The following is a 501,435-nucleotide window of genomic DNA, read 5'->3' as shown; positions in this document are numbered from 1 at the left end:
TTTACCTGTGCCCTATAGTCACAGAAAATAGTTTGTCACAGTTCTCTTTATAACCACTCTTCAGGTCATTTGAAGAGTATTAACAAATCCCTCTTCAGAATTCTGTTCTGCAGAGTTATACTATATTTACTTGCATACCACACACATCTCTCCCCCCCAGAATCAGCCCTCCAAGATTGGGGTGCATGACTTAAGTGAGGAAACTGATTTATTTCATTGGACTAGAAGGTGGGAGATACTGTGTTCTAATGGCCGCCACTTCTTTAGCCATTGTTTCCTGAGCACTGTAGCTTGTGCTTAAAGCAGCAACTGAGCTGGCTCAGGACTAGTGAGCTGCTGCATGCAATCTGTAATATTTTGATGAGGCTTGTGATGTGGAAACAATACTTAATTATTTACAGGAATATATATAAAAGCTATTTACAGTAAAGAAGTAACAATCTTGCTTCTGCCTTTGCAAGGCTCTAGGGCCTTGTTGAAGTCCTGCCATACTGGCAAGCTCCTGCTGTCTCTATCGTAGAATCAGTTGTGACTCTTGAAATTTTTTTCTACACTGTGTGCGCTTTATTTGGGGGCACGTGGTATGCAAGAAAATATGGTAATCCCTGTTCTTTCCACCTTCTCTTGCAAGTCATGTTTCCTAGGTCTCCAGTCAGTTTTGTTGCTCTCTCCTGGACCTCCTAATTTGTTCATGTCTTTCTAAGACATGGACTTCTTTGAAGTGTGGTACCCAAAATGGGACTGTAACAAGGTACATGGCTCAGGGGCTGAAGCTCAGCTTCAGTGGATTAAAGGGTACTAGCCTACCTGCCTAGGAGCACTAGGGCAACTGACAGGGGTGATTGGTTGCCCATGAAGGAAGTTAAAAGCTCCCCGAGAGATGATGCTGGAGAGAAGGGAAGCTGACAAGAAAGGCAACACTGAAGCATTGTGGTGAAGCCCTTGCCCAAGGTGGCAGATTTTGTTGGTATTTTGTTTAGTTTAAGGTAGGAAAGGGAGAAGAGTGGCTCTTGGGCCTGGATAAAGGAATAACAGCTCACTACATGACATAGTATTTCAGTGCTGCATGGAGTGGAAGAATCACTTCCCATGACTTACATATAGCACTCCTAGTATCCTAGTATTCTAATGGCCTTTTCTGCAACGGTAAAATTGTTGGCTTCTGGACATCTTGGGCACTTATACACATACTTTTCTGTCCCACAACATGCCAGATATCTGCCGCTTCAGAGCAGATTTGATTCGTTGAGTCTGCTCTGCACGTGGACTGAGGCAAACTGCACTGAGCCACATGCAGTTGTATAAGTGGTGAAATGTGTGTGAACACACAGAAAATGGCAGTGGTGCACTTTTGAACTAAAGCACCTTTGATGTGTTTTAGTTCAAAAACGTGCTGCCACCATTTTCTTAGCACTGATGCACATTTCACCACTTATACGACAGCAAGTGTCACAGCACCAGGCACATTTCAAAGCCCCCAGTGCTGCAGCGCTTGCATGTGTAAAAAAGCCCCTTATGGTCCACTATAACCTCCAGGTCCTTTCCTGTAATACTGCAGGTTAGCCAGGTATTCACCTGTCTGTATTTATGCATGTGATTTTTCCATCCTAAGTGCAGGACTTTGCACTCATCTTTATTGAATTTCATTTGATTAATTTCATATAATTGTTCCAGTTTATTGGGGTCATTTTGAATCCTAAACCTACCCTCAAGGACAGGGGTTGTCAACTGGGAATACACGTACCCCTAGGGGTATTTAGAAAGACTGTAGGGGGTATGCGCAGGCAGATGGACAGGGACAGAATGCACCCAGGGGCGCAGTGACAACGTCTCCCCGGCACGTTCCCATAGTTTGCTTCTTACCCAGGGGAAGGGTGGGGCATGCTGGACGCTGCTGGCCCCATGCAGCACACTGTGGCACCTCCCACCTCAGCTTGCACTCTGTGCCTGTTCCCAGGAGCAGGGGCAAGGGCAGCGGTACCCCTCCACAGGTCACACACATGCTGCCTGGCTGGCTGGACATGGAGTGGGGCTCACATGCCACCACTACCACTGTCACCACCCTGCACCACCTTCTCACAGCCAGTCACATGTGCAGTTTTGCAGGCGGTGTGCGATTGACTGGGCACGAGGCCCATCACCAGCCTGCGGAGCTGCATGTGCAATCAGCTGTGAGAAAGCGGTGCAGGGCAGTAGTCACACCCCGCCCCCCACCCTGAAATGAACTGCTCTTGTGCCCTGTCCCACACTCCACCCCAGCTGTACAGTGCCTGCTCCAGCCCCACTCCCACCCTCACCATGGGGGCCTCAATCTGCCCCCCCTTAAAAACAAGAGAAAAATATAAAAGGGTACATGAGGTGAAACTTTGAGGCAGAAGAGGTACACTTGTTAAAAAACATTGAAAACCCCTGCTCAAGGGTGTCTGCAATTCTATTCAGCTTGCTGTCATCTGCATATTTGCTAATTCTGCAGATCAGTTCCATTGCCTAAATCATTGCTGAAAATATTAAACAATAACTGGACCCAGGACAGACCTCTTGGGGAATCACACTTGATACCTCCTCCCTGTTAGACATTAAACCATCAACAGCTACTCTTGTGTCAACATTATCTTTTAGCTTAGAAAACACCTTTTTCTCTTTGGTGTTTGCTCCAGATGTATTTAGAGAGAGGAGTTATTTCCTCTCCGAGTTTCCATTTTGCTGGGCTCAATAGGTCAAACTTTTAAAACCTCCTTTTGTAAGAAAACAGACACCATATTCCCTTGATCATCCTAGAAGCCCTTCCCTTCGCTTCTTCCAGTCTGAATCTATTTCCCTTGAACAGGGATGACCAGAATTGTAGACTGCATTTCAGATGATGCCTTACCCTTACCAGTGCCTACAAAGAAAAACATTGACATAAATGTTAATATTGAGCTAAATCCTACAGTTCTTAAGTAAGTCAGATCTCTCTGTTTTCATAATCCTTCCTCACAGGAGTAGCACTGCTACTTAATCTGGGGTGCAAGATTGGGCCATTCATATCCAAGCAACACCTTTAGTGAAATCAAAATTAAAACTGTTTGACTATGAAACCAGATCTTGTCCTTCACTGAATTTACTTTAAGCTGCTCAGGAAGTGCCAAGCAGAACAAATGCTTGTGTAAGTAACCAGTCAGTGAATTCATGAGTGAAAGGGGAAGCCTTATGGAGCAAGCTACATAAGCCAAATCTCACCCTGCTTGCAGCCCTGAGCAGGTCTGTGCTAGGTGATGGCATATAAAATAAAAGAGATCTGAGGGATAGCAGATGACTCAGAAAAGATATTCAGCCTCTTTCAGGATCTCTCCAAAAGGCAAGCACCAAATCACTGTAGAGCAGCTGCATCCACTAAATGGAGATGCTGACACAGTGGCAGGTGTGTTGGAATACTGTATCCATATTTAATTTTTCAAACAGCTATACCAGCTTTTTGCAGTTTTCTTGTAGGGGAGGGTTGTTTCCCTGCAGTTTGTCAAACAATACAGAAAGTAGAAGTGTGTTTGGGTTTTTTTAAAGTAAAGTTACTTTGTTGTATAATAGAAAGTATCTAATTGCTGTAAACAATCCAGAAACCTAATCTGGATTCCTTTGTATTGTGACAGAGTGGCCTAGCATCTGAACCAGTGTAACCAGAGGTCAGAGGTATGTGCTACAAAGGTCCAAGCACAAAAAATAAAAATACTTCCAAGACCTAAATGATCATTTTCAATGTCTACATTTTTCAGATTTACTTGTACAGGAGGAATATAATTGTAGTGAGGGTCAAGAAGATGAGAGATATGGGATGGGATTTGCCTTTAACTTTGCAATGGGCTCGCTGTCTAGCCTTGATCAAACTACTAGCTAGAGAAGTCACTGAGCACAAGAAGTACTGAATTGCATTGCCCCAGGAGCAGGGCAGGAAACGGATTATGATCCAGAGTCAGAATCCAGTCCCTGCTTCCCCCTTGCACTGGGGGGAAGAAACCTATGCCAGCGCTTTTGCTGGTGCTGCTTACTACTCTCTCAGCACTTGCTGGTACATAAGATGGGCAAAAACCAAGACTTCAGCTACTCCCTATCTCTGCTTATGCATTCTTTGCCCATGTGTATGGGGAGGAGAAAAACACCATGGCAGCAGTTTTTCTCTCCTTGTACAGGAGTGGTGATGCATGTATGCTACAAAGGGCCCCTTATGCCCTTTTAGTCCCCTGAGTAGGCATGTAGCCAGGCACTTAATTAAGACATTAACATTCCTATGTTCCAGTGTCACCATCTTTAAAATAGGGCTCTTAATACATACCGGCTCTCCAGGTACAGGCTCTGTACAGGTGAAGTATTTCCATATGTATAATGGCATTTTTTTACCTGCTGAATATGTTTCTTTAAAGGCAACAAGGGTGGGGAAAATGCCTGAAGGGAGGTGCCTGCCTGAAGGACCCACTTATGGTGCCTGCACATGAGCTGAGAGGCTGCTCCACTGCGCTGTAATTGCAGCATGTTGAAGCAAATTTGAGTCTTCTGGAGTGTGGCAATTACTGCACTCCAGCAGCCTCCCACGTCTCGTGTATCTGCATCCCAGTGCTTCAAAATGTCAGCAGGGGTGCTTGAACTAAAGCTTATCAAATGAGCTTTAGTACAAGCACCCCCACCGTCATTTTGAAGCGCAGGGATACTGACCCACAAGACTCTGCAGCACTTTAATTAGAAGTGCTCTAATTTAATGCACTGCCCCCACCCTCCCCACCCCAGCCTCCAGAGCACATGTAAAAGTGCCCGTGGTTTGGTCTCTGTTACATCCTAACAGATTGCACTTGTAAACGTGGCAATACACCATGTCAGGTGTCTGCCCAGTCCTGTGCTTGTCCTTAGATGAAAAGGCAGCCCCCTGCAAGGAAACTTTTATTTTCCAGCCCTACTCATTCTATTTTTAGTACCATAATTGCAATGATGTTGAATAAAATTGTTGCTGTTCTGTTTTGGTCTCAAATACAACAAATTAATGCTGATAGCAAAATGCTTTGACTACAAACAATTAGGTGTACTTAGGCTGTCATTACTTATGTCTGTTTCATCCATTTCCATGGGTCTCATCCTTTTCCTGTATGAAGCATATCCAACTGGAGGAAGAAATTCTCCCAACACTCAAAGCCATGAAGAACTTATACCTACCCTGAGGCTTCTGTGAGACCCCCGACTGGTTGTAGATGAGAGATGATTGCTAATGAATCTGTGTATCCACTAGCAGATCGACTGCTCTTGCTATGTTTTCTATCTGCCATGCTCTAAGGAGTAGGCTTGTTTAGCTGGTACCCAGCATACAGAGATACAGACCTCCTTTGTGGACTCCCAGAATCCTGTTTTCACTATTCATCAGCAGAACTGCTCTGGTTTCTTTACTGCTGGGGCCCTTGACTTTTGTTTGGAGGGCTTGACCCAGGTCCTGTAAAATTAGTGGAGGTTTTACCACTGACCTCAATGGACTCTGGGTTAGGTCCATGGTTTGCTTCAGAATTGTATCAAAAACTGCCCCAGGTTGTGAACTCCTCACAAAGTGCAGGGGGTGGGGGGTCCTGTGTTCCAGTTGTGGCATCATGTTCATTAAATATACTTGCCTAAACAGAGGTAGAGCCTAAATTTCAGGGGTATCAGTTAGTTCTAATTCACTAACCACACCCAGATGACTCTGAAAGTCTGTGAGAATTTTGCTATTGCCTCAATGGAGCCTGCATTTCACCCATCTTCTCTTTGTTTTAACATGTGACAGCAGAGACATTCTGCTATTCCAGCCAATATACCAGGAGATGTTAGAACCTAAAAAAAATCTCCCTTTGCTTTTACTAGAAAATGTGATTGGATGTTTTAGAGACAGCTCATTTGTGGTAAATCTAACAGAAGATGGACAGTTTGAAATGAGCAAGATGCTTCAGCTCAGAGAGGGAGATTTGTAAGATTTCCATCTGTGCACTACTGCAGTGATTCCCAACCTTTTCTATACTGCGGACTGGCAAACTCACTCAAAGAATTTTGGCAGACCAGGTATAGAAATAATCTAATTTACATATTTAAATTTAATTTTTACTTTATATACGAGGAGTCATACTTGTGATTGAAAGTTGCTTTTTTCGTTTCTTTGGCATTTTCTTGGCATTGTACATCCTCTGCACAGTTCTCCTTGCTGTTGTTTAAAGCTTCATTGCCCCCTTTCTCAGAAGCACTCTTTCCAAAAAAGCAATCCACTGAAGTTTGCTTAATCATCTGTCAGCCATTGCATTTGACACAGAAGTGACCAGCCACAGTTACTGTGGTCCAATTTCGAAAGTTAAAGTCACAGTCATCGGCCAAGGGAGGACACTCTCACCCAGCCAAACAGCACGGTGTTGACGTGGCCTGGGCATAGAACTGTTGCTAGCAGTGATCAAAGCTCATGTCACAACCCGGCAGCCAACCCTTCATGGCACGGTACCAGGCTATGGCCTGGGGGTTGGGAACCTCTGCACTACTGAACTTTGGATCTGTGACCTTAATTCATCTTACGGCTCTGGTGAGTACTTCAGTCATTCCTTACTTGTGAAATTTACTCTGATACTTTCTTTCATCTCATACAGTGCACAGTAATGTGGGGAAGGAGCAGAAAATCTAGTCTAAGTTACAGACTTTCCATTTGTGCCGTGAACTGTTTTATATTCTTTTTATTTTGCTGAAAGTCTAAAACCTTGTTATACTAAACTTTAATGATATATCTCAATGACTGGTTTAAATTAATCTCAGCATCATGCTGTTTTCTGCAGTTTATGTTCCAGTGGCATTAAATAAGCTTTAGCCCTAGGAATATTTTTCAGTATTCATGCCTTTCATTTAATCATTTTTAGGGTCAAATTGCAGGTGAGTGATTCAGCTTTCTCCATGTAAGTGCTATACATATATGCACTTGTCTTGTGAGATGCTCAGTATTCACAACTCCTAATGAAGCCCTTGGAGACATGAGATGCTTCCTATGGTTTAGCATGGAGCCATTATATATATCTCTTCATGAAGACAAGTGGAATGACTGTGGTCAGGCAGTAATGCTGCATGAGGGCATACTTTCATTTGCATGTACTATGAATTGGAAGGCAAGGCCAAAGGCATGGGACTGGCAAGGTGTTCAAGTAGTAATACATAAAATTAATTAATGAGCTGTATCTATAAAAATAAAGATTTTAAAGTATTTTATTATGTATGTTGACAGTAATTTACCTTTTCACTACATGCTTTCTTGGTTCACCTAACATAAAAACTCCTATTACCTTGAACAAAAAGATCAAATGCTTTGCAGGAGTGAGGCTCTTACTGCTGTGGTAGGACAACAATTGCAACTCTGTATCCACCTACATACTGGTACCTTCATTCTCATTAAGTATACATTTGCAGCCATTATGTCACCAATCCTTAGAGAAACTGCATGATTTCAAAACTCAGTGCCAACAATCAGCTAAGATGTATAAAAGTTCAGTGTGAAAATTAGTGGAGTGCAGGGCTCTTATGGAGTAATTAACATGTGTGCAAAGTGAATGTTAAACGCCATCAAACCAGAATTTTCCACTACTGTCTGCATAAAGTTTTACAATTACTTGGCAAAAATCTATACAGATTATCAGGCTTCTAGTGTTGGTAAAAAAAGATACGGTGCAAAACACAGGAAAATTTTAACTTCTGGGTTTTTTTATGGTGCAAGTTAACACTGCAAGGGAAGCAGAAATTATTGATCCCTTTTGAGTGAGGGTGCAAATGAACAGTTAGTAATACACACTAACTTAAAAAAACTCTTCTGTTTACTTCTGTTGAAATAAGTATTTAAATCTTATTTACTCACTTTTAAGCACTTGCCTGACATTTTCACGTTGACTTTAATTGAATTTTGATTGTGAATTACAAAAATGCAGTAAAAATGCAATTTATCCTGTAACACAATTCCACAGAGCATTATTATATGAAGATGTTTTCAAGTGATGATCATTTTGTTGTTGCTGGTCTCCAGACTGACAGAACTTACTAGAGCAATGTCCTTGCCCTACTTATCTATAGCAACAGTACCCTGGCAATATGAGGAAAGACCAGTGTAGTTGTGCCTTCCTGGCTGCCAGGTAACATCTTGTCACGCAGCCAGATTTACTTCTGAACAGACTACATCCACTTTGTCGCTTTGAATCAGTTGCTCTTTCAAGGGTGGGGACTTTGCATTCAAGAGCTTGACTTAGCCCTTTGCAGTCAGTGATGTTAAACTATCTTGGCTCCTCAAGATAGTTTGGTCACCATGCTGAAAAATACCTAAAGGCAAGGGCAATATTCATTGACCTATTTGTTCTTGAGTTTCAGCTTTCAGTTTTGTTTTTTTTGTATAGGAAGAGAGATTTGTCTCCTCAACTTTCTAATGAGCATCACAACAATTATGTTTAAAAGTCTGTCCCTGATCCAACCTTTCCCAGAGTGAATTTTAACACATCAAAGTGACTGATAGCACTAAACATGCTGCTCAAGACTCCTCAGTCCTGACCTTCTGCATCCCTGCTGTTTCTGTCCTGAACAGACTTGGAGAAAGAGAAGGCTAAATGAATAATAAAATTATTTAAAATAACCAAAGGATGAGAACTCTTACTAATAAAGAATAAAGATTCATGATACAAGAACAAGGGAACATTCAAGGGCATGGAAAAGCCAAATATATGAAACTGATTGAAGTATTCCCATACTGAATGAATTTACAGCACACTAGTTACTCCACATTAACTTTCCATCTTGACATGCAAAGCATACTGACAGTTCCTTTGCGGGTGAGTCTACACAAGATGTTTAGTGCAGAGTAGACTAATTAACTTTGCAGTAAAGAATTTGGCTCCTACATGTGCAGGGCTATTAGGCTGGAGCAAACTAATAAACTCCACAGCAGGTAGTACTTGTATTTAATTACAAGCACTACCCTGATGCAGAGTTTTTTATGCTATATCAGTGCACGTGTAGATGCTGATGCAGCTGGCTGGGGCACAGAACAGGCAGCAGGGCAGAGAGCAAGTGCGAGCCAGCCCTGATGAGGTGATCACATGATCACAGGAGGGCTTGGTGATAGGAGGAGGGGGCTGAGTAAACTTCATTTTAAACCCAGGCCTTCAGTGCTGAGTTAGCAGTTTACTGCTAACAGCTGGAGAGGGAATATTGTCTGGCTGGAGCTGCTGCTCATGGGACATCTTGGAGGTACATGGCAGGGGAACAAATGGGGATGCAAGATGTTCCTGGTCCTGGGGCATGATGTAAAACTACACCCTGCTAGGGATGGATGGTATGGTGGGTCTCCCTGTGGTGTGGTGGTCCCCAGGAAATGCCATGCCAGTTGCCACCCTAGTAAAAGGCGAGTAAGAGGTGCCTTATAGACCCAGCCGCTACAATCTGGTGGGTAACCCCATAGCAGGGACAGGAAGGGTCCAGACATATATATTGAAACACCTGATTCCCATGGGGTGTAAGACCCCCAAGGCCCCAGTTAAGGGGGACCAAGTAGTGGCCCCTGTGAAGGGGGACTGAGAGGCCCAGAGAGGGGCTAGAAGCCAAGTTCAGCCCAGTGTGAAGCAGAAAGTTGGCAGTCATGTAGAGTAGGGTCTGTGTAAGGGCGGCCTGAAAGGCTGCGTGTGGGCTGGCTGGAGTGCAAGTATGAAAGCCTGAAAGGCCTTGTAGTGTAGGGCCCAAGGGGCACCAAAAGGGGCTGTGTGGAGTACGGCCATTCAAATGAGGCCCTGTGAGGGGCATAGAGAATGGGGCTCAAACAGGCGGAGTGTTTGAGGCCCTGCAAAGGGCAGAGTGTTAGGGCAGACTGCTACAGACCCAGCAAGGGGCAGAGTTTAGCCCAGCCACAGCCCAGAGTTGTTACCAACTTGTGATGCCATCTGTGAGACATGGAACATGGTATTGCCTTGTGCCCCAGCCAGCCCCTCTGCAGCACATTGAGCTGGGTCAGAACAAGCTGACCTCTCTGGCTAGGGACAGAAATTACGCATAAATTGGCATAAGTGATTGGAAACCAGTTCAAATCTGTAACATAACAGAAGTTAACTGCACATACAACTCTTTTAAAATGGCCAAACCTGTTTAAGATAAATCTGGAAGGAAGTACTATCAGACTTAACTGCTTTAGGTTAAATTGGTTTATTGAACTTCTGTCCCTGATCCCCTCCAGATTCAAGTTAACTTATAGTCCCCCAGGATCCCAGAATGCTGTGCACCTCCTTTGCAACCCCCCTTGTTCCCCACCCCACTCACAGAGTGGGTGGGCTAGCCTTGGCCCAAGCGGTCTGCTTCAGCCAAGCAGGGAGGTGTGCTCTAGTGACCCCTAGCTTCTGGCTTGGACCACTGCAGGCATGTGGCTGAATTTCCAGAATCAAAAGTGAATGTCTTTTTCACTTGCTTATTGGTTCAATCTATGCAGTTTAAACTAACCTGTGAAGATTTAATCAATTCAGGCTCAGGTTTTTTGACTGTCTGTACTTAGCCCCTAAGCCCCCTGCCAGCCAGGACTGCTCCAACCTGGAATCATCTGTGGAATGGAGATAATACTTCCTTTCTCCCTGGATTTGTCTGTCTTGCCAATGTAAATTAAAAACTCTCCATGGACTATTTTTTTACACTTGGTCTAAATAATGCATAGGACAGTAGGGCCAACACTGAAAATTGTGTATCTAGATGGTACTATCATCTGTATAATATTTTCCAGGGGACAGAGCAAGCTCAGTTCAATGAAGTCAGTAAAGATTTATTCACATAATTGTAACTGAGATCAGATCTTGACTTTTTGGACTGGTGTGACCTTGTGGCAAACTTAAAGATGACATGCATAGAGATGTGATTTATCCATAGAGGGAGTAGGATGGTTGATCTACTGTAACGGAAAAAGCAGTAAACTAAAAGGGTAAGATAAAAGAGGAGTGTCTTTCCCCTAACCTTCTTGCATCCTTCTATTTTTTCCCTAAATTTTTATTTGCCGTCATATAATTAACACCTGCTTCTATTGACCTCTCCAACATCACACCTAAAGCTGCTCTGTAGATAACCTCACAAGAAAATAACCACATCAAATTCAATTACCATATTTTCTCACATACCATATGCATTTTTATTCCACAAATTAGCTGTGTATTAAGCAAAATATGGTAGGGGCTGCCTCTGTGCATATTACCTCACTGGGGCTGGGGCTGGGGCTGGGGCTGGCCCAGCCAGCTCTGTGCAGGCTGCTTCACTACACTTAAAGTTGTGTCCCAGGGCTCAGTTCTACTGTATTTCCTTGCTTGCTAGTAGTATAAGCACAGACAGCTGCAATAGGAGGGAGCACTAATCTGTGGTTGTTTGCTACTCTCCTAGCTACTGTGGATAATTCCTCCCTTAACAGAAGTTTCTGCAGCAACAGATTCTGACTTAGCAGCAGCTTTAGGGTCTCTTCAACATGAGCATGGTTACTTTTCCTTGTCTGCCATCCTCTGCACCCCCATTTCACTTTGTTAAAAGGACATACTCAAGCTGTTGTTGGGGTAGATCCTACTGCTGCAGAGGGAAGAATTATCCACAGCAGCTAGGAGGTTAAGGGAGCAGCCATAGGTTGCTGCACCCTCCTACTGCAGCTACCCGTGCTTGCTATTGGTAAGAAAAATGGTTTTTGTTCTTCATGCTATCTTCTAAAACCAGGGGATGTGTCTTATTGGGGACAGCATGTGGCATGTGAGTAAATACAGTAATATATTTTGTCACTGTGTAGACACTCTTATTTTGGACTTAAAAGCCTATTTTGATTTTGCCTAAATTGATAAAAACTTAACATTAGCTAAGTTGTAATAAATACTTTTATTCTGAGGGAAGGATGTTCCTGTGCAAATTTACACCAAACATATCAGATGTCATTTATATTTGATTTAGCTATTTAAACTAAGTTTGTACGTAGAGCAGCTCTGAGGCCTGCCTTGTCTACAGTTTAACTAAAATTGATAAGCAAATACAAGCCAAATGAAAAGCAACAGAAGTATATCCACACAGTTTTGCGCCAATTTAAGAGATTTATGTTACTTCTACAACTTCTCTGTGTCAAGTGGGTCTTCTACTACAATTTATTTTCCTCCTGAATTTGGGTCCTGGCTTTTAGGACTGTGCGAAGCTTTGGTCCCTGATTCTATTCGGCTTGATTTTGTGGCCAAATCTCCGAATCCAAATCGAATCAGAGGACCCTTTAATCTTTTTGAATTGAATCAGAACCCTCTGAATTGATTCAGAGAGTTTCAGAAAGATTCGGACACAGACACAGCTTTAAATGTTTTTCTTATGTACATCTAGGTACGAGGCGGCTTGTGAATGCTGCACTGCTGGGGTGCATGGAGTGTCCCGCAGAAGCTCAGGGAGTGCCTCCTGGTCCCGGGGTGTACCCAGGGTCCCCCCATGGCTGATTGCCGAGCCAGGGAGGAGGGGGTGGGGAGCCCCCCTGTGTGCTCCCCGGCTGACACGTCCACTTCCAGTCCACTTCCAGATTCAGATTTGGCCAAACTGAATCAGGGGCAGTGATCTGAATCAACAAATCTAATCACTGTCCCCGATTCAGGTCAAATCCGAATCAAATAGAGCCCGCCTCGCACACCCTGACTGGCTTTTCACTTTTAGATTCCTGCATTCAAATTCCAAACAGGCTGTTCTTGAGTCTTCTTTTTGTATATGTATGTGTACATTTTCTAAGAGATCATACATTATGAACTGTGAATAGATTTAATAATTTAGGTACTCTGGGATATGTTATGTAATGTTCCTCTGTGTATGTGTGTGTTTATAATGGACTCATGGATATACACACCAGCACACATATTCAGGAGTCACCTGGGAGTTAAGGTTTTTGTCTATCAATAACATGCATAGATAGAATGACTCCCCTATTACCTTTATGGAACTGTCACTTATACAGTTCAAATGGTCAAGTCACTTATGAAATTATAGTCAGGGACAAGAATGTATATTCATGTATAGCAGTAGCTTTTCTCACAGGTTCAATTTAAACCTGTTTTTGGGAAGTATTATATTACCCAGATCCAATACAACTTCAAATTTAAGATGACCCCTTCCCCCCAAAATTAGATTCTGAACATGGAAAATTATTCATTTGTTATAATTTTCCATGTATAGAATCTAATTATTGGAGGGCTGTCTTAAATATTTCCCCCACTGCTGTGGTAGAGAAAGCAGTGGGAAGAAACCAGCAGGGTGGGGCAGGAAGCCTGACCCCCTCTTGTTCCCTTGCTTCTATGCCACTGCCATCTTCCCTTAGTAACTTCACCCCCCAGTGCCTGACCTCCTGCTGCCTGTCCCTCCTGCCACTCCTGTCCCTCCCCAAGTGACTGACCCCTAGACACTTGCTTCCTTGCTGCCTACCTCCTTCCTGCACCACCACTATGCAGTGCAGCAGCTCCAGCTCCCGCTCCAGCCTGAGACACAGAGCACAGGATGGCCCTGACCCTGGCCAGGTAACAGCAGTGGTGACAGCTCCAGCTATAGCCTTAGCCCCAGGTCAGGGCCAGAACCAAAGATGTAGCAGATCCTCTACTGCTGTGCAGTCTCCCTTGCACGCCACCCCTACCCCATGCCACGCAATCTCTCCCATGCTGCCCCTCTACCATGTGATTTCTTCTGGGTTGGGGTCAGGGCCTTTCTAAAGAGGGGTGGGGGGAGTTCTGATTGCTTGACCTGTAGAAGCTAGAGCCAGCCTGGTGAGGTCTTTGTGGGGTGGAACATTTTGTCCCAACAGATCTAATCTTACATCCGAGCAATGGCATCCAGCATCCTTAAACCATCCTAGACAGCGTGGCCTGTAAGTTTATGGAAGAGTCTGATTGGTGCCCATGGGTATTTTCTTAAATGGGTTTGTCTTACCAGGGTAGCTGAAAGGCCTTTATCTTGGGCATGCCTTTTGTGTAATTATTTAATATGCTACCAAATCTCTTCAGAAAATGGAAATGTGCCATACTTGCTGCCCTTAAACAGAAAAGAATCTTCTCTTTTAAAATATCCTTAAGTGGTGGCAGCAGCATCAGAATTTTAATGGGTATTATCTCAATCATGGTGCAGAGTCAGGAACAGTGAGTTTCAGCTCTTCAAGGGAGCTTTTCCCTTTTTAAGCTCTCTTTAGATGAGCTGTGACACTTAAGCCTTAAGAAAGCTCAGAAAATCTCTTCAGGAGTCCTTATTTTCCAGCTGAAAGTGCTCAGTGCAATGATCTGACATACCAATTGGCTTTTCCCTCTTTTTTTTATGTGCAAGTTGAATCATACATAAAATTACTAGCAAAGATACCTGTTGCAATCCTAGGAGATGCTGCTGGACACCAGTCCATATGAACACCTATTGGAACTAATTTTCCTGTAAGTCCCTGGCTCATAAACTAGTCCCAAGACTTCACCTGATTGCTACATCTCTGTTGTAAAGAACCAAGAACCTGTCATGCTTTTTGTTTTCTTCTTTACAGCACCCTTAATCTATTCAACACATTTACTGCATGAAAACGTCAACAGCCATTTTGGTCTCAGGCGTCAGTTCAAATTTTCATAGGCAACAGATGTTTCACTCCCTACTGGGGACTTCCATTTTGTTCTTTCTTGTTCTTGTTCTGTTATTCTCTTAAGGCCTAGGCCTGCTGGATAATGAGTGCCTTTTTCCAAGTGTCAATGCTCTGAAGAGTCACTGACTTGAAACCTGAGATTTGTTTACCTGTCTTAGGTCAACTATATAATCAACTGTAACATTATATGATCTTTTTTTGAACTCCAGCCTCAGGACTTGAGCTCATATCCTGGTCCATGTTAAGACAGCTGTACAACTCCCTTAACATGAAGCAGTATAATTGGCCCATGGAGGATTCCCCACGCAATGATAACTTCTTGGGGAGAGTAGAGATTCTGTACGACCTCTCTCCTGTTTTCAGGGCCACCAGGACAGGGCAGAACTCACTTGTGTCTGCTGCCATGGCTATATAAGGGTTGCTGGCAGCTGGCACAATTAAGAACATATTTGTTATTAGCTTAAGTGAGGGCTGTACAACTGGAAGCCTGCAGGCCACCTGTGCGGTACACCTGCAGCACCCAGGCTCTTGATCCAGGTATCGCTCCTCCATCACTCTCCTGCTGCTACCTCTGGAGTCTGCAGGCTCCCTCTCTCTGTTAGGGCTGTGCAAAGCTTTGGTCCCAGATTCAGTTTGGTGGCGATTCGGCCCCATTTAGTGGTCAAATCTCCGAATCCAAACAGAACCCTTTAATTTCTCCGCATCAAGTCGGAACTGTCTGAATCAATTCAGACGTAGAGACAGCTTTAAATGTTTTTTCTACATAGCTTTGGTAGCAGGGGCCCATTAATGCTGTGGTGCTGGGGTACACAGAGCATCCCACAGGCGCACGGGGGGCTCCCCAGCACGCTTGGCAACAGACCTGGAAGCAGACCAGAAGCACTTCCGGTCCACTTCCAGGTCTGCCAGGGAGCATGCAGGGCCCCCCGCCCCCCAGCTTGAAAACTGATGCCTCCTGGGTCTGGGGGGGGCACCCAGGGTCCCCCCATGTGCAGTCACTGAGCTGGGGGGGCTGTGGGGTGGCCCCCAGCACACTCCCCGGCAGACCCAGAAGTGGACCAGAAGTACTCTCAGTCCACTTCCAGGCTTGCCACCAAACACGTGGAGGCCCTTCCACATTTCTGTGGGACGCTCCATGTGCCCCAGCATCGCAGCAATCAAAAGCTATGCCTTCTACCTCAAAGTATGTAGAAAAAACATTTAAAGCTGTGTCTGGTTCCAAATCACTGGTTCTCCAAATCAGCATCCAATCTTCAGATTTGGATTCGGCCAAATCGAATCAGGAACAGTCATCCGAATCAATTAATTGAATCTCTGTCCCTGATTCGGGCCAAATCCGAATCGAATAGAGCCTGCTTCGCACACCCCTACTCTGTATCCTCCAGCTTCCACTTCCTTCCCTCATCCCTGGGGGTGGGCAAAGTCGGGCAGCATAGTCCATGGGGTGAGGGAGCCCACAGCTACAGAGCTCTGGGGGCCTGGACATTCTGCATGGCATGGGGGGTGCCCGCTATGGTGCAGTGCACATGTGGCAGGAGAGAGGACCATACAGGGTGGAGAGCATGCTTCGGTGCAGCACAGCATGGGAGTCTATGTGGCTTGTGCAGCATGTAGCCAGTGCCCCCGCTTCTCAGGAGTTGAACAGCCTAATCAATGGGCTGCTTTTCTAGTTCAACTTGTGGCCTAAGTTTTACATGTGAATCCAGTTTGGAAATACAATTAAATTGTATTTATTGCCCTACTCCAGTAGCCTTGGAGTAGGGCAATAAATAAGCACAGAATATTTAATTGACTTCTGCCAAGCTTAGGGTAACAACAGTATCAGGATGAAGAGGCTTTATATCCTACTGCACTAGGCAGAGAGATCTGTCAAACCTGCCCAAATTATGAACAGTTCCATTAAGGCTTAGACAGGGAAAGCTTAACCTGCAGGTGGCATCTTCAAGAATGTATTTTGTTAAAGAAAATGAAAGCAGCAAGAAAAATCTGCACTTGTGGTAATAATGGTGGCACAAGATTGGGATTAGGATTTTTTTTCAACTTCAGCCTGAGAAGAGACTGCAGTATTTTTCATAGACCCCTTTGCTGCATTCAGAACATTGTCACAAAGTAGGGCCCTGTAATATGTTTGACTGAGCATTGGCCTTTCCACACAGGCACCTGCCCCGCTTACAGCACCATGCTTGATTCCCTGTGCTATCTGACTCGTTCAGCAGCACAGGCTGAATATCAACCTGCTCTTCTCCATTCCCACATGGACGTTCCATCTTTGCCACCACCTCCTGGCTTCTTGCTTCTTACTGAAGAGTCAACAGAGGCTGCTGAACCTCATTAAACTAAGAAATGGTTGTGTGTATGTACATGGTGTTTCCATACAGTTTAAATGGTGGGGCATCAAGCAAGTATTCTACTAGAGCTGAGGAGTGCTGTTATTCTATACATGTTTACCACCTCCATTATAGTCAGTAGATACTGATCCCTAGTGTGCAGTAGGGATACAGTATTAATCATTGGTAATCTTAACCAGGATCAGGTGACCAGGGCCAGCAAATAAACTGCAGTATCTTAATCAGTGCAGCTATGTATTATACCTGTTCACTGGAGAGACCTAGGGCATACCTACATGCATGGTAGTTAGAACAAACTGCCATACCTAGGGGTTATTTAGTCCAGTATCCTGTCTACATCAGTGGCCAGAACTACAGAGGAAGGCATAAGAACTTTGCTGTAGTAGATGTGAGATAATCTGTGTTTCACATTAAATCTCATCCTGACCTCTAAAAGGTAGAGAGTGGCCTATGCCCTGAAGCATAAGGCTTAAGATTCCTTACATGTTAATTATAACAAATGGACATTCTTAGTATTTAAATAGATGTCCAATCCCTTTGTGAATCCTGTTACATTTTTTACCTTCAGTGGTTTCCTGTAGCCATGACATCCATAGTGTAATTGCTTTTTGTGTGAAAAAACCCTCCTTTTATCAGTATTGAATTTCCCAATTCTTGAGTTCTGTAGAAGTCCCCTGGTTTCTGTGTTGTGGAAGAAAAATAAAAGTGCCTTTGCTGCCACCTCTATGGAACTCCTTATGCACCATGTCCTTCTCTTACTTGCCTTCTTTCTAAACTGAGCAATTCCAGTCTTTTACATCTCTCTTTATACGAGAATCTTTTCATGCCCTTGATCAATATCACCACCTAACTGCCCTATTTCTGCAATACTTTTTCTGTAATGAGGATGACTGTATTCCATATTATTGATCATTGCATTCCTCATGCAATCAATCAGTTTCTTGGCTTTGTTGACTATAACTGCACATTGAGCAGCTATCCTAACTAAGATGTTTGCTGTTATGCCATGATAGCTGTACTGTGCACTGGAATTGAAATCAGCCCTATTTCAAATGAAATAAGAATGGCCAGATAGGATTTTGAATGGCTTTAACTAAATCTGTTTAATAAAACTGGGTTAAACCTATGCCTAATGAATGCAAGCATGAGGCTTAGTCTGCACGCAAAGATGTACTGGTTCAGTTAAGGCAGTAATTTATATATGGACACTCTCAGATTCATTTACCTGATACGTTGGTTTATTTTACCCTTGCAAATGTATTTTTGAAAATGCTGCCCTACATGCCTAAGAGAGAATACTGTTCATTATTGAAATGAGATTAACTGGAGAGATGATAATTTTTTTCCCCTGGATTTTGGAGCCTTCTGCATTAGATAGGCAATAAAGAAAAAGATCAGGATAAAATCAAAACTGCCACGGACTCCAAATTCAAACAAATTCAGAATCTTTATGTAATCTTTTTATTTTTTCATTGTTGAGGCTTGAAGTGAGAACATTTAAATGTACCGAGAAAATGATCTTGAGAGGTCCCTTTCAGCCCTACTTTGCTTTGATCCTGTCAGATCTGTTCTCATGACAGAGCCAACCTGATTCTTCAGACTTAAGAAATTGGATACATTTATATATAATGCTGAGTGTTTAGGTACTTATCTGAACTGACCCTCCAAATCTTCACCTAAACAGTGTCACAGTCATTCAAGAAGCAGTGACCTAAAGGAACTCCTATGATTTAATCCCACTTCTGACACTGACTCACTAATAGTCTAAGGAGATGACAATGAAACTTGGATTTTATTTCTGACTTTGCTACTGACTCACTGAGTAACCTGGGGCAAGTCATTTCCCTTCTGAGTGTCTCCATTTTCCCTCTCTATAATGAGATGGTAATGAGACTCATTTTCGTAAAGGACCATAAACTTGTCTGAAGAAAAGCATCAGAAAGTGAAGAGTATTATTAACGTTATAACACCCAAATATTGGCAAGCTTAAAAATAAGGGATTTTGAATGGTTAATGTGTTTCATGTCATATTATGAAAGTCTCTTTGGCAACATAAGCCTCTAAAACAGTAACATTGAATTGCTTTAGTCTTAAAACCTTGGACATTTGCATAGAAGGGCTCCCTACAAGTTCATTTCAGCTCAAGCTCCTGTTTGAAGGAAACCTAATGTGTTCTCTGTTAGCAATCAAAGCAGTTCATAGACCTACATCTCATGGACTGTGACATGCTGTGTAGGAGTATTTCAGGTCTGACTGGGTGATAATTATTAGGAATGAGCAGGAGTTGACAGGCAGCTATCAGAATTATCTAGTTTTATTCAAATTCACACTGTGAAGGAAAAAACTCAGTTAAGTTGAGGTAGTCTGTAAAATAACAATGTACCCACAATGCTCTGTTTTAGGCCAATGAAGTTAATATGCCTGAGAATCTATTTGAGGATGAAACCTCGCATAACTAATATAGTGTTTGACAAGTGATCTCACATCTCAAGCACCAAAGAGCAATTTGTGTGTTCAAAGTAACACAGTGGGTTGAGTTCTGGCTCACGGGAACAATTTGTAACATTGGATCAGAAATGCATTCATTTCCATTTGCAATAATATCATATCCCAGGCAAGGTGGTAATACAGCATTTTTATTGATTCTATTAAAAATATCCATTCTAAGGGGGTGAGAGTATCAAGGAAAACCACAACCAACCAACTACATAGTCAGCTATTAGAAAATTAGTATAAAACTGTAGTGATGAAACACTTCCTGATACTATTAATTTTTGGCTCTTATGTATGACTTTTTCAAACATTAATATTGTGATAGAGGACTTTGCAAAGGGCATTTGGTCCATTTTGATGATAAGGGGCATTTGGTCCATTTTACTGATACTGTTTCACTTTAAACCAAGTCTTCTGGCATTCTGCTTCTCTATACAAAGATATTTTTAGTGTGCATTAAAAATGGCTGTCTTTCTCTGTAGATAAGTGTTCAGAGAGTTAAAACTTCAGTATGTGGGAAATAAAGAAATAACAGCTTCACAACTAAGCAAGCTGCCCTGGACTGGATCCCTGGCTGGCTGCTGCAGGGATCTTAAGAGGGAGCATGGAAGCCACCCCTTAATAACTACCGATCTAGAATAGTTCTGTCAGCCCCAGCGTAGCATGGGAAATAAGAGAACTGGAGATTAAATCTAGAGTCATGATACAGACCAATCCCTGAAGTATGAATAATATTTACTGCCCATATGGAGCCTCACATATTCAGTCAAGGTAACTGTAAGGAGGTGTCAGTCTGCAGAGGGATGACACCCAGGTGTGGATAGTCACAGGGTTGAGTCTGTCTGGCTGGAAGCCTGGGGTCAGCTGTAACTAATGACCAGTAGATGAGAGTGGAGCTACAGAGAGAGTTAAGAGTTCCAGGACAGGAAAGCAAGGGTAAGAAGCTATGCTGAGAGAGAAGCATGGAGTTTGGGCTGCTCCTTTTAGGCTTTGGGTTTGCTTGGTATTTGCATTTATGCTTGTTTTGTTGTGGGGACAAAGCTGTCCCAGGTAAAATAAAGTGATTGGAAACCTGAACTTGGAACCGACTGGCCTTGGTAAGGAAGCTGGGTGAGTAGTCTACTTACAATTACAGGCATACCTCAGAGATATTGCGGGTTCGGTTCCAGACCACTGCAATAAAGCGAGTCACACGAATTTTTTGGTTTCCCAGTGCATATAAAAGTTATGTTTACACTATACTGTAGTCTATTAAGTGTGCAATAGCATTATGTCTAAAAAAACAATGTACATACCTTAATTAAAAAATACGTTATTGCTAAAAAATGCTAACCATCATCTGAGCCTTCAGCGAGTTGTAATCTTTTTGCTGGTGGAGGGTCTTGCCTCGATGTTGATGGCTGCTGACTGATCAGGGTGGTGGTTGCTGAAGGTTGGGGTGGCTGTGGCAATTTCTTAAAATAAGACAACAATGAAGTTTGCCGCATCGATTGACTCTTTCACGAAAGATTTCTCTGTAGCATGCGATGCTGTTTGATAGCATTTTACCCACAGTAGAACTTCGTTCAAAATTGGAGCCAATCCTCTCAAACCCTGCCGCTGCTTCGTCAACTAAGTTCATGTCATATTCTAAATCCTTTGTTGTCATTTCAACAATGTTCACAGCATCTTCACCAGGAGTAGATTCCATCTCAAGAAACCACTTTCTTTGCTCATCCATAAGAAGCAACTCCTCATCCGTTAAAGTTTTATCATGAGACTGCAGCAATTCAGTCACATCTTCAGGCTCCGCTTCTAATTCTAGTTCTCTTGCTGTTTCCACCACATCTGCAGTTACTTCCTCCACTGAAGTCTTGAACCCCTCAAAGTCATCCATGAGGGTTGGAATCAACTTCTTCCAAACTCCTGTTAATGTTGATATTTTGACCTCCTCCCATGAATCACGAATGTTCTTAATGGCATCTAGAATGGTGAATCCTTTCCAGAAGGTTTTCAATTTACTTTGCCCAGATCCATCAGAGGAATCACTATCTATGGCAGCTGTAGCCTTACGAAATGTATTTCTTAAATAATAAGACTTGAAAGTCGAAATTACTCCTTGATCCATGGGCTGCAGAATGGATGTTGGGTTAGCAGGCATGCAAACAACATTAATCTCCTTGTACATCTCCATCAGTGCTCTTGGGTGACCAGGTGCATTGTCAATGAGCAGTAATATTTTGAAAGGAATCTTTTTTTCTGAGCAGCAGGTCTCAACAGTGGGCTTAAAATATTCAGTAAACCATGTTGTAAACAGATGTGCTGTCATCCAGGCTTTGTTGTTCCATTTATAGAGCACAGGCAGAGTAGATTTAGCATAATTCTTAAGGGCCCTAGGATTTTCGGAATGGTAAATGAGCACAAAACTTCAATTTGTAAAAAAACGCAATATCTGCGAAGCTCAATAAAACGAGGTATGCCTGTACTCCCTTTAGTGATAGATGACCCTATTATGCAGGGGAAATGGGCACACAGGGGTCAAAGTGACATCTCCAGATCTGAGATGTCACAGAAGTTTTACTGAGACTTAACCAGCTGTCTGACTACTATCACACGGTGCCCATCCATGTGGGCACTGGTGATACTGCTCGGGTAACCCTGGGCAGATCAAAAGTGGCTACAGGGCTCTGGGTACAACGGCGAAGGGGACAGGGGCTCAGGGGGAATTCTTTTTGATCCTTCCAGTCAAGGGGAGGGGTGCGGGCAGGAGTGGATGCATCCTGCAGATCAATGAATGGTTGTGCAGATAGCGTTGCCAGCAGGCCTTTGGCTTCTTTGGCCACTACATGTTGTTCTAAGAATAAAGATTGCTAGGAAGAGATCGAATCCACCTGACAAAGAGGTAAAAACACCTTTGCAGGCAGGCTTGCTAACCTATAAGGAGGGCTTTAAAATAGGTTTGCCAGGGGTGGAGAGACCTGGAAGAGGGGATAACAGGGGATGCCTCCTCATTCTTACTGAGAATATGCCTCCTGGACAAATGACTAGGGAGGCATATAAGAATAGTGCTTGGGCATGCAGGGATGAAATCAGGAAGGCCAAAGTGCAATTGGAGTTGCAGCTAGTAAGGGGCATGAAGGTAGTAAGGATTTCTGCAAATATGCCAGCAAGAATAGGAGGATCAGGGAAAGTGTGGTTCCCTTACTGAATGGGAGAGGCAGCCTAGTGACAGATGATGCAGAAAAGGCTAACCTCCGTCTTCACAGGCAAGGTCAACTTCCAAACTATTGCACCTGGCATCAGTTTGGGAAGAAGGTGATCAACTGACAGTAGCAAAAGAACAGGTTAGGGACTACTTAGAAAAACTGGACATGTACAAATTCATGGGGCTGGATGCAATGCAGCTGAGAGTGCTTGGGGGAGTTGGCTGATGTGATTGCAGAGCTGCTGGCCATTATCTTTGAAAACTTCTGGCAACTGGGAGAGGCCTTGGCTCATTGAAGAAGGGCAAATATAGTGCCTGCCTTTAAGAAAGGGATGAAGGGACCCAGGGAACTACGGACCAGTTGGTCTCACCTCAGTCCCTGGAAAAATCATGAGCAATCCTCTTTCTAAGCGCTCGGAGGAGAAGCTGATTAGGAACAGTCAGCATGGATTCACCAAGGGCAAGTCGCACCTGACCGACCTGATTTCCTTCTACAATGAAATGCCTAAGAACAATGGATGTGACATACCTTGACTTTAGCAAGGCTTTTGGTATGGTCTCCCACAACACCCTTGCAAACAAACTAAGCAAGTATGGGTTAGATGAGTGGACTGTAAGGTGGATAGAAAACTGGCTGGATTGTTGGGCTCAAAGGGAAGTAATCAATGGTTCAATGTCTAGTTGGCAGCCAGTATCAAGTGGAGTGCCCTAGGGGCCAGTCTTAGGTCCAGTTTTATTCAATGCCTTCATCAGTGATCTGGAAGATGGGAGGAAGTGTACCCTCAGCAAGTCTGTGGATGACACTAAACTGGGGGAGTAGTAAATACACTGGAGAGTAGGGCTAGGATTTAGAGAGCCCTAAATTAATTGGAGAATTTGGCCAAAAGAAATCTCATAAGGACAAGTGTAAAGTCCTGGGCTTGTAGTGAAATATATTTCCCCATCTATTGAATTTACACCAGCATCATTCCACTAACTTCACTACAGTTACTTGAAACTTATTCTGGTGGAAGGGCAGCAGAATCAGGGTCCCAGACTCTGACCTCCTTTGGGGCACTTCCTACTGTGCTGCTTTTACTTAGTAACCACCTAAACAACAAAGAAGTTCCTCATTAATGATCCTACCATCTGTCCTCCTGTTTTTGAGCATCTATGCCATCAATAAGCTTTGAGAAACAGTTTTAGAGCTGTTCAAGGCTGAGGTGCAGCCAGTCTTCACAGGTGGGTCCAGTGTGGCAAGTTATACTGTGGCTGTGGACCAGTGGCTTTCAATCATTTTAGACTTGAAGTACCCCTTGCTAGACTTGGGACACCCCTGAGAAAATACCAACTTTTTGCTATGGCTCATTGTGATTACAGGAAAAATCAGTAGAGCAATTATCCTTTACACAGACTTTAGAAAGACTACATCAAGTGAGAAATGGTTTTGATGTTGTGGATTCCTATTTGAAATCCCTGGGTTCATCTTGTGAATTAGGTGTGCAGACATCCACACACAACAGAGCTGATGCTATGCAGCTCCCCAGAGATCTCCCGGCACTCCGGAGTGCCACAGGGCCCTGAATGAGAATCACTGCTGTGGAAATACTAACAAGTATTGTTCTTGAGTGGCACCCTCTCAGGTGCTATTTTATGCCAACTCTATCAGCCAGGTAGCTGTTGCTTGACTTGCCATGCCGCACATCCATTAGATAGGCTGCTGTCTACCTGCCCACATGAAATCTCATCATCAGCCAGGCAAATGGGTAGGTAAAAGTGTTTTTTTGTTGATGTGAAGGTGCAGGGTATGAAATATGGTCAGCTGAAACGAGACAAACTAAGGCAATTATTTTAAATATGCACGTGACCGAATGTGATCTTGGCTGTGGAGGCCCAGTTACTGAGAAATCCGATTTTTCAAGGTTCAGGAAAAACCATGTGATCAAACCAGTTACCCACCCCCCTGGTTTCCACCTGGCCAGTGGAAAAACCAGAGGGAACTGTTTCTGCATCTTTCCCAGACCTGAATTCAATCATAAGCAACTCTGACTTAATTTCCTTTTACTTTTCTAGCATAAAAGCCTGTCCATAAACCTTGTATTTCTGTAGTACTGATGATTTAATATCATTTTATTGCCTTTGGCTAGCCTGCCTACTGCTTATAATTGGAGGTAAATTTAGTTCAGGTGTTCTTTTCTTTAGATCCCCTTTTCTTACTAGTTGCAATGTAATCAAAGAGGATGTGGATTTATTTCATTTGTTCTCATTGGTTTCTGATGGAGCACTCTGCTGTTTGTTCAGAGGCCTTAAAAAGAGTAGGGCAGAGAGTTAAGTTGTTCTACCCATCTCACACTGGGATGAGAATGATCTATGATGATGGCAATAATCCGTGCTATAACATGGATTGTGCCTTCTCTGACATTAATGGAAGATGTGTTGAAAAAAGGCTTATTGTTGGTCAAAATTGTCTTCTTTTTACTATTTGGGTAGCTTTTGGATATAATACCAACAGTATGACATACTCTAAAATAGTACAAAAGCCCATAATGTCTGGGGAAAGGGGAAAAAGAATATATATATATTTTTTTACATTTTGTCACAGCAACATTTAAAGGAAGATTAAGCAGTCTAGCAACCTGGGCAGTAAAAATTATTCATCTTTGTCACAGATTTAATGGATGGAAATGCTAACAAAAATAAATGTATTTATTGCTAAAATTTCTAAAGGAAAGCAAAGTTTGTACTCCACTATGCAGGAATAATATTACCTTGCAATCATTTATCAATTATTCAGTAAATATTGGCTATCTACTAATCTGCATGGACCATATTATATCATCAGTAGTTATAAGATGGCTTTTTGTGATCACACTGCATTCTGCTGAGTTCACTGCGGAGTTCTTTAGGCTGTCCTTTGCCATCAGATTTCAATCCTATAGTTCTTGAGCACTCTCCCTGTGGCACCTCTACTGGATTACACCACATTCTTGCATATGTAATGACACTGCTTTGGAAGATCCCAAGAAGGAGAAAAGATCTTTACCCTGAAGCACAAGTAAATAATTGAAGTCTGCAATCACCCTGAGTGGGGCCATGTGCGGGGCCTTACCCTGCATACTGGATTTAGGGCTGCACACCAGCCTGATCTGGCATGCTGGGGTTGAGACCATGCACAGAGTCCTACCCCATGTGCTCTGACCCCGTGTATTGGGGCCAGGGCTGCATTCTGGGTCCAGCAACAAAATAGTCCCATGTGTGCAGGGCCCCCATCTGGCTGAAGTGCTCCCCAGGGGTCTGGAAACTTGGTGAGGGAGCAGCGGTAGTATTCATTGACATGGTTCCCAGAGCCACAGCAATTAATGCTGCCCCTGTTCTCCTGCCACCAAATTTATGGACCCTTGGGCATCCATATTTCTTGCATATAACATGCACCAGAATTTCCCCCAGTGGGTGGGAGACATGCATGTTTTAGGTAAGAGAATATGGTAATTTGTGGACATGTACTGTCTGGTAAAGCTTAAAGCAACAACATGAAAAGAAGTGAACTTAAAAGAGACTAATTCTGATAGCAGCTCTTCTACATCTTATCAGTTCTTCATCTTTTTTTCTTGGAGGTCCCAATAAGCCATTATAAAACTAAGCAAGGTCATATCCATTACCAGCTCATTAGGCCATTAATGATCCATTCAGAGACACATATAGTGAAATGGCATATGTGAAATTGTGCTGATGGTACATAATGCTGATCACTGTGTTTTTTCTCTTGATGTTCAGCAATGGATTGGTGTGAACCAGTGGCCTTGTTAAAGGCACTTTACATGCTCAGGACCTGTTTAAAGGACCTTACTGTGTAAATACTTATGGGTATCACTGCAGGATGATGTCAGGGTCCAGAGCCAGTTTGCCTAGGGTGGGCACCCCAATGCCTACATCCATGAGGCCTTGGTGGGCCACACGCAGGAGCACCGGCATGACCAGTCTGTGTGCCAGTGCCATATAAAGGTCGATGCTCCTGTGGGAGCTGTGCAATGGGTCCACATTACTGACCACAACTCTGGCTGGGGGCTACCTGCAGCACCATGCCCTTTATGCGGTAGTTGGACCTTGTGTCCCAGGACCCTGGGCAGAACTGTACCATGTTTTCCAGTATGGGCAGCCTGCTGGAGCCTCTGTCATGGCCTAGCGGGGGCAAAGATGCTGGTGGAGGAGGGCCCCTCAAGGCACCAGGAGCACATCCTGCCACAGTCCCTGTCCCCAGCCTCATCCAGCAGCTCTGGCAGCCTGGGCCAGCACCTGCCCCGCCAGATCCCTGGGCAGGACTGCACACCCAGATGGCACCACCTGCCCTCATGAGCTCTAGCTCTTCCCTGGAAGGGGCCACTGCCTGGCCAGCCAGGTGCTATGCCTGTGCACCCCAGGATGCCAGCAGAAGCTGCACGTCATCACTGCCAGTGGGGACAGACTTGGGCTGCTGGGCACACCTGCCACACCCACCTGGTAAGCCCCTCGTTGGAAGGAGGGCCTGCCTCTGCCCTGGCTCCTGCTCCCCGCCCAGCCTGGCCAAGCTCCATCCTGGCCCCCGGAGTTCCCTTCCACATCACACAGGGAGGTGGGAGGCAGTGCCCCCTCTCCCCCCTGCTGCTACTGACCCAGACTCCATGCAGGACCTGCCCACAGCGGGGTCAGCACTGCATGCAGGCCCTGCTGGTCCTGGCCCCAGGCTGCAGGAGGGGAAGCTGGCTGTGCTGGCGGTGGTGTGGCCAGAGGCTGGGGTGCTGGATGCCTGTCCCAGGCTCCATAGGCACCTCCACCTCCAATCCCCCCGGGCACAGAGAGGAGAAGAGGGTGCCTTGTTGGTGGTGGGGCTCTGGTTTGTGGGGGAAGGGGACAGATGGTCTGTATTTGTGGAGAGGAATAAAGTGCTTTCCAGCAAACTGTCCAGAGGAAGCTGGGGTTTCTGGCTGGCTATCAGGTGGCCTACAGCAGCAAGTGCAGGGGTAGATAATTCGCCAGTGTCTCTTGCATCCAGTGCCCTGGCCCCTGCTGCTGGGTGTGTGGCTCACCCAGGGCCTCGGTGGGGGGCACCTGTTGCTGCCACAGCAGCTAGCACTCCTGCTGCCAAGCATCCTCCACCTGCTGCACCTCCTCTGCTCATTCCTCATGGAAGAGCTTCTCTCCCTCCCCCATGGGCCTTCCAGATGTCATGCAGCATGGGGTGCAATGATGACCTGGGAGTTGGTGGCCTGCACAACCTTGAGGATGCCAGTGAGAATGCACCAGTGTCCCTTCAGGCAGCTGAACGTGCTGTTCAGGCAGTGGTGCTGGAGCCTCAGGAATTTATGGATGGCAACATCCGTGTGTGTGCATCGTTGGCATCCTGGCCAGGGGCTAGTCATCAGCAGAGGGGCAGGGGACTCGGGTGGAGCAGCGAGCCTGGCCATATGACCACATAGCACGGGAGCAGGCAGTGGTTGTTGCGGTAAGCAGGCCTGCGAGCAGGAGCCTGGGGCACAAATCATCACACCCAGCATCTGGGGGCGGAGCAGCAATTATGTGGTGGGCACAGGCTCTGGTGACAGTCACAGAGGGCTCTGCCAGCATGCTGCAGACTGCTTCAGGCTAGAAATGTAGTTGGCCAGGGAGCACCATGTGGGGCTGTCTTTTAAAGAGTGCTCTTGGCCCCAGGCAGCTGTGGCTGGAGGCTTCAGCTCCCCCTTATTGTTGTAAGAGGGTGGAGCAGAGCCAGAGGAGGTCTGGGGCAGTGCCATGAGGAGCAAATCTTCTCCCAAATGGCTGCACATGTGTATGCCTGTCCAGGGTTCATCTACTGCACAATAGTGTACTGTGCAGTAAACCCATATAGCATTAATTGCTCATGTATATGTGCCCTCTGAGATCAAAACTGATATATATAAGTGTATTTGAGTAATGATGAAGTGCACTGGTGGAGATGGATGGAGACCCTCTCGGCAAGAGATGGAAGTAACTGCAGCCCTACACTTAGCACAGCTGAGGAGCTGCTGCCCCTCTGCATGCGAGAAGTGCTGGCTGTTTTGATATTGGCTTTCTCTGTACAACAGCTTAAAGGCCTCATTGCATATAGAGAGGAGTAGGATTCACCTGCATGAATAATACCACTGGACACTGAGGCACTGGGAAAGATTATGTTGTTAAAATAGAGGCATGATCTAGCCAACAGTAAAATGAGGAGAACATTTTATAAATAATTTTTCATTATATAATTTCTTGTATGTATGGCCTTTTGTGGACTTGTTAGTCAGCTGAGGATCTAACAGAGGTAATTACTGCCTGTACTATCTTACTGGGATGTTGTGAATGTTAATTGGTTACATTCTGTAAATTGCTTTCAGTACACCTGTTTTGCCTAAAACAATTTGTTTCTTTTTTAAAAGGTGAGATCTAGTCTTCCTCCATTGCAGTTTAAAACCTACAGGGCCCTGTACTTTGCAGTAACACACAAAATATGGAAATAACATTTGGCTCTCCCCGCCCCTTCCTTAATGGTCTCTTGTCACACCCCAAGGGCCATTTGTAAATGGGCAACAACTATATAATACTAGTTCAATATTTTTAATATTAAAACTTGCATCTGTGCAAACAAATACAGAATGTCCTCAAGCATCTTGGTCAAGAAGCCAGATTGAACAAATTGTCTCTGCTGTTTAATCTCTTGAATTCCTCTTGATAAGAGTCCTAGGGCAGAACTGCAAACACCTTGGCTCCAAGTGATAGCACTTAGTGGATAATCTTCCCAGAACAAACAGAGCAAAGAACAATATCTGGACAGGAGATAATCAGCTGAAGCCTAGTGCACGTGGTACATTGCCAGGGCATTCAACAGAAGTTGGGTGAGATCCCCCCCTTTTTTTTAAGTAGTATTAGGTTGAATTTAGTTCTCAGAGAGACGCTAATAAATTCTGGGTGTATTGTATGGCAAAGTGTACGGAGTAAGTAAGGCATCCCTTAGAATAGTTCAGTTCTGTTTCTTTTATGAAATAAGGTAGTTGCTCATGCTGGGTTTTGTTCTTCTGATCTGGACAAGCTGATGCTGAGGGTTCCAGTGAAGTGATCAAACTCCTAGTCACTTATAACCCGGCTTAAGACATTTGCATGCACACGTCCTCGGAAAGGAAAGACTGATGTGGTGTTAGTTGTGCAAACTGGGATGCGTATAAAGAAGCATCTTATGGATAAAGGGGTGTTCTTGGCCAGGACACAGAACATTTCAAGTTGCATCATGGAGCTGTTTCTGACAGTGATGGTGCAACACTAGGTACTGAAACTGTGGTTTGCTTCTAGCTCTAACTTAAGCATGAATCTTTAATCACCTAAAACAAATAACACAGGATTCAGAAGGGAGCTTGTTTATCAGCTTCATGTCCCTTTTTTTATTGGTAGTTTTTTGGTGTAATTTTAATTGAGGCCAAACCTGCATACTGCACAAATGCATGGCTAGCAAGTGCATGGGATGTTGGAACGAAGCTGCAAAATAAACCGGAGACAGAGATAGGGAGGAAGGATTTACGAAAGCATAAATAGCAGGTAGCCATCTAATTGCCATTTGTGTCTTTGAAGATCTCCCCCTAGAGTGGTGGGAGTTGGAGAGGAGACCAGTAGGAAAGGTTCAGTATTAATAAAATATGAATTTCTGTATCTAAAGCAAGAAAATGCGGGGGATCAGCACAGGTTGAAAACAGGGGGCTATAACCACACACTAGGTTTTGCCATATTAAATCAAGATAAATTTAATGTTTCCCCATCTTCTAAATTATTATGACTGTAGGTTACTAGATATTAGAATCATTGCAATGAAGCAGATATGTCAAAGCTTCAGCCTGTGGAGCCCCATCATCTAGCCCCCAAGTCCTGCCCCTGGATCTGGAGGTGACCCACATGCTGCATGTGATATGCATTAGATTTGCCCTGAATGCAGGGCCTGGTGCATGTGGTGCCCACCCTGATCAATCCAAGGAATACACTGCTCCCCAGCGGTTCTGGGGCAGGTGCTACCTGGATTGTGGGTACTAGACCAGTGGACACCATATGTGGTGCACATCCTGAACCATGCCTGTGTGGGTGCCACATGGAGCACTGTCCTGGCATGGGTGCTGTGTGCACTGGATCTGGCATGGGGGGGTCTGTGGGTCTGATCTGACCGATGGGGCTAATCCTGCAGTAGTTATCCAGTCTGTGGAACAGCTCCACACCACTCGTCTGGCCCCATGAGGTCTCAGTCTTGCAATAAAGTTATGAGATTGAAGGAGAGAAGTCTATCAACCTCCCAAAGAAACTGTTTTCAGAAGTGGCTCTTTTTATGAAAATACTGGAGCTCTGTTGATGGAAAATAAACTCAATCCTTCCTCCAAACAAAGATTGGGGTTTTTTGTTTGTTTTAAGTGAAGCATCAAAGAAACTCTAAAATCTGAGGGGGTCATGTGATTTCACCAGAGCCAAAGGCTGCCTGAAGCTAGACTGCCATAGATATGATGTCACAGTCCACAGACATCACTGATTCCCCCTAACTCCCACAAACCATTTCCCCTGTTTTGTAGAAAGTGCACCCCATGTCTGGTGATCACTGTGACTAGCTACTTCCCCAGAAGAAACCTGCAGGAAAATCCTTATTCGGAACAGCTCCGATTCAGCTACAACATTGCAGATGGCTGTCCCAGGAGGAAAGGGAACAGGCAGAGCAAAAGAAGAGAAACCATGAAACAGTCCCTTTAACTCAAAGTTCTCTCCCGGTCAATCTCAGAACTCATAGTTTTAAAATCTCCCCTAGGGGCACAGCTTGATCAAAGCCAAGTTAAGAAAGTGGGGGCAGGGTCACAGACCTGGTGATGGTGGCAGAGAAAAACATGCTATTAGCAATTTTTCAAAATGAAGATGATGAAGGGGAGGGGAAAAGGAAAGGAGCTTTCAGAGAAGACAGATGATAGAAAACTGAGAGAGAAGAAACAGCACAAGAAGAGGACTTCTAGAAAATGTGGAGAAGGGAGATTCAGTGGGTTATTTAAAGTGGGTGTTCCACTCCTCCTTACAGCTGAAAACTGTGGCAACAGTCCTTGTAGACAAAGCACACCATGCTCTTGACACTCCCCCAGTTCAAATCAACCAAGAGATGTGATACTACATTTCCTATTCTGAAGAAGGTTAGAGAGACTTCTCATCCTACTTTGGGAGGATATAAAATACAAGTTGCTTGCTGCAAGGTCTTAAAACACATTAAGGAGAAGGAACCGAGTGCAATTACAGCATCTTGGAGAAGCAAATGTAAGCTACAGATAGGGTTTTCCTTTTCAACTTATCTTTACATGTTGGCATTACAAGCCATTGTAAAGGAGAAAAAAGGTCTTAAAATACTTGAGAAACTAAACTTAACAGAAAGCACCCTAGAATCTCAGCCTGACTGACACGTAGCAGGAAGCAACACTGTAAAAATGAATGGTAAATTGTTAAGCACAGGAGAAAGAAGATACCATGGTAGTGGTAAAGCTGGGGCTATAGAAACTTAAGTTAATTTTAGGGTGAAAAGACATAAAAGAATACACAGGAACCAAATCAGTACTAGACATTAAATAGGTCAAGCATAAATGTAGATATGCTTTATTTCTTCTTTTCTTATATTATAAAGATGTGAAGGAAGTTCCAGCTAATGTTTCCCCAACCAGTAAGCCAGAGCCTCTACCCAGATTGTTTGTTTGAATATTAACATTATATTGATACGTTAGAATTGGTGTATAGTATTTTCTGTATAAATATGTAATTATTACAACCTCATGCAATTTCTGTGCATTACTCCAGTGTTGAAGTTCAGTCCAATTCAGCCAAATTTCTATATTTGGTTAAATTGGGGGGGAAAAAAAGATCTTTGCTGATCACTGACCTGATACTGATTTTTAGTTTTTCAGTGCTGTACAATGAATGAGGAGTCTTTGTAATTAAGTAAATACCATGTTATAATTAAAAATAACAACCTTCTCCCATCTAGAAATATAGTTTTGATTTTACATTGTCAGCTTTCCTGTGTGTGGCTAGTTCCGTGTACCTGTAATTTCTTTTGACGCTCTAAAACTGGTAGCAAAAGAATCTGTATGTTATAAGTCTCTGTTTTCTGAAAATCAAATATCCTTTGCTATAGCATTTAACTGCATTATGCAACAAGGCATGGAAAGAAATTTGAGTAGTGACACACTGAAGAATTATATAAATCTGAGCGTATGGTGCATTGGTAACCTTTTTGTGAAATGTAAATCTGTTTTTAAAACTTCACTTTTGAACTCTACTGTTGCTTATGGGTAGAAAATTGATTGCCTGGAGACTGAAATCTGTTTATTCACAGAGCAGATTATAACAGTATAAGCATTCCCATATGGTAGTGTGCATAATGTTTGAATCAGGCAGACCTTTGCTTTCGAGTCCATATCATCTCTACAGGGGCTGGCAGTAAGGTATCTGGTAGTGCCAAAAGTAAGAATTTGAGCTAATTCATCCTCCATTGGTTTGGTTTGTTTGTTTTGTTTTGTTGGGTTTTTTTCAGTGTAATCATTGAAGAAAATTTTGATTTGCAGATGATTCGCAAGTTGTATATTTTAAATATTTTCTGTTTGAAATTCAAGTGGCTTTAGTTAGCTTTGCTTGATGTAGAGGTCAGACTGTATTCTGTTCTGATTGCATGACTTTGCATTTGCACTGGATGTTTGATTATAAGATTTTGCACTACTGATTCTAACCTTGTTTTATATGGATGTTATGTAAAGGTTTCTCTGCACTTAGAAATTTACTGATACAGTTATTTTGAAAGAACTCTCCATGTAGATCCAAGATATTCTTGTTCAGGAATAAGAGTCCCCATCCTTACTCCAAAATAGCTACTTTGGCAGGTTTACTAGTGTAATCAGACCCTAATGGACTTAAACTCAACCAGTTTCTGTACATTTAGTAAAGGGGCTATTTATGGTTCTGAGTATGACTGTAAACTGCATCTGAGTGGAGGGCCTGGTGGCAAAGTGGTGGGGCTCCTTATGGCAGGATAGCTCCTATAAAATACCACTATGTTGCAACCTCCAGAGTAAGGTGAATATAGGGCACCTCAAAACCCTAGCCTACACAGCCTTGTGGGAACTCCTTGGTTGGAGAAAGACTAAGGGACATCACCCTGACAGAAGTGCGCCCTCACTGAGGCGTTAGGAAGTCAGCAGCAGTTCTCATCTGTTGCTTTCTGGCAGAAATTACAACTGTTGAGGCACAGCATGTTTGGACTCAGTCTGGCCTTTGGATTTTGTCTCAGGGGTCTAACGGGGGGGATGATAGGTCTTGGGCAGCCTCCACTCTTCCATACTCTTGTCTAGGTGTACGCATTGAAGGTCTTGGTGTAATGATCACAGGACTCTGTACAAGCAGATTCACCAGGTGCCTGCCTAGACCTCTCATGTGTACACCATGATCCAAAGGATTCCATGGTTGCCTTCCTATTTATGGTCTCAAGGCTCTACATCTGGGCCTCCAAACTGACTTTGTCATCATAGCTAGGCCCAGAAGCAATATTTGCCAAATGAATGTAAAAGAAAAACATAGCCAAGATTTCTAGGTCTTTTGAAATCTGAGATGGATGGACTTTGAGTACCTAGACTTAAAAAAGGGGGCTTTAGAATTCACTGCTGCTTACATATCAGAAGAGGAATAAGCAATCACTACACCCTTTAGCAGAGTTTAGTTCAGCATTTTTATATTATGATTTGGCATTATACTGAACTTACAGGTAGTGCTAATTTAATCTGCAATATTAACCATAGAGTCCAAGCTGTGATACTTGGGAGACAGTTCAATTTTAATTTTTTTTTTCCCATAAAATTATCTTGGGTTAATAATGGTACCATAAATTGTTCTCTAGACTCTTATTATTTGACAGGTTTCTACCTAAACTTTTATTTGACATTATCACTTCAAAATGCATTTAACCCTTTGAGAATATAAAGGTCAATAAGAGTTTTGTACAGGAAAGTAAAAATGTCAGGTGACACTTTAATTAGTGCTATAAATTAGGAAGAGGTATTTGAAAATGGATCTCTCCATCTATAATTCTTCAGCTTCCACTTTTTTTTTTTTATGTAGCAGCATGGGGAAAGTATGCTGGTTCAACTCCAGTAATGAGTTAATTGATGATTAGGCTGATGTCGGGGAGAGGTAGACTGGGCTCCCTGCTGCTTTTAGCACTGTTGAGGAATATCCTGTGGCTTATTTCATACTGAGCCTCTAGCACGCTGTTATTGTATCTGACCTTATTATTGAATTGGAGTGTTCAAATCTTTACACTCTCCCACTGTTCAAAAACAAAACTGTCTGAGGAAAGAGCCATTAAAATGCCATTAGAAACAGTAGGTGATAGGTGCTGAGGCTTGTGAAACTGCTTTGACTGATGAGTGAGGAAGGTAACATTGTAGTTCATTTACTTGTGTTTTCTGTTTGATTTGATTAGCAAATGCAAGCGTCTACAAAACAATTTATTTTTTGAGATGGAATCATGGCTTTCTTTAGTCAAGGGTGGGGGGGAGAGCTGAATAAAGTGATTTGATTTTTTGTTTGTTTGTTTGGGGGTGTTTTTGGATGTATTATTCTTATGATACTTTGGAAATGGAACCAGCAAATCCATTCTCACACAATGTGGGGATGTTGAAGACTGGACCCAAATTTTTGAATTTCAGCCCTTTCTAATTGCCATCATGCTTTGTGTAATAATGGCATATACTAACCAGTTCACTGTATAGAAAAAATGTACCAGCTATTATTCCCAGCTTTCTGTAGGCAGGGACCATTCTGCTGCAGGGCTTGGGGAGAATCTTGTTTGATCAGTTTGGTTTACTGATGCTTCAGTGTCATTGTTGAGTCCTTCTTCCTTCCTAGACCTACCTCTGTAGCTTGTCTGTGGTCCCTTCACGGCATTGTTTGAAGCTCTGATACAATGATACTTGTGGTTTGTCTGATACTGAGTAAAGGCTTAAAGTAATAGATTCTGCTGCCTTGAGCAGTTAGCAGGTTTTATAATTTTAGGTTATATATTCAGCAGAGGAAAGTGTTTGAAAGATGTGATGCTTCCACAGTAACTCGAAACACTATCTATATCCTTGAGTGGAAAATGCTGTAGTACCAGACACTCCTGAAGTCTTGCTTCTCTTTTTCATTGTGCAGTTTTAGTTCATCTCAGTTTAATAGAAAATATGTTATTAATATTAAATTTTAAAATTTACTTCCAGACTCCCCTTAATGGTATTATTCCTCAGTATATAAGTGATGTACCTGAACCATGATTTCTGTAGGGATAAGACTGGAGATCACATGCCTCTTGCCTGAGATCTGGAGATTCCAGCAGAGTTGGCAGGGGGAAGGAGAGATGGCATGGCCTGAGGATCCAGGAAACTTCCATTGTATAAAATAACAAGCTTTTCAGGGACAAAAATAATGTGTCTGGAGAGTCTGAGGAAGCTCCAGACTAAAAGGCAGTGTGAAAGTAAAGCCAGTGCTTTGTAAAGTATCATCTTCTAAATTGTAAATGGATCCTGAGTGTGTTTTGTAGGTTCATTCCTTTTCCTTACGTTTGTCCTTTTATTCCCAAAGGCAGTTTAGTCATTGCGTAGATCCAAGGATTAAGACACCTCTACATTCTTTCCAGTTCTGCCACTTACCTGCTGTGTGATCTTGAGCAAGTCACTTAAACTTTTTATGTCTGTTTATTCTTTTTTTTAAAAGGAAAGCAAACCATAGTTTTTAAAAGATACTAGTCTTGTAGCTGTGAAGAAGTCCAGTATTTCTCAATCTTCTCTGAACGGAGTCTCCAGATCTCTTTGAGAATCACCCTTCAAAAATGGCTAGTCACTGCATATAGGGTTACATTAAATCACTTCCCTCCGTTCACATGTGATCATATTGGGGTTTGAAACTTGGTCTCAAATGACAAGCTGCTGAATAATTGGTTTCATACGGGCCCTGGCTAATTTATTTAAGACGTCTAAAATAAAGTGTTCTCAGTTGAAATTAGCTTAGGAAATTTCAGTGTGGGAGAGAGAATAGGAAGTCTTCCAATGCCCTTGGGAAGGAGCTGGAAATATGCCTGGCAGTATTTCCCAAGTTAAGAGTAAAGTTTTATGTTTGGGTTTTAAAAAATAACAAAAACAAAAAACTTCTCACTTAAAAATACCCTGCACAACTTTATTGGTATAGATCAGGGGTGGGCAAAGTCTGGCTCTTGGGCTGGATTGGGCCCATGGCGGACTCCCGTTCCCAGCAGCCCCTACCCATGTTGCTGCAGCCAGTTTCTGTGGTGACCACAGGAGCAGCAGGGCCGTGACAGCATGGGGCCAGGGTTTCCACGGAGACTGATCCAGCAGCACTGGCGGGGCATGTGGCAGGGCAGGGAGTGGGATCTTACGGTGGTGACAGTGTGGTTTAGCACTGGGGCAGAGCTGCAGGGGCATGCAGGCAGCAGATCACAGCTCTGCTGTGGCTCCAAACTGTGTTGTCACTGCTGCAAGATTCCAGCCCCGGCCACGTCCCCTACCAGCGCTGCTGGGGCTGGTCTCTGTGAAAATCCCAGCCCCATGCTGTCACGGTTGAGCTGCTCCTGGGGTCTCCTTGGAAACTGGCTACAGTAACATGGGCAGAGGCTGCTGAGAAATGGAGTACGGCCACCAGCCAGATCTGCCATCTTTCCCACCCTGATCTAGATAAATGGGGGACAGCCCTTTTTGGAGGTATGCCACAAATATTAGCCCCACACCTTTCCCAAGTGCCACTCCAACTCCCCTTCTCTGTCTGACGCTCTGTGCCATATGCTCCAGCTGAGCTGCTACTCTGCTTTCTGCGCTGTTTGTTGCTGTGCTGTTTAGCTCCTCCCTCCTTTGCCACATGCTACATACAGAGGTGGCTCATGCCACTTGTGGTGTCCACGCCACAGATTGGCTTTCCCATGATCTAGATCATGCATCCTAGATGGTGCAAATGGGGGAACCAATCCTCCACTTCTGTTCTACAGAAATGGAATCTCAGCTATTCTGAAGCATCATCTTTGCTGGATCCTGGGGAGAGACCTTGGAGAAATTGTTTCAGATGTGGATCAGAAACTGAACTTTGTACTTCAGGTGCGCTTCTAGGGACAGGCCTTTTCATTGGTACAGATTCTGAATGCCAGCTCTGAATTTAGGATTTCTTTTGTCCGAACGACTAACATCTCTGTTTTTTTTACGTCTCCTAAAAAATAAAGTGTGTATCAATTTTCAGCTTGATATTTGACCCTTCAGGGTCTCATAGGTTCCCTCTACATGTTAATGGGTGTACATGTGGCATAAATGGGTAGGGTGCTACACGTACACCCAACTTAAGGAACCATAAAATCAGAAATGAGCCATTAAAATGTTCTATACATAATGCAGAACATCTTTATAGCTTGTGTATGTGGTGCCTTAAATTTAACATGTGGCAAGGGCTAAAAATCAGCTGATTCGTTGGTTCTGGGGCTAAGCCATACTTAGGTCTGGATCTGCCCCAAACCAAAAATCTGCTAATTGTTGGCCCTAGCCCAGTACTCAGTGGGAGAGCTGAAGGGCTTCCCCCACTGGGAACTTTAAACTCTGTGCCCAGAAGCCCAGCCAGAGCTGCCATACTTGGGTTTAGACAATCGGCTGATTGTTGGCCCCAGTCCAGGCTGTCCTGGGTCTTGAACCTGGGCTTATCCAATAGTCTGCTGACTGTCTGGACTGACAGCCCTCTGTGAACAAGATCTGGCACTGTCCAAGGTTGGGCCAACAATCAGCTGATTGCCAGCTCCAGTCTCTGGACAGCCTTGGGTCCCAAACCAGACCTGGAACTGTTTCGAGCCAATCATCAGCTGACTGCCAGCCCTGTGTGTGCAGCTGCCATGCTCAGCTTTCAGCTTGTCAGTGCAGGGGGAGCCTAAGATTATTTTCCCTGGCTTTCCCTACATTGGCAAGTAGCAATCATGTGACTGAGATCTGATTCCCAATCCCAAAAGCACACCTCCTGTCATGTACTTAAAGCATGGTAGGAGGTGCAATTGTTGGGAGTGGGGATCATATCCTATTATGCCATTAAATGAGAGTGTGTCAGGGGCCATTGCCCATGGTTTTTTTATAACCATGTACAACCTACCTTGTTAAAATGAAAAGTGGGATCATTATGTATTCACTTTTTCCCCCCAAAAGCTGGAGCTCTCAGTAAACCACCAAATACAAAGGCATCACCCACGTACAATGGGGAGGCTGAACCAGATAATTGCATTTACTACCTACATGTAGCTCAGGATCCATGTGCATACGTATGTGTGTACACTGCTGCACAAGCAGGGCTCTGGCATTTTCTGAAAGCTAAATTAAAGTCTATTGGAGGGCTTCCAGAGTGCTTGAAGGGACACTACCCAATTTCTGTAAGCAAGATCCACCCTTCCTCTTCCCTTTCTAGCATAAATGACCTCAAATAATAATGCTTTGCCCATATATTGTATATTGCTTCTAAGTCTCCTTATAATATTGGGTGAATAATACAATAAAGGTGTGACAACCAGGACCCCAGTAATGAACGTCTCTATTTCTTGGCCTCAGTCGCATGATAATAGGAAAGCAGAGTTGGAAGGGGTCTCATGAGGTTATTTAGTGCAACCCTCATCCCCACCTCAACTGCTCAAGGCAGGATCATCCCTGACTAGACCATTTCAGCCAAATGATGTACATATTATTAGAAACTCTGTCATGAGCCGGATCAATAACAGTTTACTTGTTTACAATTACTTCTGATTTCTTTCTTTCTTTTTTTTTTTTTTACAAAGGAAGACATTGTGGGGCAGAGGTTGAGGATAAAATGTTCGGAGTAGACCCTAAACTAATATTTAAGCTTCTATATTTAACACCTGCATTTTTACTGATTCCTGTGGGAGCAGTGGATCCTCAGGATCTCTAGAATCATGCCACTTGCTTAAGTGGCCAAATATGATGTGCTTGGCTGAAACACCAAGCTGATGGCAGAGTAGAGTTCTCCTGACTCTCCGTTCCACTAATTGGCCTAGCAGTTTGGTTGACCTTTTCAAACAGGCACTTACAACAATTTAGGAGCCAAATTATTATAAGCAGCTAAGCAAATTTTGTAACATCCTTCTAGGCTTTTAATGATAATGAAACATTTTGAATAATAGCAACTTGCTAGCCAGTAAACCATTTTTTTTATTATGGTGACATTATTTTAAAATAGAGTCTAGTGGCCAAATATGATGTATATTCTCTTACCCCCTCTCCTCATCCCTTTCTTTTTTTATTTTCGTCATTTATTGTCCTAGCACAATTAAGCGGTGTGTTGCCATGGAGTTTAATCCACATCTCTCTAGGTTGATAAAATCATTTGAGACAATAGTTCAGTGTGGCAAACCACAGGGTGGATACTAATGCAGATATGATTGATATTTCAAATCAAGTGATTAAACTTCCAGCACACGAACTGGAAAGAAAACATTTAAATACTGCATGACATGGCAGCCTTTAGTAAATTGTTAATCAAATCAATGGAAACATGTTCACAAAAATTTAGATGCATTTTTGTTTTTGAGTAATTAGAAAATGTTAAACAGAAGGGGAAGTTAATTTTAGTATATGATCTCTACTAACTGTGGGACTGAATGCAGCTGTGCAATTTTCATAAATATTCACTTTATCCATATAGCAACATTCATATGAATATTAGATAAGCTCTCTTGCTTCTAGATGCTGCTGTTTTCTCAAGATCTATCTGTACTTTGAGCCACAACTTTGTTCTAACAGGAATGTGGAGTAGGTAAGATTTCTTGGCCTGTTATGACATGACTCAGAGTTATAGGAGGCTAGGTTTCCATCACATGGCAGATGTCAGTCACTGGAGCTAGTGCATACCATATTTGAATGGGCTTTGTTACTATAGTATCGGGACACCTCCCAAACATTGAAATAATTCTTACTCACAAGGGTGATGTGACAGTGAGCTGAGGCATAAAGGAAAAAAATTCAGGAACAGTGTTCCCTGGCTAAAATGTTTGGTTGGCTTTGCTGGTCATTCATGTTACAGGAAAATAGACTTTTAAACATACAGGCTAGGGTGCAAGAAGAAATGCAGTTTGAGGAGCACGCAATTATGCAGTACATGGAAGTGAAATAATCATGTCAGGTACAATCCAGAAGGCTGAGCCTGGTGGCGTCAACTTCTAATCGGACCTCTCCTGTGACACAAAATAAATGATAATTACCAGCACTGCAGTAGCTTGCTGCTGTCACGACCGAAATGAGATCATGCTGCATTTATTGTTTAATTACACACACACATACACACACAGAGCCTGGATTAAAATAACATGAAGACTGAGATGCAATACTGTTCTTCAATTGTTTTCCCTGTACCCTGAACTCAGACTGGTTACTTTAAGACCAGACTTGCTGAATGGGTCCTATCTTTTCTGAAAAGTTAGGCAGGACTACACAGAGACTATTATTAATTTTTTATATGTTTGGTACATCTAGAAATAGTAAGGTATAGTGCAGTCTCTTTTGAAGTTGGTCAAAGCTGAAATAAAAAGCATTGTACTTATTCCCAGAGTGAAGTAGGGCTGAAAGGGGCCTTCAGAGGTAATCTAGTCCAACCCCTACCAGAGGCAGGATCATCCCTATCCAAACCATAATCTAAACTCTACATAAAATTACTGTCAACCCTTGACACAACACAGACCTAACACTCTAACCTGATGAAATGTGTTGTGACCATTATACCTCAGTTTCCCACATTTGTGGATTCAAGTTTAGTTTTAAGGGCCCAGTGACTTCAGCAGAAAATATACATGTAGGAGGGTCAATCCCTGAACTTCTCTTATCGTAGAAATACTTGTAGAGAGATTTTTTTTTTTTGGAGGGGGGGAGGGGGAATGCTGCAATTGAGGAGATGGATGCATGGACTTTCTACCTGCCCTTCCTTGCATGGATTTCCTTGCTCCCAAATTATCTTATTGCTTGAGTAGTAAATTCTCTCTATGGGTTTTCTGCTTCCACCAAAAAGTAGATCAACTATGATTCTGCTTCAAAAATTCATGGGATAAAATCCTGGCCACCTTGAGTTTTGTTTGTTAACTTTGTAGCCAGGATTTTGCATTTTGGTGCCATCTCTTCATTTGCTGGACCTCAAGGCCTGTATATGACAAAATTGCAGGATGAAGGACGGCGGCAGCTCCAGAGACCCCTATCCCTGAACCATCCTCACAAGACAAGGGAGAGCCATGCTCAGAGTCCTCTCCCTGCCAGCAAATCTCTGGATATGTCCATGGTAGTCATATTGGACCAGTAGTCTATCTTCACTACAGTTCAGGCTCCCCATCCCCAGAAAGCAATTGAGATCCACTTTGGTGCCCTATGGAGTCTAGATCATGCTGTGGAAGCAGCAGCCAGGGCCCTTTTTTTTTTTTTTTTAAAGGCTCTGAAGTAGGTAAGAATATTCTGTCCCCTCCTCCCTCACTACTGGCTCCCTTCCTCTCCATGCTCAGTGGTACATTGCCCCCCCCCCTTCCTATTCCCCTTTTCTATTTCTGCCTCTGAGTACAGTAATGCACTCTTTCCTCCCCACCCCACCCCCCTTCTGCTGTTGTCCCCAGCTGATGAGGAAACAGGGGTCTCAGAGCTGCTCCCGCCCCACTCCAGCTGGAGACGGTTGTCACAGGAAGCAAGCTCCCTCCCCACCAGCCCAGGACCAGGCCCAGGGCGGGGGAACCTGCTCACCACTGCCACTGCCCCCAGCTGGAGCAGGGTAAGAGTGGCCAGGACAACAGCAGCTGCAGGGAGTCTACCCCTCCTGCACCCAGAGGCATAAGTAGAGAGGGTGAGGAGGGAAGGGGAGGTGCAAGGAAGGAAAGGGAGAGGGTGCTGAGAGTGTGGGGGTGGGGAAGATTCTAACTTGGGGGCAGGCAATTATTTCAGGCGGAGGGCCGCTTGCTGAGTTTTGGCAAGCCATCGAGGCCAGGCAGCCAGGGGCAGAGAAATATAAATTTTCTAAATTTTTTTTAGGGACCCTGCGGGCAAGGTAGAATAGCCTGGTGGGCCACATCCGGCCTGTGAGCTGCATTTTGCCCACCCCTGTTCTAACCTAATGTGGAGACTTAAAGTCCCTGGCTACTGCTGCTTTGTATGGTTTGCCTGCCCCGATGGAAACTTTTTCCTCTTACACATTTTTAAGCACTCCTCCATGTCCTTTAAACTTGCCATAATTATCCCACACTTCCTCTACTCTACTTTTTAAGTGTGGCATTCCATCCACCTTTCTTTTGCCTCTAATAAATCCATATACATTCGTATTATAACAATATTTTCCCTTGACTTTTCCCCTACTATGATTTTTTTTTAGCTTTTTTTTTAAAATTCTTTCCTCTCATTTTCCTCTGCATATCTCTCCTACAAATTTTCATACCAGTAAGTGAATTCCCATGTCTTTCAGTTTTGGAACTTATAAAGCTGGTTAGGTGCTCTGCCTGTATCTCCAATACCCCAAACAATACCTTTTCCAAAAAATCATACCTGTTCATCATTGTTACCAGCTCTGTCCCATTGCCAACTAATATTGCCTTTATCCGCAGTCTCGGATCCTCTCTGCCATCGCTCATTTCTGCCACGCCACTTCCTGTGGGTGAGCATGTTGTACCTCTGCCATTCTCTGCTTCTTGCCCAACATCCCTTTTCCTGATGCCTTCACTCCTGTCTTCCTTCTGACATCATCACTCCTGCCATTGTCACTGCTGTGGTTATCACTACTTCAGCTGTCACTCCTACTGCCTTTTCGCTCACTTCTGCTCCTGCTTCTCCACCTTGTATCCACTTTCCATCTGTCCCTGGCCCATCTTTCCCACTCTTCACTTCTCTTTCCACCTCATGGTTACTTGCCACCACTACCACTGTTTTGAGCTTTGGGTGTCCACTTCTTATACCCTGACATTCTGTTAATCCCTTTCTCTGCCTTGATCAGGTTTTCTGTGGTTTTTTTTTTTTTTTTTTGCACCGGTCCTGGAAGCACTGCAATACCAGGTCAATGCATGGAGTGGACAGAGCACAATCCGGTTCCACCATCCAATACCAAAAAGAATCTGCTCCATATAAACCTGTGGAGAACATATCAGCAGGCCAAAAGTCCTACATAAGCAGAATGCAGGGAGAAGCTGCAGACCCTATATGCACCAAATTAGTCCAAAAGGCTCATCATGGTAAATTTTTTTTTTTTTCCTGTTTTTTTTGCACCAGTCCTGGAAGCACTGCAATACCAGGTCAATGCATGGAGTGGATGGAGGACGCTCCTGTTCCACCACCCAATACCAAAAAGGATCTGCTCAATATAGACCTCCTATGGAAGACATATCAGAGACAATTACCCTGAAGAGCTTGCCTACATGGTCACGCTGCTTTTCCTACCAAGTAAATAGACTAGTGCATGTGAGTAAGATATAATGCCCATTGTGTTCAGTCCCCCTTAGTGCCAACTCTTTTTCAAGTCATGGTGAACCACTATATTAACTACATTTCTACTTTCTCTTCACTCCCACAGCTGAGCAGTGCCTTTCCCCCTACCCCCATTTCCAATGATTCCTGTTTCTTCATGAACTTAAACTGTCTGGCAAACATCACCAAACTTCTGTGTAGCTGAGAGGCTCTGTCACCCCTCTCTCAACTTGTTGCATGTGATTAGTGTGGCCCCACCCTCTATGGGGTGGAAACCAATCAGGCAGCCCTGTGCATCATTTGCATATAAAGTTTTGGAGGGCTCCAGGACTTATGAAAAGAATACCCTATCTCAGCTGTGTTCAGGGTACAACAGAAAGACTAATGCTCTCATTACTTTAAGGGAAAATCTTGCAACAGATGAGTCCAAGCAGCCAAATAGAGAGTAGCTGTACAGAAGTAGGCACCAGGGAAGCCCTGTTACCTGGGCAGAGGGCTGGTCTCTAAGGGAGAGGAAAACATCTGCTGCTAGTCAAGGGAACACTGCCCAGTGTGAGCTGGCTGTAGAAAGGTAGGCAATTAAAAGCCATAGGAGAGCTTAGTGCAGGTGTAGCTCTGCTGCAGCAAGGCAATAGAGCAGAGCCTAACCAGGCAACAAGGAAACCATTGCAGCTGTACTTGTTGGCTCCCATTGCAACTAGCCAGCAGGTCCTGATGAATGGAGCCTGTAGGGAGCAGAGAGAGCTGAATGACCTGATGGGGCAGGACTTAAGAGTTATGAAAAGCCCAGGGCTTGAGACCAGGAGACAGTCTGTCTTTGCAGGCTGCCAGGGAAACAGCCCCTTTGTGGTGGCTGTGGCTGGGAAGCTGCCTGAGGAATCTCAACTGATATGTTGCCAACGAAAGAGGCCCTGTGCTACGCTAAGGGTGCATCTACACAAGACACTTTACTGTGCAGTAGAGCAAATTACTGCATGGTGAGCATCACTGTTTACACATGCAGACCCTTACTACTGCTCAGTAATTTGCTCTACTTGGCAGTTAATTTGCTACCAGCAAATGCAAGTAGCAAATTAACTGCTGAATAATTGCTGTTCAGTAAGGCATGTAGACAGACAACTGGGAGCAAATTTGCTTGTGGTCAGCTGGGCAGTAGGGAGCAGAAGATTGCCCCTTGTTTCTGGGAGCTGCCTAGGCAGGCTCCATCACTGGAACCCAGATAGGGACAATGTCCCCTTGCCCTGGCAGCAGGGAGCTCCCAGGCCCCACTCAACGGTCATGGAGCTGGGGCTGGGAGCTCCCTGAGTGGAGAGAGTTTCCTTCCCAGCCTCAAACTGCCTGGGACCTACCCCTGACTGAGACAGTTCCTAGCCTGCTCTGGGCTGCACAGGAAGTCTACACATGCAGCCTGGAGTTAGCTGGGGACTGTCCCATATTGAGCAGTCACCAGCCAGCTACACATTGCATGTGCAGACTTCTCTGTGCAGCCCGGGGCTGGCTGGGAACTGTCCCAGTCAGGGGCAGGTCCCAGCCCTGCAGCTTTTTCCCAGCCCATGCCCCAGTCTGGTGATTGAGGCATGGGGCTTGGAAAGAGCTGCAGGGGAGGGACAGTTCCAAGACCCCCGCCCTGATCTGCTGGTGGGGCAGCTAGTTGCTCTTTCTAAGTCCCTTGCTCCCAGTTGGGGAGCTGGGACTGGGAGTGCCTTGATGCCAGGGCAGAGGGACATTGTCCCCACCTGGGCTGTACCACCAGAGCCTGCTCCATCAGCATGCAGCTCCAGAGGGCAGGGAGCAATCTCCCAGCCACTGCCAGCAGCCCAGAGCTTCAACTGGCTGCTGCAGGGGCTGGTGCAGGAGTGTCCAAGGGGCAGGCAACAGTTGTGGGGGAGCCCTGCTAGGGGCTGGGCCCCAAACCCCAGAGCGGGCTTTTTCTTAGAGAAAGAAGATGAGATGTGGTGCAGGGAGAAGGACTTGAGCACACTGATTTGAGAAGGGTAGAATGAGGCCTGGGGTCCGTACCCTAAGAGGAGTGAGATCATAGCCTGAGAGACAGGCCAGAGACCCCCCACAGTTCCAGATGGGTGAGGAACCTAACTCAAGAAGGTTGAGAACCAGAGGACCATAACCCAGGAGGGGCTAGAAAGAGGTCTGGGACCAATAGTCCCAAGTGTGGTGGGGATTAATAGGGCCAGGGAGTCCATAGCCCAGGATGGGCAGAAAGCAGTTAAGAATGTAGGCACCTGAATGCCAGGAGGGAGGGAGGGGAGCTAATTAGTATGTGGCTCCTTTGTAGGGAGAAATCTAGAGTACATGCATGCTTTGTAGAGTACATGGCTGCACTGCCCAGCTCCTGTGGCCAGGCAGAGGCAGTGCAGGGTTTTCTCTACCTTTGCAAAGGTTTGGGGAGGGCACCATTCTGCTCAGTCCACTTGGTCCCTTGCCTTCTGGGTGCACTGCTTGGTGTACTGCTTTCCTGCCCAGCTTCTGTGGCAGGGAGTGCAGTGCAGGGCTTCCCTTGCAGTGACATAGACTCCTAGCAGGGGGAATCCTTGTGCCCCCTCAGATTTGGTGCCTGAAGTGGGTGCCTGCCTTATCCTGCCCCAATTACACTACTGTGGGTGCATCTACATGAGACATTTACTGCCAAGTAAATTAATTTGCTGTGCAGTAAATGTTTCAGCATCTCCATGTGTGTCCTTATTAGGCAGGAGTAAACTGATTTACTCTGCAGGAGTATAGTACTTGTAAATATAGCACTTGTCCACCTGTGTAGGCCCCCATCTGAGCCATAGTTTTATCTGGGTAGAGAAACCTTATGGGCACATGGACTGTCTCTACCTGCTCCCTGTTTCCAGTCCAGTAGCCCAGTGATCTTGCTTTGCTGTTTGGATCTTGCCAGCAGGCAACTACAGGGACAGATTGTACCTGCCAGTCTCTCATTCTCTGCCTTGTTTTCACAGTTTCCACATACGCAATTATCTGTTCTTCCCTGCTTATATTTGGAACTGTTCTTGGTTCTGGCCTCCAGGAAGGGGAATCTGTCTGAAATTAACCAGCTTGCCTCTCCGTTCTGGTCATGAGTAGCTCTTCTTGGTCCCACTGTTCTAGATTCCCCAGGGAAGTGCAGCAAATAATGGAGGATCTTACCTTTGAAGAAGCAGAGACTGAATGCTAATGCCTGTACAGCCTCAGGTATCCAGGTTGTAGCCATATTGGTCTAGAGGAGTCAATAGATGGAAAACTCCTCTGGGCAGTCAGTTCATAGCTGTTTTTTAGAGCAGCCAGCTGGTTACCAGCTATGAACTGACTGCCTAGAGGAATTTTCCATCTGTTGACTCCTCTGTGAAATCCTATGAAATATGAACTTTCATTCCTACCCAGGAGAACTTTTACAATCTTTTCTCCAATGCCTGATAAAGGGCATTTGTGCCCAAAAGCTTGCAAGTAAAGATTTTTGCAAAAAAAAAAAAAATCTTGTTGGTCTAATAAAATATTGTCTCTACTACAAATCCTGATTGCCTTGTACAGCCTCAGGCATTTAAGGGCCATTCTTAACTCCCTGAGGGTTTGCAGGTTCCTCTGAGGGATATTACAGACAGCAGCCTTACTCAGAGCGGAGGAGGTCTCAGCAGTGTTTTTCTTCTCCCCTCCTGAGGAAGTATTCCTTTGTCACAGTTCACTATATCTGGCATTTCTTGGTGCCTGGGGCAATATCTTTGGTGCCACTAGGAAATATATTCCACCCTTCTGAAATTCTGTCACCCTTCCTCTTCCCTAGGATTCTTTTCTCCACTTACTAGAAGTATGAGCCATGATCATGACAGATCAGTGGGTTCTAAGTACCATTGCAGCTGCATATACTGTCCAGTTCAGTTTATTGCTCTCTCCCAGTCCCCTTTTCTGTCCGTCTTCAGAGAAGCTTCTTACAAAGATATTCCAAATCTTTCCTCCTATCTTTGGGGACAATAGAGGAAATTCTTCTGCATCTCAAGTGAAACTAGTAATTGCCTGGCTCTCAAAAGGAAAGAATGCATCTCAAACATAATTACACTGAACTCCTTTATTTACTGTCTCAAGTTCAAAATGGTGACATATCAATGTTGACATATTGTCACCGAGTCCCTCCCACTGGAAGTATCTCTGATTTGTGATGGGTCAGGACTGTTATCAGCACAAGATCCTTCTGTTCTGTCCTTGGACTCTTACTAAGAGTCCCATTAATAATGATCCTCAACCCAGAGATCACACAAAGCACTTAAGTGTACGTGGAAAAAACAGGTTGTTTTCTTTATAACTAACTTAAAAAGAAGGTACAACACTGTTTATACACAAGTTTTTATAAAATGAATTAGTAACATGATATGTTGACCTGAAGACCTAAAGGTATAAATTATGACGAATTTAAAGCTAAAACATAACATTACTGAATAAAACATATGGAGGGAGAGGCTATTCTGCTCATTTAATTAATATGTAATATAGTAATGCTGAAACCAACAAGCTGTGGAAGAAGTGAAGACCGGACATTATAATAAGGCTTTCTTCTCATTGATAACTGGAAAGCTTTATGCTGGGAAATATGGATGTATATATTATCAGTGCAGACTTAACTAGAAAGTAGTGAGTCTTCAGCTGTGCTGCAGTGTATTCTCTCAGTAGTTGTGCTGAGGCGCAATTGCAAAGCCAATCTTTTTATTTTTTTCCCCCTAGCTGATTTCCTTTGAGCAAGCATATACACACATGCTGCATAGACACTTCATGACTAATCTCTCATATGAATATGAGTCCTTTTGTGCACGATTCATTTAATTAATTTTATATTGCTCTCAATAGACCTGCGAGTGGGCATGCACACATACATTTAAAATACTAGATTCCACCAGCACTAAAAATGTCCGTCCACAGAAAATTAACAATTGGTTGAAAAAAGATGACCAGTCAAGTTCTGTGGCAACCTTTAAAAAGTTCTGGCAAGTGAACTTAAGATTCTCTGGGACTTCCCACACAACTGTTCTGTTGTTCATGGCACCCTAATAAATATCTAAAATAGTTCTGGCAAGTGAACTTTAAAAAAACTTGTTCCCTGGATCCATGGGATGAGGACACTATAAAAACTTGACTTTTTTTTTTTGTGACCATTTAAGAATCCTTGGGACTTTCCACAACATTGTTCTGTTGTTCATGGTACACTAATGCCTATCAAAAAGATGACTGGTCATCTATTTCCAACTCTAGAATGTACATACTGTTTCCTAAATTGTCTCCCCACAATCCCTCCAAATTTCAAGTGATAAAATCTTCCCCCTGCCTACTTTATCATTTGAAAAAGATATATTACTAGAAAAGAATGGAGCCCAGAAATTAGGCCTGTGCAAAGCGGCTAGTATTCACTTTGGAGTTGGATTCGGGGGACAGTGATTTGATTTGGTGATTCAAATCACTGTCCCGAATCAATTCAGTGGAATCTGATTCAGAGATTCGGCTCCTGCCAAATCTCCAAATCGGCCAGGCCCATCCCCTGCCCACTCTCCTAGCCTGGCAATGGCTGCCCTGCCCACCCCAGCACCCCACACTTGGGGGGGGGGAAAAAAAAGCCTGCACTCATCAGTGCTGCTGGTGTTGCTGGGTGGAGGGCAATCCCCGCTACTGCTGTCTCAGCCCCCACCATGGCTGCCCCACCTCCCACAACCCCTGCCCTTTTTAAGAAGAAAAAACAGAAATCCCCTGAACTCACCGCTTCTGCCAAAGGGGGTGATCCCCGATGCAACGTGGGGGCCTCTGCATGAGCCCCCCAAAAACCTGAGGCCACTGTAGGAGCGGTGAGTCCCAGAGCATTTTTCTGTTTTGTTTTTTCTTAAAGGGCCGGAGCTAGGGTGGGCAGGAACCCATGGGGGGGGCATCAGGGGGCTCATGACAGAGCCCCCCCATGCAGCGTGGGGGCAGTGGGGGGCTGGGCAGGGATACAGTAAGCACTGGGGCTTTTCTTTATAGGGCCAGGAGCAGGGGCAGGTGGGGCAGCCATGGGGGGGAGTAGGTGGGGGTCAGGGAGGCTGAGGGAGCAGGCAGAGGATGGGGCTGGCAGGGGTCCCCCCATGGTCTCCTCCCCCCACTTTGGCTCCCCCTCCTCTGCCCCTAGTTGTTACCAGCTCCTAGTCCGGGTGCAGCTCCCTAATGCAGCCACCAAGGACTATCCGAATCATTAAGTACTCTGAATCTTTTCCAAAGATTCAGAGAGCTTCAAATTGATTCGGACCTTCTAATTGGTCCCCTGCTTCGATTTGGATTCAGAGATTCAGCCACAGAATCAGACCAAATTTCCTCCAAATTGAATCGCCACCTGAAGCTTTGCACAGCCCTACCAAAAATGTATCTGTCTCTGTAAACTGCTTTGAGATCCTTCTAGAAGGAAACTGCTATAAAAGTGTGGGTTGATAATATTATGATGAATCGGTATCTCTGAGCACAGAGGCTTTTTATTAGCATGTTAGTTGGAGAATATTTGCTGGTATTTTCAGGCTGCAATAAGGAGAACTTCTCTGCAGATTAAACTATTTACAGTTGAGTCAAGTCAATGGCAGTGTGCTTTTCCATAGAAGAGGAGAGCTATTTTGAGGTGAATAAAGAAAAAAATAAAAGCATGTCATCCTGTTTCTTTTGAGTGATTATGGGATCCCTCATTTTTTTTCTGTGAGACCTTCTGATTGTATGAACCTGATTCTGGGGAATGAATTGAGAGAAAAAATGCAGTACTTTTTTCTTATACCTATAACATCTTCCATTAGGAGTTTTCCCTAAGGATAAGGCACACTTTAAAAAAAAATGAGAATAAGTATCAGTTTAAAGTATTGTCTGTTTTTTCTCTTTATACCATAACAATGTTTTTCCCTCTTTAGTGAAGGCAATACCCTCATGTGGCTTCACGATTCTCTCACTTAAATCTCTCAACAGGTGGCACTGCAGGAAATCATCTAATGGCTGATATCTTTCCTGCATTTTTATAGATCCCATTCTTTCCATTTTTGAAAACATGCAGTGAGTCATTGGGAAGAAATAATTACATGGTGGTAGATTATTTTGTAGAGAGCTTCCTGACAAGGGACAACACCATGTTTAGGAAATGGCATATTAGAACAGACAGCAGTCCATCTGGTTTTTGGTGTTTTTTTCTGTGAGAGAGCCAGTACCAGTTGCATCAAATGAAGGTGAGAACACTGTTCATAATGCATACAAGTGTGGAATACCATATCATGGAGAGGCAATATTACTGCAGTGCAAACCATGCAAAGGGCTACAAGCTGCTCAGGGCCGTTGTTACATAAGTTGTTTTATATGGTTGTATAACAGGGCAGTCTAGCCCTGTAAGTGCGATAGCCAGCCCTGGGGTAGGAGCCCACCTGTGAATGGTTAGCTGGCAGTTAAAAGTACAAGCAGGGATAGAGAAAGGAACTTGAATTGGGAGAAGGAGCAGTTTGCAGACAGGAAGCAGACTGAAACCTGAGGAGCTTGCTTCTAATGAAGACCAGAGCTAAAGAGCCCTCTTTTGACACCTGGAAAAAGGCTTTAGCTTTTCCTCGTTTGTTTGGACCAAGGGTTATTGTTTTGTGTTACTAGGACCGACTGCAGGGCTTCCAAGGGAGCAAAGCCAGAAAGTGAGGCTGCTTATGGACTATTGTTTGGACTGCCTGAAGGACTCCTAAGGGGAGACCCCAGCTCAGTTACAGATTGTCTAGTAAAGAGCAGAGATCTGAAACTGACCCTTTATGTTGGCTCCTTAAAGTTACTTGCAGATGGTATCATCAAATTTATTCCCAGCACTGTAAGATTAACCTTGCTTCTTTAAATATGAAATAAAATTAGAATAATTCTTATTTGATGTGAACTCAAACTTCAAAGTTTGGAATCAAAGTTTTCAAAGAAACTGGGGTTGTCTTAAATCTGTGATGCAGACTTGTTCCCATCAGTAGTTGTTAATCTAGAGATGACTGTGGGGGTTTTTTTGGGGGGGTTGTGTCGTTTGTTTGTTTGTTTTGGGTTTTTTTGAGTGCCAAAGCATGGAGTAGGCAGACAAGGTTAAATGTGGGTAAATGTGATATATTTTATTTGACAAGCTTAAATAATTGGAAAAAGTGTTCTTTGCAAGCTTTCAGGCACAAACACCCTTCTTCAGGCATAGGGAGAAGAAGAGTTTGTGCCTGAAATATTGCAAACAACAATTTTCCCAACTATTTAGTTAGTCTAATAAAAGAGGCCACATTTACCCAAAGAACCTTGTCTGCCTATGTCCTTAAATCAACACGGCTACAACCAATGCCCCCAAAGCATGGAATAAACACTTCTTAGGGGATAGCTGATTCTCTTAAGACAAGAACTCTAGAAGTTTAAACAGTCTTGGGAAAACTTAGGCCACAGCAGACATGCTCAGAGACTTAGCGTAGTATTAATGTAGTTATTTTGTGCTCACACTGCACTATCTGTTGCACAGTCTCTTCTCTAATAATTTATTTGCTGCAGTTCTTATTTTATTTCTTTTTTCCTGCCTTACCAAATATTTCATGGTCAAGGGGGACCAAACTATTTTTTATTTGGAGTATTAAGCAGTATTTCTTAATGGAGGTCACTGGAGTTTGGTCCATAAAGTGTAACCTACCTTAATTCTAGGATCTCTGGAAAAGGCAGCTATGTATATTGGTCATGTGGCAGCCCAGATACACAACTGTAACACATTTTATAGAAAACATTTTTGGCACAATGTACGTCTTTGGAGAGATTTATTCTGGCACTTTAAAAACAAAAAACAAAAACTAAACTAAAAATAGGTTAAATAGAGATTAAGTAAAGAAGAGCAAGGACATTCTTCTGGATGAGAGCAAAGTCATTTCTAATGCCATTTAAATGTGATTGTGTGTATTGTGGGAATAGACTGCTGTTTGAATTACAGAGGGAGATTTATGCTGATTTAGTAAGTCCTACTGAAGAAGGCACCGGGTAATGTGGGGCCCCTGCAGGATATGCTAGGCAATCTGGTGGTTGCACCAGAGGAAAAAGCAGACCTCCTTTAACAATTTCTTTGCCTCCATTTTTTTTTGTGTGCAGAGACCAGGACTCCCCCACCGAGATTTGGGATGGACTTGGGAGAGACTCTGCCAGGTCTAGGGTTGGGGAGGACTGAGTTGGGGAACTTCTGGAGGGGCTAGACATGTTCAAATGAGCAGGTCCAGATGCTCTGTACCTCAAGGTGTTGAGGGAATTGGCAGGGGTTATTGCAGGGCCCCTGGCACAGCTTTATGAGCACTCATGGTGCTCTGGCCAGGTGCTGGATGACTGGAAGAGGGACAATATGGTCCCCATCTTCAAAAAAGGGAGGAGGGAGGACCTGGGCAACTATAGGCCCGTTAGTCTTACTTTGATCCTGAGGAAGCTCTTTGAGAAGAGAAGATTATCAAGAAGCACATCTGTGATGGGCCAGCAGCAGGGATGATGCTCGGGGTAACCAGCATGGTTTCACTGGGGCAGGTCCTGTCAGACCAACCTGATTGCCTTCTATGATCAGGTCACAAAATCATTGGATGCAGGTGTCGTGGTGGATGTAGTTTTTTTGGACTTCAGGAAGGGCTTTGACACTGTCTCCCACCCCATTCTCATTAAAAAGCTAGGTGACTGTGGCATTGATGCCTACAGTCAGATGGGTTGCAAACTGGCTGAGGGGCTGCACTCGGAGTGGTGGTGGATGGGTCATATTTGACCTGGAGGGATGTGAGCAATGGAGTCCCCCAGGGTTTGGTCCTTGGGCCCGCACAGTTAAATTTCTTTATTAACAACTTGGACGAGGGGGTGAAAAGCACCCTGTTCAAATTCGTGGCTGACACCAAGATTTGGGGTGAGGTGGGTGTGCTAGAAGGGAGGGACAGGTTGCAGGGGTGGGCAAATGAGAATAGGATGGGATTCAATACTAACAAGTACAGGGTACTGCACTTGGGCAGTAAGAACCAGCAGCATACCTATAGGCTGGGGAACTCCTTTTTTGAAAGCACAGTGGCAGAAAGAGATCTTGGAGTCATTATTGATTCCTAGATGAACATGGTCTGCCGATGTGAGGACATGGTCAGTAGGGCTAACCTTGTCGTGCATCCACAGATGCATCACGAGCAGAGCCAAGGAGGTGATCCTCCCCCTCTATGCGACACTGATCAGGCCACAGTTGGAGTGCTGAGTCCAGTTCTGGATGCCGCACTTTAGGAGAGGTGTGGATAGCATTGAGAGGGTCCAGAGGAGGGTCACTCACATGATCCAGGGACAGCAGGGCAGACCCTACAAGGAGAGGCTAAGGGACCTGAACCTGTTCAGCCTTCACAAGAGAAGGCTGAGAGGGGACCTGGTAGCTATCTATAAACTTACTAGAGGGGACCAGTAGAGAATGGGAGAGACCTTATTCCCCTGAGTGCCTCCCGGAGTAACAAGGAATAATGGCCATAAGTTGTTTGAGAGTATGTTCAGGCTGGACATCAGGAGGCACTACTTCACAGTCAGGGTGGCTAGGATCTGAAACCAACTTCCAAGGGAAGTGGTGCTGGCTCCTACCCTGGGTGTCTTTAAGAGGAGGCTTGATGATTACCTAGCTGGGGTCATTTGAGCCCAGTTTTCTCTCCTGCCCAGGGCAGGGGGTTGGACTAGAAGATCTGCAAGGTCCCTTCTGACTCTACATCTATGAATCTATTGATTGGTATGGCTGTTCATAGTGCATTTCTATTGCCTGAGCTACTTTGGGTGTCAGAAGCCGTTTAGCCATGATGGCACAGAGCTCCATATAGGCTAATTTATCCTGCTGAGAAGAAAGGGGAAAGATGTGCATCTTCACAATGAGGAATGTCAAAATTCCAAGTGCTCTAAAACTTTTAAAGACCTTATTGTGGTCTCATATTTGGGCACTAACATGATGCAAGAGGATAAGATACAAATAAACTAACTAGCAGATTTTCATTCTTATCATTGAATTTTTTTTTCATTTTCTGAGGCAAAATTTTCCAAAGTACCCTGAGGTACTGAAACAGTCTGTTCTGTCATATAATAAAGCCTAAGGGAGACCAGGGTTGATATGTAATAGTGTTATGCATAGTGTTGTGCAATAATGTTATGAGAACTGTAACCCCAGGAGAATGAGGGGAGACAGCAATATATGGACTGTAATGTAACAGTGCAACCACCACCTGAAGGTTAGGTCCCGATTGTTGCCATGCTGTATGATTGTTTTTCCTTTTGGTGATTTTTGCAATTGCGTGACTGTGGTGGCAGCCTTTTTCTCCACCCTGCCTGCTAAAGTTAGTGCCCCCAGTTACCCTGTCATAACTGTGCCGCTGCTTACATATTTTGTGTATGTATATTAAGATTGGAAAAAATCACACCTGCAGCGTAATTTGCATGTTGATCCCATGCTGAATCAGGCCTGTGGACCAACCCTGCATGCCAGATTCAGTTTGTGGACTATTCTCATGTCACAGAAGTGGCCCCTGGGGCTGGATGGATTAAGTATCATGGGTTTAATATACTGATCCTTGTTAAAGACCATTTAACTCCACTGAAAGTTGAATTCAAAGTCAAGGAAACTGTCTGTATGTTCTAAGACAGTGGTAGGCTGAGATGACAGAGACCCCATTTGATATTAACACGTGCATAAAATGGAGGGAGGGAGGTGGTTGTACAAGAATGTAGTCATAGATCACTACTTCCTACTACTACTATAAATTGGTTATATCATCATCTGAAGCAGGATGCAAATGTAACTGGCACTGACCAGTTTCCAAGAGCTGATAACTGGGCCCTTGGGGACAGGGCTTTCTTATGAGGATTCAGAGCAATGGTGACTAAAACCATAGTGGCAAATTATCCCATAAGTAAATTTAACTAGAATTTACTGTATGTGGGATGTCAATCCTGTTTACGTATATGCATTTAGATCATCATTTAGTAACTGCTGGATAGAGATGGCATTGACAACCTACTCTTACTATATCTAGTGCAGCTACTCTACCTTCAGGCTTCAAACAAAATCCATGCATGAGAAGTAAGCTTATGTGGGATGCTGTAAAAAGGGGGCTTAACAACAGCTTATTAAGAAATATTCATTTAGGTAGAGGACTAAATGACTGGCTAAAAGGAACTGAAGTGGCTTAAGCCCAGTTGTTAATTCTAGAACAATTCTCAGTAGTGAGGTGTAGTCCCTGCTAGCATAGATTTAAAATCACTTATTGGAATTGTGTGTTCAGCTTCATCAAATCTATTTTACTGTCTGCACAGTAGAAAAGCTCTTTATCTCAGTAAGCAATTATAACTCAATTATAACTCCTACAGTACTTCAACATCACTTTGCCTGGAAGAAAGAAGGAATGGAAGTCTAGGAGAGATCTTTGAGACTAGGGAAAGTATTTGACGTAAGCAAGTGGGAGTCTACCGTTAGCCGTATTTGCACACTCCTTTGAATATAAGCAGTACTATAAACATGCAAATAATTCTTCTTTATTAAAGTTCTTTTAGATCATAGTGTTTCACCCCTAATAGAGTCAACAACTGATAGGTACAAGCAATCAACTGTATATGCTTTTGTCAGCTGAAAACATTTTCATCATTCTTAAAAATCAAAAAGGAAAAGAACTTTCTCTCTCACATGGGTGATGCAACTAAATTGCTATTTAAAGGATATTTATGTAGAGAATTAATGTAATACACATTAATCTATCAGACTGTTTGAATTCTTTCTCAGCATAGCATGTAGTTTATAACTGAGTAATAATGTTAGATAGTAGAGCATACTTCTTCTTGATTAATGACTGGCTGGAGGATCTAAGCTAAAATTTATATAACTACCCATGAAAAAACCTAGCAATGCTTAATGCACAATTAAAAACAATTATTTTACTAATAATACATTTTGGGTCACATTCATTAAGTTCCCTTTTACCAGTTACAGTTCTTCAGTTTCTTCCTGAGGAGTTTGTTCTTTCTTTGTGAAGAGTAATTCCTGAAGTATTTTGAAATGACAGGCCCTGTTCAGGTTAGTTAGGCAAGTTTGCTGTTGTTTGTATTTTTCATTAACAAGGGAGTAACAGAAGGCAAGCAGACTCTGGCTAAACCTACCCTATGTTGGCATATTCTTTCAGCTACAGTTTTCAAAGCACCAGATAGTTACAATACATTTATTTTTCCTTGCTCTGGATTCCAAATGAACCACGGATGTGAAAAAAACCAACTCCTGATTTGTTTCCTTTGCTGCTTTTCCCCCTTCTCTTTAAAAAAAAAACCCCCAACACGTTAATCATTAAATACAACAGTAGAGCTCTATCAAAATACAGTTAGCTAATTCTATACAAACTGCACTTGTAAAAATGTAGAATGTGTCTATTTTCTTGATTCATTTAATATTTTATGGAGCATCTTGTTTTACTTTACATATAATGTTTCCAATCAGTTCTACAGGAATCTAGAAATTAAATCATTGGTTAAATCAGCAAAGCTGGTACATGTCAGCATTTGTTCCTACATCTTTGAAACTTCAAGGATAAAATAGTTCTTGCAGATGGCAGGGTCATTTGTAGTTCTTTAGGTTTATTTAAAAAAAAAATCTGGCTTCCTTCATTTGGAAATTTAAAGCAAAATGCCAGCTCTAAAAGGGTGGATGATTTTAATATCAGAATAAGCATTGTTTATTTGAAAGTCATAGAGATTTGGTGAACGTTTTTAAAATGACAGTTGCCATATTTTGTGATTTTTGTTTTTGTTACAAGTAGTATAACATCTAGGCTGTCTTCCTGTTCCCAGTAGGAAACTGTCTGCTTCACAGTCAATAAAGTTACCAATTAGGGCCACTCTTGGTAGTTATTTTTTGTACTGTGGACACCTGCATTCTGGGAACTGGCCCAAGAACTAACAAATCAGTTTAATATTTGTGAGAGCCGTCTCTAAGTTAATAATATGTAAATTCAGCACAGTAGAAAGAACTATTTATTTCTGGTTTGTTTTTGTTTTTAATCCAGTGGTCGTGTAATGTAAAAGGCATAAATAGTTCTGGGAACTGGAACTGGACTTGACCCTCAGCAGCTGTTCATCCAAACCACTAGACTACAGAATCATACTGCTTCTTTCTAGCTTTCCTCCTGGCCAAATGAACCTTGCTGGCTTTTCACAGTGGTCCGGCTTTAACAAGAGGGGCAGAGGTTACCCTCACTCAGGATAGGTTATACCTGATAGCTAAGTCCCTCTCCTGGGAGATGTTGATTTGTCCCTTCAGGCCAAGGCAGCCATACAATTTATATTTCTCACTGCCAAGGCAAGGGGGATAACCACTACACTTCTTCTTTGAATTTTAAAGAAGCAGGTGTGATTACATTTGTGAGGGCCCTATTATTGGGTACATAGGAAGCTTTCAAGTAAAAAGAAGTTACTTAATAACTTTTAGGTGCCTCCAGGATTAGACTGCTTGTGAAGAGGGTTTTCCAGGGTTTTTGACTTAGCATCTAAAGTCTGTCCAAGTCGTCTTTTAGGTGCCTCAGACATTTCTTGCACCTGGCCCTTCACAACTAAACTGTGGCACTCGTTTGGAGGAAAGTGAATGACTACTTTGTAGAGAATTCTGGAATGCACGGGTGAAATTGACTCTGACTCTGTGGGACGAATGTATTATATGGAGCAGTTTTCACCTTCAGCCCTCAGTGCTGATTCCCAAGAGCGGGAAATGGAATGCATTCTGCTCATTCAGCGTCTCGCTCCAGTGGGGGGGAAATCCCATCGGGGGGATCCAATTACAACTTTGAGCACAGCTGGAGAAAAGTTTCTGTTCAATTTGTGGAGCTACTTCTCAAAACCAGGAAAGATCTATATTGAAAATATGCTGTCCTCCCCCTCATGCCCACCCATCCCACCTTTTTAGGGAGAAAATTTTTCACCATTTTTCATTATATTAGTTTGCATATTGTAAAAGCAATTTAGGTGAACCAACAGAAAGTTTTGAGATGTATCATCTGCATGATTATTTCTTTTTATATATCTGCCCCAGCTGAATTCATGAGTGATATATCTGACTGTGTGCATTTTATACCCCCTTCTTTTATTATTCTTCATATAGTGCTATAGTTGCATTATGCTTTACAAACATATAGAAAGACGGGGCCCCAGTTTCATGAATCTATAATCTAACCACGTGATGGTACAAACCATTAATCATATGAGCAGTATTGGTGACATGTTCCTGTGACTAAGACTTAGTTGTATGAATCTAGGTTTGAAAGAGGGTCCTGTGCAATTCTGAGCTGAATTCCATACTTTTGAACCTTTCTGGAGGTCCCACAGGGTGTGATTTGCTCTAGAGTATTGCAGCCCCATGCTTACTGTAGTCATTGAGCCTTTCTGAAGGTGGCATCCGTGGCACTAGAATGCTGTGCCCAGAAATAATAGTGTAAAATTTAATTTTTCTAACATTCTTTATAATAATCTTTAAAAGGTGTGGAGTTTTCTTTTTGTTTGATTGTTTGTTTTGATGAATTCCATGTATAATTGGGGACCTACCTAAATCATGGTTTTGCAGATTTCTCAAAAACTGCGAAATCTGGGGTTGCCTGCAAAATCTGTATGTGGGGGGAGGAAACCCATAATAAAAATAGGTTTTTTATTAAATCTTGGGTGCGCTTTGCAGCCCACCTGGGAGGGAAGGCACCAGCTGGCAGGGTGGCATAAAGGGGCAGCAGACAAGACGGTGGCACCCCCTTCTCCTTCCTCCTTCACCAGGGCCTCTCCATCAACCAGCACTGAGGGGTGGAGATGGATGAAAGCAGCCAGCAGTCCATGGGGCCTCTCTGCCAATCAGTGCTGAGGAGTGAGGCTGCCACAAAATGCCCACAAAATGGGCTCTTTATGCTCAGATAAAGCCACGAAAATAGCTTTGTCCTGCCATAAGTAGGTCCCTATGTATGATCTATAGTAGCCTGAGTATAATATCTGACAATAATTTAACACTGTACATTATTGTATAAAATTCTACTGATATTTGTTGCTATGTTTAAAGCTTAGATATTGAAAATTAAACAACCCCACGCAATATACAGCAAATCTGTAAACTGGAGTTAGTATGGTGGCCGGAATATAAAGCGAGGCAGGAAACTTATCTGGAAAATGGATATTTATCAAACTGAAGAGTAAAAGTGCAACTGAGAGTGTAGAGAATTGTCTTTTGTTTCCTACTAAGTGAGGTTATGGATAGGCCCCTGAAGTCTTTGCTGTCTATAAGTAAAGTATAGGTGTTGAGTATATGGAGACCCAAGGGACCTTCCCCACCTCAGGAAGAGGGCTGTTGGGGCCCAAACCTGAGGAAAATTATGTATATTTCTATATTATTTTATGTTGTGAAAGATGGATTCAGTTATGTTGAGCATGCTGGATGTGAGATGACATTTAAAAATGATGACTGAGACCCTGAGCTATTACCAGGAATCTGGATTTTTCGTTTGCTATGGAAGAATGTGGATTTTCTCCTTTAATAAGAAAAAATGCAGATTTTCTCCTTTAACAGGGAAAAAGGCAGGAAACCGCAGATTTCCTCTTACATGCTGGCAGAGTTCCAGCCTGCAAGGGGCTGTTTGGGGCTGGGGGGGAGCAGGGAGGGTGATTGGAGGCAGGGGGTACCACGTGCATGTGCACATGGAAGCCAAGAAGTAGTGGAGAGCAGCTCCCTCCAGGTAAGTGCATGGGGGAAGGGGGTACAAATGACACATGGGGGGAAGCAGGGGTTGCAGGATTTGTATGGCGGGGCAGGGAGGCACAGGCAATGCAGCAGAGAGAGGCAGGGGGGACAAGGGAACATGGTGTGTGTGTGGGGGGGGGGGGGGGGGGGGAGAAATACATGCCCCTGAAATTTCTATGCACACAGCAGGACACGGGGCTGAGGCCAAGCCGGACCAGCTCTGGGCAGGAGCCGCCTCTGGTGCGGTGGGTGGGATCTAGCACTAAGAACAATGATATTATCCAAAAAGACAGAGGTGCTGATAGGAACCTACTACAAGGATAGTTAAATGGAACACATCTAAGTAAGCTATGTGGTATTGCCCATTGCATGGAGTCCCCCTCAGGGCCAACTCTTTTTAAGTCATGGTGAGCCACTATATCGTATACATTTCAACTTCCTCTTCACTCCCACAGCTGAGCTGAACCTTTCTTTCCCAATTCCAATGATTCCTGTTTCTTCAACACCATTAAATGATTGGCAAACATTATGAAATGGGGGCCTAAGCAGTTCATAGTATCATGCTTAGGGTTGGAAGAGACCTAAACAGATAATCAGGTCCAACCCCCTGCCCTGGGCAGGAACAGGTGCTGGGGTCATATCATCCCAGCCAAATATCTGTCTAGCCTCCTCTTGAATACCCCCAAGGTAGGAGAGAGTACCACCTCATTTGAGAGCCCATTCCAGAGCCTGGCAGCCTTAACTGTAAAGTAATGTCTCCTGATGTCCAGCCTGAACCTTCTCTCTAACAATTTGTGGCTGTTATTCCTAGTAACCCTGGGTGGTGCCTGGGGGAACAGAGCCTCCCCCAGTTCTTGCTGGTCCCCTCTGGTGAGTTTGTAAATGGCCACCAGATCCCTTCTCAGTCTTCTCTTGTGGAGGTTAAATAGGTTCAGGCCCTTTAGTCTCTCTTTGTAGGTCCTGCCCTGCTGCCCCTGGACCATGCAAGTGGCCCTCCTATGGACCCTCTCAATGCTAGCCACATTCCTCTTGATCCCCCAGTTCATCCAGAGTCCCTCTTGCTCCCTGTCTCAACCTGTCACATATGATTAGTGTGGCCCCACCCTCCATGAGGTGGAGCTGGACCAGGTTGCCCTGTGCCTCATCTCAGATGAGTCATCTGTATATACATTTTTGGAGGATCCCAGGAATCATGACAAGAACACCTGGTTCCAGTCATGAATGGGGGGCTAATTTGCACATGCATCCTTTGTGAGGGGTATCTGGAGTATGCACACATACTGAATAGTGCTGGGCTGTGGGGTCACCATGGCCTGAAATGCTGTCAGCTCTGGAGCCCATTCTAACAAACTATATGGTAAATAATGAGCATTTTTATCATGCATATTGTACTATGTATAAGTAGGTGCAGAAGCACATACCAAAACAGGACCTCCACCATCTTTTCATCATGTATAATGTACACTCTCCTCTTTCCAGATCCATATGATAGCTTAGTTTTCATCAGCTAGTGAGAAGTGAAAACCTGGCCATGAGCCCAATCTCAGTCAACCTTCCTGTCAACGGAAAGCCTAAAACTAGAGCTGATACTTAAAGTTCCACAGCTCCTCAGCACCAGAAACACAATATCTCTGATTGTGCCAGCTCCTCTGCACAAGATGGCAGTGATGGAGAGGTGGTGGGAAAAGTTCCTTGGATTTCTTCTCAGGCTCAACCCACTTGCTTCAACATTAGAAGCAATGTTGCTGTAAGTAGCTTCCATTTCTGTGTTGTATTTTTTTCAGCTTTGTTACCAAAACTTTTTTGGTTATGCTAAAAACGGGGATGAAAGTACCATGGAAGCATGATCACGTAATGAATGCCCAGAACTGGGGCTTGGGTAGTTGTATTCCCAATTCCGTCTTCAGATTTTTTAGATATTTGGCCAAGCCATGCAACCTGCACAAGACTCAGGTACCTATCAGCGTTAGTGTCGGTGATCTCTCGTGGTTGAGGATGATCACTCCAATGGGTAAAGTAAAGGGTTGTAGATGAGTCCGTTGATGTCTAAGGCAACCAATCACAGAGCTGAAGATTCTCTCACATGCCACAGGTAGTGGCTAAAGGTGTTATGGGTATTGGTATTGGTTATTGTAGTAGATGTCGGACTAGTGGAAGAAGCTTGCATGTGACTTTTTTACATGAGGAGGCTGTTGAGCATTGGCAACTGCACAGATCTTGGTGGGGGAGAAACCTGTGTCCTGTGGCAAGAAGATCCAAGACAACTGGGGTTACTCTTCAACAGTAGCCTTCATCTGCCTTTGCAGCCATTAAGGAGTATGCTTTCTGCATCTACCTGCTCCACCACTGAGGTCTTTGTGTTGTGTTGGACTGTTCTTTGATGCAACACCTTTGACCTTACCACCATGGGTGACCCTACCAGGAGGACAAGACTCCTGACGGTGTTGCTCTTAGGGTCATTGATATGTACATACAAGCCTCTGTACCCTGTCAAAGTGACAGTCCATGGAGAGGGTCTATCAGCAAGACTAGGAAGAATCTCATAATGGGAAGGCTAGTTTAAAGTAGTTTAACATCCTCAAGTGTTTTAAGCAAAGTTATTAGCTGATTTCACATATGTAGGTAGTTAGGGATTGAAAGATAACAGCCGTGGCAAGAATGGAACTGGCAGCTTAGAAGTGAAAGTCTCAGCAGTCTAGTCCCAGTCCTCTTGTCTCAGCTGCCTTCTTAAATAATTACAGAGAAAGTGGCTGTTTCAATGCAGCAAATGACAATAGTGATTGCAAAATACATGATTAATTATTCATAACTTACTAGAGGTGAAGACTAGACTACCTAGTTGACTGCTGATGCTAATATGCAAAAAGAGCTTTTAAGAATTGCATGTTGGACAACCGACCAACACGATGTTAGTCACTTAATTCTAGACAAAAGGAGATTTTTCTATGAAATACACTGAAAGCTATATCCAAAGCCATGGATTTTTTTTGATACCATATGTCATTTTTTTCAAAGGTTGCATGGTGATAAATATTTGGCACTGTAATTCTCACGCTTATTTTCCAGACTTCTCAGTTACACTCTTTGTATTTGTAGTGCACTGCATAAAAATATTTTCTGCACATCGTTCCATGTGCTTCCTGGTTCTTTGTGGCCTAGAAAAATTCAGCCTGTCAAACAAAACATGTCTGATGCTGTGGACATTAAATAATTGTTTAACATCTTTTGAAATATTTTCTTAGGAGGTTGTATTTTCTGTGCATAAGTCAATTAATGTGTTTATTAACACAGGTTCTAGTAGATATTGGACATCATGACTCTGTGAAGGCAGTGATATATCACCTTATTTCACCTTAATGGAAACTTTGTAGGTGCAAATAAAGTGTGAATCATGTGTACATAGAAGGAGGGGTACAGTGCTACCAGTTCATCAGTTTATTATAGTGGAATAAGATTGCACCACCTATTATTAAGGTTCCCTGACACTTCCTATTATCAGAACCTGTTTTCATTTATCAATAATTTCACAAGACTTTAACAAGCTCAGCTGTATTTTTTTCATACTGTGTATCTCTTAGTCTGATTCTTTTTTTTATTTTCTGCAAAAAAACAGTTAATTTGTCTCTAGAATGAGAGTAGGGACAAAAATGTTGTCCCCCCCCATGTTTAAAAATTCTAGCAACATCTTCTTTGAGAAGCTTTATGATATTTATACTTTGGAACAGACCTTAAATTTGGCAGGATTATTCAAATCATTCCACTACATCCTAACCCCTAGTGCCAGTGCCATGCTTAGATAAGGTAGGAGGGTTGGACAACTGTCTAGCAAGCGCATCTCCATAAAATGTCTTATTTCAAAATGCAACCCCCGCAAAAGAAAACAAAACCAAACCCAAGCTTAAGGCTTTTTCTATATTCTACTACATATAGAGCCAACTGTATGACGATTCTTCCATAAACCAGAAATAGGGGACTGCTTGATATAAAGACAAGTCGAGTCCTTTTCTGCAGAGATGTTGCTGCTTCAGGATGGGATTGTGGGATGTCCAGTCATCAGAAGCTGTCAGAACAGCATCTTGGCTGAAGAATCGAATAGGGTAAGTGTCTGCATAGAGCAAGCATGGTAGAATTTGAACGCTGAAGTTACGATATTGACTTGCAGGTCTGATCTTTTGACTCTGGCATTTCTGTGATATGTCTAGGGAGCAGTCGTGTTGTCTTGGTTCTGTTCCCAAAGGTGCAATCTGCATTATTGGCTTGGCAGGCATATTCTCTGTCTGATAGTTGTATTTTTAACTTGAAGGTAGGATGCAGAGCAGTCTTTGGTGCATGTGGCCCAAGCGATTCAAAGCCTAATATTAAAAAGATATTTTAATCTGTTACATTAGGTGACTGTTATCTAGTATACTGAGTATGGAAATGATCTGCCCTGCTCGGAAAGACAACCAATTGTAAATGTAAAAAAAGTTACAAAAACATTTAGAACCTACTGAACTTAAAGATCAGTGGTGATAAGATAATAAAATAATTCATACCCATGAAGCCGGGAGGCGTGATGATGCATTTGCGCCTCCTTTTGATTCCTCTTCCCAGCGCAAGCTTTTGGGTGCTTGGTAATGGAGGGGAGGGGGAGCCCAAACAGAAGCAGGGAAAGGCTGTAGCTGCACAGAGGGGTGTCAGGAGTCCCCTTCTTGACTCCCTGCTTCCTTACCCTGTGGGAGACACTGCTGGTAGGAGAAAACATGTCAAGTGTCACCACCAAGAGCCAGGTTAACCCTTCTAGGTCCTGCAGTCATCAGCAAATTAAGGGCTTTGGATCCTCATTCGCCCTGCCAACTGCAGCGGTTGCAAGGCCAGGGTAGGGGCACAGGAAATAGAAACAAGGACCGTTTTCCTCCTGTGCTCTGAGTGGCTCACTTAACTGGTTTGAAATGAAGAATGCATGTTGAGGATTAGACTGAGAAAAGTAGATTTGGGAAAGAGGAAACCTGAGGAGGTTGGAACTGAAGAGATGGTGGGAGTCAAAGGATTGAGGGGGACTGGGAACTGGGAGTCAATGGAGGAAGTAGGGTAGGGTTTGGGGTGTCCAAATGCCAGGGGTCAGGAACAGATGATATTGTGCTGGAATACTGGGAGAGGTTATATGAAGAAATCAGGATTAGAAATGTGGGATGCCAGGTAGGAATACCTGGACAAAAGCAATTAAAATGGAATAATGCTGGTGCCTAGCAGCTCTACCAAGGAACGGTGAAAATTTTCAAAATGTCTTGTTACATCAGCTCTTAGGTTTTAAATAGTAGTTAAAGAAGCGGTATACTTATACTATTTCTATGTAGAGGCAAAATGCACATGTCCTGTAATGCTTAAAAATGTGGGACCTACTATATCCTTTAGTATGAAAGGAGCTAGTATAAAATATCAAGAAGTAGTGTTCAAAATTCTTGTTATGTTGCTTCTTGAGCCAGTTTGCTTGGGTTTGTAAAGGACAAATATGCAGTTATCATTAACTTAGTTACTATTCCAAAATATTTGAGGGTTCGCTAGAAACAGTGGAGACTCAGTAAGGTAACTTTCAGCTCATTGTATTTCTATGTGTTCTTTAATATATTCTTAAATTAAATTGCATTGCTAGGTCTACTAGTAAAGGTGGGATAGAGGGAGGCTGTTCACGCAACTGTATCACGTAGGATTTCTGCTTCTGCAGCATTTTCAGTGGGTTCACTAGTCTGGGGGGTGGGGAGGAGGTCCCATGCTATAACTCATGCCTTATACCCTGGTTTAGGGTTCAATGGAAGATAGCCACCCTCAGCTTACTATTGGTCAAGTTCCAAATTGCTGTTATTTTTCAGTTATTAGTTTCTTTGTCAGTTCAGATGAGATTCAATAGAGTCCATCAGTGTGTACATTTTTAAAAATTTATTTCTTATTGGAGGGTTTTTATGTTTTGATTCACTTCTGAGAAATATATGTTTTTCTTTTCCCTAGAGTATTAATTCTAGTTCCCTTCTCTAAGGGATTTTTCTTCAAATTTGAAAGTTATTCTTTGATTAGGTAGATTTTGCTTGCTTTCCCCCCCACTTATGCCATATGTTTCATGCCATTTCCATAGTGTAACAATGTACTGGAAAGCAAGGTCTAATAGTTTCTCATAGTTTCTTTAAATTTAGTGGACCTGATCCTGATGTTCTTTGATTTATGTCATATGTTTTAGACAGCACTCGCACATCTTGCAATAGGATATGAGATTCCAGATTAGAAAAACAAAACAGGTTATTTATCTTCTGTGGGATGTGAATATCTGATACCAAAGGTAGACAAATACAGTTCTAATTTGGGGTGAAATGTATTTCCTATTACCTTGAGAATCTTGCCAGTTGCTCTGTATATACATAAATGATTTCTGAGTCTTGCAGAAAATAATTGCTAGTGAAGGCAGTGGGAAGCTAAAACAGTAGCAAAACCAAATCTCACAAAGCCAGACAATTTCTTCACACCAGGAGTATTTCTGTTTGTGGTTAGGCTGGGGGGTAACAGCTGTACTCCCTGACACCAGGTGCCTGCCCTTACCTGGAGCAAGTAGTCACCTTCTGCCCCCAGTTATATTTGTTTTTGTTTTTGTTTAGAACTTAAATGGAATAATATGGTTCTATACTCCTGGCATATTATTTAAGCTTCTTTAACTGTAAAAAAGTATTTCCTGTTATGTGATGATGCACCGTGCCACCTAAACTCACTTTTTCAAAATCCTGGATCCCCCATGGGCAGGAAGGGTGCTAGACAGACTATTGCCAGTTTATCTATTTGTTCTGAACCTCTGGTTTCCCGCAATTCGTCAGGCTACTTCTGTTACCTGTAGTAATGAGTTCCTTGCTTGCATGCAGTTTCAGTGCTTACCAATGGGGAAATTCATCTTATTAGGGGAACATGGAAGACATGTTCAGCCTTATAACCTGTCCTTTTTTGTTGCCATTAAATATCTGGCAGAGGAAAAACACATTAAAAGGACATTATTAAGGTTGCAAAGCCAAGCATTCTAAAGTTATGAAATGTCCAATTTAATGCTGCCCTTGAAATCTCATTTTAGCCCCCTTGTGCCCATACCATCATTTTTGCCATTTTCTAACTCTGAGTATCTGAATTTGTAATATTAATTTTGTTTTAATGTACTTTTTGTGTATAAGTTACAGCAGACTCACTGAGGAATAGACATGATTAACATAATCAGTTATGAAAGACTGAAAGACATTTCCTAAACAAAAGTTAATTCAGTGCATTTATGTAAGTAACAAAAAAAGGAATTAGCACATTAAAGAAGCAAAAGGATAGGTGGGGAGCCGCTGGGAAAAGATAATATGCACAAATAAAATATGCTGGATCCTGTTCCCAGCATGATTTTGTCAATAATGGAAATGGAAATAAGATTGGGTCCATAATAGAAGCAAATTATAGATTTTTTTTTTCTTTGCAAAGTAATAGTCTTTTTCATGTGCTTGGAAAAATAAATAAGTGCAAGCACCTATTGCAAATATGTATTTTTAAAAAATAAAATACATCTTTATTTCCTAAGAAATACATTGGCTGTGAGTGTGGTGTGTCTAAACTCGCAATTAATATGACTGCATATATGCAGAGTCAATCTGAGCTGGAGTCAACTAATCCTGATGTCACTGTCTACATGTGTGTTTAAGTGCAGTAACTTACTGCAGCCTAGGATAGTGTCGTGTCTGATGGGACTATCCTATGCCGGAGTAAATTAATCTACTGCACACTAATTGCAGCATGCATGCAGACAGTGATGCTTTACTGTGCAGTAAATAAGTCTAATGTGCAGTAAAGTGCACATGTAGATGCCCCCTGTATTGCTGATGTCAAATGCCTACCAAACCGTTTTGAAGAAAATTTTCCTTTTAGCTGTTATGAATAAGGAGCAATATTTATTTAAAACTTCCCTAAAGGGCAAAATCTGAATATCTCTGTGACACTGTCTAAAATTAAAAGAAAACTGTAGAATTCCTGTACAGGCTTTTGAGTATGGTAATGCAAGAGTGATGTATCCATGATGGTCCAGAAATTATGCGAGGGGCAAGAGTTTCATAGGGTGTTATCTTTTATTGGACCGCCTATGTAGGTGGGATAGTGCTAGACAAGCTTTTGACTGATGAAGACATTCTTCATCAGATCTAATCAGAACAAGCATAGGTCCTCTGCTAGGTTTTTTATTAACTCAAATTTCTACTTTCTGTTCTTGTCTTATTTCTCTCTTCTCTTTTCTCTCTTCTGTCTTAAACGTCCACTTAGTTGAACTGTTGCTGTTGGAATGCTCTGCTCTTTCCAAACTAACATTTACGATAGCTGCACCCATGTCTTCACCATATGAGCAGGGCTCGTTCATAATTATTTGGGTACCTGACAAGCTTCTTGATGAACAATAGGGCTTACTGAGGTAAAGCCAAAGTCAGAAAATACGTACAATAGATATTAACAATTAACAGCGTGTGAAAGAGAGTGGGAGAGACGATAGTCTTTTTTTATTCAATATTTGTAGTAGACAAAGTCAAATAGCTCTATAAAACCTATTTAAAATGTGTGAATTTTCCCCTTGATTATGTATTGTGATTAAACTGATGAGGCCCAAATTCTGGAATTGAGATTATACTGTTGGATGAAGGCTAGAAATATTTTACTAGTCTTTATGCTTGTCACAACCTAATCCATTCCTTTCTGGATGTACACTAGTCTGTTGCGACTCATTTACTGGGTCACAGCTTCTTGAATTGCTGGTAGGTTTCCAGGGTTTGGTTCTCACTAACACAATTCCAGTTGCAGGCATAGTATCTGATGTCTTTGGACTATATACCCAAGAGTTACGCCACTTTAGACTCTGAAATCAATGCTCCAGCTCCCCTGAGTTTTTAAATCAACATTGAAACATACCCCTAGAATCCACCTAGTGGTGGGAGTCCTGGTTGCTTAACCTCTACAGGTACAATGTAGCAGGAAAGACAGTAAAGGCATTAATAATTTAACTACTCACACATCTGTCTTCATAAAGCACAGCAGTGTTACTGATCTTTGGAACAGAAGAAAAAACACTCCTGCATATAATTCTCCAAGTCTGATCTGCCCTTCCTGTGAATTTGGATCCAAGCAGTTGTTCCTGCTTTTCAGCTCTTTAATTTTGTCATAGGGCAGTGGTACTCTGTTCCAGTGAAAGCATTCCCTCTTAAATAGTCATTTTGACTCCTTTGCTCTGGTGGCCAGTAATAGATACTGCATTACTCCCAGCCATATATTTCTGCTGGCATACTGAGGCTTCAAAGTCCCTGTATGCTATCACCTCTTCTGGAGAGGTTTATTGATTTGCTCGGTTTAGTGGTTGAGAGGTAATCAAAGCTGATGACTCTAGATTGCTCTCTAACAGGTTCTCAGAGTAATTCAGCTATGTGTCAAGAAAGCGTTAAGCTAAGTGTCAAGGATTCGCAATGGACATTAGAGTGCAACACAAGGGTCACACTCCAATAGGAAGGAAACAATACAAAGTGGAGTCCTGAAACAAAATGTAGTGTATTAAACAAAATTATGGTGGTCATAGATTGAGTATGTCTGTGTCAAGCTATTGTAATACCAACCTAGGACTAACATTTTTTTTGTATGATTTCCTAGGGTAAACCTTGAGCACAGTAAAGACAGCTGTACTGGTAGAACAGTTGAAAGACAATGATATAATTTAATGTCACTAAATAGATATGAAAGCATACTTGAGGGAATCATTTTAAAGTCTAGAAAGTGGCATTTCTGAAGCTGGCATAAAGTGGGCCATGGTCTGTTTTGCCCTTTTCTATTGCATTTTGCTTGAGGAAGGCCCTCTAGTGACTTCTGCCTTTCTACTGTGAAACGAAGCCTTCACGGACATTGTGTAGATTGCACAAAAGTGTACTTAGGTGGCTAAGTGCAATTTTATTCCACACTACTTGAGTCTCTGAAAAACAGTTAATGTAAAAGGTAGGTGGGTCTTCCTTCTCTTCACTGTTTTTGTGATGTCCTACAAAAATAAATGCATTCATACAATTTTCAGGACTTGAACTTGGAGGAATAGAACCACACTTAGCCACCTAAATCAACCTAGATACCTAATAGCTGGAACACAATCTGGGCCCAACCTTTGCCTCTTCTGGCTGTGATGTCAGTGTTACAAACTGAATCCAATTGCTACAACAATGGCTATGTTAGTTTGCAGACCGCATGAAACAGTAACACTGAGAACTGTGAACCATCCTAAATATCCCAGCGAGGAGCCCAGTAAACATAAGTGGGTATGTTCAAATATTACATTCCTACCATGGAAACCAGTTCCTCCAGTGAAAACCCTCAAGTGTACAAGCATTCAAACAGTTTCTACTGGACCAAAAATGGCTTACTTTTATTGATAGGAGCTGCTGCACTGCCCTACAGCATCTCAGCATTGCAGTGCATGTGCCTTGTCCCTGTGACCCTTCCCTGCATCCCCTAAGTCGGTCTGCGACTTGGCCAAACGCCATTGTTCCAGCCAAACACAGAGAAAACTTTTCCCCCTGGGGAAGTCCTGCCCCTCTCCATAGCCCTGTGGTTGTGGAACTGTTAACCTCTTCCTCCTCCACCAAATCCTGACCAGGCACCAGACCTCACCCTGCCCTTGCCATTCCTAGAGCCTGAAGACCCCACATCTTTCTCCAAACCCCCTGACTCACCCCCTTCCCACAGACTCTAGACCCCACATTGGTTTCCAGACCCTGTGCCATTTCCCAGTCCCTGACTTGTTCTCACCAGGGAACTGGACTCTTGAGACCCTCCCCCTGCCCACTGGTGGCCAAGTCCTCTGACACTCTTGGTCACTGACCTAAATTCTGCAGACCCTGCTGCCACTATTTCCTGAGCCCCCTGACCACCTCCTCCCCCCAACTGACTCCAGACGCGTGTAGGTCTGCAGCCCCCTGATTCACCTTCAACAGACCCCATACTGGTGCCTGAATCTGCAAACTCTCCCCATAGACCTGACACCTTGTGCTTCTCCCCAGTCCTGTGATTTACCCCCACCAGTAACCCAGACCTTGCAGACCCTGCTTATGCCAGTCCCCAAGGCCACTGACCACCTTGTTGCTCCATGGAAGCCCCAGACCCTATCCCAGTTCCCAGACTCTTGACTTTCCCCTGCTAGGGAGCCAGATTCTGCAGACTCTGCCAGTTCCTGAGCCCCCTGACTCCCCCTTGCCAGTGACCTGCTTACTTGGACCCTGCAGACCCTTCCCTCACCATTCCCTGAAGCCACTAAACCCTCTTTAGATCCCAGACTCCCTGCCATTCTCTGAGCTCCCTAACTCACCTGCTGCAGGCCCCAGACCCTGTGTCATTCCTTGAGCCCTTGAATCATCCCCAACACCTGCTACAGGCCCCAGACCCCACACTGATTCCTAGCCCCTGATTTGCACCATAATCCCAGCCCCATCATTCTCAAGCTTCCTGACTTGCCCCCTGCCAGGGAGCTGGGGTGAGACTAACCCCACCATTTTTTGGGCCCCCTGCTTCCCTAGACCTTGTGCAAGTCCCTAGACCCCCTCCCGCAACCCCTTAAAGACCCCAGATTCTGGGCCCTTCCCTGATTTCCCCCCCACCATGGATATGGACTCAGCAGCCACCAACCCACCAGTACCCAGCCTGGTAGTACCCAGCCTGCCAGCACCTGACCCATCAGATTTACCTTACCTGTGCTAGAACTGGGTGTACTGGCTGGTGCCAGAGGTGTAAGGGTCTACTGCGGGCTGCTGGAAGGGAAATTAACAGGCCTGAAAGCAGACATCTGTTGTCTTATCTCAAAGCCTGTCAGCTGAGAAGTGAGGAGGGGAGGCACAGTCTTCAGGATCGGCCAGCCAGTCAGCCCTGACCTGTTGTGGGCGTGTGGGGCCTAGGAGTGGCCGTGTACTCCCTAGCAGCCCCTGCCGTGTCAATTAAGGTGGTCCAGCACCCTCGACTCATCCGCCATGTCTTTGATCTTATAGGTTCAGATGGGAGGCTGCCTACTCTCACCTTAGACACCGCGCCGATGTTACCTCTGTTTCAAGTAGGGTGCTCCAACACCCGCCCCCCAGCCTTAAGGGCAATGCGTGGCTCCTACCTCCCCTACAGCATGCCCCAAGCCTCGCAGCTGTTCTCTGGACGTTGTTCTGCCCTTGCCCTCCGGCGCCCTCTCTGGCGCCCCTTGGGCTCGTCCTGCCCTGGTGCCCCTCTCTGGCACCCCCGGGCTTGTCACCGACCTGGCACCCTTGGGGTTCATCACGCCCCGGCGCCCTTCTCCAATCCTACCTGGGCCTACCACAGCACTGGCACCCCTTTACCGGCGTCCCCCAAGTTGGTCTCGCGCCTGTCGCCCTTTTACCTGCGCCTCCGGGCGAGTTAAACCCCAGTGCCCTGTTACCGGCACCTCTGGGCCGGTGCTGTGACCTGCACTCGCTACTGATGCCCCTGGGGCCCTTGCCGCGCTGCCCGTACCCGTTGCCCCCCGTCTAGGACCTTTGCCGCGCTTCCTGCCCTCTCTACGGCTTTTGCCGCGCTTCCCGCCCTTGTTGCCCCCTCTGGGGCCTTTTACCACGTTTCTCGCGCCCTGCTGCCCCTCTCTGGGGCCTTTGCCGCACTCTCGCACCCTGCTGCCCCTCTCTGGGGCCTGAACCATGGCTGGGGCTACAACCCCCGCACACCGAGCACTTCTCCGGCACTCATCTGCTGTGTCCACTGTGGCACCACTCTCTGCACCCCTGCTGGACACCAGGGACCCCCCAAGCCACTGGGGCGCTCCTGTGAGGCCTCCTCATGCCCCTACAGCCTCACCCGGTCCTCTGGTGTAACTATAACAAAACCCTAGCCCAACGGCTGTAACAAAACCAACAAAGAACCTCCCTGCTCATAAGGCAACTTCAAGCCCCCACCAGGGCTCCTAACTATACCTCCCTTCAGGGTCCTCTAATCCCTGGCATCATAGCAGCCGGGCAGAATGACAAGGTTGCAACTACCAGCTCAAGCCACTCATCTCTGCCACAGAGCTCCTTCTCTAGCAGCTGCCAGAAGGGAACTGCTAGTCAGGCTCCGGCCTGGGCTGTTTATAAAGGCCCGGCCCTGCCCCCTTCTGGCCACATGACCTGCCTGGTTGCCCCAGCAACCGGCAGCTGAGCTGCCCTGGTGATTGGCAGCTCACCTTATCTCATTCTCAGGCATGGAGCACCCCAGTGCCTCTGTGACACCTGTGCTTTGGCTACTGGGAGCTGTCTCCATGCAGATAGGGGAGCCTGCAAAGCAAGCTTGGAGGTGTGCACTGGCTAGGTGCTGTTGGCAGTACAGGCTGTCTGTAGAGCATCTGGGCGGACCCTGTAATACTTGCATAGTGTTCTTCTAGTAGGGTTTCCAACCGATCAAACTTCTATCAGTTCATCTGACTGCTTGCATGTACCTACTGTTAAAAATCAACATTTTAACCATTTCATTCCTCTTATAAGAAAAGAAATAAAAGATCATAGAACTGTATAGTTCACTGTCAGCTATGTCCCATTTGGTGCCACCAGTGGGTGGCAATTTTGAGATGTTACCCTTTACTTGTTTCACAAGCTGTGGAACCAATCCTGCCTTGGCATGTAGAGCTCATGGGCATGTTCAAGTCCTATTGAAAATAATTAAAACTCAGGGAAGCAAATGGAGTTTAGGAAGAGGAACAAACTCATTTTGAACATCTTTACAATCTACTGTGAGCTGACTCACTGGGTGAATTATTGTGTGGGTGAAGCTTAAAGAATAATGCCACCGTGTCTCTGTCTCTCTCTCCCCCTCTCTCCTCAGTTCAACTCCTGATTAGAGACAAAGCCAAACTAAAATACTGGATCTAGACACCCTCAATCCTTCATTTATTTTAATAGAAGAAACAAAATACTGTATTCAGCGACTGTCTATTCAGAATATTTTTACTCTGATATTTATTCTGGAGATCTACTGAGTATGATACTTGAACAAACACAGCCATCTATCTTCTTTTAGCATATACAATGTTTACATGGTATATTTCTTATATGTATACTGTCTAATAATTTGAGAAAGGAGTGAGACTTAAGGGGCTAGTACTATACAGTATTACTCCCTTCTTTATAAATAAGTCAGCATTTTAAATCTGCAAATATATTTTACTATACCTATCCATGATGCATTAAATTTTTAGAATTTCATAGTCTATTTTATTTGGTCTACCAGACTGAGTTTTCCCTGACATTAAAAGTATAATGTTACTTCAACATACAACATGATAAAATAATGACTAACTCATATCTAAGCTGATCACCATGGGCTTCAAGAAAACTTTCCTTCCCTGGACAGTATTGCATAATGGTGTGAAAACGCTGGGTTAAATGGTTTTAAACACACATTGGATCATTAATTTTAATGAACTATACAAGATTCCTCATAATTTTGAGGAATTTTGTATTGTGTTGCTGAACAGATTTCAGACATCTTATGAATGTGTGGCTGTGGGTTTTGGGTATTTTTGTTAAATAAAACTCTCTGTGCTGGGGATTTTAGATGCCAGTATATTGCTGTACCCACATAAACTCCAACTAGCACTGGTGTAGCTTAACTCAGCTTGAAATCTTCAACACTTCTCTGGTTTTATAAACTTATTAAATCACTGGAGTCATCTATTCTTTAACAACTTCAGCTACATGGAGTAGCTGTATGAATCTTTGATCTTTGTATCTACTTTGAGACTGAATCTTTTTGTCCATATATTTCTAATTAAGGAGTTAACAAACCTTGTGGCTATTCAGTTCTTTGATATACTTGGTTTGAGTTTGTTTTGAAGATTTTCACTTCACTTTGGCATGTAACTGTTCTGCATGTCTCTGATTTATAACATGCTTATGATACTTTTGCTCACTTTCTTTTATGTATGTTTATTATCCTGTCACTTAATTTTTAAAATAAAAAAAGACATTACCAGGGTTTTTTGATTATGGTCTTTTGAAATTTTAAGGTAACCTAGTCATTTCAAAAGAAAATCTATCACATATCCTTTTTCCCATAGCATTAAATTAACAGGTCTACATAGTTCTGGACTGTTTATAATTGTACTGTTTTTGAAATGGATAGTGTTGATGTGGCTATTCCTGTAGAAGTGTTTTGAACAGTTTAACTATATAGCTTGTTTATGAGAATAAGCTACAAGTAGTTTTACATTGATGTAATTGCATCAATGCTAGGGGGTTACACTGATTTAACTAAATTATTTTCTAAACTAATACGGTTGTGTACCAGTTTAATTATATCAGCCAGTCCTTGTTATGGTTTTTTTTTCTTTCAGTTTTCTTCCTATATATCAGTTTGATTTCCTATCAGAAGGATTTTTGGGCAAATCTTGCAATCTTTTCACTATTTTATGAGAATAGCTTCTGCAGTTTTTGTCAACCTTGTCTTTTTATCAAAAGCGAGACTGGATTGTGTATTTGAATATAAGAAATAGCTTATCTTTAAAAGCTGAAATCTTAGCAGAGTAACTTCATTTAACTTCATCTATATGGAATCTGTCTGACTGCTAGTCCAGATCCAAAATAGAAAGGTTACTATAATTGTCTTGTTTGCAAGAAGAAGACTATTCCTCCATTTTAGACTAGTAGAGGAAAAAAAAGATATGATAAAATTTATCAAATCTGAAGCTTTTTATTTTGTTGATGAATGGATATTTGAGAAATTAGCTTTGTTGCATTATGGTTTTTGCTGTGAATTTTCCAAAAATTAGTGACATGATATCATTTTTAAGAAGGGGAGGCAGGTGGATGTGAGCCGGGAGGACCTGGAGCACGGGGGTGGGGAGGAATGGTGCCAGACCTGAAGAAGGGGAACGGGGGGAGACAGAGCCCTACTTGAATGGGGGAGTGGAGGAACAGGCCCGGACTTGGTGGGGGAAGCAGGGCCAGACCCAAAGTGTGGTGGGGAGAAGGCAGGGGGTGGGAGCTGGACACGGGCCTCTGTTCCCACCCTTTACCCCCCATCATTCTTGATGAGCAATTGGCTAGTACATAATAATTGTCTTATGCATGTGCAAAATAAAGTTGCATGAGTAATGTCAATTCTGGCTTTTCATAAATTTCAAACATTTCATTTTGCAACCAAACTTTAATGTATTTGTGTGTAAAATATAAAAGGCAAATGACTGGAAATGTAAGACCATCTTGATATTTATATTTTTTACCAGAAGCTAGAGGTGATCTTGGGGGTGGAAAACTCAACTCTGCCTGTGTGTGACAGGGAGCAAAGCCTCTGTTATGAAGAATGAAGAAACAAAAGGTGGAAAGGGGGCCTTGCTCCTTTAAGACCAGGATGTTTTGGGCCAGCAATGGCCAGGTAAAGCCTAGTAAGACACGTGACCGGGAGCAGGGAGTAGCCTCCCGGGACAGATAAAAGCTTACCCAGAAGAGAGGGGTAATAGAGCTCTGACAGAGAGAGAAGGCTTGGCTGGGCACTGTGAGTAGCCCTGGAAGGGAACTGAGTTTTGTTGCAGTTTTCCTTTTGTTTTTGTTTCTAGTTTGTTTAAGCAATGGGCCCATGAGATGAAACCTTGGGTAAAGACGGTGTCCATTACCTGGAGGCAGGGAAAGAACTTTGAACTGACACTTTTTCCCTTTAGAAAAATGTGGGTTTTTTTTGTAATGGACACCTGAGGGGCTGGGAGTAGCTGTAACAGGAGATGTGGAGGCTGCATAACAGAGTGCCCCAGCACCCTACCTGAGATGCTTCCTCTGAAGAAGGCTAGAGCTGCAGGTGGAATAATCCAAGGGCCTCCTCTGGTGGCACAAGGCATTAAGCAGAGGTCCTGGTTTCTAGCCCTGGAATCTAAAGCAGCTGGATTGAAAGAAAAAGTGGGTGAATGGTGGTCTGGACAGGAAGTCTGGGGAGCCAGCCAACATCAAGAGCCCTGTTGGGAGGGTGTCTTAGGATTCCTCCTACCCTTTGCTTTGGGCAGGGATAAGATAGCTTCCAATTATTTTTTCCCCCCAATAAGGTGCACAGCAGGTGAGTGGGACTGGGAGGACTCAAGAGTGGGACAGGGGGTACCAGGACAGACTGTGTTGGGTGAAGACAACCCCTTCTCTCGCCACACCCCCCTCTCCCAGCAGGTTCTGTCATATGAGTAAGGAATGAATCTATCATTTTTGTCTCTGCTCTGGCCGGTCTTCTCACTTCAAGAACCACAATCCCCATGAGAAAGTCCTACACCAAGCAGAGTTCACTTGGTTTTGACAAAATGGATCTTTACTTTTATAACTTAAGTGTTATGTCATAAAATGTGTAATGTCCATTTGTAATAGTATTTGTAGGTTTTGTTTGTATTGTAAGTAGAAAACTTCAGATGTATATTTTTAATGCAATACATGCCTTATTTACTGAGAAGTCACTAAAAGTTGGTATCTAAGCTATGTTATTTTAGTTAATTCAAAATATACCTAATTCATCATCATTTTTGTTTGTGTAAAAGAATTTTCATAAATCTATTATAGCATATTATTTTTTCTAAATATTCCATACACTCTTACTGAATTATTTTGATGGTTGAAGGTTGGTATGTAATTGTTTGCTTTAAGTTAATATAATATACTTAGTCATTGTCTAAATAGAGCACTGAACCAAAAGGTATATAAAATAGTTACAATAGCTTATTCACAACTTTTATCATAAATTAACAGAGTGAGTTTTTTCCCCCTAAGAAAAGCAGTTGTAAGTTACTATAGAAATATATTGCTAGAGAGAAGAATTTAGCTAGTCATTTTGGTGAGTACATTTAAATATCAGAAAAAAACTGCATAACTGAATTTGTTTGGGGTCAACTTACTTGAACAACTTATGGCAGTATATATAACCAAGAAGATCTTAGGGTTATTAAATATACATGCTTTTTTTTTCTCTATATGGCTGGCAGGCACAAGGGAAATCTGTTATGGTAACATTTTATATTAACAAATAACATCACTTAGGGGTTGAAACAGACATCACTTTTGTGCTGCATAAAAATTCTTATGGTGACAAAGTGAAAGCAAACAAATGTCCATACCTTCTGTCATGCCAAAAATGCTCAAAGTTGTGGCTATGACAGAAGGTGGTATTAAATTAGGCCTTTTATTGTGGCTCATGTTTGTTTGCTTATGGTAGAAGAGTTCAGGCAGTGTAAAGCTGCCTGCGTTCCCCAGCATACCCAGGGCAGGGGCTTTGCAGGCTTGAAGGGCAAGGGATTGCCCCCTTCCATATTTGCGGGTGTGGAGAGGGAAATCCCTTTGCCAGGGATTTACCTGCCCAAATCTGCAGGAGACTCATGGGGTACACCCTCCACCCTGCATCTGAAGGTACACATCTGCAAGCACAAAGAGGGGAACTTAAGTAGGGGTCTCTGCAGAGGGAGATGCCTTGCAAAGGATTTCTCCCAACATGCCTGCAAACATGAAGGGGAGATCCAAGTCTGGGCACGGCAACTGGGGTCATCTATAAAAGACATTTGGTGGCACAGCTGATTTCACTCTACCAGAGATGTTTGTTTCCAGCCTCAAAGTATTTATTTAAATAGGTTTTCTGAACCAGGAACTACATTGCTAAAAGGGAGAGTCAACTTGAAAGCTTACTCACTTTTAAAATATAAACCAGCAGTAATTTTGGGTAATAAGCCTTTCCCTGCAAACTAGTGTTCTGGTTTAATTGCTGGTTTAATTCCAGGTTTAAAAAAACAAAACAAAAACCCCCCCACTTTTCCTCTCTCTCTGTTGTCACTGGATAGGATTATAGGAGAAGTGATGTTATGAGTGAAAAATTTTTTGATAGGCAGAGATAAGAATTTGTCAAATGAATAAAGGTAAAGCAGAGAAACCTTGTTTTTCTTCCCCCTCTGACCTTTTATAGTTGTCATAATTTTCACTGTTGTTTCATAAGAACAGTAGCTGAAATATTTTAGCCATAAAACTGATATAAGTCAAATGTGTTCCTTTTAAAATATTGTTAAAAAACAGCAGGTTTATTGCACTTTATATCATTGATGCAGTCTGTTTACTCTCCGTCCTTCACTCAGCTTACATGGTAAATCCAGGCTGATTGTAACGGGGTCTGCTCAGGGCTGCTCTCCATGTGGCCCACCCACCTGTTCTTGGGCTAACCACCTGCTTTCTCACCCACCATGCCTTGATCTTAATAATCAATAAATAGATGCAACTTAAGCAGGAGGCTGCACATTTTCTGCCTTGCTGCTAGGGGGCGCTATCTGCAGCTCCATTCCTCCCATATACCACAGCCCAAGCCTCGCAGATGACCTCATGAAGTTTTCATACGTGCCAGTCCTACACGATGGGGCCCAGAATCCTGCTGTAGGACCACACCTGGGTTCCTCCCTTCAGGCAGACTCTGCCACCATCATATCGGGCCATATATCACCCTGCCACCAGTTCCCCTTCAGGTGTGGTCCCCTCACTGGGACCTTCGGCTCACACTAGCCCCAGCCCACCTCCAGGCCAGTCAGGACCCCTGGCTCTTGGGCATCCCTCTCAGTGGGCCTCCTTGCCCTTCTGACCCTCCTGGTCCTGGCCCCCGCCTGGGCCAGTCAGGGGAAACTCTGGCAGGCCTCACGGTATGACCTGAACTCTTTTCCCAGGGTCCCCCTCTCTGGGTCCTCCTTCACAGACATGGGGAGCTGGGGTACCTCACACCATGACTGGTGCCTCAGGTTCTCACAAGGGACTCTCACTCCCCCCGTGGGCAGCAGGTCATGGTGCTACTACCGGTGTAGTATTTGACCCAAACTCTGCCTCCCAGCATTGAAGGACTTACTGGTGTCACAACTCAGCTCTCTTGCTCTCTGGCTGAGCCCCCATTCTTCCCTCACTGGGGCTTCTCACAATGGTCCCCTCTGTTCTCATGCTGCCCCCTCACACTAGGGCTTCCCACACTGCCCCCTCATAACTGGGGTTCAGATGTTATATTTGACCCAAACTCTGCCTCCCAACTGTGGAGGACTTACTGGGGTCAGGACTCAGCTCTCTTGCCCTGTGGCTGAGCCCCCATTCCCCCTTCACTGGGCTCCACATCACCTGCTCCCCAGGGCACCACACCATTGCCCCACCCCTCATGCAGGGGGGCTCCACAATGCTTGCAATGCCCTCTCTACTTAGGGTCTCAGGGCTTCCCTCCTCAGGGGGGCTCAGGTGGCTGCAGCCATGCCTGGCCCCAACTCTCCAGCTCAGGGTCTCAAACCCCCTGCAGGGCTCAGGCAGCATTGGCCACACCTGGCCTCCAACTCTCCACTCTCCTCCTCAGGGCTTGCACCCCCACAACTACCTCCAATGGAACATGACCCACCTGAAGGTGAGGGCTAGGGGTTACGGCACCCCAACCCACCTTTCACCAGGGTGATCACTGATTTGGCATTTCCTGAGGACTCCCGCACCACTGGGAGCCCCACCAGGCCACCCAGTCCAAGCAGGGTGTAGTTTTTGGTTGTACCCAAGACCAGGAGCCTCTTAGCATCCCCTACAACTCCTCCCTTACCTCTAGATAAAACCCAACAATCTTCTAACCTCACCTCCAGCAGCCAAACTGCCTTGTTTATGTAGGCAGCCCTGAACCTAAAATGGCTGCCCTCATTAGGCACCTGGAGGCTGCGAGCTCCAGGACCTTAAAGTGGCAGGCTCACACAGTGCCCTGCCAAACTGATATTTACTTTCACTTTATAGTCTGCTTCATTTTCTAGAATTCATGCAGTAAGGGCCTCAGCCGTAAAGGTACTGAGTGCTTTTGAATTCCCACCGATGGGCCAATTCTCTATTACCTCTCATCATACTGGTCATTATTTTGCCCACAATGGGTGTTAAATGCTACTAAATCAGACCTCTTCATTCTTTCTTCACTTACAAGCACTCTGCTTTGATGGAAATAAGCAAGCAAAGTACAAGGCAATGGAGAAATAGGACAGACAGAAGTGAAGTGTTGAGCATCTTCATCTGGATTGAGCCCTGAGTGATATTCTTTTAATATTGTAAAGAAATATTTAAATCCAAACCAAGACTATGTTAATAAGTTTTTAATGCTCTGAAAATATATCTATGCATATTAGGTTGTGTAACACATTACCTGTCCCACCTTTAAAATTGCTTGAAGAACACATTTTAATGCTTGATTTTAATAATTTGTGAATGATATGACAATACATTTTCTTGTAACTAATTTGCAAGTTTATATACATATTTTGGCACAGTTTATTGCTGTCTTATTTATTTTTTTCTGTCATAATATGTCCCCACATTAATTTTACAGATTTAGTTGTAGGTGTTTTCTTCTTGTGCCTCCCAGAATTACATAATTAAACATTGAAATTACATACATATCTTGTTTTCTCTATTTGACTTCATTAATTAAATTTGCTTTGTTTTCTATCCTTTAAAGGTTACTTTTACAGCAGTGGTATTCAGAAGATAATGTACATTGTCAGATGCAAACCTTCTGTCTTTGCTATTTACATAGCAAAATGTAACAAAATAGGAATTGCAACTCAGCACAGTATTAAAGTTTTGAATTGTACATACCCGACAGCTGGTTTTCCAATAATTTTCTTTTAGGGGTAGAAAATGCTGAAGTTAAACAACAAATATGAGAAATTTGAAAATGCCAATTGATTCTTACTACTGACTCAAAAAAGGATACTTTGTGGATGGAGCAGTCTTGCTGTTGTTAAAGCCTCAAAGATGATCAGGCTTCAAAATCAAGAACATGTATTTTTATAATAATCGTGTGTCGGATGGAAATCCACTGATGAAGGGGTCCTCCATATATGAAGGAGGACCTTTTTCATGCAGATGTCTCTTCACCTTGGTTCCACTTTTCTAAACGTTCTCTAGACAGTCCTGGTAGAATAAAGGCAGGCTGAGGTGATGGGAATGCACATCTTTCTCCAACAACTTCCTGAACCTTACGTAGCAAAAATAATATTCTTTAACTATTTTTCTATATATACCTCCACTGGGGGTCCCAGGGACAGAAGCAGATAGAGCACCTAACATCTGTTACACAGATGTGCTGGTAATGAATTGGGAATGGGGTGCAGCCTGTCAGGAGCCAGATCTTTGGGTAAGTATTGGGGAAAGGTACAGGGTGTCTATGTCAATGAACAGATCTCTTAGTATAAATATTTCTAGATAGATCTGTCAGACTTTCACAGAATTGCTTTACTTCAGGAAGCTTAGGTTTCCCTGAAAGAACAGATCCAGAGTGGGTGCAGTAGTGCAGTCGCCCAGGTTACCAACCCAAGAAAATTCCTTTTTTTAACTGCCAATCTGTAAACTCTTCACTGCCAGTCATTCTTTTTTACTGGCATATCTTTACTGACATATACGTTACATAATGTCAGTGTAACCCTTCTGCTAGGTCCTGGATGGCAGTAACAAGTGTGGGGTTCAAATTTTGAGGTTTAACATCAAAATGTTTGGTTATCAACAAAGTTTGCAGATTGTTAATTAAAAAAAAAAAGACTTAGGTTGATAACCCTGACTTGCTACACCCCCAATCGCACCTTGCATGGTGTTGCATCCCCCCCCCCAACCCCAGCGGTGGCATAACAAGCTTTATCAGCTCCTGGGGCAGAGGGAAAGGAATGATGACCACCGGAAAGCAAGGAGAGTGGGAGAGGGAGAAAAGTCTTACCTTCATGGTACTCTCTTAACTTGAACAGCAGCAGGCTGCTATTGCTGCTACTGCTATAACATGAGCTTGTATTGCTGTTTCTGGTGCCCCATTCTTCTCCCCCTCCCCTACCCCACCTCTGATGGCAAAGCCTCCTATCATTCCATTCCCCCCTCCTATTCCCCAGATGCAGTAGGGGCTATGGGGCTGCACAGGGCTTCTAGGGCTAGGTGAGGGCAAAGTGTGGCTGTCTTTGCCTTGGCAGAGTCCTGGAGGGAGGGGTCATACTGGTACCCCCTCATGGTTAGTGACCAGAGCTGGTGCCCCACTCACCCTGCTCTTGTTATGCTACTATAACCCTCGCCTTACCCCTGCTTGCCCCACTCTCTCTATCCCAACATGGACCACACCCACTGCTTTTTCCCCTCCTGGCACACAGCTCCATCCCAGCTATACTTCCCATTTCTTGTACCTTTTCTACAGCAAGTGGCTAGAGAGCAGGAATGGGTCTAGAAAGCTCTGATGAACTGCAGAGCCCTGATGAGTTCTGTGTAGGTATTGCTCCTGTGCTTCATGTGTCTTTCAACACTGCCTCCAGCTTTTTTCCTGGAACAGTGCTTAAAGCTTTGGTGGCTTCATGTTTTTACAGAAGGCAAACATTTTCTTTGTTTACAGATTTTTATGGACAGGTGTTTTTAAGGTGATTTTTTTTTTTTAAATGGAGTATGTCCATAAATTGATGGGCAGTTGGCAATCCTGGTAGTCACATTCCCCATTTTGGCTGTGCACCACATGGGTGGTGAGTGCTCAGAACTCACTGGCATGTTAATAGAGTTCATGCTGGGAGTTCTGCATGTGCTAGGAGTTCCGTAATGTCACCAGCTGGTCTGCCTGGGGTCCATGCTTTCAAGCAGTTCCAGAGCCTACTGCTGTTTGCTCTTATGCTCTGTCCTCCTTTTCCCTGCCCCAAATTCAGCAGGAAGGGAAAGGAAGGGATGATCAGCTGCAGCAAAGGCAGTCATGCACAGCTCCTGCTTTCATGGAGCCCTTGGGCTGTGTCCACTGCTGCTTATCCCTTCTTTCCTTTTGCTGCTGAACTAGGGAGGGGAAGAGCAAATAGCAGCAGGCTTCAGAGTTGGCTGAAAGCAGGGGATCTAGGAAAACGCTGCATCAGAAATCTCGTAGAGCTCACAGCACTGGCTGAGCTCTGGCAGAAGCTGTGCTGACATGCTGGTGAGCTCTGAGCAGCGTTTCCAAGTCTACTTATAAGAAGTGGAATTGGGCTAGTTTTTTTTTTTAAAAGTCGCTTTAATTTTTTGAGAGTCATGGGTTGATAAGCGCCTCCACTCCCTTCTCTCTGAAAGGGGTTGGGCTTGTTTTTAAAGGTAGTGCTACTTTTTTTCTCACAAGATTTGGCAACACTGATTCTGAGAGCTCACCGGCATCTAAGATCACAATGAGGGGCTGCAGCCACACTCCTTTGGCTATGTGATGCATGTTCAGTGAATTATTTTTGCTGGGATCCCATACCACTAAAGGAGGTTTGGCCACTACCCTATTGCCATGATCCTGGATCTACCTGTGTTCCCCTCCAAAAATGTCTGTCTGAAAAGAAATCTTCACTGGGACTGGCCATAAAACCTTCTTTCCTATCGTTTCTGAGACAGAGTGAATGGTCTATCCACAAGTTGTGATTGTAAATTGAATTAAAAAACTGATGAATGTTGCTAACCTAGGGCCATTACCATAGTATAAATATATCAGCACAGTTCTTAAGGCAATGATGTTACTGTTTTTCTTAACAGTAAAATGATTCCTTTATCAGAATACGGTATTTGACTCTGGCCGCCTCTTGTCTTTGGGGAGACCTGGATTGTCTCAAAGTAACTACTCAAGTTAACATGTTATGTATCTGTGCATATAGGTTCTCCTTCACTAGCTGGCTCAAAAACATTTAATAGGTTATTCATGAGTCCATGTATTGATTTATGTGGCTCTTCTTTTTTTCCTTTTGGGATTCTCAGGTGCTTAAATGTAATGGCATATTTGTGTATCCAAATTACTTTGTCCTTTTGCTGATTGCACTGCCAATCTTATTGGCTTAGGAAGTATTGCTTTGGATGGCTGCTAATTGCCATAATTTCCCCCTGCCATTTTGAATCAGTTTCTCCCTGTGAAAAATCACTGAGCAATATATCATCCTTCTGCTCTGCAATTTATTACCGAATTACAGTCTATTGAGAAAAAATGCTTCCATCTTAGTACACAATGGGCAAAATGATCAAGATTTACTATCATTACAGAAATGTCTAAATGCAGGCTCAGTAGATCTATCTCTTTGTCCTCCATCAGCTTTATCCTTAAAATGCCTGTGCCATGAAACACAGTAGACACACAGCTTGTATTCTGGGTTTTCATGCTGATGATTCTATCCTTTTTTATGTTGTGCTTTGCCAATCTGTGTGTTGCTTCTCATCTTATAATTTGATTGTAAGTTTTCTGAATCAGGGATTATATTTGTTTACAGTATCCAACACACTGTGGGACCCCAATCCTTTTGGTAGTTCTTTAACATTACACAAATAATATTAAGAATCAGTAGTAGCAGAACACTTCAATAGTGTCTTTTGATAAATAGTTATATCTATTCCTTTTCATCTAATAGTTTAAGCAAATTAATTTAAACAAATCCAAATGAATCCTTCAGTGACGTATAGAGAAGGACAAGTCATGGGGCAGATCCATCTACTGGCATTTGCATAGAAACCCTATACAAAGCAAGAGTTGTTTGTGTTGGAAAAGTCTTGAGCAGTCATGAACCAGCTAAAGTAAAAATGCCGCAGCATGAGTCTTTAAATTCCCCACACTTCTTAAATGTTTCTATGTTGACTTTACATGGTCAGACTACAGAAAGTTTTTTCAAAAGCTCTCTGAGGTCCCTGAACTGGAATGAGGGATATTTAGATTGTTTTGGGGTTTATTTTTTGTTTGTTTGTTTTTTAACTTGACCTGAACCATGTTAGTTTCAAACTACTACTGCACTTTGCATTTACCTCAGCTTGAACGCCACATAATCAAAGTTTTCCTGCAAAGAGAGTTGTATTAATGTGAAAGATACTATATAATATAAATATACAAAGTATAAACATACTACATAGTATCATATAAATTTTCTATATAAATATAAAGAAGATACCTATAAATGTGAAAGATACTATATAATATAAAAATATATATGCTGCATAATATAAATGTATACATATAAACTGTTCAAACTTCTTATTAAGAACATCAAAATCACATGAAGCTCATCTGGTGTCGCATTCAAACACAGAAACAACACTAGCCAGCTTTTATGCAGTTTGGGAATCTGCAAACCTTTAGTCATAACTGAATTAGACACCTTTGTTGCATCTGAACAGGCAGTTTTTAGAAACTGATTTTTTTGTTAGCTTAAGAAAGAACCTTTGGACTGGTAATCACATGCTGGGTCATGACAGATTATTTGTACTGCTTATTGGCTGAGCCTGCCTCAACATAAATGGGAGGGAATTGAAAGTCATGGTGTTCTGGAGCTGTTGATTGCAAACCGTTTACAGGTATTCATAGTCATAGAGAAGTAGGGCTGGAAGGGACCTTCAGAGGTCATCTAGTCCAACCCCCTGCCTGAGGCAGGGTCATCCCTGTCCAAACCATTCCATCCAAACCATAATCTAAATTCTGTTTAAGACTACTGTCAACCCTGACACAACACAGACCTAACATCCTAACCTGCCACAGGAAAAGCAGGGGAACCACAGCAGCCCATGTCCTGCTTTTATGAAATGTCAATATATGCTCAAGAGATCCTAGGTAGAGGGCCATGCTCTTCCCTGCCCCTCTTCCTCCCCCATTCCCCTGCTACAGAAGGCAAAAAAACCCCAGTCTGTAGCAATATGGACTGTCCAGTCTCTTCTTGAACACCTCCAGTAATGGAGAGTTTGCAACTACCCTAGGCAGTCTCTTCTGCTGCCTCACTAATCTAACACTGAAGAAGATTTTCTGACTATCCAATCTAAATTTACTTTGCTACAACTTTAAGTCCTTGGTTCATGTCCTCCTCCTGCAGCAAGGGAGAAAAAGTGCTTTCCCTCTTTTTTTTTATGGTAGTCCTTCAACTATTTGAAGACTGCTATCATGTCCCCTCTTTTACTTTAACCCAATATTAACAAAAATAAAATGTTTGTAGGTTCAAGTTTATACCCAAGTGGTTTAGCAGTTGAAGATAACTACAACTGAATATATCATTTAAAAAATTCTAATGAGACTGTACTTTCCTAGCTGTTTGATGGCATCTCCTAGGAGCTGCATTGCTGATGCATCAATGGGAAAATAAATGACCCCTGTATGTGTAGCTAAGTGAGGCTTTTGTTATTGAGATTCCATTTAGTGTGCCAGTTGTTTCTAATTCATCCAGTCAGACATAATTAATATGAATGTCTTTGCAGACCCAATATTTTATTTGGATTTAAACACTTCAGATTAACAAATCAAAGATTAGTCACCATTTAAATCTTTAGGATACCCATATAAGGATAAACGAAGTATGGATTAACTAGATCTGAGCAGATTTATTTTCCTTTCAGGTTTTCAGCAGAGTCTGGGTGTTTAGATAGGATACCCTTAAGATAAACAGCTTTAGTTGTTTTTTCCTTTTTTAAAATAATAAAAGAAAACTATAATTAATAAACCACTACTCAGATGGCATTATCAGGGGCCTCAAGAAAATTTTAATCAATCTGATTTGCAGATACTAGGCAAAAATTCAGTTCTTGAAATATTAAATAACTTGACCTTTTAAAATTCTGCTTTGGTTGGAGTCCAGTAAATAACAACTGATTATACTATCTTATAAGGACTTTGCTTTCATTTTTTAAATTTCCAAGGAAGTCTCATAAGGCACATTAAAAACAAGGCTTTCAATTTCTCTAAGTTTGATACATTGCTGAAGAACTTCTGAAGTGCCTTTCTGTGTCTTCTAGGTAAAAAGTAATACTGAATTGGTAGAAGGAGTAACTAGGGTTTGTTCGCAGGCTTGATCCAGCATGGAGTTAGTGCCTTGGATCCAGCTGAGACTAAACCCTGTGCTCAGTCTCATGTGCTGGATCTGGCTGCAGTATGATACTGTGTGCGATCCACATACGGGGCTGTGTCACTTAGCTCACAGGGCTCCCTACAGGTCCAGAATGTCGGCCATGTTAAATGCTGCAGCTCAGGTACCAATGCTGCAATCACAGTTTCTGGACGCAGGGGGGGGCCCTGCGGGTCAAAGATTTCATAGATTTCATAGACATTAGGGCTGGAAGGGAGCTCGGAAGATCATCGAGTCCAGCCCTCTGCCCCAGGGGCAGGAAGTCAGCTGGGGTCATAAAATATGGATTAGAAAGCCTGAGGTAGAAGTGCAAAAATCCAAAGATCTATCAGTACGGATTATCAGAAGCAGAAACTAAAAACCTCAGATGCAGAAAAGCTTTCAAAAAATTGGGAACATTAGACTATTAGACAGTAAAAAGAATAGATGGAGCAGTGGTTCTCAAACTTTGACTCAAGGCACTGCCAGAAAATGCCAGCTCTTCACTTTCACTCATGGATCTGGACAAATAACAGAGCAATTCTTCTGTTACAAAGAACTCAGAAAGACCACAACAGGTCAGAAATGTTTTGACACTCTGGATTCCTATTTGAAGTGTCTGGGTTTCTCTTGTGAATCATGTCGGTGTTTACACACCTGACTGCTAATATTGTGCAACACCCTTACAAGGATCTCACAGCACACTAGCATCATGGCACCCTGGTTGAGAATCAGAGACTTAGAGGGATAAGGACATGACAGAAAAAAACTAAATGTAGGGGGCCACTGATAAAGATTTTCTGGGCTGATACCCATGGCCAGTTATTGACCAGCCATATTGGTCAGTACCGATCCAATTGCTGATATGCAGCCCAGCAGCTTGGAGAGCAGCGTCCAGTTCATACGTCTGCTGGGGGGAAGTGGCATGGTGGGGTGGGGCAGATCGAGGCCCCCATGGTGAGGGAGGGAGTGGGGATGGGGCAGGTGCAGCCACTGTAGGGGCTGGACTTAGCCTGGCCATCCATGTCCTAGTGTCCTTTGTCTAAGCAAGTGACTAGAGTCTTGTTTACACTCCCTATCTGGTTGCACCCCCTATGGTCTCCCAGCTTATCCTTAGCCTTTGCAGGCAGGGCCTGGAGTGTTGTTGCATGAGTAGGGCCTCCAAGGGGCTCCAAACAGTGTTTCTAGGTCTTAAATATGAAATTATTGTATGGGAACTCAAAATGATTGCATTTGCTGAAAAACTATTGCTCACTGCAAGAAGGTGCAAATAAGTCTTTTTCTTACTTTATATTGCTCACTGTAAGCCGCCAGTGAGTGAGAAGTGGGTCATCAAAGTTAAAGTATTTCTTTATTTCCAGGCAGGTAGTCATAAAAAAACACTGACAGCTGTCTCTTGTGGGCTAAGATTGAGTGTAGGAAGTATCTGAAGTAAAGAATCTGGGATGGAGAATGCTTGCCTGCAGTATCTGGGGACATCTGAACCCCAAGACTTCTGGGCTTGGGTCTGCATGCAGGATGCCTGCCAATAGATTTGGGAGTATCTGAAGTCTTAGGGTGAGAGCCTGGGACAGAAGATTTTTGCAGTTGCAGTGTCACACATGTATTTAGAAGGATTCAGTTCTGTCTGCTCAGTGGTAATGTATAGGGGGTGAATGTGCACCCCCCGAGAGTGCTGGTGCACCCCCTGACAGGCTGCACTTGCCGTTTAGGCAGTAGGCAGGGTGGGCAGGCGGGAGCGGAAGTGGAAGCGGCTGCAGCGATCAGTCAGCCGCCCATGATCGGCTGGGGGGGACCTCCCCACCTGGTTGCTGACAGGGCACCAGTTGCCCATGTGCCCGCTGAGGTGTCACCAGTTGCCCATGTGCCCGCTCAATCGATAGGGCTTTTTGGAACCATTGAGTTCTGCTCATTCTTACAAGTTGGGACTTATTTGGCTAATTTGACCTGGAACATGAAATACATTAAAACCACCCTACCAACCAAAAAAAAAAAAAAACCACCCCAAAAACACCAGGAAAAGGAAAAGTCAGTTAAGACTCCTTGAGAATGACTCAGGTTTTGCATTGACTTTATCAATGAGTGGCCTTAAAAATGATCCTACATTTTGAAGAGGTGGCTTTGGTAGCCATGTTGGTCTGAGACAAAAAGAAATGCAAAACTAGTCTAGAACTTCTGGTTCAGAGATGATACTTTTTATTACAAGGACTAAGAAATCACAAAATATACATCTATTGGTTGATCGATATATTACAAAAGATGTCTATATCTATCGACAGGCAGATATAATCTTTTGTGATTTCTTACTCGGTCTAATAAAAGGTATCATCTCTGAACCAAGAGTTCTAGAGTTCTGCATTTCTACATTTTGAACACTTTTACTATTATAAATCCAAGAGTGGAAATGCTTGTGTACATACGAAATCCAAGGGTGGAAATGAGGTACACAGACATCATTATAGTACACCTGGCAACCGCGGGGCCCGCGCAGAGCACAAAGCGAGCGGCGCGGCGCGCGCGATCCGAGCAGCGAGCCGAGCCTGCAAGGAACGCCTACGTCACGGCCCCACTCCTCCGCGCGAGCTGCAGGCGGTTGGAACAACTGCCGTAACGGTCGCGTGGAGCATGGTGAGCGAGGAGGGGGCGGGGCTGGGGGTGGGGCTCAGGTGTGGGCTCAGCCGCGCTGTGCTGCGGGGGCGGAGTAGTGAGGGCCCTGGCGTGGGCGGCTCTGGCAGCCCCAGAGCTCCCTCAGCTGCCGGAGGCGAGGGGCAGGAAGAGCCCGGGGCAAGGCGCTGCCCCCTGGCCCCGCGGCTGTTGGGACGGATGGTTGGTTGGTTTGGAGTTTTTTTGGTTTTCCTCATATGGAGTGTATCATCAAGGGAAGGTGGGGAGAGAAACAGTAGGAGCAACCTGTCAGTCAAAGCACTTTCCTGCCGTTTGAACACTATTTTAAAAAAAAAATCCTTCCTTTCAAGTTTATTAAGTTTGGTTGTTCCAAGTCCTGTAATAAAGCAGGACTGTTCATAAGGTACAAGGGCATTGGTGTTACGTGAGAGAGAAGAATCCATGTAAAAATAAAGACCAGGAAAACCAAGTTAGAAAGAAAGAAAGAAAAAAATAAGGTCAAAGAAAAGGAAGCTGACCCCTCTGCTGATAAAGTTATGCTAGAAAGAAAGATATTAAGATAGGAAGATGAATGTAAGACGAAACTAAAATCTGTCTGGGCTCCCCAGATCCACCTTCTGGACCTACTACATTTACGCTCTGGAGAGACAGCTCAGTTGCCCTTTCCTTACAGACAGATATGTTTCCATGGACACTGTATGAATAAGGGATGGATGACAGGAAAGCAGGGCTGGAAGGGACCTCACAAAGTCATCCAGCAGTGGAGCTGGGTCTGGGACAGGCCAGGGAACAGAGGCAGGGGGGAGGCTTGTAGGAGCTGAGTTAGGCAGGGCAGTGAAATGCAGGTGGAGGGGGCTAAATGGTGTCTGTTCAAAGTAGCTTCTGGCCAAACTTTTTGGAAATCATGCTGATGTCCTGTGATCTAGGACACTGTAAAGCCACTGCTGGCAGCGGAAAGATGCGGTAGCATAGGCCATGTTCAAAACTGGAAAATCAGCCATTAGTCCTGAAATGACTCCAGCCCCATGACCCATCTACAAGCCAAGTTGCCCCTTTTAATTAAAAGCCTGATCGTACAGTGGATTATGTCTGGGAACTGGGCAGGGAGTGGTTATACTATACACGTGCCAAACAGAACTTGGCCAGTGTGAACTGCATCTGCACAGGGAGCACTTCGGCATACCAAGTATTGTTAGAACCAACATTTCGGTCTGATGGGCAACATGCAAATCCCCTCCCATTCCCTATACAAATCTAGGCGGTTACATTTGGTATCATGCATTTCAGAAGAGTGGAACATAATCAGTTTAATTAACATAATTTGAGGCTTCTGGATATGATGTTGTGAGCAGTGCAGCACATTTCGATAGCAAATACACCAGTAGGTTGATGCCAAAACAGCAGCAGCTTGCATCATGCGAGATTGCCTTATGTTATGCACCGTGGAGTACTACATACAGCTATAGGCCTTGCATACGGGATGTCATATGACAAACCCTGTCTCTGTGTTCTGTATCCCAAGCTGCTGTTGATTTGGTTGCATTGGAGGAAAGGAAGTATAAGTGCAGTGTGTGCTCTGGACTGACTAGAGCAGGTGCTGCTGCTTTGGCTTAGTTGTGCCACATGTGGCCCTGTTCCAGCTGCTCTGAGATCTGCACAGTTCCAGTTCCAGCAGCTGCTGAATCAGGTATGCTGAGGGAGGAGGAGGGGGAGGGGTGCTTTAAAAATGTAAAGGGTTTGCCATACATGGGACAGTCACAAGGCTTGTATGACCACAGAGCTGTTTAAAAAATAGCTTTTCAGGCTTCATGAAAAAGGCGCAAAGACACTTTGGTCCTCAAGACATTAGAAAATGTGAGAGTGAAATTCTTTCCATTCTTCTGCTCCTCTGTGTTGCAGCCATTATATAAAGAAATCATGCTACGAAGACAAATTTCTGATCAGAATAATTGGAAAAAATATGATAAACTTAGATGAAACTCTAAGCACTAGTATTCTTTATGCCATTGAAATGGTAGTGTTTACATAGAGAAACGTAGTCAGTCATCACTACTTAGCTGCTGGTGTAAAGTGGGAGTATGACAATGGAACCTCAATAACAAGATAAGAAACATTTGCTGCAAGAAGTTTGTGTGAATCCTGATATACTAGGAAAGAGGACAGGGGTTTGTGAGAGAACAGGTATTTCTCCCGGTGTGACACAAATCACTTGAAAATCAGATCTGTGTAGATAATGATATTTTGGTGGCTCCAGGGGTGTCTGTTGATTCCATTGTTGATGAAATTGTACATGTGAAAACACCGAATAGGGAAGGAGAAGAAGCAGACTGTACAGAAACGTCTACTTGCTCACTTCTTGGTGCTCTCTCCTTAGTTAACACCAAAAAAGGGTATCTTTTATCATGTAGAGATGTCCTGGACAAAATCTTAGAGTGCACAGGTAGATCTTAATATTATTTAGAAGGACATGTTCGTACAGGTATTGTACAGGTAACAAAATGTATTATACAGTGTTACAATACAGTTTTACAGTTTCTTACTGAACTGTTACTGTACAGTATATGTACTAAATTAAAACATGTAACCAGTTTATATTTCTGACTTTATTTTCAGTTTATGTTCTTGCACATTCATTGTGATGGTCCTTGAGGCATCTGCTGTCTCTCTTCATAGTTTCATGGTTTGTAGGGTCGTAAGGGACCTGAGCAGATCATCAAGTCTGACCCCCTGCCATGGCAGGAAAGAGTACTGGGGTCAAACAACCCCAGCAAGGTGTTCCTCTAGCCTTGTCTCCAGGGTAGGAGCCAGCACCACTTCGTTTGGAAGTTGGTTCCAAATCCTAGCCGCTCTGACAGTGAAGTAGCGCCTCCTGATGTCTAGTCTGAATCTACCCTCTGCCAGGTTGTGACCATTATTTCTAGTCACTCCTGGTAGTGCTCTTGCCCAGAAGCTCTTGATCCTTTGGGGGTGGCTCTTACAAAATTGATAAATTCAATTTTAATGCCTGAAATGTAAGTCATCTATAATGAATTACATTTACAATTCTGCATTTCACCATATACTGGAATTTCTGTACCAATAATATGTTTCTGATGTGCACATAGTCCTCAGTTTTGGAGTAACTTTGCATGTAGGCACTTTTAAATTATTTTAAACTTGGTATGTGGCTGTTCAAGTTATCTTTTAAAGTAAAAAGGGATAGTGTGCTTGAAACCAACATAAGCTTCGTCTGGTCATTTCTTACCATGTACTTATGGTGGTAAAATTAAACATATAAGTGTTTGGAGGAACAATACCAAAGTATGTCTGCTGGAGATTTTTATTACTTTAAATAAATCAGTACAAACCTGTGTGTATGTAGATCATAAGAAAATGAATCTATGCATGAAAACTTTCCTTTCTTTGAATGGAGATAATTAAAAGAGCTTTGCTCTGTAGGCAGCTGGTTCAAATGTGCTTCTCTCTATTGGCAAAACTTTCTATGGCACATGAAATTAATATTGGCAAAAGTTCTGCTAGTATAGTTAAATTATCCTTTCAAACAACATGTGTTGTACCTGTAAACATACTTTTTTGTCATTACTGTGTAACTTCTGTCTTTGTGGAAGGTTTTGACAACAAGCCACATCAGTAAAATTTTGTAGTGTAGACCTGGCCTCTGTTCACTTTGTGTAGGTTTGATGACATTTCCCTCCTGGAATTGTGTCAAGCTGTTAGAATACATAAAAAGTGAGATTGTAACATCTTCTAATAGCTGGAAAGGATTCCCATCTCTAACCCATTGTGCACAATTACCATTGTTTTCAAGTCATTAGATTATAAAATGACGAGGTAAATTGATCTTAGGAATGTTGTTGAAAAACACAGTCCAGATTTCACAGTCCAGATTTAACAAGGGACTTCAGCACATGCTTATGAGACTTAGGTATGTGCTTACATTCTTTTTTGTAACAGAACCCTATATTCTATCTTACATTTCTGTTAAGAGGTGGTTGCTATACTTTCCAACAGGAAGAGTTGAGCTTGCAGACTGCTTTCCAAATAGCACCAAAGGGTACTCATAGAATGAATGGATTGGCTGAATATAATTTACTCTGGTGGTTTGCATCTTTGCAATCATTTGCATCTTTGTGTGTCTATGTTTTAGTCTTTTCATACATAACCACATTTAACTAAATTTAAAACGTTATTTTTCTGCGCACAGTACAGTTTGGTTGAATTATTGAAAACGTGGTGTATAAGAAATCCAAATGAATGATATGTCTCTTATTTTTTAAATGAAACTGATGGGGAGGAACTGAATGGTTAATGGGATTGATAATGGGATATAAATAATGGAGCCATAATCTACAGCATTAATTTCAAAATCTTATTCAGAATAGTAGAGTCTGGTAATTATTACCATCTGCTGGGTGTATGATGGCAGATTACCAATCACTGTATCTTAGTCCATTAGATGTGCATTGTAAACTACTGGCATCTAAAATGCTGAAGATGAAGGAAACATACATTCCTCATTTTTTCCTACTGTATTTTTCTCTGCTTACAAAAATTCCAAATTGATTAAGAAAAAAATGTGTTTTTCCTTGATCCTCTGTAAGCCGGTCTAGACATAAGCGTGGCTCCATTACAGGGTGTCTCTATATAGTGAGGTAGCTGTCATTGAGGAAAGTGCTGGTCTCAGATTTACCCATGTTAATCCAGAGTAAAGAGTTGGGAGGCTTGGATGCAGAATCAGTTTGGAATTATTTTAAGGGAAAAATGCAAATATCAGAATCCAAAGTAAGGGTTAAAAATAGAAGGGAAGGGCTTAATGGCTAAAGGGAATTGCTTACAGGCCATTTAAGAATCAGCAGAAGATGTACAAGTAATGGAACTCAGGGCTGATCAATTTTGGGGAATATCTGTCTCTGATGAAGGAAAGTAGAAAGAAGGAAAGAATGGCTAAAAGATTAGATGAGCTAGATATTGCAAAGAATACTAAAACTAATGGCAAAAGTTTCTTTGGCCATATAAAGAGAATCAGGAGGGAAGAAGTGTAGGGGCTAGAGAAGAAGTGGGGATGCTCTGTGATGGAGGTGCAGTGGAGATCCAGAACAGTTTACACATGGACCAAAAGCTGAACAAATACTTTGCCTCTGAAAGGATGAAGGGGCAGCACATGAAATAGCAACTGTCTTGAACACAGATCTTCAACAGCTCTGCCAACTGTGGTATAGTACTATTTTTAAAAAAGGGCAGTGATCCAGGCAATTACAGGCTTGTTAAATTTACTTAAGCAGTAGGCAAAATGTTAGAATAGACACCAAAAATAATAGTTACAAAGATATGAAAGGACTTGTTTTGGTCTTGAATCCAGTCCCCTGCATTTGCAAGTAGTCATTAACTCAGGGAATCTCCAAAACAGTCATTTGAAACCCTCACACTGACCTGCAAGTAACAGTATCTGAAAAACAAAGAACATCTTGTAATAGGTCACAGGTAAAAGTAGGGGAAATGAGTGCCTTGTCAATACCAGTATGCTACCTCTGCAACAACAAGGAAGTAATTGGTTAGGAAACGTTGCAAAGATATGAGGACTGTGCCCCATACTACAGAGAGCCAAAAACTCCACAGTCCGTGCCAGTTAGATTTAGGGAAGATATTTTTTCCTGACCCCAGACTTGGCAGTCAGTATGACCCTGAACAGAAAAGTCAGAACTGCCAGCCAGGGAACCTCTTAGTTCTTAGAAAGGGTAGGACTATTAGCACACCCCAATCAAAAACCTATGGACTTAGTTGTGTCCAATATCTTAGTACTCTGGAGGAAAACGGACCTCCCAGTAGCCAGTAGGAGTCATGAATCCTAGGGTTGCCATATGTCCGGTTTCAAAGAAGAGGACACCTGTGGGAGGGAGGGTGTATATGATTGGGGGGTGGGGCAGTGATACGTCTGTGTCCTGCTACTGCTCCTCACTTCTGACCCACACTACCCTGCCCCCAGACCATGCTGGTGCCCCTCAATTCTGACCTGCAGCTTCCTGTCCCCCCAGCCCTTCCGGTGCCCCTCATTACCAACCCATAGCCCCCTGCCCATGCAGCTCCCTGCTGCTGTTGAAGTACCCTTCCCACCCCTCCCCCACCTCCCTGCTTTGCTGCAGTCCCAGATCTGGCACGTGCACGCACGCAAGCACGCATGTGCACACATACACACTACAGCTGCCCTGTTCCCCCCAGCCCCAAACATCTCCTTGTTAGGACAAGCTGGGAAAGCAGAGGCAGAGCAAAATCTGGACATTTGCTGATATTTTAAAACCTGCCTGGACAGAAATGGGAGGGCCCAAAAAGAGGATGTGTTTTGGAAAACCCAGATGTATGGTAACCGTAGTCATGAGAAGGGGGAAAAAATCCTTCCTAGCCCCAACTGATGACCAGCAAAACCTCCAAGTGACAATACATGAACTACCTTTGTTCCCACACCTGGCAACCTCAGACACATGATTCTCTACCACACACACTGATTGATGAGCTGGAGCTCCTGTGCTACCATACCATCCCTTCCTTAAATTCATATATTCCAGCTGGAAGGAACCCTGGAAGATCATCGAGTCCACCCCCCTGCCCAAGGGGCAGGAAGTCAGCTGGGGTCATAGGTTTCCAGCAAGATAAGCATCCAGTTTGCTCCTGAAGGTGTTCAATGTAGGTGCTTTAACCACCTCCGATGGCAGATTGTTCCAGACCTTGGGGACTTGGACAGTAAAGAAATTCTTCCTTATGTCCAGCCTGAAACGGTCTTGCAGTAGTTTATAACCGTTCAACCTCGTCATCCCTTAGGGTGCTCTGGTGAACAAATGTTCCCCCAAATACCGGTGGTCACCCGGATAAACTTACAGGTGGCCATCTGATCACCCCTGAGCCTGTGCTTTTCCAGACTAAAGAGCCCCATAGCTCAGCCTGTTGTCATAAGGTCTGTTTTCCTGACCTCTGATCATGCACGTGGCTCCTCTCTGGACTCTCAAGCTTCTCCACATTGTTTTTGAATTGTGGAACCCAAAACTGGACACAGTACTCCAGCTGTGGCTTCACCAAGGCTGAGTACAAGGGGAGAATGACATCCCGGGATTTGCTTGAGAAGTATCTATGAATGCAATCCAGCGTTTTGCTCGCTTTACTAGCTGCAGCATCACATTGAAAGCTCATGTTCATCATGTGGTCAGTGATGACCCCCAAGTCTCTTTCTTCCATAGTGCTAGCCAGCGTAGCACTGCCGAGCCTATAAGGATACTGCAGATTTTTCCTCCCAAGGTGGAGAACCTTGCATTTTTCAGTGTTAAACACCATCAGGTTCTCTTCTGCCCATTTGCTGAGCCTGTCCAGGTCAGCCTGGATCGCCCTCCTGTCTTCAGGTGTGGATGCTTTGCCCCAGAGTTTGGTGTCATCGGCGAATTTATCTAATTGAATCTTAAAGGGAATTAGGGTTGCCTCTGATACTCCTTACCTTGCAAGACCATTCCAAAACTTCCCTCACTAGTAATTATAAATCTATTTCCAATCTAAATGTATTTCTAACTAGTTTGCAGATGTTTGATCTTGTGCTAGTATTGTTTTTCAGCTCCCAAAGCTTTTCTTCTAATATTTTCTCCCAAGCTTTCCCTTAATATTCATCCCCTGAATGTACTTACTGAGAGAGGATATGATCCCTCTTTATCTCAGTTTTGTTGAACTAAGAAAGCCAGTTCCTTTAATCTTTCATAAGAAAAGGTCTCCATTCCCATGGCCATCTTAGTGTCCCTTCTTTGTATTTGTTCCAGTTTAAGTTCATCAGTTTTGAACACTGGTGACCGCAAAACTGCACAGTATTCAAAGTGAGGTTGTACAAATGCCTTGCACAATGGTGGTAATACCCTTGTCTCGGTAGCATATATCTTGCCCTAAGACTTATCCTTTTTTACAGATGTATTACACTGGGTTGTGATTTATATATGCAATGCTTTCTAAGTGTTTGGAAAATTTATCATGAAAGTATAATGGAGGTGTAATCACTTGATGATTCATACCCAGAAACTCTTTTTCATCATTAGGACCACAGTCACCTAACCCACATGGACAGACAGAATACAGTGCCAAAAACAAAACTGGCATCTCGTCTCCAGCTGGGACCTGAGGACACAGAAGTACCACATATGGTAGAAGGAAAGTATATTATTCATGAACAAGCTCTTAGCATTCATGGAGATAGCAGCACACTGGTGAGAAATTCAATGTTGTTTTTAATGGAATATATTATTTTTGTTAAAGACCTATGACATTAGAACATCTCCAACTTTTATACTACTCTTTACCCTCTCAGTGTCTTCAAAGCAGAGAGCCATGGAGACATTTCTTATTTCTTACTTTTACACAGTATTTAACAATATGTTTTATTGTAAGAAAAAGAATGATGATGATGTAAACTAAACTGCATTTAACAAATGCATGAATGCATTACATTTCAGTTTTTATTATTCTGACCCTTTTTTGTGTTTGTTCACTTAAACAATTATCTGTAAATATCACTACTTCATTTAGATCTTTCAGTTAGTGTAAATTAGTACGGTTCAATTATCTGATAATACTTTGGTTATTTGAAACTCAGTTGCTGTATTTTTGTCCTGAGTTCACTCCATACAATTTTATTGATTTTTTTTTTAATGATTTAATTGATTTATATTTTTTAAATCATTGCCCTGGATTGCAGGGTGTTCATCAGGATTTTTTTGGTTTGTTTTGTAGTTCTAATTTAAAAAAAATATTTATATGTTTCATGGAACTAAAATAGGAAAGAGAACTTTATATACCATATAAAATAAGAGATAAAATAAAATGTGTCAATAAAACATTTAGCATTTAGTACTTGCAGGGCTGAGGCTGGAAGATCCTTATCTCCCACCCCAAACCCCACAGTTGGGTAAGGGTCTTCCAGATAAGGGCCTTCCAGCCTGTGCCCTGTGACTGTGGGGCTCAGGCTGGGAGATAAGGGGCTCGCTGGGAACTGTTGTGGTAAGGGGCAAGTCCCAGTTTGTGGCCCGATTGGGTGATCGAGGCACAGGGCTTAGAAAGAGCTGCAGGGGAGGGGCAGGTCCCAGCCCCCTGCCCTGATCTGCTGGTGGGGGAGCTAAAAGTGAGCTAGCTGCCCCACTGGTGGATCAGGGCAGGGGGCTGGGACCTGCTCCTCCCCTGCAGCTCTTTTCAAGCCTCATGCCCCTGATTGGGGAACCAGGGCCAGGAACTCCCTGCTGCCTGGGCAGGAGGACATTGTCCCCACCAGAGCAGCAAGCAGCAAGCAAGAGACGGCTGTCTCCTGGCTCCCTGTTCTCTGCCGACCTCTGAGCTGGCACCTGGGGGGGCCCTGGAGCTCCCCCTGGTGTCCACAGGGGTGCATTGCAGGGCTGCAGGCAACTGGGAGCAAATCTTCCTAAGTCCCACATGTACAGACACTGGGGCTGTGCGAAGCTTCGGTTGCTGATTTGATTTGGAGGAGATTTGGCCTGATTCAGCCTCCGATTTGATTCGGAGAGATTTGACAATTGGAACATAGACATAGCTTTATATGATTTTTTTCTACATACCTCAAGATACCAGGCAGCTTGTGAATGCTGAGATGGTGGGACAGATGGAGCGTCCCATGGGAGTGGGGCAAGGGGGGGGAGGGCGTCTCCAGCACTCTCGGCTGAGCAACTGGTGTCTCCTGGGTCTGGGGGGAGGGGGGTACCTGGGGTCCCCCCATAGCTGATTGCCAAGCCAGGGCTTGTGGGGGATCCCCCCCCATGTGCTCGGTGGTGGACCCATAAGTGGACTGGAACTACTTCCGGTCCACTTCTGGGTCCACCGCTGAGCATGCGGGGGCCCTCTTTGCACTCCTGTGGGATGCTCCATCCACCCCACCATCTCAGCGTTTACGAGCCATGCCTGGTACCTCGAGGTATGTAGAAAAAACATTTAAAGTGGTGTCTATGGCCAAATCACTGATTCTTTGAATCAGAATCGAATCTTTAGATTCGGATTCGACTGAATTGAGTTAGGATGGTGATCCAAATCAGTGAATCTAATCACTGTCCTCTGAATTGGGGCAAATCCGAATACAATATGGTCCACTTCGTACACCCCAATAGACATCTACCCAAAAACCCTTAATGTGCAGTATCTTACTGCACAGTAAAACTAGGCTGAAGCAAATGCATGTGATGACGTGTCCTATGATACTTTACTGCTGAATAGACCAATTAGCTCCACATTAAAGTGCATGTATAGATGCATTCAGTGCATACTTTTGAAAGTCACTGCTAGCTTTTAAGTTGACTTCAGTATAAGATCAGTTCAATATTTATTAATGTTTCTACTTTCCTTTTCTTCCCAGCCACCTTCAACAGAGAAGAATGCTACTTTACTCCGCACAGCAGTTTACAGAAAAAACACAGAAATGAAACACAAAGCCGTAAAAGAAGGAAAGATGGATTTTGAATATGTGTATGCAAAATTAATTTTTTCTATTATATCTTCATTTTATGCTTTTTAAAATTCAAACAGATAGGGACATTCTAGAATATTAAATCTAACTCCTTAATTTCTAGGAAGTTTGAATTTGTTTCAAGGTAAATTTAATAACTCAGGACTATGCCAGCAAAGTGTAAATACATGTCTAGATTCTGATCTTGTGTGTACAAATATAATTCCAGAGTAACTTTATTGATGTCAGTTGTATTTTCTTCATTTGTGCTAGTGTAAAAAGTAAACAATCTGGCCTCAAAATAGCATAATTCTGATTCTGATAAGGTGGGAAAAATGCATACCATATTCATTTATACAATCATAGAATCATAGACTTGTAGAACTGGAAGGGACCTGTAAGATCATCAAGTCCAGTCCCTGCCATGGGAAGGAAGTTATTGGGCTCAGACAAGCCTCCTCCTGAACGCCTCCAAGGATGGTGACTGCACTGCCTTTGCTGGAAGTGTGTTCCAGATTCTGGCAACCCTTACAAAGAAGAAATTCTTCCTTATATCTAGCCTGAATTTACCCTCTATAAGCTTACATCCATTGGTCCTCATCTTCCCTTGTGGTGTCTTTCTGAAGAGTTGCTCATCCCTGATGTATTTGTACACGACTATCAAGTTACCTCTCAGCCTTTTCTTACTTGAACTGAACAGGTCCAGTTCCCCAAGTCTCTCCTCATAGGACCTATTCTCCATGCCTTTGACCATGCAGGTGGTCTTCTTTGTACCCTTTCAAGCTTATCCATGTGTTTCATAAAGTGTGGTGCCCCAAAGTGGATACAGTACTCCAGCTGAGGCCTCACCAGTGCCAAATAGAGATGGAGGAGTACCTCCCTGGATCTATTGGACACACATCAGCTGATGCAAGCTAGAGCTCTATTTGCTTTCCTGGCAACCTCATTGCACTGCTGGCTCATATTCATCTTCTGGTTGATCATAACCCCCAGGTCTTGCTCAAATGCTGTGCCAGCCAGTGGGCCACCACCCATTGTGTATTTGTGGTGAGGGTTCTTCCTACCCAGATGAAGGACTTTGCACTTATCCTTGTTAACCTCAACTGAGTCCAGTTTGGCCATGAGTCCAGCCTGTCAAGGTCCTACTAGATCTTGACCTTATCTTCCAGTGTGCCTGCATTTCCCCACAGCTTGGTATCATCCGCAAATTTAGTCACTGAGCTTTCCACCCCCTTATCCAAGTTCTTAATGAATATATTAAATAGCACGGGTCCAAGCACAGGTCCACTGGAGACGGCCTTCCAGGATGAGGCCATCCCATTGTAGAAGTAATTGGCTTACTTGACTAGAAAAACAGACAAAGACCAGAAGTGCTGATACTGCTTAATTCAGTTAAATGTTCTGAGATAAGGAATCCTGCACACTTTATCCTTAGGTTATCTTGATATCTTCTCCTGTGCATAGATAGTTTGTTTAAGTAAACTTCCTAAATTTCTGTGTAATTTACTATTGTTTTGTTTCTCCAAGGTGTATTTTTTATCTCTTTCTCTGTCTTAAGTATAAATACGCTTGTAACATTAGAGAGTCTGAGAAATCCTTTGAAACAGACAAGTGGGTGATTCCCCTTGCTGTATGGAATTCTCCCTGTGATCACAGTATAGCCTTAAATAAAGAAGAGCTGGCTCTGTCAGTTCTGATTCAACCACAACGCGAAGTTTGATTTCTTCCACACCATCAATTACCACCCTCTGGGAACAGCTTTTAAGCCAATTGTTCACCCACCTCACTGTAGACTGGTCAAGTCCAGTACCTGCAAGCTTGTTTGAGAGAACCCTGTGGGAAACAGAATCAAAGGTTTTACAAAAGTCAAAGTAAATCACGTCCACCATGTGTCCCTCATCCAGTTGGCTTGTTACCTGGTCGTAGAAGGACACAAGGTTTGTCAGTCGTGATCTACCCTTGACAAAGCCGTGTTGATTACTTAACACCCTGTCCATTTCCAGCTTGCAAATGATGGTCTTCTTAATAACATTTTCAAAGATTTTACCCAGGACTGAGGTCAGACTGACTGGCCTGTAGTTGGTCATCCCTTTTCCCTTTCTTGAAGATGGGCACCACACTGGCTGTCTTCCAGTCATCCAGGACCACTCCCAAGTTCCACTAAAAAGCTTGGCCAGTGGTCCCACTATTAGTTCAGCCAGTTCTTTCAGGACTCTTGGGAGCACATTGTTGGGCCCAGCAGACTTGAAGACATGCAAGTGTTGCAAGAGATCCCTCACCTGTTTGGAACTGATTTTTGTGTAGTTTGTTGTCTTCCCCATGTTCCCTGGGCCTCTGGTCAGTTGAATAGCCCCTGGTTGATTTCAGGAATACTGACGTGAAGTATACATTTAGGAGCTCAGCTTTTTTGTGGGCATCAACTGTGGGCTGCCCCTGAGCATTCAGTAGTGGTTCCACAGTGGAGTCTGACTTTTTCTTGCTCCCTGTGCATCTGTAGAAGGACTTTTTGTTGTCTTTTATTCTGGTTGCCATCTTGATCTCCATGCCTGCCTTGGCTTTCCTTGTCTCCTATCTGCAGGCCCTTGCAATACAGTTGTATTCTTCTCTGGTTGCTGAGTCATTCTTCCATTGTTTATATGCTTCATTTTTCTTTTTCAGAAGCTTTTTAATACTGCTGTTGAGCCATGTGAGTCTTTTGGTTCCTTTCCTGTTTTTTCCTCACATGGGGATAGCCTGTTTTTGGGCTGTGAGAATTGCCTCCTTAAGGAAGCTCCACTGTTCCTGAACTCCCGAGTTGTCCGGTTGCTGGTTGCAGAGGGCCTCTCCAACTAGGCTCTTGAGTTTTTGGCAAAACCTCCCTTCTTGAATTCCAGGACTTCTGTTTTGCTGTCTGATTTCCCAGTTTTATGGTGAATGGTGAACCTAGCCGAGTTATGATCACTGGCTCCCAGAGTACCACCAATCCTTAGGTCACCTATGATGTCATCACCTTTGGCCAGCACTAGATCCAGAGTTGCTTTACCCTGGGTAGGCCCTTGCACAACCTGTATCAGAAGCACGTTGTCTGTTGTTGCCAAGAAGTTGGCTGACCTGCCAGAGGTGGCCAAGTGATCCTTCCAACAGATGTCAGGGTAGTTAAAGTCACCCCTGATGATCATGTCTCTAGCGTTAGCTGCCTCAGTCTGTTCCCCAGAGAACGCCTGATCACTCTCCTCTCCTTGGGAGGGAGGCCGTTAGTAGACTCCCACCATCAGGTCTCTCTCTCCTGATCTCCCTTGTATCCTGACCCAGAGAGATCAGGATTTTTATGGAGCATATAAACTGACATCTAATCTACTTTGCTAGATGTTCTCCTTTACTGTAAATAGAACACAAAGTTTAATACTTATCTTTCTCCTCCCAAGTTTTATCCTTAGTATTACTAAGTCCATTAAATTATATTTCATGTTTCCATTTTCTAGCCAGTAGTAATTGTCTAGTGGTAGAGCGCTCTGGGAGAGCAAAAGCAGAGTGCATAGGAGAGTCCTTACAGAATCTGCTCTTGTTTTCCTTGTCCCCTTGGAGGATTGGGAGAGTGAAGCTGCAGGATGCCACAGCTTCCTGTCATGTCTCCTGGCTGAAAAGCATGACACTTCGTAGTGCTTCAAATCATAGGGAAGTAGGACTAGAAGGGACTATATAAGGCAGGGGTGGGCAAAATCTGGCCCATGGAGCCCCTAAAAATTTAGAAAATTAATATTTATCTGCCCTTGGCTGCCTGTCGTGCAGCCGTTGATGGCTTGCCAAAACTCTTGAGTGGCCCTCCACCCAAAATAATTGCCCACCCCTGTCATAAGGTCATCTAGTCCAGCCCCCTGCTCAGGGCAGGATCGTCCCTGACCAAACCATCTCAGCCAAGTGTCTAACCTGCTTTTGAAAGTTTTCAAGGATGGAGACTGCACAACTTCTGCAGGCAAGAGGTACGGGGAAAGGACAGTAGTGGCAAGGACATTTGCCTCCTAGTTCTAGAACCGTGTGGACTGCCATTTGGACAGTCCTGGTTTAAGGACACAATCCTCTCTGAGCTAAACCAATAAGCAGCCAAGAAATAGGTGTTTTAATGACATTTCTTCCTTCTGTTTCTAATTCCTGAGTTATGTGCAGCTAATGGTGAAGTTATAATTAATTAAAATGAAGGCAAGCTCAGCATGAACTTAGTGTTTGTTCCTCTTATACCTGTTTTTTCATTCATTTACTATGCAGCCCTACTGTTGGCAAACACAGGGATTTTGAAATTTGCAAATGTTAGAGTACATAGATTTTAGGTACAGTACATTTAAGTGACTTAGGGTCACACAGTCTGACAGAGCAGGAAATTGAAGCCAAATCTCTACTCTAGCTTCTGAACCATTTTCTTGTATTTTCACAAAATATAATGCAGCTCATATGTATTGTGATGGACTATGGATTTTATATCAGTTTTAAATATGTTCATGGTGTTAAAATGTTCCATGCCTCAGTTTACCTCATTGACCTGTATACAAGAATAAACTAATGCTTGTTCTTGTATACAGGTCATGAACACATTAAAACAAATATTACAGTAACACCCAGAACCTGTCACATCTTTCCCTCTCTGAGAAAATGAACTAAGCAGGATCACTGTGACCAGTGATCTATGGAATGTCAATTCCTCCCCATCCCACCTCCCCTTTCCTAACGAAGCATCAACAAAAGTGTTTATATAGTTTTCTTCCCTGGCGGAACCCATCCCTTGTACAGAAATCTTTTTTTTTCCCCCCAGGTATCCTTCCTGAGTGGGTTAGCGTTGTTGGGGCTGGCTGCAACAATTCAAGAGGGGACTTAAATAAGGGGTCATTCAAGAGTTCTGTTTAATCCAGCTATTGGGGCAGGGCATATAACCAGCATACTGGGGCTGTGCAAGCTGGACTGCTTAATCCTTTAGTCTTTTGCCCCAGTAAATGTTTTTATTCAAGAGGAGCTGCCTGTTTTTATACTTGGAGCTTTGGGTTGTACTTGCTATTCCCAACAAGAGATAAAGTCCCACAGGAGCTGAATTCAGTATGGGAAAGGATGTCAACCAGTTGGTGAGCACAAGCAGGAGCTCAAAGAGCATATTGTGCTCACTCTGCATAGGCAAAGGGGAGGCAGACACACCCCCTCACTCTTCTTTTGGATCTTTCCATGGGTGAACAGAGTATTTAAATACATTATTTTGAGATTATAAACCCTATAGAATGGGTAGTGGGCCTTATTTGGACTTCTACAGCAGTTACACTGTGAACAATACTAAAAACAAATGATGAAGACAAATGTTTCCGAAACCTATATTTAGTTTAATTTACCAATGTTTATTAACAATTTAAAGCTCTGTCACTTTCAAGACTAACAACCAAATCAGTGTATAATGGCAGCATACAGGTACTATCTAACATCGGTGTAGATATAGCCCATAATCTTTACATTGTTAAAGGACTACAGTTTCTGTTTTTCATTCCCCTCCAAATTGCACATGAAACTGCCCTTTCATTTCATGCCAAGGAGTAGTTTGTGCCTTAATTATAAAACGTGAATCATTATGCAAGTGATTTCTTTTACTTTATTTATTCTTTTCTTTCCCTACTTGATTGAATATTCAATTATTCTTTCAAAAAAAATCTTGTTCAATTTTAGACTCTCAAGAAAACATGAAGATGGAAAAGATATAATTGCTTGTCAGCCTATTGAAGTGTCTGAGTCCAAGCCGCTAATGGATCAAAAGAGGAGCATGACAAAAATGATATCTTTAGGGTTGAAGAGTGAGATGGAAAAGAAGCTTTCCAGGATTCCTGTTTGTAAAGGAATCAATTATGTCACTGGCACATCAGCTGCTTCTACTAGACATGCTGAAGGAAAGTACAATAAATGGGTCTTAAAGTAACAGACGGGAAAGGAGACAATCTTATATATTCTTTATATATTTATAGATGTGCTTTAAAGAGTTCTTATGCTGATAGGAATGCACAAAAAGATCACAAACCAGGAGTTTTCCTATTCACCTGCAAACATGTTCTAACTTATTATTTGCTTTTTGTACTGAAGTCTGACTGAGCTTTTTATGTGGTGCAATGCACTGCTTATAACATACCTGCCTTCTGTCAAAATAGTATTTATTTTGTGGCCCCTGGCTGCTTAGAAGTTGGATAGCCCTGGTCTGTAGTCGTGATTCTCAACCAGGATGCCATGGCACCCTGGGGTCCCTTGTGGGGCTATGTGATAGTAGTGTTGTTAGGTGTACAAATATGATTCACAAAATAAACCCAGTGATTTCAAATAAAAATTCATAGTGTTAAAAGCATGCAGACCTCTTGTGATCTTTTTGAGTTCTTTGCAACAAATTAATTGTTCTATTATTTTTTCTGTAGTCAAAACTGAGTGAAAACTAAGTGCTGGTATTTTTCAAGGGCCGTTGTTAGTCTAAAAAGGTTCAGAACTATTGGTCTATAGCAGACATTTTTGTAAATAAAATAAATCTGTGGGAATGACCCTGGCTATATCTATGTAATAAGCTTACTGTCTCCAGTGGTAGCAGTGCACTGGGAAGCACTATAGTCCCTGCATGGCATGAACTGAGCTAATTACCACTGCTGAGTCATGATGCCTGTTACCCTGTACACAAGCTAATTAGTCAGATTACAGTTCTATAGCTTCATTTAGGAGGCCGTCTGTTCTGAGCAGTACAGTGCAATGGGCCTGAAGGCATTGTGGGCAGCCTCCATGATGCAGTGATATAATAAAGCACTGAAGCACATGCTTAACTTCATACATGTGCTTAAGTCTCATTGACTTCTTATGCTTACTATAATGAACTCAGTTATAAGTCTGAGTGCTTTGCAGAATTGGGGATGTCTTGTAGTATTTCCTCGACTGTTAGTGAAAGTGAAAAAGTTAAGCTTTAATGGTCCATTTTTGTTGAAGTAGAAGCAACATTCCCACTGATGCAAGTATAATCAAATATGATAAGATTAAATGAAGAGGAAAGAATTAGAAAACGATGTGTAATTGTCTATTTTTGTGAAAACCAGACTAGGTAAAATAATTAATATTTTGACTTCTATTGCACTTATTTGGAGGTGAAACCTATATTGATATTTTTTAAATGCATTTTTTTTTTGCTTGTAATTGATACGAGCTGGATTTTACATAAACTGCTTTAAAATGCAGTGACATTTTTAGAATTCTCTTTTAAAAGATACAAATTTTATAAATATTGTCATAAATGTGAAGAATATATATTAACTGTACAATAGCAACTTTTTCCTAGGAAGACGAACAAAGCTTTAGAATAATGTTTGTGTACAAAAATGACTGCCATAATCTACTTTCAGTAACAAATTGATTGTCTATTTAAACTGCTTCTTACAGATGATAATGAGACTGATATTCAAACAGTTGTTTCAGAACCAAGTTGTCATGAAAAGATTTGTAAACAACAGAAAGCTGGAACATCACATAGTAAAACTGTCAGGGCAAAGGTGTACTCTTATGATAGAACAGGTATGTAAATCTTAGAAATAGAAGCAAATTATGCTCTTGTTGTGCCACAAAAAACAGTAGAATTACTCCAGGTTTACATTCATACAATAAAGTAGAATTTGCCCATCTGTTTTTTATGGGATCAGCAATGCACATTTGATTTAAAAAACTCCTGTGTTTCAGTTCAAGAAATATGGTATTTTAAGATTTTTTTTTTCAGTGACTTGTAACTTTTGCCTCCAATTCCCTTTCACCTTTCTTTTAGAAATTTTCCATTCTTGGTTTCAGGCCATAAGTTAATTTACTTAGAATTAAAAATATATAGGTAATTTTCATATATTAAAAAAATTAAACCTGTCAGGTTAATTTAAAAAAATTAAACCTGCTAGGCTCTTATATTGGCTTTTGGAGTTCTGATCATTCAAAAAGCAGCTGATTTAAGATTTTGGAGGTGCCATATAGATAACCTCCATGAGGAGATTAGCACAGTTTGCCAGTGTTAGTAATAGGATGGTTGGGAAATCAGAAACTAGAGCCCAATTTTGTACTTCTCGTACTCCAAAAATGAAGGTCAGATTGGTGTGTTCAAGGAATGCAGGATCTCACCCATATAGTGAGAGAAGCTAGTGCACAATACCTGTGTTTTATGGTATTTCCCTTGGGAAATTAATTTGGATAGCTTCAGGTTCAAAACACTGTATTTTTTACTATTTTTGCCTAATTTGTTGTATGTTTTAAAACTTAATGTAGCAAATTAGAGTATATTCTAATACAATTTAACCTCATAAATCCAGCATCCTTGGGACCTAGCACCTGCCAGAAATTTGGAAATTCTGGATTTTTGAAACATAAAAAAGCTTCCCCCTCTGGACATGGAGGGGGAAGCTTGCATGCGGTGTCTGCTGCTGCCATCCACCACCCTGTGTGTCTGCTCCCTGTATGGCCACTGCTCTTCGACCACCCACCACTACCCCCTCCCCCTGGATGTGGAGGGGGAGCTTGCAAGCTTGCACATAGCAGCTTCCGCTGCCATCCACCATCTGCTATCCACGTTCCGCATGCAGCTGCTGCACAGGACCAGCTAATGTAGTGTATTTTTAAAAAGTGCTAGATTTTTGAGTATTCTGGAATGTTGAGTACCAGATTTATGAGGTTATACTGTAACTGTACTTGTTTTTGCTTTGTCTTAAACTGACTAAAATAGTGCTGCCCCCCTCCTTGAGCATATTAGTAAAGCTTCTAGTTTCTCTTAAACTGGATAAAAATGCATACTGTGTTCTATGTTCTGATGCGCTGCCCCATCTTCACACCCTTCTTCAAAATCCTAGATCTCCCTCTGTGTGTAGATATATTTACTTGAGTAGTAGCAACTAAAGGATTGATCATTCGAAGTTCTGAGTCCCCTTACTGAAGTCATCTGTGCTTTGATCTGGTGCTGCTGTCAAGAAATCCATGGTGCATCTAAGGACTGGGATTGTACAAAATGATTTTTAAGACAACTTTTCTATTTCTCTTATTTTGGTATTGGCGATAAATGATACCAGAATACCAGAAGATGGGGCAGGCATTCCAAGCAAGAGGGATGTTTATTTTGCATATCCAAATTGGATCTGAAAATCAGCACCAGGGTTTCAAGTGGGAAATTAAGTGCAAAGTTATTTGTCCACTGCTTCAGGAGTGTTTCCACACCCATGTAAAGTAGGTATTATCCCCAGTACAAAAACAGAGGTCACACAAGAGAAGAACCCAAATATTTTTACTCTGAATTCCATTTAACTGTATTGAACATGAAAAGGGCATTCTGACTAGAGGTATTTTTGCCATTCAAAGCATGAAATATTTGCACAGAAATGCATTGCCAGATCTGTTTAATTGTTTAATATTACAGAACATTGCCTGCATACCAATAAAACTGTAATGCATATGAAATAAAATACTAATCATTGTACAATAATAGCTGTCAAAACAGTTTTGTATGTACTTAATTAAAAAATTCAAGGCATACAAGAAAGGGCTTTAGTGGAGTTCACTCTTAAGCTAATATCTGATCATAAATATATAATATACTTAAAGGATAATAATTTCTCTGTATTTATTCATTGGGGAATTTGATTCATCAAAAGAAAAAAATGCTGATACTCTAAATACAATAATGTATTTAAGGAAAGCATCAGATACTCATTATTTATTTAAAAAGGTACAGCTTGGTTCAAGGAAGTGTGTGTATATGTGTGAGTGTGCATTAAATTAATAAATAAGTCAAGCTGTTCCTTCTGCAGTTTCCTTGCATATATTAAAAGGAAAAATAGGACCCCCCCCCGTGGGTGGACTTGGTCTGTGGGCTGGGTCCAGTGTAGGGTCAACATGAGGGATTGATCCAGTGCACTGGCCCAGCTGTGGCTGGCTTGACTCTGCATGCCAAATCTGCCAGATCTGCTTACCCCACATGCTTGTGTGAGGGTCCATGTCATCTGGCCCATGAGGCTCCCTCCATGTCTGGAAACTTGGCACTGGGGGAGTAGTAACAGAATTAATTGCTTTGGCTTCCAGAGCTGCTTCCAGAACCACTTCCAGAACTGTTGGAATTAACATTTCCACTGGTCCCCACCACCAAATTTCTAGGACCAGTGGTGAGCCCTGTGGGCAGGATGACTTGGCTCCATGTGCTGGAGGTTGAACAATCACTGGACTAGTTTTCTAGGCCTGGACTGACATTTTCTGAAGATGGATATGGAGGCAAAGGTTGACCTTTCTGAAGGTTTTTAAACCTTGCACAGGTTATAACTGTTAGCTTGTTTTCATTGCTGTAGTAGCAATATCTGAATAGCTTCAAAGCAATAAGCATAGGCTTGTCCTACCATCAGTGTTCAGCAACAGCCTCCATAGGAAAAAGGGTACAGAATTGCCTAGTTCCTGTTGCAGTTCTGGTGAATGAGTAAAAGGTTGATCTGTTACTCACCTGGTTTTCCAGAAGACATTACCTATAGTTCCATCATGGTGTACACCACAAAACACACTAACCTATGTTGCTACACCTCACATCAGTGTAGAGTAGTGAATGCTTTTGGCTTTATCTAACTCAGAATTATCCTTCAGTTTTTGTTGTACGTTAGCAGTTCATGATTCCTACAAGATATTCTGAAGCTGTGCTTTAACTAGTCCTGCGTTTGTGTGTTTCTAATGGTAATCTTATTGTATGTGAAATTAATGAGCAAAAATATAATAGAGGTAATTATTTTTGTAGGTAATATCTTTTATTGGACAGGCTGCAATGTTGGGAGAGAGTTAGACAAGCATTCAGGTACAAGGCACCCTTTCATCATAGTTCTTTGAAAGAAGGATGCCTTATACTTGAGAGCTTGTCTAAATCTCACCCAACCCTACAGGTGGTCCAATAAAAAAACATTGCTCGTAAAAATCCTTGCATCTTGCACATGTCCTGGATCATCATGTCTACAACATCACCAACGCTATCAGAAATTATAGGAGATAACTGAATCACCCTTACACCAGGATTACTAATACTTTTAATTAATTATATAGACTCTTTAACCTATCATCAGTTGTTATAATGAAAGTTTAGATTAATTTATAGGTATTTTCAGTGAGGTTGTTCCCGGGTTTTTTCTTTAACTGTACTTTATCTTAACAAACATTGAATGTATCTTTTAAAGCAGGTTAAAACATTCCTTTAAAAATGGCTTGATTCCCCTCTACCCCACCCCAATATGCACCAGAACCAGTTGATGATGATGTGATAAAGCATATTTTGTGGCTGAGAAGCAAACTTGGCTGGCAGACAGAATTATTGCCACGTCGATTTTCATCTAAAGAGGCTAAGATGACTAAAATTCAGAAGCTTGCACTTGGGGTAATTCTTTTTTTCTTTTTTTTTTAAGTTGAACTTTGCACTGTGAAAGTGACATTTGACTAAAAGTTTGCTCTCGTTTAGCTGTCTACATGTGCCATACAGCGCAGTAAATAACTGTGAGTAAATTTGCTACTTGTATTTACAGCTAGCAGATTTACTCTTGATTAGAGCAAATTACTGCACAGTAAGCATTTACACATTCTGAGCCTCTCTGCAGATTTCCAGCCTCTCTGCAACAGGGGTTGGCCCAGAAGTGGCAGAACAGCAGGCTCCATGGGAGAGGAGAGTGCTATGAAGGGAATAGGTAGCATGGTGCAGCTCTGTGCTACTGACCCCTGTGCTGGACCTCAGACCTCTTTGTAGGCCAGATCTAGCCTGCAGACCATAGAGTACCAACCCCAACCTTTAATTCTTTATAATAAACAACTTAATATTAGAGATATTTAGAATCTAAATAACACCTGTGACATTCTTCTGTTCTTCAGCTTCAGTGGAGTTAATATGGATTGTTACTGTTATTTTACAGATGAGGACATTGAGGCACTGAAAAATTAGTCACTTTATCAACATTCTCAAGAAATTGCAGTTGGAAATAGAAATAGGAACAGGTTAGGAATTACAGTTAGGAACAGGTTTCCTGACTGGCAATCATTGAGTACACTGAAGTGGGTTTACTCTACAATAAATTACTTTAAAGTAAACCCACCCCAGGCAGGTGTCTACATATGCAGGGATGTGGGAGCAGATCTGCAGCTTTGGCAGCAGTCTGCTCCCAACCTCTCTGGTCCTGGACTGGCCCCGTGCAGTGGGCAGTGAGTGCTCTAGGTTCCCCCTGGGTGCTAGCTCAAGGGCTGGCAGGGAGCATGGGGCCAGGAGACAGCTATGTTCTGGCAGGGGCTGGGAGATTTCTCCCTGCCCCCAGGGGATTGCCTGCTGCTGGGGTGAGCTCCACCAGTGGAGTCCAGGTGGGGACAATGTCCCCCTGCCCTGGCAGCAGGGAGCTCCTGGCCCTGGCTTCTTGATCCAGGGGACTTTGCTCCCCGATGCAGGGGACTTTGAAAGAGCTGCAGGGGAGGGGTAGGTGTCAGCCCCCTGCCCTAATCCACTGGTGGGAGAGCTAGCTGTGACGCCCCCTCCCCCCCAGGGGCCCAGCTGGGGGCTCAATGCTAGCTGCACTGGCAGATCATGACAGGGGCCTGAGACCTATCCCTTCCCTGCAACTCTGTCCAAGCCCTGCACCTCAATCACCTGATCAGGGCATGGGGCTGGGACCTGCCCCTGACCTGGACAGCTTCCAGCCCCTGCTCCATGATTTCGGAGCAGGAGCTAGGGAGTTGTTTCCAGCCTCTACCCTGTGATCCTGGGGTGGGGGCTGGGTAGTCTGTTCCCAGCCCCTGCTTTGCAATTACAGAGCTGTAGCTGGGAACAATCTCCCCCGCCCCTGCTCCACAATTGAGCGGGGGTGGGAGCTCCCTGCTGCTGGGGCATGGGGACATTGTCTCCTTCTGGGCTCCAGTGTCCTGGCAGCAGGCAGCTCTGGGGGACAGGTCTTGCACCCCCTGCTGCCTGGCTGACTGGGAGCAAGTTTGCTCCCGACTGGTTGTCTACACGTGCCATACAGTGCAGTAAGTAATCGTGAGTAACTTTGCTACTTGTATTGACAGGTAGCAAGTTTGCTGTTGATTAGAGCAAATTACTGTGCAGTAAGCATCTACATGGGTAGACAGTGATGCTTACTGTGCAGTAATTTGCTCTAATCTTGAGTAAAATCTTTCATGTAGATACGCCCACTGTGTCCTAACTTCAAGACCATTTCCTCATTAAGGAAGACATTTTTTATATTTAAAAACTTTCCTTTGGTGAAGTAGAAAAATGACTGTTTGGACTGAGTTTATGAGAAGAGTTTCATGGTAGAAGATCAGGTAAATTTAATCTTCTAAGTAATCCTGATATTATTGTTCACCAGTTTGTTTATTAGAACAGCTTGATACTTGTATTTATTTTATCTCTTTTATTTTTATCTCTTTTATTTTTATGGCAAGGTATATAATTAATATATATGATATTTTGAAAAATGATGATTTAGGATATGAATTATACAGTAACATATTAATTATGTATTTCCTCTATTGTCAGAGACCTTTATTGCTGAAAGATTCTGGAGAATATGTATATTGTCTCCACAGAGGAAGGGATAACCCTGAAGCTCCTTATAATCCGTATGATCTACAGGTTGTTTCTGCAAACACAGCTAGGCATTCTAAAGAATACTGGACTGTTACAGCTTCATTTGTTTCCAAGGTAACAGATCTTTCAGCAGCAACATTTAGTGGTAATTGTAACTCAGATCTTTTGAAAGTTTTTCATTGCATGGACCATAGATTTTCACTGAAGTACCACCTTGCCTTCCATTTATGATTTCATCGTATCCCTTGTACAATTACAGTTGTATATGTGAAAGCGGAAAGACTATTTATGTAACTTGCACCAATGCTGTACAATCTATCTGATGCTGGGACTAGACATATAAAGTGATGAGACTCCTACTGGCTTTGACCTAATAAAGCTGGGTCTCTTTTGCTGTGGAAGTAGCCTTGTTTGTTTGGATCCAGAGCCCTGGACCTCTAGTGCAGTAGATATAACAGAAAACAAATTAACTTAGATCCTTCTGTTAACTTCTGTTAACCAGGGCAGGCTTAGGAACAAGGAGGGTGGCACGGGCACCTACAGGAGGCCTCAAATGCCTCCACAAATGCTCGAAGCATGGGGAAAAAGCAGGAGGAACTCACCTTTCTGCTAGCTAGCAAAAACGCAGACCTAGTGGGGCTATTGGAAACCTGGTGGGATTCTACCCATGACTGGGCAGTTGACATCAGGGGATACAGGCTGTACAGGCGAGACAGAGCAGAAAAAAGATGGGGGTGTAGCGCTATACGTCAAAAAGCAATACACATCCTCAGTGATCAGAATGGAGTCAGAGGAGGGGCAAAATGAGGCACTTTGGGTAAGAATGCAAGGGGGTGTGGGGAAAGGGACTTGATAGTGGATGTCTACTACAGATTGCCTCACCAGGGGGATGAGCTGGACCTGGAATTCTCAGGTCAGCTCACGGAGGCTGTAAAGTCAAGGGATGTGGTTATCGTGGGTGACCTAAACTACCCAGACATCTGCTGGAAGGAGCATGTCCAACCGGTCACATAGGTTCCTAGCTGGGATACAGGACCTCCACCTAACCCAGGAGGTGCCTAGTCCCACCAGGGGAAATGTCTTGCTGGATTTGGTCCTTGCCACAGGCAATGACCTGGTGAGGGGTCTGCAGGTATTCGACCTCCTGCGTGACAGTGATCATTGCCTGCTGGAATTTACTATCCAGCGCAGGGTGGTGAAAGCAAGTAGCAAGGCAGAGGTCCTTGACTTCAGGAGGGTTGAATTCTGTCAGCTAAGAAGGTTAGTAGGAGAGACATTGGGGTCTCGGAGCTTCAATGAGATGGGAGTCCAAGACGGGTGATTGTTCCTGAAGGAGACGATCCTTTGAGCTCAAAGGGAGTCAGTCCCAATGCGCACCAAGGGGGGCAAGAGTGCTAAGGAGCCCCCATGGCTCAACAAAGGCATCCAGGTATACCTGAGGGCAAAACAAGGAGGTACAAGCAGTGGAAGCAAAGGGCTATCATGAAGGAGGATTATACCTCCATTGCTCAGGACTGCAGGGAGGCTGTTAGGAAGACCTAGGCAGAGATGGAGCTAGGGCTAGCGACCAGAATTAAGGATAATAAAAAGTCCTTTCTCAATGCATATGAAGTAAGAAGGCGGCACTGGGTAATGTGGGACCCCTACAGGATAGGCTTGGCAATCTGGTGATTGCAGCAAACAGAAAAGCTGGCCACTTTAACAAATTCTTTGCCTTTGTATTCCTGAACAGTGACCGGGACATCTCCCCCACTACAATTGTGGACAGACCCAGGGGAGGCACCGCCATGCCTAGGGTCAGGGACAACCTAGATGGGGAACTTTTGGAGGGGCTGGATGTGTTTAAATCAGTAGGTCCAGATGGTCTTCACCTGAGGGTGCTGAGGGAATTGGCAGGGGTCATAGTGGACCCTGCCAGTTCCCTGGCACAGCTCTATGAATCGGAGGTACCAGAGGATTAGAAAAGGACCAATGTGGTCCCCATTTACAACAAGGGAAGAAAGGAGGACCCCGGCAATTATAGACCAGTCAACCTTACCTTGGTCCTTGGGAAGACCTTTGAGAAAATTATTAAGGAACACATCTGCAAGGGCCCATCAGGGGAGGTAATGGGTTCACTGAGGGCAGGTCCTGCCTGACGAACCTGATTTCTTTTTATGATCAGGTCACAAAGTCCTGGGACGAGGGTGTCAGTGTGGATGTCATCTTTCTGGACTTGAGGAAGGCCTTTGACATGGTTTCCAACCACATTCTCTTAAAAAAAAAAAACTAGGTGACTGTGGCATTGATGCCTACACAGTCAGATGGGTGACAAATTGACTAGATGGTTGCACCCAGAGAGTGGTGGTGGATGGGTCATTTTTGACCTGGAGGGATGTGGGCAGTGAAGTCCCCCAGGGCTCAGTCCTGGGGCGTGTACTGTTCAACATCTTTATCAGCGAACTGGATGTGGATGTGGAATGTACACTGTCCAAATTCACTGACAACACTAAAATGTGGGGCAAGGTGGACACACTGGAGGGGAGGGACAGAATCCAGCTAGATCTAGAAAGGTTACAGAGGTGGGCCGATGAGAATAGGATCGAGTTCATTGCAGACAAGAGCAAGGTACTGCATCTGTACAACCCATAGCCCCCAAAGTGTACCACCTAGTCATGGGTAGGGTCTCACCAGGTTTCCGTTAGCCCCACTAAATCAAAGTTACTGTTTGCAAGCAGGAGCGTGAGTTCTTCCTGCTTGTTTCCCATGCTCCTAGCGTTAGTATAGAGGCACTTGAGACCTCTGAATGGTGCCTTTGGTGCCCCCCCTACCTCCAAGTTCTGATGCCTAAAGGCCCCCTGGTACTTATCTGGGCTGTACTGCTGCATGTCTCGCAATTTGTGGATTTCAGATTATTAACCAGATTTTTTTATTAGAGCAAGAGGCTAATGAAATGGTAAGCTGCCAGTTTACATAGTGTTTCTACAACATGAACTGCAATAGTAAAAACTGCATATTATCTCAGAAATGCTTCTTCAGTTCCTGTTATAGAAGAGCCATATTATTTCTTCTCATTTCATTTTTTCTAGTTTATTGCAAGAGATAGAACAGAAGAAACACAAATGATACCTGTAGCAGAATGGCTCTGTGAAAGACAGATTTATTATATGTTACACAGTTTTAATATATTTTCCAATGCCCGGTAAGAGAGAAAAATATTATTTTAAAATTAACGTGTTAAAATTGAGTAATTTGCTAATACAGGCAGTCTTCGGACTTTTGACATGATTGGTTCCTGAAAACTGCATCTTAAGTCAAAATGTTGTAACTTGGAACCAATTTTCCCATAAGGTACAATGTTATAAATGGGGGATTGGTTCCTGAACCAAGGCCCAATACCCTGTTTTCACCAAAAGTAACCCAGAATTTTGTATTCAATTGTCCCAGGGGCACAGAACCAGATAAGGGGGAAACCTCATTCAGAGGCAAACCCCAAACCAAAGTAAAAGAAGAAAACATACCTATTGCAAGGGTCTGGAGGAGCTAGGAAGCATGCAGTGGAAAACCACCTGCACGGTTTATCAGCTGTGCCCATCTACAGCTGGGGCTGGGTGACATCATGGAGAGATGCCACTCAGTAAAGATAAAAATCAGCCCTGGCAGTGCGGAAGGGAGGATGCCAAGGACCAGAGAAGTGGCGGGAAACTGCGGGGTGGAGAGCATCCAGCCGCTGCGATTGGCAGTGATGGCAGCAGCAGCCAGAGCTGTAGGAGATCCTCGAGCCAGGGAAGACTGGCAGGGATCAAAGGAGCCAGCAGGGAGACTGGCAGCAGCGGCAGCTGGAGCTGCAGGAGATCCCCGAGCCGGGGAAGGCTGGCAGGGATCAAAGGAGCTGGCAGGAAGGCTGGCAGAGGCTGTGGCAGCAGGAGCTGCGAGAGATCCACGTGCTGGAGAAGACCAGCAGAGAATCAAAGGAACCACCTGAGAAGTCAGCAGCAGCTACAGTGAAAGCCAGCTTGGGAGCTCCCATCAAAGGCAACGGGCGCCGCTCCTCCAGGGTGGAGGTGGATCTTGGAGGGAAGGGAAAAGGGACTCTGGCTGGGGTGAAGGCATGGACCCCAACCCAGAAGGTGTGCTAGCCTAGGGGCTAGGGGAGCACGGGACTCTCCCCGTGGGTGCTTCTCTTCCTTTTCTTCTTCCTTTTATCATGCTTCCCTGGTAGTCGTGTTGTTAGTTTCAGTAACTTGTTTCACGCTGGGTCATTTCAGGGAAAAGGGTTTATGGTGAGGGTATCCATTGTGTTCCACTTTTAGGGATTATCTATTTCAGTTCCCTGGCAAGAGCAGATTAGCAGAGCTCTTAGCACCAGGCTAGGGGAGTCGGGACTTCGTCCAAGGGTGAGAAAGGAACCACGTGAAGACGCAGTGAGGGCCAACAGCATCAGACATAGAATGCTCAGGGCATCGAAGAGGACAAGCCCGAAGGCCAAGAGTCACCCTCCGGGTCTGGCCAAGGCACAGGTTGCTCATCTGCAAGAGGGGACGTGGGGACTGGGGAAGACATCATTAGGGGTAGCCGCAAAAGATTTGCAGGCTCGTCTCAAAGGGTGGTGCGTGGCTAGGGTATAGGGGAAGCTGGAGCCCCGTGAACGTCCGCTGGGTTGCATGACAGCTCTGGAGGCATCCTCAAAGGGATCACTGAAGGACCATTCAAAGTCATGGCAGGCGAGTTTGGGGGTCACCTTGAAAGTAGCCGAGGAACCCTTTGGGGTCTACACGAAGGTCTGTAGCGAGCAAGGTCAGTGGCTCGGGCAAAGGTGGTGCGAGAGCAAACAATCGAGAGGAGACGGGCTCATCAATCAATTATAGATGAGTAATATAGCTACATAATTTATATTGTAAATAGCAATCATTTATTTGGAAGGATTTCTTTGAGGTGAATTTGCTGGACTTTTTGAAGGGTTTTTGGCTGGAGTCTTCCCAGGAGTCTTGACTGTGGGGTTTTCTGGAGTCTTGTCTGCTTTCTTAAAGGAAGTGTCCAAGGAAGTTTGGACAGATGGTCTCCAGGGAGATGGTTGATGCAGCAAACTTGTTCGCTGATGTAGCATCGTGTTGGATCAAGCATTGTAAAGTTGAAACTAATGTCAAAGTCGAAGCAGGGTGTCTATTTATAAACGTTGTAAGTGCTGTTTGTTGTAACTCAAAACGTTGCAAGTTGAGGACTGCCTGTACCTTCATGATGCAACATGCCTACCAGTTTTCCAATAATTTTTTATTTCACAAAGTAGTATTTTACTTCTTTAAATAGTTGTCCACACACACATTTTGATATATGCTCAGCCCCTGAGCCTTCGATGGAGACCTTTTTTAGCTTAGCAGTACCTCTGTGTGAGTGCTCCATGCCTCATCCTTGACTCTCTCCTCCCGTCACACTGAGGGGATAAAACTTCTTTGCTCAGTTATATTAGCTCCTCATCAACTAGTTTTTGTGGCCTGTGTGTTTGACCCATATTTACCTTTTTCAGCTCGTTCTTTTTGTTTTTTCAATCATTTTCTTAATATTGGTCCTTTTATTTCTCTTTTTGTTTCTATTCGTGCTTTGGAAGGCTCTGGCCTCATTCCCCCATTTTCCTTTGTGACTAGGTAATGTGAAACCACCATTTTTTGTAGCCTGTTGCCTTTATGCAGAACTTTGTCCTTCTCATTTTGAGCTTCTGTTTTGCAACGTTTGCCTCTCATTGCTGCTGTCATTCCTTCACTTAACTCACTGGAATTTCAAAGCTATTTCCCATTGAGTCTTCCGTGAGTCCCACATGCCCAAAAAGTGCAACATTTCTTGATCCTTCAAGCCCCCAACAAGAAAAGTATGTGAGATAAAACTGCATATTCTTTCTTGACAAATCATTCAGACTGTCCTTCAACCTTGGCACCAAGTCTTTGAGATAGCATTGTCCCATTCCTTGATACCATGTCACCTCAACACCTGGTTTCTCAGGACAGTCCCCAGCCACCTCCAGGCTGCATGTGCAGACTTCTCTGCGCAGCCTGGGGCTGTCCAGGAACTGTCCCAGTTGGGTAGGCTCCAGCCAGCTCCAGGCTGGGTGGGGAACTCTTCCTGTGCAGGGGGCTCCTGGCCCCTGCTCTACAATCGTGGAGTGGGGATGAGTAACAGGCTGAGAGCTTGTTCCCAACCCCAGTTTCAGCCACTGCTCCACAATAGCAGAGTGGGGGCTGGGAGCTCCCTGCTGCCAGGGCTGGGGGGCATTGTCCCTACCAGGACTCTAGTGGCAGAGCCTGCCCTGACAGTGGGCAGCACCTGAGGACAGGGGGTAATCTCCTGCCCCCTGTCATTTGGTTGATCAAGAGCAAATTTTCTCTCAGTCAGCCATCTACACATGCACTATTGCTCAGTAATTACTCAGCAGTTAATTTGCTACTTGCATTTGCAGATAGCAAATTAACTGCTGAGTAGAAGAAATTACTGTGTAGTAAGGGTCAGCACATGTATGTGGTGACATTTACTGCACGGTTATTAGCTCTACTGCACAGTAAAATGTCTCTTGTAGATGTGTCCTTGTTTCCTAACTCTGTTCCTCGAAGTTCGGAAGTCAGGTCTTTATCCTTAAGAGGGTATGCAGAGAAGCCAGAGAGGTTTCATGGCAGAGATAGGATTAATCAGGTTTGCTTTGTATCCTTCCTAGTTCCACCACGGGCAAGATTTAATGAACTGTCAGGACTACAGAAAGTGACAATATGTTAAAAAGTTTAAGCCCATTCTATAAAAACCTATATAAGAAGAATAAGAAACTGGGGTTATGGATTTACTATACATAAGTAATTGTTTTCCTTGCTTCTAGCATGAAAAAGTATTTTTTCACCTGGAAAAGTATTGTTAGAAGAGTTAAGATGAACAGGAGCAAGTAAGTCTGAATAAAAACTATTTCTGTGGAAAAACTGAAAAAGAAACAGAAAAATGTAAATTAACCTGTTAGTGCTGTGCAGTGAACAGTTACAAAAACATTACAGTATCTTTATTGGATTGATATCTGTATGGCAAAAAATGCTGTAATGAAAGTTTTTGTTACTTGTAAAGTAAAATATCAGTACTTTATTATGTGTCTGTTTAGAACTCATCATACACCAAGAGTAGTTGGATTCTTTGCAGATGGAGTGTAGAGAGACTAAGAGGATGGAATTAGCATCCACAAACACTTTATTTCTGTCCTCATAGTTAAGCAGTCAAATTTGATCTTGGATAACTTGAAAGCAGCATATTTTCAAACTTGTTCTCCAGATCTATAATAATATTTGTTTTTACTTCCTTATATAAAGTTGCTCACATGGAAGTGTTTGCAGGATCTTGTTTTAAGACAGGTGAGGTAAAGTCATTTTTGGGTAGAAAGTCTTCAGAGAACTCCAGAGCAGTGATTCTCAACCAGGTGTGGTACAGTGCCATGCAGTATTAACACTGTTTAAATGTGCAGTCATGTATACGTGATTCAAAAGGCAGAATCAGAGATTTCAGATAGGAATCCATAGTGTCAAAAATATTCTGACCTATTGTGGTCTTTCTAAGTTCTTTGTAACAGAAGGCATACTTTATTATTATTGTTATTATTATTATTATTATTATTATTATTATTATTATTTTAGCTTCTAAAATGGGATGCCTCTAAATTCAGAAAAGTTATGGAGGGGTACCTTTAGTCTGAAAAGGTTGAGAACCAGTTTTCTATAAGTTACACTTTTGGCATTTAGTGGCCAGGGTTAATTATTCAGTAAGTGATACTCTTCCCTCCCAGTTAAAATAATTTGAGATCATCCTAGAGTATCATAACTGTGGCTGAGGTTTATATTATGTTCAATTATATTCTGGTTATTTATGACTATATATATTAAGCTTTCCATGGTTTTAAGCCTTGAAAGGAAAGAAGAGCAGGGGACAGATCAGGCCCCTTTGTATCAGAGCCCTTTGTATATGCTCTTTCCTTTAGTATCCATTCTGTGCTACTCTGACATACAGGATACTAAGCCAAATGGACCTATTATCCAGGTCCATTCTATGATACTTTTTTTGTTTTTATCGAAAGCTTGCTAATGTCAATGAATGTCTTTCCACTGATTTTAATGCATTTGAATCTGATCTTTAGTATGTTATAAGGATATTTGGTTTAAAAATAAAGTTGAATTAATAATATAAAGAGAACCATATGATCACAAAGAAAAATTAAGTAAATGTTTGATTTTAGTAACATCTGAGAACTAGGCTGAAGATGCGAAAGGCAATACCACAGAGTTCTGATTCATTATATCCCTGGTTTTTAAGCATTTGATATTTCATAAATGTACGAGTAAGTCAGTGTCTCAAAATGAAAAGTATTTGTATGCATTTTACACCTGTAATGTTTCTCTTATTTCTAGAACAATGATGTACAAACAACTATTTTTTGCTGATGAAGTACTTTTACAATGCTTACTTTATATTAGAGGACTGTGTGAAAATGCAAGTAACATTAATAGCTACAGAGGGTCAAAAAATAATGTAATTTATTTGATAAAGGTGAGCAAACTAACACTTTTACCTATATGGATATAAATTGTATCACATGTCCTGTTTTATTAAAAATGATCTGGTTAATAAGATGTGTTAAGCTAGTCTTGAATTTTGGAAGTCAGTAGGAAGGCTGCTTTAGTTATAGCTAATTTGAGCATAGGACTGGTTACAGAGTTTCTGTTTCCAGAAAAATCAGAGAACGGGTATTGGATGTCTGGGTTCCAAATGATAAGTAACAGTTTAGAAGTACTAGTTTAGGAACCTGTTCCATGCATTAAGTATGAAAATAGTTGTATAATGTGTCACCAACACACTGCTGTATGTAATGGGATATTGTGACATGAAATTATTTATATTTAGTAGGACTGATTGTAAAAATTTGGAGGCAGGGACTGTTTAACTGGTGTTCTTGGGCAAGTGATTTTTCCATATTCATGCATTTTGTTACTTTATCTGTAAAATAATGTGCAGTGCTACTAATTTGCAGTGCTGAGGTGAAATTTGCTACCAGGTTTTTTTGGTAGCAAAACAAAACCTTGGGGGGAAAAAAGCAGCACAAAACATCCCAAGGTGGAGTTTGCCGAGACAAACATGGAGATGCCTGCTCCCCTGTCTCTGTGTGCTGCACCCTGCACCCCAGCCAGCCACTCCCCAGCTGGCTAGGGTGCAGTGTGCCTTGAGATGGGGGAGTAGGTTGCCCTGGACTAGGTGATCATCTGTCTCCATGTGCTGCTCCTTAACTGGGTACAGTATGTCTCAAGAGTCCAGAGAAGAGCCACGCGCATGATCAGAGGTCAGGAAAACAGACCTTACAACCACAGGCTGAGAGCCATGGGGCTCTTTAGCTTGGAAAAGCGCAGGCTCAGGGGTGATCTGATGGCCACCTATAAGTTTATCAGGGGCAACCACCAGGATCTGGGGGAATGTTTGTTCACCAGAGCGGCCCAAGAGATGACGAGATCGAATGGTCATAAACTACTACAAGACTGTTTCAGGCTGGACATAATGAAGAATTTCTTTACTGTCCGAGCCCCCAAGATCTGGAACAGTCTGCCATCAGAGGTGGTTCAAGCACCTACATTGAACACCTTCAAGAACAAATTGAATGCTTATCTTGCTGGGATCCTGTGACCCCAGCTGACTTCCTGCCCTTCGGGTAGGGGGCTGGACTCGATCTTCCAAGGTCCCTTCCAGCCCTAATGTCTATGAAATCTATGAAGCTAGGGGAACAGGATGCCATGGGCTGACTGCTCCCCTATCTCTGTGTGCCTCAGTGCAGGGGCTCTGCTGTAGAACCTATGTGCTGAGGAATGCGGAGTCCCCGTGCTGAGGTACACTACACCCCAGCCAGCTACGAAGCAGCTGGCTGAGGCACAGCATGCTCAGGGGTGCCTGCTCCCCCATGTCTATGTGCTGCTGTACCCCAGCCAGCCCCCCTCTCCTGCAGCATATGGGGCAGTGGGACAGTGTGTCCTGCTGCAAAGCGCCTGGGCAGAGGCATACACTGTAGCACAAAGTAGTGGCACAGATCTGTGCTATTTGTGTTGCTGCAAACACACTCCTACTATTGTGGACACAGCCTTGCCTTGGTGTTTGTTGTATAGTAAGGCTTGGAGCCCTTAACTGTGAGCAGTAAAGGCAATCATTTAAATCATGCAAATGACATGCACCAGTTACCAATTCTGTTGACCTAAGTATTCTGGCTAATTTGTACAGCAGCAATGGGGCTGAACTGTTTGTACCTCTAAGCTCCTTTCTTTGTCACTTAATGGGATTCTCTTAGGGTGCAGACAGAAGTGGCATTTTTTTGTGTGATCTGGCCCCTGAAAGCACTCTACAGTCATGACCTAACAGATGTGCATGGCTCCAGAGTGATTTTAAAATGGCCCATTGTGTGAAAAATTAATCCTCATCAAATCAGGTATTAGATTAAGGTTCTATGCTTTAGAGTGCTTTAGGAAACTTGTGTTCCCTCAAGGGTTAATTTTTCACATAGTATCAGGGCTGTCACCTAGGAGGGAGGGGGAAGTGAGCAGCATGGAGTTGCTGGCTTGCCTGGCCTGAGCTGAGAGTGGGAGGGGTGTGGCTGGTACAGAGCCATCTTTCCTTGTGGGACCTCCCCTTCTCCCCCCCGCCCCCCAGCTTCTGTGCAAGGTGAGGGGATTCTATTTCACCACCCTCCCTCCCCATACACAGTCCAGCTCAGACTGGGCAAAGAAGCTGGCAGCTGTTGCTGCTGCTTTCAAGAGGCCTGGCCAGAGCTGGGTGAGGGGCAGTGCAGCGGCTTCTCATCTGATGGGCCTGATATAGCTCCCCCAGTACCCCAGATGGGGTAGTTGGCGGGGTCCATGAGGCAAAATGGCTCTGTTCCAACTCTCCCACCAGATCAGGCTGGGTAAGCCAGCAGGTTTTCCCTCCCTCCTGACAGCCCTGAAGCTGGGTCAGGTGGAGGGGGGGGGGGGCTGAAGAGAGGGGCAGTTTAGCAACTTTCTTAGAGACTGCTGAAGTGCCTCTTCCTGCTGACCAAGAGGGCTGGTGCAGGCAGGCTTGATCCCCCCTAGACCCAGCAGGTGAACTTCTATGGGGTGGGGAGAGCTCATACTGCTTTTTGTAAAGTGCCATGATTGGGGGGGGGGGTGCTAAACATCTGTAGTCACCCTTAGTGTGTACTTAATGAGATTCTCTTAGTTCACATCCAGGCATTACATTTCTACTAAGAGAGTCACTGTTCATCTGGTAGAAACCACAGGTATATAAGCATCCATGAAGTTTCTCCCACTTCCAGGAGAAAAATAATCTACCTTGAACCAGGTAGAAGTGACTCCCAGGAGTCCCCAGAATAGGAGAAGCATGCAGAGGGCTTTGCTGCCCTGCTTCCTTCACCTTCCAGACTGGAAACACTATTCCTTGCCTCCTCCCCAAAAGAGGCTGTCCTAGATTTGGAGTATAGTTTGAAGTGGTGGGGGGGAGGCGCTGTCCTGGCTCCCTCTGACTTTCTCTTGCTGCTTCTGCCACCCACCTGATGGCAGGCACAGGATTGTATAGGTTGGGAATGGGGTTGGGAAAACTGTCACCAAGCCTGGTTCTTGGTCCTTGCTGGGTTCCCATTGCCATCCCCACCACCCTACTTGTACAGCGTGAGAAGGGATTGCAAAGCTCAGGGACCAGAAATTGGGCTCAGAGAGGCTGTCTCCAAGCGTGGTTCCTGCCCTGCTAGCTTCCCACTGCTGCTTACTCATCCAGCTAGAGGCAGAAAGGTATCTCACAGAGGCACTGGGAGCAGCATGGAGGAGCAGCCCCTTGCTTTTCTCCATCTGCTCCCCAAACCTCATGCATCCTGTTGTTGGGAAGAAGCAAGGGAGAGGGCCTGGTTGCAGGCTGAATGCCTGTACTACTCTCTCTCATGGACTCATTTCTAACTGTACAAATTGTCCACTGCTAGAAATGAACTCTTGTACAAGGCCTTTGTGCGTACTCACACCTCATTAAGACTTGCTACCTTGTTATTCAGTGTGTCAGCAGATGCTGTTAGTCAATCAAGCTACTTACCCCCACGTCCCTCCTGTACAGCAGTGCATGTGTAATGTCTGTGGTAGCAGATTAGCTGAAAAAAAGATGAGCGCGTAGCTTTAATGCTTACAGGATTAGTCAACCTCTATAGATGTTAGGGAATTTCTGGGCTGCCACATTCATGTACTCTATGTGACTTAAATCGTACTACAGTATAAACAGTAATCTGTATGTTTACTAATTGTGGGATTTGGCACAAAGCAACATGATATTCTGTATAAAAAATAATTTCTCATTGCAGTAGAATCCTAGATAGTTTTCCCTATGTTTGTCCACTTTTAATTCAGCTGAATATTATGCAGTGGAAATATAATTTTCACAATATCTTTATATCTACTGAAATCTTCTTTTCTTTTTCTCTGGCACCCATGAATCTCTGTAAATGTCACTATTAAATTAGTTTTTCTGGCCCACTGTTGGAATATGTATCTTTCTCTTGTAAGTGTACACTGTCTTACACATACAGGCACTCTTCCAAGTTGTTTTATTGGTAGGGACCCACCCAATTCAAGGAAGGCAGCCAATATCACAGGAAGATTGTGGGACTGACTTCCATTTTTGAGGGCTTATTGCAGCAAGCCTCCCCAAAATGTCTGGCTGAGGGGCCTCCCAGTGGCCCTGCCCCCCACCACTGTTGGTGGAGAGGATTATCCCTCATACAGCTCTGCCCCTCGCTGCTGATTGCCTGAGAGGGTTGTCTGTCATGCAGCCCTGCCCCTCATTGCTAATTGGTGGAGAGGGGTAGAGCTGCATGACAAGCAGCCTTCTTAGTCAAGCAGTGGCCTGGGGCAGAGTGGCCACCCTTGTCTGCCCCCTTTATGCCAGCAGTCCCACTCCCCCCTCCACATCCCCTTGGGGTGTAAGCAACCAGGCCACAGCAGCCATGAGGAGTGCTGCCTTCCACTGGGGAACTAGCATTTGATTTTTAGTCAGTTTTTCCCCCCACAGATTTCACAGATATTGCCCAATTTCATGATGTCCACAAAATTGCAAATTGAGCAGGTCCCTATTTATTGGTGCTGCATGTCATTCTGCACTCAATTTCAACTCCTTGTCATATAATCTTAGAAAATTAGGGTTGGAAGGGACTTCAGGAAGTCATGTAGTCCATCTCCCTGCTCAAAGCAGGACCATACCCAACTAGGTCATTCCAGTTGGGGTTTTGTCAAGCCAGGCCTTAAATCCTCTAAGGATGGAGATTCCGCTGTCTCTCTAGGTAATCCATTCCAGTGCTTCACCACCCTCCTAGTGAGAGAGTTTTTCCTAATATCCAACTTAAATCTCCCCTGCTGCAACTTGCTCCTTGTTCTATCATCTGTCACCACTGAACACAGTTGAGCTCCATCCTATTTGGGGCCACCCTTCAGGTAGTTAAAGGCTACTATCAAATTCCCCCTTAGTTTTCTCTTCTGCAGACTAAATATGCCCAGTTCCCTCAGCCTGTCCTCAGAAGTCACGGATCCCAGCATCCTTACTATTTACATTGCCCTGCCTTCATCTGGCACCTCCAGGGAAGGAATTCTACCTGAACAACAAATCAAAGAGCTACTCAACACAGTTCACAACGACACTGTCATGGACCCAGAGGGACAGCCTTCCATCTTCAGCTCCCTCTGTGCAAAAATGAAGTTTGTTTCCTACGTATGGGGTCATTTACCATCTTGTACCATCTACACTTTTCCCAGAGGCTGATGAAGGGACTTTGATCCTATAAGCTTTTAGAAAAGGACAATTTTCTTGCCATCTTCCAGTTGGTCTAATACAAGGTATCATTTTGGGACCAAGAGTTCTAGTTTTTTGTATTGCTAAAGTCAAGGTATATCATGTCCACTGCTTTTCCGACATCTACAGAACCAGTTACCGCATCATAGTAAGCAATCAGGTTGGTCAGGTATAACTCTTTTCCAAGTGCTTAGAAAAGAACTCCTTGCAGACCTGCTCCATGATTTTTCCAGGATCCAAGGTGGGGCTGACTGGTCTGTAGTTCCCTGGATCCTCCATCTTCAGTTTCTTAAAGATGGGCAATATATTTGCCTTTTCCAGGTGTCTGGGACCTCCCCCAATCAGCACAAGTTTTCAAAGATAATGGCCAGGGGCCCTGTAGTCATATCAGTCAACTCCCTCAGCACCCTTGGATGCATTGCACTTGGCCCTATGGGTTTGTATATATCCAGCTTTTCTAAATAGTCCCTAATCTGTTCTTTCACCATTGAGGGCTTCTCACCTTCTCCCCAAACTGTGCTGCCTGGTGCAGTAGTCTAGGAGCTGACCTTGCCTGTGAAGACTGAGGTAAAAAGGGCATTAAATACTTCAACTTTTTCCCCATCTGTTACTAGGTTGCCTCCCCTATTTAGTAAGGGACCCACACTTTCCCTAACCTTCCTCTTGTTAACGCACTTGTAGAAACCCTTTTTGTTACCCTTCATGTCCTTTGCTAGCTGTAACTCCAGTTGCACTTTGTCCTTCTTGAAAGAGACTTGGGGGTCATCATTGACCACAAAATGAACATGAACCTGCAATGCGATGCTGCGGCTACTAAAGCGACCAAAACGCTGGCTTGCATCCATAGATGCTTCTCAAGCAAATCCCGGGACATCATTCTCCCCTTGTACTCAGCCTTGGTGAGGCCGCAAATGGAGTACTGCGTCCAGTTTTGGGCTTCACAATTCAAAAAGGATGTGGAGAAGCTTGAGAGAGTCCAGAGAAGAGCCACACACATGATCAGAGGTCAGGAAAACAGACCTTATGATGACAGGCTGAGAGCCATGGGGCTCTTTAGCCTGGAAAAGCGCAGGCTCAGGGGTGATCTGATGGCCACCTATATGTTTATCAGGGGTGACCACCAGGATCTGGGGGAACGTTTGTTCACCAGAGCGCCCCAAGGGATGACGAAGTCGAATGGTCATAAACTACTGCTAGACCGTTTCAGGCTGGACATAAGGAAGAATTTCTTTACTGTCCGTGCCCCCAAGGTCTGGAACAGCCTGCCATCAGAGGTGGTTCAAGGACTTACATTGAACACCTTCAAGAGCAAACTGGATGCTTATCTTGCTGGGATCCTATGACCCCAGCTGACCTCCTGCCCTTTGGGCAAGGGGCTGGACTCGATGATCTTCCGAGGTCCCTTCCAGCTCAAATGTCTAAGAAATCTATGAAATTTCATCCTTGCATGCCCGAGCAATATTCTTATATTCCTCCCTAGTCATCTGTCCAAGCTCCTACTTCTGTTTAGCTTCCTTTTGTGATTAAGCTTACTGAAGAGATCTCTGCTAAGCCAAGCTGGTCACCTGCCATATTTGCTATTCTTCCTGCACATTGGGATGGTTTGTTCCTGCACCCTCAGTAACGTTTCTTTAAAACACAACCAGCTCTGCTGGCTTGCTTCCTAGGGATGTGTGAAACAGGCCGTATTTGATTTGGATTCAGATTCAGCCCGAATTAGGGACAGTGATTCAACAATTTGATTTGGCCGAATCCGAATCTGAAGATTTGGAGAATCAGCGATTCAGCCATAGACACAATTTTAAATGTTTTGTTTTTTGTTTTTTACATACCTCGAGATATCAGGTGCAGCTTATGAATGCTGTGATGCTGGGGTGGATGGACCCTCACACAGGAGTGTGCGGTGGCCCTCTGCATGCTCAGTGACAGACCCGGAAGTGAACTGGAGGTACTTCCTTTCCACTTCTGGGTCTACAGCCAAGCACGCTGGGGACCCCTTCCATGCTCTGCCAGCTCAGCGATTGGCTGTGGGGGGGACCCTGGATGCCCTTCCAGACCCAGAAGGCACCAGTCCCTGGGGTGGGAGGGGTGTCCCCCGCACGTTCCCCGATGGACCCAGAAGTGGACCAGAAGTAATTCTAGTCCACTTCCAGGTCTGCTGCCAAGCATGCTGGGGACCCCCCATGCTCCTGTGGGACGGTCTATCTGCCCCAGCATCTCAGCATTCACGAACCGCCTGCTATCTTGAGGTATGTAGAAAAAGCATTTAAAGCTGTGTCCATGTCCAAATCATCGAATCTCTCTGAATCTCTCCAAATCAATTCGGAGGGTTCCGATTTGATTCTGAGAGATTAAAGAGTCATTCTGATTTGATTTGGAGTTGGAGTTTCAGCTGCCAAATTGGGCCGAATCTCCACTGAATCAAATCAGTGACTGAAGCTTTGCACACTACTTTGTCCTACTGCTTTCCCCCTAAGGGAGTCAAAGTATTCTTTTCTGAAGTCCAGGGTCCATACGCTGCTTTCCTACCTTTTGTCAGGATCCTGAACTTGGTCATCTCTTGGTCACTGTTGCCCAAGTTGCCATCCACTTCTACATCCCCCACCAATTCTTTCCTGTTTGTGAGCAGCAGGTCAGGAAGAGCATGGCCTCTTGTTGGTCTCTCCAGCACTTCCACCAGAAAGTTGTCTCCAATGGTCTCCAAAACCCTTGTGTTTTTCCTGTGCACTGCCGTATTGGCCTCCCTGAAGATGTCAAGGTGATTGAAGTTCCCCATGAAAACCGGGGCCTGTGATCTGGAAACTTCTACAGGTTGTCTGAAGAAAGCCTCATCTACCTAATCCTCCTCATCTGGTGGTCTGTAGCTCACACCCGTCACATCATCACCCTTGTTGCTCTCCCCTCTAAACTTAACCTGACTTTCAAGTGGCCTATCTCCAGTTTCATACTGGAGCTCTGAGCAGTCATACAGCTCTTTTACCTACAGCATAACTCCTCCTTCTCTTCTCCCCATCTGTCTTTCCTGAACAGTTTGTAGCCATCCATGACAGTGTTCTAGTCATGCATGCGATCCCACCAAGTCTCATCTTATCCCTATCTTCAGTGCTGTGTGTAATTTTGCGCTGTCTATATTGCACTTTCATTTCAAACCACTTTTCTATGCAGGGTTTGCACTGGGACAGTTCTGGTTGTCTTTGTGTTCACTTTGCATTTAGGGGGCTGGTTCTTGTAATGTTGATATATAGAGTGCTGAGTTCTGGGTCAAAGATAAATTCATATCTGAGTAACCAGTTTCCTTTGATTGTCTGTGGTATTCTTATCTCTTAATTTTTATCTATTGCTTCAGGTAGACAGGTCCCACACATATTCCTTGGATGCGTTTTATGAGGAGCAGTATGAACAAAACAAACAAGCTCTTAATCAACTACAGACTTTCAGGGAGACAGTAATTAAATCCATTAAAAATACTTTCATAAGGGTAATTATTTAAGTTCATTTGTCTTTTTTTATTTTATGGTTTTATCCTGTATCTTTTATTCCTATTCATTTCTCTATCGGCCTAGATCTTATTTTGCTTGAAAGGTAACTAAGACTTAATTGCCTCTCTCTTTTAAACTTGTATGTGTCTCTTTCAGGAGAGCTGATTCTATTCCACATTTAATTTGCCTAGGTTTCCCATTCTTTCACTGGGCAGCCTAGTCACCTAACCTGCCCTGGAAAATGCACTTACAGCTCTACTATACTGTTACTGAACAGAGTTATAGGTAGCCTGACTTGCTTCCATCGTGTCAGCGTTCAGCTCAGTGGGCACCTACATGTGTGATGGACCTCTGCTCCAATGCTTGCTAATTAGCACGTCGGAACAGACTTAATTGAATCAGTTATGAGTCTGCTGCAGTGTGCTAATTAGTGCACTCCAGCAGCCTCCGCATCACATATATTCAGTGTCCCTATATTTCAAAATGGTGGTGGGAGTGTTTTAACTAAAGCTCGTCAAATGAGCTTTAGTTAAAACGCCCCTGCCGCCACTTTGAAACGTGGGATGCTCAATACGTGACACTGCAAGGACTTTAATTAGACCGGCTTTCAGAACCGCTGTAATTAAAGCGCTCCACTCCCCCTCCACCCCAGATCACATATATAGATGCCCTATCTGACCAGCTAAGGGGGGAGGTTCCTTTTTGGGAAATGTCTCAGAGGAGAAGGCTACTAGTGTTTGTGTAACTGATAGCAGCCTTGAATTTCAAGTAGCATAAGGGGAGTTGATGCTGGTGTCCACTGTTGCCTAGTAGCCCAGGTACTTGCCCAAGAAGAAGGTTTGGAGTACTAGGCTATCTTTCCCTAAGGCTAGGGACAGACATTACACATAAACCAGTTTAAGTGGTCAGAAACTGGTTTAAACCTGTAACAGAACAGATGTTCAGTGCACATAAACCAGTTTGAAAATGGCTGAAACTGGTTTGAGATAAACCTGGTTGAATGTAGTATCAGACTTAACTGATTTGGGTCAAACCAGTTTATGCAAACCAGATCCCTTGCTGGTTTAAGTTAAACCAGACTCCCTCAACATCCTGGCATGCTCTCTGGGCTGGGCTGGGCTGGGTGGGGCTTTCTGCTCCACAGCAGAGCTGGCCCCTCCCCTCTGCTCCCTGGCTGGAGCTTGGCAGAGACTGCAAGTGTCTGCTTGGCTTTCCCCTGCTCCCCCTGTCCCCTCCCCTCCCTATTCCTTGCTAAGCAGGGATTCTCCAGTCTCCTCTACCTTACACAGACACTTCTCAGCATTAGCGAGCAGACCACATGCTGGCTATGGTCCATGCAGTGGCAGATGGGACAAAGGCAGAATCAACAGGTAGCTGGTAATGTCCCTTTGTTGCAGTGGTGATGCATAGGCAGTACACGTGCACCCCCTGAGAGCAGTGTTCCTGGGCAGGGGAAGCAGATGAGAGTGCTGGTGCCCCCGCTGAGAGCGCTGGCCAGGGAGTGCACCAGGAGAAGCAGTCCCCCACCCCCCGCTGCCAGTTGCAGATCACCAGGATTGGCCATGGGTATCTCCCCCACGCCCCCAGGTCTGTGGGATTGGCTGCAGGGGGACCCATTCCTCTGCTCGCAGACTGTCTACTGGGGGGGGAGGCAAGTGCCCCCCCCGACTCAGGAGGCACCATTCTCCCATGCTCTGTTGTTTTCTTAATGGGGTGATAAACACTAAGTTAGGGGTTATAAACACTGTGTTTGTTATCAATTCCCTCCTGAGCTAGTCAGGATGGTGTGGGGGGGAGCCTTCCCTAATTAGAGCATTAGAGCAACCTGCCAGGGTCTGGCCATGCCCCCACTCAGCTCAGCAGTGTGGAGGGGAAAGAAGGGCTGCTCTAGTGCACCCTGGCTTCTAGCCTGAGCCACTGCAGGCATGTACCTGCATTTCTGGGATTTCTTTTTGAATGTCTGTCCCTAGCCTAAATGGGTTTTAACCCACATCACCTACATCCCAGGATAGGGGCTAACAACCAGTGCTGGCCAGGGGTGAAAGAAATCCTTCAGCCCTCCTTTTGAAGCTGGGCTTCTGGTTGGAAAGGAATGCAAGTCATGGCATGAGAAAGAGGGTAAGAGGGAGTGTGACTGTGTGGTCCAGTGAGGAGAAAATTCAGTTTGTAAGAGGGTAATCCTAGGTTCTGGTCCCTGGTGCTAAGACTGTTTATGTATTTTGCATTAAATAGTCATTAGATGAAAATGATAACTGGTATTAAGAATAGGAGTTAGGACCCAGAATTTTCTTCCCTTTGCCCTGCTAACATCTGTATGCCATCCCCACAGGGCTTCAGTTGCATTCCTTCTTATTTGCTCCCTGGACTATTTTATGCATTATATATTAGATGGCCATTGATTAAAAAACAGAAATAACACTGTGAGAGCCATTTGAAGCCTCAAACCCTCAAGCTTCCAGAACTATCCCATGTTCTGACTGTAGCCAGATGATTACTAAGATCATAGTGAACAGAAAATAAAGCTTTTCCTTTTAGTAGGACCCCAGGAGTTGGCTAATCATGACCTGCTTCCCACAATTACTCCATTAATTCCCAACTGACATAAAAAAGCTCTGTTCCTTCCTGACCTGGGTTTTCATCCATGAGATCCAGAAAAATACCTCTCCCAAAACTTGCTCTCGTGACTGAAAATACCTTGGGAAGCTTTATTTGGTTTGATAGGTTTTTTCTTTTCTTTTCAGTTCTAAAATTAAAGCTTAAATATAGGCACAAACAGCGTCTGGATAGAGCCTTGGTTTTATTTTAGTTTTTATTACTAAAGTATACCTTTGACCATTTTGTAATATTTTATCTTTATAGTTACCTTATGATTAGCACATTCAAAATAAAAGCATTATTTTTCTCAGAAGTATGGAATCTAAATTAGCATCACAGTCCTGAATTTTCATGGGGTGTGTTCACTGGAACTTTAAACATAAACATTTCTGAAAAATATAGAAAATGTTTGCAATGAAAAGTGGCTGTTTCAAAGTGCTGAATATGATGTATAAGGGATTCAAAGCACACTAATTTATTTTCTAAATTTATTATCACTATCTCTGTAGGTGGCAGAAATGAAGGGAGTTCAAAAACTTTTTCAGCTTGTGCCCACTGACAGTAAAGAGAAACCAAAATGTACAGAAATAGGGGAATGGTGTCAGATGACTAAATGCTTTTCAAGATTCCTTCAACTAGTTGACAAGATTTTCCAGGAACTTCTTCGTAAATTGGTGCACAATGCTGTCCATCTGCTTTTGGAGTTTTTTAAACGTTCCAGCAATGTGACTGCACTAGATGAAAAGAAGAATGAAAACCTTATGAGGTTATTTCTAGCCGTCTAGATTGCAAACACTGGTTTAAAACAGAATTTTGCTTCATTATATTGTTTTCCTAAAATATTTGGAATTCTTCTTATTTTGTCCTGATTTTATTGGGAAGTTTACTTTCAGTTGTCTAAAGCCCCTGGCAAATGTTACACTTAAGACATGATTCGTCTGTTAATCTTTCTTAAATAGTAATCTGGTCACATATTTAGGGAATTAATGGCACCAGAAAAAGGGAAATCAGCCACAAAAATATTATGCCAAAAATATGTAATATTTTTATGGCTAGTTTTCATCATACCTTAAATTAGGACTGTACTGGGGTCTCCAACTGGACTTGGTGCAATCCATGCTGATCAAGAATCAGCTGATTGTCTGCTGGATTTGGGACTATACTGGGGATCTAATCAGTCCCAGTGCAGTCTCTATTGGCTGACCTTCAGCTGATTGCCTATCTTGAGGACCAGATGGGTTTCAGCCAGCTTCAGTGAGGTTCCCAGAGACAGCAGATGATCAGCTGATCATCATTTGGTTCCAGGGACGACACTAGGTCCTGTTCAAGCCTAGTGTGGTCCTGGAGCAAGTTGACAATCAGATGATCATTGGCCACCCACTTTCAAATTGTTGGTGTAGGAGGAGTCCAGGATTATGATCCCAGGATTCCCCTGTATGGGCAAGTAGGGCACCATTGGCATCTGACCACAACACCAAAATTTACATGTTCTGCCATACACATGTGGCATGGCATGAGATATGATTGTTGGGGTCAGGGATCAGATCCCATTGCACCTTTAAATGGAACTTCTGTCAGCAGCCTAAATGTTTACCCTTAAATCATGTGATAAGGATTTGGTAAATTTGACTCTTGGCATTGCTTGTGATGGAAACTTAAGGGTATGTCAGTTCTGCTACTTGGCATTCATTTGAGGGTGCCTCTAAGCCAGGGGTGGGCAAAATATGGCCCATGGGCCAGATCCGGCCTTCCAGGTGATTTCGTCTGGCCCACAGGAACCCACCAATTAATTGTACCTTGCCCAGCCTGCGTGCTTCACTCCCACCCTTTTGTGTGGGAGGGCCCCAGCCTCAGCCCTGGCCCCAGCCCTGGCCAGCATGCACAGCTTCTGGGTGGGGCTGCTGCTGCCACTGCTGCAGCTACCACGGGACCTGCTCAGTTTCCCCAGCCTCCAGCAGCTCCTTCTTGTGTTGTTGCTGCAGTGCTTGTTCTGGGCAGCAGGTAGGGAAGTGGAGGCAGGTGGGGGAAACTGTAGATGGGTGGGAGTGCAGAGTGTGAGGTTGGTGGGAGTGTGGAGCCCAAGGCCTGGGGCCCACACCCAGCAGGACAGTGGGACTGCAGAGCTTAGATGGACAGGGTATAGGTTTGTGGGGTGTGAGGGAGGGTGGGGGAGCCTTGGGGAGTTCCCCACATGCTCACCAAAACTCATTAAATGGCTCTCTAGTCAAAGTAATTGCTCACCACTGCCATAAATCGGTTGACCATTTCTATTTAAAAAAAGAAAAAACCCTATAAGGTCTGGGAGTTGTCCACTCAAAGCCCAGTAGCTCTGCTGATCTTTGGGAATTACCAACATGGCACCTAAAGTGTCCAGTTTATCCATAAAAATGCTAAATAGCAGAGGCAGAAACTCAGAGTTCTGTGTACCATGTAACTACTGTGTCTTCTTCTCTAATCTACAGAGACCACCCATAGGAATAACAGAATAATTCAGATAATGTCTACACTGCAAACTTGTGCCTGACACTGACGCACTCAAACATGCCAAGCTTCTCTGCACAGGTAGTAGGATAGGTCCATCTGCACTGTGCTGTGAGGTAGCACAGAGGTACACCAGTTGACATTGCTACTCAGCAGTATCAGTTCACCCATATGTAGCACACCATGGACACACCTATACTGCTTCTGATTCAGGAGGCAGCTTGCTGCTTGGGGTTCTTTGTTTGAAGAACGTGTTTCAGTCACAGTAAGTTTGCAGTCTAAACATGGCATCTGTTTCCATTTCCATGTGATACTTGTCACCTTGGCTGAGAGGACATCTGTCAAATTGCTGGTTATGATACCCATTTTCATAATGTAGGGGAACTGAACTGTCAAACTGTGACAATATTCTGTAGCTGTTGACCTAAGCAGTTTCTGATTGAAGATCTTCATATTCCTTTACCACTCCATGGCACTCTAAATGTCCATGTTCCTTCAAGATTACATTACAAATAAAAGTCTGTTTATTATTTTTATGCATAGCTAGTGAATGTAAAGATAACAAACCCATGATGTGAAACCAGGGCAAACTGAAATGCATGGTAAAAATTTATGTCTAGTAACTATACACAAGACATATCTACAGAAAAAAATGTTACAAGCTTTCAAAGTAAGACTGGTTTAGTGATAAATGTTCCAAGTAGATGATAATTCTTTTTTCCTTGTTTGGTAAGAAACACAATTTTTGGTGGTTTATCTTCCTAATTCTCCAGAATATATAAGAACACTCTTGAACAATCAGCTAGCCTTTTCAAAGCTGAAGACTATTTAGCAGGATATGGAGAATTCGTTTGTGGCTCTATTAAAGCATCTCAAGAACTGTCTTGCCATTCAAGAAAGAACCAGATTTCACAACCTGAAATCATTACTGTAGCTGACATTGACAAGGTAAAACAATCCTACCCTGAAAGACAGGAATGCTTATTTAATGCAGTAGAACCATGAGACCAAATCTGAGGTCCTTACTCAGTGCTAGAATTTGGCTGGTCTCTGTGCAACAATGCACAAAAGGGAGGAAGAGCAACAGGTTAGCTTTTCTCTTGTGACATCCTGCTCCCTTCTCAGTTCATGGCTTGCCACAGATGCACAATGCATTTTGCTGTTTCTGGCTGTAAGTACTGAACAGAATTAATGTTGCTAGTGGGGTGAGGTGGTAGGCAGATGCTTTCTGTACAGCACAAGTGTCTGGGAAGTATTGAAATACCTGTGGAGGTGTCAAACTCATTTGACCCCACAGATCAGATTTGGACTGTGGGGCTTCTTGAGGGCTGGATGCCTGCTAGTGGGAGCAGCATTAAACCCCTTGGCAGCATTGGTACAGTTTGAGAACCTAGGGGGGCTCTGCTCCCCCTCTCTTTTTGCCTACCACCAATTTTAATCTCCAACAGTGATTAAAGAGCCCAATTTTTAGCAGAGGGAGAGTGCCAGTGTTAATCCCCTGGGTTCTGGAGGCACACTAATGCAGTATCTCTGGGAGCCACAGCAGCACATACTGATGCAGCAGCTCCAATGACAAACACAATGAGCTGGATCTAGCCCATGGAGGTAGTCCATCCAGCTCTTGCTCTATACCAATATGAGTCAATGCTTGAAAAATAAAATGAAGTTCATAGTTTTTGCTAAATCCACTATTGACTTTACTGGCATTTTGCATAAGTGAAAAGCTTAATAGGATCTTAGAATTTGGCAAAAGATGAATAATGTAAATAGACAGGATTTTTAATCTACTGTTATTCTAGCATATAACATGATAATAAACGATATTTAAGATCTGATCTTTAAAATGTATAAGAATATCTTCAGGACTTTTTAAAGACATGCATTAAAGTTATCAGAATATAACAACAATAAGAATACTTGAAAATATGAAGGCTTCCTCAAGTTTACTATTAAACCTTTTAAAATAGACAAAAATAAAAAAGCTTTCGATTCATAAAATATCCACTGGGGGATACAAAAGTACTTCATGAAATTGGATATGTATTGTTCCCATTTTGCAGTTATTAAAATGAGGTGCAGACTGTTTTATGACTTTTTGAGTCTGTGGCAGAATTGGGAATAAATTCTGCATTACCTGGAGGACTACAAGTCCCCCCCTGTAATGGTTTAATCATTTCAATATGTCATCTCCAAGGTCAGAAATTCTGGTGTTCCCTACCCCCCCATCCAGAATAAGTATTTCTAATAGTTGTATGTTTTACATTGAATACTTTTACTCTGAATCCTTAATATTTAGCACCCTTATAACATTTGCAATATGTAGCATGCTACCTATGTTTTTGGTCATGAGACAGAATACTTCATTTTTTAAATTATGAAGTATCTACAACCAGAGCTGTCCCTTTTGTGGTGGGGAGTGAAATGGGGCAACCACCCAGGGCCCCGTGCTTTGTGGGGGTCCCATGGACAGTGCCTTACAGGCCCCACATCCAGCATCATTGGCAAGTGCTGAAGGAGCCACCACTCCGTGTGGCTGCCATGTGCCACCAGCTTTGCTCATCGCCACACCCCCACTCTGGCTGCTCACTCCCCACCATCACATAGGTCGATATGCCCTAGACCCCATGCACCCCTATTATCAGCTCTGTCTGCAACAACTGATATTTGTATTTTATTATGTACTGTCCACTTTTCTTTAATGTTTATTTTTGTTTTGGGATGTAGTGTGAAAGAAAGCTTCTACATTAAAATAGAGTTTTAGTGTGTCTTTGCAATTTAGTAATAGCGGTGTGTTGATGCAGGTATTGGAAGACGTAAAAATCCATCTGGAAGAAGTGCAAGAATATGCAGCAATATTTGAAGTGAACATACATCTAAGAACTCCCTTTGAAAAATTTAATGAGAAAGATGGCATTCAGGAGGAGGATGTAGAGTCAACTGAGAAGGAAAATAATTGTTCAATTACCTCACTAGAGCCTCTGAAGCAAAAGCTAGGTACAGATGAGTATTTGAGAAATTGTATATGGGGTAGCAGCAAAAGAACACATGAGGAACTATCAGAAAATACAAAGCAACAAGATACACTTCAATCTAACCGGCAAGGTAAGAGAAAAAGAGTCCTTAGAAACAGAGTTTCATATGTGAAACTCACAGGTAAATTACTGTTACTGAAAGACTATATTTACTCAAACATAAGACGGCCCTGAATATAAGGCATCCCCCTAATAATTTAATTATATATATGGAAAATTTAAAAATTTGTTATAGTTTTCCAGTATAGAATCTAACTGTTGGAGGCTTGCCTTGAATTTCTCCGCCTCCTACTGCTACAGTCAGGGAAATAAATTGGGGGTGGGGGTCAGGTAGCCCCTTGCCCTCTGGTCCCCCAGCTTCTTTTCCTTGCAGCCCATTTCCCTTGCTTACTATCAGACCCTGCTCTCCTAGTGTACATGGAAGTGAGGGACAAATTTTAAACACTGACTTTGAAATAAACATGTTGTAATTTAGTTCATCTAGAATTGCTGCATTTTTATGTTTTTAAAACTACTGCAAATTTTAGCACAGGTACTTCACAAACACACTTTTAAGCAGCACTTTGTACTATATATAAGTATATACAAAACTATTAGATGTGTGCGAAGCGGGCCCTATTCAATTTGGATTTGGATTTGGCCCATATTCAGGGACAGTGATTCAATTTGTTGATTCGTATCTGTAGCAGGGCACTAAGGTGCCTGCTACTGACAACAGTAATATGAGCTCAGCTGTCAGTCACCAGAGCAGCATAGTCTGGTCAGCTGACTGGAAGGGGCAGAGCTGGCCTATATAAACAGCGAGGCTGAGGCCAGAGTTGGTTCCCTTCTGGCAGCTGAGGAAGCGGGAGCTCTGCCGGAGTAAACAGAGCAGGGAAGGCGGATGGCCTGAGCAGTTGCGGGGTGATGATACTGGGGGGAGGAAACCGTAGTAGGGATATGGATGAAGGTTAGCCAGTTTGGCTTGGAATTTATTTTGTAACCCAGGAGTTTGCTGTTTTTGTTTGTTGTTACACCGGAGGACCGGGTGAGGCTGTAGGGGTGGAGGAGGCCTCATAGGAGCTCCCCAGTAGTGGGGGGGTTCCTGGCGCTGGAAAGGGTGCTGCGTTTTGGGGTTTCCCGACCCCGGCCCCAGTGTGGGCAGCGTCAGGAGGAGCCCAGTGTGGGTGCAGGAGAGAGGCCCCAGTGCAGGCGGGGAATCGCGAGGCAAGGCCCTGGCGCGGGCTGCGAGAGCCGCAGGGAGACAGGCCCCGGTGCGGGCTGCGAGAGCCACAGGAGAAGCCAGGAGGCACCCGCGAGGGCACAGGCGGGCAACGGAGACGAGTCCGGGAACCCGTGAGGGCATGGGTGACGATGGGAATCACGTGCAGCCCAGAGGTGGGAGTGCACTGGGTGACTAGACCGAGCCAAGATACATCAAGGCACCGTGCCATAGAGGGTAGAAAGGCAGCCTCCCCTTTACTATATCAACATCAAAGATGTGGCGGGCGAGATAAAGAGGTGCATTTAAGACTGATTTGGCACAGTAGCAGGGCACTAGGGGAGTTCACGGCACCCCTAGGTCGCGTCCTGCCACAGTATCACTGTTCCTGTTTCGATTTGGCTGAATCCAGATCTGAAGATTTGATGCTGATTCAGAGAAGCAGTGGTTAAGACATAGAAACAGCTTTAAATGTTTTCTGTACATACCCCTAGGTAGCAGCAGCATGTGAGTGCTGCAGTACTGGGGCACATGGTGTATCCCACAGAAGTGCAAGGGGCTCCCCAGCACACTGGGCAGCAGACCCAGAAGTGGACCTATCGGCTGTGGGGGAACCCCAGGTGCCCCCCCCCCAGACCCAGGAGACACCTGGGGGAGCGCACTGGGGGCTCCTGCATGCTCCCTGGCAGACCTGGAAGTGGACCGGAAGCACTGGGTCTGCTGCTGAGCATGCTGGGGGAGCCCCTGCATTTCTGTAGGAGTCTCCATGCACCCCAACATCACAGCACTCACGAGCCCCTCCTACCTAGAGGTATGTAGAAAAAACATTTAAAGCTGTTTCTATATCCAAATTGCTGAATCTTTCTGAATCTCTCTGAATGGATTCAGAGAGATTAAAGGGTCCTCTGATTCAATTCAGTTAGAGATTCAGCCACCAAATTGGGCCAAATTGAATCGGGGACCAAAGCTTTGCACAGCCCTACAAACTATGCATAATATTAGTCCAAAGCCAAAAAGCTCATGATTTTCCATATAGTTCATTGGGCTGGGCCCCAGCAGAATCAATAGCATTTCAAGCCACAATGACGCCAAAGCTCAGTACTGCTCAGTATGTATGTATACTCCATTGTCGAATGGGGATGCTATATGGCCTTGGTCTTTGTCAACTAGGAGCACTGCTAGGGTGAACTGTTAGGAAAGTAAGAATATCTTACAGTCACCTGACCTGGACTGCCTGCTTCTCGTTTGCCACGCCTTGATGTTGATAAAATTTGTAGGGAGGTGGATCGAAGGCTGAACGACAATCTTCTGTGCCCACCCAGGCCAACTCCTCTTAGTCATGCTCCTTCCTTCCCTGACACCCCACCCTCACCTCATCCTGTGTTCACTAGGGTCAGTAAGTCATTGCCCACTCTGGATGTCATGTTTGTATAGTTTCCATATCAGTGTGGAAAAAGTGGAAAAAAAATAACTACCACAGTCCACCTTTGGTCTAAGATTGGCTTTATCAAAAATCAAAGTCACTCCATTCAGGCCCAGTCCCCTAGCTTCCAGGGTTCTTTTATGGTATGTCCAAGAAAATGGGCAGTGCCCCTGCAGTTCAACAACTAAATTAGTGAGTCCAGTCCCCTTGCTAGTGACCCAGCTAAATTAATCAATTAAGCCAATTTCTTCCCAGGTGCTTCTTCCACCAAAACCATTAAGACCATGAATTATTTGGCAGTTCCTCAAGATGAACCAATTCAACCAATCGGCTTCTCTCAAATAGATTAATTAGATCTGCCTGGCTTCCCTGAATAAATCAATTAACTTCATCAAGGTCTCATGCTTAAATAAATCAACGCAGTCTATCAGTCAATTGAATCCATCTAAGTTCCAGGCTAATTAAATAAGCCAATAAATTTCCTGAAAAGTTGTTTTGTTTTTTTGTTTGTTTGTTTGTTTTAAACTAAGCTATCCAGTCCCCATTCACTGGCCTTACTGGTATTTCCCCTCAGCAGGAGAAAGATCCAGTTCTTTCAACAGTAAGCCTTCCCACTGACTACCTGGTTCAAAGGGGTGCTTCTTAAGGCTATCTTTTGATGCAGCTTTTTCAGTGCTGTGACACGATATTCTGGGTGCTCCTCTGAGCACCCAGACTATGGAGCTTTTCTCCTCCTCTGTCCAGACTGAGCTGATAGCACTCCCACTGTGGTGCAGCTCCATCTGGCCACTTATCTACGGTCCCTTCTTTCCTCCAAATCATGCGGGACCACTGGGAATCCTGCTGGCTTCTGGGCATCCTCTAATCTGGAGTGAGCAGAAGCTCACAAAATGGGGCTCTTGCTTTCCCCACAGTTCTGCCACTGCTACTGTCACTGTGGGTAAGTATGGGGAGCCTGCAGCCTTCACTGGGCTTTTCTCTGGAACCCCTCTTCTCCCTTCACATCTACATACCCACCACAAAGGATCTGTGTGCTAATTATCCCTGCTTTCATGACTGGACCTGGGTGTTCTTGTCAAGAGGCCTGGGTTCCTCCAAAATTTTATTTGCGAATGAGGCACAGATCAACCTGGTCCAACTCCACTTTGTGGGGGGGCAGAGCCACACTAATCATATGTGACAGATTGAAAGAAGGAATGACTGAGGGATTCTGGGTGAACTCCCAGAATATGTGCCACCTCTGTGTGGTTTTGACCTAAGTGCACTAGACCCATATTCATCTGAAAATGGACTATATATTTGTACAATGTATCTTGAGGAACAAAAATCACTATTAAAGTAACCCTCTATGTTATTGTATTATTATTAGTCCATCAGGATTTTTACTGGAATTTTGGTTTAGATTTTGTTGTTATTGCTTAGGATGTTTCTAGCTGAACTCATTCAACTCATTTGTATTATTGTCCCTATAAAAAGACAGTGATGTCATAAGAATCTGTTTTTCCTATCCTCATCTGCTAGGAGGTGTGGATACTGTTTGGGTTGATTGACATGTTGAGAGGAGATGATGATGGTGATTGATTATTCAAACAATCTTGACTCAAAGGTTTATGGCATAATAAATCAGATCTCAATACATTTGTCTGTTCATTGCTAATCGTGTTGCCAGATTGATCTCCAATTCTGTCCGCTGGTCTCATTACTATTTTCTACAATACCTTTGTTTCTTTTTTATTCCTCTATAACAGGCATGAAGGTCAATTCTGAATCAGATAATGAGGAGGAATTAACATCTGCATGGTAAATATAATCTTAGAAACTGATGTCAAACCTGATTTTTGTGTTTAAGATCTGATAGCTTCATGGTGAAATTTTTCATTGAAAATGCTGTATTACTGCAAAAATACTATTGAGAACTTTTCCTAAATTACGGAATATGTTGATTGTTTTCATTCTAGTACTTCATCATTCTGTACAGATATAGTTTTAATTCCCAATAGAAGAGAGTTTTCAAAACAGTTACAAAGAATTGTGGATGGATTAGAAAACACTACTGGTAGGTATAACTTTTGATATAATTTCTGTAAACTGTATATTAAAGAACACATAATATGAAGCACAGAACAAGAAAAGGAGAGGCTGGCAGAATTCTGTAGAGTGGAAAGAAGAGAGTAATTAAAAAAACATGGGAGGGAAAATGGACACAAAAGAAGAGAGAAAAAATAGAGCATAAGAGGGAGCATAAAAAAAGGAAGGAAGGTGGCAGATGCAAAAAGTAGAGGAAGAATGGGAGTGGGCCTAACATTGGTGGTGGTCCAACTCTGTCTCTACCAATCCTGTTTCTTTGCATAATTCTTGCACTGACACTTGTATACACTACTGAATTCTAGAGGCAGCTGATCATATGTTCCCTTTGGAAGTTCATTGAACTATTATGCCATAAACAGCTTATTTCTTTTCACATTGTGTAATTTCAGGACTTTGTTTATTTAAATGCGGTAGATAGAAATAATTTGAGTGGGAATTCAAAAAGTAAAGCGTTATAGGAGTACTTCAGTTATGAAGTTATCCTTGGCAGAGAGGTCTCATTTTCCTCATTTTGTAATTTGACTGGCATGTACAAACTTCAATAACCTATATCCTTGCTTGGTAGACTGGGTCTCCTATTGGTTTACAGTGGCTTGAAAGGTCCAGTCAGAGGTGAGATGGGATGTGGATGTGTCTTTGTCTTAACATAACGCCCCAGAACAAAGTTGGCAACCTACTTCCTGCGGGCCTGATTGAGCCCAGGAAGGTCAGAGCCAGTCCAGGGCAGCACAGGGGATCAGACAATACACAGCTATATTGAGCTGCCCACCCCTTCCATAGCAGCCTCCTTTGCAGCCTAACTCAATTGTTTTCCACTCTATGAACTTTTTGACAACGATGGCCAGTAACAGAAGTTTTTATAGGAGACTTAGTCATATGCTTTGGGTTGCCATTTTGTGCAGTTCATTACGAAACTTTTAGTGTTAAGCAACTGATTTTTAATGGTCCCTTGAGTGCTCACATAAGCCATATATCACTGCATTTATGAGGGGTGATCAAAAAGTTATAAGACTTAGCATTTATTTTAAAGAATAGTGTACAAACAACATTTTTATGAGCTGTCCCCTTCAAAGTAATTTCCCCCAGGTGATATGCACTTGTCCCAGCGTTCCTGCCACTTTCAGAAGCGATGCTGGAAGTCTTCAACTGTGAGTTTCTTGAGTTCTGCTTTTACATTCTTATGGATGGTTGGAATGTCATCAAATCTCCTTCCTTTCAGCTTCATTTTGATTTTTGGGAACAGAAAAAAATCACATGAGGCAAAGTCAGGTGAATATGGAGGGTGTGGTATCACAGGAATGTTTTTTTCAGCCAAAAATTCTTGAATGGAGACAGTAGTGTGTGAAGGAGCGTTGTCATGGTGCAGAAACCGTCAACCATTTTCACACAGCAAGCAGCAGTCTCTTCTAACTTTATCCCTCAATCGAATCAAAACCTCTTTGTAAAAGGCCTATTGTTTGACCTCTCGGTACAAATTCCTGATGAACAATACCCCAAACATCAAGTCTTAGAACTTTTTGATCAAACCTCATGTATATCTGGAAAGAACATGAGGTAGATTATTTTGCATATTGTTGTACAGCATTATGAAGTTGAAAAACATTGATTTTAGTTATAGCAGATAACAACTAATTTGGAAATTTAGTTATATGCAACAACCTTACATTCCTCATGCCAAACACAGATGGATGTACGTTTTCCTGTCTGTTTAAAAAACCAGGAATGTATTATTTAAACATTTACATATATGCATGTGTAGCAGGCTCAAGACAATCTGTCTGGTGTCAGACATTGCCTAGTGGTTGGACTGGCCTGCTTTCAGCTCCTGCTTTCTCTACTTTTCCTCCTACCTCTTTCCTGCCATGATTTGATCTTTACAGTTTTCTTAGTTGGAGAGGCTGATGGCAAAGACAAGGTAGCCTCTTCCTTGTTTCCTTTGTCTGGTACGCTATCCTTCAAGGCTTCTCTGCATGAACTCTTTGGGGTGAATCTCACCTTTTAAAACCTTCCCAGTCCAATGTTAAAGGTAATAATCATTATCTCCAGCTGCCCCCATAAGCATATCCATGCCTTGTAGATGTTGTCAACTGTTCTTGAGAGGCACCTTGCCTCCATACCCAATCTGGCCACAATCGGGCCTCCAAGCACTTGTCAGGGTCTTGGTCTTCCCAGGTTTTTGCCCCCTTTTCCTTGCTAAGCTCACTTAGCTAGGCCCACCACACCAGAGCCCAGTTTATGAGCTGCAGCCCTCTCAGATTCTAGGTTCCTGGCCCCAGTTTTGCCCTTGTGGCCTATAAACCTGGTCCTCCCAGCTTCCAGCCATCTCCGGCTTACACCCTGCCCCAGCAGGGTACAAAGCCTTGGTGTGGTCTCCCTGCCACTCTGCTATGGCCTCCTCCCACACTTATACAACCACCCTAGTCCACCAAGCAATCTTAATCAAAAAAAGGTTAGCTGAAGCTTTGATATGATTTCTTCCCCACCCAAGGTACAATACTTCTAAAGGAAACATGAAAAAAAATCGCAGGCACTACTGCTTTAACAGGATTCCACTCTCCACATGAAAAAAAACTTAACTCCACTGAATGGTCTGAGCTGCCCTGGTTGATAGCACCTCCTGAGGTCTCAGCATCTGGGTCACAGAGTCTCCCTGTGCCTGTAATACAAAAGCTTCTGAGTCTCTGCCTTTCCCCCCAGTGAACACATTCATAGACATGAGGGCTGGAAGGGACCTTGGAACATCTTTTAGTCCAGACCCCTGCCCCAGGGGCAGGGGTCATAGGATCCCAGTAAGATAAACATCCAAATGTCTCTTGAAGGCGTTCAAACTAGATGCTTGAACTACCTCCGGCGGCAATCTATTCCAGACCTTGGGGACTCAGACAGTAAAGAAATTCTTCCTTTTGTCCAGTATGAAACAGTCATGTGACTCTTCAACCTTGTCATCCCTTGGGGCGCTCTGGTGAACAGACGTTCCCCCAGATCCTGGTGAGCACCCTTTATAAACTTATAGGCAGAAAACTTATATTCCTTTGTCACTGGCCAAGTTCCTTTCTCTCTCCATCTCTCTCTCTTAACACCTCTGCCCCCTCCAGCTTTGGGGCAGGCCTTATGTATAGGAGACCACCTTCTCCCTGCCAATTGCAAGCCTCCTCTCCTGCCAGGAATTTTTGATCTCCCAATTGATAGTCCCTGTTCCTGCTGTTCTATTCCCTTAAAGGGACAGGATCCCCGTTCTCCTGATGCAGTTCTTTCTGTCTTAGGCCTTCTGCTCTAATCTCTGTCTCTCTCTCCCTTGCTCTCAGCAGAGTAACAGGATTAGGGTTCCCTGTTACAGCTTGTTAAAAACTATTACACTTGTTTGCAGATTTAATATTTGAGCATATTTAGATACTAAGGGACAAATTCACCCTTGGCATAAAGCTGGCTATATTGTTGACTTCAGAACATTGCTGTGATGGATGGAGCCCTATTGAATATCTTCTTTGTATTTATCATGTCAGCAGAATTTGGTAACCATACTTGTGGACGTTCTGTTCTGTTCTGTTATTGCAATCACTGATACAAACCAGCTTTTAGTGACAGTTGTAGGCAAAGAAATAAATGTACATTATTCTTAACTCCTGCATATTAAGTTTATATTTTTATGCCATGCTAATTTGTTGCTTCTTTATACTAATATTATTCTTATTTATAAGCAACAAATTAATCTTTCAACTGTTGGAATCCACCCATAACTAGGTAGAGTGCCAGGTTTTATATGTGAAATAAAACAGATCACTTTGAAATAATGGTAAATTTTAGAGTACATAGAAACCCTCTGGGTTGAAATCCGTGGGGAACACAGTACAGGGGATACTATGGTCGGGGTCTACTACAGACCCCCTACCCGGAGTCAAGACCTTGATGAGGAATTCACCAGAGAATTCAAGTCAGCCGGCCCTGATGGGTTATACCCAAGGGTACTCAGGAAGCTGGCAAACATCACAGCCCCTGGCATGGATCTTCAAGAGCTCTTGGCGCTCTGGTGAAGTGCCTGATGATTGGAAGAGGGCCAATGTCATGCCTATCTTCAAGAAAGGGAGGAAAGTAGATCTGGCTAACTACAGGCCCATCAGCCTGACCTCTATCCTGAGGAAGGTCCTGGAAAAGATTATCAAAGAGGCTGTCCTTAACAGACTAGCTGAAGGCAATATCCTGAGGGATACCCAACATGGGTTTATTGTGGATAGGTCTTGCCTGACCAATCTCATTTCCTTTTATGACCAGGTGACTTATCACCTGGACAAGGGGGAAGAGATCGATGTTGCATATCTTGACTTTAAAAAAGCCTTCGACCTGGTATCCCACGTTCACCTGTTGGCTAAACTGGCTAACTGCCGCCGTGACCTCACCATGATCCGCTGGCTGGGGAATTGGCTCGTGGTAGGACCTAGAGGGTGGTGGTCGATGGGAGCCAATCGTCTTGGTGTGCTGTGATCAGTGGGGTCCCTCAAGGCTCTGTCCTAGGGCCTATACTATTTAACATCTTCATCAATGGTGCAGACATTGGTGTTAGAACTGGACTGGCCAAGTTTGCTGATGACACCAAACTCTGGGATAAAGCATCCACACCTGGGGACAGGAGGGTGATCCAGGCGGATCTTGACAGGCTCAGAAAATGGGTGGACAAGAACCTGATGGTGTTCAACACTGAAAAATGCAAGGTTCTTTACCTTGGGAGGAAAAACCTGCAGCATGCTTATAGGCTCGGCAGTGCGTCGCTGGTTAGCACTACAGATGAAAGGGACTTGGGGGTCATGATTAACTACAAAATGAACATGAGCCTTCAGCATGATGCTGCGGCTAGTAAAGTGAGCAAAATGCTGGCTTGCAACCATAGATGCTTCTCAAGTAAATCCCGGGACTTCATTCTCCCATTGTACTCAGCCTTGGTGAGGCCGCAACTGGAGTACTGCATCCAGTTTTGGGCTCTGCAATTCAAAAAGGATGTGGAGAAGCTTGAGAGGGTGCAGAGGAGAGCCACGTGCATGATGAGAGGTCAGGAAAACAGACCTTATGATGAGAGGCTGAGGGCTATGAGGCTCTTCAGCCTGGAAAAGCGCAGCCTCAGGGTTGATCTGGTGGCCACCTATAAATTTATCAGGGGTGCTCATCAGGATCTGGGGGAGCGTCTGTTCACCAGAGCGCCCCAAGGGATGACAAGGTCAAACAGTCACAAACTTCACCATAACCGATTCAGGATGGACATAAGAAAGAACTTCTTCACTGTCCAAGCCCCCAAATTTTGGAATAGACTGCCACCGGAGGCGGTTCAAGCACCCACTTTGAACGCCTTCAAGACACATTTGGATGCTTATCTTGCTGGGATCCTATGATCCCTGCTGACTTCCTGCTCCTGGGGCAGGGGATTGGACTCGATGATCCTCCAGGGTCCCTTCCAGCCCAAATGTCTATGAAATCTATGAAAATAAGAACCTAAGAATTCATATTTAAATATATTCTGTGGGTTGTGGGATTTTTACATTATGTATCCTTTTAGCAAATTGCTCATCATGAATGATGGGTGGATGGGGGGAATGGAGCACCATCACTCAGTGCCACCGCTCTGCCTCTGGCCCCATGCGCCCCCCTGCCACTCCACCCCATGTTTGACTGGTGCCATCTTAATCGTGGGGGACATGTGCCCCACCTGCGACCAGCCCCACCAACTGATCTTGCTGCCTGGACTGGGGGGGGGTCCCCCCATGGGCAGTCTTGTAGGCCAGGGGGGAACCCCACGGCCAATCCCGCTATGGCCAATTGCTGCAGCTGCTTCTGGGAGTGACTGCAGCCACTTCTGGGAGTGGCTGCAGTGATCGGCCAGCACCTGCAGGGCAGGCACTGGTGGTCTTGCGTTCCCCCCCACCCATTACTTAAGTGGCGAGTGCAGCCGGTCAGAGGGTGCACCAGCACTCTCAGAGGGTGCATGTGCATCCCCATACTCATCTCCACTGCTCCACCCTGTGCCACCCCTGGGTCCCAGGAACTGGGGTGGGGGGCGGCTTGCATACAGCAGCAGCTGCTGACACCCCATGCTCCACACTGCCACTGGTTCATGTCTGGCCACATGCAACATTCCCCCACCCTGTCTCTCCTCCCTCTCTCTTCCCATCTACACTGCTGCCTCTCCCTCTCTGCCAGCTGTTGTTGGGGCCTGGTGGCAGTGGTGGCAGCAGAGGGGGGAGGGCACAGAAGTGGCAAGCTGATATTGCCACCGGAAACCCCCACATTCCCCATCCTGCCCCCCTCTCTCCCTCTTTTCCTCCCCTCTTCCCTGCTGCCTCCCCCTCCTTGCAGGGCAAGGCCAGCACTCTGTGCCTCCGTCGCCTCCAAGGAGCAGGGCTGGGGGCAGTGAAGCCAGCACCCCCGCTCCATCCCCTCTGTTCCCACTGTCATGGCAGCACTTCGCCGCACCACTACCATTGCCTCCTGTCTGGAATGCTCTTGGAGCCATCTGATTGGTTGTTTCAGTCAGCATTGTGATTGGCTGCCAAGACAACCAATCAGAGTGTGACTAAAGCATTACAGACAGACAGACAGACTAAGGCTTTTATTATATTAGAATTAAGAGACTGTCACAATCAGTTGTATGGAGAAAAGAAGGTATTGATGTAGAACTTGCGTCAGTGGAGACTGCATATTATATAGCTCTTTTGTCATATATCTCTTTATATTTTAATTCTGGGAATCTTCTTATACAATTAACTTTTTAATAATTTCTTTTTAGCTCAGGTTATTCCATTTAATCAGGATCCTCATCTGTTGGTCTTCACTCAGTGTTTACATAAAAAGATGCAGTCACCTGAAAGTTGTACTGAGTTGTGCCAAAAGCAGTACCCAGTTCCATGGCCAAATTGGGAACTCATTCTAGGGACAGATCCATGCTATGAAAACAATGTGCGTGCTGCAATTCAGGAAAAGTAGCTAAGTAACATACTTTAGTCATAAAAGTATTATATACATCAATCTATAGTTAAGTGCTAATAGTGTGTTCAGTAGTGCCAAAACAGAAAATGAGGAAGTTCCTGTCCTGAAAAATTAACCTTCTAGTAAGAGACGCACTGAATACTCTGGGAAACCCAGAACTGGAAACACCTGGAAAAAATGTAATTAACTTACTTTTTGTGGCTGTCATATAGGAATTAATTTTTTAGTCAGGAATCTGAGGAGGAAGGTACAAATGAGATATACACCATACACATTTAAATATTAGAAAGTATAATTCCATGGTTTTCTGCAAAAGTTCAGCTTATATACTTCGGTGATAATACCTTGGAAAATGATATACACTTACAAAAATATCACTGGATACCTTAATCACAGAGAAAATTGAACATAATTTTAATGGTGTCAATGATATTTTGTAACTTTTTCTTACAATATCTAACTTTATTTTACAATGTTTAATCCACAGATTGCCACTCTTCTGTCTATTCTTAGTAGCTCAATGGCACAAGTTGAATCTTACAGCAGAAACTTTATGCAGTATTGTAAGATAGTGGATGAAGCTAAAATTATGAATATCAGAATCTCAAAACTACAAAGAGAATTGTCTTCTGATGATTTTAGGAATATTCTAGATAAGTATACATGTGATATAAAAGAAATAATATGCATGACTACCGAAAGACGAATCCATATGATTAAGGTCAAAAGTTTTAACTATCAGACAGACTGTCTGCCATATTTTGAAGGCCTACTTAATATAATACGTTCATCTTTGAATACTCTAATTGAAGCAAGGAATACATATCTTTTAGATGTAAGTGGCTTTGATAAATTTTATTAAACAGATATGTAGGGGTAAATAAATGAAAATATACTGCATGATTTTATTCCATATATTTATAAATCAGCAATATCCTGTGATCAAATACTGTTTTATGGCAATAAGGTTATTGGACAATTATGGAGTACTAATTGTTGGAGTTCTGAATGAAAACCTTAAGTATAGTTTTTTTGAAAATGTCATATGGGATTCTGCATTTTTTTGTTTCCATATTTATCACATTTTTCTTGGAAATTGATTAATTTGCTTTCTTTTCTGATTTTCAGCTTTGTGTTTTTATTTACCAATCTAAAAATCATGAGGTTAGAAGGGACCTCAAGGATCACCTAGTGCAACCCCTCTGCAGATTCAGGACTTGCTGTTCCTAAATCATTGCAGGCCAACCCTTTTGGCAAGCAGGCCACAAATTAACCTTGCATCCTCCCCAAGTGCCACTCTAATCCTGTTCTCTTGCCTGATCTGCTGCTCTGCTTTCTGCTTCCTACCCTGTGCTCCCTGTCTGGTTTGCTGCTTTGCTTTCCGCTTCCTGCTCTATCTGCCACTGTGCTGCCTGTCCCTTCCCTGGTCTACTGCATCCCCCACACACAGAAACTGCCTGTGCCACTTGGGGTAAATTGCTGCAGGATGGCCAACCCCGTCTATGACCATCTCAGATAGGCATCCCTCAGGCCTCTTGAAAATCTCTAGCAAATATGATGCTGAAACTTCCATAAATAACTTGTTCCATTCTCCTATTTTTATGGTTAGGAAGTTTTCCCTGAGATTTGGAATAATTCTTGTTTGCTGTAGTTGAAGCCCATTGCTACTTTTCCTATTATCTTTGGTAACTGTAGCAGTTTATTTTACAGAATCCATCCTCATGTTTTATAAGTTTTGCACTGATAAATGAATTCTTGATTGCAAGATTCATGGCAGGCTGTATGTTGTGTTGTATTCTCTCTTCTTCCCAAATTTTAGGAAGATGTGCTTGGTGTACATGAGGCATCTTGAAAATTGTTTTTATAACAGTAATTGTAACTTTATAAAGGGGAGGGCTTTGCAACCAATTCTTAAATCAGTCAGACTTTGAGTTAATCCATGTCACATGTTAACCTGAGTGTCTGAGTTACAAAGTGGTCTTGAGGAGGATAGGCAGCACCATCTTTTATTATAATACCCTGTTTCTATAGAAGCTAAATTTGCTGTTATTGTTGTAAACCAGGGTCAGTCACAATGTGAAAAGACTGAGAACTACTGAATTTATTTTATAATTTTATTTGGCAACTCATTCCATAGTCCAGCTTTCCCCTTCTCTCTCAAGGTAAAAAAGCTTTGGCCTTAATTCTTTTTTGTATACACAAGTATGTGCTTTTCTGTACCATGGTTGAGTAGGTATTTAAAATGGATTACTTTATATTGTCAGAAAAATGTGAAGTAGCTGGCCCTCCATCTTCATCCAAAATAAATTTTATGTTGTTATTTTATTAACTATATTGTTCTAATCTTTCTTTAAATCTTATGATCGTAAAACAGAGGATGTGTCTACACGAGATGATTTACTGTGCAGTAGCATAGTTTACTATGTAGTAAACATGTGCGTCTACACGTGCACGCTTTACTGAACAGTAAACCTCACTAACTGTGAGTAAATTTCCTACCTGCAGATACAAGTAGCATATTTACTTGCAATTACTTACTGCGCGGTAGCTCCCATGTAGACACCTGACTGGGATCAAATCCTCTTCCCTTTGGCTGACTACCAGGGGGTGGGAGATTGCTTCCTGTCCTTGGGAGCTGCCTGTTGCCAGGGTGGGCTCCACCACCGAAGCCCAGGTGGGGACTACATTCCCCTGCCCCGGCAATGCGGAGCTTCAAGTCCTCCACTCAGAGATAATTATCAGGGAGCAGGGGTTGGGAGATGCAGTGTCCCAACCCAACCAGGAGACAGCTGTCTCCTGGCTCAGTGTTCCCTGCCAGCCCCTGGGCTAGCACCCAGGGGGAACCTAGAGCTCACCCTGGTGGCAGCAGGTGCCCATTGCAGGGCCCCAGGAAGTGGGAGCAGATTGCTACCATTAACAGCAAACCTGCTCCTGCTTGCCTGCAAGTATAGCTGCCTGCCTGGGAGTGTTTATTTGTAAGTAAACTGCTCCCACATCAAATGCACATGTAGACACGCCCAGGGAAACTATAAAAACTGTAGAGATTTTGAAAGTTAGGGTCCTGTTTTATAGTGTGTTGTAACGTGTTATAATGGAAAAAATTCTAATTAATATTTCAATTATCTTAGGTGATCCATTCAGCATTTACAAAGCTGAACAAAGAGCTAACAACAGCAGAAGATTTTATTGAGCATTTGACTTTGTTGAACCAAACTTCTGAATCACTACCAGTACTGGAGGCTCAATATAACAATCTCTCCCAACTCTGTTGTATTGCAAGATTATATGCTATCTTTATTCCAGCTGAGCAGTTTGCCCTATATCAGACCCTTTCTTGCAGCTTGCATGATCTTAAATCAACTCTCTTAATTTGTGAAAAAAAGAAGAATGATAATATTATAAAATTCAGTGGAGATTTGGATGGATATATTGACAGTCTACAGTTTGAACTTAAGAAATTTAAAAACAAAGTAAGTTACTGATAGATTAGGAAAACTTGTTTTTATCTTTCAAAGTAGTCCAGTTTAGTAGTCTGAAAATGAGTTTAAGAACCAGGTAGTGTTAGAGTGACGTTGTACCTGTGATGGCCCAGGAATTATGCAAGAGGCAAGGATTTTTTAGGGTGATATCTTTTATTGGACCAACTGCATAGTTGGGATAGAGTTAGACAATAGGGGTGTGCAGAGCAGGCCCTATTCTATTTGGTTTCGGCCCAAATTGGGGATGGTGATTCAGTTTGTTGATTCAGATGACTGTCCCTGATTTGATTTGGCTGAACCTGAAGATTGGATGCTGATTCAGAGAATCAGCAATTCGGACATAGATACAGCTTTAAATGTTTTTTCTACATACCTCAGGATACTAGCATGGCTTGTGAACACTGCGCTGCTGGGACAGATGGAGCATCCCCACAGGAGTGCAGGGCCCCCCCGCCATGTGCTTGGTGGTGAAACTGGAAGTGGACAAGAAGTACTTCCAGTACACTTCCAGGTCCAATGGGGTGTGTACAGGGCCCCCCTCCCCACACGCTCATGGCTCGGCAACCCCAGACCTAGGAGGCACCAGTCACTGAGCCAGGGAGGCATGGGGGGTTGCCCAGCACACTCTCCAGTGGACCTGGAAGTGGACTGGAAGTGCTTCTGGTCCACTTCCCAGTCTGCTGCCAAGTGTGCTGGGGAACCCCCCCGTGCTTCTGTGGGACACTTCATGCACCCCAGCATCACAGCATTCATGAGCTGCCTGCTACCTAGAAGTATGTAGACAAAACATTTAAAGCTGTGTCTATGTCCAAAACTTTCCAAATCAAATCTCTCTGAATCAATTCGGAGGGTTCCGATTCGATTTGGAGAGATTAAAGCGTCCTCTGATTCCATTCAGATTCAGAGATTCAGCCACTGAATTGAATCAGGGACCAAAGCTTCACACAGCCGTATTAGACAAGCTTTTGAATGCAAGCCGTTCTTCACCAGGTTTGAGCCCAAAGATACATCACTCTAAGAAATCCTTGCCTCTTTTAAGAACCAGAAAATACTGAATTCTCTTCCTTACTTGGACAGGAACTCCTCTTATGGCTTTGGGCAAGTCCCTAATATTTCTGCATCTCATCTCTCCCATCTTTAAAGTATGTATAATAATACTTATATAGCAAACATAATAAATTAACATGGGCTAATTATGTAAAATTGTAGTAAATATCCCAATTCAACAAAGCACTTACGCAAGCACTTAACTCACACTGACATTAATTTACTTTTTATTACATTAATAACAAGTACTAACCCTTTTAAGGAACCCAATGTACTAAGCTCTGTACAAACATAAATAAAAACACTGCTTCTGGCAAAAAGAGTTTATTCAGTCTTAGGTAAAGGCAGGGAATTGCATCATTTAAGACCTGTTAATAAATATAATCTGTCTTTTCCTTTTTTGTGTCCTTGTGACAAGGTACTTAGCAAAATTTTCAAATTCATTGGGATGTGCCATAAGGATACACATTTAGTAAATTCCACAAAACTAGGTAGATTACTTACCTTTTCTACTCATAATGGAAAGGTCAGGAATCTCCCTTCTTCAATTGTTATAAGCTGTTGTCTAATTTTCAGCCTATATTCACGCCATGTTACAGCTATTTGTTCTTGTACCAACATTATTCTTAAACTTGAATAGGTCTTTTTCCTTTCTGCTGTTTACTCCCTGATATATTTACAGAGAGCAGGAGTATCCTTTCTTAGCCTTTGTTTTGCAAAGTCAGGCAAGCCAAGTTCATTTACTCATTCCTGTCGGATCAGTTTTCCATTCTACTAGGCACTGAACCAGATGACCCTTGAGGTTTTTTCTAACCTTATAATTCCTTGATTCCCATGAGCATCCTCCTATCCATTCTCTGCACTTGTTCCAGTTTGAGTGAATCTTTCCTAAATATCGGTGCCAGAATTATACATAAAATTCCATATGTCATACTGTGATCTTCTGGTACTTGAGATCAATATTTTTGATTCATCTCTTCTGCTGCATATACCAAAATTCTTACAGGCCTTTAGGTGCATGACTTTGTAGTTTGCGCTATTAAATGGATGCGTTACATATGCCATTTGAGCTGGGGTGGAACAGCCTTGGGTTGGCAGGGGGCTTACAGCAGTCAGCCTCAAGGTGTGGGTGGCACCGTTGGGCAGCAGAGGGGCTGTCTGGGGTACAAGAGTGCTAAAGTGCAAGGCTAGGCAGCAAGCAGCCCCCACATTTTATTTCCTTCATGCCCCAGCCAGCCCCTGTCACAGTATAGATATGCGTTTGATTGCACATAATTACTCCGCTGTAGGATAGTACTGCTGGTGACAGTACTAACCTAGAAGGGAGTTAATTAATTTAGTGCACCCTAATACCAGTGCACGTGTAGACTGTGACACTTTGCTGTGGAGAAATTAGTCAAGTGCAGTAAAGCACAAATGTAGATACACCCAATATTGTTCACTGTCTGTAACACCAACTCCCATGTCTTTCTATGTGATATTTTTTAAAATTTCCATCAAGTCTTCACTGAATAGGTATTCCACAATTTCTTGTCTTGCTCTCTTTTTATATGGTGAGAGAACCTGTTACTCTTTAATTTCTTTTGCCGAGTCTAGCTTCACTTGACTCTTGGCAAGTCTCACTCGATCCCTACACCTTCTGCTAGTGAAGACAGTGCTCCTAAATGGTCAGTCTCTCTTTATCTGCTTCTTTGTAGACTCTCTGCTTACTCCAAATGTCCTTTATGAAATGGTGGTGTTGTAACCATGATAACTCAGGGGATAGGTAAGAATCAGGGTTTCCAGTGAACCAACAGTACAGTTGGGAAAGATGTTAGACAAGCTTTCGGGCACAAAAAGCCCTTCCTCAAGAGTGGAAAAGTCATTTATGAGGTGATTTTTTATTCAGCTGGCTCTGGTTCCTTTCTGAATAGGGTTTTCTTCTTTCTTGGGATGCAAATTTATGATAGCTTTTGCATCTTTCACTTAAATCTTGAGCTTTCTTCACTATCTAGTTCCATTTGTTTTTCAAATTTAGTCCCTTTGAAATGAAAATCCTTTGTTACAGAACTCTTTGGTTAGCTTTCTATTTACTTTAAATCAAATCAACTTGTGTACTCATTCCAAAGTTATTTTCTACACCAGCTTTTCTGTAAATATCCTCACTGCTTACCAAAATGTAACAAAAATAGTCCTACTAGTTTAGTGATTATTTGGGGAATGCATTTGTTGTGACTGTATTAAGGCTTTGATATTCCTGGATATCATTATTTGTAGCATTTGTACTCCAGTTTGTATTTGTGAAGTTAGTTGTCCTTGAATATACAGTTGCTGCTATTCATATCTAGCTCTAGCCACGGAGGTCTATAGTAGACAATACTGTAGGAAGGGCAGTGCCAGCGATACATTGGCACTTGAAGCTCTCACACAAGGGGTGCCAAACATAGGCGGTGGAAGGCCGGGGCTAATGGGGCTTAGCTCCCCAAACTAATTTCATGGCAGCTGGTGACAGCAGCAGCACCATAGTGCCGCCATCCCATAGTGCCCAGTGCTTCTCCTCCATGGCCGTACACAACACCAGCTCTCACTAACAGCCTTGCAGGAGGGAGGGTTGGGGGCTAACCCTCCCAAGTAATATTTACTCGCCCCCCCCACCAATAATATTTTCTTCTGCTGCCAGTGGTGCCAAATCAAATGGAAGTAATCTTAATAGTGTGTAGGGGGATACACTCCCAAAATGCCTGGCTACAGCTCTGATAGCAGACGTCTAAAACCATACCAATAGGACTTCTTCTGCAATCTTTCTCGAAGTGATTTTTGACTTGGCCTGATTCTGTTTTATCCATGCTACATGGTAGATTACTGTGAGGGGATGGGGTGTGTCACCTGATGTAAGTCCCTGTGTCCCCTCGACGGCCCCTGGAGAGGAGGGGGTACTCGGCTGTCCGTTCTCGCTCCCACCGGTCTCGCCTGCCACGACTTGATGTAATTTAGGGGTTCACCCGTGCGGGGAAGCTGGCAGTCCGGATGCGGTCCCTCGTCTCCAAAGTCCAGGGGTCCTGAGGGCTCCTCCTCCCCTACACCCTCGCCCGGTCCTCCGGGATAGCCTCTGTCAGGGTGGCTCCCATGCAGGGGGTTAACCCCTGCTAGGTAACAAATATACAGCAAATGAAGTAGTATAATGGCCGTACAATGTCGGCGCCCGCTTCTCTGGGGCAGAGGAGATTCCTCCCACTCCCAATAACCTCCGGCCCCGTCAGGCAGGGACACCTGGCCCCTTTGTCCGTTCACCAGTCCTGCCGTGGGGTTCTGCCCTCGCACTGCAGGACCCTATAGGAATCCTCATGGTACCTGGCCCCGGCCAGGTGCCGCTAGCTCCGGCTGGTCTGGGGTCTCTGGACCCCCACTGCCTGTCTCTCGAGACCCGGGGGGTGTGCAGGGCTTACCTCCCCGCCCGCGGGTCCTCTTAAGCGGCCAAATGGCCTGCAGCTGCCGGCGAAGGGTCCTTCCTTCAGGGCCCCTCTCCCCGGGCCCCTCCGGAGCGGCTGCCACCGGTTCCGCTGTTACCGGCTCCACATCTCTGATCTCCGCCACCTCCGGCTCCGCAGCTCCCGGCTCCGCTGGCTTCTGTTGCGCGGCTCCCAGCTCCGCAGCCGCCAGCTCCATGGTCGTCCTGTTGCGCGGCTCCCAGCTCCGCAGACGCCAGTGTAGGCTCCAGCTGCGCGGCTCCCGGCTCGGCAGCTCCCGGCTCCGCAGACGCCGGCATAGGCTCCGGCTGGAGCCTCTCCCCTCTCCTGTTTGGGGTAGGTGGGCTCCTTTTATTCTTCCGGGTCAGTCCCGGCCCGGCCCTGTCCGAGTTCCGGGAAAGGACAAGCTTCCGACCACACTTCCGGGTCAGCACCCAGAAGTTGGGCGGAATTCCGTTGTTCTCCGCCCGACCCTGGCCCCCCGGGGCCTTGACCCCTTCACAATTACAATGAAATAAATATATCAGTGCCCAATGGTATCCTCAACCTTTACATCTAGTTTTGTCTTATGAAGTGTGTGGCCTTCAATACCTGTGTTGGTCACACTTGCTATTCTGCCTTGTTTCTAATGTGTCTGTGATACTTGTTTTTTGTTCTATACCAGTTTTTGTTGTTTCATTTTCTTGCCCAGATTCCTTTTGTCAATGTACAGACTTCTCAGTTGTTTCTTTCTGATCTTATCCAGTTTCCTAACCAGATTAGACATTAGAATCGATCTTTTAATTGATTGTATTATCAGACTGTGGCACTGTTAAGGAGGTGCTCAGCTGAGATCTAGCTGCCTGTAGTCAGCATTTAAGAGTCTGCCTGGCTGAAAGACTGGCAGTAGCTGCAGCTAATAAGTGAATTAGGAGTTACTAAAAGCTCCAGGAGCCAGAGTGCAGAGGAGAGATGACTGGTACTGAGGTACAGAGCCTAGTTGCCCTCTCAGGGTCTTAGGAAGGACTGAAGGTTTGGTTTATCTGTCTATTTGTTATTTTTCATACTTATGTTTTATTGTTCATTTTGTTTCTGTGGGGACAAGTTTGCCCCAGGAAAAATAAACTGGCTGGAAACCCAGAGTAGAGAGCTGACTGGCTTTGAAAAGGAAGCTGGGTGAGTGACCTGCTTACAGTTTCCAATAGATGTTCTAACTTGTTCTCATCTCCGCCCCTTTCATATTCCTGCCGTCTGATGTTTCTTTATCCTGTACTATAGTCTTGTTTAGCTGATTTTTTTCCTATTTAATGCCTGTGCCTGATTTTAATATCCTAATTTCTAAATCTTTTTTTCCTAATTTAGCACTTCGAAAATGTAAAGCTATAACTAATGCATGTGATCATTAATATTCTTAACTCCTCTGGAAAATTTAAACCTCTCTTGAAAAATCAAGACGTTCATACATTGTTAGTATCTAGAGAGTAAAAATAACTCTTATTTTTTGTGTATTTAATTCTAGAAGTTTAGTATCCCAGGTATTTAGATGGAGTCCATCCATCAAGAAGAGTATTATTTTTATATGAGTGCCTTCCAGTGAGTTGAACACTCCAAAACCTTCTTCCTAGCACCAATCCTTGAGCCATCTGTTGTTTTTCATTATTGGGTCACTCCTCTCTCCTGATTTGTAAAATTGGAAGACTTGCCTGGAAGATCACCAGAACCTCCCCTTTTCTGAGCATCACCCCCACTTTTGTGTAATTCTTACTGATCTGTTGAAGCAGGAATCCGGCAGTGCTACTTATATCAAAATGAAGGATAATTGGTGGATTTTTCTCAGCTTCTCTTGAGATTATTTTCAACCTCAAGTCTATATCTTGTGTTCTGTGTTCTAATAGTGCACACTTTTTCTCCTCCAGTGACTGATCTCTTGGTTCTTTGTATCAAACATTGACTCTGTTCTTTCTGACATGGATATGAATGTCAGGCTCTCTCCCATTTCTTTTTCTTCTGTAACAAGAGAAGACTATATTTCCAGCATATTAAATGGCTGTCATGGCACACCAACTGCCTGAGAATTGCTTGATTTTTCGTATGCTTCATGGCACAAATAGAGGTTAATGGAATTTTGCATTCTGCTTTAAGTGATTATTTTCAGTTGCCAAATACAATTTGACTTAACCATATGCCCTATTTTAAGCATGTGAGTAAGTCTTTTCCTGAACAGAGAACAAAGCACTTTGAAAATGTAAAGCTGTTACTAATGCATGTAATTTATTAATATTCCTAATTTCTCTGGAAAATGGAAACCTCTTCTGAAAAATCAAGAATCTCATACATCTTTAGTATCTAGAGAATTAAAAAAACCTTTTTTTTGTATCATTGTCTTCCTAAGAAGCCTAAAATTTTAAATTTAAAGCACATGTGCATAGTAGAAGAAGCTATAACAGAACAATATGGTAAAAAGCCTGGGAGTCATAAATAATATATCTTTTCAGATACTTGCCTATGTGCCCCTCTTACAAATTGTTTTAACCAATTGTTTTAATGTAAAAAAAATTATTAGCAGTGCAAGTCTTGGTTCTTCGATAGTTTCGGAACTTATTCTGTCCCATTTTTATGCTGCCTAGGTTAGAAACCCAGTCCTCCTCCTCAGTGAAACACTGCCTAAGACAGCTAAAGAAATTATCCAAAATCTTGTGGAAGAAGCTGCAGTCATTTATAGCAAAACCCGAAGTTATGTTAAGTACCAGGATTTCTTCTACAGTGCAATTGCTGACATGAGAACAGCATCCTTGGAAAAGATGTCACAGAAGAGTCAAGCTGGTGATTCAAGTGCTCAAAGAGTCACCACAGAGCTTTCAGAGATTGAAGATGAATTAACTTTGCGAAAACTATTGTGGGATTCACTTGAGGAATGGGGAAAGCTTTCTTTTAGGTGGAAATGCACCCTTTTTGAGAACCTTGATGTAGATTTAATACAAATGGAAGTTAGCAGATTTATGCAGATAATACAGATACTAGAAAAAGGTAAAAACATGAAAATTGCTAGTTGCTTCAGATTTGTAATATGGTTTGAGTGTTGTGTCTCAGATTTTCTGAATGATCATGAATACAAGGGGTTTTTGTTATATAACCCATGCATACACCAAAAATAATCAAAATATAAAATATCATTTTTATTGGCCATTCCAAGTATCCAAGAAAAGAAAAACTATTACCTTGCTGTCAAAGGTCTGATCCTCCTCAGGTAGCTATTTGATCTTTTCTGTCAGTTCCAGTGTGGGATGACCTGAGCAGTGATGTAGCAAGGAGCAGGCAAAAAAATGCAGCTGCTCTGGTGTTGCACATTTGTGATCTTGAACTGGAAGTTGCTGCTTCACTTTGCCCCAGGTGCCCTGCCGTGTTCCTAAACTCCTGGGCCTGAGATGGGGCATTCAGTTCCTGAAAATGTGTATAACATCTCTCCCAGTTATGCTGTGGTCCAGTAAAAGATATTACCAAAAACATAGCTTCAGACTTGTAGACATCCATAGATATAATTAGGTAAGCAAAACGAATGTACAGAAATTCAGAGCCGCATCCACAGTGGGTATAAATTGGAATCACAGGACAATAGGGCTGGAAGGAACCTTACATGGTCATCTAGTCCAACTCTGTGCTCAAGCAGGGTTGTCCCTGACTAAACCATCCTAGTCAAATGTCTGCCTAACCTACTGTTGAAAATTTCCAGGGATGAAGATTCCACAAGTTCCCTAGGTATCCTATTTCAGTGCTTGACCAATCTCATAGTCAAAAAGTTGTTCTTAATACCCTAGATTTCCTCTGCTGCAGCTTGAGGCCATTGTTCCTAGTTCTTTCCCCAAGAGCCATGCAGAAAATTCTATCTAAATCCTCTTTAGAATTGCCCCTCAGTAATTTGAAGACAAATTCCCCCTTGGCCTTCTCTTCTCCAGACTAAATAATCTTAGTTATTTTAGCCTTTCCTCATAAATCATGTTTCTCAGACCTTTAATCATTTTTATTACTTTCTATTGGACTCCTGCCAATCTGTTCAAAAATCTTTTGAAGTGTGGGACCAAAAAATGGACATACTAGTCCCAGGTGGGGCCTCACTAGTGCTGAAAAAAGCAGAAGAATCACTTCCCTTGGTTTGCAAGAGACATTTCTATTAATGCAACCCAGTCTAATGTTGATTATTTTGCAACAAGAGCACACTGTTGGCTCATATTCATGTTATGCTCTACTGTAAATCCCCAGATAGTTCTCAGGAGTACTGCAGCATAGCCATCATCACCCAGTCTGTATTTTTGGATGCAATTATTCCATCCGAAGTGCAGGACTTCACACTAGTCCTTGTTGACTTCATCTGACTAATTTTTTTGATCGTTTCTCCAGTTTATCCAATTCAAAGAGAATTATTCTGTTTATTTTAATATGTCTTTGCTGTTTTCTTATTCTTCAAAATCAATTTTTTATGAGATACAAGCCATTGAATAGGTAAGGTACCAGGTTGTAGCCGTATTGGTCTAGAGGCAAAAGGAACCAGAATGCATGGTAGAGGTGGTATCTTTTATTAAACTAGATTTTTGCAAAAAAAAAAATTTTTAAAAATTGCAGGCTTTCAGGCCCAAGCACTCTTCTTCAGGCATAGGCGAAAAGATTGTAAAAGTTCTCCTAGGTAGAAATGAAAGTTCATATTTCATAGGAGAGTTGAAGGTGTGGTAAAATCTCCTGTTTGGAACAGTTTGTTTTATGCAGATTAGGCTCAGAGAAAAGTTGGAATAGTCTGTTTCCCTTGAAGTTGTTTGATGGCAAGCAGGATCTAGAGTCCCTTTCCCACCTGCAGAGATAGCAACTGGGGGTGCTGTCTTGGACTCTCCCTCTCAGTTACATTACTGACAATATTAATTTATGCAAATGGCATTCATAGTCTGGTGTTCTATAAATGTTTCATATTATTTTTCAAGGTTTACCAGAAAATAATATAATAACAGATCTGAAGCAGTCATTAATTAATTTTAAAGAAGTCTTGTCTGTCATTATGTTTTTAAAAAGTCCACATCTTCAACAAAGGCATTGGGAAATTATACAACGTATTACTGGACAATCAATTTCTTGGGATAAAAAGATTACCTTGGATAATGTTTTGGAACTCAATGTAAGTATATGATGCATTAATTTATATTAAAATCAGTGTCTGATTCATATACTTGTGCTGCAAAATATAGTCCTAATGTCTCATCTTCTATTAAAAACCCTCTCTAGTGTTTCTGTTGAAGCTACCCCCTACCTCCCCCAGGCAGCCAGGAGAGGGAGATAAGTGAGGCCAGGAGATAAAAATCAAGCTAGATGGTTTGTAGCTCAATAGTATCTTATGTTGCTGTGGAAGGGAGCAGGCCATAGCTTTTAATTTGGATCCTTGCTCTTCTCCACTGCATTGCTATCCATCCATTTTATCCAATGCAAAGTGCAGTGGTTTAACTTCATAAGGAGTGCTGGAGAGGGGACTACATAAAATCTAACCTGTGGTGTGATGTGTCGGAGACATGCAGACAAAAACCCCTTCCCCTAGGGAAGGCTAGAATGCAGATCCCTAGCTTCCTGGGCCAGTTCTCTAACTGTTCAACCACTGGGTCTAAAGGATCGGTATGTTCATAGAATCACAAAACATAGGCACTTTTCTATCCCTACTTTGGATAGTTGGAAGGGACCTCAAAGGGTCATCCAGTGCAACCCTCTGCTCAAGGAAGGATCATCCTTATCTAAACCATCTTAGACAAATGTTTCTCTAACCGAGTCATATCAAAGATACAGCCTGGTTGCATCTAAACGAGACATTTTACTGTGCAGTAGCCAGTCACCAGCTGCCAGAGGCGGAGCCACCAGTGCCAGGACCAGTGGCTGCTGTTGTCCTGGACAAACCCGCTGGCTGCTGGACTTGCTGCAGCATGTGAACCTGTGGCCTGTGCCTCTTGCAGCCAGTGCCCTGGCCCCCAGGGGTGGGTGTGCAGTTTGCCAGGGGCCTCAGTGGGTGGTCCCACTGTTGTCACTGCTGCCACAGCTGGTGCTCCCACTGTCAGGCATCCTCCCCCTGGTGCAACTTCTCCGTCCAGGCCTCACAAAAGAGCTCTCCTCAAGCCTCACAGATGTTATGCAGCACACAGACTGTGACAATGACCCAGGGGATGTTGTCTGCTAAGCTCAAGGTGGGCAGTGAGAGTGCTCCAGTATCCCTTGAGGCACCTGAAGGTGCACTCCACCTGGGCACAGTTCTGGCCCAGGCACCAGTTGAAGTGTGCCTGGAAGGGGTCCAAGTGGTCAGTGTAGGCCTACATGAGGTAGGGGAAGAGCAGAAAGGCAGGGTCCCCGATTCGAGGAGGAGCAGGACCACCATGTACGACACGTGCCCCTGGCAGCTGGTGGGGCATGGCAGTGCTAGCAGTGGTGGGAGTGTGGCAGCGGTAAGCGGGGCCCCAGGAAGGGCCTGGGGGCCTCAGGAAGCAGGAACAGCCGCAACCCTGCACATGTAGGTGCCTGCTTGGGAGCATTTATGTGCAAGTAGTTTATTCACAAGTAAACTGGTCTCATATCAAATGCATGTGTAGACATATCCCCTGTGTGGTAGATCTGGCCTGTGAATTCCTAGGATCTCATCTGTGGGTCTTGCAGCATGGGACTGCTGTGTTGCATGTGGCATGCCTGGCTAGTCCTAGCACATGTGCTACACACACCAAAGTGGGCCAGTGTGGGGTATATGCTGCATGCAGTGCGCCACCAGACAACTCCTGCTCGCTGGCTCCAGGGCCAGTCCTGATCGGGCCCACATACCAGTCCCAACCACTGGAGCCAGCATGCCATACTGGTCTGGTATGCACAGCTCATGCAGTGCATATTCCATGGCAGCTCCACATGCAAGCTGAAGGCCAATGCCGGCACACACTGACTGCAGTGCACAGGGCTGGTCCAGGATATGTGCTACATTAGTTGCCCATGCTGGACCAGCCCTGTGCTGTGACTGGTGCATGGGGCCTATATGTGGGTCTGATATGGGGCTTGCATCCCAATCCCAGGCAGCTGGATGAATTTGACACTTGTAATATAATCTGTACTTAAGCTTCACATACAGCCCTCTTGCAAACCAATGGGCACAATGCTTAAAACATCAAAAACACTCTAACTTGCCACAGGTAAAGCAAAGGGGTGAGGGGCACTGTCCATGCCCTGGATCTATAGGAAGGAGCTATTAAATACTTCAAACCACTGATAGATGTCCAGCTCTCTGCAGCAAGGGAGAAAAGTTGTTCTTCCTTTTCTTTTGGCAGCACTTCAGATATTTAAAGGCTGCTATCGTGTGCCCTTTCAATTGCCTTTGCTGTAAGATAAACATGTTCTTTTCTTTCAACCTCTTGTCTTTTATGGCTTTTTTCCAAATCTTTTATCACTATATGTTGCCCCCTTTCAGATCCTCTTTAATTTCTTTGCATGCTCTTTTTAAAATGTGGAACCCAGAACTGCACACAATACTTAACCAGGACTGAGTAGATTAGTACTAGTTACCTCCCATGTTATACACTTTATAGTCTTGTTAATTCAGCCCAAAATTGTTCACCTTTTTTGAAGTTGCATCAGATTGCTGAGTCTGCAATCCCAGAACCCCAAGTGCTGCTACCCAGCCAGTTATCATCCATTCTGCATTAGTCCTTTTGATTATTCTTCCTAAGGTTTATCACCTTGCATTTGCCTTTATTAAACTTCATCCTGTTGTCTGAAACTCAGTTTTCCAATGTGTTAAGCTCTTCATGAATTCTATTCCTGTCTTCCCAATTTCATCTGCATATTTGGGCAGAAACTTGTCTATTCCAATATTCAAATAATTAATAAACATGTTGAACAGCACTGGATCCGAGACAAACCTCTGAGGGACTGAACTGGAGACTTCCTGCCATTCCAACATGGATCCATATATAATTAATTGTTGCTTATGGCTATGAAGCCAGTTGTTTATCCAGCTCATAGTAGCTTTGTCTGGTCTATGTTTCTCCAATTTCTTTATGAAAAGATGCATGTGAAACTTTATCAAAAGCCTTACTGAAATCCAAGTACCATTTATCCACTGCATTCTCTTCATCCACCCAACCAGCTGTCTTGTTGAAGAAAGAAATCAAACTTGTTTGGCATGATTTGTTCTTAACAAATTTATGTGGGCTGGTTGTGATCAGATTTTCTTCCTTCACATGGTTACAAATGGACTTTATAATATTATTCAGTAACTTCTGAGTATTGAAGTCTGATTAACTGGTCTATACTTCCTTGGTCTTTTTGCCCTTTTTGAAAGGTTGGCACTATGATGGCTCCTTTTTAGTCCTCCAGTACTTTGCTTGTCTTCCATAACTTGGTAAAAAAAAAAAAATTGTTGCCAAGTGCTTTGAGACCCTGTCTACCAGTTCCTTCAGTATTCTAGGATGAAATTCATCAGGCCCTGCTGACTTTTGATTCATTCAGTGTCAAGTATCTCCGTCACTTGCAGACCTGTAGGACACCGCCTGCCAATCGACTAGGGTATTACTGTTTCCAATTGGTGATCTACACGCCCACATTTTGCCTGCCATGACTTGATGTTAAAGGAGTTGGTTCATTACCTGTATCTGTAGTCCCATTAGTAGTCTCACTGTCATCCTGCAGGGTCCTACGTTCCTGAGGGCTCCACTACCCCTACAACCTCACCCATTCCACTGGGTTCTGACCAGCCAGTTGGTCTTGCAACGTGACCTCAGTTCCAATAAAAAAAACAGACAGGAAAACAAGAAAACAAAGAGGCACTCCTGGCCTGTGTTATTGTTCCTGCTGTTTTAGCCAAGATCAAAACAAATTAACCTTTGGGAGGTCAGTCCCTCTTTGGTGGCTCTCTCTCTCTCTTTTTCTGGGCCTCTTCTTGAGGTTGCCACAATTCCTTTTAGTGCATTAAGTCCACCTGTGCCACCATCTTTTTGGCATGTGCCACTTTTACATGCTTTACGGTACCGCCAAATCTACAGTGGTTCTCTATTAGGGGTATTATGGTACAATTCTCTCTGCCAGGCCCCGCCAGCTCCCGGCATGTAAACAAACAGTTCTGCGCTCGGCCGGGTCAGTAGTAGTCTTGGCTCTAAGTCACCGCTGTGCGGCTTATTCTCTGCAAGTCTCCTACCAGCTCTCCACGTCGCTTTCAGAGTTCCCTGCAGCGTGTATTGACGCGCTCCTGCTCCTCCTGGTTCTGCGCTCCTCCATCTTTCCTGTCCTGGGCTCTTCTTTATACCAGCGTGGGAGTTCTCTGCCCCTCCCCTCCCAAAACACCTGGGTAAGGGAGATTTCTGCCGGGCTTCTTGGGGCGGTGGACCTAGGGTCACTGAGCCTTTGTTTAGCCCGTGTGCTTTGGAGCACGTTGGCTCCTTCTCTCTCTCACATTCAGACCAGTCAAAAACTCTGCATTTTTTTTGTTTATCATGACCCCCCAGCCTTGCTTATATAATTTTTTAAATTAATTGTCTGGTTTGAAGCTTATTTTTAGTGGGGGGAGACTGAGGCAAATAGTTGTTGAGCATGTCTTCCTTCTTTCCATCTTCTGTAAAGAGATCATCCTGGCTATTTAGCCATGGAACCACAACATCCAAAGCCTTCATGTTGACAGCACCTTAGCCATGTTTACCTCCATGATGTGATGGTTTCTACCTTGGCCTTTATCATGAACAGGCAGGATTTATGAGAACATTTTCAGTGCTCCAAATATATTAATCCTCCCACCTAGAGCTTCAGGCCTAATTTACTCAGTATAATTCCGAGCAATATTGGAATCCTGTGTGGATATGCAGGAAAAGGTATTGGTCTGAGGAACAGATGAACTCTGCCAGTCTCTCTGTCCATGTCTTGAATCTGGGCTCCAGGCAAACCGGGCCTCAAATCTGGATGATAAATGGCTGCTTCTGGCCTTATCCTCCATCTAACACCTGCAGTCATCTCCATTTCATATTCATATGTGCATGGCCAATGAGTAACCTACCTGTGCAAGCTTAGTCTTATGTGGCAATAGTTCAGGTGAAGTAAAATTGTTGCCTGGGTCTAAGTAGCAAAAATGCCACTTATGTGGCTAGAAAGCTGCCATATGGACACAAAGGAAAATAGAATTCCACTCTTAACTTCTTAAAATACAATACATAAATACGGCTGTTTACAGTTGACCTTTAAACAGGTTCAGTCAGGCTCCATTTCTGAAAATTAAATATGAATTTCATATATTTTGCAGAAATATGTATATTTCAGCTATTTACCAAAACATCTGTATAGTTACCAAAACATCTGTATAGGTAATGTACAAATACAGGTAAGGTAATACCTTGCTAGATATTAAGTAAGTTTTTTTCTCACTCTAGATGATTCAGTACAAGAAAGAAATAAATGAAATATCGATAACTGCTACAAATGAAGCTACCCTTGAAATAATGCTGAATAAAATAATAGATCTTTGGAACAAAACTGATTTCCATTTATCTCCTCACTATTTTGAAGCTTCAACTATCATGATTATTTCATCAGCTGAAGATATAATAGCTCAGTTAGAAGACTCTCAAGTAACAATTTCAACAATTAAGGGCTCCTGCTATGTTGGACCAATTAAGGTAAAGGTTACTCATCATTTGCAAATGTCTGTAGAATATTTTAAGTGTTGCCGAAGTAATAGGTGATTTTTTTTGTTAAGGATTATGTTAATTTTTTTATTCATTGGAATTCATTTCAGATGACACCCCTCCATATGCATAGTAGCAAGATACATATTTGTAATAGAAAGGAAGTTTTAATTGAATACTTGAATGTGTTTTCTGAAATAAAATTTGCAAGTGGTGTGTACAATTGAATTAATAGAATACTTTATTGCTTTTTTTAAATTACATTGAAAACCTACCTGGAAATCCCTTGTAAAAGTTTTCATTCCTATGTGTGTGATGCTGTAAGGAGTTGTGACTAGTTACAAGTATTTTCAAAGATCTCAGAAGTTCTACATCAACACAGTATTATGTAATACTATGCAGTGTTGTGATTGTATTTGATTACCTTTGTGCTAAATGTTTTGTTCAGCATTTGAGAACTCATGTTTAAGTTTATTCAGTTAGTAATAAGGTTTTGTGTGGGGGGGAGTTATTTTATTTTGATAGAACTTTGCATATTTTTTATGTTCAATTCTGTCAAAAGATAAAAGAAGCTATGTCCTTTCAGGGCAGGAATTAAACAGAAAAAAGATTTAGGGAAAACTAATTTAGCTTCTAAAGCACCTGTCTTTTCTTTAGCTTTCTGTTCTTGTTTGCATGACTTTTTATGCCTGAATTTGTCTAGTCAGAATGATGGCACTAAGAGAGAGTGAGAGTGTGTGTGTGATGTAGCATAGTTGTAGTAGTAAAGATAAACGGTGATGGGCGTGAATGAGCATTTTACTGGCCCAGACAGATTGAAGGAAAGGACTGATTTTTATTGTATAGTGTAGAAACAAACCATAAATGTTGCAGGGAACAATGTTTGGGTGTATGCAGAAAGAAAAAAGATTAATTTTAGGTATGCTAAACACAAGTTTTATCAAGACCTCCAGAAAGATGTCAGGGAGAGCAGTTGTGATGCAGAACTAGAGAAAAAGGGGAAATATCAAGTCTGGAGAACATTATCTGTTAATCATCAAGGTAGAGATGTTAACTGAAGTTCTATGAGTAGATGAAGTCACCAAAATCACACAGGAAAAACAGAAAAGGATAAAAGAAAAAGTGAAAGCTTTGTGACACTCAGAAAGGGGTAGAGAGAAAAAGGAATCTTACAGAAATCACAGGTGCTAAAATGGAAAAAAGTACTGAATACAAAGTAAGTTATGAAGTCCTTAATTCAGTCATGATATCAGATACATGAGTTTCTTTACTGAGTCTTCCCATTCTCTAATATTATGCAGTATGCTTGAATTGTAGAGAGACTATCAATTGCATAGGGTGTTTATCTGATTGTAATTTTTCTTTGTGAAATAATTAATCCTGTGTGTGAAGTAAATCAGGATGCATATTTTCTAACTTTACTTTGGTATTATTGGGTTATGTAACCTAAGTTTTTATTTTTAAATGCTTGTTCATACTCATTTTTACTTTGGGTGTTCACATGTCTCAAATGCTCAAGTCTGGAGTCCTTCAAATATCCATACAGAATGGATCTAGCGTATAAAGGGCAATATGTGATTCTAGTTTCTCTGTTCCTCTCATCTGTCTTGGGGTGAGATGAGATATTCTCTTGGCTAACCCAGACAGCATTTTACATGAAGCTGTTCTCAGTACCTTCCCCACACCTTTTTACTACTTTTTCTTCTCATTTCTGCAAGGAGTAGGAAGCGGGGTAGTGGTAGTTGTTGTTCTTCCTTTTTCCTGGTCTTCAATATTTATTTTAGTGAGACATTAAGTCTCCTATGTGGCTCTTATAGCTAAGTGAGTTTCACAGACTTCCGGGCTGGAAAGGACCCCAGAGGATCACTGAGTCTAACCCCCTGCCTCAGGGGCAGAAGGTCAGCTGGGATCATAGGATCCCAGCAAGATTAATAGGATCCCAGCAAGATAATATTTGAAGTTTTATTTTCTTCCCCTTCCCTCCACCACACTTTGGCCACACCTTTCCTTTGACTTGCCAGAGTTTCTTCCAGGCCACCTGGATTTAAGCTATGTAGCTATGTTCCTCCTGCAGCAAGGCTATGCCTGCTTCAGGCAAACTTTCTAAGTGCTTCTTTTTATTAGGGAATCCCTATCCTTGGGAAATGTAGCGTTTTAAGTTGTTCACCAGGAAGGAGGGCAAAGCTAGTTTCCAGGTTATCTTCTAGGTAAACTATATGGTCACCCTCTAATATCTGGAGTGTAGGACTAAGTTGGATGCTAATGATACAGGGCTGCATGGTCCTCTTGAGAAGACCATTCTGTTGCGGAATGGGGTCCTCAGGGATGGCCATGATACCCCTAGAGCTCCTTGACCATGTCACTGTTGTCCAACAGGCACCCTCTTTCTTGTCTGCCACATTTTGGTGTGCTATAGTAAATAGGGAAGATGCCCTCAAGTTGTATTTTGGGCACGGTCCTGATGGGCCTCACTGAACCCTGTGAGTTCCTTGACCCCTTTTGGGTTCCGCTCCAAAATGAATGCCTCCCAGGACACCCGCAGCCTTATGGGCTAGTTGCGTGGCTCCAAGCCACCCCTTTACCATGCCCCAGGCCTCACAGATGGCATTCACATGTTGTCTCTCCAAGGCCTTAGTTCACCTTGGCCTACAATCATTACCAGGCTCTCCGCAGTCCTGTCTCTCTCAGCGCCCCTTGGCACTGGGGGTCTGTGCACCCCAAATACAGTGCCCACACTGGTGCTGGGGTCCCCACACTATAGTGGGCCCCCAGTGAGGCCTTCTCCTTCCCCAATAGCCTAAGCCTGATCCTCTGGTCTTATAAGACAGCAACCACAATATAAGCCCCTGGGCTATAACATAATACAAAAGGTTCAGGGTGCGCTCTGCCCCTTTAAAAGAATTAAACTTCTACCCCGGCACTATGTACCTTGTAGGCAAGGGTACCTGGGGAGCTGCTGGAGCCCCATTAGCCCCAGGTGCAGCATCTCTGAGCAATTCTTCCCTAGATGCTCCGTCCCCTTTGACTGCTGGAAGGGAACTGCCTCTCTAATCCCAGCCCTGCGATTTATATGTGTCCAGGGCCCTGCCTCTTCCAGTCAGCTAACCAGCTGCAGGTAAAGGCTGATTCCCTCTTTAGGCCTGCCTCCACAGTAACCTGCGCCTGTGGGGTTCCTGCCTGACTGCTAGGGCTCTCTCCCTAGGCAGTTTCTGCAACACATCCTTGTCATCAATAGTACAGAAGTTCTACTCCAGTGAGCACAGATCTAATGTCAAGTAAATTACCTGGCATCTGCAGCTTGGCACTGGAGAGTTACAAGCTACAGGTCAGGAGCCAGAAGGAGGGATTCAGACTGCAGCCATGAGGTAGTGAGGGGGGTGGGGGGGTCGCAAACCATCAGTGAGGAAGTAGGGACCTGGGCAGAAGGCAGCAACTAGGAACCAATGAGCAAGAGCCAGCCTGTTTAGCCTTCTGGGTGCTGAAAGGGCTGCTGCTTCTAAGCAGGTTGCCTTGCCCATACAGGTAGTTAGAACCATCTGGAAATAGGTTGCTGGCAGCCAAGCCCACTTGGGTAACCGGAGCTAGCTAGGGGCTAATTAACCTAGCTGCTGTGCTGACTCTTGACACATTATACCTAAGATGCAATTTACTGGTTAAGTCATCTTTAGTGACCTGGCCACAGGTTTATTCAGTTAATGGTGTGATAAAACCAGGAAGACCCGACAAAGTTATTACACAAAATATGTATAATAACTTTGTAGCTGGTTCCTATTGTGCCTTTAATTGAACATGTGGACAGTGCTCGTAGTCTCTGGGGAATGGCTTCCATGTACTTCAAAGACTGGAAGCTGATGGGGCTCCTAGCTGGGGGAGCACAATGGGAGTTCTGTCAGCTGATTGGAGCTTTCACCATAGGAATGCACAGTGCATCCCCAGGGCAGGGAACTCTGATCAACTCATGATAAGTCTCCCAACCACAGGAGTGAAAATTGCTGGTGCAGGGGGAGCCTGAGATTGTGATCCCAGATTCCCCCTGCACCAGCAAAATGGCATTATGGGATCTGATGCTCAATATCAGACTCACACCTCTTGCCATGCAAAATTCTGTCTTTTTTAATGTCTGTCAGTGGCCCTAGAGAGAAATTCCTGCTCCATGGTTCCTTAAGGAAACTCTTCACTAGTTCCTTATCCTCCTGTTTGTGTCCCAGTGTGGGTCCTGACAAGGATTGGCACTGTCCACTTCTATGGTATCTTGTAAATGCAAGGGTAAGGGCCCAAGGTACTTCTTAGCTTCCCTTTTGCTACCTAGTCATCGTGGATCTGATTGAGAACTTTTGCAGTGAAACTTGTTCCTCCACTGAGGGATAGTGCACTACAATGGGCTCCTGCTATTCTCATGACCTCCAGATGGTTCAATTCACAGTATTGAACAGCTTGGTGATCCAGACAGAACTGGACTCTCTGTGGACTCTGATTGTAGATCCTTCAGTAGCACCAGCTCTGATTCCAGTTGTGGAACCATCTCCAATTTGAGACCCTTTTGTGCTGCCAGTGGGAGGTGGAGGTCTCCTCACCAAACACTTTCTCCAAATCCTGAGAATCACTGTGATTTGGGATTACACTTATCATTTTGCCTTTTACTAGTTCTATGGAAACTGTTCTAAGGGAGAAGAGATGTAGCTCTAGGCTACCACCTCATGTCTCCTGATTTGCAAGTTCATGGTCTTGGTGTTCTTTTTCTGCCACAGACCTTCTACTTGGAGATGAAGCCAGAAACAGACTAGTTACCTACGGTCCCGTTAGTCTTTTTTCAACAGTGCAGAGCCCTCCTACTTATTTTTGGGTCTGATCTCTCTTGAATGTAAAGAACACTCTGCCAGTTTCCCACCCAAGTGCAGGGGAGGCTGGACCTGGTTAACTGTAAGGTCCCTTCCAGCCCCTAACAACTATGAAACTTAGAGGCGTTGCCTGACCCTAACCACTGTCTTTCTCCTCTTGTCTTGATGAGGCAGTTCTTCCTCCTTCAACATCACAGATGAATGACTTCTTATGCTTCCAGGACCTTAAGAGATTGGTGGCGTAGGCCTTCCAAATTCTTGTGGAGAAAATTGAAGACTTTTTTATGCATAGTTTTGCAGATATCTTGCATCCTTTCTTTACCAAATAACTTAGCCTTTCCTGTCAAATGAGACCATAATAAACCCTGCAAGAATTATATGGTAAATGCCTGTCACCCCTGCCCTGATCATATATAATGTTGACGAACATTGTTAAGTGCCTTCCAAGGATGTGCGATTTTTCTGTACTCCACCTACAGCTTACAGGTTGGTCATTGTAAGAGACAAAAAGGAACATTTGTTTTTTAACAGCTCAAAAGACAAACAGCTGAAGACCCTGGATTTGATACTACACACTTGGTAGTACTAACGGGTTCCAAGCCAACCATCAAAATGTGTTGGCTCAACATAGCTTTATATTCTGTGAGTGCCTGGCATTTTTTTTTCTGTCAAACTTTTGCCAGGCTCCAGAAAATTAATTGCTACCCTGCTTGAAGAAAGACATTTGGTGATGAAAACCTCACTTCAAGCAGCTCTCATCAAGGTATTTGAGATTTGGCACAGTTATGACCTAGAGACATTTATTCTGGCTCTGTGAAAATACAGGATATTCTGAAGGGCTTCTTTTTGAAGGGGCAGAGATATTCTACTGTAAATAGATGACGCTCTGCACACTAGGGCAGTGTGAAGCTTTAAGTGCTGACTTGATTTGGAGGAAATTCAACCCAGTTCAGTGGTTGAATCTCCAAATCCAAATCAAATCAGGAGATCAATTAAAAGGTCCAAATCAATTCAAAGCTCTTCAAATCAATTTGGAGAGCTTTGGCGATTTCAGGCAGCCCCTGCCTGCTGTAGCAGGGAGCTGGACCTGGTCTCTGAGCTGGTAAGTAGCGGGTGGGGGAAGGGGCTAGGGGAGGAGGGAGGAGTCCATGGGGGACCCCTGCCAGGACTCATCCCCTGCCCGCTCCCCCAGCCACCCCCATGGCTGCCCCACCAGCCCCAGCTTCTGGCCCTTTAAAAAAAAAAAAAAGCCCCTACTCACTGGGTGCTGCCCAGCCAGGGGATGATCTCGGCTGCCCCCCACTGCCCCATGCTGCATGGGTGCTCTGCCACAAGCCCCCCATGACTGTCCTGCCAGGCCCAGCTCCTGGCCTTTTAAGAAAAAAGCTCCAAAATAACCCCCAGACTCACTGGCTGCTGCAGCAGCCTCGGGGCTTCTGGGGGGCTTGTGCAGAGCCCCCCATGTGGTGTGAGGTAGTGGGGGGCAGCAGAGATTGCCCCTCCCCCCCACCGGTCAGGAGCTGGTGAGTCGGAGCTTTTTTTTTTTAAGGGCTGGGAGCTGGGGTGGGTGGGGCAGCCATGGAGGGCAGGGCTGGGAGAGCAGGTGCAGATCAGGGGGGTCGTGGCAGAGCCCCCCATGTGGCATGGGGCAGTGGGGGGCAGCAGGGATTCCCCCCTGCCTGGCAGTGGTCGGTGAGTGGGGGATTTTTTTTTCAAAGAGTCGGGAGCTGGGCTGGGTGGGCGAGGCAGCCATTGAGAGCAGGTGGGAAATGGGGCCTGTGTGATTTGGAGATTTAGCCAATTCAGCAGCAGCCAAATCTCAGAATTGGATTTGGCCAAATCGATTTGGGGGAGTGATTTAAATCATTGTACCCAAAATTGGCCGAATCTGAAGCAAATAGTAGCCACTTCATACTGCATACCATCAAAGATTTCAAGGATATGTTCTGCTTCTTAGAGATTAACCCACCTGCCCTAAAGAAGAAGCATAAATGTCACCCATACACTAGCTAGAAACCACTCTAGAAGCTCTGTTCTTTCTCTGAGGAAATAGATTTTACGGTGACTGGATTTTGGTCCCTGAAAGAAAAGGAGGACAGCATATCATCTTGGACTTAAAGCTAAACTCCTTTATTTGGAAGCTTATGTTTAGAATTATTGTTAGGTATTATTATTTCATTCTTGCAGCCAAGACATTTGTTTGCATCTCTTGACCTACAGGATCCTTATTTTCACAGCACCATCATGCGTTTCCCACAGGAAATACCTCCACTTTGTGGTAGAGCAAGACCATTACTAAAATAGTGTCTTACTACCCTGTCTCTTGACCGCCTCAGGAGCTTTCACTGAGGCTTGCAGCTGTGGCTGTCTTCAAGAAGAATATCACAACTTACCTTTTCCTAAACAACTAGTTCCTCCTAAGACATGGCAGGAAACCTCCATTACACAGTTTCATATTCTAGACCAGGGTAGACAATGTTTTTTGGCCCAAGTGCCAAAAAAACCATAATGTCTACCTTGGAAGGTGCTGGAGTGCCAGCATGCCAGAAAAACAAAATGAGGGTGGGAGCCTGGGGTGGGGGGAGGGTACATGGCTGGACATACTGCATATTAGTATATTTAATAATCATAAATGTTGCCTTTGTTGTTGTGTATTCCTTTTTTGGTGAGCATGTTGCAATGAGAGAGAGAAAAGAGACAAATAAGAGAAAAAGGAGAGAGAGAGAAAGAGAAAGAAAAGGAAGAGCAGAGAGCAAACCCGACACACACACACAGACACACACACAGAGAACCATGTGGACAAACACAGAGAGCCAGAATACACTCGGAACAGACACATGTGCACACACATCCAGAATCAGACATGTGCACGTACAGACACACAGAACCAGACAGAGGCAGACAGTCACGCAGAACCAGATGCGCAGGCGCATGGAGCCAGGCTTCTGGGCCACTGGGCAAAGTCCAACCTAACAATGCCCTGGTCCCGCCAGAGCCCCTGTACTTCCCTGGGGAGTCAGCCCCCAGGCTGCAGCACAGCTGGCTGAAGACCCAGCCTACCCATCAGCCCAACCACTCATCCACCCTGCACAGCTAAGCCCACAAAAGTTGAAATGTTCCTGGCAAGGGGCAGTGCTAGCCTCATCCTGGTAGCGGGCTGGGCTCGGAACAGATGGGAGTCAGGCAGGTTCAGCTGCAAAGCCTGCTGCAAGCAGCCTGGGCTCTGTGGTTGGCAGCAGCTACCAGAGCCTGAGCTGGATGCAGCCAGGAGGCTGCAAACAGCTGGTCCGGGCTCTGGCATTAGCTCCATACCAGCAGATGCACGTGCTCTTCAGTGCGGATGGTGGGGTTAGGGCCTGAGGCAGCATAGCCCTCCTGCTGTCTGCTCTGAGGTGCACGTGCAGTCACTGCCAGCATGGAGCTGATGCCAGGACTGTGGAGCCCAGTGCAGCTGTTTGCAGCCTGCCTGCTGCCAGGCTGGCTACAAACAGCTGTGCCAAGCTCTGGAGCCCAGTTATTAGCTCTATGCCAGCAGTGGGGAAGATGCCAGGGTTTTACTGCCTCAGGCCCCTCCCACACTGTCCACTCCACAGCGCATGCACACCTGCCGGTATGGAGCTGATGCCGGAGTCCAGAGCAGATGTTTGCAGCCTCCTGGCTGCAACTGGCCCAAGCTCTGGGTAGCTTCTGCCAACTACAGAGCCTGGTCTGCTTGCAGCAGGGCTTGAAGTTTCCCAGCTGCCTACTGGGAGCAGCCCAGGTTTCGTGGCTGGCAGCAGCTACTGGTGGTGGTGTGCCAAGCAAAATGGCCTCACGTGCTGTGCTCGGCACATGTGCTGGGGGTTGCTGACCCCTGTTCTAGACCGAAATGTGAATACTTCAAAATCAAACCCAGTTCCAGTTCAGAGACTTAAGTTTATAGGGTCCACTTCAGGCTCTCTGTCAATAAGAACTTACGTTCCTTAAGACTGAGTCATCATGGCCTTCTCGTCTCCTGGTGAAGGTCAATTAGACAGCAATAGTCAGAACTTACTTCTTCACATCCATTAGTGACAATGGCAACAAACATCTTTCTGCTACAGTGGGAGGTATGATGAGTACAACTGATCTTCAGGGCTAAGGCATCTACTCTTATGTGAGAATGAGGCTTCATATTATTGTCTTATATTATCTCAAGTCAATTTCCAGAGTGTGACTGATGATGACTTACATCAATGGCAAGAACACCTCTGCCAAACCCCTTTCTCTCCCTCCTCAAAGGAGCTTCTAAAATAGGTATTTCAGTTGCCAGATAGAGTACTAAGTACTGTACTTCCCAGGCATTTTTACATGTGCTCTGGGATGCAGTGCCAGGTGCTTCAGTTAGCAAGCCATACTAATTAAAAGTGCCTGTGCATTACCTGTATCAGCATCTTTGTGCTGAAAAAATGGTGGTGGGGCACTTTGAACTAAAGGTCATTAAACATCTTTTATTTAGATATAGAGCACTCTGCCGCCATTTTTTCAGCATGGGGATGCACAAGGATACATGCGATGCAGAAAGCTGCCAGAGCATTTCAATTTTCATGCTCCAGCAGACTCAATTAATCGAGTCTGCTCCAATATGCTGGATTTCTAGTGTGTCAGAACAGGCTCCTTGTGTGTCTATAGGAGTCCTAGGATATCTAACTGAACAACTTCAGTAGGTACATCTCCTTGCATTAGCCATCTAGGTGCACACGCCCATTAATATCAGCAGTAGAGTAGATTTGCTTGCTTGGATATTCTTATCTATAGAAAGAAAGACTTAGCTAGATTAACTTGCTGGCTAAGTGCACTATATTTTTAGCCTGATGTTATGCCAGTTCTTTTTTTCCCCCTTGAGAGGCTTTCAGTCTAACTATCCTGGAATACCACCTGAAGCAGGGCAACTTATCCCTCATCTTTGCCAAAGAATACTTTGCTGTCCCTTCAGCAGTAGTGTAATGAGGGGGTGGTGATTGGGGCACCACCTGTGAGCAATGACCCTGAGCCTGACTACTCTAGCATCCAATAATGCCGCTTGCATTTCAGCTCATCACTCTCCCATGGAATACTCTCTCATCTCCCACCTGGGAGTACTAAAGGGCCTAACCAAGGTATTCCCCTAGTGAGAGAACCAAGTCATTTCATGTCTGCATTACAAACTTACTATACTAAGCAGAAGCATGTACAAATGTGTTTTGCTGCTCTCTGTGTCCTGCCTTTTGAACTGGGAGCAGGGTAGCTGCATTCCTGCAGTTCTGCAAATGAGCTTATTATTGTATGGGCAGCCTAATTGGCACAAACTCTAGGCACATCTATATGTGAAATTAATGCAAAGCAATAAACTCCAGCAGCTTACACTGGAGTTTATTGCTCCCAGGCACCGTTTACATGTGTGCCTGGGACCACATCATGTTGAGCTGGGTCAGAGCATGGGATCAACCTACCAGCCCAGGCTTTTCCAACCCAGCTCAACATGCTGGCTGGGGCACGAAGGTGTTCCAGTGTGGGGTTACCTGGCAGGTATCCCCCACACTGAAGTGACCCAGCCAGCCCCATCAGTGTCTACATGTGCATTGTGGCATGCTAAATAACCTCTCCGTAGGATAGTATTCGTGTTGACAAGTACTAATCTATAGCGGCATTTATTAGTTTACTGCACCGTAATAGGGCAGTGTGGCCTGATAATGCCACATGTGTAGATGCTGAGACTTTACTGCGGAGCTAATTAGTCTTCTCCTCAGTAAATGTCTCATGTAGATGCACCTCTTAGTCCACAGAAGCACCATATGAATTTATATGCTGCTTCTGGTTCAGGAGACAGCCTCCAAGGAGAAGCGTGGCATGTTTTGAGGATACTGCCACCTAACTCAGTAAATTCACAGTGGCATGGTGTAGACTTATTTCCAGTCCCTCAGTAAGATAGAAACCTAATATGTACAGCCTAGATGGGCAAACCATTTCAACTCAGGCACAACTATATATGTTAGATTTAAGAAGACCTATGTCCTTTTCCTTGTCTAGGACTAAGTCTTTCTAGAGTTCTCCTTATGTATTAATTTCCATTGTTAAAAGATCAAAAGGCACAATTATATTGGTCCAAAGGCTAATTGAATCTTTTACTGTGTCGAAGCTTGCTACAAGGTTACTAAAGAGGACCCATTGAAAGTGATCAGAGCTCACTCCGCCAGAGTTGAGGGAACTTTGGTTACTATGAAATGTCTATTCTGAATATTTTTAAAACAGCCACCTGGAGTCTTACACACACTCTTCTAAGAACTACACCACTGTGGAAGCTTAGGTAACATTGGACCCCTATGGGACAGGGCAGGGCAGTTGGTGACGGATGCACAAGACAAGGCAGAACCCTTTAACAAGTTCTTTGCCTCCATGTTCCTGTCTGCTGACAATGGGGTGCTCTCGGGTGATAGCGTAGAGAGGCCCAGGAAGGATGTGAGTCCCCCAACTGTTAGTTCAGACCTAGTTAAGGATTACCTGGAGGGCTTAGATGTATCCAAGTCAGCGGGCCTGGATGACCTTCATCCGCGGGTGCTGAGGGAATTGGCTGGTGTCATTGCGGAGTCATTGGCACAGCTGTTCGAGGACTCCTGGTGCTCGGGCCAAGTCCCTGAGGACTGGAAAAGGGCCAATGTGGTCCCTATTTTCAAGAAGGGGAGGATGGAGGAGCCTGGCAACTACAGGCCAGTCAGCCTCACTTCTATCCTGGAGAAGGTCTTTGAAAAAATTATCAAGGGCCCCATTTGTGAGAGCCCTGCAGGGGAAGTGATGTTGAGGGGTAACTAACACGGGTTTGTGCCAGGCCGCTCCTGCCTGACTAACCTGGTCTCTTTCTATGACCAGGTAACAAAGAGCTTAGATGTGAAGGAGGAAGTTGATGTCATCTTCTTGGACTTCCAGAAGGCCTTCGACAGGGTGTCCCACCCAATTCTGGTGGGCAAGATGAGGGACTACGGCACTGACGAATGAACAGTCACATGGGTGATGAACTGGCTCCAGGGGCGCACCCAGAGGGTGGTGGTGGACGGGTCAATGTCGGCCTGGGAGGGTATGGGCAGTGGAGTCCCCCAGGGCTCGGTCCTTGGGCCGGTGCTGTTCAACATCTTCATTAGCAACCTGGACGAGGGTGTGGTGAGCACCCTGTTCAAGTTGGCTGATGGCACCAAGCTGTGGGGTAAAGCGAATACACCAGCAGGCAGGGACCGCATCCAGGCAGATCTGGATAGGTTGGAGAAGTGGGCAGATCTGAACAGGATGCAGTTCAACAAGGACAAGTGCAGAGTGCTGCACCTGGGGAGGAGGAACCAGCATTATGGTTATAGCTTAGGGGCTGACCCTCTCAGCAGCACAGAGGCAGAGAGGGATCTTGGAGTCATGATTGACTCCAGGATGAATATGAGTCGCCAATGCGACGAAGCTATAGGCAGAGACAACCGCACCCTGTCATGCATCAACAGGGGCATCACTAGCAGGTCCAAAGAGGTCTTGCTCCCTCTCTATGCGGCGCTGGTCAGGCCGCAGCTGGAGTACTGTGTCCAGTTCTGGGCGCCGCATTTCAAGAGGTATGTGGAGAACCTGGAGAGGGTCCAGAGCAGGCCACTCGTATGGTTGGGGGCCTCCGGGGCCAGCCCTATGAGGAGAGGCTGAGGAACCTGAATCTTTTCAGTCTCCACAAGAGGAGACTGAGGGGGGATCTTGTGGCTGCCTACAACCTTATCAGGGGCCACCAGCAAGGACTTGGGGAAAGTCTGTTCACCAGGGCCCCCCTTGGAGTCACCAGGAACAATGGCCGCAAGCTGAGGGAGGATAGGTTTAGGTTAGATATTAGGAAGAACTACTTCACTGTAAGGGTGGCCAGAGCCTGAAATAGGCTTCCCAGGGAGGTGGTGCTCTCACCTTCCCTGGAAATCTTCAAGAGGAGACTGGATAGGCACCTGGCTGGGGTCTTACGACCCCTCTGACCCCTAATGCTCCTTCCTGCCCATGGCAGGGGGTCAGACTAGATGATCTGTCTAGGTCCTTTCCGACTCATTGATTCTATGATTCTATGATATTTGGGTTGGTGACGGTTATGCAATCACTACGTGGGGAGCACATTCCACCCTTTTTGCCCATCTTCCAAAGCCTGAGGAGAGGCAGGAAGCACACACACTGTATGGGTACTGCTAGGGCAAGAAGGTCTGAGCTTAAGCACGGGGCACATGTATACCAGTAGTGGAATGTATGTATGAATGGACCAAGTATCTTGAATAACTACAGCTACTGGTAAATAACCTTTTTTTCAATGTTCCTGCTTTTCTGTTCATTTCTAAGGAGTGAAATATGTATTGCTTTAGTCTCCATTTAGTTTGCAGATGCAGACAGTTAATTTCTAGTTCCTAGGACTGATTGACTACTACTAAAATATACAGAACTTATTGTATGTGTACTAATACATTGAAAGAAAACTAGTTATGCTGGCTAGGTGGTCTTAGGATAGCATTACAGAACATCTTGGTCACCTCTTCTTTTTTTTTAAAGCAAGGATGGACAAAGGCATTTTTGTTAGATGGGATTTAGAAATAGGTTTACAGTATTTGACTTCAGTGAGAATAACTTGTAAGGAGACCAGGATCCAGTTCCGTAATATATATTATTACAGGTAAAGCTACATTCTAATTTATGCCAGTGCCCTGAAGTGAAACATATACTTCTCACTTGACTGGAAAAAAATATTTACATATTTGTACCTATTATAACTGAAAATATAACATAAACCTGTAAACATGTACAATACTTTAGTAGATTCTTTTCAGACTTAAATAATTAGTTCCTAATGAAGTAGGGATTATATGCTTTCAAATTGTATGAAGTGCATAGAAACCTTTTATTTAATAAATGCTAGGGCCTACTTAAACTCTATAAAAACGGAGGTTCAGAGTCCCTTGGTAACATCTTTCAGATGGCAAGAACTTCCACCAAATGTAGATATTACTATAATAATAAAATATTATATTTTATCTGGTAGAATCTTGTGGATGGATGGGATCGTAAATTGAATCTTTTTGCTCACACTCTGGAGGAATGGTTACTCTGTCAAAGGAACTGGATTTATCTTGAACCAATCTTTCATTCTGCAGAAATACAAAGGTAATAATGCATGCTATGCATGTCACAGTCATTTTATCAAAACAAGGAATCAAGTCCTCGGTAGTGTTTTAAGCCAGTAAGAAACAACGACTAATGTTCAGTGGAGGAGGACTCCTAGGCATAAATACCTAGGTATGTAGACTTCTGCTGAAGCATTCAGCTGTGTGAATGGTTAATTGCTTTGTAGCTGCTCTGGCTCTGTATATGTTAGTATATAAATTCAAAAGTGTGAATCTGGAAAACAATATAAAGTGTGTAAGAAAAAGATCTTAAAGTAAATTGACAAATACAAATCAGAATGAAAAACATTTTGATACTGTTCTAGAAATTGATTTCTAATATTATCTGTGATTTAAATAGGCAGCTTCCAGAAGAAGCAACCCTTTTCTCTCAGGTCAATAACAAATGGAAAGAGATCATGGTACATACAGAGGAAGACCCAAATGCTCTTAGGGCAGCTACAGCTGCAGGAGTCCTTGATATGCTGCAGACCAACAATGCACATCTTGAGAAAATACAGAAGTCAATTGAGGTAAAACCACACCAGGGTTTTGAATATCCCCAGCTGCTTCTTATCCATTAGACAAAGCTATAAACCTTTGTTTTTGTGACAAAAAGTCCATATATTCAAGAAGCATTATTGAATTGTGGCTGAGTGAGATGCTTAACAATACATGTTGTTTTCAGAGGACAAACCTATTAATGTACTTTTTTCAATGTCACTTATTATAGATGCATTTAACATTCTAGATAAGGCCTAATGAAGTGATAAATCACTTACCAGAGTAACTAAACTTCAGTTTACTCCTAAGTTTATACCAGTGTAGCATAAGATAATATTTCTGTCAGTTAATAAAGAAATCGTTTTGGATTTTACTGTACACCAGAGTAGTAGAAAAGGTTCTGTTGTATCACAACTGAGCAGTAACCACTTACAGAGGGATCTGTTTTTGCACTGACAATGGCAGCTCAATCTGATAGCTTTTTTCTTGTTTTTGTAGGAAACTGCATCTGCCCCAGATTTTCAGTCCATATACTTTTAGTCAAATCCTCATTTTTGGCTCTTTCTGTTGTCTGATGTTCTGTGCAAAGCATTTTTATTATCAGAGCTGCCATCTCTGCTGAGATGAAATTTGTAGGATCATAGAAAAGAAGGGCTGGAAGGGACCTCATAAGTTCATCCAGTCCAGGCCCCTGCTCAAGGCAGAAACTTCCCTGACAAAACTATCCCAGCCGAGTGTCTGACCATTCTGCTCTTGAATATTTCCAAGGATGGAGATGCCACAGTTTCTCTAGATAATGGGTTCTAATGCTTGACCACCCTCATCGTCAGAAAGTTCCTCCTAATCTCCAACCTAAATTTCTTCTCCTGCAGCTTGAGACCATTGCTCCTAGTTCTGTCTTTTTCAGCTACAGAGAAAAACCCATCTCCATCCTCTCCATAACCATGCTTCAGGTATTTGAAGACTGTTATCAAATTCCCCTTCATTCTTCTCTTCAGGCTAAATGCCTAGAGTTCTTTTGTTTTTTCCTCATAAGTCTTGCTTCTTAGGCATTTAATGATTTTTGTCCCTCTGCTCTGGACTCTCTCCAGTCTCTCTCTATTCTTCTTGAGCTGTGGAGCCCAAAACTGGACACAGTAGTCCAGGTGAGGCCTCACCAGTGCTGAATTGAAGAAAAATCACTTCCTTTGATTTTTTTCAAGTGATATTTTGGTTAATACAATCCAGAAGGCTGTTGATCTCATTTTATAAAAAGAGCAACACTGTTGGCTTATATTCAGTTTATGTTCTACTCTAAGCCCCAGACCCTTTTCTGCAGTACTGCAGCTTAGCCAGTCATTCTCCAGTCTTTATTCATACATGTCATTATTCTGTCCCAAGTGCAGGGGTGTGCGCTTGCCCTTGTTTAATCTCACCTGATTGTGGACCGTTTCTCCAGTCTATCATGGTCATTCTAGATCCTAGCTCTACTCTCCAACGTGTGCAGTTCCCTTCAGCTTAACATCATCCACAGATTTGCTAAGTATGTACTCGATCCCATCATCTAAGTCATTAATGAAGATGTTGAAGAATACTGGTCCCAGGACAGACCCCTGGGGAACCCCACTTGATACCTCCCAGCTAGACATTGAGCCATGGATCATTGTGCTCAGCAAGTAGTCGTCAAACCAGTTACGTATCCAACTTACAGTACTTTCATCTGGCCTGTATTTTCGTAGCTTATTAATGAGACTGTTGTGGGAAACTGTCAGAAACTGTGCTAAAGTCAGGGTATTTCACATCCACTGGTCTTCCTCCACCCACAGAACCTATTATCTTTATTACAGAAGGAAATCAGGTTGGCCAGGCCCAACTTGCACTTGATGTTCATGCTGGTTCCTGATTCCCTTGTTCATATCTAGGTGCTTCACAGTAGATTTCTTGAGGATCTGCTACATGATCTTTCCAGGTGTCAAGGCTTGTAGTACATTGGTTTTGTTGTGCAGTGATTGCTGTAATGATGAGCTTTGTGACTTGGTGGAGGAGACAAGGGTACATAATACTGGGCAACTTAACTTTTCATTTTGTCATTTTTATGTATTTCTTATACATACTGACCATAACTGATCTGACTTCTTGTGGATCACTGAATATTTTACTGCCATTAGACTGGAGTAACCAAACCATAAGCATCTGCTTCTTGAGGAGGAGCTTTTATTTGTTTGTCTTCATGATGTAAAAACTTGAGAGTGATCTAGGGACACAGGACATTTATTTGCATGGATCCCAGGGGTTATATTTGGCTTGTTTCCAGTAGCCAGGCAAAACCTTATTTATGTAATAGATGCATGTTTTATTTGGTCCTGTGAATAGGATGAAAGAGACAATGGCCAGGCACATTGTCGGTAAAGAAAAGCATGAGGATTCTGTACTACCCAAAAGAGGTTGCCCTGAAGTTGATAGGGAATAAATTATGATCAAGTAATTACAATTGGAGTCTGTGATTGTGCCTTCACTCATGTGCAAAATATTTTTAAAATGACTAATTGTCATTAAGTTAATAAGTCCTTGTTAGATGATTAGTGTAACTGAATATTCTATTATTGATAGAATAGTGTAATAAAGCTCTGCAGTAAACCACTGTAATTCTGAATTTTCTAACTATTTAAGATGATTTTGTTTCCCACATGACATGCAATATAAGCAGTTTCTTTTTAAAGCATATTGTAGGTCTTCCATTAAGTGACTGGAATGATTTTAAAATAGAAGCTTGAAGTCCATATGTAACTATAAGTAAATGAGGAATGTGTTAGAAATGAGAAAAATATGTTTCCACCAGATATCTAACCTAACTAATTTTAATTTACTACAGATTTCTTGTGAAAAGTTCTTTAACATGACAAAAGCTTGAAAAGTAAAGTTTGACAGTAGTAACTTTTTCTAAAAGAAGCTGCCAGGAAAGACTCTCTTTGTTGTATGTATCTAGAATACATTATAACAGTAGGTAGTTTGTTACAGTGAACATTTTTGGATGTGTTGAACTTGCTCTTCATTGTTTGCTTCAGCTATCAGTAGGGCAATTGGAGGACCAGTGAGCATTTGTGGGAGTGGACTAAGAATGAGTTTTTCTTTCCTACTCTGGAATAAACATTAGAGAGCTACGTTCTTGTCTATTTGAAGGCCTGCTTTGATTTTACTTATATGAATTTAAATGTTATCTTCTGAAATTTTGTATTTTAATCTGAACTATCCATAAATAATACCACAGCTCTTTGCTGAGACTAGTTTATAATTTCATACTGGGAAAAACAAAACCAAAATGATTACAAATCAATTGTCAGAAAAATTGGATGTCTACCACAGTGGGTAGATTACTGTAGGATTAGTCTTTAATAGGAAGTTTGAATATAAAAGCGGTGGGGAAAGGAAACTTAGCTTTCTAGGAAAGAGGGTGATCCAAGTATAATGGGTAAAGTTAAAAAAAAAAAAGCCTCAAGCCAACTAGGGAAAAAGGTAATAAATTGGAAGAGATGAGTAGTAAGAATATAAGAATGAATTCAGGAGAAATAAGTAGATGCAATGCAGGATTTTGGAGGTGGTAAACTTAAAATCATACTCTCGAATATTTTTACATTTTTCTTTAAAATTATTTTAGCTTTATTAAGGAATCCAATTCATCAAATAAAAATTTTTATATTTAAAGATGCACCTAATTTCTTTATGTAAATTTTTAGACAGATATTTAAAATTATTTTTATTTTTTTTCCCCTTGTGGGGTGGGAAACAGGATTATCTTGAAATTAAGCGAATGATTTTCCCAAGATTTTACTTTCTCAGCAATGCCGAACTTCTTGACATTTTAGCTGAAAGCAAAAATCCTGATGCTATACAGGTAACATTTCAGTACTACTTTCTAGGAACATTCTTTTTGGTTTTGATAGTGAAAGTGACAGACTGTTGATATTTTACCATCCCATTTTCTTTTACATCTGTACCCCATAGCCTCATCTTGTAAAATGTTTTGCAAATATAAGGAGGCTATATATACGCAGGCATGAACAGAACCCTACAGTGGTGGTGATGATCAGATCTGCTGAAGAAGAGACTCTTCAAATGCCAAAGTATGATATGCATTTGTGAATGCTAAATACAATAGAAATTTGAACCAGGAAAAGAAAGACATTTCTGTTGTGGTTTTGTGGGGGAAGGGCTTGTTCCCAGATGGATCTTTCTCATAAACATTATAATTTTGGGAGGATATTTCAATATAGATAGTGGTAGTTTAGTATTTTGCTGTATTTAGGAAACTGTTTCCACAATTACAGCTCTAGCTATCACCTAACAGTGTATCATTTAAATATTTTGAACATTTTGTGCCATGGAGCTCTTACCACAGGTTTTTATAAATCCTCAAGGGGACCATTTCAGTCTTGGAGAATGTAGATACAGTTTCCATTGATGTGAATGGAATTTTCTAGTTTCAGACCTGAAGTTGAATGTTGAGACAGCTGTTAATACTACGTACAAGGATTAAGTACATCTATCTTCTGTTTATAACATGCATAATTCCATATGAATTCAGAAAATCCTCAGATTTGTTGCATAACAACCAGTACACACTTTGTGTTAGAAAAAATACATTCTATAGCCTAGTCTTCCATAATACTAGGATCTGTAGCCTGTCCCTCTTTTCTGCAGTTGTGGAGGCTGTTCAAAATTATCATGGAGCCCATTCTGACCATTCCTTCTCTTCTGGTTTTCTGTTAGAATTTCTGCCTGACTTGATTTGCACTTTGCCATTTCTTTACTTTGATGTTTTTCAGGCAGTTTCAAGCAACATATAACACTTATTTCCTTTTCCCTACATCAAGTGTTTTAAATTTGCTATACCATTAGTCTGCATATTTGTCATTGCAATGCCTATTTGCTGGGATTCATTTACTCCTCTCCCCAGTCTTTCTCAGGCAAATCTGGGTTAATCTAAGCCAAGTCTTTACATGGGGCAGCATTTATAGTTTTTCTGAAGGGGGAGAATGATGGTCTGCCTCCTCTTTTTCCCAGCATGAATAAGGTACCATAACCTAGAAGCAGTAGGGCAAAACATCAAGGGAGACGTATCTAGAGGTTTCAAAGCATTTGTTATAAAAAGAAGCAAGAGACTTTTCCTTGGTCCATAGCTGAACAGAAATTTCTACAAAGTTAGTTAAGGATAGCAAACAATACATTGATTATAGGGATCTTTTGTTCTCTCTCTCTCAGGATTACCTTATTTACCCACATAACAAACCTCCCCCCCCCCAGCATTAGTCCTCCAGAATTACATTCTTTGTCTTGAGTGGGAAACCTGATTTTCTGCCCAGAACAGAAGCATGGAGACACTGTGAAATGGCTTTTGCTTCTGTTTTCTTTTCCTCTCCCCCAGCAGCTGCATGAGGAGGGGTGGGGTCCAGTCTTAAGTAGCAGCTACAATTTCAACCTTTCCACAGGTGAATTAGAGCAGTAACAGAGCCTAATCTTCAGCTCAATCATTTTCCTTTTCATGCTCAAGCAAAGCTACTGTTTTAACCTTTTCAGAAATGAATTGACTTCTTTTCCCCGAGCAGGAAAGAGGGAGGGTGGAGTGAGCTGAGTATTACTAGCAAGGTCAGAACCAGGCAGCAATAATTTTTGGGAAGAAAATTCTTCATTCTGCCTTCCCAAAAACAAGGTGTATGTCTTTATTTGGGGTATGCAAAAAATAGTATCAGTTACTTCTACACCTTGGGGTCTCTTCTTCAGTCAGATCCCTGGAGTGCTTCTGTCTTTTACTATTCCAGTATCCTCAAGACTAAGACAATTTGCTTCAGTTTGTTTCTGTTTTTGCCCAAATTTCTCCTTTTTTGTTTTTTGTTTTCCTTTTTCTTTACATAATACTTGTCCTTGCAAAATACCATCAGTTGTTAACTATTATACTTTGGATTTGGTGTATCTACAAAATTTTCAGTAAATTCAAAGACTACATATATCATGCCTTTAAATTTTCTTTGTTGTGTTCGCAGCTCAGTGTTTTCTACTGGGCCCTTACTTCTGAGCTATTCTTTGGCATCATCAGGGATTGCATCTATTGGAAATCCTTCAAGCAACACAGGCCTATTTTGAGTGTGTTTCTCTACTGGCTGTTCAGTATAGGGCTTGGTCTCCAGCAGATGAGTTTGAGTTTGGTTTCCTTGAGTCCAGTTTTAGATTTTTTTAATACCTCAACAGTTACATGACAGCCTTTTGAAAGAGAACATTAACCTGCTGAATTTGATCATAATACCTCTGACCGTAGACATTTATCTTCATGTAACATAATTACCTCTTTTAGAAACTTGCCCTTTGTTGGCAAACTAATGTCACCAAAATCATACTTAATTTTTAAATAGATTTTATCCCACAGGATGGATATGTGCATGGGATTTTCTATCTATTCAGATAGAATAGAAAATCCATTTTATCTGGATGGGTTTTCCTTAGATACCCTGCTTTCTGGCATTGGTAGCATATGGACTCAGGTCTCCAATTATACATCATTTTAGTTCTCACTCTCTTAGAATTGAATTCTTACACCTCCCTGAATGGGGTGAAGACCCCTCCCTCCAGCATATGAAGCACATAATTCTTCCCATACTTTTCCAACACGCATCTTATTTCAGCACCTACATTGTTAGGACTCAGTGTCATACTCAGTGTGATACTCTTCAGGCTAAATGCCTATAGTTCTTATGACTCAGTGTGATACTCCTGACAACTTTGCAGCATGTCTACCAGTTCAGTATGCTCTGGAATCTCAAATTCTTTTCATGCATCGTGCATACCATACCATAGTTTTTCCATGGCACAGCTGTGCTAATGCATCCGCTGCTTCAGGATATCCTCCCTGCTGGCTGACATTTTCCACCTTCTAGGTCTCTATCTCAAACTCTTGTTCCTTTCTGAACAAAATAGTTTTTCAGCAAGCTTTTATCGTGCCTAGGCTAGGCTATGTCCTGATTACTGGGGCCTTTCATTTTCTGGGTACTGTGACCTTCCAGGTCTCCAGGCTGGTTCTACCACCTGCAGCATTTTTATTACTCCATCCTATTGGCCTTCACTACTCTGGTCCTTTGACTTCATCACTTCAGCTGCTATGATCACCCAGTATCAGAGGAAGGAGTGAAACCTTCATGCCAACTGCATCTTCTAGCCCCAGGGGCTCCATGTACCCCCTGGGGCTGGGAGATTGCAGCCACACCCCACAGCTGCCAGGATGCAGCTGGGTCCCAGCATCAGGAGGCACATAGCTGCGGGACTCTGGGTCCTAGCAACTGTGGGTGCTGCCAGGGGCTGCTGGGGCTAAGAATCCCCTTGGCTGTGGGACTTCCAGGCCCGGCTTAGCATGCTGCACACCTGCAGCTGGGAGCCTTGTCAGTTTAAGGAGTGGGGGAGGAGGGGGCAGCGGCAGGGGAGATCCTGCTACACATGCAGATTGAAGCTCAATAGCAACCAGCTATAAAGTTAGTATACATTTTCAAAGCCTAACTTTATAGCTGATTGGAGCTTTTTATAGTAATAGGTACTTCACACATGTAGCTGTTCTCAAGGTAACTGGTAACTGGTTAATTGCACAGTACCTGTAATGTGCAGAGGGGGCCTCAGTCTTCACCAGTGGTTCCTTGATCTTTTGGATGGGGTTAACTTAGTCTACAGTGGGTGTTTCTACATGTTCATTAATGTGCTTTTGCTACTGTGTATTACATGTAGTACCTCTAATACAGGGGCAGGCAATTATTTCGGGTAGAGGGCTTGACAAGCCATCGAGGGCCACATGACAGGCAGCCAGGGGCAGCTAAGTATTAATTTTCTAAATTGTTTAGGAGCCCCACAGGCTGGATAGAATGGCCTGGCGGGCTGCATCTGGCCCGCGGGCTGCATTTTGCCCACCCCTGCTCTAATATGAGGTACTACATGAAGGCATACACTAAGCTGTCCTAACACTTGGTAGTAAAAGTAAGCACCTTTTTATAACCAATTCTACTTCACATTAGCACTGTTTTTGCCATGATGCTTTAATGCACAGTAGAATAAGGTACTGTGCATTAAAGCACCCATGTAGACACACCCAGTCTTACCTAAGAGGTAGATTTCTTTTTCAGAATCTGGCAAAGAATGTTTTATGAAAACTCTTTGATCTCACTTGCTTTCTTCCCTGGCTTGAATATAAGGATCCAGAAGAATAGCTCCAGAATCTTTAAAGATCTAAAGAGCTTCACCATTTTTTTAAATTAGAAAAAGACTACTCTCAAAGGAAAGCCCTCAAATGTTGTTTGGACTTCCCAGGGAATTTCTGAAGAATGGAGCCGGTCAGATCTTGCCAGCTCAACTGATGTAGCCATATTACATTCTATCATGTGAACATGATCCTCACAGGTTGTAAAGTGTTGAGTATCACCTGACATTCAGATTCAATGATTTTAGCCCCTCTTAGGCATTGCTTAGGGCTCAGCTCTGATTTGGGCTTCCAGCAGTAGGGCCTAGCAGCTGAGGACTCAAGCATATCCCACACATGCTCTGCTCATTCAAGGTCCCAGGTACACTCCAAACTCAGAATTTTGCCATTGAGACTTCTCTTAGATTATCTCCAGGTCATTTCCATGCCCACCAGACACCAAAATTTGAGAGCAGGTGCAGAAGAACAAGCTTGGAACAGCCTTATTGACATATAGTTGCAGATTCAGGTAGAGAGGACATGGATGACTGGTGCTTTATCTCCATCCCCTTTCTTTCTTTGCCTCTGCTTCCCTCCAAGCCCCTTACCCTTGCTTTGCACTGGGCTGCTCAGTATTGCTACAGGGCCATGCTTAGTGCCCCAGGCTGCAGCATGGATGGAGCCTACCATTATGGAGCTGAGTAAGGCAAAAAGGAAGATGGACAGACTGTGGAGGGCAGGAGATGGTGGGATGTGGGGGGAGAAAGAGGTTGCAGTGGGGAGACGGCAGGATGCAGAGGCAGTGGGAGGGGAAGGAGCAGCTGGCAGCACCTGCAGCTATGGCCTCAACCACAGTTATGGGCCCGAGCCACAGCAGCTGCTTGCCACCACCTTCTTTGTACTCTATTCTAAAACAAGGGACTTTTTCCCTCATGTTAAATGGGAGGAAAAGAACCTTATCTTGGTATCAAGTAAATATGGTAGTATTAGCAGGATGAACAGTTTCTCCCTCAGGGTAATGTTATCAATCTGTTTCCTTCACTGTTTACATATGACACCAGTTTTTAATACTTACTACATAAAATCAGGTTCCTCTTTACATAACATTTCATAAGAATAGAATCACTCTCTAGTATTCCTTTCCTTTCATCTGTCTTATTTTCTTGCATATAACATGCCCCTGAGTATATGTATACCCTATTTTTGTAAGGCCCCAAGAAGGAAAAAAAAGTCTTTCCAAGGAGTATGTGTAAGTGCCACAGGTCCAGGGTCTCCAGCGTTGGGGACAGGTTAGTAAAGTTAATAAACTGGGGGAAGGTATAGTCCAGTAGAAATGATTATGCCAGTTATTCAAGTAAGATTGTAGGAATGCTATTGTAACTCTTCAAAATAAGTAATGACAGTAAATGAACTTTTGAAATACTGTTTTTATAGGAGTGTTCGTGTCAGAGGTCCTGTTGAGCAGTGGCTAGGAAATGTAGAGAGCAGTATGTTTGATATGGTAAAAAGGTAAGAATATGTTTTTCATTTGCTAATAAACATGCTATGCCAGGCATTTGGTTATGTTTATATTTATGGCAGCAGCACCCAGAGACTCTTTTACTGGAATCTTATTGAACTTTGTAGTACAGATAATCTGTGCCTCCAAAGATCTTAAAACCATTTTAAAAATCAACTGCCATCTAGCCTTAAAAGGGAACAGATCAAATACAAAGTTTAAGGCTGTGTTTGGGAGCAGTTGCATGTAAGTAAGTGTCTTCAGAAGTTATTTTAGATTACTAGATTTAGCTTTTCCAAGAGACCTGAGCATTAATCCACTACTCCTGGAGCATGACTGCAGTTGTAGGATGTAAGCTGTCAGTTGGCCTAGTTGCATAAGGTTGTTGGCAGGTAGAGCATTGAGATTGATAGCTACCTTGAATGATTGATTGTTATTCATTAGCCCTGGCTCTTCAAAGCACTGTCTGAACTTTTGTGATTAGACCGAGAACGATCTTTACTAAGGCAGTAGGGGAGATTCCAGGGGTGGAGGGAGTAAAAGTAGTAATAGATTGGTATAATATAGCACCAGTAACAGGCATGGATGAAGTGCTGTGATTTTGTTTTTTGCATTCTGAATGCTTTTATTCTCTGGAATGCCATTAGTCCCATTTGACTAATGTTTTGCAGAGATCATGCAATTTGTTTCATGGACAAAATGTTAGACCGCAGAAACATCTCTTAAGGGCTTGTTTCTACAAGATGAAGAGTACCGGATATATGGTTCTAAGTATCTGTAAATGGCATTAAGGTTGGCGAGCATTAGCCATGTTGAGCCCCAGTGATCTGGTATAGCACAAAAAATACTCAGAACAGCAAAATTTGTTTGTTTTAAATACTCCCCACATTAGCTAGGGATTCTTTAATGCGATTCAAAACCTTGGCACATAGCAGCCTCATAACTGGTGAAGGGCATTTTGTGATTGATCACTTAATTTATGCTGATGGCATGATATATTTGTAGATTTGTAAACCTTGGAATCATAGAATGGAATAAAGTGAAATTTAAACAGTGGTTTCTGACTCATCCAGGACAAGTGGTACTCCTTGTGGTAAGTATTGTTGACAACTCATTCAAACCTGAAAATAACATTACCGTTTCACTTTAGAATTTTTATTCATTGAAAAATTGTTTTTAATATTTCAAACTTGTTCGTAATGCTATATAGAGGTGTTTTGCTAAACTTCTTTGTAAAATGCTTGACAGGTCGATGAAAATATGATTCATTGATTTACGTCTTTTAATTTCTGTAGTTGAATACTGTTCCTACAGTCTGGAACATTTTAACAGTTCTCTGGAGGAGGGACCATTTTGTGTTCAGCAGATAAGATGAAAGAGAAGGTAGTTTTGACACTGGACCTCAAATTTAATAGACTTAAAGTAGGTAGAAAGTATTTTGAGGGCTGTGACAGAGGTTCGCTGTATACCCAAGAGAAACATTGTTGATTCATGATGATTTTATATAAGTAACATTTAAGAATGTGAAAAACATTAATCTAATTTCTGAACTCAAAAATCTAAAAAAAAATACAGAAGAATATGGGGGGAAGGTTAAGATCAATACAATCTTTAGCATTTGAGAAGCTTACTTACATTGTGAAAGGCTTGTTTATACATGCTGTAATGTCTTTTTTTTTTGCCCATTTGTTCAAAAAGGAGCTATCAGTAATAAAGGAAACTGTAATTAATGCTACTAGGATAATTCTGCTTTTTTTTAGAGTCAGATCATGTTTAATAAAGATTGTACAAGAAGCTTCCAGAGTTCTGACCAAAAAAAGGAATGCATGGGTGTTCATGACAAATTAGTGCATTGTCTTAAGCAGCTTGCCGAGATGGTGTCTGACATTCTGCCACTTCACAAGCAAACCACACTGGAAGCATTTCTTACTCTGTACATCCACTGTAGAGACATATTATGTAGTCTGATGGAGAAACAAATCTTCAAACTGGATGATTTTGAATGGACAAGGTACAGTTGTTTTAAAGTATTATAGCCCTGAATAGTAGCACTATCTGTTATAAAGGCTGCCAGACATTTCCTATTACGAGATTGTTCCAGTGATTTTTTTTTTTTTAACTTTGCCAAACTTTAAGCATATGGTACTGCATACAGCATATCTACCCAGGCTGGGATGAAAATTGAATTGTAGAAGTAGGGCTGGCTAGGCAAGGAAAACGAGGTTAGGATGAGGAACCAAGAGTGGGAAAGAGGCAAGTGCAGGAAAAGGTACAGGAACAGGATGGTTGGAATGGGGCAGGAGTCAAGTACAATCTCCTTTAGAGCCATGGAATGGAACCTAAGATTATTTTTTGAGTGACTGCCCAAATATACAGTCCAGTGAGCAGTCATCCCCAAATAGGGCAGCAGTCACTGGAGGAGACCACACTCATCTTTGTGGATGTTCTTCTATAGTACATACAAGGCAATTGTGGTTTTATTTGTCAAAAAGAGTGTTATGGACTAAACCAAAGCAGCCTGGCATCTTGATGCATGTTCTGCATTCAGCTCAGACACTACTTTGCCTTAGCAGTATCCAGGTGGTGCATATATGTCTATCATACTTTGTACCTCCGACTTGCTTCCTTGGTATCCTGACTCAATACAGAGCATTTCTGCTGTCCTTACAAAATGGAGGTTTGGGGCATTAAACTCTGTTTGTAGGCTTTACCATTGGCTTCATAGCCATAGCATCATACCAGATGGAAACCAGCCTTTGGTCTCAATGTCACTGACATTGAGACCAAAGCATGAGGCAGTGCATAGTCAGTTGCCCAATGAGTTGCCTTTAGAATCTAACTCCAGCAATGATTATGGCAATGACCAGGTCTCTGATCAATCCTACAGATGTTCATGAAGACTGTCTTCCATCTTTTCTCACCTCTCTTTCTAATACAGGGCTATGGGTCATCCACCCAGAGACTCTGATATCCTGCTCTTGGTCTCAAGGCTGAGATTACTCGAATTCTTTAGCCTTCAATACTGTTCTGTCATCATCATCAGCTCCTAACAAGGACTTATCAGAACTGCAAACCCAACTTTGTATCTTTCTTATCCCCAAACAGGGTAGCAGTCATCCAGCCACTCTGTTAGATGCAAGAGGCAAACATTTTTGGGTGATATCTTTTATTGAAACCACATATAGATAAGCTTTTAGACACAGACATACAGATAAGCTTTTAGGTATGAAGTACCTCTCATCAGACCTGGGGATCCAGGAATCCAGAGTGGCCCTAACAAACTCCAGTCACTACTGGCAGTACATTTGACTTCTAAGCTTTTATCTTAAACCCCAGGGTCTAAAACAAATATAGGGTAGTGTAGAGATCCCCCACTTAGTAGGAAGACCTGCCTTTTATCAGCCAGTCATCGAAATCCAAGTATGTCATATTATTGTTCCAAAGGAAGGCAGTTACCACTGTAAGGATTTGGATGAAAAGATGAAAACCCTCAGGGTCACTGACAGATCACACAGTAGGACCTTCTCTTGGTCCTGGTGTAACTGTCCTGGAGCACCTCAAGGTAGTCTGATGCCCCCGGTCATCGATACTTTTCTGTTGGCCCTCCCCTCATCCCAAAATGCCTACATACCTCTCACCTGCCAGGACTTGATGATATTGAAATTTAGGAAGTAAGTCCTGAGGCCATTAGGACAGGAGCAAATTTTACATGTCTCTATCTGTACATCTCTGGGCCACCTTTGCTTTGTCTCTATGGTCCTTTGGGCTCTCTGGCCCTCAGTCAGCAGTCTAGCAGACTGAGCTCCCTCCATTTAGTTCCTTAATTAAGCCAGAGCAAGATAGCTTGGATCAGGCTGTGATGAGTATTCAGCCTTGTTATGTTGATTCTGCCTCTCCTTTCCAGCCTGCTCATAAAATTCCTGCCACCTCCAGCTCCTTCAGTCCATTTCACTGGGCTTCACCACCCTCCAGTTAGTTCTAGCCAGGGTGCCTTTCCTTGGCTTCTCTCTGGCTCCCACCCCAAACTCCATACACAGTCCTTTTGGGCTTATTCACAGCATCCAGTTCCTAGCACTACTTCCATTAATTCCCAGCAGGGATCTTCTGCCTCCAGCTCTGCCTGGATCAAACTATCCCATTCTGCCACTGCAGCCCAGTTATATCCCCAGGGCCTGCTTTTTTCAGCCTCCCAGCAGCTCATCTTAAAGGCAACGATCCCCATTTCCTTACTGTTACTCTAATTCTCTGCTAACCGGGTAGTTCCCTGTGTCACTGAAAGGGAAAGTACAGTAGGCTAGGCTTGTTGTTCAGGGCTGCTGGAGAGTGTGGGCTTGCCATTCAGCAAAGGGGAAACACCTTTGGATAGTTGAGGAACCACATGACTGGAAGGGGCAGTACTTAGAGCAACAAGGGCAGTTTGGCTGTGCATGCTGGAGGTGGAGGAACTCCCAAAAGAGAAGGACTGCAGAAGGCAGCCTGACACCCAAGCCACCCAAGAGAGCGAGGATGAGAGGGCTCCAAGGGAGGTATGGCTTGTGGAGATATTGACTCAAAGTGGGGAAGACGTTTAGTTTAAAAGCAGCTTGCTTGTGTTTATGTTGTGTTTAAACTGGAAACTGGTAGATTAGATTGTGGCTACAGGAGAGACCAGGGAGGGGTAGCTGTGGGGCATTCAGCAGCAAACAGCTCAGCCCAGGTCAGGGACCAGAGGGCTGAGGATGGAGACAGTGAGGGCAGCATGGCCTGGGGTCAGGTACCCAGTGGCTCAGGGCAGAGATGGTGAGGGCATTCCATCCTGGGGTCAGGAACTCTGGGGCCTGAGGGCTGGCCCAGAGAATGCAAGTGCAAGATGGGTCTGGGGCCCTGGAGCCAAGGTCCAAGGCAGCGGACCTGGGATGAGAGGCACAGTGGGAATAAAAGGGGCAAGGTTGGGAAGGCCAAGGCCCAGAGAGATTCAAGGCCTGAAGGCTGAAAGCTGCATTGGGTCAGGGGGCTCCTTCCAATGAACATGAAGTAACATCTGCAAGGCATGAGTATGGCTACAGGGGAGGAAGGAAACCACACATATAGCCCCTAAGGCAACTGGCACCCTGAGGTTCTTTTGAGCTAGAGGGCCATAACTTAGTGTCTGAAACTGGGGCAAGCCAGGTACAAGGGGTGCCAGCAGCCAAAGTGAACAAGGGCTTACCCTGCAGCAGCCTCCCTTAATGCCATAATAGTACCATCAAGGTGTGGCAGGAACAGAAAAGGGAAGCTCCCTTAAGAACTAAAGATTTATGCAATCTGAAGAGAAACCAGAGTACTTCCCTGCCACACCCCTCCACCTAAGAGCTGGAGTGAAGAAGCAGGAGCAGAAACCATATGGCCAGCAGGGGACACCACAGCCACCCCAAGGGGGTGGTCCTTGTGCAGTCCCCTTAGCGGGGAGCAGGGCAGGCCCTACGAGGAGAGGCTCAGGGACCTGAACCTGTTCAGCCTCCACAAGAGAAGGCTGAGGGGGGATCTAGTGGCCTGTTACAAACTAGTCAAAGGGGACCAGCAGGCATTGAGGGAGTCCCTGTTCCCCTGAGCGCTACCAGTGACTAGAAATAATGGTCACAAGCTGTCAGAGTGTAGATTCAGACTAGACATCAGGAGGTGCTACTTCACTATCAGGGCGGCTAGGATCCAGAATCAACTTCCAAGTGAAGTGGTGCTGGCTCCTACCTTGGGGGTCTTTAAGACAAGGCTAGACAAACATCTTGCTGGGGTCGTTTGAACCCAGTACTCTTTCCTGCCATGGCAGGGGGTTGGACTTGATGATCTGCTCAGGTCCCTTCCGACCCTACAAACTATATCTGGCTTCCCACAACCTCATATCTTCTGTGCAGACTATAGAACTGGTGTTCCCCTTCTTATTCTTTGTTCCTGGTCTTCAGAACACCTGGGCAGATATCATTGGCAGGCCTATGTCCCCATAAAAGAATTGTACCTTTCCATCAGTGGCCTTTTTCCACCGGTGAACCAAGACATGTGTCTCGATGTTGTACAGGAGTCAGTCAGAAAGTAATGCCTTCTGATTTTTACCTCCTAAGCAAGCTATGGACATGGACAGTGTTCCTCCTGACTTCTTGCCTAAAGGGGACCACAGTAAACTGAGAGATGTATGTCAGGGCCCTGAAGACAGTGAAATATTGCATGAGAAGAACCTGTCCCAACAGAGATGTGTCCAAGATGCTACTTCTTTGTGACAAAACTTGCCTGCTCACCAGCTTGTATACTAAGAGACAGTCTTGTTGTTTGGATGGACTGTTCAGCCCAATCTCCTTACGGCCCAGAGGATGAAGAACAGACTTTAAGGGTGACACTTTTGTGACAGCAAAGTGAGGAGGCTGTTCAAGAATGACTGCACAGCAAGGGCAAGGACTTTTACAGCATCCCTCCTGACATCCAGGGTCTGGAAAGGCAGTCTTACATTCATGGTCCTCCTAGGACTCTGAGATTTTGCCCCATGTAAAATTGGAACTACTTTGCAATATGCATATGGCCAATCACTCAAAACAGGAAAAAGAAGTTACTTATGTATATAGTAACTGGAGTTTTTCAAGATGTATTATTCATATGCATATTCTGTACCCTGCCAACCATTCTCTCCTTGGAATCCTATTTATTCTGGGTTTCTGCTCTTGAGAAGAAATTGAGAATCTGAGATATGCTCTATTCCCTGGTTAGAAACAGCCTAGGGAAATGCTACAAGGACACATTTAAGGCATACCTTAAGAAAACAGATGCCAACATCAAAAGTTGGGAGGAGATGGCTGCCAACTGATCCCATGGTGCCACAACCTCAACCAAGTGGCAGACCATTTTGAGGTAAAGCGTCTTGCCCTCAAAGCAGAAAAGATATGGTGCAGGAAAAGGAGAGAAATCCCAGCCTGCAGGCAACTCTGCCCTGTGGAAGGACCTGCAACTTCTGTGAACAGGACTGTTGCTCAAGGATTAGACTCTTAAGTGGCATGCACTCATAGACTGTAGACTCATAGATTATAAGGCCAGAAGGGACCTTGGAAGATCATAAGATCCAGCCCCCTGCACCAACCAGGAAAGATAACCAGGGGTCAGGAGACCCCAGCAAGATGACTGTCTAGTCTCCTCTTGAAGATTTCCAGGGTTGGTGATTGCACCACCTCTGGAGGGAGCTTATTTTATAGTCTGGCCTAGCTGTGAAGAAGTTTTTCCTAATATTAAGGCTGAAACAGTCTTCCAGGACTTTGTGACCATTGCTCCTGGTTTTCCCCAAGGGTGCCCTGGTAAACAGTTGTTCACCGAGCCCTTGATGTATGCCCCGATGTAGCAGTAAGCTGCTATGAAGTTCCCTCTCAGCCTTCTCTTCTTCAGGCTGAAAAGTCCCAGGACCCTGTCCTCATATGGTTTGCTGTGCAAGTCTCTGATCATATGGGTGGCCCTTTTCTGGACTTTCTCAAGCATTTTCATGTCCTTGTTGAAGTGCAGCATCCAGAACTGGATGCAGTACTCCATCTGCGGTGTCACCAATGCTGAGTAGAGCAGAAGAATCACTTCTTTGGTTTTGCAAGATGAGTGGCACAGAGCCAGTCCACAGGGCAAATTAAGCCTCACGTGCCAGGATCAGGGCCTGGGAGTGGCCTTGGGGCCTGGCGCCACCCCCTTACCCCTGCATGCTGGGATTGGTCTCTGGAGGCCTGGAACCATCCACCCCCCCAGCCCCCCCCGGAAAGGTTCCTGGGGGGCTGGTACCACTCCTCTCCACCCCAGCATGCTAGAACTGGTCCCTGATGAGGCCTGGCACTGCTTCCTTCTGTCCCCGCATACCAGAATTGGTCCCTGGGGGGGCCGACACTGTCCCCTCATGCCCCCATGCACCAGGATTCAGGCCCAGAACTGCCCTCCCAGCCCCACATGTGCCAGGATTGGGCCTTGCAGCCTTGGCACCACCCTAACCCAGCCTGTATGCTGGGATGAATCCAACATGCAGGGTGCCCAATCCAGCATGCAGGGCCCTGGGGCTCCCCAGAGGTCCGGAAATTTGGCAGCAGGGAGCGGTGCCAGTGGGGAGCTTCATGGCATGGATGACATGGTGCTGCAGGCCAGATCTAGCCCTCAGGCCAGGGGTTGACCACCCCTGGTTTTTTATATAGTCTTTCATGACCACCCCTCCCTGAGTCCACATAAGAATGAGCATCTATCTAATATCTTATTTCCTCTTGTTCAGTACTTGGCCCCCCTATGCCTTATTTGTATATCCCTTCAAATCCCATTCTGAACTGTTGTGTGTAATATTTATGTTTCAGGAAAACATACTTCATTTTTCACTTGCACACCATGGGTGCATCTACATGAAATGCTAACTGTGCAGTAGCCTAATAACACTGTGCAGTTATGTGCTGGGTAAAACTCATGCTAATACGCTACTGTGCAGTAGTATTACGCTACTACATAGTTAGCGTCTTTGAAAACCCCGTGTGCCAGCACTACTGATATTGTACATTGATTTAGTACTTGGTTATACAAGTACTAAACTTAATGCACAGTAATGCCCCCCTTGTTTTTTAATTCTCTGGTTGTCAGGGAAAATGTATGTCAGGTCAACATAAGTAATACAAATAAAGGAATAAAACAGTGTAATTCTTGGTACTATATTTTACTGTGTTTTTACAGGGTAGAGCAAGGTGTCATATTTGAATAGTGCAGTCCTTTTAAAAAGTTATATGGTGCCATCCTCTACTGGAGATGAGTATCTGTAGGAAACCAAAGATACTGGTAGGGGTGTTGTTTTGTTTTGCTTGTTAAAGCACAGGATGGAAACTTCTGATATAGAACCCTTTTCTTTTCTGTGCAATGTCAACAAGTTATTACTTCTTTCACCCATGATTTTTGGACAATTCATTTGGCTGCTGAACCAACTTGGATTTTTTTTTTTATATAATGGTATTGCAGAATAAATGTACAGAAGTCATGGATATTAGTAAATCATTTGATAATGACCTAATGTCTGAACATCCATACAAAATGGTTAATTAAAAGTGGCCATGGAGGGGGATGTGTCCAGTGTAAAATTCATATTATTAGCAGTAGTGTTGTGGTTTGTCTTATTCAGCATGTATGGTTTTCAGCAGTAGAACTGGGATTAAATATTTGCGTTCATGGGTATCTTGATGCCGGACAGAACTGTCTTCATGTATTCAGTATTGTGATGCCTTAATTTGAATATAAGGTTTTGCTGTCATTAATTTTAGTTTTGCTGTCATCATTGGTTTTGCTGTCTTAATTTTCTCCTATTTCTGGTTATTCTCTTTTGGTTGGACTGTTACTGCACTTTCAGCTCTATTTTTGCCTACAGTTAAAGAATCATATTTTTTCATGTACTGAATAGATATAATATTCTTTCCTTTGCAGTTTGTTAGATATAGTCAACTCTTTCCAAGATTCTGATGCAAAAATATTATTTCAGGCAATTGCGTTATGAATGGAGTGAAATAAATACCACATGTAGGGTAGTTCAAGGTAATGCCTCCTTTGTTTATGGCTACGAGTACTTGGGCTGTTCTTCTCGGTTGGTTATTACGCCCCTCACTGACCGATGCTGGTTAACTCTTACTGGAGCACTGCACTTGAATCTTGGAGGTTGTCCTGCTGGTCCAGCTGGCACAGGAAAAACAGAGACTGTCAAAGATCTATCAAAAGTAAGTACAATATATTGATATGACAGAGAAATAACTAGGTCTGTGATTTAATTTCATTCTGGAAAACTTGTAGCCAATCATTTTTCTATTCCATATCATCCTTTCTGATAATAATACGTTACACTTTTAAAATTTGGAAGTGGACTAGCATTGTTGAAGGCTCCTGGACTAAGCCTCACCCTTCAGTTCAAGTACCATATTTTTTACTTTCAGCACTAGCATAGGTTGGGGTTTCAGCTTCTCCTAACCATTTTGTATAACTTCAATTTTTATTTGCCTTGTGGAGATGACCTTGAGGTTTTTTGACACTTCTTTCTGTTATCTGAGGTGGGGGATTACTGACATATTAAGGCTCTAACTTGCTGGGTTTTTTTCAGAGCTCACCAGCACTTCAGCAGACCTCTGCATGTGCTGGTAGCTCTGTGAACTCCACTACCTGTTAGCAAAGGCTATGCTCAGAGAGAGTCCCTACTTTCAAGCAGCTCTGGAGCCTTCTGAATCTTCTTATCAGAGAAATTCTTATCTTTCAGCACCAGCTCCATGGTCATGAGGCCGGTGCTGGGAGATACTTACCCTGCAAGTGCGAGGGACTCTGAGAGACGGGAATCTCCCAGTGCCAGCCCCATGACTGCGATCAGCCGTCTACATGTGCCATACTTCACAGTAATTACTCCTGAAGAAATTTGCTACTTGTATTTACAGGTAGCAAGTTTACTCGAAATTAGAGCAAATTACTGTGCAGTAAGTGTCTGCATGTGTGGATGGTGATACTTACTGCACAGTAATTTGCTCTAATCTTGAGTAAAGCACCTTGTGTAGATGTGCCATGTATCCCTAATTCCCATGCTCAATAGCTGCTGATGCATCTTTCCTCTAAGAATTTGTCCAGTCCCTTTTTGAATTTGGCTAAAAGGTCAGATTCCACAACATCCGGTGGCAATGACTTTAATAACACGAAGGAAGAAGAAATACTGCACTCTGTTGATCTACAACATTTATTCCAATATTCCCCAAGGTATACGATATCGTTCTACTCTAAAAGCTACTAGGAAAGAAATGTTGAAGATGAAGAAGCTTTTAACATAGGGTTCCAGAGGGAAAGGGATGGCTTCATTTCCTAAAGAGGGGATCGGCTTTCAAAAGTTTGTAGAAACTTACCTTAATATCGTAAAGAGTGTTTATTTGAAAATATAAATGGTGAATCAGACCTGAAGTAAAATGGAATTACTTATTTTTTTAAAGTACTTCATAAAGAATTGTTCATTGGAAATAACTTTTCTAAGATGTGCTTTCAACAGTTCTTATATCTCTCTGGACAAACTCATTTATATTTGCTTATCTTAATGTTTTAAGAAATATGCTATATCTACTCTAAAACATTATTCTTTTCCTTAGGCCTTAGGAAAATTCTGTGTGGTTTTTAACTGTTTTGAAGGTTTGGATTATAAGGTAAGGCATAATATGTTCTTCATGTCAAATTTTGTAACAGGTCAATACTGTAGAGCAGAATAAACATAATTCTTTGAAACATGACTGCCAGTTGCATTAGGTCTTTCAGGTTTTTAACTAATCAGCAGAATGGTGTTACAAATTACCAACGAGAATATATAAATACTAATTTATAACTTTTCTATGAACCATATCTGATTTTCCTGGAACTGCATCCCATCTTCAAAAGAAATATTTTTCTCTTAGATCTATACCATAAATATATTAATTTCTGTGTTAAAAACTATTCTTAATTATGGAAATAGTACATTTAATCTGTCTAAGAGAAAGTGAAAAGAGTTATATTTAGATATAAGCATTCAGTTTTGGATCCAGATTGATTTAGATAAGAATTGGAGAACAGTCTCTCTCTCTCTACCTTCCTATTCCCTGCAATCAGATCATTTCTCTCTCACATGCTCTCATACTCTCTCTCGTGCTTAAAGAACATGGCAGATTTTCAAAGGCCAGTCTTGTGGGGGTGGGGGGGAGGGTCATCTGACATTTTTCTACTGTTTTAACTAACAAAACTAATTTCTGTACCTTTTTTAAAGATGATGGGAAAACTTTTCTGTGGAATAGTTCAGTCTGGATCGTGGTGTTGTTTTGATGAATTCAATCGAATAGATATGGAGGTTCTTTCTGTAATTGCTTCACAGCTTCAGACAATCAAGGCAGCGAAAGATAGCCACATAGTCAGGTATTTGTATTTCCTGGTTCCTTTTTCAAGCAATAATGCCTTATGCAACTACCTACCGAATGCTTTATGTCTAGAGAGGTACTTTAATTTATATTAGAATTCTTTTCCATACTGTGGTTGAACTTGTGATAACAGCTATGATATTTTTAAATGCAACTGTTAACAGTAAGATTTCAGAATAATTTCTCTTGGAGAGGCTGGGCATCTTTTTTTTTTGGTTTGTTAAAAACAATGATACAATTTTTTCACCAAATTATTATATAGACTATCACAGCTGGGGTGGAATGATTAAAGTCTTGCACTACTAGAACAGTACTGTACTGGTAAGTAAAAATCCTTATCAGCATTCTTAAGAAAAAGTTTGTTAGAAAAAGGTAATCAACTGTAATAAACATACTTTTAGTTGCATGAAAGGGCATGTCTATGTGTGTGATTAATGTGCATAAATAAACTCTGGAGATTATTGCTCCGGAGTTTATTCATGAGGAGCATATGGAGCTTGGTCAGAGCAGCCGGAGCTGGCAGGAGACTTGGGGGGGAGGGGGGTGTCAGCCTGCTAGCCCAGGGCTGCTCTGAAAGGGTTCCACATGCCTAGGCTTTGAGTGTTCCATCATCTGTCCTGCCCCTGCCCCTGCCTGTGCCCCACTCCCTCCCTCGCTGTGGGGGCCTTGGTCTGCCCCCCCCCACGACAGGCTTACCTGCTGTAGTGGGCTGTGCTCTACACATAGCCAGGCTGCAGCTGCGTGTCTGTGTGCGCCCCTCCCCGCCTGCTTCAGTTGCACAGAGCCTGCTCTTGGGCTGCCCTGTGGCCCTCTCCGCTGCCACTGCTGCTCCACATTTGAGGGGGATAAGCCCCTTTAGCCCTGGCCTTCCACTGCCTATGGCTGCTGCTCACAAAAATCTCTGCAGCAGGGTAGTACCTGTTTTAAGAAACATGCTACCAGTACTACCCTGCTGTGGAGTTTATTAGTTTTGTGCACCCTAATAGGAGCGCACATGTAGATGCTGAGACATTTACTGCTCAGTTCATTAGTCAACTGCACAGTAAACATCTTGCATAGATGCACACAAAAAAAGCCAAAATGCCACTTTTTGGGTTCCCCCGTGTTCCACAAAAGGGATACAAACCTAAATCTTCTCTACAATAGCATAAGTGCATTTAGTTATGCTGTGTGTAATTGGGAAGGAGGAAACTATGAAAAGCCTTTACAGTACAAGGACCTTATATCCTCAGCATAGCAGTGCTTGGTGATAGTCTTTTCTGTAGTAGCATGGAAGGGGATGTTTAGATCACATGGGTAGAGAGATATTCAGGGAGTGAGCAAGTCCTTGGCTGTGCAGTTATACTGACCAAAAGTATTATGTGGCTTGTGTGTGTGAGTGCAGAAGCATCACTAGTTACTATAGCCATTGACATCAGTAACAGATGCACGTTTCCTTTTTTTCCATGCTAGAATCTGACCCTTACCAGTCTTTCCTGGAAGGATATTTTGGAGGATTTTGACCTTCATTACTTTATCTTTGTTTTACCCTGATGATTTTGGTGCATTTATTTATTTGTTATTTATTTATATTTTTAACATTAGCATTGAAACACATTACATTATTATCCAATTTGTTTGAAGAAACATTTATCTTTTTTCTAAATGATGAATAATACATTTTATTTAATAGGTTTGTATTGGAAGGAAAAGAAATCCGTATCAATACAACATGTGGAATCTTTATCACTATGAATCAGGGGTAAGTGATACTATAGTCTTCTTAAAGAATGCAGAAGCATAAACTTCCTATTTTCCTCCCTGGTGCCTCATGTAAACATCTTACTAATGAATTTTTACATAAATGTCTTCTAGATTATAGTAATTGTCTGTATAAAAACTACAGTTATGCATTCCTTCCTCTGCATGTTGTTCCAAGACTCAAAAGGAGTAAGACAGTATTTCCCCTAAACAATGGTAATGTCTACCCTGTCTCAGGTATTTTTAAATGTATCCCAAAGGTTCAGCTTGTTTGTTTACCGTTTAGCACAAAATGAAGAAAAATAGTATTTTTCTATATCGTATTCTTACTTATAAAAATGCATCCTATATATCTTCTCTTGCTCAATATATCTGGGTACCTTTGATAAATTTCTCCTTTCTTATTTCTCTTTTTAATCATAAAAAAAAGTCTACCTTCCACCTCTTATAGGCTTATAACCATAGAGCTGGATTCATGTTCTCTGTTTCGCTCAACGTATCGCTCAGGTATTAAACCTTGTTGGTTATTCCTTTATAAAACAAATATTGAGGCAATTTTTACACATGCTCCAGGAATGGGGGTGGGCAATTTAATCAGAGCGGCTCTGAGAGCCGCTGTAATTAAAGTGCCTGCAATGTCTCATGTCTCATGTATTTAATTAAGCTTACTGAATGAGTTTTTTAGTTAGCTCCCCTGCCACCATTTTAAGTACAAGGATGCTGATACATGAGATGTGCAGACTGCTGGAGGTGTGCTAATTACCACGCTCCAGTTGACTCAATTGACGGAGTCTGCTCCAACACACTGTAATTACAGTGTGCCGAAGCAGCTTCCCTGCATGTCTGCAGGCACCCTTATAGAAGTCTATATTTTCTTTATCATTCTTGAACCTTCATTTATGCTTTGATAATTATTTGGGTCAGTTACTAAAATCTCATCTTAAGGCCTTGCCAAGTTATTCCATTAGATCTTTGAAGTGTATACATGTCACTGCTGCCAATGACAATCTGTTAGCTATGAGATTCTCCTCTAACTTCCTTCAGGTGCAGTTTTACCTCAGATATGAGTTACTTATCCTCAACTTCAGTGCTCTGCTTCTGTACATCTTCAGTCTTATTTCTTCTTGCCTTCCCTCTCATTTCTTGCTGTCTTCAAATCAACTGCCTGATTATTCTTTTTGTATTCTTCACTCACTTTATTTCTCTTTCCAAAATGTTCCTAATCTTGAAATTCCTTGCATGTTGTTTTGCATCAACTACTTACTTTTTTTATTCAAATCCTTCCATAAAACATAATTCTTGCCAAGCAGCCTATCAGGCTTATTCCACCAAAGTGAAGTAGGAAAGTTTATAATATACTATAAAAATTAGGGCTGTGCGAAACAGCAGTATCCTGCTTCAACTTCCATTTCAACACTTTGATGGAACAGCATTTTGTTTTGAGTTTCATTTCATTTCCAAAGCATTGTTCCATTTCATTTAGTTGAAACTGTTTTGCTGTTTCAACACTGTTTCAATGTTTTGCCCATAGGCTATAATGGGGAAGCACGAAACAGCCTATAACTTTGTCATTTCTTGCCTGGTTCAGATGAATCTTGCAGGAATGGTAGCACCTTCTGAGGGCATGAATCCTGTCGAGTTTCAAGGAGTTGGTACACAGTTTTCTAGGAAACTGCACCTCAAGCTGTTGATAAGCAGGAACTGGGGAGCAGTCCAATGTCCTGTGATCCAGCAGGCAGATCAGGGGCCCACACCCCCCAGGGGAGTCCAGCAGAGCCTCCGCAGCCCTCCTGGGTCTGCCTGCCAGGTGACAAAAGGCTGCTGCTGCTGACTGGGGCCAGCAGCAAGACCCATCTTCCCAGCATGGGCTGCGCTAAGGTTCCAGCCAGCAGCACCAGCCTCCTGTCATCCAGCAGGCAGATTGGGGGCTTGCCCATTCCCCTGGGAGGGCTGTGGGGGCTGCCCCAGACTCCTGCTGAGGGTGTGGGCCCCCTGTGTGGCTGCTGGATGACAGGAGGCTGTTGCTGCCACCTGGGACTGGTGCTGGGAGCAGCCCGTACCCAGTGCTGGGAAGATTGCTGCTGCTGCTGGCCCCAGGTGGCAGAACCAGCCTCCTGTCATCCAGTAGGCAGATTGGGGGCTCACCCACACCCCCTGGGAGGGCTGTGGAGCCTCTACTGGACTCCTCCTGGGGGTGCAGGCCCCAACTTACCTGATGGCTCATAGGAGACTGTGTCTGCCACCTGGGGCCATTGGCAGCACCAGTCTTCCTGGCGCTGAGTGCAGGCTGTGCCCAGCATCGGTCCCAGGCAGCAGGAGCAGCCTTCTGTCATCTGGCTGTCAGATCGGGGCCCACACCCCGCAGGAGGAGTCCGGCAGAGCCCCGCAGCCCTCTCAGGTGTGTGGGTGGGAGGCTGCCACTGCTGCCTGGGACCCCAGCACTGGGCGCAGCATGCACCCAGTGCACCTCAATGGAGCTGAGCCCGTTGGTGGGAGGCAGAGCGCAGCCCGGCCCTCCGCTCTGCTTCCCCCACCACCAGGCTTAGTTCCCCAGCACTGGGAGCTAAGCCTGGTGGTGGAAGGCACTTCTCCCCCACACCAGGATCGGAGCACAGCCTGGCTGTGGGAGGCAGGCAGAGCTGGTGCTGTGCTCCAATTGGCTCCACCAGCCCCATAGAATTTAACTCAGTGACAGGAGGCAGGCCAGGGCTGCGCTCCCCACCAGGCTGAACCACATGGGACTGTGGAGCTGCTCGGAGTACAGCCCTGCCTCTCCCCTGCTTCCCACCACCTGGCTGGCTGCTTCGAAATTCAAAACATTTCAAAACTTTCAAAACATTTAAATTGGCTTTGTTTTGTTTCAGGACTGGTTTCAAAGCCCTTCGTTTCATTTTAATGTCACTGTTTCAAGCTCAAAATGAGTCAAAACAGCCTCAAAACGAAACAGCTGGCAAAGCTTTGTACACCCCTAATAAAAATTGTGCAAAAATAAATCTGCACTCGTTTAACATCAGATAATCATTACGGCTGTGCAAAATTTCACCGGCTGTTTCGATTCAACACTGTTTCAACTTATTTTGAGCTTGAAACAGTGAAATTGAGTCAAATTGAAGGGCTTTGAAACAGTCTCGAAACAAAAAACGAGGCTAGTTGAAACGTTTCGAGTTTTGAAGCAGCCAGCAGTGAGGTGGTGAGAGATAAGGGAGAACCAGGGCTGTGCTCCCAGCAGCAGCCAGGAGTGCAGCTCTGGCTCTCTCTGTCTCCCACCGCAAAGCTGCGGGAAGCCGATAATAGCACAGGGGAAGGGAACTGAGGCTGTGATCAGGCTGGGGGTGAGGAGTCAGCCCAGCTGGGCTGACTTCCTTTCCCCAGCCTGATCTAATGAAATGTCAAAACAGCCTCGCTATTTTGATGAAGAAAACGGAACAACTGTTTCGAATCTAAATGAAATTAGGAACGGAATGCTGTTCCCTTGAAATCTCAAAAGTCAAGGTGAAACGGAATGGTGCTGTTTTGCACAGCTGTACTAATCATGTTGGACTAGTCACACACACACACACACACACACACACACACGGTCAGAATCAACCTTTTCTTATGAATACTGAAAGAAACAAAACATTGAATACCTGAGCTTCCTTTATATGATCCATTATTTACATTCATTCCCCATTACATAATGAATCTGTACTTTTCTTTGTATTTTGTGAATTATAATGTGTCTTAACAGGGCTGACTTTTCCTCCTTAAAGGGACAACCTGCCGTGTTAGAGTCCCTTTCTTGTTTTTCATCATGTTGTGCCTTAGCTTTTCTGAGTTTTATCCCAGTGGGCTTGTGCTATTACTTTATATTCATTCTTAATGATATGCCCTTATTTGCAGATTTTATATGACTCTCCTTTTTTTTGATTTTCTGATCCTTCAAAAGTCACTAATGCAGCCACAATGCATTAGGGATAGCATAGGGATTGTTTGTCATTGTGCCTTTAACATAGTCTCTTTCCGTAACTACCAGGTGTCCTGCACTCCTTTATCTGTTTTTATCTCCCCAAGATACCCTGTTAAAGTCTGCTTTTTAAAAATCTATTATCTGTATAACTATTATATTTATAACAAGGGACTGCAGATGATTATTATCTTTATTGTACTGTTTTACTCCTGCCTTTCTTAGGCTAGAGAACACTACTAAAAAGCAGGGAAATTCAGAAACTGCCTATGAATAGGTTCTACTTTAAATCACAAGCCCAGCTCACTAATATTGTGGCCCGATCATGGCGGGGGCACCTTTTTTTGCCCAGATAAGGGGGCTGTCTGTTTGATGTCTGTTGCAGGCTAGGGAAAGTATTTCCTAGCCAGCAGCAAAAGCCTAGCAGACCAGGGGCGGGTGGAAAGGGTAACAAAAGTGGTAGGGGGAGGAGAGAGCCTGGGGATGAGTAGGGGAAGGGCTATTTGCACCTCCAGGTGGGAAAGTAAATGTGGCGGTTGTGGGCAGTTGGGGGCTGCCTTAGCAGATAGCCCTGGCACTGGATAGGGGAGGGGTTGTTTACTTCTCCAGGTAGGAAAACTGGGGCACTGGGGGCAAGGGGAGAGAGCACATGCATGGAGGACCAAACAGCTCCTCCCCTACCCAGTACAAGGGCCATCTGCCAAGGCAGATCCCAGGTACTTCAAACCCGCCACAGCCCAGTTTGCCCACCTGGAGGAACAAATACCCATCCCAAAGCTCTCTCTTTTTCATCCCTTTTGCGACCCCTTCTCCCCTCCCCTGGACTGCTTGGCTTTTGCTGCTGGCTGGGGAATGCCTTTCATGCTACCTCTACAGTACAAAGCCAGAACAAGTTCTTCTAGGCCTTCAAATTATAGCCCGTGGGCTTAACTTGGCACAACAAGTGATTTCGTTCAGCCCATGAAGCCTGAGTATTGGTGGCAGGGAGATTCTATGGCAGATCACATGGACTTCTTCAGCACTTTGGCAACAGAGAGAAGTGTCAGCAGGTGGGTTGGAAGCCCTTGCCTACCTCAGAACAAGCTGCATTATTTCAACCCACTGCTAATACACTGGTGGCCTCATTGCTAGACTGTTCCTAATGTTTGCTAATGGGATAAAAGAGTGACCTATCTCCATGTGAGCTGTTGAGCTATATCTTGGACTACTAAAGCATGCTATGTCATGAGCATCAAGACAGTTTAGTTCTCTTTTGACCGGAGCCTACAGAGTCTCTGCTTCATTTCCATGAGCTGTCTTAGTTTCACAGATATGCAAAGCTTTTATTGGGAACTGAGTTAACATGCTCTCTTAGTACTGCTCTTTGGTAGAGACCTCTGAGCCTCAACCCTGCTTTGAAGGTGCCTTTCTGCAGTTATTATTTCAGTAGGCTCTAACCATGAACTTCCAGGACTGAGTTACTGCTTGTAAGTCACCAGAAGTGGAAGACAGATAGACAATCAGTTTAAGAAGGAAAACTCAGTTATTAACCTCATGGTAACTAGTTTTCCACATGGAAAACCATGTATGTGGTATCTATAGATCTAGAGAGATACAGATATATTTCTATACACAGTGTAACGTACTTATATAGCAGGCAAGTGTCTAATTTACTTAAGTGAATGAGGGGAAAAAAACCATATATTTTGCTTGTTGCTTACTTTGTAACAAAATGTTGTAATCTGTATACCAGCGCTAAGTGTATAAAATGCTTAAGTACATACTGTCTTTCAGCACCAGTCTACTTTGTAACTAACTGTCATTCTGTTCAATTGTGCCAGAAACAGTGAAGGCTTCATTTTCAAGGTTTCTAACAAGCAGCTCCCAAACTGAATATAAGTCTTGAAAATGAGGGAAGCTGATCCATTTGGGGACTGCTTACACAACAGCAGTGAAAGTTCTGTGTAATTACCAACTATTTTTCAGTCCAAGGCTATGCAGTTAAATGGAATACACTGTAATTAAAGGATGTATCTGGTTTAATATGCTGTATAACACGCTGTACTTTTACTGTTATGGTATTCTAACTCCCACATGCTTAATAGAGGGAGAATTTTTGTTGGCTTGATTTATGGGTCATTTGTTTTATTACAGATACAAAGGTCGTGTAGAACTCCCAGACAATTTAAAATCTCTGTTTCGGCCTGTCTCAATGATGGTACCAGACTATCAACTCATTGCTGAAGTAATGTTATTTTCAGGAGGTTTCAAATCAGCTCAATCATTGTCTGGGAAACTAGTCAAGCTTTACCAATTAGCTAGCAATCAGTTGTCACAACAGGTAAAATATCCTTTTCAGAAGTATGCTTTGTATATTATAGAACATACCTAGCATGTGAATGTGTGTTTGCACAGACCCCCAGAACACATGTGGAATTCACTACTAATGCATCTATAAGTTATGTTGTAGCAATTTAAAAGCAAATATCTTAAGGAAATATGTTAATATTAAGTAGGTTTAAAAAACTGTAATACTATAGCCTTTGCATATAAAGTCTATGCTTAGGCAATAATTATTTTTAACAAATTTTATTTTGTAAGTAAAAATATTAATTCATATAAACAAGGTCCATTTTTCTTCAGATTTTATTCCCCTTTAGCAACTAAATATTTAATAATGAAAATAGTTTCTTCAGGAGGTTATTTCATAATGTGAATTACCTGATTTTTGATCAGGAAGTCTCGAATTGGTGTGATGCAGTATTAAAATTCGCTAGCAAAGGCATTTATTTATTAGACGTATATGTTGTCCTTCCCAAAAAAAGGGTCAGGGGGGTTTACAATAAAAGGTAAAACATGTCACTAAAACATAAATTGTTCAGGGCATAGGATAATGTTACTGTTCACTTTTCTGAGCTTCCCATTGTTTGTATCACAAGTTTACTACTAGGATATATTTTTTCTATTGCTAACTATTTTGATTATTTTTTTCTGCATATGTAGTAATAGTTTATAGTTGGTAAGCATGCAGTATGAGAGTCAAATTTTGCCTTCATTTTCATCTGATCAGTTCCTTATAAAAACAGTAAAGTGTGTCTAAGAAATGTTTACATGTATTATGCATAATTATATTTTGTGTTTGCTAGGATCATTATGATTTCGGTATGAGAGCCATAAAGACAGTGTTACTGAGGGCTGGAGAGAAGAAAAAAGAATTAAAAACAGAGTAAGTAAGACCCTGTTTCCATGCTATATAATTAAAAATTAGGTCAGTATTCTGGTACCTTATTAAGCAAAACTCATATCAAATTAAGATGTTGAGACAGAAATCTTTATCAAAGATCTTGACTTATATATTGATATCCCAGCCTAATGGATGTTATCATGTCTCATCACAAGATAGAAGCTGAGGAATTAAGGGAATCTCTTTTATTATCCTAAATAAAATAGTGAGGTAAGATGGTTTTTAAAATGTGTGAAACATTCTCATTATTAAATACCTCAGTAGCCATTCCACGGAAGATTCCAGTTCTGAAACCTGGAAGGCCAAGATTAAGCTCATATGTTAAAACATTAAGCTGGCACATGTGTTGTTTATGAGCAATTACAAAGATGCACTGGAACATTTTCATACTGCATGTTGACATAGAAAGCCTTAGTGAAGATGTATTCCTCTGTGTTTCACATACATGGATCATTAATAGTAAGGTTCCAGTGCAATGGGCTGCTAAACACTCTCAGCACATTAATGAACACTTTGATAGTTTCTAGGAGTACACAACACTGATAGTTTTGGCCTAATAATGAGATTTTGATGTGTTGCTTCTAAGGAAAGAAAATGAGATATCCCCAAACAGTCGTTATCTGATGTGGTTTACTTTTTTTGTTTGTGAATTATGGTGGGGATATAAAGCGTCACGTTTCTTCATGATATAACTTTATTACAAACAACTGGGTCAACCACAAATACGTCTCCCCTGAAGTTCTCATGCCTAGGTGAGAATTTCAATGTGGATACATATTCCTATATAAACCATTTTCCAGAGATACACAAAGCTCTTTGATCAAAGGCAGTATTTTTTATCCAAGAGCTCTGTGTATCTTTTTTTCCCCCAAACCAACACAGCTATAAAATTGATCCCTGAAACCATTTCCCATGCATCTTCTACTATAAATTAAATTGTACATAAGTATTTTTCCAGAAATGTTCTAGTCTTCCCTCCCTGCCTAAACTACTGCTTTAATTCCTTTGCTTAAACTTTCCAATATTCTCCCACTCCCAACTGCTAATTTCTCAGCTAGTTCAAAACTCTCAGTTATATACCCGCTCTCTCAGCTGCTACTCTTTCTGACTCAAATTTTCAACATCCTGTGCTCCCAACTGCTCTCTTCTATTCCTGTTCAAATCTCTGTTACCACCTCCGTGACAGAATGCTCCACCACTCCCTTCTATCTCCATTACTGAAGTTCCCTAAATTTCTGTCATTTAAGTACAGTAACCCAATTGGGTTTGGCTGGCCATATAAGTTTAGCATTTTTAATGTAGTTTCACTAGTAGTAACTATCTATATATGTAAATGTGTTATTATCAAATGTTAAACTTATGAATCATTGTTTATACATTTTGTTTCTATATTACAGATTGTCAGCTTTATGGCAAATAAAACACATATGGAGTTAGAACTGAGTCATTGTTCCGAACAGATGAAATTGGAACAGAAAATGAATAGTTTTATGAATCTGCTATTTGAGTAAAAATACCCATTTTGATATTGCTCCTAAAATGTCCCTTTTTAGCAGATGCATGCCTAGTAATAGTTGGCAGTGTACATTTCATTGAGCCCCACATTCCATAGGCCTTTATGAATGTTCCTCCCACTCTTATAGTTCCTTAATTACATTCTCTCTGCTAACTGATGTGATCACGGAACCAACCCTCTTCTTTTTTCAGTGGTAGTATAATAAGTATCAGGGTTATGGCATGGAGTGTCCATAGAATACTGAAGTGCATAGAAAAAAAGGCAGAGTTCCTAACCAGAATCCACTGATGCTCTCTTTTGTAGCTATCCTCTCTTACAAATGCCTGTCCTCTCAAACTACATGGGGTGTGGGGTGCCATGTTTCCCCCACTTCTGCTGTTTTCAACTTCTCCTTTCCGCATTTGAGCAGCATTGCAGCCAACTCTCTACTGTGTTGCTGTCATTTATCACCTACCCAGCTCCTCTCCATTCACCTTTCTTACCGAATCTTGACTGTCTCGTATCACAGTCTTCCATGCTCCTCTAACAGCATTACAATTTCCATGTTGATTATTTACGTAACTCCTTAATTGCATATATCCTTTTCTCCTCCCCTCTTCCATTGCTGTTTCAAGACCATCAGAAGCAAGAAGGGACTTGAAAAATCAGTGAATCAAATTACTCTTCATCGCTGTAAATTATATTTCCCTGCATAGTGATTCATTAATCTGTGCCTACACCTACATGTGTATCCAGTTTCTTGTTTGCAATGTCATGTTTACCATTAGCAGCAGCCCTTCCTTTAGAAGCGCATCTTGCAAGTGACCCTCAATAAATTTTCAGTTGTGCATCCCTGCACTATACAGATCCAATAAGCCAATGAGACATGCTGTATACCAGAAACCAAAGATCAAGTACTTACCAACCCAACTCTCACCCTGATACAGCAATCTCCTTCTTTCCTTTCTTTGAAGAGGTAACTGGGTATGAGTGGGAATTTCCTGACATGGGAAAGAACAGGAATAGACACAAACTCATAAGAGTTTATAACTATAAGAAACAAAAGATGGCATAGAGACACCAAAGGCAAGTGACACTGTGGTACAATTAGGAAAGAACATGAGAATTCCATTAAAAGGGGATTTTTCCCCAAGGATACAAAGAGAAAGATGAAATCATCCTTCTGAAGTATTTTTCAGTTTCTCAGGAGCAATTAGGAAAATAGATTCATAAGAAAATAGAGCTGGAAGGGACCTCACAAGGTCATCTTGTCCAACCCCCTGCTTAAGGCAGGAACATTCCTAACAAAAAACATCCCAGCCAAGTGTCTGTCTAACCTGCTCTTGAAAATTTCCGAGGATGGAGATTCCACAACTTCTCTGGATGATGTGTTTCAGTGCTTAACCACCCTCATAGTCAGAAAGTTCCTCCTATTCTCCAACCTAAATATCCTCTGCTGCAACTTGAGTTCATTGCTCCTAGTCCTGTCCCCTGTGGCCACAGAAGCCACAGAGAAAAGCCTATCTTTGTCTTTTCTATAATTGCCCTTCAGTCTTTTCTTCTCCAGATCAAATAATCCCAGTTCTTTCAGCTTTTGCTTAAAAGTCCTAATTCCCAGGTCTTTAATAATTTTTGTTGCTCTGCACTGGATTCTTTCCGACCTGTCCACATCTTTTTTGAAGTCTGGGGCCCAAAACTGTTTAAACAGGGACTGTGGATTCTTATCTCATTAGCTGGATTAGTTTGTGACCCACTTTATTGCTATGGGTCTGCTGATCATGTGCGTTTCTCTAACACCGCTACTTCCCCTCAGTCTCTCTTTTTCCCTCCTCCCTTGTCTTTGTATTCTAATTTCTCACTCCTTTTTATAGTCTGCTTTCTGCACATCCTTTCACAGCATATGAAGAAGTGAACTTGGGTCTGTGAAAGCTTATGCTCTCTATATATCTTATTTAGTTAGTTTATAAAGGTGCATATCTGCCCTGTCTTCTGACTGGTGTCAAACTAGCACAGCTAGGTACCTCTCTGCCCAAAACTGGATACTGTACTCAAAATGAGGCCTCACCGGTGTTGAACAGAGTGGAGGAATCTCTTCCCTTGTTTTGCAAGTACCACTTCAGTATGCTGTTGGCTTTTTTTGAAACAAGCATCCTGTTGGCTCATATTCAGTTTATGTTCTAGTGTAACCCCCAGACCCTTTTCTGTAGTGCAGCAGCCTAGCCAGTCATTTGCGTAGGTGGTGGAAGGCTGGGGCCAGCGCCTTCCCTGGGGTTTAGCGCCCCCCTCCTCCCCCAAGCAGGGCAGCCGTGGCAGTGCAGAGGACCACAACACAGCCTGGGCACAGGCTCTGGGTAGCTGCAACAGGGGAGAAGGGTGCGCACAGACACAGACATGTAGTCACAGCCTGCAGCCAGGAACGCAGTCTGGCAGCATGTGGAACAGCACCTAACAGGTAAGTCTGTGCAGGGAAGGGAAAGGGGGGACAGATAGAGGCACCCAAGGCAAGGGAGGAGGGGGCAGAGGCAGGGGCTGGGGTGAATGGGGCTTTGGGGTGGGTCATGGGATGGTCAAAGCCCTGGGCAGCTCATCCAAGGGCACGGGGGGCTCCTGCTGCTGCACACACCGCAGGGGAGGCATGGGGGGCATGTGCCCCCTCAATTTGTGCGTGCGGTGGAGCGGAGGTAGGCTGCTGGTGCGGGCTGGGACCCTGCTGTCATTGCCCTGTGAGCTATGCAACACCATGTGCCTCCCATCGTTGGACAGGTAGGGGAGGTGGCACAGCCAGCGCATGGTTCCTGGGGCAATGGCAGCAGAGTGCAGAGCCCAGCCCACAGCAGCAGCCTGCCTCCACTCTGTCATGTGCACAAATCCAGGGGGGCATATGCCCCCCATGCCTCCTCCAGGGTATGAACAGTGCCAGGAGCACCCCCCGGCCACACACACACGCCTGGATGAGCCACCCAGGGGTCTGACCATCCCACAAGCAGCTCTGGGGCTGCTCACCCCAGCCTCTGCCTCTGCCTCGCTCCCTCCCTCACTGTGGGGGCCTTTGTCTGCCCTGCCACGACCCTTCCCCTCCACAGACTTACATGCTGGGTGGTGTCTGTGTAGCAGCACAGTAGAAGTATCTTTTAAGTTCTACTCACTCCCCCACCCAAATAATATTTTCTCCCTCTGCCTATGGTGATTCCCCAGTCCATATTTGTGCTTGCAGTTACTTCAGCCTATGTGCCTGAGTTTGCACTTGCCCTGGTTGAATCTCATCTGATTGTGTGGGACATTTCTCCAGTCTATTCTACTCGATCTGTATCCTAGCACTACCCTTCCGAGTGTCTACAACTCCCCCACAGCCTAATGTGATCCACAAATTTGATAAGCATACGCTCCAATCCTATCATCCAAATCATTAATGAAGATATTGAACAATACCAGACCCAGGACAGACCCCTGGGAAACCCCACTTGATACCTCCTCCAAACTAGACCTTGAGTCATTGATAGCTACTTGTTGAGCATGATGATCCAAATAGTTATATGACAACCTTACAGTTTTTTCACCTCGTCTAGTGATTCTCAGCCAGGGTGCCATGAGATCCTTCCAAGGCTGCTACAAGGTGCCACATGGTGTTAGCATTATAGCTATGAAAACATGATTCACAAGATAAACATAGGGATTTCAAACAGGAATCCATAGTGTTAAAACCAATCTGACCTGTTGTGGCCTTTCTGAGTTCTTAGCAACAGAAGAATTGCTCTGTTATTTAACAGATTGATAATAATTCTGCACCTATGCCATTGGTGTATCAGAGTTGAAGGAATTACCATTATTGATACAAAGAGCACAGATATCCAGTAACTAGGCAAACTATGGCTTTCTACTTGAAAAGTAACAGTGATCTGTCATGCTCCCCTTTTGGCATGAAATCGGCAGGAAAAACAGGTTTCTCAGAAAAAAAAACCTTTCTTCAAAGACTGTCAAAATGCATATTTAGTATGGCTGTGCAAAGCTTCAGTCACTGATTCTGTTTGGCAGAGATTTGTCCCGATTCAGTGGCCAAACTCTAAATCCAAATTGAATCAGGAGATCCCTTAATATCTCCGAATCAAATCGGAACCCTTTGAATCAATTTGGAAAGATTCAGAGATTTGGACATAAACACAGCTTTAAATGTTTTTTCTACATACCTCAGGGTAGCAGGCAGCTTGCGAATGCTGCAATGGTGGGGCAGATGGAGCATCCCACAGGAGTGTGGGGAGGTCCCCAGAATGCTTGGCAGCAGACCTGGAAGTGGACCAGAAGCACTTCTGGTCCACTTCCAGGTATGCCAGGGAGCATGTGGGGGGCCCCCCCATGCACTGCCCTGGTCAGCTACTGGTGCCTCCTGGATCTAGAGGGGCACCTGGGGTCCCCCTGCGGCCAATCCTGTGGGGCGCTCCATCTGCCCTACCATTGCAGCATTCACGAGCCGCACCTCATGAAAAAAAAAATTTAAAGCTGTTTCTATGTCTGAATCTCCGAATCGGCATTGAATCTTCAGATTCTGCTGAATCGAATCAAGGACAGTAATCTGAATCAATTAATTGAATCACTGTCCCTGATTCAGGCCAAATCTGAATCGAATAGGGCCCGTTTTGCACACCCTTAATATTTAGGACTAGGTCACCTTCCTTCTTCAAGAGTCATTCAACAGCATTCATGCAGTGCAGCATTATCAACATGATAGAGAAAATGATCAACTGAAGTTACAGAAACAATTAATCTTAGAACCTAATCTTCTTATTTTCTATAGATTTTGAGATCTGAAGTTCAGTCCTTCAAAAAAGAAATCTAGTTCTACAAGAACCCTAACCTGGCATCAATACTTTTAACATTGACTCCCAGGATCCTTGCTAGTACCTGCTGTCCATGAATGGTCTGGAAAACCAAGACACCTCCTCCCCCCACAATCAAAACCACAGAACAAGAAAATGAAATGACTGTCACTTTTCAGAAATTAAGCCAGACCTTCAACTTTCTTTGGACCGAAGCGGCTCATCTTCTCCCAGCTATACCCCATCAGAACCCTCAAGGAGAAACAAAGGTTCCAGTGAAAGAGGCTGTTTGTTTCTCACCTTGAGGCATAAGTTTCATATTTTGGTCATGAGCTCTTTACAGTATTTAAAGAAATAACTCTCTTTTCTTCAGGCTTGGAACCATATCACTAGAGACCCTCTGCATCTTAGAGAACATACAAGTTGGAGATTCCATGCATACCCATCTCCTTCTCCTTCCTTCATGACAAATTCTTGCAGCAAGAAATGGCCTCAATTCTAAGTATTAGAGCAATAGAAATTTTCTTTTGAATCCAAAGGGAAGGGATTCTACTTGCATTATTTTCTGAACCCAGTGAAGAAGGAGATGCTCAGTTCTGGACTTGCTCAGTGTGTTCATCCTCTGATTCAAGTTCAGGAGGGTAAATATTAGGACTGTGTGAAATGGTACCGTGCTGTTTTGACTTGAGTTTTGAGGGTTCCATGGAACAGCATTTTGTTTCAGATTTAATTTAGATTCGAAACAGCTATTCTGTTTTGCTTTGTTGAAACAGTGAGGCTGTTCTGATGCTGTTTTGATGTTTCACCCATTAGCTATAATGGGGAAATTTGAAACAGCCTCTCATCTGGCAGGTGGATTGGGGCTGTGGGCCCCCAGTCTGCCTGCTAGATGAGGGAGGGAAGCTGGTGCTGCCGCCTTCGACTGGGGAAGGGAACTGAGCCCGATTGCTCAGTTCCCCTCCCCAGTGCTAGATCGGTCTGGGGATGGGAAGTCAGCCCAGCTGGGTTGAGTTCCTAACCCCAGCCCCCATGGTCACTCTGGGATTGGCAACTGAGGCCAGTTGGCTGACTTCCCAGCCCCAGCCCCAGCCCCAGCCCCAGCCCCAGCCTCAGCCCCAGCCCGATTGTAGGGCTGGGGAGGGGAACTGAGTGATCAGGCTCAGTTCCTTTCCCCAGGCCAATCGCAGTGCTTGATCAGCTCCCTGCAGCCCGCTGGTGGGAGATAGAGAGAGCCAGGGCTGCACTCCTGGCTGCTGCTGGGAGTGCAGCAATGGTTCTCCCATCTCTCACCACCTCACTGCTGACTTCAAAACTCAAAACATTTTGAAACTTTTGAAACGCTTTGACTAACCTTGTTTTGTTTTGAGGCTATTTCAAAGCCCTTCATTTCAATTCCATGTCACTGTTTTGAGCTCAAAATGAGTTGAAACAGTGTCAAATCAAAACAGCCAGCGAAATTTCACACAGCCCTAGTAAATATAGCACATAAGCCAATCAGAAAGCACATTTAAAAATGCCAAACTAAACATTTGTCTGCTGAGAGGGAGTAGTCAGCCAGGTCTGACTGCTCACGTAGGTTCCTACCTGAGATACGGGACCTCGACCTAACCCAGGAGGTGCACAACCTCCCTTGCTGGAGTTGGTCCTGGCCACAGGCAATGACCTGGTGAGGGGACTGCAGGTTCTCGACCACTTGGGCAATAGTGATCATTGCCTCCTGGAATTCATCATCCAGCACAGGGTGTCAAAGGCCTGCAGCAAGGCAGCAGCCCTTGGGTTCAGGAGGGCCGATTTCAATGAGTTAAGGAGATTAGTCAGGAAGGCACTGAAGTCCCAGAGGGTAGGGGGGTTGGGAGTCAAGATGAGTGGTTGTTCCTTAAGGAGACGATCCTCCAAGCCCAAAGGGTGACAGTTCCAACACGAGTCAAAGGGAACAAAAGTGCTCAGAAGCCTGCATGGCTCAACAAAGGCATTCAGGAACGTCTGAAAACTAAAAAGGAGGCATACACCCAATGGAAGGGAGGAGCCATAACCAAGAAGGATTATACCTCCATTGCTTGAGACTGTAGGGGGGCTGTTAGGAAGGCTAAGGCGAAGACAGAACTAGGACTAGCAACCAGGATCAAAGATTTAAAAAGTCCTTTTTTAAATACATAGGGAGTAAAAAGAAAGCACGGGGTAACGTGGGGTCCCTGCAGGACATGCTTGGCAATCTGGTGGTTGCACCAGATGATAAAGCTGACCTCTTTAACAAATTCTTTGCCTCCATTTTTCTGAGCAGGGATCGGGATATCCACCCCACCAGGTTTCTGGATGGATTCAGGAAAGGGACAGCCAGGACTAGGGTCAAAGAGGACCTAGTTAGGGAAATTCTGGAGGGGCTGGACGTGTTCAAATCAGCAGGTCCAGATGATCTCCATCCCAGGGCGTTGAGGGAATTGGCAGAGGTCATTGCGGGACCACTGGCACAGCTTTATGAGCACTCATGGTGCTCTGGCCAGGTGCCAGAAGACTGGAAAAGAGCCAATGTGGTCCCCATTTTCAAAAAGGGGAGGAAGGAGGACCTGGGAAACTGTAGGCCCGTTAGTCTTACCTTGGTTCTGGGGAAGCTCGTTGAGAGAATTTTCCAGGAGCACATCTGCGAGGGACCAGCAGGAGAGATTATGCTTAGGGGCAACCAGCATGGGTTCAGTAGGGGCAGGTCCTGTCAGACCAACCTGATGGCCTTCTATGACCAGGTCACAAAATCCTTAGATGCAGGTGTCATGGTGGACGTAGTCTTTTTGGACTTTAGGAGGGCCTTCAGCACTTTAGGAAGGCCTTCACCCCATTCTCATCAAAAAACTAGGCAATTGTGGCGTTGATGCCTACACAGTGAGACGGGTCGCAAATTGGCTGGAAGGCCGCACCCAGAGAGTGGTGGTGGATGGGTCATTTTCAACCTGACAGGATGTGAGCAGGGGGTCCCCCAGGGCTCAGACCTCAGTCCCGCACTGTTCACCATCTTCATCAGGGACTTGGACAAGGGGGTGAAAAGCACCTTGTTCAAATTCACGGATGACACTAGGATGTGGGGAGAGGTGGGCACGCTAGAAGGAAGGGACAAGCTACAACTAGATCTGGACAGGTTACAGGGGTGGACAGATGAGAATAGGAAGGGATTCAGGAATGACAAATACAGGGTACTGCACCTGGGGAGGAAGAACCAGCAGCATACCTATAGGCTGGGGAACTCCCTTCTCATTAGCACAGAGGCAGAAAGGGATCTTGGAGTCATTATTGATTCCAAGATGAACATGGACTGCCAATGCGAGGATGCAGTCAGTAAGGCTAACCGCACCTTGCCATGCATCCACAAATGCATCACAAGCAGGTCCAAGGAGGTGATCCTCCCCCTCTATGCGACATTGGTCAGGCTGCAGTTGGAGTACTGTGTCCAGTTCTGGACGTTGCATTTCAGGAGGGATGTGGCCGGCATTGAGAGGGTCCAAAGGAGGGCCACTCACATGGTCCAGAGGGCAGCAGGGCAGGCCCTATGAAGAGAGGCTACGGGACCGGAACCTATTTAGCCTCCACAAGAGAATGCTTAGAGGAGATCTGGTGGCCATCTATAAACTTACCAGGGGGATCAGTGGGGATCGGGAGAGTCCCTGTTCCTCCAAGCACTACCAGGAGTAACTAGGAATAACAACCACAAGTTGACTGAGAGGTTCAGGCTAGATATCATGAAGCACCACTTCAGAGTCAGGGTGGCTAGAATCTGGAACCAACTTCCAAGGGAAGTGGTGCTGGCTCCTACCCTGGGGTCTTCAAAAGAAGGCTAGATAACCACCTAGCTAGGGTTGTCTGACCCCAGCATTCTTTCCTGCGCATGGCAGGGGGTCAGTTTTGATGATCTGCTTAAGTCCCTTCCAACCCTACCAACTATGAAACTATTTACTTCTATGCTGCCAGATATAATTACTAAGGGCAGCTAGAAAAACATATCAATGGGATTCAAATCACAATATAGTGGGTTGTATCCTCTTTCTCCAGCTTTTTTAAGTGGCTGCTACCATCTAGCTCAGGAGCGAGCAGTTATTTCAGCTGGAGGGCCACTTAAGTTTTGGTAATACAGGTAGTACTAATAAAAATTGAAAATTAAGCTACATCTCTCTCTTCCTTTCCCCTGATATACATGTCACTTAATGTTTGCCAGTGGTCAGTGGTGAAGCTGCCATTGCCTGCTTTTCCAAATTAACCCTCATGCTGTCTATTTGTTAGGCACCACAGGGACTTTATGGCATGGTAGTAGATAGAAGGCGATATGGCATCAAAGCAGGTGCTGGCAGTAGTATAACTGAAGGGCAGGAGAAGATTGGCCAGGGCAGCATCCCTTGGTGCTGCCTTTGGGGATGGGGTGAAAAAAGCCGCCATTGCCAGAGCAGTGGCAGATTATGTCACCCCAGGTACTGAGCTGCACTGCTATGCCTCTGGCCACTTTTCCCTGTTACCTAACAGCACTGGAAGTTCCTAAAATGAAACTGTTTGCTATGCTTTTTTGCTTCATCTTGCAGGCCAATCAGTCAGGAAAGGGAGGTCTTCCCACCTCATCATTTTCTGTGAAGGGATATAATCAGATACTGCAGCTTGATCTGGACTGATGGGTTCCCAAGGTTTCTAGGGATTAGGGTGTGTTTTATGCTCAGAAAAATAACATCTGTGTTATCTGGTAGAGTGGAAATAATGCCATCGTAAAACAACATTGCTAAAGGGCAAACTTTTCTTGCTCTGAAAACTGACATCTCTAGCTTGCCTTGATGGTATTTTTTAAATCAGTGCCACAACTTAGCACAGACATTTATCTATCAGGAGAAAACTATTATCTTGTGACAATATAATATTCAACTGACATTATCTTTTAAGAGAAGTGACATGTCATCTTTAGTTCTAAAAGGAAACTTTGTTAGCATTAAGGATTATCACAAATTTGATTTGATTTGTCTCTGCTTTATAGTTGATAAACTTTTACAGGAAATTAATTTGCATTTTCTTCTTGTAGCAAGAAAGAAAATGACTGCTGTAATTAATGTTCTATATTTAAACAATTATTTTAGCCCATTGTCTTTTTTAAAATTTTGTATTATAAATATGTTCAACCTGAAATTCAGTGATGCTAATTTACACTTATACTTTAAAAGAATGTTTAATCTGGTATGTAAATGTAACAATTTGACATACTATTTTTACTTAAAGACATGGACTTCACAGATTTCTTTCTGAAAAATGTTTTGCTGCCTTACTTCAGTTGAAAATAAATCAGTGCCATCTGTTCAACACACATGAGCAAATACATAGCAGACTTATAGATCAACAAACTTGCAATGTAGAATTTTGGAGGGGTTTATACCTTTTTAATTTTAAGCTTCCAGGGAGCTGATAGACTGTAAAGGAATATGAAAATTATTAAAGTTGCCTTTGAACTTTTCTCACAAAAATGTTAAAAAAACTCACTATATTCAACCACTGCATGAGAATGCAGTGATTAAAAATCTGCATTCATTAGAAATACAACACACAATTCACAGTCCAGGAAAAGAAGGGTCAAAAGTGGCTCTTTAATCTTACCTTTCTATGGCTGCTCCATAGGCCCCAGCATAATATACACTAGGGCTGTGTGAAGCTTCGGTAGCTGATTTGATTCAGAGGAGATTTGGCCCGATTCAGCAGCCAAATTTCTGAATATGAATCGAATCGGGAGACCCATTAAAAGCTCCAAATCAAATTAGAAGCCTCTGAATCAATTTGTAGAGATTCAGCACTGATTCAGAGATTTGGGCATAGACTATACAGGCTGCAGTCCTCGACGGCACTGGACACAGATGCCTCCAGCTGGTAAGTCTGTTGTGGGTGGAGGTGGGAGGGAAGGGCCATGGGGGGTGGGAAGATCAACACCCCCACAGTGAGGTAGGGATTGGGGCTGGGGCTGGGTCTGGGACAAGGTGCCCAGCCTGGGTGGGGGAGGGCATGGGAGTTGAGGAGAGGGACTTCCACCACTGCACACCGCTGCCGGTGGGCATGGGAGCAGGTGTGTGCCCCTAGATCTGCGCAGGGCAGAGTGGGCCAGGATGTGGTCTGGGAGGCTAATCCCAGTTGCTTACTGCCAGACTCTGCTCTGCAAGGCGGGTGGAGCCAGGGCTGTGCTCCAGGCAGCTAGCCCCAGCAGCAGCCCAGAGTGTAGCTCTGGATCCACCCACCCCACAGAGCACAGTGGAGTGGGGGTTATGGGGGGGCTTCAGCCACCCTAAAGTTCCCCATAGCCCCTGCTGCCGTCTCCTCCCTGATCTGGGTGCATGCGCCCACCCCCATGCCCTGCCACTGCTCACCCAGCCAGGGCACAGAAGGGCGAAGCCACAGCTTATGCAGGAGGCATGGGAAGGCTGGAGCGACTTCCGCTGCTGCACACTGCTTGTCTGAGGCAGCACAGCGGCACCATCCCATGCCTCTCTGCCCCATCTGGGTAAGCAGTGAGAGGGCATTGCCCCTGTTCCTAGCACCTTCCACCCGGAGCAAGCCATGCCTGCATCACACCCCCCCCTTCCCCACCCCCCAGCTGGGCAACCAGCAACAGGGCAAAGCCCACACTCCCAGTGCTGCTGCACCCACATCCTGGACTCCACTCCAGCTGGACAAGCTGTGGCAAGGCAGAGCCCCCACTCCCAATGCCTTCTGTTGCCTGTCTGAAACAATGGCTGGCCCAGCCCTCCCCATGCACACGCCCAGTCTCATACCCTCCTGGACCTGCATGCAGTGGCAGAAGTCCCCCTCCCTAAGTCCCACACCCTCCTGCCCCGGCTGAGCAGCTTGTCTCAGCTCCAATCCCTCCCTCGCTGTGGGGGCATTGATCTGCCCCCCCATGCCCATCCCCTCCCCCCTGCACCCACCACAACAGATTTGCCAGCTGGAGGCAGCTGTGTCCAGTGTGGTCGAGACTGCTGCCTGTTTAGTTTATGGCCAGATCTCTGAATCGGCACCAAATCTTTGGATCCAATTCAGCCAAATCAAATCAGGACAGTGATTCACATCACCAAATCAAATAACTGTCCCTCTGAATTGGCCGAATCTGAATCCCAATCAAATACTTGCCACTTCACACAGGCCTAATGTACACAACCATTGAGCCTGTTGTAGACAAGATCCAGAGCTGTTTCATGGGTGTACATTACCTGGAATCTTTGCAGCATTGCACAATGTAGCTTTGTCCCCAGCATACATACAAACACACAAATACGTCAACCTTTTTTCATTTGGAAATGTTGAATGGAAGTGCAGGCCCCTTTGAATTGTAAGTATGGGTATTCACATACTGCTGATTGATCCTAGTCATCTTTTATAGATGCCCTAAACACAGTCTGCAGACCCTCAGGAGTCTGTGGGCTATAAGTTGAAAACTACTGCCCTAACCAATTAATTGCAATGGAAAGAGGACATATAAACACTTTGGGATTATTATGTTGTTGTTAGTGAATATGTTTAGTCATTATTTCAGCACACAGCATCAAATATCTCAGCCTCTGAGACATTCTGCAAGGGCCAAAAAGAAGTTGTGCTAAATGAAAATGAATTTTATTGTAAGTATCCTGTGCTGTAGCAGAGTAAACATGTGGCTCAATATCAGAATTTAGACATGAAAAAATCCTAATTAAGTTCACTGACTGTATCTCTGCCTGTGCAAGGGAAAGTTTAAGTTACTTTCTTAACCTCAAAATGGGACTATTTAGCCTTGGAAAACATTCAACTAGGAAAAAGAAAACTCTCATTTCAGACCAAGAGTGCTGTGCCTGGGCAGCTGACTTGTAACACTGCTATAAGTGATATGCTCCTATAAACTGTAGGTTTCTGTAGTAGTGTATCTCAGAAGGTTAGGTCATTCCTTGTAAGTGACACACAATATAGCCTGACTGTTACAACTTGGAAAGGGCACTCTGAAATTTTCCAAAACTACAGCTGAAGAAGCTAGTGAGTGGAATGTAGGAAAGCTAAGTACAAGAAGATTGGAGTTATGTGAGTTCTTAAAGAAGGATAGATATTCCATGCAGTCAGGATGTAAAATTAAAGGTTGCAAAGTTAAGACACTGTTGGAGGTTTAAACCAACAAAGTTTAAATTTGATGGGTTTTGCAATGATGAGTTGTCATCAGAAGTATATGCCTTATTCAAGGTACATGAGACAAATCTATTGTCAAAGCTAAATAGAGCTATAATAGAAAAATTGTAGTAAATATTGCGCTGCATAAAAAATGAGCATTGAGTCCATTTCTGAGAACAGACAAAGCAAAACACCTTGGGATGTAATGAGGCCATGAGAACTGAGGGACACTGACCCATATGAAGAATATCACATGAATCAAGTTTAAGAGACTGAAGGAATTTTAAATACCTTAGATCAATTGTTGCTGATGACAGCAGCCTGCTCAGTGATCCACAACAATGCACCACAGCTGCTTGATGCAAATGTCAATAAAATTTAAAAATAAAGTGTACATGTCAGTAATTCACACCATCCTAATGTGCAGAATAGAAAATTGATCAGCTCTAAGGAAAGTTAGTATGCTCTCCACCGAGGAAATTAAGATGGTGAGGTAGTCAAGTGGTCAGATACCCCATGACAGAAAATGAAATGAGGACGTGAAGAACTTAATTTAGCAGGCTCCAGGTAAAGAAACTGAGGAAGACTGGACTATGTTTGTATCACCATATCCTGCAAAGACTTGAGGACTTGTGTTCATAGGATGGTTCTCGCAGTCAAAGTGCAACAAAGCAAACCAGGGTAGAAACTAAGGACCCAGTAATTAGACAGAACATCAGTAATCTTCAGAAAGGTCAATTCAGATGACTGCCCAGCATGTGATTGAAGTTATGGCAAAAGGCTATAGCAGTTACTGACGCTAAGCAAGAAAACACAAGAAGACCAGTCAGTCAGTTGTCAAAATCTTGAATGCTCTTTGTCATCAATCTGCTTTCCATGTTGTTTGCTAGGGTATTTGAAAGACATGTTTAGCATGGATTCAGATATATCTGGTATATTGGTACTGGAATGACATTACAAAAAGAAAAGGAAGGCACAGATGGCTTATTCTACCTCTTCAGCTGATGACCAGCAATCGATGCAAATGCTACATGGGCATCACTGCACTAACTTCCACAAGTAGAAAAACTTTTTTTCTGCACTTCCTTTCTAGATGTCTAACTTTGGGAGAAGTAAATGCAAGCAAAAGAGTTGGATTAAGAAGAGATGTCTATAGAATCCTTTCATTCTCCTTACTAGGCCATAGAGTCACCATCACCATAATCCCAAAGTTCTTCAGGAACTCAGTAGTGGTCAGAATATTTGGGATTAATGTATTTGACAAAGGCATTATCATCTCATCTTAGTCTCTGAAAGATTTTCATATGCTGTAGGGGAGAACATAACTACACATTTATCGAGCCTTGCCAGAACAGTTTTTTGTGGTTGCCAAACATATTCAGAATCAATGCAGTGTGCTGTCAACTCTTTCTCCATGTTGTCATCCCTGGTACAGGGTTTTCCCTAATTTTTTGAGAGATGACTGTACAGGACATGTATTTGATGACAGCAGGTATTCATTCTCCAGTTATGTTGGGGTACATCCCCAACACTGCATTGTTCCTTTTTGCGATGCATTTGAAAATAATTTGCTGTTTTAATTCTGCTCCTGATGAAATAAATTGGATTTTAGCTATTAACATCCTTGAGAACAGGATTGGGACCAGAAGGAAATATTTCAATTCATCTTCCTTTTATTGTATGTTCTGCTTTATTGATATATATCATCTTGTCTTTTAAAATTCATTTCAGTAGAAAAATGTGATTTATTTCTGAAGTATCTGAAAAACTCTGATGCACAGTAAACTGTAAGTAAACCAGAAAATGAGGAGCATGACATTCTCCCAGGCTGTACAACAGAACTGTATGCAACTTGTAATTCTTTGACATTCTTTTTTTTTTAGAAATAATCAAACAGGTCTTCATGCAGAAGAAGAAGCTCTCATTATAATCAGTGCTCTGAAAGAAACCAATTTACCCAAGTTTCTTGCAGAAGATGTCCCACTGTTTGAGAATATTATGGCTGATCTCTTCCCAGAAATTGTGGTTCCAAATACAAATACTAGCAGACTAGAGGTAATGAAATAGATAGGACTTCTTTAGGGCTGTGATTGTTAGTTTTAAAGTCACATTTTACTTGGTAAAGAAAGAAATTTTTATAAACTTGTAATAGTTTAAAAGTTCTCAGACTTTTTTCTAAGGAAGAAACATGGCATGCAATAAATCAAAGTGATTGAGTGAGTTAGTAGAGGAGAATTCCCCAGTAGTTGGAGAAATAACATGCTTTTCTTTGTGATACTAACCACATCAATGTTTTTCTTTGTGATGCTAAGCGTGGGCAAGCTAACTCATCTGAGTCTTTGCAATGGACCACCACACTTCTGTGAGGCATGGATGTGGCTACAGGTGCAGAAAGAGGCCACAAATAGTCCATAAGGCAACAGATGCTGTGAGACACATGGGACCAGTAGGGCCCCAGCATAGAGTCTAAGGGACAAGACTGAGCTCACTCTGCGGCACTGGAGATAGCATCCCAAACCCTAACAAATAACATCAAGGCATGGCAGGAAAGGTAGAAAGGGTATCCCATGAAGCTGGAGTGGAGACAGCAGTCAAGTGGCCACCAGGGTGCATCACAGCCACCCCTGGGACTTGAGCTTGTCACAGTGCTATGGAGTTTGTCCTTAGTGGTATAGCATTTCCAGTCTACAGGGCAGTAGTAACACCCAAAGACTGGCTAGCCTGTCCCCACTCCAGCTCTTCCAAACTAGTGCTCTGGGTCTCACCTGCCACACCGTGTTGGAACAACCAGTTATGTGGGAGGTGTCCTGAGCATGAGATTGGGGCTTGTTTTGGGTCTCTTGGCTCCTTCCTCCTGTACTTGTCTAGACCTCAACCCTCTTGGTCAGGGGCTACTTGCCTTAGCTGCTAGGGCTGGGCAAACTTTGGTTGCTGATTCGATTCAAAGGAGGTTTGGCCTGATTCAGCAGCCAAATCTCTGAATCCAAATCAAGTCAGGAGACCAATAAAAAGGTCTGAATTGATTCAAAGACTCCAAATCAATTTGGAAAAGATTTGGAGATTTGGGCAGTCCCTGTTCACCACCACAGGAAGCTGGACCCAGACTCTGTGCCAGTAAGTAGGGAGTGCGGGGGCTATGGGAGGGGAAGGGGACCATGGGGGGGACCCCCACCCCTGCCTGTTCCCCCAGCTCCCCAAGCACCCCCTAACCCCCACCTGCTCTCCCAGCCCCATCAATGGCTGCCCCACTTGGCCCCAGCATCCAGCACTGGGAGAGTGGGCGGGGAATGGGGCCTTTTCAATTTCAAATCAGATTCGGCCGGATCGCTTCAGGACAGCGATTTGAATCACCAGATCAAATCACTATTCCCTGAAATGGCTGAATCCAAAGTGAATACTAGCTGCTTTGTACAGGCCTACTAGCTGCTACCCTCAGGCCTATCCCACTGGTTCCAGCCTTGGCTTCTTGGCAGCAGTGGCATGTCTGGGAATTAAGCTGCACAGTGGGGCTTGGTGCCCCTCCTGTTCAGCCTTGGGGGGTTAAATTCCCTCTCTTTCTTCCTCTCTTTGGCCCTCTTGACTACAATGGCCAATCTTGCAGGGTACTTTAAGATGCCTGCAATGCAGCTTGCACTTCTCTTTACAGCCATTCCCAGTCCTTCCATCAAACTGAAACTGAAATTCCAGCAACTACTTCAAAATAAAATCCCACCCCTCTGAGCACTGAGCACCACAATTAACAAACTCAAATCCTTTTCCTTTCTCAGTCCTGTGGTAGGAAAACCAGAGGGGAAAAAAACCCCTCTATGTCCTTAACCACCACGGCTTCTTTATTGCTTCTGGTCACCACCATGGTCTTGGGAGTCCTGCCTTCTCCCCAGCCAGGGCTAGAATGGCTCTCCAGCCTGAGGGCAACACTGTATTCTCCTGAGCCCCTCCCCTTCCAATCAGCCTGACCTATGATCTGAGTACAGGGATTGCTCATTAGACTCAGCCCTGCCAGCTGCCTTTCCTTCCTGGAATTCCCTTGTCTCTGGGTGTGTCTACACAAAATGCTACATTACCATAGTGATGAGCTACATGGCCATAGCTTGTTGCTATGGTGACATGGCATCAGCAGCACAAACCGTGATGCCAATACTACTGTACAGTAATGTGGGGGAAAAAAACATGCGGCATCAGGACTACATGGTAACACCAGTTACTGTGCAGTCTGGCACCTGTGTAGATGCACCCTCTGTGCCACAAAGACCCTGCTCTTATAGGTGCCTTGCCAGTGCTGCTGGTCCTCTCGTCTTCCCTTAGTAACATGGCAAGAGTTCCCTTTTACACAAACCCGTTATGTTTTTTCTTGTCCAGGGGGTGCATTATCTTCTGCATCTTCTTTTCTTCATGTTTTCATAAAAAGAAACTAGCATTCACATTTTAAGTCCCAGGGTGATACTCCATTAAAAAACAATAGGGTTGTAAACTAAAGGACTACCTCACGAGCCTCATGTTGTCTGTTTTCCTTTCACTGTAGCAAGTGTGAAGGAGCATTTTTTGTGATTATGGTGAACTGCCAGCTTAACAGATAATACCAGAACATCTCTACAACCCCCTTAATGTCAAGATATTACTTCTTCATGGTGGAATGTTTTTTCTTATGAATGTAGTTTCCTACTTATAAGATATTTCATTCCCTCTCTTCTTTGAGGTAACATCACCCCAGTGCCATGTTTGATGCATTCGTCTATACAATAAACTGCCAATCAAAATCAGTTGTGTGCAACGCCAGGGAATGGTATAAGGGTTCTGTGGCCTTCTGGAAGGTCTGATCAGCTTATGTAATAGTCTGATAATTTCTCGAAAGCTTGGACTTGCCTTTTCATTGAAGGTTGTGGTTAGGTCCACAAAGTCACCACTTTGCCAATAAATGGGCATATCTGGTCACGGCCCCCTTGGAATACAAGGTGTTGGGTATCTTCTTTTCCTAGGATTCACTATATGTTGCTGCATGTTTCTGGTATGTTGCCAATAATTTATAAGTCTCTGAAATGTGACTGCTGCTCCATGGAGCTTGAAAGGCATCTGCTTAAACTTGTATGACCAACCCCATGGTCTCCCAAAAGCTGTCTTTTTCTAGTCCCTGTTTGCCAGCGGTATCTGCCAGTAGCCCTTTGTGAAGTCCAGGGTGAATATGTAGCTGGTTTGTCCAATTTTCTCTAGTATCTCATCTATGCTTGGCATGGGATATGCATCAAATTTAGCTGAGTTATCTTCTGAAAATTGATGCATAGTTGAATAGCCCCATTGGTTTTTAGCACCACCACAATTGGGCTCCTCCTCTGGCTCTGCGACTCTATAATCACTCCTTTATCCAACATCTGTTTAATTTCAGCCTTCTCCTGCTTGTGTAGCTTCTGTGGTATTTGTCTCCAGGCATCCCAAACTACCTTGTCCAGTGGCGTCTCAGTGTGATGTATTGCCTTTTTAGCCTCTCCTGGATCCTCTCGAAACACATCCTGGATTCCTTAACCATCTGTCCCACCTGTGTTCATTGCCAGTCAGTTAGCTGAGCTCTCAGTTCCACCACCTGCTGGGTCCCAAGTTCTTCTGGGGGGACCTGATTCTAGCTTGTCGGGATATTCAGCCACTCTATCTTTCCACAGCTTAAGCAAATTAATATGATAAATCTGCTTGGGTTTCCACCTGTCTAGTTGGTGGACCTCATAATCTACCAGCCCCTCTTGACAACTTACTTCATAAGGTGTAGCACTGGTCCCACTTCTGAGGCTCATCTGCTATGAATTTTCTCAGCATATTCTTTAAGCATATTCAACTACTCCATTGGTCTGTGGGTAGTGTATAGAGGTCTGCAGTTTTTAAATTTTGAGAGTCTAGCACATGCCTGTCATTACACCAGATACAAAGTTACTTCCCTGGTCCATCAGTATCTCCCTTGGAAACCCCACCCAAGAGAAAACTGTCAACAGCGTCTCTGTCACCTTTGGGACTGAGACTGTCCACATGGGCATGGCCTCTGAATACTACATTGCTTAGTCCATTAGGGGTTCATCTACATGTGTGCCAGACTTAACAGTCATTAGGTACTTACTTATGTAAGTACTAAATGACTGTCCAATAACTGGTGTTACTGTGCAGTCCTGATGCTGCACAGGATGTTTCCCATGCTAGTACAAATTAGCAGTGAGCATCTGCAGTGCATAGTAGCTCATTGCTACTGCACAGTAGTGTTGGCTTCACGGTTCATGCCCACCAATGCTACATTGCTGCAGTAATGAACTACAGCAATGTAGCTCATTGCTACAGTGATGTAGTGTCTCATGTAGATGCATCCTATAACTAGTATAAATTGGTATCCTGTGCTGCTTTTCAGAAGCAGTCCCACAAGGTCCATCACAACCCTTTCAAATCGTGTTTCCACCAAGCAGAGTGGGACTAGCAAAGCTATAGGAGGCTTGCCTGTGGCTAACAGCTGACATATAGGACACGACCCGCAATAGTTCACCACCTTATGGTGCATCATTGGCCAATAAAATTGCCCCAACAACAGGCCTCTGTCTTTTCATGCACTAAATGCTTTCCTATGGGGAAGTCATGAGTCATCCTCAACAGGGCCCTTCAGTAACACTTTGGGACTAGTAACTGTGCTTCTTCCTCACCCTCTGCTTTTCTCCATTTGACCTGCTACAGAAGATTGTTTCTCACCTCAAACCAAAGCATCAATGTCAGCATCCCAGGGCGTAGAATCTCATGCTTACATTTTACTAACCCTTCTCAAAATGCATTTTGAAAGCCATCTTCTTGCATATGCAGAATTTTTTGTAGATCATGTTATACAGATATAAATTAAGATTCATGCCATTTAGGCAATGGAACTACACTGGTATAAATTAAAGGAGTGATTTCTCAAGTCCATTATTTGTAGGAGAGGAAAGAATGAACTTAAGAGTTAAAGGTGTAGTCTTGTCATTCAAGTATGGACTTCTGAAATTTCCTTGTCCATAGAAAATCCAGGGAACTTTTAAATGAAGACCTTCAGTATCAAATATGAAATAAGATGCATGTTATAGTTAAGAACCCTGTTACATTTGCAGTTAAGCAGTTAATTATAAAAAATGTTCATCAGTTTGAAGCATTATTTATTGAATTCTAGTCTGTCAGAAACTCACAGGCTTTTAAGGGACCAGACCATTTATTACAAACATGTTTTTTCAGAAATACCTTTTTTTTCTTTCTTTTTTTTTTTTTTTTTTTTGCTTACAACACACCTTGGAATATAATATACATCTTGTTTTTGAAGACAGAATAAAGAAAGAATAAATTTCATTGCTGTAAGTAAATAAATAGTAGCAGCTAAGGACTGGAACCTACTCAATGTTCTGCTCTCTGTGAGTTGTGTGCAGATTTTACTTTCACTTGTGTTCTTAAATGAGACAAATTGTTTTTACCATATTTCTCAGTTATAATGCACACTGAACTTTCCAGCAGCTGGGTTTTAAAGAACGGTACATGGTTTATTTGAAAATATATGATATTAGCCCTAGATAATGTGGAAGCCATCTGTTTTGCTTTGTTTTTCTATTTATACCACTGCCTATTTTTTGTATACAAAAGAACACAAAATTTTCAGGGAAATTTACTTTAAAGCAATTCATATAATTATTTTAAGTACTATTGCTTAGCTAATAGCATTTTTTTTCTTATCTTAGAAAGCAATAGCTGCTGCAACACAACAGCTGTGCTTGCAGCCTTGGCCATCTCAAATAGAGAAAGTTATACAGTTTTACAATCAAATTCTGGTAAGTATGGTGGATTTTTCTTTTAACATTGAAATTTTTTTTTAATATTTGTGTATATTAGAACATTCTGTTTTGTCAAAACCATTTTCCCCACTGGACTATAGTGATTTCAGCAAAAGTCATTGTGTGTGAGAGACAGCCACTTATACACAATTATCCCATTAGGATATTTATTTTGAATGTGAAAGATTCAAGTTCTTGCTTTGTCTAAGTCAAAGCACTGGCACGAAGAAATGCATCACAAAGAGCAGTAATGTCACCTGGTCTTCTGTTGGCATTGCATTTTGTTATGAATCATGAAATAGTCATTGAGTCAAAAAGAGGGATTGACTCAATGGCACAGCAATTTGAGGCTGGCCTGGGAGGTCCAGGTCTTTGAAGTAGTTTCATTTTCTTCTAAGTGTTGGGGGGAAAAAGAATAAAAAAGTTTTGCACAAAAATGAATTGTTGGGGTTTTTGACAAGTTTCACATAGTAGTTTTTTAAATATTTTTGAAGATATATGGCAAAACCCCCAAAACAGCCATGAGTCTGCTGAGAACTACAAAAATGAAACATGCTGTGGTAGAAACTTATTTCTCAGAAACAAGAACAAATCCGTATCTGCACATACTACAAGTATTTTTTCTAATTAAGTCTAATGTTCTGGGAATGTTAAGCCTCAAATACTACCTATAATAAGTTGATTTTGCCCATATGTTTTCAGACTCGAGTTGGTGTGATGTTAGTAGGCCCTACAGGTGGAGGGAAAACTACTGTTAGAACAATTTTGGAGACAGCTTTGGTACTTTTACCTACTGTACATTTGGAAAAAATTTCTAATACTGAGCCAGTTTTGCAGGTAAGATTTTAAAGGGTTTGCTTAATCCTTAATTTTAAGTTCTTGGTTTTAATTTCCTTGCAATGCTAACATGCATGTACTGTAGTTCATTTTCAGATTTATTTTACTTACAAACAAATTTGTCAGTCAAGACATTTATTTATTTACTAGCAAATTGCCCATCAAGAATGATGGGGGAAGGAGGGATGGAGCCCCACGTCCAGCCCTGCGCTCCCCCTCCCCCCTCCCCCTGCCACTTTGGGTCCAACCCTGCTCCCCCCTGCCCCCCCAATTCAGGTCAGAACCCACTCCCCCCCTACTTCAGGTATGACCCCTCCCCCGCTCCCCCCTTGTGCTTCAGGCCCAACCCCACCTCGTTTTCCCCCTCCCCCTGCTTTGGGTCCAACCCCACTCCATTCCTCCCTGGTTTGGGTCTGACACCCCAGCCACTTCGGGTCTGACCCTGCTCCACCCCTTCCCTGCTTCAGGTCTGACTCCACTCCACCCAACTCCCCCCACCCCCAGTTTGGGTTGGACCCTGCTCCCTCCCACCCCCGTTCAGGTCCAACCCCGCTCCGAACCTTCCTTCACCCCCAATTTGGGTTGAACCCCACCCTGGTTCAGGTCCAACCCTGCTTCCCCCTCTCCCCCAGAATTCTATGGTGGTTTTGCAAAGCAGATAAGTGTCAAGTTAGTACCAGTCTTTGCCAGCAAAATTTGTTTTATTTATGTCACAAAACAACTTAGGAAGCCAAGCTTTCAAAGCCTGTGCCTAGTGCCTTTTCAATCTCAGGATTAAAGGCCTTGTGATTGAATTAGACTTAAAATAATACTAGGACATAAATTCTGCAGTTCATTTTTTTTCTTCACTTCAGAACTCAACAAAGAAGGGAAAAATAGAAACCTTTGTTATAAACCCTAAGTGTGTCAGTCTTGGAGAGCTCTTTGGACAGACTGATCCTAGCACCATGGAGTGGTCTGATGGGCTCTTGGCATCAGCAGTTCGAACATTTGCAAAACATTCCATCAAAAAAACAAAAAAAAAGGAGGCAAATACTGATGCCACCTCAGAGATTCAGGACTGTTATACTGTGAGTTCAAAATTTATTTTAATAGGAAGAATTACATTAGAGTCTAACATGACTGGTAATCTGAGCCAGCTACAGGACTTCGAGTTATGCCAGGGGTTTTCAACCTTTTTAGATCAGTGTACCCTGGCGGCTGGATATGGAGCAGTGTACCCCTGGTGTATGGATGTGGAGTTGGCCGGGGGGGGATGGGGGAGCACATGGCTGAATGCGGAGCGGTGGCAGCCATCATGTGAGCTTCCCCCGTGTCTGGCCAGGTGGGTGGTGCCTGTGTGGCAGCACAGGATGGTGCATGGTGGCGCTTCATCCCCACCCAGCTGCACATAACCCCTAGGGCCTTCTCAAGTCTCCCAGGGGGTATGCATACCCATGGTTGACAACCTCTGAGTTATGCCAAAAACTATCCTTGGAGCTCACTCCCCCACTCACTCCTTTCCTCACAGTTATCCTTTTCTATACTCACTTCCTTTAAGAAGAGCTAGCAGAATGTCAGTTTATACTGTTCTGATCAAATGTTGCTGTTAATGAACTCAATTAATGCTTTATCTTTGATCAAGATTTCATCCTTGGGGCTATAGTTTCTAGTCACATGTTTAATTTCAGACTGTTCTTCAATGTCAGGCATCTCCAAAAACAAATGGATTCCTTTTAGATGTGGGTCTTACAAATAGTTCTTCTTACATCCTCCAAACTGCTAAGTTTAATGCTTACATTTCATGACTGAGATTTCATCCATTACAGGGAGAGTAGGGTCAAAGAGGCTGTGAGCCACCTTTGTGCCTCCCTGGCACTGTACTGCTTTGCTAGAATGGGCTCTTAATTGTATATGTGGTATGAGTATAATTTATATAGTAAATATTACTCTCTGCTTATTTTAGTTGAACACCTTGGAAAAAACCAATTCTTCAGTGGCAGTAAGAAGCAAACAAGCAACAAAATGTCCTTATAATGACTGTAAGTACTCTGAATATATAAATATTGAACAAATGGTAGGCAAGGTTCTTTGATTAGATATGATATCTTTTATTAGACCAACTGAGTAGTTGGAACAAAAGTTCTTCACAAGCTTTCAGGTAGAATCACCCTGGTAAACATTATTTAACAAAAGGAACTCCTTTCACTCAAGTCTAACTCATTTCTGTTTCTTCTCTGTCTGTATCTTCAATGATGAGCTAGAACTGAGGAGGAGGAGGAACCTGTGATGAACTCATAAGTAAGATACAGGAGTATGGGTTGGATGAAGGGACTGTAAAGTGGATAGAAAACTGGCTGGATCATTGGGCTCAGAGGGTAGTAATCTTTTGGCAGCTGGTATCAAGTGGAGTGCCCCAGGGGTTGGTCCTGGGTCTGGTTTTGTTCAATATTTTCATCAGTGACTTGAAAGATGGGATGGAATGCACCATCAGCAAGTTTACAGATGACACCAAGCTGGGAGGAGTAGTAGATGCACCGGATGGTAGCGCTTGGATTCAGAGAGACCTCAACAAATTGAAGGATGAGGCCAAAAGAAATTTCATGAGATTCAATAAGGACAAGTGCAAAGTCCTCCACTTAGGATGGAACAATTACATTACAGCTTGGGGATCGATTGGCTAAGAAGCAGCTCTGCAGAGAAGGACCTGAGGGTTATAGTAGACAATAAGATGAATATGAGCCAACAGCGTGCCCTTGTTGCAAAGAAGGGTAATGGCATATTGGGCTGCATTAGTAGTAGGAGTTGCCAACAGATCCAGGGAAGTGAATATTCCCCTCTTCAGCACTGGTGAGTCCACATCTGGAGTACTGTGTCCAGTTTTGGGTCCCTCACTACAGAAAGGATGTGGACAAGTTGGAGAGAGTCTAGTGGAGAGCATGACTTCTGAGGAGAGGCTGAGGGAACTGGGCTTATTTAATCTGAAGAAGAGAAGACTAAGGTGGGATTTAACAGCAGTCTTCAACTATCTGAACAGAGAGGTTGTGGAACCTCACTTCGTAGTGGTTTTTAAGGCCTGGCTAGACAGAGCCTTGGGTGGGATGATCTAGTTGGCTATGGCTCTGCTTTGAGCAGCAGATTGGACTAGGTGACCTCCTGAGGTCCCTTCCAACCCTACATTTTTTATGATTCTATGGTACTATTAACCTGTAACCATCATTCACCTGGCCAGTTTTCCTAAATATTCCAATTTAAAACACAGGGATCACTTACTGGCCCAATTTTGATGGACTTACTCGTAGTTAGTATTACCTTAGACTCTTTCATTAAGCTGTCTAGTGGTGCTGACACTCTGCACTGATAAATCTAAAATTTTGGTGGGTACTACAATAGGCAGAATTTTTAAAAGAGTTTTTTTCTACAAATAATTGACCATATACATGTTCTTAATACTGAGTTTTTCCCATACTAGGAGCCTTTGGCTAGAGCCTGTTTGCCTTGGCAGTACCTATAGTCTGGAACCAGTTTTGGCAATGGCATGGTCAGCACTGGCTTAGTGCATGTCCCATTCTAGAGATGGATCTCCTCTGAGTATTTCTCAGCACTTGGCCCTTCTTCTTTAGACCTGTTTAGTTCCCATTACAAAGGGGAAGGGGAAGGTTTATGGAATCTTGTGAATCTTCATTTCCCTCTGAGAGTGCCCTAGCTCCATCTTTTTGAAGATCCTGGAAAATTCCAAGAGCTGATGTATGGTTTGGCACAACCTGACATCCTGCCCTCCTACTGACAAGCAGGCAGGTAGAAAATATAGGGTTCTCCCCAGGAAAGCCAAATGTTTTTATCACAAGTGTTTGTGTTTGCCAATGAAAAGGGCAGAGCAGGGGTGTCAGTCACTTGGCCCTCTAGGCTGTATGTGGACCATGGGACTTTTCACAGCTTGGAACTGGACCATAATTTAAACCTGTTTAAGTGAGGGAAAATCCGTCATTATTTATCTCACAGTGAAAGTGCAATACGAGCAGGTGCATGAAACAGTTACAGCATATAGCTGTCCTCATCTTCAGTCGCCTGGATTTGGGGGTGATCCTGCAAAAGCATTTAAAAAGTCAATCATTCTAACATTCTACCTTAGAAAGTGCTAATCAAAGGATTCCTGATGTTGCAGTGAGTGTAGATATGAATCAGTACTCCAATTTTTGACACGAAGGTTTAGCTACGCTCCCTGTAATGCCATCTGCACATCTATGGCACATGTGTGGTCTGGGACTTCAACCAGGTTGTATCCAGTGCTAGCTATATCAATGGTATCTCTTATTCATGCAACCCTTCCCCTCCACCCTTCCCCACCAAGAAAAAGAGTGGTCTTATGGGATTGGATTAGTTCAGATCAAGTGTACCATTTACAACAGTAACAACAGTATAGTACCGTCTACTTCAGAAGAAGGCATGAAATACCATGTGGCAAACAATCCTGGTATTCTCAAGATAATTCTTTTCCTGCCTTACATTAGAGGTTGGCTTATGCTTGCAGCATGAGAAACAAGGACGAGTAATCAAATAATTTTTCTGGCAATGAAAATAATTTCCAGGACAGCAAAGAAACTTCTGTCTCTCAAGACAATTAATGTTAGAAGTTACAGAAAAGAGTAATAGGAAAAATTGCAGTTCTCTTTGCCTTAGTGCCCTAGCATCCATTTGAGTTTGTAGATAGTAAGGGAATCTCCACAACAGAAAACAGGAACTCCTTCATTCATCCTGGAAGTACCTACAGTAATGGCCTAGACATCAGAAAAGAAGCACAGCATGGATTCTTCATTAGCATCTGAAAGTTTTTGGCATCCAGCCTGAAATCCACCAGGTGCAGGAATTAAATTTTTTTTGAAAAAATTACATTTTGGGCACCAAGCGAAACAAAAAGCTCTTTATGGCAAGGATAACTACTTCTTGATTGGCACAGTAATGGCCTGAGTTATAAATGCTACTGTAATACAGACATGAACAACACGTGCCCCTAGAACCTGGGGGGGCATGATGAACACCCACAGGTGGCTGCATCAGCGGCAGGAGCATGGCGACAATGACCAGGGACTGCCTGCAGGTGGCCGCAGTGACAGTGGTGAGGGCGGGCCAAATGGGGACTGCCCACAAGCAGCTGCAGCAGTTGGCAGCAGGGGGTGGGTGGCAAGTGGTGGGTGGCAAATGGGGACCGCCGACAACTGCTGTCTGCACAGTAGACAGCAGTGAATGGGGACCTCCCACAGCCGCTGGTGGCAACCACCTGCAGAAACTGGCAGTGGCATCGGTGGTGGCAGTCTTGGGGGGGTATGTGCCCCCCTGTACCCTCCTTGCACGTCGCCTATGAATAGTACAAACAATTGGTGATCTTGCTAAATTACAATTGCTCCAGAATGACTGACCAGCCACCATAGAAAAATATTTACAAGCCTTATTGGCATTCTGCAGAAAGGACTATGACATTCCATCTGAGCATTGTCAGGTACCAAAATTTAATCCAAATGACAGATTAGATAAGCCTGTGCCTGGACTTTCTAAACACTATTATACTATCTGTAAAAGTCTCTATGACACAATCTATAAAACAATCAAACTGATGCTGTCATGAAAAAGTTGTCACTAGAGCTTTAGAAACATCTTTGAAGCCAAGTTGTTGCTTCCCCAATTCCTGAGAAATTGTTTCCCATTATTTTTCTGTATCTCTGTAATACTCAGAGGGCACTCCTACATGTGCATTTAAGCACAACTAAATTTAATGCGCATTAAAATAATGCTCATTGCACAATTTTTGGCAGGTGTCTACACATGCCGGGACTTGGCACTAAAGTTAGTCCCAACTCCCTGCAGCCCTGCCATGTGCCCCTAGTGCAGGGACGGGCAAAATACAGCCCACGGACCAGATCCAGCCCATCAGGCCATTATATCTGGTCCGCGGAGCCCCTAAAATATTTACTAATTAATATTTATTTGCCCTGCCTCCCCGTCAAAGCTGGCTAGAGACAGGGGCAGTAGGACCCAGAGGGAGCACTCAGCAGGCTTGAGCAGCCCAGCCCCGCCCACCTCTAGCCAGTTCTCTGCTTTCTTGCCACCGCCTTGCTCCATGTGGCTGTGGCTCCTGGCTTCATTCCCCCAACCACAGACCATGGGACCAGGCTGGTAAGGGGCTGGTGTGTGTGTGTGTGTGTGTGTGTGTGTGTGTGCGCGCACGCGCGTGTGCATGTGCACGTGCACATGCGCAGGCACAGGGGCAGAGTGTGTCTGTGTGTGTTCATAGGGTAAGTCCCACACACACACCCCTCCATACACATGCACCTACTCCTCCCCTCACACTGCTATACACAAACCCCAGCAACCCTTCCCCCATAGCCACCCACACCCCACATACCCACACACCCACAACTCCCACAAACCTAAACCCACGCCACATGATATACAAGAATAAGACTTCATTTTAAGGTACTGTGCAGTCACCTCTGTATTTACTACACAAACACATGTAAATCGGGACAAAATATTGTTAAAAATCAAATTAATGAGTGTTGTAGATGATCACTTTTTAGAATATAATTTGGTATTTTTCTGGTTCTGAGATGGCAAAACCCCTTGCTGAAAGGAGTACTTCTGGGGGCAGGGGGAGGGACTTCTGGTGGCAAAGGTCAGGGGTTAGAGGGTAGAACTTCTGGTCCCGAGCTGGTGACCAGGAGGTGGGGCACCTGTCAAGGGTCAGGGCTACCCATGGAGCCCTTGACAGCTTGCCAAAACTCGATAAGTGGCCCTCCACCCAAAATAATTGCCCGCTTGTAGCCTAGTGGCTGGGCAGACCCAACACTAATGTTAGTGCCGGCTCATGTCGATATATGCGCTAATGCACTTTGACTAATCATGCCTAAATTTGATGCATGCATTTCCAGGTACTAAATTTAGGTGCAGTTAGCCTAATTTCACCATTTTTAATGTGCATTAAGGGTGCACATGTGTAGATGCATGCCCATAATGTGCATTAAATTAAGCTAATGCTCATTAACGCATCTTGTGTAGGTACGCCCAGACTGTGGCTTCTAAACCACAAGTGTCTCTCCAACTTTACAGAAAATATTACCTTGTGCATGGATTTAAAAATAATTGTATGCCTTTCCTACAGCAAATCTTGGGGTGTAAATATTGCTGTGGCTCTTTCGTTAATGCTATCTTCTCATGTAGCTCCTAAACTAGCTAATACTGAGTGCTATGATTCTATCCACAGAATTCTCTTGGATGATTGTGGCATAAACAGACAATCGTAGCACTCTACAGACAGATCGCGTGTGCATGGAATATATGCATTAGTTGCACCCTCTTCATCCTCTTCCATCTAAAATACTGGAGCTTTGTGGCTTCAGAGCTGCTGCAGGCAAGATGTTAAAATCCTGTACCAGTTGGCATGCTAGGCATCACAGATGTCTTTAGGAATACTGTTGGAAAACATTTGTAAGCCTCATCTGAAGAAATTTTGCCTTTAGTGGTAAATGATATCAGAAGCTGATAAAAGGAGAAATTTCCCCCTTTTTTTTTTTTTGGCAAAAAGTATAAAATAAAAGGAAGAACAAAAGAGTCCTCAGTTTCCAGATTTTTGCATTAAAGTGGTATTAAATAACTAATTTTTCAAATAAGGATAATTGTCTTCCTTACATCCTCCACAGTTGAAGGCTTGTATATGTATATCTTTTCTTTTACATAAACATGTATCAGTAGCTGTCAAGTTTTATTTCATAAGGACATAAGAACTATCATTTACTGGGTCAAGCCATAGGTCCATCTTGCCCAGCATCCTATGTCACACAGTGGTGAAGAGTGGATGCTGAAAAGGAGAACTCTTATACTCCCGAGTTCTTCTGCTTCTTGTAAGCTTCCTTTTTGGTTTAAGCTCACTAAAGAGTTCTCTGCTAAGCCAAGCTGGTCACTTGCCACATTTACTATTCTTTCTGTACATTGGGATGGTTTGTTCAAAACACAGCCAACTGTCCTGGATTCCTTTCCCCCTTAGATTGGCTTTCCAGGGGATCCTGTCCATCCATTCCCTGAGGGAGTCAGAGTCTGCTTTTCTGAAATCCAGGGTCCATACTCTGTTGCTCCCCTTTCTTCCTTTGGTCAGGATCCTGAACTCAGTCATCTCATGGTCACTGCTGCCCAACTTGCCATCCACTTCTGCATCCCCCACCAATTCTTTCCTGTTTTGTGAGCAGTAGGTCAAGAAAAGCATGGCTCCTAGTTGGTCTCTCCAACACTTGCACTAGGAATTTGTCTCCAGCACTCTCCAAAAATTTCCTGGTTTCCTGTGCACTGCTTCCTGCTTGCATTGCCCTCGCAGCAGATGTCAGGGTGATTGATGTCCCCCATGAGAACCAGGGCCTCTTATCTGGAAACTTCTGCTAATTGTCTGAAGAAAGCTTCATCCTCATGTACCTCATCCTCCTGGTCTGATGGCCTATAACAGACATCCACCATAACATCACTCTTGTTGTTCTCCCCTCTAACTTTAATCCAGGGACTTTCAACATGTTATCTCCATTTTCATACTGGAGCTCTGAGCAATCATATGGCTCTTGTACATAAAGTGAAACTCCTTCTCCTCTTCTCCCCTGCCTGTCATTCCTGAACAGTTTGTATCCATCCATGACAGTGCTGCAGTCATGTGAGCTATCCCACAAAGTCTCTGCTACTCCAATCACATCACAGTTCCTTGACTGTGCAAGGACTTCCAAGGCTTCCTGCTTGTTCCTCAGGCTCCATGCATTTGTGTACAGACATCTGAGGTGATTAGCTGATTGCCCTATTTTCTCAGGAAGAATGAGGCCTCCCCAGCTGCCCCCTCCTGCTTCTGTTTCCTCCAGGTCCCCAACTTCCCCACCTACCTCAAGGCTTTGTTCTCCATCCCCTAGTGAACCTAGTTTAAAGCCCTCTTCACTAGGTTAGCAAACCTGTCTGCTCTTCCCTCTGTTTGTCAGGTGGATCCCATCTCTTCCTAACAAGCCTTCTTCTTGGAACAACATCCTATGGTCAAAGAAGCTGAATTCCTGGTGGCAACACAACTTGTGCAGCCATGGATTGATCTGCAGGATGCATCCACTCGTGCCAGGGCCCTTTCTCTTGACTGGAAGGATTGAGAAGAACACCACCTGTGACCCCGTCCTGTTCACCCTTGTATCAAGAGCTGTGTAGTCACTCTTGGTTTGCTCAGGGTCACCCCTAGCAGTATCACTGGTGCCCACATGGATAAGCAGCATAGGGTAGTAATCAGGAGGTTGGACAAGTCCCGGTCATCCTTCCATGACATCACAGATCTGGGCTCCAGGCAAGCAGCAGACCTCCTGGGACAACAGGTCAGGCTTGCAGATGGATTTCTCCATCCCACACAAAAGGGAGTCTCCAACCACCACCACCCATCTCTTCCTCTTCGTGGCAGTGGTCTCGATCCTCCCCACCTTGGGGATTCCTAGCCTCGCCTCTTCCACCAATAGAATGTACTCCTCCTCCTCTGTTACTAGTGCTCTATATCTGTTCTCCAGGCAAACTACTGCACATGGGGATGACAGCTTCTTGCTGCCAGAAGTTACAAGCTTCCAGCTTCCACCTTCCTGGAAATCCACGCCCTCTTACACATGTCCACATATACACGTCCATGATAGTTGACTCTCAGTATACATAGATGTATCTTTCACAGTTTCCATGCTTAGGACCTGGTATCAAGTGGAAACCTCTACCATGGTGGAATTCCTCCTGTCCTCCTCTTTGTGGTGGACACAGACTACTAATCATCTTCCTTCAGTGCACATAATGTCTTCTCATCCTTTTGCATCAGCTGTTAATCATGCAATCTGCTTTTTGTCTCTCTGCTTTCATGACATCCAGTTCCTTTCTTCCTTGAATCTAAAGTAGTGCTGCTTTAAAACCTTTGAAGATGCATCTATATGGTAAACTTGCCAAAATGATTACTTCCTACCCCTTTATGAGGCTTGTGCTGCTCTATGTATTACCTTTGTACCAGCTGACAAATTCTGACTCTTGTCAGGCAAAAAACCCAGAGTAAGAATGATGGCTCTTAATAGTGATATTAGGCACTTGTTAAAGGTTTTGTTTGCTTTTTAAGAGGCTGTTGTCACGTAAATTGAAACTTTTCACTGAGGCACTTAAATTTGGCACCTTTCCATTATGATGAGCATCGCCATCCCTCAAACATGACAGGCAACTATAAACAGCATTGTTAAAGTACAGCTTCCCACTACTTTTCTTGTTTATTAAAGAGATGAATGGCTAAGAAGTTTGTAGTTATTACTAATAAATTATGGCACCCAGAAAAGCGCTTGGTTCTCTAGAAACATAAAAATCACAGTTCCTTCCTCCACTAATTTTGGCAGTCTCTATGTACTTGACAAAGGAGACAAAAACAAAGTGTAAAAGGAATTGGTAGTGAAAAGATGGGAACAGTTGTAAATGCAGATAATGAGAATGCTTGGTGATCCTGCAGTTCCAGAAATGTAATATCCAGTGCCTAATGTCCTGATGGAAAATATGTAGGAGAAACGAAATAACAACTGCATACCAGAAAAAACACACACTGGAAATCTATCAAAGACAAAATACCCAATTTCCTGTGGGTACACACCTCTCACAAGACAACCACACTCTCTAGTCTCTCAGTTCTAGTCCTCAAAGGGAATTTGGGGGGCTCACCTTTGAAACACCTTTCAAAGACAAGCCTACTAAATTCACTTCATAAATCTACTGGATACAAAAAACCATGGACTAAATATAGACATTGGATAACCTGCACATTATAACCTGCCTAATAACTGATAGGTAACCTGTCTGTCTGCATTTTACCAGCTGTATTCTATCACCAGTTCAACATCCCCCCTTTTCCCCTACCTCACCTACGTGTCTCACACCTATTGTCTCCCATGGCCTCTGATCCTCACTGCCATGCATTTACATTTTTACAGACCTGCATTTTGCATATTGGCTTCTGTTCTATCTAGGAGAGCACACAAAATACCAGTCAACTCTCTCTATGCCCGAAGAAGGGTATTTTATACTCAAAAGCTTGCAAAGAACAATTTTTCCAACTATTTAGCTGTTATAAAAAAAAGATATCACATTCACCCGAAGAACTCTGTCTGGTGAACCAATACACATTTCAAGGTTTAATTTTTACTAGCCAGTTACCTGTCAGGAATGGCAGGGTGGGTAGGCAGGGACAGAGCGCTGCCACCCAGCACTCTGCGTAGCCACCACCTCCCAGGAGAAGGAGGGGGTGGGAAGCTTGCCCTGGCATCCCCTCCATCCCCCTTGGCCAGCACCCTGTGCCACCACCACCTCCAGGGAGCAGGGCCAGGGGGGACAACACAGTGCTGGCCTCGCTCCCCGGCTCTATCTGCTCTATCGCCACTGCCTCCAAGGAGCAGGGCTGGGAGGGGGAGGGGGTAAGGCCAACAGTGTTGGTGTTGCCCCCCAACTCTGTCCCCTCTGTCCCTGCCATCGTGACGGCATGCCACCACTGCCGCCTCCTGTCCGGAACATTCTCAGAGCACTCTGATGGGTTGTTTCAGTCAGTATTGTGATTGGCTGCCAAGACAACCAGTCAGAGTACAAATAAAGTGTTATGGGCAGACAGACAGACTAAGGCTTTTATTTTATATATACTAATATATATAATTTTGTTGCATTTATGACAGTCAAATTGTGAACCAAATGTCTAATGCTTATTTGCAGGTGAAACTAATAATGACTGGCAGTGGATAATCTTGGATGGCCCAGTAGACACAATTTGGATAGAAAACTTAAATACTGTTCTAGATGACACTAGAATGCTCTGTCTTGCTAACAGTGAAAGAATTAACTTGCCACCAAGGATCAGAATGATATTTGAAGTGGATAGTCTCTCTCAGGCTAGCCCTGCTACTGTCAGTAGATGTGCAATGGTTTTTGTGGTAAGGCTTTTTAAAGAAAAACAACCATAGATTATTGTTTAGCTTTGAATTATAATTTATAATTTATTTATAATAATACAGGCAAGCAGCAAAACCCATGCAGCATTGGGTTGCCAGATACCCTTGTACAAGAGTTACCTCTATACCCAAAGACATGGATTGCAAATATTTGAATCCACCTATCACATATGCTGATGGTTGAACTAATTATCCTATGATACTGATAGGAATACAGTGACCTTTATATTCATGTGTCCAAATACGTGTTTGTGTTCAGTCCTGATCCCTTTGAAGACAGAAGCACAAAAAAATCTACTTTATTTAAAGCAGGATCAAACTATATACTTTGTAGAGAACACACACACTTCTGAGAGTTTATGATGAAAAATATATATAGCTCATTTTATTTAATTAATAGGATCCAACTAATCTGGGATGGAAACCGTATGTTAAGACTTGGCTATTGAAGATCTCCAGAATCATTCCACAAAGTGGTGTAAAGGTCCTTGAAAGTTTATTTGAAATAAGCATGGAAAAAGGCCTAAACTTTTTAGATAGACACAAGAAAATGCAGCCATTTCCCGTTCAGCAGATGGGACTTGTAATGAATCTCTGCAGAATCCTTGGTGCTTTTATTGATATAATGAGTAAAAATGGAGGCTTTGGTCACAGTAAGTAAATATATTTTCAAATTCACTTAAAATACTCTTTCCTTCCAGGTAGATCTTATTATTTGTGCGTATATGGCACATCCGGATGAGCATGGATGCTTGTTTCCCTGGGGACAAGTAGCAACACACTTTGTGGGGGTGGGGGTGGCAGGTAACCTCAGGTGGGGTAGGGGAAGCTGGGGCCAGGAACTGTGTTGGTTCCAGTAACCTTGCCTGAGGGCCTTCCAGGGCTGCAGCCATAGCAGGAAGCCTGGCAGGCAGCTGGAGCATGGCTCCGACCAGCTAGGCTCTGATTTGAAGTGCTGCTGCCATGTGAATTGCCCCACTTCTTTTCAGTGTGGGTTTTTCTGACTCTAGGATCTCCTGGGCCAGGACCCCCATCCCCTTCACTGCAAGGTAGCAGTGTAGGGAACATCTGCGTGTGCAGTGTGTGGCACTGCAGATGGGCCTGTGGTGCCACATATTGTATGTCTGCTTTCATCTGGACGTGGCCATAATGACACAGTAATTAATTTGTATAAATACCCAAAGGATATAGACAAACACATTCTAACCACTTTGAGGGAGACTTGGGCAGTTGCTTAGGAGTGTGCAGAAGTTCTTATGATCTTGGTGTTAGTTTCCGTGATCCTGTAGCAGTAGAAGGAAGTTAAATCACCCTAATGTTGACCCTGAGGGTAGAAACAGACGGTAGCTAATTTCTCATTTATGCCATCTTAAAAAAAAATTGTGGCGGCATAAATGTTGATCAAATAGACGTCTTTACCCTTTTTTTGCACAACATGACACCACCCCCAGACTGAGAAACAGTGAATTCAAGGCCTTGTCACACGTTACACTTAGGACATGTTAACTGCACATAAACACTTGCATCTGAACATTGAAGCAGTAAAACACATGCTAAGTGCTATTGTAGCATAGCAAAGTTAGTACTTTTTCTGGTGAGGAGTATCACCAGATCATATTATTTAACATATGTTGAGCTAATGTACAATTGCTTCACAGAGGTAATATAATCAGGAGACTTTAGTGAAATGGGGGGCTAGGAATGACAAACAGTTATTTGCTGGTCCCAGCCCCTCCTCACTGCACCAGAGCTGGTTCAAGACTGGTGATCTGTGTACTCTTGTGAGGTGAAGTCTTGAACCAGTTCTGGTGTGGTGGGGAGGGGGCTAGGACCAACAACAGACTGTTTATCATTCCCAGCTCCCACAGCACACCAGCATTATCAAAAACTCCAGTGTTTAGAATGAGTTTCATTTAGATCATAGTAAGCATTACTGTGTAACTGCTTAGAAAACTTTTTAAGGGTGGTGTTACACATTAGGACTGGGATATGCTAAAGCTAGGTGGCATTAAAGTTAGCACATTGTGCAAGTAGTCACACATTATGGGTTAATAGCCTCTCTAACATGCATTGTTTGGACCTGCTGCTACAGAGCTATCAAGCAGGGCCATGGCTAGGAAATGCACACCAGCTCTCCAGTGGCTCCACCTCTTGTGGCTCTACCTCCAGTGGCTCATGCCCTACACCCATGTCTCGCCTCCTTTCCCTTGCCTGGGGCTCACCTCCATCTCCCACCAGATCTCTTTCCCAGCTCCCTGCTTACCTGTGGCTGCTAGTGCTGACTCAGGAGCAAGAGAAGCAGCCCCTGGACAGGGACAGGAGCAAGTGTACAGGGCTCAGCCAGGAAAGCAGTGGCAGTGGGGGGTGGGGGTTCCCCCTCCTTGCCCCCTTCCAGCATGTTGGGACTACCTGGGGGGAGCAGACAGGAAGGGGGAACCTGTCTACCACTGAACCCAACTCCTGGGTGCTTACCACTAGGGCTGGGCAGGGAGGGGGAGCCTGTCCATTTGCTGCCTCTGACACTTTGGGATTAGCTCAGCCCCTGTGCAACTCCTGGAGTAGGACTGGTGCTTTCCTGTCCCCTGGGCCAGCACCAGCAGCTGCAGGTGAGCAGGGATCTAGAAAATGGGGAAGAGATCCAGGGGAGATGGGGGGGTGAGCCCAGAATGAGAGCAGAGGAAGAGGGGAAGGGAGAGATTGTGCCTCTTAACACAGAGGGGAAGGGTAGGGATTTCTTACCTTCTGTGGGACTCCTTCAGCTTCCAGCTTTCTCCAGCTCTCAGTCCAGGGTGGTAATATTCCAGAGGATAGATTGTCCGTGTCTACTGCAACACAAGCTAGAAATAATACTTCTCCTCCACAAAAGGATTCTCTCTCAGATGCTCAGAGCTCACTTAGTTTGTCTTTTCCTGCCTTAACTTGAAGATGCTCCCACTTAAGAGCTCTTGACTTGTGGTACAGGTAACATGTAACAACACCCTAACCTATAGTAACGCTTCCTACAGTGTAAATGTGATCAGTCTGTCTCGCTATTTTAGAGCTATGTGAGGTATCCATACAGTACCACATTGTGCTGTGTAGACATATCCTATGCAATGAGCCCTTTGCTCTAAGACATAGTTCTTTCTCTGATGCCTTGTTCTTCTGGGGAAGGGAAGTTATTTAACTGCTTCTCTATACCAGCATCAGGTAACTATCACCTCCCTTTTATGAATTATTTTTGTTTGTTTCCTAGATTTTCAATTATTTCCTTAATTACCAGGCCATGAGTTTTCTTCTCTATGTATTGCTTGAATCTTAGGTTTCAGGCCATGAGCTTTCTTCTCTATGTATTGTCTTATCTTAAAGTTCTCTGTGCTTGGTTTATTTGATTTTATAGCTGGATTTTTGAGGTCATCACTTCAAGTTTGGTTCATAATACTTTTAGTGCTGTGATTTGACTCAGAGCTTTCATTAAAGGATGAATTGATGCTTCATTCAATTTGCCTTTTTTCCCCTGAATTTACAATGGCTGCTTAATATTTTTCACATTTGTTTCAAGAGTTCTTGACTGTCAAATCTGGTATAGTGATACTACCTGTTTTTCTGTTGGCTTTTCTTTACCACGTTATAGACAGTGCTCCAGTAGATGGAGATAGAGCTGAGGTCAGAAATTTGGTGCTTGTTCCCACAGCTCATTACTTTTTTCTCAAGTGTATAGAAAATCACTGTGTCCCCTTGAAAGAAAAATGTACTGACGTATGAAGAACAAGCACCAAACTCCTGACCAACCTTATACTTCTATTCCACCTACTAAGCTTATAAGTGGACTTGAGTACCTAAGTTCTGCCCTATTCAACCTTACTTGAGTCCCTGAAAAACTGTTAATATGAAAGGTGGGTAGGTCTAGGTCCTGCGCAAGGATTTTTGTCATCCTAGGCAAACAAAATTTTGTTGCCCGCCCTCCCACAGGCAGGATGGGTGCATGCAACTCCTGCCCCAGTGCTGCCCTCTCATGCACAAGGAAACACCTTGCGGAGACAAACTCTTGAGCCCCATGTGGGCACAGGAGCCTGTTAGCAGTGCAGCTCCCTTCCCCTCATCTTGCAGGAGGCACAAAGGGATGGGGCTTCAAGACAAAGGAGGCAAGAGAGGAGGCCCAACTGTCTGCCACGCCTCTGGCTACTGCAGGAAGCTGCCTGCCTGGGAAATGCAGGCCTCCACTCCCACTGGTCTACCCCACCTCAGAGCCTTAAAGAAAAGTGAGTCACACATGTACACAGAGGGCATGTCTACTTGAGCACTTTACTGTCTATTAAACTAATCTAATGCGCAGTGATGCATCACTGTCTACACGTGCACAGAAGTTACTGGACCATAGATGAATGTAAAGTGCTGTTTGTTAGTACTGACTGATACAGGTACTAGCCAATGGCAGTTTATGTTAATGTGCCTGAATGCAGGTATAGATGTTGAACCCAGAGCAAATTGCTCCTAGTCAGCCCAGGAAGCAAGGGGCCTCAAATGCTGTTCATCTCAGCCCCAAGCTCTTGGGGGTGGAGGAGGAGCTAACCCTGGTTCTGGGGGGAGTTCTGAGTGGCACAGAGCTCAGGGTTGGGTAACCAGGGCAGGGCAGTGACAGCTCAATGTCCTGGAATGGCAGCAGGGAGCCACACCCCCTGCTCCATGCCCCTGGGGGCTTGACTCTTACGCTGCTCTAAGTGCCTTGGAGCATCATGGCAGGGGAAAGGGGTGTGTTAAGGTGGGAATGCGTTGCAGATAGCCAAAGCAAAGAGAGGGCAAAGTTTGCCTGGCTTTCTTTACTCAGTCCTAAGTTGCTGGGCAGGCACAGCTGCCAGGTGACTGTCTCCATGTCTACCCAGCTGTGTCCTCCCCCTCTACATCCGCAAGAGGTGAAGGGTCTCTGCCAGGGGGTGCAGCTTGTCCCACAGCTGGAAGAGGAGTGAGGGGAGGCAAGGAAGGCAAGAGGATCCGGGGAGGCGTGACTAGTGGAAGCAATCAAGGATCCTAAGAAGCTTGGGGGTGGGGTGCATCCCCATACAATATAGTCACCTTGGGGGAGTGCAGGCTGGGGGGATGCACCGTATTCAATAGAGCCACTTTGGGCAGGATGCATCCCTATGCAATGGAGCTGCTGGGGAGGGGGTGCAGGCTGGTGGGGGGGAGGTATGCTGGGGGTGTGCATCCTGTTTTCCCCTGCAGCTAAAGGCATCCTGACCCATGTACCCACAGGTCCCAGCTGCTGAAATGCTACTGACTGCAAGCCTGGCCAGCAAGAACTATGACTACAACTCGATGCAGCCCTACTTCCTCTTGGAGGAGGAGGAGAACTTCTACCTGGTGGTGCAACAACAGGACAGCAAGCTGCAGCTGCCCATCCCCCTGAGGACATTTGGAAGAAAGTCAAGCTGCTGCCCACACCCCTGCTGTCACCCAGCTGCCATGCCATATTCCTATCTACCACCAACTACCTGGAGATGGTGATGGAGCTGCTGGACAGCCAGGTGGTGAACCAGAGCTTTATCTCCAACCCCGATGACAAGCTCTTTGCCAAGTCTGTCATCATCGAGGACTGCCAAGAAGCTGCTCCTGGATGATGATGGACTTGGGAAAGGCTTTGTCATTGGGGTCACAGATGTTGCCACCCAGGAGCTCCATCACCATCTCCAGGCAGTTAGCAGCGGACAGGAAGATAGCACAGCAGCTGGGCAACAGCAGTGACTTGGGCAGCAACTCATACTTCTTCCAAATGTCCACAGCTGCAGCTTACTGTGCCACTAGGTAGAAGTTCCCCTCCTCCTCCTCAAATTAGAAGTAGGGCTGCACTGAATTGTAGTCATAGTCTTAGATCTTGCTGACCAGGTTTGTGGTTAGTGACATTGCAGCAGCTGGCACCTATAGTGCACATGGGTCATGATGCTTCCAGCTATGGGGGAAAGCAGAGTACACTTCCTAGCCTTGTGCTCCCCTGCCCCTAGGTGGCTCCATTGCATAAGTGCGCACCCCTACCCCAAGCAGCTGTATTGCATGGGGTGCATCCCTCCAGCCTGCACCCTCCCCAAGACAACTCTGTTGCATGGGGATGCATCCCTTGCCCCAGCCTCTCAGAAGCCTCAATTTGCCTTCACTAGCTGCACCTCCCCCAGGATCCTCTTGCCTTCCCCACCTTCCCTCTCTCCTCCTCCAGCTGCAGGACAAGCTGCGCCCCCTGACAAGGACCCCTCACCTCCCAGGGGTGAAAGGGAAAAGAAACAGAAGGGAAAGAAACATCTGGGCAGAGGCAGCCCCATAGTAGCTGTGGCTACCCAGCTTCAAGGATCAAATGAGGGAAGCCAGAAAAACTCCCTCCCTCCCTTTGCCCTGGCTGGCTGCAACCCACTCCCCCAACTCAGCACTTCTTTCCCCTGCTGCAATATTTCAAGGTATCTGGAGCAACACAAGGGCAAGCCCCCTAGAGGCATGGAGCAGGAGGCACAGCTCCCTACTGCCAGCCCAGGACACCGGGCTTTCATTGCCCTGCCTGCCAGACCTGAACTCTGTGCCACTTGGAACTTCCCCAGAACTAGGGTCAGCTCCTCCCCTGGCCCCAGAGCTCAGGACTGACCCTCATGCCCCCTGCTAGCCTAGCGCTACCCCCAGTGCTCCTGCCATTCCAGAGCTGGCACCCAGGGGAGCGTGGAGCTCCCCCTGGCTGCTGTAGGGAAGCAGAGCAGGGCAGGAGGTGTCCTGGACCAAGCTACTCCTGTCAGGCTTAGTTTGCTCCCGACCCATAGATGCATGCCTGGGAACATTTTAATGCACCTAAATTTTTGGGACAGACAATTCAGGTGCATTAACTGCACATGTAGAACATGAGGCAGCCAAAGCCCAGGCTGCCTGCTTTAGTTGCCCTCTGCATCCTGCTCCTGCCCACATGGCCAGGACCACATCAGAGGCATGTGGCTCTGCTCCTCAGTTTGATTTGCCATCTCTAGACAGCAGCCAGAGTGTGCCTGGAGTCATTGGAGATGGGGGTGGGAGGCCAGGGATCAGGGAAAGTCTGGGACTTGGAGAAGCGGAGAGGGGAAAAAGAAAATTGGCCTAAGGGAGCAGAGCCAGGCTTTCTGGGCCCAGATGATCCAGACAGTGGCTACTCCTAGCTCAGTGTATGTGCCACCTACCTGCTCAGAGTGCCAGCAGGCTGCCTGCCTGCCCAGACCACCATTTCTTCCACCCACTACAATTTGCTTCCTTAGGCAGCTGTTTGTTCTGCCTGTATGACTACATTGGCCACCAACAGGGTTTCCTATTCCTTGCTGCCGTTTGATTTCATCTTAAGGATAAGATGACAGTGCATTACTTAAGTAAATGCATTTAATGGATTTTCAGGGACTTGAAAGGGGTGGAATAGAGTCTACTTTATATTCTCAATAGGTGGAATAGAATTGGCCCTTAGAGCCCAAATTGCATTGTGGCTGGTGTCTATTTTCCAGTGATGAAACAGTAGGTGCTTGTGCAAATTTACTGTTTGATTGTGCAAACTTTCTTCAGTTATTTAGTGTGAAATACTCCTTGAGAATGTTTGTGGAAGTTAACTAAGACTGACACCAGCCCGGACATAGTGGGGATTACGGAAATGTGGTGGGATGCAACGCATGATTGGGCGGTGAATGTCAAGGGCTATAGGCTGTACAGGAGGGACAGGATAGGGAAGAAAGGTGGGGGCATGGCACTCTATATTAAGGAGGAATACACATCCTCGTCAATTAGCAAGGAGTCAGGGGAGGGGCAATCTGAAGTGCTTTGGGTTAGAGTACAAGGCAGTTGAGGGGAAAGAGACTTAACGGTGGGAGTCTACTACAGACCTCCCAACCAGGGAGAAGAGCTTGACCAGGAATTCTTGAGTCAGCGCACAGAAGTAGTGAAGGCTAAGGATGTGGTAGTCATGGGGGACCTGAACTTCCCAGACATCTGCTGGGAAGAACAGTCAGCCAGGTCTGAACGCTCATCTAGGTTCTTGGACAGAGTGCAGGACCTCCATCTAACCCAGGAGGTGCCCAGCCCCACCAGGGGAGACGCCTTGTTGCACCTAGCGCTGGCCACGGGTGATGACCTGGTGAAGGGGCTGCAGGTGCTCGACCACCTGGGCAACAGCGATCATCGCCTGCTGGAATTCACCATCCAGAGCAAGGTAGCAAAGGCATGCAGTGAGGCAGTGGCCCTAGATTTTAGGAGGGCAGACTTCAACGAGCTAAGGAGGATAGTTGGAGAAGCGCTGAGGTCCCGGAGGGGAGGGGAGCCAGGTGTCCAAGGAGAGTGGTCGCTCCTTAAGGAGACAATCCTCCAAGCCCAAAGGAAGGTAATCCCAATGAGGATAAAAGGTAGGAGAGCACACAAGCCTCCATGGCTCACCAGAAGCATCCGGGAATGTCTCCTTGCTAAAAAGGAGGCTTACACCCAATGGAAAGAAGGGGTCATCACCAGGGAGGACTATTCTGTAGTTGCTCGGGGATATAGGGGGGTAGTTAGGAAGGCCAAGGCAGAGATGGAACTGGGACTAGTTTCCCAGATTAAGGACAATAAGAAGTCCTTTTTTAAATACATAGGGGGTAAAAAGAAAGTCCCGGGTAATGTGGGGCCCTTGCAGGACGCATTGGGAAATTTGGTCGTCACACCGGTCGGCAAAGCTAACATGTTTAACGATTTCTTTGCTTCTGTCTTCCTAAGTAGGAACCAGAACAGCCACCTCCCTGCTGGGCCCCCCTCAGGCCCCGGGGGAGGCACACCTGGGCCACGGGTTAGCGAGGATTTAGTTAGGGAGCTTCTGGAGGGGTTGGACGTATTCAAGTCAGCCGGTCCGGATGATCTCCACCCTAGAGTTCTAAAGGAACTGGCCAAGGTCGTTACAAGCAAGTCCCCTGGCACGGCTTTACGAGCACTCATGGTGCTCTGGTGAGGTACCGGAGGACTGGAAGAGGGCCAACGTGGTTCCCATCTTCAAAAAAGGCAGGAAGGAGGACCTGGGAAACTATAGGCCGGTTAGTCTTACCTCGATCCTAGGCAAGCTGTTTGAGAAAATTATGCTGGCACACATCCAGGAGGGGCCAGCAGGGGACTGCATGCTTAGGGGCAACCAACATGGGTTCATCAGTGGCAGATCCTGTCAGACCAACCTGGTGGCCTTTTACGATCAGATCACCAGATCATTAGATGCAGGGGTAGCAGTGGATATAGTCTTCCTGGACTTCCGGAAGGCTTTTGACACTGTCTCTCACCCCGTTCTCATTATGAAACGGGGGGGCTGTGGTGTAGACACCCACACAGTCAAATGGGTCGCCAACTGGCTGGAGGGCCGCACCCAGAGGGTGGTAGTGGATGGGTCTTTCTCAACCCGGAAGGACGTGGGCAGTGGGGTTCCGCAGGGCTCTGTCCTCAGGCCCGCACTGTTCAACATCTTCATCAGTGATTTGGACGAGGGGGTAAAATGCACCCTGTTCAAATTTGCTGATGACACTAAGATGTGGGGGGACGTGGGCACACTGGAAGGATGCAACAGGCTACAATCAGACCTCGACAGGTTACAAGGGTGGGCAGATGAGAATAGGATGGGTCAGCACAGACAAGTGCAAGGTGATGCATCTTGGGAGGAACAACTGGCACCATACCTACAGGTTGGGGAACTCCCCTCTTGTCACCATGGAGGCGGAAAAGGATCTTGGGGTCATCATTGACTCCAAGATGAACATGGGCCGGCAGTGTGGGGAGGCAGTTAGGAAGGCCAACCGCACCTTGTCATGCATCCACAGATGCATCTCGAGCAGGTCCAAAGAGGTGATTCTCCCCCTCTATGCGGCACTGGTCAGGCTGCAGCTGGAGTACTGCGTCCAGTTCTGGGCGCCACACTTCAAGAGGGATGTAGACAGCATGGAGAGGGTCCAGAGGAGGGCCACTCGTATGATCAGGGGACAACAGGGCAGGCCCTATGAGGAGAGGCTATGGGACCTGAACCTGTTCAGCCTCCAAAAGAGAAGGTTGAGGGGGGATCTTGTGGCCTGTTATAAACTAGTCAGGGGGGATCAGCAGGCATTGGGGGAGTCACTGTTTCCCTGAGCACCGCCAGGAGTGACCAGGAATAACGGTCACAAGCTGGCAGAGGGTAGGTTTAGGTTAGATATCAGAAGGCGCTACTTCACGGTCAGGGCGGCTAGGGTCTGGAACCAACTTCCAAGAGAGGTGGTGCAGGCTCTAAACTGTCACTAAACTTAAAAACCCTGGGGGGTTTTAAGAGGAGGTTAGATGAACATCTTGCTGGGGTCGTTTGACCCCAGTATTCTTTCCTGCCATGGCAGGGGGTCGGACTAGATGATCTGCTCAGGTCCCTTCCGACCCTAGAAACTATGAAACTATGAAACTATTTGGAATTACACCCAACTTCCTTAATTAATGTTGAATACCAATACTCTGGTCAATTTTGTTCTTGGAAAGTTGTATCTTTCAGGGTGTTGTGCTTATGTACTATTGTGAGTTGGCTGCCAGGCCCACACCAGGGTCATTTGGCGTAAGGTGAGGAAGATAGTGTTGTCTGCCTTTTGATGGTTCAGTTGCAGACATACTGTTAGAAACTAAGCTATTTATGTGAACAGTTGCTAGGTGTGTTTCTAATTCTTCAGGACTTACTCCTAGTCTAGAAGTTATAGGTACATTCAAAGTTATAGGTACAGAAGGAAGGAAAGACCTCTATGCCCGAACTGAGACAAAGGGAGCTTACTTTGTTGAATGGAACCCTGAAACAGAGAGAGCACACCTGGCTTCTCTCAAGAGAATCACTATTGCTAAACTAATCACAAATTTAACTAGCATTCAAATTGAGCAACAGAAATGCAAAATTACAATCATACCTGGGAGGATGATTGTTGGTTCTTTCAACAGCTCTTGTTTGGTTCTTTCAACAGCTCCAGTCCATGATTCCTCACTTCCCCCAGGTTTACAATCATATATATACAATTATTAATGACCTGCATCTATCTATAACCTCATTGTGTATATGTTAATGAAAAAGATTGATCATAAAGACTACCTCCCCAGCTAAGTAAAGAATTTCTGATAAATACTTAGCAACTGTTTAACTGAGATACCCTCAGATGTTATCAGTTACATTTTGACTCTTGACAATGAGTGCTTTTCCTCATGGTAATGGGTTTCAATTGCTTTGTTTGTGTGACTATAGACAAACACTTAAGTCAATGCTTTCTTGTTTACATCAACAACAATTTGGAATCTGGCCTTGCAAACATGTCTCTACACAAGGTAACCCAAAGTTCATTCCACCTTCATATAATGGAGGATATATTCAAGATGGAGGCTGTGGAGAAATAATGCCCCCCCACTCCAGTGTGCCTCACTGCTGTAAGCAGGCAGCCCCTCCCTGCATCTGTTTTATATACCACTGAGCTGTGACCTGGGCTGGAGGCATTCCTGAGGTAGAAGGGAACTCACTCTCCCCTGTGTCCTGTGTAACCCTAAACCTCACCTGAGATTGGTGATGTTTTTCAAACTGACCAACCGGCATCAGCCGTGGTCTGAGGATACTGGTTTGTGTTGAAAACTTAGTAATGAGGTCATGATGACAGGAACATATAAGGTCCCTTCTTCCTGGAAGGAGGGGAGACATGTTTTGGGGACACAGCCAGCTAGCCATGCAGCCTCTAAAGCAGGCTCAATCAGCCCCTGGATGGAATTGTGAGTAACTTACCTGAAATGCAGCAGGGAATTTAGAATCTTGTGTTTTAGTCATGTGTCAAAAGGCTACCAAGCCATTTCTGTTTGTGCTGGGATTTTCTTTTGATACTTCTCTGATTTGTACTTATCCCCAAGCCTGCCCTCTCTACCCAATAAAGCTATCAATTAGCCTGCCTTGTAGTACATGCTTGAGAGGGTTTGGGCATGCCTTTTTGCTCCCTTTTGTTTGGCTGACTAAGAGAGGCTACTTTCTATGCTTCAGGCTACTAGAAGCACTCCAAGAACCTAAAGTCTATAGGGCCTATGTATCCCGGGCAGCACAGGACTCAGATAAAGACCTGAGTCTGGGTGGTGGCTGCAGTACCCCAAGCTTGCAGGTGTGATCCAGGAAGAAGTTTGGCCAGAAGTTGGTGCCCCTGGGGAAGCATCCGAAGCCTGGTTTTTGGTGGGGTGAGGCAAGGCAGGTATCTCAGCGCAGGAGCGCCCCCTACTAGCCTGCCACACAGGCACTTATTCTATATGCTTTACATTTACTTTAATAAGGATAGAAAAATCCATTTCTGTGTCAAGGAAAACAGAAATGACCTGTCACTAAACTTAATCATCTGAATTATTTTCTAGACACATTATGATGAAGTCTCAAAAGATTTTGAGGCTATAAAATCTTCTTGGACATGATTCTTTTGTTGATCTAACATTTTCAAATCAGTTGTTTGACATTCTTCTTTGTAATACAAATGTTACATATTCAAGTTTCCTTTTAGTTTACATGAACTTGCTTTGCACATATGACAAATTATTTTTCTCTTTGTAGGTGTGGAAAGCAAGGATGGTCTTGTAGGTACTTCAAAACTGCCACAAACAGTGGAATCCAAAGCACTGATTACAAAGGCCACCCTAGAAAAGAAAAGGTCAGGCATATTAAGTTCAGTTGAATTAAAAATTAACTATTATATACTGGTAAACAATATTTTATTGCAGATTGGATAATTACATGCTAGCAAAATAAAAAAATCAAATCCTATTATAGTGCCCTATGCTGGCCCAACTTCATAAACCCAAAAATTTGTGCAGAATACTCATGGGTGTTTGCCAGATGTGTAATCCAACAAGTTAGATGAAATCTGAGGATTCACAGATTTGCTTAAGAAAAAAGACCTGAACTTTGTGTCTCAGCTATAATAAATTTGGTCTTTTGTTCATTCAGCATAATGATTTAGCCAACAACATATTATTCCATAATCACCACCCCAAATTACCCTTTCTTGGAATTATTACCATTCCTTGAAATACTTGTTCATATGCACATTCCATTGTGGGTTCACATGTGCCTCCTGCTCTCAAGCTCAAAGACTTTTTTGGATTAACAGTAACTGTATATCATGTAAGTATGCCGGGTCTCCTTAAACAACACACTGATGGTAAAAACAGCAGCAGCATCCCTCCTGTTCCTTGGCTAGCCTCAACCACCTTTGGCTCAAAACAAAACTTTCGCCATTCTTGAAGATTAGTGTTGGCCTTGCAGCCACTTCTGTGCCTTCAGTTTTTTCTTAGTTTTTAAATATATTTGTAAAGAGAGAGAGGGAGGTCAAAGGGCTTTAAACTGGGTTCGTTAGGGGATAGGGATGCAGAAGACAGTGAGAACCTAGGAACAATGAACCACAAACCACACACTGGAAAAGTCCATGTAAGTACTGCAGGGCCCGATAGACATCAGGACAGAGGGATATCAAGGGCACCCACTGGGGGGGCTTAAGTGTCTCTATACTAATGCTAGGAGCGTGAGGAACAGGCAGGAACTCACAGTCCTGCTTGCAAACAAAGACCTTGACCTGGTTGTTTTTACTGAAACCTGGTGGGACCCATGAAACCCTCTTGGCTAAACAGGGAAATCCAGGAAAGCCTAGAGATGAAAAAGTAGGCATACAGACAGTGGAAGCAGGGGGTTGCCACCTGGCTCACACTTGCAGGGAGTCAGTTAGAAAGGCCAAGACAACAATGACTTTCAGGCTGGCAACAAATGTTAAAAACAACAAAAAGTCCTTTTTCAGGGATATGGGGAGCAAAAGGTGCATGGTAACATAGGACCCCCTATTGGACACACTGGGATAATTAGTGATGGATAAGAGGGACAAGGCTGAGCTCTTCAATGAGTTTTTTGCATCAGTATTCCTGAGCATGGACAAAGAATTTGATCATATCCAAATTTGACCATAGACAGGCACAACAGAGACACCAGCCCACCAACAGTTAGCACCGACCTGGTGAAGGGACACTTGGAGGGGCTTGATGTGTTCAGGTCAGCAGGCCCAGATGATCTTCACCCAATTCTGAAAGAATTATCCAGTGTCATAGCAGAACCATTGGCAAGACTGTTTAAGTACTTATGGCGTGAGTTTGCGGCGTGGCAGTCTCACCCTTGCCACCCCATTCCCATGACTCCATGTGCTGCAGGGTCACTGGCAGTGCTCGCAGTGCGGCAATCCTGCTGCTGCCATGCTCCTGTGGCTCGGCATGCTGCAATGCCACTGGTGAGCTCTGTGGCAGGCAGAAGCGCCGGTGCCCACCTGTCCCCCCACAAGTGCCAGCCTGGGTGTGGAGCGCTGCTGTGCTCCCAGAAGCAGCTGCAGCCACTTCCAGAAGTGGCCACAGTGTTCGGCGGCAGTGATCAGCCATCTTGCGATTGGCTGCAGGGGACCCCTGCCAGTCAGAGGGATTAGCTGGCCGGTTGCTGAATGGTTGCTGGGGGGGGGGGACCCGTGCTTCCCCTGACTAAGGTGGCACCAGTTGCCCATGCCTCACTTGGAAGCTTATTCCAGATTTTGGTAACCCTTACCATAAAGAACTTTTTCCAAATGTCTAGTCTAAATTTGCCTTTTGTCAGTTTGTGGTGTTGTTCCTAGTTACTCCAAGAGACACCCCGGAAAACAAAACTTCCTATTCCTTGTTGTCTCCCACCACCTGACAAACTTGTAGACAGCCACTAGATCACCTCTCAGCCTTCTCTTATGGAGGCTGAAGAGATTCAGGTCCTTCAATCTCTCCTCGTAGGACCTGTCACCTAGGCGGCAAGCACAGCCAGTTGGGGTGCACCGGTGTTCTCAGGGGGTGCACATGCACCTCCTACATGTCACCACTGAAGTGCAGTGGTGCTCTCCCCTACTTTGGAGAACTTTAAGAGACTGGACAAACACCTGGCTGGGGTTGTCTGACCTCAGCGCTCTTTCCTGCCCAGGGCAGAGGGTTGGACTTGATGATCTACTGAGGTCCCTTCTGACCCTAAACATCTATGAAATCTCTGAAAGAACATTATCAGTTGTCTCCTAAGAGTGAAAAATTCTTTTAATTTCACCCAGCACCACCCTCACTGGTACCCAGTGGGCCAGATGAGTGGTACAAGGATGAGTGGATGCAGGCTTCCCCCTGCATGCCAGATCCAGTTTGCATGGCACCCACTCTGGGATCCACACTATATACAGCACCTGTTCCAGCCAGTTCAGGATGCACACCACATGTGGTGCATACTCCTGCCAGCCTGAGATGCACATCACATGTAGGACCCCCCCCAACAGTCCATGACTGCACTGCATGTGACATCCATTCCAGCCGGCCCAGAATACAGACAGCAGGTGATGCCTGCCAGGGCACTATGTGGAGCAGACTTCCCAGAGCAGGCACCGCCTGTGATGTGCATCCTACATCTTGCTTGTGGGTCAACTATGAGATACAGAGGCAGCACTGAGGACCAGATAAGGGGGCTCTGTGGGCTGGATATGACCTGCAGAGCTGATTTTTGATGCCCATGCTCTATGGTATAAAGAAATTAGTTGTCTTTGTGGGCAAGTCACCACATGACTTTTGAGAAGCATTCTTAGCCCTGGTAGTAAAGAAAAATGGTTACTAAGACCTTTCTGTGGCAGATATTGTATGAAATTCTATTACCCTTTCTGCATCCTGCTAAGGGTACTTACCCAGGAAAAAGGAGACCCAGGTTTTAAAGTCTCTCCTCTTGGAAATAAGGTTTTAATCTGTATCTCTCTGACTTTCTAGTACATTGCTTGAATCATCACAACACAGATTAGGCATTATCCAGTCCTCTCTTCAGCATGCCTTTTGAAACTGAGCCACTGAACATTGTCATTAGATAAAATGAGTGGCAAATAGTGGGAAAATTTCTGCCCTATTAGGAACAAGGGTCTAGGCTGGAACTCAGAAGTTAACTTGTTCTTTCTCCTTGACTCGTGTATCTTACTCTTGGCTGCTATTGCCCAGTTTCAAAATCAGAGCTGGAGAAGGCATAGGATAATGCCTAACCCAGGGGTGGGCAAAATATGGCCCAGGGCTGGATCTGGCCCACCGACTAATTGCATCTGTCATTTGAGGTCAGCGGCCTCAAAGTCATGGGATCTGGCCTGTGGGGAGCTGGTGGCTCCAGCTGCTACGCTGTGCCAGGTGGGTGGGTCCATAGCTTACGATAGCTCCTGTCCTGTGCACCAGAAGCAGAGCCGGGCACTTGCTGGTATCAGCTGTGGATACAGCCAGCAGGCTTCCACTGAGGATTGGGAAGACTGCCTGGGACTGCAGCAGCATTACCTGCAGACTTGGGCAGATGCCCTGATCCCCAACAAGAACCTGCCGGTTGCATCCACAGCTGATGCTGGTGCCCACTGGGCCCTCCTTCCAACATGTGGAGCAGGAACTGGCATAAGCTACAGGGATGTGCTGTAGGTGCAGGAGGGTTCAGCGGGGGAGGTGAGAAGAGGGAGAGACAAAGATAGGCAGCCCTGCCCACAGTGAGCAACAGAAGCCAGTGCTGGGCACCAAGAAAAAGCAGGACCTGGTGGCAGGTGTGCCCCAGGGCCCTTCTGGCTGTTGCTGCCCAGAGTCTGCACCTGGGCTGCCTTGTGGCTCCTCCCCACTGCTGCTGCCACCACCCTGCAGCATCCTAAGCAAGTTCACAGATGACACCAAGCTGGGGGAACTGTACATATGCTGGGAGGGTAGGGCTAGGATTCAGAGTGACCTAAACAAATTGGAGGATTGGGTTGAAAGAAATCTCATGAGGTTCAGCAAAGACAAGTGCAAAGTCCTGCACCTAGGATGGAAGAATCCCATGCACTGCTACAGGCTTGGGACCAACTGGCTAAGCCTTTGTATGAATTGAGCTTCTTTGGAGTGATACACTGTGGTATATGCATACAGGCAAGCAGATATCTGTAAAACTGTAGTCAAATAGATAACAGGAAGCTCCTTGAGATGAGAGATGCTTTTAGAAAAACTGAAGTGTGGGAGGTATGCACCAATTGGTATGACTTCAGCACAAAGTACAGGGAAGAAGAGGGTGCATATGCCGAGGACAAAAATGTCTTCAAGCTTGAGTGCTTGGAACATGTGTACCCACAGTGACATATACATATGGACAACAAACCTTGCAGAACTCCAGTTACTGTGGTAAATAATTTATTTTTCTCTGACTTACATTGTAAGGTGCTGTTCTAATGTATCAGAAGATGAAAAGTCACATTCTTAACATTTCTTACTTGTTGAAAAATCTTGGCAGCAGTTCTACAAACTTATTTATTCTCTGGTATTCAATAGCTATGCAATATTTTGCACCCCATTTGGCTGTTAGTAGGTATGCATGTCTTTTGAAAATGTCACCCCACGAGTCCATATGTTTATACATCTAGATGGAGTATACCTTAAGTTTAAAACATATGTTAGTTAATGGCAATGAAACATTTGAGATTAATGGTAATAGCTTGCTAAACTACTGAACTCTATTTCTTTTTCATTTATTATAGGGAAGATAAGAAATGGTTCCTGGAAAAATATCCTGACAAACTGCCGTCACTGTTAGGAAAACTCTATGTATTTGCATTTACTTGGGCAGTTGGTGGAGTTTTAAGAAGAAAAGATGATTATGAGGAGGACTCTTTGATTGTCATAAATACCACAGATGAATGTCTTGTAAATGTAACGCACAGTTTCAATAATCTTGTTCGTGATATATTTGAAGGAGAACCACCTACTGGTAATTTTCAATATAAGTTCTGTACTGCATGCCATTCATTACATTTACAGTGATAATATTGTAATTAATTGAAAGATTTAATTTTTTTCAGAAGTAAAATTTGTAATACTGTATTTTCTCCTATATAACCTATACCCTTTTCTCCAAAAGCATCTGATGAAAACTGGGCTGCACATTATATGCAAGAAAAACAGAACCCAAAGAATATGGAAATTTGGTAGCAGAGGAGTGGTGGCAGCCTGAATTGTCACATCTCCAGAGGTGTGTCTACACATGCATTTGATCTGGGAGAAGTTTACTCACAAGTAAATTTCTCATGAGTAAATGCACTCAGGCAGGCATTTACGCATGCAGGGACTTATGAGCAGATTTGCTGCTCCTGACAGCAATCTGTTCCCACCCCCTCCAGCACTGTACCAGCCCCCTGCAGCAACCAGAGGGAGCTCTAGGCTCCCCCTGGACGCTAGCCCAGGGGCTGGCAGGGAGCACAGGGCCAGTCTCCTGGCAATGGCTGAGACATTGCTCCCTGCTGCTGGGGGCAGGCTCCACCACCAGAGCCTGGGTAGAAGACAACATCCCCTTGCCCTGGCAGCAGGAAGCTTCTGGCCCCAGCTCTCCGACTGGGGGCAGGAAACTTGAAAAGAGTTGCAGGGGAGGGGCAGGTTGCAGGTTCCTACCCCAATCTGCCAGTGGGGCAGCTAGCAGCAAGCCCCTGGATCAGTGGGGATTCCCAGCCCCCACAACCTAATCGTGACCTTGGAGCACAGGGCTGGAAGCTCCCTGCTGCCGGGGTAGGGGGTCATAATACCCTCCCAGGCTCCAGCGGCAGAGCCCACCCCGGCAGCAGGGAGCAATCTCCCACCCCCTGCTGCCTGGCTTACCGGTAGCACATTTGCTCCTGGTCAGGTGTCTACATGAGTGCTACTGTGCTGTAACTAACTGCAAGTAAATTTGCTACTTGAATTTTCACGTAGCAAATTTACTTATGATTAAAGCAGTTTACTGCACAGCAAATGTACGCACATGTAGACATGCACACTTACTGCACAGTAAATTGCTGTACTGCACAGTAAAGCATCTCAAGTAGATGCACACTAGGAGTCACATGTATTAATGCTGCCATGACTCCTTTGCTGCCAAATTTCTGGACCTGTAGGGAGTGCCCCTGGCTGCATGACATGGCCCTGTACACCAGATTAGGCTGTCTCCTGGGATCAGTTTGTCAGTCCAATCCAGCACATGGGGTTGACAGCATGCTTAGGAGCAGTTTCAGCTTCCTATCTGCTGCTATTCAGATTATTACCCAAAGTAAGATCTTTTTTTCTTTCATGCTACCTTTTCAGAAACTGGGAGCATGTTATATTTAGGGTTATGTATGAGAACATTCAGTACTATATGATCATATGTATTGTTTAAATCCACATATTCATATCTGGTTTTGAACATTTTTTAAACTGTATACAACCTAAAGATAAAAGAACAAAAGTTGGATAATAATTATCTCTGGATGTTGACAGACATACCTTGACCATGCTCTAACTCATGGCACTTTCTACAAAGTGCTATGAGTTACAGGCCCTCCTCCTGGTCCCCAATCCAACAGACATTCACCTGCTGGGTTGGGATACAGGGGCTGGAGCCTGCCATCACTAACCCTGGCAAGCAGGCAGGGGCGCCCCTGAAGCATCCAAGAGGGCTGCTGAACCACTCCTCTCACCAGCCCTGCCCCCTCCACTGGAGCTGCAGCTTGGAGTTTGCTACCTGGCTGGAGCTGGGGGGGGAGGGGGTGGAATGGACCCCCCCCACAGCTTTACAGCTCCTCCCTGCTGAGCTACCCTAGTTGGGGTATTGAGGGGAGCTGGGCTGGACCTGCAAGGCAAAGGGGCTCCATTCCATCCCCCATCCATCTCCAGCTCAGGCCACACAAGCTGGCAGCTCATGCTGCTCCTTTCCCCCTCTCTGCTTTGTGCGGCCAGAGCTGGAGGTGGGGTGAAGAAGGGAGCCCCCTCACCTTGTGAGCCCAGCCCAGCTACCCGCAGTACGCCAGCCAGGGTAGCGAGGAGGGCTCCATTCCATCCCTCCCCCACTTCCAGCTTCAGCCAGACAGAAAACCCCAGCCAGCAGCTTGGTACTGCTCCCTCCCTCCCTCCTCTTCTGCCCTTTCCTCCCCCTGCTGACAGCCCTGGAGGTAAGGACAACCCCAATGGGACTGTCCCAAACGGACCACCCTGCTGATAGCCCCAATGCTCAAAAAATTAACTGTAGGGGAAAATTTTTTTGCACAGTTGGCCGTTTTAAAAGCACTCTGCAGCTGTGCATGTATCATGGTACAGTTGTAGAGCACTTTCAGGGGCCTGACTGCACTTGTATAAGTGTCCTCCATTTTAAAACTCAGTCACAGAACCACTTCCAATTGAACATGGTCACATTAATTATTAATGCTCTAATTGGAATAGGTAAACCTGTCAGGGTACACCAGCCATAATTCCCACGTCAGGTGATTGCTGAAATAAAAATCTGTTCACAAAGTAGCAAAAACTCTGAAGTTCTGGAGTTGTTAATTTTGTTTAGCTACATGGCTTTATGTTACTGAGCATATAAGAACAGTGTGAAATTTCTGCTTCTCTGACGCAGATCATCAGCTAGTATAAATTGTCATAGATTTATTAACTTCAAATTTTAATACGTACTAGCTGAGGATGTCTTGCTACTGAAGTGTCTTGTCTTGTTGCCTAAGTGTATCTCTGTTGCTGACTTTACAGGTGTTCAGTTTCCATCAGGAGACAGGGTTATCTTTGCTTATTTTGTGGATTTACAAACAGGTGATTTTGCACCATGGACAGACTTAGTTCCTACCACTCAGTTTCTAATTCAGCAAGGTAAGATTCATTAATGAAAATCCTTTTGATAGACATTTAACTGCTTTATAATTAATGGGAGGAATATTTTTTTTTCCATTTACATTTCTTCACTTACAAAAGTGAAGAAATTGTACCACAGTAGACTGGAGTTGTCCATCTTTAAAACAAATACAATATAGATAACTTATAGTATAAATATTTTCCTATGTTGGCCTTGTATTTTGCTTCAGATTTATTAAAGAGATCACATGCATGGGTAAGAAGGTAGGTTATTTCATCAGATATGTCTTTATCTCTGAGAAGCAAAAATATTTTGTGATACCCTTTCTCGGGCCAGCTGTATAGTCAGGAAAGCTGTTAGACAAGCTTTTGGGCATCAAGTGTCCTATATTAAGTGTAAGAGGTGGACACAGGCTGCCCTAAAAAGCAGAGAGTACAGCCTCTATTTTATGTCCCTGCTGAGATAACGGTGGTGGAGCACCCCTGGGGTGCTCACCACGTGGCAGAGGCTGCAATAGGCTGGAGCAGAGCCCAGCAGTGAAGGCAGCCTAGGGAACCCCCCCTCCCCCCCAGAATTCATTCAAAGGGGGAAGGTGTGTGGCTTGCTACTTAGGGGCTCCCACAGGCTCCCGTGGGAGCCTGCTTTGGAGGAGCAGCAGGGGAAGCCCCATAGGTAGCATTTAAAGGGGGAAGGTGTGTAGCACGGCACTGTTGGTGCCTACCACTCGAAGACCAAAGCTAAGCAGCCAGCAGGTACTTGAATACAGCAGCCATTTTAGAGCTCTGTCTGCCTATATAAAGAGCTCAGTAAGCCCCTGACTGGGCAGGTAGTAACATTGCCTAGTTGTAGGGCTTTGTGTATCATCCTGGAGGTAAGGGAGGAGCTGTAGGGGATGATTAGGAGGCTCCTGGTCCTGGGAATGACCTAAAACTATGACCTGCTGGGAGTGGGTGGCCTGGTGGGGCTCTCAGTGGTGCGGGAGCCCCCAGGAAACGCCGAGCTAGTTATTGCCCTGGTGAAAGGCAGGTAGGGGCACCGAAGGTAGGGGACACCTTCGGGTGGGTTGCATGACACCGGAGGCAGTTGGGGCCAGGCATGGCTGCAGCCACCTGAGCCCTGTGAGGTGCAAGACCTGAGGATGGAGAGTTGGGGCCAGGCATGGCTGTGGCCACCAGAGCCCTGTGGGGTGCAAGACCCTGAGGAAGGAGAGTGGGGGCCAGGCATGGCTGCGGTCACCTGAATCTGCTGGGGAGGAAAGCCCTATGGCCCCCAGTGAAGGGGGCGGTATGGAGCCCCAGTGAAGGGGGAAGAGATGAGTAGCCCCAAGTGAGGGGGTGGTGTGGAGCCCCGAGTGAGGGGAGGAGGCCCAGGTAGGTCTTCGGGTGCCTGCGGCTGAAGTTTGAGCCAGAGGCTGAGTAAAAGGGGCTCAGCCCAAGAGAGAGAAGGGTGAGTCCTGACTCTGGTAAGTCCTCTGCTGCTGGGAGGCCAAGTGTGGGTCAAAAGTAAGATGTTAAGTAGCACCAGTCATGGTGTGAGGTACCCCAGCTCCCACATCCAGGAAGGTGGACCCGAGAGATAGTGTGGGGTTAGTGAGAGAGGCCAGAGGTGGAGCACTCCCTTGACTGGTCAATGCTGGGGCCAGGATCAGGAAGGTCAAAAGGACCAGGGGCCCACCACGAGGGACACCCAGAGCTGAGGGCCTGGGGTCCCACCTGGCCTTGGAGGTGAGACCAGGGCCCGTGTGGCCGAAGGTGTGGGGGACCACAACCGAGAGGGGAGATGGCTGCTGGGAGCTTGGCAGCCCAAATGACGGTGGAGTAGGCTGCCTGAGTGGAGGGATCTAAGTGGTGTCCTGATAGGAGGATTCTGGAGCCCAGTGTGGGGCTGGTGTGGCTAACAGCTGGATGCCATCTGTGAGGCTTGGGCTGTAGTGTATGGGAGGTATGGAGCTGCAGACACCCCCAAATATCAGGAGGCAATAATGGGCAGCTTCCCGCTCGATTAACATCCTAATTAATAAGAACAAGGCATGGGAGACATGCCTAAAGACAAGTGAGGAACCTAGCACTGTGGCTAGGCAGGGAGCCCCACTTTCCACAATAACCAACAGACTTCCTATCGCAGTAACAGTTGTTGGGATGAGGCTGTCTAATACTATGAACTAGTTACTAGACAGAAACTATTTTATTTCACATAGGCTGCTGAACAGCTATCAGACAGTAATATCATTTGACATGCCACAAAGACGGGTGGTATTTTGATAAGTAATGTCAATGTAAAAGATTTGTCCATTTCCCATTACTGGTTTCCTGAATCTAGTTTCCTAATTTTGGGGTGTTTTTTTTTTTTTTTAACTTTTTGTACTTTAAAATAGCCAGTACATTGGAAATTATAGCACTAAATTACCGCATAGGGTTTGAAAATCTGGAATGTACAAATCACATATTGTAGTGTCTTTGTTTTAATTTACTTTTAAGTAAATTAAAGCTATGCTTGGAAATAAGTTTTACCAGAAAATTTGCTTTTCATGATGTGCAGAAATAAGTGGTGCTTTCCACCAGGTTTTTTGTAGGGTAATTATTTTAATGGAATGCAATTTGATAAAATTTAGCAGACCCTAAGTACTTTTGTTTACCATATTTACCCGAATCCAAGACTTCAAATTTAAGATGACCCCTGTAACAGGACCTAGTACTGCTATAGTGCCCCCTTGATGGCTGCCTAAGTCCTGATCAATCTTTGCTCCCACCTCTCAGGGTCTTCCCTTCATGTCTCATTTGCCACGTCTTTGATGTTGTTGAAGAGGTGAGGGTGCCCTTAGAAGCTGGTGAGCTCTGTGCTCTTTTTAGTCTCCTTTTTGTACTCCGTGGGCTCACCCTGCCCTGCTTGGCTTGGAGTTCAGACCCCCGCATTGAAAAGTCTCATAGCATACCCTACTCATTGCTCTTCCATCCCTATTGCCACACACAGTCCTTCAGTTATTCAACAAACATAAACAACCATATACCAGTACAACTGAAATATGCACGAACTGCTTTCACAAAGTTTGCCTCCCATAAACTATAACTCCCAGGGCTAGGCTAGGCCTGCTCTCACTCTTGTGGGTAGCTTGGCTTTCCCTAGGCATTGCTTCCCATAGTCAGCTTCCCTGTGGGAGCTCTTCTCCCTGCAGCCTGCAGGGCCTTACTGCCTGCTCTGGCTCAGGGACCGGACTTATATGCTTGGGAGCCCCGCTACCCTCGCCCAGCCATGCCCAAGGGTTTTACTTTCTTAATTAAGGGTCAGCCTGCACTCCTTCCACTGAATCCTCTTAAAGTGACAGGAACCCTCAGCTCCCTGGTGCAAATTCCCTTTTCCTTGACTGGCTGCTTCAAACCTCCATCTCATCCCAAATATCTTTCACAGTCTTTCTCTTTTGATGCCATCTGCCTGGCCTCCCACCTTCACATAGACTGCTTTGGCACATGCTCTGGATGCACTGATTGGGTTTTCCTCCCCCTCCATTGTGTCCAAGTAACAGGGTTTGGGTCCTCTGTTACAACCCCCCATAATTAGATTCTGTATGTAGTAAATTTATAACTTTGCTGTAATTTTCCATGTTCAGGAACTAACTGTTGCAGGGTTGTCTTAAATTTGTTCCCCCGACACTACTGCAGTGAGAAACACAGCAGCAGGGGTACATGGTGGGAGGCAGGTCGTAGAGGAAGTCAAGTGGCCTGACCCCTGACCATTACCCCCCAGAACCTGTGTCCCTTGATGCCTGATGCCCCTGCCCCTTTTCCCTGCTGCTGCCTGCTTCTCATCCACCCCCCAGTGCCTATCCCCGACAGGGCCTGTGCCTCTTAGCACCCCTCCCTCCACTTGCCTCCCCTGCTGCTTGTCCCCCTGGTGTCTGGCACCTGCTACCTCCCTGCCACTTGCTCCCCATAGTGCCTGTGTTCCTTGATGTCTGGCTCCCTACTACTTATCCTTCCTACTGCCTGCCCCTATTGGAGTCTGTATTCCCTGGAGCCTGCCTGTTCCTCCCTCCCTGCCACTTACTAACCCTGCTGACTGTTCCCATCCATAGTGCCTATGCTTCTGTAGTACCTGTGCCCTCCAGCATGTGCCCTCTAGCACCTGCCCTCCTCTGCTACTTGCCCCCTCTGCCACTTGTCTACCTAGTACCTGTGCCCCCCCATCTTGTCCACCCACTGCTGTCTCCCCACCCCACACACACCAGTGCTTACCATCAGTCTTGGCACTGGCCCAGACCTGGCCCCACACATGCTGGCTCCAGCCCCTGCCTGGCCTGATGGCAGTTCTGGCCCTGGCCTCAGCCCCAGGACAGGGTCAAAGTCAGAGCAAGAGCTGCAACCAGAGCTGCCACTGCTGCCCTGGATTGGAGCCAGAGCTGGAGCTATTGCAGCCACCTGCTCCCCACTGCCTTGTACTCTGAATCCAAGATGAGGAGTTTTCTTTCCAGTGTTTAATGTGGGGGACACCTTGTCTTGGATTTAAGTAAATGTGCTAATTAAACTTCCCATACCCTTAATCTTAATTGCTGCAGAGTAAAATGTCAGACTCAAACACTGAGTCCTTTCTATTACATTATCCTTAGATGAGTAATATAGGATATCATTAAAAATATTTCTCCTTCTCAATTTTTCCATTGTTTTCACTGTATTGCCTCCTACTTATTGACTTTGCAACCTGCTTTGCTTTCAATAGTTTGTGGCATTTCTTCTAGACTAGACAAATCCTGTACTGCCTAAAGTAATAGTGTTTTTCATTTCCACTTCAAATAATTGGTGAAGTTTTCGGGTACTAACATCTGCTTATGCAGATGCAAATATTTTAGGGGATAGTTTTGTTCTTCATTTGCTCCTTAAGCTACTTAGAATGCTGCTCAACCTTGCAATCCAGTGAGCCAGATAAGTGTCACAGGGCTGGTCCACAAGCCAGAACTTGTGTGGATTCGGTGCAGAGGATTGGGCCCCACATGCCAGGATCTGGCCTCATGCAACCCAGATCTAGCCTTGCACTGTCTGGATCAGGCCCTGTGCCACCGAGCCCTGTGCACCTAGATCAGGCCTTGTACACTCCAGACTTGCACAACCAGTCTAGTACACAAGCCATGCTATTTACTGCTAGGTTTCTCATGGGTCTAGACATTTGTCAGCTGTGGAGTGTCAATTAATGCTGCCTCTGCTCCCCCACTGCCAAATTTTAAGACTCCTGTGGAGCCCTGCCCTGCACTTGAGCACCCCAACTTAAAAGATACCAGTTTTCTGTTCCATTCAGTGTGATGGACATCTAAATGACCTACATTTTGGGGAATACATAATTGTAGATGCATTTTTTGTAGCTGGAAAAAGTGGGGTCATTTCACTCGGAGCTGAAATGTGTTCAGTTACTAGAAATAAGTGAGATGCCGTGTGCGTAATATCCAAACTCAAAGTTTTAGCATTATTACAAACCTTACAGATCTTTGATAGGATCTGTGACATAACATTATGCACAGGGCATACTTTCCACTCAAGCTTTAATTTCAAAATCTGGAATTCCTCTGTGCCAAATGTTTAAAAATAATTAAAATAGATTTCCAGAGTCAAAATATCAGGCACAATGGATGTTGAGAGCAAAAAAGATTAGGGATGTGGTGATTATTGTAAAGATCATGCATGCTCAGAGTTAAGATGACATTTCAAGGACATTTTCTGTCACGAATGCTAAAGCTTTGAGAGGGGGGAGAGAGAGAGGGAGACAGACAGAACAAGAATACAATAGTGATTAAAAATGAATGTGCTATATTGCACCTGAATTAAAATTGTAACTGTGTTTCTGAAGAGTGTGAAGTATAAGAGTTGGATTAGTGTTCAAGTTATAATAAACAAATAATGTTATTTTAAAATTAGTTCATAAGAACTCAAACAATGACTTGAAATAAAAATAATCCTTCAAAAATCAAAAACAAAATTCTGTTTTATATCAAATAAAATAATCCAGTAATTACTCCTCTTACAAATTCAGTTCTTTTTTTTTTTCCCCTCAGAACATACCAGCTAGCATATCAAATGACCCTTTCCTCTAATTGGGTTAGTCTGTTTAATCTTCATCTTCTATGGTCCCTGACATATATTTGTTTAATGGCATGATGGGATCTGATCCCAAATAGCAGAAATCGCATCTCCTGTCAGGCCACACATGCCTGGCAGGAGGTGGGATTTGGGGATCAGATCCCAATAGGGGCTGTTACTACTTGCCACTGCAGGGAGAACCCATGGTCCTTCTGCACTGACAAGTTGGAAGCCAGGTGCCTGCATGCAGGGCTGATAATAAATTGATTGTCAGTCCTGATGGAGAGTTCCAGCTCCCATTCAAGACCTAGGGATGTCTAAGGAGTGAGGCCAACAATTAGCTGATTGCTGGCCCCAATTCTGTACAGTCACAGGACCAGTTCACCCTGACAGTCAACAGATTTTCAGCCCTGAATAGCCCTGGCTTTGAGACCTGAAGCTGTCTGGGCTGGGGCCGATTCATTACCTGATTGTCAAAACCTCATACTAGGCAGCACTGGCCCAGCTGCCTGGTGCAGGGGAGCAAAGGCTCATGGGGAGGAGGAGCCTTTGACTTCCCTTGCTGGGGACTTTAAACCACACTCTGGGCAGCTCTGGCTGGGTAGCTTGTTTCAAATATTATCACACCATTAATGGTCTGAACATGTAGCAGGGTAACTATTTAAGATCCAATTAACAGGTTAATCATATCTTAAGTGTAACATCTGCCAGGGGCCTATGTGTATTTTTGTGTATGTTCATATCCATGAGCCAAAGAATTCTTCTGTTTCTGTCAATAGTATCTGTATTTTATGATTATAAAACTGAAATTTCAACAGAGAATGGTATTTTGGTTTGGAGTCATGTTCTCCAGTGGTCTGGGCAAATTATCCTTTCATTTGCTTTTTCAACAGATATATTTCCTCTGATTTTTTTTTTTCATTGTTAGAGAATAAACTATAGAAGTGATCCCTGAAATATATTAAGTAGGCATGCTCTCTCTCTCTCTCTCTCTCTCTCTCTGTCCTATTCGCATGAATATATTTATTGGCATATTTATTATTACATTAAAAGGAACCTAAGCTTCCAAACTCAAGAACTTGAAAATTGCTGGCAGTGGGTACACACACCTCAAGGAGAACAGCAGGGAAGGGGCTGGAGCTACACTGCCACAACAAGGATTAGACCCCTGGAAGTTCCTCCCCACAGCCCTGTCTGCCCCAAGGCACCCATGCCAAACAAAATGTCTTCATGTGCCACACTCTTGGCATGCATGCCAGGGGTTGCCTACCCCTAACCTAAAGAGATATCCACTCTGTTGCCACTGCCTCTCTGACAGGCTCCTTGGCTGAATAGTGTGCTTTTGAGGCAACTTGGTATCACTACAGCTAGGGGGCTATATATGTATGCACTCCCCCATAGTGCTTTGTTTTTTAAATTAACGCATGAGCATTGTCTTGGTTGGCAAGAATCAGTGCCTAATTACTGTGCCTATTCTTAATATACCAGTATACTATATTGGTGTTTATCTGCAATTTTTTTCTGGTCCATTCAGGGCTAAGTCAAAAAGAACTAGTACTTGGAGATAGTTATATGCTGCTTATAATCTTCTGTTCACTGAAAGAGAAATATACTTTTATAGAATAATTTTGAGCACACAAATCACAGAAACATGTAGACAAAGAGGAGAGGAACTGTATCTAACAAATACCTTCAAAAATAGCAATTTTATATAAATATAAATATATAAATAAGAGTGATTTTTCTTCTTTCCAGCAGTCAGCAATAGGCTTTGAAGTGTTTTAAATCTAATTTTGCACAGTGTACTTTAGTAAATGTTAATTTTGTGCATCTAGTCACAGATGAGTATATAGTTATTTTAACTTTCTTAAAACAATTTCTGCCACATCTTCTTTGTCAGCTGCTTGGCAGAGCCACTTTTGTTTTGATGGGTTTTTGCCTTGTGCAAATTCAGTATCCTTTCTGCTGAAGCTAGTGTCTTTGGCATGCAACTTAAACTTTTGAGTACAGGAGGTAATCAGAATAGAGTAATTATGGACATAAGGTTATGAAAAATCCTTGTTGTAATAGATATAGTGAGAAATAACCTATCTTTTCATAAACAGTGGGTGTGTCTACATGTGATGCTTTACTCAAGATTAGAGCCAATTACTGCACAGTAAGCATCACCGTCTACACGTTCAGATGCTTACTGCATCGTAATTTGCTTTAATCATGAGTAAATTTGCTGCCTGTAAATTCAAGTAGCAAACTGACTCTCAATTGTCTTAGTATACAGTAAGGCACATGCAGACAGCTGACTGGGAGCAAACGTGCTCTTGGTCAGCCAGGCAGCAGGGGTGGGTGATTGTTCCCTGCCCCCAGGAGCTGCCTGATGCCAGGGCAGGCTCTGCCACTGGAGGCCAGACAGGGACACTGTCCCTCTGCCCCGGCAGCAGGGAGCTCCCAGCCCTGCTTCCTGATCGTGACCACAGAGTTTGGGCTGAGAGATAAGAATGTCCCAGCCCAGGCCCCAGGCTTGTAGAGTGGGAACTGGGAGCTCCCTGCTGCCTGAGCAGGGTGACATTGTTACTTCCTGAGCTCTAGTGGTGGAGCCCGCCTCAACCTCAGGCAGCTCACAGGGATAGGGAGCAATCTCCAGGCCCCGGCCAGAGGACAGCTGTCTCCTGGCCCCATGCTCTCTGCTAGCCCCTGGTGCAGGGGCCCAGTCAGGGCCAAATTAACCCTTTAGTGGGGCCTAGGCAAACAAACTCATGGGCCCCTACTTAATAGTATATATTTATATTATTTTTTCCACTCAATAATTATATAAAATAAGCACAACAGGGCTCCTTTTTCACTGATGGCCCCAGGCATGTGCCTAGTTTGCTTATGTGTTAATCTGGTTCTGGGCCCAATGCAGGGCTGCAGGGAGTGGGAGCAGTCTGCTGCTAGGAGCAGCAAATCTGCTCCCGCATGCCTGCATATGTAGATGCGTACCTGAGACAGCTTACTCTAGAGTAAACTGATCCCACATTATTTGCACATATAGATTCACCTAGTGAGTCCTACTTTCATTTTGCCTTAATCCATAGTATTATAAGGAAAAATGCATGAAAACTCACTATCTGATTTTGTACTCTTTCAGTCTTCTGAAAACATTTAATCTAAATTACATAGGAAATGAAGCAGTTGGGAGGCAAAGCAATTAGGAATGGGAAGAATCATACTACAGCTAATGAGACTACTTATGCTTCCCTGCTCTACAGGATTTGGCTCAAATCCTCTGAATTTTCCATAGTAACATAGATATGCATTGATCATTTTGTAGAATATGATGTCTTTGGAACTGGCTTGAAAAGCTGCATCCATGGAGGATGCACAGACATTTGTGCAAAAGAGTGATTTTTATCACCTCAGTCTCCATAAAGCAGTGGTCACCAGCTGGTCAGTTGAAATCAGCTGGTTGATTGGAGAGCCTCAGACAGTCAATCTCTGACTAAAATCAACTGTCAGAGGCTCTGCAATTGGGAGCAGAGGGATGCCTGTGGCTGGGCTGAGCCACAGACGTTGGGGCTGGGCTGTGGAAATGGGACAACCCCCCCCCCCGTGCCCCCTGCACCTGGGTGAGTTGGGCCCTGGCCAGGCCAGACTGGGGAAGGGTTAGAGCCCGGGAGGCTCATTCAGGTACACAGGGGGGCTCCTGCCACTGCATGCACCCTGGCAGAGGCCCGGAGGGCACATGCCCCCTGCAATCTGTGCATGGGATGAGGCTGCTGTGTGCTGGGCTTTGTGCCCCAAGCCTTCCTGCAGCCGAGTAGGGAGCAAGACTGAGCCAGAGGCGGCTCACAGCAGCTGGGGGGCAGAGGGCTGCCTCCATGTAACCAAGAGTGGGGGTGGAGAGAGGTCCTGTGAAGTAAAAGTGCATAAATGAGGCCCAGCTCACTGGTCAAATGTGTGAGAGATGTCATCCATGTATTTGTTACTTTTGTGATCGTATGAGCAGAGATGCATGAGGACATTCCTATGAATAGACATTAAAAGTTGGGAAACAAATACCCCTCATATAATTTTTCTCAGCCATTCTGAATAGGAATATATTCTGATAGAAGGACTCATACTGTTGCCTATACCTATAACTAGGCTTATGTCCCTTCATAAATTTCAAGAAAGGATCAAGACCTCCAAGACCAGGAGACTGAGGAAGAGGCAGTAAAAGAGAGAAAAATCAAATCTGTTTCAGTAACTTTTGCATGTGGATAAATCCACTGAGTTCAAAGGGATTTATTCATAAAGAAAAAATATTTTAAAATGTCTGAATTTTATTTTTTTGACAATTTTGTTTAAAAACAGATGTATTTATTATTCTATCAATATAACCTTTTTAGAAAAAGGAAACATCAGTTCCCCTGATTTTTTCTTTTATTTTCTTTTTAAAGTGCATATTAACAGATGGATAGGTTATACTAACATAATTAAATGAAATTTGCTAAATGTCAGTGACTACTGGGATTTCAAAACAATTCCACTTCTGTTTATAAAGTTCTTGATTAATATAATTTTATAACTTACTTTAGTAGACATTCTGCAGAGACTAAGTGTAAAAATATGTTATGTATTGCATAGTCATCTAATTAAAATATTATATTTTAGAATAACTAAAGATGGCTAGGCACTTTAGAGATGTGTAGTAAGACCTGGTGTCAGATATGAACTATGTAGGCTGAACTTATTGTTTAGGTATCTGAGTACTTTATAAACTATAACGAAGAGTTTGAGTAGAGCTGGTTGACGTGTTTTCTTTGGTTGATGATTTTATTCACAGAAATAGCTTTACACCAGTTAACTAACACTATTTGTACATCCATGTCACATGTGACAGATAGTTTTATCAGGGAAAAAGTGAAAAAATTTAAAACTAATAATTTTTCATTTCAAAATGAAATTTGAAAAGTAAGTTAATTGCTATTGAAGAAGGAAAACAAAATTGCTATTAAATGTTTTGGTTCAAACAAAAGATTTTATACAATTTTAAACAAATTTTAGCCAAATTTTCATTCTGCAGGAAAACCAAAATATTTTCAAAGCTCTGTTTCTGAATCTTCCCCCACTTCTACTTCCTGAGTCTTAAGATCCTTCTGCCCCACCATAAAGAAATAACTCGCCAATTTATTGGCACTGTTTTGGATTATATGCACTACTGTTCATAGTAAGGTGGGTTTTTTTCTTCTAAAGGGATTGATAGTGAAACAGTAATTAACTGGTCAAGCGGATCATTACAAGGAAACAGGCTAAATTTTCCTCTCAAACTTTCTCACAAGAAGAGCAAGAGGAACCAGAGCTGTCTTGGAGCTATGCTGCTTCTTTCTTTCTCCACATGTGCCTTACTGTGCAGTAGATTAATTTACTGCACAGCAAAGAATCACCATCTACACATGCATGGTAATTAGGCTGGAGTAGACTACTTTACTGCATTATCTGATAGTTATGTCAGACGCAAGTACTATCCAACAGCACAGTAAATTACTGTGCTTAAATGCACATATATAAGGTGACAAGGCTGGCTGGGGCATGAGGATGCTTAAGCACGGGGCTACGCAGCTGGCAGCCCCTTAGCTGAATCACCCTTGTGCCCCAGCCAGCTGCTCTGTAGCATGTAAAGCCCCAGGGCTGCAGGGGCTGTGGAGGAGCTGACTGAAGCACCCTCATGCCCCAGCCAGCTACTCCACAGCACATGGAGCCAACAAGACTCCACATGTAGTAGAGCAGTTAGCTGATGCATGAGCAGCACCCTTGTGCCTCAGCCAGCCCCTCCTCCCCCACCACCACACCCACACCCACACACACACACACACCATGTGGAGCCGTGTCGGAGCAGCCCTGGGCTGGAAGGCTAACCTCTTCGGTCCCCTGACAGCCCAGATTACTTTCACGGGGCTCCATGTGCTGTGCATGAATAAACTTGGGAGCTAATTGTTCCAGAGTTTTTTGCTCCTGGGTGCACATTCAAATGGCGCATCCAAGAGCAAAAAAACTCCAGAGCAATAAGCTGCAGTGTTTATTTGTGCACATCAATTGCACATATAGATGTGCCCAGTTTGTGCAAACCAACAGCAGTCCCTCATTTTTATTCTTCTCCACAATGGTATAACTAGCAGTGGGTGACCAGGGCATGAGCCTCAGGCACTGATTAAAAGAGGATGCTAGCAACACTTGGGTTGGTGGCTGGAATGGTGGGGTTAAGGTTTGGAACAGCACTCAGAGTGGTACGTGGATGTAAGGACAGCACTCAGGGCAGATAGGTGCCACTGAATTAATTGTTGCCAAGTCCCAGTGGTAATGGGTTTAAGCAGCACTGGGAGACAGAAGCAGTTTTAGAGGGCATTAATTTCCCAGCTGCTGACATGTTCTGTCACATCAGTGTCTCTGATGGGGCTATTGGGGTTTGCATCCAGGGCACATATCTTATCAAATTATGATTCTGCTTTTCCTCACCTAACCCATAATAGGAATTGCCAGTTCCTAAGCAACTCAGCTCCCTCCCTTGGAGGAGATGCAACTGTAAGGTTCATGACCTGGGAATCAGCAGGGAGTTGGTGACAGCAAAGGTGCCCTGCAGGAAAGTAGACACTAGTATAAATTGATGCAATAATAGGGCAATGTGGAAGCATTGCATTATTACATTGAGAAGGAAGCATAGGAAAGAGTGTTTCTTTTTTTTCAATATGGGGGCAGCCTGGGCAGAATACAACCTAATTTTGTTAAGCTTGTAAAAAGTCCCAAAATGTCAAAGTCCCAAAGTATCAAAAAGTAATAGCTGTGTTTGTGTCTGTCTGCTTTTGTTATATAGCTACTACATCCACTTCAGATCCTCCAGCATCTAGGAGTGATGAAATGAAGAGTCAAGGAAGTGAAACTGAGATTCTTAAATTTATTCCAAATATGGACACAATTTGCTATTCTTTTCTAACAAGCCTTCTTTTAATGAATAAACATCCAGTACTTATCACAGGTAACAAAAACTGTCAACTTTTAAATACCCAAGAAATCTTGTAGTCTATCAATAGTGTTTAATTCTATATAATTCTAAAATAAGGCCTGTGTGGTCAGGTTTTTATTATTTTTGCAGTTATTTTTATTGATAAGTGCTATTAAAAAAAAACAACAAAGTCATAAACTCAAGTATAGTTTGACCTGGTACTGGCAATGGGGGATGACTTAATCAGCGACCTAACAATTGAAAGGAAGCTAGGAGACAGTGACCATGAACTGATCACCTTCACCATCCTCTGCTTTGCTGACTGACTTGCCAGCTTTACAGAAGTCCTCGACTTCAGGAAAACTGACTTTGGCAAGCTCAGGAGGCTTGTTGGTGAGGACCTAAGGGACCACGACCCAAAGAGGAGGGGAGTTCAGGAAGAGTGGTTGCTTCTCAAGGGAGCGATCCTAGAAGCTCAAGCAAAATTTATCCCATCTCAGAGGAAAGGCAGGGCACAGCAACCCCCTTGGCTCTGCAAGGAACTAGTGGACCTCCTGCATCTAAAAAGAAAGACCTATAAAGGACAGAAGACTGGATCCACTCCAAAGGAGGAGTACTCTGCACTGGTCCAGACCTGTAGGGAGCAAACCAGGAAAGCCAAGGCTGCAACTGAACTCCAACTGACTACACATATCAAGGATAATAAAAAGTCCTTTAGATATGTGGGGAGTTGGAGGAAAAGCAAAGGTAACATTTGGTTACCATATGGGTCAACTGACAACCGACACCCAGGAAAAAGGCAACCAGCTTAATGGGTATTTTGCGTCATTTTTTCACCAGCCCCAAGGGATGGCCCTGCGCAATACGGTATGGGATGACCAGGGTGAGGAAGAATTGTTACCTTTCATCAATCTTGACCATGTGAAGGAACACCTCTGCCACTGGCACGGATCTTCGAGAACTCATGGCGCTCAGGCAAACTGCCCGAAGATTGGAAGAAGGCCAGTGTGGTGCCTATCTTCAAGAAAGGGAGAAAAGTAGATCCAAGGAACAATAGGCCCATCAGCCTGACCTCTATCCCAGGAAAGATCTTGGAAAAAATTATCAAAGGGACCATTTTTGACAAACTGGCTGAAGGCAACATCCTGAGGGATAGCCAGCACAGGTTTGCTGTGGGTCGGTCTTGCCTGACCAATCTCATCTCCTACGACCAGGTGACATATCACCTGGACAAGGAAGAAGAGATTGCTGTCATATATCTTGATTTTTAAAAAAGCTTTCGATCTGGTATCCCATGATCATTTTATAGAAAAACTGGTCAACTGTGGCCTTAGCTACATCAGTCCGCTAGCTGGGGAACTGGCTCTGAGGTCAGACCCAGAGAGTGGTAGTTGATGGAAGTCAATCATTGTGGTGCACTGTGGCCAGTTGGGTCCCTCAAGGTTCTGTCCTTTGGCCTATCCTTTTCAACATCTTCATTAATGATGTGAACATTGGTGTCAGTAGTGGACTGGCCAAGTTCGCTGATGACACCAAACTTTGGGGTAAAGCATTCACACCTGAGGACAGGATGGTGGTCCAGGCCAGCCTGGACAGGCTCAGAAAATGGGCAGACAAAAACCTGATGGCCTTCAACACCAAAAAATGCAAGGTACTCTACCTTGGGAAGAAAAACCCGCAGAATGCTTATAGGCTCGGCAGTGATACGCTTGCTAGCACCACGGCTGAAAGGGATTAGGGGTCATGATTGACCACAAAATGAATATAAGGCACAAATGTGATGTTGCAGCCAGCAAAGCAGGCAAAATTCTGGCTTGCATCCATAGATGCTTCTCCAGCAAATCCCAGGATGCCATCCTCCCACTGTACTCGGCATGGTGAGGCCACAGCTGGAGTACTGCATCCAATTCTGGGCTCCACAATTCAAAAAGGATGTGGAGAAGCTTGAGAGAGTCCAGAGGAGAGTCACGCACATGATCAGAGGGCAGGAAAGCAGGTGTTACGATGAGAGGCTGAGAGCTATGGGACTCCTTAGCTTGGAAAAGCACAGGTTCAGGGGGAACCTGGTGGCTGCCTATAAGTATATAAGGGGTGTACATCAGGTTCTAGGGGAACACCTGTTCACCAGAGCACTTCGTGGGATGACAAGTTTAAATGGTCACAAACTCCTCCAAGACCATTTCAGGCTGGACATAAGGAAGAATTTCTTTACTGTCTGAGCCCCCAAGGCCTGGAACAGACTGCCGCCAGAGGTGGTGCAAGCACCTACTCTGGACTCCTTTAAGAGTCAATTGGATGTTTATCTTGCTGGGATCCTTTTACCCCAGATGACTTCCTGCCCCTGGGACCAGAATTTATTCAGATGCATTCATAGCACGTGTAGCTGTGCCCAGAATATTCCATTAGTATTTATGTAACTATTTCTGTAAAGTAGCGTTCATTGTAGGTTAGCTGTCCTTACCAATCTCACAGCAAGCTGTTAATAAAGCATTTAGCAAAATACTGGATGAGCAATTGACTGCCAATAAAACTGGAGAGATGAGCCCTAAACTGACTTGCACTAAATATACAGAACTGGGATATCTTTTCCCAAATTCTTTTGTCATGAACAACATTTTAAAGTTTCATATTTTATGTAGTTTTTGGCTCTTAGTTATTAATTTGTTAGTTGAGAAAAAGCAATAATAGATTTAGGTTGGGTGAACACATTTGATGAAGATTGGCCTGAACACATTTCCCCTTGCACTTCACAGTCCTCAGTATTCATGACATGCTGCTTTTGTCAGTTTTTTTGTCCTTTGTAGATTTTTTTTTTTTTTTTAAGGAGGCAAGGGTGTCAAATACATGGCCCATGGGCTGGATCCAACCTGTGGAGTTGCTTCATCCTACCCACTGGGCTACCAGCAGGCTACCAGAAGTTGGGGGGCCTGGTTAGAGGGTCGTGACCTGCTGCAGAATCTGAGGCCTCTGGGTCCTAGTGGACTTGGCTATTGTCAGCAGGAAGACAAGTAAGGGCTCTGTGGACACAGTCCTGCTTTCCCTGAAGCCACTTGGGCTACCATCATTTGCCCTACTGCCACCATCCCTGCCATCATCCTCCCCGGTCCCACCATCCCTGCCATTGCTGCCCTGTGCCCCAGGGAGGCCCGCAGTACAGATCTGGTGCCCCTATTTTAACGTATTAAAAAGTCCAGATCAGGGTCTGGAATGGAAAAATAAATGGAGCAATAGTGGAAGAAGTCATATTTTGCAAGTAATATCATTGATATTTTCTACCATATTCCTGGTAGTATCTGTTTGCTACACCTACATGCCCAACAGTTTTCATTAATCATCAAATTTCAATTTTTATACATTACGATAATTGGATCGGGGACCTAATCTGGCATAACACGATTCTATGTGCAGTGAGAGGAACAACGTACAGATTATATATACAATTTTTGTCACACATTTGTGCTGTGGATATTTTTGAAAATTTCAGCTGAAATGTTTTAAATAGCCTGTCTATTTTTTTTCAGGAGACTCTGGCATTGGAAAGACTGCAATGATTCAGCACATGCTTGAAAGACTTCAGAAAAAAGGAGGATTATCTGTAACATCTGGAACAATTTTAGGAGATGTCTTCTTATACAATGAAACCAAAAGAGCAAGGTTGTATATCATTGAAATATCTGCCCCATCAGTATTTAATATATAGTAGGAAATAATGTAATCAAATTGTAACTGTAACTGTAACCTTAAACTTAAGAATGAATGAACAACCAGTTTTAGTAATTTATACTACAGTTTTCACATAGTTAAAAATATATATATTTTAAGCCCCAGTTTTTAGGTGCTCTTAAGCTTCTGAAAAGAAAAAATATATTAGTCAAATGCTGCTTTGCAGACATTAAACACACACCCCAAAACAGCACTTTACTTTAAACTCGGTGTACTCCAACACCAAGCCTAGCATGTACCCAGGCAGCGCATTAGTTGGACCCAGCTCCTCCAATGTCTGTATAGATCAGGCACTTCAGTGGGGCTTTCTTGGTGCTTTTATCTAATAGCTGATTGAATCAGCTTTAGCTAAAAGCACCAAAAAGCCCCACTGAAGCACCCAATCTATACAGACACTGCAGAGTCAGGTCGATGTAATGCCCTGCTCCTTCCAGTAAAGCAACTTTTTAGGGAGAGTTTTAATGTCTGCAAACTCAATACTGACAAGTGCAAGGTATTGTACCTGGGGAGGAAGAACCAGCAGCATACCTACAGGCTGGGGAACTCCCTTCTTATCAGCACGGAGGCAGAAAAGGATCTTGGAGTCATTATTGACTCCAAGATGAATATGGGCCGCCAACATGGGGATGCAGTCAGAAAGGCTATCTGCACCTTGTCATGCATCACGAGCAGGTCCAAGGAGATGATCCTCCCCCTCTATGTGACATTGGTCAGGCTGCAGTTGGAGTACTGCATCCAGTTCTGGGCACCGCACTTCAGGAGGGGTGTGGACAGCATGGAGAGGGTCCAGAGGAGGGCCACTTGCATTATCAGGGGGCAGCAAGACAGGCCCTACGAGGGGAGGCTAAGGGACCTGAACCTGTTTAGCCTCCACAGGAGAAAGTTGAGAGGGGATCTGGTGGCTGTCTACAAACTAGCCATGGGGGACCAGCAGGCAATGGGAGAGTCCCTGTTCCCCCAAACACTACTGGGAGTAACAAGGAATAATGGCCATAAGTAGATGGAGATTAGATTCAGGCTAGATATCAGGAGGCACTACTTCACAGTCAGGGCAGCTAGGCTCTGGAACCAACTTCTAAGGGAGGTGGTGCTTGCTCCTCCCCTGGGGGTCTTCAAAAGGAGGCTAGATAGACACCTAGCCGGGGTCATTTGACCCCAGCATTCTTTCCTGCCCATGTCAGGGGGTCGGACTTGATGATCTGCTCAGGTCCCTTCCGACCCTGCCATGTCTTGTGCTCATTCTTAACCCAAAAGAAACTCCATTTAAGTTCTTATTCTCATTACATGGAAAAATGTCATTTTTGAGTTACAAAAATCCAGTTGTGCATTTTTCTACCTCTCTTCTGACCAGCCTGTTGAAAAATACCAGTGGCATAACATCTGACATACACCGGGGTGCCTGGAGAAAAACATGGGCCTCAATTGGAGACTCGGGTATGTGATTATTCTCATCTTTTTCAAGGATTATAGCACCATATTTTCATTTTTGTCTGTGCAATTTTGCACCTTCACTTTGGAAGCCTAATTGTGGGGTCAGTGAATTACCTACATTGGTTCAAGTTGCCAGTGTATCTCACCATTTGAACAATGGGTGTGAATTGTACCCGCCAGAAAAAAGAATGAACTAGGTCCTATCTAATGATTAGGTATGTGTGTTACAAAAATGGCAATATAAAATTGCATTAATTACTAAAAAGCTGTAAGCAAGGGGCATACTACAACTTTATTAGAAAGTTAAACACTAAAATGTTTGATATTTGATATACTATAATAGCAGAGCAGAACAGTTCAGCAGGTTAGGAAGTGTTAAGTCATTGGCTTGCAAACTAGAATATAGTACCAGTTTCATTTGCTTTTATTTGTGCTTGAAGTGGCTACTCATAGCTTTTAATTTTCCTTGTATGATGAACATAGTGATAAATAATTCTAGTGGAAAAATAGTATTTTCTATCGTCAAAAATGCTAGGCTTTTTCAACGTTTAAGAATGTTACAAATGTTAGATTTTTTTCTAAATTCTCTCACGTGTATCTTGGGGCCTGGCTACATGTTACGTATATACAGGTGTGATTTTATATATATATATATAATTTTTGTATGCTGAAGCAAATTTTCTTAGAATCTCAAGTATGCAAAAAGCAGCTTATCCCAAAGTAGTCTCCTGTATGCCTCTAGAACTGCATCTCACCGCTCGGTATTGGTGAACCTGGTAATAGCCTATTTGTGTGGAACACATGGCTACCTCACTATAATTTGCAGATACACAACACCTACATCAGCATAATTTACACAAGGGTAGTCTTATCTTTGATTCTTTCCAAACTGATTCTACACCAGATTGGGCAAAGTTACCCCATATATATTTTTTATCTGTTTGCTCCTTCTTTCCAATGGCATAAAGACCAATTACATTCATGTAAAAGTGTAATGGGTACAGGCCCTTAATTTGGAGGAACAATTCTTGAATCTATATTAATAAAAGGGCCTCTGTGTGTGTCAGCGCCATAGCTCCAAGACCATGATACTGAAGAGACCTGAAACTTTGCATGCATACTAAGGGGACCCGGGGCATGCACCTGGATGCTATTTTTTGATTTGGCTAAAAAAAGATGCCTTTTTTTATTTCTATACTGCAGAAACGCCTGTGACAGGGAAGCAGAATAAGTTTGCATGTGCAAAACATTCTTTAGCAAAACTCAGAGCTCCTGGCCAAAGCCAACTGGTACAGCTGGAGAAGGCTCCATGTTTAGAAGTATTCCCGTAAGGGCTGTTGTTGGGACTGGTTAACAGGACCTGGGAGCACCCACAGGCAGAGTGAGGGCTTAAGGAAAGTCCAGGGAGAAAACTGTACTGGGCCTTCTCAGGGACTGATTAGGGGGGTTGTGAGAGACATTCTCTGTAAGGCAATCTACAAGAAGGAAACTTGCCAAAAATCACCTTGCAAAAGCTGCAGCTGAGACTCCGGAGCAGCAACGTGCAAGACAACAAACAGAGCAGCAATGGCTGCATCCAGAGCAACTGAAACTCCTGCACAGCAAGTTGCAAACAGAGCAGCAATGGCTGCAACCAGGAACTGGCCCTGGAGGGAAAAAGAAAACTCTGCATTCTTCTACAGTCCAGCCTTGGATTATGGTTCTGATCCATTAGTTGCAATTAGATCAATAGCAACTTCTTGCAGCTGCTGCCTTGCAATGAGATGGAAAGGAGAAACTCCAGGGTTATACTGCAACAGTGTCAAGGTTCAACTGCCCCAAATGAATGGTCCTCCTGAACCCCTTCATACATTGTTGACAGGTAGCACTCCAGATGCACGTCATTTTCAAAGCAACATTAGAAGATACAACTCGTGCTTCCAAATGACACCTTTTGGTGCCACAAAAGACATCAGAGAAAAAATGACATGCTCACATTTAAAGTGCATGGCCAGGTCTATCATCAGATTGGCAGTCTGATGCCACTCCCAAATGAAAAGCCCAAATTCCTTCAGATCTACTTCATGGATAACAGTACAAAGCAGGGTGAAGAGCGCTGCAACAATGTCATTCAAACCAACCTACAGGTGGCGTTGCAGTTGCAAGACATGCTCCACAAGGAAAACAACTATGTTCACAGTTTCAAGTGTGCCATGGAAAAGATGTCTCCGAAGTATAATGTTGTCATTCATGCAGACAAAACTCCAGCTGGTAAGCATGAGCAGCGCTTCAATGCACCCACAACATCAGAAGTGGCTATCATTCTGGCTGGTGAACAACAGGGCAATCGAGACATTGTGTTGCAACTCAGGAACAACTCTCTCCAGAGAATGGTGTTAGAAAAACAACATGACCCTTGAGAAGCATATGTTCTTTCCCTAAACTTAAAGATAGCCTTTTGTTGACAGTAAGCAAACTTGTTCTGTGTATTTTGTAACTCTGTAACAGCAAGCAAAAAAACAAAACCCCAAAGCTAGTGGAAATTCCCCAAAGACGCGCACGCATATATGCCTTATGCCTATGTATACCTATATTTGCATATGTATGACCTGTTAGTGTAAAAGGTGCTACCAAACTTAGATTGGGGGAACTCTTGGTCTACTAGGCCCTAAGTAACCCCTCTGCAGAGAAATAAATCATCTTGCTGACACTCCCTCATTCTGCCTAATTGATCGCAGCTAGGAATGAGCCCAGAGACAGGACATGGCCAGTGCTCCTCGGTGTATGAGCACACCCTTCGGTGTATGGGTGCTACGCAGTAGCTGGCCAATTTCCTCAACAAGGCTGAGACACTGATCACATGATGCACTTCAGTATCCACTCATTTTCTGGCAGGGTGATGATGGCTACCATTTTGAACTGTGACAAACAAACCGAGCAATAGGTGATACATCTGCTGGAGAGTTTGCTGCAAGCATGCTCAAACTGGGAAATGGGGCCATAGTATCTGAGAATCAAGATGAAACTATCTCAGTGAACAACATTGGGAAAGTAGTTGCAACACTTCAAAAACTGAAAGAGGCAGTTTTTCCAAATGTTGCATATCACTTTCATGACCACAAGTGGCTATGCCAAAGAGCCATCCTGGCACCAAAAAAGGATGCAGTCAGTACCATAAACAAAGACCTTCTTTCTCAATTGCCTGGGACTGTGCAAAAATACAAGTCAGTGGACACTGTCCCAGACACAAATGAGGCAGTCAACTACCCAACATAATTTCTCAACTCTCTCAAACCACCAGGTGTGCCTTCACGCAACCTGGAGCTCAAGATTGGTATACTCATCATTCTTCTCAGGAATCTGGACCCACCAGCACTCTGCAATGGAACACGATTGGCTGTCAAGAAGCTCATGCCACATGTCATTGAAGCCACCATAATGACTGACCATGCAGCAGGACAGGATGTCTTCATTCCACGCACTCCAATCATTCCTCCTGACCTGCCATGTCTATTTAAATGGTTCCAGTTCCCCATCCACCTCAGTTTTGCCATAAGCATCAGCAAGGCACAGGGACAGTCACTCAAAGTTGTTGGCCTCAACCTGCGATGCCCAAGCTTTTCTCATAGCCAACTCTATGTTGGTTGTTCCAGAGTTCACAACTGGCAATGGCAAAAACCTTTTCATCTTGGCACCAGATGGCAAAACATGCAACACTGTCTATCCTGAAGCTCTACATGGATAAAAAAGCATCAAACACCATCATAAACTAGGATAGAAAAATGTCGTGAAATCCTCAGTGTTATGCTAAAGTCTTACAAAGTAAATAAATAATTATACCTCACTATTCAGTTGTTTAATACATTTAAATGTTCAACTTTTATAGGTTTTTGGTATGACCAAAAGCTCACAGTGTCAAGCTGTATCACACAAGTAAAATAGGGTACAAAACTAAACACATTATTAGTAGAGAGAAATCAGATAGAATGAAAATAGTTTATTTATAAAACATTAAAATTTGATTACTGCAGCCCATGCGAAGCCAGGTACTTTGGCTAGTTAATAATATATGGGTATTTGATAGTAGATCAGTAGTAAATGTCCTTTATCTCTTGCAGAAGTAAAAGGAAAAGTGTTTTATCTCATACTTCAACTACACTTCTGAGCTACCCAGGCAAATACTTTTAACTCAAAACTATAAAGTATCTGTTACATTATAAAAGCTCATTTGTTTATATTGGAATGCTTGTTCTAGGACAGAAGTGTCACTGGGCTAGTCTGCAGGTCAGATCAGGTCAGGACTGAACCCCTGTGCTGTGTGCAGTGCCTATGTTTGTCGGTCCACATTGCACTGCATGAACAACACACACTGGTCCCACCCCAGGGCTTACACAGCACGCAGCATGCAGGCTGGACCTGGCACTGCATGTGACATGGGTCAGTCTGGGGCACGCAATATATGCAGTGGTTGCTCTGAAGCCAGGGTGCAGGGCCAGTCCAGAGGGGTGCCACACGCAGCCAGTGCGTCAACCCAGTCCATACACTACTTGCAGTGCATCCTGTGCTGCCCTTGCATATGCAGCAGGCCCCAGGACCACACATGATGCACATGGCACAGAGGGCTGGACTGGCCATACTCTGCACATGGCCCAGGGCCAGTACAGGGCATGTGCTACATGTGGCACCCTGCCAGACTGACCCTGACCTCTTGCTTGAGCATGACCCAATCCAGACCAACCCTAGAGCCAGCAGGCAGAGCTGGTCCAGCATGTGTCCAGCCATTTACAGTGCACACCCCAGGCCAACCCGCTGGGCCATATGTGACCCCTGTTCAAAGAGAATATCAATAATTTTCCAATCAAAATGTGAAAGGAAGAACATGTTTATTAGCAGTGGTATAACATTGTGCTACTCTACCTGTGGACAAGTGAACTTTCCTTGGTTAGCTCATGTGCAGAAATGTTAAATTATCCATGTATTTCATTACATGAGACATTATAACTGTATTAAATATCTGATTTCTTACTTTTATAGGTAGTAAAGGTTGAAATAATTACCATTTCTTATCTGTCTTTAATCCAGTGGCCAGCCCAGGGCCTCAATGCACTCTTATGACAAAACATGTCACTCAGAAAGCTTAAGGAAATGTTCTTTGCTTTAAATAACCTTGTAAGAAGTGTTTAATGAATATGACAAATATGAGTGACTTTTTTCAGATGACCTTTATTATTTTGCTGTACCTTTTAATCAGAAATCTAATAGGAATGCTTATTTTGAAGATGGGCATATTATGATCATTATCCAGGAAGCCACATGCAAATACTATCATTATATAAAGGAAATATGTACTTTGAGAAGAATTAGATTTTTGGTAACATCGTTAAATGAAATTAGTAGGTTTAATAACCATAGTGGAATATCAATAACATAATGGAATAATGAGTACAAGTACAATAAGATCCACTTTTAGTCAATGCTGACTCTTTATTTTCTGACACAGCTGTCAAGTTGATCAAAAGGCCCTATTCTGCAAGTAGTAATATCACATCATCATCTGAAAGTAACCAGGGTGTGATTGTTACCAAAATACAGTTTGGTGCCCATACCAGTGCTGCTCAAACCCAGACATGGATTCTTCAGAAATTAATCTTAAAAAGTAAAGATGTTCTGGGTGCTCCAAAATCCAAACAGGTAAATGTACTGATCTCTTCTAGTACAATTGGCAGTGCTAAAAGAAATTACAAGGATAACAGAACTGCATAACCCATTTCAGAGGTGTTTTTGTCTAACTACTGGTGTGTACTTTAGAACTCTTGGATTAATATCTTTTATCTACTATTGTGCTTGCTTTCAATTATTAATGCAGTAGTTCATAATTCTGGGTAGGAATTGGGTGACAGCATTTTTCATAAATAATATATTAATAACCTTGTTTTTGATTTAATTAATTTAAAAGAATCGTACCTACAAAAATAACGACAGAACTTCCAAGACATTTCAAGTAGCCAGGCTACTCAATTAGCTAGATATTCTGATGAGTCTCCAACAATGAGATGTTGCTGTCCAGTACCATTGCTTTCTCCTTGAACATCATTCACAAATATATAATACATTACATCCAAATAAGAACTAACTAAATGCATACATACATAATATTAATTTGTCTCAAGTTATTCCATGGTAGTGCTCCTTCCCTTGTCATCTTTTGCTTTGGAAATCTAATGTAAACTACCAACCTCACCCATGCATGCAAGAAGACTGAGGGGCTTCTTTCCTCAGAACCACTTTCTAAAGATTATATTGTAGGAGAAGCTGATCTAGGTTAAAATGCGAACATTGTCCCTATCTCTATTTGAATGAGATCAGGCATCTTGGCTATTGCTTACAACTATTTGTAGAGTCTCATCAAACCTGGGTTCTTCAGATAATGATATATGCTATGAAAAAATACTTCAGTAGATACACAAGTTATATGTTTTAGAAAGACAAGAATGTAGTGGATTCATAGCTATTTGCATGACTTCCCATCATTTTATGTTAATGCTCAGTATTACAATACAAGAAAACAAAGTTCAACATAGTTTAGATATGGTTTTCAGTGTTGTTGTATTTCTTCGAAGGTGCTAGTGTTCATTGATGACCTGAACATGCCGATGCCAGAGGAGTACGGTGCCCAGCCTCCACTTGAATCACTTAGGCAATTTTTAGATTTAGGAGGATTTTATAACAGTAAACAACTTGCATGGAAGGTATGGTGTGGATTTCATACTTTTATCAGTTTTGATAGCTAGTTTTTTTCAGAAGTTAAATCTGTGGCATAAGAGCAGAAAAGTATATGACCCTTAATTTCCTGTTTGTTCACTGAAAGGATGAAGTTTTTAGGTGCAGAAACCTAAGCAGTTTCTTCAAGGAAAATAAAGATCATTGTTTATTTATATACATTGACCCATGTTGAAAAGTATTTGAGCACATGCCTAATAGGGCTGTGCGAAGCTTTGGTCCCTGATTCAATTCAGCAGAGATTCGGCCCAATTCAGTAGCTGGATTTCCAAATCGCATCAGAGGACCCTTTAATCTCTCCGAATCAAATTGGAATCCTCCAAATCAATTCAGAGAGATTCAGAAAGATTCAGAGATTCAGATATAGACACAGCTTTAAATGTTTTTTCTACATACCTCTAGGTAGCAGGTGGGTCGTGAATACTGCGATGCTGGGGCACAGGGAGTGTCCCACAAAAACGCAGGGGACTCCCCAGCGTGCTTGGCAGCAGACCCGGAAGTGGATCAGAAGCACTTCTGGTCCACTTCTGGGTCTGCCAGGGAGTGTGCAGGGGCCCCCCCCTCCACGCCCCGGCTCAATAACTGGTGCCTCCTGGGTCTGGGGGGGGCACCTGGGGCCCCCCCAATGCTGATCGCTGAGCTGGGGGGGCCTTGCCTGCTTCCTGGCAGACCCGGAAGTAAACCAGAAGTACTTCAGGTCCAAATCCAGCACATGGAGGCACCCCCCCCCAAACTCCTGTGGGATGCTCCGTCCACCCCACCACTGCAGCATTCACAAACCATGCTGGTACCTTGAGGTATGGAGAAAAAAAATTAAAGCTGTGTCTGTGTCTGAATCCCTGATTCTCCAAATCGGCATCGAATCTTCAGATTCAGCCAAATTGAATTGGAGACAGTGATCCGAATCAACAAATTGAATCACTGTCCCTGATTCGGGCCAAATCTGAATCAAATAGGGCCCACTTGGCACACCCCCACTGCCTAATTTTGATTTTGATTAATTCAATAGGATTTAAGTATGTGTTTAAATATAGCTATGTGTTTGAATTCTTCCCTGATATTGAGACCATTCATGCACACATGCACACGGATGAGATGCATAGCTCCTTTTTTGACAAATAATAGCTTGAGTATGAGAACAAAAAGCATTGAGAGAACAGCTACCTGTCCCTGATAACAGCTCTTGTCTGACCAAACTTTCCTCTTCCTAGATTTGGAGTTTTGGCCGTTCACAGACCTTTACCACCACCATAATCCCACAATCCCTATATCTCCCTGTTGTTGCTGTCTTGATATAAGACAACAACCAAAGAATCTTATCTTCTCCTGCTTCAGGCTGTTTTTTTTCTTATGTTTTCTTCTACCCCTACCACTAATTGCTCCTCTTACAGTAGCATAACTAGGGGTGGGTGAGTGAAGTACAAGCTCTGCCTGCCTCCACTCTACAGTGCTTAGTGCAACACCTTTTCTAATCTCTGCCCAGAACATAGAAATTGCTAGTTACACCTCTGCACTCAGGGTTCTCTGTAGGCCTGTGCAGTTCAGCCAATTCGGGGGACAGTGATTCGATTCAATAATTTGGTGCTGGGTGGGGCAGCCATGGTTGGGCTGGGAGAGCAGACAAAAGTTGGGGGCACACAGGGGGGCTGGGAGGGCAGGCAGGGGATGGGGCCTGGTGGGGGTCCCCCCCATGGTCCCCTCCCTTTCCTTCAGCCCCCCCCTGCTGCCCCCTACTTACCGGCACAGAGTGTAGGTCCAGCTTCCTGTGACAGTGAGCAGGGACTGCCCGAATCTCTGCAGCTCTCTGAAGCTTTTCTGAATCAATTCAGAGAGCTTCAAATCTTTTTGGACCTTTTTATTAGTCTCCTGATTTGATCTGGATTCAGAGTTTCAACTGCCAAATCAGGCCAATCTCCTCTGAGTCAAATCAACACCCGAAGCTTCACACAGCCCTACTTCTCTGCACATGACACACACCGAGTAAGTTCTCTACCTTCCGTCCCTTTCTCTTTCTGATCCCCCAGTTCTACTTACTCTCTGAAGCAGGGTGCACATAACAGCAGCTTTTATTCCAGAAATAAATATTTAGAAGGAAAGACAGGTTAAGAATAGGAGGTGAGCAGGGAATATATATAGACATAACTTTATACATTATATGAGAATTTTGCAAAGCTAACAGAAACTGTTCTTTTTCTTCCTATACATCTATATTTTTTAACCTGTTTTTTCATTGAACTTTCCCCCCTTCTTTTTTGCATTCTCTCTCTCTCTCTCTCTCTCATTTCACTTGTTTCTGTTAATTCAGAAATAGGTAAAGTGCAATTTCTTAGTCCAAAAGATAACTGTATATTTTCACCTATCATCAAAGGGAAACCTTATGTAAAAACTAGAAACATTTCAGCAGACTAATCAGAAATTTATGCATTCTAAAACAATTCAACTACCCATGACTGCAGTCTAATTTCCTGTCATTGGTTAATTGTTAAAAAGGATACCTCAATTTTTGTTTGTTTGTGGGATTTACTTTTGCTTGCGGGGAGAGGTGTTTCTTTTTTAAATAATGATTGCAGGTCATTTTCTTTTTTGTCATTTTTCAAATAATTAGAATGTGGCCTGTTTTTTAAATACATTTAGGATTTTTACCATGAAATCACTAACATTTTTAGTATACTACGATGAAACTGTAGAGTTTGCCAGTGTTATACAGAACCTACCACATGATTACAAATTATTTCCTAGGGGTCTGATCCTCTTACCATTGAAGAAAATAAGTCCCAATACTTTCAGCTGAAACAAAATACAGACATTCAAGTGGGAACATTTTTTATTACTTCTGGAGTTTTGAAATGCTAATGCACTTGCTATCATTGAATTTTGTCCTTTTCTAATTCTCACAGAATGTCCAGGATGTCTCCTTGGTAGCAAACTGCGCTCCTACAAGTGGTGGAAGAAGTGAGATTAGCCCACGTCTTTTGTCACACTTCTCCATATTAGCTGTGCCTCAACCTTGCTTACAGTCCTTACAACGTATTTTCCAGGTAGCGGATATAATATTTTGATGAAATTATATCAGTGAATGAAAGTATGAAGAATGAATAGCTAATAAGATTTCAAGCAAAATATCTCAAATAATTTTTAATGTCATAAGGCATTAAAAATGTAAAATACAAGGAAAGAGGTTACTTTAAATGTCTTAAGCAATCCATAAGAGAAATGGATTTTTGTGGGTGATAGCTTTTATTGGAACAACTGCATGGTTGGGATAGACTTAGATATAGGCAAGCTTTTGAATGCAATGCGTTGTTCCTCGGGTCTAAGGAAAAAAGCAGGCACAGCTACAGCTAAAATAGTCTGCAGGGGCATGATATTGGAGAAGATGCATTCACAGGAATAGGTAACAGACAAGAAAACTGCAAAAGAAACAATGACTTGATTCATGGAAAATCAAGACCATTAAAAAGGGGAGAGTGCATTTAACACTTGTGGAATGGAGAGAGCAATCAGATTGTAATGAGCCATGAAGTCAGTATCTGTGTTCAGTCCTCAGCTCGTAGTATCCAGCCAACTCCTGAATTTTTATTCCCAGGCTTGCTTTTTCTCTGCCAGGATGGCCAATCTCTTAGATAGGGCTTTAAACTAAGATCGTTGGGGGATGGGGAAATGCTAACTGGAGCCTACCCAGGGAATAATATACAGGAAAGCTCCATCGACAATGAAGCCAAGCCACTCTTATGGAAGCTGAGAAAACAGCTCCCCTTCAATGCAACAGGCGGCCCGTGACCTCAGTGGAAGGACTGAGGTGCCTGTACACCAACGGTAGAAGCATGGGAACCAGTCCTTCTGCTTTCCACTAGACACTATGATCTAGCAGGAATCACGGAGAAGTGGTGGGACTCCTCTCATGACTGGAGCTTACCCATAAAGAGCTACATCCTTCACAGAAAGGATCAGGTAGGGAAGAGAGGTGGGGGTGTTGCCCTCTGTGTGAAGAAGCAGTACACCTCCCTATAGGCCAATGTTGGCCCCAAAGAAGAACAGCTTGAAACCCTCTCGGGCAAGCTCTGGGGGAGGCGCGGCGAGAGAAACCTGACTGTAGGTGTTGTATACTACAGGCTGCCTAACCAAGGGAGGAGGAACATGATCTAGCATCCACCCATAAACTAATGGAGGCTGTGCGTGCAAGGGACATGGTTGTCAAGAGTGGCTTCAACTATCCAGACATCTCCTGGGAGGAGTGCTTGGCCAGCTCGGATCGATCATGATCCTTCCTGACCAGCACCGAAGAGTTTTTTTTGACTCGGAAGGTGCACAGGCCAACTAGAGGCAATGCAGTTCTTGACCTGGTCCTGGCCAAAGGAGATGACCTTGTGACTGACTTAAACATAGAAGGCAGCCTAGGCAGGAATGACCATGAAATTGTTACATTCACAGTTTGTTGCAAGGCTGACAAAACAGATACCAAGCTCAAAGTCTTAGACTTCAAAAACACAGATTTTAATAAGCTCAGGTCACTAGTAGAGAATGCCCTGAGAGACCGAGGACCACAAGTAAAGGGAGCATGAGAAGAATGGTCATTCCTTAAGGATACAATACTTAAGGCTCAGAGAAAATCCATTCCCTTATAGAGAAAAAGTAGCAGAAGGGTCAAAAAACCCTCTTGGCTAAGCAGGGAAGTTCCAGCCCTCCTACAGAAAAAGAAAGAGGCATACAAACAATGGAAGCTTGGGACAACCTCTAATGAAGACTACTTGAGAATAGCTCGCACTTGTAGAAAACAAATTAGGCAAACTAAGGTAGAAACCAAACTAAAATTAGCTACAAGAATCAAGGAAAACAAGAAGTCCTTCTTTAGCTGTTGGCCGAAGTAATCGCAGAGCCCCTGGAAAAGGTCTTTCAAAAATCATGAGCCTCTGGAAAAATCCCAGAGGACTGGAAGAGGACCAATGTTGTGCCTATCTTCAAGAAAGGGAATCATGAAGACCCAGGAAACTGCGGGCCAATTAGCTTAACTTCTATTCCAGGGAAAATCCTAGAAACATTCATCCAAGAGGCTATATGTGACAAATATGCAGAAGGCACGATACTGAATGACAGCCAGCATGGCTTCATCGTGGGCAGGTCTTGTCTGACCAACCTCATTTCTTTCTATGATCAGGTGACTTGTCAACCGCTTTTCTCTCATCCAGGTGACATCATATACCTCGACTTCCAGATAGCCTTTGACCTGGTATCCCACAAGGTACTGATCAGAAAACTGGAAGATATTGGGCTCAACTGTGGGACCATCAAGTGGCTGTGAAACTGTTTGTGGGGTAGGACACAAAGAGTCCAAATAAATGTCATCCTGGCAAGATGTGGGTGACAGTGTACCCCAAAGGTTGGTACTCTGCCCAATGCTGTTCAATATCTTCATCAGTGACCTGGATGAGGGGATGGAAGGTGCATTGGCCAAGTTCACAGATGACACCAAGATATGGGGTTGTGTGGACACACACCCGCAGATAGGCTGCAGATACAAGCAGACCTAGATAGGCTGGCATGTTGGGCAGAATGAAACCAGATGAGGTTCACCATAGGGAAATGCAAAGTGCTGTATCTGGAAAGGAAGAACCCCCAGCACACCTACAGGCTGGACATCACTAACTTGACCAGCACTACAAAGGAAAGGGATCTGGGGGTAACAATAGACCCCAACATGAATATGAGCCGACAATGTGATGCAGTAGCCACTAGGGCCAATAAAACCGTGGCATTTATCAATCAGTTCATCTCCAGTTAATCCAAAGAAGTGATTCTCCCACTTTAGTCAACATTGGTGTGGCCACAGCTGGAGTATTGCACCCAGTTCTGGGTGCTGCACTTCAACTAGGATGTGCTAAAGCTTGAGAGGGTCCAGAGAAGGGCCACCTGCATGATCAGGGACTTGCATGGCAAGCCATATGAGGAGAGGCTGAGGGATCTCGGACTCTTCAGCCTAAAGAAAAGAAGGCTGAGAGGGTACCTGATTGCTCCTTACAGAGAAGGCTGGTCAGTCACCTGATGTCTTTCCTGCTTATGCAGGAGGCTGGACCTGATGATCCTTCAGGGCCCCTTCCAGCCTTATGGTTCTGATTTTATTAAGAAATTTGTATTAAGAAATCCACCTCTATTTCAGAGCCTCAAGTTGAGGCAGACATTCAGTATGTCCCCAAATATATTATATTTCACTACTTATGAAAACACTTAAGATGTTATAATATTAATTCACCTTAAAATCAAGTTAGAGAAAAAGTTCCTTGAAGATTACCATTGGCCATTCTTACAATAATTTCCAGTTGCAATATTTTGATTGAAATAGCCTTTGGTGTGCTGAAGAAAAGGCTTAGTTTACATAAATAATCTGCATTTTAAAAACAACACTTTTTTAAAACAAGTTCTCATCTTTCTCTCTCCTACCTCACTTGCAAACTACTTTACAGTTTTTTCTCCATTCAGTATGATTGACATTGGGTAATCTGGGATTATCCAGGTCTGAAGAAAATGGGTTGGAGCAGCAGCAGGGAAAACTTCCGTTTATGTTCCCCAGACTGGGCTAAACCAGTGCAGGTAAGTCAGGGGGAGGAGCTGCTGTTTCACTTCTCTTGGGGACTGGGAGGAGTGTCAGGAAAAGGCACTCTCTGTACCTTCCCCGGACTACAGTAACCCCCATCTGGAGAACATAAGGGGAGCAGAGGCTTCTGAGCTCTTCCCAGGGACCAGGAGGAGTAGAATAACTGCTGCTCTCCCACTTTTACCAGTCCACGGTCAGCCTGGTCTGGAAACAAGTGGGGACCATGGGGCAGCTACAGGCTGGAATGCTGCAAATTTCCCATAAATTACTCGGGCATACATGAGATGCTGAATAAATCCCAAAAATTTAATCACAGAAAACCCATGGCTAGTAAGTGTATGCCAGATCATACTATCCACTTTCAAAAGGATTCAAGGGTGATTCTATGATGGAATCTCTGTCTCCTTTTCTGCTGTACCACAGTCAGGACATCTACCAGGAAGTAAGTTTAATGCCAGGACTGAGATGCTGATAAAACCTCCCCAAGATCTCTCTTTATTCCAACTATTCTCCCCTTTTAAAAACAACCTCTTTTTTTTTTTAAGTACCAGTAGTTCGGGCTATTACGTTCAACTGCTGTATCCTGGAAATTATAAAAAGTATCCCATGCTGTTTCAACCCACAGGAAATATTTTAGATTCCTGATAGGAAAATCCTGCTACTAGTTTAGGGTTCTGTCTTTTGGTGGTCCTCCTGCACATAATTTGCAGCATTGGCATCTCTTTTCAGAAGAAAAATATTTCAGATCTGTACTTACATTGATAATTTGAGGAAGATCTCCACAACAGGTGACTGTTTCAATTCCAGTAACGATAAAGGGTGATGTCAGTGGTTCTGCTCCAAGTCCTGCTGTAGCTCTCCTTGGTCCTGCTGTAGCTCTCCATGGCAGCCCCGGGCTGGTCCTCTTCCCTTTCCTGCTGGAAGTGTTGGCATCACTTCTGCTTGTGGCACCAAGTCCTCCTCATCTGAGCTGGATGAAGCTTCTATAGACACATGGCCTATAGACACATGGCCAGTCTCCTACATCTGGAACAAAGTCAGCATCCTCACTGCCTTGGAATAAGATTTCATCAGTGGATATGTCGCTGTCATCCCCAATTACCTGTGCAAGGCTTCAGCACTGAATACGTGCTGCCTTCTCATCCTGGACTGTAGAAAAAAAAAAGAAAAAAATGATTACTGTTGAATGCATATAAATAACAATCAAAGACAAAAGGAAAGAGGTTGATGTCATATATTTGGACTTTAAAAAAGCCTTTGTCTTGGTGTCCCATGTTGACCTCATGGAAAAATTGGGCGACTTTGGCCTTGACTATTCCACAGTCTGATGGTTGGGGAACTGTCTCTGAGGTTGGACCCAGAGAGTGGTAGTTGATGGAACCAAATCAACATGGCACTTGATGACTAGTGGTGAACCCCAAGGCTCCATTCTCAGACCTGTACTCTTTAATGTATTCATAAATGAACTGGACAGTGGAGTCAAAAGTGGACTGGCCAAGTTCGCTGACGACAGCAAACTTTGAGGAAGAGTCTCCACACTTGAGGATAGGCTGGTGATCAAGTCTAACCTTGATAGGCTTGCAGGGTGGGTGGATGAAAACCTGATGGCAGTCAATATGGAGAAATGCAAGGTGCTCTACCTCAGCAATAAAAATCTTCATCACATTTATAGGCTTAGCAGTGCTTGCTAGCACCATGACCAAAAGAGACATGATTGACCACAAGATGAATTTGAGCTACCAATGTGATGCTGCAGCTGGCAAAGCAAACAAAACTCTGGCCTGCATCTACCAATGCATCTTGAGCAAGACCCAGGATGTCATCCTTCCTCTGTACTCGGCCTTGGTGAGGCCACAGCTGGAGTATTGCATCCAGTTCTGGGTTCCACAATTTAGGAAGGATGTGGAGAAGCTTAAAAGAGTTCAGAGAAGAGCCATGCACATGATCAGAGTGCAAGAAGAGAACAGGCCTTACAAAGAGAGGCTGCAAGCTATGGAACTCTTCAGTCTGGAGAAGTGCAGGCTCAGGGGTGACTTGGTGGCAGCCTGTAAGTACATAAGAGGAGTGCATCAGGATCTGGGGGAACACCTGTTCACCACAGCACCCCAGGAGATGACAAGGTCCAGCAGTCACAAACTCCTGCAAGACCATTTTAGGCTGGACATGAAGAAAAACTTCTTTACTGCCCAAGCCCCCAAGGCCTGAAACAAACTCACTGCAGAGGTGGTGCAAGCACCTACTTTGAACACTTTCAAGAAGCATTTGGACATTTATCTTGCTGGGATCTTTTGACCCAGGACCTCCACTTAATTCAGGAGGTGCACAGTCCCACCAGAGGAAATGCCCTATTGAACCTGGTCCTCGCCACAGGCGACGACCTGGAAAGGGGCCTCCGGGTCCTTGACCACCTGGGTGATAGCGATCATCGCTTGCTGGAATTCACCATTCAGCGCAGGGTGTCAAGGGCCAGCAGCAAGGCGGTAGCTCTAGACTTCAAGAGGGCCAATGAGTTGAGATTAGTGGGCGAGGCGCTGGGGTGCTCAAGGGCAGGGGAACTCAGTGCCCAAGATGAGTGATTGTTCCTTAAGGTGATGATACTCAGGGCCCAAGGGGAGCAGGAGTGCTGAAAGCCCCCGGCTCACCAAGGGTGTACGGAAATGCCTGATTGCCAAAAAGGCGGCATATACCCAGTGGAAGGGGGGTGCTGTCTCCAAAGAGGAGTATACCTCCTCTGCTCAGGCCTGTAGGGGGGCTGTCAGAAAGCTAAGGCGGACATAGAGCTAGGACTTGTGTCCAAAATTAAACATAATAAAAAGTCCTTTTTCAAATATATAGGGAGGATGAAGAAAGCACCGGGAAATGTGGGGCCCCTGCAAGATCCCTGGGCAATCTGGTGGTTGTGCCAGAAGAGAAAGCAGACCCCTTTAACCAATTCTTCACCTCCGTTTTCTTGTGCAGGACTTCCCCACCGTGATGCAAGACGGACTCAAGGGGAATGCCTCCAGACCTCAGGTTGGGGAGGACCTGGTTAGAGAGCTTCTGGAGGGGCTGGACGTGTTCAAATCAGCGGGTCCAGATGCTCTCCACCTCAGGGTGTTGAGGGTGCTAGCAGGTGTTATTGCAGGGCCCTTGGCACGGCTTTATGAGTGCTCGTGGCACTCGGGCCAGGTGCCAGATGATTGGAAGATAGCCAACGTGGTCCCCATCTTTAAAAAAGGGAGGAGGGAGGACCTGGGGAACTATAGGCCCATCAGTCTTACCTCAATCCTAGGGAAACTCTTTGAGAAGATCATCATGGAGCACATCCACGATGTGCCGACCTCAGAGATGATGCTCAAGGGCAGCCAGCACAGTTTCATTAGGGCCAGGTCATGTCAGACCAACCTGATTGCCTTTTATGATCAGGTCACAAGAGCCTTGGATGTAGGTGTTGCCGTGGATGCGGTCTTTCTGGACTTCAGCAAGGCCTTTGACACTGTCTCCCACTCCATCCTAATTAAAAAATTGGGTGACTGTGGCATTGATGCCTACACAGTCAGATGGATTGCAGATTGGCTCAAGGGTCGCACTCAGAGGGTGGTGGTGGATGGGTCATATTTGACCTGGGGAGAAGTTGGCAGCGGAGTCCCCCAGGGCCTTGGTTCTTGAGCCCATGCTGTTCAATCTCTTTATCAGCAATTTGGACAACAGGGTAAAAAGCACCCTGTTTAAATTCGCTGATGATACCAAAATTTGGAGTGAGGTGAGCACACTAGTAGGGAGGGAAAGACTGCAGCAAGACTTGGATAGATTACAGGGGTGGGCTAGCAAAAACAGGAAGTGCTTCAATACTGACAAGTGCAGGGTGCTGCACTTGGGCAGTAGAAACCAGCAGCACACTTATAAGATGGGAAACGCCCTTCTTGAAAGCAGGGAAGCAGAAAGGGATCTTGGAGTCATTATTGACTCCAAGATGAACATGAGCCAACAATGCAAGGTCACAGTTGGCAGGGCTAACCGCACCTTGTCGTGCGTCCGCAGGTGCATCTCTAGCAGGGACAAGGAGGTGATCCTCCCCCTCTGTGCAACACTGATCAAGCCACAGCTGGAGTACTGTGTCCAGTTCTGTGCACCCCACTTCAGGAAGGATGTGGACAATATTGAGAGGGTCCAGAGGAGGGTCACCCGCATGATCTGGGGACAACAGGGCAGACCCTACAACAAGAGACTGCGGGACCTGAACCTGTTCAGCCTTCACAAGAGAAGGTTGAGGGGGGACCTGGTGACAGTCTATAAACTCACTAGGGGGGACCAGAAGGGTTTGGGAGAGACCTTGTTTCCCCTAGCACCCCCTGGCATAACAAGGAACAATGGCCACAAACTGTTGGACAGTAGGTTTAGATTAGACATCCGTAAGAACTACTTCACAGTTAGGGTGGCTAGGATCTGGAACCAACTTCCAAGGGAAGTGGTGCTGGCTCCTACCCTGGAGGTCTTTAAAGAGGCTTGATTCCTACCTAGCTGGGATCATTTGAGCCCAGTTTTTTCTCCTGCCCAGGCGGGGGGGTCGGACTTGAAGATCTACAAGGTCCCTTCCGACCCTACTTCTATGATTCTATGACCCTAGCTGACTTCCTGCCCCTTGGGCAGGGGGCTGGACCCAATGATTTTACAAGGTCCCTTCCAGCCCTAATGTCTATGAATCTATAAGCCTGTCCACCTATGCTGTCACAGAAGCAATTCCGCCCTGCCCTATGGCAGTGCAGGTAGCACCCTCTTCTCCTGGGTACAGAAGCCAGAGACCAGCATCCACCTTTTGCAGGCATTCGAAATGTGGGTGGATGCTTTTTGGAAACCACACATGCAGGGACTTATTGAGAGCAGGTAAAAGAGGAATGGGAGGGTGTCAAGCCCTTACTGTTGAAGGGGACTCCATAGTGTACACTGTATTGCAGTATGATGTTGTTCTATATCTTCTCTGCTGTCCCTTTGCTCACTGTCTTCACTTCCAACAAAGGCAAGGCAAACTAGTTTGTATGTTATGAAAGGGGCAGGTGAGGTGGAGTTTTGCCATGAGAAAAGAGACCAGAGGTAGATTTGGGTGTGACAAAGGGGTTTTGGTTTGGGGTTTTTGGGGGGGGGGGGTTTGGCAAAGGGCAAGGTGTTTTGATGACCTCGCAGCCTGCAAGCAGAGTGGTTAGCAAAAGCGATTACCTCATCTTCTACAAAAGACAAGTGGAGGATGCCCATCTATTAGTTACCATGGATACCTTAAGTGGACATGAATGATTGTGACCTTTCAGATACGTCCATCCAAAGTGGCCAAACAGGTCTAGGCCTGTCATTTATACAGAAATTGCAGTAACAAGTTACCCCAATGTGTTAACATGGGCTTTGTGTAAGTTGTTACCCCATATGTAAAAAATACATTCACGCTTAGGGTAACATGTTACCTTGAGCAGTTTTTCATCCACAGAGAGCAAACCACTCATGTAAGCTGGCTGTTCTTTGGGGATATTGTGCACTGCGGTGCTAGTGACAATGTCTGAAAAAGAAGAATTTTTAGAATTAATTAACTTTAAGATACTGCACAAAATATGCATCTGGGGTTGGAAATTACTCCATGGGAACATATGAAGGTTAAGATTAAAAGAAAAGAAACAAGTCGTTTGCCGTAGGCATGCTGCGTCTCTATAACTAAATTGTTTTCAAACGACCTTGTACCAAAGCAGTAGTGCCCAACCTTTTGGCCCAGCAGCCAGATGAGTGGCACAATGTCAGTCTGTAGACTAGTTCATCTAGGTCCCATGCCATCTGGATCCATCTCCATACACCCATATTGGGTCCCACGCTGGCTGAATCCAGATCCATGCACCTAGATTGGGCCCCGTGCTGGCTGGATCCAGCCCTGTATGCTCAGATTGGGCTCTGTGCTACCTGGATTTAGCCCAATGTGCCCAAATTGGGTTCCATGCTTCTGGGATGTAGCCCCACATACCTGGATCAGGCCTGATGCTAACCAGATGCAGCCCTGCATGTCTGAATCATGCCCCATGCTGGCCAGGCCCTGCAAGCTTGAATTGGGTCCTGCATGCCCAAATCTGGACCCTCACCAGCATGATCTAGCACAGGGCCGTGTTATCACACATGTGGGGCTAATTAACATGACCACTGTTTCCCCCACTTTCCTTCACACTGCTAGATTTTTGGGCCTGTGAGGACCTCTGTGGGCTGGATGTCATGATTCTATGGACCAGATCTAGCCTGCCAGCCAATGGTTGAGCACCCCTGGTATCAAACTTAGCTTTATATAAAGAAATTCAAAATCCTAGTGTGGATCTACAATGCACAAATACTATACTTCATAGAGTAAAAAGTTCTAGTATAATAAGCAGTTTCTCTCACTTGCTAAAAATTTTAAAAATATAAACTGCATTCACAGCTGTACATTTAAAAATAACAGGCAAATGAAGATTAACAGTGACAGCCTGTAACTTTCCAGGTACATGCATCAGACTTTGGGTTTTTCTGTTTGTTTTTTAGCCTCTCCCAGAAGCATTAGGATTTGGCTGCAGCCAAGGTGGGAAATTTTGACTAAGGTGTTCCACTGCTCCTTCTGGGACTTAAAGCAAGAGGTTCCTAGCTAGAAGTTGGCCTTTAAGTTCAGGATCAGAGAGCTCACCATATTTGGAGTCAGGAAGAAATTTTACTTCATGATCAGATTGGTAGGGACTGTGGGGGTTTTTGTCTTCTTCTGTAGTGGGAGGTCTAGCCCTCCATCTGGGATTTCTTGAATGTATATTAACAACCCTTTACAGAAGCAGGACGTTGGCTGCCATGGTCCCCCTGCTTTACCTGTGGCAGGTTAGAGTGTTACAACTTGTGTTGTTTCAGGACTGGTGATAGTTTTACTAAAAAGTTAGATTACAGATTTGGATAGGATGTTTTGGATAGGGATGATCCTGCTTCAGGCAGAGTGTTGGACTAGATGATCCTCTGGAGGTCCCTTCTAGCCCTACTTTTCTATGATTTCTATGGTTTACTCATAAAATAATAGTGAAAATTACAAGTAGCTGTTTTCTATCATGTGTAGTTTGCTCCATTTCAGAATCAGCAGTATGGTTAAAATTTTCTTAAGACCAGACACAAATTTAGATTAATTTCTTTCTTTTAGGTTCATCTGGGAACATACCTGTATAACAATAGATTCTTATATGAGGTCCAGAAATGCAGTGATCTTTTAACATCCTCTTCCATAGCTATATACTATAATATGTGCCACAGAATGCTTCCTACTCCAGCTAAGTGTCACTACACATTTAATCTAAGAGATCTCTTCAAGGTATGCTATGCTACATTACATGTTTGTTATTGCCATAAAATATTTTGAACTTTTGTGCAGAATAATCTAGCACGATCACTGCAAGCAATGTTGTATCCCGAATCTAGCTCATTTTTTGGAATGTAATTGAATCTAGCCTTCCCATCTGGAGCCCTGCAGTAATTTGAACTTGGGGTTTAGGTACTACATAAAAATAGGTGTAGAAATGTCAATGTTATCTATTCTTTATTTGCTTTGTTTATTTATTCCTAGATTAGTATGCCTCCTTTAGTAATTGCTAATTAATACCCAAGGGAAAACAAACTATGGTAAAGATAACTCTCAAACTTTACAATCTTAAAAGTATTTGCTCTGTCATCTAAGACTGGCATGACAAAACCATGGTACCCTAAAGAGTTATCAAGGCTCAAATAGACCTTTGACCTTTTGATCAGTGGTCAAATGCATTGCATTTTATCTTTATATATAATTGTGTACTTGTATGTAAACTGCATCTTACCTTTATTTCATTCAGTAAAAAAAGATATACTGACATTATAAACAAATATCTAGGAAGTAAACACTTTTGACAAGTTTCCATCGAGAATGACCTATTTTTTATTGTTTATTTAGTGGGGTTATGCCTTCAGTTACACCAGGGTTGGATTAGCCTGTGAGATTATTCATTTACAGAGTTTACAAATGTAACAACATTAAAAAGTTTAATGAACATAATAGCAACAAGTATAAGATTCCATATAAAGGACATTCTAGGGTAATCAAGCTTTCTATTACATTCTAGAGTAATAAACAAGGCTCCTTTTAGAATTTGTAGGACGTTATGCTGCCAGGTAAGACGGGGGCAGAGAAGTTCTCAAAACTGAAGTTGCCTCTAATTCTAGTACTATATTGGAAAGTCAGATCACATTATCCAGTGAGTTGAAAACTGTACAGTTCCCCAAAAAGCTTAGAACTTCAAGCAGTTACGTGCATTTCTTATGCTAAAGGGCAAGGCTGTCTAAAATATTATGGTCACTAGTGTGGCTTTTTCTGGTAGCATTGTGTTAGGGCCAGGTGTGAATTGTGCTACCTCAGTAAGTACTCTAAAGCCACACTGTCTCAGAGGGACATACTTGCTGTAGTTGCTATTGATCAAGAAACACATTAATTTGAATTCCCAATTTTTCAAATCAAGAGCAAGACCTTATAAAGGGGGAAAAGGTAAAATGCCGCATTTATTGATGACTTGAATTAGATGTAGAAGTTCGGACGCACCACTCATACAGATGCACACAAGTCATCATACACATCATTACACACAGACATACACAAACAGAAAACAACCATTCCGTTCAGATATTATAGTTACCAGCAGCAGTTTCGCAATAGGGGCACTGGGTGACCAACCCAGGCCTATTGAGAGAAGATGGAGGTAGCAGCTGGAACGGGGTGAACAAACATATCTGTGTTCTGAAGAGAGCAGCAGTTGAGAGAGACTCACCCAACCCAGTATTTTCCAGAGTCCTCTTTTATGGGGATTGGCATTCTTTGTTTTGCATTTTGGGGTTTTCCCACACTCAATTTCTGTTTTTGCAGTTTGTAGCAGAGCACTAGGGTGCTCACTACTAGCATCAGTAATGAGGACAGCTGCCAATTAATAGGGCAGCACAGGTGAGGGTTGCTAGGGCAACTAATGTTGGTCAGCTGGCTAGAAGAAGGCAGGGCCGGGCCTTTATAAACAGCCCAGGCCGGAGCCTGAGCCTGAGTCAATGGTTGCAGCCTGACCACTCTGACTGGCTGCAATGATGCAGGGGTAAAGGGAACTCTGATGGAGGTAAGACAGGGCCAGCATAGAGCAGAGCTGGGTTTATGAGCTTGGGGGCCTCATGATTGCGTTATGAGCTGGTAGGCTTCTTGTTTATGTTGCAGCCGCTTGGCTCATGGCTTCATTGTCGTTACACCGGAGGACCGGGTGAGGCTGTAGGGGTGTGAGGAGGTCTTATGGCAGCTCCCCAAAAATCTGGGGGCCCCGGGTGCCCAGTAGTGGCACAGCGAGCGGTGCCAGTGGGGCACAGCTGTTTGCACCGGAGAGGCACGGTGTGTGGGGTTTTGGACCCTAGCCTGTGAGGGTGGTATTTTGTCCAGTGGGGCAAGTGACCCAGGAAAGGGTCAAGGGGCCAGGCACAGCTGCGGCCACCTGAGCCCTGAGCGCAGGAAACGTGCGAGCGAGGCCCCAGAGGGGGGGCAAGGAGCGCGAGAGGCGCGGTATAGGCCCCAGAGGGGGGGCAAGGCTGAGGATAGCTTTGTTTGGGGGTGTGTTGCTCCAGCCCCGGAGCTAAAAAGGGGCAGCGAAGAGCCCTGGAGCTAGTGGAGTATCCTGACCCCAGCCCAGCGGGGCATTATCAGGATTAAAGCCCAAGGTAGGGTGTAAGACCCCAAAGGAGGGTCAGGGGGCCAGGCACGGCTACGGCCACCTGAGCCCTGACCGCGGGAAGCGCGGCATAGGCCCCAGAGGGGGCAATGGGCATGGGAAGTGCGGCATAGGCCCCAGACAGGGGCGCTGGTGGTGAAACCAGCTCGGGGGTGCCTGAAGTGTAGGTAGGGCGCTGAAGTGTAAGGGCTTGATAACGCCTGGGAATAGCTGCGAGGCTTGGGGTGTGCTAAAAGGGAGGTTAGGTGGGGGTGTTGAAGCACCTCACTTGGTACGGAGGTAATACCAGCGGTGTCAAGGTGGAAGTAGGCAGCCTCCCTTACTGAACTTTATAAGATCAAAGACGTGGCGGGCGAGAAGAGGGTGCTGGGCCACCTTTAATTGACACGGCAAGGGACGCTAGCGGGATCACGGCCGCCCCTGCACCCACTCCATGACACAGTTGTTTCTCATCCATCTTCTTATCTCAGCCCAAGGTCAGTTTGGTCATAAAAGTTTGTATCTCAGTTTTGAAGTGTCCTTGCTGCCCATCTGGCAGGATGTGTGCGTTCCTCCTCCTCATTATCTCCTTTGTGCCCTAGGCCTCAAAGGGATTCTTCAGCCATCTATTATTTAGTTTGCTGACTGGCAACTTACACACTTGGCCTCTTGCTGCTTTCAAACACAGTTAAATCTTCTTTTCCTGTCTCTATGCCATTCTCTTGCCATTCACCCTTTCACATTCCCTCATTCATAAAAGGGCATGCAGAGTTCATTCACTTATGTCAAGCAAAAGAATACAAAATGGAGTTTTCAAGTTACTTACAGGACAAGACTAACATGGTTATATTTCATTACTATCACACTCTATGTTAACATCAGCTACATTAGTTCAGTTCATACTACACACATCTGTTAGTACCCATGTAAGGCATGCAATTTGTATTCTCTTTCCATGGCATACCACCTTCCTGGCAAGTGTTATAGTGAAAATTTGGTTGTAGCTGTGGGACTGCAGTGTTCCCATCCTGTGTGTGGGCAGCACAAGGTGAGAGGAGGTTTCTTGCACCTCCCTTGATGGCTTATGGAATAATTAGCAACCATGTAGCTCTCTGATAGCCTAAGTGAAGATGTAGGGAATGGGGCCATTATTCTGGAATGCTGTTGGCTTTTGTAAATGTATTTTGTAAATAAGAAATATGCTTATGCTTTGATTTTAATTAAAACATATGACATTACTGTTCATAAAGCTTGTTACAGTATTTAAAAAGAAATGTACCAACATGTTTGTTAGCAAATAAGTTAAACAGACACTGTATATAAAATTGCAAACAGGTACTACAAGGATTGTTGCAAGCCCATCGGTCAATTATTGTCTCAAAAGAAACCACAGCCCTTCTCTTTGTGCATGAAACAACCCGAGTATTCCATGATCGTCTGACTGAACTTGCTGAAAGAGAGATTTTTCATAATTTCCTGTCGAATGAATTATGCAACTATTTTAAGGTAAGTTTGTCTGTTTTTAATTTTTAAGAGGAATAATAATTTGTGGATTTGTTTTAAGCCCATTTTTCTAAAAAGACTAGTAATCATATTAGTATAAATGAAGGACACTCAGCTCCGCCATATTAAATACTGGTATCACTAAGAGCAGAATTTGACCTGAAAGTTTAAAAAGTTAGAATCTGTTCCTACTGTCTCCTGTACTTAAGCATTCCTATTGATTTCAAGACTTCTATAGAGGAAGGCTTGTAAGATTGAATCCATAAATATTAGATGCTCACCTGTTGGATCTGTGATGGGAGAAAATGAAAAGGACCCCCCCCCCGCCACACACACACACACACACACACACACACACACACACACACACACACACACACACACACATTGCACTTAGTTAGAGATGAGCATAGGCACTATGCTATGCGAGCATACTGGGATTTGATTTCAAGTCATGCTTTCTGTTGATAGCGGAAAAATAATTCTTTGCATTTATCAGCAAGAAAGATTTCAGCTAAGATGTATCTGGAAAAATGTAGAAATTTGACATCTTATTTTAGGAGCTGAAAATGAAATCATGAAGCCAGGAATGAGTAATAATAATAATGTATGCCCTTCCATTGATGTGTTGTATTAAGACATGTTTATATATCTTTAGCTTACTGCAGGAAATAAATGTTTGAAATTTATAGCAACTTAGTAATGTTTAAAATAATATGCAATATAATATTATTGTTTGTTAGGAGATTGCTTTCTACTTTACTTATTTTTCCAGGGAGTTCTCCCTCATAAATACAGATGAAGCCTAGCCTTGTTTAATCTTACAAAATCGTAACTCAAGTTGAAATGCCTGCATCTTTAGATTCTCAGTTTTTCGAAGCACTCAATTTAATCGTATTGCACAAAAGTTGCCAATTGTGGCATACAGAACTATCGATGTGTATTTTAATATCCAGGATAAGATCTTCACCTGGTGCACATTGGCATAGCCCTATTGGCCTCAGTAGAGCTATGGCAAATTACATCATTAAGGAACTAGCTATTAGAGCCATTCCAATCTACATTCATAATAAGAAAATCGCTTCACTAGCCTGAAACCAACTACACTACACTTTATGCTTAAGTAGACTCTTGGCTTCTAGGACTCTGATAATTTTGAGGCATTAAAGAAGAAGTCAGTTCTAGAAGTATATTTTGAAGTAGAGTACCCATTATCAGAGAATTAACAATGCAGAACCAATCAGTGATATATTTATATGATTATGTATTATCTAACAGACTCTTTTGTTATGTTGTCTCTATGTTCATGTCTAGTATTTATTCATCTGACAAAATTGCATACTATTTTAAATGTTTTCTGTGTTTAGAAAAATTAATTGGAAAATTAAATGTATAGAAAGCACCTGAATGATTAGCCCTCTTACATGGAACCATTATCAAGGACAATCAATTTCACAACTTAATTGTCTTAGCAATGCATCTTTAAATAAGATGCTATTAGATAAAAATGTGTGTAGATTATAGGAATTGGGTAGAATAAAGGAATTGTGGGTAGATTTAAAGGAACTGTAAAAAATAATAAAATGGCAAAAATATGAATACAGCTTAAACTAGTCATCTGTTTGTAAAATATCTAATTGATTTGCTATCAGTTATAAGTGGTTATCATTTATAGACTTAAGATTTTGAACTAAATAGAATTGATAAATGATCAATTTTTACATGATTTACTATCTGTGTTTGAGTATGCTAGCAGAAATATATAATTGTATATACAGTAATTCAACCTTTTTGATACCATGGCTCATGTGCAAAATGTTCCAAAACCTACTAGAGACTACAGATAAGTGGGCTGTGAAGGATCATGCTTGGAGTCAACAGAAAAGTACACTGTGGGACCATGTATAGCCTCTACATTTATCTATGTCCCTGACTCATGCACAAAGCTACCTCTTTACCTACCCCAGCCCACCTCTCTTCATCCCTGGCTGCAGTCCTACACACACACTTCCAGCTCACCTGCACGGCCCTGCAAGCCACAGTCCCTAACTCAAGTTGCTTCCCCACCGCTTGCTTTCTCCCACCCTTCTGTACAGTACCATAGCCTGCTTCAACCTTGTGTACTGTCTTAAGGTCCTACAGCCCAGCCCTAGCCCCTCACACATCTTCACCACTCATCTAGCCCCCAGCACCACCTGCTGGCCTGAAGGTAACCTCTCTCCCACCCCATTCACAGCCCTACAGTCTGCCTGCTTCATGGTACTCATCTCAGATGTGCTGTAGAGATGCCAGCACTAACTCTTCACACAAGCTAGTTCTGGAATTAGAGCTACACTCTCACCCACCCCAAATGTTCCTGTAGCACCAAGGAGTATTGCTCTGAGACACCATGTTTTCATACAGGAAGCAATATATGTGCATTCATGTGCACTGCACACAAGCTTAACTTTGTGCACATTTATAACTCCATTTACTTAAATGAAACTACACATGTGTTATCAAGCTATGGAATCAGTGCATCAGGCATCAGATATCTCTCTCCATGATTTAACTTCTTGGACTCCAGAACACCAAAAAGGCATTTAAATCAGATACATCCCTCTGTACCATCCTGCAGGATGTGTTTGCAGTCTGGGGCTATCCCAAAGTTAACCTGTCAAAAAAGTGCCATGTCTGTTCATCCTAAGTTCAGGATATCTGTCTGATATCTTCCTAATACTGTTTGGAATGGATTCTCTACACAAATCTACCAGCTTTTCTGATCCCCAGAGTACTTTTTGTAAAGTCAAACAAGATTCAACCAACCTGATTCATCATGATAGCCCCAAAATGTCTGAGGCAGTTCTTGTTCCCTGACCTCCTGCACTTCTCATTTCACAGCTCCAAGAGGTTGTTGTTCCCAGACCAACCATGTCAGGACAAGGGGAGGATGCTCAAGTTACAGCTAAACTCTTTCCACTTTACAGAATGGATGCTACTGGGTAGTTCTTGAGTATAATCTTCCCCTCTCAATGACATATTGATCAGCAGCAGGAAAATCTCCATAAGGCAGACCTACATGGTCATATGGACAAGGTTTTCAGCTTTATGGAAACCTCATTGTGTACAATGCAACACATGGCCCTGATTCCATATGACACATCCCTGTAATCTCTCACATGATAGTGCTTTGAGGGGTCTAATCAAGATGTGCCTTCCAGTACAAGATTCATTCAAACTGTCAGACATTAGTGTAATCCTTACAACCCTGATGGGTCCATGTAACAGGTCTAGCGCACTGGAGCCTTACTGTTGGTGGCTCTGCCTTCCTGTCTTGGGCTAACCGCCTGCTTACTCACCTGCCATGCCTTGATCTTAATTGATTGAGTGATGTAATTAGCAGGAGGCTGCCCATTTGATATGCCCAGTGTCAGGGGGGTGCTACCTGTGGCTCCTTTTCCTCCCTTACACTGCAGCCCAAGCCTCACAGATGGTACTTGACATGGTTTGCCCTATGCCTTGGCCCTCTTCTTTACTTCTGGGGGCCCTCTCTGCCCCCTCTCACTCCAGGGCTTCTCATTGCCCCCTAGCTCCAGGGCTCCCTGCTGCCTGCTCTAGGGCTGGGGCCAATGCGCCCCCAAACAATGCTGCGCCCTCTCTGGTGCCAGGAAACTCCACGCTACCGTGGCATCCCTATGAGGCCTCCTCCACCCCTAATAGCCTCACCCGGTCCTCTGGTTAAATAGTAAACACAAAACACAAAGCCGTGGGCTATAACATAAACTAAACTGCCCGGTCAAAAATCCATGTTCTGTCCCTACTGGAAAAATACTTCAACTCAGCTGCAACCAGGGGATGCTCTTGCAGTCTGTCTTCCCCTTTTCCACGTGTACTGACCGAGCTGCCCCCTCCTTGGTCGCCAGAGGGGAACTGCTCTCCTGGCCTTATGCTTGGGCTTAAGAAGGGGCCAAGCCCTGCCCCTTCCTGTCAGCTGACCCCCTTGGTTTCCCTACCAACCAGCACCTGTGCTGCCCTGGTGACTGGCAGTTGAGCCTCCCCCTTCTCACCACCAGGGGCCTCTCCTGCCATTTCTGCTTTTAGGCACAGGGCACCCATGTGCACTGCAACAGTCCACCTTTCAAATCTGGAAATGTCTTGCTGCCTATTTACTTGTTGTGCAGAGGTGCTCATTTCATGAAGAAGAGTAAGAGAGATCCAACTTGTAATGGAAGATCCTTTTATATAATGTTTCATCCAAACAAATTACCCATAGGACTTATTCCAAGCTTTAACCAATATATACTATCCAGTATTTTCCTGTATTTTTCCTGAAGTCTCATTTGTTCACATCCAAAGTTTTATTCCATGCTCCAGATGTGAGAGGATTCTTAGCCTTTTATTTGCAAAGATAATTCCAATCATTTTAACTCTTTATAGCCATAAGGGTACAAAGATATCTACCCAAAGGCTCTCCAGGTAGATTTCTGACTGCATTAGGCCAGACTATGAGATTGGAAGATGTTCCACCAAACCTGAGGCAGCACCTGCAGGTTTGCTAAGAAACATCTCTACTGTTAATACAGGAATGGACAAAATACAGCCCCTGGGTTGGATCCAAGCCACCAGCTGATTGTATCCAGCCCACAGGCAGGCAGTCATCAACTTATGGCATTTGGCCCACAGGCAGCTGGTGGCTCCAGCTCTGGCTGCTGCGTGGTGCCAGGCAGGCAGGCAGGGCTGTTTCCGCTATGCCAGGTGGGTGACTGCTTCCACTCAGCACTAACATGGTGGCATCAGCTGACTGAACCAAATGCCCAGCAGCAGCAGGGGCAGCATAGAGTTGTGCCCTTGGCACTGTCAACAGTTAGGCATTATCTATGCGGCGGACAAGGCTAGTAGCTTCCATGTCAGGGATGGGGATCAGGGTGTGCTACAGTTCCGGGCAGGTGGAGGGGGGCCAAGGAGGAAGGGAAAGATGTGGCCCTTGAGAGGATACCAAAACTAATTGAAACTAATTAAGTTAATTAAGATTCCCCTCCATCTAAAATAATTGCCTGCCTGTGTTAATAAAAAGTTGTTTGTGCCTTCACTAAACAGAAAAACATTTCAAAGTCTTTAGATCAAATATTGCAGTTTAAAAAGTAGTGCTTCAATCACTGTTCTCCTAAGGCCATGAGCATGTGTAGCTTGAAGTGTCCATAGTGCTTTTGAAACACTCCAAACAGTTAGCATACAGATGTGCATAGCCAGAGAAGCTTCATAAATGGTCAGGGTGCTTCAAAAATAACCCCTGAAAACAGAAGAAAAGTTTTGAAGCACTTACTGAACCAGCTGCACACTCCAATAGTTCTCCAAATATCACAGTGCTCTGCTCTCCCTCACCCCCATGGAAGGGTAGAGAGGACAGACAGCTAATGAGTGCTTTCCTGTACACTGAGCTGTCCTCAAGAATTACCAGAGGCATGCAGGGATTCCTTCTCTCCAGCCCCTTGTCTGGAGAGCGGTGCTACTGCATGCTTCTGCAGTCAAAATGTTTGGGAAGGGGAGCAGGAAGAGACAGAGACACATCTGCATGATGCCAAAGTGGATCAGATTAGAAGAGCTCCAGTATCTGGAGCATTTCAAATATATGTCTGTCCATACCCAAATTCTCTGGGATCCTGTCTTTGTGTAGACTGGACATTTCTTTGAAGTAACCCATAGAGGAATGCACATATGGACAACCACTCAAAGAAGAAAAAGAAGGTATTTATAGTGACTAGCATTATTTTAAGAAGTGCTGTTCATATGCATATTCTGAAACCCATCCTAGAATCAATGAGTCGGAAAGGACCTAGACAGATCATCTAGCCCGATCTCCTGCCAGGGGCAGGAAGGAGCACTGGGAGCGGCAGGGGTCATAAGACCCCAGCCAGCCACCTATCCAGTCTCCTCTTGAAGATTTCCAGGGAAGGTGAGAGCACCACCTCCCTGGGAAGCCTATTCCAGGCTCTGGCCACCCTTACAGTGAAGTAGTTCTTCCTAATATCTAACCTACCTATCCTCCCTCAGCTTGCGGCCATTGTTCCTGGTGACTCCAAGGGGGGCCCTAGTGAACAGACATCCCCCGAGTCCCTGCTGGTGGCCCCTGATAAGGTTGTAGGCAGCCACAAGATCCCCCCTCAGTCTCCTCTTGTGGAGACTGAAAAGATTCAGGTCCCTCAGCCTCTCCTCATAGGGCTGGCCACGGAGGCCCTCAACCATACGAGTGGCCTCCTCTGGACCCTCTCCAGGTTCTCCACATCCCTCTTGAAATGCAGCGCCCAGAACTGGACACGGTACTCCAGCTGCGGCCTGACCAGCGCCGCATAGAGGGGGAGCAAGACCTCTCTGGACCTGTTAGTGATGCCCCTGTTGATGCATGACAGGGTGCAGTTGGCTCTGCCTATTGCTTCATTGCATTGGCGACTCATATTCATCCTGGAGTCAGTCCTGACTCCAAGATCCCTCTCTGCCTCTGTGCTGCTGAAAGGGCAGCCCCTAACCTATAACCATAATGCTGGTTCCCTCTCCCCAGGTGCAGCACCCAGAACTTGTCCTTGTTGAACCGCATCCTGTTCAGATCCGCCTACTTCTCTAACCTTCTAGGTCTGCCTGGATGCGGTCCCTGCCTGCCAGTGTATTCACTTTACCCCACAGCTTGGTGTCATCAGCAAACTTGAACAGGGTGCTCTCCACACCCTCGTCCAGGTCGCTAATGAAGTTGTTGAACAGCACCGGCCCAAGGACCGAACCCTGGGGGACTCCGCTGCCCACACCTTCCCAGGTTGACATCGACCTGTCCACCACCACCCTCTGGGTGCGCCCCTGGAGCCAGTTTGCCACCCATGTGACCATGCATTCGTCAGTGCCTCAGTCCCTCAACTTGCCCACCAGAATTGGGTGGGACACCGTGTCGAAGGCTTTCTGGAAGTCCAAGAAAATGACATCGACTTCCTCCTTCACATCTAAGCTCTTGTTACCTGGTCATAGAAAGAGACCAGGTTAGTCAGGCAGGATTGGTCTTGCACGAACCCATGCTGGTTACCCCTCAACAATACTTCCCCTGCAGAGAAATGTGGCCCTTGATAATTTTTTCAAAGACCTTCCCCAGGATAGAAGTGAGGCTGATTGGCCTGCAGTTGCCAGGCTCCTCCTTCCTCCCCTTCTTGAAAATAGGGACCACATTGGCCCTTTTCCAGTCCTCAGGGACTTGGCCCGAGCACCAGGAGTCCTTGAACAGCCGTGCCAATGGCTCCGCAATGACACCAGCCAATTCCCTCAGCACCCGCGGATGAAGGTCATCTGGGCCCACCGACTTGGACACATCTAAGCCCTCCAGGTAGTCCTTAACTAGGTCTGAACTGACAGTTGGGGAAATCGCATCCTTCCTGGGCCTCTCTACGCTGTCACCCAAGAGCACCCCATTGTCAGCAGACAGGAACACAGAGGCAAAGAACTTGTTGAAGAGTTCTGCCTTCTCTCACACATCCGTCACCAACTGCCTTGCCCTGCCTCATAGGGGTCCAATGTTACCCCGAGACTTCTTCTTGCTACCTATATACTTGAAAAAGGACTTTTTGTTATCCTTAATCCCAGAAGCTAACTAAGAGCCAGTGCTGCTTTAGTCTTCCTCACCAAATCCCTACAAGCTTGGGTCAGGGAGGTGTACTCCTCCTTTGTCCCTTCCCCCTGCTTCCACCGCCAATATGCTTTTTTCTTTGCCCTCAGGCCAGCCTGGATATCCGCGCTCAGCCATGAAGGTTTCTTGGACCCTTTTTCCGCCTTCCTGCACAGAGGAATTGCATCCTGCTGTGCCCCAAGGATAGCCTCCTTGAGGAAGAACCACCTTTCCTGGACCCTGGGCTCCAAGTGCCTCCCTGACTACTGCCCTGAGCACGTCTAAGTTGGCTTTCCTAAAGTCAGGCATTTGCGCAGTGCTAGTTACCCTCCCCACCTTTCTCTGAATAGCAAACTGGATCATTTCATGATCACTGTCCCCTAGCCTCCCTTGTACTAGCACCTCCCCCCCAGGTCGTCCCCAGAGGCATCAGAAACTCTATCATTCTTCATTCCGTTGGCAGAAAGCATGAGGAGAGGCACAGGTCACATATTCACTATACAGATATTGCCAGTCAGAATTTTTTGTGCCCAAGTGTATGAGATGTGTGTATCCAGTGAAACATGAATGTGGAAAATGCCTTTGAAATAACTTCAGTTACTATAAAGTAAGTTACTTCTCTTTTCATTTCTGTATGTTTCTGTTTCTGAGCAGTCTTGTGTGAATAATAGAGTAAGATTGAAGAAATGGAGCCATCTACTGGACGTTTTACTTGATCATGAAATTAGAAAATTGAAAATACAGCAGCTTAAACATTTTCTTATTTTAATACAAGTTAGATCAAATAGTGAAAAATGAGGAATACTTGCTTTAGATGTGTCACAATTAAGTCATTTTTAAGGACTAATTTTTGAATACTCACCTTTTTGAGAACCTATTGGCACTTTGAGATGCCACTTATAAGATTGCTAAAGGGACCTTACCACCTTCAGGAGGAATGCTTTATCTGTCCTTAATGTCTGCCATCAGAGCCAATGTCACAATTTCAGACTTGTACAGCAGCTACTTGGAAATCTATTTATGTTTTGTATAGCTCTTCTTTCCTAACTATCTCTTGATCATCATAGTCCTGGTCTGCCTGACCAGCAAGTTAGTTCCTCTCTTGAGGTACCTTCCCTGACTCAGTCTTGCCCTTATTCATATTTACAGTTATCATGCCTAGCCATTTCTAGTTCCCACTGTCCCTTTTCATTTCCACTTGTTATTCCCTTAGATGCCTAGTCTAACACACATATGGGCCCATTCTCTTCTCCAGGGTCTTCATCTAGTCCAGGTCCTTCATCCCATTCTCCCACATTTATTCTCTAAGTCTTTTTGTCACAAATCTCCCTTTGTCCCTCTGCCCCCTAGCTCCATGTCAGAACTGACTACCCTCCCATGCTTTCCTCAACAGTCCTGCAGCACCAGTCCCTCCCACTTCAGTTCCTCATCTGATCTTAGGGTTTCCCCAGTAGTTGTCAGGTAGTTTCTAGGATGGAATTCCTTTTCCTTTCATGCATGTAAATAGAAGTTTTCTAGCTGCATAAATCACATTTTTGCCATTTAACCAAAAGTTGCAGTTCCTCTTTCCGTACAGTGTGGATGTGTAAGCATGAACACATAGACCAAGCACGCACAGCAGGCTGAGCACTGGCTGGGAACATGTTCTTCGCTTGCCCTTCCCCACACAAACACATTGGTTTCTGGCTGACTACATTTTGGGGATTGGACATGAGTACTTGTACAGAATGAGTATGTGTACACACCTGCCTGTACACTCAGTCTATATGTAGCTTACTGCACATGCTCAGTCTACATATGCATGCATGTTCACACAGGGACCTCCAACCCAGGCATGAGGCAGGATCATCTCTATTCAAAGCATCCCATATAAATCCAGACAATCAAATTGATCATTTAGCCTATTAGTAAAACTACACAATCAACCATGACACAACCACAAAGCATAACACCCTAACCTGCCACAGGTAAAGCAGAGAGACAACAGCAGTTAATGTCTTGCATCTGTAAAAGTTTTTTAAGATATACTTGAGAGATCCAAGGAAGAGGGCCATGTGAGCTATAATGGAAGGCAACCCCCCCACACACGCACAGTCTGTACCAGTCTGACCATAGAGTAACATTCCTCCCTAACCCCAAGTATGGCTATTGGTCTGACCCCAAGCAAAGGGGCAAAACCTTCTAGCCAGGAACCTTTAGGTTTAAATCCCAGGAGAAGCCTTGGCACTTTCCATTCAAAATCCTGAGCTTTGGCTGTGGCCAACATCCAGTGTGTCCGAGGAAAGTGAAAAAAAACCCTGCAACATGAAGCAACAGAATCAGGAAAAGAAATCCCTTCCTGGCCCCATGTGGCAGCCAGCAAAGCCCAGAAGCTTGGGAAATACCCATAAGTGCATAAGCATAGCTACTCCTAGATGATCTTTGATCAATGCTCATCCAATCTCAGCAATTACCCTAGGAAGTCTATTCCCCTTCCTCACTGTTCTTACAGGGAAGAAGTTCTTCCAGATACCCAATCTAAACCTACTTTGCTGTAATTTCAAACTTTTGGTCTGCATCCTGCTCCCTGCAGCAAAAAAGAAAAAGGTTTTCCACTTCTTTATGGCAGCCCCTCCAATATTTAAAGACTGCTATCATGTCCTCTCTTAAGAATCTTTTCCATAAGTTAAATATGTCTATTGAACATAAATTGAACATGCCTTTATCATGTATATTCCCTGCCTCTAGACCTGATTTAACTTCTCTACATCCTTTTTAAAAAGCGAAGCCTAAAACCGCACACAGGATGCATGTACGTGTGACACTTAACTGCACAGTAGCATAGTTTACTGCGAAGTAAGCATGTGTGACTACATGTGCAAATGTTTACTATGCAGTAACCCTACCTAATTGCAAGTAAATTTGCTACCTGCAAATGCAAGTAGCAAATTTACTTTTGATTAGTAATGGTGTGTTATCACTCATGTAGATGCAGTAGCGCTCATGTAGATCTCTCATGGTTGTCACTGGTTGGTCTCTCTGTGTTCATCATACTGTCCATGTCCTGTCTCATCAACGCATTCCAAGCTCATCACATGCACACCCTTCCCAAAACAGGAATTTTAGCCCCCACTCTTGCACCTTGTGTGCTGGTGCCACCTTATTTCATGTTGTGTGAGAGGGGAGGTAGAAGCCCCCCTCCCAGTATGTCCCGGGACCCCACGTGATAAGCACTGGTACTTACAGCAGGGAACAGGATGAGCGGCAGCTGCGGGGAAATGCCGACACAGGCTCAGCAGTTCCACAGCTGCCTGAGCCTGTGGATCGGCAAGCCCTGGGAGCAGGGCCTGAAGGAAACGTGGGTTGCTCAAAGGGCAGCTGGGGAGAGAACCAGCTACCCAGGTGGAGAGGAGCAGAATGCCAGCCGGGAGATGCAGACGGCAGAACCGGGCAAGGATGGCAGAACATAACACAGAGGGAGAACCCCCAGCATCAGCCGGGGAAGCCCAGATGGGAGAACCAAGAGTCCAGGCTCGGGAAGCTGAAGATTGCTGGAAGGCCACAGCAGGGAAATGGTCTTCTCCACAATCACAGGCAAAGACACAGCTCCGCAGAGTTCAGGGAAGGGTGGTGAGCGATGGCAAAATCCTGTGGGCAGCCTGGTGAAGAAGGAGGAACAGGCGGCGACTGGCTCAGAGCCCAGCGAGGAAGTGGTAAGTACCACCAGGTAGTGGGATCAGGAGTGATTAACTCATAGTCAGCTGGTCCCTGGGAAGAGTACCCGGAGAGACGGACAAATTCCTTCGTCCATCCCAGAGAGGCAGAGAGGTCCTGGGAGCCAGAATCCCAGGCACCTGTCGGCAGATGCCGAACATCTTCTCTTTTAGTTAAGAATTTTCTAAGTTATTGTTACCCCCCAGGCTGGGGCATGTTTAGTTACCCGAAAGTTGGTCTGAAGACTAGGGATCAACTTGGGAGAGATTGGTGGCCAGAAAGACCCAAACCCGATCGAGGCAAGCCACGTGGATGAGACGAGATCGTCCTGGGGAAGATTACAGGGAACAGTGCCCTTCCAGGCCGTGGATGTGGTAAGGGTGGGGTAAAGAGGAGTTTTGGAGCCCCACAAAGAAAGTCCAGGGTCACGAGCCCTCTGGGACCACTAACAAGAAACTGCCTCCCCATCAATCAACATCCAAGTCATGGCAGGCGAGTAGGGGAAGCGCTCAAAACCATCTAGGTGGCCCCAGGGTGCAGTCTTACCCTGACGTCGCTAGGGAAGAAGGCACCAACCAGAAAGGGGGCGAAGCCTTACAGCACCTACCAGCAACCTTATGGAACAGTATGGTACTTTTCCAGGCTGTGTGTGTATCTATTTGCCTGGTTGTGTTAGACAGCCTATCTGCTCCTAAAGGCTGTGTGAAACTCTGTGCGTGTGAGAGAGAGGGAGAGAGAGACCCAGGCTTTTCAAAATCAGTTAAACCCTACTGCCCATCCTGAACCATTCTAATGCATATACCTATATGTATAAGCCAATTCCAAAAAGAAAACCTCTAAATATCATTTTCAAGTCATCACCAGGTACTAGATGTCTAAAAGAAAAAAATCACCAGAAATGTTTCAACACTGAAAAATACTGTATTTTTTTAACCTTATTCTTAAGAATGGTTGATTTATTATTAACATTTCCAAAAGTAGCAATGAGTGACACCCAGCATAAAAAGAATACAACAGTCCAAACAGTTAAAGCTACTAAAGTCAAGATCTTATAAGTGGAAGTGCCAGTCAACCATAATAGAGTGCGCTATTAGCCCTATCTCTATTATATGCATATATGCATAAGTATACTTATGAACATGAGCACATACACATGCCAAATTGGATAAGATCCCTTTGAAAACTGGTACACTTAGTAGGAAGATTAATATTATACTTTAACCACCAAAAATGGTTTACAAACAGCATTGAATATTGCATTCAAATATATTTACAATATTAATAGAATGGTTTTTATTTTTAACAGATTGTATGGACCAAAGAAAAACTAATGGAGGAGTCAACTATATTTGCTGATTTTCTAGATATGAACATGCCTCTTGGAAGTAGGATTTATCAAAATATCACTAACTATAAAAAACTTGTTTCTGTCTTGGAAGCATTCCATATGAAAATGAGTTCAACAAATAATGAGGTAAAGTGAACAGATGTCTTCTTATCTGTAGTTACTGAATTGAAATTAGGAAAAGAGATCCTTAAAAATATTTTTGAGCTTGCCAAATTATCGGTTTTTAGTACAGTTATCTAAGTTGCAATGACAGAAATTGAATGTGTCCAGTCTACTTTCATACATGCAAATTTGGCATTTTAACACTATACAGTTACTTGATTTCTGTCTGCAGTAGATATTGATGTGTGCAAGCATGGATAGTGAAAATGCAGCAAGTATACATGCATCGTAAGAACACGGATTTAAAAATATATTCGTGGCAGGGTTATTATTGGTATTATAATATTTTAATGCAAATAATTTGTTACACTAGGCAAAAGAAGAAGGATTATCTTAAGGCTAAGGCACTGGATTTAGACCCAGGAGATTTGATTTTGTTTCTAATTCTGCTTTACATGTGTCACTGGCCCTTTGGTTTCAGTTCCATTCTTTAAAATGGTACCAGGGATGTTCAAATAATGTAGAATTAATGTAGAACATAAAAAATGCTTAGGTACTATGATGATGAACACTATAAAAAACTTAGAAATAAATTTAGAAAAATAACATCAGTTAAAATGCTATTACTGTTTATCACTAGACACAGTTAAAATCTTTCTAACTGTAAAAATAATAGGAGATCCAGTAAATCATAGCTGCTGCTATAAGTAAAAAGTTTCTATTAATTTAACCTAGAACAGGGGCAGGTAAAATATGGCCCGTGGGCTGAATCTGGCCCACCATGCCATTCTATCCAGCCCTGCAGGACACCTACAAAGTTTAGAAAATTAATATTTATCTGCTGCAGGCTCCCTGTCAAAGATGACAGGAGCCAGGGGCAGGAGGACCCAAGGGAAACCAGCAGGAGTCAGGAAAAAAGCCAGACTGGTCCTGCCTTTTCCCCCTATCCCCAAAAGTGTCTGCCTGCTGCAGCTTTCCCTGTACACGGCCAGCTGCTCCAGCACCATGAGGCCCCTGGCTGTATTGCTGGACCACAGAAGCAGGGGTGTGCCAGTAGCCAGGGAGCAGGAGGGGTGTGTGTGTATGTATGTGTGTGTCTGTCTGTCCATAGAGTGAGTCCCACAAGCACCCCCCACCATACACATGCACCCATACCCGCTTGCACTGCCATACCCACAGACCCCTACACCCACACCCTCTCACACAGCCCAGCCACCCTCCCCCACAAACCTCATACCCACCCAAACCCCAAATATCCACACACACCCACATACTCCCTCACTCCACACCCACCCTCCCACACCTATCCACCCTCCACGCACACCCAAAAGCCCCCCCACAAACCTATACCCACTCCCAATGCCCCCCACAGTTTACAAGAGTAAGACTTCATTTTAAGCTATTGTTCAATCACCTCTATGTACACTACACAAACACATGTAAATCAGGACAAAAAGATTTTTTGAAATCAAATTAATGTATGTTATAGATGTGTGATTTTTTTAGAATATAATTTAGTATTTTTTCTGGCTCTGAGATGGCAAAACCCCTTGCTAAAAGCAGTACTTCTGATGGCAAAGGTCAGGGGTTAGGGGTCGGGACATCTGGTCCCAAGATGGCAAACAGGGGGCAAGGCTATCCATGTGGCGCTCAACAGCTTGCCAAAACTCAGTAAGCTGCCCTCCACCCAAAATAATTACCCTTCCCTGGCCTAGAATGACATGTCATTTACCATGAGATAATGTTTTATTATTCTTTTTAACAACTCTTAATTTCATAGAATTATGTATCAATTGAGTGAAATAAAAAATTATGTCAACAACAAGCTTTTTAAGAGAATGCAGTCCTTAAAGGCAAGTTATCTCACCTCCCTTTTGAAAAAGATAAATTATGCTAAAGTTTCTTCATTTAACATGACACCAGCAGAGGGCAATGCTACTTGAGAAATATATGACATCTTGAGGTGACTAAAAAGAAGTTTCCAGTTTGCAAGAATTTTTTTTTCTGACCAGCTCTAATGAAATTTAATTTTGGTGCCAACAAGATAGTTTCATGATGTCTTTAATTTGTCGTCTTCACTTTCCTATTCACATTATTAATGAGATTCCACTTAAAGCTTTCAAGTAGGGCTTTCTCCCCTTTAAAAGGCATAATTAATTGTAATACACTTCAAAAGTGTTATGAGAGGACTTCAAAAATTGGGTCATTGCTAGCCAACCACAGAACAAATTCCTGCCTCTATCCCTCTTTATGTAACAGTCAATGCATACATCAATAGATGCAGAGGTACACTGACATTATTCTGCTGGGTGTGGCTAGATATGGTTTAAGAGACCTGTGCATAGTATTTAAGTTTTTTGTCTGCTGCAGACTACTGCTTGCCAAAGGATGTGAGGAAGCTGTGCTGAGGCTAATAAAAGGGTTGTCACGGTAGCATAGCAAGAAGAGAACAGGTGGCAGTATTGAGAGTTTTTAAAGTGAGACTTAAGGGATAAGTACAGACAATCAAAAAGGCTGAGGCTAAGTCAGTTCAATCTTTGCAGGTTAGTCTAAGCTGGAAATGCATCCACATGCCTGCAATGACCCAGGCCAGAAGCTGGGGGCAGTAGAGCACACTTCCCTGCTCAGCTGGCGCAGACAGCTTGGGCCAAGACTTAGCCCACCCATCATGTGAGGGGATGATTGCGGGAGAGGTGCAAAGCATTCTGGGATGCTGGGGAACTGTGCTTTGATTTGAATCTCGAGGGGATCTGGGACAGAAGTTCAATAAAATGATTTAACCTAAATCATTTAAGTCTGTTATTACATCATGGGTGCCAAGTAGGGCTATGCGAAATTTCGCTGGCTGTTTCATTTCAATGTTGTTTCAACTCATTTCGAACTTGAAACAGTGGCATCAAAACCAAATGAAGGGCTTCGAAACAGTCTCAAAATGAAACAAGGGCAGTCAAAATGTTTCAAAGTTTTGAAACGTTTCAAGTTTTGAAGCTGAAGCTGAGCTTCCCTACAGAAAAACAGAAAGTAAGGAGAGGGAGGGGAAAGAGGCGGGAGGGACTGCTCTCATATTGACTGTGTAGCTGGCCGATGACCCTGATCCTTCCCTGAGGTCCCTTCCAATCCCAGTGCTCTGGGGGAGAGATGGAAAAACAGAATAAAAGGCAGCATTATTTGAACTGGCCTACTTCTGCCTTGGGGTCAGTTACTGAGATGTCTTCCAGAAGCTCAGCAGCATTAGACAACAAAGGCTACCATTCATTTCCTACTTGCTAGCCTAGCAAGTGGGATTCAGGAATACCTTTCGCTTTCTTTCTATACTCTTTTATTTTATTATTATATTCATTGATTGATTCCTTTCCATTTATTCCTCCCCCAGAATCCTCTTTTTGTTTAGTCTGTTTTGATTCTTTTCAAATCTGTGCTTTCTCTCATAGTATGCATTCCATTCACTTTACAGGGAAGCACAGCATAATTACATACAGCATCTAGACTAACAGCAGCAGTAAAAAAAAAAAACAACTCCACATCTCTTGTTCCTCTGATCTCAATAGTGAGCAGCAATTAATGCTGCCAATGCACCCCTGTCACCAAAAGTCTGGACGCACAGAGAACCTCATAGGATAGATGCTGTATGGAGTCTTCTCAGCCACACATGAAACCAAATAATGCTCACTTATATTGTTATAATACTATTGAATTCAGTGAAGCTGTACCACTGTAATGGAGAGCAGAGTGTAGCTCATGGTGGTTGCTTTTGTAAACAGACCAGGTCACTGATGGTTACAGTGAACTAAGTGCAGTCATGAAAGTGGCAGTCATGAAATTGGCGGACAATCAAGAAGCAAAGAAAGAGAAGACATAAATGTGTTGGGTTTTTTTATTAATATTTTACCAATTGAAATTGAACTGTGACTCCCAGCTTTTCTAGGTATTTTCTCCTCCTTAGTCCTTTTCCCCTTGTTACCCACCATAAATGTCACTTGGCATGTGCTGCTACTTTTCTTACCGTACTTGAAGCTTTTCTTTTTTGATTCCCCAGACTACAATGGTGTTCTTTAAGGAAGCTGTAGAACACATTACAAGAGCTGCAAGAGTTTTTCGACAGCCAGGTGCTCACATGATCCTGGTAAGAATATTAATCTTTTATATTTACATAGCTGTAAATTTTTAAAAAAACAAACCCTAAAGGCACCAGTGGAATTGGGGTTTTATGCAGAATTTGCACTTGTCCTGACCAAGAAGGTTCATTTAACTTGCATTACCTTTTATTATGTTCTGCCTGATTAAATGCAAGTTAAGATCAGAACTAGCCTTTGTTTCATTTATGTTTACCAGCTGTAAGCTAAGTTGAAAATTGAAATTGTATTTTAAAGGAAATTATTCTGGCACTGAATGCTATTACTCATTCATTTATGTTCCCTGTATGACCACATCATCCCTCCAGCTCCAAGAATGCTTTACCTCAAGATCCTGAGTTTTTGGTTGTAGCTGTGTTGGTCTAAGGACATGGCAGGCAAGGGTCTTTGGGTAGATGTGATATCTTTTATTAGACCAACTGAGTAGTTGGGGAAAAGTTCTTGGCAAGCTTTCGGGTGCAGTCACCCTTTATCTGGCATAGGGAGTCTCTGCTGGTCTGAGACTCCAAGGAATGAGAGAAGGTAAAAGTGTGGTAGGATGTCAGTGAAAATGTAAGTAGGTAGAGATAAGCAAGACAAAAGGTAAAGCAAGGGGGAAGAGAGCAGGGGGAGAGAGGGAAAAAAGGGTTCAGAGAGAGGTCTCTTTTTTTTCTTCTTCAGTTTGAGCTGGGGAAGGAGCAGTTTGCAGGCAGAGAACAGACTGAAACTCAGTAGACCACATCTTGGGATCCAGCCCGCAAACTGACTTTGCACGCAGGATCCAGCCCACAAACCAGCCTCGTGACACTCCTCAGGTCCATGGGGCCCCAGAAGTTGAACAGCATTGATCTATATAGAATAATTAAGCTAGATCTTAAATAACTTTTCAAAATCGTCTTGAAATTTTTCCAAATTTAGCACAAAGTATATATAGTTTGCTCTTTGCCACATTATCTGATAAAGATTTTGTGAGTCAAGATGTTTTGAAACATATGACACAAACTGTGAATTTAGGGGGTTTGGGTTCTATTCCTAACTGTACCTATGACTTACTTTGTGACTTTGTCAATTTAGCTTCATTGTTTTAGCTTCATTTTTTTCCACTTATAAAATGGGGAAAATATTTAACTTTCTAAAGGGCTTTTAAATTTATGAATTAAACGAAATGAGAAAAAATTAGCCCAAGAATGTTTACATTTCTGTCACACCCTACTGTACTGCAGTTTATATAGTACCGTACTTTAACAGAATCAAATAAACGTGTGAGTAGAAAAAAGAAAAACACTGGAACAATGCATGTGTAATTATACAAATGTTTCATTGTATATTTAATTATGAATGTATTGAATACCAAAGAAGTTCTTCAGTCATTATATGTAAATGTAAATAAAATTATATATAAAAACTGATATTTTTCTGCAGATTGGACTGGATGGAAATGGGAAAGTAACATGTGTGACTCTAGCCTGTTATTTATCAAACTGCAGTCTTTTTAGATTGTCTATTACCCACAGTTATACTTACTCAGATTTCAGAGAGGACCTGAAAAAAATTTATAGGCAAACAGGGCTGGAGGGACAGAGGACTGTTTTTCTTATCACTGATTCAGACATACTAAAGGTAAACAGTCTTTTATATGATATTATTGCCAAAATGAGGGCATGTTGATGGATGCATGTATGTTTAATTGTTTAATTTAGAGTTACACCAAAGTGCATATGTACAAACAGAGACCAAGATCCAAAAGTCATGCTATATAATTCTCATTCAAAGTCAAAAGCAAAACCAATAGATTTCAATAGTGAAGAATAGAGCTTGTGGCATTTACTGTATAATGATAAACTTTTTTTTTCCTAGGCTGAGTTCTTACGTCACTCTGATATGAAAAAATGAGTGCCAAGTTTAACTAAGAGATGAAAATTAAACATTTTCAAAGAACAATCTTAAGAAAAATTAATTATCAGAATATATATACAAGTTATTGATGGTTGGAAAATTTGGATATTTGACTTCTTGTTTCAACATATATTTTTGGCTGTGTTTTTGAATGTGCCCCTGTATATCATCTTGTCTGTTTTTTTGTACTTATATCCTTTGGTTTTTATATATGCCATATATGTCCCTAATAAACCCCAAACCAGTATTTGAACTGTCACTGTTTGGGTATCCTCAAAAGTGTTTTGAGCTATGATTGTGATGCTTATGTGGAGTACATCTCTTTTCTCTGAAAACTGGACTGGAATATTGGCAAGAACAAACCATCGTATAAGATTTCTAGTACTTTAATTTTTAATGGGGTCAGATGTAATAGGAAAATAGTCCTTTTTGTAAAACTTCCTTTTCTTTTTTTCATTCAAAATCAAGATATGTAGAAGTATGGGAAAACTGAGATACAACATAAAAGTTAACTAGTCTTTTCTACCTTAAAAAAGTGTCAGGTTTGATTAGAGTTGTAGGCAAAGATGTGGATTAATTCCTCTTTTATTCAAACTCCTCCACCCTTTGTACACGTAATCCAAATACCACAAAAGCAGTGGTCATCAACCAAGGATCCCAGAGCCTCTTGAGGTCAGTCCTGGGCTGGGGGGGCTGAGCGCATGTGCATGCATGCCTCCCCCAGCCCAGCAGGTCAGTCGGTGGAGGAGGGAATGGGTGGGTTCCCAGGGCACAATGTTCAGCCTGCAGTGGGAGCCACCACCTCTACGCGGCTAGAAGTCTGTGCTGGGCTGTTCCCACCAGACTGGCAGGTGGTTGTGGCACTGGGAGTGGGGGGACTACAGCCCCCCTCCATGGCCTCGCTCCCAGTACTGCCTCTGCTGCCTGGCCTGAGCACAGCCCAGCCAGGAACAGCGCAGCACTGCCCAGCCCACAGCTGAAAAGTTGGAGACCACTGCCATAAAGTATTATGTTGTTAATTTTACAATCAAATAAGCTATGGAGGGATTACTAATTGCTGTCCTTCCTCTTAGGAATGTTTTTTAGAAGATTTGAGCTATATTCTGAATTCTGGAGAAGTACCTGACTTATTTGATAAAGAAGAGGTAGAAGATATTGTTGTGAAGCTTACAGCTGTTGCCGAAAAGGCTAACTACTCTAACAGCAAAGAAGCTATTCTGTCATTTTTTCTGCAGGTATTTTGTTAATTACATTAATATCATAGGATTTTGAAACTTTTTTTTAATCAAAATGTTAGAGTGCCACATGCTGCTCAGGCTGAAGACATTGCCATTGACATCAGTTAAATAGAAAGAGGTCCCAAGCCCACATACTTCAAGAGTCTCCTTAGGTCAGTAGTACTCAACCCCCAGCATAAAGAACAGAAGTGTGTCACAGAGCCGTGTTATATATCCTATGAAGCTCTCTGTGGCTCCAGACATTTGGTGACAGAGGTGCATTGGCAGCATTAATTGCTGCTCCTGTGCTGCCAAATTTATGGACCTGTGAGAAGCCCCAAAGACATGGCCTTGCATGCTAGTTCACACCAGTGTGCATAAACAGATTTGGTGCTCTGGATTAGGCCAGCATATATGATCATACCCATGAACTAACCCTGCACAGGATCAGATGCACAGACAAACCCTGCACACAGGATCTGACCCATAGCCCATCCCCATATCACTCATTCGGCCTGTGGGACCATACAGATTGAGCACCACTAAGACAATTAAGTCAGTTTTGGAAGCAGAACTTGGGCCAGATCCTATTCCTATTAGAAATCTAATTAGGATCCGATTTCTTTCTTTTTGAATCCAAACAAAACCATAACCCCTATAGCATTCCTTTATTTTATAGGACAGCTACCCTAAAGTGATAACAAGGAACAGAAATTACCCATTAACTGGAATAAGTGGTCAAAAACCAATTCAAATCTGTAACACAACAGAAGTTCAGTGCACATAAACTACTTTCAAAATGGCCAAAATTGGTTTAAAATAAACCTGTATGGATGTAATATCAGACTTAACTGATTTAGGTTAAATCAGTTTATTGAACTTCTGTCCCAGATCTCCTCAAGATTCAGATTAACTCACAGTGCCCCAGCATCCCAGGATGCTTTGCACCTCCCCCACAAACCCTCACCCCTCACAGAGTGGGTGGGCTAGCCTTGGCCCAAGCAGTCTGCTCCAGTAGAGCATGGAGGCATGCTCGAGAGCCCCCTAGCTTCTAGCTTGGACCACTGCGGGCATGTGGTAGGGGTGTGCAAAATGGACCCTATTCGATTCGGATTTGTCCCGAATTAGGGACAGTGATTCAATTAATTGATTCGGATCACTGTCCCCTGTTTAATTCAGCCAAATCCAAATCTGAATATTTGATGCTGATTCAGAGAATCAGCGATTCAGCCATAGAGACAGCTTTAAATGTTTTTTCTACATACCTCAAGGTATAGGTAGAATGCAGTCTGTCGGGATATTACCGTGTACGGATGTGGGCCTTTGCGTCCCATTGACATTCACTGGCCTTCCTTTTCCCCAAGGCTGGTGTCAGTCAACTCAGTTAGGTTGGTCTTCCTCACTATTATCTCACCTGCCATGAGTTTGATACCTTAATTAATGGGGGAGGGGTGATGACTCCCTGACCCAGGCTGATCGTCACTTGCCCAGTGTCAGACCAGGTATATACAACAAAACCAAAAAAATTTCTTAGCAAATAAAATAAAACTACAGGCCACTTGCCATCTGTCCATTGGTGCTTGTTCTGGCTGCAGGGGACTCAGATGCAGCCTCTTGCTCCCTTAATCCATGAGTGCTTGATCACTGGCTCTGCGATCAAGCATTTCCCTTTTTCTTCCTTCAGTAATTGATACCGCGCCGGCATAATTGACCATGCCTGGTGACCAATTAATGCAGAAGCATTTTTTCCCCTTAGGCATGTGAGCTCTTCCGAGCGCTAAAGACCCTGCAGGTGTCTTGCCCCATTCCCAGAGAGTTCAGTTCTGGGCACCAGACAGGCATTCACTGTATCTTCATGCCCCATCTCTCCCTTCTACCATCCCTCTTCATCCCATCTCCTTGGACCAGAAATAACCCTGGGCTGCTTAATGAGTCTAATCCGCTTCACCCGGCGAGGTGATAAAACAGCGCTGGGGGGAATTGGGAGCTCCCATTGGAGTATGGCCATGCCACCACAGCTGGGCAAATTCCCCTAGCCAGGGGTCTGCTCCAGGTATGCAATCTTGACCTTTTCAAATAGTCTTTCACACACTGGATTGTGTTAACCGTGGTCTCAACAAGGGCTATATATTCATATCTCATTACCTAGACTAGCAGTTACTTCTAGTGTTCTTCAAGGGGTTAACTGCCTTGTTCATCTCAAGGGATCAAACGAATCTTCTTTTTACCTCTCTTAACAGTGTCTCTGCCCTTTTATATAAAACTCTTTCTGCCAGTATGTTTGTAGCACCTAATGAAGTAGGTTGTCGCCTATGAAAGTTCATGTCTTGCCTCTCTGAGCCAGTTGGTCTCCAAGGTACAACCCTGTCCTATCTTCTATTTGATTTCAGACTAACATGGCTAGCCAGTTCTCTTCATTTTATCCATAAGACTAAATCACAGATTCCAGTAAGGAAGAACAAACTGACCTGCCTTTTGTGCTAATGCTTGTTCAGGGCCACAAGCAGGATGGATTACACTTCAGTGTTTAACTATCACTGTGGGTCCTGTTATACATTAAAACTAAAATGGATAGATATCAACTATAGAATTGTTAGTCATTTTCATGCACTAACTTTATAGCTGGTTGACTCTTTTTATAGCTGGATAGTCATTTTTATTGTGTGATAATTACTAGGGCTGCACTGATAAAGATTTTTTGGGCTGATATCAATAGCCAATCATTAACAAGCCATATTGGCCGATACTGATCCAGTTGCCAATATGCAACCCAGCAGCTTGGAGAGAAGCATCTGGCTGGTAAGTCTGTTGTGGGGGAAGGGGTGGGGGAGGGAAGGGGCATGGGGCAGGAAGATCGAGGCCCCTGTGGTGAGGGAGGGAGTGGGGCAAGGGCAAGTGCTGCCCAGCCAGGGTGAAGCAGGACACCAGATGGAGCAATAAGTGGCTTATCGGGGAGGGCACAGTGAGGGGCAGCAGCTCCCACCACAGTGTGCACCCCCAGGGGAGGCATGGGGGGCATGTGCCTCCCAGATCTGCACATGGGGCATGGTTGGGATGCCTCTGTGCACTGTGGGGAGGATGCAGCACCAGGGTTTTCCCAGTATGGAGTGGCTGGGCCAGGGCTGTGCTTGGGATGGGCAGTGGTGACACTGGGAAAGGGACTATGGGGGGCCTATAGCCCCCCCCCCCAGCACCACTGCTACCCACCCCAAGAACAGCCCCAGCCCAGCCCCACCCCATGCCAGGATATGCCCAATGCCACCCCCAGCCTGCAGTGGCAGCCTGTCTTTGCTCTGCACACAGTTCCTGGGGATGCACAGTCCACATGCCTCCCCCAGGGGTGCACACAGTGGTGGGAGCCACCCCTCCAATGAACTGCTCACAGCTCCTGCCCTAGCTACACTCCCTTCCTTAATCTGCACCCCCTATGCCCCTTCCCTCTCCCCGCACCTTCCACCCCAACAAAATTACTAGCTAGATGCTGCTCTCCAAGTTGCCAGGCTGGCTGCATGCATGCTGCATGCATGCTGTAGCTTCACACATGCATGTGGCATTTATTGGCGACATTATTAACCACATCAGCCAAAAAACCCAATTGCCGATACTGTCAATTTTCCTTTTATCAGTGCCGATACAATATGGACCTATGTATCGATGCACCTCTAATAATTACTTTGCACATGTAGCTGATCTAAATGTATTGTATGATTAATCAGTTAATTGTGTAATATAAGTAATATATAGCAGGGGCCTTATACCACCTAATAAGCAGATTAGAATCTGGCCCTTAGGCTCCAAGTCATTTAGGCTTTTTTTTTAAAAAGTTGTTACATATTTATCTTTCTGTTTATAAAAATGTTAAATAGTGGTAGTTTTGAATTTTACCTGTGGTTTTCCATTTATCTATAAAGGCTGATTATTAAAGTATTTTATTTGCTGAAAGTGTTTTTTCTGGGGGACTGGGGGGGAAGGGGTTAGGCAGGCAGGAGGAAAGAGGTCCCCTGAGCAAAATAAGCTCAAAAAAATAGACACAGTTTGCCAACCAGTTTTCACCACAGTGGCACATCTACACAAGACATTTTACTGTGCATTAGACTACTCTAATGTGCAGTAAAGCTTCACCATCTACAGATGCACGGTACTTACTGTGCAGTAAATTATGCTAGTACCAGGAAATACAGTCACTAAATTAATGGTGCATTAGTTACCACACAGTAGTGTAGATGCTGACTCGAAGCAATTTGGTCAGGACCCAATCATCATGTGACTGGGAGAGCTGCCTCAGCAGCCCAGACTGCTGCATCCCAGCAGCATGGAGATCAGAGGGTCCCAATCCCCACATGGCCAGGAGAGCCATCCCTGCTCGAGGTGCCACTGTCTGCCAGCCATATGGGGTTCAGGATCCTCACGTGGCTGGCAGGCAGTGTCCCTGCTCAGCAAAGATGGCTCTCCCAGCCACATAGGAATTGGGACTGGCCCCCCATCTCCCCTGCCAGTCCTGAGTCTCCCCCTGACTGCTGCAGTGGGGCAGAGCAGGGCACGAACAGCCCTGGACTGAGCTGTTCCTATCAGGTGCAATTTGTTTCTGATGGGGGCGCGCACATAGATGTGTGTCCCAAAGCGCTTTAATGAGCCTGAATTTTCTGTGAAGAAAAGTCAGGCATATTAATTGCATGTGTAAATGTGCCCAGTAGGAATCTGTTCCTACAGTCCTTATGAATGTGTAACTCAGCTCAAAGAATTATGCCCATAAACAGACTTCAGAATTGAGCATTTAATTAGAGGAAAGCCTGTTGAGGCTGCCTGGCTTTTCAAAGTATTGTAATGAATTAATGTACTATGCTTTATATAGGCCACATACAGACATTCAGTTTTTCTTGGGATAGTTGCTGTTCTCCCAGTAGAAACCACAAGTGTACAAATGTTTAAGATTTTTTTCCCAAAGAAAAATGGCCAGTCCAAGAGAAAAATAACCCAGGGTTAAATCACATCCAGGATAGTGAATATCTATACACATCCTCTTCTGCGGGAAGCTATAGCACAGTCCTCCAGTGTGCTGCTTGCTGGACTTTACTGCTCCAGCCCAGCAGGGGGGGCAGAACATGCTCCCTTAACAATCCCCACAACTTGAAGCAAGGAGATGCAGGCTGACCCTGAGCAGCAAATCAGGGCAGCCCAGTACACAGTTGCCATCTGTCTCCAGACAGACCAAGGGAGCCTGCTGAGATGTATGCAGAGGGACCCCCAGAATGCTCGGCATCAGCACTGCAAACTCGCTGCTGTTCAGGGGCCCAGCATTCCAATGTCTGTTGAGATTGAATCATAGATAATTGGGGTTGGAAGGGACCTCAGGAGGTCATCTAGTCCAATCCCCTGCTCAAAGCAGAACCATCCCTAACTGAATCATCCTAGCCAGGACTTTGTCTAGCCGGGTCTTTAAAAGCCTCCAAGGATGGAGATTCCACAAACCCTCTAGGTAACCTGTTCCAGTGCTTTCCTACCTTCCTAGTTCCTTATAACTAACCTAAACTTCCCTTCCTGAAACTTGAGACCATTGCTCATTGTTCTGTCATCTACTACCACTGGGAACAGTCTAGTCCCATCCTCTTTGGAACCACCCGTCAGGTAAAGGCTGGTATTAAATCCCTTCTCAATCTTCTCTTCTCCATATTAAACAAGCCCCATTCCCTCAGCCTATCCTCAGAAGTCATGTGCCCTAGCTCCCTAATCATTTTTGCTACTCTCCACTGGACTCTCTCCAATTTGCCCACATCCTTTCCATAGTGGGGGGCCCAAAACTGGTCACAGTACTCCAGATGTGGCCTCCCCAGACTGCTGAATAGAGGGGATGAATCATTTACTTTGAAATGCTGGCAATGCTCCTACTAATGCACTGCAGTGTGCTGCTAGCCTTCTTCACAACTAGAGCACACTGTTGGCTCATATTCAGCTTATTGCCCTCTGTAACCCCCCAGGTCTTTTTTGGCAGAGCTGCTGCTTAGATAGTCCCCAGCCAGCCATCTCTCCAGGCAAGTTTTTCTACAGGAAAACAAACCAGGAATTCTCAGATCATTTGAATATGTGTATACAGCCATAGTCTTAAATTCACAGCTTCACAAATTATTATAAAACAATATTTGGGTATAGTACTGTTAGCATGGAAGGAGGTCATAAATTTAACATACATTTAGAAAAAAAAAGTTAAAAAAATAAACTGGTTTGAGAGGGAAAACGTTAATCTTTGTAATGGTAATTTCCTCCCAAAATTCTAACTTTATTTCAGAGAGTTCATAGCAACCTTCATATTGTTTTGACATCAAGTCCTGCAGGGCATAATTTCCGTCAGTATTGCCGGACATATCCTGCCATTATTAATTGCTGTACAGTTGATTGGTACGAGAACTGGCCTGAAGAAGCTCTCCTGCATGTTGCCAAAAACTACTTAAGTCAAAAGAATATTTTTGAAGAAAATGAGGTAATGTCAATAGAATTTATTTTTCTTCTTTAACCATATGTAACAAGACTGGTATCAGAGGGTGTTTATGGGGCACCCTGGCAGCTGTATTGATCCTGTCTCTTCCATGCTGGTTTTTCTCTGGGTACCAACCTGTCCTCACTTGCCACACCTTTTTGTTATTACTGTTAACTCTGGGAGGACGCCTCCAGAGAAACAGAATATGGCCATGGGCTCACCCTCTGCCCAGTGGGCTTCTGGCAGCCTGTTCTCAAAAATCTTGGGCCTCTGGGCTCTGTCACCTCTCACTTCATTCACTGGGGTCTCCTTCTCCCTTAAACAAAGTCTCAACAACACCCCACCTTAGGAAACCCTTTGTTGCCTGCAACCTCCCCTGCAACAACACCCATGCCTCACAGGTTAAACAGCTATGCAGATCAACAAGAAACAGTTTTGCTTAGCTTCAGTGTGAGCTCTGCTTCATGAAGAGCAGTAGAGACTTAAATGATAATGTAAGTGTGGGCCTGTTTCTTGCATTGGTTACATGAGTACATATGAGTGCAGTTGGCTCCCTAGAAGTTAACAGGGCTGTGCTGGTATAAAACCTATACAAATGAGAAAAAGAACAGGTTTATAGGATGTAAGTTGGTAATAGCATTGGTAAAATATCATCTCATCCTTAAATGAGCCATAAGAGTGATTAGGAAAATGGTACTGTTCTTACTGTACGGTAGATTTTTAGCCAGTGCTTAATTATCTAATACACTGGTTCACATTTTATCTTCAGATATAGTGGTTTAATCCTACTGATTTCATTTTTACCAAGTGAAGACAAGATTATACCTTCTGTAGTGTTTAACGTCCTTGTCAGTAACACAGGATTTTGTTTGAAAAAACAGAGAAAAAATAATGTATATTAATTGGAGATTACTAAAAAAAACACCAATTATTTTCTATTAATTATAAATTAATAGTAAACATTTTAAATACTTTCTATTAATTTTCCTGTAACACCATTCAGTGTATTCCATCTGAATTTAAGAAAGTTGCATAAAGCTGGAGCTAAACAAAAATGTATACTATACTTCAGAAATATAAATATTTTAATTTACTTTTTCTCTTTTTTAATCATTGCGTTTTCCAGACCTTAACAAACAGGGTTACCTACACGTGTGTTGAAGTCCACAAAAATATATCAACAATAGTTGAGAAATATTTGAAGGAAACAAAGAGGCATTACTATGTCACTCCCAGTAGCTATTTGCAATTCATAAACACCTTTTCCAGAATATTACAGATCGCAAAAAAGAAAACTCTGATTAACAGGTGAGAAATTATTAGCACTTCCCCACTGTGTACTTTTATAAGGTAAAGTTGCATGAAGTATCCCTTTCATATCAGCAAAGTGTCAAAATCAAGCAAAATAGAGCATGTTGTTAAAGACACACTCCTAATTTGTACCTAATTTGGAATGTGAAATGAACCTGAGCTACTATTTCAAACAAGTTAAATAAAAGACTTTTCTTGAGAAGTACAGATTGGTATTTCATTTTACTTTTTTTTTATATTTTAGGGATTGTTTTCAAAATGGTCTAACCAAGCTTCTAGAAGCAACATCATTAGTTGCAGAAATGCAGGAGGAGTTGTTCGTTCTTGGCCCTCAAATAGAGCAAAAATCAAAGGTACATCTGAATTCATACTTGTTTTCTCCCATGGACTTTCAAAATCTTTAGTCATTCCCACTGCACATCACCTCAGAGTTCATAACCTAAATCATACATGTTCTATCACCTCATCTTTTGAGCCTGTCAGTAAATTAGGAAATTATCATGTACTTCCTTGTCATATGCTTCCATGGTTGACAGAAATGTAAATGAACTGAAAATAAGGTATACTCTTGATTGGTTGACAAGAAACAGAAAAATAATTCTGGAATCTGTAGAATCTTAGATTTGTGATTTAGTCAATTTACTAAGTGTACTTAAAATTCTACGGCCAAAATATTTTGCTAAGGAAAAGTTTTTTTTCTCTCCTGTTAGGAAACAGAAGAACTTGTGGAAAAACTTCGTAGAGACTCAGTAGTAGTGGAACAGGTTCGAATGCTTGTTAAACAGGATGAAGAAATCATGGCTGAAGAAACAAAAGTTGTGGAACAATATGCTAAGGTAGAGAACCTGTTTGATGACTTTCAGATTTTAATTTAAATGGGTCCATTCTTATAAGGCACAAAGAACTCTCAAGTCTCATTGATTCCAGTGGAAACTGAGATTATTGAGAACTTTGCAAAATCTAGTTAATTTTAAAGCAAGGATAAATAGTTGCAAAAATATACACCAGTGTTCATATGCCCCCAGCATATGAATGAATTATATTAGAATTGTTTACAAGTTAAAATTAGAATTAGGAAAAAAGCACAAAAGGTCTCTGTCTTGTTTCTTTCACTCATGATTCTGATTAGAAAATATTTGTGCCTGAATGGCACCTTATTATTTCAAACAATGTCTTTCTGTGTGGCTTTCTTGTCAAAACAAGTTTCCCTTCTGATGGGTATTATGCACTAGAAGTGATTTCTGTACAGTACATATTGCCAAAAGAGAGTGCCAATTTTAACCTTTTAATGGTTTTTTAATGTTTACAATATAGCAAGCTACAGAGGAGCTAAATGCTGTAATGCCAACTTTAGAAAAGGCTCTTACTGCTTTAGATGCACTGGACAAAGCCCACATTGCAGAACTCAGGTAGGTCTGTTTTATTTTAAAGCCTTGTCACTTTATTTTAAAGCTTTGTTCCAAGCAATAGTAATCTGGCATTCTAGAATAATAATGCTGGCAGATTTCACAAGTACATCTACCTATCTGAGCTCCTGTCTTAGAAAAGTTCCATAAATAAAGGTGGAGGAGGGGACCTATAATTTACACAAATTGCAGGGATATATTTCACAAACTGGCAGTACTACTTCTGCTGGAGCTGCAAGATCTATACTGGAAGAGGTGGAACTAAGTTTTACTGGGTAAGAAATTATCCCAGGGTCAAATTTCAATTTGTTCTCAGTGAACAAGCAGCAAAATGCTGGAGAAGTGTGGAACTAAAGAGTAGCCCAATAGGAAACAACCACAGTTTGTGATCTATATGAAATGTTAAACTCAACAACAGTTCTTGTTAACCTCTCAAATGCTTCTCTCTCTTACAGAGTGTATATTCACCCTCCTCCTCTTGTACTAACTGTTATGAATGCAGTCTGTATTCTTCTGCAGAAGAAACCTACTTGGGCAACAGCAAAACACCTTCTTGCAGATCCAGGGTTCCTCAAAACTTTGGTTACTTTGGATAAAGATAATCTACCAGAAAAGGTGAAGCAAAGCAGTAACGTATAACATTTCTTCTTAACTCCTTCTGTGAGAACTCTTTAAATGGTGTTGATTTGCCTTAGGGATAAATTTTGCATCAGAACTTGGGCCTAGATGTCCTATGCCATGTGTTACAACCCACTTGCACCACTCTGAAAAGACAAAAAAGCTACAGACCAGGCAAAAATTACTCCTGCAGAATCCCACTGTCATGAATAAAGTTCCAGAGTAGAAGACAGGTCCAGGGAAGGCTAGGAGAATGAGGAAACAGAGACTACAAACTGATGTTGCATTTGTCCCAGGATAAAGAATTTTATCTCTGGACAAAGTGCAGTTGTTCAGGTATCCATACCCTTTGTCCCAAAATAAATCTTTAAAAAGTTCATGGTATAAGAAGTACTGACAGTTTATCCCAGGACATTGCTAAGTGTGTCTGAACAGTTATCCCAGGATTGCAACATCGAGTCAATGGCAGAAAAGTACAAATCCATTCAGGTACCCACTAAACCCTGATTAGAGGGGTTATATGTGTACATGCCAATCTGAAGGGCATTTCTGGTCCACAACATACAGGCACATCTTGTCCAGAAACAAATACAGCATCTGTTCCTGGCCAGAAAGATGTTAGCATACTATGTATTAGTATATCAGTCCATAAAGGACTGTTACAAGCTGGTACAGTTTAGAACAGCTCTAGGACTGCCCTAAGAGGAGATGAAGGTTGAGGTCTCATTTAAAAATGTGAAAGGGTGACAAAGTCATTTTGACTGCTCCCACTCTTCCAATTCTCTGCTTATTACAGAAGTAGAGGAATAGAGAATCTGTCCTACTGCGTTAATATATAGATTTGGATATAAATAATGCCCTTAGCAAAAAAAAGGAGAACATTAAGATCTATGAAAGCTTTGTAGTTCACAGGTGCACATGGCAGCAGGAAGCACTGCCCAGGCAGGCACACACTGTAGGGGGGATCAAGTGGATGGAGTTGTGGGCATGTGGTGCAGCAGTGTGGGGTGTGTTCTGGGATTGTGCAGTCTGCAGGGCCGTGGCTCACCCTAGTACAGTCTATGGGGCATGCAGCCCCTAGCCACTTGGAAATTAGACAGCCCTGAAACAGTTTATAGAGTTAAAAAAAAGATTTCAAATATTCTGGAAATTTTCTTACAATGCAAAACCCACAGCATAACTTAAAAAGAAGACAGACTGCTTAGTGCTGCCTACTTCCTAAGACTGTGCAAGAAACATAAGTCCCTAGCGGACTTACCATCTGCACCCCTTTGGCTAATGCACAGAACTTCAAGTACTAAATACAGCTCTGAGGGAAGACATCAGAAAAACTCAGAAACCATCTTCTTGTAATCCAAAAGAGAGCATCTTAAACTGGACATACTTACTTCACTAAACTAGGAAATATAAACTGGGAAATAAACTTTGTTACTATTCAGAAGTCCCAAAACTTCTACCACAGGAATGAAAAAAATTGGAACCAATATCACAAGAGCCATTTTGCAGACAGCATACCAACACTAAAGGCAAGTCCCACCCAGAACAACATCATTAATCTATCACAGTGCCTCCCCCATCCCCCCCAACCCCATTCTGAAATATCTGTTTTCTCCAAAGGCCTGAAGTTCTGCTCTGTTAAACAATTTGTTAATATATAGTGAATTGGGAGAATTCTTCCATTGACTTCACCTAAAAAAATATTTACACCAGGACAAAATCACATCTGAACCACCACCACCACAACAGACCAAATCAACAAAAAAAAATTGGACTAGACACTTACTAGTGGACAAAACCACACATTGGACCACTACAATGACTACCTTAGAAAGATCAAAGATGAAATTCCTAACAAATACTAGCACAACCTACACAGGGCCATTTTTCAGTTCCCTCCAGACCATTGTGAACAGTCTTTACTGGTGAAAAGAACAGGAGAATCCAAGGATCTGCCCTCCCCCTGTGCAAATTTAGTATGTCCTAAGAAGATGTAAGAAGTTTCAAAGAACTCATGAGAAGAGCAACAAGCCCATTAAAGATTAACTCAGAACATGTATCCAAACAGTCATATTCCTTGGCTTACATACTGCAGTCAGTGGACCCAGCAAGGATAGGTTATTAACAAAGCTGTAATGGACTCAACCAAAACAATTTGGCTAATCCCCGCATCCTGTCATCTCATTGCTCAGCAAGCAGACACAAAATAGAGTGCCATTTAGAAACACCTATCTTTACTCTCATCCTCCCTGGTTGTCACAGTTGTGAAAGAAGGCCAGGTTGACAGAGAATGGGCAGACCCAAGAGGCTGAACCTGTTTGACAAGAAAACCTAGTCATCAGCTAGCCTACAGTTTTAAATAGCCACCTCCCAGACTTATAGCCCACTACAAGTTGTGGGTCTATGAAAAGCTAACAGATTTGACAGACTCTGTTACTTGGAACAGAAGACCTGATGTCCTTAATTTCAGATGGGCATCTAGCAACCAAGACACCCCCAGAGGCTGCTTTTGACAGCCAATGTCTCTGTTGTGTCTATAGCATTGGCAATAGTCATATGCTTATCATTATGGCTGCATTGATCGATTTTCTGCAAGAACCTATCATTTGGAAACATGAAGCGCATTCATCCCAGAACTGACAAGACCCTTCATACACTAAAAAATTCAAGGCCCAAAGTGTAGCTAGCTATTTTAGCACCCTATCACATGGAGCTGAAAGGGAATACCTCCCTCCCCCCACCCACACCATTGCTTGTGTCCAGTTGGTTTGGGGTTTTTTAAGTCTTCCTCAGGGGCATTGAGGGTTGGCTGCAGCCAAGGCTGGGGATTATGTCTGGGTTGTGTCAGTGCTTCTACCGGGACTTAAAGCCAGAGCTTCCTAGCTAGATAGTCTTGCTCCTCTGCTCAGGATCAGACCAATTTCCAGATTTGGGATCAGGAAAAAATGTTACTTCATGGTCAGATTAGTGTGGACTGTGGGAATTTTTGCCTTCCTTCATAGTGGGGGGCATGGGCCTCTACCTAGGATCAGTCAAGTTTATATTAACAACTTTTTACAGAAGCACTACATTGGCTGCCATGGGTCCTCTGTTTTACCAATGGCTGGCCATGTCTGGTGTTGTGTCAAGGTTGACAGTAGTTTTACTAAGATGTTAGATTATGGGTTTGTATGGGATGGTTTGGGTAGAGATGATCCTGCTACAGTGAGGGGGTTAGATGACCGCTGGACATCCCTTTCAACCCTACTTGTCTGTGATTCTATGAATTTGACAATTACTGAGCCAATATTACACTGACTCTTGGTCCTGGACATGATGGCAAAGGGATATTTTATACAGTTCCACTCACTACCATACCAGTACTATAATGTAGCTGCCATGGTAGGATTCTAGGCACAAACCAATAAACACAACTAAGGGAGAGTTCCAGTAGCTAAGCCTCACCCAATTTGTACATTCTGTGTGTGTGAATATGAACAGTCCATCTTGAATAACTCCTAAGTAAATAATCTTAATACTTGATTGCACTAACACAAATATGTAAATATAATTCTAGCTGTTGGTATTCTTTTAAGTTTAAATGAATGAACATGAGATCAGAATTCTGTGAATTATGGTGTATTTATAGTGGCATTTTTTTCAGTTTCACATAACTAAAATGCATTTGAATTGATTTCTGTAAGCATATAAACAGATGTCGCCCAATGAAGTGGATTAGCTGTGGCACGATCTGCTTCATTGGGCAAACCACATCACCCATTGTCCCACGTCAAGCAGAGGCCCTATTCCGTAGGACAATGGGCAGCATGTTCCCTGTTTACATAGACACGCCTCAGGGTTTTCCAATGGCATGCCTGTAAGCATGGAACCTCAACTTTCCCCACACAGAGGTGCACCTCATAGATTCCCTGGGGGATACGAAAATTCAAAATGATTGATAATATTAAAATTTTTTTCTTCTTAGGTATTTCTGCAGTTGAAAAGCTACATAAAATCACCTAATTTTAGTCCATCAAAACTTGGACTTGTGTCCATTGCCTGTTGCTCTATGTGTCAATGGATTTTAGCTTTAGATCACTACCATGAAGTTCAAAAGGTATCTTATTTTATCATTTTTTTCTGTATTTCTAAAGACCTATTTAATATTTCAGACAAAACATAAGTTCTTATCAGAATATAGTTGGTAAAAGATGATGTTCTAAACTTACAAAATGAATCTTGATTTTAAAAAGCCATTTCAACCAAAACTGAATGAATATATGTCTGAGTTAGTAGGGATCATCATACAAAACTGGAACACTCTTCTTACAGTAATTAGTTTCTAGATAAATGCATACTCATAGTAAAACTTACAGGCCAAATTCTGTTCTCAATTATGGGCATCTAATCCAACTAAAGTCAGTAGCTTCATAACGGAGACAGTAAAAATTGATTTGTAGAACTCAGTCTGAGTATATATTCCTCAGCTCAATTTCTCAAACCTCAGCTAAATTTCATAGAGGATATGAAATGAAAACCAGAAATACTAAGGATAGGTTTTGTCCTGAATTGTTCTGATTTCCTTGTTATGTGAGGTCATAGAGAACTGGGCATGGCTGAAAAGCCAAATAAAATGTTCACCAGGCTGTAGACCTGTGTGAAGCGGCTAGTATTTGTTTCGGATTTGGCTGAGTCGAGGGGCAGTGATTTGATTCAGTGATTCGAATCACTGTCCTGAACTGATTCAGCCAAATCTGATTTAGAGATTCAGCTCCTGCCAAATCTCCAAATCACACCGCCCCCCCCCCCACACCCTCCCTCCCAGCCCTGGCAATGGCTGCACTGCCTGTCCCAGCTCTTTGGAAAAAAAAAAACCCACACTCACTGGGTGCTGCCCGCAGGGTGGCAATCCCCGCTGCCCCGCACTGCCCTGTAATGTGTTGGGGGGCTCTGCAACCCCCAACCACTCCCCCAGCCTTCCCCATGGCTGCCCTGCCCACCTCAGCTCTGGCCCTTTAAGAAAAAAAACACAAAAAACCCTGGACTCACTGGTTCCTGCTTGGCGGGGGATGATCCCCATTGCCCCACACTGCATAGGGGGCTCTGTATGACCTGTATTTAAATATTTAATGTTAAATAGGTCTTTAGAAATACAGGCTGCTGCAGGACCTAATGAGTCTGGGGTGGGGGAAAGGGTTGTATTTTTTTTTTCTTAAAAGGCCGAAGCTGTGGCGAGCCGGGCAGCCATGGGAGGGCTGGGGGAGCAAGGGAGCATTGCAGGGCTTGTGACAGAGCCCTCTACATGGCATGGGGCAGTGGAGGGCAACAGGGATCACCCCCTGCCCAGCAGCACCTGGTGAGTGGGGCTTTTCTTTTTTTTTAAAGGGCTGGGAGTTGTGGCCGGACAGGGCAACCATGGGGAGGCTGGGGGAGTGGAGGAGGGCTGAGGCCTGGCAGGGGTCCCCACATGGTTCCCCCCCCCCCTCCAGCCCCTCCTCCCTCACCTCCTACTTACCAGCTGCAAGTCCAGCTCCATGCTGCAGCGGGCAGGGACTTCCCAAATCACTGAATCTCTCAAAATCTTTTCCAAATTGATTTGGAGAGCTTTTAATTGGTCCTCTGATTCAATTTGCATTTGGAGATTCAGCCACCAAATCAGGACAAATCTCTTCCGAATCGAATCAGTACCTGAAGCTTTGCACAGCCCTACCAGGCTGGTACTTGCTATTGCTCATCATATATAAAACTTTCTACATCTATGACTATCCTTGGTGTCCCACAGTTTTCTACAGACAGCATGAAAAAGCAGGGAGAGGGAGATTGAGAAGATCAGTATCATCAACAGATGTATGCAGTCCACACTCCCTCCCCTACCTCCTTGCCTCAGAGTGCTAGCCAGGGGCTGGGGGCTGGCAATACTCCCCCCCCCCACCCCTTTGAGAAGCAAGCAAGGGAAAAGCCTGGCAAGGGCTGCTTCCCCCTCCCCCTCCAGGCACACCCTGGCTGGGAATTGTGCAGGCCAAGGTGGGGATTTAAACTACTCCCTAATCCTAGCATCTTGGCAGGGCCTGGCCACACCTCCCTCAATTTAGCACTGTGGAAGGGAAGAGAGGGCTCACTCTAGTGCCCCCCCCACCAACTTCTAGCCTGAGCCACTGCAGGCATGTGTCTGCATTTTCCTGATTCAAAAGTGAATGTCTATCCACTTGCAAATCAGTTTAATCTCTGCAGGTTAGACTAACCTGTAAAGATGGAATCAATTCAGGCTCGGGCTTTTTGAATGTCTGTCCCTAGCTCATAGATTCTAAGTTCTTGCTTAGTCCCACACAGGGTGAACAGTGTAGTCAGAAGAGCTAGTGCAGTTCCTAGCCCAAGGTTTCCCTTGCCTCACCACTGCAGGAGCACTGCTCTCTGTGGCTCCTTACCACTTCTGGGGAGTGCTGTTCCTTGTCACTGCTCACTGCTGCTGGGGAGGGCTTCTCCTCTTTGAGTTGCAAAGACAACCCAGCTGTCTTAGATGCAGATTCAGATCTTTCAGGATCTAGCTAATACAGGCTTCTACCTGACCTGGTAGCACCCTGAGTTCAGCTCTTTAAGACCTAGTGGGTAACAGACTGAGACTGGACCCACTAAAGAGATTTATACCTCACCTTCCCTTTCTGGTTGGATGGTGAGATGCAATAGGGTTTACTTTTTGTTTTTTTATTTCATGTTTTGGGAAAAATCAGACAAATCAGTTCCAAATTCTATGAACTGAACAGGGCTCAGTCATTCGAGTCTGTGTGGCATTAGCACTAGCAAGTGTCATACCTTCCAGACTTTTCAGATTTTTTGTATAATATATTTTGTGGTCCAGGTCAAATTAGTCAAATCAGTTCCAAATCATATAGATTAAGCAGAACTCAATCGTTCCAAAAATGATATCAATTGAGCAGACAGAACTCAATCAATCGAAACACCAAGTATGGCGTTGCAACCAGTGAATATCTTCCATCCCAGACCTATCACCTTGGGAGTTCAGATACTCCCGAATCCTAACCTACATGCAGGCCCAAGCCTGGAGGTCTGAGGTTCAGATGCCCCCAGATGCTATAGGCAAGCATCCTCTATCCCAGACTCTTAAGTCTGGGACTTCATATTCTTCCTACACTTCATATTCTTCCTACACTTGATCTTAGCCCGCAAGAGTCTGAGAAACAGCCCACATTTTTCAGATGCTCCTAAATCCAGGCATCAAGACTGCTGATCTAGAGCCTTTCCTCCTCCCCTTGTGATTCCTGAGCTTGGTGGGGGGGACAGAATCACTTCACCTTAGAGTCCCATAGAAGTCATAGTAAGAACTGATCTCTCAGCTTCATTTTTCTACTTTCTCTTACAGTATCAACACCCTTAGGACCTTAACAGTTTTAGAAGGCAGGGCCAGTGCACCCAAACCTAACTTCCCTGGACTTGTATATATTCAAAAGGTTAAAAGCAGTTAAAACATGTTATCACAATGAAAACAAGCACAAAAGGGTTTTTCACTCCCTCACCCATGCATACCAGTAAGGGATATGCAGATAAGAGACTCAGTCCCTCTGTAACAGGGATGGGCAAGTCCAGCCTGTGGGCCGGATCCAGTTGGCCATGGACTCCACTTCCCAGCCACCCCTGCCTGCGTGGCAAAGAGCTGGGGCAGAGCCATGATCCCCTGCTTATGTGTCCTTGCCTGGGGTTTTCAGGCTATAGATCATGGCTCTGCCCTGGCTCTGGAGCAAGACGGCCCCATTGCAAGTTCCCAGCGGCTCCAGCAACCCCCTGCGGTGCTCTGCTGTATCCGCTACCAGCACAGCTGCAGCTGGTCTCTATGGCAACCCCAGCCTGAGCTTTCCTGCGCAGGTGCAGCTGAGGTCTTTTAACTAGTCTGTATTTCGTGAGCTTGTTACTGAGAATAGCAAAGCTTTGGACAGGCTCCTGTGACAAAGTCAAGGTATATCACATCCACTGCTCTCCCCCCATCCACACAGCCTGTCACCTTAACATAGAAGGAAATCAGGTTTGTCAGTATGACTTACTCTTGGTGAACACATGTTGGCTGTTCTTGATTCCCATGTTCTCTTCTAGGTGCTTAATAATAGATTTTTTGATGACCTGCTCCATGAATTTTCCAGGTATCAAGTCAGGCTGATTTGGTCTGCAATTCCTTGGATCCTCCTTCTTCCCTTTCGTAAAGATGAGCAGGGAGATACCGTGATCAACAGGCTTTCTCCAGGTGAAGCCTGTCCCTTGCACGCTGGGCAGGCTGACCACTGTGAGTTTCCCAAATGCAGGAAACTCGACTACACATTTTTGTGGTAAGGGGGACTGTGTTTGCACTTTCCTCCTTGGCTTGCTCCTTCAGCCTTTTGGCAAGGAGCAAGCATGACTAGGGGGCATCCAAACTCCAGTGCCTTTTGGCTTGAGGCCTGCACATACATAGGATGGCTGCTATGGATTTGGGGAGTATCTGAAGTGCCGGACTGATGTGTCTGGGAGGGACGAGACTGGCCCAGTGGTAAAGCCACACAAACTAGAATGATTTTGCTCAGCTCAGTTGATTTGGAATTTGGTCTTAAAACAAAAATCTTAAAGATGGACACTATATTTTCCCTTTTCTAATCATGAGGGACCTCATCCGACATCTATGAGTCCTCAAAGGGGATATCTAATGATCCTGAAGTTACCTCAGACAATTCCTTCAGTACCTTTGAATGTATCCCATCTAGCCCTGCTGACTTGAAACTATCTAGCTTCTCTAAGTAATCCATAAGGAGAATCTCAGCACTGAAATCTGAGACTTAGGAGCCAGGAATACCCATTTTATGTCCTTATGAAGTTCTCACTGAATTGGGATTCAGACATATTTGGTAGAACCATGCTGTTTCTATACTGTGGATAAAGAGTTTAACTTTTCTCCTTTCCTTACTTAGGACCATCCTACGATCCATCTGACAATTCACGACAAGTAAATTCACTTTTAAAGACAGATTTCTTTAAAAATTGGAACATAAAATAGATATTAAATAGGTTTTATGGAAAGAAGAAATAGGAATTTAACATTGTATAATTATAAGGGCTAGATTCAGATCCTAAGTACCTGTAGGCAGGTAAATTAACTTATTTTCAGAGCAGTTATAACTTAGATATCTATTTATTCCTATATGCAGAGGCTTTTACTTCTGAAGAAGTATATGAGCAGTCTGCCAGAAGTGCCAGTTATTTGATGTGTTGCAACATCAGAAGTCTTTCTTTTTTTCATCTAAAGAAAAACAAATAAAACAAGAACATGTCAAAGAACAGACCTGCAGCAATATATTCCTGAGCTACACAGTCTCAAAGTAACACTGTAGAATATTTCTCTTTGCAGTTATAGCTGCAGTAGATTGGCGTTGTGTGAGTTTTGTAGGTACTGATGCATCAGATACAAAAATTCTGCTTTCTGTCTCTGTGCTTGTGCACAATCTGAGAATTGAATTGGCTTTCAGAATCTTGTTTCCAATTCTTGGCTAAATGACATGAATAAGAAATTATTAATTAGCAGACCATGGTAATTTCATTTGCTACAGTATTTTTGCTTTGGTTAAACTCAGTAAGTTTGAGGATGAGGCTATAACATTTTCATGTCAAAGAAACAAACATTACAGGGCACTACAGAACTACAGTATATTGTTTGGCGTTCAATATATTAATGATAATCACACACAAAATACAATATATTCTCTATATATTTACTTTACTGTGTCATACATAGCTATATAAATAGATACAATCAGGAAATGTAATAAAAATGTTTTGTCCCTTGGTTTATGTGAGAATCCCCCATGCCCAGGCTGAATGCAGCTTTAGTCTTCATTTCCATTGCATAACATGGAAGGTGAAATGGTGGTCAACTCTGTAGGCCAGGGTTGGGGAGGGTGTACACTGTCTGCTTACACTAGGCCTATTCTAAATGTAATATTGCCTTTAAATGGGGCTTCAGGTCAGCCCAGAGGAACTTCTGACCTTGCTGCTCCAACAGAGCCACCTACTGAGATGGTTTGGGAAGCAAAAAGTCTATCTATTCTGTAGGCCAGAAAAATGGCCTATTCCAGAAAAATTCAAACAGTTATTGTGGAAACAATTTCAAAGGAGTATTATGTGGACTACCTCCTGAATTCTTCCTCCCATTAATACGGGCTGTGTGCAAAAGAGTAATAAGTGAGTAAAGAGAGGTTGTCAATTATGTTTTTTGGATTTTTTTCATACTTTAATACTCCAGTAATATAAGAAGTCACTCTTTACCTTACCCTTTCATTCCTCAGTTCATTTGCAGGTTATGGAATTTCACCAGGAATCTATTTGGTTTGTAGATAGGGACTAGAGACAGGAAATCAAATGGAGCCAGGATGTGGAGCAGCATCCAGTGACAGAGTGAGATTAGAGTGGAGTGAGCAGAAATGGGAGGAAGAGCCAAATTATGGAGAGGTTTGGGTGGAGTACAGTGTAGGGGGCAGGTAGAGGAAAAATGCATCCTAGTGTCTCAGTGGGAGGGAACTGCTATTACGAGAAATATATGTTTATAGTGGATGATGAAAGTTTGGAAGCAAAGAAGGTGAGATGAGAGAAATGGGTACTAGAGAAAGAAAGCCGTACAAAGGATCTAGGCTTCCCATGAAAGAAAGGAGCCAAGGAGAAGGAGGAACTAAAAGGAAAAATTCAATGTAGAAGAGCACAAGTTGCACAAATGACTGTCACTAACAGAACACTTCAGCCGTCCTATCTGAGACCTTCATTTAAATGAAGGGTATCCAGGAATTAAATTATATTAATTAGGAAGAATCTGTATTTAAATTACACATTGATATTTCAACTGTAGCATCTTCTCAACATGGCTTTCAATTCAGGATCTTGCTTTGCATTTGAAATCCTTTTCCATGAGTGTGTGAATTGCTTTGTCTTTATTTTCTGCTGGAAAGTTGCACCTTAGATCTTCAAAAGGAAATACATTGGCCTTGGTTTGTGAGAGCCAGTGAATGAATGATTTCATATTGCAGTCGCATGCCCATGGATTATTGTGCAAGAAAACATCTTTAATAGCTGAAATAGAAAAATGGTGAATAGAACTCAGTAATTTACGTATATCAAGTACAATTTGTTTTTTTATGGTTTGAAAACATATTTGAATTATTTGTCAAATAATCTGTTCTACCCCCCCAAATTGTTCTTCTTCCTCTGACTTCATTATCTGAGTGTCTTTCTGATCTCAGTTTCCCCACCCTAAACAATTTCATCTCATCTAATCCCTTAGCCTCACAGTTCAGTCAGTCTCTCAGATACAAAAAAAATATTGCTACTTTTGCTTTGTTTTCACTAAGAATTGCTGTTTCTCCTCTCATCATCAAATTGATACTTTTTGACCTCATCTATGTCAATGCTACTCAGCTTTATAGCCCCCACTCTTACCGATCTGAGCCTTGTAATGCCTACAATCTAGCAATATTCCTTACTTCTCTTTTAAACACACTTCTCTTTTTCTTGTCTGTTGCCAGTTCTTTGCATCTTTGTTATCCTATACAATTTTGCATCAAGTTCTTCTCCTCAATCTCGGATTATCTTCAGTTTGGTTTCTAAAATCTTCTCTCTGTTGATCCCACCCTTATCCAAGTTTTCAATTACTTCTTGCTGCCCAAGACTTTACAATAGTATTTCACCCTTTATCTTGAACCCTCACCTGAACTTGAAACTATAATCAATGCCTCGTATTTGACACTGTATCTCCCCTTGTCATTTACATTGTTGTCATCTCTAGGTTCTTTGCATGTCAACCCTGCTGCTCATTTAGCATCTCTTTCTGTGGGTTGTCTTCCTTCCCTCTTGTAGCCACTATATATTTCCCAGCCTTTTTCAGCTCTCCGTTCTTCTTCCTCTGTATCCTCACTTTGGTAGTGGGCTTATCCTCTTACATGGCTTTATATGCCATTGCTTTGCAGCTTATTCTTAAATCTGCCACTCCATTCTTGACCTGCTCTCCTTCCAAACCTACATTGTTGCCTCTCTCTCTCCTATTTCCTCCTCAAATGTCTTACAGTCAGTTCAATCTAACATGTCCAAAACTGAAGTCCTCCACACTCTCTTACCCACCTAGAATTTGATCCTTTTCATAGCCACATCTTTAAATTCATTCACTCATCTGTACCTTTAAGAGCCTTTTTCAAATCTCTTCCAAGTCCTTTTCTATCATGATGTCTATGATTCAGCACTGTACACTAATAATGACTTTTGTGATTTCACAATGGGACCTGCAATTCTTGGTGCTTTTCCTAAATGACTCTCCTGAAGTGATTTAATTAACTGAGCATTTCAGTTTTAAATTAATAGGTGTAAGTTTCTAGCTTTTATAGTAACAGAGAAGAAAGTTCAAAATAAAGAAAAAAAAATATATTTGAAAATCTCATGACTTTTTAAAGACAATCTCATGAGTTGTTGGCATCCTGACTTGTGTGTTTTGACTGCTTCAGGTTGGCATCTTGTGTATGTATTTCTTCTTCCTTACACTAAAAAAATAAATCATTAAGTTTACAGGACATATAGTAATCATCATCATTGAGGCCACGTTGTATTCCTTTCATCTGCCATTCATTTATTTTGTACACATTTTGATTGTAAGGCATTCAAAGCAGGGACTGAAGAAATTGACTGAATAAATAGGGTTTTCCTCTGTCTGTATTACTTTTAGCACATTCTGGAAAATATTGTAAGATAATTATAGATTTTAGCATATAATTAAGCTTACAAAATCCTAAATTGTGTTTTCCCTTGTGTTGTATTCTTATTAATGGAGGAGCCACAGGAAAAAAGAACTTGTAAAAGTAGCGAGATTTGCATTTCAGTCATTTGCCAAATATGATGTTTACAGAAGACAGTTGCAAAGAAAGGATATCAATGTCAAACACAGAATAGTGCATTTAAAATTTAAATAATATATTTTTACAGTATTGTTTCCTATATGCTAGCAGTGTCAAAGATATGGCCCACAGAGGCTTATTATTTGGTCTATGGGTCTCAGACTGGACCTTTATGCTGCATACTGTGCATGCTACCACCCTTGCATGCTGCATAGGGTGCATGGTACTAGGTCCAGCATGTGTGTGGCACATGGGCCCAGTCTGTGGGCTCAATCCAGTGCTCAGACTAGCCTCATGACACTCATCCAGCTCACAGACTGGCTTCACATGACTCAACTGGTCAGCAGAGTTTGATACCCCTACTATACATCACAATGTCCCCAAACAATAGCAAACTGTGAAAAACTTAATAAGTAGACATAACATACCTCAACATGTTAGGATTCATCTGAATATGAGGGGAAAAATAGAGGCTGTTAAATAGAATATCAGTTAGTTTTCTCTAGTCCTGACTGAGGAACCCATTGGCAAGTCAGGAAATCAGAGGTTTTGTATCTTCCATCACAGCTTTAAAAATGTATTTTGCAGACCAAAAAAAAAAATTGGAACAGACTTAGGTTCAGATGGGACCATGTGATGCAGTTCTTACTTCTGGCAGCTTTGATACCAACTGCTGTCACTTATGAAAAAAATGTTAGAATAGCCTTAATTCCTAAACCAAAATAATAAGAAGAACAATGGAAAGAGGAATAATACTATGTTCTTACCTGGAAGATGGCTCAAAATGTTTCCATCAATATACTTAAGCTTGTTTCCACTTAGAGCAAGTTGCATTAGTCTTGGGGTATTTTTGAAAACATCTTGGGGAAGCCTTTCAATATGATTATTTCTCATATACAACTGTTGTAGATTTGAAAGACCTTCAAATACAGCTGCATTTACTGTCTTCAGCAAGTTGCTGTCCAGTACTATGACCTCCAATTTAATCAGAGGCTTGAAGACTCGCACAGGAAGGCTTTTTAGTTTATTTTGCTCAAGATTGAGGAGGTGCAGTTGGCTAAGGCCAATGAAGGATCTTGTTGAAATCTTAGAAATTGTATTAAAGGCCAAATTGAGTGTCTTTAGTGCACTTAATGTCTGAAATGCATTGGCGGGCACAGCAGTAATTCTGTTTAAAGGCATATCTAAATCAGAGAGGTTCAGAAGGCCATGAAAAGTGTCAGGCTTAATTTCTACTAAATGATTTTGACCAAGCATAAGAAAGCGCAAATCTGTCAATTCTTGGAATGCTTTGGGTGGAATTTTAGTGATCTGATTTCCATAAAGATTAATTAGTTTCAATTTTCTAACTCTGTGAAAGGCCTGAGGATGTATTAGTTTTATGGAATTGTGCTCCAGGTTGATACTTTCAATGTTCCGAACTGTAGACAGGAATTTATCTGGAAGTTCTTGTAATGTATTGGCCCCTTAGAAAGAAAATAAATCGTTACTTTAAGTTTAGGTGCTCTTTAGTATTATTCTAAAGCTTATGCATTGCCACATAACTACATTGTATTAATCCTAATAGGGTTCATTTTACTCTCTACCTATAGAAGTAGAGCATTCAGACTTTATTATGGATTAGAGTAACAAAACACACCTCCGTTCTGAAAGTAGTGCACAGCATTCCTGTGCGGACACCACAACCCAAGTTGTACCTCACCTTTAGCATTCTATTTCCATCTGAATGATGAGACTGCTATAGCTACTTGTTCTATCATGTGCTGGAGCTCTAAGTGTAGGATGACTCAAACTTTCTCTGGCTGAGGGTGACCTAGAATCTGGATCTTTCAGCCTCTAGGCAAGTGCCCTGCTCATTAGCCTCCTCAATCAAACAGTTGTTTAGCCTGTTTCTCCTCCAGTTAAATTTTTGGGGATTTACACAGACTTCTGCACTTCCCAAGTAAAATAGGATTTTAAGAAGAAAAGTGGCTGTACTAACTTCCTCCTGATCATGCTCAGGGGGCCAAGTCTAATTGCATAAGTAGAAATAAAATCTAAAATCCTGTTACTGACACTTATGTATCTACTTATATATTTTGACACCTGAAGATGAAATAGGATATGGGCCCAAATGTCCTGTGGCTGTTACTTTATGATCTAGTATAGCAGCTATACACCATCTGCACTATAGGGTAGGGCTCAACAGATCTGTGCAGCAAAGAATTCTACATTCTGCTCCAAGTCCACTCTGAAAGCTGCAGAGGCACCCTTTCGTGGCTGCTTTACTGAAGTCCTTTTAATTGCATACACTTACCCACAAGGCTGAGATTATGTGGAGGGTCTTCTGCAGGCCATGTACATAAATAAACAGTTTGACTACATATGTTTTATTTTTCTCAAGAGTGAAGTATACCAGTAATTTACATAACAAGCTTGTTTACTGCGTCTTAAACAATGTAATGATTCTGCACTAAAATCTTAGCTTATTTCAGCTTCTTTCTGCTTTCTTCTATTTATAGGAGTTTATTTAAGTCACTCAGAATGCATCTTATTTTGTATTTTATGTATTTATGTTAAATTTGTATATTGAAGCATTTTTAAAAACTAGAGGTAAATGAATATATTGAAACACATTTATTTAACATATAAACACCAAAATTTCCACAGAGGGCATACTTGCATCTTATTGTTAGGCATCACATATATTTTCTCCCCTAATGATCAAATCTCTTTGCATAAAGATAAAACAAGTATTGTTTTTACTTTAAGGGTGGGAAAATTGCAATGTCAAAAGTTTAAATGGATTCTCTCAGGTCATATAAGTCTATGACAGAGTGAGGACTAGAACCCACATCTCCTATCTTGTCTAGTGGATTAGGATGCATCTTCTGTCTCTAATTCTTATTAAAAACTTTCAGTAATGTTTTGAAATCTTTTATTAACTTTAAACAGAGCTTTTGCAAAAAAAACCCACGCGATCAATGGTTACCTATTCCAGGTAATTGTGGCTTTCTAATATTTATACAGCCATTAACGTGTTTTACTCATTTATTTTACCTTAAGTGTCCTAAATGTCACAAAACATACCACAAATACTTACAAGAGGGAGCAGATGTTACTGTGCTTACCAAATCTTAGAACCCATGTATTCAGAGGCAACTTTTGTGGAACCTCCGTCAGTCCTTTCTGATAACAGTCCACCTCGGTATGGTAAAGATGTGGTCTCTGGGTACAGTTGCACTCTTCAGGGCATGCTTGTACCACATGTGATGTACAGAATATACCAAATAGATATGAGAGGAGTAAATGTAGTTCCATGTCTAGTATAATAGATGTTGACAACTTTCAAACACGTGACCTGAGAATTAATATTTTACAGGTGATCCAAGGTACAGCTAAAGAAACACAGAAAATTGTTATTGATATAGGAAAAATGTGTATGTGAACTTTTTAAATGTAAATAACATTCTGGTTATACACTATAATTTTCTTAAAGGCAAAATAATACATTGTGCAATAATATTTTAAGGTTCCTCAACTTAGTTATATTTTGATACTTCTAACTAAAACTGAGCTGCGATTGATTTAAGAAATGTTATCATTTGAGCAGTCAGCTGAAGTCATATATACACACACACACCAAAAACCATATAGACACATATAGGAAAAAGTATAAATACATCATTTTCTACTATAACAACAAATGAAAACATAGTATGCAATAAACTAGGTACTCCATAATATGTATTAATACATATATACTGTACACACACCTCTACACATATATACTGTATACACACCTCTACACATATATCAAATTTAATTTGTTTTGGTAGTATTTGTCTTAAAATATTATGAGAAATGTTTGACATTCTTAGCTAAACAATTATGCTTACCTTAAAATATCTGAAATAGAAGTCAAACAGGTGTTTTGGTTAATCAGCAATTTCTAGTTAGGTTCTTTATTACAGTAAAAATTTGGCATTTTACAGACTGAAGGAGAATGTTAACCTGTGCAAGGGTTTTGCTCAAATGTACTGTTTGTGTTTGAGAGTCCCAGAGAGGCAGACAAAACAAGCAAATACAACCAGTAATAACACATATCAGAAGGAGACATTTACCTGTGAAAGAGCGAATGCAACTACAGCACAAAGTTGCAATAAACATAATATAATTTTTGCATAAATTAAACATTTGGGCAGTGATTTGTTTGATCTGGATGTCTTTGGCTGACTTCAGTATTGACTTTTCAGCCCTGTTAAACAGTATAACTATTACATGTTCTGCAACTTGAGCTAAATATGCCATTATATAACTACTGTAGAAACTGAAGTTTAGTTTTTGGAGTCTTTTTTCAGTAATATGCACCTAGGTTAATAAACATGGCTCTGTGAAGTCAAAGGAGGTATTTGCTTATGTCTGTGAACTAAACAAAGAGGGTACAGTGAAGAAACAGGAAACGTGTAATTTACACTTGTCTGGGTTTGTATCAGGAAATAATGCGACTAGCAGATTTTTTTTTTACTCATACAAGTATATGTACAGTAACTAATACAGTATAACAGTTAGAATTTTACGTTGATCATATTCTCAATATAGTATGAGTCTATATTAAATTTCAAGTAAATTTTGTTTAATACAGAATTTTAAAAGAATCCACGCTCTCAATTCCTTACAAATGATTACAAAAGTAATTCATTAGACTTGATCTCTAATTGAAAGAAATACTCAAGAGTTCCTACCACCTAATCAAACATCCACCTGCTTCTGTAGCTGAGGGGATTTCTTAGAATAGATTGTTGTTCTAAGTAACCAGCTCAATAAACATATTAATATATAAAGTTTGGTTCCTACATCCATATTTAGCCATCTTAATAAGTGACCTGAATTTCAAATGTGGTGAGTACCCAACAGTTCTCACTAATTTCAGGGAGAGGTGTCCACTATTTTTGAAAACCAGACTACATATTTAGATTAACTATATCAAAATTTAGGACTATAATTTTGGACATTTCATTTTGAAAATCTACCAGTGGGAAAGTTATATGTCGAGGAAGATTATGACTCCTCTTTCTGAATAACTTCCAAGATTATAAATGTGTTTAACAAGTTGTTCACATTCTCCTCATTCTGCATCCTATGGTACATATTTTTTATCTAGGTAGTGCATCCAAAACAAGTCCGTGTGACAGAAGCTCAGGAAGTACTGAGGCTAGCTCATCAAAAACTAGCAGAAAAACAAAGAAGTTTAGCCCTGGTGAGACATTTCTCATTATTCCACGCCAACTGTTATTATTTGCAGTATGTAAGTTTTTGCATGTCCTTTGGCTCTACATGAACGTTTAAAAGTTATTTTTATTTCAAAAGTTATTTTTATTTCAAAGACATCAGATGGGAAACATTTACTGGAGAGTTGGAGTGCAACCATGGGCCCTCATTAAATCTATTGCACAATTACTTTGTTAAATTTAGAAGGGCTGCATGTGCTAATCAACTATCATGCCTTAAGAAGTGTCCAACCAGTGTAGCAGGAACAGGACCCAGGGGGTGACCATGCTACCCCCTGGTGGCCAAATTACCACTGCCTTATCCTGATTCTAGGTATTCTCCACTATGTCTTGATGTAATTATTAAATTGTGAAAGGGAAACTGCCTTTTAGGTCTAGAACAAGTCATTGTCCTTCTTTTGCCAGCAGGTCCCCTCTCAGACCTCACTAGCCCAAACTGGTTCTGTCCATAGTTGAGCCCTCCCAGCCCATATGTGCCTTGAGGCACCCATTCCATTAGTGGCTTATTATGTGGCTCCAAACTGCCCCTTACACCACATCCATGCCTCACAGGTGTTGTTTGTCCAATCAGTCCCTTGTAGGGGGTCTCAACTGACCTGGCCTGTGCCCCTTTACTCTTTCTGAGCCAGTTAGCTCAGGATCCATTGTGTCAGACCTGGTGTCTGGAATCCAGCCTTAGCCATGCCCTATTGGGCTTGGGCTTACTCCCAGGCTTAGGGCCACTGGCTACAGTCTCTGCACCTCTCAGGTGTACATTTGATCCCTGGCCCATGTCTCTGCCTTTCTTAGGCACTGGACCTTCTGGCCCCAGGCTTGTCCCCTTTTTGGTCTTACTGCCCTCTCAGGCACCTGACTATGCCTTAAGCCTTCCCCCAGCAGTCCCCCAGCATATGCCCCTAGGCCACTAATGGCATTTCCAAGCCAAGAAGTACAGGGCCCACGTCAGTGCCCCAGGACCAGGGTCAGCAGGGACCCAGGATGGGACAGCAGAAGCATGGTGCGTGGCTGGCAAGAGCTCTATGGAGCCAGGCCAACTCCACCACTCTCCCTGTTGGCAGCCCGGCCACATGCAGTCCTGGGGCTTGCGGGGACCACACACTGTTAGGGCTCCATAAGCCACAGGCTGTGACCGCCATACCCATGAACCCATACCTCCACATTCTCACACACCCAGCCAGCCTCCCTCACCATGCATGCCACAGCTCTCAGCCATCCTCCCTCCCCCACACAGCCCCCCCACAAACCGTCTACCTACCCACACATCTACCCCCCAACACACAAACCCCACACACACCCCCACAGGCCCCCACAAACTCTGTGCCCACCCACCTATACCCCTCCATACACCCCCCTCCCCACAATATAACAAAATTTCATTTTAAGCTATTATGCAGTCACCTCTATGAACACTAGGGCTGTGCAAAACTTTGGTCTCTGATTCAATTCAGTGGAGATTCAGCTCAATTCTGTGGCCAAACCTCCAAATCTGAATTTAAATCAGGAAACCCTTTAATCTCTCTGAATTAAATTGGAACCCTCTGAAATGATTTGGAGAGATTTGGAAAGATTCAGCGATTCAGACATTAACACAGCTTTAAATGATTTTTCTACATACCTCAAGGTACCAGGCAGCTCATCGATACTGTGATGCTGGGGCAGATGGAGGCTCCCCAGTGCACTTGGCAGCAGACCCAGAAGTGGACCAGAAGCACTTTCGGTCTACTTCCAGATCCATCGGCAAGCATGCTGCCCTCCCCCCAGCTCAGCAACTGGTGCCTCCTGGGCCTGGGGGGCACCCAGGGTCCCCCTGCACCCAATCACCAAGCCAGGTGGGCACAGGGGGGCCCCCTGGGAGACCTGGAAGTGGACCAGAAGTACTTCCAGTCCACTTCTGGTTTCACCACCAAGCATGCAGGGCCCCCCCCTACACTCCTGTGGGACATTCCATCCACTCCAGCATCGCAGCATTCATGAGCTGTGCCTGGCACCTTGAGGTATGTAGAAAAAACATTTAAAGCTGTTTATGGCTGAATCACTGATTCTCCAAATCAGCATTGAATCTTCAGATTTGGATTTGGCCAAATTGAATCGGGGGCAGTGAACTGAATCAGTTCATTAAATTACTGTCCCCAATTTTGGCCAAAGCCAAATTAAATATGGCCCGTTTAGCACAACCCTAATGTACACTAAACAAAACGCATATATATCAAGACAAAAATATTTTTTGTAATCAAATTAATGTATGTTGGTTGATTTTTTTTTTTTTTTTTTTTTTAATATAATTTGTTTTTTTTCTGGTTCCAAGATGGCAACCCCTCTAGCCAAAAGGAATACTTCTGGGGGTAAGGGGAGGGACTTCCAGTGGCAAAGTTCAAGGGTTAGGGGACAGGACAACTGGTTCCAAGATGGCAATCAGGGAGCAGGGCACCTGTCAAGGGGCAGGGCTAGTCTTGATGCCCTCAACAGCTCACCAAAACTTGTTAAGTGGCCCTCCAGCCAAAATAATTGCCTGCCCCTTGCTTATATGCTCAAAGCCCTGCCACCTTCTGGTCATGTCCCCTATCAGCTGACTTACTGGCAAGGCTGCTTATTAACCCCAGCCTAGCCAAATGCCTTTGTACAATTAACAAAACCCCTTTCCTTAAAGGGGCCATTCTGCTTTTCCGTAACAGGGTAAGGGTTCCCTGTTTCATAAGTTATAAAGTTATTGCTTGAAAATGCATAATAACTTCATAGCTGGTTTTATCCACCTTTAATTTGCATGTGTAGGCAGTCTGCCACTGGGAGACTGCAGCTGCTGCAATCCCCCAGACATTGTGATCTCCAGCCATGGGACATTCCATTCACCCCCTACAGCTGACAATTTGCAGCAGTGGAAACCAAGAGGCCAACAACTGATGGGGCACTTGGTCCCAGCAGCCTGTGGGACACAGCCAGAACCAAGTCCCATGCCTGACAGGGCTCTTGGTCCCAGCTGTGCCATACAGGCAACCAGAACTGAAAGTCCTGCACCTGACAGTGCCACTTCAAACCCCTAACCCTGTCTAATCTGCTGCTCTGCCCCCTGCCCTATCTTTCACTGTGCTGCCTGCCCCGTCCCTGATGTGTCAGATGTCCCACTTGTGGCATGCATGTTGAGGGCTGGCCACACCTGTTTTAGAGCAACACAGCATGGAAAAAAACTATTGTTAAAATCTAAGTGCAGGAACTCAGCAGGAAAGCTCTTACCTGTTCTGAGAATTTTTTTAATATTCTAAAAGCTTCGCCTTTACAAAGTAGGATGAAAAACAAAAATATCAAATATTTATTTATCAATAATCCCAAAAAAATTCAGTTTAGGTCAGTCAGAACATTTCATTTCCATATTTCTTAAATATTTAATTTTGATTTTGATCTTTTTATTTCTTTTTACTATAATCAGCTTTAAGTTCATAATGAAAAGTAATTTTGACCTAATAAAAATTATTTTTTGTTTCTAAATATCAAACTATGATGCTTTAATAATTTCAAAACTTTTTTTCAGGTTATAGATTTAGAAATGTGTTGAAATTGCTCCTTCCTGTAAAAACAGTTTTGAGAAATTAGCATTTTTCTAGTGAAAGAAACTTTCTTTGAAAAATTCCTGACCAACTGACCAGCCATCTGTAATAAGACCAACTATTTAATCTTCTACAAGATCTTGCTAGATGTTCTCATGATTCAGATAAAGTTGTCTGATGAAATCAGGCAAGCAAAAATCATTAGCCAAACTATACAAAAACATTTTTGATCTGTATTCTGCTAATTGTTTTTTAGATTGAAGAACATCAGCGGAATTTAGAGGCAAGATATGAAGAGAGTGCAGCTCAGAAAGCAATGCTAGCAACTCGAAAAAAACTAGCAACTCAGCGTCTGAATAGAGCATCTGTATTAAGCACTGCTCTGGAGGATGAGATGGTATTATAGGCTGGCTTTTTGGTCTCAGAACATATAAGATTTTAGTCTCACAGGTTTTTTTACTGTTTTATATTTTTCTGATGTGGGCTGATAACTACATACAGACCCTATTACAGTTCCTATTTTGTTAGTTGAAATATGTAAACTTTGATAGTAATTAAATGGTACATATTAAGATAAATTTAAGGTAATTTAGTTGTGTGTGGGTTTTTCTTTTGTAATAATCTTTTTTTTATTTGTGTGTGTTAGGAGCGATGGAAGAAAGCAGTTAATAATTTAGGCCAAAAGCTACATGGTATCATGGGTGATGCCCTTATTTCAGCAGCATTCCTAGTCTACAGTGGAGTGTTAACATCAGAATATCGTCAGCAGCTAACGAATGAATGTCTGAGATTGTGTAATGAGAACATGATTCCCATGTCACCAAATTATTCTCTAATAGCAGCTATGACAGAAAAGAATGAGGTACTAATACGGGCAGTGAATAAGAGAGTAAGAGAAGTAGTCTGTTTTGTTCTTGATTTCTTACACTAAACACATTACAAGATTTTTCAGGTGATTGATTGCTTTCCCTCTTGAGAACTCAACCTGATTCCAAATGAGGGTAAAATTCAAAGGGCCAAGTATTTTAATGAAGTTGTTTACAATTATTATGTTTCCTTGATTTATGCCTAGTTATCTTTATATCTAGTTATTTGTAACTAATTTATTCATAGAATAATAAGGATTGTCAAAAATAAACATGGAAACTCAAAACTCTTCTAGGTCAGAAAATGGCAAAATGAAGGTTTACCGCAGGACCAGTACTCCACTGAAAATGCTATTCTTGTCAAGAATGGGTGGCGATGGCCTTTACTAATCGATCCACAGAAACAGGCTTGTAAATGGATATGTCAAATGGCAGGGGGCAAGTTGCGACAAATTCATGCTTCGGATTCCAGTTACTTAAGAATTCTTGAAAATGCAGTGCGAGTTGGAGAATCTGTTTTACTTAAGGTAGCTTGGCTTTAATGTCTGATGAGTTCTATGTGAAGAACAAAAGGAAAAATTAGAAATATGAAATTCTTATAAGAATAAAGGGAGTTTAAATAATCACCCAAAATATAAGAATAGGAAAGTGATGGAAGATCAGACAGTTTGTAGCTTTACTTGCTTTAATATTCTTCATTTAAATTTAATAAATAATACCAGTCTAAAACCTTAGAACTTTGATTCTCTTCTCCCACGTGATAGTATAAGTCTGAAGCAACTTCACCCATGTCAGTGCAGTTACTTTGAGATAAAACTTGTGTCGTAAATCAGACTAGAGGCACTGATAGGTAATGGATAAACTTTGCATACATGAAACCATCAGTCAGCCATATGAATTTCTAGTGAATCAGAAGAGATTATCAGAAGAGATTATCCAGTGGCTCTGGGTCCCAAACACCCCACTTCACCCTACTGCAGCTCCCCAGCATTGGATACCAAAGGAGTCTTTCTAATAGGGTTTCTGCAGGTAGCCATTGCCTATGTTCCTTTGTTAGTTCCCAGGTACGCAGGGACAGGGCATATGGGAAGTTCCAGGGGAATTTTTGAAAGAACAGTAGGGTGACAATGGGCCTTTCCTTGGCCAAATTATGTTTGTCCCCTTTCATTGCTTGGATTCTTATCCCCAGGAGCTCTTGTTGCTGCTGATACCTAGCTTATCCCACCAGCCCTACCTGAATTTGGTGGGAACAGCTACTTGGAGAAGATCCCTGCCACACAAATCTTGGGCATCTGATTAAGTCCCTAATTATTTCCAATGTCAGGTTTTTTCAAACATTTTAAATGCCCTTGCTTTCTTTGAGACTAGAGCCATAGCTGTCTTGAAGTTATAAAAATAAACTTGGCTCAACTTACCTTACCACAAATTTTTTGTTAATTGACAAAAGGTCCCATTTGGTTAACTCACAACATTACTGATCTTTCCAGTATGCTCCTTTGTGGTAAGAACGAGAATAAAAGATTCCAGCCCACAGAAATATTTTTGTTTAAAAAAAAAGTTATAAACATTTTTACAAAAGATCTTTGAATAAAAGGGCTTTCTGTTATTGTCACACCATTGTGAATACTGTTATTCCTAGAGTTATTGGGTCTCTATACACATACTCGGAGGTGGGCAGCGTGTGTTTTAATTAGAGCGGCTCCCAGACAGCTGCTCTAATTAAAACACCACAGCATCACATGTATTCAGCATCCCGTGTTTCAAAATGGACACAGGAGTACTTTAAAGCTCATTCAAGTAGTTTTAGTTAAAGCACTCCCACTGCCATTTTGAAATGCAGGACACAGAATACATTGATGCTGCAGCATGCTGAAGCATTCTAATTAGAACAGTCTAGCAGATGCATTTAATTGAGTCAACTTTGACATGTTCTGATTCAGGGGTGGGCAAGATGCGGCCTGGGGCCCAGATGCAGCCCACCAGGCCATTTTATCCAGCCCACAGGGCCCCTAAACAATTTAGAAAATGAATATTAATCTGCTCTGGGCTGCCTGTCATGCGGCCCTCAATGGCTGGCTGAAACTTAGTAAGCGGCCCTCTGCCCAAAATAATTGCCTGCCTCTGTTCTAATTGGAACAGGTTGGAGCACTTGTATGGTATCCATTAATTATGGATATTTTTTTCCACTAGAATAAAACAGTGACTGCATTGCTTCTTTTTAAAAGTGAATTTCTATCAATTAAATTCAACAATAAAACTCCAGAAGTCTATTTTAAACTAGAGATTCTTTAGGCATATTAAGTACCATAACTATTGCAACATGGACAACATATTAATTGATTTTAGGATCTTGCTGAAACACTGGATTCAAGCTTGGAGCCACTCTTAAAAAAGGAAGTCTACACCAAAGTAGGTAAAGATTACATCAGAATTGCAGGTTCTGAAATTGAATACAACCACAACTTCAGGTAACTGTCCTCCATAGCAGCATTTTTCTAGCTACTAACTTATTAGATTGAACTATATATTACATATTATAAGAGGCCTACATTTGGAGAATGACAGGCACTAGAAGGTAGGAAATGATAACTTATTATCAGTTCTACCTGTGCTTGCATACAGAAAAGCTGTATTAGAAGAATGCTAAAGTTGCAATGTAAAAAGTTTAGGAATGCCACTAATAGTGTTTTCTGGGCAACCTTAATTATCTTGTTGTGCATATACATGATGATTTATTTTTTTAATTATACAATTATATATTAGTTATTGCATGGTATTGTGCCTTCCCTATTACAAACCTTCAAATTTCTGCAACAGATGCAGCAGAGAGCAGCTTCCTTCATTAGATACCCCTTATTGATTCCCAGAGTATAGACCATCCTGTGAACTGAATAAGGCAAAAATCTGAATAGCACCTGATCATTTAATGAACAATTATATTATAAGGCATATTAACATAGAGGCAAAGTAAGGCTACATGGACAATTACAATTCTGGCATTTCCAGAACTTTAAGTATGTAACAACTTAAAAATATATAATAAATATTTTATGTAGATAATCTGAAAAAACAAACTGAAAAACTCCAGAAATACTGTCATAAGGCACAACATCAACACCCATTTAAGTCATGAGTAGATAGCAAGAGATGTTTGTTAGCCTTTATTTGGACCCACTTCTAGCAAGGGTTAAGATGCACAACTTAGCCAAGGGATTTCCTTACTACAGTATTTGCTAGACTTCCCAAGGAATGTTTAGATCAATGGTTCTCAAACTTTTTAGGCTCAAAGCATCCCTCAGAAAATACTAACCCTAGTTTTCACTTATTTTTGACTATGGAAAAATAACATCTGTTGCAAAAAACTCAGAAAGACTAGAACAGATCAGAATGTTTTTGACACTGTGGATCCTGTTTGGTATTTAACTGTTGGTAAATATGATTAATCATGTGTAGGTACTTAGTGCTTACACACCCAACAGTGCTAATATTGTCTGACACCCCGCAGCACCCTTAAAAGGACTTCATGGCAGCCTCTTTGCTTCTGGTACTGACTTTTCACTATTTCCCATTAGAGATGAATGAGGAGAGAAACTGTTCAACAGAATGAGGCATTTCATATCTGATAAATTTCTTTATAACAGCAGAGAAGCTTTGCAACATGTCAAGAAATTTCTTATCTCATCATTTTCTTTCTGTTAGTAATGTCTCTCCTCATTCAACCCAACCTAGTAGTCTGGTAAATGACTAAAATACAAATTTGATTTTCGTCCTTTAAAATGGAGAGTTAAACTTACAAATTGATTGATATATGCTACCAAGTGGTTGTTTTAATGCTAGCAGTCATTTGCTGGAGGGTTTCTGCATATTGGAAGACCTGTTCCAGTGACCAGCACTAAAAGACAGGACTTACTCCTGAAGCCTCCAGCAAAAATTCCAGGAGTGTGGGGCATTAACATGATAGTAATGAAAAACAATAGCCAGTACTACCAGAAAAAAAAAGTCTCAATCCTGTCAATGGGTGTCCTAGACATAGGATCACCATATTTCCTGAGTCTCAAAACAGGACAGCCTGAAAAGTCTTGTGGAGCAAACAAGAAAGGGAGAGCAGGAGGGAGGTAGGAGCACTAGAGAGTGCTGCTGCAGTATGTTGAAGTGCATGTGGGTGAGGGAGTATCTGTACACTGGAATTGTTCTTGGTTTTGAAGCAATTCTGATTTTAGAGGAACTTGAATTGCTTCAAACACATGTCAGAGCATGCCCTGGGAAGTTTCCAGAGATTTCTGAAAACTGGATGAAAGCATTCATTTGAACAAGCCTGTTCAAATGATGCCTAGGACAGGTGTTAAAAACAAGAATGTCCCAGTGAAAATGGAATGTCTGGTCTCCCTACACAGACATACATTACATGAGATGGAGTGAAGTCATAAGTTCATTCATTCATAGAACAGGCAAAGGATGGAATTCTCTTCTTGGTCATCTAAGTAGCCATTTTTTTTACATCTATATGGTATTTTTGGACTTCCACATAAATAGTCATTCTGTTCCTGGATGAGACTGCCTGGACATAGACAACGACTATGCACATGACTGAGTGCATGCACAGGCAACAAAATGGAAGAGGGCCTTCCCATGTTTTAGCCCTAATAATGACCAGGAAGAAATAGAATTCCATGCAAAGTATAGTCATTCTCCTTATCTTGCCTAATGAGTGTAATCTCCTACCTGAATTTCAAAACAATAAAATGTATATTTTGAGAAAGATTTTGATTTGCTATATTACTGCATATTCCTTTAACACTTAACGTGTTTTTCAGATTATACATGACAACACAAAAAGCCAACCCCTATTTCCTCCCAGCAGTTTGTAACCTGGTCACAATGATCAACTTCACTGTAACATTCCAAAGCTTGCAAGACCATCTCTTGTCTACTGTAGTAATTCATGAGACACCCCAGTTAGAGCAACAACATTATCAGTTATTTGAGAGTATCTCTGCTGACCTAGTCATGCTGCGAGACTTGGAACAAAAGTCTCTGACACTGCTACAGAAAGCAGAAGGTAAACAAAAAGTTTAAAGAAAGCATGTACATCTGCTTAAAGAAAATTTAGAAAAAATATTATATATAATCATATGAGCTTTCCTTTAGTATAGTGATATAGATGATTTTTACTGCATGTTTTGTATAATAATTCAGATTGATTAGAACAGGGGTACTGAACTCATGCTGCCCCACGGCCTGAATGAGGAGTGCAGAGCTGGTCTGCAGACTCGACTGGGGCCATAGAGCAGCCCTGCAAGCTGCATCTTTGACAACCCTGGATTAGAATTGATCTACAGCATGGAGATAAATCTGAATTATAAGTATTTGCATAATACAAATAGATTCAAATTCAAGGTAGAAGTATAAACTCCATATAAAAATACAATTACGTTTTAATCTTCTAAAATACAAGTACTGTATTTTCTCACATACTTGCATGCCAGGATATTATATACACCTTGTTTTTGAAAGGCAGAATGAAAAAAAAAAATTTCCAGAGCTATGACTGCAAAAAACAGGCACAGAGCCTAATCTTCATCTGATTTACCTTCCCTTTTCTGCTTAACTAAAGCTGAAACCCTTGCTGCTGCTGAAGGCTGGTTTCCAGGGTTGGAGCTATGATTTTGAAAAGAGCTGAAGAGTCTCCAAGACTATGAAATAAAAGGGTAGAGATAAGGAAAAGCTAGCAAACAGCAAAATTACCCTAATATTTATTAGCTTGGTTAGTGGAACAACAAGACCATTTAAAAGGAGAGACAGTTGTTAACCCCTCTGGAGTGAAGAACAATGAACCACTAAGTCAACTGACTCCCACAGTTGCCTGAATAGTAATCCTATAGCTGCTTCACTATGGAGCAGGAATCAAAAAAGACTGCTTCCCTGCTTAATACATGTACCCCAGTTTCGGGGAGCTGATTTTTGGGGATAGGTGCGAGTTGCAGCCAAGAAAATATGATAACAAATATGAAGTAGTTTTGATATTAGCATACATCTTGAAGCTAAATTTTTACTGAAGGTCTGACCACAGATAATCCTTATGAAGTTAGTTCCATGAAACTAGCTAGATTATTTTTAAATTACATGCATCTTCCTTTGTATCATCAATTTTAATTAAAAATAAAATGTTGATTTTAGGGCACATACTAGATGACCAAGACCTCCTTGACAACTTAGAAAGAACAAAAGTTACTTCAAAAGAGATCTCTGAACGCATTGAAGCATCAGCAAAAACAGAGGCCACCATTGAAAAAGCACGCAAAAGCTATCTCCCTGTTGCAACTCGAGGTGCTGTACTCTACTTTGTGGTAGCAGATCTTGTTAAAATCAACTATATGTATCAGTTTTCATTGGAATGGTTCCATAAAATCTTTGTAGAATCTATGGAGTCTGTAAATAAACTTCAGAGGCAGATTTCAATGTCAGATTCGGCTTCTTCTGTACCTGGAACAGTACAAGCCCCTAGTAGGCTAAGTGGAAGGGAGTTCATTCAGAAGGACTGTGAAAAATATGAGGATGAGAAAGACAACTTTAACAGACATCTTAAAGATATAATTGACCTGTTGACAAGTAATGTTTATAAGGTGAGAGGTCACAGTAAATCTAGTTACACATAAACCTTTTACAATACTATAAGAAATGTTTTAATGTTTTTTGTACTTTCTAAGCTTATTTCTGTATCGGAACATTTTCCCCTCCACAGATAGTTTCTTCTGCCCTCTTCACTGAAGACCAACTTTGCTTCTCTTTTCTGCTCTGTGCTACAATCATGCAAAGTAACTATGGTGAAAATCAAGTCCATGATGAACTTGGATTCCTACCTGAAAATGAATGGAAAGCCTTCCTCTATTCTCACACATTATCTATGATATTTGCCACACAATCAGAGTCTGAAGATAAAGGTAAGTGATGCAAATGTGCCTCAGAAAGTAAACAGCATAGGCTATGCCTCAACTATTCCCCTCAGCAACATTTATATGCTATACATATATGGATGTGTATGTTAAATATATACGCAACTTCACTGAAGTCAAGGGGACCTTCTAAGTTTAATGCAAAACAGATCCAAAATAGCTAGCAAGAAAATGGGGATGGGGTGGGGTGGCGGATGCAGACTTTGGAGCTCCATGGCTCTGTTAGATATGGCCCTCAGCAGCAGGGGGACAAGCAAGGGTTGTGTCAATACAGCCTTGCTCAGCCTTCAGCCACTTGCCCCATCCCCTGAAGTGCCAGCTCCTTCTCCACCATTGCTGCCTCCACCACCACTTGCCTCTCAGATCTGGCCTATGAGGAGCTCCACATTCTGGATCAAGGGATGGGATGAGATTGACACCCCTGTCTTAAAGAAAGAGCTGAAGTGACAAACATATATTTAAAACATTATTGGAGTGTTTCCCATGGTTTGGAGAGCAAACTTTGACTAATTCTAATATTATAAAAGGCATAATCTATTTGTCTGTCTGTCTATAATGCTTTATTTGCACTCTGATTGGCTGTCTCACAAAGAGTGTTCGGCCTGCAGGTGGTGGCGGTGCTGTGGCGGACTGCTGCAATGACAGCAGGGATAGTGGGGTGGGGGGGCAAGGCTATAGCCAGTGACGGTGGCGCAAGGGGAGTAAAGAACAGTGTTGTACCCACAGCAGTGGCACAAGGGAAGGGGGGAATGGGCCCAGGCCTGCTGTGGTGGAGGGGAAGAGCAGGCCCTGATGCCATCGTGGCAGCGGGGACAGAGGGGAAGGAGCAGGGGGTGTGGGGGTGGGGGGTGGGCCTGGATCCAAAACAGGAATGGGCAGGGTGGGGGGAGGCGAACTGGGCCAAGCCCAGCCCAGCCCTGCAATGGTGGTGGAGAGGGTGGGGGAGGCAAACTGGGCGCGGCCCGGCCTGGCCCCAGAACGGCAGCAGGCAGGGAGGGGGGGCACCGGGCCTGGCTCTGCAATGGTGGGGGGGGGCAGGTCCAGCCCCGAAATGGCAGTGGACAGGGGGCTGCTGGGCCCAGCCTGGCCCCACAACGGCAGCAGGGAGAGGGGGGCAGGCCCAGCCCCACAGCAGAGGAGAGGGAAGGGGGAGTGGGCCCAGCCTCAAAGGTGGGGGGGAAGGAGGAATCAGATGCAGGCCTCTGTCCCCACCCACACACCCCTTCCCTCATTCTTGACAGGCAGTTGGCTAGTCTGCTTATATCCACATTCAATTTTGAGTTGTCCAAAACTAAAATAATTTTACTGTATATTAGACTGTGTGATAACATTGAATATGCTTTTTTTTTAATGAATATTTTAAGCCAAGACAATATTTTATATCATGATTCTATAACACCTAACTCTTTCCTTTTAGGATACAATATTTGGGCTTCAATGACATGGTATACTCTTTCTATAATAACATTTCTAATGAAACTATGATTGTCATTGGAAGAACTATGTAATGATCATGTAACAATGCAGTTATGTTTCTGCTTATTATTCCTTTGTATTCTATTCCTGGTCTGCTTGTATCCCATGCACACAGGATCAGAATCTTTTCTGTAACAGTGTCTACTGGGCCATGCTTGTGGCCTGTGCACCCAATGTACTCTATAGCTGAAGGTGTAATGGGTGTGACAGCTATCCAGTCCCTCACTTGTGAGGGAATCATTTTATCAGTGAGGGATATTCTAAGTGCCTTTTCTGTTTAGGGGAAATGAACATGCTGCATAAATAATCTGAATACTGCTTTTTTTCTAAAAGGACCCAAAAGTCTAGGAAATCCTGCTTAAAACTCTTTCTTCAGAGCCTCATGAGGGGCCAAGCAGAACCAACACTGGAGACAGTTCAGGCTCTTAAATAAATCCCACTGATAACTTGGAAGCAAGTTGTTACTGTATAAGCCTGTTCAACCACTGTTCACCTCTGGGGCTAGGGACAGACATTACACATAAACAGGTTTAAGTGGTCAGAAACTAGTTTAAACCTGTAACAGAACAGATGTTCACTGTACATAAACCATTTTGAAAATGGCTGAAACTGGTTTGAGATTTCATAGATTTCATAGATTTCATAGACATTAGGGCTGGAAGGGACCTCGGGAGATCATCGAGTCCAGCCCCCTGCCCAAAGGCCAGGAAGTCAGCTGGGGTCATAGGATCCCAGCAAGATAAGCATCCAATTTACTCTTGAAGGTGTTCAATGTAGGTGCTTGAAACACCTCCGATGGCAGACTGTTCCAGACCTTGGGGACTCGGACAGTAAAGAAATTCTTCCTTATGTCCAGCCTGAAGCGGTCTTGCAGGAGTTTGTGACCATTCGACCTCGTCATCCCTTGGGGCGCTCTGGTGAACAGACGTTCCCCCAGATCCTGGTGGTCACCCCTGATAAACTTATAGGTGGCCATCAGATCACCCCTGAGCCTGCGCTTTTCCAGGCTAAAGAGTCCCATGGCTCTCAGCCTGTCATCGTAAGATCTGTTTTCCTGACCTCTGATCATGCGCATAGCTCTCCTCTGGACTCTCTCAAGCTTCTCCACATCCTTTTTGAATTGTGGAGCCCAAAACTGGATGCAGTACTCCAGCTGCGGCCTCACCAAGGCCAAGTACAAGGGGAGAATGACGTCCCGGGATTTGCTCAAGAAGCATCTATGGATGCACGCCAGCATTTTGGTCGCTTTACTAGCCGCAGCATCGCATTGCAGGCTCATGTTCATCTTGTGGTCAATGATGACCCCCAAGTCTTTTTCTTCTGTAGTGCTAACCAACGTAGCACTGCCGAGCCTATAAGGGTGCTGCAGGTTTTTCCTCCCAAGGTGGAGAACCTTGCATTTTTCGGTGTTAAACACCATGAGGTTCTCCTCTGCCCATTTGCTGAGCTTGTCCAGGTCAGCCTGGATCACCCGCCTATATTCTGGCGTGGATGCTTTGCCCCAAAGTTTGGTGTCATTGGCAAACTTGGCCAGTCCACTCCTGACTCCAATGTCCACATCGTTAATGAAGATGTTGAACAGGATGGGTCCCAGGACAGAGCCTTGAGGCCTTGAGATAAATCTGGTTGAATATAGTATCAGACTTAACTGATTTGGTTCAAACCAGTTTATGCAAAATCTGTCCCAGACCCTTGCTGGTTTAAGATAAACCAGACTCCCCCAGTATCCTGGCATGCTCTGTGGGCTGGGCAGCACTCTCTGTTCCCCAACAGAGCTGACCCCTCCACACTGCTCTCTGGCTGGAGCTTAGCAGAGACTGCTGGCATCTGCCTGGCTTCCCCCTGCCCTACCTCCTCCTTACTTGCTGGACAAGCAGGGATCTCCACCTCCCTCCCTCCTATCTCCCACAGCACAGACCCTAGCCTCACAGACCCTAGGCATGTGGTATGCTAGCTAATGCTGAGAGGTGTCTCTGTGTGTGAATGTCTCCAGTTTCACTGGAACAGGCAGGCAGAACAGTCACCGCTTAGGGCTTTTTGGAGCTAATAAACAGGTCAGCTGGTAAGCTGTTTAAAGAGTTTGTACTAATAGAGAGAGGCTATTGTTATGCTGATGAAGTGATAAACACTGTTATGAGCCCCCTGCTGACTTGCTTGCTTGTCAGTTTGCTGCAGACAATATAAAGAAGCAGGGAGGGAGATTGAAAAGCTCTGTATCAACAACAGATGCATGCACTGCACCCCCGCCCTTGCCTCGGAGTGCTGGCAGGGGGCTGGAGTCTGGCAACGCTGCTGCCCCTTGAGCAGCTAGCGGGGAAAAGCCTGGGACAGTGCAGGCAGATCTCCCTAATCAGAGGTCCTGCCAGGGCCTGGCCACACTCCACTCAGCTCAGCACTATGTAAAGGAAGGGAGGGCTGCTCTAGCATCCCCCAGCTTCTAGCCTGAACCATTGCAGGTGTGCTTGAATCTACTCAGTCCAGAGAGAATGTCTGTCCAATTACAAACCAGTTTATTCTGGCCAGATTACACTAACCTGCAGAGATTGAATCAATTCAGACTCAGGTTTTTTGAATGTCTGTCCTTATCCTGAGAAGACCAGTACCAGCAACTGTGGTCTGAAGTACTCAGTACAGACTGAGTTGGCACCAAAGCAACTAGTATGAAAGCCCTTGGCAATAGGTCCCTTAGTGCATGAGCATACTGCTTCACCTCTGACTTTGAAGATCCCAGCATTGAAAGATCACGGGGAACAATCTTCAGGACCAAAAGCATCAGCACAACTGCTAGCAGTCTGTCCTTGCAACTGGAAATTTGTATTGCAGATATTCCATTGCCCGATCTGCTGTTTGCAGTATCTATTCAAAGGTAGGTCTCCTGTGATAGAAAGAGACATGACCTTTGGGCCACCATAATTTTTTTTATGAGATCACAAAGTGAAAGCAGACTGACTTCCATACCTTCCGCTATGTCACAGATGTTCAAATTTGTATCTGTGACACCAGGTAGTATTAAATTGGGCCATTAACATTGGCCAGCTGTTTGCTTATGGCAGAAGAACTTGGGCAGCATGAAGCTGTCTGGGCCCTCCAACCTCCCTCGGGCAAGGGCTCCACAGGATTGAGGGGTGCAGTCCTGCACACCACAGGAATTCCCAGTCAGGATTGGTTCCCTCAAGCATTGGGAGTGCCTTACTTGCTTTCCTCGCTTACTCACAGATGTCCCTCCATGGATGGGTAAGCGGGGGAACTTGGGGCTTCAGGGTGCCTGTCTGCAAGCAGGGGCTCCTTGCTTGCAGACATGCATCCCAATTAGTGTGTGGGGAAATGCTTTTAAAGGGATTTCCCCATATGCCTGCAAATTTAGAGGTGGAACCCCTTGTTCATCCCCTGCAGAGGGATTTCCCTGTATGAGTCTGCAAGCCCAGAGCGGGGATTGGGAGACCACCATTCAGGCTTTCAAGTGTATTGTGGGGGAATCCCCAGCAGAGGAATTCCCCCACCGGGATATCTGCAAACAGGAGAGGGGGAACTCTCTTGCAGATACCTCCACAGGAAAACTCCCTGCAGGGGATTCCCCTGGTCCCCAATACAAGGGACTGTCTTTGAGTGGGGGGGTTTCCCCCTGGTTACAGACACTCCCCAAGTCAGAGCCCAGCAACTTGGGGCACCTATAGATGACCCTGGAGTGTTATCAGCTGTGTCACATTATCTTGCAGCACAGCTGATCAGGTTTCACTGAAAATGTGTTTCCAGCCTCAGCATCATGAAATCCATCTGATTTTCTGCTACTGTTCTTCAGCCCCAAGAAACTGGATGCAATGTCACTGCCACAAACCCACAACCTTTTTGGCCCTCCTAGATAACATGAAAGGTTTACTCATTCTTGGAGGAATAATATTACTTATCTCCCTCAGGCTCAGGGATTCCTGATTCTTCATATCCCTATGAGTGTGCCTATTTGGAGACAACCTACAGTAGGGGCAGGCAATTATTTCGGGCAGAGGGCTGCTTACCCAGTTTTGGCAGTCTGTCAAGGGTCACATGGGTAGCCCTGCCCCTTGACAGGCGCCCCGCCCCCTAGTCACCATCTTGGGACCAATGTCCCAATGTCTTGGAACCAATATCCCAGACCCACATCAGTGGGGCCCAAAGCGGGGTGCAGGCTAGCAGGGGTTTGTGGAGCCGGTCTGGGCTGCACCAGCAAGAAGCTGGCCTGGCTCCATAGAGCCCCTGCCAGCTGGGACCCTGGGTTCCTGCCACCCTGCTCTAGGCCCCACTGGCACTGGCCCCAGGACACTGGTGTGGGCCCCATGCTCCCACTAGCTCCCACACCAACTCACACCCAGTACCCCCCAACCTGCAGTACAGGTGGGGGGCAGCGCACAGCCCCAACATTGTCTTCTGCCTTAAATCTACAAGGATTTTATTAATACCTTTCTGCTGGTCAGAGAGACTCCAACATCTCAAAACATCAGCATTTATTTTAACAGGTTTAATGGGCCCTAGTTCCAAGCCATTAGTATTCTATTATGATTATCACATTGGCCAAAAAATTAGAAGATGGTCAGGCTTTTATGGTGCAGGCTCCTCATACAACATTCCACAAAGATATACTTATTCTCAGACCTTACATTAGGGTCTTATTAAAGTGTCTTTTGACTTTCACTTTAATCAAGTAACTCCCTGATTTGTCATCTTTCCAAAACATCATTCTATAGCGAGAGCTGCTAAACTCCACTCTCTGGATTTCATTTTATTATTTGCCCATAGAACGCAGAAGCAGATTATTTCTGCTCAAAAGCTGTTGAAATGAGTGTTGGGTTGTACTAAGACTTGCTATAAAGCACCCCACTTTGGGTTGATATAGCCAGAAACCAAACATCTCTGAGAAGTGTTCCCATTTTGTTGATTGGTGAAGCTGTTACTTAAAGCTTGGTTCTCACTTTCATTCAGCAGAAATCCTTGGCAAAATCCTCAAGGTCTGATGATGCATTGGACACACTATCCTCCAGCCATTATTCCAGTGGATTCCAGACACCTAGTCCATGGCATAAGTTTCTGTAAAGCACTGGAGTGGAATACTTGTAGAAATTCACTCAAAGAAAGAAAGGTTACTTACCCTAGAGCCATTATGATTCTTCACATGAATTTTTATTTCCTTCCCCACTATAGAACCCTGTCCATTTGAATTCAGTGGAAGGACCTAGATAATCTCTTACAATACCTCCTTTAAAATAGTGAGGGATACAGAGTGTATGAGAAACACAGATAGGTAGTAGATACTGTTAAAAATTACTTGAGTCTCATGTGCATGGGGTGCATGCATATCAGAACTGGAATACTTGTGGAGAGCTCATCTTGAAGGGCCACAGTTACTATAAGGTAAATATTTTTTCTTTTTAACATCTAAAAATTGTAAACATTAATCTTTCTAAAATGTTGCGTTTTCTCAGTTATGTCATTAGCTAATGATCAAACTAAATTTAGCAGGCTATTGTCACATTTAAGAAGCAAAGTATGAATGTGTTCTGATGAGATCTAAATAATCTTTGTTACTTAGGTTCAAATATGTTTAATAAAAGTCCTCATCTTTTGTGGATGACTGAATCTGTGTGGAAGGAATGTCAATATATGAGCGCTCATCTGCAGCCTTTCAGTCTTTTGTGTGAATCCCTTGTGTCAAATTCCCAACAGTGGAGCTTCTTCCTAAACAGTGATAATTTATACTCTTTACTTAGCACCTGTTACATGCCAGCATCATCACAGCAAGGTAGGAAAGTACTCTTTTGCTCTATTTTGCTTTAAACTTAAACTTTATCCTTGTGTAAGGAGTTATGTATCCCAAACTTTGCTTAGCAAAGAAGTAAGTTCATCAAGAGGTTTGTGGTGACTTTACACACCAGGAGACTGAAGTTTACAGGACTCCTATTCAGCAAGATACTTAGAACTTGAGTAGACACACAGTCATATCACTTTAACCATATCACAACTAAAAAGGCAGTTTATACTACTAATGGTATTACTGCACAGCAGGCATGTCTACATGAGACACATAACTGCTCAGTAGCATAGTTTACTGCAAAGTAAGCACGTGCATCTACACTTACACATGTTTACTATGCAGTAAATCTGCAAGTGCAAGTAGCACATTTACTTTTGATTAGTAACAATGCAGTAACAATCATGTAGACGACTGACTGGCAGCAAATTTGCTCCCAGTTAGTCCTCCATCAGGGAGTGGGAGATTTCTCCTTACCCCCGGGAGATGCCAAGGCAGGCTCCACCATCAGAGTCTGGGTAGAAACTACGTCCCTCTGCCCGGCAGCAGGGAGCTTCAAGCCCTCTGCTCTGAGATCACAATCAGGGAGTCGGGGCTAGGAGATAAGGATCAGGGAGTGGTTGGGCTGGGAGATCCTTATCTCCCAGCTCCAGCTTCACAGTAGTGGGGTTGATGCTGGGAGGTACTGGTCCCCATGACCATGAAGCTGGCTCTGGGGGTTAAGGGTCTCTCAGCCCGAGTTCCATGACCGTGGAGCTCAGACTGGGAGAGAAGGGTCTCCCAGCGCAGGCCCCATGGTGTGGTGCTGGTGCTAGAAGCTCCCTGCTGGTGGGGGCTAGGGAGCGTGTTTCCCACCCAGATCCATGAGCATGGAGCTGGATAGGGAACAGGCTGGGGAGCTGGTTCCCTACTTGGCTCCTCAAGCACCTAGCTGGGCATGGAGCAAGCTCCCCAGCCTCCACCAAACGTGTGGGGCAGGGACTGGGAACTGTCCCGAACAGGGGCAGTTCCCAGCTCCTTGCCCCCTTTGGGTAATCAAGGTATGGGGCTTGAAAAGAGCTGCAGGGCTGGGGTAGGTTCCAGCCCCCTGTCCCTATCTGCTGGTGGGGCAGCTAGCAGTGAGCTCCCCTGCAGCTCTTTCTAAGTCCCCTGCCTCTAATGGGGGAGACAGGTCCAGGAGCTCCCTGCTGCTAGGGCAGGGGGACATTGTTCCCACTCCAGTAGCAGGCAGCCCTCAGGGGCAATGTGTAATGTCTAGGCCAGGTGCTCCCTGCCAGCTTCTGAGCTAGTACCCAGGGGGAGCCTAGAGCTCCCCATGGTGGTGGCAGGGGCCCATTACAGAGCCCCAGAAAGAGGAAGCAGTTTGCAGCCATAGTTTACTCACAAGTAAACTGATCCTGGATCAAATGCATGTGTAGATGCGCCCAGTAAGAAGAATAAGCTAGTTTACAGCACCTTTTATAGCAGTATAACTGCAACCATGCTGGGGCTTTTTTCCAGTACAATTATATGAGTATCAGTAAAAGTTCACATCCATAACTGGTTTAGTTTAGACCAAGACTTAAGTACTTGAGTAGTCCTACTGAAGTGATTAGGACTGCTTAGCTTTTTAATTTTATGCAGTCTCCCTGAACTGAGTCTCAAGATCCTCAGATACAACTAACCTCCAAACTGCTCCAATAGATTACAGGGGATGGAGCAAGACAAGAGACAGGTATAATGGCAACAATGCTTGCGCTTTCCATCCATAGATGTCACATAGGGTTGTGGGCCAGGAGAACATCATTAAACAATTATAGACAAGGAACGATGAGAGCTATTGCTCTTGTCCACTAAAGACTGTAAAATTAAAGTGAAGGAAGCCTGGTGATGGGAAGAAGGGAGTCATTTTCAGGATTCACACAGACATCAGTATGTCTTACTTTTAAGCTGAACCTTTCACATAAATCTATAAAGTATTTCAGATTTACCTTACATGCTGCTGGGTACCTGTAGTGCTGTGAATGGTCTATGCTAATAAAAACAAATTGAGATTCTCCATTGGCTCAAGTGGCAAGGGGTTGCACTTTTTTGGAGAAGAACGACTACATTCTTCTTCTGTCCATGTGGTCTTATTCATGCTGCACATTCACTCTCTGTACAGAAATCTGAGAAGTTCTCACTGACAGACTATGTTAGCAACTGCATATGTGGTGTGCACACTGTAACATTCTCCTCTCAAGGGCATAAGGAATTCCAGTTGCCATTCAGATCTTTTTGTCACCAGACATTGGCACAGCATTGAAACAAATCAGGTTATGCATCTACTTTGGGATATTCTGTTACTGCTGTGTCCCTCAATTACTATCTTTTTTTACAATTGATTTTTTTGCCCATTGGCCGAAAAGAACGAATGAAGGTTGTTAAAAATTAACTTAGGTAGAGAAGCCGTTATCGAGATTCAGTCTTATATGAGAGCCTGTATTGCCAGGCTTTAAGTAATGTCCTCTGGTTGGAGGGATAATCCCTTTGACTGACTGATATGATAAGTGACTTTATAGTCTAGGAAAAAACTGTTTCCTACAAATTTGCAGATCCCTCAAGAAAGTCATGTAAATTGCAATCATGGCAGCTACTCCCACACCCTGCAAGAAAGGGGAGCACAACTGTTAGCCAGCCACCCTGGCACCAGTCCCCCCTTGCAATTAATGAGTGAGCAATGACAGGAGAAGCATTCAAGGAGAGATTCGTTGGCACTAGTGAAATCAATACCACATCATTCGTTTGTTTCAGCACCAGAAATGCAGCTCTCCTTGCCTTCCATTAAATCAACAATTCTGTTCATATGTAAATCTTCAGTGTAACCCTATCCAGCACCAAAGCAAATGTCATCACATAGTGTTGATTTATGCGGCACTGACTTACGGTACTACTTTGGGTATTTCAGCTGCTGGCAGACACACCTTCACACTTGGTACCCCAGTGCCTAAGAAAAATCCTTTCAGACCATTTACAGTCAGAGAAAACATCAGAAAAACTGGTTTTCCTCCAACCAGTAAGGTGTCCTTTCTCATTAATGGAGGGATTTTGGAATCTGCAGAAGACTTGTGGGCCATGCCAATTTCCATTTCTCTGACCTGAAAAAAACAAGATCAGAAATATTGTTTCCTTACCAAATATTTTTATTCAGCCCAATCTATCATCATTGGTGGTCTCTACTCTCAATGAGAAATCTAAACATATCCCCAAATCACTCATAGAAAAGGAAAACATCGATCAATAATAAAGATTATTTTTCAACTTCTTTGTACATTAGGATCGCTAACTATTAAGTAATACTGACAAAGCACAATTACCTGGAATGGAACAATACTAGATTTCATAGACATGTATTCAATGTAGTTTAGAGAAGAAGTTTAAAATCTCTATATTTTTGAGAATTATGTGGTTTCAAAGATATCTGTGCAGGCAGCATTAGATGCATCTGATACAGGTCTTATGGCTAGTAGTCACATGGATTTGTATTAGGAAGTATTTGTGGTTGTCAGCATAACTGTCACAGGGTCAAGGAGGTGTCCTGTGACTAATATAGGGTTAAGGAGCTGCCAATCACCAGGGGCAGCTCAGGTGCTGGTTGCTGCAGCAACCAGACAGGTCAGGTGACCAGAAGGGGGCAGGGCCGGGCCTTTATAGACAGCCCAGGCCGGAGCCTGGGGGCAGTTCTCTTCTGGCAGCCGCAGGAGCAGGAGTTCTGTGGGAGAGCTGGGCAGGCTGAGCGTATGTTTGCAGCCTGACTACCCAGACTGGCTTGAGGATATGGACTAGAGAAAGAATGCTAGAAGAGGCCATGACTAAAGAGCCTAGTGAGTGCAAGCTTTGTGTTATAAGCCGGTAGGCTTCTTGTTTGTGTTGCAGCTGCTTGGCTCATGGTTTTTTTATGGTTACACCAGAGGACTGGGTGAGGCTGTAGGGGTGCAAGGAGACCTCACGGGGGCTCCCCAGTAGCTTGGGGGTTCCCGGTGCCCAGCGGGGGCACAGTGAGCAGTGGGCACAGCGTTTCAAGTGCCGGGGAGGCGCTCGGTGTGTGGGGGTTGTAGCCCCAGCCATGAAAGGGTGCACAGGCCCTAGAGGGCGAGAGAAGTGTGGGAAGCGCGGCAAAGGCCCTAGAGGGGGAGAGAAGTGTGGGAAGCGCGGCAAAGGCCCTAGAGGGGGAGAGAAGTGCGGGAAGCACGGCAAAGGCCCTAGAGGGGGCGAGAGGCGCCAGAGAAGGGTGCGGGTTGTGGGCCAAGCTCAGGGGCGCCAGGTAGGGCGCCGGTAGTGGGGTGCAAGTTGCAGCACCGGCCCAGGGGTGCCAGTAACGGGGCACCGGGGGTGTGACCGGCCCAGGGGTGCCGGTAACGGGGCGCTGGAGGGCAAGGACAGAATAAGATCCAGGAGCAGCTGTGAGGCTTGGGACGTGCTAAAGGGGAGGTAGGAGGCACGCATTGCCCATAAGGCTGGGGGTGTTGGAGCACCCCACTTGACACCGCACTGGTATTACCTCTGTTCCAAGGTGAAAGTAGGCAGCCTCCCTTACTGAACTTTATAAGAACAAAGACGTGGCAGGCGAGAACAGGGTGCTGGATCACCTTAATTGGCATGGCAGGGGGCGCTAGCGAGCTCGCAGGCCCCACTTCGTGACAATAACAGTGTCATATTTAAAACAAAAAACAAAAAAAAAACCCTGATGGACTACAGTTTTCTTCTAAACAAAGGTTGCAGTAGATTCTTCTCTCATAGTTCAAGATGGATTATAAAAATCCAGAAGCTCTAAGTTTCAGAAGAGAAAATCAGCTTCATCCTCTACTGCCACTTCCTAGCCTGCACAGGTTCAGAAAAAAAATTGTTTTGAGATGGTCATGCATACTGGAACAGTTTATTAGAGATCCTCTCACAATCCTATGCCCACTTTTTTTTTTTCAAGGAGGCATAGGCTTGGATTACAACAAACCTATGGATCTTGCAGGTCATTCAAGAGGGCAGTGTCATCTACCTCTATATCACCTCCCAATGTAGTTCCTCTTCAGAAACCAACCACTCTCAAAAACCTCATACAGCAAGACAGGAACTTTTCTAATTGGACTAGGTACAATAGAGTTCTTCAGAACTCAGAGAAAGGGATCCTACTTCTCCAGCTTCCTTATTCGAGGAGAGGAAAGACACCCATTCAGCTATCATATGTTTCAACATATACTTAAGTCACCTAAGATTTCATCTGATAATTCTCATTTCCATTATGCCTTCATTAAATCACTAATACCAATTTTATAACCTCAACTTACAAAATGCTTATTTCTAAGGGGTAGTACAACCAACACTCAAGAAAAATTACTGTCAACTTCAAATCATCCTGTTTGACCTTGAGGTTTTCATGAAGTGCCTATTAGGAGTTACTTTCATTGTCAGGGAGTTTGGTCATACCCACACATAGATGACTGGCTAACTTGGGGAAGATCAACAGAATGGATCACAGAGCTAGTTCAGAAAATACTTTACCTATTCTTCCATCTGGTTCCAAAAATCAACCTAGCTAAATCTGTAAAACCACAGAAAAACAGGACTGAAAGGAGGTCATTTAGTCCAGCACCTGCTCAAGGCAGAATCATTGCTGTTTAAAATATCTCATCCAAATGTTTGTCTATCCTACTCAAACACATTCAAGGATGGTGATTTCACAACCTCTCTAGGGAATCTGGTCCAGTGCTTAACCATCCTCACAGCCAGAAATATTTTTTTTTTTATGTCCAGCCTACATTGCCCTTATTGAAATTTAAGGCTGGTTTTCTTTGTCCCATCCCCTGCCATCACAGAGAGTAGTCCAGCACCTTCCTTTTTATAATTACCTTCAGGTATTTGAAGGCTGTTATCAGGTCTCTCCTGGTCTTCTCTTCTCCAGATTAAATCACTCAATTCTTCCAACCTTGGCTTTTTAGTCACGTTTCCTAGACCTTCATTATTTTTCTTGCTCTCTGCTGGACTCTTTCGATCTCACCCACATCTTTCTTGAAATGTGGTGCCCAAAACTGGACAGAGTGTTCCACGTGAGGCCTCACTGGTGCCAAATAAAGTGAACATGTGCAGATCTAAATTTTGAAAAGGGGGTGCAGATGGTGAGGTGCATCATCACATATAAAACAACACACATTTTTATCCAGTTAGAAATAACTAGAAACTGTATTAATATTTTAGGGGCCTAGGGTTGTAGTATTCAGTTTAAGATAGAAGTAAAAACAAATATAACTTCATTGGAATGAATTTAAAGCTGCAGGAACAGCTAACAAAGCAAAAATGTAGAGCAAAGGATTGGTAGGACATCCAGACCATTAAAAAGAAGAGATGATCATTAACACCTTTGGAATGCAGAGTTGAGAAGGGTTCAGGTAAATGACAATAAACTATGAAGTCAATCAACTCCCTCAGAACTGCCTGACTAGAAATACTGCTGCCACTCCAGGCAGTTGGTTTTAAACTTTGGGTGGAGCAGGAATCAGAGGGATGCAAGTGCACCTGTACACCCCTCTCTGATCCACCCCTGAAAATGAAAGAAACACTTCCATTGACTTGTAGGTGACTGTAGCGGGGCACTAAGGTGCCTGCTACTTGAAAAGCAGGAGTATTGGCTCAGGTGCTGGTTGCTAGGGGCAACCAGGAGGTGCTAAGGGCCCACACCTGGTGAGTCAGCTGACTGGAAGGGGCAGGGCTGACTACTATAAAGCACAGACTGGAGGCCAAGAGTGCTCTGTCAGCTGGCAGCCAGAGAGAAGGAGTACTGCCTGACTAAGCAAAAAAGAGGCCTGAATGTAAACAGTTGCTTGTACTAAAGAAGGATGGAGCACCTGCAGAGGGTGACTCAAAGGAGGTTAGCCGAGCAGTTTAGTTTTATATTATAGCCCAGGGGCTTGTGTTGTTGTTTTGTTGTTGTGGTAACACTGGAGGACTGCGTGAAGCTATTAGGGGTTGGAGGAGGCCTCATAGGGGCTCCATAGTAGCGTGGGGACCCTGGCATCAGAGAGGGTGCAGCATTTGGGGGTGCACTGACCCCAGCCCCGAAAGGGGAACAAAGAATTGGAGGCCAGGTAAGGCTGAGGCCGCCTGAGCCCTGCAGGGGGTTTGAGACCCTGAGGAGGAGATTTGGGGCCAGGCATGGCTGCAGCCACCTGAACCCTGAGGCACCAGAAGCCCTAGAGAGGGTGCAGTGTGACAAGCCCCAGAGAAAAAAGGGGCAAGCCAGAGAGCGCTGGTGCAGGCTGCAAGGCAAGCCAGAAGCGCGGGGGGAGGGGCGCGGAGAGGGAAATTGACCACATAACATCTGGTACATCTGTGAGGCTTGGGGCTTGGCACAAAGGTGGTTGGAGCCACGCATAGCCCATAAGGCTGGAGTGCACTGAGTCGCCCAAAATAGCACAGGGACTGAGATGCATCAGAGCACCGTGTCCAAGGCGACAAAAGGCAGCCTCCCTTTATACATAATAGACATCAAAGATGTGGCAGGCGAGATGTGCAGGTGCTTCAACACTGACTTGGCACTGTAGGGAGCACTAGGGGAGATCATAGCCAACCCTAGGACCCCGCGCTGTTACAGTGACAATCCTGTTAATAGAACCCAGTAAACTAGTCCTTTTTACAAAAGTTAGCGTCCACTATAATCCTCGGATTCTTTTGTATTATACTGAAGCACAGCTAGTTATTCCCAATTTCCTTTTGATTGTTCCACACTAAATGTAGGTCAATGTTGAAATTCATTTGATTTAATTTTGGACCATTTTTTCCATTTTATCCAAGTCATTCTTATTCCTAATCCTGTCCTCTAAAGTGTCTACTCCTCCACTCTGTTTAGCGTCATCCACAAACTTACTAAGCCTGCACAAAATTCCATCTTCCAAGTCATTTAGTGAAGATATTAAACAGTACCAGACCCAGGACAGACTCTGGGGTAACCTCTGCTGATGCTTCCTCCCAATTAGACATTGATCCATTGATGACTGTGAGGTTAATTTTCAGTCCATTGATTTCATAAGAGTAATTCTAGATTTCAAGATAATTTCTTCTCCGGGGGGGTGCGTTTGTGCGTTCGTTCAGTCAGCCAGCTGATCTCAAACCCTGAAGACCTATTGGTGTTTTGTAGTAAAAGTAGGTGTCAGGTTTTGGGGATACATAGTGTCATATACTTCTATAATATCTTTTGTGAGTTGAAACTTGGACAGTTCTAGATCTGTATCAAATCAGTTTCTTGTCCAGGCATCCACAGTTTGAGCTGCTAAATAAGAGCCCTACAGATGGTTGTGTTCTGACTTCAGTGAGGAACAAATAAGTATATATGCATTGAGGATTATCATTTTCAGCCCAGAACCATACCAGGAGACTGATCATCAATGAATATAAAGGGGGTTGAGGAGCACCTCTAGATCAGTTCATACACAAAGGATCACCATTGGACATCATAAGCCACATACACAAGACTCTTTTAGAAATTTCCTATATAGTTTTGTTTCTTTTGCAAGAAATGTAAAGGTCATCAATGTAGTATCAGGACATCTACAGTGTTAATAGAGCCACTGAAACGTATCAAAGTTTAGCTTATGGTTTAGTTATATATCTTGGCAGCAGGTTTCAATAAAGTTCCTGTAGTTGAGATTCATATTGCTGCCATGTGTTCTTTCAGTCACACATTTATGACTCATTATTGACTGGTGGTAGCATCAAAATTAGCCAGTCATTTAAGGAAGATTTTTCTGCAGTCTTCTCAGATGATCTCATAGTTCCTACCTAATGCAACTGGGTCAATCATGACTGGCAACAGGAAATGCTGACTTTGGCAGTAACAAGCAGCAGCTGTATTGTGGTGGTTGCCTTAATCCCATGGCTGCGTGGACATCTCTCCCTGCAGCAGTATTACACAGATTGCCAATAGCTCAAAACACGAGCAAGACCTTATGAGGGGGGATAAGGCAAGATGCCATGTTTATTGATTACATAAAACAATAACATACAAAGACTTCACAGAGACAAACACAAAGACAAACACACTCTACGGACATGTTACAGTTACCAGCTTGCTTGCTCAATGTTAGCATTGAGTGGCCAGCCCAGGCTCATTGAGGGTGATGGTGGTGGGAGCGGGGGATACTACTATCCTTAATACAAAGTTCATCAATAGTTCAACAATAGTTTCATCAAGCTATGAATATATAATCGACCCATATTACTATCAATATAATGCTGTTATTACTTAATCTAAACATAGCTTAAACAGCTTGGCATTTGAATAGGTTAACATGTTCTGGCCTTGTGTTACATATTGCTAAAACTTCATTCAATCACACACTACAGCAGTGGCATTTCCAGCAAAGAGCATGAGGCTGAGGGGACCAGGGCAACTGGGATGCAACCCTCCCATGCATTTCCAGCTGCCTCCCTGGCTCTGAGCATCTCCTGTCCCCTCTCCCCATGACCAAAGCCTCAAGCTAACCCAGACCTCTCCCCAGTTTACACTGCTGGGGGTGAGGGACAATGATGGATTCAGCACCCCCTTTCAGTCCTTTCTAGTGCTCCCTTTTAAGTTGGGGCCTGGGGGTCATGCCCTGGTTGCCCGCCCCCCTTATGCCACATTTTGTGGAAGCATTTCAGACTTCGGTGAAGAAAGAACATGCCCACTGAGCAGGGAATCAAAATTACTGAATATCTCAAAGAATCAGCTGCTGGAAAGTAAGTAATCTCTGTTTCTGTCACCATGACCTCTCAAGTTTCAAATGACCAAGACCTATGAACTCCTAGCAGGCTAAGGATTTAATTGTTGTTCAAATGATGTCATTCAAAACTTTCCCATTCTGAAAACAAAAATAATGTTTTCAGATTTTACAAGATAAAGTAAAGCTATCTTTATGCTGTTTGGTCAATGGATACAGTGATGATATAGTCACTGAAAATATAGTAAGATTACTAAACTATGACTTTAAATGTCTTTTGTATGTCCACAACCTTGGTTTAATTATTCTATAGCTGATGCAGATCTGCAATCAGAAGTAATGGAAGTAACCACTGATCTCAATAGTGCCTTGGTAAATTTTCCCTGGGGGAGTCTTTCTTCATTTCAAAGACTTATACTGGTAAGAAAACAAAATGAGTTGGAAACATTCTTTTACCAAGCATTAGTCATGAATGCTAGCTTGGTTAGGTACAGGTTTGAGAGGGATTTATTAGCACCAATATTTCAAAACACATTTTACAAAAGCTCTTAACAAATAAAATAGAGTCGGTTCACAGCAAGCTATTTAAAATGCAAATAGTTTGTGCTTTCTGAATAGTGGGTTAGCTTTTTTACTTTGCGAAACTCACATTCCCACCTATAACCATATAGTGGGTTAGAGTTTTCAATTCCTAGCTTTATTAATTTTAAGGATGTGTCATAATTAATTCCTGCAGCAATAAGCTGCTGCCTCTCATACACATACAGACAGACAGTCTCACTCTTGCTTCCTGTCTCTCCCACCATTCTACACTCATGCATATATGCATGCATACACATAGTCACACTCACATGCAGACAAACTTACCATCTACTCATTTTGTATGGTTATTCTCTTAAATAACTTTCTATACCATTTCTTTGTATATAAAATTCTTAACTATCTTTTTTTAACCTTGTTTCTTACCCCAGTCCTCATTTGACTGTACTTCTTGCCATGTTTCTATGTACTGAATTGCTTTGCCTCCGTATCCACTTAGATTCATGTAGAGTGAGATGTGTACATTGGCCTGCTGATTTTAATACTAATCCGGACAAACAGAAACCTCCAGAACCTTTCTGAACTAAACAGTATGAACAGCCTCATTTCAGCTTTCAAAGGGATCGTTGTTGTGCTAGTGTTAACGTAAATTATGTGATTCATGCTGTTTTCTCATCACTTACATTCTATTGTCAGATAAAAATTCTCAGACCAGAAAGTTTAAATGGTGCAGTACAAGAATTTGTCACTGAGAAATTAGGAGCCAGGTTTCTTCAGACTAGAGGGATTAATCTGAAAGAAGTTTATGAAGACTCCTGTGCCAGCAGCCCTCTAATATTTATTCATTCTCCTGGTGAGCTACTGATAAACTGCCAGAGTGCATCATGCCTTTCTGTCTGTAACCTGCTTAACGATTCATGCCCCTCTTCTTCAGAACTCTGCATGACCTAAGGCTCACTGTCTTCCACTCACCTCTCTCATGGGGTTTTATATGGACATAAGAGATCTGGCTCAATACTATTTTGCAAGCTTTAAAATAATATTAAACAATTCATAGAAAAACATTATTGGAATAACATATATATTTTTCCTGATTTAATGGTACAACTAGTTTGTTCAGTATAATTTGCTGTGATACCAAAATGAGATTTCCAGGGAAAATACTTTTCTTATTTATTACTCCTCAGTGCATTTTTGAGAGGTATAATATAGCACATTTTCCATACTGTTTGATTCTTTTACACTGAAATGTACAGTTCTACTAATAATAATACACAGTTCAGTTCTCATAGGTCAAGTAATTAATAATGGAAAAACTTCCAAATGTGATAGAAATCATCTTTAGTTTAATGACTACACCAGTGTAAATAAACCAAATCCGTATTTTTTTTTGTTTAGGAACAGACCCAACTGTTCATCTCCTACGCCTTGCACAGGAAATAAAAGGAAACACAAAGCATGTGAAAATGGTTTCTTTAGGACGTGGGCAGGGGAGCAAGGCTGAAGAGTTGATATATCAAGCACAGATTGTTAGTGGACAATGGGTGTTCCTCCAAAACTGTCACCTTGCTACATCATTTATGCCCAGGCTTTGTACTATTGTTGATTCGTAAGTGCTGTTTATTTACATTCAGGACATATATTGTGTTATAAAATGTAATTCAAATATGAAACAATTAATGTAAATACAGTATCTATCTTTTTATGACAACATAAAAATAAAGTTTGAGAAGAGAAATCAGGAAATATTTTCATTTAGGGGTATTAGTCTAGCTTGTTTTATTTATTGGATAATATTATTTCATTTAATCAGACATTTTGTTACTGTTGCCACTGTATAATGGATACAATGTCTATTTTGAGAAACAATTCATGTTACAAGTTTACACATTTATTACTCACTTAATCATAGTTATTATAGATTAGTTAACCAAAACTTTGCTGGTCAATGGCTATTGCTAACCAGGATACCTAACCATTCTTTGGCTGTTTCTGCGATACAAATTATTCCTCTTTTAGTATTTTAAACTAACTCATCAGAGAGGTCTAACTCTAAGAAAAATTTAACAGTAGTGAATAAACATTTATTAGGAAAGAAACTTATATTTTCTGTTTGTGAAAAGATAATGTACAAATCTTGTACCCTTGGCCAGTTTATAGTTTCTTAGCAGGCTTGCAATATTTTCTTTTCTAAATAAAATATGCAATCATATTTTACAGATTTAACCAACCAAATATAAACATGGACCCTCAGTTTAGACTTTGGTTAAGCTCCACACCCAATCCTTCTTTCCCTGTTCCTATTCTGCAGAAAGGTTTTAAGGTAAGCGTTAATACAATTAGCCAAAATCAACAAGTTACTATGATTTAGTTGTAAATACTCGATTTGTATGTTTCAGATGTCTCATTCCATTATTAATATTGTCTTAATAAGAACTAAAATCAAGCCAAAATCTAGCTCCAGCATGCTCCCAAGGTTGATGTGAAGTTCACCAATTCCAAGCTAAGACAGAGGGCTTTATTTCTATACATAAGGAAAATAAAGTATTTATAAAGAATGCTTTGCTTTGTAAAACCTCTCTAGCTACTGAAACTTTAGTTCCCTCTTAAGGATCCAGAGAGTAGTCCTGCAATAACAAGAGAGTTAAAAATGAAACATACTACAACCACAGTGGCTGCCCATAATATTTGTGGTGTATGTACTTCTGGTTGGTCATGTTTTGATCTTCAGGAACAGAAGGATGTTGTCTCATACCCCATTTTAGATAGAGGCAGCTTCTTAGTCCTGGAAATCCTGCATCAGCTTTGGATATTCATTAACCTTAAGTTGCTCTGTGTCCAACTTAAGCAATATTAATTGTGCTAGTCTTATATAGGAAGAGTTCTGACAGGAATATTTGATCCCATTCAACACCCAAGTCTCCAGATTCCTCTGGGATGAACTAATTCAGGGCAGAAGCCTTGATATTGGTGATAGTGCTGAGGTACCAGATTCTTCCAGGTTGACCTGTGTGATAATCAGGTCCCAACATTTTCAATGCAGACCCAACATTCCTGGCCACCTCCTCTGGATTAATCTAATTCTGCACTGACATCTAACACCACTGGTTAGAGCCAAGGTCTTGGGAACCTTTAGAGTCAACCTGATTTGTTGCCAAGGTTCAGACACAATTGACACAGAGCCAAGGAGCCTCTTCACTCTAGACTGACTTGTTTAAAGCCTAGATTCTGGCACCCATCCTTGGGTGAAGGGCCCAGCACTGTCAACATATAGCTAAGGTTCCTCTGTCCCACTAGATTAGCTGAATTGTATACTGACCACCTGGCATCAACTCAGTGCCTAGGTTCCCAGGCCCTTCCAGCTTGATGTAATTTGTTGTTGATATCACAGCAGCAGTGGCATGATGCCAATGTACTTGTGTCCTTTCAGGTTGACCAGGCTGAGTTCCAATACCATGTACATCCCCTGGATCTATGTAGGTCAACTGGGGCCATTGCCTGTAATCCAGAATTATAGACTGTGGTTGATTAAATGGTCTGGTACCCACTATACTGTAGTACTAAAAAATCTCACAACACACTAGGTTATCTTAGTCTTGTGGTGCTAATATTTTGGTGCTATTCAGCAATGTACAGTACCAGTATGCAAAGTGTTAGGTTTTAGATCCTTCTGTGTAAAAGATCCAAAGAGCAGTTGAGTCCACTCCTTTTATATTCTGTGGCTCAGGGCATGTGAGGAGAGACATTGCCACAGTGGACACTGCTGGCTAGAAAAAATTTGCAACCTGTATATACTGTGTATACTGCAAAATTACAATATGCAGAAAATTATGTTGGATAATAGTTACCTTGTTTCCTCTATTTCCTCTTTTAAAGATGGCAGTAGAACCACCTCAAGGTTTGAAAGGAAAATTACTTCAAACATTTGGGTACAGTGGCAGTGGAGAGGTAACTGAAAATATCTTCAACAAGGCTGCATTGGGGCCATCATGGAAAAAGCTGCTTTTCAGTTTGTGTTTCTTTAATGCTGTTGTCCAAGAAAGAAAGAAGTATGGAGCTTTGGGCTGGAATATCCCATATGAATTTAACTCTTCAGATTTAGAGGTAATATCTGTTAAGAAATTGCGAAGTAAACTGGGATTTTTATTCTCAGGTTCATTAATACTTAGGTTGAATATAGTAGAACCAAGTGGGAGCACCCAAATCAGATACCCAAGAAGTCAAATGGCTCAGATCCACAACATACTTAATGTTGTGGTGGTAGCTTAATTTTGATACTATCTTTGTCTCTCACAACCTAGAAGATAAAACCCAAGTAAATTGGAAATAAAAAGTAAACGGTCCAAATTTAGGCCTGGGAAGAACCTAATAATCACTAAATTTTTAATAATATGTCTGAAGAAGAAAAGAACCTGAAAAACTAAAATGCATAATTTTTTCTACTATACAAAAAGTCTCTTATCTTTTTTTCACTTATGTTGATGTGGAAGGTCATGAACATTGGGAGGAGAAAGCAATAGTCCATAATCCTGACACCAGTACATCATCGTGCTTAAATATTCTATGGAGCAGTGTTAAGAGTTTTACTTGATTTAAAACTTGTAAGAGAGAATTACCTGAATTTGATAGCATGTGGCTGCACCAATACAAGAAAACTCTCTTTGAATAAGGAAAGGGGCAGAGGCAGTTGTGGGTGTAGATTCCCTCAAAAAACCTCCTCCAGAATGAAATCTCCTCTCCCCAACTCTCCCTGGGCTTTTGTGGCCCTGAGGTTTTCCTAACAAACCTTAAGTGCCCTATAAGGCCAGTGATTCAGCACCAAGTAGTATGCTGAGGACCAAATACCAATAGCACCACAGAATGCCCCCACTTTGTCATGGGGCCTGATCAACCTCCTACTCCACAACATTCTGAAAAGGCCACAACATTCAGCAGCGAAGCATTCAAACTAGCACCATTTCCTACTGCACCAACCCATATATTGGTATAGCCCTACAAGAGAACAAATGTCTGTGTTTGCCTGCCACAGACCATCTTGCATCACTAATAATGTTTACAGTATCAGTGGACATGCACGCTTTGCGGAGACCCGAATTGCTACTGCTGCCCATCGCCATTCTATTGCCGGTGCTGATGGTATACCACCCTTGGACCTCAAAAAAACTGGCTCCAGCTAAACTGATCTACTTCTTTTGAGTCATTAATAGTTGGGATGTACATATAAACAGTCACTCAAAGGCAAAGAACAAAAATATTTACTTCACAACAACTAGAGTTCTTCATGATATTTTGTCCATATACACATTCCCAATCCTATCCCTTCTGTTTTGGAGAAGCATAAAATAGTAACCTATCAGATAGAATGACAGGTTGCATATTATGTGGCTATGATTGGTGGCAAGGTGGATAAATCTAGAAAAAGATACATTTTATACAACAGTTCATTTTTCCCAGCTGAATCTGCGCAAGTTCTGTACTTGCATGCATTATTTCCTACTCTAGACCAGGGGGTGGGCAATTACTTGGGTTGGAAGGCCACTTAATGAGTTTTGGTGAGCTGTTGAGGACCTCACATGGACGGGGACACGCACACACGCGCGCGCGCACACACACACACACACACACCTCCCTGAGCCCGGAGCTGGCACCTGCTAGCCACATCCACAGCTGGGAGGGGATGGGGTTTGGAGCCTGATCATGAGTCTCCTGTGCTGTCCTACCCTGCCCTGCCGTCAGGGCTCCTGACACACATGCACACACCCCACCCTGCAACTCCCAGGAGCCCTGATGGTCGGGTGGGATGGGACAGCACAGGGGCTCCATGTGGGTGGGCAGGATGGAGTCACATTCCAGCCCCAGCCACCCAGTGCCATGCAGTGGCTGGAGCCAGAGCTGCTGGAGCCTGAGTGCTGCTTATCTAGGGCCTGCTGTGTGGTACCACTGCCCATGCCACCCACCAGTGGCCCAGAAAAAAATCAATTGGTGAGCCTGATCTGGTCCACAGGCCATATTCTGACCTCCCTTGGTCTAGACACCAAGAGCTGCATTCCCATTAATACAAAAACCACTCAATGTTATAAGATTCAATTGAGACCCACTATGTATAGGTGTCGGGGGTGGGTAAGAGTCTTAAATATGTCATCTTAAACACAGCCATTTAAATGGCTCTCTCTTTTCTAGGGCACCTTGCTGTATAAGTGTCACATGTATTTTCTCATTCATTTTCTGTTGTTTTACATTTATCTTAAAGATCACTTGAATATTAGCTCTTTCAATTACTACAATGTAATCAGAATCTATTGATTGTTTCTGTAGCATGGTAGCTCACAGCTTTCTACAAGAAATCACAGCTTCTTATGTTTCAGCTTTTACAGTATATGGCTAATAAAGCAGTTAGGGGATTCCTGTGCATCACAGAGCTCTAAAAATAATATCCTAACCCCAAAAACAATACCACTGCCTTACTTGAGCCTTTTCTTCCAAAGATTTCTATACAGATGCTGACAATGCTTTTGAAGAGCCAAGAAAAGGTTCCTTGGCCAGCATTGCATTATTTGACTGGAGAAGTAGCCTATGGAGGTCATGTGACTGATCACTGGGACCGACGTTGTTTGCTCAGTATTCTGGACAATTTCTATAATCCTGCCATTCTGCAGGAGGGTTTTGCTTATTCTAGTGATGGGGTAAGAAAAACTGTCTTTTCAATCTGTATTCTCCAACTGTGTAACTAGTTGTATCTTTATACGGCTTACCTAGTACATTTTCAGTCTTATTGATTGAACTTCAATTTATGATATCTGCATATAAACTTTGAACAGCAATTAATTGGTAAATTTTACTGTGGCACAAAAAGCTCTCATATTTCATATTACATTAATCTATATCTTCTGAAAATGTCAACTATGTTATATTTAGTTGCACTGTCCTGAATTTCAGTGGCATGGTTTGATAACAGCACTTGTAAGGTGAATTTTCTCTTTCTTGATTTAAAAAACTATGGTAAGTGTCTATCATGCATCTTTGTCTGTAAACTGCATCACTACCTCTTTATGATGTCCACATACCACTAACTAATCCTTACAGACCTTCAGGTCTTGAAGAGATTTGGTGTTGAGTCATTTGCATTGTTTTTGGCTGTTTTCAGTGTTTCGGAGCAAGCCAGACGTTCATAATGAAGCTGACAATCCAGTGATCTGTCTAGCTGCCCCTGGCTCCTCATATGGCTCATATGGACATCCATTCAATAACCGGCTCTAACAATAACATGGTTGAGGAAGTGTCCGCATACTACTGACTAATCCTTCTGCAGATCAGTAAGGTTATCGAGCCTCAAATGCCTCATGTTCAGGCTGAATTCAGTAGGAGACATTGCACCTGACATCCCATATTTCTTTTTACCAAAGGTATACAGAGATCACTTGAGTCAGGAAAGAAGGTTGGTACAGATCTGATTTCAGCAAATGAATGGTGTGCCATGTCAGATTGACCGACTGCTAAACAGCTGAAAGTTATTCCTTGTGCACGTGGCTGCTGGTGTGGCTCTTCCTAGAAGTGATAGGCAACGAACAAGCTACCCTGAAATTTGGGAGAAAATCAGCCACCTGATTTCTTTAAGAATTTTTAGCTCTTTTTTTAAATTCATCTATGATATTCCTGAAGCACAGGCTGAGAAATATGTATATGTTGATGACATGTAGACTCTGAAATGATTTTCACATTGATAATGTGAAAGCCATTTCCATAAAGGAAATCTCAGCCAGGACATGGATAGTACTTTTGTCTACTCTCTATCTTACTGATGTCTTAAGCTCAGCCACAATCAGTACACCACCATCATCAGTGCATGTTCGTGGTGGATGGGTCGGTTTCGACCTGGAGGGGTGTGGGCAGTGGGGTTCTGCAGGGCTCGGTCCTTGGACCGATACTCTTTAATATCTTCATCAGCGACTTGGACGAGGGGGTGAAATGTACTCTGTCCAAGTTTGCAGATGACACTAAGCTATGGGGCGAAGTGGACACGCCGGAGGGCAGGGAGCAGCTGCAAGCAGACCTGGACAGGTTAGACAAGTGGGCAGAAAACAACAGAATGCAGTTCAACAAGGAGAAATGCAAAGTGCTGCATCTAGGGAGGAAAAATGTCCAGCACACCTACAGCCTAGGAAATGACCTGCTGGGTGGCACGGAAGTGGAAAGGGATCTTGGAGTCCTAGTGGACTCCAAGATGAACATGAGTCGGCAGTGTGACGAAACCATCAGAAAAGCAAATGGCACTTTATCGTGCATCAGCAGATGCATGACAAATAGGTCCAAGGAGGTGATACTTCCCCTCTATCGGGCGCTGGTCAGACCGCAGCTGGAGTACTGCGTGCAATTCTGGGCGCCGCACTTCACGAAGGATGCGGATAATCTGGAGAGGGTCCAGAGAAGGGCCACTCATATGGTTAAGGGCCTGCAGGCCAAGCCCTACGAGGAGAGACTAGAGAAACTGGACCTTTTCAGCCTCCGCAAGAGAAGGTTGAGAGGCGACCTGGTGGCTGCCTATAAGTTCATCAGGGGGGCACAGAAGGGAATTGGTGAGTATTTATTCACCAAGGCCCCCCCGGGGGTTACAAGAAATAATGGCCACAAGCTAGAAAAGAGCAGATTTAGATTGGATATTAGGAGGAACTTCTTCACAGTTCGAGTGGCCAAGGTCTGGAATGGGCTCCCAAGGGAGGTGGTGCTCTCCCCTACCCTGGGGGTCTTCAAGCGAAGGCTAGATGTGTATCTAGCTGGGGTAATGTAGGCCCAGCACTCTTTCCTGCTTATGCAGGGGGTCGGACTCGATGATCTATTGAGGTCCCTTCCGACCCTAGCATCTATGAATCTATGAATCAATACTTAATGCTGACAGTGATTTCAAAGAACAGTTCTATTCCAATCTTGACCATGTTCTGTTTCCTACTTGCAGGGAGGATGAGATCATTCTCCTTAGTGACTTCAACACCAAGTCAGATGTGACCTGGAACTCTAGAGTGACACCATTGGGAAAGGAGTAGGGAAGGCCAACTCCAATAGCATCTTTCTGAGTAAATGCACAAAGCCCAGTATTGTCATCATAAAAACCGTCTTCTGACAGCGATAAATATAAGACTACCTGGAGACACCCTGGCTCTAACCACTGGTACTTCCCTCAACTATGTTAGAGCCTGTGATTGAATGGATGTCCATATGAGCTGTACAAGGAGCCCATGATAGCTAACCAGATCACTGGATTGTCAGCTTCATTATGAACATTTGGCTGTTTTCAGTATTTCAGAGCAAGCCAGAACAATGCAAATGACTCAACACCAAATCTTTTCAAGACCTGAAGGTCTGTAAGGATTTTCAAGTGTCTCCATGAAAAGCTCTCTGCCTTGTCCACAAATGAAGGCAACACTGAGGAACTCTGGAAGGGGTTTAAAACTGCCATGCATATAGCCTGTGCTGAATCTATTGGCTATACCACCCCATCAACACCAGGACTGGTTCAATGAGAGCAACACTGAAATCCAAGCCCTCCTCAGCTGGAACAGAAGGGCTTTTTCTGCTTGTCAATAACACTATCTCAGCAGAAGAAGGAGATGTATCAGCTCCTCAAATCTGAAGCTCAAAGGAGGATCTGGGAAATAAAAAAATCAGTGGTAGCAAGGTAAAGCCAAGGAGATCCAGATCTATGCTGACAAACATAATGTGCATAGCTTTTTCCAGGCAACAAAAACCATCCGTGCCTCAACTTCCCATGGCCCTATTTTTTTGTGATCGCAGAATGGCTCAACCCTCCTCAAAGACTATGAATCTATCCATGCCATACAGAAAGAACGTTTTGAGGCACTCCTGAGCCACCCCCTAACACCCTGAAACAGAATCCCTTGCTAAACCTGTCCTAGAAGAAGTCTGGTGTGCCATCAAGGAAACTAAGAACAAGTCTACTGAACCAGATGGCATACCTGCTAAAACCTGCAAGGCTGGTGGCAAGGAACTGGTACTGAGATGCCATGAATTTATTCCCTGGATTTGGAGCAATGATGAGATCCCAGAGGACCTGAGGAATGCCAACATCATGACTCTCTTCAGGATAGGAAATAAGAGTGTATGTGGGAACTATCAAGGTATTGCCCTCCTTTCCACAGCAGGGAAAATCTTCTCCTGCGGCCTCCTGACTCTTGTTGAGGAAGTCCTGCCAGAATCTCAGTGTGGCTTCAGACAATTCCATGGGGTAACTACAAAGCACCAACTCACAAGATCATCATAAAATTCTAGTTTATTGGATGGATGCAAAAGTCAGACCATAAACCTTGGTGCTGATCCCCTCAAACACACACTCACAGTATGTTGCTCTGAACACTAGGCACTGGTGTCAAGATATACCTATCCCCAAGCACTGGAGTCTGCCGTCAATAGCCAGTCAAGGCTCCTTTCAGTGTGATGTTGCTGCAGAAGGGGGTTGTCAGCTCGTCCTTCTGGTTGGACAGGCAGGGTGCTGGTCAGGTCAAAAAGGGTGCCCTTGGGGGTCATTTTTCACCACCTTTTATGCCTCTCTGGCAGACTTTGGTGACTCCCCAATTCTTGGGCTTACCCAATCCAGGAGTCGTTGACCTCAAGGGATGTTCCTCTTAGTAGCTGCTGGATGGCAGCTGTCAGCCCTAGAAGTCACGTCCGCATGTACATGCAGTCTCAGGAGTCCATTGATGAATTTTGATTGATTCACTGCCATGATGAATAGATCTCTGGAAGTGGTTGATCAGGGGGTATTTCAGCCCCAAGGATCTGTTTCCAGTGCTGATTAGTTCAAACGTGGGCTTCCATACTTTTAACAATGAAGTTTCCAGGAATTCCTGGCTCTTTATTGATTCTTTCTTCTCCTTGGTCTCTAATTTTGCAGGTGTTAATTGCCACTCATTAACATGCTTATCCAGACTAGCTACTGTGTTATACAATCAACCATGATTCATTCAGGGACCTGCTCCATACAGAGATTCCTGCTCTTGCTAACATTGTTACATGGTACAACTTGCTTTTACAAATGTACTTTAAGTTTAAAAGTATCTACAAGCTCTATTTTCACTACAAATACACCTTTATATAAAAATAATAATGATATAAAAGAAAAAGAGAGAGGAAGGAAGAAAAGTTAGAAGAAAGCATCCCCAAAAGGGGGCAAATACTAAAAGAGGGGCTTTTGTCATATGGAAGAGCTTGATATTTGAGGGGGGGCAGACAAAAGAGTTTCTTGCTACAACTTGCATGATCTTTGTTGCCCTCCAGATCCAAAAAAAGTTTTGGGAACAACACTTTATATAACTTCCATTGACTTTAATAAAGCCCTTGATTCCATCAATTGTGAAGTCTTGTGGAAGATACAGGCCAGATATAGATATCCTGAGAAGCACCTCAAGGTACTGAGGCTTCTGTACAACCATGACTGTGATCATGCTTTGTAGTGAAGACAGATCCATTTGTCATCCAAACGAGTCAAGCAAGGATGCATCATCGCATCAACTCTGTTCATTTTTTTTTTTTGACAGTCATCCTGGGTCTCATTAAGGACTGCCTTCCTTCCTGAATTGACCTTGAAGAGTCTTCCATCCATTCAGTATTTAGCCTGAGTCATTTTCACTCAAAGACCAAAGTACTCAAAACAACCATGGCTAACTTTTAATATGCTGACAACTGCACCATCCTTGCGCACAGAGGAAAACCTCCAGAACATGCTGGAACTCTTTGGGGAAACGTACCTAACTTTGGGCTTCCGTCTCACCATTAAGAAAACTAAAGTGCTCTACCAGTTTGCCCTAGGCCATGAGTGTGACCTCCCTCTCCAAATTACGATCAAGGGAAAGACCTTGGAGGTAGTCAAGCACTTCCCCTATCTCAATAGCCGCTTCTCTCAGAGAGTAAACATTGATAAGGAGACCCAACACAGGATCCAGTGTGCAAGTGCCCCCTTTGGGAAATTGCTTTAGCATGTCTTTATTCATCATGATCTCTGGAAAAATACCAAGATCCAGGTCTACAGTTAAATAATCCCCACTCTCTCTTATGGATGTGAAACATGGATGACCCTCCATCGTCATCTCAAGAGCCTGAAGAGGTATCACCAATGATGCCTCTGGAAAATCCTCCATATGAAATGGGAAAATTGCCACACAAATACCAGCATCCTTGCTGAAGCCAATGTTACCAGCATTGAGTTGGTGATCCTCAAGCACCAACTTTGCTGAACTGGACACTGTGCGAATGCCTGACTCTTGACTCCCAAAACAAGTGCTCTTCTCCCAGCATAGTAACAGTCTGAGGTCTTGTGGTGGCCAGAGGAAACATTGCAAGGACACATTGTAGGCATAGCCCTAGAAAACAGATGCTGACATCAAGAGTTGAGAGGAGCTGGCTGCCAACCAACCTCAATGGTACTGCAGCCTCAGCCAAGTGGCAGCCCATTTTGAGGGAAAGTGTCTTGCCCTGGAAGCAGAGAAGAAAGCATAGAGGAAGGAAAAGAAAAGGAATCCTAGCCTGCAGCTTACTCTGCCCTGCAGAAAGGCAGAGCAGCTTCTGCAGACAGATCTCTGGCTCCAGGATTGGACTCTTAAATAACCCATCAGTGAGCCATAGTAAAGACCATCTTCAAATCGAGGGTTTGCTGATGATGACCCCAGCCAATTCCTTCAGTACTCTATGACACATCTCCTCCAGCCCTGTCAACCTGAAAACACCCAGGTCCTCAAAGTAATCCCTAATGTGTTCTGTCACTATGCTAGGCTGCTTGTCTCCTCCGCTATCCTTGCTGTCAACTGCCTAGTGTGTCCAGAAGAAACACTAGTGTACAGCTTGCCATGCCTTCACCCCTTAGACAAAGAAGGACAGATAGCTAAGACTGAAGACACAAGTGGCTTCCTTAAGCCTTCAACCAAACCAAGAAAACCCTCCTTCAGAAGTATCAAGATTTTCTCTAAAAAACATGTGGCATGCACCCCACCACCCATGCTGTCTGGCCCAAGATAATACTGTTAGAAAATTCCCATACAGTAGGACATAGCTTTTTTATACACTTAAATCCCTGTGAAAGCAAGGTCCTTTGGGTATTTTTCTAATATAAGATTATTTTATTAGAAAGATATCACATCTACCCAAAGAACCTTTCCTGCCTATGTCCTTAGACCAACATGGCTACAACCAAAATCCCTGTGAATACAGAGTGAAGTGACAAAGAGTCAAGTGTTATTAGTAAGTGACCCTTCTTTCCCACAGTCATTGAAGCCATAGAAAAATATTTTATTCTTCTGCCTCTTTTAGTCAGTAATGGATCCAGAATGGTGAAAAAGTGGACTGTGTATGCAGTGAGGTTACTGCACATGTATCTGGCAGCTGAGACTGGAGCTCTGAGCAGCAAATCACTAGTGAAGGGTGGTGCGACTGCACCTCCCACCCTGAATCTGCCCCTGGTGGGACAAATAAAGAAATGTTAATACCAATGCAAATCAATTGGATTACTAGCTTAAAACTTTTGGAATACAGCAGTATATAAATCACTTTTAAAAGTGTTTAATTCACGTGGGGCTTAAGTAGAGAAATAACCCCTTGTTAATTATTTTGCAGGTATATAGACCAATATCTGAAACAGACAGCTTAGAGGATTGCAGAATATATCTAGAGTCTCTGCCAGACACAGATTCACCAGAACTATTTGGAATGCATACCTGTGCTGAAAGAGCCTTCCTGGCATCTCAGGCACAAGCCCTTGTTGATACCCTTGCCAGTTTGCAGCCAGGAGTCATGATGGACACCCTGATAATCAGGTCAGTGGTCTAAAAAGGAGCCTAAGCAAAATCCTAGTGCACAAAACAACTAGAAGTTACTTGTGCTGATCCACAATTTCAATTATTATTTGCATGCATCTAAGCCTAATTTAACATGTCATCAAGAGTAAGGGCATACAGCATATTGTTAACTAAAAACATCCCTCTTCTTTGCAATGATATTGGGAGGTACATTTTGAACAGCTCACCAAGAAAGGAGCTGCTCTTTGAATGTCATATAAATGCCTTCATGTGTTTAATGATGTGTGTAACTTTGCCAAGTTTTCTTCTCTGTTACCTCAGAGAATTTTTTTTTCCAAAAAAAAAAATGTATTGGCAAGACAGATATACTGGAACTTCCCTCCTTCACTCTTCTTTTTCCTTCCTTCTCACTTATCTCATTCTCTGTCTGTATTAACCCTGAGGTTTCTTACCTAGTCTCTTCCTCCAGCAGCTGATCCAGGATTTCCTAACAGGGGTGCAGGAGCAGCAACCCTCACTGTAGGGGTGGGTGCACCCCTCTCTCTCAGTCTCCTCCATCCCCACCAATGTGGGCAGACTGCCCTCAAGAGCCTCCAGGGACTTTTTAAAATCCCTAAAGCAGAGTCTCTAAAGCACTCTTCTCTCCTTTACTTTTACCCCCACCTCCTCCACCTGCCACTGTTGCTTTCCGTGCTGTTCTGGGTGCAAGGGAAGCACCAGAGCTGTTTCTGCCCAACCCAGTCAAGCTGTGCCAGGGCTGGGCTCATCTGAAGATGGAGCACCCGCACCAGCAGGGAAGGAAAGTAAGTCCCTGCTCCATGCCCTGGGAGCAGGCATGGGGAAGGGGGTCCCCCCTGCCCACTCTCACTGCCACTGTTCTCATCCCCAGCTGAGCCCAGTCCACATACAGCCTGGTTGGGAGAACAGAAAGGGCTCTTTTTCTTTCCATACCCCCACGATAGTGGGGAAAGCAACAGCAGCAGTTGAGGGAAGGGAGAAATAGAAGGAAGGGGGCTTTTCACTTCTTTAAATGGCTTAAAAGCCCCAGGAATCTCCTGTGCTGCAGTCCAAACCAAAACAGGGGAGTGTGTTTGTGCCGCTGAACCCGCTCCGGATCCACCCATCCTCATCTAACCTTTTAGTCTGCCCCAGCAACTCGATATACACCTCCATCCTGATATCCTATCCCCTTTATTTCCTTCCTATATCTGTTCCTGTAGTCTGGATCATTCCCTTCACAATATAAAAATGGTTTCATCTTCGTAAAAATTGTACCCTTTGTTCCGGTCTTGTCTGTGCACTAATCACCTAATCTGCCTTCATAGATTTCATAGACATTAGGGCTGGAAGGGACCTCGGGAGATCGAGTCCAGCCCCCTGCCCAAAGGCCAGGAAGTCAGCTGGGGTCATAGGATCCCAGCAAGATAAGCATCCAATTTACTCTTGAAGGTGTTCAATGTAGGTGCTTGAACCACCTCCGCTGGCAGACTGTTCCAGACCTTGGGGGCTCGGACAGTAAAGAAATTCTTCCTTACGTCCAGCCTGAAACGGTCTTGCAGGAGTTTGTGACCATTCGACCTCGTCATCCCTTGGGGCGCTCTGGTGAACAGACGTTCCCCCAGATCCTGGTGGTCACCCCTGATAAACTTATAGGTGGCCATCAGATCACCCCTGAGCCTGCGCTTTTCCAGGCTAAAGAGTCCCATGGCTCTCAGCCTGTCATCGTAAGATCTGTTTTCCTGACCTCTGATCATGCGCATAGCTCTCCTCTGGACTCTCTCAAGCTTCTCCACATCCTTTTTGAATTGTGGAGCCCAAAACTGGATGCAGTACTCCAGCTGCGGCCTCACCAAGGCCAAGTACAAGGGGAGAATGACGTCCCGGGATTTGCTCGAGAAGCATCTATGGATGCACGCCAGCATTTTGGTCGCTTTACTAGCCGCAGCATCGCATTGGAGGCTCATGTTCATCTTGTGGTCAATGATGACCCCCAAGTCTTTTTCTTCTGTAGTGCTAACCAACGTAGCACTGCCGAGCCTATAAGGGTGCTGCAGGTTTTTCCTCCCAAGGTGGAGAACCTTGCATTTTTTGGTGTTAAACACCATGAGGTTCTCGTCTGCCCATTTGCTGAGCTTGTCCAGGTCAGCCTGGATCACCCGCCTGTCTTCTGGCGTGGATGCTTTGCCCCAAAGTTTGGTGTCATCGGCGAACTTGGCCAGTCCACTCCTGACTCCAATGTCCACATCGTTAATGAAGATGTTGAACAGGATGGGTCCCAGGACAGAGCCTTGAGGGACCCCACTGGTCACAGGGCACCATGATGAGTGACTGCCATCAATCACAACCCTCTGGGTCCAACCACGAAGCCAATTTCCCAGCCAGCGGATTGTGGTGGAGCCAAGGCCACAACTGGGCAGTTTGGCCAAGAGGTGATCATGGGATATCTTCATCTTCATTCTTCATCTCAAACCACATTGAACGCATCTTCTATAGCTACTATATGGTGTGTTATAAAACATCTTGAATCTCTGCTATGACCTGAAAGCTCCACAGAAACTGGTCTCACCAAAGATTCTAATGATTTCATCCTAGCTAAGTCTTAGGGCATATTCTCATCCACTTTAGTCTTTTGGCTGTGTTTGATGGAGTAAATAATGTCCTTCTTTCAGACATTTCGTGTTTGCTCCCTTGGTTACTATGATTTTCCCTCTGAAATTTAGGAGGTGCACCAATACATCAGCCTGATATCAGATTGGCACCAATATAAAGAAAATTGACTATATTGGAAATTGGCCTGATGTGGCCAGGAATTTGATCAGTAAATGCCCATGTGTGCACACAGCCACAGCACAGCACCCAGGCAGCAAGGAGCACAGCCCAGCAGGTTGGAGAGCTGCATGCAGCTGATAAGTCTGTGGGGGGGAGGTGCCCCCAGATCTGTGTGGGGTGGTTTTGGGGGGGCTATGGCAAAATTTGGGGTGGCTGCAGCCCCCTGTAGCCCCCTTCCCAGTGCCACTGCTGCCCACCCCAAGTACCACATAGCCCAGCCCCACCCCAACCAGGAAGAGCCGAGTGTGGCCCCTGGCCCCAGCTGCAGCCTACCATGCCCCTTGCAGATCTGGGGGCACATGCCCCCCATACCATCCTGGGGTGCACGCAGCCACAAGAGCTGCTCACCCTCCATGCACCCCCTGGATGAACTGCAGCTCTATCCTGCACCCTGCCCTGCCCCAATCCCAGCCCCAGCCCCACTCCTTCCCTCACCATGAGGGGCATTGATCTGCCCCCATACCCCTTCCCTACCCCGCTCCCCATCTACCACAACAGACTAACCAGCTGGATGCAACTGGATTGGAAATCGGGTCAGTATCGTCCAATATGCCTCCTTAAAAATCGGCTATTGTTATCGGCCCCCAAAATCTCTATTGGTGCACCCCTACTGAAATTCTGTCCTCCCCTTTTCATTTTCTAATTCTTTCTTCAGTGCTGATTTCAGTAGAGTATCCTCATCTCCCTTTAGATTTCAGCATCCTCTGTAGCGTTGAACTTTACTGTACAACTCCAGGAGCCTTCCCAACAGAACTTAAGTTTAATATGCCAGACAATAAAAGGGTTTTTGACTTTAAAAGGTAATTGGTGTCTTCCTGGTTTTACATAGGATTTCTATTTATTATTGTTACCTAACTTCCACCAGATTGCTTCTGATATATGCATGCAGTGTTTGGTTTAGCAACCTCAATCCTTGTGTATGTGCAAGAGATCACCCAGACCTTCTACACATATGCCTAGGCAGGAGTATGGAGGAGTGGAGGCTGCCCGGAACTTCCATCCCCTCTTTAGGCCACTGAGACAGAAACCAAAGAGCAGACTGAGTCCAGATGTTTGGTGGCTCCACAGCTGTAGTTGTATAAGCAGCCAGGAATTCAACCCGGGTGTTCTGCATGGCAGACTAGGATTCTACCACTGAATCCCAGGGAACTCCATGTATGCAGTACTTTTGTGTACTGTGTATGTCAAGTATATCTAGGCCCCAAAATATAAAAAAAAAAAAACACTAAAAAGCCATCAAATGCCCAAGAATTGACTATCTGTTATTCTAAGTTTAAAATAGTTAACTGCTTTGTCAAGGATCTGCTGTATCCTGTAGACCAGTAGTTGTCAACCTTTTTTGTACCAGGACCTATTTGCAAACATCAACAGCTGGAACTCTGCCAGCCTGCAAGGGAAAAGCCACCATTTCCCACGTTTTTCTCCTTTAAAGGAGAATCTATTTTTAAAGTTTGTTGATCCATTTTTAAACTTTAAAGTTTGTGACCCTTTCATATATTCCTGAGACCCACTTTTGAGTCATGACCCAGAGGTTGAGAAAAGCTGCTGTAGATAATTGACTTTTCCCCACTCTCAGGCTGAAAGGAGCAATCTTTTGGAGTGCCCCCCACACAACGTTGCACTATATACATATCCCCTCATCTAACACTAACTACAGAAAGTGTCCTCTATAACTTCATGAAAAAAACCCTTATGGGTGGAATATATGACAATAAATATGACAATGAACCACAAAAGGAAACAGAACTAGATCATCTCCTATCAGAGCTTCTGGCTTGAACAAGTTCAGAATTACAGACCTTGTTTTTTGTTTTTCACCAGTGATAGAAAGAGCCAGGATGAATTAGTACTGGAAAGAGCATCTGACATTCTAAGGCAGCTGCCCCCGACTGTAGAGGAGCAAGATACAGAACTGACACCTAGAAGTGAAAGCACCTCCAAAAGTAGAGTTACACTGGAGCGCCTCATGTCAGGACCTACTTGGGCTGCTCTTGCAAAAGCCACTAACGGTCAGAACAGTGGGTCAAACTATTCAACTACAAAATGTTTTTCCCCAAATATAATCTTTTCTTTTCTTTTAAAAATGCTCTCTAACAGTCTGCTGCAGTTTCTCTCTTCATTTATAACAGCCTCCTCACCTCTGCAATTCAGCACTCTTCCTTTTGGAAGTACTAAAGTATGACGCAGTAACTGCCCATACTGCGCCATGCACACGGTGCAGTTGGATTTTGCAGCAGCATGCTAAAACGGGAGAGCGCACCACTATGGCGACATAGCTGCCTATCATGTAGACCTACGTGATTGCTACGTTGCTATAGTGCATCATGCAGCAATGTAGCATGTCTCTACATCACTGTAGGACAACATGTAGACGCACCCTTAGAGGGAGTTCTGCCTGATGCCACATGCTAATAACCTCCCATTGCCACAGTGTCAAGACCTCCAGCCAGTTACTGTAGAGGGTCAGCTCTGCCCTGTGGTACTGTGTGGAAAGCTTGACCAGGAGTGTCGAAGGCTGGTGTAGAAGGATGACCAGGAGTATGAGGATCCCCAAAGAGAGGACAGTTCCTTACCAATTCAAAAGACTGTAGGTTCCAGGAAGCCAAAGCAACTGTCCCCTTTCTCAGGCAACTATTTTTACTGCAAATAAGCAAGTAATGTACAAATCCCTTGCCTTTTCACCTTGGGCGAATGTTTCTTGGAACCTCTTCTCTACCCAGTGCTTCATATTGGGATGACTGGCCTACTTACCACAGTCTTGTAGCATAGCTGGGCTAGCGGAGAGGTCTGTTACATCTGTGAAGCTGTCTCAGACAGTTGCATAATAGGAACTATGCCTGCCTGGGTTTTCTCCCAGGGGGAAGATTTGCAAAGCAACGTTCCATTTTTCAGTAGTTTTATGTGGGAGGTAATTACCATTTTATGTATTATTCTATTATAATAATAATTAGCATTATACCTTATCCTTTCTTTCCTACATCAGTAGTTCCTACTTTTCAGCAGTGGTGAGGAGAGCAGCTTTGAGCAATTTTGTTTTCTGATCTATTTATTTTTTTTAGCAGTTTTCTTCCTCATTCAGCTTGGCCTCAGTATTTTAGAGATGACTGGAATACAAATTGAATGTTTTCTTTAAAAGGAACTCTTAACCATATAACAGTTTAAATTAGCGAAGATACATTTGAATTGTTGTGTTAATTCTAAGGTTGCCAGAAATTTTCCATATCTTTAGAAGAACTTTTTATGGGTACCTGAATTGAAGGACAGATATTAATCCTAGATCCTTCAACAACAATATTAAGCACCTTTGAGCTCCAAAGGTGAGAGGCATTAGTCAACTGTGATGAGTGCAGAAACAGTGTTGAGAAATTAGTTCTGTGCTAGCCAGCTGAGAGAGTGGTTATCAGTGAAGAAATGTCCCATTCTATACTCCCATAACATTTTTATCAACTTTCTTGTAAATAAAATTTCCAATAGAGGCATTAGATCCATAGGACTGCGCAATAAAAAACAGCAACTTAGTATAGTCAGTTATGAGCCCAAACAGATTTTAGGGTACTTTGGGATAAATTATAATATCAGAGAATGATTCACCTGACATGTTTCTGCCATTCTTCATGCAGAAAGGTGCAAAAAACACCTCATAATCCTTCCCAGCATTTGATAGTAATCTGGGAAGTTTTCTAATATGAATTGTTCAAACATGTGGTTAGCGTTTAAACAGTGATCTGACACATATTGCACTACTGTGTGGAAAATAACAGAGAATCTTACTAACTACATGTTTCAGTTCCAAAGTATTTTAAGATTAAAATGGTTATGTAAGGTCATCCCATAGATCTGCTGCTAAGATTTGACCCACAGAAGCTAACAAAATGACACACTGTAAATGTATTACTAGGCTATATTAATATTAGGTTCATGTCTTTTCAACAAAACATACATCTTTAAAAGGTCTGCAGTCTAAACTTCTTCCTTACACGGTAGTCCTTACACAGACAAACTTCACAGTAACTTCAGTTGTAGTCTTGTCTAAAAAACTTTTGGGATCTGGCTCAAAATACAAAAGAAAACCAAACTGAGGTACTATCATTAGTTCTCTTAGGTTTGAAATGTTAGCCATACTTGTTATATGCTCACCTTTCTGTTTTTGAATATTGTTGTACATAAGGGGCCAGAGTCTATTCCACCCATTCGGTGTGGGTGTGGATGTAAGTGCTTCAGTGCAATCCTATTTCACCCTGAATAGTTTCTGAAAAACTGTTAATTCAAAAGGTGAATGGGTCCTCCTCATCCTCACTGGTTTTCTGGGTATTCTTTTTCTGTGACTATATTTAGGGTAAGCTCATGCTTCTCCACACTAGCTAGTCAGGTCAGGCAGGGTGGCACCTTAGAAACAAGCATGGCTAATTTCCTATCCTATGGAAGAAAAAATCCTGTCTAATATAACTTATTTTTCCACTGCCAGGACATGATCCCTTTATGAATTCAACTTTGTTAACTGTTCTCCGGCAAGAGATTGACCGATTTAATCATTTACTGGCTGTAGTGATTCTGTCACTGCAGTCACTTCAACGTGCTACTAAAGGGGAGATTGTCCTCACCCAAGGGTTAGAAGAGCTTTATCACTCATTGCTGAGATCCAGAGTACCTGAGCTTTGGCAGGTAAGGTTGAATCCTCACAAGCGACACGTACAGCATCTCTCATACATAGATCTGTGTGCACGCGCACGCACACACTCATGCTCTGGTGAGAGTGATTATCCTGGAAACTTTTGAACTTATTCTGTAAATTCAGAGCCCTAGACGTTTTGTGTAGTGCTCTTCAGAACAGACTTATTATAGTAGAGAAGGTTCAGTTCAGGAAAAGTGACAGAAGTAAAGTTCTGACTAGAATTAGATTTTTTTTTTTCGTTTGCAAATTTCTTCTTGTTTAAAGAAAAAAAGTAAAGATTTGTGAAAATCTTTCCCAACATTTTTTATCAAATCAAAACTTTCTGAATATTCACATTTATATTGATGTTTTAACTTCTTTTTTCCTTTCTATATGGTAAAATAAATTTTGTATAAGAAGTTTTCCCCCCAGTTTTTCATTCCTTCATTTTCTTTTTGGTGCTTCAACTTTTCAAAACATCTTCAGCTTTGGGAAATTCCCAGAAAGGCCTATGGAAAAAAAAGTTTTAATCTCTGCAACTATAAAAGTAGGAGAAAATGTTAAAAGTTGCCTACCATCAGAGTTGGTTTCATTTTTTCTCTGTTTCCCAATTTTTCCAAAGTTGAAGAAGCTGTGAAAAGATAAGAGTGGAAAAAGGAAAGAAAAGAAAACCTAAATCGCTTCACATTGTTCATTTTATTACCTTCAATAGCAAAAATATAAGGAAGAAGGGTTAAGAAAGTGAAGGTGAAATAAAATGTTCACGTTTTGCAAAATATTGAAAACCTAAAAAGGGGGGGGGGGCTCAACCTTGAGAAATGGAAACAAAATAACTTTTTAAAGATTTTTTTTCACAAAGTTGATTTTCCAATTTCAAACCTTTTGTGACAATTGGTCATTTCTAATATGTAAGCTAGAGCCCCAAATAATCCTGATGATGACCATGCTAGACATCCTTATACACACTGATAGAATATGACAAGATTTGATAACACCCAAACATGAAAATGTATTTTAGAAAAGCTAAATGCATTCTAGGTTTATTTTTTCTAACCATCTGATTTCTGAATTTTTGCTTTGTCTTGAGTTCCCCTCCTTCCAACTTCAGTTCTTTTGATAACTTCAGCAGCTCATTTAGTAACAATCTTTTGAAGACATTAAGAGGCACTTCCTTAAGAGTACTATTAAAAGCTTGTGAGTTGTTTCTCAGCGCTTTTTCAAGGGCTTTTAACCTTTATTTTGTTCATGTCGTGGCATGACCCCCTTCTGTTGACTCACTGCCTGGTGGTGGTTCCAGTGTATGAACTGGCTCTATTTGATAATGTAGTCACTTGGAATTTATTCTCACTTCAATGAGATTATGCTTCTTAATTATTTTTGACAGCAATACTCCTATAAGTCCTGTAAACCTTTGGGATCATGGATTGATGACTTTATCTTGCGAGTGAATTTCTTTGCAACCTGGGCACATCAGGCCATCAGCTCTATACAACTAAGGTAAAACAGAACATGAAAGAATAAAGTGTCAAAGTGCCGGGGAGGAACTATCAATGAAAACAAAGCGCAAAGTGGAGCTCTACACCAAAGAGCTAGGATGAGATTCTCAGCCTCATAGACTATCTGTTTGAGGACCCTCTCGCAAGCCCTGGCATAAGAGGCATTACTGAGGACAAGACCACTTTATCAGAGGTTGGGTCAGAGCCTGCAGGATGAAACAGCCTGGCTCAGAAGAGCACAAAGGGCTTTAGAAACACAACAGAGCATTGCCTGCAGCACAAGAAAGCATGTTAAAATAAGGAGACTTAAACTGAGTAAATAGTATGATGTTATTGGGTCAGTTTATGTAGAAAGGATATAAATTTAATTTTTGTCCAAGTAACTAAATGTTGTTATAATCCTTGGAGTCATTGATCCAATGGATTCATATCAAATAATCTAAATCAAAACTGGGTAAATTTGAACTCCAGTTTGTGATAAAAGAATCTGTAACGATATATATTACATACAAGTTAAAGTCCATGCATTGCATACACTTAAAAGTTAAAGTTCATGTATCAGAAGTGTAACAGCCAAGATCCTGGGGCAGCTGCCACACTCACAGAAGCAGCGACATTTGGTTACCATTGCACTACCAGTGCAAGGACAAGGAGGCAGCCAGTTTTTCCCACCCCACCCCCCTCCAAAACTCAGCACCCAGAGCAGCTGCTCCTCACCCCACCCTAGCATGCCTGCTTCAACAGTCAGTGTACATGGCAGGGAATCCTGGCTTTGTTAAAGTCAGTAAAACTTTTTGACTTCATGCTTACAAGCACATTTAGAGGGGCGCAGAGCCCATCTGCAGACCGGATTGGGCTCTGGCATTTCCCCCTCCCCCCCAAGATGAGGTCCCCAGGCCCAGTACCACCTCCTCCCAACCCAGTGGTCTGGGTCTCCCCATGGAGCTGGATATTGGGCAGCAGGGAAGCAGTGCCACTGCTCTCCCACCATCACATTTCTGGACCTGTGGGGAGCTCTACAGGCCAGGTGACACAGTGACACAGGCTGGCTCCAGAGCTGGAGGTTGAGCACTCCTGGTTTAGAGCAGAGATGCTATCCTATCATTCATGCCACTAACTTTGGGTTTATTTTGTGTTTTTAAGAATAGGTTTAAAAATCTAGGCTAGAATAAACAACATGGTAACAGATCTTGTGAAGAGTTTAGCCTGCCATAAATATTAGCTTAAAAGTTCTTATACTGAACTCAAGAATGACAAATATGTCAGGTTTTAGGTCGTTAGAAAAATGCATCTTCATCTTACTTGACTTTTATCACATGACCAACAACTGCACACAAATGTAAGTATTCATGCAAACAAGAAGAGCAAAATTTGGCCCCTAACTTGTATGCTAGCATCATATAGCTATTCTGCTCACCTACGGAAGAGATGATAACTGTTGAACTGTGTACGCGGAATATGTTGTATCAAATTTATAAATATAAGAAGTCACAAGGACATACTGAAGAGTCGATTTAAAATTCATATCGTGCATTCAATAGCAAGATTTATTCAATAGCAAGATTTGCTACCATCTTACTGCTTTGGTTTCAGATATTCAGTTTGTAAATATTTAGTTTCTTCACCTATCTTTAGAAAATATACCAGGGAATTTAGTTCATTTTATAAATAACTAATAAGCAGATATCTTTCCAAATAAGTGACAAAGTTGGTTGTGTGTGCATGTGTATGTTCATGTTAAACACCCTACTTAAGCAGTTAATGCACCTTTTATTTAAAAACAGGTATAACAATTTAATGATGTTGCAGAAGCAAGCCAAAGCATCCGGGATATCATTTTCATCACAAATAACTGAGAATCCCAATGTACCTAACACTGGTGTTCAAGGATGCCCTAATCAATTCTGGCTTCCAGGATTTTTCTTCCCACAAGGTATGGTAATAATAGAAATTCAGTAACACTAAATAGCCACTATTTTGTTGGGGAAATACAGGTGTGGACCCAACTATTGGCACGCACATGCTTCTTGCACACAAGCTTGGAATCTTGAATAATGATATCCCTCAGGGCTACAGGTGCAGTTAGTGTGGTACAGCTGGAGCCTGGAAATATATCAGCCTTGCACTAAATAAGCAACGGGGTCTGTTCTTTTGTTCGTAGCAAGGCAATCGGATGGTGTAATTACAGGAGCTCTCTGCTTTCCCAGAAATTTGCTATGTGTTTGCAGGTTTCCTGAGCAAGTGTCAACTGCCAGGAGAGGTCATTACAGAAATCTGTCAACAAGTTAATTTCTCACTGAGTGGGAAAAACCACTGGCAGGCCTGTTTGCCACCAAGGTTCTCCTGTTTCAGGGCTGGGCAATTATTTGGACCCACAGGCCACAAAGGTAGTTTTATTGAGATGTCACAGGCCAAGTAAGGACTACAGGTGTACGAAGCGGGCCCTATTTGATTCAGATTCAGATTCGGCCCGAATCAGGGACAGTGATTCGATTCGATTTGGATCACTCTCCCCAATTTGATTTGGCCAAATCCAAATCTGAAGATTCGATGCTGATTCAGAGAATCAGCAATTCGGATACAAACACAGCTTTAAACATTTTTTCTACATACCTCAAGGTACCAGTGCATCTTATGATCACTGCAATGCTGGGGCGCATGGAATGTCTCACAGGAGTGCAGGGGAGGCTCAGTTGTGAACCCGGAAGTGGATCGAACTTACTTCCAGTCCATGTCCAGGTTTGTTTGAGGAACTCAGGGCCCCCCCCCCCCAGCAATCAGCTATGGGGGGACCCCAGGTGCCCCCCCCAGATCCAGGAGGCACTGGTCGCCAAGCTGGGGGGGGGGAAAGGGGGCGGGGAGAGCTCCCTGCATGCTCCCTGGCAAACCCGTAAGTGCTTCTGGTCCACTTGTGAGTCTGCTGCTGAGTGCACTGGGGAGCCCCGTGTACTCCTGTGGGATGCTCCATGCGCCTCAGCATCGCAGCATTCATGAACTGCCCGCTACCTTGAGGTATGTAGAAAAAACATTTAAAGCTGTGTGTATGTCTGAGTCGCTGAATCTTTCCAAATGGATTTGGAGGGTTCTGATGCAATTCGAAGATTAAAGCGTCCTTTGATTTGATTCAGAGATTTGGCCACCAAATTGGGCCGAATCTCCACTGAATCAAATCAGGGAACAAAGCTTCGCACAGCCCTAGTGAGCACCCTCCCCCTCTGTGCAATGACTCACCAAAGCACCTGTATGGGATGGGGTGGCAGGCAGGCGGAGAGCAGTGTTTAGGAGTGGGAAGGGCAGGGTTGCAACCTGCTGCCCACACACCGCTGAAACAGGCACAGGTTCCATGGGCAGGGGCATGCAGAAAACAATCATAGCTCTGCCCTGGCTGAGGCCCCATGTTGTCACCACTCCAAGATCCCGGATCCTGTTGTAGCTCCCAGCCTGTCTCCATGGAGACCCCAGGATCTTGGGAAGGTGACAGGGCCAGGGCATGCCACAGCCCAGATTGCCACTGTGCCTGGACTACTGGGCAAAAATAAACAAACAAACAAACAAACTTCAGTCCACCAGCTGCATCCAGCCCATGGCCCATATTTTGCTCACCCCTGCTTTGTCTCGATCAGCTTCCATCTGGCACTATTAGTGTATCATCTACGAGTCACACTTGTTTTTCTCTCAACTGTCAGTATCTAAGGGTACTTTCACAACTTAGTATTTTCCACACAATCTGTCCCCTGAAAGCACTCTACGGCCTTGACATAACATGTTCACGGCTACAGTGCTTTTAAAATCGTTCATGGTGTGAAAAATGAATCCTCCATAAATCAGCTATTAGGCTGGAGGTGCTCTGGAGCAGAGCACCTTAGGGCACTTCTGTTCAGGTTCCCTCAAGCGTTAATTTTTCACATGCAGGGGGCTGGGCTGGTGCTTGGGCCATCACAGAAAGGAGCTGTGGGGGTGGGGGGGAAGGGGCAGCACACAGCTGTGGGCTAGGCCTTGCAGTAGGAGGAGCTGGGGGGAGGGGTGGGGTACTGGGAGGAGCCAGGCTGCGTCTGAGGCAAGGAGGCTCTTGTTCCACCTCCCCACCCCATAGCTCTGTCCTAATGTAGTATAAGACCGCCAAAAGGTCCCTCTAGGGCATGTACTCTTCAGTCACTGCTACAAAAATAAATCACACCAGTTCTTGTACTCTGCCAATGCCCAGTCACTTAATAATTAGCTTGGATATAATTTTATGATAACTTCTGGCTGATGCCTAGGTTTTAGACACGTCTCACTTAACAAAATGGAAAGGATTCTTTTGGAACAAGGTGTCCAGTTGATACTGCTCTTACTTTTCAGCAATTTTTAAGGGTAATTCAGACTGAGCATTTTGTAAGTTACAAAATAATGCTGCAGCTTATTCATAGTTTCATAGTTTCTAGGGTCGGAAGGGACCTGAGCAGATCATCTAGTCCAACGCCTTGCCATGGCAGGAAAGAATACTGGGGTCAAATGACCCCAGCAAGATGTTCATCTAACCTCCTCTTAAACACCCCCAGGGTAGGAGCCTGCACCACTTCTCTTGAAAGTTGGTTCCAGATCCTAGCTGCCCTGACCGTGAAGTAGCGCCTCCTGATATCTAACCTCAACCTACCCTCTGCCAGCTTTTGACCGTTATTCAGTGGTACTGGCTATCCATCCCAAGTACTATTCTACATTTATTTATATTTAAGCATTTAAATACAAGCAGACTGATATTATACAGCTTTCCAAATCCTGCCAAAAAGTTTTGATTGTATTCACAACTGATTTCAGTGAAAACAAGACAGACATATTGGTTATTAAACTGTAATAACAACCAGACTGCATCTACACCACTCGCATTCATGTTAGGTGTAAAGTGAGCGGCACAAAATTGACCAAGGGACAAAGGCTGACAATAACCATCCTAATTTTACTGAATGTTTAATGAGTTCTTTGAAAAAGCATTACTGTGAAATTAACTCAAATCATGATTACATAACAATGCTGTCTAATATTTTAGCTGGTTTATCTAGTATTATACTGAAAGACAGAAAAATAGCATATATTTCTGTGCCGTGGGACTGTTGAACAAATCAGCAGTGGTAGTGATTGCTCCTGGTCAAGGATGATCACTCAGGTCAAATAAAAGGTTGTAAATGAGTCCGTTGATGGCCTTTGGAAAGAAAATATTTGTGAACAAAAAACTGATCTAAAAGCCATTGAGCAGGGGGGAACTGCATGAAGCCAGTTCTCCAATCATTTTGAGTTCAGGGCAGTAAGGTAAATGCAGTTTAATTTGAGGCCCATCTCAAATACAAACTAGGATTCTTCTTGTTCCCCTCTTCCTGCTTCTTGAGTACAGAATGCTTGCATGTCACGCCCAGCAAACAGATTAGTCTCTCTCATTCCTCTAGGCTTTCTTACTGCCGTGCTTCAGAATTATGCCCGCCAGAATGGCATACCGGTAGATACTCTTACATTTGTCCATAGAGTTCTCCCAATGACTGCGGATGAAGAATGTCATCTCAGAGATACAAAGAGAAAACAGAATATACTTCTCACTGCTTTTAAGGTAGGGGATGCAATAATTTAAAGCCAGCAACTCTAGATGTAGCAGGCAAATTCAAGCCTACAGCAGAGGGGTGCTTTATTTTGTGTACTACTTGTACCTTCTGCAGGCTATTCCTTAACTGCTCCATTTAATTTCTGTCCATAGTGCTCGTAGGGTTTGAGAGTGGGTTTTGGTAGCAACGCATATCGGAGTAACACACAACTACCTACCTCACAACAGCTCATTGAGTGAAAGTCCATTTGTAGCTGGTGCCAAGGTTTAATGTATCCATACAGTACCTTTGCTTTGTAAGAACTGTCCATTTATAGTTTAGTGAAGAATTAGACAATACAAAGTATTACCCTGAAGAACGATGGGGTCCCTCGTGGCACTGGGGAGTTTCTGCCCTGACAGCCATAAAACAAAATTCATTCAACAAGCAGAAGGGGGGGAGGAGGTTACAGACAATCCATTAATTAGCTTTAGGGCACATTGTGGTGACTTGGCCTGCCTCTTAAAAAGCAAGTTTTGGTTTTATTACATCACACTATGTAAAGTAATCATAATGACTGCATAATGATTACCAATACACGTAAAAGCACTTCAGAACTGAAACAGTTCAATACTTTTTAATATAGTTTAGCTTTTCTGAAAGCTTAATGCTGGGAAAGACGTGTTCTCATCCTAAGAACATATAACAGCTCAATGAAGCATTTTCTTCTATCTGATCATAGGGATCTTCCCACCCTGAAAATGGTGTTCTAGTTTTTGGCTTATATATAGATAGTGCACGATGGAATACGGCTACCAATCTGCTGGAAGAGCCCTGGCTTCAGGAGAGATTTTACCCATTCCCCAAAATGGTTTTTATACCACACAAGGTAAAACTTATGCTTCTTAATCAAGTTTTGCTAGCAGTAGTCTATGCAATTTAAGCAAACAAATGTGAATTTCATATCAGTTGACTGGCTGTTGTAAATGCTAGTAGCCTCTCTTTTTAGGCTTTAAATGCCATTTTTCCTCCAGGAAAGGCTAAATATAACTCTCTATAAGCCAATGAGATCAGATGCCTTAATGAAAGTTCATTTTCATTTGATTGTTTATAAACCAAAAGAACTACATACTTGACCTATATACTTGTCCATAATTGTAAAATATAAAAAGAATTTAACCAACTTCTACACAACCTAAAATAATTTTATTTTTAGGTTAGCACTTGTCCAGAAGAACAAGACAACCTAATGCTTTATGAATGTCCGCTTTACCAAACTCCCCAGAGAGCTGGAATACTGTCATCGACAGGTCTGTCCACTAACTTTGTAACACCAATCAATCTGCCAACCCTAAGAACTCCAAGCTACTGGATAACAAGAGGGGTTGCATTGTTATGTCAACTGGATCAGTAAAATTGGGAAGGGGGGGGGCAGGGGGGATTGGGTGGGAGGAGCAAAAGTCCATGAACTCCATCTGCTGGAAAGGTGTTTGTCTCTTGAAAGAGTGGTTATAATGTGGAAACTATCAGCAGTTCATCTGGGCTCTTTGCTATAGAATACAAGTGCTATTTAAAAGGAGAAGGAAATACTTTAAAAATGTGAAAATCCACTCCTTGGATTAAATAAATCTTTATGTATATCAAACTATGTATTTTCAGTCTATTATGCACTTTCTTCTTGTGTTGGTTTTCTACAAAAGATTGAATTAGGTTAACACATTTCCAAGACAACATAACGCTTTATAAATGTCTGCTTTACTGAACTCCCCAAAGAGCGGGAATACTGGCATAGACAAGTCTGTCCAGTAACTTTGTAACAACAATCAATCTGCCAACCCTAAGAACTCCCAAATTAGCTGATGAATTCTCTACAAATAGGTTTGAGATATAGAGTCAGACGCTCTGGGGTAGAAACAGGCATCCTGTTTATGGCAGGACAAAGCACAAAATCTGCTGCCACAAAGTGTGTGGTAATAGTTTATCCCAAGACATCGCAAAGGGCATCAAACTGTACCACTGCCTTCCATCCCACAAGCCACTGCCTTCTGTCCCAATCCCAGTCCAGTTCCTTTTCACCTCAGAATATGCACATTTGCAAGTGCAAAAGTAGTAAGGGGTTGGGGGGGGAAATCCTTTGCTCTACAACATGAAGCATGTGCCCTGGAACCCCCTGCAGAAAGGAAAGGTAGCATGGGTTTGTTGTTTCAGCAAAATGTCTTGAGGTTCCCATACAGTTGCTGATACAGAAGAGGCAATACCATTATTTTTGTAGTCCCCCAGATGAAAACACCTGAAGGGCCAAAAAAATTTAAGTGAACACAGTGTCACCTGAAAACTAGTTTTGGTAGCAACGCATGTAGTTAGTTAGATACAGAAGTATGCAGTCAACTATACACTAAGCCATTTTTAAACAAAACTTTATTGAAGCTTACAAATGTGTTTGTATTAAACATTCTACTTGCAAGTCAATTTTACAACAAAAACACAAGAGTGGACAGAATTGACATCAGCCAGGACCCATGTCTCTGAAGGAAGAGTACACAAAATGCTAAATCACTTGCTGTCATCGTGTGGTGACAAAATTTAGTAAGTCTCCTTCAATGCTGTTACAAACACCGCTACTTTTTTTTGTTCCAAGAATGAAAATGTCCAGATTAGAACATTTTCCCTAGAATAGCTACATGGACCTTCTGAGGCCATAGCCTGCTGAAAAACATGATCATCTTCAACAAGTTCTGCTATATACACTTCAAATGTACAATAGTAACTAAAATGGCTCATGTACAAAATAAAGCATTTTAAAACGCACACTAGATTTCAATTACATCACTATTTTAAAACACACTTAACTATTCAACCTAAAAATAAAACAGAAAACTCGCTACAAATCATAACCATGCAGGTACTTAAAATTTCCCTTCACAGTACAATTAAAATAAGAAAATCATTAGTAAGTCTTTTTGGGGGCAATTCGTGCCCTACATCCTCTTACTGGAAATACCCAAAAAACTACCAATTTTAAAAAAAAAGACAGAAAAGGATAAAAACTAGTTCCTAAAGTTAATCAATACAAAAATGTTTTAGCATCTCTCTGCCTTATAAACTTCATGTATTAAAATGCAAATTTATCCACTTACAATTTATTAAGTAGAAATTAAACTATTGCAATAGGGGAGGATTCACAGATATTGAGACGTAACTAACTGAAGTTGCTAAGAAACTCACATTAGTTAAAGTCAAAATATATACAAAAATATATTAGCTAGCGTGGTTGTAAGCTTAAATCACAGGTTAATGTAAAAAAATTAAATAGCGATAGTGAAAAACTAGCTATTTTTCCCTATTTGCAACAGTATAAAAGGCAAACCTGCATTTGAGGTAGTGTTGCCAAATTCACAAACTTTGGATTGAAGAGCATATTTTCTATATTTATAGCATATTTGTCAATACAATATTTAAATGAACACTTCAATTGTTTCAGGAATTAAATCCATACATTACTTTACAAAACCCTTATTAAAGGACAATTTTTAAAAAAATACTGGAAATGGTTTTAGTTAAAAAGCTTCTGCTCCTACACAAGTTATTGCATTTCACATTCAAACACTGTACAGCAAAACCAGGAAAGTTTATATTATACAATCAGGGTGCTATGGTACATTTAAGACATATTTTACATAACACAGTGTAAGCCAACTATTGCCATTTTATTTCAGAGGCAGCACAAGCCTGCACCACACCCTAAATTACCTTTAAATTTCTCATGGGATGCAGGACTATGGTTTCTGGCTGCTCATGTCCAGAAACCAGCTAGCAATTCCAGAACAAGCTGGCTGAAAATCCTGTTATTCCTTTAGTAGAAACAAAGACCTATTTTACATCACAGTGTTCAATGAAATGTAATTTAAAAATGTAAACCCAGGAAATTAAACCTGAACTCAAAAAAAAATCCCAGGACTCCAAAATTAGAAAAACACAGATACAAACATTTCCATAGTTTTGATTGACTTTGCACTAAATTCTTTCTCCTTTTATTTCTAAAAGTCACCATGAGAGACAGTCCATTTAACATAACTAATGCACATAAGGTTATTTGTTAAATGCAGCTACTACACTGGACTGCTTAATCACATCTTTAAAAGTCTAAATAATTTAACAAATAGGCCAAGTGCAAAGGTAAGAGGTATGCTATTATTTGCAAAATAGCTGTTGTTTCTTAACAGTTTGCAAACCATGTTCCTGGAGTGTTTAGTAGATGTAAGGAATTATGCGGTATGGTACACGCTGACAGTACCTGTCCCACGCTAAACCGTATTTTTTCTTACACTGACGTCCATCACGAGCTTCTCGATGAATAATGAACAAGGTGAAGTAAATCACATAGAAATATGGTAAAATGTGATTAAAGCCTGTAAACAGAGTTAGAGAGTCACTGAACATTTCCATTTAGCTATTTGGATAGAGTACAAAATATAAGACTTGAAATGCATGACATGCTGTGGGATTTCCAACTGTCAGCTCCCTCAAACAAGGGTTCAGGGCTATGAACCTCAACTCTAGATAGACAAGTCCCCGAGAGGGGTAAGATTAGGACAGTCCCGTTTCCAGTGCTTCCCTACTGGCTGAGTTAGGCGGCTCCTCACTCAGGGTGCTTGCTGACTTTTGGAAATAGCATTCTCGGTTATCTGATTTCAGAATGGAAATTCAGCTTGGTGCCCAAAAGTTAAGCATCACAACACTGAGACTAAATCTCCATTGAGATCCTAGCCCTTGGGCTCTATTTTGGACTAAACTGTTTGGGGGATTATTTTTCACTTGTTTGTATGTGAACATGATAGGCACAAAGAATGCAGGAGAAAAGGATGATTCAATCTGATCTATAAAACAGAGAAAGCAGTGTGGGGGGGCATTTTTAAATATTAAAACAAATTATTTTGCATTGATACTCACTGACAACAACAAATGAAGATACTCAGCCAAACAATGACAAAAAAGGGCTCTGAGAGATGCATACAAAAGCAAGGAAGCGCAGAGTTAAAGTTGTATCGTGACCAGGATATGTTATCTCCACACTCAGAATTAGAAAAGAATTTGGGTAGTGAGGTTTAAGTGAATTTAAACTATCATAATTTCAGCTTCTAAATATTTGACTTCTGTTTTCAGAAAACTATCAAACAAATCAAATTAAAAAAACCTAAGTTCCACTAGAAAAGGAAATACCAAGGTATAAATTTCATGAGGTTTAAAATAAAAAGAACTAAGAGATGCTCAGTAATAAGATTGGAAATACAACTGCATCCATTTGCATTTGATCAGACGGATGAATCTGAATTAGAATATTTTATACTAGCAATCAGGCCTTGTAGTAGAGATGATATCTTTTATTAGAACAAGATTTTTGCAAAAAAAGTCTTTAATTGCAAGCTTTCGAGCACAAACACCCTTCATCAGGCATTAGAGAAAAGATTGTAAAAGTTCTCGAGTAGAAATGAAAGTTCATATTTCATAGAATTTCACAGAGGAGTCAACAGATGGAAAACTCCTCTGGGCCATCAGTTCAATATTTTATACTTGAAATCCTAACCATGATGGGTGATACACCACTGAAAGTGGTCATAATGTAGCTGGCAGGCCATGAATGAACGAATGAGGTCATCAGTCATTTACCCTCGCCAAACAACACTGGTGCAGAGAAGGATCAGAGGTAAAGCCAAGAACTGAGATGAATCCCAAGAGGAAGAGAAGAAGCTATGTACTAGGGAGCCAGGTTTCAAATCAGGTTTGTAAGAGTGAAGTCTGACATTCTGTTTAAGACGCCAGGCCCTCTGGAATCATCATTCATTTCCATTAGGAATGGAAGTCAGATGCTAGCACACATGCATTTCTGATACCAAGCACTTTAGTTTCAGGCACTTACCACATGGTAGAGACCAAGCCAGAGCCATAATGATGTCACCTAGATAGTTAGGGTGACGAACAAAACCCCACCAATCTGAGACTAGCAGACTTTTTCCAGTTGCAGTAGGAATAAATTTCAAGTCTGTGTACAGAAGGCAACATGCAAAGTATCATGTTAAAACTGTATTGAAAGCATATGTAAGAGAGAACTTAAAGAAAATAAAACAGGAAATGACTCAAAAAGGTACTCACGGGCCAATCTGGGATCCTTTGGATTCTTCCGAAATGCATTTTTTTGTGAGTTTGCACAACGGAAAATGTAATACCCAGACACTGAAAAGAAAATTTATTAGTTGTTTTCATTTCAGATTTGCACACTCTGAAAAAGAAAACTAAGCAACATGTTTTCTTCAACGAAACACCTTCTTGACTAATTTTACATTCATTATAACAAAGTCATTTCTTGAGGTATACAAGTCATCCTTCTTCAACTCCCAGCCCCTTCTAACAGAAGCTTGTTTGAAATATGGGTTTCAAAATATTACATGCATGCTATACTGTATTTGCACATTTATGCTAAACGTAGGACTGTAGGGAATCTTTATTTTTATGTTTCAGATTTACTTGCTCATCTAAAACACTGGCTAGGTTTTGAAATTTCTATTATGTAACCCATAGCAGGTTCCCAATTTCCATCCTACCTTTTCCCACCCCCTATGGCGCACACACGTTTATTCTGATAGATTACCTGTTCAATGACCTATCATAGGAGTTAGCCTGGATCTATCCCACAAAAAACTGGATCTAGCCAGCAAAGGTGCGATCCAACCCATGCTATTAACAATGTGCTGGTCCTCAGCTGTGCCACTTGGCCCATGTTCAAGCTCCACATTTTACTAACGATGCACCAAACCCCTGCATTGCACCAGTATTTCTGCTTTGTCCAAATAGCTGCTCTTCTCACTGCAGCCTCTGGTCACTGTTGCTGCCAAATCAGCCACCAGATTCTTGCACAGCGGGTTTGTCAGTAACAAGTTTCCAGCTGAGGCTGCTGGGGGGCAAGAGAGCAGCCAGAAGGAAACAGTGGCCAATGGTACTAACCAAGTCACAAACCACAGCCTGCCATTAGTAACAGCTTGCCAATCCCTCATTTATCAATGTAATTATGAGACATGATGACAGTCACCCACTCCCCCAGTACACTACAAATAGCCTCAATGCTCTATTTGCTCACATACCCCAATCAAGGATACCGTCTGATGACTGCAGACATACAATTTTATTTATTTTTTTTATCATCTGGGATGCTAAATCTTCCTTGAATGCAGTTAATTCAGTTAACAACAACTAGCACTTTTCCTGTTTAGAATCAAAGCACACATGAAAGTATAAGGACGATTTCTCACAGGATGTCTGCCCTCGCCCCAAGAGGGGTAGGTGAGGGAAGGAATGTGGAAGTAAGTTCCAGCCTCTCCCCAAAATAAGAGAAACCTATAAACTGAAAAAGGAAAAAGAATGCAGGCTGCACGTCTTGAGAAGTAGATATATCAAGTCTATTCACATTAAATTTACTTCCAAGGCCACCTCTCCTCCTTTCTTTGATAGCCCTACAAATAAGATGTTGTTTGGGAAAACAAGATGCAACAAAATGACATGCTAACATATTAGCAGCATGCCACTAATTGAGGGCCATGTAGAGTAAACAAACAAAGCAGTTGATAATTAGTGGGAGGAGGGATGATCTACATGCCACAATGTCAGGCCCCTGTTTGGGTTTTGTTTCCCCCTCCCCCTTTAATGTAAATTTCAGGCCCTGCATATCATGTTTTAAAAAACAGTATTTAAAAATGTATTATTCAGCAAACAATTAATTTTTTCTTAGATTAAATTAAAACAGGAACGAATGTTCTTTTCCACACTGATTTGAATATACAGGATTGGTTGTGGAGGGTTTGGGCAAGGCAGTGGATATATTTTTTGAATTGTATAGCTGCAATTTTTTTTAAGAAGGTAACACTAAGAAAGTTAACTAACCTAATGGCTAAGTTGCTTACCACCACTTTATAATGCGAGACAGTTTATTCTATTAACTACTTCCTTAGCCAAACAACATCCTAGGTAATTCATTATTTCCCTGTTTTTATATATCCGAATCTAAATGCTAGAAATGGATAGCTATTTGATCTTACCCCTGTTTTAACTGCTGTAAGTGACATCAACTTGTAAGGTATACAAATGCAAGTGAAAGTAATATAACCAGCCTCATTATAGCAAACGGGGAACTGAGACTGAACAACTCGCTAAGTTATTGAACACAGTTTTATTTGAGTGCCAGGGGAATCTTTCATCCATTTTCCTTGCTCAGAAAAAAGGAAATAGAAAATTAGTAATAAAATAATCATGACTTACTATTTAGAATAATAATTGCAGAAGCAGCAAGCCAAGAAATCTCATTTGGATGACCAACTAGATAGAAAGCCTGTAAGCTGAAGATAAACGGAACCCATACCAAATCTCCAAATGCTAGCATGAATCCAAACCCATCATGGGTAATGTCCATAGTCGTCAAAATAGCTTCCTGGACAGATTGGGGAAGAAAAGTACAGTTCACTGAGCATCAGTATACTTATCTGTCAGCTATTTAACCAAAAGTGCTACAGATTGGAAAAGGTCTGGCAGTTACCTCATGCCAAAGAGCATCCATTACATACAGAAGTTGAAAACTATTAACCAGTATCATTGACAAAGATGGCACATTCTGATTATGTATCTTCATCTCAGCCAACAGCATTGCCAAGTTCACAACCACCTGAAAAAGAAGTCATTTTCTTTATTATGAGTTTTTCACATACACTTAAAAACACTTATTTCTACTACACTATAATTCATCTTAAAAGTCAAGCAATTTAGATCCAAAATTTAAGTGATGTTAAAAATCCATTTTTTATTAAGAAGCTACTTAGTAGCCAACCCAGTTTTAAATGAATAAATAAGCAAGCAAGCATGGTCTATCCTTAACTTTTAGAATACCTCTTCCCTGAAGTAAAGCGGTAAATTTTAATTGATCAAGATTTATAAAACCACAAGGATAAAAAGTCTCATGGCTTTCAGCAGACCTTTGTTTTGCATCCTTTTTTCCATCCTCTAACTGTTATATCCCTTCTACCACAATTAAAACTTTAATAAAGTTGAGAAAGTGGAACAAAATAGGTAAAGACACTCTGACTCACCCAGCCAATTAAGCTTGGACGTAACTCGCAGAAGTATTTGAGGTCAAAAGTTCCAATGCGAGGGTTTAATTCGTGGCCAGTAAAGAAATCATATATAAAGCTCCCTGCAAACAAAACGCACTTTCCTCCATTAATGGTTTTTGGTTTGTTTCTCCCCCCACTCCCGCTATCCAGAAAATGGTTACTTTAATAGTTATTAGAAATGCTGCTATAAGCCTGAAAGCGTACAATAAAATTTATCACCAAACACGTATAAATATCGGCACCATTTTGAAGCATTAAAAAGTAACCATTAACGGTTTCTTCAGATAATTTAAAAGACCTCATATGTTAGTACATGTGTTTACATTCTCTTAATTTCTTTCAAAGTTATTTTCAAGTCTTTCCTACTTGAAGTTTGCTTTTTGGCTACATCCCTTCATTCTTATCAGCTTGAGGAACTTTGTTCTCTGTTATCAAGGGACATTACAACTCCCATGCATGTGTTATTAAAACTGTCCTTAGTTTTTTCCTCCCTTCTTTACTTTCTTTGCTAGAAGGCAATACCAACACAACACAGCAGGTTTAAACCAAGAAAAAGCAATTGTGCCTCCTTAAAATGTATGACCACTCTGTGTAAGAGAGGAGAGAATAATGCTGTAGGTATAACACAGGGCATAAACTTGGTTAGTAACTTTTTATGAGGACAAAGAAAGGACGTTGCCTCAACTGCGTAGGTTCCAAGCTGAGCCAACACTTACTTATTAAAGACTTCTGGACAGTAACTAAACCAGTTTTTAATATTCATCATTTCGAAGACCACAGCTGTATTTGAGAAATACACCATACGAAGAAAGCAGTAAGCACAATCCCTCAATTTTACTTCTGCTTCATTTCATCTTTGCCTCTTACACTACCATTCTAAAAACCGGCTCTCAATCTAATGTCCTATCAAAAACCCACTTCTGTATATTTAGCCAGCTGAAGCTTCCACCTGTACTGATACAAGTCAATATTACTACTACTATAACTGAACATTTAGGAAGGAAAAAAATATCGTTCGATTTTTTCTTTATACAGTTGCCAGTCAGTCTATTTTTTTTAGTAGACCCAAACAAGTAAAAACAAAACAAAGCAAAACAACAAAAAAATCATTTCTTCCAAAACCCAAATTAAACTAACTGCCAAATAAACACTGAGTTAATGTAATGTCAAGTTCTGCATTTGACTTTCCACTGCTATTATCTACTGTTTCAATTTCCTTTTTTCCTACCACAAAAAACAAGGGCAAAAGTCATGAAAGATTATACAAAACACAAAATATTAAACACTGGAAGAAGAAAAACTTTTCCTTCCATTGCTGGGGGGCAAGACCAGTGAGAGCTAAATCATAAGGGAGCTAGAAAGGGAGTGCTTTGGTGAGGAAGGAGCAGTCCCTATTCACCCAGGGTTAGTGAAGTAGTATGCTGGTGTTAGTATTTGTATTATGTGGGAGGCACAATAAATATTTAAGAGATGCCTGATGAGAAGTGAGTTTAAAACCCCTATGCCTTGGTGCCAAGTCCCTGTTGTTAGAGCAAGTAGAGAAGCAGGTCCCTGGAAATGCTGAGAAAACTCCCTGAGGGACTGTTTTCTGGTCAAAGTGCGCGATTTTTCTATTTTATTTCTATATCTGGCCTCCAAATTACTTTTTCTTCAATGATCTTTCTTACATAAGAAAGATGGGGGTGGGTTTTGCTTTACATACCTTACAGCATGTCTGTGGAAAGAGTGATTTTTCAGAGTTAGCTACAACTATGGGTATTTATTTTTCCTGTGGTAATGACAGGTCTGTTATATTTTACAAACCAAGGGTAAAGATCTCATAAACTGGCCAAGTTTTGCTTTCTGGAGCAGTGAGATGTCAGGTCAGGGGCTGAAGAGAATGAAGTCTGCTTGGGCAAGGTGTTATCCCAGGGGCAAAAATCTAGTCTGTTCTGTAAAGACAGAGCAGAACAGTGGGATCTGGATGGGCTTTGATCATCCCCACAGCAGTTTGGCACAGCACAGTATACTCAACAAAGACAAAGAAGTACTAGTATTGTTGCATAAGGCCCAGGTAAGACCTCTCTCCCCCTCCATTTACAATACTGCCTGCAACTGGGGTCACTAAAGTTCAGAAAAAAAAGTTAAACTGGAACAAGTACAGAGAAAGGTCATTAAGATGGCTAAGAGAACAAAGACCTCTGGTATGAAAGAAGATTCAAGGTGCCTGACTTGCGTAGCGGAATACCAAAGATCATCAGGAGGGGAGGTGATTATTTTTTACTACTATATCGTGAAAATTAGAGGAGGAAGTTTTCTAGCCAAAAAAAATTCAAGACAGGCACAGGATAAAATGGCTACAAACTGCTTATGAAAAAAATCAAATTGTAAATTAGAAGAACGCTAAGTACCAGAGAAATGAAATTTTGGTAGTGTCTTTTGAGCTAAGTGATAGAGGCAAAGAGCCTGAATTGTTTTAAAACTGAACTCATTAAGTTTATGGAATAATATGACAGGACAGGGGGGCAACGAGTGTATATGTGGAAACAAATATTTGTAAATGTCCATGATGGGGCAAAGAGGTGACTTGCTTGGGTGCCTATCAACATAAATATGATTTAGACAAGTTCTGTTCATGAAATAAAAACAACAAAAAAATCATGATGAAGGAAAGATTTGAAGCATTTCTCAGACTTACCAGAATTCCCACCAGATGACAGATTTTCCTCAGGTGCTTTCAGAGACCGAATGTAAAGATAAATGCTGAACACCACAGAAAAAACTATAGCTGAGACTGCAAACTGCAGGAAGTGGTCATACAAATAATGAAGCTCCAATTCAAAATACAAAAATATTCCTACAACTGCTGCAGTCAGAGCAAAAGCATAGAATCCTAAAAGAAAAAAACAAACCAAAATGTAAGTCTAATATCAAATCAAAACCCAGAGAACTTGGAGCAATCATTCCACCTTAGCAGGGTTCTGGAGTTTTGAAAAATGCATCCAGGTTTAAAGATACCCCAAATACCTAAATCATTTTACTTTTATACTAAATATGTACTGAATAAGCCCCAAATCATCCCTCTATATAGTCCATTAATGACATCCTGTGCTTTGTGCACCTGAACTCGTTTTTTGGGGAAGTGTTCTTTGGAGATCATAGTCCTTGCCTTGAGGGTCCTTATGCTGACAAGCAAATATGAACTATAGAACGACCCCAACCAATCCTTATCTACCCCAAATCCAAATATCAGATTCCAAAATATGCTGTAGCTAATATATAAGGTTAGACATCAGTATCATGTTCTCAACAGAAAGAAAAATATTTATTTTAGCTACCATCTAAACACACTGCAATGCTCCAAAAGCTCAAAAGGATCATCCTAATACTAGTGAATGGGATGGAGTGCTTGAGTCTGTAGCACCTTTTAACAGAAACACAGGATGGCAGTTCTGAGACGGTGTCCTGGAGAGGGACAGGGGAAATGGAAAAGTTGAGAACTGGACTACAGAATCGGTCAAGAAACCTGAGAGATGCACTACTTGCTTAAATGGCAAAGGTGGAGGGAGACCAGGAGTCTGGTCTTCTAGGGTGCCTGTACATGAGCTAGGAGGCTGCTCCAACATACTGTAATTACAGCGCATCAGAGTAGACTCAATTAATCGAGTTTGCTGGAGTGTGGCAATTTCTGCGCTCCAGCCAGCCTCTGCATCTCATGTATCAGCATCCCTGCACTTCAAAATGGTAGCAGAGGTGCTTTAACTGACTGTGTTCAACAAGCTTTAGATAGCAGGCCCCCATCACTATTCTGAAGTGTAGGGATGCTGATACACAAGATGCTCTGAGTGACTTAGTAATAGTGACTTAGTGGAGACCAATACTGAGGCATGGATAACAAGCTGACAACTACAGAAACTTTAATAGTAACAACAGTTATGCCAAGTAATCTAACAAGAGCTCAACACATGTACAGTCAGCCATATGCTACACATATACTTTTATATTGAAAAGAATTGTTGTAAATTAACTGTAGAGGAAGGTCTGCGATTAGCTGAGCTACCCATGGTATCACAACAGAAATATTTAAAGATAGATTTAAATGATTTATTGACCTGACTGTCTTTAGCTTAGAGTCTTTTATAACTGGATGAAGTTGAAATTATACCATATCTTAAATGCAACAAAATGTCATCAAATATAAGATGGCCCATGTTAATTTCAACTCAGTCTTACTTCGTCACAAAGATCATTCTAGAACTGGAAGAGCTGTTACAGATGGTAAATTTCAGTTTTAGCAAAGTTTGAATTTTTGGAGAATCTACATGAAACCTACTCTGTACTTCAAAAGTACTGTAATTTTAAATAGTAACAGCCTTGTATTTTTCATAAAAGAGATGTTGTTACCACTTTAAGTTCAAATGGGAACTTAACCTAAAATATGGAGACTTAACAGGTACTCCCATTAGTAACACTGGAGCAGTGAACAGTGATTATAGAGATTCCTAACTGTAGATTGAAACAGAAACATCTAATTCACTGTCATGACTATAATAATGATGAATACTAGCTGATCAAAGACAAAGCTTTAAAACCTCAAACTCAGATGTGTAACATTATATTCTGGGGAGAAAATCCTTCCTAATAATTTACTAGCTTTCCTTCTGTTGCAGTGGAGGTTGACACGTGCTAAATTTACAATGACCAGCTGGTATAACTGCATACAGATTTTTTTTTGTTTGTTTCAACTCTTAACTCAGTGCATTTTTCCAGTTATTCTCACTTAAAAAAATTTTGAGCTTGCAACATCGAGTGACACTGGTTAGACAATATTACCAAATTCCCAAGGAGAAAAAACTGAACTCACATACCATTTATCCTGTACTGTAGTTTCCTTCCATTCAAAAGTGGTATTCCTTCTACAACCTTTGAAGAGACAAAATTAAAAAGACTAGTTTTTCCCCCCCCATACAGATACAAAAAAGCAGAGTTAAAATATTTTTGTTTCTTAACATGGCAGACAATTCCAATCATGATAGTCAATTAGGATACAGTCAATTAAAGAAATCATGTTGTCTTTCTAAAAATGCTGTACTTTCTGTAGTTACATGAAATGTTTTTTGTTTTTTAATGAGAACTAGCAAGTCTAGTCTTCCATGTGACCTGATTAGTTCCCTTCATATTATCTGCAGTCAAGTTTACTCCTGTAAGCTTCCAATCAACAACAGCCATATTTTGTAAACTTTTAAGTCACAAATTTCACAAAAGGAACCACAAGCAGTATATGGAGTAGTTCTCATTAATTTCCTAGATGCTGAGCTGATAACACCACCATGTTGATAGGGCTACCTATTTCCATATATCATATGAATTAGTTTTATGTACCTCGGTATATCTACAATTCTCAACGCGCACTAAACTAGCCATACAATGACAACGTCTGTGCACCCTCATGCAGAAGCAGCTACAGGACGAGTTTTTAATGCATTTGAAGAGACTGTGCTGGTAAGACTACTTGAATGCTCAGAAAAGGGTACCTATATCTTCCCAGGTAATTAGGAGGACTTAGTGCAAAGAAATTTCCCCAAGAGGGACATACTAAGTGATGAAGCAGCTGTTATAAACAGAGCGACTCAGAAGGTAAGAACAGGGACAGGACTTAGATGCTGGAAGCCTTATAATGCGATTTATGCTAGAAAAGCATATACATTAGCATTACGACATTGGGTTTAAAATGATATCGACTTCTGTTTCCCAGAGCAGAGTATTATTAGCCAAATCAAAATGGTCTTCAACTGATACAGGAACTGCTATGAACAAAAACCTAAAATAACCATCCAACGCTTTTTAATTTGATACTTCAGGGTGAAAGAGCAATACACATATCCAAATGTACCGTGAGGCATATGGATAGGACACCCAAGAATGACTTCCCAAGCAATGAAGCTTACAATCTGAAGCATGTCATTTAATGTATAAGTGGAACCAAACAGGAACTTAGAAAAGCAGCAGATCTAGTCTGCCTGCTCAGGTCTTACCGTAAGACATTCTATAAATCTATTAGTCTCTTTTGCTACCTGATCCTTAAAACGATAATGCTTACCGTACACTCTCTTGAAGGGACTGGAATACAATGCCAGTAATCAAGGGGTTTTCATAACGAGGGGTTTTCTAGATCACAGTTGTACTATTTCAAGTTAGAACAATCTGCAGCATCTACATTACAGTTTAGTTCATTTCTATTATTAGAATTCATGTTGGTATCAAAAATGTAAGTCCAACTTACAAAACAATCATTTGCCATAAAGCATTTGCTAGTAAAAGTTTACCTTTCCAACTGGCAGCAAGTAAAACAGAGCTTGGAGAAAAAACCATACAAGCCAGACACCAAACACTCTAGTTTCCCACAAGCTATCAAAAGAAGGCAAAGGTGGAGGAAAGTTCATAATACTGGGGTCTTCCTGTTTGCACATCAACAGCAAGTAAAGCACAGTTGCAGGCAAGAAAACTATCATGCAGAAGGTTCCTGTAAACAGAGAACACAAAATATTAGGTGATGAATATGAAAAAAAGCGTTTTATCCCATTAGAACAGCAGTTCTCAAACTGTAGTATGCAAACCCATACTTTATTTCAAACCATGATAAATGTTTATTTAGTACGATGAAAAGGGGCAGACCTGGCCTCACTTCCTGCCACTACATGCAGCTCCCAGAAGTAGCTGGAGTCAAGTACCGCCGGAGGGGAGGGGAGGTGGGACTTTCCCTGTGCAGGCCATTAGCATCCTGAGGGCCCATCACCTGCTCCCAGCAGCAAGGGCTTTAGTCACTGGGGGAGGGGGGGCTCCCCCCATACACACTCCACCATGCCACACACCCTGCCTATCCACAAACCCCATCACACACTGATGCCCCATCCCCACACACCCCCACACATTAACACAATATACAAGAGTAAGACTTTATTTTTGAGCTATTATGCAATCACCTCTACACGATGCAAACACACACAAATCAGGAAAAGAATATTTTTTGAAATAAAATGTTATAGTAGATGTTTGATTTTTAGTATAAGATTTTGTTGTTTTTTTCCTGTTCCAAGATGGCACCCCACCCCCCTGGAGTACTTTTGGAGGCAAAGGGAGGGACTTCTGGTCCCAAGATGGTGACCAGGGGACAGGACTACCGGTGAAGCCCTTGACAGCTCACCAAAACTCATTAAGCGGCCCTACAGCTGAAATAATTGCCTACCCCTTCTCTAATGGCTCTCCTCCATTGGAGAGTGGACCTTGCAAGTGGCCATGTAATTGAGTTGTGTATTCCTTAGCATACAGAATGTGACATCAATTTACAAGTAAAAAACCATGCATGCAGCTGGGTCACAACTTGAAGTGTGAGAATCTTTGTCTTTCACTACAGATTGTAAATATTCACAGAAAAATAAATTACTTGCTAATCTAAGATGTTTTAGCTCAGTCTTACAGTTGGCAGAGGGCTTGGACTAACATAGTGCCACAAACTATTTTTATAGGTTTTGTCCGCTCTGGGTTTAATAATTGTCCCCTCCCCACTTCTCTCTGCCTTGCTAGGACTATCACAGGGGGAAGTGACCATCTCATAGGCATCTTAATTACTACCACTATTCCTCTTGGTAAGCTCTTCCAGACTTTATCCAATCACAGAGTCAGGAATTTCTTCTGCCATTATTAAGAAAAGAAAAACCTGTTTGAATTTCATACCTTTACACTTAAAGTCATTTTGGGTGTAAAACTGAAGTAAACAAAAAGTAATTCCATTTAATACAAAGTAAACATCTTGCCTCTAATATCTCTCCAAAGTGTATTATACAAGACTATATTACAGTTGAATTTGAAAAGCCAGATGGTTGAGACTATGACAGCTTACTCCAGTAATTCCAAATACTCAAACCCAAGATGAAGTTTGCTATGACTGCTCTGTTTGTTTGAAAGCAGGTCACAAGAGAGCCCAGAATGGGATCTAACATCACCACCACAAGTAAAATGCAGCTGCATCAAATGAATGGTCATAATTGAAAAGAAGGACTTTTGACTATGACAATGTGTTGAGTGAAAACTAGTGTTTAATAATTTCCGTTTATTACTAGATTTAATATACGTACCAATTCTTCCACCAAATTCTAGCTCTTTTGTCTGTGCTGATGCTTTCTCAATAGTTTTTGCTGCCTCAAAACTTCGTTTTTCTGAATATATTTCCTCCTTTGTCTTATCTTCTTTTCTTGAACGCACACGGTATTGATCAAGCACACGGTCTATTTCTAGGTCCAAATCAACCTTTTGCTAGTAAAGAGTGATATATAGAAATGTGATTACTATATGCTAGTCTAAACCTTTTTTTTAATAAAAAGATCATTAACCTGATTTAAACACAGAGGTACTCTGCATTTTTTCACTAAAGATTTTATACAGTTATCAGAATCAGAGGGAAGACAGGTGAAACACCTTAAATATTCTACTTATGAGAGTGTCACCCTGATCACTTAATTCCCCTTCTGAGCTTGTTTGCTATATTTCCATCTTTCCCAGTTTCAATTTTAGTCCTCCATTCACACAGGTACTAAACTAAAAGATGACTTTCCTTTAACAGAACTTGTTTAAAAGTAAATCACTGTTCCATTTCTTGTTTTTACATTATCTTCCAAATTTTTTTGCTTAATTTGTACGTTGAACATTTCTGATTATTTCTAGTAAAGTTAGTGACTTGCTCTGGTTAAACACACTGCTTTTTGTTTTCATACCTGTAAGATTTTGTGGGAAGTGTCGTTCCTTTCCGTACTGTCAGGCTCCCCATTATACCTGCTTGTGTTGTTCTCATTCAGTTTCTAGTTAGAAGATGACAGATTGAATATAAAGTGAAATGTCCGTACGTAATGAATAATTTTAAAAAAATATATCTAATTTCTTTCTTTCAATACTTTGGAGTGCTTTTGTTATCACAACAAAAAAGCCATTTGTTTACTTTGTGCACTTAACAGCACTGTGAAAATGAGTAAATCCTATTTCTTCAGTTTGTGTACATCTTCACTTAACAAGAAGGGAGCGAGAACACTATTTTAAATACCAGTCAACTCATATCAATGTGTCAACTGTTATGCAAACTAGAAAATGATCTAATTCACTCATCTAGGGTGACTGGTTTTCCCAGGTGCAGGCTGCTAAAACCTGTTTTTCGGGAAGTATCAATAAAATATACAAAAAGGAATACCCCTTCAGGCTACATAACTCAGATGCTGCCAGACATGATTTTTAGAGTGCTACAGAGCCATGTGTTCAAGGTCCTTAGCTACACTACAAAGGTCTCCAGCTAAGGGGTGAGACAGGGACTGGTTCACAGCTCCTCCCAGAAGAAGACAGAAAGCCTCAGGCTCACTGGCCTCAGGCTTGTCACCCCTGAGCAGCCTGAGAACCAGCTGTAATCTGTCTCATGCTGCCTGGGAGCCCTTTAAAATACCTGATGCTTTAATGAACTGCTGGTGTTTGAGCACCAGCAGCCACAACTAGAAGTGCACCTGGAATGGAGGGAAGCCAGGTGTCCAAGAAGAATGGTTGCTCCTCCAAGCCCAAAGGGAAGTAATCCCAACATGGATCAAAGGGAGCAGGAGGGCACAAAAGCACCCATAGCTCACCAAAAGCATCTGGGAATGTCTTCTAGCTAAGAGGGAGGCGTACACCCAATGGAAGGGAGGAACCATCACCAGGGAGGACTATACTGCGGTTGCTCAGGGATGCAGGGGGGCAGTCAGGAAGGCCAAGGCGGAGATGGAACTGGAACTAGCTACCCAGATCAAGGACAACAAGAAGTCCTTTTTTAAATACATAGGGGGCAAAAAGAAGGTACCGGGTAACGTGGGGCCCCTGCAAGACATGCTAGGAAATCTGGTCGTCACACCAGATGACAAAGGTAACCTATTTAATGAATTCTTTGCCTCCATTTTCCTGAGCAGGGACCAAATCAGTCCCCCCACTGGGCCCCACTCAGGCCCCAGGGGAGGCGCACCTAGGCCAAGGGTCAGGGAGGATCTAGTCAGGGAACTTCTGAAGGGACTGGATGTATTTAAATCAGCTGGTCCGGACGATCGCCACCCCAGAGTGCTGAGGGAATTAGCTGAGGTCATTGCAGGACCCTTGGCACGGTTTTACTAGCACTCGTGGTGCTCTGATGTGGTGCCAGAGGACTGGAAAAGGCCCAGTGTGGTTCCCATCTCCAGAAAAGGGAGGAAGGAGGACCCAGGAAACTATAGGCCGGTTAGTCTTACCTTGATACTGCGGAAGCTTTTTGAGAGAATTATTCTGGCACATGTCTACGAGGGGCCAGCAGGGCAGATTATGCTTAGGGGCAACCAACATGGATCCATTAGAGGCAGGTCTTGTCAGACCAACCTGGTGGCCTTCTACGACCAGGTCACTAAAACCTTAGATGCAGGGGTAGCAGTGGACATAGTCTTTCTGGACTTCAGGAAGGCCTTCAACACCGTCTCTCACCCCGTTCTCATTAAAAAACTGGGGGACTGTGGTGTCAACACCTATACAGTCAAACCGGTTGCCAGCTGGCTGGAGGGCCGCACCCAGAGAGTGGTAGTGGATGGGTCATTTTCGACCTGGCGGGATGTGGGCAGTGGGGTTCTGCAGGGCTCAGTCCTCGGGCCTGCATTGTTCAACATCTTCATCAGTGACTTGGACAAGGGGATAAAAAGCACCCTGTTCAAATTTGCTGATCACACTAAGATGTGGGGGATGTGGGCATGCTAGAAGGAAGGAATAGGCTACATTGGGCCTAGACAGGTTACAGGGGTGGGCAGAGGAGAATAGGCTGGGATTCAACACTGACAAGTGCAAATGCACCTGGGGAGGAAGAACCAGCACCATACCTACAAGCTGGTGGACTCCCTTCTTGTCAGTGCAGAGGCAGAAAAGGATCTTGGAGTCATCATTGATGCCAAGATGAACATGGGCCGGCAGTGTGGGGATGCAATCAGGAAGGCCAACCGCACCTTGTCATGCATCCACAGATGCATCTCAAGCAGGTCCAAGGAGGTGATCCTCCCCCTCTATGCGGCACTGGTCAGGCCACAGCTGGAGTACTGGATCCAGTTCTGGGCGCTGCACTTCAGGACGGATGTGGACAACATGGAGAGGGTCCAGAGGAGGGCCACTCGCATGATCAGGGGGCAGCAGGGCAGGCCCTACGAGGAGAGGCTATGGGACCTGAACCTGTTCTGCCTCCACAAGAGAAGGCTGAGGGGGATCTAGTGGCCTGTTACAAACTAGTCAGAGGGAATCGGCAGGCATTGGGGGAGTACCTGTTCCCCCGAGCACTGCCAGGAGTGACTAGGAATAACGGTCACAAGCTGGCAGGGGGTAAATTCAGATTAGACATCAGGAGGCGCTACTTCACTGTCAGAGTGGCTAGGATCTGGAACCAACTTCCAAGCAAAGTGGTGCTGGCTCCTACCCCAGGGGTCTTTAAGACAAGGCTAGACAATCACCTTGCTGGGGTCATTTGAGCCCAGTACCCTTTCCTGCCATGGCAGGGGGTCAGACTTGATGATCTGCTCAGGTCCCTTCCAACCCTACTAACTATGAAACTACAATGAAGATTTTTTTGGCTGATACCCACGCCCGATTTTTAACTAGCCATATCAGCTGATACTGATCTGGCAACAACCTATATGCAGCCTGGCAGCATGGAGAGCAGCTCTCTGCAAGTCTGTGGGATGGAGAACGGATGTAGGGGGCAGATCAAGGCCCCCAAAGTGAGAGAGGGAGTGGGGCAGGTGCAGGTGCTGCCCAGCTACGGCCCTGGGAATGGGGTGGAGCCATAGGCAGCTTGTCCAGGGGGTGGCTCCCACCGTTGTGCAGACCCCAGGGGAAGGCAAGGGGGGCATGAGCCCCCCACCCCATGAGATCTGTGCATAGGGTGAGGGTGGGCTGCCTGCTCAGGGCCAGGGGCTGTGCTAGCTTCTTCCAGGGGGTGGAGCAGGCAGCAGCTATGCTGGGAGGAGTGGCTTCAGGGTGGGATATAGCCTCCCCAACATCCTCCGGAGCGACACTTCTCAGAACGGCTGATAATGTTAATTTTCCTTTTGTCAATGCCAATCCAATATGCCACCAATACATTAGTGCACATTTATCCATAACACCATTGCTCCAAGGCAGCAAGGGTGACAGAGTTCCCAGGAACCTTACAGTGGTTGCAAGGAACCCCTACATCCTTGCCAACCAGCCAAGGCTGTTTCCACAATCCCTGCAGAATGGGGACAATTCTGCTTGCTACCCACCACCCCAAAGGGACCAAAGCTGTTCCAGACACTTGTCCGGATGCTGGGGCCTTTAAAGAGCATGTGAGCAGCCTGGGAGGTTTTTACAGGTTTTCAGCTCTTGGGTTGTACAAGAGCAGACAACACCAGTTTCCCCACCTGGGCAAACCCAGCCAAAGCAGCCCTGTCCCAATGGCCAATGAACAGCAACAGGGACATGGCAACCCACAAGCCTCCCTAACAGATGGGATGTCAGGGAACCAGTTTTCCTTCCCCCCTGCACGGCGGGAGAGGGAAGGGAGAAGAGTACCATGGTACAGTGTAATATAACACCTGGTCAGGTGTTAGGTTTGTCCTGACACAACAAAGAATTTGCCATTTGAAACTATAAGTTTTATCATGAATCCACCATTTTTTGGTGGATTGGCCATTTTTATCAAGGGAGAAATTCCTTTAACATCTAGCATGTTACTGTTTGTCATCGGAAACTAGCATATAATCCACAACAAATGTAATGTCTGGAGGAAGACCATTAAAATGCATACACTATTTGTTCTCCTCATGGTTTCAATTTCTGTTTTGTAGCAAGGAAGTTAGAAAAGGCCCATCTAGTTCTAGCAGCTGAACAAAACGATGAGTTCTTGAGGGACAGGACCACTCTAATCACACCAGTGACCAATGGATCTGGTTCTATGCTCTAATTTATAAACAACCCAAAACCAGACTCTGTGGTTCGACAAAAAGAGAGCGAGCTGGGGCACACAGCCATTAAAAACACATTGATAAGTGTGTGGTCAACTGGCTACGCTCTGGCCAACAGCTACAAAACAGTTTGTGTTATAACAAAATCCAGAGTACTCACTGCCTTAAAATAGTCTTTAGAATTCAGCTAAATGAAAACTAATTTTCAGTGAATCAGTAAAATAATATTGGCTATGCACTGACTGTGCTTTACCTTAAACTCGGTTCCCAGTATATGCCCAAAAGAGGCAGCAGCGTTTTGGTTCAACTTGGCTTTGCAGCATATGTATAGATTGGGCAATACAGTGGGTCTTTTTGGCACTTATCTAACAGCTGATTGAATCAGCTCCCTTAAAAGCACCAAAAAGCCCTGCTGAAGTGCCTAGTCTATACAGACGCTCCAGAATCACATCAAATTAATGTGCTGCTTCTTCTGGTAAAGAGCATGGTGGGGGGGTTCCCCACATCTGCAAACAGCCATTTATAAGATACAGATTGTGCCAACCAAATTTAGAGTTTCCATCTCACCAAAACATTTTTTAAAAAGCTATAGAAATATATGCATGCATAAAAACTAAACTTTGCACAGTGGAAGATTGACATTTTCAAAAATTAGCACCAAAATTCTTACTTTAAAATAAATTTGCTCCCAAGATAAAAGCAAGCAGATTAAATATTCACTTTAAAGTGAAGTCTGACAAAGTTAAAATCCATTAGAAAAACACCCTATGTAAATGAAAATACTTCCCCAATTTTACCCAAAGACAAGGCCCTTTAAATTCCACGTACACCAGATTTAAAATCAACAAAAATAATCCCTAATTTCTACATCTTGATATAATTAAATACCATGTTTACTTGAACAGAAGACAACCCTAATAATAAGACAACCCCCCAATAATTAATTTAAATATGGAAATTATACACTTGATACAATTTTCCAGGTATACAATCTAATTATTGGAGGTTTGCCTTGATTTTGCCCTCCTCCCACTGCTATAGCAGGGAAAATAAAACTGGGGAGTCAGGTAGCCCCAAGAAGCTACTTTCCCCCCAGCTTTTTATCCTGGCAATGCCTTCCTCCTGTGTCAGATGCTGCTCTTCTGGAGCACACGGAAGCAAGGAGCACATTTGTAAGCAATAACCTTGAAACTAAACATGACTAGTTATTTGCATATAGTACCCATATACTTAGTTCATCAAGAACTGATGCATGTTACCTTTTTAAAAAAAAAATAAAAAACTGCTGCAGGTTTTAAGACAGGTACTCCATAAGCACATTGGCAAACTATGCATGATACTAATCCAAAGCCAAAGGCTTGTGATTTACTACATAGTTCAATGGGTTGGCCCCACCAGAGTCAACAGCATGTCAAGCCCTGGTGACCCCTCAGCCCAGCACTGCTCAGTATGAGGGTATGTACTCCAGATACTCCCCCACAAAGGACCGGCATGGTAATTAGCCCCTGCTCATGACTGAAACTAGGTGTTCTTGTCATGAGTCCTTCTCCACAAATTTATACGCAGATGAGATGTAGGGCAGCCTGGTCCAGCTTCACCTCATGGAAGGCAGGACCACACTACTCATGTGCACCAGGTTGACAGAGGGGTGATAGAGGGATGCTGGGTGAACTATGTGGGGTCCCATTTCATGATGTTTGCAAAGCATTTAAGGCCAGTGAAAAAACAGGAAATCACTGGAAATGAGAAAGTCTTGGCTCAGCTCAGCTCTGAGAGTGAAAAATCAAAATTTCTGCAATGCCACGGCTCACCATGACATGGAAAAGAGTTGGTGTGTGTGTTATTCAGGTGAACTGCACTAACGCATCCTTGTGGTAGTTCCCGTCAGCATGTTTGTCTGGTATGGCTGTGTGTTTTATTGTCATGCTCAATGTTGGCTGCATTTAATCAACTTCATAGTTGGTTTCTATTGCTAAGAATATGCTGCTTTTGTCAGCGGGTTAATGTTAGACAATGTATTTAGTAAGATTTCCCCCAAATGGCCTGGGGGGAAATGTTACTTGTCTTATAATCACATACAAGAAAAAAATCTCTTTTGCATTTGTGTAAATGTGGCATCTATTCATTTATTTTTGCAACTACTTCAATGAACAACTTAAGTTGTCTCCAATACTTTATTGTGCTACACCCACCGAATTCTTGCATAGAGATATGACTAGCAAATCTCAAAGGAATTTACTGATTAACAACATTTTACATAAGGGAAAAGTCAGGAACAGGGGTGGAACTGAGTTGAGCACCATTTCCCAGCACATCAATAGCAGAGCGAGGAATAGAACCCAAGTCCCAGTCCAATGCTTGCTCCCTTAAATTCAGGCAGTGACATTCCTGGTCATCTTTAGGTTTTACTGTTCACAACCCTTTAAGTAAGCAAAGTCATTACCTTCCAGAGAGATTTCTCCAAGCTGTCTACAATTTTCAAAATTATATCATCATATAGGTTTATAATTTATTTATATTTTGGAGCCTTTTTAAACAACTATGTTACCATAAGAAACCCAATAATAGCGATTGAGAAGACAATTTAATACATCTAGATTTTTAAAAAATCTAGACACATCTAAGTCCAAAACTTCAAGTTTTTGCCCTACTAAAAACATAAAGACGTAAGAAAATTCACATAAAAATACACTGCATATAAATCCAACCAGGCAATATTAAGAAAAATCTCAAACTAAAATAAATCCAATACCTCAGGTGTTAATTTAGTTCCTCTAATTGCTTTCTTTTTGTCATCTTTAGCGTCTCTGCCTTGGGAGGAAGAACGACGTCTCCCTCTTGCTGGCCGGCCAGGAGACCGAGATCTTGATCTGCTCCCACCACGTCTAGAAGGAGAACTTGAATTGCTTTTCCTATGCTTAAATGCTGATACTGACTGAAAAAAAAAAACAGGAAAAATTTCAAAGGTTATGACATGAAGGAGGAAAAAAGCTTCAGGTTCATTTTACCATCTTCGGTCTATAAATTAGACTTCTACACTACAGTCATTTTTCTGTTATTTGTTAAAATGCTTACATCATTGAAATTCATCTATCATCCCTAGTGACTTAATTGCTCAACTATCATCCCTAGTGACTTAATTGCAATGGAGACATGGAAATGCAAGCTTCCCTACTCAGCTAACATCATTCAAGGTTGATCTGGAGGAACAGCCTGCTTAATATTTAGCCTCAAGTCTTCCATTTCTAGCTGAGTCCTGAGCAGTTGTACCAAGAGATATATTTGAATACTTCTCATCTTCACCATTATAAATTTGGTTGCAGTAGAGGCTACAGTGATATAGAAGTAAGAGATCTCTACCCTAGCAATAGCAAAAATCAAGGTGACTAGTAAGATCTGTCAACTATCTACCCTAGATTTTGAAGCAATGTTGACACTTTTGAGATCAGCAAGGTAGACAGTATTGCCTTGAGAAAACTTCCCATACACTCCAGAGAATAGTTGTGGACAATGGTCTTCTGTCCTCAGCGCCCTCAGGGCTCCATTTTATTTCCCCTATTCAAGTGTACACAGGGCTTTTGGGAGGCAGTTACTACAACAGATTGAGAATGCTAGGAACTCCCACATCACTTTTTGTCTTAAGTGCAGCTACTGCAGTCAATGACTCCTTGCCGCATCAGATCATACAACCAGATTCATGTGCTGCCAAATCAGGCCCACAAGCCAACCCTGTGCCACTCATCTGGTCCACAAAGCCAGAAGACTAGGTACCACTGCACTATGCTATCTGTATTACCACCACCTCAAGCACAGAATTCCAAGTACTAATATATTGCTTGTGTTACACACAGCTGAAGACAGACAATACATGTCTGGGAAAACCACTTCTTAGGCCTTTACGTGATCTTCTTTTGTAGAATACCTCCAAAAATGGAACCTTAGTATCTTAAGCAAACTATCATCAACTAAAAAGTATACACATCTAAAATGGTGCATCTATATAATACAGGCATACCTCGTTTTATTGCGCTTCACTTTATTGCGCTGCGCAGATATTGCATTTTTTACAAATTGAAGGTTTGTGGCAACCCTGCGTTGAGCAAGTCTATCGGCACCATTTTTCCATTGGTTAGCATTTTTTAGCAATAAAGTATTTTTTAATTAAGGTATGTACATTTTTTTTAGACATAATGCTATTGCACACTTAATAGACTACAGTACAGTGTAAACATAACTTTTATATGCACTGGGAAACAAAAAAATTCGTGTGACTCGCTTTATTGCGATATTCGCTTTATTGCGGTGGTCTGGAACTGAACCTGCAATATCTCCGAGGTATGCCTGTACTATAATTGGAAGCTTTATTTATCCAGTTTACTTAATATATTTGACAGTACTTTGAAGACAGTTCTAATGTTCTGCTGATATCAGTTACATTTCCTATGTCATGCACTTGCATGAGGACATCACATTCAAGAGAATCCCATATGCAGACTCTTCATAAAGGTGTTTGCCAGTATCAGCAAATGAAATAAATTTGAGAGATGAGAAACAGGTATGTGCAGAGAGAGTAAGGAGGATAGAGGCTGGTATAAATAAATATGTCGTCACTCTCACTATCCCCGAAGACCCTTCTAGTCAGTAAAGCAAAATATCACTAATAAAATATTTAAGACAACTTTAAATATCATGTCCCCCTAATATAAACTTTTTTTGGGGGGGGGGGAAGGGCAGGGGAAGGAGACATGCTAATTGTTTTTATCAACACAAGCACAAATTAACAACGTTTTAGTTAATAGCTTTGTAAGCACTACCAAAACAGTTTAAAATAATAGGATCAAGTTTCTTAAAACTTTTAGGAACATTCTGAATTTCTTAACCAAGGTTTCAAACAAGAAACAGTGATTATTTATAAGCAATTACTTACAAACCAAAAACTATTCTACTATAGAGCAAGAATAAAGTTAGAGACACAGATTTACGGAGGACAAGTCCATTGGGAGTTATTAAACAGAACAAACGGGGATATATCCTCTGACATTCCTAAACCAATGATGTTTGATGCCAGGATGAGTCTGACAGGAGACATTCTAAACATGACAATTCATACACTCTCCTTCTAAAGCACTTACTACTCTGGAAGGACGCAGATACTGGGCTAGATGAACTAATAGTTGGGTAACTATAAGAAGTGCCATACTGGGTCCAGACCATTATAAACTTAAGTTTGAGCTCTGAAGAAATCATTATAGTAGACTTTGATTCTAAACCCTGAAGGAATACTTACCTTTATATCACTTTCTTTCAACTCAAGCTCAGTTCCATCTTTGTATTTAACAGTATAAAGGTGAGTGAGGTCATCATAGCTAGTTATTTGTACTTCATAATACAAGACACTTCCAGGCCAACGACCCATCACCACATCACCATCACCAAATTTTCTGTGTGGCATTTTCCAAAATGAATCTTTAAAAAAAGAAAGAAAGAAAGAAAGAATAAAAACTTGCTTTCATTTCCATCACTCTTTAAATTACTGTACAGTATCACCATTGCAATAGTCTTTTTTAACATAATATAGTTAACTTGTATATTCGATATATTACTTGCAGATACTAGAAAGACTTCAAAAACATTAACATTTCAAAAATATATCAAATATTCAAAAGCCAGGGAACTCCAAATTTGATTGCCTGTGAAATCTTTATTTGTGCCTACCCTCACCTTAAGCATGTCACCTGATTTTTAATTAGATGACTATGCACTATTTAGCCATAGGACACCTATCTACCTCTCAAGATGCATCCAACATGGGCAGAAAACAGGGTTCTTTACTGCAGGAGACTGTAGTGCCAGTATTAGCTGGCATGACTCAAGGCAACTGCTCCCTCACCCCCAGCCTAATTTTTAGACATATAAGGAGCCTCTCCCCCAACCATGATCCAACTGATCCAGAGCTGGACCCCGAGGGCCGAGTCCAATCTAGTCCCAGTCCCGATGTACCAAGTCCAACCCTGCCTGCTGACTCTGGGACCATACACTAAGTTGGACCTGGCCCATAGCTCCAAAACCAGTGTATGGTCCCAGACTTGGCATAGTCATCGTTTAGCTCTGGACCTAGCATGCTTGGTCAATCCACAGGCCCCATCCACCACACAGGATGGGCAGTGGCCTTAACTCCCTAGTTGCTGCCACTCACCTCAAGAAAATGTTTTTTTCCTTCAAGCTCCCCTTCAAAAAATCAAGGTACATACTATATACAGGGAATACAGGAAACCCTCGCCATTTGTGTTTTCAAATATTTAAACCCACGCTCTCTCCCCTGCATGTTCTCACCGGCTCTCACAGCTCCCACCACACTCTCCTTTTAGCTTTCACTAATTAACTGACTTGCAGCAGCAGTAATTGAGGGAGTGCGGCAGCAATTAACACTCATTGTGGATCATGAGCTCCTCCAAGCTCACTGATGGATCAATCTACTGCCCTGTTCCTGAGGAAGTTTTTTCTCTCAAAATTAGTCTTCAGTGGGTCCATCCAGCCCACTCCTCTTCACTCTTCCCTCCCCCGCTGCCACCAGCATGTGTGGTGTCTGCAGGAGCTCTGCGCTTGGTGCCGCTGGGCTCCCGCCACCAGGCTCCTAACGTATTTGCGGATTTCACCATTCATGGGGATCTCTGGAACATACTCCCCACAAATGATGAGGGTCTCCTGTACTATGTGCAAAGGTATATAGTGTATTCTATCCTTGCTTTTGCTGCAGTGCAATTGCAGTCAAGTCACTTAAATATTTTACAAGCTCTACCTCTGTGTTCTTTGCTTTTGGGTGCCCAACTTAATACCACAGGGTACAAATTTCCAGAAACTCTATGCATTTGCCACTGCAACTGAAGTCAATTGGAACTGTACTTGGACATTATAAAGTATTACAAAATACAAAGAACTGAAAAATCAGATTTTTCATCTAAAAAAGGGCACCTACGATTAGTGAATAATTCCATTCTTAATTTCAGTACCTCAGTTCCTCCTCCATAAAACAGAAATAACATAACCACCTTGCATCATGTAGGGAAAAAAATAATTTGGTTTATTAACATTTACAAAACATTAAGATAATACAAGACACTCTGCCAAAGCCCCCCACCAATGCTGAACTGGAGGCAAGTTGTTTCACCCACAGCTTGAATAGGTTGCCAGTTCCTGATCTAGCCTGTACTTTAATGAGGCAAAAGTTTCTGTAGGGGAAAAAGTACACAATGATGTAATTAAAGACTATTACGATGCAATGTTCAACAAAAGGCCATGAAGTAAGGTTTCACAGGCAACCTTAATTTTTTTTTTATTTCTTAGCTTTTGATATTGTTTTAAAGTGTGTGTAGTTTTAAAACGCAAAAAAATTTTTCCCAGAAACAAAATCCTCACACAAGTTTCACCAAGATTTCATCATCTTGACACCCACTCAAAAACAGAACACTGAACCTCTGACTTCTGCCACTGGGGTTAACAGAAATGGGTCACTGTCCTCCATGTGGACCTGCGCTACCAGGAGATGTTACACATACTTCACCAGCCAGCTTCCCAGACATTTGCCCATAAAAGGAATGCTTGGCAGAGGCTAATCCAGAGAGGTTGTAATGGTGCAGCTGAACCCCCAACCCTTCTCTCTCACCTTTTTTCGATCACAGTGCACTGCAGGAGCCTCTAGGGACTTTAAGCCCCTAAAGCAGGTGAAAATCCCCCTTCCCTTCCCCTTAATGTTCAGAGGCACATTTCCTTCAGGTGCTCCTCCTTTCCCCCACTGCCCCAGGGAGGAAGGAAGTTCTAGAGCCACTTCTGCCCAAGTGGCTCTGATTTCAAGACTTTAAAAAGTTGTCAAAGGCTCCTGTGGCACCCACCCCCACAAGGGGTGGGGAGGTAGAAGAGGTGGGGGAAAAGGAGATGGGAAGCAGGGAGTTGCAGCCATCCCTGCAGCATGGGGTGCTGCTCCAGCACCCCCTTTGGGAAATCCTAGATCTGCCCCTGATGTTTGGATTCCATTTCATGCTCTACAGGGAAGCCTGCTATTTGGGATCCAGACTTTCTACCCATTTCCCACTTCCAAGCAAAAAACTGCCCTGTCCTCCACCCAGAGCCAACCCAAGCAGGGTGTGGGGCCTGGGGCAAATCAACCTATGCGGGGCCCCACCCCTGCCCTGATCCCATGAGCAAGCAGCTGGATGGGAAGCTGGCAGTACAGAGTTGCCACGGCTGGTCTGCAAGGCCCCCAAAGCGCAATGCCTGAGGCAGCGGCCCCAGTTTGCCCCCTTCCCCAGTCCCAGGCTTCCTATCCAGAACTTCCTTGGTCAATTTTTTTAAATGTCATGTATATTAGCCATATCAGTTCCAAATTCCACTGACTGAGCAGAGCTGTGTGGTGCTACCACTGGCAAGTATCCCCTCTCTCAGTTCCAACAGTCCTGGGTTTCAGATAGTCCCAAATCCATGGTAGGCATCCTATGTTCAAGCCCCAACACCAGAGGCGTTGGGATTCAGATGCCCCCTAATTTCATTTGCCCCTAGCCAAAGGCCATAGAAGCAAGCTAAGAGCAATCCCCTGCTACCATAAAATGTGTAGCCGAAATCCTCCCACTGGGAGGCTACAGTAGACTCTCATAGGGGTGCCTGCCCACAGTGCAATGGACAGGTCTCCACCCTCAACTACACCAAGTAATTCAAAGTAGAGAAGAAGGGCATCTTCCCTTCCAGGTACAGTAAAAACACCCAGACCAACACCAGTATTATGGTGTCTCAACTTCTTGCTCAGTAAGTCACTGGTTCCTCCCTCCCATCTCTTGTCCTATCTATCTTATGTCTCACTTTCAAATTGGCTCCCAGACAAGTTCTCCCTGGCTCAGCTTAATTCTTCCAGCCTCTGTCTCAATTCTACAGCCCACCTTGGTCATTTGTCTCCCCATCGCTCATCCTCCTAGACCTAATCCCCCAGACTGTGGGGGATATCCAGAAAAAATAAAAACAGATTTGTGTCTTAAAAATATAATCTTCTTTAAGTATTATATTTGAGTTTAAAACCATGCATTTCAAGCAGCAAGCTCACCATAAACTAACAGTTTAAGTATACAGCTCTGAAATTTTTTAGTAAAGCAGGAGGTATCAATTATTGTGGCCTACATATGTACACTGGGTACTCTTTATCTGTAACTGCATACCCATGAAATTTTATTCAACATGCTTCAAGGCATGTTTTTGTCACCAGATCCCCAAATATTTGGTACATTGGTTCCTCAGGCTGTTCTAAAAGAACTGTTAACTGACTTCACATACTTGAAGTCCAATTTATTTGAAGGTATAAGGCTGATTTTCTGTATTCCCCTACCACTCAACCATTTCAATGAGAGTTCAGAAACCAAAGCTGATGATAACTCAAAAGGACTGAGTAATGCTCGACTAAGCTGTGGATGCTCCATAAATTGAGCACAATCTAAAGTTTCAGACCCAGTTGGAAGGAAAAACTGCCACTGAGTTGCTGGCTGACCCATTAGTGAAGTAACCCAGAGACAATGAAGTCCTACATAAGAGGACACCTTTTCCCCTCCATTAGCCAGGATAGAAAGTGGCAGGAAAACACTAGCTTGCAGTTTTCAATGCAAGAGTCCTACCATCAAAATTATATTCATAAACAGCTAAAGCTTTACCGCAACACTGCTGCTCTAGTGATGAAGAAGCTACAACCCTTTTTCCACAAGAACACTAAAAATGCTTCCAAAAATACTATTCTTCATTATTCTTCAATAGCCCATCTCTCTAACAGGACAGATGTATACATCTAAAAGGAGAAAAAATAACCTAAAGAAATAGCCACTCCTGTCTAAAAGAGTTGGGAAGCACTCCAAAGGAACCCCCTTAGAGTTCAGAGGCCAAACTCTGAAGAGCTGAACACTGATGCATCATGCTGTGCACCAGAAAAGGAAGCCATCTGCCCATAAGAAAAGGCAAATAAAAGCACGGGGATAAGGAAGAAACTGCCAACTGTTCTACTAGATATAGCTACTGATATATAAGGGAGAACTTCGACATTCATCCAATAAGAATGAGCTATAAAGAACAATTTTAGGATCACTGTTATTTATATATAATTTATCTGACCGCTTATCTTACAAAGGCAATGCAAACTGGCATCTACCATCATGTGAACATCACTTGACTAAACAGTAAAACAATGTAGTTAGAGCTTCAGCATTCAAAGCATTTCCCTCCGGCTACTGCTCTGACTTGGTGGTACTAGAGGAGTTGCACTTCTATATGCACTTGCTCCATGTTCTCTGGTGGCTGATCTTCACACTGTACTTCGTATTTTAGAAACTGGCACTTTCAGAACAGGAACTGTGCCCCACAGGCTGCACAGTAAGATGTAGTCCAAGTGCTGCTTAAAAGCAAATAAATAATACTGTATCCATCCTTTAGAAAAAAGCCTTTTCTAATACTAAATTCATAACACAAAGGGACTCTCACATCCCGCTCTTTAAACAGTTGCCGGGTATTGTGAAGAATCTACTTCATTTCAAAGCTGGACACATCTAAGTTTTTGTAGGACTGGGGGGCTTAGTAGTAAACAATCATCCCTTCCATGCTAGCGTCAAATGATGGCAAGAAAAACTACAGACCTGATCATGACAGCAGCCTACTGCTTGCATAAATAATGCCATAGTGTAATTGTGTAAATGTCAAAAATGTGCTCATTAGAGATTCAATAAGGCACAACTTTAAAAAAAAAAACCCAAGTAATGGCCTTCTTTTAAATTTCTGTTCAGGACAGTACAATACTCTTTTAATATTATTAAGTCACGTTATAAATGTTTATATATCCTTTAAAGCAGTTATAAAGTCTGAGAGCAGAATATGTTTGAAACTAAAAACTTTAAAAGGCATGTGGCAAAAAACAGCAACATTTTTACTGGAATGCCAAATCTCTTTTGCTTGTAAATACGGATGGATGAACCAGTCTAGTAAAGGTGTGACTAACACACAAGGAGTCAGCAAAGACTCTCTGGTGCCACACAGAAAGACATGTTAGCAAACTGGCGAGAAATAAAGCAGCGGGGACTTCTTCAGGTGATTTCTGTTATTGTTCCAACTACACAGTTGGTCCTGTCAGACCAGATTATGAATGCAACACCTGCGATGAGTATTATTTACTACTCAGCCCCAATTCTATAAAAACATAGCCATGCCCAACTTTGACACAGACTACATCATTCCCAGCACATGACCAGGAGACCCGGGGCAAAGTTGGAAAACCCGAGGAAGAACACCTTACACTCGCAAGCCTGTCCAACTCTGGGCCCTACTACACATGCCAATTAAAGCTAGATAGAAACCAGCTACGCAACAACTTCAGAGTTGGTCGGCACGTTTTAAAGCTAGCAGCCTCCTTTTAATTGTGCGATCCTTACTTGGCACCTGTGGCTGGCCTCAATGTATTACACAATTCACTAGTTATAGAAAACCATAGAAAATGTGTGTTGGAAGGGACCACAGGGGGTCACATCTAATGCAACCCCCTTGTTCGCAGCAGGGCGATCGCAAGCTGCATCATCCCAGCCAAAGCTTCGTCTAGCTCTTCTCCCCACCTCCCACGGGGCGGAGGCTGCCCCTCCCCCCGGGCCGCGGCGCCTAAAGGGCCAAACAAAGCGGGCGGGAAGCGGAGCCCCGGGCAGGGGAGGAGGCGGCCGAGGCCCAGCCCCCGGGACGAGGAGCAGCGCCTGAGCACTGCGCAGGCCGCAGAGGGCAGAGGGAGGCGATTGGCCGCTCCCCCCCGCCGGGAGGCGGGGGTAGGGGTACGGGTGGGGGTGGGGAGAGGAGCCCGCCGCTCACCTGCGCCGCCGCCACCTGCGTGAGGAGCCGGAGCCGGAGCCGGAGCCGGCGGAGCGCACGCTGAGCAGCACCAAACAACCGCCCAGAGCGACGGTTAGGGGCGCGCGCGCGACGTCCCGGGCCCGGCCCCGCCCTCCCCGCGGGCCGCCCAGCGCTAAGCACCGCTATTGGCCCACGCGCCGGTTTGAATAGCTCGGCGCTACACGGGATTGGCTAGCAGCCGGGGCTGAGGGACGTGATTGGCTGGGAGGAGGTGGCGCGTTCCACCCTCTCGCAGCCCCCGGCACCCCGCCTACTTCGCCCCCGCTGCCCCGGTTGCAGCCCGCGAGCGCGCCCGCCTGCCTGCAGTTCCCCCTGGTCCGCGCGCGCGCTCAGGACTCCAGCCCGGGGAGCCGGGCGGGCAGGTTGAGGGGAACAGAAAACAGGGCGGCCGAACGGGCGGGCAGCGGATAGAGCAGTAGGTGGGGCAGAGGGAGACAACTGGCCGCTCCCCTGATCCAGGGAGTGGAAAGAGCGGCGGACGGGCAGGGAGCAGATGGCAGAGCAGCAGACGAGGTAGAAAGCAACAGAGGAAGTAATGAGCAGAAAGCAGGGCAGCAGACAAGGCAGGAAGTAGGAGACCACATGGGGCAGGGAGCAGATAACACAGCGGGGGGGGGAAGGGATGGGAGCAGCACATGGGAAGGATGTGGGGCTAACCTACTAGATAGCCTGACCCCACTGGATGCAGAACCCAAGAGGCCTTACCTCAGGGGTGTCCAACCTTTTTGAATGTGAGGCCAGATCATGAACTTTTTATCATCCAGTGGGCCCGGAGCCATATTAAAAGGCCTCACAGGAAGTGGTATCACATCAGGGAATTATGTCACGTGACCTTTGACACGAATGAAGGTCTCAAGAATATGTGAAAGGGTCACAGCAAACTTTAAAAGTGGGTTCTCCTTTAAAGGAGAAAAACATAACTGGCTTTTCTCTTGTGGACTGGCAGAGTTCCAGCCTGCAAGGGGCTACTTGGGCCCCCGATGCCCCACACACTGGGGTCTGGAGGTACGAGCAGTGAGGAACACTGGGTTGGGACTGTGAAAGGCAGGGACCCCCCCCCACACACACACAGGTGCCAGGAGCCCACAGTCACCAGCCTGGCTCCAGGGGAGGCGCCGTCTTTCCGGCCCAACCCTGGCCAGGCAGAGGCAGACGACAAGGGCGAGCCCGGCCTCCATGGGTCCACATCGACGCACCAGGCTGGAGGGGGCCAGGGCCGGGCGGCACCTCGGGGCACAGCGAGCACAGGCTCCACCTGAGCCCGGGGCCATGCAGCACAGCCAATGCCGACAGCCCAGCGGAAGGAGGCACCTGCTCACACCACTCCGCCTCTGTCTCCACCACTGACCCGGGGCCAGGCAGCCAAGCTGAGCTACCTCGTCTATGGGCGGGGAGTAGCGAGTCGCTCAGGCTGGGAAGCAGTGGCTTCCCCAAGTGGTGCTGGGGATGGGAGGAGGCGGACCGGGTCTGCACTCCTCTTCCCACACGCACTGCATGGGCAATGTCAAGCTGACACGGTGCATGAGAGAACCTTGTCCCTTCCCCAGCCCTTCAGCAACCATTAGGAAGCTGCTGGGGGCGGGAACAAAAGTAAACAGTGTTTACTTCCATTTCCCGTTGCAGCACGGTGGGCCACAGAAAATGCCTTGGCAGGCCACATGGCAGCCCATGGGCTGTATGTTGGACAAGCCTGCCTTACCTAAATCAACCAGGCAGTCACCCTGGGCTTTTTTTTACCTCAAGTTAAACAAGCAAACAGGAAATGAGTGGCAGTATGGTAACAAGCACAAGCCACAGCTGAGGTTAGAGCCTGGGTCAACAACTCTTTATCTTGTTAAGACTGGAGGCAGCCCTCTGTAACTTTCGTGAATCGGGGGGCATCCCATTTGAAAAAACGAATGTATTTATTAGAGTGCTTACCTCCTCAGAGGGGATGGAGGAGCAGCCAGGCAAGGAGAGCATCAGCCTGCCTGTATCTGTATCACCTCAAAGGATCTGGCAGCACTCTGGCTGAGAATCACTGTTCTGGATGGTGGCCAGAAATTTTCCCACAACTTTCACATTTAAAGATGATTGTACTAGAAACACCCAGTTCCTGCCTATACTCCAACTACAAAGGTTTCATTTGATGGCAGCAACATTGACAACATAGGCAAGACGGCATCAAATAACCCAGTACTTCTGTCTGTAGGCTCATGGGCCAACTAGCAGAAAATATTTAGTCCCTATGCCCAGTCTAAATTTTGAGATTGCTAGTTATTATTGTTAAAATGGGAAAAGACCCAAACTAGGTGGTAAATGCAGGCCAATTCATGAGCTGTTTTTAAAAATTAAGATCAAAGCCTTGGTATTTGACCCAGCCTCCAAGGAACAAACAGTTAAAACATGGAAATAAACCATTATTTCCATCTTCAAAAAGAAAGAAAGAAACTTATTTCATCTTTCTTTTACAGGTGAGGGTGGTCACATATAGGCATGATACATTGAGAAATATAGTTATACTAGTTTCATTTTAAGACATTTTTGCTAAGTACATGCAACTAATAATAACAGTTAGAACTTTTTACCCTAGGATCAAAAGTTAATTCTATAAAAAGTAAAGTAACCTTTTAAAAAACAGTATTAGAAGCTAGATGAGAATCCTTAGGGTCTATCACTCCACGGAGCACAAACATCTTTGAATGAAACAGTGGATTATACTAAACATTATTAAATAAGGAATACAATTATAAATACAATTTATTAAAAATTTACAATAATGTTTTGGTCCCCTTTGCCACAGCTTTACCACAAGAGTACATTAGAGTAACTGGAAAATTTTGTAATCAGGAAGCCTAAGCAATGTTGTTTCTTTTAATCATCTCTGCAGAAGTACATTGTGAAAAAGACAGCAAAATGTACTGGGTAACCTGCATTTTATTTATTACCTGTAATTAAGCAACCCTCTTACACACATACATGCACACACACTTCTGCCTTTAAATTGAATTAAAATGCTGTTCCAAGTATTTGCAGAAAACCCTACGTCCTTTCTGCATCTAGAAATATTGCGGTCAACTGCAGTAGAAGCTCTGCTCCTTTGACTTGCTAAAGAGTTTAAGATGCTTGTCTGGGCTCACATGGAGTCCATTTGCTAACCTAACCAATATTTTACCTCTATAGCCAGACTGCCAAGGAGGCTACACTTTTAATTTTACTTATTTAGTTTATGCACACAAACAGTAGTGCCAATTTCAGTCATCCAAAACAAGGAGCTAGGCTTCCAAGCAATTATGTGTGTCAGGTTTTAAAAAAAGAAATTAAAAAAAATCAGAGATTCACTTTCTGACTAAGTCTTTATTTTTTACATGTTGAAGTTTACATTTAAAAAAAAACACAAATCAAGATTCTAACCTAATCTTGGATGCTGGAGTTTTACAAAATACAGAAAATAACAATAACAAAGCACATGATAAAAATCCCAAAAATTAGCAAAAATGACAGACTGAACTTCACTGAGACATGTCATTAGGAATAAAGTAGTATAGTATAAGCGTCATGTTGCAAATATAGTTGATACATAATTCAACACTTTCACTCCCCTGCCAATAAACCATACCTACATCCCATAAAAAACAGCAGTATATATGTGCAACTGACTAATCAACATTTAAAGTTGCCCCCTTTGACTATAAAAACTAATTTTACATTGTATGAGCTATATGCTTAATACCCAATGTGCTTTGTGATTATTATAGTTGAACACAAAATAATTCCTTTTAAACTCAAAGAGTTGCTAGAAAAAGTTTACTTTTACAAATATTCACACTAGTAAAGTTTGAATTCTTTAGCACTAACACAAAGTAAATACAGAGGTCATATTCACTTTCGTATTCAAATTTCTATTCAGAAAAGTTTTCTACTTTCCAGGCCTCCAGTTCTGCGAAAACCTAGGTGCAAACAGTAGCATATTAGAATAGTGAATTAATATTTACGTTATCAGATCATCCTATGCATCACTTTATTTTCCAATACCTATGTTGTTGAGATGCTTTAAATTAAAATCAGTCACACTGCAGAACTACAGTAGTGTCACAGAACTGTCAGAATACAGGTTTTTAAACAAACCAGTTAGAATGCTTGAGTTTTAATCCTATTAAGATATTATTCTTTTTCAGTTTCATTAGATACCATGTAGCTGCACAGAACAGTGCAACTATAGCACATTTCTGACCTCAAGTGGAGATTTTATTTCTGAACTGTTCATTCTTTTTCCTATATAAATCAGCTATATGGAGTTTACTTTCAATAGGACATCTTGTACTTTTTAACAAATGTAAGACTTGGAGGGAACCAGCTTAATCTTACTAGTAAGGCATACACTTAATGTAAAATGTGGAGATTTCCAGTTCCAATCTCATTTGGAGAATAAATGTTTCAAAGTAATTCTTTTAGAGACTTGTCAGACCTGGAGTAGAGAACTAGTCCTCTGGCAGAATTTTATAGGTCATTCAATTCTACATTGTCAATTAACCTGCTGATACAGATGTTAAATAGTTATTTCAAAGAGTAATCTGAGGCGATCCAATTGTTAAAGGGACATCAGGAACTTGACATCTTGCAAGTCACAGCAACTAACACACATTTCCCGGAGTCCCGCTGCAAATGTATATGGTTTTACATTCGTATTTTTTTTTAGGTTTCTCTTGTTCTTTCTCCTGTTGCTGTGTAAACAATTGTGCAAATCACAAAGCCTGTTTGGGAAAATCAACAGACTGAAACAAAAAGTTTTTCCACCTTCAGTCTTTAATTCTGATATTTTCAGGTATTAATTGCAGGTAAACATTTCTAGACAGACATGACTCTTGTGTCCGTGTCCCCACTCTGATTCTGCAAGGTGCCAAAAGTACTTTCACAGCCCATGCTTCCAAAGCAGCATCGCCTCTGACATTTTCTCCTATGCCTTCCCTAGCCCATGAAAAACTACTCAGAATTTAGAGGGAACCCACCTACAGTGTTGAGCTAGTGATCATTAACCATGAGAGTGATCCACAGTTGAGGGGATAGAGAGAAGCAGAACAGAAAGTAGGCCGTTTCTCCATCCTTCTGCAAGGACAAGGGAAATGCCTCTACAGAAGAATGCTTTAAAAGTAAAGTAGAAACAATGGATCCTAAAATCTCCCCAGCACATGCAGTTTGCCAAAGGCTGCGCCTGAGGGTAAAGAGGAAATGCTGAAGTGGTGGACTGTGTCAGGAATTTCATATAGTTGTTACATCTGTGTTCGGGAGGCTGCACTGGTTTCCTGTGCACATCTAAGCATAATTCAACATTTTGTTTGTAATCTGTAAAACTCTACAAAAAGGGGATCCTATTTTAGGTACTATCCCCACAAACAGTCAAGTAAAGATATCTGAGATAGCTTTAAACAAGCTAATTTGAATGCTAGAACCAGGCTAAATTTACCCACTTCTCAGGCAGGTTTTGCAGACTGTGTAAAGCTTTATGCTGTTGTAGCTAGACTGCTTTCAGCACCCAAACTAGCTTAGGTATTGTAAGATTACATCAGTCTGCAATGCGCATACAAGCATGTGAGCAAGGCAAAGTTCACAGGTATAAGTCCCTTTGATGTATGTTACACTGCTAATGTGCACGGGAGAAGAATCGGGGTCTTTACCAACTTCTCCTCCCTACCTTAGGCAGCCACCCAAACCAGAGACCAGCAGACACTCTTAGTTAACACCCCCAAAATGTACAGCTCAGAAACTGATGGCAATTTGTCTGCTAAACCTTCCACAGCTCCAAAGCTACCTTCCTTTGTCCGCCAGAGCCCAAGTTTAATGAGCTTCATTACATCCTCACCTGTTTGCCGTGCTCTTGCCTAGGCACCTATAACCGCAGCTTTGAGTCTTGACTGCCAAATTGTTTGGAGATAGTTTTAGTTCTTGCTATTTATGGTGGTGATTGCAAGCTAGTCTGGGTATTGGCATTCATCTGTAATAGATTAGAAATATAAATTAATATTAGTAGAGTTACTAGTGCACTGTCAGGGTGGTGGAAACGGCATGCATACATCTTTCTCTAGTTCCAGAGCCCTCAGATGAGGAAGGTTTCAGAAGGATTAAATATGTGGCATATCAGGGAATGCTGACTTTTCTCCACTTGCAATGTTTCTTGGCTCTTACAGTACATCATAAACTTCACCAATTAACATCCAGGAAACTCAGCTTACATTTTTCTTTCCTATCTCTTTCTTCCAGTCTACTTGTTTTTGTGTATGACTGACAAGATTAAGATACACCTGTTTTCAAAGTATTTTCATTTATATTAATACATCTGTTACGGACAGTGGAACAGCAGAACCTCCTTAAGACTGCCTCTTGTCTTCATGGCACAACCTTAAGAAGAATTTAACTCTTCTTCATTTGCCAGTTATCAATGTGTAAGCCAACTATCTTTTCCCCTTTTTGAAAATGATGAAGGACGGTCACTGTACAGCTCTGTCTACAAAGCTGATAATGATAGTATTATCATCTTTCTATCATCATTGTTACATGTGGAAAAGGGAATTAACCTTTTAATTGACCAAGCAAAGCAAAAACCTAAACTGAATAGCAATCCACTGTCTGCTTACCTTCTGAAAGAGTTTCAGATTTTGGTTCTCACATACTAACACAGTCAAGATGTTGCAATATGGACTTACAGTTCCCAAAGAGGAATACTGAAATACATTAACAAAACATAACGTTTTCCTGGTGGAAGGAAGTGGAGTATAAGACCTTTCAGAAATATTTGTTGTTTTTCAGGATCTAAATTACTTGGCAGCATGTTGACTTGAAAAATTACTAGCATAGTACAAAATTAAAAAAAAAGACTTGTAATTCATATGCGACAGACTGGCTGGTGGGCTCACCACCAGTCCAGTTTGTTAATTTGAACCTGAAATGGCTCAGGATGATTGGTGGAGCATTTCCACTGATCAGGAGGAGGCAAGAAGCAAGCTTGCCCTGCCCTGCCCTGCCGCGAGGAAGAGAAGAGGACCCCAGGAGGAACTAACCACTCAGACTTTCCTGTTAGTCTGTTTTCAATCTGGGGGTGGAGACACCAGAAGGATAAAAGCCCATGTGCCCAGCACATTCAATGAGGAATGATAAGGTGGGCTTGAGAAGAGCTGGTGGAGCCGACTAATGGGGCGGAGCAGTTGGCCCAGAAGTGGCATGAAGTCGCCTTTGCTGAGTGGGAGACAAGAAGTGTCTGCTCCCAGCCCTGCTGTGGAAAAAGTGAGTTGTGGTGTCAGTGCGCAGAGGATCCAGAGAGCAGAAGGGAACCACAGCTGCACAAGGCAGTGCAGGTCCCCCAGTATTGAATCCTATTACAGGCAGTCCTCGACTTAAAATGTTTCAAGTTACAATGATCAGCACTTACAACATTTATAAATTGACATCCTGTTTTGACTTTCTGATGTCAGTTTCAACATTATGACATTTGATCTGATGCCACACCATGCCATGGCAGGGAACAAGTTCACTGTATCTCCCATCTCCCTGGAGAACATCTGTCCAAACTTCCTTGGACACTCCCTTTAAGAAAACAGACAAGACTGCAGAAAAACCTGCAGCCAAGACTCCTAAGAAGACTCCAGCCAAGAACCCTTGAAAAAGTCCAACCAAGAGCCCTTCAAAAAGTCCAGGAAAGTCACCTCAAAGAAGTCCTTCCAAATCAATACGATCACTATTTAAAATATAACTAGGGCTGTGCAAAACAGCACTGTTTCATTTCAACTTCTATTTTGCCGTTTCGAAGGGACAGTGTTTCAGTTCATTGTTTCATTTTGTTTCAAAGCATTGTTCCATTTCGTTTTGTCAAAGCTGTTTTGACATTTCACCTATAGGCTATAATGGGGAATCATGAAAGTGCCTATTACCTTGTCATTTCTTGCCCGATTCAGATGAAAATTGCAGGGATGGTAGCCCCTTCTGAGAGCATAAAGCCTGCCAAGTTTCATGGAGATGGATGTAGGGGTTTCTGGAAAACTGCACCTCAAGCTGCTGAAGGCAAAACTGGCGTCACTTTCTGGCAGCGGCAGCCTCCTGTCATCCCATGTGCAGATCTGGGGGCCTACGCCCCAGGAGGGCTCTGAAGTTGGGCCAGACTCCTCCCAGGGGTGTGCGTCCCCAGATCTGCATGCAGGATGACAGGAGGCTGCCGCTGCCTCCTGGGACCAGCACTGGGCACAGCCTGTGCCCAACACTAGGAAGACTGGTGCTGCCGCTGGCCCCAGGCAGTGGCAGCAGCCTCCTGTCATCCCACATGCAGATCTGGCAGCCCACACCCCCAGGAGGAATCTGGCAATGCTGGGAGGGCAAGCTGAGCTCCATGGGTCTCCCACTGCTGGGCTTAAGCTCCATAGGGCTGGCAGAGCTTCTTGGAGTGCACCCCTGGTGAGCACAGCCTGGCAGCAGGAGGCTCCGTAGCCCCATGGAGCTGAGCCTGGTGGCAGAAGGTGGGGGACAGCCACTGGCTCAGCTCCATTGGGCTACAGAGCCTCCTGCTATATAAAACCTATATATAGCCTATTTACACCCAATAATGTTTACTATTTATAGGTTTAATTTTACAGTGCAGTGTCTATAAATATATAAAACACGTGTGGTGCATGCATATGTATACATACATACACACACCCCTATCTATCTATATACATACACACACACTTTATATGTTTATAGACACTGCACTGTAAAATTAAACCTGTAAAGAGTTAAGCATTATTGGGTGTCCCTGATCTCTGCTCTGCAGGGGAGGGAGGTGGGCTGGCCGGAAGCTAGGCAGTCATGCTCCCATAGCACACACATACCGGCTAACATCCCTTCAGTTGAATAGGGGGTACCAGCCACATACCACCTGGGCTACACATATTTAAAGGACTGAGAGTTTTGTACTTCATTATTAACTAAAACACTGCCAACAAAAGAGATGTCTTTTGGGAGAAAACATGCTCTTGTACTTAGAGACAAAACAAAAAGGCAGGTTATCTAGTTGTGCTCTGACTCACTGTGTAATGCTGGGCAAGCAATAGAGTCATACACTGAACATAAAAGTAAGCAAGTTTTCCTTACTCAAGCAAAACTGTTCAGTCACACAGCATCTGATCCTCACCCACTCTGTACTGTGGTGTCATCATTTAAAGGTAGGGATAACTTTTCCTAATTCTGCAGGCCGCACATGTAGACATTGAGACTTTACTGCAGAGCTAATTAGGCAGCCCTGCAGTAAACATATCATGTAGATGCGCCCAGTAGCACTTCCTTGAAGGCTCAGGAATTCATCCACACAAAGTAAGTTTTAGTGTAAACTTAATGCTGCAGGAAATCTAGCAGCACTTTGTGCAAAGACAATACCCAGGAAACACCCAAGCATAGCATACATACAACTGAAGTGTTTTAGAGCTTCCCACTACAACAAATGCAACCTGAACTTTGGGATATGCAAATTCAGAACTGAGCTCTCTGGTTTAAGGTCTCACCCCTTGTACAAATTAACTACTTGTTCAGAATTGTCCCCCTGACAGACTGAAAAAATTCAGCACTGTGTCTAAAGAATTAAACCAGATCACACAGCAACCTGTACAGAAAACTGCCTTGTTAGTTGGTAGGAAAACAGCTGCCCCAGGGGCTTTTTCAGCAATAGTTTTACCTCCCCTTCCTTGTCTTTTACCCTATGCATTCGTTTCTTTAGCTTATGAAAGGGAAATAGCAGCTGCAGCCTCCCTGAAAACTGGGGCAGGGGGCACTTTAGAGACACTGGCCTCATTTCTATACTGAGGATTTCACCCCCAGGTAGCTAGCCACTAAAGTGGCTGCACTTGCACAAATCCCTGATGCAAAAAGGCTAAGCTGTTATAAAACAGTTTGCTTCTCTGTGTTTCTACAGTGCCCCACACAATGGGGGCCCCTTAGGCAACATCATAATAAGTACGAACAACAGTATCTCACCTCTGCAGGTATTGAGCTCCTTGGCCACTTGTACACATGATGGGAGCTTAGTCCCCTAGATTGAAATGATGGGTTTTTAACTGCAACAATTAAAAACCCACCATTTCAATTTAGGGCCTTCTGTCAGTGTTACAGTGAGGGGCATGATCCTCCCCCACAGCAGAGCCTGCCTACATCTCCTGTGGCCAGGAGGCAAGTTGTCAGCAGGTCAAGTGGCCCCTAAGCTACAGGGAGCCCTGGTCCTTCCCTCCACAGTGGCAGTGCCCTCCAGGACCACCTGGATGGGCTGCTAGCAGGGCCACCCATGTGGGTGGTTAGCAGATGGGTGCTGCCCCACCTCCCAGGCAGCACCCAGCCCAATCCAACTGTTCCCTGAGCCTGAGATGGACCAGCACCCACCTGCTAGCTGCCTGCCTGGGCAGCCCCAAGGGGTGCCACCAACACAGAAGGAAGTACCAGGGCCCTCCGCAGCTCAGTGGCCACTTTGCCCCCCAGCTGTGGGAGATGTGGGCAGGCTCTGTGAAAAAAAAAAAAAAAAGGATCAGGCCCCTCACTGTGTCTACCTTCAGCCCACCTCTACTGTGGCAGGGGGTGGGGGATAAACTGTCAGAGGTTAAAATGTTATAAATAGCTACATTGCAAACTAAATTACATGCTCATTTAAATTGTAACCCCCACCCCCCTATGTGTACAGCATGACGCAATTAAACTGCAAAAACAGTCAATTTTTGTCATGTGTACAAGCACCCCTTGCGATAAAACGGATGAATTTTAATACCAGTTTTTCAATGAAGAATTAAGGACAGTTCCTACTGATAAGAGAAGTGCAATACACTACTGTGCACTGACCTTAATCAGAAGCGAATCAAATGCAGTGAAATGCATGTTTTAAATCCAGCTAATGTTGGCTGCGGGAAGCAAGGGCCCCGGTAAGGAAAAGAGGAGTAAGTGTAAATTGTTCTTTGCTAATTAACTCTCTGCAGGGGCTATAGGAGCAACCAAGTGGCAGGGAAACTGAGCATGTCTTCGTGTTACTATTTCCTGCTGACCTGAGGGTCTGATTGGGCACTTGCTGTCCCCTGTGTTTGAGTTTAATACATTAACATCCTATGAATGAGGAAGAGCTGTCTCAGATGACAAGCTGATTATACACAGCAGTCTTTCGTGTGTTAAATTCAAATACGAGAAGCAACAGAGCATACCTGGCAAGTGCTCCCATCCAAACGTCCATCCCCACTTCTCTTGTGCTTGCTACACACTAGTGGATATAAATTCTGCTGGATCCTTGATCCAGACCCAAAGATCAATAAGGATCATAGGGAACCCAGATAGTTATTCTGCTCTTGTTTGAACCCAGCCCACTGTTATTTGTAGTACATTTTTACAAATTTAACAATGTCATTAGTCTGTCTTTCCCTTTTTCTTTTATTAAGAATTGATGTTTCTTTGTCCCTGATATGGATCACAATGTACCATATCTTGGAGCTCAATCATTTTAGTGAAATATTCCAAGGCCAAGCAACTGCAAGCTGTGTCCTGTTACTCAGTCCTTTGGCTGGGATCATACAATTGGGAATAGTCCTGCTTTGAGCCGGGGGTTGGACTAGATGATGTCCTGAGGCCCCTTCCAACCCTAATTAGCTATGATTCTAAATCAATAGGAATTTTCCCATTAGCTCTGTAGGAACAGGATCAGACTCTTGAATGGTTTACTTCCATTTTCCATGGTACTCACAGAAGAATGCTATTAGTCAGTTTTTTTCAGCTGATGAGTTATGACCACCAGGATGGTCATAAAAGGTAATCATGGGAGTTATGAGGCACTGAAAACTACTATGATCCAAAGCAAAGAAAGCATCAGTCTCCCATTCCACATACGAACATCCTTTAAGGTTAGTTTTTGTCAGCTTTTTGGAAGGACACATAAATATGTTACCTGTCACTATTACTTCTACATTTTTATTCTCTGAGCATGTTAGAGGGTTGAGAACATTTTTTTTCTTTTATTTAAAATAAAGTGTGACCATCCTGCAAATGCTTATAAACATGGCTATAATCTCAGCAGAGCCTTTGCTATGGGTTTGGATACTTAGCTGGTATTTTCTTTGTTGAACTGCTTGCTCCTTGAAAAAAAGAAAACCGAGTTATAAGGTTGTGTCTAGCAAAAAATCAGAGTCCAAACCTACCTGGCCTAAAGGCAGAAACAGGTCCCATCTGAGCTAGAGGATTTCTGTGAGCTGTTAGGAGTACAAAGGTCTATTATACCACACAACTGACCACTTCCAGTTATATCTGGCAGGACAATGGCATACACACATTATGGTTTAAGCCCTGAACTGGGATATGGGAGAGGAAGTCGCAGTTCTACATCTGCTGTAAATTCCTAAGTCAGGTGTTGGCAGCATCCAGGCTGCATACAGTCTGCGGACCTACTGGATCTGGCCCATGGAGCCAAAGAGCCTTGCCTGTGCTTGTGCCCACACCAGACCCAGGAAGCAAGGAGGTGCTGTAAGGCTAGTCAGCTAGAAGCTGTACCTGCACTGCTGCCACTTCCCCTACTCCCTGGCTCCAGTGTGGGTGCAGTATCTAGCCAGAGGGGAGCTGCCACTGTAGCTGGGAGGTTGGGTGGAGGAGCAGAGAAGAAAAGCAGTGGCAGTGAGGACACAGCTTCCAGCTGGATAGAAACTGCATCACAGCCACAGAGTGGGGGACTGGGGGAAGTAGCAATAGCATAAGCACAGCTCCCAGCTGCCTGACTTCAGCACAGGCAAAGAACCCCACGGCTGATGCACCATGGAAGCCCATTGGTGATGTGCAGAGCGTGCACGCAGGTGCACGTGCACCACCTGAGCTTGGCAATGCACCCCCTGCAACAAGTGGTGCCAACACTGTTGATGGCACCTGTGGGTGGCCACCACTTGCCGCCATCCCCCTCTCACTGCCAGTGCCACCAGTGGAGTCTGTGGGTGGTCCCTGATTGGCAATGGCCACAGCTGGCACTGTCAGTGGCATCGGTGCGTGGTTGCCAACCACCGGTCAGCGCTCGGCCCCTCCTCCCCCGCCACTGACACAGCTGCAACCGCCTGCAGAAGCTCCCCACTCAGCCCACCCCCACCGCCAACACCACTGGAGCTGCCTGTGGGAGCTCCCCTGCTCACTACTGCCACCACCGCCTGCGGGTGGTTACCATGCCCCCCCGCCTCCAGGGGCATGTGGCATTCATGCAGAAGCCACCCAGATTGAATTGGACCGGAGCTGATTTGTTCTGGTCTATGGCTTGTTAAAGGTTGCTGGCTGCTGTGCTAAATGACATTTAGGGTATCCCCAATAAGACTATTATATTTTTCAGTGTATAAGATGTTTTCCTCCTCCTCAAAAATATGATCTAAAATTAAGCTGCATCTTATATTTTGAAGCTACATAGCAGAACAGAATTAAAATAATTATAATCAAAGTTGACCAAAATTCAAACTTAAGTTAGAAGCTTTTCCCTGCCATTTTTTTTGGGGGGAGGGGGCAGGCACATAACTTATGCACAGGTGTATCATACACAAATGTATCTTATACTCTGGAAAATACAGTATGTCTACATAACACATATAGTGTCAGATAGCAATATACAAGTTAGCTCTGTACAAGCTAGCCCAGGTACCAGAAGCAGCATAGCTAGCAAAATATAAATACTGTAATGCTCCACCCAGTCAAATTAGCCCCATTGAGAAACAGATATCTTAGCCCAACAGAGCAACAGGCTCGCCCAGCTAAACTGTTTCCAGCTCTTGATCAGAGCCAAGTTATCTTTACATGGCACTGCATTGCGCCTTGCAGACATATTCTCTGTCCTTATGTCTCACCTCTCCATCTGCAAACTAGGGACAATCATCTATTCCTTCCTCATAAGTCAGCTGTATGGACAAATTAATTTCAGAGCCTAAAATTCCATCTTTTTTATAGCTATTCTACCCTCAGGCACTTTTTACTTTTGGCATAAACTTGTTGAGCACTTATATTCTGGGAACTTTTGTAAAGTGTTATCTCTACAAACACCTTGGGGAAAAGAGAGGGGAGAAACTTGGTCTGTGCTATAAACATCTTTTACTCTGCTGCTGTGCCCAGAAAGGAGAGGAGGTACAACTATACACTAATTGGGTTCAGTTCTTTAAACAGAAAACATAGGGAAAAAATACTTTTAGACTTTGATCTCCATGGGGAGTGTAACAAGCTCCCTACTAGAGGAATTTATAGATGATGCCCATTATTGGCTAAGGGAAGCTGGTGCAACTACACCAGTCCTGGTTGTGATGATAAGGTTTCTTGCTATAGTATCTTCTGCTGGAAAGCTCCACAGTCTAATGTTTGTGTGGCTGCTATATTGCTCCATTGATAGACTTCCTGGAAGGGTGCGCTCTCTCAGTGTGAAAGGATTATGGAAAGCATGTACTACTAATACAGTATGTTCAATGGGGGATATAAATGTTGTAATATGCACAACATACTGGAAGTACCTGTACCAGCAGAAATAAAGAATTTGAAATGTTTAAACAGAATGTTTTTGAATTCCAAGATTAAAATGGACACTCACCTTTTTCTTTCCTTTTTTTAATCAAAATTCATTTGCTGTATGCCTTCAGCTCTCCACCACATGAAGGTAGGGTTTTTTGTGTGTTTAAGAATGCTGTGTGGCCTCTTTGCAACTGTGTAGCACTCCCCAAGGGATTGTGTTCAGCCCAGGCATACAGGCTTCTTTGCTGGGTGGGGAACCAGGGGAAGTCATGCAAAAACAGATGGCTCCTGTAGCATCCTTCAACTGCTAGTGCTGAACAACTAGAACAGATGCAGCTGCAGGAGACACCAGCTTTGCTGAGCTGAGGAACACAAAGGGATAGAAAGACTCAGTGTTCCATCTAACTTCCATAAAATGAAGGATCAACCTGAAATATTGCTCTGGGGCTCTTAGTCTGAGACCACTCCTCAATACTAAATTGAGAGAGGGAGGCCACACTCCACTTTGGTGACCCCCTGGCTAATACATACACTTATTTGCATGATCTGGTCTTTAGCAAAAGTACAACAACATAACTATTTCTTTAATTTCCCCACATCTGCTCCCTCCCCCAGGAGGCTTCCACTCACTGTTGCCCTTTCTCTTCTCACCCCTTTCATCTTCTTTCTCCTTAAGAACAAAGCCAAAATCGACGCATACTGTGTTCAGTCATGAAAAAAAGGAAGAGACAAGGAAGCCAGCTTGGAATATCTGGAAAGACCAACTCATCTTGCAGCTTTAGAATATAGAGCCTGTCTTTAGAGATTAGGCACTTACTCTACTGTCATTGACACTGACTTCAGAGGAGTTATTGTTTACTTAAATCAAGGCAATACATTCTGCTTTTCTTACACTGAAGTAACTTAGAACTAACTCCATTAACTTCAACAGTTACTCCCAATTTATGCCAAAGTATAATGAAGAACCAAATATGCCTTACTGCAGTAATATCAGCATACAACCATCATGAGATAGATTCATAGATAGTGAGGCTGGAAGGGACCTTGGAAGATTTCATAGATTTCATAGACATTAGGACTGGAAGGGACCTCGGAGGATCATTGAGTCCAGCCCCCTGCCCAAGGGGCAGGAAATCAGCTGGGGTCATAGGATCCCAGCAAGATAAGCATCCAGTTTGCTCTTGAAGGTGTTCAATGTAGGTGCTTCACCACCTCCAATGGCAGGCTGTTCCAGACCTTGGGGGCTCGGACAGTAAAGAAATTCTTCCTTGTGTCCAGCCTGAAACGGTCTTGCAGTAGTTTATAACCGTTCAACCTCGTCATCCCTTAGGGCGCTCTGGTGAACAAACTTCCCCCAGATCCTGGTGGTCACCCCTGATAAACTTATAGGTGGCCATCAGATCATCCCTGTGCCTGCGCTTTTCCAGGCTAAAGAGCCCCACAGCTCTCAGCCTGTTGTCATAAGGTCTGTTTTCCTGACCTCTGATCATGCGCATGGCTCTCCTCTGGACTCTCTCAAGCTTCTCCACATCCTTTTTGAATTGTGGGGCCCAAAACTGGACACAGTGCTCCAGCTGCAGCCTCAACAAAGCCAAGTACAACGGGAGAATAACGTCCCGGGATTTGCTTGAGAAGCATCTATAGATGCAAGCCAGTGTTTTGGTCGCTTTACTAGCCGCAGCATCGCATTGAAGGTTCATGTTCATCTTGTGGTCAGTGATGACCCCCAAGTCTCTTTCTTCCATGGTGCTAGCCAGCGTAGCACTGCCGAGCCTATAAGGATGCTGCAGTTTTTTCCTCCCAAGGTGGACAACCTTGCATTTTTCGGTGTTAAATACCATCAGGTTCTCATCTGCCCATTTGCTGAGCCTGTCCAGGTCAGCCTGGATCGCCCTCCTGTCTTGAGGTGCGAATGCTTTGCCCCAGAGTTTGGTGTAATCGGTGAACTTGGCCAGTCCACTTCTGACACCAATGTCCACATCATTAATGAAAATGTTGAACAATATGGGTCCAAGGACAGAGCCTTGGGGGACTCCACTGGTCACAGGGGACCATGATGATTGACTTTCGTCAATTACTACCCTGTGAGTCTGACCACAGAGTCAAATTCCAAGCTAGTGGATCATGGTGGACCCAAGGCCCAAGGCTAGGTTTATCAGGTCCAGCCCACTGCACCAAGCAGGAAAGACAACTGGGGGTCATGTGACCCCAGCAAGGTGACTGTCCAGTCTCCTCTTGAAGATTTCCAGGGTAGGTGATTGCACGACCTCTGGAGGGAGCTTATTCCACAGTCTGGACACCCTAGTTGTGAAGTAGTTTTTCCTAAAGTTGAGCCTGCAACTGTCTTCCAGAAGTCTGTGACCATTACTCCTGCTTTTCCACAAGGGTGCCCTGGTGAACAGTTATTCACCAAGCCCTTGATGTATGCTTCTGATGTAGTGGTAAACTGCTAACAAGTCCCCTCTCAGCCTTTGCTTTTTCAGGCTGGTGGGTCCCAGATCCCTCAGCCTTTCCTTGTATGGCTTGCCACGTAAGTCTCTGATTATTTGGGTGGCCCTTCTCTGGACTCTTTCAAGCTTTACCATGTCCTTGTTAAATTGCAGCGCCCAGAACTGGATGCAGTACTCCAGCTGCAGTCCCACCAATGTCAAGTAGAGTGAGAGAATCACTTCTTTGGTTCTGCTGGAAATGCATCGATTGATGCATGCCAGGGTATTGTTAGACCTGCTGGCTACAGCATCACACTGCCAGCTCATGTTCATATTGTGGTCTATTATTACCCCCAGGTCCCTTTCATTCATAATGCTGGTCAGGTCAGCGTTGCCAAGCCTGTAGGTGTGCAGGGGATTGTTCATCCCCAGGTGGAGCCCTTTACATTTAATGATATTGAACTTCATCTGGTTCGGGTCCACCCAACATGCAAACCTCTCTAGGTCCACCTGTATCTGCAGCCTGTCTTCAAGCGTGACCACACTTCCCCATAACTTGGTGTCATTTGCAAACTTCACCAGTGAGCTCTTCACCCCCACATCCAAATCATTGATGAAGATGTTGAATAGCACTGGACCAAGCACCGACCCCTGTAGGACACCACTGGCCACTTCCCACAAAGATGACACAGATCTGTTTGTCAGAACTCTCTGGGTCCTACCCCACAGTCAGTTTCTTACCCAGCTGACTCTCTCACATTTAAGCCCACAGTCTTCCGCTTTTCTTGAGAGAACATCATGGGATACCAGATAGAAAGCTTTTTGGAAGTCGAGTTATATAATGTCAACCTCCTTTCTCTTATCCAGGTGGTGAGTCACCTGATTGTAAAGGGAGATGAGGTTGGTAAGACAAGACCTGCCCACGACAAAGCCATGCTGGCTGTCATTCAGAATCCTACCTTCTGCAAGCCTATCACACATAGACCCCTTAATCTATTTTTTCCAGGATTTTCCATGGGATAGAAGGTAGGCTAATTGGCCTATAGTCACTCAGGTCCTCCCTCCTCCCCTTCTTGAAGATGGGCACAACATTGGCCCTCTTCCAGTCCTCATGGACTTTCCTGGGGCATCATGAGTTTTGGAAGAGCTTCACCAGGGGTTCTGCAGTGACTTCAGCCAGCTCCTCCAGCACTCTTTGACGGAGTTCATCCAGTCCTGCTGACTTATATATGTCCAGTTTCTTTAACTGATCACACACCAGTTCTATGGCAATAGTAGGAAGGTGGTCATTTGAACCCTGCTCATTCTGTACTCTAGCTGGTGTAATTTTCCCCTTGGGTCACTGAAAGACCGAAGCAAAGTAGTTATTCAGTTCAGTTTTTTCCTGAGTGCTGGTGACTAGCTGTCTTGAGTTGTTGAGCAGTGTCCCCACACTTCCATTCATTTTCTTCCTGTTCCATATGTACCTAACAGACTTCCTGTTGTCCTTGACTCTCGTTGCTAATTTTAGTTCACTTGCCACCTTATGTTTCCTAATCTGATCCCTACAAGTGCAGGCCACTACTATATAGTCCTCCTTGGGGCCTGTCCATTGACTGTACTCCTCTTTCTTCTTTCTTAAGAGGACCATGATTTCCCTGTTTAGCCAAGAGAGCTTCCCAGACTCTTTGCTACATTTCCTCCGCATGGGAATGGACTTCCTTTGTGCTTCAAGGATTGTGTCTTTTAGGAACGACCACTCTTCATGCACTCCTTTCACCTTCAGTCCCTGGCCCCTCAGCACATTCCCTACTGGTGACCTGAGCTTGTTGAAGTTTTCATTTTTTGAAGTCCAAAACTTCAAGCCTGCTCTCTGACTAGTCTGCCAAATACAAGCCCAAGTTTTTATATATAAATGTACCTTGATTTCTCCAAAAGTATGTTTCACATCAAGATCTATAGCCTTAGTTGCAGTAGCTAGATTTCTTGTGCTGTGCACTGTATATGAAACACATTGCATTGAATATCATCTAGACACCCACAAATCAAGTACAGAAGAGGAAGTGACACTGCAAATTTCTCACATTGGCTTGCCTTATGCAGGACCTGAAAGAACATAAGCATTACATGTATATGCTAAGACCTGACCTGAGATGCTTACATACATACTGTAAGCAAACAAACTGTCGAATGGTCACAATTTTCACTTACTTCTTTCTTGGACTGAATTTTAATTGCTGGCATAGAAATGAAAGGCTGCACCTCTCTATTACAGCTTTGCCATCTGGCTCCCCTGGGAGCAGTGCTGCTGTTTTTAAATTTGCAGCAGCTGGCACAGTCATAGCCAAACAACAAACCATTACATGTTCTGTACAAGTGGTTGATGGATTACAGAATTACTTCTATTATAATCAGTTCATGGGCCATCTATTTGATGCACTAAAAATCAAAAATGTTGGCAAGAATCAGTCTATAATCATTAATGTAAAAATTAGTCATTTGTACTTGGATTTTTTTGTATATATGAAATTTATTGTTTGATCGCTTGAGCAGTGGTGGAGAATTAAGACATGAGTTTGACTGGAATTGTGCTAGAAGACCAAAGAAAGACAGACAAGCGGCAGATTTAGAGTAAACTTTTTTGTAGAGGTGAAGCACTATTCATATACCCCCTGCTAGATTCCCCCGACAACATTTTGTGTCCCTTTACCATCCTAATGTTCCTGCTCTTACTTGGGGTTTCCCATCCCATATGTTCAAAAGAGCAGTCTGTCTAAGTAGCACAGGTGCATATCCTGAATTTACATCACATTCATATGATTTGTGCCCCAACATCTAGTCAGAACACAAGCCTCCTCCAGCTTGAATCAGAGGTTTTTTCTGTGATCAGAAATGGGTTTAGGGGCTAACTTCATTCCTTATCTGTCTTAATCCTAAAGAACATTGGTTGCCATTAGTTTCTGACATTGATTCCAGTCTTGTGCTGATCTGTTCAGGTTTTTAAGTTCATGCTGATGGGCTGGGCATCTTCAAGATACTTGAGACATCTTCAAGTACTTTGCAAAGTCATTGGTGTTGCCCTTGATTCCAGTTACCTGGGGTGGCCCCTTCTGTAGAGTTTTCCTTTGTGTTTCTGCAATTTTATCTGGCAGCTGGAGCTAACATATTAATTAAATCTTAGAAATATACCTAAATAGGCTCAGAGATTCCTTTTGCCCATTTCCATAAACTTTTACTGTTAAAACAGTATTTACTCTTACAAAGCTTTCTTACGGAGGATTTGTATTTAAATAAAGAGGCACTATTGCTCATGCCTACGGAATCAGCCAATCAAGCAGAAGAACTGTAGTTTTCATTTGAAGAGTGTTGCTTTCAGCTTCAGAATGACTGTTTCCTCTTCTCATATGCAACTGCCAGCAAGGTTTTGAACGCTCTTAAGCATTACAGATTTCCTTTTCATTTTTAAAAGTACTGTACTTTTGTTTGCTGTTGACTGTTCCAGTCTTTCTTATCTGCCCTACATAACTAGGGATTTGTATATGGCAAAAAGACACTTGATGCTCATGTTTTTTCCACATGTGTATATACAAGTCACTCTACACCACTACCTTTGAACTTTCAATGTCCTTATTGTTCTGGGTTTTTTTTATTGTTAGGGCACAACTAAGACTGAACAAAACGTTTTTTTCTGTGGAAGTCAGCTTTCCCCTACCCCAGGGTTCTTTATGCATGTCAGAATTCTGCCATATATGAAATACCATCAATTTGCTGTCTTTCTTCCGTAGCTCTGGGGTCCCACTGTGCCTTCACGGTTTGTTTTGCTTTCCTGAGGTGGCAACTTTGAGTTTTAAGTAATAAAATTATTGTTTAAGATCATTAATGCACTGGCCTTTATTTTCCATTACAAACTGCAGCACAAGTCAATACACTTGCTGAGAAATGCAAGAGTGCTGGAACAGAAGTGCACTGTAAGATGATAAGAATTCTAGGCATGGGATGTGTTGTGACAGGAGGAAACAAAAAGAACTGCGTGTGGAGTAAGCAATCAAGACACCTTTGAAAAGAAATGCTTTTTATGTAATTTTTAATTTAACAATGTATTTCTGATCATACTTAGTAGAGGTGCACTGAAACATCAGTCCATTTTGTATTGGCACCAATAAAAGGAAAGTTGACATTATCAACAGTTTTTTTTGGCTGATATGGCCAATAATGTCACAGATAAATGCTGTGTGAATACACACAGCCACAGCATGCACATGACTAGGAGCACAGCCTGGCAGCTTGGAGAGCAGCATCCTGGCAGTAACTCTGTGGTGGGGAAGGGGTGGGAAGAGGGAAGGGGCATTCGAGGCCCCCGAGGTGAGGCAAGGAGTGGGGCTGGGGCAGGTGCTGCACAACTGGTGAGGGGTAGGGCAAGGCAGGGTGCCAGATGGGACAGAGATAGTTTGTCTGGGGGGTGCAGGGAAAGGGGGTGGCTCTTGCCACTGCACATACCCCTGGGGGAGGCATAGGGGCCATGTGTGGTGTGAGGGCAAGCAGCTGCTGTGTGCTTAGGGCCAGGGGCTGTGCTGGGCTCTTCCTGATGGGGGTGCTGGACCTGGCCTGCACGCAGGACAGGCAGGGGTGGGGTGGGCTGTGACAGCGCTAGGTGGAGTGCTTGCGGGGGGCTATAGTGGATTTTGTGGTGGCTGTAGCCCACCCTGTAGCTCCCCCCCTCAGCACTGCCACCACCCACACTGCCCCAAGTGCGGCCCTGGCCCAGCCCCACGGCCAGAAAGAGGCCAGCGCAGCCCCCAGTCCTGAGCCTACAATGGGCAGCTCATGCTAACCCCATGTATGGAGCCAGGGAGCACATGCCCCCAACACCTCCCCCAGGGGTACGCGCAGCAGCAGAAGCTGCCACCTCCCCTCCCCGCACACCCCCCAGACAAGCTACAGCTGTCCCATGCCCCTCAGTTGGGCAGTGCCTGCTCCAGCCCCTTTCCCTCCCTCTCCATGGGGGCCTCAATCTGCCCCCACCCACATGCCTTCCCTCCAGCAGACTTACCAGCCTGACACTGCTTTCTAAGCTGCCAGGGTGCATATTGGCAATTGGATCGGTATCAGCTGATATGGCTGGTTAGTCATCGGCCATCAGTATCAGCCCAAAAAATCTTTATCAGTGCACCCCTAATACTTACCCCTCTACATATTATGGAGTCAGGTAGGGTTTTTTTCTCACTTTATGCACCAGGAAAATACAATATCATCTCTCTGCTTCATACAATTTCCAGCTCATCTTCTCCTTTATCCCTCAAAAGCTGTGCCATCATGGTCCTTTCCATGGATACCATTATGGTATTAGACACAGGATTATGATTCTGCTTCAGTGTAGTCAGATACACTTGCCACCTACCAAAGCCAAAGAGGAGCAGAGCAGAGTTTTAGATTAATGGTCCACGCTTGACAGATCTCACTTCTCGAGATGTCAAGAATAAATTTCATTGGGTGAAGGTTGTAGCCATGTTGGTTTAAAAGCAAAAGCAGCCAGTGTGGTAGAGGCAATATCTTTTATTAGACCGACTAGATAGTTGCAAAAAATGTCTTTATTTGCAAGTTTCAGGCTCATGTGCCTTTCCTCAGGCCAAGAAGAATGCAAAGATTGTAACATTTCTTAATTTGCATAAAATAAACTTTTCCACCCAGGAGAACTTATACCACCCTGCAGCTCTCCTGTACAATATAGTTTCATTTCAACCTGGGAGAAATTTTACATTCTTTGCATTCTCCTTTGCCTGAGGAAGGATGCATGAGCCCAAAAGCTTGCAAATAAAGACTTTTTTTTGCAAGTATCTGCTGGTCTAATAAAAGATACCACTTCTACCACATTGACTGCTTACTTTGTTGGCACATTCCTCAGGGCTAAATCTCATGTTAGTGGCCAGAAATGACTGGCTATCCTTTCAGAAGCCAGAAAATCACAAGGACGATTTTGGAGCATTATATTAATCTTATCATAGGGTAGCACTGGCATCAGCACGTTAGAATAGACAAATCAGCATCTAATTGTAGGTGTCCAGTGACTGCAATTTAGGACCACTAGTCATTGAAGGGGGCAGGATCCTATGATATATCTGGAAATATGTGTCTCCAGTAGCAGCAAAATTGAATAGCTTTAGAACAAAAACAATTTGATTAGCTTAGGCTGCCACAGAGTGTTTTTTTTTTAAAGGTAAGGCCAGCCTCATCATTATAGAACCATTATAACTTAATGGAAGGTGTTTGTTTCATTTTGTGTATTACATGCATTACTGAGCTAAACAATTTCAATTTGAAATATGAGTAGAAGAATGAACAGACATGACAAGTTAATGGATAGCCCATATTTGGATCTAGGATTTTGAAAAGGGGTGTTATAGATGATGTAGTACATAATCACATATAACACAATACATTTTTAAACAGTTAAAGAGTAACTAGAAGCTTTACCAATACGCTAGGAGGCTAGCTCAGCTTAAAATCAAAGCAAAAACAAACATACTTATTGGAATGTACACTACTTTTTATATAAAGTTTTTTTAAAAATGCAACAAACTACAGACAAAATAGGCAAAAAATATTGTATCATTAGTCCTGCAGTCATTATAGCTAAATGCACATCTCTTACTTAGATTTATAAAACAAAATCTAGCCTTCCTGAGTATCTTGACAGTGCCAGTACTTCACTGTCAGTCATTTCTATACCTGAATTAAAGTTTTTAGCTAGAGCTAAGAAAGGTCAGCATGGCTATGAAATAGAAGAGTCACATGACCAGGAATGGCTAACAAATGGCAAAACTTCAGAAGAAAGGATAGGGCAACATCAAGACCACTAAAAAGGAGAGAGGGGTTGTTAACACCTGTGAAACCAACTGAAATCAACTGACACTCTCATTGCTGCCTGAATAGCAATACCGCTGCCCCTCCCAGGCAGCAAATTTTAAAGGAATCAAAAGGGAGGGGGGCGTGCAACTGTACCACTGCATCCCCCTGGATCCACTTTTGGAAGGGCTTCTTTTATGGGGACTGGAACAAAAGCAAATACATTCATGAAAGAACATTAGAACATCTGTATGGTTTTGCATATAACCTCAATGACTTTAAACCAGGAGTACTATCAATGCAGGGGAAAAGGTTCTAAGGCCTTGTCTTGTACTGAAGATTTACTCCAGTTTTAGTCAACTGGTGTAACTGTACCATGGCATTCCTCTAAGGGCAGGGTCAGCAACCTTTCACTAGCAGTGGGCTGAATTAACACAGCTCAGTCCTCCTCAGACTGAGGCAGGACTGATGGAGGCAACAGGCCAGAGATGGAGCATTCTCATTTAAATGTGCTTGATGGGGTGGTCTAATTCTTTTTGCAGGCCACCACCATTTTGAAAAACAGGACATTGAATACACAGGGATGCTCCAGCACACTGGAGCATTCCAGTTAGAATGCTCCAGCAGACTCCATTAATCAAGTCTGCTCCAACATATTCTAATCAGAATATGTCGGCGCATGTGTATAGGCACCTTTATTACTACAACTGTGGACTAAACTTCACTGATACAAATAACAACTTTGCCCATCCACCCAAGTCATTCACATTTGTAGCCAGCCAGTGTTGTACATCAAGGGACATAGGTAGGGCAACTGCCCAGCATAGATAAGACCTATGTTTTAGAAACAACAAAGATGGTCTTTTCCAGTGGTTCTGTCTTAGATAATAGGAAAGTAGGGCTGGAACGGAACTCAGAAGGTCATCTAGTCCAGCCCCCTTCTCAAGTTAGGATCATTCCTGACTAAACCATTCCAGCCAACTGTCTACTTAACCTGCTCTGGGAAACCTCCAAGAATGGAGATTCCACGATTTCTTTAGGCAGCTTGTTTCAATGCCTGACTACCCTCATAGTCAGAAAGTTCCTCCTAATCTCCAACCTAAATTTCCCCTGCTGCAGCTTGATGCCATTTCTCTTAGCCCTGTGGCCACAGAGAAAAGCTCATCTCTATCCTCTTTATAATCACCCTTCAGGTATTTAATCAAATCCCCTCCCAGTCATTTCTTCTCCACACTAAATAACCCTTGTTCTTCCAGCCTTTCCTCATAAGTCTTTACTCCCAAGCCCTTAATCATTTTTGCTACTCTGCCCTGGACTCTTTTCAAACTGTTCACATCCTTTTTGAAGTGTGGAGCCCAAAACTGGACACAGTACTCCAGGTAAGGGCTCACCAGTGCTGCATAAAACAAAATAATCATTCCCTTGATTTGCAAGTGGCATTCCTGTTAATACAACCCAGGATGTTGTTTGTTCCCTGCCCCGCACCCCCTCCCCAACAAGAGCACACTCTTAGCTTATAGTCAGCTTATGGTCCACTATAACCTTTTGGTCCTTCGCTGTAGTACTGCAGCTTAACCAGTCATCCCCCAGTCTGTATTTCTGCATGCAGTTATTCCCTCCCAAGTGCAGGACTTTGCAACTTGTTCTTGTTGAATCTCATTTAGTTGATTGCAGACCATTTCTCCAGTTTATCCAGGTCATTCTGGTTCCTAGCCCTACTCTCTGCAATATCTGCAACTCCATAAATTTGCTAAGCGTGCACTTCATCCCATCATTCAAATCATTAAGGAAGATGTTGACCCAGGATAGACCCCTGGGGAACCCCACTGGATGCCTCCTCCCAACTAGACATTGAGCCATTGATGACTACTCCTTCAATATGATGATCCAACCAGTTATGTATCCACCTTACAGGACTTTCATCTAGTTTGTATTTTCTGAGCTTGTTAATGAGAACATTGAGGGTAAAGGTATCAAAAGCCTTACTAAAGGCAAGGCAAATCACATACACTGCTCCCTCCACCCCAGCACCTGCCATATCCACAGAGCTTGTCACTGTATCTTAGAAGAAAATCAGATTAGTCAGGTATGACTTGCTCCATGTTGGCTGTTTCTGATCAACTTATTCTCCTCTAGGTGCTTCACAATACACTCCCGGAGTGCCTGCTCCATGATCTTTCTAGGTATCAAGGTTAGACTGACTGGTTCATAACTCCCTACTTCTTCTTCTCTTTCTTAAAGATGGGCATTGCCTTTGCTCCTCTCCAGTCATCCAGGACCTCACCTGATTTCTGTGAGTTCTCAAAGAGGATATCAAATGGCTCTGACATTACCTCGGCCAATTTAATTATCCTAGGGTGCATCTCATCTGGTCCCATGGATACTGTGGAAGAAATCAAACTTTGCATTGTGGTTGAATCAGAACTGACAGAGCCAGCTCTTCTTTATTTAAGGCTATACTGTGATCACAGGGAGAATTCCATACAGCAAGGGGAATCACCCACTTGTCTGTTTCAAAGGATTTCTCAGATTAAGTTTACAAGTGTATTTATACTTAAGACAGAGAAAGAGATAAAAAATACACCTTGGAGAAACAAAACAATAGTAAATTACACAGAAATTTAGGAAGTTTACTTAAACAAACTATCTATGCAGAGGGCAAGATATCAAGATAACCTAAGGATAACCCAAGGCATGCAGGATTCCTTATCTCAGAACATTTAACTGAATTAAGCAGTATCAGCACTTCTGGTCTTTGTCTGTTTTTCTAGTCAAGTAAGCCAATTAATTCTACAATATGAAAGCATCTAGCTTTTCTAAGTAAATTCTAACCTGTTCTGCTATTACTGTAGGCTGTTTGATTTCATTGCATTAAAAAAGTATACCAATTATCCCTATTTCTCCTCTTATTCATTCTCCCTCTCCCCATCCAGTCTTTTGCCTTGTTCTTTTCCATCATCTTCCAATACATTTCTTGGAAAGGTTATGATGAAGGTTATTTATGTATGCTCACTCACATGGAGGAGGAGATTTGGATGCTCCACACCACTAGGCTGTTAACTAGTAGACAAGAACAATTAAAATGCTTAGATTGTTTCCAGCTGCACATGTTCACTTCCTTTGGATTAGGAACGTTAGATAAGAAGTCAGAACTAGAAACAGAATCCAAAACTTGTTTTCCATATAATCAGATTGTCAAGCTAATGATTTCACTTAGTGAAGTATCCTGCATTCACTGGGCTTACTTGCCTGAGTCTCTCTTGTTATGCTAATAGTTGCCCTAATTTGAGCCTAAGCAAATAAAAAGTCGCTTTTGTCATCAGGTAGAAGAGTTATTTTTACCCAGTGTTTCCATAGACAAACACAGTTTGCTGTACATTTCAGTTCCCTAAAGAGAATGGCTCAATTTTTGTGACTAGTAGTAGGTTTGCTCAGACTATTCTAGTCCTACAAGGTACCATTTGAAGCGAAAAGCTTTTCATATGAACATATTCTACAACTCCCATCATGGAACTAACTAAAATATACATCCCACTTCAAACTGTGCTTTACCAAATAACCAAGGAAGCACAGACTTTGCATTAGGCATCAGTCTGAGCTCCAAATGTAGATTTTAGTTCAAAATCTTTCTTCCAACTCTTTCTCCCCATTCCCTACAATTTGTTAGGATTATAACCTCTACTTCACATTTGACTCAGACAGATGGGTCTATCCAGCAGTTCCAGTCTGAATTTTGACTTTATCCCATGGTTCCAGGTGTTCATGCCTGGGACTTTGGTTCACTGCTGGATAATGGAAATTTCAAACCTGCCCTAGAATCCAGGCCAGAGACAAGAAACCAATATCTACTTAACATGTTCATATTTCATACAGGAAGTTGCCTCCCCATCAAACCCACAACCTTCTTCAGCTAAAGAGGAGACATGAGCCATGTAGAGAAGTTGAGTTTTTGTAACCATTTTCAATTAATAACATACAACTCAGCTTGCTCTCACACTTGTCTTACTAACCATTAAATAAAAAAGGGGTTAATTTCTTCCCTGAGACTGGAAGTAGTAAGACATAGTTAGATGCCATCTAGTAGGGTCAAGATAATAAGAAACAAACTTTCAAGAAGTGAATTATATGTCCATGAATAGAGTATCCTGGAAAGAATAAAAATCCTCACAACTGGACATTATTTTGTAATGACTGGCAGCCAAGGCAAAGACAAGATGGGGAACACAGCAGGGCTACAACTGGAGACAGAAAGATGGAGGGTGCCAAGTCCCAACCTTGAGGATCATGTACCAGGGCAGTGGAGCACACAGTTAGGGATGCTGACTCAGAGCTTGAGGAACAGATGGTCCCCTGGAAGCCCAGAGAAGCAGATAAAGACTTCTCCCATGGACGGTTAGGTTTGTGATTGCCAGATTAATGTTAATCTTTTCCAGCTGGCTTATAAATACTGTCCTGTTTTGAAAGGTAGCATTCACTACTAGTCACATTGTTTCCCTACTTGGTAAGGGCCTCAAAAGGCACTTGAACTCATTTAGACTCAACAAAGGAGCCAAAGATAGAAACAGGAGGATTTTGGAGTTGAAAAGCTGTAGCACTTACCCTTGAAAGGAAGGTAACTGAAAAGAGAGGCTGTAGCAGGGCACTAGGGTGCCTGCTACTGGATAACAGGAATATGGGCGCAGCCACCACTCACTAGGGCAGCACAGGTGGGGGGTTGCTAAGGCAACCGATTGGGTCAGCTGACTGGAAGGGGGCAGGGCCTGGCCTTTATAAACAGCAAGGCCAAGGCCAGAGTCAGTTCCCCTCTGGCAGCCTGAGCTCTGCTGGAGCAAGCAGGGCGAGCAGAGCTCCGCGGGCACAGTAAGGAAGCCGGATGGCTTGAGCAGTGTTGACACGATGGTACGGGGTGGAGAGGACCCTGACAGTATGGATGAAGGATAGCCAGGTTGGCTTAAGATTTTATGTTATAGCCAGGGGCTTTGTATTTTTGGTTTTGTTGTTACACCGGAGGACCGGTCGAGGCTGTAGGGGTGGAGGAGGCCTCAAGGGAGCTCCCCAGTAGAAGGGGGGAGTTCCTAGCACTAGAGGGCGCTGCGTTTTGGGGTGTCCCGGCCCCAGTGGGGCAGTATTGGGAGGAGCCTAGCGAGGGCGCAGTACGAGAAGCCCAGTGGGGCATAGGACCCGAGAAGGCGGGTCTGGGGCCAGGTAAGGCTGAGGCCGCCTGAGCCCCGTTGTGAGAAGGCCCCGGTTGGGGGCGGAGAGTGCGAGGCACAGGCCCCGGTTGGGGCACTGTCTGTATGGGGGAGGCCCCAGAAGGGGGCGAGCTTAATCGGGAGGCCCCGAGAGGGGGCACATACATTGACAGGCCCTGGAGAGGAGCCCTAAGAGTGGACATCTAGGGACATGAAGGCCCGGGGAGGGCGAATATAGAGGCAAGGCCCAGAGCAGGTGGCGGTAGAAGGGCAAGGCCCCGGCACAGGTTACGAGAACATGAGACAGGCCCCGGTGCGGCGAGGGCCGCGAGAGAAGCGAGGGGGTACCCATGAGGGCGCAGGCGGGCAATTGGACTGAACCCCGGTACAGCAAGGTAGGCACCGTGTCAAAGCAGATAGGAAGGCAGCATCCCATTAAACATATTTACCAGCAAGATGTGGCGGGCGAGATCGGTGAGGGTGCGTTGACAGCGGCTTGACACAGTAGCCAGGAGGCGCTAGGGGAGGTCACGGCACCCCGAAAGGGCGCCCTGCCACAGAGGCTCAAACAACTCCCCAGATGCTATAACAACCTATAAACCCAGGACTGCCCGTAAGTGATATAAAGTGAGTTGTTTGCTGAATAGGTGAGTTAACGGTAATTGAGCTCCTTGTGGTTGTTGCTCTCATGACCCCTTCTGGCTGTTACAGCAGCCCTTCCTGTATATACATTTTTTACCGTGCTTCATGACGTATCAACACAAAGATTGTGTGAAAGAGTTAACTTCCTCTTGTGGCCCCTTGTTCATCTCAGGCAAACCACACCTCAGAACGAAAGGAACTAAGGCAAACGATTCAAGCACATATTCTCTCTCAGACTGAGTTTGCAAGGCTGGGACCTTGTCTTCCCTACATATATTATATATATTTTTAAAATTGACCTGCACAAACCATTCACAAAGACTGGGTACAAGTTTGCTATCAGGTTTGCCTCAAAAATGCCAGGTGTTAAAAAGAAACAGAAGCTGAGGCTTCAATCATCTAGGAACCTTGTTCCACCTATTTAGAATCAGAGAATCTTAGAAAAGTAGGGCTGGAAGGGACCTCCATAGGTTGTACAGTCCAGTGAGTCTCAACCTTAGCCAAAACATCCTATACAAATCCATAATCTAACCCCTTAGTAAAAATAGTAAAACTACCAACAACCTTGATACAACATAAGACATAACACCCTAACCTGCCACAGGTAAAGCAGGAGGACCACAACAGCCAATATCCTGCTTCTGTAAAAGGTTGTTAAATACCTGGGATCATGTGAGTGTATAAAGGACCACAGCCCTGGCTACAGAGGAAGGCAACCCCCCCCCCCAATCCATTGGTCTAATTGAAATAAATATCTAAAACCAAAACTATTGTTCTGTTGTATTCCCCCTTCTTTGCCCAGTTTATTACCTTTGTGCTATGAAATAGCAGCAGGCACAGAGGCCACTAAAAGCATAGAACGTATTTACTAGAAATTAGCTTTTGCGCACAAAATGTTATTATTACAGCTCTATTACCTGAATTTCATAAATAGAACCATGAAAAAAGATTGGTTTTCTCTGCTAATTAAAAGGATTTTATGTCAAACTGTGGTACTACAACATTGTACTATTAGTTTCCTTGTGGTGACACCAATTTCAATTTATTTTTAATTTAAATGATCATAAGGTTTATTATTCTTTGTAGGCTGGCAGAGTTTGCAGTTCTCAATGATGTAATACTGAATAGGATTGGGTTGGTGCTTAGGGGATTCACTCTGAGCCTTTGAAATAGTGGATAAAGCCAAATAGATTGCTTTTGCCTGTAACCTAGGAACTGAGCTAATAGGATCCGCCCTGTCATCAGGAAACCACTTCTGATTACTTTTATAACACTGCATCCTGAGCAAGTAGAAAAGGAAAATCTTAATCTGAAAAGAGTCCAACTTCATTCAGGGAGTAGATCTCACTATGATTTGGGAGTGACATGCAAGTTAGAAGCTGCACAGTACGAAAAACAAGAATGTGCTTTTGGTGACCGCACAAAAGACTTTAAGGACCCAAGAGAGTTAGTCATCATTCAACTAATGCTAACGAAATAGTAACAATTGGTGTTTCTAAGAAGCAGTCTTGAGAATGCTCTGACCTACATTGCTCTTATCATTCATACTCTGTATTTCTGTTTAGCATAATTAAATCTACTTCTGTAATATTCAGCTTTTACAACAATAACAGAGCCAAAGTGGCATCAGGTACTAGTGTCAGCATAAAACATATGCAAGTTATGAAATGTCTGCTTTTGATCTGACAGTGACAAATCCTGAGATATAGTTACTGAATAAAAACTATTCAACTGACTCTCTCTCTCCCCTGCTTCCTCTACAAGTGTTCGCATGTCTACATTACATTATATATTATTATAATAGGCAGTACCTTAATCCAGATGGGAAAGCAGCAGGATATTGGAGTACAATTTAAGGGGCTGAGCTGTAAATAGGTAAACTGAATGCCTGTCAGGATTTCCTGAAATTCTTCTACATGAAGAGAATGACTTGCTGAATACACTGTGTCAAGAACTGAAGTTCTATTTTCTACTAGTTACACCTGCTCCTATTACCAGCATGCAACTGAACAAGAGGGTAGTACACTCAAAGTTTTTTAGCTGCATCAAATGAAAGACTGATTAAGAGTGCACAAAGAAAACTACCTCTTTGCTGTGGTTTTTGTATTTTAGATCATTTCCTGTTAGCAGCAGCAGCCTGTTGCCTTCTCCATGTTATTGCTAAAGAGGTAGCTATGAAATGCATGTTTTCTCAGCTAGGCAAACTGTTTAACTTAATCTAATTTCTATAAATCTTTAGACTGGAACAGAATGGCAGAAATAGCTACTAGAACAAGAGTTCAAGAATAAAAATACAAACTAACAGATAAACATTAAGCTTCTTAGATCTTTTATTAGTAGATTTGTATTTTTTTCTAGCACAGAGAGCTCTGTACCACACCACCCAGCATTATCAAGAATAAGAATCATGTATTAAGAAGACAGGAGCTTTTCAACAGAAACTTGGAAATGTTAAGAAACGATGCTCTCTATGATGTCAACATTAAAGGAGACAGTCTGGATTTACATTTGGTGTAATTTGCTCATAATTAGATCCCTAAGAAATTATAGTATAATTTATATTGTGCCAAAACACTGCACAGTAGGGTTTAACGTGCTTAAAGTTCCTTGCTCTAATAAGCATACAGGCCAATGAGCCACACGTCACTTGTTTTCCATGGAACTTCATATGCAAATGGAGATTATAACACTCAAAAATAAATTGGACAGACACAAGAGTACTTTGTACTATGCACTAATCGGTGTTTTTTAACTTACATATGGACAAGTTTGCATTTCGTATTACAGCAGAATATATTCCAAGAAGACTCTCACCTGATGAGTATCTCAGTCACGACTTCTGCAAACAAAGACAGAGTTGCTGAAAGTATTGGGGGTTAGGGGAAGATTAGACTGTGTTAAAACTGGCCACCCAATTTAAGATAAGTTGGGATAAGAGGGGCAAGGAAGAAGGTTGGGAGGGGCAAGCAGGCTTGGGGGGCAAAAATCAGGGAGGCAGGTAGGATCCAAGAGTGATCAAGCAGGATGGGGGGGCAGGTGGGATCCATAGGAGGGTTTAGAGAGACTGGGGGTGCAAGCGGCACCCACAGTGGGATTGGGAGCAAGCAGGATCTGCAAGGGCAATTGGGGAGGATCAGTGGGAGGGAGGGTCTGGAGGGGGTTTTTGGCATCTGAGGGGTTTGGTGGGACCAGGAGCTTGTGGGGTTCATACAAGGACTTAGGGAGGGACCTGTGGCTCTTTTTAGCCCCCTGATCCCCAGGCGAACCTACACCCACATCTCTCCTACCTCTAGTCACTGGGAGTTACTTTTCTGGTAGGAAAAGCAGAGTCCTGGGACTGGGGCCAGTGGCTAGGCCCCAGGTAACTGTACTGAAGTTCAATTTACCAGCCTTAGATTGATTATGTTAACGTGCACAGTGATCCAGGTCTACCTTAGACCAGATTCCACCATCTTTAAACTGGTCTATGTGCATGGAACTTCTGTTCCATTAGGGTTTAGACTGATTTCCAATCACTGAGACTGGGTCTAAGGCTAGGTATAGACATTCAAAAAACCTGAGACCGAATTGATCAAACCTTTGCAAGTTTCTATAATCTGTGTAGACTGGACTGGGAGCAAACGGTGTACATGCTTGCTAGGGGTGTGTGAAGTGGGCCTTATTCGATTCGGATTTGAGCCAAATCAGGGACAGTGATGCAATTAGTTGATTTGGATCACTGTCCCTGATTCAATTCAGCCAAATATGAATCTGAAGATTTGATGCTGATTCAGAGAAGCATCAATGTGGACATAAAACACAGCTTTAAATGTTTTTTCTACATACCTCGAGGTACCAGCGTGGCTTGTGAACGCTGCATTGCTGGGGTGCATGGAATGTCCCACAGGAGTGCAGGGGAGCCCTCCACATGTTTGGTGATGAACCCCGAAGTGGACTGCAAGTACTTCCATTCCACTTCTGGGACTGCTGGGGAGCATGCAGGGGTGCCCCCCTGCACTCCCTCAGCTTGGCGATTGGCCGCAGGGGGACCCCAGGTGTCCCCCAGACCAAGAGGCACCATTCACCAAGCAGGGGGACCCCCCCTGCGTGCAGAAGAGGACCAGAAGTGCTTCTGGCCCACTTCTGGGTCTGCTGCCAAGCAGGCTGGGGACTCCCCCACACTTCTGTGAGATAGTCCATGTGCCTCAGCATCGCAGCATTCACAAGCCACATGCTACCTAGAGGTATGTAGGAAAAACATTTAAAGCTATGTCTATGTCCAAATCGCCGAATCTTTCTGAATCTCACTGGATCAATTCAGAGAGTTCCAATTTGATTCAGAGAAATGAAAGGGTCCTTTGAGTCGATTCAGATTTGGAGATTTGGCCACCAAATTGGGCCGAATCTCCACTGAATTCTGTCAGGGACCGAAGCTTTGCACAGCCCTAGTGCTTGCCCTTGTATGTGTGGGGGGGGAGGGGAGGGGAAGAGAGAGCCTGTAGATGCCTGCACTGACTGAGGCCAGCAGGCTGGGGGTGCTCTCCTATGCTTCCCAGCATGCTGAAGACTGCTGAGGACAGCTGAATAAAACCAAACAGCTGGCCATCATGACTGGCTTCCAGGCACATGCTCCCAACCCCCCACTGTCAGCAGCAGAGGGGGAAGGGGAGAAGACCCAGCCCCACAGACCCAGCCAGAACAGCTGGGAGGGCCATGTGGCAGGGGCTTCTGATTCCCCTCCACCAGTGCTGACAGCTGTCAGGAGACAGGGCTGGGGAGATGAGCCACACTGTCCAGGTAGAGGGGGGAAGCCCCTACTATGTGGTCTCCCCCAGCTGTGACCACTGGTTCAAAGCCTGGCTGGCAGATGCAGGCAGGGAGCTGAGCTTTGCTGCCTCAGCTCTGTGTCAGCCCAGGGACAAGGTCAGGTTGGCTCAGCCAGAGCAGACAAATGCGGGCCTAGGTTAGCCTGTCTGCCCTGTGAGGGGAGGTTAGCAGGGGACCCACAAAGCAGCCTGGGGTGCCAGGGGACTGCAACCTAACTTCAGTCAGGAGGGGATCTGGTGCAGAAATTCAATAAACTAGTCTAACCTAAACCGAGTTGATCTGATACTACATCCATCCAGACCAGGTCCTGCAGTTTTTAAACCAGTCTATGTGCACTGAACTTCTGTTCTGTTCCAGGTTCAGACTGGTTTCTGATCACTTACGCTGGTTTATTTGTAATGTCTGTAACTACCCAAAGTGTAAGGTCCAAACTGGGGTGAACTAAGTTAGATTAGGTGGCCATTTTTAATGCGATTTAACCTCCCCTATGCCTTCCTGCTTCTCCCCCACATGTCTGCACTTAGCCTATATCAAAGAGTGCTATAAATGGTCCCCTGGTTCCTATAATCAGAGAGCTGAGGAAGAATGTCTTGCATCTGAAATCTTGTCTAGCTTTATCCCAACAAAAGATATCACCCTAAGAAATCTTTGCTCCTGGCTCAAGACATTTCATAACTCTGCTGACATAAGAGTGCTGGAAATATATTGTGCACTGTTTTGCAAGATGAGAATAGCAAGGATACCACCTCTGTTTTAAAACCTTACGCCGTTTTGCAAAAGAACTTTAAAAAAAATGCAATAGTACTCAGTACATGTAGTTTTATTTTCTCTTCAAACCAAACATGCTACCTGTAGTCTAGTAGAAAATGTGACTGTTGAAGGATGTTAAATATTTGTGAATTTTACACACTATAACAATTTGTGAAATACTTGCTTGACAAGTTTAACATAGAAGAGAAATGCAAAAAGACCTGCTAGCTGGATCTGGTTTTTTCCCCTCCAAAGTATCTTCTGTGGGGTCCAGAAAGAAATCTTTCTGTTGTGTGCAGATAGCTCAGTTTCAGAGACCAGTTTCTTTCTTAACAAATGTCTGGGATCATCTAAAACAGGTGTGACAGCCCCAGGCATAAATCTATAAATTATCTTTTCTGGAATTTAAAAACCAAACAGAACCAGTAATTGAAGCGCCAGTGAAAATTGAAGGTCAGCACAGCTAAACTGACAGTTAATTCTCCTGTGAAATACAGTATACATAGAATCCTTTCTGAGGTTTGCACACAATTTGTTTCCTTCTCCTCATGACATTGATGCAAGTATTGTAATGCCAAGACACAGGCCCTATTTTTTTCTTTGAGCTCTGAAACAATGGCTCAAATAAACAATATAGTAACTTACACTGAGATGGTCATATTATATTGATGAGTCTCAGAGGAATACCTGCAAACAAGCAAACTACAAATGGACTGAGTGTCTATAGTTCAGCATTTTTCAACTTTTTTTTTTTTTTTAACTCTAGGAATCAAGGTCCCTCAAAGTGCCTGCTGTTTTCTCTTTTGAGAGAGTATTAGCTCTTTTTGCACAGTTTACATCAGTGAGACTCAACCTTTTAAAATTCAAAGCACCCTTCGTTAGACTCCTGGCCCTCCTTGGAAAATGCTAGTTCTTAGTTTTCACTAATTTTTTGACTGAGGAAGAATAGAGCAATTCTTCAATTCAAAAGAACTCAGACCACAGCATGGCAGAATGTTTACAACACTTTGGTTTCCTGTCCAAAATCTCTGAGTTTATCTTGTGAATCGTATAGGTGTTCATGCACGTAACACCTGCACTAATATTGTGCAGCACCCTTTAAAAGATACCACAACACCCCACTTTACATCAATTGTGCTTGTTTCCAATTCTAAAGTCACTGCGCCTGGTTAGCCAAATAGAGCGGATCTGCCTTTCATTTGGAGCAGACCTCCACGAAAAGAAAAACAATAACAACTTCTCTACCACGGGTTTCAGAATCCACAGCACCTTCACATTAATTCAGAAGAAGTAAATCCTGAAAACAGCAAACTTCCAATGCGATTTGAAGTCCTTTAGACTGACATTCTAAATGACTCAACAGAACAAGTCTTTAATACCTGGGGTCCTTGTACCCAGGCCACTCGCTGACCTCTGAACAAAGATTACTGTCTATGCTGTAGTTGTAAGCCTTACCACCAGATGCTACTAACAGTAAAGCTAAATGTATTAAAATATTAGAACCAAGGAGAAAAGAAGAGAGAGGGTAAAGCCATTTTGTGCATCAGGGCAGTGGAGTGATCTATATGAATTTTATTATTATTTCTATTACAGTAGTATTTGTTGTGCCAGGAGCTGTAGAGTGGCAGGTATAGTCCTTGCCCTGAAGGATTTAATCTTTACAATTTTACACTGGAACTTAATATGTATTTCTTAATTTCTTTAATGCCATCATCACTATTGGCAGGGTCGGAATAGGCATGGATGAACCAGGTGGCTGCCTGGGGCCCAGAAATGGTAATTTTTTTTCGTTGTCCAATTCTTATCATCATTATCTCTGGCGAAGGGGGGACTAATACTAAAAGTTTGCCCAGGGTTGCCAGGAGTCTAGGTATGGTGCTATTACACATCTATTAGTGCATCAAGCTCTCTCATTAAGCACAATAACAGACACAGAAGTCCAAAGCAAGTGAGACTTCTGCTTCTTTCAAACATCAGAACTACACATGGTAGATATTAATCCCATTCATTACTAGAAGGTGCTCAGATATGGATGAGAGAAGTGTAAGAAGCTAATTAGAATAACAAGTGTTTTAAGCATTCTGCATTTCACTGCATGGATTCTTCTCCAGAGACCTAATGGTTCTGTGAGTGGCTTCATGCTCTCCAGCGGTCAGTTCTCTTCCAGATGGCCAGTGTAGAGTGCCATGTTGAACAGTGTACAGTGGCCTGTGTATAGTGCCAATCAAATCTCTTCTGGTTGGAAGAGAATGGGATTCCCTGAGGCTTCTACAATCCAGCCCTCTTATCCTTCAGCCTCCTTGTAACTGGAAACTGCAGACAAAAACTTGGTACTGCTGCGCAGGTCATTTTCTAAGAAACAAGTCACAGGCAGATAGTAAGTCCCAGGCTTGAATCAAAGGATGCATTGTCAACAACTCAACTTGATTTGCACACCTAATAAAGCAGACCATAGATACCAGCCTTTCTGGCCCGAAAGTGGTGCACAGACCACAGGGCCCAGCAAATATTGTTTCATCTTGATGCAAGTGGCCCATGTAGGCACCATATTTAGAAGTGACAGGTCTCAGCAACCACATAGCAATGCACAGCCACAGGGTTAGTAGTCGTGGTCCGTGGGCTGTTCTTTAACTGTGCCCCACATAGGCACTACTGCCACTTGTTCTCAGCAACCCAACAGTGTCCTTGAACTTTCCTTTTACTAAAAGGGAAGTCACACATTCTTTGCCTCGAGGGGCTGGAAAAAGTTTTGTAATCTAACAAAAGGCCCAGCCTGCAGAAACATTTCCAACTGTTGCCAATTCTGCTGCTTGAGGTGTATGATAATGGACCAGTTGCCATTCTTCAGCTTGAACATCTGGGCTCTATGACTTATTCAAGGAGTGGCTCACTATAGTGGCAAGAAACATGGCACTATACACAGGCCACCTGCAGCTGACAATTTTTTGTAAGAAAATATTTTATTGTGAAGAAGATTCCATAAACAGAGATGGAGGATGGCTGAACCGCAGGAAGTATAGTTAAAGAAAAGCAAATAGCAGGGGCTTAGGGCCTTACTACAAGGTAATTTTAGGCAGAGCTCTTAACCCCTAGATTGGCTACACATTAACACCTTTTAAAAGGCTTAAAGCACTTGTTATTCAGTTTAAAATGTTGCCATTTCAGGGCAGGATCATCTCTAATGTGCCTATTTTGCTCCTGTTCCACTAAGGTGTGGCTACTCTCCACAGCTATTCCACCCAAGCTGAAGTCCTCCAGCATCCCAGGATGCAGTGGCCCCTCCTAAATCAGGGCAAGCAGGGACATCAAGGTGCAGTGGCACAAGGCATGGCACCTTGCCCTGCAGGCATAGCAAGCACCAGAGCCCCAAAGCACCAGGCAGCTGTGGTGCCTCCCACTGCCACTCAGACTGGCTTGCTGCTCCCACAAGGCAGAGTGAGCTGGTCCAAGTGGTGGCAGGAGGCACTTGCAGTCACTTGGCACTCTGGGGCTGTGGCATTTGCTCAGCCCAGCGGGAGCAGCAAACTGATCCTACCTCCGCTCAGCAAGCCTCTAGCGGCAAGTGCAGGTAAAGGACAGCCAAAGACGGTTTTTCGCCTTAAGTTGCAATTACTCCATAAGCCAAACAGCACTAAACCAATTATGCATTTGTTTGGCTTATAGCTTACGGTCTAGGTGGCCCTTAGATGCTCATGCCATAGAGCAGTAGTTAATACATCCGTACTTCTAAAGACAATAGAGGAGGAACACAGAAAAGCAAGAAAACACACTCATGTAGGGCTTACAGAATTAATCGTCCATGAAATACTGGTACTAGAGCAGAAAAACAGAAATGCTGCATATAACTTACATCAAGGCAGTCCCTGGGTATCAGTTAAACTCTCAAGGCAAAGCAGACAGCTTTGTTCTTAAAAGGGCTGGGAGAAGAGCAGCAGAGTTTAGGGGGGGAAAAATGCCCTCCTCTCAAGAGCCAGGTGCAGCAGAACAGACATGGACAAAGAGGCTCGGTGGTCTCTAAATAGAGTCCTCACACCCCCTGTCTACATGCCAACACCATCTACAATTTTACAAGCTGCATACGTAGAGATTCTTCCTAGTCACTAACCTCCTAGTTTTGGAGCACCATTCTAGGGAAAACCAAAAAGAACCCTGGGGATGCTAGTTGGATTTCAATGGGCAGTATTAGCTAAGGGCGGAGATCTCCATGACATTTTTAACAAGGTGGTACAGAATTATCCCCCTTGTTCCCTCCAATACCTACAGCATAATTATTGGAAAAAGGGGCAGCACGGTCTCTGTAATGGCAGGTTCTTTCCCAACAGTACCCAAAATACCTGCATCTCAAGGCAATGTCACCAGATGAGACTGAGAATTAGACTGATTGTATCCCTTCTGGCTTAGCAATGATACTGACTGATTAATGCTATTGGAAGATGTAGAGACATTCTGCAGAGAATCTTTCTTTGCATTTCTTTTCTGGGGACAAGCACTACCTGGGCAGGCATGCAGATAAATCCAGGACTAAGATGTCTGCTTTAGAGAGCCTTTCTTCCAGATTTCTCTCCAAGCGACTAAAACATGAAAGGTATTAAGAACATAAAAAAAAATTCTATGCATTGTGGGCCCGATAACTTCCCTCTCCTGAACTTCATCACCTTCTATTCCAAATGTAAGGTGTATTTTTTGACCTTACTCTAATACATAGCAACACATGCACTCATTTAAAAAACAAATCAAAACAAGTATCATACCAAAAATAAATCACTGCACAGCACATACTTCGTCCTCTCGGGAAAGGATGAGAGAACAAGCACATAACAGATGCTTATCATTTTGCTCAGTGGGCTACCAGAAGGTGCTCAGATACTACGGGGATGGAGACAGCATAAGAACCTACACAGACCAGTACAGACAACTTTAGAAGCTTATTATACATCCATTGCTTTCATCTCGCAATACTTGTACTTCCATGTGCCAGGAAACTGATGGGAAATATTTACACCATTAACATTTAAATGTGGTAGCAATCAAAAAACCTGAACCAGATGGAGGCCCAGCTCTGCTAGGCCTTCTTCAGGCATCCAGAAAGTGACAAGAAACTGTCCAATAATAAATGGATCGATGTTTTTGATTTGTGCCTGTCTTTATGCATCACTGCCCAGCGGTCATGATTTCAAGAGGGCTAATAATGCACTGCTGAAACACTGGGAGATTCAGCTTGTCTGCACCTTCTTAGCTTAGTGACTAGGTTTCACCTCAAGATCCCACAGCAACCTCAGTTCTGCAATAGAAAAATAAAGGAGGACTAATTCAAATCACTGAGGTTTGCACCAGCCTGGGCCAAGCGTAACCTTTCTGATGGGAAGCAGGGCCAGGAGAGACTGTACTACTGGCATGAGAGATGCTAGTGATCTGGTCCCAAGATATCTATCCTCTTTCCATGCAACAGGATTGATCAGATGTGTATTCGAGCAGGGCTAAGTGGAACATATCTGCTCACCAGCAAAGTGCTGATGATGGAGACTACCTTAGAATAGAGGGCTACTTTAACACTAACTCTCTCAGGATCTACAGCTCACTGAAAAAATGGCAGCACTGATGTGTAGTAGTTTTCCCTAGGTCCCATACAGAACTGCTGCCACCCATAACCTCCATTTGTCCTGCTGGCCCCAAAGATGATACTGTGGCGTGAAGGTGGGCAAATGAAAGCGCTCTTGCATTTCTAGTGAGCATGTTGATGGGACTTGCACTTGACCAACCTTAACTCTGCACAAATACACGTTTGCACTTGAGCTATAGACTGGACACTTCAAATTGCAGCTAATGCATTTGTTACCTCACATCAGGAAAGGACATAATGCAATGTATGACCAAGGTTTCCTTCTCTATTTTCTTGCCAGTTTTAACAGGCTGTCTTAGATTACATCATAGAAATACAATGGTCTGAGCACTTTCCCAGGTTTTTCAGTAGCAGGCAGGATGCTCTTTCTGACCTGGTTGCTCCCCATTCCATTTTCCATTAATAATTTTTGTAAGTACAACAGGGTTTACTGACAAAAGACAGCCAAAGTGTTTAAGCTCCTTGCTCCTACAGAGCAAGATTCTTGCCAGCCCAGGTGCTGTTTAGTCTGGGTGGATCAGAGCTAATTCAAATTTAGACCATTGTGTAAAGGCTGCAGCCACAAGTTTCTCATCAATGAATAATTTTATTTTTCTAATCATTGCATCTGCGACAGCTTCACCTGAACACAAGCAGGACAAAGTGATAGAGAAGGACAGATTCAGTTGCTGGACAGAATTAAAAGAAAAGCACAAGATTTGCTCTATAAAAAAAAAAAAAAACACTTAAAAGAATGAATGTAATTAAACAAAAATACCACTGACTCATACCAGCTGCACATTTCACAAAAGAAAATGAAAGTAACAGATGCAGTCATTCTTTCCCCCTCCCCCCAATGACTATTTGTAATTGGTGGGTTTTTCATGCTGAGCATGCGACATTTTAAATGCTCCTCCTGTGATACAGCCTACTATTGTGTACACTGGTCCTAGTTTTAATGCCACATGCAGAGTAGATTGATTTAGTGGACAGAGCTTGAACCTCCAGACCTGGGTTCTGTTCCCAGCTCCTGCGTGTTCTGCAACTTGGATTTCCTCTGCTTAATCACCCCCATTTGGGAAATGCTTTGGGATCTATGGAAGAAAAGCACACTGAGTGCTAAGTATTTATTTTTTATCAACTTTAACAAAAGTGAATGCAAGTCTAAGGATGCGTCTAAAAGTGACGCTGTGTCACTGTAGTGATGCGCTATGGCAACATAGTGTTCACAGGTATCTACACATGACCAGCAGCTACTTGGCTGTAGCAGCACGCTCCCCCATTATAGCTAAAAATAACCGTGCTCTGTGCGGACGGTGCATACAGGCAGTTACAGGGCCATGCTTTAGTACTTCCAAAAAGAAGTACTAAAGCATGGCACGGTAACAATGTTGCCATAGGGCAAGGCATAGACATGCCCTATTTAGAGGAAATAAAGGTTCATAAAGGCTCTCAGTTCCTGTGTTATTACTTGCACACCTTTTGCCTGAAACCATTAAAAATTATGATTAGAGAACTTATAACTTCAGGGCCTCCACCCTGCAGTTCTCTCTTCAGCAAAACTCCCAGTGACCTGAACGAGTTTTGCCTGACTGAGGACCAAAAAAGCCCAAGTCCTATGTTTTATTGCCATACTGTTGACAGTGTACATTCAACTACATGGTATTTTCCACACTGGTTTATAACTTGCGGGGAATTTAAGCCAACAGCCTTGGATAATAGTATCTTTTGAATGTTTCTACCTACTCAGTCTTCTTCAGGTTTGTAATGCAGATTAAGTTTACTGAAACCAGCTGGTGCAGCTCTAAGCAATCAAACATTAATTCACAAGCTAGCCACATAACTGGAATCTATCAAACATACATCATAAAACAGACGGCTGTGAAACTATGAGCAAGTTACCGTGGCCTTTCCTTGCGAGAACACTGACATATCCTACAAAGCCTCTTTTTTCCAACTACTTCAAGAAGGGAAAGTTCTATTTAAAGTATCACTGTACTGCTAGAAGTGACCATGGACAGGCATTACATCTGTAGCCCTAAATACACCTTTGTAATACCACACAAAGCCTGTGGAAAGCCATTCAGCACTACAAAGATGATAAAAGTGCTACAAAATAATACCTCTGTCAAAGAAGGACTTCTCGGTTTTGTCACACTGCACATAATACCTGTAATTATAGGCAGTGCTACAGTGCTACTGGAGGTCTTTAGGGCCTCCAGCAGTCCTCTGCTCTTTCCTCCAAGGAGGCGGGAGAATGGCTGGCTTCCTGGTAGGCAGTGAGACGCTGTCTTTGGCAGCTGCTGCTTTTCAGCAGCTGACAGGCAATCTTTGACAGTCTGCCCCTTTCCCCAGCAGGAGACAGCAGGCTGTCAGTGATCAGGTTCTCCTTGGGTCGGGGTGGACCCAAAGGAGCAGCCCCCCTATTGCCCTTGGCTGGAGACCTTGCCTTTGAGGTGATTCTGTACTTCTCCAGTCAGGGTGCTGAAATGCCTGCACAGCCACACCGCGCTGTTTTTGGCAGTGCTACAAACTGCTAAGACATTTAGTAGCACTACAAATGAACACTCATGTATATCCTAAAAATGGTTCTGTAGGCTTCCACATTTGCTGTGTCGTTCAATGTTGGATGTGCTCAGCTGACAAGCAAAGAGATGGCTTTCCTGATTGCCAACCATACCAGGTCAATCTGAGGCTTGGAAGTCAGGTGGATCATGGAATCAGCAGCAGCAATGACAATACTGCAGCTGGAGCTTAGTTAACAATCCTGGTTACAACATACAGGCCGCAACAGAGTGCAGTTTACTCTTCAATATGCAGGCCTAACAAATAAAAAGCAGTAAAGGCATTTTGATTGGAGATGCAAACACATATTATATTACATACAGAGACCCCACAAATAATACCCTAAAGATGCCACACAAAGTTAAAGTACTACCAGAATAACAATTCAGAACTGCTAATAGGAAGTTAGAAACTTTTAAACGAACAAGTTGTATTAAGACAATACCCAGACTTCTGTAACAGATATATCCTCCAACAGAAAAAAAAAAATCAAAGCCCCAGTCTCAGTCACCAATTAACAAAAGGGTGCATGTTAATATGAATAACTTTTCCATTTCTAATTGTGACTGAATACAAACAGGTAGTAGATATATAGAATACAGTACTGCTATATAACCACAGGATTTAGCTCGTGGATCTCAAGCTTCCAGCATGGACTAGACTAGGTACTCTTCTAGTTAATTGGAGGAGCCCCTGTTTTGTCTTTTCTGAGGGGAGGAAGTTGCTTTGCCAGCCTTGACAATATGTAACCAGTGCCTCAAACCCTTTAACCCTTAGTCATCCCCTTCTTGACCATGGTCAAGCAAAGTGTTCCCTCTATGGTAGACTATCCCTTACCATCGTTCTTCCTCCCCTTACCTTTCCTAGCTCTGCTGTGGCACCAGTTTCACCCTCACTCTATATTCCACACAGCTGATCATGATATTGAGTAGATTATGTGTTGAAAGTTGTGTGTTATGACTCTTATTGTTTAGAAAAATTTTCAAAAGCAGCAGATAATGCTGCACTTATTTTCTAGTGAAATGAGCTCTTACTTCCTAGCAACTGGATATTTTGACTTGGAACATAAATACTAAATCAGAGAACTTATGTCTCAGAAGACTCAGAACAGAACAGAACGCCTCTCTTCTGTAGTCAGTAGGATCAAACTGGGGGACCATGCCTCTACCTTATGTATGACTTCTGAAACCTGAGCAACAGATTGTGACATCAAGTAGCAAATCTTGGACATCCACAGTTTCACAAGTGGCATTATCATTGGCAGTTTTAACAGAAACACTGAAGATTTAGGATACAAACACACATAATGCTTACCCCAGTTGAAATGTGTTTATAATGCAGACTAAGTTATTGAAAGCAGCTGGTGCAGCTCTGAGCCATCAGACGTTAATTTACAGACTAGCTATATAACTGCAATCTATCAAACATACATCATAAAACAGACATCTGTGAAACTATGAGCAAGTTACAGTGGCCTTTCCTTGTGAGAACACTGACATATCCTGCAAAACCTCTTTTTTCCAACTGCTTAATAGTTGAAAAAGGGAAAGCTCTTTTTTAAAGTGCTGCTGTACTGTTAGAAGTGACCATGGACATGTAATAAATTTGTAAGCACTAAATACGCCCTTGTAATGCTACACAAAGCGTGTGCACAGCCATTCAGGCTGTTTGTAGCACTACAAAGATAGCAAAAGTGCTACAAAATAATACTTCTTTCAAAGAGGAACTACTCAGTTTTGTCACACATCATATAACACCTGTCAAGTGTAGCACGGCAGGGGTTTCTAAGACTCGGCATTCCCCAGTCCTCTGCTTTCTTCCCTGACCTGAAACGGACAGACATATAAGTCCATTAAATTGGTTTAAAACTGTCTGGAATGATTAAAAAAGTGCGCCTGGAAAACAAGTACTTTTCTGAACTGGTTCAGTGTGAACTGAGTACTTTTTTATGCACGGACACTAAGCATTCCATGACACTGGTCTGATCAGTCTTCCAGGCATCCCACATTATCCTGGTCTCACCCCACTCAGTGCTGCAATGGACAGCTCTGGTACACAGCCAGAACACTTGTGCCTCTCCTCACATACTTTTTTTCCTTTTACTTTATCACTTAAAAAAAAAAAAAAAAAAAAATCAGTGAGCTCCCTTGCACTGCTTGTCCAATAAAAGCCATCTTCCTAGCAACCAGCTGTGTCTTCACTCCCTACTCAACTGCAACCTGCCATCACTCCCCAGCTCCTCCCAGAAACCACCATAGGCATCCCAAGTCAGGCAAGTACACAGCAGATTTTGGTCAAGTGCAGTCTTCAGAAGTCTATTGCATTCAGGCAAGTACACTACAGGTTTCAGTCACTTGCAGGCTATTGAAGTTTATTGAACCCATGTTTAGGTTGAAGGGCAAACAGAAAACCACCCTCCGGTGTCAAAGCTGTAGCACTTCAGTGCCTAAAAGGCGACTGTCCTAGTTGAATGCTAAGGCACGTTAGTATGCACACTTGACCCACAACAAGTACGAACAAGTTCCCAATCAGTGACATTTGGGAACAGTTCAGTTAAGTGTGCCACAGCTTTGGTGGCACTGGCTAGTAAAATATTTTTTCAACATTATGGGAGTCTTCTCAACAGACTTAAGACATATTGGAAGTGTATGTATGTGCATGCACACACACACAGCAAAGGTAGAGAGCTCATACTGTGTACTCGGTTGGTAGAAGTTTTAAACAACACTGATGTGACTAACTTATTAACTTTTCCAAACACTTTTAAATTTAAAAACAGAACATAGCTAAAGGTTTAAGAGTTTAATGCTAACCAGAGTAGTCACTATTGCAGACAATGGACTAGTCAGTGATACTTAGACTTTCTGTCCAGTGGGCTGGATAGGCAGGATTAGGTCTCTCCATGGGCCAGAACTAGTTAGTGGTCCTAAAAGTGTTCCATCTGGCCACATGGAGGGAAGCAGGGGACAGTCCAGTTCCAATCCACCCACGGCAGGGGAGAGGGGATATGGCTTTGCCCTGATCAGGCCCTGCCAGGGGAGCGTGGTGGCCTGGCTTTGATCTTCTGTGGGGCTTAGGATTTTGGCAGTGAGAAGAGTTGGCAGTATTAACTGTCATGGCTCCCCTCTGCCAAACTTACCAGCCTGTGGGGAGTCCCATTGGCTGGATTCCAACCTCCAGGCCAGAGGTTGAGCACCCTTGGTCTAGGGTGGTTTCTAAAATGCTTGTTGAAGGTATAATTTAAGTGGATAGTCACAAGCACGTTAGGATACTTACTGAAAGAAGTAAATGTGATTTATCTATTAGGCTTATGATCCCATTTTTAACAGAACCACATCAAAATGAAGATGATGCAATTATTTCCAATAAATAACTCACATATTGAATACAGTTGGGCTTTATGTTGCAGCTCGGCAGCTTGCCTTCTGGGATGCAGGTGTATTTAAACAACGCTGACTGCTCTACTCTCGAAGCCAGAATGGCATTAATGGGAATAAAATTGATTTGCGAACTTGAATTCTACACTGAATTGAATTTGTCTCAGCACTCTTGCCGCTCTTCCATCTCATTCAAAATTCAAAGATCATCTTCTTTCATTTGAGAAAGGATTTGTTTCATGAACTACATAGTTTTGCTTGTGTATTTCCACTGTTCCCTTTTTCACTTAATACTGGGCATATTTGCATTACAACAGCTTCTGTGTCACTTATGAATTCATCTGTTCTTGCTGTTTTCTTCCTGCCTCATCCACTTAAATTCTTGCTTTGTGACCTCATAAACAGCAAGGGATGAGGTCTTAAGGAGGAACAAGTTTGTTTTAATGGAAATTGCCATCATACAGTAAAAATATGAAGGACAGATAAAATTATGTCTGACATGGCAAAATAACAGCATTTCAGAAGGCATGAGCAGCTCTAAAGCCTCAGAGTATTTTTCCTTCAGAGTTTGAGGTTATGAGACTCCTAAGATAACTATGCAATGCTCACAGGGCTCCAAGATTCTTTGGAAAACCCAGACAAGGTATGTATTTGCATGTATTGTGAGGTCAGGTGTAGGTAGTAAACTGCAGTGTTTAATTTCTGTGACTCCTCCTGTAAGTCTTCTTAGAAAGGCCATTTCAATTAAGTCTTTTAAGTTTGGGAGTGGGGGGAGTTGCCTAAATTTCATTTTTCAATCTGATGTTTAGAGGAATGAGGTTCAGTTAAACTGTCCAAACTATTTACTACCATAAAAACAAATAGTATTGTCTAATGCAAGTTTTTATTATAACAGACTGTTGTCAATCACTTTAACTCAAGAACAAATTTTAAATCTAGTTAATGACCCATTTCTCTTTGACACACTCACAACTCCAGGAAAAGAATGGAAAACATTTATTTCTGCACTTAGTGGGAGATTTGTGTATTTGATATTAGTGGGGAAGAAAGATTACAGCAATTTCATTAAAAACATATCTATTTTTTATTTTGGAGTACAGTGTGACATTCCTCCCATTTTAACTTTAATTGCCTGTTGTACTTCAGCTGAAACCAGTGAAACAGCAAAACATACCCCATTATAAATATGGGTTCAGTTCCCACAGGCCCTGTTTTT

The 501,435-nt window shown here is 43.5% G+C and overlaps 3 protein-coding genes across 3 annotated transcripts; 2 read left to right on the top strand and 1 right to left on the bottom strand.

Moving 5' to 3' along the window:
• Positions 1-88,785: 88,785 nt before the first annotated feature.
• LOC149873604 (uncharacterized) lies at positions 88,786-109,033 on the top strand. The gene is made up of 5 exons (XM_090036201.1): positions 88,786-88,815; positions 91,068-91,298; positions 99,356-99,523; positions 101,671-101,780; positions 107,434-109,033. The coding sequence occupies exons 1-5, from the start codon at positions 88,786-88,788 to the stop codon at positions 107,678-107,680; spliced, it is 786 nt and encodes a 261-aa protein (XP_089892327.1). The 3' UTR covers positions 107,681-109,033.
• A 97-nt stretch (positions 109,034-109,130) lies between these two features.
• DNAH14 (dynein axonemal heavy chain 14) lies at positions 109,131-422,381 on the top strand (the record flags this gene model as incomplete). Its single annotated transcript, XM_090036082.1, is given in 84 exon segments — positions 109,131-109,296; positions 113,013-113,146; positions 115,283-115,475; positions 118,424-118,514; positions 123,733-123,871; positions 132,504-132,635; positions 135,741-135,997; positions 138,486-138,660; positions 140,514-140,814; positions 145,117-145,168; positions 145,327-145,424; positions 152,226-152,395; positions 152,913-153,260; positions 155,554-155,895; positions 163,004-163,179; positions 163,210-163,403; positions 165,344-165,534; positions 170,783-171,028; positions 184,904-185,025; positions 185,386-185,557; positions 189,295-189,399; positions 189,510-189,628; positions 195,148-195,222; positions 196,217-196,304; positions 196,972-197,222; positions 204,681-204,912; positions 206,308-206,361; positions 206,955-207,100; positions 208,775-208,843; positions 214,922-215,108; positions 215,914-215,993; positions 225,981-225,991; positions 232,342-232,499; positions 238,160-238,249; positions 238,955-239,069; positions 239,939-240,086; positions 250,833-251,049; positions 251,468-251,720; positions 263,600-263,696; positions 268,590-268,819; positions 271,582-271,698; positions 284,570-284,731; positions 288,220-288,383; positions 291,907-292,102; positions 293,133-293,474; positions 295,332-295,522; positions 296,452-296,580; positions 299,509-299,649; positions 310,354-310,521; positions 314,246-314,416; positions 327,031-327,225; positions 331,211-331,297; positions 332,709-332,906; positions 334,256-334,417; positions 340,683-340,874; positions 341,998-342,179; positions 342,427-342,535; positions 342,893-343,018; positions 343,497-343,591; positions 344,044-344,203; positions 348,168-348,299; positions 362,228-362,323; positions 366,150-366,290; positions 366,540-366,755; positions 367,056-367,286; positions 369,106-369,227; positions 371,574-371,818; positions 372,937-373,382; positions 373,502-373,700; positions 380,749-380,958; positions 390,985-391,091; positions 391,908-392,064; positions 392,610-392,820; positions 393,432-393,534; positions 395,088-395,315; positions 397,697-397,894; positions 404,826-405,025; positions 409,658-409,845; positions 412,302-412,498; positions 413,872-413,985; positions 415,793-415,916; positions 419,404-419,561; positions 420,275-420,457; positions 420,749-422,381. Coding segments are annotated over 84 exon segments (14,115 nt in total), but the record flags the coding sequence as incomplete, so codon positions are not given.
• Positions 421,934-453,675, bottom strand: LBR (lamin B receptor). Its single transcript, XM_090047961.1, has 14 exons — positions 453,521-453,675; positions 446,943-447,121; positions 444,408-444,590; positions 437,435-437,518; positions 436,799-436,976; positions 434,990-435,186; positions 433,532-433,586; positions 431,362-431,556; positions 428,661-428,764; positions 428,114-428,239; positions 427,840-428,008; positions 425,683-425,763; positions 425,450-425,572; positions 421,934-423,941 (listed from the first exon to the last, which is right to left on the bottom strand). The coding sequence occupies exons 2-14, from the start codon at positions 447,105-447,107 to the stop codon at positions 423,781-423,783; spliced, it is 1,821 nt and encodes a 606-aa protein (XP_089904087.1). The 5' UTR covers positions 447,108-447,121; positions 453,521-453,675; the 3' UTR covers positions 421,934-423,780.
• Between the last annotated feature and the right edge of the window lie 47,760 nt (positions 453,676-501,435).

The sequence above is a fragment of the Crocodylus siamensis genome, chromosome 1 (assembly GCF_052110815.1).
Source record: "Crocodylus siamensis isolate JL-2025a chromosome 1, ASM5211081v1, whole genome shotgun sequence".
Taxonomy (NCBI): Eukaryota; Metazoa; Chordata; order Crocodylia; family Crocodylidae; genus Crocodylus; species Crocodylus siamensis.
The sequence above is the reverse complement of the archived record's forward strand: the minus strand, read 5'-3'. Positions and strand labels throughout refer to the sequence as shown.

Bases quoted from the DNA above. Each gene is read 5' to 3' on its own strand.
- LOC149873604 (XM_090036201.1), top strand. From the start codon at position 88,786: ATGTCGGCCATGTTAAATGCTGCAGCTCAG. The intron at 88,816-91,067 runs GTACCAATGCTG...TATAAATCCAAG, and splicing joins TGTTAAATGCTGCAGCTCAG to AGTGGAAATGCTTGTGTACA. The intron at 99,524-101,670 runs GTGAGAAATTCA...TTTTCTTCCCAG, and splicing joins ATGGAGATAGCAGCACACTG to CCACCTTCAACAGAGAAGAA.
- LBR (XM_090047961.1), bottom strand. From the start codon at position 447,107: ATGCCACACAGAAAATTTGGTGATGGTGATGTGGTGATGGGTCGTTGG. The intron at 428,009-428,113 runs GTAACTGCCAGA...CAATCTGTCCAG, and splicing joins TGGATGCTCTTTGGCATGAG to GAAGCTATTTTGACGACTAT. The intron at 425,573-425,682 runs GTGAGTACCTTT...TTCTGTACACAG, and splicing joins AAAGGATCCCAGATTGGCCC to ACTTGAAATTTATTCCTACT.